The sequence below is a fragment of the Lissotriton vulgaris genome, chromosome 3_1 (genome assembly GCF_964263255.1).
Source record: "Lissotriton vulgaris chromosome 3_1, aLisVul1.2, whole genome shotgun sequence".
Lineage (NCBI taxonomy): Eukaryota > Metazoa > Chordata > Amphibia > Caudata > Salamandridae > Lissotriton > Lissotriton vulgaris.
In genome coordinates, this window is record NC_141689.1 from 1,075,778,607 (window position 1) to 1,076,355,322 (window position 576,716).

Consider the following 576,716-nt stretch of genomic DNA (forward strand, 5'->3'; position numbering starts at 1 on the left):
AGCTTCCACTGCAAGCCCTGGTGACACCACGACAATGTTGCTGCCCCTGAGTTTCGAGAAGGGAAGCAAGTGTTAGTGAAGAGAATATTCCAGACAGATGGATCAGTTGTTGACACACTTGCAGCTGCTATCTGCTCAGACCTGCATCTTGGCAAGATAAATAATGTTGGCAAGGCCTAACCAGCCTTACACCCTTCTTAGTTTGTTCAGGTGAGCACCATTACATAGAGCAAGCGTTTAGAAATGACAAGATGGCGAAAAAGGCTCCTTATAGAACCCCCCAACGTTGAGATGCAGAGATGCTACTTCTGAGGCATTGCCATACCACACTCGCTGTCTTCTCTGACATATCTTTTGTCCTTTTTTCTTCCACTCCCCAGCTGCTCTCGCCGTCTCCTTTTCTTCTTTTTCGTCTTCCTCATATCAGTCTCGCTCCAGGTTTACCCACTTTCCCCTTCTCTCCATCCCATTCTTGTCTCCATTTCCCTCTCACTGCCTGTTCTTTGCTTTCTCCCTTACCGGTTTTCCATTCTCCATTCTCCCTCCCAGTTCCCCAAAGCCTCTGGCTGCATTTATTTCCGTCCCTCTCTTACCAATTTCTCCATTACCCCTTCCCCATTTCTCGTCTTTGCACCCTGACTTTTTTTCTACTTTGTTCCTCTCTTCCCCTTTCTCCGCCACTAAATCCTATTTCTCACCAGTCTCCTCTCCTTTTCCTTCAGGCTATGTTACAATTTTGAAAACACATACCACTATCCCTAAATATTCCATGGAAGCACATTTAGAATTTGGACCAGTGGGCCTCTGCAGTGTTGGTGACCTGGCCAAAAAAGCTGAGATTGGATCATAAATCCAAAGCTGGTCTAATCAGGGGCCCCGGAAATAAGTTTGGCCCTGGCACTCAAAATCCTTAAGATGTCCCTGTGCATTTGTTAAAGTTTTCTTGTTAATCTCAGCACCCAGCATTAGCTGCAATTAACACGAAAACCTTAACAAATGCACACAATCACCCCACAGCCCAACCCTATTAAGAAAAGAAATGCAGCAACATAGCTGTCAAGGTTTCAAAATGCAATGTGGGATGTTTTCATAATTTCACTGTCATTATTAGTGCCATTTGAACAGGGCCAGCTTTACTGCTGGTCGCACCTGCTGTGATAATGTTTGTTGGCGCTCCAATGACCACCTCAGCCACGGATACTCTCATTACCAACCTTTAACAGTGACCCTCAAGTCTTCAAAACTCCTCTCTCTTTCTTATTTATTTTGTTTAATAGCGGCACTCATACCAGTGTAAGGTGTTAAGCACTTTACATCGCTTACACAGAGACACTGAATCATAGTGTGTAAATCAATGTATAGGAAATGTTACATCAGACAGAGGAATAAAATGTCTCTTCTTAACAGAGCTGGGCTGCTGGGTTTTTAAGCAAACGTGTGTAGTGATATTTGGCGCGGCACACACGTGCGTTGTGGTTCCTGGCGCACATAGCCATGGCTGCAGCGCACATAGACCCTACACTGCCGCACACAGAGGAAAAAAATTAGAGGGAACATTGCTGATGACATCACTGATGACATCTCAAATACCATCACTGATGACATCATCCAGTGAATGTGTGTTTCTGTAAAGTTTAAATATTTTTCATACATATCTATGCCAAGGTGTAGTGAAGAATGACTGCATTTACAAGTGCCTGAAGGGATTATTTAGTAGGTGCGTGACTGACTGTGTAAGGGAGTGATTGAACGTATCTTACTAAATGCATGGGTTAGTGACTAAACGGTGTGAAAGTCTGTATTAGTCTCTCAGTTGGTGTGTAAGCAATGGCGTGAGTTTCTGAATAGCTACATGAGTGTCTATATGGGTTATTGATTTGTTGTCTGAGTATCTGTATGGGTCCCTGATTGTCTGTGTGGGTGGGTGGGGGGTGTATGACTCTGTGAATAGATGTCTGAGTGGGTGATTCACTGGTTGTATGGATTCAAAAGTGCATTTGGGAAGGGCTGTATGGGTGAATTAGTGTGTGTATGTATGTGTTGGTGAGTGAACGCATGTCTCAGTGGTATATCTGTGACTAACTACATATGTTTTAAGGCACTATATGTGAATGTTGGAGTATATAAATGACTATACGTGAGAGTAAGTTATTTGAAGAGTGGGTGTATAAATAAGTGTCTGCTTCTATCAGTGATAGTATAAGACAATAATATGTGTTAGTATCTGTGTAAATAAGTGATGCAGTGTGTCTATAAATAACGGAGTTGGTGTGTATAACTGTATACATGAGTAAATGGGTCTGTGATTGATTCTTTGCATTACTGACTAGGTATGTGAGTAACTCTATGGATGAGTGGCAGAGTGTGACTGCATGTATAGATGAATGAGTGCATGTTATAGTAGTGTATTGATGAGTAACTACATATAAAAGTGACTGGATGTGTGTGTAGACCTAGGGAATATTGAGTGTTATGTAGTATATGGCATTGTTGTGTGTATGGTTTCAAAAATAGTAGTCTGCATATTAGAATGGGTGTATCAAAGTTTATATTAGGGCATCAGTATGTGCATCAGATTATCACGTGGATAATGTCATGAGTGATGTCATTTGAGATGTCATCAGCGATGTCATTAGTGATGTCACTGACCATGTCATGAAGTAATGTAATATGTGACATCATCAGCAGTGCATTGCGGGCGCACAAGTTATAGTTAGCTCAACTAACTATAACAGGTGAATTTCTCTGGTTTTATATGAGTCAAATGTCCAACTAACTATAACATCCCTGAAACCTATGTTTTTTTTGTGAATTTCAAAGGTTTTTTAAATGCTAATTCCTAACTATAACGTCCGTAAAACCTATGTTTATTTTAGTGAATTTCTAAGGTTTTTTAAATGTTAATTTCATATTTTAATATTTATAAAACCTATATTTTTTCAAATTTAGTTGTAATATTTTGGAACTCTATTATCCTTTTTTGTAACTTTGAAAATTATGTACTGTTTTATATCTTCCCCAAAAATATGTATATCCTTTTTTTTCTTTTGGGAGAAAACTGCTGTCCCATACCGGTAGTGTACCAAGCTCCATCACCACGCAAATCCTATCCGCCAAATTGCTAAACTCTTAAATGATGCGCATTTCGTATCCGACGGGTTCGTGGAACAGCGATCCTGGTTAACATCATATACGTATGAGGTCACGCCAGCTTCTACTTTGGTATCCGACGGGTACGCAGTACCAGGACACAGGTTACGTCATGTGCATATGTGGTCGTGACCGCTGCGCGTTGCCTATGCGACGAGTGCACGCTGCCAGGCCCTTTGTTACATCAAAGACGTATGGTGTCGCGCCGAGTACGCCATTCCCTCATTTTTTTTATGTCTAAAAAACTATATCTAAATAACTTTAAAGTGTATTTGAGAGCAAGCGAAAAACGAAAATATTTTAAACATTTATATATTTCTAACTGTAATAAACTTATATTATGATAAATATATTTTCTCAAAATCGCGTCAGGTGCGGCCTCCTTGTGTGCTCGATGTGCGATTGCCATGTGACCTAAAAAAAGCATTTAATTAGTTCATAACATTTCCCATTGTAACAGTTGGAGGACCCCACCCATCCTAGAGACATGGGTGATGGGAGGTAAACATGGAGGGCTGGGTGCAGTAGGCGGACGCTCTGTCTCCTCCTCCCTCTGTTCTTTTGACTCTCCCTCCCCTTCTCCCTTCCACTCACTCCCTCTCTGTCCCATTCTCACTTTCTTCCTTTCATTCTGACTACATTTCTTTTTCTCTTGGACATGGCACACATACTTATGTTTCTTTTTTGTCTTACAGGTTTTGTATGCTGCTTCCGGAGGAGTCCCACCCACTTATTTCATGTTATACTGTTGTTTGTTCGAATAAAGTTGCGTTACCATTTATTTGTGTTGTTTTAATAAAGGTTATTTTTTTAACCAATAAATAAGTGAGTGTATGGGTCTTCTTTTTCTGACAACACTTGTCTGTAGTTTATTGTGAAAATCGGCTGTTTATAGGAGGTTATGAGGGAAAACATTTTAATTTTGCGGTGCACCTATCAAATATAAACCAAAAGACTATTACACAAATTAAGCCTGCATACTTCTACAACTGCAAGGGTTCTATGAGTGTATCACTTTATAACACTATGAGTCCTGCCCGTGTGATTACAGAACCAATAAGGCACTACCTAGGGCCACTGAGGCTTCAGGGACTGGCGAGGCCCACCCTGCTATTTAAGTAAAGCCACGGAGGGTGGTGATCTCCAGACTTGAGTTGGCCTCGAAGCCCCCCGAACAATTAGTAAACAATACCCGGGGATGTGGCGATCCCCTAGGCTGTGAAACGTAGGAAGGGAAACATGGCGGCAGTCGGCTGACTGCTGCAGTGCTCCGCTCCGTTCCCATTCTCGAGTGCCTGAAGCTTGTCTCACGCGGCTCGCCAGCATGAACTTTTCACATCATTATGTTTAACTAAACCTCTTCAGTATAGCCTAAGAGTAAAAATTCCGAATAATCCCTTTGTACATCTTGCCTGCTGTGAACTACGGGCTTACGGATATCACGGATTACATAGCCGCGATCCAATGTGTGTTGAGGAAGGCGTGCACTGCGTAGCCGGGGAAGCGAACTCTGTGACCGGCAGTGGTAAACGCCCTACGTGCAGGCAGCGCGTACCTGAGCTGCTGCACTGGAGACAGGCCGCCCTGGAGCTCCGCAGGAACAGGCGGGTACGGAGCCTCCGTGGAGACTCCCACTCAAGCTACGCGAGCCGAGGCAGTAAGGGCGTGTTTGCTTTTAGCGCGACACCGTGCCTTTCCACAGCTGATTTTCCCACCAGGCAACCCGCAAGTGATTCGCTCGAGGAGGAGGAAGCAGCCAGTAGCAGCAGCGTCAAAGAGGTAAAAGACAAGTGTGGTGGGTGTGAGCTGAGAGCCACGAACCTACCCCCTGGTTGCATGAATGCCGCAGCGCCTGACAAGAGACAAAAAGGTAAAAGCGCAGCGAAGAGCCTGGAGAGAGCTAGTGCTTCACGTAAAAGGAGGGGTAAAGGCATGCTGTTAACTGCTGGGGAGAAGCTTGGAAGGGAGTTACCTGAAGCTTCAGAGAGTTCCCAAAATTCTGCAAAAGTATCCCCTGACCTGAAAACTTCATCATACCTTTCTACTGAAGTCAAAGCAAAGAGGGGAAGAAAGCGCAGTAAGGCAAAGCCTCTTCCTGCCCCCATTCCTAAGATTACCCCATCTCTGCGTTCTTATTTCAAGGTTATCCCACAAGTGCTGGAAATTGGACAAGAATATCAACAGAGGGGTAGTATTTCTATTGAATTCAATCCAGGGGCTAGGGATATGGCGTCACTTGAACATGACTTAGCTTCAGCCACAGCACTCATTAACCCTATAGATAGCTTGGTCCAGCATGAAGATTTTGACTCTGATTTTGCATTACATTCTGCAGAACATCCCTGTTGGGGGGGGGGGGCGGAGATCCACACAATAACCAGATTAGTCGAGCAGGTCCAGTCGTTGAAGTTACCGCTTCACGAACAGAGAAAGTTGTTCCGCCCTCACTTTTAGAGGGTAGTTGTAAAGACCCTCCCAGCAATATTGCTTCGGACAACATCGAAAATAGCTTTGAAGATGGAATACTTTCAGAGCCTTTTTTGACATCCAGCCCTACTTCTAATTCTGCTGATGGCGATCTTCTTCCTTGTTTGGAAGTAAATGGAGCTTTAGATCCCAATTCAGCACCCATCTCGGTCGCCTCGTTGCAACAGATGTTTGCATCACTATGAGCCGAGATTAAGCAAGGTTTTGTCAAGTCGGCCTCAAATCAAAGAGAAATAAGGAACTTTTGAAAGTCTCTAGATGAAAAGATAGGCAGTCTGTCGGTAAGAACTCAAGCCTTGGAAGAAACAGTGTGATAAATCTCTATGCGAGCTGAGGGTACCCAGGAGGACATCTTGAAATTAAAAAGGGAAGAGCTGGCCTTATCGGAGAGAATGGAGGTTTTGGAAAACAACGCAAGGTGCAGTAATATACGCATCCTGAATGTTCCCGAAGGTAGCAAAGGTACTGATATCAAGAGCTTCATTATCGCTTTACTAAATGAATTAGAAGAGTTAGCGACCGATATACAACGTATCCACAGGGACCCATTCAGGCGTAATCCACAGAGGGCTAAGCCGAGAAAAATTCTCGTAAATTTCCACACTTACTCCTTGAAGGAGCATATCTTGAACCTAGCCTTAAAGCAAAAATCACTAACAGGCAAAGGCTTTAACTTCCAAATACGCTCTGACCTGTCCAGATTTACCCTTGATAAACAGTGGGAGCTAGGCAGAAGAATGGACGCCTTTCGCAAACTGGGAGCAACAGTGCAGATGGGCTTCCCCGCATCTCTTAAGATAATGCTGGACAATAAAATGTTCAATATTCGATCAGTGCAGGCTGCAGACGAACTTTAAATGTCTTTAGGCAGCAGGAAGGAGAAGGGGGCTAGTTGAGTGGTAAAATATGCTTAACTCTTCAATCGATAAAAACCTCTTTCTAGTTGTAATTCCCCACCATCATAGGCTCGGGCAAATTTAAAAAAAAAAAAGTTAATACAAAATATATACACACAACTTAAATATTCACAAAAAGGAGATAAAAAGGAAAAAAGAAAAAGGAAAAAAAAAAAAGACAATAATATAGGTGTAGGCCTTTCGCTTAGATGTGGTAAAACAACAAGAATCAATTTGGAGGAAAAACCAAAAGGGAAAAAATAAACACTTATAAAATATGTAATAACATTTGATAGGCGAGTTATTACGATATATTGAGAGGCACATGAGGTGGGGACGGGGAAGAGCAAGGGGCACTTACTTCCGGAAACTTACGGTCAGTGAGTACAAGGGTTTCCCAGGGGAGGGGGGTGGGTTCCAGGGGTCACTGGGGGGTGAAGGGGCACAATAAAAATAGGAAAAAATATCCACTCTTGATTGAGCTCCAATCATCGTACTTTTGTAAGTTCTTTTTCCCAAGAGTCCTTACTTATTGCTGGCAGAAAAGCATGAATCTTTACACACTGGCAGTCTCTCAAAGTAGCCCATATTCCCAGTACTATGAGTAGGCTCAGGATTTTATCCTGGAACGTTAATGGTCTCCGCACCAGATCTCGTGCTAATAAAATCATGCAATATCTTCGAGATGCTGATGCCGGGATCGTTATACTCCAGGAGACACACTTAATTGAAAGCGAAAGGCTTGAGCTAGCCAAAAGGAATAGATGGATAGAATCCTCAATCTCAACATCTCAATCATTAAACATGCGGGGGGTTTCTATTCTTTTCAAGAAACCTACGAGTTTGAAAATTTTACAGCAGAAAGTAGATTCTGGAGGGAGATGGGCCATTGTAGCAATAGAGATAGGAGGTATGGTAATAACATTAGCAGGCTATTACGGGCCTAATTGCGATGACCCTTCCGTACTAGAATCTCTATTTCAACATCTTTTAAGATTTCCAGAGCCAGTGACCATAACCGGTGACTTCAACATCACCTTGAACCCTCTACTGGACAAATCTCCTAATAGTAGACAGAAATTTTCCTCTAAATCTAGAAACTGCCTTCTAGGTTTAATGAATCAATACGGATACGTCGATATTTGGAGGCTTAGAGAGGGCCAGAGGCAGGGCTTCTCATTTAGAAATCTCAAGTATAGACACAGATCAAGAATAGATGTTATCCTAACTAGCAGAGCTTTGGTCGATTCTATCATCTTAGTAGACTATATTCCATCGCACCTATCAGATCATTCCGCGATGAAGCTGGAACTAGAGTGGGGAGGCAAGCCTCCCACAAGATTGTGGTCCTTTGATAGATCATTCCTCACATCAACAGATGATATAGAATTTCTTCAATCAGAAGCGCGTGAGTTTTTCATTATCAACATGGACAAAGCCCCAGCAGGTACTGTTTGGGACGCTTTTAAGTGCACACTAAGAGGCATCGTGAAGAATAGGGCGGCTCATAGAAGAAGGCAGTACATGGAAGAAGTATCTTCTATTGAGAATAGCATGTCTACCGTTCAGTCCGATATTGATACTGGTAGATTTATAGATAATCATGACTTATCTCTGAAACTTGCAGAGATAGACGGACTAAAGAGTAGCCTATCATCGGTCCTAGAGAAGCGTGTCTTACAGAAATGGGAGGCAAGCAAACTCTCTCACTTCCAGTATGGGGAAGGGGCAGATAGATTACTGGCCTGGAAAGTCAAATCAGATCTTGTTCGAAATAACATTGCCTCCGTCACATCAGAAAAGGGAACCTTTTCAAGCGATGCAGAAATTAGGGAAACCTTCAAAACATTCTTTCAATCAATCTATCACGAAGATCTTAACGTCTCACATAATGATATCACGAGCTGGTTAGAGGATATATCCCTACCATCCTTGTCACTTGAACAGAGTAGATTTCTGGAAGAGGAAATAAGCATTGCTGAAGTAGAGAAGGCTATAAAGGGAGCAAAAGGGGGCAAGGCGGCAGGAACCGATGGTTTACCGAGCGAAATATACAAAAACTTGATATCAGAGGTGTCCCCAATTTTAGCGGCTTTATTTAATCAAATATTGAGGGATGGAGAAGTACCACCTGCTTCTTGGGACAATGCCTCTATAACCCTCATTTTGAAGCCAGGGAAGCCTCCCTCGGATTGTGGCTCATACCGGCCTATTTCTATTCTAAACGCTGACTACAAAATTTTTGCCACTATATTGGCCAAACGGCTTGGCCAGGTTGCGCCTGACATAATACACTCCAACCGAAAAGGCTTTATAAGAGGGAGACAGTTATATGAGCTCACTTATGAACTAGTAGTTTCCATAGATGTGGCCATAAAAGAAGTTCTTTCCCTATCTATTCTCACGTTGGATGCCACCAAGGCCTTCGACAGGGTGAACTGGCTGTACCTGTCGGAGGCCTTGAAATTTTTTTACGTCGGAGATAAATTCCGTAGAGCAATCGACTTGCTATATCGTAGCCCTTTAGCTTCAATCTTGATTAATGGGGGCCTTACGGCACCATTTAGGGTAACTAGAGGAACCCGACTCCCCTTCTTTTCGATTTATATATCGAGCCCTTCGCGCAAACATTAAGAGACAGTACACTTATCAAACCTTTTGTCTTCGGAGACTGGGAAAAAAAAGTGGCACTTTATGCTGATGATATAATGATTTTTACGACAAACATTAATGCAGCATATCCAGAGGCCATTGACCTAGCTCTCAAATTTGGAAAAATCTCAGGTTACGAAGTGAATGCCTCTAAAACAGAGTCAATGTCTTGGAATATCAACTTAATTACAGTCAATGAAACTTCAAGACCTCAACTACGATATCTGGGGATAAATATAGTTAAAGACATTGACTTGATTACTTCTTTAAATTTTGCCAAAATAGCAGCGCAATGCTGAAAACACATGAGAGACTGGTCACACCTTCCGCTTACTATCTTAGGTAAGGTTAATCTGGTAAAGATGTGTATTCTGCCAAAGATCTCTTTTCTATTTAATTCAATTCCACTTTTCTTTGATCCTAAGTTAATTTCATAGCTACAGAGCGCGATTTCTACTTTCATTTGGAATAACAAGAGCCCAAGAATCTCTTGGAAGAAAATAAGACGCCGCAGAGAGAAGGGAGGGCTGGAGGGACCAGATCTTCAGGTCTACGCATGAGCGTTTCAGCTCTCGCATTCACGCATGCTATTAAAAACACCAGCAGCAACAGAGGTAGGTCGCATGTTCTCTACTTTACTGAATTGTGAGGGAGTGGGAAAGGTCAGTTTTTTGTTTAAATTCGGAGACCCCAAATTTAAAAAATAAATAAAATTGAAGGTATTACAGGGGATAGCATCCACGTGGTATAGAGTGAGGCACGCGATCAAATTGGGGTATTACTCAGAGAATGCTCCTATATGGGACCTACCCGCTCCCCCAGCTTGGGCAGAAGATGCACTAACACATCCACTAAGAGAGGCCGGAAACAACACTTGGGGAGACCTGTTCATGGATGGATCTCTACTTCCTTGGGACTACTTAACCAACAAAGTTGGGCCAAGCCTGTCGAGATTCAAATACATACAAATTTCAAGCTGGTCTCAGACATATAATGCACAGCCAACCCGGGTCAGTAGCTTACCTATAGGTGGTAACAGTGAACTAGTGACATGCCTGCTGGACAGTCCCCCTGCAAAGAAGGAAATATCACTCTGGTATAATAAGATCATAGAGGAAACAGAAGGTAAATTTTTCCTTCTGACATCATTATGGGCTGATTCAATGCCAGGTATAGACGTGGAGGAGCTTTGGTCAGCTTCTTGCGTAGTATTATGGGACCTGGTTAAACCTGCTTGGCTCCGTAGGAACCATCTTTTCACAATACACAGGGCATACTATTCCCCGCAGAGGCTGACAAAGTTTTCTTCGACAGGCCCGGTCTCAAGCCCAAGGTGTGGACTAGCTGCTGCATACGACATTCATATGTTTTACGAATGCCCAAAAATAACTTCATTCTGGGACTCTATTGGAAACAAACTATCCCTGTCACTGGGTTATCACATTTCCATTGACCGTGCCCTTGTTATCTTCGGCCTGAGAGACAAAGCCTGTAATGCTGCTTCTAATTTGTTGTTTTATTCTATTCTGGCGGCGCGTAGGGAGATCTGCAGACACTGGAAAGATGCCCAGCCGCCCACCATACACGAATGGCGGTCATCGGTTCTCCAGATTTCTAAACTAGACCTAGCCAGGGGAGGGAATCCTAGTAGGAGAGTTTTTTGGACACAGTTAGAGCAGTAGTGTTGAGCCTGGGTTTTTTTTCCCCCAGGTCCTATGATTAATGCGGGCATTGCCTACCCTTGTATCTATGGCAAGGAGCCATAGTGCTTATGGGGCCTCGGTATCTCGGGCACTATCTACCAACGAATAGCCCTAAGCAGGATCTTTCAAGGCTTATGTGAATGTGCTGCTGGGAACTGGCCTCCCCTCTCTCCTACGACATAGCTGCCAGCTAACGCTGAGACAGTACAGAAGCACAGCCTAATTTCCTGCTCTGTGGCAATTTATAGTTTTGATAGATTGGAGCCATGCACGCAAATGAGGATATTAAAAATAAATAAATAAATAAATAAATAAAGGTTATTTTTTTAACCAATAAATAAGTGAGTGTATGGGTCTTCTTTTTCTGACAACACTTGTCTGTAGTTTATTGTGAAAATCGGCTGTTTATAGGAGGTTATGAGGAAAAACATTTTAATTTTGCGGTGCACCTATCAAATATAAACCAACAGACTATTACACAAATTAAGCCTGCATACTTCTACAACTGCAAGGGTTCTATGAGTGTATCACTTTATAACACTATGAGTCCTGCCTGGTATACACCTGTTACAACGCATTTTTTACAACGCAGTACTGTTACAACGCATCTTTTACAACGCAGGTACTATTACAACGCATACATTTACAACTTATACTGTTACAACGCAGGTACTGTTACAACGCAGGTACTTTTACAACGCATATATATATGTATATATATCTATTTAAATTAAATTTATTATTTAGAAATAATTTTGATTTTAGTAATATTTTTTTTATTTTTAAAAATTAATATTTGTTTTTGTATTATAAATTTATATGGTAATTTTTTATGGTTAAATGTGTATAAATATAGTAAAGTATAATTTAAAATTTTTAATGTTAATTTATTGTTATTAGTACAGTATTAATTAATTAATGAATTATACAAAGGATTATTATTTCTACATGATATTGTTAATTTTAGTATTGAGTATTAATTTGGGGATTAAAGTATTAACTAATTAATGAATTAAACAAAGGAAATGTGAAATAAATATGTATGTATGTATAATAATTAATAATTATGAATATAAATAAATAAGAAATATTACTTTACTTATGTATGTGTGTTAAAATTTGGGTATTAAATATTTAATTATTAAAAGATATAATAATGAATAATTTAATTGTATTTATAATTATATTGTGTTTTAATTAGGCTATTACATTATTAATTTTATAATAGAATAATTATTGGAAAAAATGATTTAATTTTATTTAGTGGAGTTTTATTTAATTAAGTAACTAAAAATTTATTTGAGTATTAATTTGTTCATTTTATAATTAAAAATAAATATTATATATTTATTTATTTGAAAAAGTGTATGTATTCATAATAAAATTAATGTATGTTTATTAAATTTAGGTATGTATATTTTAAAATATTTAAGAAAATTTAAATTAAATATTTTCTGGATATTATAGACAATTATATTAATAAAATCATTTATTTGTAAAGGTCTTAGTTTTAACTTAATTAAAATATAATGGTTTTTTAATTTAGACTTGAATTAAAATATAATGGTTTTTTAATTTAGACTTGAATAATAATTAAGTTTCAAATTTTAAAAGATAATTAATTGATTATGTTTGTGAAATACTGAAAGAAATGTTTTCGTTCCCACGGTTTAACATTGTTTTCTATGGATACATTTGTCCTTCATTTATTTTCATGATACATCCAGATAAGTATAGCGGTCCGGAAATAAAGCAAAGGAAAGGAAAGGAAAGACTTGGAAAAAGTGGAAAAGAAAGAAGAAAACAGGTAAGATAAGAAAGTACAATTTTTATATGAAAATGTTAAAGATAAGATATATTGCATTAAATAAATAAAAACGAAGAGACAGTCTTTTATTAAGTTAAAAAATTTTTTTATTAAATAAGAAATATATTAAAATAAACTGCAATTTATTAGAAATTTAATGTATATTTTTGTACTATTTTCATATACATGTAATAATAAATAAAAAATACTTTTAATGCAAAAATAGTATTATACATAAATGTACAGTAGTCCTTTGTTTATTGTTGCAGCATATCCTGACGTCATTACGTATACGCGAGCGTCATCGGCCATTTTGTGGAGTTCCGGAGCAGGAAGCAGCAGGAAGCAGCAGGACGCTGATCTACGATCAGGTAGGAAAACAATTACATATTAAATAATAATGTAAAATAAAATAAGATTAACATTTATTGTAAGGATATGTTAAGTAGAGGTTGCTCGAATTAAAAAAAATGTTATTTAAACAACATGTCGCTACTCGTATTATTAGAATATGCCGATGTTGGGTCTGTGGGCGTGGGGAAGATCGGTAATTAGATAAAAGTATTAATTAGTTCCATTAAATGAAGAAAAAGTGTTTCAAATTGTATTTCATATACAAAAAATATATTTATGTATGCAAAGTATTAAAATGCATTTTCGAATGATATTACAGTTTGGAAATATGGAGTTTGAGAAAGTTAGTTTTAAAGAATTGTTGATAAAATATTATACGAATGTTAATAGTGATATTTCCAATGTTTTATTCGTGCTTTAAAAAAAAATATATGTATTTGTTGAAGATTCAATTGTTGGGATTATTTGCGAATAAGTGATGTTATGATTGGTTATATTGGTTGCATTTTCGTTTTAAGTAACAAATTTGGTATAACATTCTGCTTTGTCTTTCTTTGAAATTATTAAAGCAAAAGATTCGGAGAGTTAATTTATTTTGCTTTATTAGACTTAAAGGCAGAATTGATGTTTAGGGTTTTTCATAAAATAAGGTGAAGTCTGTATTTCTTGTTTTAGCAGGAGTTGATAAATTTGTATTTAGAAAATGTGGTTACATTGAGTTTTTGAAATGACTAGGCCAGATTGTTTTTCACTTTTTGAAGAAAACAACGTAAATTCATATATGAATTATTTATTGTTATGTCAATTGTTTTGGGAATTTGCACTTATTTTAGAAACATGGAAATATCAATATTTTGATTACATATATATTTTAATCATTAATTTTATGGTGTGGTTTTGAAAGAAGAGTTTTGAAAATAATTGAAAATGCATTTATTTCATTTGCAAAGTAATTTCCTATTATTCAATAATGCAGTTAGAAAAAGAATGTTGGAAATATTTTTTATGCTAATTTTCAAAAAGTTTTTTTTTTCAAAATTAAAAAAAAAAATCATGTAAGGGATTTATTCTAAAAAGTTTGTTAAAAATTTAATTAAAAGGAAAAAAAGGTGACCCAACATTAAATTTAAAAAAATGTTTTAGTAAAAATGTTTTTGGCCAATTTAAATTAGAAAAATAGTTAATTTGGGTAAAAGCAGGAAAGTAATGTCAATAATAGCTTAGAAAGAAAGGATGTTAGCAAGATTCTCAAGGTAATCTAGAGCCACACACAACGAAAATTGTTGTAATAGTGCCAATAGTCGTTCAGACATTTCCTTAGTTCTTTGAGTAATCCGTGAGTTTAGACTACCTGTGAGAGTTTGTGAAAGTCTCATTTCTTGAAAACTTTGCTCCTTCTTCAAAGTTTCAAGAAATGAATAGAAATTAGAGTGGGGTTTACCAATTAAATGATTGAAGCAGTTATGCCATCCCTCAATGGCATTATTTGTTTTTGCCTCTCCCTGTATGCAACTCCAATAACAGTTCCACCACTCCACATGGAAACGTGGCTTCCTCCTGCGACCCGATCTGCCTAGGTGTCCAATCCATGTGTCTTCCATATAATTTAAAATTGGTGCCAATTTATCTTCGTTTGTTAAATAATAATCTGATTCTGTAATGGCAGTGTAGTACTCGTCTACACTTTCGGGAGGGACAAAACAAAGAGCTGTTAATTTTTTTAATTCGACTTGTAGTTTGCTGTCTGTTGAGTATTCAGTAACTAAGGGTGTTTTTTGTAATTTATGCCAGAATGCCTGGGAAAAGTGGAAAAAACACCCTTGAATTTGGGTATCCGTGTACATTTTGGTGATCACATTGATCATGCTCAATTCAAAATCGATAATTATTTTCCTAGGACTTTGGTTTGTTTTTGATTTAATCACAGTTAAAAATTCTGTGTAAGTTGCTGAAGTCTTATCAGGCAGCAAACTATATACTAGGGGTATTACACTATTATTAATTTTTGCATGAATAGTATAAATTTGGGTGAATGGATGGGGCGTGCTTTTAAACGTCCCATCCATCATCCAAATTTCACTTGTTTCAAGCTTAACAAGGTTGCGTGGAGTACTAAAAATTAATATGCGCTTAAGAGGGTTTTCGTTATCATGCAGGAGGAAAGGTTCATTAGAATAAGAAATAGTAAGTTCAGGAGGAATATTGATATCAGAAAAGGTATGTGGTGTGTTTACTTGAGTATTACTTGCCTGCTTTTGACGTTGTATAATTCTATGCAAATTATGAATGTTTGGAATATTACTAGCAACATGAGTAGGGACATGTTGTGCAACCTGTCTCAAAATTGATCCTGTGGATTCATTGGAGGTGCTTGTAATAGCTTTCATTTCGTTTACAGTTTCTCTAACGTCAACTTCCATTGCAGAGGCAGAGTGGTTATGGTCAGTTGTTCTTACAATAATATCATTGACCGTAACCGCTCTGCCGCTGCAACGAGTTGTATGGTATTGCACGCATCTCCAATGAATCCGTGGATTACTTAACCTATCCTTACAATAAATGTAACCTGCATGATTCAGTAATTGTTTTCCTTTCCTTGAAGCAATATATTTAGCAGTTGGTTGTGTAGACATTTTCTGAAAAGAAAGAAACATTTTTTAAATTTTTTTAATATACAAATTAAACAGTAAGATTTGTATTCAGTTTTCATTTTGCATTAGTAAGATAATTGTTTATTTCTATATAATCCAGCACTGTACTTACTGCTGCATTTACATTCAGTTGCAATAGTAAATTAAACTTCTAGATTATCCTGCACTTTCTGCATGTGGTAATTCACACTTGTAAACTATTAATTTACACCTCTAGTCTATCTTGCACTTTCCCTACTGTAGCACTTTCTGGAGTTGGAATAGTAATTTACACCTCAAAACTATCCTGCACTTTCCCTACTGCAGCACTTAACAGGAGTTGGAATAGTATTTAAAATGTTTCTTAACTATCCAGCACTTTCCCTACTGTTGTACTTACCTGGAGTTGGAATAGTAATTTACACCTCAAGACTATCCTGCACTTTCCCTACTGCAGCACTTAACAGGAGTTGGAATAGTATTTTAAATGTTTCTTAACTATCCAGCACTTTCCCTACTGTTGCACTTACCTGGAGTTGGAATAGTAATTTACACCTCAAGACTATCCTGCACTTTCCCTACTGCAGCACTTAACAGGAGTTGGAATAGTTTTTTAAATGTTTCTTAAGTATCCAGCACTTTCCCTACTGTTGCACTTACCTGGAGTTGGAATAGTAATTTACACCTCAAGACTATCCTGCACTTTCCCTACTGCAGCACTTTACAGGAGTTGGAATAGTATTTCAAATGTTTCTTAACTATCCAGCACTTTCCCTACTGTTGCACTTACCTGGAGTTGGAATAGTAATTTACACCTCAAGACTATCCTGCACTTTCCCTACTGCAGCACTTAACAGGAGTTGGAATAGTATTTTAAATGTTTCTTAACTAACCAGCACTTTCTCTACTGTTGCACTTACCTGGAGTTGGAATAGTAATTTACACCTCAAGACTATCCTGCACTTTCCCTACTGCAGCACTTAACAGGAGTTGGAATAGTATTTTAAATGTTTCTTAACTATCCAGCACTTTCCTTACTGTTGCACTTAGCTGGAGTTGGAATAGTAATTTACACCTCAAAACTATCCTGCACTTTCCCTACTGCAGCACTTAACAGGAGTTGGAATGGTATTTTAAATGTTTTTTAACTATCCAGCACTTTTCCTACTGTTGCACTTACCTGGAGTTAGGAATAGTAATTTACACCTCAAAACTATCCTGCACTTTCCCTACTGCAGCACTTAACAGGAGTTGGAATAGTATTCTAAATGTTTCTTAACTATCCAGCACTTTCTCTACTGTTGCTCTTACCTGGAGTTGGAATAGTAATTTACACCTCAAAACTATCCTGCACTTTCCTACTGCAGCACTTAACAGGAGTTGGAATAGTATTTTAAATGTTTCTTAACTATCGAGCACTTTCCCTACTGTTGCACTTAGCTGGAGTTGGAATAGTAATTTACACCTCTAGACTATCCTGCACTTTCCATACTGCAACAGTTATGAGGAGTTGGAATATTATTTAACATGTTTCTTAACTATCCAGCACTTTCCCTACTGTTGCACTTAACTGGAGTGGGAATAGTAATTTACACCTCTAGTTTATCCAGCACTTTCCCTACTGTAGCACTTACCAGGAGTTGGAATAGTATTTTAAATGTTTCTTAACTATCCAGCACTTTCCCTACTGTTGCACTTAGCTGGAGTTGGAATAGTAATTTACACCTCTAGACTATCCTGCACTTTACATACTGCAGCACTTATGAGGAGTTGGAATATTATTTAACATGTTTCTTAACTATCATGCACTTTCCCTACTGTTGCACTTAACTGGAGTGGGAATAGTAATTTAAACCTCTAGTTTATCCAGCACTTTCGCTACTGTAGCACTTACCAGGAGTTGGAATAGTATTTTAAATGTTTCTTTATTATCCAGCACTTTCCCTACTGTTGCACTTACCTGGAATGGTAATAGTAATTTACACCTGTGGATTTTCCAGCACTTTAGCTACTGCAGCATTTACGTGCAGTTGGGATACTAATTTAAACCTCAATACTTTTCTGCACTTTTTCTACTACAGCACTTAATAGGACTTGGAACAGTAATTTACACCTGTGGATTATCCAGCACTTTCCTTACTGTTGCACTTACAAGGAATTGGAATAGTAATTTACACCTGTACACTATCCTGCACTTCTTTCATTGCTGTACTTACTTTCAGTTGGAATATGTATCAGTACTTTTACTTTATCTAGCTTTTTTTTGTGTTCATGCTTTATTGATATATGTATAATGAAAACTGTTTTTTACTTACTTTTCGGTTAGGATATTTGATTTGCAGAAATGGGTTCTTGCACTTGCAGTTGGTTTAATTTGATGTTTTTCAAGTTCTTGTGGGGTACAGTCCTTTAGAAATGTATGGAAAAAAAATGTGTCAGTTATAATTTGTGAGGAGAGTGACTTTTTAATTCGTTACAGTTTAAATGTTTTTTACATTCCAGACATAGAGAAATAAGGCATATTTTAGCACTTTCTCTGCACTTTCCCTACTGCAGCACTTACTCATAGTCGGAATTGCAATTTACTCCTGTGGATTATACAGTATTTTGACTATTGCTGCACTTATATGGATTTGGGATTGTAAATTATACCTCTAGACTATCCTGCACTTTCCCTACAGCAGCACTTACCAGGAGTAAGATTATTATTTAATATGTTTCATAAGTTTCCAGCATTTTCCCTACTGTTGCACTTACCTGGAGTGGTAATAGTAATTTACACCTCTAGACTATCCTGCATTTTCTCTACTGCAGCACTTACCAGGATTTGGAATAGTAATTTACACCTCTAGAGTATGCTGCACTTTCTCTAGTGCAGCACTTTCCGGGACTTTGAATAGCAATTTACACTTGTACACTATCCTACACTTTCTTCTTTGCTGCACTTACCTAGAGTTGAAATATGTATCTGTACTTTTACACTATCTAGCATTCTTTAGTGTTTATGCTTTATTGTTATATGTATAATGAAAACTGTTTTTTACTTACTTTTCGGTTAGGATGTTTGATTTGCAGAAATGGGTTCTTGCACTTGCAGTTGGTTTAATTTGATGTTTTTCAAGTTCTTGTGGGGTATAGTCCTTTAGAAATGTATGGAAAAAATGTGTCAGTTATAATTTGTGAGGAGAGTGACTTTTTAATTCGTTACAGTTTAAATGTTTTTTACATTCCAGACATAGAGAAATAAGGCATACTTTAGCACTTTCTCTGCACTTTCCCTACTGCAGCAGTTACTCATAGTCGGAATTGCAATTTACTCCTGTGGATTATACAGTATTTTGACTATTGCTGCACTTATATGGATTTGGGATAGTAAATTATACCTCTAGACTATCCTGCACTTTCCCTACAGCAGCACTTACCAGGAGTAAGATTATTATTTAATATGTTTCATAAGTATCCAGCATTTTCTCTACTGTTGCACTTACCTGGAGTGGGACTAGTAATTTACACCTCTAGACTATCCTGCACTTTCCCTACTGCAGCACTTAACAGGAGTTGGAATAGTATTTTAAATGTTTCTTAACTATCCAGCACTTTCCCTACTGTTGCACTTACCTGGAGTTGGAATAGTAATTTACACCTCAAGACTATCCTGCACTTTTCCTACTGCAGCACTTACAAGTAGTTGAAATAGTAATTTATTCCTCTACACTATCCAACACTTTCCTTACTGCAGCACTTACTGGGAGTTTGAATAGCAATTTACACTTCTACACTATCCTACACTTTCTTCATTGCTGCACTTACCTGGAATTGAAATATGTATCTGTTTCTTTATACTTTCTAGCATTCTTTAGTGTTTATGCTTTATTGTTATATGTATAATGAAAACTGTTTTTCACTTACTTTTCGTTTTGGATGTTTGATTTGCAGAAATGGGTTCTTGCACTTGCAGTTGATTTAATTTGGTGTTTTTTCAAGTTCTTGTGGGGTATAGTCCTTTAAAAAGAAATGTATGGAAAAAAATGTGTCAGTTATAATTTGTGAGGAGAGTGACTTTTTAAATCGTTACAGTTTAAATGTTTTTTACATTCCAGACATAGAGAAATAAGGCATACTTTAGCACTTTCTCTGCACTTTCCCTACTGCAGCACTTACTCAGAGAATTTACTCCTGTGGATTATACAGTATTTTCTCTATTGCTGCACTTATATGGATTTGGGATAGTAAATTACACCTCTAGACTATCCTGCACTTTCCCTACACCAGCACTTACCTGGAGTAAGATTATTTTTTAATATGTTTCATAAGTATCCACCACTTTCCCTACTGTTGCACTTACCTGGAGTGGGAATAGTAATTTACATCTCTAGACTATCCTGCACTTTCTCTACTGCAGCAATTAACAGGAGTTGGAATAGTATTTTAAATGTTTCTTAACTATCCAGCACTTTCCCTACTGTTGCACTTACCTGGAGTGGGAATAGTAATTTATAACTTTGGATTATTCAATTCTTTCCCTACTGCTGCATTTAGATGGAGTTGGGATAGTAATTTACACCTCTAGAATATCCTGCACTTTTTGAACTACAGCACTTACCAGGAGTTTGAATAATATTTTAAATTTTTCTTAACTATCCAGCACTTTCCCTACTGTTGCACTTATCTGGATTTGGAATAGTAATTTACATCTCGAGACTATCCTGCACTTTTTCTACTTCTGTATTTTTCATGTTTTGGGATAGTAATTTACTTCTCTAGACTATGCTGCACTTTCTCTACTGCAACACTTACCAGGAGTTTGTATAGTAATTTACACTTGTACACTATCCTACACTCTTTTCATCGCTGCACTTATCTAGAGTTGGTATATGTATCTGTACTTTTACAATATCTAGCATTCTTTAGTGTTTATGCTTTATTCATATTTCTATTTAGAAAACTGTTTTTCACTTACTTTTCGGTTACGATGTTTGATTTGCAGAAATGGTTTCTTGCACTTGCAGTTGGTTTTATTTTTTTCTAAGATTGGTGTTTTTATCTGAAACCTTTAAAAAAAAAATTATTATTTTATTTCGTGTTAACAGATTTATTTTTGGAATTTAAATTGCAGTGTTTAGTTTGATAATAAAATATGTTTATTACCTTTTAAAACGATGTCAAAAATGTTTTTGGGGCCAGTTATGAATCGAGATATAATTTAGAAGTAATATCTCTGTCAGAAAAAATATGTAAAGTTTATTCGTAATGCGACCTTTTACACATAATAAATAATAAATGTATTTATTGAATAATGATGATGTACCTTATTTTAACTTTCAAAAACGGGTCGGTTTCCAAAATAAATGAAATATATAGGTCTCTCGTTTGTAACCGTTCTGAAGTGAATTCTAAGAGAAATAAATAAAGAATATATTATTGCTATTGTATTCTATTAAAATGACGTTTTCATCAGAAAATAATATAATTTAATTTTATGTGTTAATTTACATTGGACGTAGTTTTAAGACATGTAATTATTTTTCGTTTATCTTTATTTATTCCCAGTAATATTTTCCCTATATTTAATTACATTTGAAATAAGAAATATAGTTCATATTATTTTAGTATATATTTATATAAAATGACTAATATTTATTCAGTTAACGTTTTCAGTAAACGTTACTTACTTGTAAATCGTTGGTAATCGTTCTATTATGTAGACAGTAACTTTAACTGGGATGACAGGGTGAAAAGGTCACAGAATGAGATTTCACGTCTGCTCTCTCGGGTAGTTGAGGATCAACTAATTTCAAAATGGTGTCTCTACTATTTATAAGTTTGGTGTAGTATCACAAAATTATTTGTAAAAATATGCGCTGGAAATCGTTTTTAATTTTACATTTATTTCTCTGAGAACATATAATTTAAAAATCAGTTATAAGTAGTTTATATAGTGTTATGTTTGCCATTTTGGCATCCATTTTGGCTATTGTGTTGTGGTAATAATTCATTGAAATAATAGTAGGACTAAATATTGTGATACCTTTTCAAAATGGCGTCCAAGAATCCTATATATCTGTTTGTTTAATCCTTAAAGTTACATATCGTGTATACTAATAAAAAACTGTATATTTTAGTTTATAAAAAAGGAATTAAGTAAAATGTTATCATTTTTACTAATCGAAGTATTAATGTAAGTACTCCAGTATTAATTTTAATACTCGAGTAATAATTTAATAAATAATTAATTGGTAATCGTAATAATATGGTAGTTATTCATGCCGTTTTTTAATACACTTACCCACCCAAAACCCCTATTTTCCCTGCATCCCGTGGCAGGTTTTTTTTTACAAAGGAAATAATAAATATATATTTATATATTATATTTAAAAATACTCGAGTAATAATTAAATAAATAATTAATTTTAATACTCGAGTAATAATTTAATAAATAATTAATTGGTAATCGTAATAATATGGTAGTTATTCATGCCGTTTTTTAATACACTTACCCACCCAAAACCCCTATTTTCCCTGCATCCCGTGCCAGGTTTTTTTTTACAAAGGAAATAATAAATATATATTTATATATTATTTTTAAAAATACTCGAGTAATTATTAAATAAATAATTAATTGGTAATCGTAATAATATGGTAGTTTTACATGCCGTTTTTTAATACACTTACCCACCCAAAACCCCTATTTTCCCTGCATCCCGTGCCAGGTTTTATTTTACAAAGATTTTTTTTTTTATATATATATGCGTTGTAATGGTATACGTTGTTATATGTTGCGTTGTAATGGTATTTTTCCTATTTAAGTACTATTTTGCGTTGTAATAGTACTCGTTGTAAAAACATGCGTTGTAATAGTATTTGCGTTGTAAAATCCACGTTGTAACGGTATGCGTTGTAACAGTACGCGTTGTAACATCATATATCCGTCCTGCCCGTGTGATTACAGAACCAATAAGGCACTACCTAGGGCCACTGAGGCTTCAGGGACTGGCGAGGCCCACCCTGCTATTTAAGTAAAGCCACGGAGGGTGGTGATCTCCGGACTTGAGTTGGCCTCGAAGCCCCACGAACAATTAGTAAACAATACCCGGGGACGTGGCGATCCCCTAGGCTGCGAAACGTCTCTGTGCCCTCCCGCGCAGAATTTACATGTGAGATTAAGGTCCCCAGTGCTGCACAGACCCCGCAATACAATAATAGGATTGGCCCCGGAACATTACCCACCAGGGGGCTCATTTAAATGAACGGGTGAGACACTGCTTCATTTTTTTCTCCATTTTTACCATCCGGATCCGCTCTATTTAAGTGATAAAAGGTTTTCCTCCTCTCGCTATCACAGGGTGGAAGCCATGCACCCGCCCTCTAATAACAAACATAAATGTCCCGCAGATGCACACCCCGGGACATTGTATGAGCTGCGCCTGGGAGGTGGCGCTCCCTAGGACCATGATGCATTGGTTACTGCATAACTACAAAATTAGTATAAATGCATTCTAACACTACTTGCACACGTGTAGTACAGTGACCAGAGTGTACTGGAGAGGCAGAGGAAACCCAAAATTTAAAAATATAAATCCTACCAGAGGTAGGATGACATAGTTCAATGAGCCGACGACCCTGGGATGAGTAAAACAGCTTCATGAAGAAAACGGGTCTTCAGCACAACGCAAGCAAGCTCAAAATATTGGTGAGTGCTGCCTTCTTTTTACCTTCTCCTGCTCGTCGCCAAATTTATTTAGTGAAGAGACAGATAGCAGTGGATCTGATAAGTAGATTTATTGCAGGAAAACAAGACAGCTTAAACAGCCACCAACAGGAGCAGACAGCAAGACAACCGTCTTCTCAGGCACCGTGTACAAACTCCCCAAGGTTCCCCTCATGCCCTATATTCTAACATTACATACTTACATTCTACTAGCATTACATACTAACATTCTGCGGAATAGCTCACTACAATACTGAATCAGCAATCACAAAGAGTTTGCTGGAAGTGTAAGAATATAGACTGGATAATAAAAGCTATAAAAGACAAGTTTGCCCGTGCATAGAAGAGTGCACGCATAGTGTATAGGAGTTTGAAGCAGTCCATGCCCTAAGGTTCCAGTTTGCAACATGATTACTTAGGTACTGGCTAAATTATTACAATTCTGCAAGGAGAGTGTCTGGCAAAATGTATAGCAGCTTCACTTTTAGAACAGTGTATACATAAACACATCCTGCTGAATGGCTCACTACAATTCTAAAATAGCAGTACCAAAATGTTTAGAGGAAGTGTAAAGATACAGGCTGGGCAATTGAAAGTTTAAAAGGAAAGTTTGCAGGTGCATAGAAAAGGGCATTTATTATTTATTAACCTTCCCAAAGCCCCAAGCGCCAGCACACCTTTCCGAGGGTAGGATACAATTTAAAAATGCTAGCATTTTTTAAATTAAGAACCATAAAAATAACAAATATTAAACCTTGATTTTTCTTCTTATGATAACAATTTTTTTATACGTCTTCTATTTAGATGCTTTTAATCATGAAAATGCAAAGAACACATTTTACCGAGTAACACTTTTTAAACTCTCCAACGTATGTAGATGATAATAACTTATACGTGTTACTATCAAAATCAAAACCTTTACAGCTTCACAGTTTGTAACTTTTCCGAACACGTGCAGAAGAAAAACAGTTAAAACGTGAGCATGTGTAAACTGCAAAACGTGCTATCTAAATAGGTGGAGCCACATCTTCCTTCCATAGACTACTAAACAACAAAAAACTATATACCACACACCCACTGTGCACTTAGTTTCGTTTTCACGAGTTATTTCTGAACCACCAATCTCTGTTGCAGGTTCCGTTCTCTAGCATCGGATTCTCTTTTTGCATCAACATATTCCGGAGTTGTAAGTTATTTCAATATGGCATAGGCATAGTACTTAGTTATAAATTGTGGCTATTTGTCAATATTTAAACATTTATATGTAGAAAAAAATGTTATTGCATGTTTTTTCAGATAGATTATAACAAATATTGCTCCTTTTCTGGCTCCTTTCACCTTATATATAGTGACTTTTTATATTATAATGTTGACACTGTACTTCACTCGAGAGGTGTTGCTGACCCGTCGACGCAAACCCTAAACATTTACAATCAACGTCACAATGTTACACTTGTTATTGTGTTTTCCCCTAGAGATCACATACTGTTAATATGTATATTATAAGATTAACAGTCTTGGTAACAATAAGTAAGCAACGTTACCGGCTTTCAGTCTATTTTCCCCTTGTGATCATATGCTGTGAGAATATATATATATTATTATTCTCACCGTCATGATCTCAGAGGAGTTTATGACCCGTCGCCACGAAGATCACATTTTTTCACCTCCCGAAGAAAAGAAGTTCAGTAAATAATTACCGCTCGACAGTATCTCATTATGGATGTTCTGTTAAATACATAACTTTATTTTCCTTTTCTTTTTACTGTAACAATGGTATCAATCGTTATATTTTAATAGATTGTCCTATTGCTACAGAAGAGGAATGGGAGATTTTTCAGCGCTATCTGTAATTTAATTATCAAATATTTATAAGTACTTGATCAGATATTTTTATATATATTAAAATATAGCTATCATGCATACTTTGTTACTTTAAATATTTAATAAACACTACATTTCTGAATGTTATTTTCAAATTTCTATTCTTATTTGCGATTCCTATTCACCTTCTCCCTATAGAATATATAGGACCTGTACTATATATTATAAGAGTACCATTCTATATATTCTTTGGTGAGTATGTGATTTATTAGCGAAATAGTCTGCAACCTGTAAACACTACAACAGCACGTTTCTGAATTGTACAGAATACAAATTTGAAAAATAATAATGCATGCATTTCTATGTAATAATAAATGATAATTTATGTTTAACTGTTTTACTTGTTCTCTTGATCTGAGATAATGTAGTGCAGGAGTGTTTGTTGTAGCACTTCTATTCTACTTTATCTAAAAGTAACTGATGCCCTCTTACATCAACAAGAATTTGGGGCAACACTTTTACAAACTGTAGCACAAAAAAGAAGTATATAGCCACGCTTAACAAATATTTTATGAAATTCCATTTTTAATTGTCACCCCTTTCATATATACAGCGACAGTTTCTGAAGAAAGTTTATTTGCATTTGCCTAATAAAAACTGTTTCAAACCTAGACTGAATTTTTTGCTGCGCAACCACACCTCCCCATCAGGAAAGTAAACACCACATTATGAGTAAATAGTACTACTAAGAAGTATGTTACCTAAAAACTTGATAAAAGAAAACAGCGCAAGACACTGTCAGTTTTCCGCCGTGATTTATACACCACACGACAATTATATAAATGGCCCTTGAAACATATAAAAAAATTGTTTCCCTCATAATTCCTCTCCATCACCTTATGGGCACTGTACAGGGTTAATAGTGTTTCTAACCTGCCCTCTACTACTTTCTTTCCCCATACTCCTCTGGAAAATGCATCACAATATCACTGACAACGGATGTATGTTGATACCACGCATACCGTTACAACGCGGTATGTTACAACGTGGTTTTAACAACGCAAGTCATTATGTCGACTTGCACTGGAGGGTGCTGGATTTAGGAATAGTGCAAATTACTATTCCAACTCCAGCCTACGTACAGTAGGGAAGGTGTTGGAATAGTAATTCACACTATTCCTTAGTCTAGAGCGCCCTCCAGTGCAAGTCGACATAATGACTTGCGTTGTTAAAACCACGTTGTTACATACCGCGTTGTAACGGTTGCGTGGTAAAGGATGTTTCCCCTGACAACAGCGAACTGTTCCCACCCAATAAGGAGCAAACTTGTGCTTGGAACACTTTAGCCAATAAAATGTCCATGTTGTACCACAGACGAGCAATGAATGACTGCTAAGCCTTCTATTTTTAATACTTTACAGCCAATGAACATTAAACTTTGTAAAGTCCTGCTTGGAGCACGTTACCCCAATACTCCCCGAACAGGAAGAATGTACAAAATTGCAATAAGCGAGCGGAAGTGTATTCTCCTGGGTGAACGCTGGGAAGCACTATCGGAGTCAGCTGGGGGAAAGAATGGCAACCTATTCTGGTCCGCAGTCAGGGACCTGGGAAATATGGGTCAACAATTAACACCAGTCAGCTGTACCATTTCCTGTAATTCATGGGAGAATCACTTCACTAAAATTTATGTCACGCCGCTACATGGCTTAGATCACTATGTGTAGGGTCACCTATGCTGCCTACAGATAACGCTGTCGGAGGTAGAAGAGACGATCACACAGAGCCTAGGTAATAAGGCTCCAGGCCCAGATGGGCTTCCCATAGATATGATAAAGTGGAAACCAGATCTTTTGGCCCCAGTTGTTTGGAACGTTTTTAACAGTATACCTCAAGTCCCCATGCCTGATACCTTGGCCAATGAGTATCATTGTCCCAATTTATAAAAAGGGGGTAGATCAGAACCAATTAACTACAGGCCAATTTCCTTGCTTGACACTACATTAAAGAACTTGGGTCGAGTTATATACAATAGGATTTTAGATTGGTCGGAGGAAAGCGGTATATTAGATCCATGTCAATTGGGTTTTAGAAGCAGGGTCGGTACAATAGAACAATGTTTTAATCTTAATTTAGTTATAAGTAAATATAATACTGCCTGATCTTCCCCTGTTTATTTGGGGTTTATGGATCTATCTTCCGCTTTTGATTTAGTTAATAGGTCTAAACTCTGGTCTTTTCTGCTGGATTATGGATTGGATGAATCCTTGGTACATTTCCTGGCATTTTTACATTCTGATCTCAAGGCACAAGTCAGGTTTGGCATGGGTGGGGAGGTGTCGGGTGCAATTAGGGTAGGAAGGGGAGTCAGACAGCGGTGCATTTTAGCACCCCTGCATTTTATTATTTACATTAGTGGACTGAGCAATACCCTGAAACAGTCAACCCCAGACGTCCCCATAATCAACGGCAAACCGTTACCTGTAGTTCTCTACGCAGATGATGCGGTCCTAATGGGCCGCACTCCAAATTCTCTGCGTATTTTGATTAAAGGTTTTGTAGAGTACATGGACGGACTGGACTTACGTGTGAATTTAAAAAAATTGTTTATCATGTCATGCGGACATTGGAAACGCAGCTCAATTCTATAATGGTAGGGAACGACAGATTAATTTCCACCTGAACTTTTCCATATCTGGGGATGGTCTTTGCTGCGAACGGCTCGTGGACTGGGCATTTGGCCCTCTCCGCGAGCAAGTTCTCAAAGTCCATAAACTCAATTTTAAGCCTCCCCCGCCCGAAGAAAACAGGTGCTATTGAAGCAATTTTAAGGATTTTTAAATTGCAATGCATTCCAGTAGCCACATATGGGGCAGAGATATGAGGTTTGGCGAAGAATCAGTGCATCCAGCAGGAAGAAAATCAGTTTTGTAGAAAGCTGCTGGGTGCACCGATTTCTACTTCTCAGTATATTTGCCATAAGGAACTTAACTTGTCTTTTATTTGTGATTTTATCAATGCCCGACCTGCGTTATTTTGGCACTCAGTTTGGGGGAATAAATTTGCTACTCTAACACAAGAAATTATTACTGACTGCCTTAAGTGTGAGAGAGGAATGGATACCCCTTGGCTCTCGGGGGTCTACTAGAGTCTATGCAGCATTGATAAAGGTAGACTCTTCTTAGACCCAATCGGAGCCGATTCATTCCATAAGAATGACTTAAAAAAAGAGCTTTATGCACTTAATAGCTCAGAAAGGGTCAGGGAAGAATCTAAGAAGTCCACAGTCTCTAATTATATGGGCAGGGAATTGCATAGGTACCCTTTACTAATATATCTTACCCTGCCAATGGTAAACTGGGAAAGAAACCTTTTATTTCGATTAAGGGCGGGAACTGTGAGATTTCTGTTAAATTTTCCTCTAGGCTATCGGCCAAACACAGAAAACATACGATGCCCCTGTGATGGTGTGAGCGCACAAACTGATTTGCATTTTTTCTTCTTTTGTAAATATTATTTAAAATATGTAAAATGGTTTTTAACTCCCTTTTTAAAAAAACACAGACCGCTTTCCCTGTGGGAATCTTATCAGATGTTGCTTACTTTGGACAATGAAGAAATAGTCTTCCGCACTAGCACTTTCTTGAGAATTGCCACCCGAGCCCGCAAAATGATGGACAATCCTTGACTTTCCTTTTGTTTAGTAAATTGTAAAATTTGTCTGGTGTCTATTACGATTTATCAAGTTTTCATAGGGACTTTTATAATACCATTGTAAATTTGTGAATGTGCTTTTATGAATTCTTGGAATTCGAATAAAGATTTATGAAATGAAATGAAATGAAATGGAAGGAATCCCTAACAAAACTTTTCCACTGACTTCTTCTTTGACTAACGGTTCCTAAGAAAAAAATAAATATAAATCTCCAGCACAGTAACTATTTCAATAAGCAACATATTGTGATGAACTTCTAACCTCTGTACTCACGCAAGTGATCCATGAACTGTTACTATAGTAACAGGCAGAAAGGTAGTGGCTGTACAAAAAAACGTTGTATTTACCCTGGATCCTCTACAAGAAAGAAACGAAAGAAAAATACCACATTTACAACCCCTTTGCACAGTTTTTTTTAATAAAAAGAGGCCCCGAGGGGGGCTCGAGTGGAGGAGGAGGCGGACCCCGGAACTCCGGGGGGCCATGAGCCCCCTGCATACATGTAGTTAAAGATCCAGGGGGTATCGATCCCCGTGCAGGGGAGACCCTCTAGGCCCCTCATTATGAAAAACAAATTGCCCCAGGGATGTGGCCCCCCAGGAGGCTAATTAACAATAAAGCAGGCTTCGCTTTTTTTCTTTTTCGCCCAAAACGCGTACCCTGTGGTTTTTTTTAAATTATCCTGCGTGACGTCATATACGGCGCCCCGTACACGTACGGCGCAAAAGATTCTAATTGTTCAAAAACATATATTTATGTATTTAATGTACATATTAAGGGAAGACATTATCTGGGATAATCATGAAAATAGTTTTTTTTAAACTTTAAACGAGCGAATATTACTTTTAAAATCAATTACGGAAATATTGTCCGTACGTCGTAAGAGTAAAAATAGTTTAAAGACATACATTTTATAAAACAATATAATACTGCACTCTAAAGAAAAGTCAGCACAATTATTGACCCCTCTAACAACATTTAAAACCCCCTGGGGGAGGTGGTAAATTATTCGAGACTGAATACGTTAGTACAGCCTACTGTGCTTACGCTACCAGGAAAAGACAACAACAGTACAAAGCCCAGATTTCCATTGTAGTGATTTCTTAGTTGCAGGTCTAGTTGTCAGATCGACACACACTCTCTCATGGCTGGTATACAACAACACCACACCCATCCAGCACATCTGTCACTACACACGTAGCCCTATGTATAAAAAAGACGGGCGCAGGTGTTCGACGCCATTTTAGAGTTGTTCCCAAACTACCGAACAAGGGGCTCACTACTACATGTGTGGCCTCTTTGGTCACTGAGTTAGTGGTGCTCGAAGCACTGAGCGGGTGAAGAACCTGCAATGATAATGATGGGAGCACGAGTATGTCATCAGCCATATACATTTACCACCCATGATAAAGGCATAAGCATGATAATGGCTTCCTGGTGACGGACACGTGTTGTAATGGTTGTGGCTTACGTGTTTCAAATTAGTTTTTAGGTATGCGTGTGACCAAGTCTGATAACATCGGAGGCCAAGGACAAACACTGTGGTGTCTGTGGCAGGAAATCTCATCGATCACAGACAAGATAGGCGGAGGGTAAAATGAAAGTAACAGGTATAAAAGAAATAACGGAGGAAAACTACTAAAATGGCGGAGTATGTATTCAACGTTTGGCGCCTCAGCAATATGACTATTAATATATTACAAAAGTATAGCAGCGGATGACACACACGGCCCGGGAAAAGAAAGTGGCAAATTTAATACCTGAAATGAGGACAGCTTTGCTTGGCGAACTTAAAGAAAAAGAAAGAAACATGGGCTTGGAAACGAGGCTACTCATGCATAGAGAGTACAACTGGTGCACAAAAATATACGGAAAGTTTCACATACTATCATAGAAATATAGCTCTTTTTTTCACCAGTAAAGTTTGTTCTCAAAAAACTGGTTTTTTTTAGCCCCAATGCCCCCACGATCCTCCCCGCGTCCTTTGAGAGCCGGAATTGCTTTGTCAGAGAGAGCAGCTTACATGCTGCTCTCTCTATCGAAAAGCAATCTGCTTTACTACTTGAAAGAGAGAGCATATTAACTAGCTCTCTCTTTCAAATAGGAAAGCGGTTTGCTGTGGTAAAGTGGGAACAGCAACGCTCCCGCCCTAGCATAGCAAACAGCAGTGTCCCGGGGTAGGCACCCCGAGCAACTGCAGGAGCCGACCCTGGGAGGCGGTGGTCCCCATGGCCATCAAGAACTCCAGAAGGGGGGTCGCACAACCCCCTCCTAACATTAAAAAGCCCTGGGGGGCAGGTCCCTGGGGCTGAAGGGTCATTTTACATATTACTGCCCAAGGAAGGTGGCAGTCCCCGGGGCATGTACGGGGGGCAGGGGAGCTGAAAACACACTTGTTTTTTAAACCCCAAGGGGATGGCGGTCCCCGGGGCTGCCGGGGGCCTTACAAGCCCCCCTTTATGGATAAAAATTGCCCCCGAGATTTGGCCCACCCCGGAGGCTAATTAAGAATAAAACGGACTTCTAGTTTTTTTACCTATACGCGTACCCCGCGATTACTTATTTAAAAAAAAATGGGGGCCTAAAGATCCATGTGGGACCCCCTGAGCAGGCCTAGAAGGTCAGGATGTTTCAACACTGCCCCCTTTCCTTTTTTCTCAACTACTGTTTTCTTGTGACTCGGTTCTACCGAGGCACAAGATGGCTGCCTACACATCCTGATTTTGAGTATTGACAGACAGTTGACATCCAATCAGCATGCAGCTCGTGCTCGTAATTGTACGGATTTCCGCACGCGTGCAGTACTTCGTCTCTAGATATCACTTTTGATTTTCTCAGGAACTATTGAACGGATTTACACCATTTAACAAAAAGCACAATTTGCAAACCGAACTCTACCTCTCTGCCAAATTTGGTGTAATTCCGGTCAGCCATTCGGGCTGTAGCCCTGGCTAAAGGTCCCTATGGAAAATTGCATGGGGAAAACACGTTTTGGGACCCCCCCTTTTTCTCGGCCCCCACTTGACAAATGAAATCACCCCCAAACTTTCAGGGAAGGAGCGGAGCGGAGCAGGCCATTTTCTTGGAGAAATTCGCCAGTAAGTAATTATATATATATATATATATATTTATATATATGTATATACATATTCACGTTTCAGGGACTTTATAGTTAGAAATTAGCATTTAAAAAACTTAAGAAATTCGGGGGAAAAAAACAAAGGTTACAGGGACGTTATAGTTATGCTGACATTTCACTCATACAAAACCTGAGAAATGTAGCCGTTATAGATAGCTGAGCTAACTGTAACTCATGCCCATGTAAACAAGCATTTGCAATGCAATTTGTCTTGCATTTGTGAGAGTTAGAGCTATCGATGTTGTAAAAGATTATAGGGCACATGAATCATTGGAAATTGCTGTCGCAAATGGGCAGATTAGCAGAATCTGCACCTTTGCGACCGCAATTTTTGCATTTGGGATTCATCATTCCAAATGTAATAATAGCTATTTAAGTAATCGCTAAATTTGTGATTACTTAAATTGTGATTGCATTTAGGGAATCGCAAATTGCAATTCCTTAAATGCTGTGCAACAAAAAAGAATTGTGATTTCTCATTTAGAAATGCAAATTACTATCAACTCAAAGTTGAAGGAGATTTGGTGATTACTTTGAAAATGCACTAAAGTGCATTTTTCAAAGTTCTATTTTGCACACATACATGCCCTTGGGGCATGTGTGTGTGCAACATGTTTTTAAATTTTATTTCAGGGGTGCATTAGGGTGTCCTATTGGCACCCTTGTACCCTTGAAATTGCATGCGCAACTTGCGAGTACCTATTTGGTACTTGCAAATTGCGCATGCAATTTCTATTGATTCTTATGTGCCTCTAGGCCCATAGCAATGAATGGGAATCAATTCGTTATTTGCGAGTCGCAAATAAGGAATGTGTAGTAATCAATCGCACATTTTTTTGTGATTCCTACATGCATAGGGAATTGCGATTTCTTAAAAATAGCAATTTAGAAATCGCAATTCCTACCTTTGATGCATGTGGCTAAATGTATTTTACTTATACGTTGTCTGTTTGGAGTGGAGTGAATGTGTGTGGTGTCAAGTGGACATATGTGGTTTGGATTGGAATTGTTAGTTGTGGAATTGTGTTGTGTGGATTGAACCTGTGTAGTGAAATAATGTGGCATAGTATGCAGTGTAATTATGTGGATAGTAATTATGTGGTATTGAGTGTACTGAAATTATGTGGAGTTGGATTTGTGTCATGGAGTAGGATTATATGTCTTGGAGTGAGATTCTCTGGAATGGTATTTTGTGTTGTGGATATATATATATATATATATATATATAAATATGTGGTGTGCTATTAAATATTGTTTACAACAAGGGGTGGTGAGGGACAGAGTCTCTGAATTAAGCAGAAAGCTCTCACCCAGTCACCACCCCCTTTTGTAAATCTATTAAATATTGTAGCATGAAGTGAGATTTTGTGGTGTAGATTGGAGGTATGTGGTGTGTTGTGTAATTGTGTTGTTGGTTTGAAATATGCAGTTTGTTGGTGAATTATGTGGTGTGGATTGGAAATGTGTAGATTTGAATTGTGTGACGTGGAAGTGTGCGCTGTTGGTTGAAAATTATGTTGAGTGGTATTGTGAGGCATGATGTGAAGTGTAGTTATGTGGAATGTTGCTAAGTGACTGAGTGGTATTATGTGGAGTGTAATTATGTTGTTTTATGAATTGCGTGGGGATGAATTGTGGAATTTTGTGATGTTTAGAATTATGTGGCATGGTGTGGTGTATAATTGTACGCAGTGGAATTATGCAGCATGTTGAACAGTTGTATTTTGTGGAGGGTAATTATGTGTTTTGGAGTTGAGTGTAAATATGTTGTGTGAAGTCTAGTTATATAGGTTGAAGTAGAATTATGTGTAGTTGAATTGTGTTATGTGGAATTTAATTATGTGGTTTGGAGTGGTATTAAATTGTGTGGAATGTTACTATGTGATGTGGAATTATGTGGTATGAATTGTGCATTCTCTCTGTTGTTTGTCCGTGGTGTAAATGCTGACTGGTGCTACATAAGGGATTAGGTTTGACTTTCACAGGAGGTATGGGTTAGTTTGTTCATAATGTAAATTAATGTTGGCGTGAGGAAACACAAATCGGACCCTTTGTACTTTTAATATTATTGTGTGCATCATGCGGAGGATGAAAAGTAGCAGGAACAGCTTTGATGCAGTAGAGGCTAGCAGGAAGAACTGTTTTGGGGTGGTCAGTATAAGAGATTTTTTAACATGCTTTGAACTACCACAGTGGCATTGGGGAAGGCAGCAGCTGAAAGTCTCTCTTTACTGGTAGGCAGTGTTTAGATGGGGACCGGCCATCAGTCTTTCTGTCGGTGGTGGGCAGGGGAGCAGTTGATGGTGGTCACAGGTTTGCAGTGACATCCGAGGGGTGGTTTTTAAGGTGGGTGGATAAGCATAATTACGGGTTTCGTAGGGGTGAAAGTAGAGTGTAATGGATGAATTAGTAGCGGATGCAAGGGCAGTGGGCTGTGTTTGGAGGTGTTTAATTGAGCAGGCTTCGCTTGGAGGTGGGTCATCAAGTAGGAGGATGTGTTTGGTGGGCCAGCTGGAGGAAGTGTTATGTATCTTTGCTGGAGGGCGCAGCAGCAGTATTTACTGATGTATGTAAATCGGCGGTGAGAGGTCGGATGTGACCAATAGAGGGACCAGAACACTTTTTTTATGGCTGGGTTGAGCCACTGCAGTATGGTGGGTCGCTGGCCTGGGAGCTCTTGGCTGGCACGGAGAATGGGGGGCCCCCTCCATGTACTTTTTAGAGGGCCCCCCTCAAGTTTCGTTATGCCACTGAGAATGAGCACTTGATATACTTGATGACACTCGCCCCAGTGGGCGAGGACAGTAGCACTGCCTGCTGGTATCCATAGTGCTCGTACGTTTTGCTATAGTGAGCTGCTTACATGTTGCAACAATCTAAGTTTAAAACACCCCTGTGGGCTGTGAAAATGTCCAGTTCACACTGGGCTACACTTTAGGACTCTCTCCCCGTGCATTCTGTTCTAAACTGCTGACTACCAGTTGGTATCAGCATGATCCGCTTCCATGCGGCGGGGCTACTTTCCTGGCCAGGCTAGCCATATTAAATCTAACAAGAGTTTGCCTACTCGAGACCGCCTGAAAATCAGCCGTTATAGATACCTGAGCTAACTATAACTCATGCCCCTGCAAAAAACTGTCCATGACTACAGGGGCGGGTGTCATGAAGTATATAAAGTGCTCGTTCTGCCTCACGTTGTTGAAGAATTAGCCTGTGACAAAGTGCGAGGAAGCACAAAACGCATCGGCTCTTTGTCAATTTGGTGAGGTGTCCTGAACCTGTGCTGCAGCTCTCTACTAATAAACGTGAAAGAAAACATATATGTGTGAGGCGCTGTGCTGCTTGAATGAGGCGAGGCAGCACAGCAGGAGAGTCTAAACAAATGAACTTATGTCCCATGTTTTAAAGGGGTGGTTGAAATGTGAACATGCACAACACTGTGATCGCTGGGTCTCTCTAGACTGGATTATTGCAATTATCTTCTGACAGGCCTACCCAAATTCCACCTCTCCCCTCTCAAATCCATACTTCATTCAGCAGCTCGCTTTATTTCAGGATCTAAACGAAGCGACCACATCACTCCTATCATGTCTTCTCTTCGATGGCTTCCCATCAAGGCAAGATGTATTTACTGTCAGTGCTTTAAATGGAAAACAATAAGTGCAGGTACTCACCAAAAGGAGTGGTGGACTGGGGGGTGAAGTGTGGGGCGGGATAAGGGGCGGAGCTAGGGGTGGGGCTATGTTTTCAACCTTTCTAAACTTTATACACAAGAAATTCAAGAGCAAAGTAAAAAAAATCGGAAGAATCTGTCCTATGGTTATGGCCCTAATAATAATAAATGTATGTTCAAAAACGTCTCCGAATTTTGCCATCAAAGCTGTGCATGCTGGAATTTTTAGAGACCCTTACTTATAAAGAGAAAGAACTACGAGTCCCAGCATGCAAAAGCGTTACCAGCAACAATCTAGAACTGTCTGAAAGTCTAAACCCCATTCCATGAAGCTGCTGTCACATTTGGATAAACATGGAGTCCCATATGAAGCAGTTTAAATGCACCGAACCCAGACAAAAAATTGTGTTGTCTTTAAAGTGTTTTTTTCTTTGAGGGTAATAATAAAAGTGGCAGCAAAGGCAGGGATTTACATTCAAGTAAAAAAGCATTTAAATTGCTGATGAACTAACATTTACAGTCATTTAAAACAATGACATGCTAAAATGCTGTAAGGCCCTAAAGAATGCGCCCCCTCCCTCGTCCATTAGTTTTATGGTGGACTCTACACTCGGACTGTGCAGGATCAAAAGATAAACTTAAACACCCATCCGCCACACACTGCTGGAGGAGTTGCAGAGAAGCACTGCAAGATTACTGTGCCCAGGTGACAAAAGCTTCTGTTCTGGCGCTCCTGTGCAATCTCAGTTCAGGATTGCAGAACCAGAGCGGGTAGCGTGAAAAGTGCTGCCGAGGCACAATAAAATGCGAGGAGCGCCACCTGTGTCCAGGCAAGGCCATCATGCGTACCAGTACTCTCCTTGTCCTAGGAGAAGGTACTCAAGGGGCAAAAATGTAAAAGTGCTGGTACTCCGTACCGGTGAGTACCGGCCCATTTAAAGCACTACTAACTGCCTTCATTACCCACAAAGCCTTGCACACGTCCTCCCCTCGTTATCTATCTGGTGAATAAATTGAAATTGTCTGTAGGCTCTAGACCTTCTCGCAATGCGGAAAAGTTTCTGCTTGAACACCCCTCCTTCAAAAGGGAAAGATCGATGCCGCAGTCCTTCTCGGTTAATGCGGTGAGAATCTGGAACTCGCTTCCTCCATTGCTCCATGCCACCTCCTCTAACTGGATCTTCAAAGCTGACATCAAGGGCCAGATGTAGGTAAATTATTTTTACCGATTCTAAAATACCGACTCATAACGAATCAGTATTTCAGAATCGGAAAATGAGATGTAGGTAAAAAATCGGTAAAAATTATCGATTCGGATTCACTCGGAATCTGAAATCAGTATTCACCGAATCGGTATTTCCCGAATCGGTAAATTCCGAATTGGTAAAACCCATACATTTCAACGAGCCCATGGCCCATAGGAATTAATGGGTTTTACTGAATCGGAATATACCGAGTCGGTAAATACCGATTCGGAAAATACCGATTCGGAATATACCGAATCGGAAATTTGAAACTGACAAACATGTGAGCCAGTGAACCAATCAGGAACACCAACCACACCCAAACCCAAAGGTTCAGTGGAATCAACCAATCAGAATCAAGCACCCCTCCCCAGTACCTGGGAGTGGCCACGCCCATGCAGGAGCAGAAACCAACAGTCAGGAGAGCAGGAGGACAGACTGATGAGCAGGCTTCCCTGAGCTTACCTGTACAACACCATGGAGAGTCAGGATGGACAGAGGGATGCTGCTGAGCGCAGAACAAAATTGAAATTCAGCCCTGAAGAACTGCAGGTGCTTGTTGCCGAGGTTGTCAGACATTACAGCAAGATCTTTGGGAAACAATCACTGCATGTTGCTGAGTCCATCAAGCGCGCTACCTGGATTGACATACAAGGAAAGGTAAATGCCATTGGTGTCACCCACCGTGAAATAGACGATTTGAAAAAAAGGTGGTATGATCTTCGCATCATAACAAAAAAGAAACTAGCTGCCCACCGAAAAGAAGCTGCAGCAACAGGGGGAGGAAGAAACTGTGCACCACAACTCACCGACATTGAGGAGCAGGTGGAATCCACCCTTGAGCCTGAATCCATCCATGGCATTGGGGACGCTGACAGCTCTGCAAGAGCTGCAAAGAAACAAGGTAAGATGCATGTACATTGTCATCAGCCCATTTCCCGATTCCCCTTCCACACTCTGTGTGCCTACATCACACTTCTGAACAGGTTTTAACAATGCCCAGCAATGCATCATGGGAGATGTAGTCATAGGTAGATACCTCTATGCAGTCAGCATACCATACAGCAAGGGATGCAACACACAACTAGCATAAGCAAATGAGGGATAGGCAAATGTGCGATAGTAGTGTGTTTAATCAAGTAACACAGGTGAACAACTCCACTGACACAATGTCCATGTCTGTCCACAGGAGAGTCATCACGCAGCACAGCGAAGGACAGGGAGAAGAGGAGGGAAGAAGCTGGTCCCAGCACAGTACACAGAGGGATGGACAAAGAGCAGGCAGCCAAGTCACCTGAGGATATAACACCACCTCAGCCACAGTCTCCTCTTACGTTTGAGAGTCAGGAGTCAGGAGCGGCTGCACAGTCTCCAACCCCGAAAACTCCGTCCCCAGTGCTGGAAAGGGCAAGGCGGCTTGATGTGCCCCCTCCCCGCATACTGGAAACATCAGAGGAGGAAGAGGATGAGGGTGACATGACCAGCAACCAACTAGAGTCAGCCAACGCTGAGCAGCTGCCCCTCCTAGAGCTGTGCGGGCCAGTGTCCGAGGACGAAGGTCACTGGAGGCAGCTGAAGAGCATCACGGTCAGGGGGTCTTCTGCGTTCTGGAGGCCACCATGGTCAAAGTCCAGCGCCTGCAGGCAAAAGCAATGATGGGTGATCAGAGGCAGGCACGCACCACCAACAACAAGCTGGATGACATAGGCAAGGGCATAGGAGAATTATCTGAGAGCATGCAGTCAATGGTATCTGGCATTACAGACATGACACAGTGCATGACTGTCCTGTGCGACAAGTTGGACAGGGACCATTTGGAGAGGCGCAAGGCCTGTGTGGATGTGCGGCAGCAGACAAAAGCCCTTAACAGATTCGCGACTGCAACCTCCCTGCTGTGCAGACGGTCAGTGGCGATGCAGGATGCTGTGGTTCAGTGCTGCATCAATTTATCTGTGGGAATGGCCAGAGTGACCTCTGCCATGGAGCTCTTGCTTGCACAACAGACTGCCACTCGAGGCGACACATGTTTGGGTGAAAGTGAGGAGTCCACCAGCAGGAGTGGCGCAAGCACTCCTGTCCCTGAGATACGCAGGAGTGGCAGGCATCATTTGGCAGAGACAGGCCACACCGATACCCATGACACACAGCCACATCAGTCCCACCCTGTAATCCGTGGACGTAAACATTGACTATGCCCTCCACCCAAGGCACAGGTCACGTGGTGTTAACCGTGACCACACAGTCATGGACATTTATATTTCCTCTAACCATAGTGTGGTATCATTGCACTTGCGTAGTATAAATTAAACTACGTACGTCATAATCTTTGCCTGTCTGTGTCTCATTACTTACTCAGAAATATTGCTGTGTGACCTCCACCCGTCTCAGTCCCCCATCTGTAGCAGGTGCCGCTACTGTACCATGGGCCTCTGCCAGTTCTGTGTCATCATCAATGTCCTCATGATGTGTGATCTCCACCTCTGTGCCTTCCTTGGTGGCGAGATTGTGTAACATTGCACAGGTTGCAATGATTTTGCAGCACAGGATTGGAGTGTACTGTCGTGCCCCTCCACTCTTGTGGAGGCAGCGAAACCTGCTCTTGAGCAGTCCAAATGTGTGCTCTACAACGTTGCGTGTGGATCTGTGTGCCACATTGTACCGCCTTTCACTCCTGGTGGATGGGTTGAGGTAGGGGGTGAGCACAAAGGACCGCAGGGCATATGCACTGTCGCCTAGGGAGGAGAAAGATTCACATTAGTTGCATGTACATGATACAATGATCTTCTGTGGGTGTCAGGGTGTGTCAATGTTATTTACCTAGCAGGTATCCGTTTCCAAATTCTCCAGCAACTAGGCGTGTGTATATTCCACTGTACTGGAATATGTACGAATCATGGGTACTCCCAGGGAATTTAGCAACGATGTCTGTGATGATGTTGCCAGCGTTGCATATGACCTGGACATTGATGGAGTGCGTTGACTTGCGGTTCCTGTATATGTGTTCTGTGGCTGTAGGTGGACAGAGTGGTACGTGGGTTCCATCTATGCAGCCTATCACGTGAGGGAAGTGTGCCAGTTGATAGAAATCAGTCTTGGTTTTTGCAAGCTCCGCAGGTGTGTCAGGGAATGATAAATAATGCTATATCCTCTGCATCATGGCTTCAAGGAACCTCCTGAAGAAGCAGGACAGGCAGCTCTGGGACACACCGCCCACTGCTGCTATCACACTATGGTAGCTCCCGGAGGCAAGCAGGTGTAAGCTACACAGCACCTGTACATGGGGTGGGATGACGTGGGCCCTGGGTGTTGGGTGCTCCAGGAGTGGGTGTAGGCCCCTGATCAAGCCCATGATGGTTTGGGGATGTAGCCTGTATCTCTGGAGTATTTCAGGATCTGTCAGTTGGAACAGTGTTATCCTCTGCCTGTACACTTGTTCCTCCCTTTGCCATTCCCTCTCTTTTGCTGCCTGTAGTCTCAACCGCCTTGCAATGACGTACAAATCCGCCATTCTGAACCCACTGTTGCATTTTGGGACTCTTTTGATGGACTTCACCTGGTTACCACCTGCATTCATTCCATGGTAAATACCGACTCATAAATACCGAATTTCCGTGAATTCTGTATTTTTCGGGTTTCCTACATCTCCATGGCCATTTATTTACCGTTTCTTATTTACCGATTCGGTAAATAAGAATTCGGTAAATAAGTATTCGGTAAATTCCGCTTCGGTAAAAACCGCCTCATATTTACCAAGTCGGAATTATACCGACTCATAATTACCGAGTCGGAATTTTACCGACTCATGTTTTCCGAATCGGTAAAAAAACAGCTCCTACATCTCATTTCATGGATACCGGTCGGTAACTGCTGATTTTACCGATTTTCGGCCGTTACCGACCGGTAAAGGGCTACCTACATCTGGCCCCAAATCTCTTCTCTGCCAAAGTCACTCTCAGAACTAATACTTTCATTCTCAGGCCCCTCTATGAAATTCGCTCATCATTGTACATTTTTAATTTTTTCCTGAACATTCCTCACCCTTGCTTGCTGTGTTGATGTTGTGTTTGTGCACCTTATCTTTTTTAGTCTCCTGTTTATTCTTGTGAAGTTCTACTGTGTAACACTTTTCTTATGTAACGTAACTGGTCCTATTCTACAGCGCTGATACCTTCGAGTAATGTCCGCGCTATATAAAAATGCACTAAATAAAATTAAAATAAAAAATGAATGTGCAGGTTCATCCGACCCTCCCTTAAAAACCGGGACATTTTTGTGTTTTAAAGGGAAATGTCGGGACAGTCCTTCAAAAACCGGGACAGTCCGGTCAAATCCGGGACGCCTAGTCACCCTTTTTAATACTAGCATAAACGGAAACTAAAGTCACGCTAGAGCGCGGAATTCCTATCGGTTTCATTTCCAAAGGCTGAAGATTCGTCATACGGTATACTTCACTTACTGGGAGTTACCGCTGCAGATAGGACCTACTAATCTCCTATGCAAGACGCGGCGAACTGCAGATGTGAGGAGTCAGTGCCTGACCTCTACTAGACCACCGACCTACCACAGAACACCTCAGACTCCGGTGAGCCTGTTGTCTTTTTACCTTCTCTGTGAGTATAGCATGCTCGTGTGTATGATGACTTTCACACAGTTTCTGTTGAGGTTAACAGTAGAGGGATGAAATATTCGCGTTTTTGCGCGTTTCACTCTCTTCGCCTCCTTTTGTGATTTTTAAAACACACACTAGCTTCTCTGCCGCCTGCGCACTTTCGCAGCCGCAGCGTGGTCTTTGCGCGTCCATGAATGGAACACCTGAGAACCGAGGACAAGTGTTGTGTAATATCTGGAATCCACCCAGAACCGTGCATTCACGATCCCAAGGGAATACGGCTCAAATTAAGCACACGGGATACCAGATGTTACACACAACCGGCAAAGAGTCTTTTATAAGTAGGTGACGTGCAGCGCACTTTCTTAGTTTCAGGAGTTAACAGGACAACGTGGAATGGGCCGTATAGACAAGACGTATCTCACTGTACAGTTGTTGATGGTCGAATTTGCATGACTGCTGGCCCAATTTATGTTATCATAAATTGCTATGCAGCTTTAAGTGGCTAAATAACACGTGGGCTTATTTACAAGCCCCCTGCACTGCCGGTGAGTCACTTTTAATATGGGAAAATGTGACATACCGGCGGCGCAAGGGGCTTGTAAATAGGCCCAGTGGTTACATAAACTAGCTATGAGACTGCAGGTCAGGTGGTTTCTACATCTCATTTGTAACTTGAAATGGCCTTGAACGTTTGTAATTCACAAGAACATGGCACTTGTTATAAAAGTCTTAGGGGCAGATTTTGTAACATTTCACATTCCGCAGTGCTGCTCTGCACAACAAGTAGACATCAGAAATATACAACGGCACGGGGAGATCGAGGGAAATTGGGGGGATATTTACTAAGATTTCACGTAGCGCAGCAAGTTAGCTAGTGAAAGGGAAAGGGCAGAACTTAACAATATACAGCAAAATCCTGTCTTTTCCCAGCGCTGCAGCACAATGTGCTGCCTAGCGCCAACGCAAGCGCCCTTGCACCTAGGTGCAAGGGTGCCTGTGTTGTAAATAGGACTCTTTGTGCAGGAAATGATACTTCCTGCACGAAAACTATCCTGAGAGGCATTTTTCCCTTTGTAAGTCTGCTGCAGAAATCAGCACTCATAGAAAAGAGGAAATAACAAGGAGAAATACAGCTATTTCTCCTCATTACGCCTACCCTGGGAAGGCGCAGCATTCTGACGCATTTCCAGGACTTCCGGTATTGGTAAATCTGGGAGTGCTTCAGAATGTGTAGGTGGATGCGTGGGAACACCCATGTTGCACCAATAGGTTGCTTTCCAAGAGCAGAGTAACGCAACGCAGCGATTTGCACTGCGTTGCGTTATTCTGAATTTATCAAGCCACTCAGGGCCGTGCCTGGTGGCCTTGCGTGGCTTAATAAATCCTACTTAGCTTTGTGTTGCCTTTGCATCCCCTTGTATGGCGTCACAAAACCTACATAAATATGCCCCAAAGTGCACGCCGTACGCCCTCTGAAAAGGCAACACATCTAAACCCAATGGTCAGAGGGCACCAAAGGAAAATACGGAAGACGTTTGTATTCCGTATTTAGTATCCCTGGGTTGAAAGACCAGATTATAGTTTTTCTGGATGAGGCAGGTGCTTGCAGGTGAAGTGGGAGCTGATAGTTCTTTCACAATAGTAAAGATTGTCCTTTCAATATTGGACGCTCCATCAAACCTACTATACTATTATTCATTAGAGGTTGTCCAGAGTTGATCTAGCACTTAGAGATATTTTTCATGCTGCTCATGTAATGTCGGGTCAGACCTGGCATGCCAAATAGATTCTAACAAATGTAAGTGCTGCTCGATTCAACCAACAGGTCAGGCTAGATGGAACAAGTGTTTACATATAAAACTTTATTTAGGGATGGTGTGATCAAGTAATGGACATGATCTTGTTTCCCTGAGGAACACTTGTGATGTAGGGACCTAACTAGGTTTCCTATATCAGTTTTGGTTCAGTTCAAAAACAGAACTTTTTTGAGATGGGTCTCAGTTTCACTCTGTAGGGTACAGTGATTGACTCGGTAATGCTACCAGGGTCAGTGCCGATTAGGGGATAGACAGTGATTGAACAAGAGTAGCGGAGAAGGTGAGTCAAACAGACAGCATTCAGGTAGGTTCACACAGCCCAGACAGGCTGTAGATACACAGCGGTGGCCATCGGCTAGTCAAAAAAAGTGAATGAAGTGTTCCATGATCGAAATCTATTGGGTCCCCTATGACCGTTACACAGTGACGTAGCCCACTGGCGGTCTCTCCCACTCTCCCTCCCTGGAAGGGCGGCCTTATTTAAAATGCTGACGCTCCCGCGTTTCTTGTACGCCCTGCAAAACTGTCCCTTTCCGATCCCTGACTCCTATTTCAGCGCTGTGGAGAGTGACATCCGCCTTCTGTTATGGGACGGTGGGGCAGCCCGCATCGCCCTCCATAAACTCACTCAAAGTTGGTACGACGGAGGCATCGCCTTGCCTAATCTGCGCCTTTGCTATTGGGCGTCGCAATTGGTGGCCATCAATCACTGGATACATGGTTCGCCCATGAATTCGGCCTTCCTCCTTGATAGATGTCAGACCGGGCGGGAGGGCTACCTGGAGGCTCTCTACAGCAAACCGGTCAGGAACAGATAAGCTGGACCCATGGCACACACGGTCGCAATATGGCATAGAGCCAACAAGTGTATGGGGTGGCCGGACAAACTTACTGAAGCAACACCATTATGGTCGTCGCAACAACTGGGCTCTCTTTGCTTCCTTCAGGGATTCGATAAATGGGGCACGATAGGGATTTCGACAGTGGGTGACTTAGTGCATAGGGGCAAGCTACTGACATTCGCGGATCTTCAGTCCAAACACTCCCTTGCACTGACAAAATCTTTCTGCTATCTTCAAATCAAACATGCCATCCTCACCGCCATCCCTGACCTCACTTCCATACCTGAGATTTCCCCCCTGGAGGACAGACTGCTATCGGAACCTCTCCCTGCAAAGGCCATCTCCTACACTTACCGTAAGCTCTGTAACAATCTCCCTGACACCTTCCAGCCCCTACGGAACAAATGGGAGGAAGACCTGGGTCTCTTAGAAGATGAGGAATGGCGGGCTGCCCTAATGTCCCCTAGAGAGACAGCAATCAACCATCGGCTCCGACTAATCCAACTGAAGGTTTTACATAGAGCCTACATGTCCCCTCCCATACTGGCCAAAATCGGTAGGCGCCCTGACACGCTGTGTCTAAGAGGCTGCAGCTTACCTGGTACCTTCTATCACATCCTATGGAACTGCCCGGTGATACAGCAATTCTGGGGGGGAACAGTTCATAAAATGAGAAACTCCCTTGGCAAGCCAATCCCACTGTCGCCAAAAGAAAGTGTCCTTAATATATGGGGGGCCACGGACCTGAACGAACTGGAACAATAGTGGGCGGCATTGGGTTTCCTGCTTGCTAAGCGCTCTATAGCTATGAAGTGGGGCTCCCCCGAGAGGCCGTTGGTGGTCGGCTGGATGGCTGAGATGGACCGCTGCATGCTTGCCGAAAAAACAGTGTACCAAATTAGAGGTTGCCCCACGAAGTGGGACAAGAAATGGGGACATTGGAATAAATACCGTGTGAACTCTGTGAATCTCTGACAGTTGAATTAGCCATGGCCCGGGCTGGACCCCTATGTCGAAATGTACGCTGATTTACCATCCTGATTAACCTGTATTTTGATTCAATTGTATCGTTTTACATGTGACTGATTTATTGACTCTGCTTTTTCTTTCCAATAAAATCTTATGTTAAAAAAAAAAAATAACCCCCTATGTGCCCCTTGGAAATTGCATGAATAGAGCTCAGATCTCCGTGCAGGTTTCCTTAATCTGTGTGACCTGTGGCTTTTCTCTTTGCAGTAGCTTTTGAGTGAGGCATATTGTGCTGGCGTCTGTGCTTTTCTGGGGTCTACAGATGCAAGTATTCAGGTGCTCATAGGTTTGTGTTTAAGAGTGGCTGTGAAGCTGCAGGTATTTGCAGTTAGAGGCATTCTGCCCCTTGATTTGTGCCATCCCCTTATTTGCAATATTCATTGTTGTTTTCCATCATATGTAAGGGTGTTCTGCTCTAAAATAATATGCATCTATTCACTCATCTATTGTTGGAGGAAATATGGGCGTTCTGCACTATGATAACTTTAGTTAAACTTGTGTGAACAAGGAAGGGGTCAGTTAGGGAGTGAGGGCTTGATGTCCGAATGTTTGTAATGGAGATTCGGGGTTTGAATTTTTTTCCGAATTGCTAATTGGGACTCAATATTTGATATGCACTATAGTGTTAAGGAAACTTTACCATATCTATATGATTTTCTATTTATCACATCAAGTTTAGTTATTCAGTAGAATGCAAATAAAGTTTAATTTTGCAAGAATTGTTTTATGGCAGTGAGTGGTAGCCTCCCAAAAATGAAGCACTACAGCACATGATCTGCAAAGAACTGGAGAGCACTCAGGTTGAAGAAGCAATTTCTAATCCAGCACTAATCTTTTGTTTGGTTAACCCCCCCTCCCGCCTTGAAAAGTAGAAACATATCTAGACAAGACTCAGATAGTGATGCAGAAGGCAGGAAACACAAACTAACATTTAGCGAAAAAGATTGGAAATTCAAATAGAGGAGTGTGTAACCCACTCTAATGATTTATTTGCAAAGTAATTACTTTCCTTGATTGACTCACGAGAAAGACAGGTTTGGGTCTCAATACAGGAGAAGAAAAACGTAATTTCACACAATGAACCATCTAATAAATAAGGAAAAGGTGGCATGATCCAAGATCAAGGACTAAAGTAAAGGTGGCAGTCCGCTTATGTAAGGCTTGAGCAACTGAATAAGAACCCCGAATTAACCACCACCCTCAATCCCCACCCCAATGAGAGTATATCGGGATTCATCAAAATCGATACATCCACCACAGCATCAACTTCTCAAGGGAAGACTCATACTTCTCATTTATCTTTTCAAAACCCATAATTCTTAAAATTTAGGACTAAGGAAACTGTAAGGTAGATTACAAAAATCCTAGTGTACATTTTGAGTGATGCTTTGAAGGAAATTATGAGAGGTGTAGTTCAAAATACCAAACATAATGTTGTGGAGTATAAAATTATTATTTCACAAAATTAAATCCATGATATACATACTTTCAGTATATCAGGAGACTAATTGTCAGCCAATTTGTACATAGATAAACCATCCCAGAGGGGTCACGATACAGAAGGCAAGGGGGAGAAAGACACAGAAATGGTCATGGAGGAAGGCAATGAAACTGATCCCAGAAATTCAACAGCCCAGCCTCAATGTCGTACATCATGAGCTACCACTTTTACACAGTCTGTTGTGGAGTATGAGCAAGCCAGACACAGCTACGTTGAGAAACCAGAAACCAGCAGTGAGGCTCATACAACAGTGCAGGGGAGTGCTGTGAGACATTGTAGTTTGTTGAGGTTACAATCTTCGCAATCTCTTCCTTCATCCACATATTTTCAGAGGTGTAGAGGCCTCAGTTCTGAGCATCCAGCAACTCCAATAAAAACACTTTAAAAACATTTATACACATTTGGTGGGCTTGGAAAGAAGTATGCAAATTGGTTTTGAAAATGTTGCAAATACATTACAGAAAGGGCCAAATGTCCATTGGTGGTAAATTGGACAATATGACAAAAGCGCACAATAATTTATCTGGTTAGCTACAGCAGGAATGATTGCTATAAAAGCGTGGACAATATAATTAACTAGCAGCCCGCCCCAGCGTTGCCTGGGGCAGAAAGGGGCTGGGGGCAGTACACCCGCTCCCGCCCGACCCCCTCCCGCACCGACTCCCTCCCACCCCGACTCACTCCCACCCCGACTCACTCGCGCCCCCCTCCCGCCCCGACTCACTCGCGCCCCCCTCCCGGACTCACTCGCGCCCCCCTCCCGCCCCGACATTTTCATTTACTGCTGCCTCCTTCTTTCCTCCCCCTGCATCACAGTCTCACTTTCCCTTTCCTTACCTGTGCCGCCGCTCCTCACTGCACAGCCGCTCGTCACTGCACCGCCCTCCTCCTTCGTCGTCATCACGCATGTTGCGTCCAGGCCAGTGCTAGGTCAAGGCCGGCGCTACTTTCAGGGGACTACTTTATTTACAAACGTAATTTTTTTAATTTACATTTTTTTTGAATAATTTATATAGCCTATGTCCATCTAAACACCCTGACATTTTCATAGATGTATCGGGTGTGTAGATTGACGCTGTGGTTCCAGAGTTTACCTGGCCAAAAGGTGCAAGTTCTCTCTTTATAATAGTAGTATAGATTTGCGCACGTTAATGGATTGTGTCACTCTATGGATCGCCTTGAACATGTGACTACAATCTTAACTAGTTGCACTGTACATTGCAAATAGTAACGGCCACTATAGTGGAGTTGGTGCTCATGGTCTTTTGCCAGTATCCAATGCAGTTGAAAGCCTATTAACAACCTAAATAGAAAGTTTTGGTCAAAAAGGGGGAAGCAGAAAGTGAAGAGCACTGCAATGTGCACAGCATTTCTGTTAGTGAGGCTATGAGCATGCATTGCGATAGTAGTCATGGTATGTGCCAAAAAGTGCTGGGTAAGCAACAATTGAAAGAACCACTATTGAGGTAAAGCAAGCTTTACAATTGTTGAAATGCCTGCAATTGTTGTTATCTGAGTTAAAAAGGTTGATTTAACACTTGCAAAGACATCAATAAATAAGAAAAAGTTAACATAATGTGTAAGCAATATATATGCATACCTGGAAATAAAAGTATATGTTATTTTTTGCAAGTAAAAAAAAAAGGGGAATGAACAGGAGTGAGGGATCAACTGGATGGATGGAAGATCCAGCTATTCAAGGTAACAGGAAGAAAAGGAAGCCCCTGTAAGAGAATGGGATGGGAGAAAAGGAACAACAAAAATAGAATGCCAAAGTCCAATGTAAGTAAAGTCAAGATAAAATAAAAAGACCAAAAGGTGGCAGAAGTGAGAAGATCCTAGGAGAGAGAGGTTGCAGTAAGAGAACCAGCAGTAAGAAAATGCACAGTGATTGGAAGGAGGGTGGTGTGAGAGGGCCTGAGGTGATAGAAAGTATAGTGTATGTCATCTTCTAAAGCATGCAGAACTTTGTAAAAAGGAAGAACAAGACAATCATCTACAGCTGCTCTTTGGCTCCTCCTTCAAGATATACATGACGCCGAAGGACTCTTCATGGATGGCACTCCTTGTTCAACCTTCATTTTCCAATCTGACATTGAAAGGATTAGCCTTCTGAACTTAGCTTTACTAGTTTTGTAACTCCCTTCCTTAAATCCTTTAGGATGCAAATTCTTTCTATAAGATGTTTATGATGTCTTCGTCCTGATTCTAGGATGAAATCACTATCCAGGCCTGGCATTATTTCATACCTGCTGTCTTCCTATTGCCTACTGGATCACCAAAGTATACCCGATACCTGGTTTCGTGCTTCCATTTGTTGTCACAAGGTCACTGTGTCCGTTAAGCCAGCCCATTCCATGTGTCTTCTCCTATCTCTACCATTCTTCCATTTTGTCCCTTTCTTCTGTTGTACCTGCCATCCCTGCAGGAAGCGCCTAATGCTTCCCATGTTCCTTGACAATGCCTGCTGTGTTCCCCATTGACCCTGTTGTCATGATATTCTCTGCCAGCGGGACGTATCGTTGCAGATGGGGTCTTACAGGTCCAGGATTCCCCAGGGGCAGAAGGAGGCCCTCTTTTTTTCCCTGCACCTGCTGGACATTTGATTGGCACAATATAGCACAAGTTACTCTTCCCACCACGCAGGACATATCCTGGATGCTGAGGACTGTTCTTGAGATTATCGGGAAACAAGAAGAGGGCCTCCATTTTCACCATACCTGCTGCACATTTAATTGGCACTAAATAGGTGACTCTTACCACCATGCAGGACATATCCAGGCAACTGAGGACTTCTAGTCCCAGGATTCTCGGGGGCAGGCAGAGGCCCTCCATTTTCACCACACCTGCTGCACATTTGATTGGCACAATATAGTGCAAGTGGCTCGTCTTGCCATGTGGGCCGCGTCTGCGTGAAGTCTGCACCCACCATCGGCTGGAGTAGGCTAAGCTGAGCCACACCTCTTTGATCTTCTATAAGATAGGTGTGGCTGCCTTCTTCCTGAAACCTGTTTCCTGCTTTTTAATGTGGCATTTATTTTGGTTCCTTAAATGGGGAAGTGAAAGGTGACCAATGCTCTCCTTAAGCCTGCCTTTTCTGCTCCCAGAACAACAACAGATGGCTTCTTACAGAGAGCAGTTGGTGTTATCAACATAGAGATTGAGTTGGCTGAATGCCGTATATCGCTTTCTTCACCACCCTCAGTCAAGTCTACCAACCTGGAGTCCACAAATGATGTTTCTGCTATTGATTTGAGCCTCGATGTGATTATTCAGCCTGGACAAGCGGGCCAAAATGCTTCTCACTTAAATCCCTGGAACACACCCCGACTGAGCTATTGCAGGAGGGGAAACCCCAAGACCATCAACAAGGCGTAAAATCTAGACTCAAAGCAGGAAAAAGAAAGAGAGCTGAAGGTCTGGCAAACTCAAAGAGGCCGTGTCTATCAATCTCTTCCATTGGGTTGGGGAAAGGAACTGAAGACAAGGGTACATATTTGGGTATAATAGATGCCATATGCAATAAAGTCCTAGAGCTATTAATCAACAAGCTCTACCCCTTATTGGACCTTCTGGGGACGATTGAGCATGACATATATAAAAAATTAGCTAACTCTTGTCTGCACAGTCACCAGCAGCAGTACCAGCTGTGGTCTCACCTGTAGGGGCTGTGAAGTCTAACTCTCAGCCCCCCTCTTCAGTGCCCTCAGCCCCTTTGAGTTTGGCAATATCACTTAGGAACGGTGCAGAGGCGACCATTAGGAAAAGTCTCAAGACCATAGGATAGATCTCCAGTAGAGAGAGTGGAAGAGAGAAGCTCTTTTATGTATGGAAAACTCTTTCTCCCAGCTTACACTGGAGTGAACTCCCTATGTTGTGGTTTTGAAGAATGTACCACTCCTTAAGCCTTTGACAAAAGAAAACCACTGTGCTCTGAAAAACAAAGTAATCCATTGGCTAAGGAAAAGCACTTGGTGGTTGATTGATTTTGCAAGCGAAATTCTAATGGTCTGAAGATCTCGCTGGGTAGGCCCTGGAACAAAGGAAGTGAGCGGGGTCATTATTAATGTTAATTTCAAGTCACCCAACAAAGTCAACTCCCTATTAAGATCTTCTATAATTGGAACCAAGCACCTGGTGCTACACAGGTATTACCATTAGGATATTTTTATAGGCAGAAGGTGCTTTCTTTAAGAACTGGGAAAGGCAAGGAGTTCCACCTGAAGGCTGTGAATTCCTTATACAGCGTGGAGGTTCAGAACTCTTTTGAAGCCCCTGAATCATTAGATGATTTGGATTGACTTTCTACTAATTGGAGCCAATAAGTACAGGCCCCGGTAGTATCGTCCCAATGGGGCAGGACGGGCAGCTTAGGCCCTCAGAGAGGGGCTTTTCAATGTCCTTTATTGGTCCCGGATCCAGTTCGGAGTGGAAAGGGTCAGGCAGAAAGGGCGAGAATTGTGTCTTGGAACATTGCTGGTGTTTGTTCCAAACTTTTAAATCCAGATTGGCCCTCAGAAATCAACAATGCAGATATTGTACTATTATATGAGACTTGGGAGCTTGAGAACTTTAGTATAAATGGGTTCTATACGTTGTGCAGAGCTGCCACTCCCTCTTGTGTGGGTAGAGCCAAGGTAGGATTAGCTATTTTGCTCTCAGGAAAAATTAATAGGCCTATCTACCAGACTAATCTATTTTAGGCCTAATTTCCAGCTGCTATGATTGCAGATTCCTTATTGTTTTGATGTTGTCTTGGTTAATCTGTACAACAACATTTTTGACTCATATGTGACCACTTTAATTGATGTCTTGGAGAGTGACTTAGTGAGTTTTCAAGATAGCTATAAAAAGGATACACTAATAGTATATCCTTGGGATTTCAACATGAGGCTGAGCGGGAAAATAAATCCCTCTTCTTGTGGCATGGAGATAATGGATGGGAAGGAGCTTACACATTTCCAGAACACCCCTTTTGGGGAGGCCCTGAACAGATTGATGATTATTGGATCCCTGGTATTGACTATGGGGTATACTTTATTGTTTGATTAATAAAAATCATTACAATGGTGAACATACGAGCATTGTAAAACATATATCAAGAATAATCATTGAAATATTTACATTTATACCATCGCAATGGGAATGAAAGATAAAATTCATCAGAAATGATTTAAAATCCTAAAAACCTATTTATAAAAGCAGTTGTAAACCCAGGCAGACATTTGCTATTAATGAGTTTGAGTTTGAGTTTAAAACATTTATAAAGCGCACGTTCACCTGGCGGTTTCTTGGCACTGTGGAGTGCTGAACCTTTAGAGAACAGGAAAGTCAAGGGGGAGAGGAGAGGTTAAAAGTGGGAAGGCTTGTAGGAATAAAAAGGTTTTCAGCGCAATGAGTATTGATTAAAGAATACAAGGCATTGTGAGCACCTTTGCACCCCACATATAATGGTGCACTGAAGGGCAGTGAGATTGATTTTCCTATGGTGTCCCAGGATTTAGCTAAACTAGTATCAGATTACATTGTATATGCTTCCAGTATTCTTGACCACAACCTTTTTACCGTAAATTTGGATCTTCACTTGTTAGGGGTAATGGGGCAGCAGGAGAGTCTGGCTCCTTTTCATTCATGCAAAAACAACAGTTGATGGACAGAATGCAGAACAATGTCTTACATTCACCCCAGTACAGAGATCTGGGCCTAAATCCATCGTTTTTTTGCACTCCACACCACCCCAGTTCAGACATGGCCATATGCAAATCAGCCTTGACCCTGTGCCTCATGGGAACAGTCCAGCCCGAACTGCCAAGCCATGTCTTCCTTGGACCGGAATCAAGCATCCAAGGACCGGTTTCTGGCTATCAGCCGTCTTCAGCCAGGATAGCTTGACTCCAGTGGTGTGGAGAGCATGGGACTCACGTCTGAGCATACCCATCCCACTCGGGGTGACAAATGCAAAAACAACAGTTGATGGACAGAATGCAGAACAATGTCATACATTTACCCCAGTACAGAGATCTGGGCCTAAATCCATCGTTCTTTTGCACTCCACACCACCCCAGTTCAGACATGGCCATATGCAAATCAGCCTTGACCCTGTGCCTCATGGGAACAGTCCAGCCCGAACTGCCAAGCCATGTGTTTCCTGCACCGGAATCAAGCATTCTAGGACCGGTTTCTAGCTATCAGCCGTCTTCAGCCAGGATAGTTTAACTCCAGTGGTGTGGAGAGCATGGGACTCACGTCTGAGCATACCCATCCCACTCGGGGTGACAAATGCAAAAACAACAGTTGATGGACAGACTGCAGAACAATGTCATACATTCACCCAAGTACAGAGATCTGGGCCTAAATCCATCGTTTTTTTGCACTCCACACCACCCCAGTTCAGACATGGCCATATGTAAATCAGCCTTGACCCTGTGCCTCATGGGAACAGTCCAGCCCGAACTGCAAAGCCATGTCTTTCCTGGACCGGAATCAAGCATCCTAGGACCGTTTTCTGGCTATCAGCCGTCTTCAGCCAGAATAGCTTGACTCCAGTGGTGTGGAGAGCATGGGACTCACGTCTGAGCATACCCATCCCACTCGGGGTGACAAATGCAAAAACAACAGTTGATGGACAGAATGCACAACAATGTCATACTTTCACCCCAGTACAGAGATCTGGGCCTAAATCCATCGTTTCTTTGCAATCCACACCACCCCAGGATGCTTGATTCCGGTCCAGGAAAGACATGGCTTGGCAGTTCGGAGGTGGTTTTGTGCTCCATGGAGGACAAGATTACGCTATACCCCCTGCTACTTTGGATTAGAATCTGGGGTAAATTGGGAGCCTCACTTTTAAAAGATGTATTGGAAGATTGTTTTTCCCATGATTATGCTCTGGCGATCCAGTGGCTCAACTATATTAGAGAAGAATTTTTCAAACTTGGGTCTCCCAGAGCTATTTTTTAATCCATGAAATAATAAGCTTAATGTAATGGCTCAGGTGAAAGAGGTATTCAGGGTAACCTTCATCAGGCACATTTTAACAGACTTGGTAGTAGTACCAATTACAATCTGATTAAAACATCACTGGGATGTGAATGTCATCTAACATACATTTTTATTTTAGGTTTCGTTCGAACTCATCACACTTACTAGTGGCCTTTCTCAGGAATGTCGATTGGAACCCAATATTGACATGTTGAAGTGCTTTTTAACTCCAATCTTACGTTGTCCAAGATTAGATCCCACAGGGAGGCATTTATCTTATTGGAAAAACGGTGTAATTTGGAATATTATTTTGCAGTGGTCAACTTTGTTTGTTGTGTGATGAGATTTAGAAATAGATGTGGTACATTGTAATTTATTATGTCCAAAGAATTTGGCTGCTTTTGCTGCGGGCTGTGACTTATTTTAAAGCTTTGTTTTAAATCTCTTTTTAAGCTTGTTATTCCCAATTGTGAATTGTTTTAATGGCTTTTCAGTAGCCGAATAAAGATTATTTGACCTTGGCCCTGCCAGCTCTCTTTGAGAATACAGCGATATTCACGCATTATCGCTAACAGGGTCTTAGCCATTATATCCACCTCCCATTGGATATAATGGCTAAGAACTGGTCTGAGCAGGCGTTAGTTTTTAGCGAATATTTCCATCGCTACGCCTGCCTTGCTAATAGGCGATAGCGATGTTAGCGACTGTTTTCAGTCGCTAACAGTTTGGGTACGCCCACTTTGCATGTCATTAGTGATAAATATCGCTGACTTGCAAAGCGGGCCCCAAACCGCTCGCTATCACCTAAAAGCTGTCGCTAACATCAGTTAGCGACAGCTTGCTAATAGGGCGATGTAATTATCACTGCTTAGCGGCCGAAAACGGATGCTAAAGCGGCGATAATCTTATATCGCCAAGCTTGGTAATATGCCCTGTTGTCTTTGCATTCCCTATCCCGCTCAGGACCAGTGTCCCCCACTCACGAGACCCTAGCCTAGTACACGGTTCACACACCTGTGAACTTGATCCATTTGCTTTTCCATGTCATGTCATTGTCTTTCAGCAGTGGCCCATGCAGGTAGAAGCAGTGGGGGCGTGTGGGGGGGATTTAGACAGAGGAGGGAAAATTAATTATTTATTTAAACTTCCCTTGTGGTCATCTGTCGAATCCCCCCATACCTGTACAGGCCCCGGCTGTTGTCTTTCTGTCACACACCAGTGCTCCCCGTCCTACACCTGGTGACCCTTGCGTATCATCCTTCCATTATGTTTGTGCTAATCATGTAGCATTAGCTTTTATTCAGTGACGCAACATCTAAGTGAGAATTATCAAGCGACTCAAGGCCACCTTGTGTGGCTCTGCATTGCCTGATAAATCTAGAGTAACGCAAGGCAGAGCAAATCGCTGTTTCGCGTTACTCTGCCCCCGGGAGGGGTTCCATGGGTAGAACATGGTTTGGCGCATCAGTGGTAGGACTGGGGTTGTGTCAAAATGCTAAGCCTCCCTAAGTGAGGCGTAACTAGGAGAAATATATTTATTTCTCCGTGTTGTTTCCTCTTTCTATGTGTGCTGCATACTGCAAGTTACATAAAAACAGGAAAATGCCTCTCAGGATTGTTTTAGTGCTGGAAGGTATCCTTTAATGCACAAAAACAATCCTGCCTACAGCACAGGCATCTTTGCACCATGATGCAAGGATGCCTGCATTGGGTCTAGGCAGCCAAAAAAGCACCAGTGCTTGTAAAGAACAAGAATATGCTGTATTATGGTAAATACAGTGCATTCCTGCCCTTTAGCTTTCACGCAGCGCAGCACAGCGAGGTGGTTGGCTGCGCTGCGCTGTGTGAAAGAATAATTAATCCGGGCCGAGGTTTTGATTCTTAGAATCGAAATCTGCTGATATTCACACCTGCAGGTTGGATTTCGTGCTGTAGAAGATACGCTTGTACAGTGGATTTACAACAGTGCGAAGTTTAGAGATGTTGCCAGAAAGGGGTGTATCAGGAGTAGGCGAGCAAAATGCATGAATCACCTACAAGGTTGTAGGCTTGTTATTCACAAAAACCTTATTTCGCTTTTCGCATGCCCTAAATACAGGTGTCAAGCTGCTCCTGAAATATCTGGGCAAGAAAAGAGAGTGGGGGAGAGCCTTATCAACAAAGTAAAAAAAAAAGCTTTCCTAATGAGAATAAAAGACAAATGCATATTGCCTTTAAATATACTCCATACAATTATCCTGTAGAAAAATGCTCAGAATTAAATTTGGTGCAGGAAAAGTTACTTTTTTTAACTAGATTTCCATATGTACCTTTGGGAGTTTTGGGAAGACAATGACGTTGAAAATCTCTTAGGTGTGCATGAATCATGTACTAAGTAAATATGGATAACACTGGAGACCACCATGAATGCCCACTGTGTTGTTATTAGACAGAACAAGGGTAAATTGATTAATGTGCTATGGATGCAGTGCAGTTTGGAGGCTTAGTGTCCCTCATGTGCAGCACACTATGGTGTCTTTGTGTCCCTAACATGCTTGTTGTAGGAGTGTTATGCTGTTAATGAAAGCAACATCACTTTTTATATCGAATTACCGGACATGATTTCACTCATTTGCTACCATTTGCATTCACATAGAAATCCCTTTGTTGTTCATGATTTATGAGCTAAAACTCAATCATTTGGACTTAATAAATGCCCCCAAGCAGTCACAAACGTCAAGTGAGTGCAATACCTTTGCCTCCTTCTTGGTTTGCTGAATGGCTGCAATTTTAACCTCGTTCACTCAGGCGTTTAACTTTATCATTAATTGTGTATACTGTAAGCATGCTGTGGGGATTCCCAGCTGATTTATCGTTTTGGACAGATTCTGGAAAACAGGAAATGTATTTCTGAACTCTGTAGCTAGCCACACAAAATCATGTGCTTCGACTGTTTGTTTATCCCCTAGTTCACAGGATTTTATGCCTGTGAGTCCACTTAAGTTTTAGATGCATGTGCAAGGTTCCTTGCACCCTGGTGAACTGGGCAGCAGTTCATAAAGGTTAATCAGAGCGAGCAGTTATCCTGAATTTTATAAAAAAGCCAGAACGACTGATCACCACTATTAATGACATTAGAGGTTTGTCTTTCCGTTATCCTCTAACTTTCAAATTGTCTGTGTAGCTTGTGAAGTTTGTGGATCCTTAATATCAATGGTAGAATATTGATGGTACTTAATATGAAAGCCATAATATCAAGATTTTGAAAATCGATGGTAAGCATATACATTTTCTTTTGACAAATATATTGATTTTTTTTAAAGCCTACTACTTTAATATTTTGGATTTAATATAGTTATTGGGTGTCTTTTATAATAATGTTGAATTATTATAATATTATTATGTTTTAATATTCTCCCATTTTTAATTGTGTGTTTTTAAATATATTTCTTGACATTTTTTTACATTTAATTTGTAGTTGTAATGTTTTTGGGTTTGCTGGGGTTTTTAGGGATTTTACTTTAAAATATAATTTATAATGTCTTTTTGTTTATTAAAATATTGCATTATGTATAACATTTTTAATTAGATGTAAAAACTAACATCTTTTTCATGTTATTGGATCTGGTCGGGAATTTGAGTGTGTTGTGTATTTAAATTAGTTTTTTTATTTAATTAAGTTAATAACATTTTTAATATATATTTTTGCTAACTATTTATATATTTGGTGTATGTTGTTTATATTTTGGGTTGTTGGGTTATTTAGGGATTTATCTATTTATTCGTTATTAAAGTTTTTAGAGAAATTTGTTTATGACTTTTTAAAATGTTTCTTTGTTACATAAGAAAATGTAATTAATTGTTACAAATGTTAAATTTTATTTCGACAATTAAATTATTCTGCTAATTGAAAATGTATATCCGTTATTATTACATGATTTGAATTGAATGTATATTTCATTTGTAAGTTTTAGTTTTTAGTTAATTTTATTTTACTTTTTTACCTTAAGTAATACATTTCTGATATGTTTATTATTTTATAGTTTATATTCATTTAAATATACTTTTTCATTTTTTTCCCTTTAATCTTGATTCGACTTTGAATAGTAAATGTGATCCCCAGAGACAATATTCTCTATACTGTTATCTATATTGGAATAGGAATATTTCATTGGCCCTCCCCCAAGTATTATCAAATACTTTTCCCAATATTGATTAGTTTGGAGTGTGAATTGTAAATCTACCCCCTTCCCTCAGAGCCCAACACTTTGCCCAGTGTTGTTTAGTTTGAAGTAGGAATAGTAAATATAACTGACTGAGTAAGAGTTCAGCATTTTCTCTAAAGTTGTTTAATTTCTAGTGGAAGAGTAAATCTGACCGCACAGATTTCAGTGCTTTACCTATGTTGTTTCTTTGGGAGTTGAAATAGTAAATATGCCCCGCTGAATCCAACGCTTTTCCACTGTGTTGTATGGTTTGAAGGGGGAATAGTAAATCAGACACCTCCAGAGTCCAGCTACCTATTTATGCTTAGTTTGGAGTATGAGCAATAGTACATTATACCCATTCAGAATCAAAAGTTTTTCCACTGCTTTCCCCAATTTTGCTTAGTTTGAAGTGTGAATAATAAATTTGATGCCCCCATCCCATAGTCCAACTCTTTCACCAATGTTGTTTAGTCTGGAGTGTGAATAGTAAATGTGAGCCTCTACCTTTACCCAATATTGCAAAGTTTAGAGAAGGAATGTAAAATATGAGCCACACAGAGTCCAGCGCATTCCCAGGTCTTTCTTAGTTTGGAGTGGTGAATATGAAATCTGTCCCCCTCCGAGCGCAACTCTTTTCCTTGGGCTGCTTAGCTTGGAGGGGGAATAGCATAACTGATCCCTCAGCCAACTTTTACCACTGTTGCTTAGTTTGATGATGATGATAAAAAACGTATAGAGCGCTTGATTGCCTGGAAGCGTTTTTTCACTGTATATGAAAAAGGATGAGAACCAAATTAAAAGCTGATACAAAGAAAGATACGGTTGAACAGACCCAAGATAGGTGCTGCATAACCACGTTTTTAGCATTTTTCTAAATTCTAATAGTGAAATAGCAGATTTTTGTTTCACAGGGAGGCTGTTCCACTGAAGAGCCTTACACCTGACAAAGCTTCTGCCTCCTCAGGAGAAGTGCTCTAAAGGCAGGATGATCAAATTGTTGGCAGAGCTGAGTTCTGTTGGAAGAATGACACTTGAACTTTTCCTGCAAACAGGCAGGACCGGATCTGTGCAGGGCCTTGAATGCAATGCATAGTGCCTTAAAGGTGATGCGTTGCTTAACTGGAAGCCATTGTAATTTATTAAGAGCTAAAGCAGAAGATTGAAATCTAGGAATATCAAACAGCATCCGTGTTACCGAATTTTGCAGTTTATTCAACAAGATTTTTTGCAGATTCTGATAGAAGGCATAACATGACCAATCTTCTTTATGCTCTTGGTCATATGAAAGGAAGAGGAAATAATTGTGTTCAGTGGCTTTTAAAGATAAGTTCTCCTCCATTATGACACCAAGATTTTTTACCTTCTTTGTGAGAGTGGGAAGAGCTCCAAGATCTTGTGGCCACCAGGAAGGGGACCAGAAAGAATCATTGTTCCCTAACAGAAGAACTTCTGTCTTTGAGAAGTTCAACTTCAAACAGGTGTCGTTTATCCAGTTGCTGACTGCAGACATGCAGTTCTGGAAATCCTCACCCGAGTTGTGATTGTTGTTAGAGAGTGAAACAACAATGTGGGTGTCATCGGTGTAAGACACCAAGGAAAACCTAAAAGACGACTTAAAGTTGCGAGGGGAATGACATAAAGGTTTAAAAAGGTCTGGCTCATTTATGAGCTCTTAGGAATGCCACAGGGCTGAAAGAACTGATCAGAGGTGAATTCGCCAAGGGTGACTTTTTGAACATGCTCAGAGAGAAAGAAACAGAGCAGAGACAGAGCTGTACTTTTGATCCCAAGATTGTGTAACAGGTCAATCAGAAGGCTGCTCTACCCCCATTATCTAAAATTGACCTGATTTCTTCAGTGACATCAGTCAGCTCCACAGATCCCACAAGAGAGCAGCCTCATAGACTACTGCGAAGGGGTCTCAATAGGAGCACTCATTGACCTACGAGGGCCTGTCACATCGAAGATACTGTGGTTATACCTCCTTTATCCACAAGATTCTGTGTCTGTTGAAGAGAGCTTAGCACAGTGGCTCCTATTATTCTAATGAATCCCTTCAAGTTCATAATAGATGCTAGCTCACCTAGCGGGATTGATTCCGATTCAAAACCCTAAGTGGTTTGATTATGTTGATCAGCGCATCTACAATCCCATCCGAACCCAGGCAATCTCATTCCTGTTCAGACCCTCTTATCTTTTCAAGGGTTGAAACGCCTTCAACACACTAATTAGAGAGACAGACAGCTGTTCATAAACTGTGATAAAATGATTAATTCCCCGTATCCTCAAATGTACTGAATAGAAAATGCTGTCTCTAATGAATCAACCAATACACCTCAAATGTTTATTTCTCACTTCACATTTTCGTTTTTAATTTCGGTTTTGGTTTGATTTCAAGGAAGATTGGAGATGGGCCAATAATAATTAGGATCTGTAAAATTAAGGTACTCCTTTTTAATTAAAGGTAGCATTGAAGCTGATTTCCAGGGTTTAGGGAAAGAGCCTGAGCTAAACATTAGATTAAATATTATGGTCATGAAAATGGTGACCGTGTCTGGTGCCAATTTAAAATCTTCAGGTGGGCAGGGATAGAGAGGATAACCTGATTTGGTGGGAAGAATGGCCTTGTTAACCTGATCTATAGTGAGATGAGCAAATTCCTTCAAGGGGGGTTCCGTCTGAACCATAGATGTAGTGCTATTACTAAGAAGACTGTTAGAATTGTTTGTGGACATCTTGTTAAATATTTCCTCAACTTTCTTAAGAAAGAAGTTGGTGAGAGAGTTACAGAAAAACTGACTACATCTTGCCGACTTACAAGTGGGTGAAGAACTGAGCTTAGTAACAGTATGAAAAAAAGTTATTTGGTGGAGTTTGTGGGCAATTCAATTTTCTTGGTGTAATAAAGTGATTTTTCTTTCAAGGACTGGTTCTTCTACTCTATGATACTACATTTGTATTTTTCTTTTTCTTCGAAGTTGTCCTTCCTCCATATCCTTTCCTGCCTGCGACAGCTTCAGGGCTCTAAGGTTCTCATTAAACCAGGTTGCTGATGGTTTACTTCTATTCTATTACAGGTCCTAGTTTTAGGGGGTTCAATAGTATTGACTGCTGATGTAAGTCATTGGGAATAGCTGGCAGTGAAGCTTTTAGTAGAGAATGCCGCCAAGGGTGAGCCCGGCAAAATGTGTAGTATCACCCACTAGCTGAAAGAGGCAAAGGCATAACACTGTATCTACTGAAGATTCTGTGTCTTCATCCAGAAGTTTCTCTAAATGAAACTTGAAACCTTCAAGCACTGTGATATCAGTTTTAAGAGTGATTCCAGAAGAGAAGTGGTTGCTTGGGTAAAGGGACCTCTGGGTCCAGGTGTGCTGCAGACTAGAAACCCATTGAAGGACTAGTTTTTAGTTAGTTCTATGTTAAAAATGTATGCCATGCAATGATTAGAGGAATCTGGTGAGAAAATAGCGGACATAGGGCCAGATGTAGCAAGCCAAATTGCGATCTCAGAATTTCATTGTTTGCAATCGCAATTCAGCTGTCTGCAATGCAGGAAGGCAAATAACTACTCCCAAGATAAGGAATCGCAAAAATTGTGATTCTTTATTTTGCACAAGCATTTGGAGAATTGCAATTTGCGATTCCCTAAATGCTATGCTGGTAGGCACCACAAATTGCAATATTGCTTTAATGAATCGCAAATTACCACCAACTTCAAGTTGGTGGTAATTTGCGATTCCCCTGTAAAAAAACACTTTTTTGCTTTTTTCAAAGTGCCATGTGGCACACATACACATTCAGGCCCTTAGGGCATGTATGTGCGCCACATGTGCATACAGGCACATTTCAGGGGTGCAACCGGGTGTCCTTTTGGAACCCTTGCACCCTTGAAACTCTGCACACAATTTGCGAGTATCTATTGGGTACTCGCAAATTGCGTGCGCAATTCCCAATCATTCCTATGGGCCTCTAGGCCCATAAGAATGAATGGGAAGGTATTCCTTGATTGCGAATTGCAATTTGCAATTCGCAATTAAGGAATACTAAGGAATCACAATTATTATTGCGATTCCTACATGCATTCCATTTTGTGAGCACTTAATAGCGATTCCCAAAAAATCGCTATTAAGAACTCACAAAACTGATTTTACCTACATCTGGACCATAGTCTCGCTATATATGATGGCTAGTCCTCCACCCTTTTTGTGTACTCTATCTAATCTGTTGATTGAGTATCCAGAAGGTACAGCCGCCACCATGTCCTGGCCGGTTGCAGGGTCTGCCCAGGTTTCTGTGACGAAGGAACGCTAAGACAAACCGAAGTTAATCTAGGAAATATGAAAACTCAGAATGATGTTTGACCAAGGACCTAGCGTTAATCAAGGCGGTGGAGATTTTTAAGCCTTTGGGCAAGACACTTTCCCTAATGTTGTTTGGTTTTAAGCAGGAATAGTAAATCTAACCCCTCTAGATTACAGCATTTTCCCATTGTTGCCTAGGGGCAGTTTACTATGATTTTGGGTCTGGGTTGCATCACTTTTGTGGTGCAGCATCAGCGCGAAATCACTTTTGGTATTTACACACTTTGTGTGGCTTTGTGTTTTTTAGTAAATACAAAATAACGCACAGCAGCACATTGCGTTACTTTGTATCGAGTAGTCTTTACATGGGTGGAGCATGGGCGTTCCCATGCATCCAGCAAGGTATTTTGTAAACCTGGGTTTGTGTCAAAATAGAGCAACTACCCATTAGAAGTGTAACAAGGAGAAATTACTTTCTTTCTCCTCGTTACTTCCTCTTTCCATCCGTGCTGCATTCTGCAGCACACATAGTAAGAGGAATATACCTCTAAGGATTGTGTTTCTGCAGGAAGGTGGTCCGTTCTGCATCAAAACAATCCTAACAATAATGCAGGCACTTTTGTACCATGGTGCAAGGTTGCCTGCATTGGTTTAGGCAGCCTCAAGTGCACCAGCACAGGGATAGAGCTGAAAAGCGCCATAGATATGGACATTTTCAGCTCTTTCCCATTCACATAATGCAGCGTAACAACTGCATGAATTCTAAGTAAATCTCACCCTTTGTTTAGACTGAGAATAGTAAATCTGACAGCTGCTGAACTTAATACTTTCCCCATTGGTACCTAATTTGGAATGACCCATGTGAGTCCTCCACTTTTCCCAGTATTGCTTAGATTCAAGTGGGCATAGTAAATTTGTCGACCACTTCCTTAGAGTGCAACACATTCCCGAATGTTGTTCATTTTGAAGTGGGAATGGTAAACAGACTGCCCCAAATATATGTTAATTTCATGCAATGTTATAATTATTTTTGTAATTTTTGCAGATATGTATGACATTATTTTATATTTTTAGAAATTAAATAAATAGGTAAAATAGGTATATATATAAAGATATTTTATTTGGATTCTCAGATTAAGAGGTGTTTAATAAAATATCTATGTTTTGTAAATTAAATATGTTCAATATAAACAGTTCTGTTATTTTTTGATGATTTGTTATTTAAAATATCTATTTTTAAATAATGTTTACAAAATAAGCTGATGAAGGGTGTTATTCAGAACCCGGTCCCAGGATGCTTGTTTCCGGTTCAGGGAAGCCCTGGCTTGGCAGTTCGGGCTGGACTGTTCCCATGGGGTACAGGGTCAAGACTGGTCTGCATATACCTGGGTCTGAACTGAGGTGGCGAAGTGAGCTAAAGAATGATGATGGATTCAACCCAGATCTGTGACTGGGGGTGAGTGTCTGAAAAGTTTCAGCGCTCCATCCATCATCTCCTTGACTTTGCTGTGTTCGCCCTAAGTTGGCAGGGTATGCCCAGAAGTGGGTCCCTTGCTCACTTTGCCACTGGATTCAAGCTAGGCTGGCTGATAAAGGGTGTTACCTAGAAAGTGGTCCCAGGATGCTTGTTTCTGGTTCAGGGAAGACCTGGCTTTGCAGTTCAGGCTGGACTGTTGACATGAGGCACAGTGTCAAGACTGATTTGTATATAGCTGGATTCAGATTTGACCACTGGAGGGAGCTTGTGAGCCATCTCAGAACGCCAGATCGCCATTTTCACTTTCATTCACCGCAGCGAGGAGGTCACGGTGGAAGTCGTCTCTGCCGTCCTTCGTCTCTGGAATCTCAATTGCACCAGCACCGTATGCCGAAAACCGAGCCTCAGGAGCCTAAGAAACACGCAGCACGGGGAGGACGAGGTCCTGAGAATCAGCTGTCATCACATTCCCTGTCCATTTTCCCGACTGCTTTCCCGTCCACTGGCTGGCCGCTGGCTGCTGGCTGTTGGCTGTTTGCTGGCTGGCTGTCTGACAGCCTGAGGGCGGCTGGACACTGCGGCTGCCGGAGAGACGGTAACTTGATAACACGGTGGGACGGTGAGGCGGTGGGAGAGCAGGAGAGCGGGGTAAGCTTAGGTGCTGGTGGAGGGTGAGAGGAGCTGTCCGTGTACCAGTCCGTGTGCCTCTAACCTGTAACCGGTAAGCGCCGAGCAAGCACCGTGCCAGGCTCAGGATTAGGATCAGGTTCAGCCGCCACCTTGGCACAAAGACTCTTAAATACCGCAGCTGCTTCCGTGTGCTTTAGTCTGCTGAAATTTCCTTTGTGTACCGACTGCCTGCTGCCTGTTTCTCCAGGAGCCAAGGAGACAGGCTATCTCATCCCTCACGTCGGAGGCTGCTTGACAGGGGCTGGGACTGCGAGACCCAGGGTTCAGCGCGTGGAGACCTGAGCGCACCTGGAGTCTCTTCCCGCCCCTGCTCCGCCTCAGTTGGTTGTTTGCTCATCCTGATTGGCTAAGTGCACTACTACAGCTCGCGGCCCCCGCTTCGCGGGCGCCGCTCGCAGCTGCTTCCGTGTGCTTTAGTCTGCTGAAATTTCCTTCGTGTACCGACTGCTTGCTGCCTGTTTCTCCAGGAGCCAAGGAGACAGGCTATCTCATCCCTCACGTCGGAGGCTGCTTGACAGGGGCTGGGACTGCGAGACCCAGGGTTCAGCGCGTGGAGACCCGAGCGCACCTGGAGTCTCTTCCCGCCCCTGCTCCGCCTCAGTTGGTTGTTTGCTCATCCTGTTGTCTCCCCACAAATGGGTCTAAAGAAACTACGCTCGCGAACAATCTTCATGAAACGAATGGGAACTGAGGAAGCCGTTAGAAAATCCACTGATAAAGGAATTAAAGCTGGTCGCAACAGCCTGACCCCAGCAATCAGTGAGTACTTCTCGTCACTACCGGCAAAAAAGAAACCGGAAAAGACAATGTCTGCCATTGAAAATAAAATATCAGGAAGTCTGGAAGATCGAACTTGTTTATCGGCATCCCCCCATCTGTCTCATAATGTCAGCGACATTGTGTTTAATAACAAGTCTGCTTATACAACAAGAGAACAACAACCTGAAAATCCCAATCCTAGTGCGGCGAAATCATCAACGCCTATAAAAAACCATGAGGGTGTCCACAAAACAGAAGATCTGAGTATTTTCAATTATACAGCAGAACAAAAAAGTTTGATCTCTGATATTCTCTTGATAAAGGGCAATGGGAGCCCTCAAACACAAAAAGACTTATGTACACCCAACCAAAAAGCAGGAGAAAACAGTCCAGAGCCAAAGTCAACAGACACAGACACAAAAAAACTTTCTATACAAGAACAAGATTCCCTCTTAGATCCCTTTTTAATAGAAAACAATAACTTTGAAAAATCTTCTATACCCTTGTCCAAGGCTTTCTTTACACTACAAGAAATTCTTGAATCAGTTCTCTCCTTTCTAGGTAACATCCTTGAAAACTCTGACCAAACTTTGGATGTCCAAATTGGTATTCTGAAGTCTTTAGTAGAAGAGAAAAGAAAAAAGGAGTCCTCTAAAAACATAGAAGGAAAACTAGAGGATACCAACCGACGACAAGCAAATGAAAACAAGCAAAGCAATTGTCACTCTTCTACTCAGACATCAGATGATGATTTTAAATCAACTGACAATAGGAAAAAAAAGGAATATCTAAATGAATCCACTTTATACTCTTTGAAACGTCTGTTTAGAGAAAAATCCCCTAAAAAGCAAAAACAATTCCCGATTTTCAACAAAAAAACGGGAACGGAAAGACTTGACAAAGACTCTGAAAATGAAGGCGAGGAATCAAATGCAGAAATTAAATCTGAAATATCTTCAGGAGAAATGACACCAAACTCAGCTAAGGATGTTACGCTAAAGGGAAAAAATAAACGGAAGAAAAAACCTATGAGAAGGATTCACAAAAAGCAAGCACGTAAATTGAAATTTCAAAAAATTATAATACCACAAAAAGAACTACAAGAGAAAAACGACGAGAAAAGTACGCCATGTAGGAGGAAAAAAGAAGAATCCCCCAAAGGAATAACTATTGATAGAAAGAAATCCTTGAACCCAAAGGCGGATGTATTTCTCCCATTAAACACAGCTATTACGACAACAGATGAAAATGCTGAAAAAATCTTTTCTGAAAAGGAAAATGACTGCAGGAATGTCACACAATCTAAGGTACTTCAATTTGAAGAACTATTTCCCACTGACAATATCCCTCTTAATAGAAGCAGGATTCTTCACCTTTTACAGAACATAAAACCTCTTCAATCTATGACAAGCAGTGATATCGACCTAGTATCACTCCCAACGCGAGGTCAAAGTAAAATTGCAACAGTCTCGTTTTGGTCTCCAGTGATACCAAGTATCATTTTGAAGGAAAAAGAGATAATATACCGATTCGGTTACGACGTCATAGAGAAAGCTGAGCTTAAAGGAAACAAAAAACACCCAACTTTCAATAGTAACACAATTCTCTTTCCTACACTGCAATCGAACGAGGGACAAAGATCCTCGGGGACTCGAAGACATCCAGAGGGTATACAAAATAGAGATATAGAACAGGGAGAAGAGATACTGAAAATCCGAGTAAAAAAAGGGGAAAGGGAAGTGTGGCATATGGAACCAAAGGAAAATTATGCAGAAAATAAAATGGAGAACTCATGGACCTGGCTTCCAGGGATTTTAAACTATAACAAAGGTTCTAACCACCTAAAGTACCCTGTTTAACCAAGGTCTAAAGGTTACATCGTGGAACATCGCTGGTAGAACAATGAAAAAAATGAAGGAAGTCCTTAGAAACCAGCCCGACATACTGACCCTGCAAGAAACCTGGGCAACAGAGCCCTTTTCACAAAAAGGTTACTATGTGTATAGTATATGTGCAAAAGCCTCAAACCGGGGCCATGCCAAAGGGGGACTGGCTATTTTAATGAGAGAGGATCACTTGTGGGCACAAGAGATAGTGGAAACCAATAGTGAGAATGTGCAATGTATGAAACTATCTCTGAAAGCCTTCAATTTGACCACAACTAAAATAATGTTGCTTTTCAATGTATATGCCCCTCCAGGAAAAAACCAAGATAGCTTATATGACGAGACCTTGCAAATTATCATACAAATAATCGATGCCCACACGTTCTCACCCTACATAATCACGGGAGATTTCAATGGGAAAATTTCCAATACAGAAATAAAAAAATGGGGAAAAATTCTGGAAGAAGAAAGCCTGGAACATTCAATCCCTCAATTCCCCAAAGATATTCGATCTAATAAAAGAGGGAAAACATTGCTAACAGTACTGCTCTCCATAAATGGAACAATCCTTAACGGGAATGTGGAAGGCGATATCCCGGCAGCGTACACAAGACAGGGAAACGGGAGACCATCTATAATAGATTATATTATTTGTGGCAAAGACCAGCTCGAAACTATGTCCCATCTGTGCTCCAATTTTACTTCAGAGAGCGATCATGCTGTCATGCAACTTGCAACCAGTTGGTCGGTTCTGTCCGCAGAAGAAGGCTTGATGACTCTCGACAGAAAGGAAACTCTGGTAAACAGCGATCAGAGACGTATTTTCTGGAATCCTACCTCTTTGAGTAAAATGACAAATCTGGTCGATTACCAACAGTTCTTAAGGAATCTATACTCAGAAGATCCTATTGAAAACTTCGAGACCATGCTCATCGAACTTAAGGAGGTAATAATTGAAATGAATCTTCAAAGAACTAATACAATCCCAAAAAGAAAAAATAATAACAAAACAGGGAACTCATTGATAAAGAAAACCCTAAACAAATTGATACGTGCACAATACTTACACCCCTCTCCTACTAAAAAGAAAGAAATAAACAAATTGAAAAACCAACTTAGGAGAGAAAAAACAAGTGAGAGAAAATCCTTTCAAGACCGTAACTGGGTAGAATTACAAATTGCTGCCAAAGAACCAAACCAAAGAACTTATTGGTCCATAATAGCCAAGATATCAGGGACAAAAAAGAAATTACAAGCAGTACCTGTTCCTCCGAAAGAGTGGGAAATTTACTTGGCAGAACTCTACAAAAAAAATGTGGACATACTACAAGCAAACAGTCCAGATAAGACAAAGGAAAAAGTTGTGGAAAAAACAACCCCGAAAACTACAACTATAATGGTTGAAACACACATTCGGAGGGCAAGAAGCTCAGGAGCCTTTGGTCCCGACCAAATTCCCATAAAGGCCCTACAGACAAATTCTAGGGAATGGAGCCTTTTTCTAACCCCACTCTTCAACTACATTTTCTCCACTGGTCAGGTTCCCAAGTCATGGCAAGGGAGCACGATTATCCCTATTCACAAAAAAGGTTGCAAAACGGTAGCAGGTAACTACCGCCAAATTGCCCTGATGGACGCTACCGGGAAGATCTTCGCAGCAGAGGTACTATCGCAATTAAAAAACTGGGCCTTCTCGATGGGTTTGATACCCATGTTCCAGGCAGGGTTCAGACCCAAACATTCTGTTACGGACAACATTGCAATTATCCAGTTTTTTCTGGACAAATACGTCACACGAAGAAAACAGACGGTCTACATGGCTTTTATAGATTACTCGACCGCATTCGACCGAGTGGATCGCCCCACACTGTGGAAAAAATTGAGGAGTTTGGGAATTAATGATCACCTGCTACAGGCAATAATAAGTCTCCACACAACTACATGGTGTCGTGTCCAAATGGGGGGCCAAAAAGGACTAACGAAAATAATATACACCGAAAACGGCCTTAAACAGGGTTGTCTACTAGCTCCCATGTTGTTTTCGTTATATCTCAACGATCTGCCAAATCAACTACAAAAGGGCTCAAGCCTACCCCCAAAAATTAACCAACAAAGAGTCCATTTGTTGCTCTATGCGGACGATATAGTCCTATTCGATCTCACACCATATGGTCTGCAAAAATCTCTGGATATTCTGTTCAAGTATTCAAAAGATAATTTTCTAATCCCGAACGTAAGAAAAACCAAAGTTGTAGCTTTTTCTGGGAGGAAGAAAAGTGTAAAATATAATTGGAGGCTAGGTGATGAAAAGGTCGACGAAGAGAAAGAATATATTTACCTCGGCAGGATTCTTTCCAAGAATTTAACAAATACAAAGCACATCGAAAAGTTAACGAAAAAATCTGACTTACATGCAGGAGCACTATCGAGACTATACAACGCCACGGGGAGCAGGCACTTTTCCTCACTAATAAAAATATACAAAGTTAAAATTCCAGCGGTCCTGTCTTATGCCACAGAATATATTCCGATCCAACAATGGGGCTTCATGGATCGTCAGGAGGGAAAAATCTTGAAAAAAATAATGAAGGTCCCAACAGCTACTCCAGTTCAGGTCCTACGGCTGGAATTTGGAATTACTAGCGCTTTTGCCACTGCCGTGGCAAACATAATTAGATGGGCCTACCATCTCCTTCATGCTACGGAGGGAACTCTTAGATTTCTGCTACAAAAAGAGACTTTTGGCACAGATGTAGTCAAACAAACTTTCTTAGTGAACATGTCTGCGGCGTTTCAAATGGCTGAAATCTCTACAGAAATCTTGCAGACTTGGTCCGTGTCACAACTAAAACTCTTTCTCAAATGTTTTACACCTAGGTTAAGTTATGATTTGGACTACGCTCACAGCTATAGGCTAAAAATATTCAAGCCATTCACTACACTTACAGAGTATAAACATTTACAGCCATATATCTCTTTTTGTCTTACTCACAGTGCAAGGAGGGTAATTTTCATGTATCGAGCTGGGATTTTACCTGTACAAGCTTATAAAACAAAATGGTTACCTGGAGATCACTCCAACTTATGTTTGTTATGTCAAGGGGGTGAGCAGACTGTGGAGCACTTACTGTTCATTTGCCCTAACTTTAAGGTGGTAGCAGCTCGCGCTCAGTATATTTCACCGATATACAGATCCTGTAGGCTAACAAAGGAAAAAGAAATTTTAACAACGGCCACAACTCCCCCGAACGAATTTGTATGTTATAATCTGTACAAATTTTTTAAATCCATGTTAGTCTTATACTAATTATTGATGTATTTATCTTATGTAAAGTTTACTTTTTTATCTATGTTATATTTGTGGTCCTCGGTTGAGTACCAACACAAATAAAATCTTTTGACTTTGACTTGACTTTGACTATATAGCTGGATCTGAACTGAGGTGGTGAAGTGAGCTAAAAAATTATGATGGATTCAACCCAGATCTGTGACTGGGGGTGAGTGTCTGAAAAGTTTCAGCGCTCCGTCCATCATTTCCTTGTGTTTGCTTTGGTCACCCTAAGTTGGCAGGGTATGCCCTCAGATGGGTCCCTTGCTCACTTGCCACTGGATTCAAGCTAGCCAGGCTGATGAAGGATGTTACCCAGGAACTGGTCCCAGGATGCATGTTCCCGGGTCAGGGAAGACCTGGCTTGCCAGTTCTGGCTGGACTGTTCCCATTTGGCACAGGGTCAATACTGATTTGCAGACAGCTGGGTCTGAATTGAGGTGGCGAAGTGAGCTAAAGAATGATGATGGATTCAACCCAGATCTGTGACTCGGGTTAGTGTCTGAAAAGGTTCAGCGCTCCGTCCATCATCTCCCTGGGTTTGCTTAGTTCGCCCTACATTGGCAGGGTATGCCCAGACGTGGGTCCCTTGCTCCCTTTGCCACTGGATTCAAGCTAGCCTGGCTGATGAAGGGTGTTACCCAGAATCCGGCCGCAGGATGCTTGTTTCCGGGTCTGGGAAGAGCTGGCTAGGCAGTTCGGGCTGGACTGTTCCCATGAGGCACAGGGTCGACTGATTTGCATATAGCTGGGTATGAACTGTGGTGGCAAAGTGAGCTAAAGAATGACGATGGATTTAACCCAGATCTGTGACTGGGGGTGAGTGTCTGAAAAGTTTCCGCGCTCCATCCATCATCTCCTTGTGTTCGCTTTGTTCTACACAGATCCTCAGACAGAGGAGGAAAAATATTTACATTTTTTTGGATGTCAAACAAGCTTTGTTGTATTTGGAGATGACAGAAGAGTTTCAAAGGGCTGCCAGTTTGTTTGTGACATTTGGGTCAGTAAGAGGTGGTTTTATACCTTCCAATTCCACTTTGAGTAGATTGCAGGCTATTTTGCTTGCTTGTGCTTCTCAGGGAGCAGAAGCAGAAAATTTGATCCAGGGTAGGTTGGCGAGCAACATTTTGACTCCTGGGCATCCTCAAAGGGGTATCTATTGAGAGCATCTGTAATGCAGCTACATTGACCTCCCCACACATGTTTATGGATCATTATAGAATGGTGTTAAGGGGTACAGCATGCACAGATTTTGCTTCAGTAGTTTTGGATGCAAGCACTAGTTGTTAATATGCGATTCTAACATATTGTTTGTGATTTTGTCACATTGTATTTTAATTAAACATTTGTGTGGAATGTGCAGGACAAATTCTGGTGTGCATTTGCTGTCTCATGAAGCTCACAGTTGATTTGGTATCAACTCATCTTGTAATTGGGTGGTGAGGAAGACTGGCGATGAGGTAATGCCCCGGTTACTTACCGGTAATCTTCATTACTTCGAGTCCAAGTCATACTTGCCACAGTGAATTTCCCATCCCCCCTTCCCTTTTCTTTGTCAGCTTCATGTCTTTTTGAGGCTGGGTAGGCACAGGAAGTGGGGTGAGTTTGACCTTCTTTTGTAGTAAGAGGAAGCCGTCCTAGAATGTGAAATTTGCTTGTAGGGTTCTGTGGGGGAGCTGAGGCTCATCGCGGAATTAACTGTGGCAAGGAAGACTTGGACTTGGAGTAATGAAAATTACCGGTAAGTTACCAGGGTATTCCAAGTCACAAGTCTAACATTCTGAATTACGTTGTTCAAGTGTGATTCTATACTTATGTTTCTTGCCATGAGAGAACACTGTCTGCCAAACTGACAGCCCATCTGCTCAGTAGCATAGGTGCTGTGTCACAGGCCCTTGTGTAAGGAAGGAAATGGGCGCCCTGGCAGCTATTTAATTGATAAAATCTAGTATTAATCAGTGTTCTGTTGTCCATTCCATTCTGGCCACTGGTCCCCAGTGCCACTGCACCTGCTGCACCAATGTAAGCTATGCTTCTGCACCCACTCTATAGTTGGGCAAATCATCATGTTTCAAACACCAGTGCCCCGCTGGGGAAACCTTTCAACGACTGCCCAAACAGAGTCGGGTCCGTCGGTGTAGGCGCATCTGATCCCCACCTTATTTAGAACAGATAGTCTGATCTTTTGTTTTTTTAAGTTGGTATCGCCAAGGAAACTCTGGCAGTCTTTAAAACCCAAAAATGTATTAAAATGAACCCCACAGTGTGGGAGTAAACAAAACCTGTGTCCTTGGAAGAGCATATTTGAAAAATAAACAAAAAAGTTTGCTCACAAAACCCTTGTCTTTGGAAGAGTATATTTGAAAAATAAACAAAAATGTTTGCTCAGCGGATGCTTGAAACATGGTGGCCACTAGGCAAACCGCCATTGGCTTCAGGGAAGCCACAGAGGAGGTGGTTACTCTGAAGGCACAGAGCTGTTCTCTAGATATGGCGGGGAATAGTCCAGCCAGAACGGTGGAGGTCAGGGCTTTAAGTGGGCTGGGTCCTGCTGGTGCTCAGCACCAGGAGTTCTTAAAAGAAGGTGCTGAGACGTGCCCCTACCGGGCTCTCCTTTTTTGCCTTCAGGGTGAGGGGGGGGGCTTAACTCAGCAACAGTACAAAGCGTCATTGCTTTTGCTCTAACTTCAAAGAGACTCAGTTTTAGGTCTCGGCTTAGCAGCGCATACGCTGTCTCAACGAGACTAAAGTAATTTGTATGTTGGCTGAAACTTGGTGTAATTTATTATGCATTTATATTTATTGGTTTAACTCTGGCATTGCTGTTGTAATCTAGCTTTCTGTTGGCTGTTAATACCATACCTAACTTCCGGGTAGTCCGGAAGCAGCAGTGCCTAACTACAGTTTCCCTCCGCAGCAACACTCTGTAGGGCGCACAGGGAACTTTCTTTTTTCTCTTCAGCAGCGCACGCCTTACAAGTCACATGATGCTCGGGCGCGCCTCCAGCAGCAGCGTGGAGAGTCATTTGCTGCCCTTTTCTTTGGCTTCCCCCGCCCCCTACTTAGCGTGAGGAATAACTCTTTGTATTTAACCAAACTATCCCTATGTACGACAGCCGCTGCTCTCCGCCCTCCCCCTGCGGAGGCTGGCACCGTGCGGTGACGTCACAGTGATTGCCAGCTCTGCCCTTGCTGGTTCTGAGGAGGGGGTGGGACCGGTCCCTCGTCACAGCACGAGAAGGCAGCAGCTCTTCTGAGTCGTGTGCGGCCACCTTCACTCCTTCACTGGGCCCTGCCTCCATCTCTCTAGCCGGCTCTCCGTCGGTCTCTCCTCCAGGCTGGCCTTGCTGTAGGGCTCAGAGGCTGGTTTAATAATGACGTAGGGCCGTTGGGTAAAGTGATTGATTTATTCTCTGTACTAAATGACACAACATATACGAGTGACCTTTAAACTGTGGAACGGGCGTAACCACACTAACAACAAATATATCAATGTAGCGTTTACAAGAAGCTGTGAGTCATGCATTTCAGAGAGCTGGATTTCACCCTGTATTCACCCTGTAACAGGTTCGATCGGCAGCTTCACAAACGGATCCAATAAATCTGTAAAACTGTCGATTTGCTGGAAAAAAAATTCCCAGAACCCGTTTGGCAGGTATTTTATTTTCACGTATAAATGCGCCCCAGCCATTACCACAAGAGTGCGGCATTAGGCAACTCACAAGGAACAGTGCTTTAAGTGGGATGGAAATCGTTGTTAGGGGCCAGGGGGGTGAGTTGGAAGAAATTATAAAGAACATGATGCCCAATAGTTTCATTCTAAACGTCTTGGCAGCTACGGGAAAGAGAGAAAACAGCAGTAGGACACGTAGGGCTGAAAACACATCCGTGAGGGACACGCAGCAATGACAGTGAGCCCTCAGGATGCACACAGAAGGCGTGAGAGGCTAGACATGTTTATGCCTCCTACACCCCTGAGTAAGAGCTCGCGGTCTGTCGCTTTAGCCTATTGTACACTTTTATGTACAGTAGTCATGTGACTGGGTCTACCTGCTCTGCAAAATATTGCCCTAGAGTAGACATGGTCAACATTGAGCTTCCAGGCAGCAATCCTGAGTATAGAAAACCAAACAGGGTCCGCAGCCCAGTGGAATGAGCACCAGAAAAGCTTTGACGATAGGCGCATGGCTGGTCATTATTCTTCACGTTTTTCCGCCTTTCAAAAAAGTTCCAAAAATAATTTTAAAAATTCTGCGCAATATTTTTACCTCAGCACCTTTGTTTTTCATGCACCATTTATTTTTTACCTCAGCACCTTTGTTTTTCATGCACCATTTATTTTTACCTCAGCACCTTTGTCTTTCATGCACCATTTATTCTTTCCTTAGCACCTTTGTCTTTCACGCACCATTTATTTTTACCTTAGCACCTTTGTCTTTCACGCACCATTTATTTTTTCCTTAGCACCTTTGTCTATCATGCACCATTTATTTTTTCCTTAGCACCTTTGTCTATCATGCACCATTGGGATCTCGTTTCAGTCACAGCAGTGTGTTTTGTGCCGAAAGCAGCTTGAATGTTGAGCCCTAGTTTCTCTTTGCTGAATGTTATTCCGCAGTATTTTGTCAACGGAAAGGCTTGGCCCTAACAACAAGGTAACAAAACAGCTGCCACGGGAAAGACAACACCACACACAGTGATTGCGTCCTGCTGCTGTGCCATGCTGGGTCATGTTAGTCTGATTTAAAGAACAGCACCTATTTCGACTGCGGTTTGAAGAATTTACGCCCATGGTCGTACCATAAAGAAGCTATACCTTTGCAAAAATGAGTTTGTGTACCCTCGTTCATATAATTGCAGGTACGTTTCTGTAATTTAAATGCCTAATTGTCAGTCCGTGATGATGCCTTCTAAAAATGTCCAGATTACATTTTTCATCAATTTGTACAAATTTCATGATATGCAGCAGAAAAAACATACCTTGCATTTTTACTAGTAAATTTAATTCAACAGCCCTTTAAGTGTGTTTAAAAGGTTAACATTGCATTTATATAGCCCTTACTACCCCTGACGAGGCATTGAAGCGCTTGACAGCAGAAGCATGTACCTGGGATCCCAAACTTAGTGGTCAGCCCATTAGTTATTGGAGTAGGGTGACCAGATTTTAAGAATGAAAAACCGGGACGGCCCTAGAGGAAGGACTGTGTTTTGGTGAGGCCTGTATCTCTGTCAAAATAGAGGATTACACTAAAAAAAATCAAGAATATATACAGACACACATACATGCACACGCCTAGCACTCAGAAGGTAGAAGGGAAATAGAGGTGCATTTAAAAAATAAAGGGTGGTTGTAAGGTTCCTTAAAGGCCAATTTTTCATGCAGAATGTCAAAGAATAGAGCAGGTTTGAGATTTTTTGCCTGCAATCTATGGACGTAGACCCATTCAACGTTTAAAATTTGGCGCTAAAGGAAGCAGTCCTTCTACAGGCACAGATTCTTCCTGCACTGAAAAAAGAAAGCTTGGTGCTTTTTGAAATGTCTTTACAAGTGACTGTCACGCAGTGTGATTACAATTTGACACCACCTTCACTTCACTGTATGCAATGCAAGTAACACTTTCAAACCGTCAGCAGTAGCGGTCGGCAGTAGGTGTTTCTATAGGGCGGTGACGTGGGCAGGAGGAGGGGCAGGGTGGGGGGAAATAATGTATGGATTACGGAGTTTTACAGGTAAGTAAACATTTAAATACATAAAACGAATTTCGTTGCGCACACTGCATCACATTTGGTGATGCAGTGTGCGCAACGAAATTCGTTTTATGTATTTAAATGTTTACTTACCTGTAAAACTCCGTAATCCATACATTATTTCCCCCCACCCTGCCCCTCCTCCTGCCCACGTCACCGCCCTATAGAAACACCTACTGCCGACCGCTACTGACCGTCAGACACCACCCCTTGTATATACCTACTACAACAGTATACTCAATACTCTAGATTATTAGTAATTTATGCAAATCACTTGTGCCTTAGTATAAAACATATGTAAAAACCTACAAATTAAAAAATAAAACAAGGCCATTCATGCACACACTGCCGCAATCATTAGTAAATTCAATGCATGTTTGTGATGCGTTAGATCATATGGCCGGGATGCCTTTCACCCCCTCCCAACACAATCCCCAAGGATGGGAAGACGGATGCAGTTCTGAACTTTTGGAAGGCGGGAGGGAGTTACCCTCCCGGCCGTATTTATTAAAATATGAAACAAAATTAAAACATTAAAATAACAGTTTCATATCATGTACAATTTTTCATTTATTCATACGATGCAGTCATGTTTATTGGCTAACCTTAACAAATCTCTAATACAAAGGTTATCCTAGCCGAGTCTAAACATCCTGCAAATGCATACTTTCTAAAAAATTGTACATCCTAACATTACGGGCCAACGGCAAGGTCGTAACCGGTGTCAGATCCCTACTACCAGAACTCCCCCCTCACGGTGTGAGGGGCGGGCGCACAGAGGACTGTACCTCTGTGCCAACTTCCAATTTCCCTTGTCTTAGCGGAGGCCCCTTATTTAACTCGACGCCATCTTAATGGCCGTCCGAGGACTCTTGTGAGGTGTCTAGAAGGTAGCGTGGACCCCCCTCCCACCCCACACTGTTCACCACATCCGCCGTCGCGGATATCCTGGCCCCGGGAAATTCCTAGGAGGGGCATCGAGCCGCCTCCTCCCCTGGGAGGGGCCTATGACCGCCTTCCCTTCGGCGACCCCATACTTAGTGGGTGCCGCCTCCCCGTGTGAGGGGCCAATGGCCGCCTCCCCCCGGGCGCTCCCATCCATAATGGGTGGCGCCCTTCCTCCAGGGATCTTGAAATTACTGCTCACCGATCATGACCTTACCGCCACAGGCCGGATAGTTGACCGGCTATCCGGACCCCCCACACTCCTACTAAAGGTCATTGTTAAACAAACCCTTTAACCATGCTATGAAGTCTCCTATGAGTAAGACATTCCCCTCCCGGGACAAATGAACCCCATCTTCGAGATACATGTGATCCCCCCGAATGCATCCGTGCGGAATACTGTGCAACTGTGCTGAACGAAACAATCTACCAAGCTTGTTATTGACTTTCTTTACTGAATGATTCAAAGCTGACACAGAGAGGGCCCCCCGCCACACCTTCCTTGGAATCATGTGTGACCATGCTATCGTGCACCCCGGAATCCTCTTTGCCAACCAGCTAACAGTGGATAGAACCCGCTCGAGGAGTACTCGCCGACCGAGCGCCACCACATCATTGCCTCCCAGATGTACTATGATTATAGACGGCGGTGACCTTGTCCGCCCTAACAGACCCTCGACAAAACATTGAAACTGGTCAATACAGAGCCCGCCCCTTCCGTGGAAGGTCACCCTGTACCCGTATTCCCCAGCTGCGTGAATCATGTCACCTGCTTTGAATACGTCCGCGGCACGCCTCACGTATGAGTGGCCCACGACCCACACCACTCTTTCCTCAGCCGGTGGTCTTTGACCGCTGGTCCCCAGGTGTCGGGTCGACTGCACAGTCCGCCCCGCCTCGCAAGCTCGCGAAACTGTAAACCAAACAAAAACAAGAAGCGTGAGTGCATGACATTGGCTTCACAACATGTGCAAACGCACATACCTTTTATAACAGTTTGAGGACCATCGCCCCAATTGTTTCACCATTTCAACACTCTGACCCCTGGCTGTAGCCTCTGTAGCAGCCCCTATCCTGAAGGAATGGGTCCCAAAATCGCTCGGGTCCAAGCCCGCTGCCGCGATTGCCAAAGTTAACACCAGCTGAAACTGAAACCTTGTCAGTGGGGTGGCGTCGGTGTGTCTCAGCAAGCTTCCCCCCCATGCTGCCGCCCTTTGCGCCAGGTATTCCTCAACGCACTGCACCGGGCACATGGGGGACCCTCGCATGCGCTGGACAACAACACTGTCCCCTATCGCACCTTGATCGGTTTTTGACCTGGCGATTGTGATTACCATTGAATCACCCTTGATCTGAACGTGTTCCCGACACAGGCCTCCCCCCATATCCTTCTTATTTCTTGCCACCAGCTCGCTCACCCGCATAGCCCCATGGAATGCTAATGCGAAAGCGGCCCGGAATAGCACTGCTTCGGACTGGGAGGAACATGTCGCGGGGAGCACCGACATCAACAGGGACAATCTTTCCAACCCAATCGGGCGCCTCTCGTCTACTCTATGACCCTCGAGGCGTTGCCACCCTCGCAGTGCCTTTTTTACCAAAAAGGAAGATGTGGGGTCCTTGATGCCATACGCCTGCGCCATGAATGCAATGGCGGCCCGGTGCCTATTGGCCGTTGCTGCTGTTCGGCCTGCCTTGTGGAGTGCTACTAAAAACTTCAGTACATACTCCTCCTGCCCCCACTTATCCCCTCCTGCTGGGCCCAAAAATGCACAATAGGAACGAAACGCTCCTTCGTACGCCTTCCATGTCCTGGGGGCTAAGCTGGCTCCCACGAGGTCCTGTAATCCGGGGCACCGAGTAACCAGAGAGCTTCGGGAAATGGTGCCGCCACTAGATCCGCGGAGGGTAGATAACCCCTGAAGGCCTGCATGTGGGAACGAGAGAGTGCATCAGCCGCCTGGTTCAGCACACCCGGCACGTGCCTTGCCCTAAACTGAACGTTCAGTCTCATGCACAGCAGTACAATTTCCTTTAATAATCGCAAAATCCACTTGCAGCGTGCTGCCTGGTTATTTATGCATTCATCCACGGTCATGTTATCGGACCAAAACACCACTGAGCGATCCTGGAAATTGTCCGGCCATGCCTTCAGGGCTACAAAAATGGGGAACAACTCAAGAAACCCAATGTTACCTGTGAGCCCACTGGTGTGCCACCACGTCGGCCATGTTTGTGCCGACCATTGATTACCAAAGATGGCGCCAAATCCTACGCTCCCTGCCGAGTCGGTCCACAAACCCAGCTCGTCCGAGGATGCTGGTGGCTTGCTCCATACCACTCGACCGTTGAAATCCGCCAGAAATGCCAACCATATGCGCATATCCTGGCGAACCTCGGCAGACAGTCTCGTGCGGTGGTGTCCTTCTTTGAGACCGACCATGGCTTGAGCAATAGAGCGGGAAAAGGGGCGGCCCATTGGTATCACTCTGAGGGCAAAGTTAAGCTGGCCCATCGCTTGTTGCAACTGATGGAGAGTTACCTTCTCTTTGCTAATGCACAATTCTAACGAGGCCCTGAATTTCATTACTTTGTCCCTGGGCAAACGGAAGCATCCCTCCACTGAATCGAGCTCAATTCCAAGAAACTCGAGTACAGTAGATGGCCCCACCGTCTTCCCCGGTGCCAATGGCACGCCGAACCGTCTCATGAGATTGCAAAATTCCAGTAAAGCCTGTGCACATTCCGTGTCACCGGCTGGCCCCAAGAACAAAAAATCATCTAGGTAGTGCATAACCTGTGTATAGCCCGTAGCTCTGGTGAATGCCCATTGCAGAAAACAGCTGAATTTCTCAAAATAAGCACAAGAGATGGAGCAACCCATTGGCATACATCTATCCATATAATAGCGTCCTTGAAATACAAAACCTAACAGACGCTGATCCTGAGGGTGTACCGGGAGCAACCGGAATGCTGATTCAATATCCGATTTAGCCATCAGCGCTCCGGGCCCCAGGCGATTCAACATGGCGACGGCCTCATCAAAGGATGCGTACCGCACCGAACAGACTCCTGGATCAATCGCATCGTTTACCGAAAGACCCCTAGGAGCCGACAAGTTATGAATTAACCTAAACTCACCTGGGTCCTTCTTAGGGACTACCCCCAACGGTGAACAAATGAAATTAGGAACTGGCGGTTGCCTATATGGGCCGGCGACCCGGCCCCGGGCAACCTCCTTCGCAATCTTGCTTTCTACCACCACCGGGTGCTGCTGAACGGACAGTTGATTTTTACACAGTGAGTCCCCCCGAAAATCCCCCGCCGGGATGTGGAAACCATAGGAGAAGCCGTCCCGTAACACCCCAGCGTAGACATGATCAGGGTATTCGTTTAGCCAGGGGATCATTGCCATGATATCTACGGGGGTAGGTAGTGGTACCCCGTTGCCAATATTAGACCTGTTTGGCACCTCCTCTACCCCCGGTATCCCCATTCTTGGCTCTGCACGAACTCTCTGGGTGCGACGAATGTCCGCATCCTGCACACTCATGCCTGAACTTACATGTCCCATGTGGCCTCGTGCACTTGCCCCTGTTAAAATTCCAGCAAACCCCTTTTCTACCCCCATTCCCACCACTCCTGGGTTGGTGATCACCAGCGGGGATTGCTCGAAAGGGCGCCCCCGATTGATGGCGGGAAGGCGCCGACCCATACTCGCCAAGCGAGGACGACTTCGTCGTGCCCGGCAGGAGCTGCTTCTGCCAAGAGACGGAGTCGAGACAGTCCCACGTCAGAGACGAATCGTGCTCCTTGGCCTTACGAAACTTACTATCATAACCCCTCCATTGATCGCCCTCATATGTTTCATAGAAATCCATTATGCGTGTTTGATAACAGGCCAATTCAGACAAAATCTCTGGCTTACGTTCACCCATAATAGCAGTAAACATCCCAAAGGCCTTGGCCCAATTAGAGATCGTCTCATCTACCCTGAAGCCCGCCATTTTTGCGCGCCACACACTCGGATGCAACAAATCTTTCTGAGCCTTAACATACTCAATCTCGTGATGGTCAGTCAGGAGGAAAAAACATATTTACATATTTATCAGCCCAAATCATTTCCTTCGTGGCCAGTGGGATATGCTGAACTACTTTCTCCCTTCTTGAGGGTAAAGACCCCCCATTTGCCATTGGCAATGGCTGCTTACCAGACTCCATAGCTGGTCCCGCTGATTTTCCTCCGCCAGCCGCTGGGTCTTCCGAGGGAATCTGTGAGGGGACAAGAGGGAGATTCGCCTTCGCAGCATCTCGCGATTGCCGCAACTGCTTCATTAGCAACCTAGCCTCTTTGGCCGTGTCTCCGGGTGCCGCTGCACCTTCGGTATTCTTTCCAAGCCATGCGGCCAACTGGGCGGCCAACTCCGGAGGCATTTCCTCCTCACTGGTGGGCGTAACTACAACCGGAATCGGTTGGCCTGCATCCGGGATCGGTACCGGGGCCTCCACTGGACTAACTGGGCTTACCGGGGGTGACTCAGGAACTGGGGACTCCCCCCCTGCCGCCCTATTCCTGGCCCTTTTACCTCTCCCTGCGGGGACTACTCCCGGCAATGCTGGTCCGATGACCTTCTTCGACCTGCCCGTATTATTCATTGCCGCCATCTGCTTCTTCATGCTCGCCATATCTTTTATCAGCATGCGGAGCATCTGCTCCGTCCCTGCCTTCTTTTCGGCCTTCCTGCCAGGCATCGTTGTCGGATAGTCGACCCTTGCTGCTGAACTGCTCAACGAGGTCCTGGATCCGGAGGTCCGAAGTCGCTGGAAGAGAAGGCTCCTGGAAGAGAAACACAAAAATTACAAGTTCTCAAAATTGCTCCTTGTTCTGTCTAGAGCTCACGTGCAACGAGGGGGTGCAGCTTCTAAGCACAGGAACAAGAGGATGCTTCTTTGGATCGTTGCTCCTTTTATTCCTCTTCGGGAGGGCGTGTACCCTCCTCTGGTACGCCTACGGGGCGTGGCCAATGGTGTAGGTGTCTAGGACAACCCTTCTTGGGCGGGAAAAGGCGCGCCCCGGCTACGCCGCTTCGGGCATACCAGCCGAGACACGCCCCCCGCCCAAAATGGTTTCCCGGGGGGATCTGGGCCCCCTACCATACGTTCGGGGGGACCGAGTGGTCGCCCCTTTCCAATACCACTGTTTTCACATTACCATGTCACCGCAAAGTATTTTCCCAACCCGCCTCTTACATCACAGCCAATTATAGCTTTGGTGAAATCAACAGAAATGTGGATGTGGTTGACTTGGTTAGTTTCCGGGATTGAAAGGCACAGGGATGCTGGTTAGCCCCAAGTCTTAATTAATGGGTTATGACTTATGGTGGGGGAGTGCTGTTTATCCCCAAGTCTTAATTAATGGGTTTTGGCACAGAGAGCATTCATTAGTTCCATGGCTTTAAGGCAGGTGTGATAATTAGTTGCTAATCCAAAATTACCAATGGGCCTCCTAGTTCCTCCTGGTGCTAGTACTTTGACTCTCTGAGGGACATGCTGTTGACACAGATGATTACATCGATGACAGTGAAATAGGCACAAATGATGAACTGTAGTCCTGTTTTGAGCAAATTATAAAAGAGCAGAGTAGTCTGAATGAAACAGGTGAGTCTTGATAATGCACTCTTAGACCAGCAGAACTTTAAGGATGTGACCTGATTTAATTTGGTCCCACCCAAGATGGCCGCCTGGTCTCACACAATCCAAGTTGGTTGACGACATCTTCCAGGGCCAGCATTAATATGCAGGAATACCACCATCAATGGATTTCATAAGACAGCCAGGCTAGTTTAAGATATGACATGAACCAACTTAGCCAGATCGGCTAGTCCCTACTTCGAACAATTGCTACTAGTTTTGGGCTCCTGACACCAGTGACCCTTCTGCTAGACATCAAATCAGTGATGTCCTCTTGAACTGTAGGTCTGCAGCCTAATATGCAACTTCCATATCTGCCCTTATCCAACACTGTTACCTAAATAGGCAACTAAACAAGCAGATACAAGTAAAGGCAACTTGTACAACAAAACACATTATAAATAATTTGGTACAACAAATGTAGTACCACCAACCGATATTTCTCATACGTTCATTCCTACATAATATTACTATATTTGATCAGAATACAAGCACACACAATCCCTTTCTATAAACTTTCCTACACTTTACTAAACTCAACACCACTCCACGCTAGACTACTCAACTACACTACACTCTATAATATTTTCCTCTGCTCCATACTACACCACTTCACTGTACCACACTACACTCTATAGGTTTACATTAACAAAATTCGAGCTAGTAATGTTGCATTAATATCTGCTACGCCAAAAACTAAAACTTTTACTAATGCGAGACCTATTGCATTGCAAATGCTTGTTGTACAGAGCAAACATGAGCACCAGTTAAATTAAAGAAGGACATATTCATGTTTTGAATAACAGGATGTTTAGCCCACATGAGTCTCAAACCTGATTTCTCAGCTCGAAAGTCGGCCGCTGTACCCTTAGACCACAACCTCGCTCACAAGAACGGAATCATTTTCAATATTATATACAATACAGTCATAGTTGTTGCTTATTTATCTTATGCAATCTACAACCATTGACAAAGCCAAAAGTCCTGGCTTGTTGTAGGTGTAATGGTACTTGGTGTGTTAATATATATCTGGATGAATAGACAGAGCAGCAACATATCAGGGGTGCAGCACACTATGCTAAACACAGAATTTTAGCTTAAGCTTTCTTAAGCTTCCCCCTTAATTACATCGGCCACGCCCTTATGAGAGACCCCCCCCAGTGTTTTCATCCCCCTTAAAACCTTGGTGGAGGTACTTACCTCTGCCACACTGCTGACACGCGCAGACCGGCAGCCATAGGCTAAGTGAGGCCACTATTCTCCATTGAAGCAGTTTGAAGTGTACCCCAAGGTTACCGGAGCTTTACTTTGCACATTGAGTGCCCGCATTGCTCAGGATTACAGTCGCTCGTATTTCTGTGAAGATATACCAGAGCGACAGAGCTGAGCGCATTGGTATGGCAAGGCTGCCAAAGTCCCTGGAGCAAAGAGAGCCACTCGCCTCCCAGCTAACGGGTGAGCAGTGGCACCGCAATCACTCCGGTGCCACTGCACCTGATGCACTGTAGATAATTACGCCCGTGGGTGAACTGGGAATACATGGATGGAGGCTGGAATGCATGTTGCCTATTTTAGAGCCGCCACGGGTTCCTAAAAGGTTAAAGGGGAACGCTGATGAAATATATTCCTGTTAAAGGAAACTGTACACCGTTAACTTGTCAAACGTCGGTGCGTTGTTTATTTCTGCTGACATCCTGTCCTGACCTTTACTAATAAATATTTAACGCTGCTGTTTTGGCGTTGCTTCTCTGGCTTTAAGGTTCTCACATTACAAGCTTGTCTTTAATCTGGCGAGGCCGTTTATATACTTTCTTTCTAGATGTGACATTTCGCTTTCACTTTCGCTTCACTCAACACTGAAGTTTGGAACACTGCGTCTGTTGCTCCGTGGTGTCTGTCTGACTCTGAGATATTCTGTTTACAGGTCAGTTTTATATTGTTATCGGGATATAATGAGTGCAAGGAAGTGTCCTACACGTGGGATAGATTTGTGTCTGTATATTTTTGGAGACTGGTACAGTAACACCCTTTTACGGTGCTCTTTCGCTTTGACCCTTGTCCGTAAAATCACTGACGTAAGTTCTGTCTCCTTCACGATCTATTATTTTCTTAAAAATTTTTTTGCACAGTCATAGCGCTTGCGGCTGTTTACATTCCCTTTCTCCTAAAGCACCACCCTCCATGACTTGCGATCAATGATATGTAGCAGCATTTTGGTTTCACTTTCATTTACTTGTGCTTGTGTTTCTTTTCTTCAGAAATACTTTAGATTGTTTAGAGGTGACGCATTTAGGTGTAATTATGAACACGTTACAGAAATGGTCAAAAAGTGTGACTTCACAGTTTTATAAAAGCTTTGCGGCTTAATCACAAACGACACTTCCAAGCTCTAGACACTGGTTAACTGCACGGGATCTCTGACGTTTTTAAGGCTGCCTGCCAAAAAGTAAATATTCTCCTCCGTTTAATTGACTGTCAGTCAAATTGGTGTGTCTGTGTTATTTTCTCGACTCGTACATAACTATAAATAAATAGATTAAAAACGTTATTAATTGCACGGCGGCCATCTAGATAGCCAGCTCCCCAAATAAAAGTGATATTTTTCTGTTTGACTCCCAACTGCTGTTTGACTGGCTGGCAATGGAATAGTGATATTTGTTTGATTTTTTAAAGTTTGCTGGCCAAATAATTTTTCAGCTCTGCTATTTACACTGCAGCGAATTAATAGCACAGAAACTTTACCCCAGGTACAGCTAAGTGAGCCATATCTATATCTGTATACTGTAAATTTGTTACACTTAGTTACAGACATTAAATGGAAAAATATGAGTGCAGGTACTCACCAAAGGAGCATATATTGGGGTGGAGTTTGGGGCCAGCAAAGGGAAGGTCAAGCAAGCTGCAGGGGCTCTGTTTTTCACCTAAGCTATGTATGCAAAAATATGCATGCATTGTAAGAAGGTCTATAGTATCTCTCGATAAGTTATTACACTAATGACCATTTACATAGTACTACTTACTAATAAATGCTTGATATTAACCAAGGTAACCCCTATTTTGCAACCACAGAATAATAAAATGTTAAGGAAAAAACTTCGTTTCCAAACGTTTGCCTTATAGTTTACATGCATATCCTTGATGCAGGAACATAAGTCACTAAGCTACATGACAATGATTTTAACTTGTGACCTGGGTAACACAATGATCTCTGCAACAAAAACAGTAACCAACTGTGCTATCTACATAAAATACAAAACTGTGAACTGCAACTTTCATGCACAGCTTTACAGCAGGCACATTGACCCTCTATGTAATTCGAACCTTTGATTAGAATACACTCAGATATTTCCAGTTAGTGCATTAACCACCAGCGTTATTAAAGCACCATTGTACCCGGGAACATACTGGATACACAAAGATCTCTGTTCGAGGTGATACTTTGAAATGCAGCCTGTTGTGATCAGTTAAGCAAGGCAGAATAAAGTGATCGCATTTGTCTTGTTGTCGAATTCTTTGGGGCAGAGTTAAAAAAAAAATTGTTCTGACTTTGCTCTTTGAGAATGCGCCCGCCCACTTTTTGCTTCCAAGCCATGGCCCTTGCTGCATTAACACAACTAATGTTGACCTCATGAGTAGCCATTGTTAAAATACATTTATCAGGAAGTGGGCGAGCCTAATAAAGGTCAAACCAATTTCGGGGCTCTGTCTCAGCTCAAAGTTCTCTTGGAACCTCGAGCCCAAAATGAGCCAAGCTTTCATGTGACTCCTGCCTGCTACGCTCACTGTACACTTATGCACAAAGTTAAAAACAAAGGATTAACATTTGACATAAAATGGAGAGACACTTACAGCCATATTCATGAAGTGAAATTGCGCCCGCAATCGCTGCGAGAAAGCAATTGCGGGCGCAATTGACGTAATCGGCATTCAACATCAAAATAGCGAATTCGCTAACACATAATAGCGAATTCGCTATAAAAATCGCAGAATCCCGGTAGCCGATCATTAGCGAATCGGAAAATGCGACAAACCACGGATTCTGCGAAATAAATTGCGAATTCGCTAAATAATCGCTATCGGCATTCATTAAAAATCGCTAATACCGAAAAACCCAAAAATCGCTGTTTGCGCGGCGCAAATTAAGGAGAACTCAAACCAGGTGGTAACCATAAAAGCCATGAAAAAATTACTTTTGAAAAACCGTTGGCCAATCAGCAACAGGTTCAGGCCTGACCAATCACACATAAGGACATTCAGCAACAGCATTTGGAGTGCCACAATGCCAGGAATGTACATGGTGGTGAGGCGTCGAAGGCTACAGCGAGCAGCACAAAGGAGACGCAGGATCCAGGACAGAATTTTCCTCCAGCGGGTCACCTTGCTGGGCCAAACCAGAGAGCAGATATATGCAAAATATAGGCTGAATGGGGAAATGATAATGCAGCTAATACAGGACCTTGACCCCCTGATGCAGCACCCAACAAGCCGTACCAATGCGGTGCCTACACATGTGCAGGTATTGTGTAGCCTGCACCTCCTGGCCTCCGGGAGTTTCCAGGGGATAGTAGCGGCTGCTGGGGGGATATCCCAGCCCACCATGTCACGCTGCCTCCACACTTTCGTTGACGCCTTGCTCACCCAGCTACAGCGCCACATCAAATTTACCACGAGCCAACAGGAATTGGACTTGACCAAGCTACAATTCTACAATGTTGCCCATTTTCCCCATGTACTTGGATGTATAGATTGTACCCACGTCGCCATCTGCCCACCAGCTGCCACAGAGTATATGTTCGGCAATAGAAAGTCTTACCACTCCCTGAACATACAGATGGTGTGCAATGCTAAGTCATACATCACTGACATTGTGGCCCAGTACCCAGGGAGTACCCATGACTCCTTAATATTCCGGCACAGCGGCCTCCACTCACGACTGGTCAGGGGAGAGTTTGGTGAAGGACACCTACTTGGTAAGTGCACTTTGTCAACAATGTCACATTGCTATGAAGTAACTGTGCAGCACAGGCAATCACCATCTGCTCCTCTCATTCAGGTGACAGTGGCTACGCCCTCCGTGAGTACCTCCTCACCCCTTATTTCAACCCTGCCACACCCCAGCAACGGCGTTACAACGCTGCACACATACGGACAAGGAATTGCATAGAAAGGACATTTGGCCTGCTCAAGAGCAGGTTCCCCATACTGCACAAGACAGGTGGGGCCATGTATTACAGTCCAGCAGTGTGCTGCCGCATTGTGGCTGTCTGCGCAATACTACATAACATGGCAACCAAGAGCCGGATACCTGTCGACATCTCTGGCAGTGAATCAGAAGGGGACGACCGTCCACCTCCACATGTACGTCATGCCCGCGGAGCAGATCCTGCGGAAGGACACAGGCGCCGCAACCACATCACTACAAACTGTTTCTAGTGCACACATACCACTATCACAACACTGCACCCATGCATGACGGATGAAATAATGACATGAGTGTATATGAAGTATGACCTTTCATCTTTACTGTTACATCACAATAAATTGGCCTTCAAAAGAAATAATTGTCTGATGGGGAGTGTATTACTCCATACCTCCCCATGCTGGGGTAGGGGGTTTGCAGGACTGGACTGCATGGCCTCCCCCAAGTTTTTACAGTCCTCAACGATGTTGCCGACAAGACGCCCCAAGTCGTCTCTCCGCATTGTCAGGGACGTTGTTGGCCCTACTCCCTGATGTTGGACGGCTGCTGCGGCGAGGTGGAGGCAACGGTGGTAAGGAGGCACTGCTATTGGTCGACGCAGCCTCACTTGCGTCGTCACCACCCTCTGCTTCATCCCGGACAGTGGCCTGTCTGCCAAGCACAGCTGCAGCGAGTAGGTCGAGTGACCTGGCCACATCCTGGCAACACTGCAACATTTGTGCCTGCATAGCGAGTGACCGACGTGCCAGCTGAGATGTGGCGTGGCCAACAACATGGTTAGACCTAGTGTAGGCAGATAGGCGGGCCAGTAGTTGTCGGTGGCGTCTACGGGTCATGTCCTGCTGTGTGACAAGCAGCTGGTTGTTCTGTCTCACAGCTGCTGTCATCTGGGCAATATGTTGCCCATTTGCCTGCATCTGGGCAAGCATTGCTGCCATGTGGCGTGCCTGCGTGCGATGCACCGCCAGCATGCGGCGTTCAATGACCAGGCTTGGGTCTGGTGTTGCTAGTGCCCTGCCGGTGCCTGCTGGGCCCTGGCGCTGCTGGCGCCTCTGTGCGATGGTCTGTGCCCTGCCAGCTGTTGTGTGCCTCGTCTGCCTCCCAGGCGCTGGTGGTGGAGGCTGTACCACTGCTGTTGCGGCACGGGGTGTTGGTGCTGTCGCTGGTGCTGGCTGCACTGCAGTGGAGGCAGGGGTGGCCCTGTTGGCACGGGGTGTTGGTGCTGTGAGTGGTGCTGGCTGCAATGCTGCTTGATGTGATGTGCCAGGTTGTTGGGAGGACTGTCCCTCACCCTCAGTGTCCTCCTGGCTCTCAGCAATGTGTAGCGCATCACTATCGGTGCTGGCTTGATCCCCTGCACCTGTAATGTGAAAGGGTGGATGATTAATGTTATGTTTATTGCACAGGAAAATTTGACACATGCACGCAGCCTTGCTTTCTCTGACTGGGTTTTGTTTAGACTTAGCAATGAGTGCTCTGGCACTGTTGGGCTGACTGCGGGCTCATGATTACACTACAAGTACCACAATGCAATGGGGCTTTTTTGGTGTGCTTGGTCTGCATATTTGGGGATGTCATGGTGCTAGTTCAGGACGTATGGGCATTGTTAGGGGAGTGGGTCGCAGCCGCATGGCACTTACCTTGACTTTGTTGTTGGCCGGGTCGAGAGGAGTCCAGCTGAATGACCCCCACGCAGGCTGCTGGCGCTATGGTCTCCTCAATCATGTTCTCCAAGGGGGTGTTAGGTGTGGCTAATGCATCCCCTCCACCGGTGCCCAGTTGGTCCCCAAGCCGCAAAGCAATGCGCTCCTTCGAACGTCCTCGCAGGTCATACCAGCGCTTCTTTATGTCGTCGATGGAGCGCTGGGTGACACCGACGGAATTAACCTGGGCGCGGATGCGCTGCCAAATCCTGCGCTTCTCGGGCTCTGACACCCTCCGAGAATCTTTGCCAAACAGCTTCCCATAGTCATTGCACACCCCCTCAATGACATACTCCAATTCAGCCTCGGAAAATTTCATTTTTCTTTTCCTCTCCTGCCCACTGCTCCCTGCTGCTGCATCCTGGGACATCTTTCTGCACTTTCCTTCAGGCTGGGGTGCTGCAGGGTCTTGCTTTAGGAGCTCCAAACTTCACTGCTGCCACTCCCTAGCTCTGTGTTCGGTTTGTGGGTGTGGTGAGCCTACTTCCTGGTTGTGATGTCATCAGTCGGCTCGAAATGCGCCTTCCTGTTTTTGCGATCTCGCTGTTAGCGAGATCGCTAATTGCGATATCGCTATTTGCGATATCGCTATTTCGGCAAGGGAAATTGCCGAAACTGCGATTATTTAGCGATTGCGGCTAGATCGCAATCGCCAATTGCGATCGAATGTGAATCGCTTTTTTTCCGCGCTTTCTATCATGAATGCCATTTTGCGATTCTCAAATAGCGATACGCAATTTTTCGCTATTTGCTAATCGCAAAATGGTAGCTTCATGAATGTGGCAGATAGATACGTATTTAGTGTCTGATGTGTACAAAGTGAAACATAAAATCTTGGCATTAATCCTGGATTCCCCATTTCACCCAGCTCTGTGATTTTAGCCAAACATTTTAGTTGACCAATCCCCCTTTTTCTTCATTATCTCTCAATAAACCTATAATGTGAATTATCAATGTCAAACCTATTGCATGTTAAAGAAATATGCTCTTTTTTTAATTTGGAAGAGACTTTAACCTATTTTACATGATGTTTTTAGATGATTTACATTGCAGATGTTTACAGGGTCCGGTTCGTGCAAGGGCTCTTAGGGCCAAGACAGAGCCTTGGCTTTGCTCTCCCTGTTAATTTGTTGGCTCCCCCATCTCTACATTTGTCTTCTGTATGGTAAAGCCGCTGCATCATTTGTTCACAAACCTGGCATTTTCTTAAAGAAATTCACAAAATTATCACAAAACAGCGCAAACATTTCTCTAAAAGAGATATAGATGGACTGTTAACACACACATTCCCTACACAGTGAAAACATTCTAAATACATTTGCCCCCTTTCACACTTACTCACCCTAGCACACTTTAAATACCCATTTCATACTCTCTGAATCACATTTAGTTTCACACAAACACACAAGTAGCACTTTTCATTCTCACAGTCATATCCAAGCTTGCAAACTCTCACACTTAATGCTTTTACTTTCTGGTTCTGACACGTTCTTTCATGGCCGGACTATCTACTGGGCGTTTGGTCATGCTGCCGAGCTGGGGGCTGATTTCACTGCGGTCGGGGCGGATTTTGTTGCTGGGGACCTTTTCGTGTGCTTCGAAATAAACAAAGCAAAATGAATGTTTGTCAGCACACGCAGGTCCCCATCAATGAAATCAGCCCCCAGCTCGGCAGCATGCCAAAATGCCTGGTATCCAGATCGGCCCTGGTTCTCTTACAAACACACTGCTGCACAGTGGAGGCTCTCAAAACAATTATAACAGGTACAGCATTAAGGCCCTGATTTAGATTGTGGTGGACGGGTTACTCCCTCACAACAGTGACAGATATATCCCCCCTGAAATATAAATCCCATTATATTTTATGGTATTTATATTTCGGCGGACGGGATATCCGTCACTGTTGTGACAGAGTAATGCGTCCATCAAGCTTTAAATCAGGCCCTAAGACTGGGGTCATATTTTGTGCGATGTGCGTATTCACCTTTCGAAACATTCTCAGAGACTGCCACAGGTGTGTTTAATTGGGTCAAAGATACCTAGGAGGTGATTTGACTGCTACAAATCACCTAAGAAGTTCATCATTCTATAACAAATGCTTATCAAGAAATGGCATGCTAAGGAATTAATACTAGTGCTGCAGTTTTTTGTAAAATCAGGAGCACATTGATTTAAGTATAGATTTCTGCATAATATTTTCATTTCATGCATCAGCAGGACCTTTAGTGTGGAGGAGGCATACTCTGTAAGCGTTGCTCTTGATCCAGCGTTGCTCTCAAACAACCCTCCAAACCATCACAAAATACTTGAGAGCTATCACACTTTACTCGTCGGTGGGACCCATTGCACCGCAAGTCACTCATTCACACAAATCACACCGCTCACCAAGACAAGTGAGACGTGAAGGTGAGCTGCCGGATAGGGGAGTACCTTATTAACCTAAATTTTAATTTCTATACATTATATACATATGCATATATGGAAGTCTCCATTGATTTTTGGACTCATAAGAAATAACATCAAGGCACTCCACTGTTTGGTCGATGAACCAGCTAGTAGAAGTTAGTTGATGGAAATCAAGACCAGCTTAATTTTTTATTTCTCATTAATCTTTATTTCTCTTATTATTTTTTGTATTCTGTCATGACTTTAGTTATTACATTTTAATATTTAATGCATAATTTTCTTATTAAAACATTCCTACAAACTTAGTCAAAGAAAAAGGAACTAAACGAAATTGGCATTTATTCACCCCTTCCATGCTCATGACGAGCTCAGCTCGTCATGAGGCACACTGCTCGTGTGCTGATGACGAACTGAGCTCGTCATGACCACACTCGTTTCTATTGACCTTTAGCACAGCAGGCAAATAACTCAGGCAGCCAAGGTGTTAATGAAGCAGACAAAATATTAATACATTTGAATACCATATTACCAGATTTGTTGAAGAAAAGACAGGAATACACAACACAAGTTCCCAAAACTCACTCCCTATCTTCCTCGATGTTCACCTCCCGTCAAGACTCCACATTCAAATCTATACCCCATCAAAAGTTAAAGTCAGGAAAATTTCAAAGTCTTTGCACCCAAAAATCATTCAGTCCGACAGCTTGTCGAGGTGCGCAAATTAATTTCAGGATCAGCTTTTTCTCTCTCTCTTGTTCTGGCTCTTTTATACCCTTTTTCTCTAACTATCTATCTAAGATTTGAAACTTTAGGGTTCGTACTCATTTCTTATTGGTCCATTAGAGGGGTGGTAAAGATCACCTCATCTCCTTCTTGTCCATAATTTTCACAGTCATTTCCACGTTTCCAATCTGGTCCAACTTGTCCATTTTGATATTCATCATCCTGTCCTTGCAAAGTTTATACACCATGTAGTTACTTCACTCAATTTTCCCAGGCTCACAAACACGAGCATCTCTTTGGCAATTGTCCGTTTTTCAGGCCATGCTGACCTTGACACCAGTAGCCCAGGCACAGGCCGTTTATGCATCTCTCGAGCACAGGTGCGCATGCGTAGAGCCATACTCTCTTGGAGTCTCGAAAATCAGCCATGTTCTGGCTAGGCAGCACAGGCCTCAATGGGAACTAATATGAAAAAAAACATAATAGACATTAGATTTTAGAATTAAAACCCTTCTGTTTACCTCCCACCATTCTAATTTTACCCTATTAAAGGTTACTTATCGGGAAGTGACACAAATGCATTGTTTACTTACCAAATTTGTTCATTTTGCCACGGAAAACACGATATATAGGCACAAATGCATTGTTCTATTTATTGCATTATATTAATATGACATCTTCACATGATTAATAAATTAAAGTTTGCAAAATAAGCAAATTAGTTTCCCACGTGTACTTTTTCTGTGTATGCTTTTCTTTTTGTTGGCTAGTTATAACACCACACGATTAATGCAGGTTATGGTTATGGGAACGTACTTCACATGGGGTACACAAAATGTTTTGTCTCTCCCTTGCTCCATCAGTTCCCCCCTTTGGTGATTTTATCACCACACAACACCCAACATTTTTTAGAAAGTTTTTATAAAACATGTTTTAGGTTCTTTTCATTTAATTAGCCTAGACTCTTGTATCCTCCAATCTTGCCTCATTGTACATTTTATCTTGGTACGCTTCCAACTCTATTTCTCCCTTTTCACATTCTCTTTCTTTGTTCTCTTCCATTTTATTCTTTATTGATTTTCTAATGTTTTTTCTTCTTCTATTTGTGCAAATTAATCTTAGTATTAATATCATGAAAATTACTACAGTCAATGGAATTAACACTTTCCCTATTATTGATCTACCTATTTCAAGAAACCATTTCTTTACAGCTGAAAAACTCTTACCAAGTTTCTCAAGAACACCGTCAACCTCCAGTGGAATAATTTCTTTATGTAATTCAGTAATATTTGTAATATACTTTTGAATGTTTTGACTCTTGTCTGGGATATTAGTACAACAGTGTTGTACCTTTAAAATTCCACAGACTCCTCCTTTTTTTGCCAATATTATGTCAAGAGCAAGACGATTTTGCATCACCATAGCTCTCATAGCAACCATTTCAGTATTTACCATTACAAATCCTCCAGCCGTATCTGTTGATAAACGATCTACTATCGTTGGCAATTTTCGAATTTTGTTTGCATTAAAAGATATACCCACTGCTGGTATCAATGCTCCAAAAACGTCACCTATTATTTCTAAAAAACTTTCCCTCCTTCTACAAGTTAATGGTTTACCTATTTCATGAATTCCGTTAGTTCCTCTATCTACATGAAATATTTTAGGAAAGACCAAACCTACATAACAGGATCCATACCAATGGTCTGGTAACCTATAATAAGCCTTGTTACCACACAAAAAGTAAATTCCAGTAAAAACAGGGTCATTTTCGCCTTTAAATCCCCATCCTCCTTTTATGATATATGTATCCTCACACTGACTTGCTCCCACAAAATAATTGTCATACAAGTTATTGTCTCTTTGAATGCATAATTTCTCTAATTGTGGAGTATCTACAATAATTGCCACATTTATATTATGTTCTTCAATGTTTTCTTTTTTTTTTTTTGGGACGGTGGCCCCCATCCCTGCACCCCGTTGGGGCAGGGACAGGAGGAGGAGGCCCCCGTGCCGGAGGGCACGTGGTGGAGGCGGCCTCGCGTTACCCCCTCCGCGTCCCTCCCGCCGGCCCGGCGGCAGAGGGATCCACCCCTGGGTGTGGTGGAGGGAGGCATCCGCAGGTGCCCACGCACGGAGAGAGACAAAAGCTTGGCTCAGAGGATGACTTTCAATAGATCGCAGCGAGGTAGCTGCTCTGTTACTTACGAAACCCTGACCCAGAATCAGGTCGTCTACGAATGATTTAGCACCGGGTGCCCCACGAACAATGTAAAAAAGGATTATATACATGTTTCACATCACTCTTTAATTCATGACTCTTTTCTCTTGTACTCCCATTTATCTTAGTGTGTTCAAATTCAGGTCTGAAAGGTATCACTATTGCTAATATAAGCCACACTTCCATTAATAATCCTGTACATATTAACCACATTCTACACCATTTTCGGAAAATAGCACATTTTGATCTTTGTACATCATTGGCAGGCATTTTTTTTTCAATAAATCAAATACAATATTCCATTCACAGTCTTTTATCGTTACCACAGTACCTTTGATCCCTTTTTGCACTTGGAAAAGTGTCTTTAGATCTCTTTCTCAATATTAATCTCCTTTATATTTTCTTTATTTCTTTTCTTTTGCTTGTGTCCTCTTTTATTTTCCCAGGTTTTTCACAATTTTGTCTTTATTCAGTCCTTTACTCACTTCGAAAACTCAGATTTGCTTGACTACTGTTCACCTCCTCTTTTGATGGCGATGCAACATATGTCCATTCAGCTGATTTATACGTTTGATTTGGCCTTCTTACTCTTTTTGGCCTTTTTAAGGTCTCTTTATTTTCTCTTGACAGCTCCTTTTGACTTGTTATTTCATGTACTTGTTCCTCTTGATTCTTATTTTTATTAATCAATTTGAATTTTAGTCCATCAATACCTTTAGGCCAGTTGTCTCCTCTACGTGGCCTTTCATTTTCAGGCTCTACTTTTTCTCGTTCTACTTTCCAAGCTCTTTTTCATTAACTTCTCCTTAATTTGGTTTCCTCATCATTTTTTTCAGACTCAGTTTCAGACTTTTCATCACTTTTTCTTATTCTGAATTTTATTATGTCTCATCCACTGAATCTGTGTCTTCTATTATCAGTTCCGTCACTCTATTAGGAACTTCTCCAGAGCTGATACTTGGAAGCTCATCCTTATCGTGAGAGCTTTCCTTTTCCACAGTTTCAAGATTTACATTCCTGCTTTCAGAGCTTTCAACTTGTTCTACAGAATTTATACCTTTACCAGTTTTCCTTTTACTTTGATCAGTGTCCAAACGGGTCTTGGTTTTTCCAGATGTCGACTTTCAGGTCGATCTTCAAGATCTGGTACTTCAATTATTTCATTTTCTCTTTCAGATGCTGAGCTAGTATCTGATATTTCCAGATGTCGACGTACAGGTCGAGCTTCAAGATCTGGATTTTGGTCTTGTTCGCCTTCAGAATCAGAGTCAGTACTACTTTCTGTCTCCTCCAATTGTTGATTTACAAGTTCAGGGACTCGAATTGTGTGACTGGCATGCACCCATCTTTTCACTCCAGTACGCTTGACTGCAGGGGTGCTAACTAGGATGACTTGCCTCGGTCTGTCCCAGCGAGGAACCAGACAGTTTCTTCTCCTGTGCACCTTTATCCGAACCCAATCTCCAGGAACTAGATCATGAGCAGGATGTTTCTCTTTTGTACTTGCATCAATCCCAACCTGGTGGAATACAGAAGTTACCACATGATGACAGGTTCTTGCAGTAATATAGTATGATATCATCATTTATAGTCAATAGTGTATCAACTGGCACAAATGCTTGCCTCATTACTCTTCCCATCAGTATTTCATGAGGACTCAATCCTGTTTTTCTATATGGTATGCTCCTTACGGTCATCAGAAAAAGTGGCAAAGCATCAGGCCATTTCAGTCCTGTGGCCAAACACATTTTTCCAAGTCTGTTTTTTATTGTCCCATTTACTTGATCAACTACCCCAGAACCCTCTGGTCTGTAAGCACAATGCAACTTCTGATGAATGTGCAGGGCTTCACAAATTAACTGTATCAGTTTGTTCTGAAAATGGTGTCCTCTATCTGTCTCAATCGTTACTGGAAAGCCAAATCTCAGAATGATTTCTCTTAAAAGAAGCTTTGCAACAGTTACTCAATCGTCTTGTAGGGAAAGCTTCAACCCATCGTGAAAACAAGCAAATGATCACAAGGACATATCTGAGCCTATTACATGGTGGCATCTCTATGAAATCCATTTGCATCCTAGTAAAAGGACCTCCCTCACTCCTATGGTTCCCAGGCTTACAACAGTTTTTCTCCCTGGATTCAATTGTTGACACACCAAACATCTTTGACACAGGCTTTCAGCGATCATCCTGAACTTGGGGTATACCAAGTCTGTCTGAATAAACGGATCATTTCATCCCTACCAATAAGAGCTTGACTATGATACTTTCAGGCAATGTTAGAGATCATGTTATCAGGCATTACTGATCTTTCATCTTTGTACACCCACATTTCACCTTCTTCCCTTTGTTTACTACCTGCTTTTAACTAAATATCCTTTTCCTCATTGCTTGCCTCTTCTTTTAAATGTTTCACTTCCTGCGAAGTCTCAACCACATTAGTAAGCATTAAAGGACTTGAAACATGTTCTTTTTCTATGTCCCAATTGATAGAAGCTACATTTTTTGCAAAATACTGAGCAATAGAGTCGGCAAAACGATTACCTTGAGTGACACAGTCATTTCCATTCTTGTGAGCTGCACACTTCACAACCACAATTTTCTCAGGCAACTGAATCGCATCAATCAACATTTTTACAAATTCAGCATTTCTAATGAGTGATCCTGCAGAAGTCATGTAACCATTATTGAGACCACAGTTGTCCATAGACGTGAACAACTCCAAAGCCATACTGACTGTCAGTCACTCTGGTTATATGGCTGAGATACCCGCCACCCCCTCTCAACACAATCCCCAAGGATGGGAAACCGGAAACGGTTCTGAACTTTTGGAAGGCGGGAGGGAGTGACCCCCCCGGCCGTATTTATTAAAATATGAAACAAAATCAAAACATTAAAATAACAGTTTCATATTATGTACAATTTCATTTCCACATTACGATGTTTGGCTAACCTTAACAGATCTCTAATACAAAGGTTCTCCTAGCCGAACTAACATCCTACAAAAACATTTGACTTGAAATTGTACATCCTAACGTTAAGGGCCAACGGCAAGGTCGTAACCGGTGTCAGATCCCTAAACCAGAAATACCACCCTCACTTGTGAGGGGACCAACCGCACAGCAGAGGCGTACCTCAAGTGCATCTACCAATTTCCCTTGGACTTGACGGGGGCCCCAATGAACTCGACGCCATTTAACGGTCGTACGAGGACTCGTGTGAGGTGTCTAAAAGGTAGCGTAAACCCCCTCCCGAACCCCACACAACTTACCCATCTGCCGTCGCAGATGTCCTGGCCCCGGGAAATTCCCCAGGAGGGCCCGTAGCCCCTCCTATCCAGGAAGGGGCCTTGACCACCTTTCCTTTCCTTCCGGCGGCCTATCCTTAGACGGGACCGCCTCCCCGTTGAGGGGCCAATGGCCACCTCCCCCGAGCGCTCCCATCCGTAATGGGTGACGCCCCCTCATAGGGATCTTCCAATTACTGCTCACCGATCATGACCTTACCGCCCGACAATAAATACGACAAATCTACCTAACTTACTAAATTACAAAACAATTATACTTATTATAAGCATGATTACTGATCAAACACTAGTGCAAAATACTTTATTTGCAAAACATACTGAAAGTGACCATCTTTATTGCATATTCAAAATTATCACGACAATCATCACAACCTGCAAGAAATAGAGTTACCACATCGAAACTTTATTCAAAACAACTAGCTGTCCTCAGGGGCTGGTGGGTGGGTCAAAATTGGCTCTTCGTTCCGTCTCGAGCTCACGTGCAGCGGGGAGGTGCAGCTTCAGAGCACAGGAACAAGAGGATGCTTTCCTGGCTTGTTGCTCTTTTTATCCGTCTTCAGGGCGGGCGTAAACCCGCCCCCGCCTGCCTCCGAGGGCGTGGCCGGTCGCGTCGTTGTCTAGGACAACCCACTCCAGGGCGGGAAAAGGCGCGCCCCGGCTACGCCGCTTCGGGCATACCAGCCGAGACTTGCCTCCCGCCCAAGATGGCTTCCCGGGGGGATCGAGGTACTCCACCATACGTTCGGGGGGACCGAATGGTCGCCCCTTTCCATATGGCTGAGATACCCGCCACCCCCTCTCAACACAATCCCCAAGGATGGGAAACCGGAAACGGTTCTGAACTTTTGGAAGGCGGGAGGGAGTGACCCCCCCGGCCGTATTTATTAAAATATGAAACAAAATCAAAACATTAAAATAACAGTTTCATATTATGTACAATTTCATTTCCACATTACGATGTTTGGCTAACCTTAACAGATCTCTAATACAAAGGTTCTCCTAGCCGAACTAATATCCTACAAAAAGATTTGACTTGAAATTGTACATCCTAACGTTAAGGGCCAACGGCAAGGTCATAACCGGTGTCAGATCCCTAAACCAGAAATACCACCCTCACTTGTGAGGGGACCAACCGCACAGCAGAGGCGTACCTCAAGTGCATCTACCAATTTCCCTTGGACTTGACGGGGGCCCCAATGAACTCGACGCCATTTAACGGTCGTACGAGGACTCGTGTGAGGTGTCTAAAAGGTAGCGTAAACCCCCTCCCGAACCCCACACAACTTACCCATCTGCCGTCGCAGATGTCCTGGCCCCGGGAAATTCCCCAGGAGGGCCCGTAGCCCCTCCTATCCAGGAAGGGGCCTTGACCACCTTTCCTTTCCTTCCGGCGGCCTATCCTTAGACGGGACCGCCTCCCCGTTGAGGGGCCAATGGCCACCTCCCCCGAGCGCTCCCATCCGTAATGGGTGACGCCCCCTCATAGGGATCTTCCAATTACTGCTCACCGATCATGACCTTACCGCCACAGGCCGGATAGTTGACCGGCTATCCGGACCCCCCACAACAACTCCTGCCTAAAGGTCATGTTATAAACTCTTTAACCAAGCCATTAGGTCTCCTATGAGTAACTCATTCCCCACCCGGGACAAATGAACACCATCCCCCAAATACATACTGTCCCCTTTGATACAACCATGCGAAACAGAATGCAGTGTGCTTGAACGAAACAATCTACTCACTTTGTTATTTATTTTCCTTACTGAATGATTCAGAGCAGAAACCGAAATAGCCCCCCGCCACACTTTTCGTGGGATCATATGAGACCATGCAATTGTGCACCCTGGAACTCTTCTTGCCAACCAACTTACTGTGGAAAGCATCGCCTCAAGAAGAAGTCGTCTACCAGTGGCCACCAAATCGTTGCCCCCAAGATGGACTATGATTATAGACGGCGGTGACCTTGTCCGCCCTAACAAACCCTCGAAGAATGATTGAAACTGGTCAATACAGAGCCCGCCCTTTCCGTAGAAGGACACACTGTACCCGTATTCCCCAGCCACGTGAATCATGTCACCTGCTTTGAATACGTCCGCGGCACGCCTCACGTATGAGTTGCCCACGACCCACACCTCCTTTTTCACAGCCGGTGATGTCTGACCGCTGGTCCCCAGGTGTCGGGTCGACTGCACAGTCCGCCCCGCCTCGTAGGCTTGCGCAACTGAAAACCAAACAAAAACAAGAAGCGTGAGTACATCATTACAGCTTCACAACATGTGCAACCGCACATACCTTTTATAACAGTTCGAGGACCAACGCCCCACACGTTTTACCTCTTCTACGCTCAGACCCCTGGCTGTAGCCTCTGTAGCAGCCCCTATCCGAAAGGAATGGGTCCCGAACTCGCCGGGGTTCAAGCCCGCGGCCGAAATTGACATCGCAAGCACCCGCTGGAACTGAAACCTCGTCAGTGGGGTGGTATCAGCGTGTCTCAACAAGGTCCCCCCCAATGATGCCGCCCTCAGCGCTAAATATTCCTCCACGCAGACAACAGGGCACATGGGAGACCCGGGAATCCCCTGTATGATTATGCAGTCCCCAATCGCACCCTGGTCGGTTTTGGACCTGACAAACGAGAGAGATATCGACTCCCCTTTGACCTGGATGTGCTCTCGGCACAGTCCCCCCATCGTATCCTGCTTGTTCTTCGCCACTAGTTCGCTTACCCGCATAGCCCCATGGAATGCTAGCGCAAAAGCGGCCCTGAATAACACTGTTTCATACTGGGATGAACACGTTGCAGGGAGTACGGATAATAACAGGGCCAACCTATCCAGACCTATCGGGTGCCTCACATCTGCTCTGCGACCCTCAAGGCGTTGCCACCCACGTAGCGCTTTTTTCACCACGAAAGACGCTGTCGGGTCCTGGATCCCATGAGCCCTTGCCATAAAGGAAATGGCGGCCCGATGCCTCTGGGCCGTAGCTACTGATTTGCCTGCCTGATGTAAAGACAGCAGAAATTTTACTACAAACTCTTCCTGGCCCCAAAGCTCCCCCCTAGCAGCCCCCAAAAAGGCCCAATAGGAATGGAACGCCCCTTCATATGCCTTCCTCGTCCTGGGTGCTAAACTCTCTCCCACGAGGTTTTGTAGTTCGGGGCACCGAGAGACCAGAGAGCTTCGGGAAAAGGTGCCGCCACCGGGTCCGCTGTGGGCCGAAAACCCCAGAAGGCCTGCATACGGAAACGAGAAAGCGCATCAGCCGCTTGGTTCATTACCCCCGGCACATGTCTTGCCCTAAATAGCACATTCAATTGCATACACAGTAACACAATTTCTTTGAGCAATCTCAGAATCCATTTGCATCGTGCTGCCTGACTATTGATACACTCGACCACGGTCATGTTATCAGACCAGAACACCACAGAGTGATCCCGGAACCCCTCAGGCCAAGTTTTCAGGGCCACCAGAATAGGGAAAAGTTCGAGAAAAGCAATGTTACTTGTCAGCCCGTTCTCGTGCCACCATGACGGCCATCTTTGAGCTGACCATTGTGTGCCAAATATTGCACCAAAACCAATACTCCCTGCCGAATCTGTCCACAGCCCCAGCTCCTCAGAGGACACCGCCGGTTTGTTCCAGACAATTCGACCATTGAAATCCGCCAGAAATGCCAACCAAATGCGCATGTCCTGGCGAACCTCTGCCGAGAGCCTCGTGCGGTGATGACCCTCCTTCAGGCCGACCATGGCTTGAGCAATCGAGCGGGAAAAGGGGCGGGCCATCGGCATTACTCTCAGGGCAAAATTCAACTGGCCCACCATTTGTTGCAATTGATGCAATTTTACCTTAGTCTCGTTAATACACGTTTCGAGGGATGCCCTGAATTTTAACACTTTTTCTCTCGGTAATCGAAAACAACCTTCCTCCGAGTCGAGCTCGATCCCCAGAAACTCGAGGCAAGTCGAGGGACCCACAGTCTTACCTGGCGCCAATGGCACACCAAAATGGTTCAATAAGACACAAAATTCATTCAAGGCCTGTCCACATTCTGGATCCCCGGCTGCCCCCAGGAACAGAAAGTCATCGAGATAATGCATAACATGTCGAAAACCCGTCTTCTTTGTGAAGACCCATTGCAGAAAACAACTGAACTTTTCAAAATAGGCACAAGATATAGAGCATCCCATTGGCATACATCTATCCATGTAATAGCGACCCTGAAACGTGAAACCAAGGAGACGCTGATCGTCTGGGTGTACCGGGAGCAACCGGAACGCTGACTCGATGTCTGATTTCGCCATCAGCGCCCCGGGCCCTAGGCGATTCAACATGGCGACGGCCTCATCGAAAGATGCGTACCGCACCGAACACACTTCCGGGTCTATCGCATCATTCACGGAAAGACCACATGGGGCTGACAAGTTATGTATCAGCCGAAACTCACCCGGGTCCTTCTTGGGGACTACCCCTAAAGGGGAACAAACAAAGTTAGGAACCGGTGGCAAATCAAATGGGCCGGCGACACGACCTCGAGTCACCTCCTTCCCAATCTTCACCTGTACCACCGCCGTATGCTGCAAGACCGACAGTTGATTCTTACAGTTTGCTACACCCTGAAATTCCCCCACTGGGATGCGGAAACCATATGAGAACCCGCTCCGCAACACCCCAGCGGAAGCATGATCCGGGTATTCGTTGAGCCAAGGAATCATTGCCATGGTATCGATCGGGGTAGGTAAAGGCGCCCCTCGGACTATATCAGACCTGTTTGGCGCCTCCCTTACCACCGTTCTCACCCGTTTTGGCTCTGCACATGGACTCAGGATGGGATGGCTGCCCACACCCCCCACACTCATGTCTGAATTTGCATGACCCCTGGGGCCTCGTACATTTCCCTCTGTTGAAATTCCAACAAATCCCCCTTTTACCTGTGTTGCCACTCGGCTTCGAGTGGTACTCGTTACCTGCACCCGTCCGAAAGGGCGTCCCCGAGTATTGGCGGGAAGATTCACCCCCGCTACTCGCTAACAATGGTACTTTCAACATTCCCGTACTCTCCATCTTTTGCCATGACACGGAGTCGTAACAATCCCAAGTCAAATTTGGGTCATGTTCTTTAGCTTTTCTGAAAAGGTTGTCATAGCAAAACCACTGATTGCCCCCATACGCCCCGGAATACTCCATGAAACGTGATTGATAAATAGGCAACTCGGCCAGCAACTCGGGCCTGCGCTCGCCCATAATGGAGGTAAAAATGCCCCACGCTCTGCCCCAAGTACCAATGTTCTCCTCAACCTTAAAGGCGGCCATTTTTGCGCGCCAAACACTCGGATGCATGAGCTCCTTTTGGCTCTTAACATGCTCCATCTCGTAATGATCGGTAAGCAAGGAAAAAATGTTCACATACTTATTCGCCCAAATCTTTTCCTTAATCTCCATTGGAACATGCTGAGCCACCTTTTCCCTCCGCGAAGGTACAGACCCCTCCCCCGCGATCGGCAGTAGCCGCTTACCTGAACCAGACGCATTCACCGCCGCCGGGACCGGCGGGGTAACAGGAGATGATACCTTCGCAGCCTCCCTAGATTCCCGCAGCTGCCTCATCACTGCCCTGGCGTCGTCAGCCGTGGTGCCCTCGTTATCTTTTCCCAACCACGCTGCCAATTGTGCCGCTAACTCGTGCGGCATATCTTCCCCGCTCACTGGGGTGACCACCACGGGGATCGGATTTCCCTCTTTCGGCACAGGGGTTGGCTCCTCAAGTGGGCTATCGGGGACCGGGGTTTCCCCCCCGAGTGCCCCTCTTCTGGACCTCTTGCCTCTTCCACCCGGGACTGCTCCCGGCAAAGGCCGTTTCGGTCCTCCCTCCCCGTCCTTAGCCGCCATCTGCTTCTTCAAATCGGCTACCTCCTTCATGAGCATGCGGAGCATCTGATCGGTGCTGACCCGCTTTCCGACTTTCTTGGGCATTCTCAGATGGAATCTCTGTAAGACAAAAAGAAAGATTACAACGCTCAAAATTGGCTCTTCGTTCCGTCTCGAGCTCACGTGCAGCGGGGAGGTGCAGCTTCAGAGCACAGGAACAAGAGGATGCTTTCCTGGCTTGTTGCTCTTTTTATCCGTCTTCAGGGCGGGCGTAAACCCGCCCCCGCCTTCCTCCGAGGGCGTGGCCGGTCGCGTCGTTGTCTAGGACAACCCACTCCAGGGCGGGAAAAGGCGCGCCCCGGCTACGCCGCTTCGGGCATACCAGCCGAGACTCGCCTCCCGCCCAAGATGGCTTCCCGGGGGGATCGAGGTACTCCACCATACGTTCGGGGGGACCGAATGGTCGCCCCTTTCCATTCGAACCTCTTTTCCCAGTTCGCATGCTCGAATCACCTTCATCAGTTCTCAAACATGAACCATCCACGAACATTACATAATCAGATTCTGCCAATGGTTCACCTTTAATGTCAGGTCTTGGCTTTGTACAATACTCAAGCACAACCAAACATTTGTGATCAATGTCATCTTTCACCTCCACATCCAAGGTATCTGGCAATAATGTAGAAGGATTCACATTTACACATCTTGCCACTGTCACATTATCTGCACCCAGAATTACCTTTTCATATCTGGTTAGTCTATTGTTGGTTAAAAACTGTGTTTTTGTGAGGAAAATTTCAACCGAGTGTGGTACATATACCTTCACTGGGTATCCCATCACTACACCTTCACTTTGCTCCAAACTCACACTCGTAGCAGCAACTGCTTTCAGGCATCCTGGCAATGCTTTAGCAACTGGATCCAAAACTGCTGAAAAATATGCAATTGGCCTTCTCATTTTTCCATGTCTCTGAATTAGAACTGATAATGCACACCATTCTCTTTCACTACAATACAGTTCAAATTCTTTCTCATAATCGGGCAAACCTAGTGCTGGTGCTTAACACAGACTGCTTTTCAATTGTTCAAATGCTGCCATTTCTTTCTCATTCAGCACTATAGGGTCTTTCCCATCTCCTCCTGTCAATCTCTGCAGAGGTTTTGCAATCAGTGAAAATCCACTTATCCGTTGTCGACAGTAACCAACCATTCCTAAAAAACATTCTCACCTGTTTCTGTGTCTTCGGGGGTTTCATTCCTTGAATAATTCTATGGTGACTTATCTTACTACCTTTCCAATCTTGTGACCTAAATATTGTACTTCTTTCTGGCAAAATTGTAATTTTGATGGAGACACTTTATGTCCTCCTCCTGCCAAATGATTAAGCAATACTATTGTGTCAGAAATAAATGCATCCTTGGTCCTTGATGCAACCAATAGGTTATCAATATATTCAACCAAAACAGATTTTCCTGGCATTTCTAGACTCTCTAGTGATTTGTTTAGCAACTGATTAAAGAAAGAGGGACTTTCAGTATACCGTAGAGGAATTCGGCACCATGCCAAAATACGCTCTCCAAAACGAAATGCAAATATTGGTTGACTGTCAGGGTGTAATGGGACCGTTAAGAATGCATTACACAAATCAATAACTGTATACCACTCTGTATCATGAGGAATTTGATATAATATTACAGCTGGATTTGGTACTATTGGACAACATGGGACAACAATTTTATTTACCTTTCTCAAATCTTTCACTATTCTAAATGCTCCGTTTGGCTTTTTCAATCCCATTGTCGGTGAATTACATGGACTACTCATAATTTCTCAAAGTATTCCTTGTTCAATCATTTTGTCAATTACAGGAGTTATTCCTTCAATTATTTCTGGTGTCAATTTATACTGTGGAATATTTGGATAAACAGCTCCTTCTTTCACAGACAGAAATTTTAACAGGACTCACATCTTTCATGAGCCCAATTTCTTCTCCTGTAAAATCCCATACTTCCTCTCTAACCATTTTCTTTAATTTGCTGGGAAGTCTTTCTCTGTCAAATAAAAGGAACATTTCACTTTGTTCTAAATCTATTATCGACATGGTCATTTTAAACAACATGTCATCATCTGCATTTTGAAACGCAAAAAAGAATGTCGCAATACAGCAAACAAATCAACCAAGCCTGATATATTTCTGGGCGAGGAGTCTTGTTTGATGTTCTCGGGCTGAGTTCACCATTCCTGGTACGTCTACGGTCTAGATAACAAATTTATTTTATATACGGGAACGCTACCATGTACTCGTGTTTCTTTTCTTCAGAAATACTTCAGATTGTTTAGAGGTGACGTATTTAGGTGTAATTATGAACACGAACTGAAATGGTCAAAGTGTGACTTCACAGTTTTATAAAAGCTTTGCGACTTAATCACAAACGACACTTCCAAGCTGCAGACACTGGTTAACTGCACGCGATCTCTGCCAATTTTACAGCTGCCTACCACAAAGTAAATTTATTTATTTCAAAGGTTTTATATAGCGCTTTCTCGACTCGTACATAACTATAAATAAATATATTAGAAGCGTTATTAATTGCGCGGCGGCCATCTAGATAGCCAGTACCCCAAATAAAAGTGATATTTTTCTGCTTGACTCCCAACTGCATTTTGACTGGCTGTCAATGGAATAGTGATATTTGTTTGATTTTTTAAAGTCTGATGGCCAAATAATTTTTCAGCTCTGCTATGTACACTGCAGTGAATTAATAGCACAGAAACTTTACCCTAAGTACAGCTAAATGAGCCATATCTATATCTGTGTACAGTAAATTTGTGCAGGTACTCACCAAAGGAGCATATATTGGGGTGGAGTTTGGGACGGCAAAGGGACGGTCAAGCAAGCTGTAGTGGCTCTGGTTTTCACCTAAGCTATGTATGTAAAAATATGAATGCATTGTAAGAAGGTCTATAGTATCTCTCGAAGTTATTACACTAATGACCATTTACATAGTACTACTTACTAATAAATTCTTGATATTAACCAAGGTAACCCCTATTTTGCAACCATAGAATATTAAAATGTTGAGGAAAAAACTTTGTTTCCAAACGTTTGCCTTGTAGTTTACATGCATATCCTTGATGCAGGAACATAAGTCACTAAGCTACGTGACACGGATTTTAACTTGTGACCTGGGTAACACAATGATCTCTGCAACAAAAACAGTAACCAACTGAGCTATCTACATAAAAAACAAAACTGTGAACTGTAACTTTCATGCACAGCTTTACAACAGGCACATTGACCCTCTTTGCAATTCGAACCTTTGATTAGAATACACACAGATATTTCCAGTTAGTGCATTAACCACCAGCGTTATTAAAGCACCATTGTACCCGGGAACATACTGGATACACAAAGATCTCTGTACGAGGTAATACTTTGAAATGCAGCCTGTTGTGATCAGTTAAGCAAGGCAGAATAAAGTTATCACATTTGTCTTGTGGAATTCTTTGGGGCAGAGTTAAAAAAAATAAATGTTTTCTGACTTTACTCTTTGAGAATGCGCCCACCCACTTTTTGCTTCCAAACCATGGCCCTTGCTGCATTAACACAACTAATGTTGGCCTCATGAGTAGCCATTGTTAAAATACATTTATCTGGCAGTGGGCGAGCCTCATAAAGGTCAAACCAGATGTGGGGCTCTGGCTCAGCTTAAAGTCCTCTTGGAACCTCGAGCTCAAAATGAGCCAAGCTTTCATGTGACTCCTGCCTGCTACGCTCACTGTACACTTATGCACAACGTTAAAAACAAAGGATTAACATTTGACATAAAAGGGAGAGAAACATAGATACCTATTTAGTGTCTGATGTGTACAAAGTTAAACATATAATCTTGGGATTAATCCTGGATTCCCCATTTCACCAAGCTCTGTGATTTTAGCCAAACATTTTAGTTGACCAATTCCTCTTTTTCTTCATTACCTTTTAATAAACCTATAATGTGACTTATCAATGTCAAACCTATTGCATGTTAAAGAAATATGCATTTTTTTTAATTTTGGAAGAGACTTTAACCTATTTTACATGATGTTTTTAGATGATTTACATTGCAGATGTCTACAGGGTCCGGTTCGTGCAAGGGCTCTTAGGGCCAAGACAGAGCCTTGGCTTTGCTCTCCCTGTTAATTTGTTGGCTCCCCCATCTCTACATTTGTCTTCTGTATGGTAAAGCCGCTGCATCATTTGTTCACAAACCTGGCATTTTCTTAAAGAAATTCACAAAATTATCACAAAACAGCGCAAACATTTCTCTAAAAGAGATGTACATTCCCTACACGCTGAAACGCTGAAAAAATTCTAAATAGATTTGCCCCCTTTCACACACACTCACCCTAGCACACTTTAAATACCCATTTCATACTCTATGAATCACATTTAGTTTCACACAAACACACAAGTAGCACTTTTCATTCTCACAGTCATATCCAAGCTTGCAAACTCTCACACTTAATGCTTTTACTTTCTGGTTCTGACACGTTCTTTCATGGCCGGACTATCTACTGGGCGTTTGGTCAATCTGCCGAGCTGGGGGCTGATTTCACTGCGGTCGGGGCGGATTTTGTTGCTGGGGACCTTTTCGTGTGCTTCGAAATAAACAAAGCAAAATGAATGTTTGTCAGCACACGCAGGTCCCCATCAATGAAATCAGCCCCCAGCTCGGCAGCATGCCAAAATGCCTGGTATCCAGATCGGTCCTGGTTCTCTTACAAACACACTGCTGCACAGTGGAGGCTCTCAAAACAATTATAACAGGTACAGCATTAAGGCCCTGATTTAGATTGTGGTGGACGGGTTACTCCCTCACAACAGTGACAGATATATCCCCCCTGAAATATAAATCCCATTATATTTTATGGTATTTATATTTCGGCGGACGGGATATCCGTCACTGTTGTGACAGAGTAATGCGTCCATCAAGCTTTAAATCAGGCCCTAACTCTGGGGTCATATTTTGTGCGATGTGCGTATTCACCTTTCGAAACATTCTCAGAGACTGCCACAGGTGTGTTTAATTGGGTCAAAGATACCTAGGAGGTGATTTGACCGCTACAAATCACCTAAGAAGTTCATCATTCTATAACAAATGCTTATCAAGAAATGGCATGCTAAGGAATTAATACTAGTGCTGCAGTTTTTTAAAATCAGGAGCACATTGATTTAAGTATAGATTTCTGCATAATATTTTCATTTCATGCATCAGCAGGACCTTTAGTGTGGAGGAGGCATGCTCTGTCAGCGTTGCTCTTGATCCAGCGCTGCTCTCAAACAACCCTCCAAACCATCACAAAATACTTGAGAGCTATCACACTTTACTCGTCGGTGGGACCCATTGCACCGCAAGTCACTCATTCACACAAATCACACCGCTCACCAAGACAAGTGAGACGTGAAGGTGAGCTGCGGGATAGGGGAGTACCTTATTAACCTAAATTTTAATTTCTATACATTATATACATATGCATGTATGGAAGTCTCCATTGATTTTTGGACTCATAAGAAATAACATCAAGGCACTCCACTGTTTGGTCGATGAACCAGGTAGTAGAAGTTAGTTGATGGAAATCAAGACCAGCTTAATTTTCAATTTCTCATTAATCTTTATTTCTCTTATTATTTTTTGTATTCTGTCATGACTTTAGTTATTACATTTTAACATTAAACGCATAATTTTCTTATTAAAACATTCCTACAAACTTAGTCAAAGAAAAATGAACTAAACGAAATTGGCATTTATTAACCCCTTCCAGCTCATGACAAGCTCAGCTCGTCATGAGGCACACTGCTTGTGTGCTGATGACGAACTGAGCTCGTCATGACCACACTCAATTCTATTGACCTTTAGTACAGCAGGCAAATAACTCAAGCAGCCAAGGTGTTAATGAAGCAGACAAAATATTAATACATTTGAATACCATATTACCAGATTTGTTGAAGAAAAGACAGGAATAAACAACACAAGTTCCCAAAACTCACTCTCTATCTTCCTCGATGTTCACTTCCCGTCAAGACTCCACATTCAAATCTATACCCCATCAAAAGTTAAAGTCAGGAAAATTTCAAAGTCTTTGCACCCAAAAATCATTCAGTCCGACACCTTGTCGAGGTGCGCAAATTAATTTCAGGATCAGCTTTTTCTCTCTCTCTTGTTCTGGCTCTTTTATACCCTTTTTCTCTAACTATCTATCTAAGATTTGAAACTTTAGGGTTCGTACTCATGTCTTAGTGGTCCATTAGAGGGGTGGTAAAGATCACCTCATCTCCTTCTTGTCCATAATTTTCACAGTCATTTCCACGTTTCCAATCTGGTCCAACTTGTCCATTTTGATATTCATCATCCTGTCCTTGCAAAGTTTATACACCATGTAGTTACTTCACTCAATTTTCCCAGGCTCACAAACACGAGCATCTCTTTGGCAATTGTCCGTTTTTCAGGCCATGCTGACCTTGACACCAGTAGCCCAGGCACAGGCCGTTCATGCATCTCTCGAGCACAGGTGCGCATGCGTAGAGCCATACTCTCTTGGAGTCTCGAAAATCAGCCATGTTCTGGCTAGGCAGCACAGGCCTCACTCAATGGGAACTAATATGAAAAAAAACATAATAGACATTAGATTTTAGAATTAAAACCCTTCTGTTTACCTCCCACCATTCTAATTTTACCCTATTAAAGGTTACTTATCGGCAAGTGACACAAATGCATTGTTTACTTACCAAATTTGTTCATTTTGCCACGGAAAACACGATATATAAGCCCAAATGCATTGTTCTATTTATTGCACTATATTAATATGACATCTTCACATGATTAATAAATTAGAGTTTGCAAAATAAGCAAATTAGTTTCCCACGTGTACTTTTTCTGTGTATGCTTTTCTTTTTGTTGGCTAGTTATAACACCACATGATTAATGCAGGTTATGGTTATGGGAACATATTTCACAAGGGGTACACAAAATGTTTTGTCTCTCCCTTGCTCCATCAGTTCCCCCCTTTGGTGATTTTATCACCACACAACAGCCAAAATGTTTTAGAAAGTTTTAATAAAACATGTTTCAGGTTCTTTTCATTTAATTAGCCTAGACTCTTGTATCCTCCAATCTTGCCTCATTGTACATTTTATCTTGGTACGCTTCCAACTCTATTTCTCCCTTTTCACATTCTCTTTCTTTGTTTTCTTCCATTTTATTCTTTATTGATTTTCTAATGTTTTTTCTTCTATATGTGCAAATTAATCTTAGTATTAATATCATGAAAATTACTACAGTCAATGGAATTAACACTTTCCCTATTGCCCCTGGGTAACTGAGCGCTTTATAAATTTCACAATAATAATTATTGATCTACCTATTTCAAGAAACCATTTCTTTACAGCTGAAAAAAACTCTTAACAGGTTTTTCAAGAACACCGTCAACCTCCAGTGGAGTAATTTCTTTATGTAATTCAGTAATATTTGTAATATACTTTTGAATGTTTTGACTCTTGTCTGGGATTTTAGTACAACAGTGTTGTACCTTTAAAATTCCCCAGACTCCTCCTTTTTTTGCCAATATTATGTCAAGAGCAAGACGATTTTGCAACACCATAGCTCTCATAGCAACCATTTCAGTATTTACCATTACAAATCCTCCAGCCGTATCTGCTGATAAACGATCTACTATCGTTGGCAATTTTCGAATTTTGTTTGCATTAAATGATATACCCACTGCTGGTATCAATGCTTCAAAAAAAACGTCACCTATTATTTTTAAAAAAGTTTCCCTCCTTCTACGAGTTAATGGTTTACCTATTTCATGAATTCCGTTAGTTCCTCTATCTATATGAAATATTTTAGGAAAGACCAAACCTACATTACAGGATCCATACCAATGGTCTGGTAACCTATAATAAGCCTTGTTACCACATAAAAAGTAAATTCCAGTAAAAACAGGGCCATTTTCACCTTTAAATCCCCATCCCCCTTTTATGATATATGTATCCTCACACTGACTTGCTCCCACAAAATAATTGTCGAATGCATAATTTCTCTAATTGTGGAGTATCTACAATAATTGCCACATTTACATTATGTTTTGCAATGGTTTCTTTTTTTTTTTTATGGACGGTGGCCCCCATCCCCGCGCCCCGGTGGGGCAGGGACGGGAGGGGGAGGCCCCCGTGCCGGAGGGCACGTGGTGGAGGCGGCCTCCAGCGGGCCCGTGTTACCCCCTCTGCGTTCCTCCCACCGGCACGGCGGCAGAGGGACCCACCCCTGGGTGTGCTGGAGGGAGGCGCCCGCGGGCGCCCACGCATGGAGAGAGACAAAAGCTTGGCTCAGGGGATGACTTTCAATAGATCGCAGCGAGGTAGCTGCTCTGCTACTTACGAAACCCTGACCTACAATCAGGTTGTCTACGAATGATCTAGCACCGGGTGCCCCACGAACATTGTTAATAAGGTTTATATACATGTTACACATCACTCTTTAATTCATGACTCTTTTCTCTTGTATTCCCATTTATCTTAGTGTGTTCAAATTCAGGTCTGAAAGGTATCACTATTGCTAATATAAGCCACACTACCATTAATAATCCTGTACATATTAACCACATTCTACACCATTTTCGGAAAATAGCACATTTTGATCTTTGTACATCATTGGCAGGCATTTTTTTTTCAATAAATCAAATACAATATTCCATTCACAGCCTTTTATCGTTACCACAGTACCTTTGATCCCTTTTTGCACTTGGAAAAGTGTCTTTAGATCTCTTTCTCAATATTAATCTCCTTTATATTTTCTTTATTTCTTTTCTTTTGCTTGTGTCCCCTGTTATTTTCCCAGGTTTTTCAAAATTTTGTCTTTATTCAGTCCTTTACTCACTTCGATAACTCAGATTTGCTTGACTACTGTTCACCACCTCTTTTGATGGCAATGCAACATATGTCCATTCAGGTGATTTATACTTTTGATTTGGCCTTCTTACTCTTTTTGGCCTTTTTAAGGTCTCTTTATTTTCTACTTGTTCCTCTTGATTCTTATTGTCATTAATCAATTTGAATTTTAGTCCATCAATCCCTTTAGGCCAGTTGTCTCCTCTATGTGGCCTTTCATTTTCAGGCTCTATTGTTTCTTGTTCTAATTTCCAAGCTCTTTTTCATTAACTTCTCCTTAATTTGGTTTCCTCATCACTTTTTTCAGACTCAGTTTCAGACTTTTCATCATTTTTTCTTATTCTGAATTTTATTATGTCTGACTCATCCACTGAATATGTGTCTTCTCTTATCAGTTCAGTCACTCTATTAGGAACTTCTCCAGAGCTGATACTTGGAAGCTCATCCTTATCATGAGAGCTTTCCTTTTCCACAGTTTCAAGATTTACATTCCTGCTTTCAGAGCTTTCAACTTGTTCTACAGAATTTATACCTTTACCAGTTTTCCTTTTACTTTGATCAGTGTCCAAACGGGTCTTGGTTTTTCCAGATGTCGACTTTCAGGTCGATCTTCAAGATCTGGTACTTCAATTATTTAATTTTCTCTTTTAGATGCTGAGCTAGTATCTGATATTTCCAGATGTCGAAGTACAGGTCGAGCTTCAAGATCTGGATTTTGGTCTTGTTCACCTTCAGAATCAAAGTCAGTACTACTTTCTGTCTCCTCCAATTGTTGATTTACAAGTTCAGGAACTCGAATTGTGTGACTGGCATGCACCCATCTTTTTACTCCAGTACGCTTGACTGCAGGGGTGCTAACTAGGATGACTTGCCTCGGTCTGTCCCAGCGAGGAACCAGACAGTTTCTTCTCCTGTGCACCTTTATCCGAATCCAATCTCCAGGAACTAGATCATGAGCAGGATGTTTCTCTTTTGTACTTGCATCAATCCCAACCTGGTGGAATACAGAAGTTACCACATGATGACAGGTTCTTGCAGTAATATAGTATGATATCATCATTTATAGTCAATAGTATATCAACTGGCACACATGCTTGCCTCATTACTCTTCCCATCAGTATTTCATGAGGACTCAATCCAGTTTTTCTATCAGGTATGCTCCTTAGGGTCATCAGAAAAAGTGGTAAAGCATCAGGCCATTTCAGTCCTGTGGCCAAACACATTTTTCCAAGTCTGTTTTTTATTGTTCCATTTACTTGATCAACTACCCCAGAACCCTCTGGTCTGTAAGCACAATGCAACTTCCGACGAATGTGCAGGGCTTAACAAATTAACTGTATCAGTTTGTTCTGAAAATGGTGTCCTCTATCTATCTCAATTGTTACTGGAAAGCCAAATCTCAGAATGATTTCTCTTAAAAGAAGCTTTGCAACAGTTACTCCATCGTCTTGTAGGGAAAGCTTCAACCCATCGTGAAAACAAGCAAATGATCACCAGGACATATCTGAGCCTATTACATGGTGGCATCTCTATGAAATCCATTTGCATCCTAGTAAAAGGACCTCCCTCACACCTATGGTTCCCAGGCTTACAACACTTTTTCTCCCTGGTTTCAATTGTTGACCCACCAAACATCTTTGACACAGGCTTTCAGCGATCATCCTGAACTTGGGGCATACCAAGTCTATCTGAATAAACGGATCATTGCATCCCTACCAATAAGAGCTTGACTATGATACTTTCAGGCCATGTTAGAGATCATGTTATCAGGCATTACTGATCTTTCATCTTTGTACATCCACATTTCACCTTCTTCCCTTTGTCTACTACCTGCTTTGAACTAAATATCCTTTTCCTCATTGCTTGCCTCTTCTTTTAAATGTTTCACTTCCTGCGAAGTTGCAACCACATTAGTAAGCATTAAAGGACTTGAAGCATGTTCTTTTTCTATGTCCCAATTGATAGAAGCTTCATTTTTTGCACAATACTGAGCAATAGAGTCGGCAAAACGATTACCTTGAGTGACATAGTCATCTCCATTCTTGTGAGCTGCACACTTCACAACCGCAATTTTCTCAGGCAACTGAATCGCATCAATCAACATTTTTACAAATTCAGCATTTCTAATGAGTGATCCTGCAGAAGTCATGTAACCCTTATTGAGACCACAGTTTTCCATAGACGTGAACAACTCCAAAGCCATACTGACTGTCAGTCACTATGGTTATTCGAACCTCTTTTCCCAGTTCGCATGCTCGAATCACCTTCATCAGTTCTCAAACATGAACCATCCACGAACATTACATAATCAGATTCTGCCAATGGTTCACCTTTAATATCAGGTCTTGGCTTTGTACAATACTCAAGCACAACCAAACATTTGTGATCAATGTCATCTTTCACCTCCACATCCAAGGTATCTGGCAATAATGTAGAAGGATTCGCATTTACACATCTTGCCACTGTCACATTATCTGCACCCAGAATTACCTTTTCATATCTGGTTAGTCAATTGTTGGTTAAAAACTGTGTTTTTGTGAGGAGAATTTCAACCGAGTGTGGTACATATACCTTCACTGGGTATCCCATCACTACACCTTCACTTTGCTCCAAACTCACACTCGTAGCAGCAACTGCTTTCAGGCATCCTGGCAATGCTTTAGCAACTGGATCCAAAACTGCTGAAAAATATGCAATTGGCCTTCTCATTTTTCCATGTCTCTGAATTAGAACTGATAATGCACACCATTCTCTTTCACTACAATACAGTTCAAATTCTTTCTCATAATCAGGCAAACCTAGTGCTGGTGCTTCACACAGACTGGTTTTCAATTGTTCAAATGCTGCCATTTCTTTCTCGTTCAGCACTATAGGGACTTTCACATCTCCTCTTGTCAATCTCTGCAGAGGTTTTGCAATCAGTGAAAATCCACGTATCCGTTGTCGACAGCAATCAACCATTCCTAAAAAACATTCTCACCTGTTTCTGTGTCTTCGGGGGTTTCATTCCTTGAATAATTCTATGGTGACTTATCTTACTACCTTTCCAATCTTGTGACCTAAATATTGTACTTCTTTCTGGCAAAATTGTAATTTTGATGGAGACACATTATGTCCCCCTCCTGCCAAATGATTCAGCAATGCTATTGTGTCAGAAATAAATGCATCCTTGGTCCTTGATGCAACCAATAGGTTATCAATATATTGAACCAAAACAGATTTTTCCTGGCATTTCTTGACTAGTGATTTCTTTAGCAACTGATTAAAGAAAGAGGGACTTTCAGTATACCCTTGAGGAATTCGGCACCATGCCAAAATATGCTCTCCCAACCGAAATGCAAATATTGGTTGACTGTCAGGGTGTAATGGGACCGTAAAGAATGCATTACACAAATCAATAACTGTATACCACTCTGCATCATGAGGAATTTGATATAATATTGCAGCTGGATTTGGTACTATTGGACAACATGGGAAAACAATTTTATTTACCTTTCTCAAATCTTGCACTATTCTAAATGTTCCGTTTGGCTTTTTCAATCCCATTGTCGGTGAATTACATGGACTACTCATAATTTCTCTCAGTATTCCTTGTTCAATCATTTTGTCAATTACAGGAGTTATTCCTTCAATTATTTCTGGTGTCAATTTATACTGTGGAATATTTGGTCCCCGGTAGCTTGTCTCCTTTCTGGTGAAGAATTGGCTTGGTAGTTTAGTCTGCCCTGTTCCCATGATGCACTGGGCCAGGGACAGACTGATTTGCATATAGCCAGGTTCTGAGCTGGGATGGGGCAGTGAGATAAATAACGGTGATGGATCAAGCCCTGATCTTTGGACTGGGTAAGAGTGGTCTGTTTAACTCAGACACTCTGTTCATCACCACCCCCTTTTTGTAAATCGTTTTTGGCCACTATAGGTGTGGCAGGGTATACTCAGACATGAGTCCCTTTCTCACTGCTCCATCAGGATTCGAGCAAGCCGGGCCGAAGAAGGCTGAAATGCCAGAAACCGGTCCCCGGTAGCTTGTCTCCTTTCTGGTGAAGAATTGGCTTGGTAGTTTTGTCTGCCCTGTTCCCATGATGCACTGGGCCAGGGACAGACTGATTTGCATATAGCCAGGTTCTGAGCTGGGATGGGGCAGTGAGATAAATAACGGTGATGGATCAAGCCCTGATCTTTGGACTGGGTAAGAGTGGTCTGTTTAACTCAGACACTCTGTTCATCACCACCCCCTTTTTGTAAATCGTATTTGGATAAACAGCGCCTTCTTTCACAGACAGAAATTTTAACAGGACTCACATCTTTCATGAGCCCAATTTCATCTCCTGTAAAATCCCATACTTCCTCTCTAACCGTTTTCTTTAATTCGCTGGGAAGTCTTTCTCTGTCAAATAAAGGAAACATTTCACTTTGTTCTGAATCTATTATCGACATGGTCATTTTAAACAACATGTCATCATCTGCAGTTTGAAACACAATTCCATCTGGTAAACAATAGATGGTGCAATTCATCTAGCAAAATACGTCCCGTCCAAGCAAATTACCAGGACCTCTGTCACATACTACAAATCGATGCTTCTCTTTAAAATTGCCAATTTCAACTTTGACTGGTTTAGAAGGGGTATTTTAATCTGTTTATTTGTTACTCTTACAACTTGGATGTACTCACCTGAGAGAAGAAGGTTTTGAATTTTTACTGATCTAATGGTAGAACGGGTAGCACCTGTATCCAATAGGAAGGTAATATTTACACCATTCACCTTTCCATTTACAAAAGGACCATACTGATCAACCTCTAGAGTTGCGCCAAGGCACCATCAACAACTCACATCTGACTCATTTCCATCCGACCTCAACCAATACTGCGGAATTGCAGTTACACGTGGTGGTCTTAATACCTGTTCTCCGCTGTAGAATCCTGTTTCTGCACTGGATTTTTGTTGATTTACACTGTATAGGAGTGGTGGTTGTGGCACCTGACTCTGCTGGTTAACTACCTGTTGCTGTGGCGATGACTGTTGATTTACCTCATTCTGCACCTGTGGATTCAATGATTTATTTTCTGGGTTAACCTTTTGAGGTAACTTACACTTGTTCTTCCAGTGCCCTACCTTGCCGCAGTTGTGACCTGGCCATTTCTTCTTGGCTTCATCTAAATTTAATTGCCCTTTTCCTTTGTTCAGATTTACCTTTAATTTTTGCTTGGCTCCGGTCACTATTTTTATTATTAAATTGAGCTTCTTGTTGTTCAGCTACCTTTACTAGTACCCATATATCTTTCTCTTTAAGCCTTCTCTGTTTGGCATCAAGTTCCTCACTAATATATTTTGCATACCTTAATACTTCATCCACCGAACTGGATTGCCAGCACATCATGTGGTGTTTTATCATATCACTTATTTCTGGTCTTAACCCAAATAAAAATCTGTACACAAAATGACTCTTATCCTTTTCACTCAGTTCTTCATATCCGCTATATTGTTAAAAAAACAAAAGTAGTCTCTCGTAATACGAATGCACAGATTCTTTAGGTTCCTGCAGAGTTCCGTCAATTTTTACCCAATCTGTTTCTTTAGAAGGAATTTTGTTTTTTAAAAACGCTATTACTTGATCATACTTTCGCATTACTTCAGGACCTGGAGCACTTGTTTTAGCATCTCTCAGATATTCTGTTTTTGGCCAGTCTACAGTAATTTTACATTCTGTCCATAAATCTGCTGGTACAACTATGTCAAATAATCCATCTAAATCTTCCCACAACACTTTTGAAACCTTTACAAATCTATCCACTTGTCTGTACCTTTCTATAGGTTTTTCTCGCAATCTTGAAAAATCATTTGTAAACGACAATATATCTTGCCTTGTCCAAGGTACATGTACATAACCTCCTCCCGGTATTTCTGTCATAGGAAATTAATTTGCTACGGGTTCTTTCTCTTTGACAGGAAATGCTAATGACCTTTTGTCACTAACTTCTTTTTTCTTTACCCATTTGCTTCTCCATTGTTCCACATATCCCCACTTCCTCAGCAACACAATTAGTTCTTTTATTTGGGTCAATCTTCCTGCAGTCTTTAAATTATCTATATCTTTCTCAGTAAAATCTACTCTATAGGATTTCTGTAATATTTTAATTTTTGCAAATTCTATTCCCAACTCATTCGCTGTTTCTTCTAATCTGTCATGCAGATTTATAGCTCTCCATGTAATGCTCTTGCATATAAACATGCGTTCATCAGCTTGATAAGCTTTTAGTCTTTCTGTTCCGATTGTTCCAATAATCAATTCTTCCATATCTTTTTTTAATTTAACCACATCCAGAATTTTAGGTTCTTGATCTTTTAATTGTAACGTTTTAACCCAATCACTCACTTCTTCTGCCGTTTGTCCTACCGGAGTTTTTGTCAGATCAATTTTATTTATGCTTCTTTCTGGTGTTACAGATTCGGATTCTGCACCCATAGGAGTTCGATACACTGGACTTTGATTTATAGTTAATTCAGGTGGAGTCATACAACTAGTATTCTTAATTTCAGTTAAATCTGCGTAAACCTTTTCTCTTACTTTTTGTAAACTTGGGTTCAAAGGAATTCTCAACAATGGTTTCTTTGTTCTTTGGTTCTCGAAAACAGGAATTACAGTACCTATTGTTACTGGCACAGTCAAAGCTTCTATGTTCTTGGTAAGTTCTTGTATTCTCTTAGTTAATTCATTTGTAGATCGCATTAATTCAGAGGTACTAGCGTTTTCATCAAGTTTCTGTTATCTTTTTTCTGGAGTACTTCTAATTTCAGTAAATCTACTCTCTATTGATGGAGCATTTGGTGTCACTACTATAGAATTTGGCTGATACGGAGGGGGTCTTCTATTTAAAATCTCATCCAACACCTGTCACTGATCCCATAACTTTTTCTTTCTGTTTCCACATTTTTCCTTTTCTCCGTACATTTTCGCCCTACAATTTCATCAACTGTTCTCACAGGATACATTCCATCATACATATCAGCATTTCTCCATCTTCTTATTCTACTCTCATGAGTTGTTCCCCATAATCCTCTCACATTGCACCTGTGTCGATTACAACCTTCAAATCGTTCTCGTTCTAACTCATGCATTTCATCTTCCCCTTCAGTCAAGGCTTCAAATTAAGTCGGTCTAGGTCGAGGTTCAAGTTTCGTCATCTTTTCTCTCAAATTTCGCAAAACTACTCTAGTAAATGAACTTTCTTCTGGGAATGCTAATACTCCTTGATTCAAAGTATACTTCGCCCAATTCTCTAACCAGATACAAGTATGATAGCCATATTTTGTCATCATATGTGATGCAGGCGCTTTTGGTGGAGGAAGCAATTTTCCCTCTCTGGTAACTATCTCCTTATCCTTTGTAAATAGGTTTTTAAATTTCCTAAACCATGTAGGTTTCCCTTTTTCTTTTCCGTAGTAATAATCCATTTTCTGCGTATTTTTTGTTTTAAAACAACCGTACGCTTTACTCAATCTGTTTTGCTGCACCAACCTATCACAGCGCGATTCACACTAACGCACCAATCAGACTAAAACACGTCACAATCACTTCAGCCTATGCTTTCACAGTTCTCGCTAAAACACAAATCAACGCTCAAAACGTTTTAGTCACGTGGACCTATCCCAGCGTGACACTTTTGATGTCAGCCCTGCTCCGGTCTCTTCTGACCTCTCCTTTACAAAATGTATCGACAAATTATTTCTCTACTTTATACAACTTAAATCAGTTAGTTATGACATAAAACACTTCCATTCGTCTGTTTCGCTAAAACCAAAGTGATAGTTTCCTCAAACTCACAAGATTTCTGTATTTCCATTAGACAGCTCTTACCTCTTCTCTACCACAGAATTTTAGTTTCACCGATAAAGTAGCACTTCCCTCTACTTTACCCTTCTCTCAAGCTTAGGGGAAGAACCTATTACTTTCCTAGGGATAAGTTTTAATCGGAATACCCAATTGATTCCTGTGCTTAAGCCCAAGATTTTATAGGCTGCCTTCGCTATACGTTCACCACTTTCACACGTAAAATGTCCCTAACTGTAACACACGACGATGTTACTATTTTAAAACCAGATTATGTAATGTGCGACTTCCTTGCCACACGTTCCCATCTGCCTGCAGACAGAGTAAGCAGCTTCCTACTTCCCGGAAGCTTCAAATTTCCGACTGCACATAACTTAATGCAAACTCAACATATAGTGTTATTCATAATTTCTGTACATCGGAACTCTATATACATTAACCTTGTTAAATCTATACATTGCTTATCCAAACTAACCTATAGCAACCAGACTCCTGCTACCAAGAAAAAATTATCCAGCGCTGCTCTCAATCAACCCTCCAAACCATCACAAAATACTTAGGAGCTATCACACTTTACCCGTCGGTGGGGCCCATAGCACCGCGAGTCACTCATTCACACAAATCATACCGCTTCCAAGATCAGTGAGACTTGAAGGTGAGCTGCCGGATAGTGGAGTACCTTATTAACCTACATTTTAATTTCTATACATTTACATTATATACATATGCATATATGGACGTCTCCATTGATTTTTGGACTCGTAAGAAATAACAACAAGGCACTCCACTGTTTGGTCGATGAACCAGCTAGTAGAAGTTAGTTGATGGAAATCAAGACCAGCTTAATTTACTATTTCTCATTAATCTTTATTTTTCTTATTTTTTCTATTCTGTCATGACTTTAGTTATTCAATTTTAACATTTAAGCATCATTTTCTTAATAGATCATTCCTCCAAACGTAGTCAAAGAAAAATGAATTAAACAAATTTGGCATTTATTAATGAAGCAGACAAATTATGAATACATTTGAATAACATATTACCAGATTTGTTGAAGAAAAGACAGGAATAAACAACGCAAGTTCCCAAAACTGAATCTCTATCTTCCTCGATGTTCACCTCCCGTCAATACTCCGCATTCAATTCTATATCCCATCAAAAGTTAAAGTCAGGAAAATTTCAAAGTCTTTGCACCCAAAAATCATTCAGTCCGACAGCATCTCGAGATGCGCAAATTAATTTAAGGAACAGCTTTTTCTCTCCCTCTCATACTGGCTCTTTTATGCCCTTTTTCTCTAACTATCTAACTAAAATTTGAAACTTTAGGGTTCATACTCATTTCTCATTGATCCAAAAGAGGGGTGATAAAGATCACCTCATCTCCTTATTGTCCAAAACTTTCACAGTCATTTCCAAGTTTCCCATGTGGTCAAACTTGTCCATTTTAATACTCATCATCCTGTCCTTGCAAAGTTTATACACCATGTAGTTACTTCACTCAATTTTCCCAGGCTCACAAACTCGAGCATCTCTTTGGCAATAGTCAGGTTTTTCAGGCCACGCTGACCTTGACAAGAGTAGCCCAGGCACAGGCCGTTCATACATCTCTCGAGCACGGTCGCGCATGCGTAGAGCCATACTCTCTTGGAGTCTTGAAAATCAGCCATGTTCTGGCTAAGCCGCACGGGCCTCAATGGGAACTAATATGAAAACAAACATAATAGACGTTAGATTTTAGAATTAAAGCCCTTCTGTTTACCTCCTACCATTTTAATTTTACCCTGTTAAAGGTTACTTAGCAGGAAGCAACACAAATGCATTGTTTACTTCCCAAATTTGTTCATTTTGCCACGGAAAACACTATATAAGAACAAATGCATCGTTCTATTTAACTAAAATCATTATTGCACTATATTAATATGACATCTTCACATGATTAATAAATAAGAGTTTGCAAAATAAGCAAATTAGTTTCCCACGTGTACTTTTTCTGTGTATGCTTTTCTTTTGTTGGTTAGTTATAACACTTCACACAATTAATGCAGGTTATGGTTATGGGAACGTACTTCACAAGGGGTACACAAATTTGTTTGTCTCTCCCTTGCTCCATTAATCATATCCCTTATCTAAACAGATGCCAGAGATAGAAGGATTTATTCACAACCTAGATAAATGCATTGCGTCTACACCAAAAGCAGTGCCCTGAAAGGATTCCATATTCAACATCAAAATGCCAAAAAATGTTTATCGTTGATATTTATTTTATGCATGATGATGTTTGGACTCCCACTAAATATATGAGTTGGGGCTTGGTAGTTGAGAGTGTCACCATGCTATGTATCAGTTTCCATCTGTTCCTGATTGTTACAATACATGCTTTGCTTGCTGGATTTTCCAAAATCTCTTACTTAGAGAAGGAAAAAGAAACTACAAATCCCAAAATGCAAATGTTTGCCAGCTAAAATCCAGAACTGTATAAAAGTGTCACACCTTCCATTAGGCCTCCTGTCACACTTGGTTTAGGTCTGGTTTTCCATATGAAGCAAGAAGGTGCCACTTGTAAAGTGTTAAAAAACACATTTCATTTGCCTTTAGCGTTGTTTTTGTTTGAGTTTAATCAGAGAAATTGGTAGACAGGCCAGAGATTTTTAATTGAATTGAATTTGCTGATGAGCAAAGATGTTCAGGTGTTTAAAACAATGGGCATGCTAAAAAGCTGTATTGTCCAGAACAATGCATTCCACACCTGTGCCCTTAGGTTTTATGATCACCTTTCTGCCCCTGTAAAAGATAAAAGAAACACTCTGCAGCCATGCTGCTCCTCTCATAACTTCTAGAGGGGCACACATACATCACTGTGTTCTAACAGAGATGAACTGCTGTTCTGGTGCTAATGTATCAGCTCAGACCAGCTTGGATAGGCACTCTTAACCTTTAACCCGTGCAGGACATGTGACAGGTGGTGCCAAGGAAGGAGTTCACAAGCGCAGCACAAATTGCGTCAAACCCAGGCACCTATGAGTACCGGTACTCTCCTTGTCCGGGGATAAGCATCAAAAAAGTGCTTTTACTAAGTACCGGTGAGATCCGGCCCATTTAAAGCACTGGTTACAGAGTCTTTGGGCCTCATTTAAAGATTGCTGGGCAGCCAGCTGTACGCACGGGAGACCAAGGTTATAACCTGTGCCACCCAGGGCTTATTACCACCCCACTTACGTAGACATCTGCACCTGATTGGTGGAGATCGCTACCTGAGCTTGAGCTTCCGTCAAGACAGTTTCTCAGAAGGCACTGTAAGTTTGGGGAGCAACTTCCATGTTTCATATGGCGGCTCAACAAACTTTTATTTTTCAAATTTTCAAAACAAACTCCCATTCCTTTTTAGAGAACAAAAACTATGGCCCTGATACCCTGAGAGTTTTTTTACAGTGTGTCAGGGTAATCTTTTCTATTTTTCTGTTCAGGACTGCCACAATTTTCACTGTGTTCCTGCATAGAAAAAAAGTTGATCAGCACATCCACCCTAAATAGGGCAGATATCCCAAGGTACTAATACTGATGGCCCCAAGTCTGTTGGGCCTTCCGTGTAAGGCCAGAGAGGGCACCACAGTGGAGCCAGGGAGTGCACCACAGACAGAATCATGACAGTTCACCTTACCTTAAATAGAATGGGCACACTGCCAGTTTAGTGGACAGGGCACTCCTGCCTGCCAAACTCTAAATGAGTCCCCTTTGTGTGAGGGCAGGAGAGGTAACCTGCCTTCATGCTTCTCCGATAAATAATCTCAGTGGAAGATGAGAGTAGATATTTCTTAGTATTGTTCACATCCTGACAAGATGATTTGTTTGTCACAAATGCCTGCAAATAATTTTTGTTTGTGTGTGTATATGTATATGTATATGTATATGTATATATATATATATATATATATATATATATATATATATATATATATATATATATATATATATATATATATATATATATATATATGTGTGATTGTGCGGTCAGATTACCTTGTAGTTTGTTTATATCATGAGCCCCATATTGGGACATTGATTGTTACTCACATCACAAGTGGTATAGGTGAACTGAGGATTACGGATGACACGACTACTTTAGATGCAGTCGATTGTAATTGAGGATACACCTCTTATATGCAGGTCACAGCATGACAGGTGATGTAAGGAGATGTGTGCGTATTATACTAATGCGTGAGAAAAGCGAACAAACGAAATGTGCAATTATTAGACATTACGACAGGAAAATGTGCACACGCTTAGCAGCTGAAATAAGTAGCGAAACTAATATAAATAAAAATGATCGGCAATTGATGATAAGAGAGAATTATTGTCCTGTCTGTCAAATTAAAATGTCTTTGTGTTTCCTGTACTGCGGAACAACTTCAAACATGAAAGAAAGTTTTATTCTTTGTGAAAGTTTTGAAGGCCTTAGAAATTATTTTTCTTTCCTTTTTGCTAAAATAATGTAGGCTTCAGCAAATGTTTGTCAGGGGATGTGCTACTGTGCTCCTCTCCTTGTCAAATGTTTCAAGAACTTCCTTAGAGTGCAGAAAAAAAATTATAATTCTTTCCTGTCTAAGTGAGGGTTGTAGGAGAGTCAGAATTAAACAGTTGCAAGATTTCTGTACAAATGAAACAGTCGTTTTTTCTCTTCCTCTCTAGGAAGTTATACAATTTTGAGACAAAAAATGTTCAGAGAAATTTGTAAAGTCACTGTCAGGAGACTCGCTCTCGTCCCCGCTATCGGGGGTCTCCTTGCTCAACTTTATTAGCAGCAATTTCATAATCTGCGCTAATTCAGGTTCAGAGTCCTTGCGCTTTTGTCCACTCTTTTTTGGCGCCATGCTAACTATCGCGCGCTTCGCACTACCTCGCTATAGCACCTAATGCGCCCTGAGTTCCCTGTTCCCACACCCTTAAGCACCGTTCACGCCGCCCGGCAGGAGCCCGCACCACGAAGATCCTCGCACACAGCCGTAAGCCCCGTAAGGCAGCGACACTCCAATCCCTTCCCTGCACCCACCGTGACTCACGGCTGCACACAAGGCTCCCCGAGGCACTCGACCCCTTACCTGGCTACACGAACGATGCTCAATCCTTCTGCTTCTAGAGTTTCGGAAAGCCGGCTTGGATCACGAGAATGGCCAGGAGCCAGCGTGAGCAGTCAGGTATCCAGGAGTGATAGCGGGAACAGAGACCCCAGTCACAGGGAGTTGACCCTAAATAGGCCCAGAGTCTCCACCCCCTGACCCTCGGGTCACGCGATATCGCCAGAGCGGAAATGGGTCGGCCGGACGCCGATTGGGCCGTCCGCCCGACCAACCACCAGAGACCAGGAGCGGGCAGGGTCCGGAGAGGCCGGGTCCTAAGTGCGCGCGTCGTGATTCTCCACGCTTGTCATATGTGTGTGTAACATAAAATTTTGAAATATGCTCTTTAGTGCATTTTTCAAAGTTTTTGCAAATTACCATCAAGTTCAAATTGATGGTAATTTGAGATCCCTAATTGCGAATTCACAATTTGAAATTGCATTGCGTTTAGGGAATCCCAATTTGCGATTCCCTTATTGCATTTGCAATTTAAGTAATCGCTAATTTTGCGATTACTTAAATTGCGATTTTGCATTTGGGTTGATGCATCCCAAATGCAAAAATATCGGTTGCAAAGGGGCAGATTCTGCAAATCTGCCTGTTTGCGATCTGTATTTTCGTTGATGCATGTGCCCCTTAGTCCCTTTTAGCTCTAATTAAAACATCCATCGGATGACCTTTGATATTGTTATGAAGAGAAATAATGACTTATGGGCCCGTCATTAGAGTTACGTTTCCACTAGTGTTTTAAAGGTTGGTGTGGGACATATGATAGTAATAACCCCCACCATTTTCCACTGCAGCAGGATATATCCACAATACTCTGCCAGTACTTTGGAACTCGTATCCTTTGTAGTTAATGGAGTATTATGGACATATGGTGAGTAGAGAATTAACTTCAACTTGGTATGGAAGGCAACTTAAAGCTGTAGCAAGTACAAAGGACTAAGTTGTTCTCCTTCCTTGATGCGGTAAGACGACGGTGGCAGAGTCCCCTGATCCGCTTGCTTTGCTGAGGTTGCCTAATTGCGCTCTACGCTGTGTTGTGGAAATATTTTAATTGTCACTCACTCTGTTATGTTGCTGATTTTAAACCAATTTAGATTTAAGCTGTTGCTGTTTTTAGTGGGACGCACACATTGAAAACGGGTAGCATGCTAATTGGCAGTCCGCATTTGTGTAGTGCTATTGTGCTAATATTAATTTTCCCTAACCTGAGTCAATAGGAGGGGAACGACGCTTGTAGGCAGCGGGGAAGCCAGGGCTCAGTCTTCATTCCTAGTCGCCCGGTCCGATTTGTCTCCCTCTAGTCACTGTCCAATAGAGATGCTTGCAGAGGTTTAGAAGAGAAACATTATAGCAGAAACAAAGTGACAACACTACTATAAAATGAACAGTGAGAAAATGTTTTGGGGCTATTTTATAAGATTGGTGACCTGTCCTCCTGCGTTCGTGGTATGCTGTATGCTTGGCTGATTTACTGTTCACTCTGGCCGGTGAAACCTGAAATCTTCCCAAAAATACTTTGCACATCATCGGCTGGTGATGTTGCCTGTGCTACACTCTAACGGCCATGGAGTTAGCTTTTCATTCTGATTGCACGCTGTGCATTAGTATTTTCCTCTTCGGTTTGGCTCGTCTCTGAACTGTGATATTTACCAATGTTTTCTTTCTCTCCCTCTCCCACCTCTATAACTGATTTGTTTGACGGGTTCGAATAGTTCTTTTTGTAATGTTTGTGGTGATTCAATCTGTAAAACTGGGAACTAAATGATGATTTACAGTTTATACTTGTGATTGACCATTCATAATACTGGAAATATAATAAGAATAGTGTCTGTCTTTATTTCAGCAGTTATGATTTATTTTGGTAAAATAAATGTTGCATATTGATGATTAGCTGTTTCTTCATTACAGGTCCTCTTGAGGGAATAGCTCACCAGTTTTAATTACTTAGGGCCACATGCATCAAAGTCAGGATTTGCGAATCCTAAATAGTGAATTTTAAGAAATCGCTATTTAGGACTCGCAAATCCTTTTGCATGTAGGAATTGCAAAAAAAATTGTGATTCCTACATATTCCTTAATTGCGACTCTCAAAATTGCAAACCGTAATTAAGAAATAGCTACTCATTCATTCCTATGTGCCTATAGGCCCATAGGAATGAATGGGAATTGCATGCACACTTTGTGAGTACCAAATTGGTACTCGCAAATTGAGCATGCAATTCCAAGGGTGCAAGGGTGCCAAAAGGACACCCTGTTGCACCCCTGAAATTGCCATGTTACCACATGTTGCGCAACACATGCACCAAGGGCATAGGACCCGTACCCTCCAGATATGCCCCCGCCGCCCAACTACCCTAGACATGCAAGATCCCCACATTTGAAATCACCAGAGATTCAGGTGGGGTTAAAAAGGCCATGTTTATTCACACATTGTATAAACATGACAAGCAATAACATGCATATCTAAAATCACAAGTTATAACATAACTACATTTATGAGCATATCAGCTCCATCAGCATATCAGCTCCATCACTTTCCCAACCCTAAGGGAGGAACACCATCTGGTTCGCATCTCGCAACTGGGTATCCTACGCCAAGTGCCGTGCACCTGCCCCTTAGAGTGGTGGGTCCCGCCCTTCTATCCTTGTCCGCCATTACCGGGGCCCACCTCTCGACCACCAGGCTGCCCAGGGTCGCCCGGGAGGCTCGAAATCTGTCGCCCTAGCCTCCCCAGCCGGTGGTCACTTCCTCCCAGTGGAGATCTTGCCATATCCCCCCTCAGAGCTGGCCTATGGAGCCCGGCAAGTGGGCTCCCATCCATCTTATTTAGCCACTATTATACTGATCGCAGGTCTCTTCTCCGCCGCAAGGGTGGCCAAGGCCCACAGGTCTGACACCCTCCCCCCCACCCTCCCCACCTGCGTTCAGAATAAATGACCAAAGTTCTTGGATAAACGTATCAGTTCCATAGTCCGACAAATGCACACCATCCTGGTGGTACATTGCTTCTCCGGAAATCATCCGGTGCTGGAGGTAGCGCAAGCGGCCCTTCACTGAGCACATACTTGCTAGCTCGCCGTTCAATCGCCTCACCGAGATGTTCAAAGATCTAGGACGCACTCCTGGGCCCCATGCCCTGCGTGATATCATGCCAGACCAGACTAATTTCGTCGATGGGAACACATGCCCCAGCCAGGCAAACTCTGCTAGTAGGGCTTCCTTGACAGCCAAGCGCCCCCTGTCGACCATGTCGTTGCCTCCCAAATGCAAAATAATCCAATCCGGCGATTTGTGCTCTTGTGCCCTGAGCTCCTCGACGATCCGCCTCAAGTGTCGGATCCGCATCCCTCCAACGCCATGCCATACGAATTCGGTCTCGCCCAATGTGGCTGGTTTCAGCACCTCTCTTCGCTGCAAGCGCACCGCCGCGCGACGCACAAACTAGTGCCCGAGTACCCATACCACGGAAGCGGGCATACTAATCAGAAAGGAGAGAGATGGAACCGCTAGACACTGCACACATATGCATTACAATAATTCAGGCCTTACATATCGTTTGTAGCAATCAGAGGTCCAGCGACCTACACCTTTCACCATGTTGGGGGGCAGACCCGCCCCTGCCGCTAACGTTGCGGCGCCAATCCTAAAGGAATGCTCCCAGACCCAGTTTCCCCAGAGCCAACCCAAAGACTGCTTTAAACTGGTATTGAGACAGGCAATCCCCGTTTTCGTGGACGAAAAGAGCCGACCCCCCCCCCTGCTGGGCATCGGGCTAGGTACGCCTGCATACGTGATACGGGGCAGGCAGCTATCCCTGGGGCAGGCCGCAACTGGATGTTGACCCCCTTTCCTGTTTGGTCTGTTTTGGACCGTCTCAACCGCACTACCAGGCCCCCCGGGGAAATGGAGATATCTTTGAGCTGCAGGCCCCCCCGTGGTCTACTCTGGAGGCCCCCACAATCTCACCCAGGCGGAAGGCCCCGTAGAAGGCCAGGCAGAAGGCCACCCCCAGCATGATTCCCTCGAATGGTGACTGGCAAATAACAGGCAGTACCCCCAAAATATCGATCAAGGTCGGGAGGTCCAAAGGCCTACGACAGTCCCGCCGTGTCCCGTCTAATCGGGCCCATCCCGCTAAGGCCTTCCTGATCAAGAATGAAGCCCCAGGATCCCGTTCCCCCGCCAGTTTAGCAAAGTAGCCTATCGCAGCCAGGGAAGCCCTAGCATAGGACACTGTTTTGCCCTGATCCCGCAGAACCTGTAAGAAGGCGTACATTGTTTCAGTTGAGAAGACCCTCCCCCCACCCAACTGTTCAACAAATGATTTGTAAACATTAAACTGCGACTGATAGGCGCGTTTGCTGCGATCACTCAGAGCGGCACCTACCAGCCCCGCTAAAGCGGGGCTCCAATTTTCCACAGTGACGTAGGGAACGTCGTCATGCGCTCTTCCGCCTGCGGGTGGAACCTCCGGAAGTCCTGCAACTTGGAACGAGACAAAGCGTCAGCAGCATGGTTATCAACACCGGGTATATACGCAGCCTTAAAAGTCAAATTCAATTTCAAGCATGCCAACACCAACAACTTCAGCAACCTCAGCATGTGTGGGCAAGTCGCCCCTTGCCGATTGATAACCTGAACCACTGCCATGTTATCCAACCAGAAGGTCACGACCCTGTCCCTGAAGCGCTCTGCCCACACCGTAACTGCAACCCAGATGGGAAAGAGCTCTAGAAAGGCTAAATTCTTAGTCAAGCCTGCTATGTGCCACTCCGCTGGCCAGACCGCCCCACACCAGGCAGGGCCCAAGATTGCCCCAAAACCAACACTACCAGCTTAGTCGGTGTATAATCCTAGTTCCTTACTGGACACCGGTGGCGCGGGCCACACTACCCGCCCGTTGAAATCTGCCAGGAAGTCCCACCACACCTTGAGGTCCTCCTTCACCCCTGCTTTTAACCTCACCCGGTGATGTTTCTGGGCAAGACCCACCATTGCTCTCGCTATAGACCTTGAGAAAGGGCATCCCATGGGAATGATCCGCAAAGCAAAGTTTAGCTGCCCCACAAGCACTTGTTACTGATGCAACGTCACCTTTGGACACTCCAATGCTACTTCAATGGCTAGGGAAAAGGCCTTTACTTTATCCATTGGCAATCTACATTCCCCCGCTACTGTGTCAATTTCAATGCCCAGGAAGGACATGCACGTGTCAGGGCCGACTGTCTTGCTCGGTGCCAGCGGCACCCCAAATTTCTTTAGCATCGCCACCAGCTGGCTTAGGGCCATCGCGCAGGCATCCGCCGATGCGGGACCCATCACAACGAAATCATCTAAGTAATGCACCACATCCGTACATCCTGACTTTTGCGAAAACACCCATTGCAGCATGGAGCTAAAGGTCTCAAAATACTTGCAGGAAACCGCACAACCCATAGGCATACATCTGTCGTAATAAAATTGCTGTTGGACCTGAAAGCCTAACAAATGGTAATCCTCAGGGTGTACCGGCAACAAGCGGAATGCTGACTCAATGTCGGTTTTTGCTAGTAACGCCCCTCGGCCTAGCTCCCTCACTTTCTGAACCGCGGCATCAAAGGACGAGTACGTCACTGAGCACACCGCTGGGTCGATGGCATCGTTTACCGATGCACCCTTCGGTGCGGATAAGTTATGAATCATTCTGAACTGTCCCGGCTCCTTCTTGGGCACCACTCCCAAAGGGGAGCAGACAAAGTTCTCCCAGGGAGGAGCCGGGAACGGGCCTGCTACTCGGCCTAAGGCCCGCTCTTTCTCCACCCTTGTGGCCACTACTGAGGGATGGGTTCTTGCTGAAACTTGGTTCCTACACTGAGTAATAGGGGGGACATGCGATGCTGGTATACGGAAACCACTGGAAAAACCTTCAAACAACATCCTGGCCGCTGCCCTATCTGGATACCTACCCAACCAAAAGATCAGTTTTTCAATGTCAACAGGAGTAGGCAGATTAGGCTTGGGGAGACTTGATATCCTTAGGGGCATTACCCACCCGTTCTTTGGATTTCTTATTGCACTTTGATTCAGGATGGGACTGGTGACCGCAGTAGGCGCATGCGTGCCTGAACTTGCACTGCCCGGGGGCCATGTGCATCCTTTACCATTGAATGCCCAGCATGTACCTTTCTTCTCGCCCGGCCCTCCCTGGGAAGTCCGAAAGGGCTGCCTAGCCGGGTGCTCCCTATTGCTTACGCTCTCTAACCAAGCATTGACCTCAACCTGGTCCCAACAAATGGAGGGGTTCTCCTCCTTCGCCCAGCGAAACTCCCTATCGTATGTCAGCCAGGCAGAACCGCCATGAGTGGCGTGCGCTTTCATAATCTTATTAGTATAAAACACCAGTGGAATCGCCAACTCTGGCCTTTTTTCCAACAACACTGTGACATAGACGTGAAAGCCGAACAACCAATTTGTTATAGTCTCCTCTATCCTAGGTCTCCGATCTCAGAAGGAGTGATCTTTCCCATCCCTGTCCTTGTAATCCTCTTCTCGTCTCTTCGGCCTGATAAGGGAGAATATATCTACGTAGACCCCTCTCCAAATCTTCTCACGCATTTCCATACTCACATGCGTAGCTAACATCCCTGACTGGGACAACACGTTCCCCTGACTAGTTCCCACCTCGCTGCTCCTTAGCGTAGCGTCGCCAGGCTTACCTCCTGTAGGTGGCACCGCTATCGCTGTCGCGGGGGGCTGTGCTCCAATCGCTACATTGGGCAACACTTTGCGCGACTCGACTAAAAGCGCCAACTGCCTCTGAATATCCTGCAATGCGCCCTGTTCTGTAACCTGCGGGGGCACCCACGGTGCTGCCGCCCCATCGCTCACTCTCTCTAATACTCTTTCCGGGGCTGATAATTGGCCCACTAGAGTGGAAACTGACGCCTGCAAGCTATCCAACGGATCGCCAGCGGCTGCCACTGCGGCCACCGGCTGCGGTGGGAGTGGGGCCGGAGGGACCGTGACTAATGGTACCGCGCCTCCCGGAGCCAACGCCCTCAACGCCTCCCTAATCTCAGAAAAAACTGACCCCACTGGGTCTACTGGTGTGGCCACATCCGGTTCATCCAACGGAGGAGTGGGGACCGGACCTACTGATCCCTCGTCCTGCTTCCCCCTGGCAGGGCTAGGCCTACCCTTCGTCCCTTTCCTTTTTGGCTGCGCCTTGGCCTTCTTCTTTAATGGCGGACAAGCCGCTTTCGGTGGCACCCCCCTGCGCGGCCGCTCTACTACATCGGGCTGCTCCCCCCGGGAAGAATCGCTCTCGTCCCCGCTATCGGGGGTCTCCTTGCTCAACTTTATTAGCAGCAATTTCATAATCTGCGCTAATTCAGGTTCAGAGTCCTTGAGCTTTTGTCCACTCTTTTTTGGCGCCATGCTAACTATCGCGCGCTTCGCACTACCTCGCTATAGCACCTAACGCGCCCTGAGTTCCCTGTTCCTACACCCTTAAGCACCGTTCACGCCGCCCGGCAGGAGCCCGCACCACGAAGATCCTCGCACACAGCCGTAAGCCCCGTAAGGCAGCGACACTCCAATCCCTTCCCTGCACCCACCGTGACTCACGGCTGCACACGAGGCCCCCCGAGGCACTCGACCCCTTACCTGGCTACACGAACGATGCTCAATCCTTCTGCTTCTAGAGTTTCGGAAAGCCGGCTTGGATCACGAGAATGGCCAGGAGCCAGTGTGAGCAGTCAGGTATCCAGGAGTGATAGCGGGAACAGAGACCCCAGTCACAGGGAGTTGACCCTAAATAGGCCCAGAGTCTCCACCCCCTGACCCTCGGGTCACGCGATATCGCCAGAGCGGAAATGGGTCGGCCGGACACCGATTGGGCCATCCGCCCGACCAACCACCAGAGACCAGGAGCGGGCGGGGTCCGGAGAGGCCGGGTCCTAAGTGCGCGCGTCGTGATTCTCCACGCTTGTCATATGTGTGTGTAACATAAAATTTTGAAATATGCTCTTTAGTGCATTTTTCAAAGTTTTTGCAAATTACCATCAAGTTCAAATTGATGGTAATTTGAGATCCCTAATTGCGAATTCACAATTTGAAATTGCATTGCGTTTAGGGAATCCCAATTTGCGATTCCCTTATTGCATTCGCAATTTAAGTAATCGCTAATTTTGCGATTACTTAAATTGCGATTTTGCATTTGGGTTGATGCATCCCAAATGCAAAAATATCGGTTGCAAAGGGGCAGATTCTGCAAATCTGCCTGTTTGCGATCTGTATTTTCGTTGATGCATGTGCCCCTTAGTCCCTTTTAGCTCTAATTAAAACATCCATCGGATGACCTTTGATATTGTTATGAAGAGAAATAATGACTTATGGGCCCGTCATTAGAGTTACATTTCCACTAGTGTTTTAAAGGTTGGTGTGGGACATATGATAGTAATAACCCCCACCATTTTCCACTGCAACAGGATATATCCACAATACTCTGCCAGTACTTTGGAACTCGTATCCTTTGTAGTTAATGGAGTATTATGGACATATGGTGAGTAGAGAATTAACTTCAACTTGGTATGGAAGGCAACTTAAAGCTGTAGCAAGTACAAAGGACTAAGTTGTTCTCCTTCCTTGATGCGGTAAGACGACGGTGGCAGAGTCCCCCGATCCGCTTGCTTTGCTGAGGTTGCCTAATTGCGCTCTACGCTGTGTTGTGGAAATATTTTAATTGTCACTCACTCTGTTATGTTGCTGATTTTAAACCAATTTAGATTTAAGCTGTTGCTGTTTTTAGTGGGACGCACACATTGAAAACGGGTAGCATTCTAATTGGCAGTCCGCATTTGTGTAGTGCTATTGTGCTAATATTAATTTTCCCTAACCTGAGTCAATAGGAGGGGAACGACACTTGTAGGCAGCGGGGAAGCCTGGGCTCAGTCTTCATTCCTGGTCGCCCCGGTCCGACACGGTGCTAGTACCGTTGCGCGGAGGGCGGGTCAGGTGAGAGCCAGGTACTTCCTGTAATCACTGGAGCGGTTAGCGCTCTAGTGGTTGGACTTGAAGGGCTATTTAGCCCTTGTCTCTTGCTGAGCGCGCAGCGGTCGCGCGCAGTCGAAGACACGCTGAAGAGTACCAAAGAGTTGCCCGTCTGCGCCCGTCCGCAACAGGACGGGGCAAGGGGCTATGGGCTCTGCTACTTTGGACTCATTACCTATTGAAAATCTTGGTATTAGGTATTCAGCTTGAGCATTGAAAAACTTACGGATATCCCCTCTGGTAGGTTGTACTAAGGACTCTTGGCCATGTCCAGAAGGCCCTTTCTCATGTATATATTGTCACTTTTAGGCATCTCATATTAGCATTAACATCGGCAGAAACACTGAGAAAGTTTCACCACCACGTGGCTTGAAGAGCTTCCTTCTGAATATCCGGTGTCTGCCCAAGCACCACCTCGAACTATGGGACCTTGTTTACACGATACAGCCGAACATCTGCTTTTTAACAGAGACCTGGCTGAAACCACATACAGTTCCAGCTATAATGTTAGGGGTCCCTGTAGGTTACAAGATTCTAAAATTAGACCGCTCAGATAAAGTGGTTGGTGGGGTAGCCATTATGTATAAAGAGGATTTGAAGGTTACCATACTCGAACAAAGGTGCTGTCCCTTAATGGAAATTATGATTTTTAAGATAAGCTCAGCCTCCAAAATGTTTTGGAAGGGAGCTCTAGTTTATCGTCCCCCTGGACCCCATTTGGGTTTTACTCTCTCCCTTTTGGAATTACTGGCCCCGCATTTTGAAGCAAATGATGATTTTATTCTTCTAGGGGAATTTAACACTTTCGTAGATATTCCCACGCATCCAGAAACTATATCCTTGCTCTTAGATTTATCTTCTTTAGGGCTTTTAATCCACAATAGCGGCCCTACACATATAGGGGGTCACACTTTGGATTTGGTCTTTTCCAACTGTACCAAAGTCCAGTGTCGCCCTACATCCCAAGTGTACTGGTCTGACCACTTTTTGGTCGAATTCTCTTTATTGGGCTTGGATTAACTTCCCCAAAAGACCCCTCTTCAGCCGATTTGGCGCCGACAGTGGCACAAAGTAACAGCAGAAGAGCTGCAGAGGGTGTGGAAGAAACTCACCTTTTCAGAAACAAATAATGTGGAGCTTGCCTTATCTAAGTTTAACAACTCCCTCATAGAGTCAATTAATGTGTTGGCCCCTCTGAAGTTACATAAGCAATACCCCACCTCCAAGCAAGAGGTGTAGTATACAGAGTCACTTAGAACAGAGAAACAGGGGTGCAGGAAATTAGAGAAAATCTGGAGGAAAACACGTACTGAGGAAAATAAGAAAGCACACTTAGATGCTCAGTCCAGCTATTATAAAAACATTAGACTGGCAAGGAAGAACTGTCTTGTCCAGCAGCTTGCTGAGGCTGGCAATTCTTCCAAAGAACTGTATAAAATCTTACAGGCCTTTGTAAAACCGATAGCTTGTGAGAGTCCTGATGACTTTTCTCAGTCTCTCTGTGACAATATCTCTCTATTTTTTTAGAACAAAATAGAGATGATCTATGACAAAATCACGAAGGCCTCCGGTCAAAGGAATAATACCTCCATCCCCACTCAAATATCCATACATGATGACAACTCACTAATGATGTTCCCCGCAGTCAATGACTCTGATTTTGCCTTTCTGATCAGTTATATTAAAACGGGGTCCCCTGATGACTTTCTGCCCGCTAAAATGGTTGCCTCCTTGAGCACTCTGCTTGGACCTGAGATTCAATCTGTAATAAATCTCTCTCTCAAGGAGGGACAAGTGCCTCTGGAATGGAAGAAAGCGGTGGTGAATCCCATTCGGAAGAACACGGCGCTGCCATGGACAGACCTTTCTAACCTCCGACCCATCTCCTTCCTGCCATACCTTAGCAAGATGACCGAGAAACATGTGAACACTCATTTGTCAAAATACATTGAGGCAGCGGAAGGTCTGGACTTTTCACAATCTAGGTTTAGACCTAATCACAGCACCGAATCCGCTCCCTCTCCGTGACCAATAACATCAGGACGGCACTGGATGGAGGGGGCTCTATGATTCTGGTGCTGTTAGATTTATCCGCTGCCTTTGACACGGTGTAACATGAGATTCTTCTCGGCCGTGTAAGGGAGGTGAGTATAGGAGGCGCTGCCTTGTCCTGGTTGGAGAGTTTTCTCTCAGGCCGGTCACAAGGTGTCAGATTGGGCTCCCATCATTCCATCTCTAGGGAGCTCACCAAGGGAGTGCCACAAGGCTCATGTCTAAGCCCTACACTTTTTAATGTGTATGTGGCCCCCTTGGCTGACATTGTGAGAGCATATGGGTTCACCCCGGTGTCGTATGCCGATGACACCCAGCTTCTGTTCCCCTTTCAGTCCCTCACACCTGGAATAAAAAAATCTTTTGCTGATGGTATGAGGGCGGTATCTGATTGGATGGCCTTAACTGCCTCCAATGCAATGTAGGCAAAGCGGAGGTTATGTTGTTCGGGAAGGCCCCTCTCCTGTGGTCTCCAGAATGGTGGCCCCTGGACCTAGGACCAGTACCAGGTCCTAACAGATAGTAAAGAACCTTGGTGTGCGGTTAGATCAGGCATTATTGCTTGAAGAACATGTTAATCAGGTAACTGGATTCTGCTTCCGTGTTATCGGACTCTTAAGGCGTGTATTCCCATTCCTGCCCGACAGCCATAGAAAGACACTTGTCCAGACTCTTGTAGTCAGTAGGTTGAACTACTGTAATGGCCTTCTCATCTCGGCCAATGAGGAACAACTTAATAGACTACACGTGGCCCAGAACACCGCGGCAAGATTGGTCCTTAACGCTCTGCTCAGGTCCCCCTCACGTCCTCTGCTGGCTAAACTGCACTTGTTGCCTGTTCGGCAACGGGTTAAGTTTAAAGTTTGCTGTATAATACACAAGTGCCTCTTTGGTTCAGGCCCGAAATACCTGGTTGAAAAATTAAACCTCTATAGTCCTGGTCGTTCCCTGCGTTCAAGCAACCAATTGCTGCTCCAGGTCCCCAGAATTAAGAGGGCTGGGCAGGGAGGTCGAGCCCTGTCCTATAAGGGCCCAACACTCTGGAACTCACTCCCTCTCTCACTGAGACAAAATATAAATTTACAGACCTTTAGGAAATCCCTTAAAACATACTTATTCTCAATTTCCTAAGCATATCACATCCTATAATCCTGTTTGGGCACCCTTAAGCAGTAGCGCAAGCGCGGAGATACCCCTTCAGGGGGTCGAATCCTGCGCTATATAAGTATATAAATAAATAAAATAAATAAATAAATACAAGTGCAGTAGGCAGATTACAGTTGTTCTAATGAGACTATTAATGGGTCAAAACATCGACAATACTCCCTCTGGATGTTACTTTTACTGAGGCATATGGAAAGAGATTGTTTAGATTTGCATACTTTTCTCCAGGACAGTGAATCATTGAACAATTGGAGCCTTTTACAGTGTTCGTGTGTTTGCTTGTGTGTGTGTAAAAAAAAAAAAAAAAAAAAAATATATATATATATATATATATATATATATATTCAAAACCCCTCCTTCACCGAGGAGAGAAGCAACACTCCAGCAACTTCAGTCCTTGGATTTTATTAATTACAATGCGGCAGTCCTTATATATTTCGGTCACCATTGACCTTCTTCAGAGGTGCGCCGATGGGAACATCCGTGCCGGGTAAGGGAGACCAATCAAGTGTGTCATGACAACATTGTCTTTTATTCGCCCCCTAATGGGCGTCCACTTCATTTGGAAATGCATTCTGGTGCTTGTGGTTCCCCAGCCGGCATTCTTTTCTAGCTTCCAATAGCTTTTTAAGCCTCAAATGGCTGTTGTCCCCATTTAGTTGATATGCATTGTTTTTTAGAAAGGTCCGTTGCGTCTTTTAGTCAGCCCGCTTTTGAAGCTGATAAAGAACCAAGCCGAGGACAGTCCTCGGCAGTGCCGCCGCCCTTCGTTTTCGCGTTCTCCAAATCCAGGTTCACTTTCGGGCGGGTGCCGGCACACTCACTGGCGGTGCACGCTCTCGGCAGAACCAAGCCGTTAATGTATTCAAAACCCCTCCTTCACCGAGGAGAGAAGCAACACTCCAGCAACTTCAGTCCTTGGATTTTATTAATTACAATGCGGCAGTCCTTATATATTTCGGTCACCATTGACCTTCTTCAGAGGTGCGCCGATGGGAACATCCGTGCCGGGTAAGGGAGACCAATCAAGTGTGTCATGACAACATTGTCTTTTATTCGCCCCCTAATGGGCGTCCACTTCATTTGGAAATGCATTCTGGTGCTTGTGGTTCCCCAGCCGGCATTCTTTTCTAGCTTCCAATAGCTTTTTAAGCCTCAAATGGCTGTTGTCCCCATTTAGTTGATATGCATTGTTTTTTAGAAAGGTCCGTTGCGTCTTTTAGTCAGCCCGCTTTTGAAGCTGATAAAGAACCATGCCGAGGACAGTCCTCGGCAGTGCCGCCGCCCTTCGTTTTCGCGTTCTCCAAATCCAGGTTCACTTTCGGGCGGGTGCCGGCACACTCACTGGCGGTGCACGCTCTCGGCAGAACCAAGCCGTTAATGTATTCAAAACCCCTCCTTCACCGAGGAGAGAAGCAACACTCCAGCAACTTCAGTCCTTGGATTTTATTAATTACAATGCGGCAGTCCTTATATATTTCGGTCACCATTGACCTTCTTCAGAGGTGCGCCGATGGGAACATCCGTGCCGGGTAAGGGAGACCAATCAAGTGTGTCATGACAACATTGTCTTTTATTCGCCCCCTAATGGGCGTCCACTTCATTTGGAAATGCATTCTGGTGCTTGTGGTTCCCCAGCCGGCATTCTTTTCTAGCTTCCAATAGCTTTTTAAGCCTCAAATGGCTGTTGTCCCCATTTAGTTGATATGCATTGTTTTTTAGAAAGGTCCGTTGCGTCTTTTAGTCAGCCCGCTTTTGAAGCTGATAAAGAACCATGCCGAGGACAGTCCTCGGCAGTGCCGCCGCCCTTCGTTTTCGCGTTCTCCAAATCCAGGTTCACTTTCGGGCGGGTGCCGGCACACTCACTGGCGGTGCACGCTCTCGGCAGAACCAAGCCGTTAATGTATTCAAAACCCCTCCTTCACCGAGGAGAGAAGCAACACTCCAGCAACTTCAGTCCTTGGATTTTATTAATTACAATGCGGCAGTCCTTATATATTTCGGTCACCATTGACCTTCTTCAGAGGTGCGCCGATGGGAACATCCGTGCCGGGTAAGGGAGACCAATCAAGTGTGTCATGACAACATTGTCTTTTATTCGCCCCCTAATGGGCGTCCACTTCATTTGGAAATGCATTCTGGTGCTTGTGGTTCCCCAGCCGGCATTCTTTTCTAGCTTCCAATAGCTTTTTAAGCCTCAAATGGCTGTTGTCCCCATTTAGTTGATATGCATTGTTTTTTAGAAAGGTCCGTTGCGTCTTTTAGTCAGCCCGCTTTTGAAGCTGATAAAGAACCATGCCGAGGACAGTCCTCGGCAGTGCCGCCGCCCTTCGTTTTCGCGTTCTCCAAATCCAGGTTCACTTTCGGGCGGGTGCCGGCACACTCACTGGCGGTGCACGCTCTCGGCAGAACCAAGCCGTTAATGTATTCAAAACCCCTCCTTCACCGAGGAGAGAAGCAACACTCCAGCAACTTCAGTCCTTGGATTTTATTAATTACAATGCGGCAGTCCTTATATATTTCGGTCACCATTGACCTTCTTCAGAGGTGCGCCGATGGGAACATCCGTGCCGGGTAAGGGAGACCAATCAAGTGTGTCATGACAACATTGTCTTTTATTCGCCCCCTAATGGGCGTCCACTTCATTTGGAAATGCATTCTGGTGCTTGTGGTTCCCCAGCCGGCATTCTTTTCTAGCTTCCAATAGCTTTTTAAGCCTCAAATGGCTGTTGTCCCCATTTAGTTGATATGCATTGTTTTTTAGAAAGGTCCGTTGCGTCTTTTAGTCAGCCCGCTTTTGAAGCTGATAAAGAACCATGCCGAGGACAGTCCTCGGCAGTGCCGCCGCCCTTCGTTTTCGCGTTCTCCAAATCCAGGTTCACTTTCGGGCGGGTGCCGGCACACTCACTGGCGGTGCACGCTCTCGGCAGAACCAAGCCGTTAATGTATTCAAAACCCCTCCTTCACCGAGGAGAGAAGCAACACTCCAGCAACTTCAGTCCTTGGATTTTATTAATTACAATGCGGCAGTCCTTATATATTTCGGTCACCATTGACCTTCTTCAGAGGTGCGCCGATGGGAACATCCGTGCCGGGTAAGGGAGACCAATCAAGTGTGTCATGACAACATTGTCTTTTATTCGCCCCCTAATGGGCGTCCACTTCATTTGGAAATGCATTCTGGTGCTTGTGGTTCCCCAGCCGGCATTCTTTTCTAGCTTCCAATAGCTTTTTAAGCCTCAAATGGCTGTTGTCCCCATTTAGTTGATATGCATTGTTTTTTAGAAAGGTCCGTTGCGTCTTTTAGTCAGCCCGCTTTTGAAGCTGATAAAGAACCATGCCGAGGACAGTCCTCGGCAGTGCCGCCGCCCTTCGTTTTCGCGTTCTCCAAATCCAGGTTCACTTTCGGGCGGGTGCCGGCACACTCACTGGCGGTGCACGCTCTCGGCAGAACCAAGCCGTTAATGTATTCAAAACCCCTCCTTCACCGAGGAGAGAAGCAACACTCCAGCAACTTCAGTCCTTGGATTTTATTAATTACAATGCGGCAGTCCTTATATATTTCGGTCACCATTGACCTTCTTCAGAGGTGCGCCGATGGGAACATCCGTGCCGGGTAAGGGAGACCAATCAAGTGTGTCATGACAACATTGTCTTTTATTCGCCCCCTAATGGGCGTCCACTTCATTTGGAAATGCATTCTGGTGCTTGTGGTTCCCCAGCCGGCATTCTTTTCTAGCTTCCAATAGCTTTTTAAGCCTCAAATGGCTGTTGTCCCCATTTAGTTGATATGCATTGTTTTTTAGAAAGGTCCGTTGCGTCTTTTAGTCAGCCCGCTTTTGAAGCTGATAAAGAACCATGTATATATATACCCCGAGCACCAGAAAGGCATCAGAAGGCGTCTTGTCGCCCAAATGCATAGTGCCAAAGAAAGAAATAAATAAACAAGAGTTCTAGTGCCCCGCTGTGTCCCCTTGTCTGTTTACAAGGAGAAGGAGTGAGTATATGTTCCGTGGAGCCAGGAGGACCCTTCCAACAAGTGTTCACGGTCATCAGTGGCAAAAGCTCAGTTAACTATTTCCGAGGTATTGGAAACTGTGAGCCACCGCAAAACTGAGGGAAACAGAAATTCTGCTGTTAAAGAACAGACCATGACTGCATGGACAGGCATGATCACTGTACTGTTGTCTCCATGTTTGCTGCCATTGGACAATTGTGGCTGGAAGTAAGGGCAAAGGGACTGCTTGTTTGTCTTAGACAACGCAGGGGTTGTGAACCTGATTACGCTTTTATTACCAGCCCGCACTTACTGTGTGCAAAATCTACAGTCCGGGCTGCAGAAGACATTCTCCTGTCCAAAGAACATAATGCATGATGGGACTTGAAGTTTTAAAAGTACTGTGTGAACATGTTCTCAAGCGAATGCAGATCAGGTGTGCTTCCGCCAATGAGAGGGGAGGAGCACATATAAACTGAATAGTCAAAGCAACCCCGAGCACCAGAAAGGCATCAGAGGAAAGCTTGCCGCCGAAACGCGTAATGCATGAGAAAAAAAGAAATAAACAAGAGTCTTAGGGCCCGATGTAGGTGGCAAATTCCGGTCGGAAACGGCCGAAATCGGCCGTTTCCGACCGGTATTTGGCACTTTGAGATGTAGGGGGCCAGTATTTACCTATTCGGTATATTTACCGAATCGGTAAATTTACAGAATCTGTAAAATACCGAATCGGTATTTTTACCGATTCGGTATCTTCCAGATGTAGGTGGGACTCTTCTGAGTCCCACAGGCCTTTCAGATTCGGTATTTTAACACCCAATCCAATTGGGTGTTAAAATACCGAATCCAGGTGTGCATGCACATGTGTGCATGTACACCTGTGCAATGTGACACACAGACATGCCCTTAGGGCATGTCTGTGTGCCACATGGCACACAAGCAGTATTGGGGGTGCTAGAGGGTGTCAAAGTGACACCCCCTGCACCCTTGCTGGAATCGGTATTTACCGATTTGGTAAATACCGAATCGGTAATGCCCATTGAGTCCTATGGTCTTCAAGGCCCATAGGAATCAATGGGGGATACCGAATCGGTATTTACAGAATCGTTAAATACCGAATCTTACAGATTCGGTATTTACCGAATCTGAAATACCTACATCTCCCCCCCTGTAATTTACCACTTCATAAATACCGAATCGGTATGATTCGGTATTTATGAAGTGGTAAATATAGATTTACCTACATCGGGCCCTAAGTGCCCCGCTATGTCCTTGTCTGCTTAAAAGGAGGAGATGGAGTGAGTTTATATATATATGTTTTCACTATTGAGCACTGCATCATCGTCACTATTATCACATTGTATCCTATTTTCATATAAAGCCAAAGGAGAGATTGACGAAAAAAGTATGCCATGTCCTTCTTTGCTAAAATTAATTAATTATTTCGTCTAAACTTTTTGACATTTCACTTAATGTTGAGTGTATGAACAAGGTATGGATAATATCTCAGAATCACACAACGAGATCTCACAGGACATCTGTTACATTATAGTAGGCCCATTAGCAGTATTTAATTTACCGACCCCAGTATATGGTATACCACTTTACAAGGGACATATAGGTAAATTAAATATGGCAATCAGGTGCAACGCAATTTTACCTTCTTTTGAGGTTTGATCATAAGCACGTTAGCACTGGTTAGCAGAGGGAAAGTGTGCAGAGTCCTAAGGCCAACAAAAACAAATTAGGCAAAACAGAAGGGGAGAAGGCAACATGTTTGAGGGAAGATCACACTAAGGCTAACAGGTTTCAACACACCACACATCTATTTCTAACTTACCTCTCTCTACCTCGTCCCTTCGTGTACCTCATCTCTTTCTCTATTATTACCTTCTCCCCATTTCTAGCTCTCTCTACCTCACACTAAAACCATATGTAATAATTTTTGTCTACCTACCTCTTCCTCTTTCAATCTGCATGTATCTTTCTTTTTTTGGTTACCTCATCTTTCTCTTTTTTTTACTCTTTCTTCACCTCACCTATCTGTCAACCTCAGCTCTTTGGTTTCCCTCTACTTCACCTCTCTCACTATATTGTTCTCCTAAGCTCTAAGGCATTTCACTCTCTCTCTCGTGCCCTGGAGGTTGCTGCCTAGCTAGAGAAGGGAAAACATGGAAAGACAATTGGAGTGGCAAGGCAGGGGAAGAGGAATAAGGAGAAAATTATCAAATTTCACCCAGTGGGATAGTGAAAATCCTCAGATCAGTGCTTTTATTTTCACTTTTGCAGCAAGAATATAAGTTGTGAAGAGGAGCTTATTTGTGATAGTACATTTCCAGCAATTAAAGGCTCAATTCCAAGTGCTATGCACCTGTGTCTTTTTTCATGTTATGTAATAGTATATACTAAATATGCACCAAGCCATCCCTATTGTGTCTTTACTATTATGGGAGGGACAGGCTGGTTGGTGTGGTACAGTGTAATTTTAAGGACATCGTTTGACATAAATCTTTCGCCCGTTGAAGCTAATAGAAAATCCACACCAAAAACGATGGATGATATTGTATTTGGGAGATATATGTATCTAAGATGATATTTCGGTATACGATATCCTGACATACATCCGACTGGTTAGTCACTGAATTGCACTTAAAGTGTTTTTGTAGCAAGACAAACAAGCATTTGCAATGCAATAGGTCTTGCATTTACGCAACTTTAAGCTATTGTCATTGTAAATGACGCCTTTTATTTATGTTTAAAAAAACAAAACATAAAAGGCATTGTCATTTACAATGCCAACAGCTGAAACTTGTGTAAATGTGAGATCTATTGCACTGTAAAACAACATTTGTGTACTAGAATAATACTTAATGAGAACTGACTTATGAATCTTCATATACTGTGAAGCAAAAATCGTACTCCCAGTCATCCTTGCTATTAGGACTACAATTAGTTGCAGGAGCTACAGGTACTTTCCCTTGTAGCTCCTGGAATAATTGTAGTAACATTCTTAAAGGGACCAGTGTTGTCCACAATAACTGGGAAACTCTTATTTAATAGCTGCCCCCTACATATTTATAAACAACTACTGTTAGGTTTTGGAACACACTGGATTCGTATGCCCCATTCTACAATGGTGGCCATTAATGATAATAAAAACGTTCTTTTTGAATTTGTAGGTCTCATAGACAATTTTAGGTCCTAAATATGGATGGATACAAACATAAATATGTTACAGATATCCCTTTAGAGTTTCTCCCTAACCACCTAGTTACACAATCTTCCGATTTTACAATCTGGAAAACTATACATTCAAAGATGGCCGCCCCCTCTCTTTCTTTTCATTAACGTGGGCATTAGTGATGGGCATTAGTGATATCAATGGTGGAGTTCATAAATAGCAACAACATTATCATTTTAAGCCTATAGTATTTTTAGATCTTGACATCAGTCTAGAAATAAAGCTGCAATACTATCTCCTAAGCTGCATCTATATAGGAGTTTACATGTTTAAAGATGGCCGCCGTTTTTGGAAACCTTGTTTTTTAAGAGCACGGGGAGATCAAGGATATCAACGGTAGAGTTCGTAAATACCAACAACATTATCATTTTAAGCCTATACTATTTTTAGATCTTGACATTAGTTTAGAAATAAAGCTGCGATACAATCTCCTAAACTGCATCTATATAGAAGTTTACATGTTTAAAGATGGCCGCCATTTTCAGAAAACTTGTTTTTTATGAGCACGGGGGCTCTTTTGAAAATCTGTTTCTTCTTTTACAACCATTAATAGTTCTTCATAATCATATTCGATTGTGTTGAACAGTTAATGATGTAAAATTGTAAAGACATGAAAAATAATCTCCAGTTTTAGCGTTTATCATAGTAAACAAGGCGGGGTGATCACATGACATGATGATGAGCAAGGTATTTAAGACACCTACAGGGTCAGATGGATCACATGTCCTGACCCGGTAGATGTTTGTAGGCTGCAGGGAGGCCAGAGTATTTTTATCAAGTAACTACCTGCTGTCTAAATCGTGCCTTAAATAATACTCAGGTAAATAGTTCGGCGTGTGCTTTAGCTGCGTTTTAATTTTCAAAAACTGTCCCAGTCTGTCTCACCTTTATAAACATGTTATACAAACATGCGTACGCAGCCTCTACTCCTCCAGATCTCAGAGCGAGGCGAGACTGGGACGAGGACTTAGATTCCCCACTCTCGGACGATCAATGGGAGGAAAGCTGCTCACACACGAATTCAGTAACAGGTAATGCTCGCCTCAGACTGGTCCACTTTAAGTTTTTGCATCGCCTATACCATACCCCTGCTAAGCTGCGACGCTTTGGTCTCCGGGACAATGACCGCTGCCTCAGATGCAAACGGCCAGGAGCAGACTTTATCCACTTGGCGTGGTCCTGCCAGGCTGTTGCCTCATACTGGGTTAAAGTTTTCGGAGCTATGTCTGACATGGTAGGGGTAACGGTCGAACCCTGTCCCAAAATTGCTCTGCTTGGCCACTCTGCCCCGGCGATTAAGACAAACAGGAAATTGTTCGCGCTCGGATTTTTAATTGCGAAACGCCACGTAGCCTGTAGATGGGGTAGGGGTCGAGCCCCCAAATTCAAAATATGGCTGACTACAATGTCAACTTGGCAGGAACAACTACATAATTATGCCGAACTGTTACCTCATAAGTCACGCCCTAAAGACCTCTGGGGCCCACTCACTGCTTACCTACTCCGGACACTATCTGATGAGGAGCCCGCACCTGATAGCCGTGAGGACACGGGCCACGTTGCACGATCCTCCGTGCCCATTGACACAGCAGATTCTCTTCTGACTGACGCTATTGGACTCCCCTCCCCCGCCCTCTAAGTACACTATAAGACATGGGGTTTCGATACCAACATAGGCTTTGTTCAATGTCATAAGCATAATAAAACGGATATGTAACGGCGCATTACACCTGCCTTGAGTGATCGGGAGGCGTGCCACTACCCTCCCGGCTCATACATTATTCTCTCCCCACGTTATGCAGACCGCACAAAACATGGCATTCAAGCACGTAGCGTCCACTCCAATGCACAGACATGATCATAGACTGCACTTATTCTCCCCCCCCCCCCCCACAACAGTTATGTCGGTCACTAAGCGGCGGAGTTCACCCACTTCTAGCATACACGGATCCCCGTAAGGGGAAGCATCACAACCTTGCTCTGCGCTAAAAGATCCTCTGAGCCACATACGAAGTATGGTGGATACTCTGTGGGCTGGGGCTGATCACCTTTGTTTTCATAGTCTACTATGAAAGGTTTTGAGTTCAACAAAAAATGGAAAACCTCAATTGTTCACTGTTTGTCATTAAATGGTTATTTACCTGCGAAATAATATATTCTTTTACAGCTTCATTCACTTTACAACGTGGCCGGCCCAGACGGGTTGTAGGCAACATGCTGTGTTAAATCAATGTTCCATCTTACATAGTAACTGGATGTAAAATCGCTACTTGATATGGCTGCCGGCCTGCCTACGCAGGTTATAGGCGTATTAAGCTGTGTACTCTTCAAAAAAAAAAAAAATGTTTGTAAAAAATAGCCAGTGATTTATAGACAGCAAATTGTGTGCAGGAGGTGTGTAGTCGTGTTCCTTAACGTTAACACCTAGAGCTCTTAAACACCCACTTGTTCTCGATTCACTAAATACGTCCTCTTTCTGTAACAATGAATACGATGACTGAGTAAAACACCAGCTAATATCTGGTGTATGAATGCTTACATGATATATTTTTGGTCGAGTGAAGTTGAGACCGAACCACAGATCGACGTGAACAAGAATTATGTTCAATTGTGTAAACCTTGCTAGAATCTATAACACGTATACTGTTGCAAGAGTGCACAAAGTAGAAATTCAGGTTTAATAAAGAGGTTCACATTTCCCTACAGAGAAAGGAAGGCCATTAAACTTATGAAGCTATAAATTAATATATAAAAGGAATACAAATTGCCCACAGAAGTAGTTAAACCTTAGAAACTATAGAATTCATACTAAATGTACTATCAGGCCAAACAATTCTCAAACTATATATTATAAAGGCCAGATTTAAAAAGAAACATAAAGACTGTTTCCTTTTTGATTCTTTGCAAATTTTTATTTTTTGAGTTGCACGATTAAAGAAAGCAACAATACCAGGTAATTGCCAGCCTGCGTGCTTAAATATCATCCTTATTAGATGCATGATACTGTAGATAATAAATAATTATACAAATGTATTTCTTAGCAATAAATCACCAAAAATCGAACATCGAGAAACCAATAAATAAAAGCCTTATCACGGCTCGCCTGTTTCTGATGAAATGTCTCTGTTTTTTTAATGGTAAGCACTCCTACTATTTTCTTATCATATCACCAGCAGACATTTATTTTGCATATAGCTTATACCCCTTTCTATCTTTAAAGGTCGCCATTAATTAGCTACAAATTGATCGGTGGCACCTACAAATGTAATTTATGAAGGAATATTACCACATACGAAGGTATGTAACTTTGAACATTCTGGAGGGCTTCTATATACCTCTATTAATACATTTTTTTGCCGATATTCTTGCTGCTGAATAAGTTTTATCTCATTGCAGGACATTCCATATTTTTAATCAAAATTTAAATGGCTTAATGTTTCCCATCAGAATCATATAAGGGTTACATTTAAGATTTTAATAGGTACGTCACATTTCAGTAACGGTGGATCATGTGTAGTTTCTATTATTCCTTTTTTGGTGGGGCATGATAAACAGTATGTGCCAATTTCTTATCTGCTCTTTTTATAAAAAAAATTTGCAAAATCAACCTGTTATTAACAAATGTATAAACTAATATATTATTGAATTGTCGTATATTAAATTTCAAGAAAACTCTGTCCTGAAGAATGTGGTTGATCCTAATCTCACTGAAATGCCACGTCACCTTTTGTGTAGTTTTCTTGTTTATTTTTAATCATCAATTCAAATATGACGTTTGTGCAGTTTTGTTTGCTTATTTTTAATCATTAATTCTAAAGTGTGTTATAAATATTGACTATTGGCAAAGATGTTTTATATGTATCTTGAATGTTTTTAACAAATTATGAATAAAAATCGATTTTGTAATTTTTGAAACGTTTTGTCTTTGGCATTGCTGTTTTCTGTGCATCCACATCCTAGTGTGTTATCAGGAAACCACCATACGTTAAAGGGATATATGGTGTAACTGCTGCTGTTTTTGTTACTACAAGTTTGTCTAAATAATTGAGTACGTTTATAGACCCCACCATCATTGTACATGTTCATAGTACAACACTTGATCCACATACTAAGTTAGGGACTTGTTATTTTCTTATGGAATAGATTTAGTGCACCTTTGCCCTTGCTCCCAATTTCTTTTCTTTTAAATAAATGTATATGTTGACTGTCAGACCCCGATTGTCATCAGTCTGCCCCGCGATAATACACATGCCACACAGAGCCCCAGTTTATGGTTTTTTATAATATTCTAGCACTGGATGTGACTCAGAAGTCCTGATCCCTCTCTCTTCCTATGAGGTGCTGCGTCTATTGTTGCTTTGTATTGATGAACTCAGGAAAGAATATTACAGCAGAGATTTGGAAATGTTCTATAAGTGCAACGCTCGTTCTCAGACGGGAAAGAATGACGCCTTCCACTCCAAAATTAGCTCACATAACCACTCTGTCGTTGGGGTGACGCGCGTGTATTTGTCTCTTGAACTACCCCTCCCATCTTTTTTTATAAAGGTTTAGCCACCCTAATCTGTAGAGAAACAAGTCAGGAATTCTGGGTGTAGGTACTTCTTGATAAATTACACACGTGTGGCACGTATACACTGAACATTTTCCTTACTGGTGAAGTGTTCAATGCGGGCACATGTATAGTGCGTGATGTTTACAATAACATAAATACACAACAGCAAAGGGGATGCCACAAACAGTAAATATTCCCGGATAAACTCCCCTGACTCCTAGGGCCTTGGGCCTCAGGGACTGTCGGAACAGAGACACACACTGCATTTGTAGGGGATGAAGGTGGCCGCAAGAGAGCAGGCAGCGTGGACGGGAAAGGTGGAGAATAGCGCACTGGTCACCCCCTCCTGCTCGGCCACTATCTTGCCCAGGCACGCCTGATACCGGGCAGAGCTTGTGGCCCTCAAGTGTGTGGAAAAAAGGTTGTGCAAGTATAGAGCATTATCTTCCGATTTTAAAGTTGATTCTGCACAGAAAACGTGTCGCTTGACACACATTCAGTCATGCACACAACAAAACAATGGGAGGAGGGTCTGAGGGCGAGTTTACCGACCAACCAGGTACATGCCCCAAAATACAATATTTTCACAACAAAGTATACCTGGGGGTCAAAAGAAGGGGGAAAGTCAAACAGAGTGGGTCATAACACCAATACTACACAAAGGACACCAGTGAGGACATCATCCATGTTAGTAAATGCAGGCCAGGTAGAGGCTCAAGAGCATATGGAGAAATAGTTCCCATCAGAAGCCACACTGTACCGCCCTATTTTTCATCATTTGGGTTCTCCTTACCCAGGAGACAGAACGGCCGGTCAGATGTTACCGTGACCAAAAGATGTGATAAGGGGTGGTGTATTGATTACAGAAATTAACGTGGCTACTGAAAAAGCAGTGTTAAGGTAATAGGAGTGTTAAAGTGAGGGAAAGTAAAATTAGGTGATCGGGTGGACAAACAACATTTATTAGTGTCTCCCAATCCCTAAAGTTTAAAAAGCAAGTGTAAGTGCGGGTTTTAAATAATCACCGTACTTAATTGTGGTCAACATGTTTCTGCATTGTATCGAACATAGTTTCAAAATGCATTCTTCAGGACCGTATAAAAACACTGCTACTTGTAATAGTGAAAAATTTTTTTAAGAACAATATCACCTGAGCTTCAGGTACATACTCAACCGTATACCATATATGAGGGTTGAGAGGCTTCACCCCACCTGGCTACAGCGCAGGTATGAGGAGCACCGCTCTGTCCGTCGATGTCTCCCGGCAGTCAACTGTACAGTACAGTTGACTGCCGGGAGACATCGACGGACAGAGCGGTGCTCCTCATACCTGCGCTGTAGCCAGGTGGGGTGAAGCCTCTCAACCCTCATATATGGTATACGGTTGAGTATGTACCTGAAGCTCAGGTGATATTGTTCTTAAAACATTTTTTCACTATTACAAGTAGCAGTGTTTTTATACGGTCCTGAAGAATGCATTTTGAAACTATGTTCAATACAATGCAGAAACATGTTGACCACAATTAAGTACGGTGATTATTTAAAACCCGCACTTACACTTGCTTTTTAAACTTTAGGGATTGGGAGACACTAATAAATGTTGTTTGTCCACCCGATCACCTAATTTTACTTTCCCTCACTTTAACACTCCTATTACCTTAACACTGCTTTTTCAGTAGCCACGTTAATTTCTGTAATCAATACACCACCCCTTATCACATCTTTTGGTCACGGTAACATCTGACCGGCCGTTCTGTCTCCTGGGTAAGGAGAACCCAAATGATGAAAAATAGGGCGGTACAGTGTGGCTTCTGATGGGGAACTATTTCTCCATATGCTCTTGAGCCTCTACCTGGCCTTCATTTACTAACATGGATGATGTCCTCACTGGTGTCCTTTGTGTAGTATTGGTGTTATGACCCACTCTGTTTGACTTTCCCCCTTCTTTTGACCCCCAGGTATACTTTGTTGTGAACACATTCAGTCATGTCAGCTTGCTTGAGTCACAGACAGATGCGCTTCATGGTAAATCAGCAGGACTGCGCGCCGTGAGGTCGCCTCCGTTCTTAAGCTGCCCAGATGTAAGAAGGTAGGGAATGCGAGAAGGGGGGACATGGGGCAGGGCATGAGCAGGGAAACGTGGACAACAGGAAGGGAAAAAACTGTTCAGTACATACGCCATGTCTTGGGTTGAATGAGCGCAGTGGACTTAAAGCACCGAAACACATAAGGAAGAAAAGTAGTTCCCAAACAGAGAAATAAACATGTATGGCGTAATGATGTAGTACTTGGTCGGTGCTGCATGGCGAAAACCGGAAAAGAGAAGGAGGGACAAAGACAGCAGATTGCCCTATGGAAAGGAAGTATTTTTAAAGGACACCAACCAAGACAAATAAATATAATCGGCAAGGAATGGGTGGAGTTCAACTCCCAAAGCATACACAATAGGTCGCTAAGCGACAGCGCAAGCGCTGTACGCTCAACATATAAAGGAATCTATATCCAAGCCCAAAATGAAAAAGTTTCTATAATACTTCATCAAGCTTTCTTTTGGTACTGTTTGACTGACAAACTAACGCCAGGCAGGCACAGCTTTCTGTAGTTTTTTTCTTCTCCCTTTTCTGAAAATTTGTCATATAATTCAATATTGTTTGGCATCATGACGACTTGAATTAGCTGAAAATGGTTAATACATTTTAAGTTGTTGCAAACTAGGGGTCCTAAAATATGTCTTGCTGGGCCCAAAACGTCAGTAAGATGATCCAGTTTTCAACTTCGCACTTAGATAACTTCCATAGAAATCCTTTAAAAATACTTGTTCATAAGACTACATTCACAGGCACAACCAAGAAAACAAACAATTTAACGCATACAGCAAAGCTCACATCTGTATGCATGCATATGATGCCAATGTGTATTTTGTGTTTGTGACTGTCATTAACTGATCATAATCTGGTTCTTTTAGAGCAAAAGACCTAGGTCCCGTAGAAGTTACCCCTACATTTACCGGGAAAGGTTCTAACACCATTATCGATTATATATTTTTGTTCAGCTTATTTTAGGTATCATTTCTTTGCAGCATCATTTAAAAAATGTGTTGATGCATGCTAGTATTTAAAGAAAATATTAAAAATGGAAAAATCGGTGTAACCAGTTTCAACAAGATTATGGGAAATATAAACAAAAATGAGCATTGGCAACGTGAGTGGATCTGAAATTGGTGGTTAGCCATTTGGTTTTGTCAATGCGTGTCTTGTTTTGGCATGGTTTTTGTAAAACCATATTGGCGTGGGAGCTGCTGGGCCCTCACTATTATAACAAGCATTGGCAAAGAGCAAAACATATTTTTGGTCTCAAAAAGCACAGGTTGCCACATTAGTTCCTAGCACTGAACACAACTACTTTATGTACCAATATGCTCCTTTTGAAAGAGCAGAATGCTCTTACTCATAGTGAAGCAAACCAATAGATAGAGGGATAGAATTTTGGTAAACACATAAGGTCTTTATTTAAACCAGACCTCATTAGGGGCCGATTATTAAAGAAAGCTCAAAAGTGCACCCATGGTATATGTCCTTACATTAATGCAGATTTTCGGTTTCGTAAATTCACAAGAATTTACAGAAGTAGGTCAATAAATCGTAGTCCTAGAAAATATATGTGAACTGCATTTCAACACAAGCAAACATGCATGTGTAGATTTGCTCAGGCGAAAATCTGTCCAGCGTTTGCAAGTTCACTTTCCCTCCAACCACTTTTTTCCCAACCCTGGAAGAAGTTTTATGCCTGCCATTGTCAGGAGAAAATTTCCAGCCTTTCTCAGTACGGGAAAAGATTAGAGAAGAACTGGTGAAAACCCTTAAAAATTCAGGTTATTAGGTTTGCCTAGACTTAAAAGGGGTGTGCAATCCTGAAACTATTGCTTACCACTACCTTCAGCCCCAATATGAGGATCTGTGGAAAAGTGACAAAATAAGTAAATTGCCAATCTCAAAGTCTTCTATGGTATGAGCCCTGGCATAATAATAGAGGGTATATCAGAGCTTCTAAAATGAGATTGCTGCCATCATTTGTCACTACTATCTACATTGCCCAAAAGGGACTAGTGGATTTTGTTACAGAGCAAGTTTATTTTTGAAGCAACCAAGTAGATATTGTATTTTTCCATACCCCTGAAAGTAGGTCTGAAGGCTCAAGATAACAAGCCCGAAGATCAGGGACGCAGATTGAAATGGAAGATTGTTCCAGAGACCCTCCAAGACAATCTTTATACTGTATGTGGTCAGGACATTCACACCTGTGTAGAGGATACTGCCCGACCCAAGGTACTAATATCTGCCTTTAATATGGGTTGCCTGCAAGTTAATTTGTATGAGAGGTAAAACCAAGGTGTTTGCCCATAATTGTTCTGTGGCTCATCAAAGCTTATTTTTAGCACTAAAAAAACTCAAAGAAATAGCTTTGAAGTTACAGTGTATAGGCAGAACTATAAAACGTCGGCAACTAACTGGAAAAATATCTTAATAAGTGAAACCTGGGATCAACTTCTCCAGGTTATTATTTTAAAATGCAGCACCATATTCTGGGAGATAGTAAATTGCCCATAATTTACAGGAGCTGCTAATAGAGCATTGGAGTGCCACTTACCCCTTGATGCCTAGGTGCAGCTTTTTCGGGGGCTTTATGGCCTAGTCACTGCTGAATTACTGATGCTTGACACAGAGGATTCTTATGGTAAAATTAACATAGAATTCTTTGAGGATGAGCTAAGTGAGCCTATTGTTTACATGTCTAAAAATAAGACCCATATGGGGTACCTGTTGGTTTTTACCCAATGCAGACCCTATGAAATGGGCAAAAATCTTAACTAGTGTGTTCAACGCAATAAGTAAAGTGTATATCCCACTGTCATAGTCGAGGTTGAAAATAAAATCCGTGTTTATAAAAGAAGCAGAGGCTCAGCTAATTAAAGTAAGCCCCTCAGAGAGGGAAACCCTGGACTGGCCACTTGAGATGCTAATAGCTAGATCTAAGTTGTGACCCTCCAGGGCGCCGGGGTCCGATGGCCTTACACCAACTTTCTATACATGCGTTGGTCCAACCTTGTTGCTGCTCCTCCTCAGGGTATATACTTAGATTCTCAAGTATGGTAGGGTCATGCCCTCCATGAAATATTCCATTTTTACTCTGATTCTTAAACCCAATATAAATCCCATGGACTGCGGGTCCTATCAACCAATTTCCCTTCTTAATACTGATTCCAGAATCCTAAAACTGAAAATAAAAGAAGAATTTTGGAACCTACTCATGTGTTGGTGACATTCATTTCTAATATATGGGCTAGAATACCAACAACCACATACTATCTGGTTGTGCTATCTTGTTCCACCAAGGGATCCCCTTTCTTTTACTATATTCTTACCTCACTGTATTCTGTATTTCTTCACATGCATTGAACTGTGTACCTGCTCTGTACAAATGTTGTTCATAGTTCCAGAACCACTAAACAACAATTAGTCTAACTGGTTTCCTGAACTGGATGTACTGTGCCGTTTCGCTATTAAACCACAAGTTCTGCTTACCTCGTTGTTGCCTTCCATCTTAACAGCATGCAATCTCCATTATATATGCCATGCTTCATATTAGAACACACTCCGCTAAACACCCTTGCTAGTGAGCCTGGGAGAGAGAGTTGAGTATCACATTGGACCAGAGGTAGTAGATGGAAATCCTGTTTGGGCGACCAACTATGCTTCAGAATAGGGAAGGCAGGAAACCATCCTTAAGAGACTCTATCAGTGGCTCTACAGTCCGACCCATGTAGCTAAAATGAAGGGACGTCTAAGTCCCCTCTGCTAGAGAGACCTAGGGAAGGAGGCATCTCTTACACACATCCTTTGGGGCATTGCTTACACACATCCTTTGGTCTTGCCCCAAGATACAACACTTCTGAACCTTGGTTTTCTCTACTGTGAGAACATATCACGGACTCAAACCTGCCTCAATTAGCGGAGGTGATACTCCTGGGTTGCCCGTTGCCGGAGGCTTACCCATTTTTTGGTTGCCTGGGTAAACTAATGTCTCACCTCTTAGTGGCAGCAAATTAGATCATCCTGGGCCTATAGGGAAGCCAACTTAGCTGTCTGAGCACAAATGGATTGAGCGTCTGTGGTTGATCCTTAACATGGAGAACATTGTCTTCATTACTCTCTCATATGTAACTTTTGTCCTTGTTTTTTAAAAATGTTTCTTTTGTTTGTGTTTTTTTTATTTCCATTTTTATTGGGGTGTGATGTGCTATATTCTTACCTCACTGTATTCTCTATTTCTTCACATGCATGGAACCATGTACCTGCTCTGTACAAATGTTGTTCATAGTTCCAGAACCATTGAACAGCAATTAGTCTAACTGGTTTCCTGAACTAGATGAACTGTGCTGTTTCGCTATTAAACCACAAGTTCTGCTTACTTCGTTGTTGCCTTCCATCTTTACAGCATGCAATCTCAATTATATATGCCATGCTTCAGATTAGAACACACTCCGCTAAACACCCTTGCTAGTGAGCCTGGGAGAGGGAGTTGAGTATCACATTGTACCAGAGGTAGTAGACGGAAATCCTGATTTGGGCGACCAACTATGCTTAAGATTTGGGAAGGCAGGAAACCATCCTTAAGATACTCTACACTCCGACCCATGTTGCTAAAATGAAGGGAGGTCTAAGCCCCCTCTGCTAGAGAGACTTAGGGTAGGAGGCATCTCTTACTCACATCCTTTGGGGCATCGTGTACACACATCCTTTGGTCTTGCCCCAAGATACAACCCTTCTGAACCTCGGTTTTCTCTACTTTGAGAACATATCAGGGACTCAAACCTGCCTCAGTGAGCGGAGGTGATACTTCTGGGTTGCCCAGGGAGGCTTACCCATTGTTTTGTTCCCTGGGTAAACTATTGTTCCACCTCTTAGTGGCAACAAATTAGGTCATCCTGGGCCTATAGGGTAAGCCAACTTAGCTGTCTGTACACAAATGGATTGAGCGTCTGTGTTGGATTCCTAACATGGAGAAGTTTTTAAAGCTGGTACAAGGAGAGGAGAAAACATTTACCAAGCAATGGCAATACCTTTTACAATATTTTAGTGAAGATTAGAAATAGCTATCGTGCCTCAAGCACCTTCGAGCACTGGAACTCCTCTCTTCCTCCAAGCTCGAGGACTATTGCTCTGTAGTTTACCAACATTACAGAGATCGGCTGGACCCCAAAAAGGTTGATAATGAATTCTAAGAAGTCCCCTTCGCAGTTGAAACGGTGTGGACATCTCTTGCACCGTCCTGAAGCTGGGGGAGGTAGGGCCGGCTTGCGGGTTGGAGGGGAGTGTTATTAGGGTGTATCTTGTTGTTCTTACTTTTGATTGCTTAGTCTACTGATGATGCTGTTCAGCTGGTTTCGATCTTTCCTGGCTGGCCGTCGACAAACGGCCTGGGCCTCCTCCAGTTCCGCCGAGATGCCGTCACTGGGTGTCGGAGTCCCACAGGGCTCAGTGCTGAGCCTGACTCTCTTTAACATCTTTATGACCCCTCTGGCGGCACTGGCGGAATCTTTCGGGGCCCAGATCGTTTCCTATGCCGATGATACCCAGCTCCTCTTTACCTGCGGGAAAGGAGCAGATTTTGACGGAGAGAGTATCCGAGGTTGCCTTGGGGCTGTTTTTAATTGGTTCCAGCGTAACAGCCTCAAGTGCAACTCGGATAAATCGGAGGTACTCTTCTTCGGCTGCAGATCGGACCCAGATTGGCAGGAATGGTGGCCTGCTAATATGTTTCCCCCTGCAGGCTCTTCCCAGTTAGCCAAGAACCTGGGGATTAAGATCGATAATGGTCTGACGTTGAGATCCCAGATTCTTGGTCTCACTGGTACCTGCTTCGGCCTCCTCCGGATGCTCCGCAAGTTTCTTCCTGTGCTCCCGGAGGATCACAGGAAGATAACGGTTCAGGCTATAATCGGCTCGAGAATGGATTACTCGAATATCCTTTATCTCGGCCTGCCGGAGTATCTGTTGCAACGACTGCAGGTGGTCCAGAATTCGGCAGCACGGGCCATCTTTGGATTACCCGGCCGAGCTAGAACCTCGGGCCTCCTGCAGCGTATAGTCTTTAAGGCCTTGACTTTGGCCCTATATGCTTCAGGAGCAAAATATCTCCAAAAAAGGCTAGCTTTTTACCATCCTGCAAGGTTCCTGAGGTCGGAGTCTCTGTTTTTCGCCGTGGTCCCTCGCATAAAAAGGGCACGTATAGGAGGTCGATCTTTTAGACTGCTGGCTCCGCAGCTTTGGAATACTTTACCAGTGACACTGCGCAGTACCTACAATCTGTTGGCGTTTAGGAAGGGCCTAAAAACCTGGCTTTTTACTCTTTAGATATCAGTCTTGATTGTTAGTTTAGGGACTTCTCATTTTTCTGCCTTTTTCTTTTCCGTTATGTTGTGGTACAGGTTTGCAATAAAGCGCAAAGTAGCCGTGCGCTATACAAGACAAATATAACATAACATAACATAACATGCTTGAGTGATGTTCGAACACAATGTCAACAGTTAATAAAAATGTATTAAAACCTAAAAAAGGCAGAGAAATGACCGAGATGCTATAGGCCCATTTCAATTATTGACTTAGTAGCGTAGGATATGGGGCATGTCTCCCTCACCAGGTTAACCAATTGACTGGAGGAAAATAGTGTTTTGTCTAATCTCCAGTATGTGTTTAGGGCTGGAATAAGTCCCTTAGATCAGTGTCTGAACTTGCAGATGACCATAGGGAAATACACAACAGCTAAAGGAGGCTTGCTACATCTAGCCTTCATAGACCTCACGCCAGTCTTCAACAGAATCACTAGGATCAAACTATGGTCAATCCTCCTTAATGTGGATTGACAAAGACATAGTGTATTTTCTGCATGAATCACATAAGGATTTGTCTGCAGTTATCAGATACAAACAGCCATGGAGTTCCAACTGGCCTTTCAATGTCCAAAAGTATGTAAGACAGGGATGCACGTTGGTCCCACCTTTGTTTATGTTATATATAAATGATTTGTGATCAACATTATCCACTACATGTAAAGACAGCTTAAATTGCAGGATTGCATCGTATTCCCACTTTATTATACGCTGACGAGGCTGTGTTGATAACAAGATTCGCTGTTGGATTACAGCATCTTCTAAAGTCTATTGTCAACTTCTTGAAAAGTCTGACTTTGAACATTAAATATATTCATTCATTCATTCATAAAATCTTTATTTCGGCGATTAGCCATAAAAGAGTACAGAAACAGATAAAAAACAGTATACATGGATGATAATTCAATTCAATGTTACATACTAATTGGATATTTGAAGCGTGAGTTCTAAAATGCTACATAATTTTAGTAAGGCAAGTTTTTCCGGCTAGAAAGTAATCACTATCATGTGAAAATAAATAAAACAACATTAATCCATGTTGGAGATTCAGTTCATTGTTACATACATGTTAGGTAGTTGAAAGCATACAGGCTAAAAGTAATACATAGTTTTGGATGAAACTAATCTGTTCAACTAGATTCTAATCACTATCATGCCCTTCCAATCAAATACCTGCGCTTGTGCCACATAGCTGCCAGAAATTTCGAAACAGCAAATACAACATGCCTGGTCGTGTCTGTTTTTAAAACTCTAAAAGCATGCATACACTGTACAAAACCCAGATTCCTGCACACGGGTACAAGCCAATACTTTCTTGATTTACAGTAGGCTGGACAAAAGAAGAGAACCAAATATTTTACGGCACTGTGATGGGCTAATATTTCATTAAGTTATAGCCTATATTTGAGCAGTTCTGGCGTTATCCAGATCCTGCGCCAGAGCCTAAGAGGCTTGAGGGGCTAGTTCCTCATCGATAGGTTTCAGCCCTAGGTCAAACCTCAGAGGGAGGAGTGGGGTACTAGGTGGTAGGGCCAGCAATTGTCTTAAGAATTTGTTCTCTGTTTTGACAATTTCAGGTCTGCAGAAGTATCCCCTTAACTCCCCGCCATATAGGACTGCACCCCTTGCTTGCGTTTTATAAATCTCCAAAGGGGGACCAACAGGTTTAAATGTCGACGAATTGGAGAGCTTGAGGACTCCCCCAGCAAGCTGAGCCAATTTCCTTTGCAATTTTATTTGTTGGGGGCCCCATGACAAGTTCTCATTAATGGTAACCCCCAGATATTCAAAAGTCGATACCCTTTCTAATATGGTTGGGCCCAAGCTTGGATTGGGGCGAGTAGTTGCAGGTGGGTTAAAGATCATGAATTTTGTTTTATTGGCATTTATCTCCAAGCCCCTGCCTCTGCAAAATTCCTCAAAACCTTCCAATATACGCTGAATCCCCATGGGAGACTTGGACAGCAGGAGGGTGTCGTCTGCGAATATGATCGCCGGCACCCTACTACCTGCCAACCTCGGGGCGTCATTGTGATGTATTTCATCTAGGTGGGCGATTACCCCGTTAACTTAGAGGCAAAACAGGGTTGGGGCCAATACACAACCCTGCCTTACCCCCCTGTCAACGTAAATATAATAAGTCCCACACAATGGTTATGGGTTTAGGAGGCAAGAGGCATAGGGGCAGATTTTCAAGCCCCTTGCGCCACTTTTGCGTCAGTTTTCCCATGTTAAAAGTGATGCAAAAGTGGCGCAAGGGGCTTGTAAATTTGCTGCACAGTAAATATATTTTGTAGAGAGGTGAGATCACCAAAGTAAAGGCCTTTCCATACTTTGTAGTCTTGTTTGATGAAAAGGGCTCATGGGTCCCTTTGGTGAGAGCAAAATGCAATGCAATGGCTAGAGGGGATGCCTCGTTGTTGGAGTTTGCTGCTCATTAAGGAGCACAGCCCATTAAGACTAGGATTACAAGTTACCAATCCATATGCATCTCTGTGGCTACGTATGGTAGTGATAGCTAGGGCTATAAAGAGCCCTCGTTATTACAAGTAGTCAAAAACAAGTTCCTGAGAGGTTTATAATCAGCACCCCAATCCACGGGCGCTTTTATACTCCATGATGAATTGGGGATGGGCTGTATCTCAGATCTCCTAACATTTCAAATTTTACTTAGATTGATTTCAATATGATTAAATCCAGAGCTTGTTTTGAACAAGCTCATACTGAAGGATTGTATGGAACTTGCGAGAGCTGGCAGCATTTCTTGGTTCAGTTATGTTAAATTGGCATATACGGAACTGAGACATCCTGATTTATATAGGGCGCCTGAAAGGATTGTCTTCAGGGACCTTGAGTGGGTCAAGAAGCATTTCATATCTGTAGCCCAAGAGAGAGGAGGGAGATGTGTAAACCCTCTTTACTACGAAATCCTGTGGGTTAATAGAGCCTTACCATGCACTGGTCACAAACCATCAGCATTGAACTTGTATGTTTCAATGTGGCACATTTTTCAATAGGGTCAATGAGACGAGGATTACATTGACTTTGATATGAGGGATCATGTACTGCCTCAGATGCTAGTTTTATATTCTGTAAAAGGGAAGACTTTTTTTATTAATATCTATTCGATCCGATTATGTTCAAGAGTGGGGTGTTCTTCTTATGCTTTTATGTAGGTTTTATCTATTCCAATTTAACAATAATAATAGTGCTATAGTTGTTTTTAGCTTTTTATTGTGCGTATCTTTTATGGTTTTAATTAACCATATAAAGATTATTTGATGATCATGTTTGTGACTTTGTTTCAGATTCTGCTTTGAGAATGTCTCCATTAGTTTTCCTGATTGTAATGGGAAACTTATTCCATCCACAGACAGGTAAGGTAATGCTATGCCTATCAGTCTTTGAAACTGGATGTGTTTTATGTAGATAGAGTTTGAAAGTAAATCACAGTTTATTAAGACCCAGCAGGATTACTGTCATTCATCTTGTCTTGCCACCTTTGAATGCAGCATAGATAATATTGAGAAATATCAAATGCACTGAGTAATGAACACAAAATTCTTTTATTTAATGGTGTGAATATAGAAAACAAACATCAGGAGGGTTCTGCAACTGTCACAAAATATTGTCTTGAATCCACACAGAGATCTCTATGGGAAAAGCAAGGCCCTCACCCACATTCGGTGGTGGGAACACCGTGGTAATTAGCGACACTCCCATGGGCTCCCAGGTTAGGCAATTTCCCCTTTTTACCTGCAGCATTGATCTCTGGAGTTCAGTGATGCAATAGTAAGTACCATACATATTTTATGAAGTTTGTTTGTTTCACAATATTTTGTGGGCTAATGGACAATCGCCAAGGGTCACATGGAGATCAGAAGACTCGATGGCGTTTTACCTCCTTGTGTATTGTTTTGGCATTTGACTAACCAGCGACTGTAGGTCCTGAATAGGCCGCTGACCTTGTTACATATATTTAAGACGACCGAAACATGTTGACCATATAAGGGATGACATGGGCAATAATTTCCCCAATTTCATTCCCCTGTTTAAAAATTAATGCATTAGGATAGCTCTAGTGAGTTTTAACCTTTTTTCTTCTTATCTTTGACGTGGATCATGTACTCCACTCTTAAAACACTTCTGAAGAACAAAAAACCCTTGCTCCCACACTTTCTGTGGTAGAGCCCACCTTGGACTCATTTGGGTCTAAGGTATGGGAATCCCAAGGATGAAGAATGCCACATCTTGATGTGGGTGAGGGCTCTGTTTTCCAAGAGAGATTTCGGTGTGAAGTAACGAAAATATTTTGAGACAGTTGCGGACCCTTTTAATGTGTTTTTACCTCTGATGGGAGAATAAGGGTTGAGCATTCATTACCCTTGCTCTTCTTTGTGTAAGATAGTGAATACAGAAAAAACATTCAATACATAGACGTTCAATATTAGAAATATTATGTGCAAGTTCATATTATCTGTACAAACAGTATTAGCTTAACCTAGGCCAGGGATGTTCACTGTAGGTGCTGCAGAACCAGATCATCAGGACAATCACAGGCTATGCAAATGAGTTCAATTTAGATTCATTTTATGTAAACTTGTCATATGTGGATATCTAGAATGGCTGAATACAAAGTCATGTTCCTGAGTCACAGTCATATAGTGTCCAACAATGATTAATCCACACACTAGTTTTTCTTAAGTGTTTATCTTTGATCTTTATTCTGTATCTTGTTAAGTTCAGATTGCGCTTCAGTTCTTCATCAATACAACCGACGGCTACAGTTTGTGCCAACACGTGTTTTGTCTAATGGCAATAACCTAAGACTTCATCAGGGCTAAGACAAACAAATATATAACTAAGTTATACTATAACACATCAACATTAAGCTATATCAGAGCAAACCTCCACCAAAATAGAGGCAAAAATACCAGACACCCAGTGCACAGCATTAAATCTTCAAAGGCAAAGAATATATGCACCCAAAGGAAAGTTTTAATGAAATACCTCAAAAATTATAAAGTAAAACCTTTAAACATAGGAGAAAGAATCCCATAAGAGATAGAGTGAACATCAAAGAAAGATAACCATAGACTCATATTCAAATCTCCGGTAAAAATTCCAAAGGGAACAGAGTAGACCAAAGTAAATACCCCATGCACATCTCCAATGTGTGATCAAAACATCTCACGAAACTCACCATGGACTGCAATATCCTTTCAAGCAACCGACCTAATAACCTCTGCCGCATTCAGCCTTCATCTGATTCAGAGGTCAATATTTATCCTATAGCAACACATGGATAAACATGCTATGGTTTCTATCCTCATAGATGCTCAGGTCTCAAAACCAAAATATTACAGCTCACATATGCCCACAATTAAAAAGAAGAGCAGAGCAGCACTCACCAATTGTAATAAGTTCAGCAAGATATTATTAATACAGTTTCTCCAATTAACATCCGGTCTTCATAAGACCGGTTAGCATCCTGAAAGATCATATATGTAGACATCATTATATTACATCCTACCACATCCTATCAATAGAGTATTTTGTGATTCTGACCTTTCTCGTTTGCATCTCTTTCCTGAGTGATTTTACAATGTATACATTTCCTTTTCTGCTATCTGTATCTCTTACTTGTGGGACTCTTCAACTTGCTGACTCCCTCCCTTTGTCCTCCCTGACCCTTGCCTTTCGTGGCTCCTGTCTTTTTGTGGATCACTAATTTACCCTGGTATTGAATATGTTATCTTTTTGTAATTAATGCGATTTTCTTTTGCTGTTTGTTCCTCCTCTGTTGACCTGCCAGTTCCGACCCGCCTCCTAGCCCCCTGTCCCTTGTTACCCTTTGACTAAGCACTCCTTCTCCCCTTGTTGGGGAAAGATCCATTTTCTTATACTCTGAAATCTTAGTGATTCCTCTGAGAGAGTCCACAGCCCCAAGGGGGCCACTCACAGTTGAAGTATGGTATGGCGCCCCTTGCCAACCACTCCCTCTCCCCTTTTTAGGGATGGATCCGGTAGGTAGGCCTTGGAGTCTCAGAGACCCCTCTCAGAGAGTCCACTGCATGAATTATGGACGCAGCTATTATTAGTCTACCGGTTTGTGCCCCAGTCACCCTACCCCTCTTCATTCATGCTGTGTCTCTCCCCCTCCCGCTCCTCTTTCCCTCCTTCATTTGCAGTCTACTTCCCTTGCTCCTACCCCCTCTCAAATGAATCACTCCCCTTGCCTGCTTTTTCCCTTACGCATATTGTCCTTATTGCTTGTCTCGTCCTAACATGTAACTATGTAGCTATGCTCTAATAACTCTGAAACCTTTGCAACGATGCAACCTGTAACTATGGTCTGATACTCATGTAAAGCGCTCTGATACCTCAGGGTCTAGCTAGCGCTATATAAAACCTTCAAATAATAAATAAATTGCGGCAGAGGTAATTGAGTCTATTTCTTGTATAGATATTGCAGTCCAGGGTGTGTTTCGTGAGGTGTTTTGACCGTACATTGGAGATGTGCATGGGGTGTTTTGGTCTACTCTGTCCATATTGGAATTTTTACCGGAGATTTTAATATGAGTCTTTGTATGGTTATCTTTCTTTGATATTCACTCTATCTCTTATGGGATTCTTTCTACTTTGTTTAAAGGTTTTCCTTTATAATTTCTGAGGTGTTTCTTTATACTTTCCTTTGGGTGGATATATTCTTTGCCTTTAAAGATTAAAGGCTGTGCACTGGGTGTATGGATTTTTTGCCTCTAATTTGGTGGAGCTTTGCTTTGATATAACTTAATGTTGATGCTTTATATTATAACTTAGTTATATATTTGTTTGTCTTAGCCCTGATAAAGTATTTGGTTATTGCCATTAGACGAAATTCGTGTTGGCACAAACTGTGGCTGTCGGTTGTATTGACGAAGAACTGAAGCTCAATCCGAACTTTACAAGATACAGAATAAAGATCAAAGATGAACACTTAAGAAGGGCTATCTATCAATTTTGAGCAGGGAATAGATAATCAACCTCTGTCCCTCATGCCTAGAATTGCCAAAACCACTTCTTTGGCAATTTTAGAGACAAAGTTAGTTTCACCTGATGTATCTGCCCCTGTTGAGTTGGATGCACAAGCACCGACTGATCGGGTGGCCTGGGAGGGTCCAGCCTCAGCGCTAAGCGACGTTAGGAGGGTGCAAATTATTCAGAACACTCTGGCAACTCATGGAAGCTTTTTTTGGAATATTGCAGGGCTGCGGAATAAATTCGATATAGAGGAATGGGTTAGCCTTATTGAAAAATATAACATAGTTTGTTTTCAGGAGACTTGGATGCGTGACATTACATATTTAAATGCTTTTCTTTCCATTCACTCACCAGCAACAGTATCCTTAGGAGGACACAATAAAGGAGGGCTTCTAAACCTTGTCTCAACCACTTTAAATAGGAAACTGGGAAAAGTTTGCCTGGAGTCCCCGCACTTTCAAATTATCAACATTTTATATAAGAAATATCTGACTCTGGCTGTTGTACATTTTTATCATAACAATTTTCATATTGCCCAAGAATTGGAATCCACATTATCTAGGCATATTGAGGAGATAACTTTGGATTCTGTTCTACTTTGGGGAGGTGACTACAACTGTAAGATATGCCCCTATTCTAAATGCTCTGCATATCATTTATTTTAAGGGGACAGTGATGGTGGTCACCATTTCGATCATATCCTGTGCGGGAATATATTTAACTCCCTTTTGTTAAAATACTCTCTCTTTATGACTATTGATCTCCTAGAAGACGTGGGCTCTGATTTGGCAACATATGTAGGGAGAGATGCCAGGGCACTCTGGTTGATTATATTGTTTTATCTGATTATTTTAACGTGCATTCTGCTATTTTTAATATACAAAAAAATGGACTAAGTGATCATTATCCTTTATCACTAGATTTGGTGAACATACTTGATGACAACCACGATCCTGTTTGAATACCCCCTTTGAATCTTGTTAGAAATAAGGGGTTACTTTGCAAATGGTCGGCTATAAATTCTGACCTTGCTCTTAAGCTGATCATAGAAGTCAATCTAAGAGAAATTTTACACTATCTGGTTGAGGATATAAATTTTGAGTCCATTGTAACATCTTTTTTGGCAATAACTGATACTACGAAAGCGATATTAACTAAGAAGCAAGGTGCTAGACTACAGAATAATAAATGGTGGTTTAACAGTATTTGCACCTTTCATCACAGTAAATTAATTATAGCCTTAAAAGAAAAACCCCGAGATACTATGAAGATAAAAAACGTATGCCATAATTATAAACATGCATTGGAGAAACGTAAGACCGATCTCAGGCAAGAAGCTTGGGGTCAGCTTCACGTGGCATGTCAAAACAGAGACTCCAGACTTTTCTGGCGCACCGTAAATCAGGAGTATTTAATGGTTCTACCAATGAAAATATTTATGTAACATTTATGTCTGAGGATTGGGTAGACCATTTTTCTGGACTGTATTGAAATTGCAATAATTGGTATGTGCGGTCTACTTATCAATCTGGGGATATTTCTCTGGCACCGCCGTCATTGGAAGAGGTGGATTGAGCCTTATCTCAGACAGTTAAGAATAAGGCCTCTGGACCTGATGGCATGCCAGCAGACATGTTTTTAGCCAATATTCCCCTCTGGTTGACACTCCTTGCCAATTTACTGATGTGCTATGCAGCTCATGGTCCCCCAGATTCCTGGAAAACAGGGATAATAGTCCCCATATTCAAAAAGGGTAATAGGTCGGACCCCAAATGTTTCCGCCCCATATTATTGATTGATTGCACATGTAAAATCATGGAACGTGTAATATTAGAGAGGCTAGAGACTTGGGCAGTTGAGACGGGGAAAATCTCAGATGTCCAATAAGGGTTCATGAGAGGCCTTGGCACCATTGAACAGTGTCTGAACCTGCACCTGGTCATCGGTAAATATCTTAGCCAGGCCTAGAACCCTTTATTTGGGGTTCATGGACCTGAAGTATGCCTTTGAGTGGGTGCAGAGGGGGAGACTCTGGGAGAAGATACTCTCTATGGGCATAGAACCATTGATTGTCCACTTCTTGGCAGCAATGCATCAGAGTGTAAGAGGTAGAGTGCGATATGGTGTCAATGGTGAGCTCACTGCCCCAATAAAGATGGATCGTGGGGTCCGTCAGGGTTGTGTCCTCACCCCTTTCTTATATTGCCTCAATATTAATGACTTGGAGAGCAATTTGGTTAATGGGAATATGGATACCCCCAGATAGGCTGTAGACCCCTTCCAGCACTTCTACATGCTGATGATTGTGTTTTAATGTCCTGAACTGGGGTGGGTTGCAGAGGCTTTTAACTAGTTTTAATGTTTTTATGAGTGATCTTGGACTGAAAACAAATGTTGCTAAATCGCATGTTATGGTGGTGGTCAAATCTCCCAAGAAAACAAAAACATGTACTATTAATAATGAAAAAATTACTTGGTGTACCCACCTTTTCCTACCTGGGCATTCTTTTTAATCAAAAAAAATTCTTGATCCCACTTAGTGGAGGCAAGAATTGGAGGCTTCAGTCGTAACGTCGAGGCCATGTTTAGGTTCACAGAAAAATTAGGCTCCGGGCTATAAAAGTCATTACAGATATATACAAGGCTCGTACATGCGCCATCACCTTGTATGGCGCTGGTGTTTGGAGGTTTTGTAACACTGCAGGTTTACAGGAAAGTTGAAAATATGTTCTTGAAATGGACAGTGCCTAAAAGTACTGCTGTCACTATTTGTCATAATGAATTAGGTGTAACCCCATTAACATTTCGTCTCCAGTTATCACCACTTCTGTTATGGCGCAGCATTTGGGTGAAAGAAGAGACTGTTCTACATAGTACTATAATTAATGACTGTTTAAAATTGAACTGTGTCAAGGAAATTCCCTGGAATATGTATATACATGAGTTACTGGGGAAGCTGGGGCTCTCAGACTGTATTGACCCTCCCTGTAACATAGCCAAAATTCCAAGAGTTAAACTGAAAAGAATGTTTGACATATAGCTATGAAGTCAGACATCGTTTAGAATATAGTAAGAAAAGAGTTGTTGAACAATCATTGTTGGTTTATGCTTTAGGTACTGAACCCTATCTCTCTTTCCATTTTAATCACCATAAGATGTTTTATCTTATAAGATTCAGGATGGGTATCGCCCATTTATTGGTTTCATATCTGCGTGACGCCAAACTGCATTTGTGTCCTTGTGACTCCGAATCAACACAGAGCACTTTACATTTTATGTTTTGTTGCGGGCTCTATATTATTCCTAGACTCCCTTTTTTAAAACCATTGTAAAGATTTTTAAATATAAGAAAGTGCAGGGCTGTGTTACAATTTTTGCCCCTCTTGAAAGATGAGTTTATTTGTTTAATGGTTTATAAATGCATTTCCACCATGGTTCGGCTTCCGAACATGGTTGGTAAATGATTTTATATTGCTCAACATGATATTTTTTTACGTAAACGTGATTGTTTTAAATTGTATGAAATGGTGTTATTATGTAATCTTTTATGGTTGATTTGCAGCTGAATAAAGATTGATTGATTGATTGAACACTTAAGAAAAGCTACTGCGTGGATTAATCATTGTTGGACACTATATAACTGACTCAGGAAATTGACTTTGCATTCAGTTATAAGTGTGTGGATGCCAGTCCACACTGATTGACAACGTAGGGTAGTCATTGTCTCAATTGCCTTTGAGCATTAGCTGAAGAATGTTTAGTCTTAATCACGTTCTTACATAACCGTGTGCAATCTATACCACAGTGCCCCTCTTCGCCAAATGTAGATTATCTAGAATGGTTGTATGTCATTTCATAGAAACACTATTTCATGAAATACCATTATCGAGAAACCATTTCATCTACACTATTTAATGGAAATATTCTGAATAAATGACATTTACCTTTAAGTGGAAACCAATTCATATAATATCTTTTTGGTCAAAATTGGCTTTTGGATGCTTATTTTTTAAGTGTAAATGCAATGGTTTTAGGTCTTACTTTGAAACAGTTTTGTCAGAGAATTTATTTCAGTGCTTTACTTCAGGGGACATCATTTCAAATGTATGTCTTTTACGTTGTTAAACATTTACTTTGGATGCTTTTAATTCATGGAGCACTCACTACCTGTAAACGCGATCCATTGCTGACCACCTGATAACACCTAAACACGATCAATCCATGCCCCCAGTATCTCTCACCACACCTAAACTACACACACCCCGGAAGCTTTAAATCAATTTCTACCTCAAACCGCTCCCATCCCTGAATTATAAAATCACTAACTACCCCTGACTCCACCCGTTCCTGAACCCTAAAAACCTCTTGATAAGCCTAAACCCCACCCATCTCAAACCCCTTAAAACACCTCTGCACATTAAAACTCCACCCATCCCTGAACACTAACAAGCCCTCACCAACCTTAAACACCAGCCATCCCTGACCCGTAAGAACTCCTCATCAACCTAAACTACCCATCCCTGAACTCTAAAACCCTTTCTACATCTAAACTCCACCCATCTCTGAAATTTTACTACCCCTCACTACCCTAAATTCCACCCTATCCTGAACCCTAAAAACACTTCACCACCACAGTTGCTACTCATAATTGTACCTTATCAACCCTCACCAGCCATAAGCTCTGCTCATCCATGAACCCTAAAACCCCTCTACACCCTTACACTCCACCCATCACTAAAGCCTAAAGACACCTCACATAGCTAAACCACCACTCATCTGTGAAACCTAAAAAACCCTCCCCACCCCTACACTCCACCTATCTCCGAGTCCTAAAAAACCCTTTCTGTGCCGTAACTCCAATTATTCCTTACCCCTAACCCCCCCATCAACCTTAACATTACCCATTGCTGAACCCATAGTAGTTCTAAACCCCACCCAAGTTTCATGTAATTATGGATATTTCCTCAAAATGACCTTTACTTTGAAATGATTCCTTAAATTTTTGATTCTTTTGTATTTGCTATAAAAAAATTCTTTCACTAAAATTGGTGTCCATGATTTGGTTTCCTCCGATGAAGTTTCTCAGTTTTTGCTCTCCATTAATTCACACACATTAGTTTAGAAACTCCAGCATGGATCCTCCCACCTGATTCGTTGTTAGCAACCCCTGCATTAACCCTTTAAACTCTCAGTATTTATGGCTTTAGTGGCCAACAAACCTTATGGAAATCATAACGTGCACATTAGCTGTAAGTATACCTACTTACTACACTAAATAACTGTGCCATGGTTTAAAAAAGTAAGTTGTCTACTCAGCCCATTTTCTGGCAATTTAGAGTGTCACAAAAAGTATACCATTAAAAGATAATCTATACATGTGATAAGTTTACTATCAAAAATGTCTGGCTGTACCATTCATAGATTAATAGATCTCAGATGAAGTTGCTTATTGCAGTGTCCTGTGTAATTGTTGAATTCTGAAAGTATGGTCAGTTGTTTAGTTTGTAAAATGCTCTGGTATCAATTACGAATATGTCTGTGGTATAGAAAAACACCAAGGCATTCGGCAGCTTTCATCATGTTAGGGAAATACTAGACAATTCTTCCTACCAGCTCAAGATGGATTCATACTGCATATCACATATGGTTCCAGAATAACCACAATTGAAAGTTTTATATGAAAATATCAAGTTCAAAAATGTCAACATTGACTGAGAGGTTTGAAAGGAGAGAGCAGTCTTTCCTTACACCCTAATATGCACACCCATTATTCAAAAGAAGGGTCTCAGTGAAGAGGTGAGTCCCTCCCACATACTAATATTTCCCTACAATTATGTTGCGATCCACCGATTTTTGCGAGAGCAGCATGCCAGCTTCAGGGAGGGACGCTTGCCACATGAGGGTTGTGCTATCCCGTAAGTGTCTCGCGAGAAGTAGAAAAAAAGGGGCAGGTTATATTAAGGTCAACCAATAGTTAGCATTGCCATTACATTATTGAAGAAATGCTGTGATGTGATTGGGTGCACAGCCAGAGATAGCTCATTATATGCTTGGTAGTTTGGAGATGAAGAAAGTGTCTTTCACTTGTGCTCAGCAGATATGATTTCATTTGGAACTGAAAAAGGCGGGTGTCTTCAGCTGCATTTAAGAAACAACTCCAAGTTCAGATAAATAATTATATACTTTATGAACTTTCTTGAGAAGTGTCAGTAAGTGCCTTACTGTTGACAAATATATTCTACTCCATGTTTACTGAGTGAAAAGTTGTTTGTAGAGGTGTAGATTTCTCGATAAAGTATTTTATAAGTCTACATTACAATGTAGAGATATATAGAGATATGTCAGCAGGGATTGAATGTTGTGTACAAATATGGAGTGTTCACTCTGTTTATAGTTGTAAGTAAGAACGCACAGTTTTTCTAATTGTAAACCAAATAATCTGAAGTGCGTTAATAGAAGATGTGGTGCTTTCCTAAACTCTATTACACTTATCTTTTACCCTTATCAGAGGTTTCAGTGGACAGATTGCTGTTTCTAAAGTGAAACACCCTGATCCCTGTTAGCAAAGGTGTGCGAAGAGAACTATATTACTCTGTATATCTTTATGGAATCAGCTTTTACCTTGTGTAGGGGTGTTAATAGTTTAACCTTATGTTATGCAACGTGGTTGCATTCTACTGCTTTGTTAGTTTGAACTGTGTCTAATAAGTTTAGTTTTCCATGATCTTGATGAGTTCTTCCGGCCACATGATTAAACCATAGCAGGTATGGATTATAAAACTCCTGCTTAAATGTGCTGTATTGAGTTTGAAAATATTTTTAGGTAGCTCAATCAAAGTTTTGATGGCATGCCTTAATTTATGTGTGAAAAAAAGAAAAGATGCACTGGGTGAGTCTGCAGAATTTTTCAGGAGAAATGAATAACAAGGTAGTTGTACACAAGATAAAAATAAGAGATTGTGGGAGTAAAATATAATATGTTTAGAGAATATAGTGATGAATCACTGTTATCATTTATTGACCCATCTGTAACTTTTAATGTTTTGGTTATGTTGTATTTATGCAGGGGGGGGCGTGGCCGTCTGCCGAACATGGCGGCCGCATCCTAGTTGAGCTTCTGACCCGGGCTCACTGTTCCTGCAATTTCCCCGTTACATGCAGTGTGGAAGGGCCCGATTCGGTGCGTCCTGATGACGGGAAGCGGAGTGTACGACCGGACCCGCTTTCCAGCCTGCCACTGATGCGTTGAGGCGGGTTACGGGGATTGGGCCCTGTGAACTGTCAGAGTGGAGGAGAGGCTCCTGTGCCCGCGAGACGGAGGAGCCGCCCGAAGGATATACCTGTTCCAAGGCCCGGCATGAAGAGAAACTAAGCGAAGCCGCCCGCTTACAGAGGTGTGCCGCCTTGACCGAGGAAGACGCTGGCGGTTCGGTCTGTACAGAGGCGGTGAGTGGGACTGTGCCCCAGTAACAGGCCATCGGGCTGGGAGCTACGTGAGGTCCGCGGTTGCTGGGCAGCCTGTGGCGCTTCCTCTGGGAGATGCAGCGAGAGGCAGTATGATCGAACCAGGGGCCTGGAGCAATGCAGCGTTGCGGAAGATTGGAGAGGCAATGAAGGGAGCTGCATGAGGGCTGCTGAAGTAGCGGGTGCTGTAGCAACACTCCGACCTGCGCCATAATTACATAGCTCCGGACCCAGCCGCGACGGAAGGGCCTAAAGAGTGTGAAATGAACCAGGGGCTATAGTGCTGATCATGTCGTCAAAAAAAACAGAACGCATGAAAGAAGATAGCACTGAGGCCTGTGCATCTGGGCGAGGAAGCCTCTAACATACAAGATGGGACATTTTGGTGGACCCTCCGGTCCGCTGATATTGCAGCTGGGTGAGGACGTCATAGCGTAGACGCTGGCAAGGTAACTCCGGTAACCCCTGCTGGCCGGTGGAGTGCTCTGGACAACGAGTGCCACAGATGGTGGGGACCATGGACACAGTTGCTGCTGGACAAGGGTCTGCTCACCCTTGTATTTGCGCACAGCATAATCAGCAGTAAGTGTGTGTGCTAGCTCTGCATAGACTTCCAGACAGGTCAGTTGGTAACGACCTGGCACCGTGACGCACTGTACCTGCTGTACCCTTATTGCCTGGCCAAGTAGTAGTTTGCCGCGCTAAGGGAAAGTAGCAAGTTGTCGGTCCAGGTGCGGACCCCTCAATGGAACAGGAAAACTCTGGTGAGGCCTCACAGACGGTGCAGTAGGTGCGTATGCTAGCTCTGCATAGACATCCAGACAGGTCAGTTGGTTACGACCTGGCACCGTGACGCACTGGACCTGCCGTACCTTCATTGCCTGGCCAAGTAGTAGTTCGCCGCGCTAAGGGAAAGCAGCAAGACGTCGGTCCAGGTGCGGACCCCTCAATGGAACAGGAAGACTCTGGTGAGGTCTCACAGACGCCCAGCTGCATACCACCTACTCAGGCGGCAGAACCAATGGATAAGCTAGACCTTATCCTCCAGGAGGTTAGGGACTCAAGAAAGGTCATTGAGCAACAAATTGGCGCCCTCATGTCTGGCTTCATGCTCCTCATGGCAGACCACGCTAAGCTTGCTGACAAGGTGAAGGATAACACTGTAGCGCTTGCAGAGCTATCTCCAGAACAAGTCCAGAACACGACCCATATACAACAGCTCCTGCAACAAGTCACCACCCTGCTGGATCGATTTGAAGACGCGGAAGGGAGGGCGAGGAGGAATAATGTACAAGTCATTGGGCTGCCGGAAAGAAGCAAAGGGGATGATCCAAGCCGTTACATGGAGCAATGGTTCAGCGAATACGTCACTACAGAAGGCCTCTCCACTCAATATTGCGTAGAGGAGGCACATAGGATGCCCACTGGCTGACTGAAACCGGGGGCTCCCCCGTTCCCCTCATTGTCTGGCTACTAAATTACAGAGACCGGGATACGCTCTTACAGAAAGCCAGGGAGGTAACTCAGATTAACTTTGAGAACAGCAGAATATCGCTCTACCCGGATTATACATCACTAGTGCAAAGGCAGCGATTCTCCTTAATGGGAGTTAAAAAGAAATTGAGGGACTTGAATTTAAAATATGCCCTGCTCTTTCCGGCTCGGCTGAAAATTATCCATGACCGGAAAACACATTTTTTCGAAAGCACGGGGGACGTTGAGGAGCGGTTGGAGGTGACAGACCCTGTGGTGATTGGGGACACTGCTTCTCAGAGCACGCAACAAAGCACCACCTGAATGGCACTGTCAGCCGCCAGTCGCAGCAGAAGAATTCGCAGTGACCCCAGACGGACTAACCCCACGTCGCAACAGATGAAGCAGGGCAAAAAACAAGTGCTTCTGAAAGCAGCTACTTTTCGACAGTCTGCGTTAATTGAGGACTCTTCCTCCTCTGATGGAAATGCGAATAAATCTGACTCTGAGGGCAGTGTGGCCCTGTTTCCCACTGTGACTCCACAGACGCCGGATGGCTTGTTCGGCTGACTGCCAGAGGACATTGCTGCTACTAGGCCTGCCTCAGCGGACAATAACATATCCTTTTGTTGAAATATGCTCAGGCGCGGTATGTAACTGTATTGTCTTAGCCCGGGGTTCTGCTATGTTGGAGCTCGAGGATGTGCTGGAGTGTGATTCTGCACTCCATGGTCAGTGTTGGCGATGACCCCCAATTTGCGAATGCCGGTTTTATTCGGGGCATTGTTTTGTTTGCCATGTTCAGTTTCCTGGCCCAGTACAGTCTCTTGACCGGACCGAGTATTGGGATGTATGGGGAGGGAAGCAGTCCTATTTCCTTGTTTACTTCGGGGAGGCTGGCTAGCGGCACAGCTTGTTATAATGATCACCTTGTTTTCACAATGCACGTATCCAGCACATACAACGTAATAACGTGGAATGTTCTGGGACTGGGATCCATACAGAAACGTCACATACATACTCAACTTTTGAGACTCAAAGCACACATAGTGTATCTGCAGGAATCCCACATGGTGGAACAGGAGGCACTGAAATTATGTAAGAAATGGAGGGGACAGGTTTTCTCCACTAGTTATTCTGGTTATGCAAGGGGTGTCACCATCTGGGTTAGACATGGAGTGCCGTTCGAACCTTTGGAACAAAGAATCGACCAACAGGGACGCAATATTTTTATACGTGGGTCCCTTGATGGTCAGCCGGTGGTCCTGGGTAGCACGTATGTGCCAAATTTTGAGCAGGAACAATTTCTAGCCACCCTAAACCTGGCATTAACGGGCTGGGAGATGTATCCCTGCATTATAGGTGGGGACAAAAACACAATAATGGATTTTGCTCTAGACAGGTCCCATCCCCCTCTGATAGGCACGGGTGTGTTTAAGCAGGCGAAGGTACTCTGTGGTTGGGTGGAGGGATGGGCATTATGTGATGTGTGGAGGATGCGGCACCCACACACAGAGAATACTCTTTCTATACCCCGGTCCATATTCGACACACGAGGATAGATAGGACATTCTGTTCAAACACAATAGCGATGCAGGTCACACACGCCACGTATCTACCAAATACCTTTTTGGATCACAATCGACTTGAGATAACAATTACACGGGGCAGGATACCTACTCCAGTACCTACCTGAAGACTCTGGCCACAGCTGTTGGAAGACACGGCGTTCCATGCCACAATAGCAGATACTATTTATTTATTTTGAGAGTTTTATATAGCGCTGGCTAGACCCGGAGGTATCGGAGAGCTTTACATAAGGTTCCACAGAAATTACACAAATACATCAGTTACTAGAAAAACATTTTAAGATCACTCACTACTTTGCTGAAAACAGTAACACAGCTTCTAGTGGCCTGATAGAGTGGGACGCTTTCAAGGCGGTCATACGTGGTAGGGCCATTAGCATGACAGTGGGTGCTAGGCAGGAAGTTCATAAATTCCTCACGGCAACAGAACACAAGATGGACAAGTTGGAACAGGAAGCCATTCATGATAATGAGAAGTAGGCATGCAGAACTTTTAGAATCCTTCCGACTCAAAGATTATCAGCGATACACGCAGTTGTGCCACTAAGAGGCGGATAAGTCTGGAACACTGTTAGCTAAGATCTTGAGGGATGACCCCCCACCATTGTGATCAATGAGATAACCACTCTGATGGGCGAAACGGCACACACCCAAAACATCATTAATGCGGCTTTCTGCCAGTAGTACGCCACATTATATAGTAATCCTATGGATAGGGAGGGCACATTCACGGACGACTTTCTACATGCACTATCATATTCCCAATTGACCTCAGAAGCCCTGAAAGGACTTTCAGGCCCCATCACAGCGACTTAAATTAAGATAGCACTCAAAGGGCTCCCGCAAAGCAAAACTCCGGGTCTGGACAGGTTACCTGCAGAATTTTATAACACCTTTATGGATTCACTCCTGCCCAGCCTTGTGCACTTATTTAACACAGCGCTGAAAGAAGGGGCACAGTTGTGTAGTGTAGTTCCTATATTCCCAATAGGCTCTGCGCATTGGAATAATATATTCAGCAGTGTAGACGTAGGACTGAGGTCGACTAGATCTCTACTGACTATATTAGACTTAAGTTTTGCCAGCTAGCTCAGAGGTCACTAGAAACTTTCTCGAATAAAGGAGGAGGAGTTTAACCTCCCTAGATAGACAAGAAGGGATTAGCTTCTGACAACCATATAACATGACAACTTTGCTCCCTCAGAATAAGAGTGTATCTCTAGAGTCGTGTGAAAACAATAGACAGCTATTTCACTCAGTCAATTGTGCGTACTTAGTTTCACCAGAGTGCAGAGAAAAGAGAGACGGGCGTTTTCAATAAAAGGTATAATTTATTGAGCAGTCTTCCTTCTCATGCAAGAGAAATGAATTGCCACAATTGCAATACTTAATGTAAAGTAAAGTGCGTACAGTAAAAGGAGTATTATGAAATAATATTGTAAAAGCATTGATATGGTTTCTTAGCCATAAGATACTTTAATGGATAAAAAATATTCATACATATATACATTGACTAACGTACTCAACTGGTGCTTCTAAAATGCGCCTACCCCGGTGTACCTGACCTAAGCCTAATACGTGGGAAGGAGTAAGTAAGTAGCAGTTTAAGTAAAGTTGGTTTTGCCAAGAATCTGGCTCAAGAATTCTCTTTAAGGGTTTAGTCAGCTCGGTACCATGGTAATAGAATGTGGGAGGTCTGGTATCTCTTTCCTCAGGACTCGATATTCCGGCAACCCGCAAGGGTAGGCTGGAAACGCCGGAGCTGGATTTTCTCGGCTGGAGAAAAAGACAGCGTCTTTCTCAGCGCGTCAAAGAGGAGGGGCAGCGTCCGTGGGCTCTCGCATCAGCTGGGCTCTCGGGCAAGTAGATAGCTGCTCTGCTCCAAAACCGCCACTGTGTGTTTGCTTAAGGCAACGTTGGTATATTTATACCTGAAAGGTGCCGGGTTTGACGTAAGGTTGGACATAAGACGTCAATAAAGATGTCACTAAGAACTGGCTGTTCTTACAGTGCTCGCAGGAGTTCTATGACAAATCAAAACAAAAGCAAATGGGGATTTCCCAGGTTGCTGGAGGTTTGGTGTGTTTAGAGAACACGTTGTGCTTTCTAGGAGTCCGGGGAAGTAGCCTTGCTTAATGTGACTGCATGGGCTACAACTAGATATGGATATAATTCTTATGCCATTATAGGGATATTATTGATTATAACCGTACAAAGGCATAAAATAGGAATATCAATTTAGGTTCCTAGATAAAAACACAATACCCACTCCACGATCTAATGTCCATCATTACTAAAACTAAGCAATAGTAAACATTTGAAGGTGCATGTCTATTCCAACCCACCCCAAAATACATTTTTTGCATTCGAAATGGTATATGCGAAATACACGAAAAATGATTATTGGTACTGTACGCTTATTAAGCAGTGCAATCATTCAGTTAAAAAGGATGCATATATATATTAGCTGAACGATTTGCGAAAATTACACATGAAATGGCTCTTAATACAGAAAAGAAGGTCGAGACCATTCCATCACATATAAATACAGTTGCTGTAAATGTGCTAGAGGCTGAGGTAATATATTGTCTCTAGAGTTACTAAAAATAGAAGCTCTGTTCTTTAAGAATATTTCTACTTTAAGCAGAGTACATGTGCCAGAAAAAAGGTAAATTTTTTGGAAGTTGAAAAAAAATAATTTCGCTTTCAGGGGAAAAAATAGTTCCAAACGTGTTCAGTAGCTTTTGTTTATCAAAGTTGAAGGCCGAATTCAGAGTTCAGAGGAACGCTGTGTGCTCGTTGCTTAAAAAGTTATTCTCTCTGTTCAGGGGAGAACATCATTTCAGACAGATGTGCAAAAAAGCAGTCTACAGCTTCAGGTGAAAGTTCGACTAAGTTTGAAAATGCCGCAACAGTGCAGTCGTGAGAATGATTGCTATCATCGATGTCAGGATCAGCAATGCTCACAGAAGGTCGTACCTGGGTGATGTTGCTCTCATCTCGTACTTCACTGCCACCTAATCGTAGTGGTGAAGTCTCAACGAATGCCGTCATCAGAATTGGTAACCGCTGGGGACAACACGATGCATGAGCTGTTACAGGACTTAGCAAAGTATCGATATCCATTGGTACTGCTGATTGTAGTGTAAGACAGGTGTCCAACACGCATTCTTCTCTGCATAGCATACATCAAAGCACAGGTAAGATGCAATTTTGCCAGATTGGTCTGAATGAAAGAAACCAGGTCATATTCAGATCTCTTAGCCGGGCTAATCCAAGGACTTTAGTTATGCGGTCCCGATAGCGTATAGCTAGGATCGTTTCTTCCATCGTTGCTGGAGTCTTGTCTGCGACTTGGCTTGCCATATCGGAGCAGAAGGATCAAAAATAAAATTCCTGCTACGAGTCCCAAAAGTAGTGGTAGACTGCCAAAGACAGAATGGACAAAATTGGGAAAGATGCCCGGAACTGTTTCGAAGGGTGTTAACAGTCCCGAAAAAATTGTCTTAAATACATGTGCGATGCCACTGGTATCTGACATATTTAGAATTTGGCTTAGCATTTCTATGAAATGCACGGGGCGATTAGTTGATAAAAGTGTATGTATCTCTGCTGTTGTCCTTGCAACTTGCAGATCATACGTTTCTTTTGATGACGTAAAAGGCACGGTTGTCTGTAAAAGAACAGACTTCATTCTACTTAAAGTATCAATTCGAATAGAAGAGATATTCAAAGAAGGCCAAATCGTCGCCTCCATATCTGGAGAGCCGTTTGGATACAATACTTGCATACAGCAAGTGACCATGGAACTAACTCTTACGAGATAGGCTTTCCCTGGCACCATGCCACAACAGCTGTGGTCCGTTATTAGAACGTAACTCCCGTTAGAAAGTTGTCTAAAGAATGGCTTTATTTGTGTTGCAGGTGTGCCGTGCTGGTGGCATGAAAGGTTATTTGAAGTCCCCTCACAGGCCCCATGCAAATTAATACCTTGGCACAGAAGTATACCGCTTATGAATCGTTTACAATTGTTACCACTAAGAAATACATTCTGTTTTTTGTCACTATAACATGTGTGTGTGTAAGGTAATTTCCATGATGGCTTAATGTACCCTTTACCCAACCTTTCATACTGGCCTGCTGGTATATACTCTTGGCAATTTTTAAATTGGAAAGTTGTTATCGGAATTGTGATTATTCCGTGTATTATCCATTCAATGGCAGGTCTTTCTGACATTGTCAACGGTAATCTCTCAAGTTTTTCAATGCTCAGAATCGTATAGTCTGCTCCTTTGTGTGCCAAACTGATTTGTTTATCAGTAAGGTTAAAGATAGAGAATAATGACGTTGTGTTGATTAAACGCCATGGCACGTAACCTGAACGCAGATTTTGCAACGTCCAGCCAAGCTGTACAATAGAACGTAATTGGGACTTGACCGTATTGTAACATTAGTAAGTCCTGATCTAATATATCGATAGCAGATGAAACAATACTGTCCAGTGTAGATATTCTGGAGGACAGAGTCATTAACCCATTGACCACAACAGAAAGTGATGTTTCCAAATTAATACAATCAATTTCTCGTATTTTTTCTGCCGTTTCAATTTGCATTACTTTCCAAGCTTTGTTGTACGCAGCGTATATACCGGCAGCTATGAAACGTTTTTGACGCTGTTTGCGTGGTCCCATTAAGAAATCACGCAAGTCAGCACTGTCTTTAAGTAAAGTCAAGTGTTGCTTAATTTCAGCCCGTGTGGATTTCTCTAGCCACTCAAGGCATAGTTTCCCTACACTGTGTGTTGTAACTATCCCTGGATGTTGTTTCTGGGAGTATCTAGGGTCTGGTCTGGTCATTTTGAACCCCTGTATTTTGTTCAGGAATCTATCTTGACAGTTATTTGTGTCAATTGGCCAGATCAACCATTTTTTCCAATCAGGATGTGTTCTGTTTTGGTGTAAAATATGGTATATGTCTATCTCAATATCTGTAGTGCTATTACTGTCAGGTATTGGCTTTGGAATAGACAGTTTGTTTAAGTCTTTAATTTTAGCTAGGCCAAGACAAGTAGTCTGTTGAATGGTGTCATTCAGGAATATAATTTGTTCTGGGATCATGCAGGCTCTAAATAATGCTTCTAGACCTTGGACCTGCCATTCTTTTGAACCCCAGATGGTTTTCGTTTCAATGTTGTTTCTCCGGAATTCAAAACCAAATGTAATCATTTTTTCATAAAATGTTTCAGAATAAATCAATTTAGTATTTGTCAACATTGTTTTTATCCCTGTCCTATCTGACAGTTTAAAGTTCTGCATCACTTGTGTTAAACCCTGAGAAGTATGGGAATTTCTCATAAAATGTCTTCGAGCTGCTTTTAGGTGGAGTTGCACAATGTTCCCATTGATTATAATTAAAAACATTTCTAGGTTGAGCGGATTTATGTAAATATTGATGTGCATAGTGATTGTAACAATACATTTGTTCATAATTCGACGAACCTTGTAAGTAATCATGTTTTGTATATTTTGCTGACATTACTAAATCTGACATCATATTATTTATACTTTCAAAGTCCCAATCATCAGAGAATGTGCTTGGTTTTACAAAGTCATTTAATGAAACCTTAAACTGATGTGGATATTTCAAGAGTTCAACCGGGCCATAGATTTCGTAATCCGTTTTGTCCCAAGCTACCCCACCGGGTATTGGAATGGCTATGACATTCACTGATGATAGTTCTCTTTTCTCTATGTGAGATGACTTGTGTGGCTTTAGGACCAAGTTGATGTTCTGGCTTGCTGTGTCCATTGTACTGTATTTTCCCTCAATGAATTTTCCCAAACAGAGAACCATGATGAGCCAAAGCAGGAGGAAAAGTACACCTAACACAACCCAAAATTCAATCCATGGAGAAATCAGATAGGTATCTTTGAGTTGATGAAAGAGTTCAGTTACTTTGGGCCAGATGTAGGTGGCTGAAAATAGCCATTTACCGGTCGGTAACGGCCGAATTCGGCCGTTACCGACCGGTAAATGGCCATTGACATGTAGGGGCCCTTAAATGTTGCATTTTCGGTAATTTTACCGAATCGGTAATTTTACCGATTCGGTAATTTTACCGAAAATGCAAGATTTAAATGTGGGTAGCCAATTTTCCATTGGCACATGGCTTTCAGAATCGGTATTTTACCATGGAATACAAATCCATGGTAAAATACTGATTCCTGTGTACATGCACATCTGTGCATGTACACATGTGCCATGTGACTGACAGATGTGCCCTTAGAGCATGTCTGTGTGCCACATTGCACACATGCCCGTTTTGGGGGTGCTAGAGGGTGTCAAAGTGACACCCCCTGCACCCTTGACAAATTCGGTATTTACCGATTCGGTAAATACCGAATCGGTATTTGAATTGAATCCTATGGGCTTCAAGGCCCATAGGATTCAATAGCAAATACCGATTCGGTATTTACCGAATCGGTAAATACCGAATTTTTAAGGAATCGGTAAAAAATCCAGATGTTGGTACCTACATCCCATTTACCGATTTTGAAATACCGAATCGGTAAAATTCGGTAATATTCGGTATTTCAAAATCGGTAAATGTGATTTACCTACATCTGGCCTTTTGTCTTTAAAAGTTTTTGTTGCTGGCGTTTCTTCAGGTTCGCTTGGATCTTCAGAAAAGTTATCAAAATTGATGAAGTAGCCAGATGCAGTTCTGTCAATTGTTGGAATTGCTTCCGAATTTTCATTTGCTTTTTCATCTTTTCTTTCATTAGCATAGTCTGAGGCTACATCGTTGTAGACAGGTGTTTCATGACGAACTGTTGTGATTTGGGTTTCAAGAGGCACAAGTTCCATGGCATTGTTGCATAGTCCTTTTTGATTCACTGCAGGTTTATCAAATGTGATTAGTCTCTCAGTTTGAAGCTCTTGGATTGTAGCAAATTTTGGTATTCTACTATTTCTCGGGAGTCCACTGGGCCTACTACGTATTATTGGCCACATGATTGTGGTTTTACCAGGTCGATGGATACAACTCGGTTCTCCTTTTTACCAGCAAGGGGTGGTAGTACAACTGATCTTGTTCCGCTGATAGCTAAGACAGGTACTGCTTTTCTGTAAGAAGGCCCAAATTCCTTCTTCACCGCGATCTTCTCTCTGACTAGATCCCCAATCTTTGTAATCCAGACAGGCCTTGCTGGGACAGGTGGTTTATCTTCAGTGGCTTCTGGCTGTTGCTTTAACTTTATGTTGCTTAGGGCTCTTCTTGTTTCATTTAAGTCCTGTAAAACAGCCAAACGGTCTTTGATATCAAAGCATTTTTCTTTACCACTGAAGTTTGACTATCTAAGTCCTGAATATGCATTCTAGTACCGAACAATAGCTCGTACGGGCTGAAACCTTTTAGAGAATTTCTTGGAGGGTTATTAAGACTACGTTGGACACTTGTTAAATGTTGGACCCACCCATCACCCGAACCTAATACCCTTGCCGTTATAGATTGCTTTATGTCCCGGTTTTTTCTTTCCACAATCCCATTTCCCTCAGGATGGAAGGGACAAGAGTACCGCAATGCAATGCCCATGCTGGTCATGGCCTCCCTATAAGCTCAAGAGCTAAAAGCAGGACCCTGGTCAGAATGTAGCATGCCAATTGCGTATGTGCCGATAAAGACTCGCAAATCTTTTATAACAGTCCTAGCGTCAGCCGAGCGCTGGGGTCTGTATTTTTAAGTGAATCTGTTCTTAAAAGGAAATTCATGAGACGCTGGATTTTACGTATAGTTAGCCTTATGCTAACTACAAGAAGGGCCATGGCAATACTCCGGTCGGTTCGCTACTGCGATCTCTGTTGCAGTTCTGACAGTTCTTTGCAAATTTATAATGTTGCACGCTCATCCCCGGCCACCATTGTAATTCTTTCAGAGATTCCTTGATCTCATTGTGCCTTAGACCTTCACCCATGTGTGCGTCTGCTATTAATAAGACTCTCCTGTTCGTGTTTGGAATTACTCTATCTCCCACTCCAGGGATTTGAGCAAAAGGAATGGAGTTTGCGTCAATTACGTATGTATAATTGAGTGGATAGTTCACGGTAGTACTGCACAGTCGCCTTTTGAAGACGTTCTTACCGCCAGCATGGTTTCCCCGTCTATATATTTTTCTGAACGCTTTTTTGTGGCTACGGAAGCCGGTTGAGCTGCTTCCGCTGTGGCTGTATTAGCCAATGAATTCCCTGCAACGTGAACGCCATCACGTTGATGACTTAGTGTATGTATCACGTGAGTCTTTCATAGTTCTTTCTGCAAAAGAACTACCTGTTCCCAAAGCAATTTATGCTTGATTGTGGCACCTGTGTCATCTTTGTAATCGTTTTGAACCCAGTTCTGCAAGTCATTATTGTAAGATTTGACGCAAAAATGCGAATCGCACGCTATTAGTGTCGGGAATTCACGATCGGCATTTTCAAGCTCCATCTTTAAAGATCTGATTTCAGCTCACTGAGCCGAACAGTTTCTTATTGATTCAGTTTTTGTTATTTTTGGTCTGAATTTACCACAGAGCCAGCGACCTTTAACAATCGCGCACGCTGCATTGTAGGATTTATTATCCACATCGTAATGTTGTACAAATCTGTCTGTATAGATTATACAAGAGTGCTGTTGGAGAGGCAGAATTTCGATTGGCAGAGGATATTCTTCTTCATATTTTAGATCTTTCAGTTTTTTCATGTTCGGGTCAAAATAGTATTTCACGTCTTCTGCAGCAAGAGAATTTTTCCACTGTATCCATTTTGGATCTAGTGCCACCGTTTTTAGATTAACTGGTAGGAATAACGCCTCAAAGGCTGATTTTGCTGTATAAACAGTTATTCTTTTGCCTTGGCATTGGGCTCTTTCTTTTGCTATAGCAGTATGAACCGCATTTACAATATTTCTGTAAGACTGAATGTTTTTCAGCTTGTGTGTACAAATGTGATTTGTAAGCTATTGGTACCGTTTCTCCCTCATTTAGAGGTCAGGTATGTGAATCTGCATCTTCCTGGGATGACTCGCATTACAAGGGTGCGTGTGTTGTCGCAAGTTTCTAATTTTGTTTTAGCTAACATGTCTGTTTGCAATGATCCCAAAATTTCTGTGTGTTTCTGAGTCAAATTGATTGGTTTAAAATCAGGTTTTAATAATTCATAGAGAGGTTTAACCCTCTCTGCATAATTTAGAATGTAAGTTCTTCCGAAATTCAGAAAACCTAGTATTGATTGTAAGTTCTTCAGCGTTTTTGGTGCTTGGAGTACAGCGCACTTCTCTAAGAAATTGTCTGCTAGGCTTTTGCCTTCACTTGATAATTCATATCCTAGAAACAGGACAGTTAGATGGGCAATTCGTGACTTTTTAAAGTTGAATTTGTAACCCTTCGCTGCGAACCTAAGTATTATGGTGTTCACTCTTTTCAAGTGAGTATCCAGGTCATCATCTGTGAGATAGATGTCATCGACATAAGATAATGCCTCATCATCATATATTTGTAGTAACTCTGTTACCCTTGCTGAGAATAATCCTGGGCTATTCTTGAATCCCTGTGGGAGTCAACAGAAATTTTTCTGTGACCCCATTATTGAGAAAGCGGTTAGATACCTGCTTTCGGGTGCAATGTTTTGACAAAAGAATCCATTAGAGATGTCTAATGCTGTTTTGTATTTTTTGCGAACGATGTTAATCATTAGTGCCGCACTGTGTGAGTTTTGTACTGCAAATGTCTTGCAACATGAGTTAAGGTGTCTGTTGTCCAAGACTAAACGATATGAATTGTCTGGTTTGGAGACAGGAAACAAAGGATTGTTCATTTGAGAGGTGAATGTTTCGATCACCCCTTGGTATTCAAGTTGATCTAAGATCTCCCTGACTTGTTTTTTAGCTTCTTGCTTAATTGGGTACTGCCTTTGTGCAGTGGGTTGACATTTTAACTGGATTTTGTGAGGAGGGGAGTCTTCATCCCATCCTACATGATTTTTATATAATGCAGGAGCTTGGGCTACTGCCCGTTTTCTTGCATATGTGTATTTTCTATGAATTGGAATATGATTTGAGAAGGCCGGCATAATCATTTCTTCACCATGTGGGCACTCCCTGACAAACTCTGGTGGCCAGTCTTTCTCAGCTAGAAGGATGTCATAGCCTTTTGAAAGGTTATCCCAAAACAGACCCCTTAATTTCCTAGTCTTATCCCCCTCTATACGCAATGTTATTTCGTATATTTTATGAGGTTTGCTAACTCTGGTATCTGCAGTTTCCACCTGAATGTATTCATTCGTGTCCACTGTCTCCAGATGATTCATCAGGATCTTGCGAGCTATTGTCACTTCTGCTGCGCTGTCTAGCATTGTCTGGGCCTACTCTCCGTTTCCCACCCAAACTATCTCTACCTAGTTCTTCATAGGATTTTTCTATGATTATGGCAAGTTCAATTGGTTGGTCTGCTATATCTGTTTCTTTCAATTTCTGGCGGATCGCCACAGTTGCTGCTTCTCCTTTTATGTTGGCTAATAATATAGCAGAGACCTGCTTGAAGTCTTTCAGTAATTTCATACCCAGAGTTAAAGCAGGTTCTGGACCGTATTCATTTTGAATCTGTCTTAGTACATCTGGTATTACCACCATGGACGGAACACCATGTGTTTTTTTATTTTTATTTATTTTTTATTGGCAGGATGCAATACATACAGAGCTGTCCGCCTACAACCCTTCTCAGGCTAGCATTACCATGAAACTGGTCTACAAAGCACATAACAAAAAGGGCAAACAGTATGCAAGTCATTTACTCAAATAGGTGTCACGGACGGCAGTCAGGACTCTGCCCTATCCGTGATAGCATACAACATTATATTTTAACATTTTCGCCCCCACCTCCCCCCGAACACCCTGTCCCAACTCCCCAACTCCCCCATTGTGGCTCCGTTTACATGGTTGTGTAGTTATGGTGAGTGTAGTGCGTAGCTTCGCTGCGCAATCTCCAAGATCGCCTTCAGGGCCTGCCCTTGGCCTAACACCACCTGACATATCCTGCCCCCCGACCAATGTCCAGAAGAGGATGTACCACTCTGTTGTCTGCCTCCCCCTGATCCCGGCTCTATTGTGTGTCTCCACCTCGCCCCTTTACTCCTGCACTGCATGTGGACCTGTATCAATCGGCTCTGATTGCCCCTCCCTTTACTGCACTGGGGACTCCTCGACTGTGTCTTTTGCGTTTATGTAGGTCTGGTACAGTCCCCAGAAGTTCTTAGGCTGGCTCCTGGGTGGGAGCAATTCACCATAAATCTATGATTGCGTGTTACAAAACAACATATCACTGGACCATCTTTTCATTGTAGGTAAGAGGCCCCTCATCCAACACAGCGCCACCACTCTCTTTGCGATTAGCATGCCCATGCCTACCAATTTTCTCACTGCCACAGGCACCCCTTTCGAGAATCCAAGCAGGGCAAGAGCAGGGTCCATGGCCAGCTCTAGATCAACTATAGTGCCCAATTCAGCAAACACCATGCGCCAGAATTTCTGCACTCCCGGGCAAGCCCAGGCCATATGCAAAAAGTCCGCCACTGGGGCGCGGCACCTCTCGCACTCCGGGGTGTCTCGCAGTCCATATCTGTGCAGCCTCTCCGGCGTGTAATAGACACGCTGCAAGTATTTGAAGTGGACCAGTCGATGCCGTCCGTTCAATGATATTTTCCTAGGGTTTGCGCAACAGTGTGTCCACATGCTATTGTCTATCTGGATATTTAAGTCACTTTGCCAGGCTAATCGCGCCTTAGTGTATTGCAGCGCAGTGTGTTCATGACCTATTTTGTAAAGCTTCGTTATGAGTTTTTGGGGTGCAGCCATGTTGATGACGCACGTCAGCTCCGGGACTTCGGGTGGCTCCTCCAGATCTGGGCCCAACAGTTCCAGGAATGCACTTTGTACTCTATGGAATTGAAATCGCTGCAGCAACGAGGGCTGTGTCTCTCCCCGCGTGAACTGCTCCCATGTCTTAACCTTTCCTTGTTCAAATAGATCCCCCATTGTGTGTGCACCCAGCTTGCGGAGTGCACCGCAGACCCCTGTCTCCACCAAAGTGGGCAGCCACAACGCCCAGTGTATAGGCATGTGCGGCGAGTACAGCAACTCTTTGTCCTGTCTTCGCAGTAGTGAGTGCCAAGCATGATTAGTTGTCATAATAGAGTCCAGTGTCCCCACTCTGCGGTCCATAGGGCCGCATATCGTTGCCGAAAGGGGCACAGGGTCCGCGAACAGTTTTTCCATGATCACATGTGGAATATCTGGACTTCCGTGGATCCACGTATGGAGATGGGTAGCTTGCGCGATTCTGTAATACCTTTCCATATCTGGTGCACCCAGGCCCCCCTGCTCATACGGTAGCTTCAGGACCTCCCATTTCACTCTGGGTTGTTTGCCACCCCAGGCCAAGCGGATAAGGAGTTTGGTTAGCGTAGCGAAAAAGGCCTTGGATAACACGATAGGAATATTGTTGAAGAGGAATAGAAACCTCGGAGTACCACCATTTTCATTATGGCAATACGTCCCATTAGAGATAATGGTAGTTTGCACCAGATCTCCACGTCATCCGCCAGTTTGCTATAGGCCACTCCGTAATTCTCTCTTGTCATAACATCAGGGTCAGTGTGAAACATAATACCTAAATATCGAATTGGCTCAGTAGTCCACTGGAGCGGATACTCCATGTCGAAGGGCTCAGTGACGGGAGTAGGAGGGAACGCAACTGACTTGGACCAGTTCACCTTGAGTCCAGAGAGTGCACCAAAGTGCACCACTTCCCTCAGGACCGAGGATAGGTTATTAGCCGGGTCTCTGACATAGAGCAAGGTATCATCGGCGTAGGTAGATATTCCTATCTTGTACGTAGGGTAGCTGACGGCTTCATACGAGTGGTATTCTCTGATCGCACAGGCTAACGGTTCCGCCACCAGAGCATAGAGCAGAGGCGAGAGAGGACATCCCTGCCTAGTGCCCCTGCTGATGTCGAACGGCTCCGAGACCCTATCGCCCAGTCGGACTCGCGCCGTGGGCCTGTGGTATAGTGCGCCCAGCATTTGAAGGAACAGTGCTCCCAGTTTCTTAAGGACTCTACTCAGGAACGGCCTCTCTACAGAATCGAACGCTTTCTCCATGTCCAGGAACACCGCTATCGCCTTGGTGTTCTGTCGCGTGTGCTGGATGGTCCCCATCACCGTATGTATATTATAGGTGAGGTTGCGTGTCGGAATAAATCCCACTTGTTCAGGGGCTACCAGGTCGGGGGCAACCATCGCCAACCGAGCGGCCAGCACCTTAGCGTACAGTTTGGCGTCCACATTCAATAGGGACAGCGGTCGGTATGAACCTGCTTGGGCGTGTGGTTTTCCCGGTTTGAGGACCGTAACTATCATCGCCTCTCTCATGGAGGGCGGCATGGTTCCTTCCTCACATATATCGTCAAAGAGAGTGGATAGGTGCGGGAGGAGCCTGTCTTTAAATGCTTTGTAAAAGCTAACTGTCAGGCCGTCCGCCCCCGGAGCACTATCGGGCTTCATACTATCAAGCGCGTCCGAGATCTCTTCCTGTTGAATGGGGGACATCAGGAAGTCTCTTTGCCAGTTCTCGAGGAACGGCATTTTGATGTAGCTCAGGTAGCTATCTATCTGTTCCTCCACCGCGGATATCTTAGTAGTGTATAAATCTGCGTAGAAGTTTTTGAACTCGACTAGTATCTCTCCCTCCTCAGTGAGCAGGCCCCCGCTTCCAATTCCAGCTCTGTGATTACTTGTCGTCTCCTGGTGCCTTTCATTATCTTAGCCAGTAGATAGCCAGGGCGCTCCCCTTCACCATATACGCGCGCCATTGTGTATTTGCCCAGGTGTCGGACTTCCCTGTCTGCCTCCTCGTTGAACTCTTTAAGGAGCTCCTGCAGTTCCCTGGTCCCCGCCGCAACTATGCCCGCTATGTGCTGCCTCTCCAAATCTGCTATCTGTCTCTCCAAGTGTGCCAATCTCTGTCTGATAGCTTTCAGTACACTGGAGTGTTTGGCCATCGCCACTCCCCTAATGCAGACTTTAAATGCTTCCCATACAGTCCGGAAACTGTCGACCGACCCTATATTCGTTTCAAAGAACAAGTCTTTCTCCTCCCCCAGCTCGCCCCTGAACCCCTCGTCCAGCAGTGAGTACGGGGGGAAACGCAATGTGAATGGAGGGATTCTATGTTTGGGGAAGTCGAGAATCAGCAGTAATGGGGAGTGGTCTGACAGCGTGCGCGGCAATATCTTGCACGTTCGCACCATCTCTAGAAGGGAATGCGTGGCCAGCCAGTAGTCTATCCTGGTGTGTATATTGTGGTAAGCAGAGTAGTGAGTGTAGCCCCCTCTGTCCTGGTGTCTCTCCCTCCAGACGTCTACTAGTTCCAATTGTACCATCTCGGCCTGCATTTGTAAAGCGATTCAGAAAAGGGGGTGGTGCCCAGGATTCAAGCAAGCCGGGCCGACGACGGCTGAAATGCCAGAAACCGGTCCCCGGTAGCTTGTTTCCTTCCCAGTATAAGAATTGGCTTGGTAGTTTGGTTTGCTCTGTTCCCATCATGCACTGGGACAGGAACAGACTAATTTGCATGTAGCCAGGTTCTGAGCTGGGATGGTGCAGTGAGCTAAAAAACGGTGATGGATCAAGCCCTGATCTTTGGACTGGGTATGAGTGGTCTGCTTAATTCAGACACTCTGTTCATCACCACCCCCTTTTCCGAATCATTTTGTCCACCATAAGCGTGGAAGGGTATACTCAGATGTGAGTCCCTTGCTCATTGCACCATCAGGATTCAAGCAAGCTGGGCCAACGATGGCTGAAATGCCAGAAACCGGTCCCCGGTAGCTTGTTTCCTTCCCAGTATAAGAATTGGCTTGGTTGTTTGGTTTGCCCTGTTCCCATCATGCCCTGGGACAGGAACAGACTAATTTGCATGTAGCCAGGTTCTTAGCTGGGATGGTGTAGTGAGCTAAAAAACGGTGATGGATCAAGCCCTGATCTTTGGACTGGGTAAGAGTGGTCTGCTTAATTCAGACACTCTGTTCATCACCACCCCCTTTTCTGAATCATTTTGTCCACCATAAGCGTGGAAGGGTATACTCAGATGTGAGTCCCTTGCTCATTGCACCATCAGGATTCAAGCAAGCCGGGCCGACGACGGCTGAAATGCCAGAAACCGGTCCCCGGTAGCTTGTTTCCTTCCCAGTATAAGAATTGGCTTGGTAGTTTGGTTTGCCCTGTTCCCATCATGCACTGGGACAGGAACAGACTAATTTGCATGTAGCCAGGTTCTGAGCTGGGATGGTGCAGTGAGCTAAAAAACGGTGATGGATCAATCCCTGATCTTTGGACTGGGTAAGAGTGGTCTGTTTAATTCAGATACTCTGTTCATCACCACCCCCTTTTCTGAATCATTTTGTCCACCATAAGCGTAGAAGGGTATACTCAGATGTGAGTCCCTTGCTCATTGCACCATCAGGATTCAAGCAAGCCGGGCCGACGACGGCTGAAATGCCAGAAACCGGTCCCCGGTAGCTTGGTTCCTTCCCAGTATAAGAATTGGCTTGGTAGTTTGGTTTGCCCTGTTCCCATCATGCACTGGGACAGGAACAGACTAATTTGCATGTAGCCAGGTTCTGAGCTGGGATGGTGCAGTGAGCTAAAAAACGGTGATGGATCAAGCCCTGATCTTTGGACTGGGTAAGAGTGGTCTGCTTAATTCAGACACTCTGTTCATCACCACCCCCTTTTCTGAATCATTTTGTCCACCATAAGCGTGGAAGGGTATACTCAGATGTGAGTCCCTTGCTCATTGCACCTTGCACCATCAGGATTCAAGCAAGCCGGGCCGACCACGGCTGAAAGGCCAGAAACCAGTCCCCGGTAGCTTGTTTCCTTCCCAGTATAAGAATTGGCTTGGTAGTTTGGTTTGCCCTGTTCCCATCATGCACTGGGACAGGAACAGACTAATTTGCATGTAGCCAGGTTCTGAGCTGGGATGGTGCAGTGAGCTAAAAAACGGTGATGAATCAAGCCCTGATCTTTGGACTGGGTAAGAGTGGTCTGCTTAATTCAGACACTCTGTTTATCACCACCCCCTTTTCTGAATCATTTTGTCCACCATAAGCGTGGAAGGGTATACTCAGATGTGAGTCCCTTGCTCATTGCACCATCAGGATTCAAGCAAGCCGGGCCGACGACGGCTGAAATGCCAGAAACCGGTCCCCGGTAGCTTGTTTCCTTCCCAGTATAAGAATTGGCTTGGTAGTTTGGTTTGCCCTGTTCCCATCATGCACTGAGACAGGAACAGACTAATTTGCATGTAGCCAGGTTCTGAGCTGGGATGGTGCAGTGAGCTAAAAAACGGTGATGGATCAAGCCCTGATCTTTGGACTGGGTAAGAGTGGTCTGCTTAATTCAGACACTCTGTTCATCACCACCCCCTTTTCTGAATCATTTTGTCCACCATAAGCGTGGAAGGGTATACTCAGATGTGAGTCCCTTGCTCATTGCACCATCAGGATTCAAGCAAGCCGGGCCGACGACGGCTGAAATGCCAGAAACCGGTCCCCGGTAGCTTGTTTCCTTCCCAGTATAAGAATTGGCTTGGTAGTTTGGTTTGCCCTGTTCCCATCATGCACTGGGACAGGAACAGACTAATTTGCATGTAGCCAGGTTCTGAGCTGGGATGGTGCAGTGGGCTAAAAAACGGTGATGGATCAAGCCCTGATCTTTGGACTGGGTAAGAGTGGGCTGCTTAATTCAGACACTCTGTTCATCACCACCCCCTTTTCTGAATCATTTTGTCCACCATAAGCGTGGAAGGGTATACTCAGATGTGAGTCCCTTGCTCATTGCACCATCAGGATTCAAGCAAGCCGGGGCCGACGACGGCTGAAATGCCAGAAACCGGTCCCCGGTAGCTTGTTTCCTTCCCAATATAAGAATTGGCTTGGTAGTTTGGTTTGCCCTGTTCCCATCATGCACTGGGACAGTAACAAACTAATTTGCATGTAGCCAGGTTCTGAGCTGGGATGGTGCAGTGAGCTAAAAAACGGTGATGGATCAAGCCCTGATCTTTGGACTGGGTAAGAGTGGTCTACTTAATTCAGACACTCTGTTCATCACCACCCCCTTTTCTGAATGCATTTGTAAAGCGGCAGCAGCCGGATGTCTAGGGGGGCCTGCGGATCTATCCAGCTCGGTGTTAAATATCAAATTAACCCCCCCCCCCAAAGCATTCTAGAGGAGTTCAGCCCTACACAGTGTCTGGCTGCAGCTGCATAGAAGTCGGGAGAGTCATAGTTGGGGCCGTACACATTCATGACCACAAGATCATGTCCTTTACCCACACATCTGGACAACACAAACCTCCCCTCCGGGTCAGCACTTAGTAGCGTGAGTTGCAATTTGGACTTAGGATTCACCCACGTGAGGATCCCCCTTCCGTGAGTGGTGAAGCCCGCGTGTGCGGTGTTCCCTAGGAGCCCCCTATAAGAGAGCATCTTACTGGTGTTAGGCAAGTGCGTTTCCTGTAATAAAGCCAGATCTATCTGGTGCCTCTGCAGGTATTTGCGTAGCTTTCGGTAATCATTGAGCCCCCTAACATTCCAGGTCATTGCTTTGAAGGACTCGGTTTCCCCTACCGAGTTCCTAGGTTGCACGTCAGCCATAATCATCAAAGTGACCTATCTCATGGGCTCTCAACATCTGACACTGACCCCCCACCATGCACAGAACCCTAACAGTGTTGGCATAGGTGTGCAAGACTATATTCATCTTGTGTATAGTTGTATACCAGCCATCTATACGTGAACCCGGAAACTTGTGATATCTGACCCATTGGTCAGGGACCTGCGCATCAAAACACCAATCCTGAGAACACGCAGCAAGAGCAACACAACCACTATCGATGTAGCTTTCTTCAATTCACCTGGAGCCCGCCCACCAAGAATGAACCGCAACATAACTCCCGCGCCCTCCCTCCTCCCACTGCCAACCAACCCCAACCTGGTCAGACCAAGTCCCCTACCTCCCCCTCATTCCTCCCCATCAAGCACCTGAAATTAATCCCCAAGCTGGGCCCAATGTGGGCCAGAATTGCTGACAGCGCTAGGGCAGAGGTCGCCAAACAAAACCCATTGACCTGCCCCTCCAGTTTGGCACTACAAGAAAGTATCACAAGTCTGCCCCTACACCATCACCCTTCTTATATGTTTCGACATTGGCCAACCAATGCCCTTAACAACTAGGTATTGGAGTCCCCCCTCGCCCCCACACCACAAGAATGCCCTACAGTAGTCCTTTCCTGTTGCAGAGACACCATACATCATGCTGTCCCTAAGACCCAAAAGTGTCAAAACATTGCGCCCTCTCAGCAGCGCCAAACCAGCATGCAAAGATCTCACCCAGTATAGTTCCTGTCATTTCCCCCATCAGTTTTCACAGGGGAGCTGTGAAGCATGGCCAGCGCACTGGAGGACCTGCAGTTCAGTTCAACAGTTTGAAGGTCACCGCCGACCCTCTGAACTCCGCACTTTCAACTTAGTCCTGCTCCTCAAGGTCGTTGTTGCTATCTGGCTCCGCCGTCTGCCTCCTCGGGCTGCCTCGTCGTTCCTTGGCCCATATCTTCAGTGATTTTTGCAATTCTTTAGGGTCCGTGAAAAAATGCGAGCGCCCCTGTCTGTTGATACGTAGCTTTGCTGGGTACAACATTGCGTAGTCCATGCCAAGTTCCCGGAGCTGTTGTTTGTATGGGGCAAAGTGCCTTCTCTCTTCCTGGACTTTTGCCGTGAAGTCCGGGTACAGTGATATGTCCATTCCCTCATACTGCAGCGTTCCTTTCTCTCGGGCCGTTCTAAGTGCCGCGTCTCTGTCTCTATAATTAAGCAATTTTGCAATGATCGGCCTGGGATTGGCCCCCAGGCGTGGGCGCGGTCCCAGTGCGCGTTCCACAATAAACATTGGTGAGAAGACCCCTCCTCCCAGGAGTGCGAACAGCTCCATCTTACCCGTTTGGGTCGTTTCTGCCACTCCAATAATGCGAATGTTCGAGCATCGGGAGCGTGCCTCCAAATCTTCAGACTTGTCCTGGATGACCTGCAGCAGTCTACTGAATTGTTTGCGGTCACTGTCCCATTCTGTCTGTGCTTCCTCGGCTTCAGTTAAGCGCCTCTCCGTCATGTCCAGCCTTTCCGCGTGTTTGTCTATTCTCTCAGACATGCGGTCCATGCGGTATGAGAGCGCATCGATTTTGGTATCAATGGCCGACATGCCTTCTTGTAGCCCCTTTTCCATGGTTGTCAGCATGTCCTTGATCTCCGCACAGAGTGAGCCCCCCGGCTCTCCACCACGTGGAGGTGTCTGCTCTGCACGTGGCTCCGGCTCCTTCTGCCGGCGTTGGTCAAAGGATAGTTTGGTCTGCGTTCTATCCCCTTTCCCCATGTCTGCTTCTTGAGGACAGGAGGGACCTGTGTCCCGGTACCTGCAAAGGCCGCCTCTTTCTTGGGTGACTTCTATGTGATTCACTTCCCACCAAGCCTCGGCAGGGTCCCAGTGGTATGTGAGGCTACCCCCTCAGGGCTCGTACTACACAGCCCGAGTCTCTGCGCCCACACAGGCTTGCTCACTTGAGTCAGCGGCCTTATACCTGTGCCCCGGACTCACAGAAAAAGGGGGGAGGGGGGAGGGGGCAGGGGGGGAGCTGCTAGTTCACCTCACTTTGTCCCCAAAGCAGCTCCTCTGGGGATCGACGGGAAAGAGCCGCATCTCTGCAGCCTCCGCGTCGCTCCTGTACTGTGTCCTTCGTGCCCCAAGGCTAGGCTGGCCGAAAGTCCTCCGCCGGTTGGACCGCAGTCGCAACTGCCGTGTTTGAATTGTCGCCTCCACGCCGGGGGTAGCACGAGTTCATATACCCCACCAATTCACTCCCCACTGCGCACCCTGCAGTTGGACACCTGTCCACCCCCCCAGTGCGAGCCGATCACAGGGGGGAGGCCTCCGCCGCCACAGACCACCGGGCGCATGCAGGCTCCTCACCCACGTCCTCTCCCCGGGCGTCTGAGTGGGGCTCACAGGTGTTGCTGGGCTCTCTGTCCGCTGCAGGTCCCTCCGCTAGTCCTCCGATCTTTGCATCAGTCTCCAGATGCGGAATCAGGGTGCCTCTCTCCGGACCTCCGGCGTACTCTGGGTGCCGGTCCCGTCAGCGGCCGCATGCAGGGTGACGCAGAACGGATCGCCAACTAGGAGAGACCGGTGGTTGCGGCCTGGTCCGGCGTCCGCGGGAGGGGCTAGTCTCCGTCAGTCTCCGGGATCGTCCCGTGCTGCAATCCCCACGGGGGCCAGAGCGGGGGGAACGAAGGAGGCCCCTGAGTCTTGGAACTCGGCCACGTCTAGTAAAGGATAGATTAACGGATTTTCCAATTGATGGTGAGGAGCCTCGCGCTTATGCGTCCACCATCGACGCTGGCTGGCTCCGCCCCCCCGAACACCATGTGTTTTTGTGTAAATGGAAGCAAAGACTGTTCCCCAAGTGTCACAGTCTTCCACATGTGGTGCGATCCCCATTGGGAGGCAGATAGTCAGAATTCTGTGTTTCTCAGTAGGAGTAGTATCCGGAAACACTGCCTCTATTTGAGTTATTTTTTGTGCTAGCCAGAATGGAATTTGTTCCCGTTTTGCGGGTGTTTTACCAAGACATGATTGTATGTTCTGTGGTGTAATTTTGTTTGTGTTCCCCTGGTGAGGGGTCAGCTGTGGAATTTTATTAGCTGGTTGGACTGTTGAAGTCCGCATTACATATTGGACTAATTGTCTATATATTTTAATTAATACTTTTAGCTGGGCTAAAAGTTCAGGAACTGACATTTTTTCGATGTCTGGATGTAGGGTGTAGCTGGCTAGAACCGGCCACGTTGCTCCCGGTCTACCTAGTGGACCGAGCCTGGTGATGTGATTATTATGTTTTAGGGCACCTTTAAACCAGAGCAGGTGCTCTTGGTAATTTAATGGGATTTCAACATCCTCGAAAGAAGTGTATTCCTCCGGAGGTTCCTCTATTTTGTAATAGTGGAACTCGTGTGTTACAGCGTTTGCTGCTGGAAAGTTTATCTATGAGTAGAATACCTCCGTCTGCCAATATTCATGGGCCTCTACCACGAATATGACTGTACCACCTCGTGATGTCAGTCCATTTTCTATAAGTTTAAGAGTTATAGTTCTTCTTACATTAACCGGAATGAGTATGGCATCCGGGTCATTCTGTTGGAGAGTTGTGTCATCTGCTGTGAGTTGAGCTGCTTTTCTAGCTCTCTCCGTTTCATCGTCACTTTCCACCATTTTACTGACAGAAGGTTTTTTGTTGCAGATCAATTTTCAAGGAAACAAAGATTAGGTGCACAATATTTTGGAACACTGTATCCTTCAACGTTGAATAAACCAAAAACTATACATAGGATTCTCTTCCTACTAAGTTCCGGCGGATTTTAACCTTTTACCCACTCCAGACGTCTTTTGGAGTATTTACGGGAAAAGGGTCTGTGTGAAAAAACACGACTGAGTTACTCTAACGTCTTGCGTTAGTTTTATCGCCTTACCAAACGTTGGGCGCCATGTAGTGTATTTCCTATATTCCCAATAGGCTCTGCGCATTGGAATAATATATTCAGCAGTGTAGACGTAGGACTGAGGTCGACTAGGTCTCTACTGACTATATTAGACTTAAGTTTTGCCAGCTTGCTCAGAGGTCACTAGAAACTTTCTCGAATAAACAAGGAGGAGTTTAACCTCCCTGGATAGACAAGAAGGGATTAGCTTCTGACAACCATATAACATGACAACTTTGCTCCCTCAGAATAAGAGTGTATCTCTAGAGTCGTGTGAAAACAATAGACAGCTATTTCACTCAGTCAATTGTGCGTACTTAGTTTCACCAGAGTGCAGAGAAAAGAGAGACAGGCGTTTTCAATAAAAGGTATAATTTATTGAGCAGTCTTCCTTCTCATGCAAGAGAAATGAATTGCCACAATTGCAATACTTAATGTAAAGTAAAGTGCGTACAGTAAAAGGAGTATTATGAAATAATATTGTAAAAGCATTGATATGGTTTCTTAGCCATAAGATACTTTAAAATGGATAAAAAATATTCATACATATATACATTGACTAACGTACTCAACTGGTGCTTCTAAAATACGCCTACCCCGGTGTACCTGACCTAAGCCTAATATGTGGGAAGGAGTAAGAAAGTAGCAGTTTAAGTAAAGTTGGTTTTGCCAAGAATCTGGCTCAAGAATTCTCTTTAAGGGTTTAGTCAGCTGCGTACCTTGGTAGTAGAATGTGGGAGGTCGGGTATCTCTTTCCTCAGGACTCGATATTCCAGCAACCCGCAAGGGTAGGCTGGAAACGCCGGAGCTGGATTTTCTCGGCTGGAGAAAAAGACAGCGTCTTTCTCAGCGCGTCAAAGAGGAGGGGCAGCATCCGTGGGCTCTCGCATCAGCTGGGCTCTCGGGCAAGTAGATAGCTGCTCTGCTCCAAAACCACCACTGTGTGTTTGCTTACGGCAACATTGGTATATTTATACCTGAAAGGTGCCGGGTTTGACGTAAGGTTGGACATAAGACGTCAATAAAGATGTCACTAAGAACTGGCCGTTCTTACAGTGCTCGCAGGAGTTCTATGACAAATCAAAACAAAAGCAAATGGGGTTTTCCCAGGTTGCTGGAGGTTTGGTGTGTTTAGAGAACACGTTGTGCTTTCTAGGAGTCCGGGGAAGTAGCCTTGCTTAATGTGACTGCATGGGCTACAACTAGATATGGATATAATTCTTATGCCATTATAGGGATATTATTGATTATAACCGTACAAAGGCATAAAATAGGAATATCGATTTAGGTTCCTAGGTAAAAACACAATAGTTGTTCATATTGGCACTGGAGCCCCTTGCTCTTAAGTTACGTATGGACGCACAGGAACTGGGCATACAGATAGGGCCTACTACGCACCTTTTCTCTGCATATGCAGATGACATTGTTCTTTATATCAAAGACCTTCTGTCCAATCCGGCCCCCCCTTGCTGAAATCTTTGAAACCTTTGAACGAATATCGGGCTTAGCCATTAACCCGGCAAAGTTGCATGTCTTTTTCTTCCGCTAGCATGCCTCCCCTACAGAAATCGCATTTGGGTCCACGATGTTGCAGGTAGCTCCACCTACATTTAAGTACCTGGGTATTCATGTATACAGGACCCCGCTGATATGTTGGAAGGCAACCTTATTAAACCAATAAGAGCCATGCATTCTAGCATTGCCTTTTGGACCACGCTCCCCCTGTCAGTGATTGGCAGAGTAGCTATAACAAAAATGGTGGTCCTCTGGCGCTTAATTTATTACTTCACAAATCTGCCTCTGTTGGTCTCACAGACTACCTTTAAACTTTTGAACACCATGCTTATCGACCTAGTCTGGGGGAATGGTAGGCGAAGGATAAGTCTCAAAAAGCTACAGCTGGGTACGAGCAGGGGAGGTCTGGGAGTGCCGGATCTCAGAGCGTATTATTATGCCTGCCAATTACAATGGCTATCTTATTGGATGGCAGGGCATAATCTGCAAGAAATAGGGTTTACAGAGCGGGATATAAGTAAAGGAGCCTTGCACACAATGCTATTAGCAAGATGCAAGCTCCCTCATCACCTTCCACCCTTATTAAGCACAGCGCTGCAATGTTGGAGAGTGGCTTTAGACTACACAAGCTTGCACCCTGACTATGCAGGCAACATCCCTCTACTGGGATTACCACTGGAGGCTGGGAGAATCACAAAACGTACAATCGCTCCTTGGTTGGAAGAAGGGATAAGCTTGTTGTCTGACTTGTTTAACGATGGGCAGCTACTGGATTACGACAACTTCGTTAGGGAAACGGGGGCATCGGGGCATTTGTATATGGTACACGTGGAATTAATTCACTATGTCAAAAGACACTGGGCTCCGCACCGGCAGGAACCCACTACCCACAAATTGGTTAAAACACTCTATTACATGGGCCGTGGGAGACACCTGATAAGATGGCTATATTTTGGGGGTCCGGGCTCAGACGGAGATTGCCCTCCTTCCATTATGCACTGCATGGTCAGATGACATAGGGCGAGCCCTAGAAGACAAGGAATGGGAGAATCATAGAACACCCTAGGAAATCCTCAAGTTCATTCCAACCATGATACTACATAGGGCCTATCTTACCCCACACAGAATAGACAAAAATGCTCCCACAAACCCAACACCATTGCCCGAGATGCCACTGTGAGGGGGCTGACCTAGCCCACATGGTGTGGTCTTGCCTGTGCCTACGAGGGTTTTGGGATGCAGTTAGGTGTTACACGCAGGCAGCCACACACAGATACATACCTAATACTATGGAAGAGTGTCTCCTGGGCCTCCATAAATCATATAACAAGCACAAAATACAATACACATTTGTGAACCTCTCATTGCTCCTGGCAACACAGGCAATTACCATGCGTTGGAAATCCTAGAACCCCCTCTCTGCACATACGTTGCACAGTGACCTGATCCGTTGGGGAAGTGCAGAAAATGTGGAAATACGGACGGAGGAGGCCAGGGGTCTGCGTAAAAACCCGATAGCATTGGAGTGGGACGTTATGTTAGAGGCCCTCAAAGCACAAGACTTAGACTCTAATATCACCCCTACTGGCTCGCAGTAAAGTATGATGAGCAAATTACTGTAACACCCCAAACAAAGTAATAACAAGTGTATGATTATGTACCACAAACAAGTGAGAGCTGTATATGTAAGTTAATTGCGAAAGGATTGTTAAAAAAGTGCTGTTGTACGCCAAACTACGGTTGACATGTATATTTGACTGTTCTAAATGTCAACAGACGGACTGCAGGGAGGGGGGTGGAGGGTTTGTTAGGGTTTTTTCTTGTTGTATTGCAAATAGAAGCATGAGGGACTGCAAATTTGGATACAGGTCGGACGATGGGAGATATAAAATCGAGACATGATAGTTGTTATGGGGTGTGTATATCACTAATAGCAAGCATATACTGTTTGCAATGTAATCGCCTGTCTGCCTCTGTCATAAACAGCAGTACTCATCGTAGCTTTGTTAAAATAGGTACCATATCACATATTTCATGTACTGCATCAATTTTATTATGATAAAAGAAACTAATAAAAATGTGTTAAAAAAATGTTGTGTTTTTGTAAGAGGAATATGGAAAACAGACATTGCGAGTAAGAGAACTACCATGTGACAAAAATTATGTTCAATAGAGGTTCTGCTGATTTTGCCATAATCACTTTATAATTCACATTCTGATGCCATGATTTATACTCAGATCATACTCATTTCTTTAGTTGCTAAAAATGTTCAATAACCAGTCCCGGTGGTTTATTATGCTAGTATATATATATGAAAACATTATATTCATCCCATATCACGCAAGAGAAGTTAGCAATTCTTACCAGAACAAAACACACTGTCTAGAAATCTTCACTATATTTATTCTCTTTTTTGGTTTCTCCTTCTAAAATCTGGAGATGCGTAATTGTATCTATCGGATATAATAGAGAAGGGAGAGACTTATTTAGACAATGCACCTGATAAAAAGTTGGTTGTGGTGCAAAGCATCCGGGCATCCATACCTGATATCTCAAATATAGGATGATCAAATTTTAAATCATGGCATCAGAATGTGAATTATAATGTGATGATGGCAAAATCAGCTGACCCTCTATTGAACATAATGTGAAACAACTAATGAAACTCAAATGAATTTGCTTTATGCATTATAGTGTGGTAATGAAAGCAAATGTACAATGCATTTTTGAAAATCTATGGTTTAAAAATGGTTGACAAGAATTTGTATTTCTTGATGTATTTTTTAGATGTGTAACTTTATTTAACTTAATTTTGTATACATAGATATATGTTGTTTGTAGCCCTGAAGAAGTCCGCAAGGATGAAACGCGTTGGCTACAGTCTTTTATCTCGTTGAAAAATAGAGAAAAAAGAACTTATTAATAAAGGATTTTGAGAAACAACTTCTGATGAAATTGCCATTGTTTGATTTTGATATATGAATCACAAATGTTAACACTTTATCAGTTACTTTTTTTAAACTATTATTTGATTTAGGTGTGCTGGGCCATTGTGTTTATGGAATTTTGAGATACTCTGTATTTTAGGAGATTTAGGGGCATTGAATCTCCGGTCCCTAGCACCTTGCGTATCTAGATAGAGATTACTCTACTAAGCATAGGTGCAATCTATCTTTGCCTCAATCCCCGTTCTATTTGCATTTAGTCATGTGACAAAATATATCAAGGAGAAAACCAAAACTTGTTCACTTTTGAGAAAACAAAAAATAACTCTGTGGAGAGTCAGGGTCAAGACTGATTTGCATATGGCTGGGTTCAAACTGTATTTGCATGTAGAGCAAAAAACAATGTATTTATGCCCAGATCTCTGTACTGGGCTGAATGTTTGACATTGTTCAACACTCTATCCATCAATTGTTCTCTTTGCATTTGTCACCCCCGAATGAGACGGGTATGCCCAGACATTGGTCCTGTGCTCTTCATGCCACTGGTATCAAGCTTGCCTGGCTATTGAGGGGTGAAACCCCAAAACCGGTCTCAGGAAGCTTGTTTCCGGTCCAAGGAGGACATGGCATGGCAGTTTGGGGGTGGGGGGGTCAAGACTGATTTGCATTTAGCTGCGTTCAAACTGGAATGGCATGGGAAGCAAAAAAAGGACAGATTTAGGCCCAGATCTCTCTACTGGGGTGAATGTTTGACATCGTTCAATATTTTGTCCATCAGTTGGGGATAGGATGTCGCCTAATGGCTAGGGCGGTTGATCTCTAATCTGAGGAACAAGGTTCAAGTCTCTGCAGGGACGCTCAACATACTGTGATTTTGGGCAAATCACATAATCTCCCTGTGTCTACAAAAAATTAATGTGACCTTGTGTAACACAACTGGTGCTCATGTAAAGTGCTCTGATACCTTCTGGTTAAGTTTGCGCTATATAAAACTAAGAAAAAATTATTGTTCGTTTTGCATTTGTAAGTACCTGACCAGGCATAGTGTCTCCAGGTTGAAAGATGTGGAAGCACCTGAAGAGCTCTCCAATTCAGCTGCATGAGGTAACTCTGCTCAAGCTAGCCTTTTGGATGCATAGACCTTAAGGGGCATGTTTATGGGAATGATGGCACAGGGCAGTGCAGCAAGTTACCTTGCTGTGCTGCACTGCACCACAGGGAAAGGGAGGAATGCACTGTATCTATCCAATAGAGTGCATTCCTGTCCTTTCCCCCTGCGCTCGAGATGTTTCTGGAGCCTGGTGCCAACCCAGGCACCCTTGTCGGCAGGATTGATTTTGTGCAGTAAGGGGCACCTTTCTGCACAAAAACAACCCATTGAGGCATTTTTCTAAATGCGTATGTGCTACTAAATGCAGCGCACATAGAGAAATAAACATATTTCTCCTTGTTAGGCCTCTCCTGGGGAGGTGTAAGATTTTGTTGCATTGCACACCCACCCATCGCACTACCCAAAGAATGACTTGCGCAGAATAAAGCAAAGCGATTTACACTGCTTTAGGTACTCTATATTTGTGAAGCCACGCAAAGTCACTTTGCTTGGCTTCATAAATATGGCTTGGGGCTTTGCGTCATGCATGCAGCACTTTGCATGGTGCAAACATGATGCAAGGCTTTCGTAAATATGCCCCTAAATGCCTCCACATGCCTGTAGTTCTCATTCTGTACTGTTTGTGTCTACTCCCCTGGCTGGAGTCCTTCTTGCAAAGTTTGCATTTCGCAAACTTTGCTCAAATTTTTTTGCCACCTGGCCTCTTATATAAAAACTGCCTTATAAAAGTTTGTTTGGAAGGCTGAGGTTACTGGGGTGCTTCAACTGCGTCTGCCTGCTCATAGCACGCATTTTCTATGGCAAAACGAAAACCATTTGCAAAAGGGAAACAGAGCAAGCCAAGAAGGTCTACCCACACCAAAGATCAATAAAGAAATGAAGCAAAAAGGATGGAGTCGTCCTTTTGCAGACTCTGAAGAAAACATAAATGAGTGAAGTTGTTTTTTTGTTTGTTTTACAGTTGTTGATCTAGTTTGTTAATATTGTTTTGTAGTTTTGTAATGTAGTTATTTATTGTATTGTAAGTAAAAAGTTTAAAGTTACTACAGTATTTTTTGCTTAAAAGGTATTATAGATTTCAATTATTACAGTATTGCAATGTAGACTAAAACTTGCGGTTCCGTCTGCATGTATAAACAGTACTATGGACATGTTTTATGCTACTGTCACTTGTTAATGAAGACGCCAATCACTTAAATACTGAACTATGGTGATTTGCAATGAAAGAGTGAGTATCAGTCCTTGTCTACACTGTAGTGAAGAGCCATCCTCATACTCTATTACACAGTTATCAGCTGGTGGAGATGTGATAGTGGAGAGTGCAGTGATTTTGCACATGTATATATATATATATATATATATATATATATATATATATATATATATATATATATATTACCTACTGGCGGTCGCCAGTAGGTAGTTATTGTTAAAACCTAGTTTCCGTAGGAAATTCGCAACATTCTATTTGGAATAACTTTGGCGCCGGTGGACGAATCTTCGCGAATTTCTCCAAGAAAATGGCCTGCTCCGCTCCGCTCCTTCCCTGAAAATTCGGGGCTGATTCATGCAGCGGGGGCTGAGAAAAAAGGGGGGTCCCAAAACGTGTTTTCCCATTCAATTTTCCATAGGACCATTAGCCAGGGCTACAGCCCGAACGGCTGAACGGAATTACACCCAATTTGGCAAAAAAGGTAGAGTTCGGTTCGCAGATCACCCTTTTTGTTGAATGGTGTAAATCCGTTCAGTAGTTCCTGAGAAAATCATGAGTAAAATCAAAAGTATATATTGGAGGTGTTACGATACGCGTACCCGTACGCGGACGGTACGCTTACCTTCCAAAGCACGAGCTGCATGCTGATTGGATGTTAACTGTCTGTCAACACTCCAAACCAGGAAGTGTTGGCAGCCATCTTGGCACAGGAAAACAGAAACAAATGTGTAAAATACGCAAAGGGGGCAGGGTAGACACACCCTGACCCCCTAGGCCTGCTCAGGGGGTCCCATAAGGACCCCCAAGGCCCCAAAATTTTTTATTTTTTATTTTTTTAAATCGCGGGGTACCTGTGAAAAAACAAAAAAAACGTGGTCTGTTTTTTTGAAAATTAGCCCCCGGGGGGACCAAATCCCTGGGGTAAAATGTGGTAAAAAAGTGTGGGGGGTTTCAAACCCCCCCACACTGCCCCGGGGACTGCCACCCCCGGGGCTTCCTTTTTAAAATAAAAAAATCCTGTGGGGGTTGCTGTTTGCCCCCCCACTCGCCCCGGGGACCGCCACCCCCGGGGCTCTAATGTTGAAAAAGGGTGGTCCGTGACGGACCCCCTAGCCCCGGTATACCACCACCCCCCGGGGCTTTTGTATGTTGGGAGCCACTGATGGCCCTGGGGATCGCCACCTCCCCAGGGCCGGCTCCTGCAGTGTCCTGGGGTGCCTACCCCAGGGACACTGCTGTTTGCTATGGTAGGGTAGGATCCTCGCAGCTCCCACTCTACCATAGCAAACTGCTTTTCTTCAGAGAGAGCAGCATGTCAGCTGCTCTCTCTGATGAAAAGCAATGCCGGCTCCCTAAGGACATGGGGAGCTGGCTGGGACCATGGGGCTTTGGGGTTTTTAGCCCCGGGGGATGGGGTCCCGGGGATTATTAAAAATTAGTAAAAGAGGCTATTTTTTTTTTTACAATAGATTTACCGTACGCGGACGGTGCGATTTACGTAAGTCGTCCCATAAGCGTACCTAAGCAGGAAAAAGTAAAATATTTTTATATATTTATGAAGTGTATGTGTTTAGATCTTTGGTGGCTCTAAAAAGAGCCCTTGTGTTTATTGGGAGATTTTAGTACCTACAAGTAAGTACTGATGCAGAGTCTTAAGTTTATAAAGAAGACTCTGTTTCCCTCATCTGTAAAATGTACACCATCTCTCCTATAGATGCCTTGCATATTGAAACGCAGATTGTTGTTGTAAATGGAACCCATTCTATAGTCTCGGAGAAAGGCAGAAACCGATTTATTCACATGTTTCCTAGCTTTCTCAATCTGTGGATAATATTGGTTGGACCAGTTCCATTTCTGCCTTTGTCATACATTAGAATAGACAAAGGCAGTTTGGGGGAAAAGTGTCATCAGTTGTCGAAAGGTGTCCTTCATAAACATTTCCAGACCTACCCCAGTCAAAGTGCCTAGGTCATTGCCACCACAGTGCACAATTATGAGGTCAGGGTGTTGGAGATGCATAAAGGATTTTATCAATGGCATCAATTGCTGCCACTTTAACCCTCTCTGTCCAATCCATTTAATGTCTACATTTGATAAACCTAGGTCTTTGTGAGTTCCTTTCTGTTGTGCATACCTTACACTTCAGAAAATATAGCTGTGTCCCACAATTCACACTTTAAACATCTTGAAGAGAGGTCTGGATGCACTCAGATGGTCTCTGTAAATGAAAGATCAGTTTGAAGTTTTTTTTTCTAAAATGGTGGATAGGAGGACTTTTGAAAAATCAATGAAGTGATTGGTTGTTTGAAATGTTACTAGCTACAAAACTATTGTGCATGTTTCTGTTTTTTAAAAGCCTGATTTTTATTGGTTAAGAAAAACTGATAGAAAAGAACGTTACATAAGCTAAGCTGGTATATTCTCAAGTCAAGCACACTTGCTGTTTCAATTTACAATAATGTATGATGAACTTTTCACCTGTGTGCTTAGTTAGGTGTTCCCTGAAGTGTTTCTATGGTAACTGGTAGAATGTGGTTGGGGGAAGGGTTGAAAGTTTTGTCAGTTGGAAAGGGTTGAAAAGTTCAAGCAATATAAAAGTGTGTTTCATTTTGTTTTAATGTGGGAATACATGTGATTTGTTATTTATTTGTGTATGTGTGTAGATTGAGTGTGTAGATTGATAAGAAAAGTTTGCTGTTTGCTGTTTGGTATAGTACTTTTTTTAACCTCCTAGGGTTGAATAGGGAGTTTTCCAATGATTCTCAATGTTCACATTTTTTTCTTTTTTTGCTTAGGTATGCTTACGGGACAAATTCCGAAATTCGCACCGTCCGCGTACGGTGAATCTATTGTAAAAAAAAAAAAATAGCCTCTTTTACCAATTTTTAATAATCTTCGGGGACCCCAACCCCCGGGGCTTTAACTATATGTTTGCGGGGGAGCTCATGGCCCCCCGCAGCCTCGAGGACCACCACCCCCGGGGCTTTTCTATGTTGGGAGGGAGGCCGCACGGCCCCACTCCTGGAGCCATTGATGGCCCTGGGGATCACCACCTCCCCAGGACCGGCTCCTCCAGTGTCCTGGGGGGCCTACCCCTGGGACACTGCTGTTTGCTATGGTAGGGTAGGAGCCTCGCGGCTCCCACCCTACCATAGCAAACTGCTTTTCGTCAGAGAGAGCAGCATGTCAGCTGCTCTCCCTGATGAAAAGCAATGCCGGCTCTCTAAGGACGTGGGGAGCCGGCTGGGACCGTGGGGGCTTTGGGGCTCCTCCCACAGTCCCCAACGTTTTTTTTTGCCCCGGGGGATGGGGTCCCCGGGGATTAATAAAAATTTGTAAAAGGGGCTATTTTATTTTAACAATAGATTTACTGTACGCGGATGGTGCAAATTCCGTAAGTTGTCCCATAAGTGTACCTAACCAAGTAAAAATCAATTAAAAAAATACATTTTACAGATATCTTTCAATTTTATATGTTTATGTGTTGGTTGGTTCTAATGAAACGTTTTCTGTTTATTAGTACTTGTAAGTAAATACTTGAGCATAGTCTAAAGTTCTTGAGGAGCAGTGTTTTACAGTGTGCTGAACTTTTGATCTTTGTTGATAGTTGAATTTTGGATAATCTGTTAGGGGTAGGGTGGAAAGTTATGTCAGTTGAAAAGGTTTGAAATGTTGAGCTAATAGAAATGTGTGTTTGGTTTTGAATTATTGTGTGAAGGTATTTGATTTGTTAGTAATGTGTATATATGTGTAAAAAGAGAGGGAAAATGTGCCATTTCTTTGGTTCTGCTGCAAGCACTGGAGCAGAGAGATTCTGTATAAGGTTATCTGCTGTGTGAGTGGCATTCTTCTTAATCTACCAGGTGAGTTGATGACTTCAAAGGGATTGTGTGTGGTGCATTTTATTTTTTGTAAGAGTAATGTGTTTATCATTGTAAAGTTTGTAGAATCATATTCTGAGTTTGTCTGCTTTTGGATAACTATTATGGTCTAATCATTTGGTAAGTTAATGTGTTTAGTTAGTCAGCTTTTTGGAATAAAGTGCAGTACTAAAAAAAGTAGAATATTTGCAGTCACTTATGTAATGCCCTTAGTATTCATAGACTGCTGCATACACTCTTGTGTAAATGAAAGAATTATATTTGCACCTATTTCTATAATCTCACCTGTCTCTCCTCACAGTGTACCTCTGTCTGCTTATAGTGTTCTCTTTCTTCTGATATTGTGTGTCATGTTTGGAAGTAATGCTGGCAAAAAAGTAATGCTGGAAATTGGAAATGTATTTTGAAAATAACTCCGGTTTCTGCACTGTAATGTAATGCTCATATACATGGGCTGTGTTCTGTCTCTTAAACATTTTAGTGTGGGGAATGTGTTTTTGTAAAATGTATGGTTTTAATTTTTTTGACCAGGATCACACTGAGTGTCTATGTAAATTGAAGAATTATATTTGTCTCTCCTCACAGTCTACCTCTCTCTGCTAATAGTGTTTTCTTTCTTCTGATATTGTGTCTCATGTTTGGAAGTAATGCTGGCAAAAAAGTAATGCTGGAAAGTGGAAATGTATTTTGAAAATGACTCTGGTTTCTGCACTGTAATGTAGTGCTCATATACATGGGCTGTGTTCTCTCTCCTAAATGTTTTAGTGCGGGTAATGTGTTTTGGTGAAATGTATGGTTTTAAATGTTTTGACCAGGATCACACTGAGTGTCTGTGTAAATGAAAGAATTATGTTTGCACCTTTTTTTATAATGTCACCTGTCTCTCCTCACAGTCTACCTCTCTCTTTTTATAGTGTTCTCTTTGTTCTGATATTGTGTCTCATGTTTGGAAGTAATGCTGGCAAAAAAGTAATGCTGGAAATTGGAAATGTATTTTGAAAATTACTCAGGTTTCTCTACTGTAATGTAGTGCTCATATACATGGGCTGTGTTCTGTCTCTTAAAAGTTTTAGTGTGGTAAATGTGTTTTGGTAAAATGTATGGTTTTACATTTTTTGACCAGGATCACACTGAGTGTCTGTGTAAATGAAATAATTATTTTTGCACCTTTTTTTATAATGTCACCTGTCTCTCCTTACAGCATTTCTTTTTGCACACGAAAGGGCTGCTGTGAAGGAACAGTCTGCCAAGGACTCACCCGTTTGTTCCCCTGCCTGCCTGCCGCTGACTGCCGGGTCCCACGCGCCGAGTCCTCCCGCCGCCGCACTAGCAACACCTGCCGCCGCTGTTGGGAGGGACTCGGTTTCCCAGGGATCATCGCGGCGGCGCTTCAGGAGCGCGTCATCAATTAGCGCCTGGAGGCGCTACAAAGCTGGGGCACGCCCGACCATCTGGGCATTTCTTTTTGCACACGAAAGGGCTGCTGTGAAGGAACAGTCTACCAAGGACTCACCCGTTTGTTCCCCTGCCTGCCTGCCGCTGACTGCCGGGTCCCACACGCCAAGTCCTCCCGCCGCCGCACTAGCAACACCTGCGGCCGCTGTTGGGAGGGACTCGGTTTCCCAGGGATCATCGCGGCGGCGCTTCATTAGCGCGTCATCAATTAGCGCCTGGAGGCGCTACAAAGCTGGGGCACGGCCGCAACGCAGGACGCCCGGACGAAGCCCGGACCAAGGGCGGGCCCGTCTAAGCCCGTCCAAGACCATCCAGGACCGGACCGGCCCACCCCTCTAACATCTGCTGCTTTACCAGTAAGGAATCTTACCATAAAGATTACAAGGAACATTATAATGTACTGTTTATTCCATTTTGAACCTTCAAATCCTGAGGTAATTCTCGGATGAACAACCCCTTGATGAACTAGTGCTGGTAGTGGCATATACTAAAGACTATTAGTTGGCCCACCCGTTTTTACGAACTGTTATGTCTAGCAAGGGATCTACCAACTTACTCACCCCGCACGGTAGGGCAAATGTGATAGGACCATTAGATCCCTACTTAACTAAGAGGGTTGCAGCTTTAGAGCATGAAATTGCCCTTGTTGAAAGACGATTATCGTTTGGTTCACAAAGAAGTAAGCTGTCCTCAAAAGACACTAGTATATCACCAATACCTTCAACCACACAAACTGTACAGACAGATAAACCTGTAGATATAGATGTCCCGCTCATATTCCAAGATCATTCACTTTCTCATATTACAGTTAATAGTCCTTCCCCCAGTAAGGTTCCTTTAGAGCTTTCCTCAGATTTATCCTCAGTTGATCCCTCTTTTCTGCAATTGCCGTTACCAACTCCCAAGGGCAACATAGATAAACCCGTAATGGGCAATCCAGTTATAAGAATACACTTGAAGAGGAAAAAGGGCCCACCCCTGAAGGGGAGAACCACGAAAGTTCCCAGACTTTCCAGAAAAATCATCCAAGGAAAGACTCCATTGAACAACCCAAGGGAAAACCAGCAAAGTTCCGAGATCATACACACCATTACCCCTCCCGTACCAGTAGATGGTGTATTTCTGTGCACTGTGGAAAACATAGAGCACCTTATGAAATCACTAATTATGCCTCTGCTAGAGAGGGTGAAAAAACTGGGCAATGATCTTTCTAACCTAACAGAACTAGCGAATGAAAATAGCAAACTCTTGAAAGATCTTGCATCTCACATAAAATCTGATCCTATTAAACAACCTGTCACTACAGAAGGTCAGAAACTTCATACTGCGGCCCCACCGACACGTCCTGATAAGGCGCATCATAACACAAAAGAAAATCTTCCTACCAAGAGGGTTAAGGAAATTGCCCAAACTAAAGAAACTAGGACAGATCCTCCGAATTCAGCACCAGAGGCTGAAACCCCAACTCCCATAGGGGCAGGGGGGTTGACTATAAACGGGAAAAAGGATAAGGGTACTCTTAAAACTGCCCATAAAAATATCCCCCCGCCAAGACCTGAACCAACAAGAAACCTGAGCAAAGCTGAACGCCCGCAGAGAAAAAGCCATAATATGCATCACCATATAAACTTACCACACGATTCGGCCCCCTTTGTAATTATACTCACAGGGGTCCCTGAGCTCCAAGAAGGTAGGCGGGAAGGCTACTTTGACTTAAAAAACAAGGTCACCCACTGGCTCAGAAACAACAGACCTCTGCCGCCCCACCTTAATGGAGAGATAACAAGCGTAAGGAGACTAGGGTGGATAGGACAGAGGCCTAAAGACATTCCAGGGGATGTGATTGCAATCAACTTTAGGGACCACAGGGTGGTTACACACATTACTGATTGGTATGGTACGCGGGGTCCAAATGGTATTGCTACGAGGGACCTGAGTTATTTTTACCCTCGGTCACTAATGACACCACTGCATGATGGGAATTTCTTCAATAATCCCCCCGAACGCCCCCATGTTCCTTCCTTATTGAACATGAATTTAGGGCCTAGGAGACCCCCATGGCAGTATCCGAGGGACAACTCAAGATTGAGACTGCCTGACAGACATCCCAGTGTATGGGGTGGGTACATAGACCTTGCTCCTCGCCCCTCATATGTGCCACAATGGCAAATCCCCCTAGTTAATAGATACGATGCACTATCAGGTCTTGAAGATCTAGACTGACAGGCACGCCATTCTGAGCAGGCGGAGACACTCCCAGTAATCGAAACACTGTCAATAACCCATCCCAATAAGCAATTATCACAGCTAGGAATGACCAATGATGTTACACCTGGGTCCCCAGAAACTGTGTCAGCGTTAGAGATAACTGGAGTGCCAGAGCCACACTTAGCTAGGGATTATAAGGAGATAATAGTCCCAGATCAATGTCACCAATTGTTATCCTCAGAACAATCTCAAACGTCTCTGCCCCTTACTTTGAACCCGCAGTACACCCCTTCTCCTTCTCCCACCTCATACACCAATGGGAATCTTGGACTTATCCAGGACGGACTTATTAACATTAATATTAACCATACACATACATTGCTTTCTTGGAATGTAGCAGGATTGGCAAGTAAAGTCACCCTTAATACTTGGGTGGACATCATCCGAAAGCATAGTATTCTTTGTTTACAAGAGACCTGGCTCCTGGATGAAATCCACATAACAGGTTATCAAACTTTTCACACCCCAGCTACCCCTTCGACTCAGGGCCGTAATAAGGGGGGTCTCTGTACATACGTATCAACAACGGGGGACGTTAAAGTGCATAAGTTCCTGTCTAGTCAGCACTATCAAATCCTAACCTTTGAATGGGGCCTTTTGTAGAATATTATTTTAGTGAATTTTTATAATAATATACCAAGCATCGAGTTGGGGTATACTATGGCAGAAATTCTGAGTTCTATTGAGATGTTGGGAGAAGAAGTTGTGGGGGAAAAATTGATTATCTGGGTGGGAGATTTCAATTGTACCACCTGCCCGTATTATGAACTATGTTTGTGCGGCCTGGCAGACTCCGGGGAGGATGGTCCCACACACTTCGCCCACACCAAGATGGGGACACTCCTTAATGAAATCGTTTTTCACTTTGACCTGTCCTTTGTCAACCAGGTTTGCTTACCACCTGCCCCTTTTGAACCAACCTTTAACGGTCGTGGCTGCAACTCCACGATAGATTTTGCTCTGATTTCCTCCATTACACCTGGGCTCATAACCCACTGGGAAACAGGGAAAGTCCCGTTGAGTGACCACTATCCGCTAATCTTTAATCTTAATGTTCTGGGGCAACAAAGCAGAAAACTCACTATTTGTGCCTACCCGATTACGATTAACCTAACTAAAGAAAATGGATATGTTGTTAAATGGGAAAAGATCCAAACCCTAGGCTTCCTTCAAAACCTCGTTTCTTCGTGCGCAGCTGATATTTCAGTGTGCCTCGAAGAAAATAATATCCCAAAGGAAGGTATGGCCGCTTTTTATAATATCCAACAAACAATTAAAAATGTTATGGTTCGAATACCCAAAGGGAATATTAAAAAATCTCCAGGCTGGTTTGACAGCAGATGCACTGCTGCCCTGAAAGAGTTAAAAAGGGCCCTACGCCTAGTACCTAAAAATCTAGACCACATTCGCCAGACTAGGAGTTCATACAAATTAGCAATCAAAGTTAGGAAATTGAATTTGAAAAGTGAGGCCTGGGAGTCCCTAATGGAGGCATCGAGGCAGAGAAATAGTTCTGCCTTCTGGAAGGTGGTTAAATCCTCATACAAAATGAACAGCAACGATAACACCATAGATATAGCCATAACTGGCGACACCTGGGTAAACCATTTTAAGCAACTGTATAACCACCCTACTCCTGGCACAGGTACATCAACCCCAGGACAGTCCCTATGTCCACTTACAGCAAGGGCAATGCTTAATAATCCTGGCGTTCACTCTCAACCTAACCCATTTCCTATAGATATACTATTCACCCATCAGGAAGTATATGACGCTATTAGGGAGAGTGCATCGGGTAAAGCGCCCGGACCGGATTGTACCCCGGTGGACGTATATAAAGCAGAACCTGACTTCTGGGCACCGTTGCTTACAAATGTTTTAAACATGGGAAATTTGTGTGGGTTCATCTCTACCTGGCCAGATGCCATTGTGGTCCCTATTTTCAAAAAAGGTAACAGAGATGACCCAGCCTGTTATAGGCCAATATCCTTGTTAGATGGCCTTATGAAGGTGGCGGGAAGGATAATTTTAAAAAGAATTCAACTATGGGAGGAAAACCACCAAACGGTATCAAATCTCCAATATGGGTTCAGAAAGGGAATAGGGACGACAGAACAATGCTTAAATTTGTCCCTTCTTATTTCCAAATACACCCAGGCCAAACACGGAACACTTTTTGTAACTTTTATTGATCTTAGTTCCGCGTTTGATTGTGTTGATCACGACTTTCTCTGGACTACCCTGCGGGATATTGGTATCGATGCCTGTATTATCACTTTCATTAAAGAACTTTATAAAGATGCAGGGGCCAGAGTGAGGTATGGCCGACAGGGGGAATGTTCAAAGAAATTTTCAATCTCTAGAGGGGTTAGACAAGGCTGCATATTGGCACCATTGTTATTTACACTATATATTAATTCCATCGGTGAGCACTTGTCAACCTCATCTAATGATTACCCTACTATTAATGGCTCCCCGGTGCCCATTTTACTCTATGCCGACGACGCGGCTATAATGTCCAGGACCAAAATTGGCCTACAGCGTGCTGTAGATAAGTTCACAAGTTACATGAGGGACAGGGACCTAAGAGTTAACATCTCAAAAACTTATACTATGCCCTGTGCCCCAAAGATTAATAGGGCCCCCTGCACCATTTTCCTGGATAATCAAAGAATAGCAACAACAGATAGCTTTTGTTACCTGGGAATCTTGTTTGACAGGCGGGGCCGCTGGCAAACCGCCATTGCAGCCCGGAAATTGGCTTTTAGTCGAACTATAGGTGCTTTGCGCTCTTTCTCCGAAAAAATAGGCGGCAAACCAGTCAAGGAATTAATTCAGGTTTACAGAGCAAAGTGCGTATCCACAGCCACTTATGGCGCAGGGTTATGGGGCATTGAGAAAGATCATTCCCTACAGAGTTGTGAAAATCAATTTCTTTGCCACCTATTGGGAATGCCCAAAACAACTTCCACATATATGTCACACATCGAGGTGGGAGTCACCTATATTGGTGACATTATTAAGATGTCCCCTATCCTGCTCTGGCACAAGGTATGGGCTACGCAGGAAGCCAACCTGAATAGAGACCTCATTAAAGATTGTCTAGCACTGGATGGGGTAGGCAACATTAAATAGTTATCCTATGTGAGAACCCTACTCACTGAATTGGGTCACCCTGAGTTCTTTGATAATCCTAGTACTTTAGAAGGGATCTCCAGAACAGCACTGAAAAAAATGATGACTATCCATTTAGACACCATCAGATGGAATAGCGAAAACTCCAAAACTACAGTGCTTAACTATCAGGAAATTATCCCCAAGGAGGGGCTCCAATCCTACCTAACCCTGGTGCAGACCCCTTACCCCAGAATGCTGTTGACCCGCTTACGCTTGGGGTCTTTTTTTCGTATGGTCACTTTTCCTACTTGTAATGACTGGTCTACCACCAAACTTATATGTCCTTGTGACAGTACATCATATCAATCTAACATTCACATCATGTTCTTCTGCAAGTTTTACTTAAACCCCAGGAAACAATATTTGATACCTTTCCTTAAACGTTGGGGGAGTCGTAAATGCAGATCCGCATACATGAAAATGCTACAGCTAGAAGATAACCATGTAGTTTACGCTGTTTCATGTTTTTTAAAAAGGGTTGTAAAATGGAGAAAAACTATGCTCTAAGCCTCTTTGATTACCCTGGACTGACGATGGCTTTATTGAACTGCCTGCTTTTTAGCAACTTTTAATGAATTTTGATGTAAAGATCTTTTTTCATACAAGCTATTCCAGTACTGTATTGTCTAATTTAATGATATTTTTAAGTGTTTTTTAAAATGTAAATATGGATGTACAAATGTTTTTATGATTTTAACAAAAAATCGAATAAAGCTTGTTTTGAACTACAGTCTATCTCTCTCTGCTTATAGTGTTCTCTTTCTTCTGATATTGTGTCTCATGTTTAGAAGTAATGCTGGCCAAAAAGTAATGCTGCAAATTGGAAATGTATTTTGAAAATGACTCAGGTTTCTGCACTGTAATGTAGTGCTCATATACATGGGCTGTGTTCTCTCTTTTTAACGTTTTAGTGTGGTAAATATGTTTTGGTAAAATATATGGTTTTACATTTTTTGACAAGGATCACACTGAGCGTCTGTGTAAATTAAAGAATTATATTTGCACCTTTTTCTATAATGTCACCTGTCTCTCCTCACAGTCTACCTCTGTCTGCTTATAGTGTTCTGTTTTTTCTGATATTGTGTCTCATGTTTGGATGTAATGTTGGCAAAAAAGTAATGCTGCATATTGGAAATGTCTATGCCTGAACCACCTCACCCTCTCTCTGCACTATCTCTTCTCTGCCTGCACCATCTCTCTCTGCCTGCAGCCCTACACTATCTATCCTCTGCCTGCACCAGCTTGCTCTCTGCCTACACCATCTCCTTTTCTGTCTGCACCATTCCTCTCCCTCTGCCTGCTTCCTCTCCTTTGCATCTGAAGAGGCCTATTATGATATGGCTGGTGGTGTGTATTAGACAGCGCTACCATGTTAAATCTTTTCCCTCTCTGCCTGTAGCCTCTCACCGTCTGCCTGTACTATTTTCTCTTTGTCTGTATTACCTCCCCCTCTGTGTGCTCCATCTCCCCTCTGCATGTAACATTTCTCTCTCTGTTTGCAGCATTTCCTACTGCTGCACCATGTCACCCCCTGTGTGCATCATCTCTGTCTCTGCCTGCCCCATCTGTCTCTCTGCTTGAACCATGCCACTCTGTCTGTGCTTCTCCGCTCTGCCTGCACCAACTCTCCTTGTGCCTGCAGCCCTTCCCCATCTATCCTCTGCGTGCAGCATCTTCCTTTCTGTCTGCACCATCTGCCCCCTTCTGCCTACATACGCTCTTCCGCCTGCTGCTATCTTAACTATTTTCTCATTATGTTTTCCCCCCTCCTACCCCATAGTTTTTCCCTCACAGTTATCTCCTTTTCTTAAAATCTCTGAAATAAACATATGAAATGTGCTTTGAATTTGTGTGTGCGCTGTTCAAATAAGTTTAAATAGACACAGAGCAGAGGCAAGGCTAAAGAGCTGTGTTATATACATAGCATAAGCAGATGATGCCACTCTATGTGAAGGTATCACTCTGTGTTTCTTGTACCATTGTGTCCCACTTTTGGGTGTAATGCTGGCAAAAAAATAAAGCAGTACATTTGAAATGTATTTAAAAATTGAGTCAGGATTGTCCACTGAAATATAGTGGTCATATACTTAGAATGTTTTCAGTCAGTTAAACGTTTTAGTGTGGGGAATATGTTTTGGTAAAATGTATGGTTTTAAATAATGTGTCTAGAATCACACTGAGCATCTGTGTAAATTAAGGATTTGTAGTTGCTCCTTTTTCCATAATTTTCACAGTTTCTGCTGACAGTCTACCTCTCTCTGCTTATACTGTCTCCTCTCTTGTGATATTTTTCCTCTTTCTTTATTTTCATTTGTCTTTAGTTATAGTGCTGCTTGTTCTCACAGTCTGTTCTGTACTCTTAGTGTGTTTTTGTGTTCATTGTCTCCTCTGTCTCTTAATAGTATCCCTTATTTTTATAATCTGTTGTCTGATCTTTTGATCGTCTCTCTCTCATTATACGTCTCTCTGCCTGCTTGTTCTCTCCTCTGTCTGCACTATCTCTCTCTTTGTCCATACCATCTCCCTTCTGTCTGCATTATCTCTCTCTCTGCCTGCACCATCTCTTCCTCTGGGTGTACCATCTCCCCTTCAACCTGCACTATTTCACCCTCTGCCTGTACCATGTCCCTCTGTGCCTGCACTATCTCACCCTCTGCCTGCATCATCTCTCTCTCTGCCTGCATCATCTCCCCCTCTGTCTGCACCATCTCCCCTCCTCCTGAAAAATCACTAACTACGTCTGCATCATCTTCGTTTTGTGTATGTGAATGTTGGGAGATACAACAAGTTTCTCTCATGTGCACTGTCTATTACACTTTTACTCTGGGGGTGTACAAGAGGCCCACACAGTAAATACCGCATGCATTTCTGTGACAGTATTGCTGCTACGGAAAGGCATCTGCAGAGGCCCATTATGGTATGGCTGGCGGTGTGCATTAGATATCACTACCATGTTAAACCCTTTCTGCCCCGGTCGTAAGGTGACCGGGGCAGAAAAGCGGTGGATGATGTTTCCCACTGCTGTGGAGCTGTTAGTCATGGCGGGAGGTCATTCTAGGTGGTGGGTTTTGGATGCCTGGTGGGGGCAATCTGCCTGCCATTGTAATGGGCCCTTTAATGTCTCTCAGTCCTTATTATCTTCTTATAAGTAATGCATTAGTGTATTTGATATAATTTATTTTTCTAAAGTGATATATATTTTTTATAATAGATTCTTTTGGTCACCACTAAAACAAAATCATCATGCCTACTCAAATTGAGAAGAAGAAAGGACGAAAGAAAGCAGTTTATTTAAAGAGGACTCATCTACAACATTTACCTGAAGATCAATGTAGTAACAAAAAGAAAAAAAGTCCTGGTAAGAAAACTAAGACTTTTCTTCGAAGATTGACAACCGCTAACAGTAGTGTGCGCAGAGTAAACAATACTGTGAGTGTTTTTGCAACTAAGAGAAAAAAGAAGACTCATAGAACAACTCCAGAAAAAAAATTATATAATAAAAAAGGATCAATCAATTTATCGACATAAGAAGAAAGATGTTTTATAATAGAATTTTGTTTAATTTGACTAAGTTAATAAAGACTTGTAAGAAGAAAAACACATTTTATAAGAAGAGAAAATGTATTAAAATTGTAGTTGTGAAAGCATTTGAATTGAAAAAAAAACTTTTCATTTTAGTAATCAATAGATTTCGATCACTAGATAAGGCAATGCATTCAATGAAGAGCAAAAGTAAGTGGAGAAGAGTAATTAACAGAACTAATTTTTCTGAGGTTTTTCTGGGTGAATGGAAACATAGTTCAAGTTCTGAGCCTTTTTTTAATGTAGATAGTTATCTGCAGAGTAATGATTTGTTTCATGCAGTTGGCACTACTGGTCGTGCTTATGAAGTTAAAAATGGTTGTCCTATTGAGAAAGAGCAAATTGTTCCTAGAAATGAGGAAGAGTTGTTAGCTGATGAAGTTTTAGGCAGACGTCCTAAAGCTCCAGTGTACACTTGGAATTGTAGTAGTATTTGTAGTGTACGGCAGGAGTCTATTGATTTTTTACGAAATTTCTTACGTAACTATACTAAGAAAAGTGTTAAACAAAAGATTAAGATGTTGCAAGGTTTAGACCCTTGCAGAGTGAGACAAATTACTGGATTGCAAGGACATTCTTTAGCTTGTCTTTCTAAAAAAGTGTGTCGAAGTGTTTTTCACCATTTCAGGATGTTGGCAGTTCCTCATACTCAAATGAGGAATTTAGTGAGAAGGTTGTATTATGCAAAAAGTTCTGCACTAACGTTAAAAAAGTTGAACAGAGCTCTTTTGCATGGATCTGTATCAGATGTAATTAAGGTTTGTGATGAAATTGAGGTTAGTTATTTTAGTCCTCAAGAACACTGTGCAGAAATTTATCCGTTAATTGAAGGAAATGTAGAAGAGAATGTACAGCATTGTAGTACAGAAAAATTTGAGCAAGAAATAATTAAGTTTGAGGTGATTTCTGGTGAAAGGCGAAATTATTCTTGTATCTGTTGTCCACGTACTCATTATAAAAATCAGACCAGGACTGTTGATCTGTATTTAAAAAGTGAAAAGGAAAATAATATGAGTGGAAGGATTTTGCAAATTATTTGTTGGTAGAGAATTGTTTTGATTTGGGTTCTGATCAACGTATTTGTAAATATTGTTATAATAAATTAGATGAGAATAAAATGCCTTCTAGAGCTGTGTATAATAATATTGAGTTGGTAAATATTCCTTCTGAATTGATGGATTTAAATACTTATGAGTCTATTCTTATTCAATGTGTTCATCCATTTCAAGCTATTGCGCGTATGGAGCCTAAGACAGGGAAATTGCCTCCTTCAGATTTACACAAAGGGTTAAAGGGAAGAGTTGTATATTTGCCTCTAGATTTAAAGAAAAATGTTGAAACAATTGGTGTAGAAAATGTAGAAGATGAACCTTTAGTTATTTTAGTTAATGGTGTTCCTACTAAGAGTAAGAAAATCTGGCAGGAATTAGTGGATGTTAGGAAAGTGAAAAAGGCAACGTTGTATCTGATAAGAAACAATCAATATTATGAAAATGTGTTTCTGAGAGAAGAAGAAATAACTGTAGAAGAAGACAGTGACTTACCATCTGGACAAATTGAAAAAGTGGATGTGTCTAGAACAGACGAATTCTACGAACATTATAGTGTTCATCCACTTCATTCTAAAGAAGTGATACTATAGAGTTGTTCCAAATGAAAGAAGCAAAGGGAAATCGCATTAGTGTATGGGAAAAAAGCTTGTAAGCTTGCTGCTTTCCACAGTTGTTTCCAACAGGGAAAGGTGGACGATATGATGACCGACCTGTGCAGATTCCTGCATCTGAATACCGAACATCAAGATTGTATGCTGAAGATCCAAGATTTCGACAATGTATTCCATATTTGTTTCATCTGTTATTTGAGAGTGACTTGTCTGGACTTTCTTATGTAGTAAATCATATATTGAAAACAGGTGTATATCTGCAAAATGTTTCAGCAAAAGATTGCTAGAGACAGTTCTCTGGATAGTCAAACCTCGGCTTCATTAAGTCAGGATCCTTTAGGAGAACCAATTATTCAAAATGAAGCAGCAACTGCTATGGAAGAGGTGGAAACAGCAATGTATCAAGCTCTAGAATATGTAAGAAACTTAGGAAACTTGGAAGAACAACTAAATGTTGAGCAGAAAGAAATATATGAGCAAGTGAGAGAACAGATTAACCATGGATTACTTTATGAAAAGAAAGAGTGCTCTTGCTCATCATTGGAACCTATCCGATTGTATGTGAGTGGACAAGCTGAAACAGGAAAACGTTTTTTAATAAAAGTAATTTCAACTTATCTACACAAAAGAAATGACTCATATTTGACTTGTGTTGTCACTGCTCCAACTGGGTTGGCGGCACACACTATTAAAGGAATTACTTGACATCGTTTATTAATGCTACCAGTAGAGCATGAAAATACATTGGAATACTACTAGCTATCTGGAAAAGCTTCTTGTGAAGTTTCAAGAGTGTTGAGGAAAATGAAGCTTCTCATTATTGATGAGGTAAGCATGGTATCAAACTTAACGCTTGCCTTTGTGCATTTAAGAATGCAGCAAGTTCTTAAAACAGAGTATGACATATTATTCGGAGGAAAACGCGTCATAGTTTTTAGTGATCTTTTACAACTTACTCCAGTAAAAGGACAACCAGTGATTAAAACACTGACACATGAAGATACCAATGAGTCTTTGGGGAGTATTGGAAATGTTAACATTTGGTCATATTCTCAATATAAGGAACTTATTACAAATATGCGTCAGGCAAATGATGCAAATTATGGAAAAATTCTTCAAGATATAAGGATTGGAAAACTGACTGAACATGGCAAACAAGCATTACAGAAACAATTACTTCCCAATTTGTTTCCAAATGAAAATAGTGTTCCTGAGAAAATATATATGAAAATTGCAGGAAACAACTCTGTAATCTGTTTAATGCCAACTCTACGTGAATGTTCTGTATTCAATGAAGAAATGTTAAAGTTGGAAAATGAAGAAATTACAAAATTGGAAGCTATAGACAAAATTGAAAATGAAGGAATCGCAGGAGCCAGCAAAGATGGCCGCCTAGTCGCCGAGCTCCGCCGGGACGACTGTTGTCCCCGTCAAATCCGCTAGCCTGATCCTTGCTGGTGCGCCCGTAATCTAGCGCACCGGCTCCCTCAGGAGTAGCGCTGCCGTTCTGGGCTTGGAGCGGAGTCTGAGCTCCGACCGGGGCCGAAACGCCGCCACATCGACCAAGGCGGCTGCCCCGAGACCGCGCTTGGAGCCCGAGGGCCGGCGCCGCCACACTTGAGACCCCGGCTTGTGGCCTACCTCGCGGCCTTGCAGAGACCAGTTTCACCATTCCGGGAGAGGGCGGCGCCGGGCTGAATGGACGTGGTGCCCTGTGCCTGCTGGGACTAAGTGGTGGAGGATCCGAGTGGCTGCTGAGCGGGTGCGGACCTGCGAAGCGGCCGACGCACCGAGAGCCGAGCCAGCGTGGACCCCCTGCCGCCGCGTCGCTTGCGGCCGGCGCCCAGACGGAGATAGGCGTCCCGGCCGCTGTGGATGCGTGGCGCAGCCCTTGAACGCCGAGCGGAGGAGCGGATCATTGCTCCACCTGGCCAACCTCTGAGCACCACCGGGGGACATCCTGAGGATGGCTTGCCTGGGTGCGAGGCCTGTTCCTGTGGCCGGCGGCGCAGGCCCGACTGGTGAGTGGCTGCATACTTGCCGGGGGACCCCTCTACACCAAGTAACTGCGCCCCCCCGACCTGAACTGACTCACTGTGCAGAGGGGTGCGAAACCTTGCGGACACGGGACAGTGTGGTGGGACTGCTGGATTTTGGCGCCAACATCGAGGATGAGGCCTAAGTCGGGGCTAGCAACCCAAACCAACAAACTCGACAAATATGCGGTGGCGACTGGCCCTGCACAGTCCGGAGCGCAGGGGGGAGGCTCCGCGGGCGCAACGGAGCCCTCACTGACCTCAATAATGGCCACCATTCAAACGCTGGGCACCACGCTCGAATCAAAAATGGATAAAATTACAATTGAGGTGAACCTGCTGCGTACTGACCTCGGAAAGACCACCGACAGGTCCAAGACCAATGAGGCGGACATCGGGGAACTCCGGGCCCTAACGAAACGATTGGAAGGGCGGGTAAATGAACTTGTCCACCAACACCGCCTCATGGCCATGTGGCTGGAAGACCAAGAAGGGAGGGCCAGATGGAGCAATATACGCGTCGTAGGTGTGCCGGAGGATTCAGAGGCGCACAGTACGGAGCTGTTCCTAGAGGTCCTGATCCTTAACAACCTACGGCCCAAGAGACTCTCCAAGTTATTTACTATCGAACGGGCCCACCGGGCCCTGGTTCCCAAACCCAAGCCTGGTGGCCCACCGGGAGCAATAATCGCCAAGGTTCTAAACTACCGAGACCGTGATGCCATCCTCCAAGCTGCCAGACAACAGGGAGATCTGCAGTATGAAGGAACCACGGTCCGGTTCTTTCCGGACTTTACAATGCAGGTTCAACGGGATCGGCGCTCATACGCGGGAGTGAAAGCGGCACTTCGTGAGCGTGGTATCAAGTATATGATGTTTTACCCCGCGAAACTCAAGGTTTTATCAGGGGGCAAATCGCAATTCTTCACTTCTCCGGAGGCGGTCCAGGAATGGCTCGACAGGCTGGCGCCGGAAGTCCCAGCGGCACAGACCCGTGGCAACTGGAGGGAACCGGGAGCACCTTCTCCAGGGTCGGCGGCAGAGAAGCCAGCAGAAGCCGACCGGAGTCAGCAGTCATGGCGCTCCAGATCCAACTGTCCCCGTTGGGACTCCCCTCACGATGACACAGCACGGTGAGGTCTTGTCCTGCGGATTCATGCAGCGTTGGATGGAGCCGTGCAAGCGCCAACAGCGGGTCGACTCTGGGCTCCTGGGGTGAGAGGCGGTCGCATTCCCCCATGACTATTGTACTTTTGAACAGATTCACGCAAGGCGACCAACCTGAGGGACTTACACTTTGGGGACGCAGGCATGGCGGCTGGAGTTGGGTCTGGTACACATGCTCATCAACAGAGTTTTTCCTCAGGGGGAAGTTGTTTTTTCTCTCCGGGGTCGGGGTTGGGCGACAGGCGCTCTGCTTATTGGGGTTGTGGGTAGTTCGATGCCTACGGAGCAGGGAGCAGGGTGGGGGGTTTGTTCACAGGGTGGGAGTTTCCCCTGGGATGGGATGGGGTCTGTGGGCCATCGATTTAAGGACTGTGTAAATGTTTGCTTTCAATATGACTGTTGGGGGGGTAGTTGGGGGGGGGAGGGGAGCTGGGAAGGTTGTGCGGTCAAATGTAGCTCATGCAGTAAGTCTCTACTTATGCACCAGGTCATGGACACAAGTCCCTCCACAAGGCAACGGCTATGGCTAATCGGTGGGAAAAAAGTCTCAAAGTTCTAAGCTGGAACGTTAACGGGCTAGGGGACAGACTCAAACGTACTATAATCCTGCAGTTATTCAGGAGGTACCAACCGGACGCAGTATTATTGCAGGAAATGCACCTCTTGGGGAACTCGTGTCAGGCCCTCAACAGGTGTGGATATACCCTTGCAGTTCATTCCGGCTTCACTTCAGGTTCCAGGGGGGTGGGGATACTGCTGCGTCGCTCACTACCCATCCACATAGACCACACTGAATCCGACCCACAGGGCCGCTTCGCGGTACTGTCGGGCAGGTGGGAAGGCCGCCGCCTAAACCTGCTCTCAATCTACATCCCACCGGGCCTCCAAACCCGGGCTTACGCCGACCTAGGTACCATGCTACTCTCCCTCCCTGACGGGCACCTGATACTGGGGGGTGACTACAATGCGGTAATATCCGGCGCCCTAGACAGACATCCCCCCAGGGACATACCAGCTGGACAGACATGGCTGGCTTCTTTTCTAGATGCCTTCGGACTTACAGACGTCTGGAGACCCGACAGACAGCCAGTTTACTTTCTTCTCTGGGCCACATCGCACATTTTCCCGCCTTGACTACATCCTCACTCTACTGCAACACGACGTGACGGTCCGTGAAGCCACCCATTTAGCACGCGGCATATCTGACCACTCACCAATTCTCACACACTTAACCTTTGGGGCTCGACTGGAGGGTTGCATTACGCCAATCAGCGCCTGGCTTGAAGGCCGAGGAGACTAGGAAGGCACTCACCAAATCCATCACTACTTTAATACCAATGTAGGATCCGTAGATTCCCCGGTCACCCTATGGGAGGCCTTCAAAACAGTACTCAGGGGGCAAGCGCTGTCGACCATAGCAGGTAGGCAGAAAGACAGAGAACAACAAATCACCACAGTAGAAACAGATCTGGCGTTCCTGGAGCAGGAGGCCAGCGACACTGGGACACCCGACGCGCTTCATAGGCTGCGGCTCAAAACGGCTGAATACAGGGAACTGGTCACACAGGAAGCCCAGACGGCTGCTAGGCACAAGATGGGACGGATACATGATCAGGGGGACAAAGCCGGGAAACTAATAGCCTGGCTCGAAAAGAAGCAGCTGGCTAATAGAGTGGTCCCCGAACTTCTCACGGCCTCCGGGACTGTGGTCACTGAACCCCGGGAAATAGTGGCGGAGTTTGCGCGCCATTACCAACAAGTCTATAGCCAGGAATCTGATCGTCCAGAGGAGGACTCAGTGGCCCTCTTGACGGACATTCGTATGCCCTGCCTATGCGACGAAGACCGGGAGGCCCTTGACCGCCCGCTTGAAGCGTCTGAGCTACAGCGTGCAATTATTGACCTCCGCCCGGGTAAAGCCTTAGGACCTAACGGCCTCCCAATAGAACTCTACAAACTGCAACCAGACACCCTCAGCAAACATCTAAAGCCCATTTTCGAGGAGAGTAGGCAAAAGGGAATCCTGCCACGAGACCAGCGCCTAGCGACAATAGTGTCGATACCGAAAGAGGGGAAGCCCAGGGAGTCCTGTGCCTCCTACAGGCCAATATCACTGCTCAACGCAGAGCCAAAAATCTTGGCCAAGACGCTTGCAAATAGACTCCAACCAGTCCTATCCACCCTGGTCCATCCGGATCAATCTGGATTCATGGCCCGACGTAATACGGCGCTGAACATTCGCCGCCTAAATGGGGTGCTTAGACAGCGGCACAGGCTGCAGGAGGATGCAGTAGTGGTATCCCTAGACGCCGCCATGGCGTTTGACACCCTAGAATGGCCTTATATGTTCGCAGTGCTGCGCAAACTAGCCTTCGGACCTCTCTTTATATCTTGGGTGCGCCTCCTGTATACTGAGCCTTTGGCCCAGGTGGTGGTGAACGGGAAAGCATCGGAAGTCTTCACCCTTGGGAGAGGGACTCGACAGGGCTGTCCTCTCTCCCCCCTCCTCTTTGCGCTCTCTCTTGAGCCCCTTGCGGCCTGGATACGTCAAGACGTCTACCTTAAAGGAATAGCCTGGACTGAAGGATGGGAGGACAAAATCTTCCTCTACGCCGACGACATCCTTCTGTACCTGTCTAGACCTCTTAGATCTATCATGGCGGCGCTTGACATCCTCACGAGTTTCAGGGGGAACTCCGGGTTTCGGATTAACTGGAGTAAATCCCTTCTCTATGTTCTGCATTGTGAACCCCCAGGCTCCCCGAAACCTGCCCTCTGACACTGGCCACAGACGGCTTCCAATACCTGGGTGTCTTTGTCTCAACTGACAAGGCGTTGCGGTACGAACGCAACCTACTCCCACCCCTCAGGCGGCTCCAGCGAGACGCTAAATCCTGGCAGAAACTTCCTTTGTCCCTCTTGGGCCGCGCAGCCCTCTTTAAGATGGTGGCGCTACCGAGGTTTCTATACACGCTGCAGAATTATCCTGATCTCGTACCCAACTCATACCTCGCTGCAGTAGAAGCGGCGCAGCGGGACCTACTATGGGCCGGGGTGCCAAGAATCGCACTGCGCAAACTCAGGTTGGGGTGGTACGACAGTGGGATTGCCCTCCCTGACATCCGCAAATACTATTGGGCAGCACACTTAGCAGCGATAAATCAGGGGACATACAGTGACGGGGGGGACCCCGGGTACGATATGGACAGGTGGCTCCTTCCTGGGGGGAACTACGAGGTTGCACTTTACTCCAAACCGGGTAGACACCAACTCACAGGCCCAACCCAACACTCGGTCCAAATCTGGCACATTGCACAGAAACACCTAGGCTGGTCAGACACCCTCACCATGTTGACGCCCCTGTGGGCCTCTGAAAAACTCGGTTCTCTGAGTTTCACAGCTGGGACCTGATAGGCATCTTGCAAATCAAGGATCTTTGGGGGCGAGAAGGAGTACACGAGTTCGCACACCTGCAAGCAATACACGACCTGGCGCGTGCTGAATATTCTGGTACCTACAGGTGCGACATTCCCTTCTGGCTAACATTCCGCCGGGCACTACCTTACATCAGGCCTCGCCACTAGAGGATAGGCTGCTCGACGGACACATCCCCGAACATGCCATCTCCCTCACATACAAAAAACTGATTAATAACCCTCCTGACACTCTCCTCCCTCTGAAAGAAAAATGGGTGGCGGACGGGCTGGAGATAGATGACGACGAGTGGTCCTACGCTCTTGCATCACCTAGAGAGGTGGCTATCTCAGCCCGCTTCTGGTTGGTCCAGCTGAAAATCTTCCATAGAGTTTACTTCTCATGTACCAGGCTGGCTGCCATAGGGAGGGGAGGTGATGGGCTCTGCAAAAGGGGCTGCGGACAAGTAGGCACCTTCTTCCACATACAATGGGAGTGTCCGCGAGTGCAAAGATACTGGAGGCGGGTGGTGCAGTGTATGCAGGAGGTCTGAGAGGTCGAGATTCGCCTGGAGGCCAAGCGATGTCTCCTAAACATCTGGGAACCCACGGACCTGACTTCGAGGGGGAGGACATGGGTCACCCTGGGGCAAATGGTGGCTAAGAGAAACATTGCAAGACTCTGGGGGGGCCCCAATCCACCTACACTGCTGGACTGGCAAAGCGACATGGATTGGTGTATGCTACAAGAAAAAACTGTTTACACGACAAGGGGGTGCCCCCGCAAATGGGGAGACATTTGGTCCGGCTGGAATGAATTCAGGGGTCACATATGCGAACCTCCTCATGTCCCACAAGCGGGCCCGGAAGACGTAGACTGATCTGTTCCCCTTGTGCCACCGACTTGCCACGATATACATACAATTAAAATATCACTGGTGTTGTACCCACCACGAGACTGCTGTAACTCAGACCGCCTTACTACTTGACCAATGATACTGGGGTAGTTCATCTGTTGGGGATTGTTATAAAACATAAAACCTGTTCTACTGCACTGCATCCTGCATTCCATCTCCTTTTCAACCCGCATTCTGGCTGGAGCTCTCAGACAGACACTGATTCCGCCACCGGGCCTCCGGGATGCCGGTAGTAATGGCTGTGTTTCATTTATAATGTTTCATTCACCTGCTATATGATGCTGCCGGCCTCCGGGTTGTAGGCAATGGGAGCTGTGTACCATTAACTATGCAATAAAGCAGTTTGAACACAAAAAAAAAAATAATAATAAAATAAAGAAATCACTATTATTTTGACTGAAAAGTTGGAGAAGAAATTGGATTCTTTAGAGAAGTCGATAAGTAAAACTGCTGGTTTAGGAAAGAATTTGTATGCATGTGTAAACTGTAGGGTAATTTTATGCCGTAATTTGAATGTGATGGGATTGAATTGTTGGAAATCCAAATTTGATGAAATTGCTGAAGTACAACAACTTAGTCGTTGTCCAGCTCGATTTTTGCTTGTAAAAGATTTGTATGTCTGCAGAAAACAGTTTCCTGTTTCTTTGGCGTATGCGGTGACCATTTATAAATCTCATGGTTTCAGTGTAGATAGTTTGTGATACTAGAGCAGGGGTACAGGGTGAGACACTTGACTGCACTCAATCTAATGAATCCTGGTCTAGTCCTATAAGAGGGTGCCAAGAACCAGTGTAGATAGTGCTTTAGTGAATATTGGAAGTACTGGTTTTAAAGAGGGTATGGCATATGTTGCTTTGTCCATAGTGAGAACTTTATCTGGATTGTATTTGATTGATTTTGATGAGACAAAGGTTACTACAGATGTAAATTGTGTGAAAGAGTATAATAGATTAAGAAGAGAATATGCACCCAATTTAGGTCAATATCCAGTGTTTGAAAAGCGTGTGGTAGGTAGAAAAAGAAGATTAGAGAATATCTGTACTGAAACTGTAGAGAAAGGCAAAAAACAAGATGAAGTTGCGCCTGCAAGCAAAAAGAAAAAAAGGATAGCGTTGAAGAAACTGTTGGATATCGGTTTAAAAATAGTTGTGGTGTCAACTGCTATGCTAATGTAGTTGTTAATGTTGTTTTTTTTCTTGAAATTTGCAACAGCAAATTGCTGAAAATCGGGAGAAAAGATTCTCTTCATTGTTGTTTTCTATTTTTGAGAAATGTAGTAATGATAGAACTAAAATACAAAGTGTTCCTGATATTCGAAATCTTTTTGTCATATGTTCTGGTTCTACTCAATTTACGCAAAATATACAGCAAGATTGTCAAGAATTTTTTATGTTTATGCTTGGTGTATTGGAAGAAGAAGGTATAGATATTGAAACCCTTTTTGGAGCTTTCTTATAAATGGGAACATGAATGTCAAAATTGTTTGTTTACATGTACCGCTAACATAGACAATGAAAGATTTATATATTTGACTTTACCAGAGTGTGAATCAGTGGCTTTTAATAATCTAGTTAGAGGAGCAAGTCAAAACAGGGAGTGTAGGAAATGTAAATCAGAAATGTCATCAACATTATTTATACATAGCTATGGACAGTATGTTATTTTAATGCTGCAACGTTGTAGAGCTGACGGAAGAAAATTGGAAACTTTAATTAAAAATGTTGTAGCTACTCAGGTATCAATATCAGGAAGAACTTTTGTAGCAGTTGCAATTATTTTTCATAATGGACCTTCTACAACATCTGGACACTACACCGTTTATTTGAAATGTCTGAAAGGTTGGACAGTTTGTAATGATACTCAATTAGTTTTTAAGCAACGTTTGCCTAAAGAGTTACCAAATTCTTACCTAATATTTTTAAAGTCAAAATTTTAGGAGCTAAAATGTATCCTTTCATGATTACTGCTGTTAAGGTAGATTAGTTTGGGGTTGTAGAGTATTTTGTAAGGGAGGGCGAGGAGTTTGAAGGATAATGCTCATGTTGATTTTGAAGCAGTGTAGGTGTATGAGGTCGTGAGTGATGTGGCTGTAGCAGAGGATTTTGAAGATCAGTCAGCTAGAGGTGTTTTGGATTTGTTGTAGTCGTTGTAGGTGTTTGCTTGATATTCCTGTGTAAAGTGTGTTGCCACTGTGTAGTGTGTTGTGAATGACGGCCTGTGTCACTGTTCTTCTTCTTTTAGTTAGGCTGCACTTGTAAATGTTGCAGATCATGTGGTGGGTGTTATAGCAATATGAAGAGATGCTGTAGAGTTGGTTACACATGCAGAGGGAGGAGTTAAGGATGAATCGTAGGTTATGTACATGCTCAGTAGGTGTTGGTACTGTTTATAGTGTAGTTGGCCTGTAGAAGTCATCTGAAGCTGAGTAGGTGGGCTTGAGGATGAGTATGTTCATGTTGTGAAAGTTAAGATTTAGAGAGCTACTCCTTATCTATTTGGTGACGTCTTTAATTAAGTTGTGGAGGTTGTTTTTTATGGTATGTGGTTTCTTGGTGAGGAAGAGGATGAGCTGGATATTGTTGATGTAAGAGATAATGTTGTGGTTGAGATGGCAGGTCATTTATGTGAGGGTGGCTATGAAGATGTTGAATAGCGTTGGGCTGACGGATCAGCACTGGGGGACGGTGCAAATGATATCAATGGTTGTGGGTCAAAACACTGGAAGGCAAATGTTCAGAGTTACTATTGAACAACTTTCAAAGTCAGAATTTCACACATACTATTTGGCCATGGGGAAAAGTTTGTGAAACCTTTAATAACTTTTTTCAAGTTTTGTCATGGAATAAAATTAATGATGGTGTTTTGTTATTTCAGGATTGTTTGACATACCTCATAGTTACGTAAGAAATTTGTCATAGAAAAAAACATTTAAGATATGTTTTATTTCAATTTTTTAGATTCTTTATGAGATTGTTGTTTTTTTTAAGATAATCCTTTTAATTGTCTTTTTTCCCGCTGTCGGCTCCCAAAGCTCTCCTCCCTGCAGGATTAAGAGGCTGAGATTAACCTGCTCCGGTGAAGGAGCCCTGGAGCCGCCGCTTCCTCCGTCAGAGAAATAAATGTGCTTGGGGTGGGGGAGACCAGCCCTGTCGTGCATCAGGCTGGGAGGTGAGACATCGGAGGCAATATTGTGACTACAAATAGGACAGCTTGCTGGCTGCTAGAGGTGCAGCTATTTTGCAGGCTTTATTTACCGCAGGGCGACATTACTGTACATTTCCACCTCATCGAGCCCATTTTACAAAAAGTAATCAAAATTAACATCCACCACCACATCCACCACCACCACATCCACCACCACCACCCCATCCACCACATCCCCCACTACCACATCCACCACCACATCCACCACCACCACATCCACCACCACATCCACCACCACCACATCCACCACCACCACATCCACCACCACCACATCCAGCTCATCCACCACATCAAGCTCATCCAGCACATCCACCACCACCATATCCACCGCCACCACATCCACCACCACCACCAAATCCACCACATCCACCACCACATCCAACACCACATCCACCACCACATCCACCACCACCACCACTTCCACCACAACATCCACCACCACCAAATCCACCACCACATCCACCACCACCACCACATTCACCATCACCACATCCACCACCACCACATCCACCACAACCACATCCACCACCACCACATCCAGCACATACACCACATCCAGCACATCCACCACCACACCACATCCTTCACCACCACATCCAGCACATCCACCACCACATCCACCACCACCACATCCAGCACATCCACCACCACATCCAACACCACATCCACCACCACATCCACCACCACCACCACTTCCACCACAACATCCACCACCACCAAATCCACCACCACCACCACATCCACCACCACCACCACATTCACCATCACCACATCCACCACCACCACATTCACCACCACCACATTCACCACCACCACATCCACCACCACCACATCCACCACCACCACATCCATGTGTGTGTGGTTCTGTGTGTGTGTGTGGCTTTGTGTGTGTGTGTGTGTGGGGGGGGGTGCAAATGCAATCGGTCACGCATTTGCGAGAGATTAAGCTATTGGCATTGTAAATGACAATGCCATTTATTTATCTGATTTCAAAACCATCACATAAATAAAAAAGTTGTCCTTTACAATGCCAATAGCTCTAACTTTTGCAAATACGAGACCGTTGCATTGTAAATGCTTGTTGTATTTTATTTATAATAAAATGTGTTGGTATTTGTGATATGTATTTAACATGATGATATTTATAGATTATTCTTTTTATATTAAATAGATCTGATTTTTTTATTCAACATATTTCTATTTGTCTTTATTTACTTTTAGTTTTTGAAATTATTATATTTGTTCAAGATATTTTGTTTTGTTTTTAATGTTGCACTGACTGTAGTGGGAGTAGTACATTTTACCCCTTCGTATCCAACACTTTCCCTACTGTTGTAATGATTGCAGTGGGAATAGTAAATGTTATCCCTACACTATCCAACACTTTTTCTACTGTTGTACTAACAGGAGTGGGAATAGTAAATGTTACCCCTCGGCTTTCCAACACTTTCCCTATTGTTATACAGACTGGAGTGGGAATAGTGAATTTTACTCCTCTGCATTCCAACAGTTTCCCTACTGTTTTACTGGCTGTAATGGCTATAGTTAATATTAACTATCCTCAATCAAACACTTTCATTACTGTTGAACCTACTGGAGGGAGATTTGTAAATTTTACCCAGTTTTAATATTTTTGTGATGTGTGAGGTGGAAGAAGAAAGATTTGTATATTTTTATTATAATAGTTTGCATAGTTTTGTATAAATTGTAGTGGGAATAGTATATGTATTACATTGTATAATTGATCATTTATTTTATATTGTTATAATCTGTATTATTATGTTTTTGTTCATTTAAAATATGTTACATTTTTAATTATTAATGTTTTTAATGTGTAAAATTATTTCTACAAAATGTTAAGAATTTTAAGGTGTTTACTTTTTTAATTTACTTTGAGCAGTTTGTTTTTTAAAGATTTTATTTTATTGGTATATGCATATATATAATCCTAATCCTACCCTTGAATACTTTGATAGAAAAGCAGACATTTTCGGTGAGAAAATTTACAGTGTCGCTGGTGTTGAAAGTGCTCTATACTGGAGCTGCTTTCCACCTAAACTTGAGAACTACCCAGAGTTTTCTGCTTATTTTTTACATAATTTATGCATCATTATATGCCTGAAGGGGAATTGTTTTGACTTATACTGGGTGCTCCCTTGTGTCTGGACAAACCTATACCTCTCTAAAGAGCTCTTATGAGAGCGAAACACGTGTCAGGGGTTGATTTTATTCATTTCAGGTTGGCTTGGATGGCATTTACCAATCCAAACCTGTAATACTGTGCCTGGAGTGGTATGAGACTTTGGCCATTTTACAGCTCGGCAAGGAAAGCACTGTGCTAATCATATACTTAAAAACTGTGCTGCAGAAATAATAAAAGACTTTGTCCCTTTCTATCTTGGCGTGGATGGCACTGTCCTAATCCTACGCTTAAATACTTTGATAGAAAAGCAGACATTTGTGATGAGCAAATTTAGAGTGTCGCTGGTGTTGAGAGTGCTCTATACTGGAGTAGCTTTTCACCTAAACGTGAGAACTTCCCAGAGTTCTCTCCATCTTTTTTGCATATGTATATGTTTATTTGTTATAGTTTTATATTATTTAAATTTTCTGAAATTGTAATATAAATCGAAATTATTTGTTTAATTGTTTTTTGGTAGAAATATGTAAATATTTATATAAAGTTTTTATATGTGTGTTTAACTTTATTCAAATTCAGTTTATATAATATTTGTTGAAATATATATTAGATCAATTGTATTCTTTTAATTCATGTTAGTATTTAATATATGGAATATTTATTATTTAATTTTAAATTTGTATATATATTTATTGAAAAAATTATATTTAATACAAAAATATTAATTATTAATCAATATTTTATTTTCAGTACTTTTGTACTTACCATTATAAGTATAGTATGACGATAAGTGTGACATTGTTATTTTGGTCACCATATTTTGGTATGGGTATATTTTGGGTAGTAATATTTTGTCAGTGAACCATCGAGAGGGCCCTAAATGGGTGATAATTTTACACAAGACATAAGTCTCACTATATTGTATTATGTGTTTTTCTCTAGGGGAGTCACTGCTTATTGTTGGAAGAGTATGTCAGTGGCAGAACTGGACTGGGCTCTGCTGTTGACATACATGAGGTACACACAACTGTATATCAGGTGGGCAGACCTCCAGCTTGGCATAGGGGGGAGGGTAAGCCATTGCAACTGAGTGCCCTCTCCAGAGAGGGCACTCTAAATCACCCCTAGAGTAATGTATTCCAACAGCAGAAATTAGATACTTAAATTGTTGAAGAAATGTTTTGTGATCTACAGGAAAGGACATCAAGGCTCCTTATATGGCCTCAATATAAAGAGTACACTTATTTGATCTTGATGAGGTATTATTTGATATTTGTATGTCTCAAGGCAATGTTTGGAAAACAGATCTGTGTTGGAAGGCATGGGACAAATTTACTATGCCCCTGCGGCACTTTTACGCCACCGGAGCATCACTTTTAAGATGCTCCGGAGGCGCAGTGTGCCGGCCGATATTTACAAGGCCATGCAAAGCTACCCTGCGTGGCTGTTCATAGTCTTGTAAATATAGAGTAAGGCAATACCTTACTCTGCGTAGAAGGGGCGTTCAATGGGTGTTGCTGTGGGTGTTCCCACGCAACACCCATGGTTTTTGACACTGGCCCAGATGTACAACATAGTGTAAATCTGGGGCAGCACCAAAACTTATGCCTTCCCAAAGCAGGCATAACAAGGAGAAATATTTAGATTCCTCCTTGTTTTTTCCACTTTGCATGATTGCTGTATTCTGCAGCACACATAGAATGAGGAAAACACCACCTTTGTTTGTTTTTGTGCAGGAAAATGCCCCTTTCTGCTCAAAAACAATCATGTCAACAACACAGACACCCTTGCACCATGGTGCTGGTGGCAGAAAGGACAGGAATTCCTGCCCTCTTTTTTATGTAGGGCAGCACTGGTAGAAGGTTTGCAGGGCTGCCCTATGCAAAAATATTGTAAATATGCCCCATTTCTATAATTTACCTTTCTAAATGTGCTTTTGGGCTTCTGGTAATTCTCACCACCTTAACAGTATTTCAAGATGTATTGATTTTTATATTAAAAGATCGACTCCTTCTGCTTCATACTGTTATGGGCAGTCTATCATCTTAATTGTTATTGGCAGGTCACTTGTCCATAGATCATTGATAGGTGTAAACAAAAGTGCAACCTGCTGGTGTGTACTATACTAAGATATGGCCAATTAAAGCAGTGGAGATATTTACAGCATCTGTTCATGATAAAATTGATTTATTTAGGAAGATTCGGAAACCATTTAAAACATATGATGTGAGGCAGAAAGGGGTGTGGCGAAAGGCATGACATGTTCTGGAGTTGGTAGGTAGTACCTTCTTCCACATAATGTCAGGCTCCTCAGATTATATTGCTTGTTTGACCAATGAAATTGACAGATAAAATTGGTCACAGGAAGTGTTCTTTTTTGGTAATTGCTACTACTGTCTCTTTTGAGCATGTACCTGTATGTGTACTTATGCCTTTCATTGCCTATCTATGAGTGAATAGTATAACAATGCTCTGTTTAAAGCTAAATAAAGATGGTCTGAAAAATAAGGTTTCACCAGAGGCAAGTGTGGGACTCTTCCTAATATTTTCACAGCTTATATGAACTACATCAAAAAGAACAATATATATAAAGACAAATATCACCAAATAAAGATGAAAACCTTAAATATAACAACACTCCACTTAAACAGTAAACACACAACTATTCGTTGATTATCAAACTACAAAAAATCAAGATATTCTAAATTTAAAAAAAATCAATTAAACTTATCCACACATATAAAATAAGCCAAAATAAAATTAATACACAATAGACAAATTAGGAAAACACTAATTACCATTTACCACAAATGATGGGCCTTATTTACTATTCTCACACCGACATTGGGGAAAGTGTTGCCCTTTGTGGGGATAAGATTTACAGTTCCCCCTCCGATGGTAACAACATTGGGGAAGATGTTTGACTTTTGGGGGTTCTTATTTACTACTACTCCTGCATACTTATCACACTGTGGAAGATTTTGGTATTTGAGCGGTTCAAATTTGCTAATCCAACTTAACTACATTGGAGAAAGTGTGGACTTTAAGGGGTTCAATTTTACTATTACTACTCAAAATGTAACCACATTGGGGAAAGTGTTACACTTTTTTGGGTTTAGATTTACTGTTTCCCCTCACAAGATTAACAACAACGAGGAATGTGATGGACTGAGATGGAATTTCCATTCCAAACTTAACCACGTTGGGGAAAGTGTTGATCTCTGTGTGTTTTAGATTCACTATTCCAAACATATACAGATTAGGGAAAGGGTTGGAGAGGGAGTGCCACATTTTCTATTTATAATGTACACTACACTAAAAGGAATACATTACAGAAATCACATAACGGAAAAAGTAACTGGAGAATGCTACCAAAAAGTTAAAAAAACAATTATGTACTGTAACTTTCAAATGAATAGCTATAGTTAATTTTATAAAAAAGGTTTAAAACTTATGAATCTTTTTTAAATATAAAATTAAATAGCAACAATTTAAAACCCCCAATATTTAAAAAAATAGGAGGTAGGGACATCATAATGCCTACGCCGGTGCCTGACAGGCACCTCTACTATTGTAGGGATTATGGTCTTTCCGACCGCCAACCATCCACCCATTGTAATATGGCGGGTAGTAAACATGCTTACAATGGCGGTGAGACCGCCACCATGTCGGTGGCAGTCTCATGTCATCATAATCAGGGCCTAAATCTAAAACGAATGACTTCAAATAAAGAATAATTCATTATAAAAATTTATAAAAATGCAGGAAGAAATTTAGCAAAAAGATTTTATACCTAACAAGCCTAAAAGAAAACAAATATGAATTCTTTTACACCCAAATCTTCTACAAACCCAGCAATCTGCTCCTAAAATGATGATACCAACAAAATACAAACATTTTAAAAACAAATACAATATGTCAAAACTAAATATACAAAATACACAATTAAAAATGATATGTAATATAACTTCATAGCACACAATTATATATTTAACATTTAAAATATTTAAAAAACTGTAAACTAAGCTGTGATATTCTGACCCATAATATTTTTGACATCACATATCTAAGACACAATATTTGTACCACATAATATTTTTTCCTTAATATTTTTGGGGAGCACTGTTTTCACACTTAGGGCCCAATTCACAGAATTAACTTAAGACAAAATCCTAAACTTACTACTTTTGTTATTCACAGAATGCACTTACTACTTTTGGTATTCGCAGAATGCACGTACTACTTTTGGTATTCACAAAATGGATTTACGACTACTAAATTTATGTCCATACTCGGGCCGGAGTTTCTGGCCCGGAAGCGGAGCTTCCGGCTCAGAGGCAGAGCTTCCGGCCCGGAGGCGGAGCTTCCGGCCCAGAGGTGGGGATTTCGGCCGGTGGGGGAGATTTAGCCATGGCCGAAATCTCCACCTCCGGGTCGGAAGCTCTGCCTCCGAGCCGGAAGCTCTGCCTCCGGGCCAGAATCTCTGGCACGAGTGCGGACGTAAAGTTAGTAGTCATAAATCCATTCTGTGAATACCAAAAGTAGTAAGTGCATTCTGTGAATACTAAAAGTTGTAAGTGCATTCTGTGAATACCAAAAGTAGTAAGTTTAGGGTTTTGTCTTAAGTTAGTTCTGTGAATCGGGCCCATAGTATATATACATATATGTTGATAAGAAATATGCTATCATTATAAAAGACAGTTATACTTTTTACAGCCTACAGTAAAAGTGTGTGCAAGCATATTTTAGAAGCACAGGGGGCCTCTGTACAACTCCTGTTATGGGCCGCATCAGGACTACAGGATTCAAGGTAACACTGCTTTACAACCCTTGGTATGTCCAAATCAAGATTACAGGATCGGTAGTAACTCTACATATCAGGAGGATTTTACCTCAAGAACTAGTTTCTGAAAGCATCCAAGATCTTTGGATGAAGTATCAGGTAAAACATGTAACCAGTGTGGGAGCACTGATTTCCACATTAGTCCACAAAATGCAAAAAGTATTTCTACCCATACCCACTGAAGCCATGTCAAGTTGTGGGCACCTTAAAATTGATCCCATGGGAGATGTCACAGCATTTTATACTTTTAAGTGCATATCATTTGACTTCCTCTACACTTGCCAAGTCTTTCCATGGTATGCTTGATTTGATCTTTGCTCTGTTTTAGTATGGAGAATGCCTTATTCCAATCCAGCGTGTTCCTAATGTAACTATTTTCTGCTCATTTGATCTACATCTATCTCCCATGACAGTGCTTCTCCAGCACGAGGACCTTCTAATAATCTGATATATGATATACTAAAAAGCTTGACCTCTGTTCTCTTGATGTAGACATACTCTTGATCCAAACAATAACAAACATATCCATGGTCCTAGGAGCCTAATAGAAAGGCTCCTAAAGCTACCAGCACAAGAAAAGACTTAGTGTTGTTGTTGTAATTTGGCAGCAATTAGGTTAAGCATTAGCAGAAGACATCCTGTATTTAGAGACTGTCTTGTCCGTTTTGTGGAATCCATTTTGTATTTCTGTCAGCCATTTTGTTTGCCATGTGCTCTGTCCTACCTTTCTGTTAACCGCTCTTGAAATCTGCCTAGAGAAGAGATATATATAGCATCTTCCACCTTCGCACATGCTCAGTTGAGCTTGCAGCGGCTGTAGTCTGTAACTGTGTCCACCAGAATTAGCAAACTGTTAGCTCCTCCCACTTGTTGCCTGTACACTTTCTGTATGACCTTGTATGTACCTAATGCCAGCATTTTGTACTTGTACCGCCTTCATTTGAGCCCCTGTGTGGGTATAAAAGGACCAAGCTCCTTCCATTCAGTGTGCTACTTCATACATTACCAAAGGGTGCTGTGGGAATGTAGTTCCACCTCATGAGGTTTAATAAACTCTGTATTTTCTATTCCAGCTCCTGTGCCAACTTCTTTCTATTGGTCTGAGGACTCTGCAGAGAAGGGAGAACCCCTAGCACTGGTAGGCCTTGCTGAGGCTCACCACCACAAATTGGCGTTCCAACGTGGGTATCATTGGCGACTCGGATGCCCAAAGGAGTGGTCAAGATGAAGGATTGGAATCTCGCTTTGGACGCGATCGCTGCTTGAGGAGACCGAGTCTTGGCAACCACGTGTTTGACTGTGTGCGAATGTGGGAGAAAGAAGTGCGTGAGCTAATGAAGCGTGAGCAAGCCTTGGTTGAAAAAGAACAACGTATGAGCATTCATGCGAAAGCATTGGAAATGATAAATAGGGAAATTAAAGAAATTAAAGAGAGGGAAGATAGGGAGCGTCATTTACAGGTAAATGGCCAATACGCTGTTCGTAGACCTTTTCATCCTATTCTTAATAAACCCCAAGATTATTCTCTCTTATTAGATCGTTGTCCAGCTCCGTATACTCTTCCTTCTGGTCCTTATGAGTCAGATGAGGACTCTCCTACAGACCAGGACAAAGCTAGAGAAACTCGCTAAATCTTATCTGCTGAACATGCATCTCAGATCAGATCTGCTGCACGTAAAGCCGTTCGTAGTACTGCCACTCAGACGCGGACTGCAGTAGGAGTTCCTACAGGGCGGTGTCTTGCGGAGGGGGAGGGGCAGGGTGGAGGGTAGTAATGTACGGATTACGGAGTTTAACAGGTAAGTAAACATAAAAATAAATAAAGCTAATTTTGTGACGTGCACTGCATCGCATTTGGTGATGCAGTGCGTGCAAAAAAATTTGTTGTAATTTTTTTATATGTTTACTTACCTGTTAAACTCCGTAATCCATACATTACTACCCCCTACCCTGCTCCTCCCCCTCCCCACGTCATCACCCTGCAGGAACTCTTACTGCAGACCGTGACTGCTGCCACTGCTTCTGAACTTTTAGATAGTATAAAAGGTTGGCAGGAAAGGGAGCAAATATATTTTATCAATACATTTGCCGCAGAAGTTATCGAACGTTTTAGAAAATATTTGGCAAAAATGGAGCCCGATGATGTAGCAGTTGATTGTAAACAACTACGTGAAGGTCTTTTTGTCTTCTCCCAGGTGGCTGACATGATCAGACGCTTGGTTAAAGTGCGTGTTGAAGCAGCCCGTTTGCGAGAGGAGAAAAAGGCAGCAGATGCAGCTGCACAAACATCCCAAATCAGCATGGCACGAATTCTACTCCTGAAACAGATAAGAATGTTGTAATTAATGTGAAACCCATGTGGGAAGCCGTGCCTTTATATGTTCCTCCTAAAGGAAAGGGTACAAAAATGATAAGACTTCTATTGATGTAAAAGGTTATTTTATTTATAATTGGGTTTACACTCCTTGGAATAGAGCAGATGTTATGGCCCTTAAAAATGCATTGCCTGATCCGCGAAAGAATACAGCAGCCTTTTATGAGGAAGTTGAGGGTGCCATTAGCTCTTGTACAATGATTTTTCCTGATATTGATTTGTTTTTTGGACTAATATTACCACCTGATCTGTGGAGAACGGTGCATAAAATTGATGATCGTGCGACATTTGGAGCATTGTGGAAAGATTTAGAGAAGTCAGATGAAGATAGAGAACCTGCACAGAAACCGTGTCAGTTAATTCTAGATCTCCCTACTGCTATATTAGTTAAGTTAAAAACAAATATTCCCCCTAAAAAGATAGAATGGACTTTAGCAGACAAATCAGTTTCAGATTTCTTTACACGCTTTGAGGAGGCATTCCACGATTTCAGTGGCCAGTCATTGACAGATGACACAGGTAGGCATCTGTTTGTCGATAAATATGTTGCAAACCTTTTGCCAGGAATAGCTAGTCGCCTGAAGGCCAGTGAGAGTTCATGGACTACCTCTTCTCCGGTTTCTCTCCTAACTATGGCTCAGTATTATGAACGACAAGAATTAGAAGCTAAAAGTAAAGAGGATAAAAAGACTAAAGAGTTGAAAACAAAGGTTATGTTGGCCCAAGCTTATTGCCCGCCTTCTAGAGGTAATGATAGAGGTGGACGTGGATCTTATGGTTTGTCCTTTCCTTCCTATACTCGTTTGAATTTGTCTGTTGATCAGTGTGCGTGCTGCAAGAAATTTGGGCATTGGCTTTCTGATTGTCCAGTACTGCTCAGCAGTGTCCACGTGGTCCGGGACAAATGAGAAATCGCTCTGGATATTCAGGGCCTAGAGGAAGCACGAATGATCGCGCTAGGTTTAATGCTAATACACGTGGGCAGGATGGGTTTAACACTTTTGATAGAAGGAACCAATATCAAGTGTCCGACTATGTGCCGTCTGATTTACCGTACAAGAATCTGCTTATGCATAGGATTGCCGAAGATGGGGTAAGGAATCAGTTGAAGTTCCAGTAGATCAGAGGGGTCCCTATGTTACAGCACATGTTTTGGGTTCTACTGATCAGTTTCTGGTTGATACAGGAGCGACCCGTAGCGCCTTGTCTAAACAACTGGTTCCTAGTGCTCCCCTGTCTGGCTTAACGATTACATCGATAGGTTTCGATGGAACACCTTCCCTTAGCCTACTGTCGCAACCACTTGCATTCCATGTTGATAAGTTTATTCTTCCATGTCCGTTTTTTCTCTCTCCAAACACACCAGATAATATTGTGGGTCTTGATATGCTCAAAGATTTCAGGGCTACGATACGATGTTCTCCGGAAAGGAGTATGGGTTATTTTGAATGACAACTACCCTGTGATTGAGAAATCCTGTATTGTTAAAGAGGACATTGCATAGGCTTCACTCCCTAGTACTTTGTGGGCTACTTCAGACACCGATGTAGGGTAAATGGTTATTCCGCCAGTGCATATTAGTGTCAAGAAGGGTGCTTCTTTGCCAAGACTGACTCAGTATAAAATTTTTAAAGAAGGAGAAGAAGCACTTACACACATTGTTCATGATTTGATTACAGTGGGGGTTGTGGAAGAAGTTCCTTACAATGTTTGCAATAGTCAGATTCTTCCCATTTTGAAAAAAGATACTGACACCAGGATTTATAGATTCATCATTGATTTAAGAGAAGTCAACAAGATTGTAGTACCGCAGTACCCTGTGGTTTCTGACATAACAACATTACTTACCCTGGTCCCTCCAACATCAACTACATTTTCTGTAATCGATTTGAAGAATGCTTTCTTCTCAATTCCTATTCATCCTGATAGCCTATATTTGTTTGGTTTCACTCTGAATAATCGATCATACAGATTTTGTAGAGTTCCTCAAGGGTACACTGAGAGTCCGAGTATTTATAGTCAAGCCTTAAAACGACAACTCGATTCCTTTACTTTTTCTGAAGGAGTGGCTCTCATACAATATGTCAATGACATCTTGTTGGCAGCTGATACGCCTGAGCAGTGTGAAAAATGTACTTTGTCGTTGCTTTCTTTTCTTGCTACACACCAACATAAAGTATCACAAAAGAAATTGCAATATTGTAGACCGAAGGTAACCTACTTAGGTCACCTTCTGTCTAAGGAGGCCCGTGCATTGACACCAGATCGCATTCAAGCAATTTTAGACACCCCAGTACCTTCCACACAGAAAGATGCCCGTGCGTTCATTGGTTTGACTTCGTTTTGTAGGCAATGGATATTGGGCTTTTCACACATTGTTAAACCCCTGCTAGCGCTTTTGACTAAAAACACTCCGATCCCCCTTCCATGGATAGATGAATGCCAAAACGCTTTTCGACAGTTAAGACAAGATCTTTGCTCTGCACCAGTGTTAGGCACACCAGATTACACAAAGCCTTTTACACTCTATGTACACGAGAAAGATGGTTGTGCATTGTCAGTTTTAGTACAGACACACGGGGACAAGCAGCGTCCCTGCGCATACTTTTCAGCTGCCTTGATCCTGTTGCTCGTTCGTTGCCTGGGTGCTTCCGTTCAGTTGCAGCGACAGCTGTGTCTATACGTCAGAATGAAGGGATAGTTTTGTCACACAAACTATTGGTGCTAGTGTTCCATGCAGTAGATGCCCTCTTAAATCAGACTAAGGGCCAGATGTAGGTGGCCCAATACCGGTCGGTAACAACCAAAATTACCGAATTTCTTCCATTACCGACCGGTATTGGGCATTTGGGATGGAGGTGGCTACATTTCAGATTCGGTAATTTACCGAATCTACAAATTACTGATTCCTTAAAATACCGAATCGGTTTAAAAAAAGCAATTTTGTGCTTTTTTTACTGTGCCATGTAGCAGACATACGGGCATGTATGTGTGCCACATGTGCACCTATGCACTATTCAGGGGTGCAACAGGGTGTCAATGTGACACCCTGCCATCCTTGCATGAGTTTCCTCTATTACGATTCGGTATTTACCGAATCGGTATTATTGAATGGCTTCCCAGTCATTCCTATGGGCCTCAAGGCCCATAGGAATGAATAGGAATTACCGAATTGGTAAATACCGATTCTTAATTACAGAATCTTACCGATTCGGTAATTTTTACGGAAAATGTGCCTACATCCCATTTACCTATTCTTAAATACCGAATCGGTAGAATTTGTTATTTAAGAATAGGTACATTGGGATTTCCTACATCTGGCCCTAAGACACAACACTTAACTAGTGCTCGTCTGACAGGATACAAATTGACATTGTTAGCACCTCATATTACCTTGAAGAGGTGTGCGACACTGAACCCAGCCACTTTGTTGCCATATCCTGCGATGCAGCCTCAGTCAAAGGAGCCTCACAATTGTATATTCCTTACTGAGGAACAGACAAAGGGCTGCATCGATTTGCAATATACGCCCCTTCCAGATGTAGATGGGGAACTGTGGGTGGATGGGTCCAGTTTGAAGTTACCAGATGGCACAACTTCAGCTGCCTATGCAATTACCATGCTTGATACAGTAGTGGAAACAGCTTGCATACCTCAGAAGTCGGCTCAAGCAGTTGAACTAATAGCTTTGACACAAAAGTGTGAACTTAGCACTGACATGTGTGTGAACATTTATACGGATCGCCGCTATGCTTTTGAAGTGGTTCATGATTTTGGCCTACTCTGGAAGGAAAGAGGCTTTCTTACATCCCACGGTATGCAGATAATGCATGGAGAATTAGTACATAATCTCTTGACTGCACTTACATACCCAAAGAAAGTTACTATTATGAAGTGTAGCGCACACAAGAAAATCATTGACAATATAGGACAAGGCAATGTCTTTGCAGATCGCGTAACTCGTGAGGCTGTGATGCAGCGAAGCACTACATCCATGTACGTAGTAAAATCACAAGCTGAACATTGGCATGACGCTAGAGAAGAAGTATTGGATATACAGAGATCTGCTTCTGTAGCAGAACTTGAGCAATGGGCTAAAAAAGGAATATTGGATGATGAGGGTTGTTGGCGTAACAAAGAAATAAATACGTGGAAATTGCCTGCAGCCTATTTACAGCCTATGGTTCAAATGGCACATGGGCTGGCACATGTTGGAGCTCTAGCAATAAATAAATTGCTTAAGCAAGTTTGGGAGCATCCTGAAATTGCCAGCACAGCTAAAAGAGTAGTACAGTCCTGTTTGATCTGTTGGCAGTATAATACTGGAAAAGGGACACAGAATCTTACAGGAGGGTTTGCTACACCAACCGCACCTTTTTAAGTTTTGCAGATGGATTACATCTAACTTGAACGCTGCAATAACTTGAAATATGTCCTAGTGGCGGTATGTGCCTTCAGCAAATGGATAGAGTCATACCCTACAAAGGATAATACTGCTCTCACCTTAGCAAAGGTGCTTCTAAAGGAGTTTTTCCCTAGATATGGTGTTTGTAAGCTTTTGTGGAGTGACAAAGGACCTCATTTTATTGTGCAACTTGTTGAGTATGTCTTGAAAGGATTAGGAATCAAACAGAAATTCCATGCAGTATTCCACCCGCAATCAGCAGGATTAGTGGAAAGGTACAACGCTACTTTAAAAATGAAGTTAGCGAAAATACTGGCTTCCACGTCTTTAAAATGGCCTGATGCACTACCTTTGGCATTGTTGTCCATAAGATCAGTGTCACACTCACGATCTGGGCTTACACAGTATGAGATAGTATTTGGGAGACCGATGAACATTTGGGGAGTTCCTAAACCACGCCCCATACATGACGTCCCTTGTGTTCTGTTGAATGATTATTTGGCACAGTTAACCGACAGTTTGATCTCTATTCATCAACAGGTTCGAGAAGCTCAGACAGATCTACAGGTGAGGCCCATGAACTCCGACCTGCGACCACGTGATGGTCAAGGTCTTCAACAGATCGAACAGCTTGGAGCCGAGGTGGCGAGGACCAGAGCAGGCGCTCCTTGCGACAAGTACAGCAGTTGAAGTGACGAACAAGAAGAATTGGGTCTATGGCACACACTGCAAATGTGTGTCGTCTGCCTTGGTGGAATCTGCTGTGCTGACCGACCATCGAGAGACGGACAAAGGTCAAGCTATCTCACCTGACGAATCTGCGGAACTTCCCGGACCACATGATTGCTGGAGAATCCCGATATCAGCGGAGACCAAGGAAAGAATCTGCTTTGCCGAAAAAGACTGGTTGAGCTACCTCCCTGGGTTAGTGAAACGGAACGCCGATGTGGCAAGGGGGAGGGATCAGTCCTGCGTAGTGTAGTGACACCCGTCTTGGCCCGTGGTGAAGAAATCAACGGCTGCCCAGGGATAAGAGCTCCAACGATTGTTTTCAACGAGTTTTTAGAAAGATAAAATTCGCTGTTGCTAAAATGAATAACAAAAGAATCATTTGTGCTATAGGGTTTGTTGTTACTCTGGTGGTTATGGCAATAATCACCTGGTTTGTGGAGAAAGTATCTCCTGCTCGACAGCTTTTTGTTGCCACTACTCCAGCTCCAGTGGAACATCATTACTTCACGCTTCCCTACCATGAGCAGAAGCATCGACAATCCTACCTAAATAATACATTCATCCAGATGTTGCATTATACGCACAATGCCACGAATGCTACCAACTGTTGGTGGTGTGGGATGATACCTGCACACCAAAAGAAAGGAGGAACACCTTTTATTCCTCTATCGTTTTCCCATAATGGTTCTTGTCAAGCTTTGTATGCACTTCTGTTTGCTTCCGGAAAACCTTCAGTAGGTGGAATTATCTTTCACTTAAATAAAGTATGCTATCAGGATAAAGATGCTTATCCTCAAGCTGAAGAGACTAAATGGGAATGGGAAGAGTATCAACCGGACAATGTTTCGACACCATATGTCTTCACGAATATGAGGAACATCAAGAACACTGGACCTTTTGTAATTTCTGTGACCAGATCTAAAGCAGATTTATGTATTGGCAGTTCTGGAAGAATTCCAGTAGGACGGAGTGAATGTATTTTGACATTGACTATTGTCGGTGCTAATAACATCAGTTTTACGTCTTCCCATAACACGTATTTTGTGTGTGGTAATAAAGGATACTATCAATTACCGGTTGGGTGGTCTGAGGTATGTTACATATCATTTTTGTTACCACCTGTGTTTTTGGCCCCTCCATCGTATCACCGAAATTTAAAGTTGTATAATGACATTTCCAAGAATAGATACAAACGAACAATAAGTACATATGAAGTCGATCAGACTGATACCACTTTGCAACAATATGTTGATTCCAATTTGGGATTGTTCTTCTTTATCGGTGCTGCATTGAATAGCAGAAACATAAGGCAATTGACTTGTGTTGTGGAAGCTGTCCCCAATCAAACAGCAATGGCACTTGGGATTATTACAGAGGAACTGCAAATTGCAAGGATTGTATCACTCCAAACAGAATGGTGCTTGCTGTGATTTTGGCTGATCGAGGTGGTGCATGTCGCATCATCTGTAGCGTATTTATACCAGATCACTCACCTTCAGTATATGATGAAATCTCAAAACTGCATAAGATTGCTGCATAAATTCACACAGAGACTGGTACATGGACATTTTCGAACTGGATATGGACACTCTTTATTACTTGGGGCTGGAAGCTACTGACTATTCTATGTATATTACTGGTGATACTATTTACATGTTGTACTTGTATACAATGTAGTCCTATGCATTGCTCCATGTGTATCACTGCTTGTACACCTGCCAAAAGAAATATTGCAGAAATAAAAGCACAACAAATGTTAAATAAAGAAATCACAGAGATGATGAGCATCAATGTACAGGATGCATATCTAGATTACCCCAGATAAACAAATGTCTTCAGTTAATGATGAAAGGGTCGTCTGTTGTAATTTGGCAGCAATTAGGTTAAGCATTAGCAGAAGACATCCTGTATTTAATGACTATCTTGTTCGTTTTGTGGAATCCATTTTGTATTTCTGTCAGCCATTTTGTCGCCATGTGCTCTGTCCTACCTTTCTGTTAACTGCTCTTGAAATCTGCCTAGAGACAAGATATATTTAGCATCTTCCACCTTCGCACATGCTCAGTTGAGCTTGCAGCTGCTGTAGTCTGTAACTGTCAGGATGTGTCCACCAGAATTAGCAAACTGTTAGCTCCTCCCACTTGTTGCCTGTACACTTTCTGTATGACCTTGTATGTACCTAACACCAGCATTTTGTACTTGTACCACCTTCATTTGAGCATTTGTGGGTATAAAAGGACAAAGCTCCTTCCATTCAGTGTGCTACTTGATACATTATCAAAGGGTGCTGTGTGAATGTAGTTCCACCTCACGAGGTTTAATAAACTCTGTATTTTCTAGTCCAGCTTCTGTACCAACTTCTTTCTATTGGTCTGAGGACTCTGTGCAAAGAAGGGAGAACCTTTTTAAGAGGATGGAATTCCATCACTCACCATGCTTCATCATCTGGGATCTACTCTTAGTTGCAGCCTTGTGCAACTAAGGGCTACAACCCCCTCTCTGAGAGGGAGTAGCTCAGGGATGTTTTCATAGTGGACATAGCTAGGATTTGCTTAGCAAACTGTTTTGCTTAACACATCCTAGCTATATCCACTATAAAACATCCCTGAGCTCCTCCCTGTCAGAGAGGGGATTGTAGCCCTTAGGTGCACTAGGTTGCAACTCAGAGGAGATCCCAGATGATGAAGCATATCACCACTGTGAGTGATGAGATTCTGTCCCTTTAAAGAGTACTTCACTAATTACACCACAAGGTCTTTTCTTGTGCCAGTAGCTTTAGGATCCTTTCTTTTAGGCTCATAGACAAATGGGTATTTTTGTTGTTGTTTAAGTTGAGCTTGGGGGATATATATCCATGCATCAGTCTTTACACGTTCCCTTAAACCCTCAATCCCTTCTTTTGTTGTTGTTGATACTCTTGACCCACCCATTCTTGAAGCTTCAAATATCACAGAGTTTAGCCATAGTTTGCTGTTTAATTAGCAGTCTACTTGTGAAAGCTAAACCAAACTTGAACAGATAGAATAGATTTGAATTGGATGAGCTGGTAGTGTTTTCAGTATTTTCCAAACAAAGTAACGGATTTTCACGATCAGAATCTCTTTGTAGTCAGTACCCCTGATGCTCTATTGAAAAGTAAAAAGTGAGTTGATATGTGGGAATAGAGGAACATCTCAAAGACCCTTATTATGAAGTGGTTGGTGTTTACTTCACCTGGTAAGTGACATTATCCTGAAGTGAAATAAATACCAAAGGGCCCATTAGGATCACCGGCGGATCGCGACCACCTGCATGTCGGTGGCGATCCGCCCGTGATCTGACCCCGCCCGCCACCCATTTCCCCCCACCATTTTAATATGGCGGGGGACCACGGCAGACGGAAAGACCGTCCGCCGCTTTTCCGCCCGGTCAACGAGTTGACCGAGTGGAAAAGGGTTTAATATAGTGGCGGTGTCTGTTAGACACTGCCAGCCATATTACCATGGGTGCGGTAACTTTCCGTGGTGGCATTGCCTTCACCGAAAGGCATGCGGGAATAGACTGCAAGGGCCTGTTAGGGGAGAGGGGGGTGCACATGGGGGGTACCTATGGTACCCCCCTGCAGTTCCATGCATGGAAATGCACAACATGCCTTCCTGGCATTGTGGCGGGCGGTGCTGAGTGCAAAGCCCGCCCGCCATCCTAATGACCCCCCAAGTGTGGTAATTAACACTTATTATGAGTTTTCAGCTTGAAAATAGGGCATTGCATGCATTATTCTTATTTTAACACTTAGAATTCCTTGTTTTTCTATTTTTCTAGGCAGTTTCACCAGATAACTTTTGTCAGGTTTGACCTGCAGAGATATATCAGGGGAATAGTGTGATGTTGCCATGTTTAATTCTGAGCCCTGAGAAATCTTCAGCTTGTACAGAGATCGAAATTCTCCTTCAAACTCAGAATCAGAGCAAAAGTGTTTGTGTTTACCATCACGTCATGGTTTTGAAAGTTTGCGTTTTTAATTGTTACATTTTTTAAATAGTAACACTGTCATTCCATTGACTTTTTTGTGACTTGAAATGTAGAAATATACTTAAGTACTAAAACAAGCTATTAGTAGAATTCAATATTTCACATCTTCTTTTCAGCATTGTTCTCTGTGGAAGTGCCCCTGTCATCGTTCATTGTTCGGGTTGGAGGTAAGGTGGCTTTGGAATGTCACTTCCCATTTAATGGCACTTTGCGGGTTGAAGAGCTAATGATCATCTGGCTTCATAGTGCACCCTCACAGACAGACCAAAGAGAAGTGATATCATTTCACAGAGGGAAGATCGATCTTTCCATTCAAGATGGCAGCTACAGGGGAAGAGCTACGTTGCTAAATGAGACACTGTACAAAGGTCAGGCTGTACTTCAGATCACTGATGTAAAGCTCTCTGACAGTGGCATTTACAGGTGCATCATCGGTTATGGAGGAGCTGATTACAAGCACATTCAGCTCACAGTAGGAGGTAAGTTGCATGGACAGAAAATATTAACTTATGCAATGTAGACTTTCTTAGAAAGTGAACTCATTTATTTAATTCCTCAAATGATTCGACCTTTGAAACATTTTTCCTCAACTGTTACGACCTAACTGTGAGAACAAGAGAAGAATGCATATTGCATAACATTTTATGTGATCAAGGCACCAAGAAAAGCTGGCCACCCTAGAGCTTAAGGACATTCTAAAATCTTGTGGCCATAACATCAAACCTGCAGCTAAGTTGATCAGTGTGATGTGAACTTGGAGACACACAAAAGGGGACGGGTGACACTAGGTCAATGGTTATGGATCAACAGCCATATAGAAATTTTAAGCCCACCCTATTAATCAAATTTGAAGAAAAACTTACGGCTATGTTAGGTCCGCTACTGTTGAAGCTGTCTGTTATAGATACAGGACTGGCTAAAATTGAGCAGCACTTATCCACTACTCCCCAATCAGTGAGTGAGGGTGTGTCAGTGGTGTTTAAAAAACCCAGACAGGAAAGTCTGATCGAAACTAGATCATCTAATTTTGTAGTAGGTTGCCCCTCCTGTTGTGAAAAGAGGGTTCCTTCGGCAAATCCCACGGGTTTACATCCACCCATCACCCACACAGTACTAAGAGGAGATCCAGTGTGTCATCAGGTCCCGGCGTTGCCTCAAAGAGGGGTCGCGAGCACCAGTATGTTTTTGCATCTTCCCCCAGAGGCTACTCCCTACACAGTCGTATTACTGAATGTACCTGTGCTTCCCTTTGGTGTTGAAGAACATTGGTCATCACTTAGGAATAAGGCCCTCCATTTGTTGAATTCTAGAACTGGGGTGGGTAACCCATTGTCTAGTGAATTCAAAATGGTACGAAGAATCCCGTGGTTTGGTTATTCCCCCAAGGCATTTAGAGGAGACTGCATGGTCCTAAGCTTTAGGTCCCCACGCCTAGTCCAAAACATTTTAGATAGGGCAGGGTCTGGGCACCTAAGCAAGGATGATATCAACATATTACCGTTAGGTTTCTTCTATCGTAATCATAGAGCTCAGGTAATGGAAAGGGTAGGTTCAAGGGCCCCAGATCAGACAATAGTCCCCTATGACAATGCGGTTCCCACACACAACAGATTTGAAGCATTTTCCAATCTGGAGAATATTGATTGACTTGGATCAAGTTCCTGTATTAACAATTTAATCATACCCCCATGTAACGAGTTGGGTGAGGGTGAAAGTGTATTAGGCTATAACAACTTAGGAGGTCCTTTTTTAACCCCACACATTGTTCATAGGAGTAAGAGAGCCCTGACTGTCAATATGCTGGGCGAGGCCGGAGAGCGCAGTTTATCGTTTAATGGTTTCTCCCCATTTGTAGGGGTTACTGGCCCAATAGAAGCTAATAGCAAGCAGCACCCTTTGTGTAGCAGCAACATTCCCGACCCCGCTATAGGATTTAAATTAGTCTCTTGGAATATAGCAGGGCTTACACCGAAAACTTTTTCAGCTGATTGGTCTGCTTTCATTGAAGGTCATAATATATTGAACTTTCAGGAAACCTGGGCCATGGACCATGTTTATCGACAGGGCTACCTATATTTTTCTAAGAATGCGCAAGGAGGTCAGAGGGGAAGACCGAGGGGGGACTCACAATATGGGTGAGACAGTCAGATTGTTACAGGGTGGAGGAATTGTATATTGATAGCAGGGACATTTTAATAATCAGGATTCAGATAGTAAATGCTCCTGATTTGTTGCTCATTAATGTTTACGCTAGGGGGTGCAAGGGGGACAAGCTTCTCCCATTGTTGAACTCTTAGATATGTTTTTAACTCAACCCAGAGGTGTAAACAACTTGATAATCGCTGGCGATTTTAATTGCTCCTTCAAACCCCTGGAGGAGGATGCCCAGTGGAATATCCCACCTTTGGAACTTCCTACTATTAAAAAATGGACAGGGGCAGCTTTACAATTAAAGGAGTTTTGCATGGAACAGGGGGTCAGGACCGCCAACTAGAGAACCGTTTCCGACAAGCAGGGTTCACATACTTATAACAAGGGATTGCGTAGTAGTCGCATTGACTTTATCCTGCTCAAAAATGAATTTTGGCCCTCCGTTTTAGATATGGAGGTTCGCGAACGTACTGAAAGCGACCATAATCCCCTAGTGCTTTCCATGCATCGGATAGGTATTTCTTTTGGTGTTAGTCAGATGCCTGGAACTGGTAACGTGGAGGCTCTTCTGACTAATGATACTAGGAGAGTTAAGTTGTCAAACGTTATTAAAAAAGAAGAGCATTTAGAGCAGATTAGTAAACTGTTGGCTGGAGCACTAGAATCTTTTTAGAATAGTGTTACTCATGAAGACTTCAACTCAAAAGTTGTGCAGGTCCATCAGGAATTGTTCAATAAGCCTTTCTGGTTACTCTACATGACGCCAACTATGCGCAGGTACTCTGGAACATGCAAGGGAGCGTTACTCAAAGGTTTCCCATGGAGAAGGGGGTTGGTCAGGGGTGTGTGCTAGCACCAACTCTTTTTCCCTATATATCAATAGAGTAGTGTAGTACTTTCAGAACTCTCCCACTGATGCGACTTCCTGGCATGGAGATCCCATTGCTTATGTTTGAAAACGACACCCTTACACTCTCTAAGACACGAAAGGGCTTACAGTGTGCCCTAGAGAGATTTGAGGAGTCTTTTCAGGACAATGATCTCCTAGCGAATGTGGAGAAAACTAAATTTATGGTCCTACATAAACATAAGAATGTTAAATGTAGAGTTGAAATGAAGGAAGACATTCTGGAACATACACAGAACTTTACTTATTTGGGGGTAACTCTTGGTAGTAAACTCAGTTGGAGGCCACATATTGATCTACTTACCGTCAAGCATGCCCAGCTTTCAGGTGCTTTAGGCCTGTGGTTTACTGGAGAAGGTTCTGGATCACTCCAGAGCTCTCCCTTTACACTCAGGCCGTCCTGGAAGTTAGCGAGTCTGACGGTATGAGTAAAATCCTGTGGCTGAGGAGAGTAAAAATCACTCTTTGCGAGATGGGGATGAATAGACTGTGGGTTAATCTAGTCGAAAACCCCTTTACAACAAATACTGATTTTAAGGCGGCATATTGGAACACACTTATCCTAAAGCATTTTTCTACCTTAACTGGACCCTCTTTATCCAGAGACTTCCTAGAGCATAAGCATGAAGCAAAGTACGAACATTACTGGGATCTTATTACCACTTCAATAGATAGGAAACTTTATCACCAATTTAGGGTGGGTTCTCTTCCCATTAATATTTTTGCCAGTAAATGGCATACCTCGATTAGCCGTAAATGTCCATTTTGTCCCAACTATAACGAATCGTTGGCAGACATTCCGTTTGTGTGTCCAGCATATAAAACCCCAAGGACAAGATGGCTGAAACCTGTATGTTTACTAATGGGCACTAGGCTGAGTAGCGAAGCACTTAAGATTCTAAGAACATCTACATATGAGTCCACAGTGATCGCTGTTACCAAGTTCCTAGGCTCTTCGTTGGTGATACGTGCCAAAAAGAGGAGGGACTGTTAATTGCTCCCTTGTTCCCCAGTTAGGGGTAAACGCACTCTGTATATTGTATATTATTGTATGGTTTAAAATGTACCTAACCTGGCTTCTGTATGCAGGACTGTGAATGGTTGTATATGCCTTGGTGGCAGAAAATTGAATCAATTTTAGTGGTTTTAGTTATTTATTATATATTATGTATTTTTGATTGAGGACTTATTACACCTTTTGTTTATTATTGTCTAAAGTTTAAATAGTGTTTACATTTTGCGCATGTATTTCACCTCTGTGTTCTAATGAATGAATTGTCTTTTGTGATTTTAAATCAAAATAAAGACTAAGGGCCATATGTAGGTAGCTTAATACCAGTCAGTAAGAGCCGAAAATCGGTTAATTTGCCGTTACCGACCGGTATTTAGCTTTTTCCAATTTAGGTGGCTGGATTTAAGGATTCAGTAATTTACCGATTCGGTAATTTAAGAAATCAGTAAATTACCGAATCCTTAAAATCTATGTAGGGAGCACTCAAGTGAGTGCATTTTTGATTTAAGGATTCGTTATTTACCACCAACTACAAGTTGGTGGTAAATATCGAAAACGTTTAAAAAAGCAATTTTGTGCTTTTTTAAAAGTGCCATGTGGCAGACATACATGCCCTTAGGGCATGTATGTGTGCCACATGTGCACATATGCACGATTCAGGGGTGCAACAGGGTGTCAATGTGACACCCTGCCACCCTTGAATATGTTCCCCCTACTACCGATTCGGTATTTACCAAATCGGTAATAGTAAATGGCTTCCCATTCATTCCTATGGGCCTCCAGGCCCATAAGAATGAATGGGAATTACCGAATCGGTAAACACCGAATCGGTAATACCAAATATTACTGAATCGGTAAAATTTACCGAATTTTCACTTACATACTATTTACCGATTCTTAAATACCGAATCGGTAAAATTCGGTATTTAAGAATCGGTAAATAGAGATTACCTACATATGACCCTTAATGATAATGATGATGTTTTTCCAGACAGATATACACATTCTACCATAAATCTACCAGCAATGTTTTGCTATAACCAAGAGCACTGCTGCACATTTAAAATACGTAATAGGAAGAACTCAACAGATCAGACGGATGACCTATGATGTAAAAGTCACACAAGAAGTTGTAACGAAGCAGTTGGGCAAGCACAGAATATAATTTACCCAGCTACTAATTCAACCTAATAAACTGTTAGAGATCTGCCACAAAGTGAGCATTCGCAACATAATCAAGAATGTTACAACGAACAAGCCTAAATATGTATCAACCTTCTTATCTTTATTTTTTAGAGCTTGGCCGGGAAAATACAGCTGGGCCTAAACGCTGCTTAGAATGATTCAATTTCATCCTGGTAACAACACCTGTAATGAAAGTGATATAACTGGTTTCCTGCATCCATATCTAAAGGAAGTGAGATTACTGGTTCCCACCTGAAAATGAGTGCCTCCTCCCCTACTCCAGTCAAATAGTCAGGGCGTACCACTTTCTAGACATCTGTATCTAAGGGCAGACACTGACATTATCATCAATTGTTTGGGTCGGTTAGCGCAAGGAGCGCTTTGGGACAAAATCCTTCCTGCACTGCAACCTCAGGAAGCACCTATAAGGTGAGATGTGCCTATCTGAGCAAACTTCACTACCAATCCTCACACTCACACCCAGATCACACTGTTATTCACCATATCTTCAGAGCACATTGACCCAACTTCATACACATCCTGCTAAGCACTGCACACCCTCAAAATACCAACTCATCCTCTTAACTCACACTCTGCAGTGCGCTCCGCACAAAACAGACCTCATTACATATCACAACCTTGATGCACACTTCATCAGAGAAATATGACTCATCCTAACATCCTGAGACATCCTGACAATCCTTGTTCCCCTGAGTCTACAACATGCAGCATGAAGACCCATACGTAATTAGGGCAAACCCGTGCCATCATCCATAAATTTTGGTCCAACACTTAAGTGTATGGAGCTCTTCTCATGCCACTTTCCACTCTCTGCAACTCAGTCTACCACCTTAACAGATCTCCCAAGGAGAACAAGAACTTCAATTATGAATTCTCAGACCACTTCACCATTTTATCCATCCAACAAACCCAGAGCACATTTCATTATAATTTCAACCTCGAGACAGCTCATTTATGAAAAATCTCAAGAGAAACCTTTCTCAATTTCATACGCATATGCAACATGGTACATCATGTTACTCATCCAGCACACTTCAAATGCTAAATCCTCAATCCTGTTTTCTCAACATCACCAACCATTCAAGGCAAAAATCCCAAACCTCTGGGTTTGACAGATCACTGTGCTATCCCTATCACCCAACTCAGAGTCCAGTCAGCACTGTGATGTTAAACCAAAAGAGAGCAATGCACCTTCAGGTTCATCAAAGACTTCTCCTTTGACAACCTACAGGTTGAAATCCTCTTGCGTCCTGCACCTCAAGGCTTCTATAACCTAATATCGCCAACAAATATATTGTAAAACTAAATATATTGGGGAAAATATTGACTACAGAAATAGAACAGACCAACATATATTGTCATTGAGTAGATATCGTTGGACCTGGCCATCTCCACAGGGTCACCCCTAAACCTTTTGCCTTGACCCCTCCTGTCTTCTGAATTTGTTTTTGTTGCCATTAAAACTGTGTGAACGTTACCACTTATAAACAGTGCTAAAGTGCCCAATGCTTTCTCTCTGAAACATGGTACAATTGGTCTACTCCTGATTGACACATTTAATGTACTTGTACGTCCCTAGTATATGGTATTGCATGTACCTAGGGCCTGTATATTAAATGCTACTAGTGACCTACTGCACTGATTGTGCCACCCACGAAAGTAGCACTTTAAATCTTGTGTCAGGCCTGCCATTGCAGCATGTAATGCAGTTTTAAACTGCAGTTTTGATCAGGAAAAATAAACCTTTTTCCAAGCCTAAAACGTGCTTTTAATACATATAGGTCACCCCTTGGTAGTCTGTAAGAGTCCATAGGGCAGGGTGCATTGTACTTACATACCTTATTACATTTAATAAGTGCTTACTTTTGATTGGGAGCAGGTAAAAATATCATGTTTGGACTCAAATTAATTGCAATTTAAAAGCCTATTTGATGGTAAACTCAGATTTTAAGTCACAATTCTGAACTTGGCACTTTTGAGAATTTTCTTTTCTTGCTCTAACCATTTTGTACTTGTTGCCAGTGTCCTGAGTTGAATGATTGTAAAGAGTTTGTGTATTCCTGCCAGACAGTGAGACAAAGGGGACTGGGTGTAGGCAGGATGGGTCATCTTGCCAGGATTGCTTGGGGCTGAACGTTTCCTTGCCCCACTCACATTTTAAAGAGGCTTGCCTCCAGCACTCACAAAGGAACTTTACACTAGTCTTTTGTCACCCCAGACTTCTTGGAGCCTTTATAAGTGAAGGGAAGAATTTCTACAATCATATATGGAAGCTCCCTACTTGAAAGGCTTGCAAAAGGTATAAATAATGGACACTCAGATGACCTCTTCAGTACACTCCTGGACCTTAGGAAGACTTTGAAAGGACTGCCTGACCCGAGAGAACTATTGTTCTGTTACCAGAGGACTACCCTGCTGCTAGAGGTATTTCTTGCTGCTTCGAGGGGAATTGGACAGTCTCCTTGAACTCAGGACCAGGAGAAGTGACTCCGAGGACTGGTTGGCTGGGCTAGTGTGTGAGCTATGGAAACATAGCAAGCTCCTTGGGCCTTGACTCCTGCACCTGGCCCATACTGGAGTGAGTCCTAACCACCCCCAAATGATGGCCCCCCAGGTCCTGGACCCTTGGTTGTGGTGTTGATGGTACTTCTCTGCAGCAACAAATTCTATTTGGCTGGACCTTTTGGCAAAGGTATCAGGTCTTGTGGAGCACTCATCATCTACAGCCTGCAGCGTTGTCCCTCTGGAAATGTTTGGCTTCTAAAAAACATGTGACTTAAGTCTTAAGGTAGAAATCTTCCCCGGGACTTCATCTAGCGGCTCCCGATGAGGACACCTCCTCCTCAGCTACCGCCTGCTTCCTCACCCCAGTAAACTCTACCTTCTCAGGAACGTCTCTTAAAAATGTCTTCTAAGTTCAAAAGTAATGAAAGACTGGTCCCAAACTACCCTTCCTATCTGACCTGCACTCCATTGTGACCAAAGCTGAATGTGGCAAGGCTCTATGCACAAAATGATCAATAATCCCCACAATCAAATGCAAGAATATCAAATTGTGTGCTCCAAGGAAGAGGGCAGCCACTCATACCCACAAAAGCGGACTAGAAAAAATAGTCCTAAAACAAGAAACAGGTTATCCTGAGCCCCACTAAGTGTGTATTATGAAATCAGAGTCCCATCCGTCTTCTTTCCACTTCGTTGTTTATTTCTTGAGATACCCTCATCACAGTTCACTATTCATCCTTTCTTAACATGCTACAATGTTCTCCAAATAGCCAACACATGTTTCATCAGACATGATGCGTTTGCATCCCTGACTTCATCAGGGCTCTCAAATATCTCTCTATTCCAGACGTCAAATGCTTAAAAAAGGTTTCTGTTTAATCACCAGTCCTTTTCTAGTCCTCCATCTAGGACACTTGATACCAAAATTAAAGACCTTCTGACCCGAGTGGCAGAGAGTAATCCTCACTGGTATTTCTCGGCGATGATGAAGTCAGAGATGCAAACGCATCATGTCTGACGAAACATGTGTTGTCTATTTGGAGAACATTGTAGTGTGTCAAGGAAGGATGAATAGTGAACGGTGACAAGAGAATCTCAAGAAATAAACATCAGAGTGGAAAGAAGACGGATTGGACGCTGAATTCATAATTTCATAATACACACTTACTGGTGCTCAGGATAACCTGTTTCCTGCACTCCATAGTGGTTGGCCTTAAATTCTGTCTTAACTCCGGTCTTGTGCGACCATATACCTGCGGTTGGTGATTTGTTCTTTTAGGCACTATTTTGCTCTAGAACTTTTAGCAATTCATAACTCCTGTTCTACTGATTGGACTTCATTTGATTTGGTGTCATTAGGATTTTTCCTGTGTTGTGTTTTCAGTTTATTACATAATGCTTCAAATTTAAGCCTGACTGGTTAATTTAGTGACTTTTGTGGTTCACCCAGAAAAGGATTGTGGGTGTTTACTGAGTGGGGCTCCCCCCCCACCAAACCTATAGCCCAATTGCTTACATTGGTGTCTAGTGGTGGGATCCAGTACATTAAATTTTTTTTCTTCTAAATTCTCCTTAATTTTTGATTTGGCTATTATCTTTCTTTCCTTTTCCCAAATTTACGTTGTGCCTCTTTTTCTAAATTCAAGTTTTGCCTCACATCCTTTTTGCAATAATAGAGTAGGATCTGAGCATGGTTGAAAGCTACAACAAGATTTAGCTGCAGAGGCTCTGCAAGGACAGGTGGTCGAATGTGTGGAGGAAGGCCACCACAGTGGATCTCAAGATAGCCCTGAGACCCCTTGAGAAAGTCAGGAGGACAAGCCGTGGGCTACAGCACCCTGAGGAGAAGGACCACATATCCACAGGAGTGAAATCCCCAGCCACGGTAGAGAGCAGTGTGTCCTCACAGCCTGTCCCCTGAGGAACTGGAGGACATGAAGGCTGGAAGGAACCTCTGACTGGCCAAAATGAAACTTGAGGCTACCATGGCGGAGGCAACTGCAAAAGAGGGGTTTGCAGGAAAGGAGATTGGCTGTAGAGTAGAAAATGCTGAAGCAGAGGGAGCAATTGCAAAGAGAAGGCTGAGGCAGAGAGAGCCTTGGCAGGTAAGAAGCTATTGCTGACTGAGATGAGTCAAAAAGAGCTTGAGCTTAAAGCACAGCAGCTCAGAGTCCAGCAGCAATGGTGGCAGTAATACCCTAGTTCCCAGTGGCAACAGGAGGGTACACATCTCCAAAGATCTGGTGCCTAACTTGGTTGTGGGGGATGACATTGTTAAGCTGTTTGAAGGATATGAGGTTGCCTTAGAGATGTATTAGGGCCCTGAGGAGGAATTGGGAGACAGTATCTGGAGGCATATTCCTAATGAAAGGAGGGATGAATTACTGACCCTAGGGAAGGGGGACAGGATGAGGTATTCCCTTATGGAGGTTGGCCTTGTCAGTAAACATGGCCTCACCCCTGAGAAGTATAAGTAGAAGTTCAGGGGCAGTCAGAAACTGCCCCACTCATTGTGGTGGTTGCCTGAGTGGGATCTCCACCCCCCTCAACCTATAGGATCACTGAAAAAATATCGAGGGTCAAAATATCGACTGGCAAAAATATCGTGGACAAAATATCGACAGTCAAAATATCGAGTTTGTATCTACAAACAGGTAAGTACAAAAATATCGAGTACAAAATATCGTTTACAATAATATAGTTATAAAAAATATCGACTTTGTTAAAAACAGTGTTTAATTAAATTAATATTAAAATTTAATTACTAAAATATACTTAAAAATACTTAAATTAAATTATAATAATTAAATAATAAATAAACTTAATAAAAATAATTTTTTACAATCATATTTTGAAAAACATATATATATAATAACATACTATAATTAAATAGGATACTATTATATTAGCGTACAATACCAGAAGTGTAAAAAATACTATTCCCACTCCAAAGAGTAATGACGGTCACATTATCGACTTGCAAAAATATCGTTTAAAAACTGAAAACTGACCCTGAACCCTAAAAATACCCCTTTACCCAAAAACCCAAAACTGACCCTGAACCCTAAAAATACCCCTTTACCCAAAAACTGAAAACTGACCCTGAACCCTAAAAAGGCCCCTTTACCCTAAAACTGAAAACTGACCCTGAACCCTAAAAATACCCCTTTACCCAAAAACCCAAAACTGACCCTGAACCCTAAAATTACCCCTTTACCCAAAAACTGAAAACTGACCCTGAACCCTAAAAATGCCCCTTTACCCATGAACTGAAAACTGACCCTGAACCCTAAAAATACCCCTTTACCCTAAAACTGAAAACTGACCCTGAACCCTAAAAATACCCCTTTACCCTAAAACTGAAAACTGACCCAAAACCCTAAAAATGCCCCTTTACCTGAAAACTGACCCTGAACCCTAAAAATGCTCCTTTACCCAAAATTTATCAATATTATTTCATTACCAATTAATTATTAATTAACAATAACAATAAAGTTAATATATTAGCACATTAGCTGTAATTATTTTAATAATTAATATTATTTTTTCCCAATTAATTACTTAAAAATAACACAAAATTATATATATTAAAAATGTACTCTAATTAATATAATTAACTAATTACAATTAATTAATTACCAATTAATTACTAATACAAAATATGTACAAAATTATATTAATTAATTAACTAATTAATATTAATTAATTATCAATTAATTATTAATTAAAAATATTAACAAACATATATTAATTAATTAATTATTATTAAATTACTTCCCACCCTATTCCCCTATAACCACAACCCGCTACAGAATTACATTACGCAATTATTATAAAAACAAAATTCATTTAATAAAATATTTTATAACATTAATACACACTTTTCACACATATTATTACATAAACATACACTATAAAATATTATATATTATTAAAAATTCGATATTTTTGCTATCTATATTTTATACAGTCGATATTACTTCACTTACCTGAAAAACGATATTTTTGTAGTCGATATTATGTCCAGTCGATATTTTGTCCAGTCTATATTTAAAACTCGATATTATGTCCAGTCGATATTTTGGAGTGGATATTTTGTCTGTGCACCCAACCTATAACTGATGTACAGTTATGAAAATCAAATGTAAAATATTTACCTTGTAATTAACTTTAAAAAAAATATTAACTTGTACAAGTAATCAACCAATAAGCTTTATTCAGCCATTTAAAAAGCAATCATAAAACACATAAACATTAAAAGAACATTACTAAACAGGATTATTTTAAAAAAGAAATAGCAAAAAAAAAATCTGTAACATCAATTCATGATTTAAAATTTATGGTAGAGTTCAGAAGTTAAGTTGATTATGTTTTCTTAACAGAACTTTCAGTAACATCCCACAGAATAACAAACAAATTGATTAGGTAACATGTATAAAAAATACAGGGCTGATTTGTATTTATAAAATCCATGCGATTTAAAAGCATGTATTAAAAATGTTCTTATGAAAGGTACCTAATATTTGCAAAAAAGGATAAAGTGGGCCAAGGTCTGAAAAGATACTTTGTCACAGGGACAAGTAAAAACAAATGAGGTATCATATTGGCAAAGGGGGAATCACAGCTGTCTCCCGTCAGTACCACACATACATCATGTGATATAGAGAGCATATAAGTTACTTTTATAGCCCAAAAACATAAATAAAAATGTGTACTTTAACATGAAAGTAAAAAGCATAATACAGAAATAGGTTACATTAATAAACATGAGTTATAAAGTAAAAAATAAGAAGAATTAAAACACTATGGGGCTTATTACGATGCCGGTCAGACTAGTGTGTCCAACCAACATTGTGTCAGAATGGAAACCTACTGAATAGTAGTCAGCAGTTCCTTCCAACAAATTAGGATGCAACTGCCCATGAGGCGGTCGGAAACATCCATTTTACCATTGCAGTTTGTGCTGCATTTGGTAAACGACCGCAGAACAAACTGCATTCGTAAAATGGATGTTTTAAACATACATGCACTGTGTGTCAGACACCATGTGGTGCCAGGACTGCGGGGAATGGATGTTTGCGGGGGCACCACAAGTGCTCCCCAGGGCTCATAGCGGAGGCTGTGGAGGGACAGGGGCCCTGCTAGGGGTCCCCAAAGTCCATTTCCGGCAGCCTTTCAATGACAGTCGGACTGCCATTAAAAGTCTGTCTGACAGGGACATAATAATCCCTGTAGTGGTGACTGAGAAGGCACCACCCTTATTGTAGAAATTACATTCCGACCGTTGGTCGGACAGGCTCCTTGAGCCCATCAGAACCATTGGTCGGTCCCTCCACCTTCCATTCAACCGCCGCACATCTTAATACGGCCGTCAGACAGCAGCAGCAAATGCCGGTTGGAATGCACCCGATGCCTGTCGGTTGCGATCCGACCGACATCCTAATGAGGCCCTGATTGTTCATTTTTTTTTCTAAGCATGCAATAATATGGCAAAAGAAATATGATCAATAATATTGCTAAATAAATATACAATCAAATACATTTGAAATTAAAATAACTTTTAACATTAAATCAAAAAGTATACATTTACAAATAAAGAAATTGTTGGAGGGTTCAAATCCATAATTCCTACTCTAACTAAGCAACAGTAGAAAATGTGTTGAACTTTGAACTTGTAAGGTTCACTATTCCCACTCCAATCTGAGGTACAGTAGAGAAAGTGTTGGACTTTGGAGAGGTCATCTACTATTCCCACACACAACAGTAGGAAATGCATTGATATTGGCGGGGTCAGATTTACTATTCGCACTTCAGCTTGAACAACAGTAGGGAAAGTGTTGGACATTAGATGGGCCCGATTTAGTATTCCCACTCCAACCTAAGCAACTCTACAGAAAGTGTTGAACTTTTAAGAGGGCAGGTTTAATATTCCCACAGCAATGTATGCAACAGTAGGGAAAGTGTTCAACTTTTCAAGGCTGTTATTTACTATTCAAGCTCCTAAGTTACAACACAAAACTTAATATAAAAGATAAACTATATTTCAACAAATATATTAACAACATATATTATGTTTAAGATATCATTATAGAAATAATAAAGCATTCAATTACAATATAAAAAATTAAGGGCCATATGTATCAACATTCCGTTTTGCGATTCCTAAATAGCGATTTTTAAGGAATCAGTATTTAGAAATCGCAAAATGGTATGTATGTAGAAAATCGCTTCTTTTTAGCGATTCCTTAAAATTCCATACTTGCGATTAGCAAATTGCTAATCGCAATTAAGGAATAATTTCCCATTCATTTCTATGGGACAGGAGGCCCATAGGAATGAAGGGGAATTTGCGAATCGGAATTTGCTAATCGCAAATTGTGAATATTTTCAAGGGTGCAGGGGTGTCTCAAGAACACCCTGCTGCACCCCTGAAAATGACATGTGTGCGCATATGGCGCACATACATGCCCTAAGGGCATGTATGAGCGTCACATGGCACCTTTTGATTTTTGCAAAAAAAATGCTTTTTTAAAAGAATTCGCAACTTACCACCAACTAGAAGTTGGTAGTAATTTACGATATCCTTAATGGCATTTTGGAATGTTTTTTTCCTTGATACATTGCATTTAAGGAATCGCAAAATTGCAATTCCTTAAATGCAATCGCAAAATAAGGAATGGCAAATTTGGCGATTCCTTATTTTGCACCAAAAATGTTTCATACATACCATTTAGCGAAAATGGGTTCGCAAACGCCGGAATTCTGTGAATTTCGGCGTTTGCAAAACCATTTTGCCTTGATACATATGGCCCTAAGCTTATAAATAAATAGAATAATATTAAGAAGTATAAAAATAACGCTCCCCATCCTGCTACCCTAAAAACCCAACACCCACTAAAACAAATAAAATAAATGGTAGAAAAATGAATAGTGCACATCAATTAAAAAAAATATTATTCTCTAAAATTATTTTTATAGAACTACTAAAACATAGTGCAATTAATGAATATGACAGGTATTTAAGACACGTACATATATTACCTAATCAATAATCTAATAATAAATTAATATTTAAAACAACAAATTACTATTTTTTTAATCACTTAACTATTTATAAATAAAATAATAACAAAAAATCTAATTTATAAATTATTTTGATAAAATAAACTATTTTTAAACAGTTATTAAATACTCACTCCATACTCCCCTACAAACCCAACAACTAACTAACATATACAATACAATCATAACAAATTCTTTAAATATGTTGCCAAAGAAAAGATAAGATAAACTGAACTAAAAATAATATAATTTTCCTTAACAGTAACCTATAACACAAAAAGTAATAACGCATAACAAATATTTAAAGACCAATATTATAAACAACTATTTAAAGAATAATATCAAACAGTTAAAAACAATATTCTTACCTAACATATTCTGTCCTTCAATATTCCTGATGTCGCTATATTTTTGACACAATATTTGTATCCAGTATTATTAAGGTTGTGCACCAACCTCTACATCTGTATTCAATACATGTCAGTTTTATTTTTGTTAGGGCCATGCGGAGTTCCCCAGGGTTACATCATGTCCCTTCATGTTCTATCTCTAGCTTAAGCTCTTTTGGACTCTACTCAAAGATAGCAGCATCAAAAATCACCAGCATGCCGACAACACACAAATCTCCCTTAAATTCTCCTCCATTCCAGACATCAAGACCCCAAACAATACTTGCACCTCACCCACATCTAGATGTTCAACTCATGCCTGAAACAAACAGCAATTGTCAGCACAGTTTCACCCAGGGGTCTATCAGACCTGCTCCTATTTAGAAAAAAGCCTAAAGATGGATATCTTTATAGACAATTACACCTGGATGAAGTAACGGTCCACTTTGATTCTAGAAAAACAGCCACCTGTAAATTCACTTAGTGACTCTATCTTTGCTTTTGACCCTATACAATGCTCCTCTGCCTTTCTGGTAGGTTTGTACTACATAAGTACCACAAACATTCTGATATGCTCTCATAATCTTTTTCTTAACAGTACACATAGATCAAGTCATTTATATGTTGAGACGGATAAAATCATCCAACAACCTTTTTCGTCATCAATTTTTCCTCAATTTACCAGACACTTTTGTTGGCTCCTGGGACTTTTCTGAATAGTATTGAATTATTCACCAGTATTTCAAGGGGAACATAAATACAGTAGTTAAGATCCATCCTGCCACCTAGCAGGTCATATTGGGTTCGTTGTTAGATCATCCAAACCAGTTTCCTGTGGAGAATCCCATTCATCATCACTGCCACTGGACCTCTTCAATATTTGCATGCAAACTTTAACTGAACTAATTTTGTGATATCAACCGCATTCCCAAATGTCTGTTTATGATACAAGTTATACAACATGATATGCGGTCTGTCTCTTTACAGGTCCAAAACCAAGATCTTAATCCGTCAGGAGGCAACTAACAAAATAATCTTGGTGTATTGGCCTTAGGAATACTTACAAGTGACCTCAGTTCAGAGAGTGGAAAAACTGAGATTTGGTTCATTTCTTTTGATCGGCATGTCTCTGCTGTTACAGAAACGACCATCTTCTAATTTATGATGCTGAGAAGCAGTTGCGGCCCGTGGAGGGAGTTCCATGGGGGGAAAGGCGGGCGCGGCAGGGTGGGGGGTAGTAAACACAGGAATATGGATGATTGGAGGTAAGTAAACAATTAAATAAATAAAACAAATTTCGTAGCGCGTGGAGCATTGCATTTTGCGATTCAGGGGGCACAACAAAATTTGTTTTATTTGTTGTTTACTTACCTCCAATCATGTATATTCCAGGACTCCCTCCATGGGCCGCAACTGCTGAGAAGTGGTCCTGCCTCTTTGTCAGATAATTGCACATATAGACAAGCGTGACCCAATAGTTCAAGGGACTGAGGTAGATAATAACAAGAAAGAGTGGCTTAGGTCCAGATTCGATCAAAAATACCTCAGGGGAGCATTACCTATTTAGTAATGCTTATTATCTTGCAACATGGTCTGAACATTCTTAAAAGGCAGGCACCAAAGTTCTCACCTGCCTCTGGTCAGCATCCAACATATACCAATATATTTATAAAAACAAACATGCAAGACCAAACAACGAACAAACTACAAGAGGCCTAAACAGTGTTCCTCATAGTACAGCCCAGAGGGGAACAAAGGTTATTGTTTTTCATAAAACTGCCCCTTCATAAAAAAGATTGAAGTTTTGGTCCTATTATGACGGTTCTACAGAATCATCATCAGGGTAAAACATGGTGTAGGTCTCAATCAACTATGAAAAGTGGTGCTTTCAAACATGTAGATGCATTCCGAAATGTATCTAGCAATGGTAGAACGGCCACGCAGGCGCGGAATTGACGCCGCGTAGGCGGGGCGGCCGTGCCATGACGGAACCACTCCATCACCAGCACAGCGCGTCTGTGGCTCATGACGGAGTGGTTCCGTCACGAGCACAGAAGGGGTTAAAAAAGCACATTTTGCTTTTTTTAAAGTGCCATGTGGCACACATTCATGCCCTTAGAGCATGTATGTGCGCCACATGTGCACACATGCACATTTGAGGGGTGCAACAGGGTGTCCTTTTGACACCCTCGCACCCTGAAATAGCTCCCGCTATTTGCAATTCTCTAATAGCGAATCGCATATAGTGAATATTTTCCCATTCATTCCTATGGTCCTCCTAGCCCATAGGAATGAATGGGTAGGTATTCCTTATTAGCGAATCTCAATTTGCGATTCGCTATTAAGGAATATTAAGGATTCACTAATATTTAGCGATTCCTACCTACATTCAATTTTGCAAGTCCTTAATAGCGAATCAGTAAAATTCGCTATTAAGGACTCGCAAATTTGATTTTACTTACATCTGGCCCATTGTCTGTACACTTCTTCAGATTTTCATTTCAAGAATATTTGTTTTTTCTTTATTGACTTCTTAATTATATCTTGGCTGCCCCAATGCAAAATTCATTTTGGTATATACAAAGCCACACAAATCCCGATGTGCGTGGCTTTGTATTAACAAATAAAGGAACACAACGCACCGCATAGTGCTACCTTGTGTTACCTATTTCAGCCAGATGTTACTTAGGTGGTGCATGGGCATTTCCATGTATCACCCATGTATTTTGTGGCTAACTAATATTTGTAACTATGGATTTACGACAAAATGGTGCGCACAGGAGAGAGCAGAGCTGTGCATAGATTTAAAAAACTGGTGCTGTTCTTCTCTCTTTCATGCAACGCAGAGCAGCATCTTCGCTTGCTGCTCTGTGCTGTGTAAAATGTTAGTAAATATGCCTCCACTATATATTGTACAAAATAGTTGCTAGCTTTTCAGTGTTGGTTTGCCTTCGAAATGTCACTTGTTATACTTTGATGTAGAGGCTTGATTACATTTTGAACAGTTTGGATTAAATTATGTGAGTGTTTTCTTCATGTTTCCTAACTTGTATCTATAGCCTCTTATGGAAGAATACACACACAGGCTGAGGTGGCCAATGGAGGGAAAGAACTGATTCTGACATGCAGTGCTGAAGGGTTCCCTCTTCCGGGTGTGTTTTGGCAGTGCAACAAGCTCAACATCAGTTTGCCATCAAATACAAGCAACACCATGACTGCAGATGGACTTTACAATGTAACAAGCGCTATCAGATCAGAACTGAGGCTGGGAAAAGACTGCATCTGCCTCTTCTGGAATAAAGACCTGCAGGAAATCACCTCTGCCAAAATCTTCAGTCAAGGTAAAGGCAACACCTTTCTCCAGGTCCTTGAATGGCACATGGTTGACTTTGGTTTTTGTCAAAGTGGATCTCAAAACTAGCATTCAAAATAAGTTTGAGTGATGGAAAGAGTGAGTGAGAGGGCGAAGATGCTTGTGTAGAGCATCATTGCTAAACCCATCACCTAGAGGTGCTTCCCTGCTGAAGAGGTGGTAGTTTCCAGGGTATTTGGCTGTGCAATTTCCTTTGGGAGACCAGGTGAGTACTCCTGGTATATGTGCATGGTGGTATTTACGAAACGAAAAGTTCATATTCATGTTTACCTCTGTGCTGTCTAGTCCTGGTTTCGGAAAAGAGTTCAGGTAAATTTGCATATAGTGGTGGGCGACTTCAACAACTTAATGTTCTCGGGGCTAGATAAATCAGGGCCCTCCGCACACCTTTTAAGAAAAACAGCACTGGCTAGCTTCGCACACACGCTCAGGCTTGTGGACCTCTGGTGGAAATGCCACCCAGATCGATGCAAACACTCTTACTTCTCTGGTGTCCATAAAGTCTTCTTTAGGCTAGATTACATTTTCATCCCAGCAGGAGAGGTACCCGTGGTAACAAGCGCTGAATATCAAGCTATAGGGAATTCTGATCACTCACCACTCTATGTCACCCTATGGCTGCACTCCTGTGTACCTGGAACGGAATGGTGATTAAATGCCTGGGAATTGCGAGATCCTCAAGTGTCAAAAGAGTTGAGTGTTGACACAGCTTTATTTTGAGGAAAACAAGGAATCCATGGACTCAGCTGTTGCACTGTGGGAAGCATACAAAATGGTCCTCAGAGATAGAGCAGAAAATATTATAGCTCATAAACGTAAGAAAAAGACACTGGACATGGAAGAAATTGAGGGCTGCCTGCTGGCTCTTTAGGAGCAGATGGGGTCTGACAAGTAACCTCAGACCTCCTCAGTATTTGCAATTCGCTGGTGAGAATAAAGTTTCCTGACCAATAAGGAGGTGAGAACCAAGAGCCTGGCTACGCAGCATAGATTGTATGATGTGGGTGACAAGGCCGGTAGGCTACTGCCATGGCTGGGCCATTGAAAAACAGAGGCACAGTGGGTACACACCATTATAGACGAAGAGGGCAATGTATACAATACCGCCAAGGAGGCTGCACAAGAATTTGCCCGGTACTATTAGACTTTCTGTGAGGCACGTCCCCTGGCTGCCACTTCACTGATAGAAGCCTAGGTTTCTTCAGACGTAATTCCATTCCAGTGGTTGCTACAAAAGTGTAAGTTACTGCAAAAGTGCAGTTTGTAAATACCGAAAAGTAGTACATTTACTCAAAATCGTAATCTTACTCAAAACTGTAAATTACCTTTTTGGCTCTGGCCCCTAGTGTGTGGCCAGGTGATAAAAGAAAGGCTATCCCCTGTAGTCGTAATGGCAGGTTAGGATGGGGAGCACAGAGTTGAGTAGAAAGTTGTAGCCTATTACTTATTGGTAATTTACAGTTTTGAGTAAGATTACGATTTTGAGTAAATGTACTACTTTTCGGTATTTACAAACTGCACTTTTGCAGTAACTTACACTTTTGTAGCAACCACTGGAACTAAAACCCCTTCCGATTAAAAATAAAGGAGGTATGGAATTACTACAAAAGTGAAAGTTACCATAAAAGTGTAAATTACAATAAAAGTTCAGATTTTGAATACTGAAAAGTAGTAAATCTAATCTAAAATGTAATTTACTGCAAAACTGTAGTTTGTGAATAGCACTTTGTAGTACGTTTTATAGTATTACTGTTGTACTAGAAAATGTACCACAAAGTGCACTTAGTGAATCAGGCCCTAGGATTGGAGTGCTTCAAATGAAGTTATTGGCATGCATTTAAAATCCTACAAATATCCGGGATTGTGTTTCATAATATTGTTCATATTGTGTTCGTCCAGTAAAAGATAAAGGTAGGATGTCTGTTCTCATCCACCCTGACCTAATTCAAGAATCCATGGTTAGTTTAAGAATATATTTTTCATGCAATTTTGTTCTTAAAATATGTATTCTAGATCTGTGAATTCTCAGTATTCATATTATCTTTCCTTTTCACCAGTAAACAATTGAAAATAATTCTGAATCCATATTAACAGGTTCTGCATTGCGCACTTGATTTAAACCCATAATCAAATAATAAATATACAATGTAAATACATTTAGTGCTGCAGTGCGCTTTGTAGCGAGTTGTGTAAAACAAAGCTCAATGCTCAACAGTTAAATTCAATGTGGTTTAGGTTTAAATACGGAAGGAATTTAATAGGAATTACTTTTAAAATATATGGTAAATTGTTCCTGAAGGAAATCCTAGTAGTTAGCTAGCTGAGTTGATGTTTTGAACATAACTTTCATTTGAGGTTGCTTGATGCAGGAATTGTTGGCTGATCCTGCTTGCATCAGCTTAGCACTGTAAATGGTCTTGAAAAGGAACAACAGACTTCTACCTGCAAAGACCTAAAATCAATTATTATGAAATAGGAAAAAGCAATAAATACCTAAAAAAAATACTACTTAAGCGACAGGCCAGAAAACAAGCATTGGCAAAGCCAATAGCTCTGACATTCACCATCCACCTTTTGGCTTTCTCAATCCTTGTTTTTTTGTCATGCTTTTTGTGAAACATTGTTTGGGACACTGTTAGGCCCTCATCAGTCTAAAATATAAATATATTTACATATGTTTGCTAAAAACAATGTGGGGTTTCCAAACTCACATATTGTAATATTAATCCCTTGCACTTAAGAGAGGTACTATGTGTCCGGATTTGTTCCTTGTGAAAGAACATATGCAGTTGCTTACAGTGAAGTTAGCCAATGACTACAATTAGCCAGAGACTAAACTGAGCTGAACAATTGCCCCAAGCTGATGCTGTAGTAGATGGAAGGAAATGTGAATGTCACAATAATGATATGGGGCCCCTTGATACTAGGGGGTCCATTAGGATGTCGGGCGGATTGCCTCCGCCAGGGTAGCGGTGGCCACCGCCACCCTGGCGGAGGCAATCCGCCCGAAATCCTTCCCTGCATTCCCCCCCGCCATATTACGATGGCGGAGGGGACCGCAGCGGTGGGAAACACCGCCCGCCTGTTTTCCGCCCCGGTCGCCTTGCGGCCGGGGCGGAAAAGGGATAACATGGTGGCGGTGTCTATCAGACACCGCTAGCCATATTAGCATAGGCATTTTACAATGCCTTTCCGTGGCGGCAATGCCGCCACGGAAAGGCATGCGGTCTTCACTCTGGGGGCCCCCTGCGGGCCCCCAGAGTGAAGTACAGTTGGGGGGTGCACATGGGGGGTACCTGTGGTACCCCCCCTTCACTGTCATTTGCAAAGCGGCAGGCACCACGCGGTGCCTACCGCTTTGCAAATGAAAATGTAAAAGTGCATTTTCTGCATTGTGGCGGGCGGTGCAGAGAGCTCCGCCCGCCACAATGCTCAATATACAGGATGTGCCCGCCACTGTGGCGGGCACATCCTAATGGTGCGTGCGGGACCCCCGCCCTTAGGGCGGGCGGTCCCGATTTCCGATAGGATGGCGGGCGGGCAAAGCCCGCCCGCCATCCTAATGGGGCCCTAAATGTTTTCAGAGCAGTCATAATGGGCCAATTCCCACTATCTTGTAAAAAAGCAGTGGTGATGCCCATTTTTAAAAAGGGAAACAGAAATGACCCATCATGCTACAGGCCGATCTCTCTAATAGATGCCACGTGCAAAGTAATGGGAAGGGTAATCCTTGCATGTTTAGAGTCATGGGCAAATACTTCTGGCCTAATATCATATACCCAATACAGGTTTAGGAAGGAAATGGGAACAACTGAGCAGTGCCTCAATCTGTCCATGATCATGGGTAAGCACAAGAAGGCTGAGATCCCGAGAGTCTGTAGATCTAGGACCGGGGGTCGTCTCTTTTCTCTGAACGCAGCCAGGCTGTGGAATTCGCTACCCCCCCCCCCCCCCCCCCCGCTTCGACATGAACCCAACCTGCTGATCTTTAGAAGGAAATTGAAGACCTGGCTTTTCAGCAGAGTATAAAGCTAGAATTATACAGTGATGTAAATAGCTCCTGATCCCGTCGCTGTGTACTCTCTGGGCTCCGTACAAGCGCTGGGATGCTCCTGAGTAGCCATGCGCTATATAAGAGTCTGAAAATAATAAATAAATAATAAATAAATAAGGCCAGGGGGGCATCGATCCACTTGGCCTTCATGGACTTATCCAGCTCCTTCGAGACAGTATGCCGGGGTAAGCTGTGGTCACTAACGGAAGATCTGGGCTTTGAGGAATCATTCGTTACCCTCCTACATAGACTTCATGCTTCCACCTCTGTAGTTATCCGTTACAGGCCAGGGGGAGAAAAGACCAAGCCCATTGCCTCAATAGAGGGAGTACGACAAAGCTGCATATATGCTCCTTTTCTTTTTTTGGTATACACCAATGGCCTTGAACAGTTTCTGCTAAGCCAACATCTGGATTTCCCGAAAATAGAAGGCACACAGGTACCTCTGCTTTCTTATGCTGATGACACAGTTCTGATGGCTTTGACAGCCAATGGCCTTCAGGGGTGCCTCTAAGCTTTTACTGAGTATATGTTGTCATTAGATCTAAAGGTGAATTTTAAGAAATCTGTTATTATGGTTTGTGGGCCACAATTAACGAAAAAACAAAAATATACAGTCAAAGGAAAAGTTATTGACAAAGTGAAGATGTTTTTCTATTTGGGGAATGTTTTTAACTTTAATTTAAATTGAGAAACAAGGGGTCATTGAAAAGGTGACAGGCCCGACACTGTGGGTGTCGCCTATGGTGATAGCTGAAAAACCTCGACAGCCAGGGAAAATAAGAATCTGCATAGATATGCGAATACCCAACAAAGCAATAAAACGGGAGAGGCACATCACGCCCACCGTGGACGACATCCTAGCAGACTTGAAAGGATAACAGTGGTTTTCGAATCTAGATTTAAATGCAGGATACCACCAACTACGGCTAGCCGAAGAGAGCAGGTACATAACGACATTTTCAACACATCTGGGCCTCAGAAGATACAAAAGATTGAACTTCGGGATATCGTCGGCCGCCGTAATATTCCAAAACACCATAAAGGAGATATTATCAGGAATACAAGGCGTGCTAAATGTGAGTGATGATATCCTAATACACTCCAAAACAGTTGTAGAGCATCACCGAAGACTTAGAGCCACCCTCCAGAGATTGACCGACAATGGAGTAACATTACACAAGGACAAGTGCAAATTCTTCCAAAAATCAATAGAATTCTTCGGGTATGTTTTCAACTCAGAAGGAGTCAAAGTAGACCCCAAAATATCACACGTGATCAGACTTGCCTCGGCACCAACAACAGCGCCAGAGGTGAGAAGTTTCTTGGGCATGGCCCAATACTGTGCAAGGTTCATCCCGAATTTGGCAACCATTGCAGAGCCTTTGCAAAATTTGACGAAAAAAGAGAGCCCGTGGAAGTGGACCAACGTAGAAGAAGGTGCGTTTAATCAAGTCAAATCGGCATTACTAGATGGGACCACTATGGCCTACTTCGACACATCGAAACACACGGAAATACTGGTGGATGCCAGCCCAGTGGGATTGGGAGCCCTGCTTACTCAAGAGACGGAGCCAGGAGTCTGGGCCCACTTAGCATTCGCAAGCAAAGCACTAACCGCATTTGAAGTGCGATACTCGAAAGAGAAGCATTAGCTGTGAAATGGGCCTGCAACCATTTCCACCTCTACATCAGCGGCCACACGTTTCGGATGGTAACAGATCACCAGTCGTTGATCCCACTATTCAGGGGTACAGCTCCTCATCCACCACCCTGAATTGAGCAGTGGGTCATACAAATACAACAATATCAAATGGACCTTGTATACAGACCCGGAGCGAAGAACCCCGTCGACTTTCTATCTCGGCACCCAGCGGCTGTTGCAGAACTGGAAACAGAACAGGAAACACAAACCGAGGAATTTGTGAACATGGTATCACAATGGGCGTGCCCACAGGCAATGTCAGTAGACACAATCGTAAATCATTATGCGAAGGACGTGATCCTTCAAAGAATCACTGAAGCAATACAATCAGGATCCTGGGAAAATTTCTTACGAAACATCCAAGGCTGGAGCGAAGCAGACCGGACACACTTAGGACAGTTCTGGAAAGTTCACAATGAACTCAGTATCGCAGAAAACGGACTCATCTTAAGGGGATCCCATGTGGTGATTCCCCTGGAGCTACAAGAACAAGGGACGATACTTGCCCATGAAGAACACCAGGGCACACGGAGAATGAAATCCAGAATGCGAGAGAAGATATGGTTCCCCAACCTGGAGAACAGCGTCGATACAGTGGTACAAAACTGCCGAGCCTGTCAGTTAACCAGCACCCCTGAAGCTCCAGCTCCCATCATCTCCGAGGACCCTGCACCATCTCCATGGTCGCCGGTCAGTATGGACTTTGGAAGTTTCCCAGACGGAAGAATCACAGTAGTGCTAATGGACAGCTACACCAAGTATCCTATAGTGGACCTAGCACCCTCCACCAGTTTTGCGAATGTCCAGCCAATCCTGAACAAGTCATTTGCCATGTTTGGAATTCCAAGTTTTCTTAAAACGGACAACGGCCCTCTGTTCCATGGAAGCGAATTTAATGATGCTCTACAAAGATTGGGAATAAAGCACCGTCGCATCACGCCGCAATGGCCCCAGGCCAATGGGAAATGTTGAACGATTTATGAGGACCATCAACAAGATTCTGAGAATAGCCACAGTGGAAGGGAACAATCCTGAAGAAGCTCTCCAACACTTCCTCAGGGAATACAGGAGCACACTCCACAGCACCACTCAACGATCCCCCTGGTCACTCATGCTGGCAGAGCCGAGGCGTGACTTACTCCCCATGGCGGAGAACTGGGCTCCCGACACGTACAGGCCAGAAGTCGCCCAGCTGAGAAGACAAAAGACCAATGACAGCGCCAGTCAGAGGAGAAGAGCAAACAGCCGGACACTAACCCCTGGGGACTCAGTGCTCATACGAGCACGAAGACCTGGCGGAAAATTCCGTACCCCCTATGAAGCGGAGCCATGGAAAGTCAAATCAACGAAAGGCACCACTGTCACAGCACAGCAAAATGGAGAAAAAGTAAAGAGAAATGTTTCTTGGTTGAAGTGAATACCATCTGCACCTATTGACCCACAACAGAAAGACGTGGCACCCGCAGGAGAAGCTAATGTAGGTGCACCAGAAGAGTGGAGACAAGAATCACCGGCAACCACTCCTGAGAGGGCACCACCGTCACTGCGAGCAAAGAGCACTGAAGGATTGTCAGCTCGAGGACAACGCCAGTACAACCTTAGGCCAAACCCACGGCCTAGTCAAAGACTGGCAGACTTTGCATGCTAGATGATCCGCATCTGAATTAATCAAAAGACTAAGTTGGGAAGGGATGTAGCGCTCTAGTGTTTCCGAGGGTCTCGGCTGAGCCCCGGAAACACCTCCACATATTGTATCTCCTCCTGGCCAGGCGTGGCCAGAAGGCTATAAATAAATGGTCCGGAGTCGCTCGTGCCTTCCGGTCCGACCTTGCATTCATTGTCCCTGTGTCGTCATTATTAGTGTCCATACAGTTGTGACATCCCTGCCCTTTTGCCCTGGTCAGTCTGTGCCAGGAGTATCACCCCCCCTACACAAGGCAACAGTAATTGGGCCGTGCGTGGTTTAGTAAATTTCAACTCGCATTTTGCTTTGAGGATGCAACCAAAATATTGTGCAATTCTGCAATCATTGCGCAAAATGTTAGTAAATATGAGCCCTAGGGTCATACTCGCTGGAAAGGTCCCAAACATTTTTTCCATACACATATTCAGGGCTGTTTATTGCCACGTAACTGGATTTGACTCTCAATAGCTAAGTGTGCTCCTAAAGCTGCATTGTACAAGACCCCTCCTGTGCTACAGTTCTTCCCTCCCAACCATCGATAGGTAACTCTTTTGCAGATTATTATGGCTTAAAGAGTTGCTTCTGCTCTAAGATGGTTAAAAGAGGTGGGGGACCCAAGCGCTGGGTATTTTTATCCCACAGTTCTTCTGTATAGGTAGCGAGACAGGAACAACAAATGCAGAACAGACCCACAAAATGCATGATGGTTAGCAGCCTTAGTCAGGATTTGCAAATTTAAAAATTGATGGCATCATAGGAAAGTATGTCATGTGACCTTTGACCGTAGGATGAAATCAGAGGTAGCAATGTCACGTAATATGGTACTTGGATCACAGGAAATGACTGGTCTCTGCTTTATATCTCTGCTTTGTATATAACATCATGAGAAATGATATGACACAAAATGAGATTCCAGCGAGTATAGTTTCTTAGTTTATTAACACTCCATCTCATTGTCAAAGATATCACTGACAAAAACCAAGTAAGAGTCATTAGCATTTATGTTTAGGCAACATTTTACATTAAATGTTTTCTTACATGACCATACAAACTATTCAAAACCATTGTGTAGAGAGTAGGGGTCATCACAGATTTTGCAATCACCTCCCTTTGTGGAATACAGTGATTTATAAGGTTATACAAACCATATTCAAGGTTTAGATAGGTGTGTAACCCCTGAGAGTCCAGTGCTATTAATACAGACTCAGGCTGCAGACAAATAGGCTATCCCTTATGTTATAAAGACCTCTCAGGTTAAGGCCTCAGAAACAAGTTCTGAGCTTTCAGCTGTAAAGTTGCTATGAGTGCAGGCCCCAGTGATGGAACGTTAGTGCTAGGTTTACAGAAATAGTTCAGGTTCAGACTTAAGACAAAGAAGACATCTGTCAAAGAACAGACCTCTTACAAACTCTGACATCAGTCAGCAAAGCTATCCTTCAAGTTCATACTTTGTCCTGAGTAGGGCCATGCGTTAGAATGTGCAGGTCATACAGTCTCATAAATCAATGCCATGAGCTACAGAGACCTTATGGGCTCAAGCCTCTAGAAGTCTCTCTCACTTTAGTCTACACTGGTGCCTGGATGTTTGCTGGGATGTAAGGTAGGTAAAGTGATGTATGTGGCTATTCCTGGGATCTTTGCTGCTAATTAATGCCTGATATGGAAATTTAAGCAATGTCTTGCCTATTACTCTTGATTTTCTTAAGCCTGTCACCAAGGGTGAGTGAAAAAGACAGTTAGAAATGAGAGAGTGAAGTTATTTATTTGGCCGCGTCACAGAAAAACTGTTTATATTGTGAGTGGCTTTTGTGCACAGGATGTTTAGCACTTGTCTTGTGAATAACCATAGATAGGTGTGTAACCCCTGAGAGTCCAGTGCTATTAATACAGACTCAGGCTGCAGACAAATAGGCTATCCCTTATGTTATAAAGACCTCTCAGGTTAAGGCCTCAGAAACAAGTTCTGAGCTTTCAGCTGTAAAGTTGCTATGAGTGCAGGCCCCAGTGATGGAACGTTAGTGCTAGGTTTACAGAAATAGTTCAGGTTCAGACTTAAGACAAAGAAGACATCTGTCAAAGAACAGACCTCTTACAAACTCTGACATCAGTCAGCAAAGCTATCCTTCAAGTTCATACTTTGTCCTGAGTAGGGCCATGCGTTAGAATGTGCAGGTCATACAGTCTCATAAATCAATGCCATGAGCTACAGAGACCTTATGGGCTCAAGCCTCTAGAAGTCTCTCTCACTTTAGTCTACACTGGTGCCTGGATGTTTGCTGGGATGTAAGGTAGGTAAAGTGATGTATGTGGCTATTCCTGGGATCTTTGCTGCTAATTAATGCCTGATATGGAAATTTAAGCAATGTCTTGCCTATTACTCTTGATTTTCTTAAGCCTGTCACCAAGGGTGAGTGAAAAAGACAGTTAGAAATGAGAGAGTGAAGTTATTTATTTGGCCGCGTCACAGAAAAACTGTTTATATTGTGAGTGGCTTTTGTGCACAGGATGTTTAGCACTTGTCTTGTGAATATTACTTGGCCCATGAAGTGCCATCGAATAAATCGAAGTTCATGACTAAGGCTGGTCAACAAATCAATACGATCAATGAACATGAAGCATATTAGGTTCCACAAGGAAGACAGAGAATGATTAAGTGATTAAACCATAAAGCTTTATTAAAGATTAAATGTTTATCGAACACACAAATCATCAAATTAGCGTCATTCAATAACCAACATATGAATGCATCAATTAATATGAAGTTCAAATCAATTAGGTTATATAAATAAGAGGATAGAGTTGCCTCAAAAAGAAGCGTTAAGGACAGTCAGTTCCCCCATAAAGAGAGTACACACAATCTTCTACTCAGCTCTTCAGCAATATGCAGACTAAATCGTAATATACTCTGCACTTACTTAAATCACACAATTCAAATATTTGATGCACCTTCACACAGCCCTCATGAAATGATTCAATCAGGTTACTGCTAGGAGAGACAATTGTAGACTTGTTAGTTTCTCATGACCTTCGCAGTACAGCTTCTCTCAGCGTCCTTCTAACTTGCATTATGTGTAACAAGATGAGATACTGGGACCAGCCTTTACTCTGCAGGTGTCTAAGTGAGTAAGCTACTCATTATAACATTTCATGATTATCGTAGTGAAAAGAAGATCTTTATTCTCATTGAAAAGAAAGAAAAGAATATTACATTTGTTAATTATTACTTTGACTTCACCTAGAAATAAAAGGTTTGCAAGTCACAAAGCAAGATGGCAAATAACATTAGCCATTTTCAGAATGCAGGCATACATTAACTATGGTCAATCTAAATAGGAATAAAAACATAGTTAAAAACATTTACATGTTTAGGCTTAGGTGTTAGTGTCAATGTTATGCAAAAACATATAACATAAAATCTAATTTCAATCCCTTCCTCTGGTGATTCTGGCAGTCACACTTTCATTAATTGAAATCTCCCATTGCTCAGACGTTTTTGGCGTTTGCAGCTTTAGTTTGGACTTCTGCAGACCTTTTAACAGAGGTGTTAAGAAAAACCCATGCAGCAATGCTGGGTCTTACTGAATGAGTTTGTTTCACAACCAGAACACAGAGGGACCAGATGGTCAGTGAAGGGGTCCTGTCACTCTCTTGAAAAGGTAAAAGATCAACGGGGTTTGAAATATAAAATCTCCTAAGTGATACATTTTCATCAGCTAAAATCAATTGTTAATATATAGTGAGCCTGCTGTTTGTTATGTGCCGAGTTTGAGTGTGGGTCACCAAGATCTTAAATACATTTGGAACCATTAAAACAAGCAAGCAGCCTATAACTATGCTCTTTCACTACTACATACTGACACCCACTGCAGCCACTGCTTTAAGGCTCCTGGAAGTGCCTCAGACACTGGATCAAGTGTTAAAAAGAAGTGAGCCACTGACTGTTTTTGAACTCCCCATGTGTCTATGTCTACACAGAGACTGTGCACTATTCACTCTCATGCGAGTAAAGGATAAATTCCTTATCGTAATTGGACATTTCTACTGCTAATGTGCAACAGAGTTTCTCTCTGAGCTTTTGGAAGGAGCTCATACATTCATTCTCTCAAGGAAGCGGAACATACACATCATGTTGCGTAAGTCTCTGTAGAGGCTTAGCCACTAGGGAAAAGTTGGGAATTCACTTGTGACAGTAACTCTGCCTAAAACCTACTGATCAAAGATGACGGTGAAAATGGGCCAAAGTAATCCCGAATCTCTTCTTTCAGGACCTCTGCGAAAAAGCTGTTGAGAAGTTTGATATCTGCTGCGATCAATCTAAATGGGGGGTCGAGGTACTCACAGCTTTTGAAGGCATCTGCGCGCAGGTAGCGTTAGGCCTTTTCTTGCCCAGTAGAAGTCGGCAACCACCCGGCGAAAGATGGTTCGATAGTAACAGCTCTGAAGCTCATCGTAAGTTGGTAGATGCCTTGAAACAGGTTCCTCGAGACAAACTTTATAGAGCCTCGATAAGAAAGGTGTATAAATGTTCCCTAAATACCTGTAAAAAATTAATTAAAGAGGATGCATGGAATTAATTATTAGCAGTGGAAGTATTAAAGGATAGTTCTAGATTCTGGGCTATTTTAAATAAACTGTTTTTCTCTGAAGTTGAGAATGCCCCCCCTGAATGTAATATCACAGAAGCACAATGGTTTTCCCATTTTAATTCTATATATATGAGGACTCTAATACCCTGGATCCCCCTGTTAGCTCAGAACATAAAAGGGACTCCTCTGTAGTGGGTTCCGGATGGCCTGTATAAACAAAACCCAACTTTGTTTGCCAAAATTCTGACAGACGTTTATAATGTGGCAAGTCAACTGGGCTTCCCCACATCCTGGTCGCCCTCTATCATTATCTCAGTATTCAAAAAAGGCCAACGAGGGGACCCAAGTTGCTATAGGCCAATATCTTTAATTGATTCTGCTGTAAAAGTATTAGGAAGAGTCATTTTAAGTAAATTTATGGAATGGTTTTATGAAAGTGGTGTTTTAACAAACCTTCAATATTGTTTTAGAAAAGGTAGGAGCACACTGGCTCAGTGTTTAAACTTACATTTATTAGCATGGAAATACACATTAGCTAAGGCAGGGATATTGCAGCTGGCCTTCATGGACCTATCTTCGGCCTAACAGCTGGCAAACAGATCAAAGTTTTGGTCCATCGTAATAGATATGGAAATAGATCAATGTTTAGTTCACTTCTTGGCCAACTTACACAGGGATCTCTCCACTAGGGTGAGAGTCAGCCAAGAAGGCAATTGCACAAAGCACTTTATGTCTCGAAGAGGCGTCCGTCAGGGCTGTATTTTAGCTCCATTGCTTTTTACCCTATATATAAATAACCTAGGAAAATGTTTTGACTCAGCTAGCCTAGATATTCCGCCTTTAGAGGACAGGGTTAACCCTGCCCTCCTATACGCGGATGGCGCTGTATTATTGACCGGTACAGCTGTAGGGCTTCAGGGGCTTTTGGACTCCTTTTGGGCTTTTATGCAATCACTAAATTTAACAGTCAACATAGCCAAATCACATACAGTGACCATGGAATAGAGATCCAGAAAGCCAAAAACTTTTTCTGTGAAGGCGTAGAGCTGGCTGGGGTGACTTCTTTCACCTATTTGAGGGAACTATTCAATGAGAGGGTCTCATGGGTCCCCAACAGAAAGCAAAAAAAAAATGTGATGGCAAGGTCTACGGCTGCCGTTCATCCGTTCATGGTTTTGCTCAGCGACTTGGGGTCAGGCCAATCGCAGCTATGCTTAACATTTACAGGTCTAAGGGCTAGATGTAGGTAATTTTATTTTACCACTTCTTAAATACCGAATTTTACTGATTCGGTATTTAAGAAGTGGTAAAATAGAGGGGGGGGGGGTATGTAGGTATTACAGAATTGGTAAATACCGAATCGTTAAGATTCGGTATTTACCGATTCTGTAAATACCGATTCGGTAATGCCCATTGATTCCTATGGGCATTGAAGCCCATAGAAATCAATGGGCATGGAAAATACCGATTCCAGCAAGGGTGCAGGGGGTGTCACTTTGACACCCTCTAGCGCCCCAAATACAGGCATGTGTGCCATGTGGCACACAGATATTCCCTAAGTGCATGTCTGTCTGTCACATGGCATAGGTGTGCATGCACACATGTGCATTCACACCTGGATTCAGTATTTTACCACCCAATTGGATTGGGTGGTAAAATACCGAATCTGAAAGGCCTTTGAGACTCAGAAGAGTCCCACCTACATCTAGAAGTTACCGAATCGGTAAAAATACTGAATCGGTAAATTTACCGAATCGGTAAAATTGGCCCCCTACATCCCGCAAACCCATTTACCGATCGATAACGGACGAAATCGGCCGTTACCGGCCGGTAAATGGCCACCTACATCTGGCCCTAAATGAATAGCTATTGCAAGGTACCGGTCTGCGATCTGGGGTTATAAGTCGGTGGAGGAGTTAAAGACAGTTGAAAATAAGTTTTTACACTCTCTTCTGCCTGTTCCCAAATCAACCCCCACTTTTGTAATACATCAAGTGCTAGGCTTTAGCTACGTATCAGATTGGATAAGGATTGCCCGGTGGTCTGTTGGCTCAAGACCTGGATTAATCCAGAGTTACCTTTGAACCATGAGGTTGTCAGGGATTGTGTCTCCTTGGAGAGAGTTAGTTGTATACTGTGGTTAAGTTAATTCAATATAAACTAGGGCACCCTGTTCTCTTTGATTCTCCAGAAAAAATAAGAAAAGAGAATCTGGGGAGGGTAAAGACACTTTTTTTTAATCTATTGTCTGTAGAGGGAGAGGACATTGAACTAATGAAACCTTCAGTAAAAGCATATCTTTTGCTAAAAATCTCTCCGCCTTTTGTTACTCTGCCCTGGGAAGACATTCCTTGGGTGGAGCATTGGCATACCATGGGTAGAACTGGTGCATTCCCAGATTAGCAAGACTGGTAAACCTGAGAATGTGTCAAAATGCTACGCCTTCTCATGGGAGATGCAAATAGGAGAAATACCTTTACTTCTCCTCAGTGCTTCCTCTTTCTAAGTGTGCTGCATTCTACAGCACACTTAGAAAGAGGAAAACATCTACTAAGGATACATTTTTTGTTCAGGAAGGTGTCCCTTCCATCACAAAAACAAACCTGCCTGCAATGCAGGCACCCTTGCAACATGGCACAAGGGTGCCTGGATTGGCGCTAGGCAGCAGATCGTGCGCCAGCGAGCAGGAATGCACCAAATATTGGTAAATGTGGCGCAGCACAGCAATTTTTTTTGCTGCGTTGCATGAAATATTGATAAATCTAGCTCCTTATATCTGTTCTCTACAAGTGACTCAGCAATGCAATTCCATCTTTCTTGCACGCTTCTCGAGGTACTGATGCCACCAGTAGGTCTTCATTGTACTAGACCAGAACTGAGTTGCTAGGCAGCTGTAGGGTCTCCAGATTTTTCTTCAGGATCTGATTAAAGATTGAGGGACTTTCTGTATACCCTTGTGGGACTCTGCTCCACACAAGGGGTTTCCTTAAGAATTGGAATGCGAAAAGACACAGACTATCCTCATGTAAGGGAATGGAAAAGAACGCTTGACATAGCTTAATTACCAAGAACCACTAGGCATCCCATAAGATGTGAAAAAAAAGTACCACAGCAAGATTCAGTCCCATGGGCCAACATGGGCTTACAATTCAATTCACCTTTTTCAGGTCCTGAAATATCCTCCATTTCATACTTCGTTTCTAAAAACCCATCACTGGTCACTAGCAGAGATTTCCTACCATTTCCTTCAAAATGCCATGTTCTAACATGGGTTCAATGACAGGTGTGATTCCTGCAACTGCTTCAGCTGTTATGTCCTATTAGGGTGCTCGGGGATACTCTGCATTAGGCTTCACTTTGATTCTCACATGTCCAACATTCTAATCATTCTGATGCCTTTGCCTGTAAAGTTCCAGGCTTCCTCTTTCACGTATACACTTGAGATGCCTAAAACTTGGACTTCTCCTGAGAGCGATAGAATTGGAATCTCCACTATTCTTACTGTAGAGCGGATAGCTCTAGTATCAATCAAAAATGGAACCGCTTGGCTATTCACCTTTTCATATACATATGGCCCCCTCTGGTCTACGTCTAGAACTGCATCAAGCATGCAATCCGTATTTATTTTAGGCACCATCATTTTGATTGCTCTCAGTTGAGCCCACTGGGACTATCAAAAACCGGGAACTGTTGGAGACTGTCTGCAGTTATGGAGGGGTTCTGCTGAACCTTTGGGATTGGATGTAAGTTGTATCTTCTGTTATTCATGCTTTGTAGCAACATTGGGGCTGGCATCCTATTTTATTATACTGTATGACCCTTGAACGTGTTTATTCTGCATTGGCATTACCTTCATATTTGGCATTTGAACATCATTTTGCATTTGATGTGGGTTCAATCTACATCCTCTCTTACAGTGGCCCACCTCATTACAAATGAATCACTGACAGAATTTCGATTACACAAAAATCGACCTACTATAACATCGAGTCTCAAACATCGATATCACTAATATCGACACCCTATACTTAACATGAAAATGACAAAAATATTGAGCAAACTATATCGATGTACAAAAATATCGTCTACACAAATATCGTTAACAGTATTTTCGACTACCATAATATCGACACTCAATACTACATATAGCACACTACAATAATATTGAATACTAAAAAATCGATAACACTATTTTCGTCTATATAAATATATCGATTGCTAAATAATACTCAATTTTTAATATATAACACCAATAAATCTATTCTCTTAGTAATACACACATTTTAAAAGACTTCACTATTTTTTTTTCAAATTATTAAGTAAGATAAACTGTAAAAAATTGTGTTTTCGCACACTAACGATATTTGGATATAAAGTCATTGTAAACATACATTTTTTTAGACTTAGTACTCATTGTACATATTCTATATTAATTACAAGAGTTTTTTATAACATAAATATATCATTTCAGTTCCTCTAGATAAACAATATAAGAAGATATATCTTAAATGTTTAAGTTAAAAAAAATTCAAACTAACCAATAGTAACTCGTCTTTACATATCTGACCAATCAGATAGCAAACTTAATTACACATAGACTATATAAACCAGTCACAAACAGCCATACAACTTGCAGGGAATATTCTTCGTGACCACATACTGCCAATTTTGGGAGCACCATCTATATTCTTCTGTGCAAGAAGAAAATTCGTCCTGAAACTACAAGTAAGTAATGATATAGCTCTGTTAATAAATGCTAATCTTTTTTACTATTACTTATAGACCAAGATTTGTAACCTAAATTGTTGTTTCTTTATGTACTTTGCCTTTAAACAGACTCTACAAACAAATAAAGTTATACTTCAACTTCAAGATACTGGACACTTTACATTTAAAAAAGGTATCTACATATTTTTAGTATTTACTTAACGTTATTTGACAATTAGTGTCCTAATTTCTAACTCTCTAATTTGTTTCTTCGGCTGTAACTCTTAATACATATTGTGAAGCCAGAATGTTTTGGGGAAAAACGTTACAATGCTGTGTAAAAAATTATTTAATACTGTTCTTAAATATGTTTCTTTTGCTTTAACTCATAATACATGTGTCATCCCAGGTTCTTTTCAGCAAATAAGTAACAATTCTTTATAACAAGTGTGTATTGTTTATGGAACATATAAACGCATTGGTAATTTTCATAAATGTTCTCTCTAAACAGCCTCAAAGCTACAGAAAACAGATAATTCACATCAAAGAACAAACATTCTGCTACTACTCTAATTCTCTAGGTAAGTTCAGAAATAAAACATAACTAGTCCTTATAAACTCTATAGAATGGAAAGGGGCGACCGAATCGGTCCCCCCGAACTTATGGCCGAGTGCCTCGATCCCCCCGGGAAGCCGTTTTGGGCGGGAGGCGCGTCTCAGCTGGTATGCCCGAAGCGGCGTAGCTGGGGCGCGCTCGTTCCCGCCCTAGAATGGGCTGGCCTAGACACCGACGCAGCCAGCCACGCCCTCAGGGGCAGGCAGGGGCGGGTATACGCCCGCCCTGAAGACAGATAAAAAGGGACGCAAGACCAGATGACATCCTCTTGTTCTTGTGCTCTGAAGCTGCACCTCCTCGCTGCACGTGAGCTCGGGACAGAACGAAGAGCCAATTTTGAGCGTTTTAATCTCTCTCTTTGTCTTTTAGATACTTCGTCGAAAGGATGCCCAAGAAAGGAGCAAAGGGAATGTCGACTGACCAGTTGGTTCGGGCACTCATGAAGGACATGTCCGAAATTAAGAAGCGGTTGGCGGAGCGAGACGGCGAGGAGGGATCGGGGCGTCCACCGGCCGGAGGGAAGCCAAAGAGGCCGAGAAGGGGGCCGGTCGGGGGAGACGTCCCGGTTCCCTGTTCTCCGCTCGAGGCGCCAGCCCCGGTACCGACCCCGGTACCGGTTGAGGGGAATCCGATCCCCGTGATAGTCACCCCGACGTCTGCCGAAGATATGCCTCCCGAATTGGCGGCACAGTTAGCAGCATGGTTGGGGGACAGTAATGGGGGCGCCATGGCTGCCGAAGCGCAAGCACTCATAAAGCAGTTGCGCGAGAAACGTGATGCAGCCAAGGTGCCCGCGCCGGATGCGGCGATAGACAAGCCACGAGGGACGGAAGCAGCGTCCGGTGCAGGTAAGCGGCCATTGCCGATTGCAAGGGATGAGTCAACACCCTCTCGTAGAGAAAGATTGGGGCAACATGTTCCTTTGCCAATAAAGGAAAAGATTTGGGCGGGGGAATACGTTAACATTTTCTCCCTGCTCGTCGATCACTATGAGGTAGAAACTGTTAAGGGTCAAAAGGATCTGATGCATCCGAGTGTTTGGCGCGCAAAAATGGCCGCCTTTAAAGTGAATGAAAATATTGGTAACTGGGGTAATGCTTGGGGAATTTTCACGGCAATTTTGGGGGAACGTAGGCCTGATTTGCTCCCTGAATTTCCAGTATATCAGTCACGAATTATGGGGTACTCGACATCACACCAAGGTAACCAATGGTTCTGTTACGACAACCTTTTCAGGAAAGCGATGGAGCATAACAAAAGTTTAACCTGGGACTGTTACGATTCTTTAACATGGAATAAGATGAAAGAGTCGGGAATGTTGAAAGTGCCATTGGTGGGGAGTGCTGTTAGTGAGTCCTCCCGCCAAAATGGGGGGACACCCTTTCGGTCGGGTACGGGTACAGACGATTACCCGAGACCCGCCGGCAATACAGGGAAGAGGGGGTTCTGTTACAATTTCAACAGAAGCAAATGTACTAGGCCCCCGGGATCTTGCAAGTTCAAACACGAATGTAGTGGTTGTGGGGCACCCCATCCTGAGTCCTCGTGCAGAGCCAAATCGGGTGAGAATGGGGGTAGAGGGGGCGCTAAACAGGTCTAATATAGTCCGAGGGGCGCCTTTACCAACCCCGATTGATACCCTGGCGATGATCCCCTGGCTCAGCGAATACCCGGATCGTACTTCTGCTGGGGTGCTACGAAACGGTTTTTCATATGGTTTCCGCATCCCGGTGGGTAACTTTCGGGGTGTCGGGACGTGCAAAAATCAACTTTCCGTCTTGCAGCATACTGCTGTAGTACAGGATAAGATCCGGAAAGAGGTTACCCGAGGTCGGGTTGCTGGCCCGTTTCCTGTCCCCCCGGTACCGAACTTTGTTTGTTCTCCTTTAGGGGTGGTCCCCAAGAAGGACCCGGGTGAGTTTCGATTGATTCACAATTTATCAGCCCCTCATGGCCTTTCTGTAAACGATGCAATTAATCCAGAAATGTGTTCGGTGCGGTACGCATCATTCGATGAGGCCGTAGCCATTTTGAATCGCCTGGGGCCCGGGACGCTGATGGCGAAATCAGATATCGAGTCAGCGTTCCGTTTGCTCCCGGTATACCCGGATGACCAACGTTTGTTGGGATTCATGTTTCAAGGTTTGTATTACATGGACAGGTGTATGCCAATGGGGTGCTCGATATCTTGTGCTTATTTCGAGAAATTCAGTAGTTTTCTGCAATGGGTTTACACGAAGAAAACAGGTTTTCGGAATGTGATGCATTACCTCGATGACTTTCTGTTCCTTGGGGCCGCTGGGGATGATGAATGTGCCCGGGCCTTGACTGAATTTTGTGTTTTAATGAATCAATTTGGCGTGCCGTTGGCACCAGGTAAAACTGTGGGTCCCACGACTTGCCTCGAGTTCCTCGGGATCGAGTTGGACTCTAGTGAGGGTTGTTTTCGTTTACCAGCTTCCAAAGTATCGAAATTCAAGATAGCCCTACAAATGTGTATCACTGCATCTAACGTTACGCTGCATCAACTGCAGCAATTGGTGGGGAAGTTGAATTTTGCCTTAAGGGTGATCCCGATGGCCCGCCCCTTCTCCCGTTCGATTGCACAGGCGATGGTCGGCCTGAAGGAGGGTCACCATCGCACGAGGTTATCGGCCGAGGTCCGCCAAGACATGCGTATTTGGTTAGCATTTTTGGCGGATTTCAATGGTCGAGTCGTCTGGAACAAACCGGCCTTGTCCTCTGAAGAGCTTGGTCTATGGACGGATTCAGCGGGAAGCATGGGTTTCGGCGCCATCTTCGGCACAAAATGGTCGGCACAAAAGTGGCCAACATGGTGGCACGAGGAGGGGCTGACGAGTAATATTGCTTTCCTTGAGCTGTTTCCTATTTTGGTGGCCCTCAGATCATGGCCCGATGGATTCAGAAATCATTCTGTCATATTTTGGTCTGACAATATGACCGTTGTAGAATGCATTAATAGTCAGGCAGCACGTTGTACAATGATTTTGAGGCTGCTTAAAGAAATTGTCTTACTGTGTATGCAACTGAACGTGGTATTCAGAGCTAAACATGTCCCGGGGGTGATGAATCAGGCTGCTGATGCACTGTCTCGTTTTCAAATGCAGGCTTTCTCGGGTTTCCTTCCCTCAGCGGACCCCGAGCCAGCACCCTTTCCCGAAGCTCTCTGGTCTCTTGGTGCCCCGAACTTCGTTACCTCGTGGGAGAGAGTCTAGCACCAAGGACGAGGAAGGCATACGAAGGGGCGTTTCGGGCTTATTTGGCCTTTTTGGGAACTGAGAGGGGGGGACTTTGGGGGCATGAGGATTGGGTAGTACATTTTCTGATGTCCTTGCGTAAGGCTAGGAAGTCGGTGGCTACAGCCCAGAGGCATCGTGCTGCCATCTCCTTTGTTGCCAGGGCTCATAATATCCAGGACCCGACAGCGTCTTTTGCTGTACAGAAAGCGCTGCGTGGGTGGCAACGCCTTGAGGGTCGCAGAGTAGATGAGAGGCGCCCGATAGGTCTGGATAGGTTGTCCCAGTTGCTGGCCACACTCCCCGACATATGCTCGTCTCAGTTCGAGGCCTGTTTGTTCCGAGCCGCTTTTACGCTTGCATTTCACGGGGCTATGAGGATAAGTGAGCTGGTGGCAAGGAGCAAGCGGGATGTGGCGGGGGGTTTGTGCCGGCAACACGTTCAGATCAGGGGTGAGACTATGACGGTATCCTTTGTCAAGTCAAAAACCGATCAAAGTGGGTTGGGAGACTGCATAGTCATTCGCAGGATTCCAGGGTCCTCCATGTGTCCGGTGAGGTGTTTAGAGGATTACCTAGCACAAAGGGTGGCATCATGGGGGGGGACAATGTTGAGACACGCGGACGCCACCCCACTGACAAAGTTTCAGTTTCAGCGGGTGCTCGCGATGTCAATTACCGCAGCAGGCTTGGACCCGGGTGAGTTTGGGACCCACTCCTTTCGGATAGGGGCTGCCACTGAAGCTGCAGCCAGGGGTCTTAATGTGGAACAAGTAAAACGAGTGGGGCGTTGGTCCTCCAGTTGTTATAAGAGGTATGTGCGGTTGCACATGTTGTGAAGCTGTAATAATGTACTCACGCTTCTTGTCTTTTGTTTGGTTTTCAGTTACGCAAGCCTTCGAGGCGGGGCGGACTATGCAGTCGACCCAACACCGGGCCAGCGGTCAGACATCACCGGCTGTGAGAAAGGAGGTGTGGGTCGTGGGCCACTCATACGTGAGGCGTGCCGCAGACGTATTCAAAGCAGGTGACATGATTCACGTAGCTGGGGAATACGGGTACAGGATGTCCTTCTAAGGAAGGGGCGGTCTCTGTATTGACCAGTTTCAAGCTTACTTTGAGGGTTTGTTAGGGCGGATGAGGTCACCGCCGTCTATAGTCATAGTACATTTAGGGGGCAATGATTTGGTCACCACCGGTAGACGACTTCTCCTGGAGGCAATGCTTTCCACCGTAAGTTGGTTGGCGAGGAAAGTTCCGGGGTGCATAATTGCGTGGTCTCATATGATCCCACGAAAAGTGTGGCGGGGGGCTATTTCGATCCCTGCTTTGAACCATTCTGTTAGGAAACTTAATAACAAAATGAGTAGGTTGTTCCGTTCCAGGACATTGCATTCTATCTCGCACGGTTGTATTAATGATGACAGTATGTATATGGGGGATGGTGTGCATTTGTCTCGGGTGGGAAATGAGTTACTCATAGGGGACTTCTTAGCATGGTTAAAAACGTTGGAGCATGACCTTTAGCTAGGAGTTTTGGTGGGGGGCCCGGATAGCCGGTCAACTATCCGGGCCTGTGGCGGTAAGGTCATGATCGGTGAGCACTAATTAGTAGATCCCTATGAGTGGGCGTCACCCAACACGGATGGGAGCGCTCGGGAGAGGTGGCCATTGGCCCCTCAATGGGGAGGCGGTCCCTTCTAAGGATGGGTCGCCGGAAGTAAAGGAAAGGCGGTCAAGGCCCCTTCCTTTGTAGGAGGGGTTACAGCCCCCTCCTGGGGAATTTCCCGGGGCCAGTGACATCTGCGACGGCAGATGCGGTAAGTTGTGTGGGGTTGGGATAAGGGCCACGATACCTTATAGATACCTCACACGAGTATTCGAACGACCTTTAACTGGCGTCGAGTTTTAGGTGCCCCCGTCAAGTCAAGGGAAATTGGTAGTAGTTGCACTTGAGGTACGCCTCCGTGCTGTCGCCCATCCCAAGTGGGAGGGGTAAGTCCGGTTAGGGATCTTGACACCGGTTATGACCTTGCCGTTGGCCCTTAAACGTTAGGTTGTACAATTTCAATATGTCAAGAAATGTTTTGTAGGTTGCTAGTTCGGCTAGGAGAACCTCTGTATTAGAGAATCTGTTAAGGTTAGCCAAACATCGCAATATGGTAATGAAATTGTACATAACATGAAACGTTTAATGTTTTAATTTTGTTTTAATAAATACGGCCGGGATGGTCACTCCATCCCACTTCCAAAAACTTCAAGAACTGTTTCCGGTTTCACTCCTTTTGGGGATTGTGTTGAGAGGGGGTGGCGGGTATCTCGGCTATATGGAAAGGGGCGACCGAATCGGTCCCCCCGAACTTATGGCCGAGTGCCTCGATCCCCCCGGGAAGCCGTTTTGGGCGGGAGGCGCGTCTCAGCTGGTATGCCCGAAGCGGCGTAGCTGGGGCGCGCTCGTTCCCGCCCTAGAATGGGCTGGCCTAGACACCGACGCAGCCAGCCACGCCCTCAGGGGCAGGCAGGGGCGGGTATACGCCCGCCCTGAAGACAGATAAAAAGGGACGCAAGACCAGATGACATCCTCTTGTTCTTGTGCTCTGAAGCTGCACCTCCTCGCTGCACGTGAGCTCGGGACAGAACGAAGAGCCAATTTTGACCCACCCACCAGCCCCTGAAGACAGCCAGTTGTGTGTAATAAAGTTGATTAATTTTGTTTCGTTTTCGTTTTCAGGTTGTAGTGCCATGTTGTTTTGAGTTAATAAAGAATGTTCGTTTTTGAGTATGTTTGCCATTAAAGATATTCAGTTAGTGTCGAATTTTGATGTATGCTCTTTCGGTCATAGTGGCCAATGTATTTTTAGGTTAATTTGCACTGTCGTATTTATTTTGGTAGGCGGTAAGGTCATGATCGGTGAGCACTAATTAGTAGATCCCTATGAGTGGGCGTCACCCAACACGGATGGGAGCGCTCGGGAGAGGTGGCCATTGGCCCCTCAATGGGGAGGCGGTCCCTTCTAAGGATGGGTCGCCGGAAGTAAAGGAAAGGCGGTCAAGGCCCCTTCCTTTGTAGGAGGGGTTACAGCCCCCTCCTGGGGAATTTCCCGGGGCCAGTGACATCTGCGACGGCAGATGCGGTAAGTTGTGTGGGGTTGGGATAAGGGCCACGATACCTTATAGATACCTCACACGAGTATTCGAACGACCTTTAACTGGCGTCGAGTTTTAGGTGCCCCCGTCAAGTCAAGGGAAATTGGTAGTAGTTGCACTTGAGGTACGCCTCCGTGCTGTCGCCCATCCCAAGTGGGAGGGGTAAGTCCGGTTAGGGATCTTGACACCGGTTATGACCTTGCCGTTGGCCCTTAAACGTTAGGTTGTACAATTTCAATATGTCAAGAAATGTTTTGTAGGTTGCTAGTTCGGCTAGGAGAACCTCTGTATTAGAGAATCTGTTAAGGTTAGCCAAACATCGCAATATGGTAATGAAATTGTACATAACATGAAACGTTTAATGTTTTAATTTTGTTTTAATAAATACGGCCGGGATGGTCACTCCATCCCACTTCCAAAAACTTCAAGAACTGTTTCCGGTTTCACTCCTTTTGGGGATTGTGTTGAGAGGGGGTGGCGGGTATCTCGGCTATATATACTCGAACAAAAAATGACTCTTTGTATGCTTCTGTTAATATTATCTTGGAAATGTCTCTTTTAAAATCCAATTAAACTAAAGTATTTTTAGAGACGTTATAAACTACCAAAAATGTAACCAAAAAAAAAATGGTAACTTTTCCTATAACAAACTTAATTTTTTTTCAACAGACCGTGGCAATAGAACAACAACATCGGACTCAACAAGCACCTACTTTCGATACATAGAACATTACTGCTGGTAAGTAAATTACTATAAGAGTACTTGCTTTATTTTAAATCTTTTATACATTTCACATTTTATTAATATTTATATATTAACTTTTCTAGATACCAGAACTCAAGAATGACTGATGATGCAAGATTTATTACATCTCAGAAAGGCACATTTTTGTTATGCTATATGGGCTACATTTATACTCAGGAGAAACAAAAAGACCTAAAAGTAAATTGGAAGTGTACGAAATATTACTCCAAAAAAAATGTTTTGGCCGTGCTACAACAAGGGAAACTAGTGTTCTTAATACCACTGAACATAATCACCCACCAAACATCTCGGAAATCGAAGTGAGATCCACTCTCGAGAATATCAAAGAATTAAGTAGCAGATCAGAGCTACCTACCAACGTAATTCTGAAAGAATTACTACCTAAAGTTCCCAGAGAAGCAAGAGGTCAGCTACCATCTATTGCTTCCATTAAAAGAACAATAGCAAGGACAAAGAAAGCAAGTAGACCCAATATACCAACTCCTAGAACTTTTGAGGAAGTCATAATTCCGCCTGAGCTTGTAATCACTCATAATGACGAGACATTTATTTTGTATGATAATCATAGCAAGGACAAAAGAATACTAATGTTTGCAACTAATAACAATATGAAAAAATTAACAGAAAGTGCTACTTGGATGATGGATGGAACTTTTTCTATATGCCCAAAACCTTTCTACCAATTATACATAATTCATGGGCAATATCATAATACCTGTATCCCCTTCATATACTGTTTATTACCGAACAAACAAGCCACAACTTACTCAGAAATTTTGCAAAAAATAAAAGAACAAACTTCTGACTACTTCCCAATGAAAATCATCATAGACTTCGAACAAGCTATGATTAATTCTATTTTGAAAAGTTACCCACACACATCCATTCAAGGATGTTATTTTCATTTCAATCAATGTCTCTGGAGACATTTACAAAAATCTGCCCTTAGTGTTGAGTATGCAACAAATATAACTTTTGCATACCAAATCAAACATTTCATTGCTCTGGCATATGTACCAGTAACTGATGTGGCAGAACATTACAATCTATTAATTGAAAGTCCTTTCTACACCCAAAATGAGCAAAGACTCGCCCCACTTTTAGATTACTTTGAGGACAACTGGGTAGGAAGACTACATAGGTCAGGCCACAGACGCCAGCCTAAATTTTTAATTCCCTGGTGGAATGTGTATCTACCAACGCTGAACCAAGAGGCAAAAACGAACAATGCTGTTGAAGGTTGGCACAATGCCTTCCTCTCTTCTACTGGACGTACAACACCCACATTACACAAGCTACTCACAGCTATACAAAAAGAGCAAAGCTTTCAGGAATTACGTATAGAGCAATCTGTCATACAACTAAAACCAAAAATCTCTAGACAAACTGCTCAAATGTATCTATATCTTCAACAGCAAGTCCAACTATATCCTACAACAAGAGGACTGGAATATTTAAAAATGATAGCCAAAACATTAAACTAATTGCAATAAGTAAATCAATGGATAAACATCAAACAATATCCTGAATATGATAACACACATATTCTAATATAATAAATCTATATTTATTTAGTCAAATTTAATTTTTTACACTATTATAAAAAGACTAAATAAATATATCATTATATGAAATTATTTTTTTTTAAATACTGTTTCCATCCAAACAAAATAATAAAAATGAATAACTTACCTTTAAATAGAACATCATAAAGATTAATCCTTTATCGACAATACAATGTGTAAATCTCAAACACTTAATCCAACAAATCATTAAATATTTTTCTATTAACTGTGCTAAAACTATCCATCATCCAAATAAAACGACTATTTAAATGCCATTGAAAATGACGACAGTTATCTTAAACTGTGATAAATATTTCAGAGAACTCAAAATATAAAGGAAGAATGTTATACATCTCCGTTCTAACAACTGAAACACACTTCCTTTCCCAAAAAAAAGAGTAATCGGAAACGGAAATAGCTGTTTCAAAATACGAGACAAAAAAATTCAAAACAATCCCACCGACATAACACTAACGAGTATACCATAATATATAAACATAACATTCCGATTTGTTTTAATTTTAATTAAATGATACCACATACTCATTAACTCCAACTATTTCAAATGGCCCAAAAACTCGTTAACGAAAATACGTATTGAGTCCACTCCATTATATCATACTTTATTTACCAACCCCAAAATAACAAAGGAGTACCTTTAATTTTTAGTTACAATACTTTAAAAAGATAAAAGTAGAATCGTACGTACTCAAACGTGAACCTGCTTCCAACCGCGACTTTCCCTTTCCCAAAGTAACGCAAAAAGACAAAGAGTGGTTACAAAATAAAAGAACCGAATTATATGTAACTGTGAAAAGTAATACTATAAATGTCCATTATTGTTATATATATGGTTCGAAATTATGTGTAATGTACAAAAAATTGCATAGTACATTGTGAAATGTACATATTTTTTGCTGTATATTAATTATATTTTACATACTTTTAATATTTATTACATTAAGTATAAAAAATGTAGAAATATTTAATGTAATATTTATTAAAATATTATATAACTAAATGTGTAATATTGTATTTGTTTTCCTGATTTACTTGTTTACAATATGACGAATATGTGAATATTATTATTATTAAAACGTATTTATTAATAATAATAATTATACATAACAATATTGTATTGTTAAAAAAATCATTGATGATGATGTAAATGTTCTAATAAAGATATTTATATTATATTATACATTTAAAAGTGTTCATATATTAATATCATCATCTGTATATCACTATATTTATAGAAATTTTGTGATTTATGTTTTTCAGTACACATGTTTAATGTTTTATTAAGAAATAATATTTATATTATGTATGTATAATATCATACATTGCATTATGTTAACTAACCACTTTTTCTCTACAAATTAAAAGTACTTTTCAAGAAAACTACTAAAAAATGTGATTATTAAAAGAACATTGTCCTTCTTTTTTTTAATATTTATACCAAACATAGCTTGATAAAATGTATACGTGATCGTATTTTTCAATTGTTCAATAAAAAAAATTATAGTCAACAAAAATTGTGTAAATATTTTCTATTACCTATTGCAAAATCATTTTTATATATTTTTGCAAATGTATTATAACTGTAATGTTCTATCTATTTCTATATACCACATGTAATTAGAGTACATACTATACTCTGAACCTATAACAGTTATTATTCATACACCCATATACATATAATATCAATATTTGAAGGACACAGAATTAATAAATTTAATATTCCGACTCCAATCACCATTTACTTTAGGTAATTGCTTGTCAAAAATCTTTAATAATTTACTATTACAACTGCAATCACCATTTAATTAGGGTAAGTGCAGGACACAGAACCTATTTAATTTACTATTCTAACTCCAATCACCAATTAATTTGAGTAAGTGCAGGACATTAATTCAATGTAAATTACTATCGTAAATTAAATGAAAAAAAAGTAATGTAATATAATTTATTTTAATTTCATTTAAATAATTTAATTTAAATTTAATCTTAATTTTTTTTTTCCCTGTACCCCTGTACCCCAAAAACTAAAAACTGACCCAGAACACCATAATACCCCTTTACCCAAAAACTAAAAACTGACCCTGAAACCTGAAAATACCCCTTTACCCACAAACTAAAAACTGACCCTTTAACCTAAAAATACCCCTTTACCCACAAACTAAAAACTGACCCTGAAACCTAAAAATACCCCTTTACCCACAAACTAAAAACTGACCCTCAAACCTAAAAATACCCCTTTACCGACAAACTAAAAACTGACCCTGAACACAAAAAAAACCCTTTGCCCACAAACTAAAAACTGACCCTGAAACCTAAAAATACCCCTTTTCCCACAAACTAAAAACTGACCATGAACTCTAAAAAAAACCCATTATCCACAAGCTAAAAACTGACCCTGAAACCTAAAAATACCCCTTTACCCACAAACTAAAAACTGACCCAGAAACCTAAAAATACCCCTTTACCCACAAACTAAAAACTGACCCTGAAACATAAAAATACCCCTTTACCGACAAACTAAAAACTGACCCTGAAACCTAAAAAAAACCCTTTACCCACAAACTAAAAACTGACCCTGAAACCTAAAAATACCCCTTTACCCACAAACTAAAAACTGACCCTGAACACTAACAAAACCCCTTTACCCACAAACTAAAAACTGACCCTGAAACATAAAAATACCCCTTTACCGACAAACTAAAAACTGACCCTGAAACCTAAAAAAACCCTTTACCCACAAACTAAAAAGTGACACTGAAACCTAAAATACCCCTTTACCCACAAACTAAAAACTGACCCTGAACTCTAAAAAAACACCTTTACCCATAAACTAAAAACTGATCCTGAAACCTAAAAATACCCCTTTACCCACAAACTAAAAACTGACCCTGTAACCTAAAAATACCCCTTTACCCACAAACTAAAAACTGACCCTGAACTCTAAAAAAAACCCTTTACCCACAAACTAAAAACTGACCCTGAAACCTAAAAATACCCCTTTACCCACAAACTAAAAACTGACCCTGAACACTAACAAAACCCCTTTACCCACAAACTAAAAACTGACCCTGAAACATAAAAATACCCCTTTACCCACAAACTAAAAACTGACCCTGAAACCTAAAAATACCCCTTTACCCACAAACTAAAAACTGACCCTGAACCCTAAAAATTTCCCTTGAAAAACACTACCCACCCTTATCCACTATAAACTCGACATCCCGCTCCTAAAATTATGATACATTTCTTTATTAAATATCTACGAAAATATATATTTATAATACTTTTTACTACATACACAAAATCACAAAAATAAAAAACATAACATAATTGTGTATGAAATTACGCATTTAACAAATATGTATTTAAAATTTCGAAATGTAGAAATAATTTAATAAAATACGAAATTTATTATTGTATGATTACAGTATACTTTTTTTATACACTCCCCACCCTTATACCCTTGAAACTCTACATCCCACTCCTAAAATAATTGTACAAATATATGTTAAATATATATAAAAAGTTTATATTTACAATTCTTTTTAGTACATACACAAAATCAAACTAAGAAATGTTGTACTATACTCCATAAATTTCGATATAATTTCGACTTGTTCCAATATTTATTTCAAATTTCTAAATTTAGAAATTTTAATTAAAATGCGAAATTTTAATTTCTATAATTAAACTATATTTTTTAAAACACTACCCACCCTTATCCCCTATAAACTCTACATCCCGCTCCTAAAATTATTTTACAAATATTTATAAAATTAAAAAAAATATTTAATATTTTCTAAACTTTTTAGTACATACACAAAAGAACATTTACATTTTTATTTATATACTCCCAAAATTTCGATAAAATTTCGAAAAGTTCAAAAATGTATTTCAATAATCGAAATTTAGAAATGTAAATGAAATTTCGAAATTTTAAATTGTATAATTACACTATACTTTTTTAAAACACTACCCACCCTTATCCCCTATAAACTCTACATCCCGCTCCTAAAATTATTTTACAATTATTTCGTAAATATTTAAATATCAATATATATTTTCAAAAATTTGTACTACATACACAAAATCAAACTACAATTAATTTAACAATACTCCATAAATTTATATAAAATTTCGCCTTTTACAAATATTTAAATCAAATTTTGAAAATGTACAATTTTACATAAAATTCGAAATTTAATATTCCATAATTACACTATACTTTTTTAAAACACTACCCACCCTTATCCCCTATAAACTCTACATCCCGCTCCTACACTTAGAACTAAAATTATTAGAATTATATATATAAATTACCTTATATATAGACAACATTTTACTATATCATTACTTAACTTACTTTAAAACATCACTTTTACATATCGATATTTTTGACTATCGATATTTTAAGCTTCGATATTACTGATTTCGAAATTCATGTCTTCGATAATATTAACACACACATAAATCGATATTTTCTACAACGATATTTTGGTTGTCGATATTTCTTACCATCGACTTTTAGGACTCGATAATATGGTACTTCGACATTACCAACTCGATATTTAGACTGCCTACCATTACAAATATGACAAGTAGTGGTCTTGTTCAACATTTTTATGTTTATTCCTACATTCAAATTTGCATCCGGCCTTCAGTCTCTGCCTTGCTGTCTAAAACTCCCTGCTTTTGCCTTCTGACCACCACCTTGAAAACCAACTCCCTAAATTTATGCACCAACACCGGGAGCAGAATTAAACCAAGAATCAACCATTATGACATCCACTTTGTGCCAACATAGTCGGTGCCTAGATATATTTCTTCTTAGTATTCCTCTGCTTTGCTTCCAGATTGTCACTGCAATAATTTGCATATCAAAGAATCTCATTGAGGGACTTGGATTACCAACAAATCACATTCCGCTGTGTATGCAAACACATTTTTGAAACCTAACATGAACTTAGAAAAACTCCACTAAGATTCTCCCTTTTAGGATTTTGACAACCCTGTGCTGTCTGAAAATGTGCTTCAACTCTTTGTAATAAGCATGTACCGACTCCTTAGACTCTTGAGTTGATCTGTTTATTTTCAGCCAAATATCCTCTTTATGTGGGACCTTTATTTTCAAGAGAGCAGTCCCCTGGTTATAGTTGTCCTAAATAGTAGTCAATGGCATGTTTGTCCTAGCATCTCTTTGCAGCTCAGTATTTGGTCAGTCCTCAACCACCTTGTATTCTACCCACAAATCCTTAGGAACAACAGTGTCAAGAAAAGTATTCAAGTCTTCTCAATGCATTATAACATTCTTCACAATCCTGTCTACCTCAGTGAACCATCTGTAAGGTTCCTCCTACAACTTTGGAATTTGTTTGTGAAGGAAATAAAATCACAACAACTCCAGAGCACATGAACATACCCATCTCCATGCACCTCAATCAATGGGTGTTCCCCAACCTCTGCATTACTCTCACAAGCTCCCTCGTCTGCCTCTCCTGTATCCTCTTTTTTTTATTTACTTCCACCTGTGCCTACTGATCGTTATACTTTTGTCTCCTCACACTCTCTATTCATTCCCCCACATCTCTCACATGCGTATTCATGCTTGATGATCTCATTTTCTTCAAAGCATCCTATGTCATTAATGTTGTAAAACTCATCTTTAATTTCTGATTTTTATTCATATCTTCTCCAAAATCTCGCCAGCTCTTTCAGTCTTTTATGTGCTGTGTGGGCATACAATGCAGAATCTCTGCTTAGGAACCTAAACTCAGTCTTGCTGTACATGTCGGTGAAGTTTGTCTCATTAGTCCCCCCTAACAAAGTCCTCAAATTTTGCTTTTAATCATACCACATCTTTATCGGATGTACCATGTTACAACGCATACTATTACAACTACCTACCATTACAACGCAACCATTACAACGCATACCATTACAACGTATAGCGCTTTGAGGTGCTGGATAGTGGTAAGTATAATTTACTATTCTAACTCCAGTCCCCGTGGACCCTAGGGAAGGTGTTAGATAGTAAATTATACTTATTCCCTATCCTAGAGCGCCCCCCAGCGCAATGCGTTGTAATGGTATGCGTTGTAAAAGTCGCGTTGTAACGGTAGTGCGTTGTAACAAATGCGTTGTAACAGGTGTATATCATCTTTATCTTCAGGGAAAGTCCCTTCTGTCTGAGATTGTGATCCTGACACTGCATCAGTTGTATTTCAAAGAAAACCTTTTCTGTGCGGGATTGTGCTCCTAAATATAGTTGTAGCAAGGGCAGATATACTAAGGGTTATCACAACAGCAGGCGCATTAGGGGCAGTAATGACGACAGATGTACTAACTATTCCTAATGATGGATCTGAAGTGACTAAGTGCAAACCACACTCTGATGAACTCTGCTCAGCGGGCACACTCAAACCAACTCCCAGGTTTGCTCTTCCTCACTTGACTTCTCGGGTTAGAGGATGCTCTACTGGCAGAGAGACAACATTATGTGGAGGTGGTTGAGAATTTAGCATATCATCCAAAACCTCCACTGAATCACTGCCAACCTCTGGCTCTCTTTCATCATCCCACCTCTCTCTCATGACTTCTTCCCTTCTGTGTCTGTCCCTCCTCTGACTTTCATAGGATACATATGTATGCCCTAAATCACTTCCCCACCCTTCCTGTTCCACATTCCAACCTGACTCCATCCAGCTATGGACTTTATTTTCATTTGGGTTTTATATTTCTCCTTCTCTTGCGCAACATTTTCTCATGCATTCAGTGCTTCAAACTGTACATCACTTGTCTCAATTTTTAAATTTTCCTCACATTAAATGTGTCATGTGAATTAAATTGCAACTTCTCATCTTTCTCTGTGATCCTATTACATTGTTTGATCCAGAAACAAGTGTGTAATCCGACCTTAGTGAACATATCATATGCAGATTTCCCCTTGGGAGGAGCCACCTCACCCTCATGGACAAGTACGCTCACATCATTACTCAACATAGCTCTTATTCTCTTAGAGAATTTCATCTTCGCTACTCATGCAAAATGGCACAGAACTTGTAAACCTCAAATTGAAATGCCCACCTGTTTACAGCAAATCCCAATGCAATACTCAGCGACACAAAAACTCTTACCGGCGTGACTACATAGAACTAAACCATTCATAGTGCGGCACCAGATGGTGCAACGAGCAATCACACCATGGTACACAATCTGAACAAGAAACATCAATACCATGCCTAATGACTCGCAACACCACAGAGCAGCTGTCACTTGACTCTGATCAGCTTTGCATAAGCAAAAATAAAAATAAAAATAAAACAACTCTTGTCCATTTACCTTGATAAATAGAATCAGCAATTGCTCTAGGGGAAAAGGGAAATAGTATCCTCCTGGCACTACTGAACACACAAGCAAGTTGTTGACCTGCCGGAACCCACTCAGACTAGAGCAGTCTACTCTTGTGCATGAAGGATCAACCAAACACCAATCTAAGTTAGCACAATCTCACAACAAAAGTCCCTATTTTTGTGCTGCCATGGCTCCTCACAGTCCAACACCTTAACCTCAACAGATAAGTCAAATACCACTTAAATATTTCTGTTTCCTGGGATCTTGGATTACGGTAAATCCAATTGCCAAACTTCAACTCTGAGCAATAATCAAGTTCATCTCAATAAGCGCAAGCTATATACATGAAAGGTACACAAAAGCCTACTTGGACTCAATTTGTCACCACAACTCAAAGGATGACAAATCATCAAAAACCGCAATACTTTGACTCTCGACAACTTACAATCAAACCGACATAACCCTACTTTTTTTTTTTTCAATAAAAAAAAATGCTTTATTCGGTATGTAAAAATACAACCATATAGCAACAGACATAAAAAAAAACAACATACATATATATCAGATTTATAAAAATACATTTCCGCTAAAATATATACAACATTTTATCAAAGGTAAAGCACAATTGGTTATAGAATTAAATCTAGGTGCAATACAATATAGCGGCATTCACCTGATATTAATATATGTGCAAAGTAGCCAAAAAAAAGTGCAAAAGTTAATTGCGTCTTACTAAAGTGCAATGTACATTTAGCAGCACAAAATCAAATGCTTAAAGGTTCTAAGCTACATCATAATAAAGTGCAAGTGCTATGGTCTGTTTTTAGTGCTCATACAAACGGTAGCAGCAAGTATACATTATTCGTATATGTGCAAATTAGCATGATAAAGTGCAAGGTGTAAATAGCATAGTACTAAAAAATACACAATACGATTAGAAGCACAAATTTCAGGTACTTAAGAATAATAATAAAGAGCAATAACAGCAGTTATACAATATTCATATATGTGCAAATTTACATAATAAAGTGCAAGGTGCCAATAGCATCATACCAGAAGTACACAATACATTTAACAGCCCAAAAATTTCAAGTACTGAACTAAAATGATAAAGCATTATTGACTGAGTTCATATAATAAATGATTTTCTTGCAGAAATACATTTTAAAATATAAGTGGCCACATGGAAACATACATCTGGGGTCTCTAAGTTGAACATCAGTTGCATTGCTTTTTGTATATCACGCGTATTATATTTTAAAGAGATGGGTTTCATGTAAAATTTTCTATAAAAAGTATAAAAATTACAGGATAACATAAAATGACAAATGTTCTGTTTGGATTTACTGTCACAAGGACACAAACAGGTGGCGGGTTTCTTGACCATGGGAAATGCCACTAGTTGGTTCACAATTCCCAAACGGAGACGGGTTAATACAAAACGGTGTGAGTTAGTACTAACAATGCTAAGATAGTTTTGGAAGCCTTCATTAATATTGTGTTCCAGATAGAGATTGAACGTACTTTGTTTTGCATATTTTTCCGCTCTAATCCCAGCCGGTATGTTTAAGGAATACATTTTTAAGCTCCCGCTTAGATGGTACAAAATTAGTTATAGGGTCTTTAAAGATGTTTAGGCCGTAAAGTGACTTGAAACAATGTTGTATATGATTTAACCAGGGAATAGTTGATCGACGATCAAGTTTAATACAGTCATTGATTACATCCTGTGTAAACTTTGTCTCCTCCTTCGCCCAAATTGAACGCCAAAGTGACAGAGGACATAAAACAATTAAATCATTAACATATTTCATGTTTAACTCCCTGTGTTAATTCAGTTGAAGCCGTAGCCGGCACGCTAATTAAACATTTTGAAAACACATTTTCCTCACGTTGAATTAGTTTGGCACTCACAGCATCATATCCCCATACTCCAGCTCCGTATATGGCTGAGGATGTACATCTTGCATTAAATATAGATATCATTTCTTGAATTCTACGACCCCCTAGTTTTGCAGCAAATCTAAAAATACAACTTGTATTCCTAACCATTTTAAAAAGGACACTTTTTTGTTCATTAACCCATCTTCCATCCCCTGAAAAAGTAATACCTAAATAGCAGAAACTACTGACAGATTCTAATCTCTCCCGTTCTAAAAATTGGGGCTTACATTTTCACTGTTTCTTACCACATACCATTGTAACCTTCTTCCCCTTATTAATTTTCAACTTCCTGTTTTTAATAAAAAGATGAAATTGATTAATTAGATGATGCAGTCCATTACGTGTCCTAGAAAGGAGGACTGCGTCATCCGCATATAAAAGAATTGGGATTGGGTTACCATTAATGGTGGGTGCATCTGCATTGGTCTGTCTTAAAATTTGATCTACCTGGTTAATAAAAAGCGAGAAGAGTAGAGGGGCAAGTACGCATCCTTGCCGGATACCTCTTCCAATTTTAAAAAAAGGGGTAAATTCCCCATCTCTTCCGAATCTCACTTTGCTGGACAGATTGTTATACAGTCGGGCAGGGAGGTGGATAATTTCAGCGGGGGCGCCCATCTCCAACAAGGTAGGCCAGAGCAGCGCGTGTTCCACCAGATCAAATGCTGAGCTCAAGTCGGCAAAGCACAGGTAAAGATTACCAACTTTAGCTTTAGTGTACTTGCCGACTATGAGCTCCAGGTTCACGCACTGCTCCATTGTACCCAACCCCCTACGGAACCCATACTGGACCGGGGATAAGATGTTCTTTTCCTCGGCCCAGGCTTCCAATCTCACCAATAGAACTCGACTAAGGATTTTAACTGTTGAGTCCAAGAGTGAGATGGGTCGATAATTTCGGGCCTCCGACCTAGATCCTTTTTTGTGGAGGGGAACAATAATTGACTGACCCCATGTCAGTGGTGAAGTATCTTCCACTGCAGCATTAAAATAACGTGTTAGAATTGGGGCCCATAGTTTTATTTCATGTTTGTACAAATCCATGGGTACCCCATACTTATATTTACAGTCCTTGGAGACTGCAGCCACTCTCAGGATTGCCGGAATGCCGTCAATAATCCAATGGGGACCATGGAAGATCAGGAATGCAGACTGACTTACCGTCAAATATTGGATATCAGGTTGAATTTAAATTATCCAAGCCTCAGTGGAAACCTTCCTCTGCTACTAGATTTTTGTTAGTGCTTTTCTTGTGAAAGTTTCAGGGTTAAGAAAAATCAGTTCTCTCACATAGAGAATACTCTAAATCTCCTCCTCTGCGGTAAGCAGCCATGACAACGCGGGCTTTACTCCGCGCTGCCACTACGACGCTGCTTTTACAACGCAAGTCGTTACAACGACTTGCGCTGGAGGGTGCAGTTGGAAAAGGAATAATTTAATTTTCTATTCCAACACCTTCCCTACTGTAACGTGGGCTCGAGTTGGAATAGAAAATCAAACTATTCCACTATCCAGCACCTACAGCGCAAGTCGTTGTAACGACTTGTGTTGTAAAAGCAGCGTCATAATGGCAGTGCGGGGTAAAAGCCCGCGTTGTCATGTCATACATCCAGCATTGAGAAACAGACTAACTCATAACCTACTCTGCACTAAATTAAATCACACAATTATACAATGTTCTACAACTACACACAGTTCTAATGAAACGATCCAACCAGGTTAAAGCGAGGTTAATCAATTGCATACTCGTTAGCTTCTCAGGATTGTCACAATATAGCGTCCCTTGCAATCCTTTGAACTTGCATTATTATCTGCAAGAAGATGAGATACAGGAGCCGCCTCTACTCTGTAGGTGCCTCCATGAGTATGCTACTCATTATGACATTCCATGCTTATCACAGTGATAGGAATGCATTAATTCTCCTGGGAAAGAAAGAAAAGAACATTGCATTCGATAATTAGGACTTCGGCTTCACCTAGAAATACATCATTACGAGTTTCAAAGCAAGGGGAAACCAGTGTTAGCCATTTGAAAATGCAGGTCTTCGTTAGCTATGGTCAATCTTAATGGAAATAAAGAATAATTATTAACATTTTTGTGTTTAGACGTTAATGTTGATTTAATATAGAAACTGGTAATATAAAAAAAATCTTTTCACAAAGGATGAGGTTGCATATGGTGGCCAGGTATGCTAGGGCAAGCCAAACTGTGTAAATGGTCCTTCATCTAAAGCGCAAAAAATGCTTGCACTGGTGTTGGATGCCAGCTTTTCCCTGCTTGACATGTTCACACGGTAAATTCTCTTTAGAGATGGGTTAAATGGCATACGTCTTTCGCAAAAAATCTCAAGTGGTAAAGTTTCTAATGGAACAGGCTCCTAACAAGGCTATAAAAGTATGTTGATTTGAAAGGGAAGTAAAATGCAAAAAATGAGCCATGCACGCTTTTCTGTAAATATCCTTGCTCTTTGCATCGTTTTTGAACTTCTTCCCAATTATTCAGGTTTTTGGCAAGTTTTTAACACCTTTTAGTAGGCCAGACAAGGAACTGAACATTCATCCTGCTGGCAATGTATACATCATGAAATTGAAATCCAACTTTCAACCTGTTGCAATTTTGCATCAAATAATTTCACCCATTTTGAATTTTTGAAAGTAGTGCCCAGCTAGAGCAGCAGTAGGACCAAGTGTGACTTATGACTGCGCACAGCTCTACATAAATCCTGTAACGTTTACGTTTACACCAGGCATAGTTGAGTAGATGTACACCGGCACCAGGTCAAGTGACATACATGTTAAATATTAAAGTACCTGTTTTGTGTTGGCACAGCCACAAGTTGCAACTTGAATATCTTAGCAAGTTACAACTTCAGTATTTTAACATTCTTCTCTCATTTCTTTTCTTCAGCAAAACAGGACCCATTGGTGTCAGAAAACTACCTTTTCGTTGCTGTTTTTCCAGTTTGTGTTTTCTTTATTTGTGTTGCATGTGTTGTGATCCTTAGACGAAGAAAATTCAAGTCAAGGCTCTATCAAAGGTAAGCTTACATTTTGGGGCGTTTTGTGCTTCAACAGGGTGGTAAGATAACTCAGTGAGTTTATGCTTTCAGCTGAGATCTGCTGTGATCTGCAAGTCATGATATTCAATCCTACAAAAGCTGACTCAGCCTTCCATTCTTCTGAAGTCAGTAAATTGAGTAACAGCATATTGAGTAATCGTAACATCTGTTATTTACACTACATAGCAACTGCAGAAGATGTAAAAACAAGTGGTTATTATATTGTTATGATGATAATAACAATAATAATAATAATAATAATAATACATACATACAAATATAATAAAGAGAGAGCCCAAACCTTTAAGGCGGGTAATCTCAGGAACCACAGCACCAATCACAACATCCAATACAGCGTTGGAAAGGGCAGTTGCAGCAGAAGAACATAGGCTATGCAGACGCCCACCATATACATTTAAAAGGTAAAAGAACAGTGCCAGCAAAGTAGTCTCTTGTGGGAGTGTCTGCGTTGTGCTGTGGGCGTGTGCTGGGGGCATGACAAACGCTGGGGGAGTGTGGTATGTTCCGCCCTTCATGCTATGTCTCATATTGTGTGCTAATCCCACCCTGCTCCCTTTAAATACCCCTGCACCCCATAATCATAACCCACCCTTACTCCTTAAAATACCCCAACACCCTTAAACACTAACCCATCTTAACCCTATAAATATACCTTGTATTCCAAAACCCAAACCTATCCCTGAACCCTATAAATACCCCTGTACCTCAAAACCCAAACCTACCCCTGAACCCTAAAAATATCCCTGTACCCCAAAACCCAAACCCAGCCCTGAACCCTAAAAATACCACTGTACCCCAAAACCCAAACCTACCCCTGAACCCTAAAATACCCCTGTACCCCAAAACCCAAACCTAGCCCTGAACCCTAAAAATACCCCTGTACCCCAAAACCCAAACCTAGCCCTGAACCCTAAAACTACCCCTGTACCCCAAAACCCATACCTATCCCTAAACCCTAAAACTACCCCTGTACCCCATAACCCAAAACTATATCTGAACCCTTAAAATACCCAAACACCCCAAAACATATACCTCAGTACCCCAAAACATATACCCATACTTACCTTATCCAAACATTAAAAAAAACATGCTTTTACCATTCATGCATTTACAACGAATTTTGTTGTAAATGTATGCGTGGTAAAAGCATATAGAATGTAATGCCATGCGTTATAATGTCATTGCGGAGTCATGGTACTTTCGTAAAGAAAGTATGCGAAGTGATGGTATGCAGAAAGAAAGTTGCGGAATAATGGGTGTTTACCCTCCTCCGGTAAGTACATTGGTGGCATGGCGGCCCACATCTCCAGCAACATACTCATATTTTTTCACCCCCAATTTGAAAAATGCACAGGTCTCTCTCATTAATGGCCAGCCCCGACATACACTTTTAGACACCCGCCACAAGTTCTAGAATTGCGAACTTTAGAGCTGGGGAGCTACGTTCGAATCTCGGCATCAGCTCAACATCCTGTGATTTCAGGCGAATTGCTTTGTCTCCCCATGCCTACCACAAATGAATGTGTTCTTCTGTAATGTAAAATTATGCTCATGCCATGTTGTCGAGTTCGCGCTATATAATATTGCAAGGCAAAATAAAGTAGGGAAACTCGAGTTTACACTCTACTGAACGCGCACTCTTAAGTGCATCAGCAGTGCACTGTGGATCGGAGCGTTTCACAGGCCTATCACAGATAAGAAATGCTATCAAAACGAAATCCTACAAAACAATTTACTACAGGCCGGGAGCAATTCATACCTGGACAACGTCGGGACGGGCTGCTAGTAATAATAATAATAATAATAATGAAATCCTTTCAGAGTATGGGATTTGGAGTAGGCTTCTTACTTCGGCCAGTGTGTGAGGCAGGTTTTCTGAAAATGTGATCCTGAATTGACCTATTGCAAGCTGCTAAAAAGTTAAGTAATCTGCTGCCTTTTGAGTTTCTGTTCCTAACTGTGTCCCTCTTGGAAACCATTCACTCCATTTTACCCCACTAGCACAAACTAGTGCTAAAGGAATTATGGGGTTGTTGACTTTTTAATGTAAGACAAGGCTCTATCAAAGTTAAGCTTACATTTTTGGGAGTTTTTGGTTTCATCGGGGTGTTAAGATGACTCCGAGAGTTTATGCTTCCCTCTGACATTTGCTGTGATCTGTAAGTCATGTTTTTCCAATTCTATAAAAGCTGACTCAGCATTCCATTCTTCTGTGCTCAGTAAATTGAGTATTAACATATTGGGTAATAGTAACATTTGTTATTTACACTACATAGAAACCACAGAATATATAAAAACAAGTGGTTATTATATTTTAATAATAATGATAATAATATTGATAATGAAATGCTATCTGAGAATTGGATTTGGAGTCAGGCTTCTTACTTCGGCCAGTGTGTAAAGCAGGTTTCTGTAAATATGATCCTGAATTGACCTATTGGAAGCTGCTAAAAATGTAAACAATCTGCTGCCTTTAGAGTTTCTGTTCCTTACTGTGTTCCTCTCTGGACCCATTCAGTTCATTCTACCCCACTCACACAAACTAGTGCAAACAGAGTTATGGAGATGTTGGCTTTTAATGTAAGTCAAACCTCTATATAGGTTAGGCTTACATTTTGGGGTGTTTGTGGCTTCATCAGGGTGGTAAGATGACTCAGTGAGTGTATGCTTTCCGCGGACATCTGCCGGGAGCTTCAAGTCAGGATTTTCAATCCTAGAAAAGCGGACTCAGACTTCCATTCTTCTGAGGTCAGTAAACCAAATGCCAACATAATGGGTAATAGCAGCATCTGTTATTTACTCTACATAGAAACCGCAGAAGATGTAAAAACGAGTGATTAATATAATATTATACTAATAATATTGCAATCCTTTCCGACTATGGGATGTGGAGTATGGTTCTTCCTGCGGCCAGGGTGTAAAGCAGGTTTTCTGTAAATATGATCCTGCATTGACCTCTTACAAGCTGCTAAAAAGTTGAGTAATCTGCTGCACTTGGAGTTTCTGTTCCTTACCGTATTCCTCTCTGGACCCATTCAGTTCATGGTACCCCACTCACAAAACTTAGCGCTAACAGAGTTATGGATTGTTGGTTTTTTAATCGTCGGCCATGGTACTATCTGCCCGGTATCTTAGTTCAGTCTTTTGTTATTGCTTCATTTGTTATAGCATAGTCCATTAATCCATATGCGTGTCTGTGCTGTTCCTGTGGATCCTTCGAAGTGCCGTTGAGCACAACCCTGATATCAGGCAATGCAAACGGTATCTGTAGTGGAAACAAGGTCATCTGATGATGGGGCAATGGCTTTGGAGAAATGACTAGGGGACAAGTCTCAGGATCATTGAAGTAGCTGAGAATGAGCACATTGAAGAAACACCAGGAAGGGCATCAGACATGGCTCCATATATAAAGCTAGAAGTAGGGGCCTCCACCCAGGTCAGGTTGAAAGATGTTACATAAGGTTGAGAGCCCACAAATAGCATAAAGGTAACAGATGAGGACAACTAGAAAGGTTATCACTCCAAAGTAGATTACTTTCACTGTCGTACATAAGAAAACTATATAGTGTACTGACAAAAAGGAATCTCTTCAGCTAGAACGAATGCAGTAGTAGTAACAGTGCCTGGCACTGTTAAAGCTAGGAACTAGATGAGACAATCATTAGTTGCTTGAATAAAATAGGCAGGTACTGAAATTATGCTAATTTGAAGGAGCACAGAGTATCCAAATTGGAAGGTATGTAATCACTCCAAGGAAAAGTCTTCCTCCAAAAAAACAGCAACAGAAGTAAGAAGTGGGAGTGCTGAAGGAAAGTTAAATAGCACTCAGCAAAAACACAGACCTTTACTAATATAAATATAAATATAATATAAAATATAAATACTAATATTTGGCTAAGAAACAAATGGGCCTAGAATTCAAAGAGGCTGTTAAGGCTACACTGGAATGGTTTAGGTGACTCCACAAATAATGATGGGTAAGGGACAAACTTAGACCCATTGACTTGGAATGTCATTCATATTCAACACACATTATTCTCACTGTGTTGGAAATAGGATACAAACAGTTCCATAGACGGTTCTTGACAATGATCATAAATAGAAAATGCTTCTAGAAAAACTATTTGCAAAGGAAGCGATTTAGTGTATAGTCAGTCTTCTTGCAGGGTGAAGCAGCAGCACACCCACTGCATGTACCACCATGGGTCAACATATGCAGTTTCCACTAGTCAGGCGAGTACCAGGTAGACACACAGGAGTGGGACAGCAGAAGTTATGTGGTATGAGGAGACCAAAGTTTGGGTCTAGAGTAGAAGAACGGCATCTAGGCAAGCTGAAACTGCTCACTCGCCCCGGGAGCTGCGCAATGAGATTTCCACATTTAGCAACAACAAAGACCTAAAAAGGAACCGGAAGAGTAGAAATTCTCGCAGCTTGGAGGACACTAGGAAGTCTGTAAAGCTCCACTTTATCGTTGCTTGAAAGGTGGGAGCTCTGTTTTGAGATGACCAGATACTCAAGATCTGACTGACCACAGCAGGCTGTGACTTTCCCATGGCTTTAGTGTCCATCTGGGTTGTTAGTATGTCCTCCGGGGAAAGATCATAGTCAAAGCATGACACAGCTGTTTCTGATAACAAGGCTCAACAGAACGGGAAATTATTGTGGCTGTTAAGGATGCTCATAGTACATATACACTGATGAGGAGTAGGGTCGAGTCTTGAGGTAGCATCTAAAAAAGGCATCCAACTGTCTTTAAAAGATGCCATACTAAATGAAATGCGCATCATAATTTGACTTTTTATTATTTTATGTGTTGATCGTCCTTACCTATTTATATATGTAATCATTACGCTTATTCTGCTTAATTTATTTTTCTCTTCCCTTCATTTTCCCTTGGCAACATGATTAAGATACAGACCATTCTGTGTCTGGAGATATGGTTATAGCCACATTTTTAATCGTATGTGATGCATACTTCAGAAAGTCTTTTGTATTGATGCTTGATATTAAGCTATTTTGTATTAGTTGCACTGAGCTAAATCAACAAGATTATCTCGTACAGTATGCCCATGTATGTACCCTATGTTGTTTACAGTACTACAGCTACGACATGATGTATTAACATAGTCATTGCTGTGCCTTACTTTGACAAGTGTAGTGGACATACCCAATCTTCAAGTCAACCATTTAAAGAATTTCAAGAGCTTTAAACAATGAGGTCATATGGCTGATCATAAAGCACATTTCTGAGAGGGACTTCTAGCTTCAGATTCCTCACCTTTTGAATGTTCCCTTGGTGTCAGACTGGATCTAGAAACTTATTAGTTGTGCCTCTGAGTGCAGGTAGGTGGTGCCATGATGATGATATCAAGAACTCTTGGTATTGAGTATCTGTCCTCTGATCAGGCAGCACCTCTGGGAGGACCTGCTGTTGCAGCAGCGGAGCAGGTTTCTGCATCGTGGCCTTCACAACCTCCACTTTCATGCTCGGAGATTGAGAGGTGACAGCTGAACACATTTGACCTTTCTCACAGAGATGGGAGATGCTGTCCTACCAGGCAAAGTTATCTGATGTTATATGTGTTGTTTTGGCCCTAGCCCTGCAAGGCTTTGCTTTGGGCACAGTCAAAGGGTACCTTCTGGTTCTTTTGGCCTTGCGGTTGCAGGATAAGTCCTCAAAATGTAAGTCTACAGTTGTTGCACTTTTGAAAGGTTGTAACATTTGTTTTCTCCCTGTCCCTTTGCAATCCCTCAGTGGGACCTTAACTTGGCCCTCACACTTCTGATGTGAACTCCTTTTGAGGTCCTTCACAGTTGCCCATTGTGGCTTCTCACCCTCAAGACATTATTCCTCAGCTCCATAACATCATCACAGTGTCTGAGTGAGCGTCAGGCTCTCTGTGTCAAACTACCGTACACCACCTTCTCCCCAGACAAGCAAGTTTTGCAGACATTGGCATCCTTCTTGCCTAAAGTTGTGATGCCATCCCACATCAGGCAAGACATCACCCTGCCGGAGTTCTATGTTTGGCCTCACCCTCTAAAGAGGAGGAGAGGTTCCATCATTTTGGACCCAAAAGAGTTCTAAGCTTTTACATTGATTCTACCAAAGTAAAATGAGTGGATAATCAACTTTTTGTGGGGTTCTCTGGAGTGAAAAAATCAAGGCTGTGCAGAAGAGAACCATATTCTAGTGGATCATGTATTACATTAAAATATGCTATGCATTGGCTATAAAGCAGCCTCCTGAAAGCCTTCAAGCTCATTCCACCAGAGCCAAAGTTGCTACAACTACATTGGCTCATGGAGCCCCTGTCCTGGACATTACCTAGGTGGCTATGTGGTTGTCCCTCCATATATTCACAAATCGCTATTGTCTCGACAGTTAGATTTGCCGAAAGGGACAATTCGGCCACTCGGTCCTGCCGCACTTTGTGGTTTGAGTTCATCCACTGTTCAACCTACAAAGAGGTACTGCTGTGGTATCTTTTCAAAAGGTGAGGAGCCCGTGGGTAGAAATCTCTTTCAGAATAACAAGTACTTACCTTCGGTAATGCTCTTTCTGGTAGAGATTCTATCCGCAAATTTCTCACCAACCCTTCCATCCTCCCTGTTCTGTGGTTGGATCTATCCATTAATAAGATCCCAAGTCTAGGAATCTGCACAGTGGTCACATTAATTTGTGTTTGGGGCACTGCATCTGGAAGGGTAAACAACCTTTACAACGCGGTCAAAACACCGCAATACATTCACAACGCAGCTTTTACAACGCAAGTCGTTACCACGACTTGCACTGGAGGGCGCTCTAGACTAAGGAATAGTAGATTTACTATTCCAACACCTTCCCTATTGTACGTAGGCTAGAGTTGGAATAGTAAATTATACTATTCCAGTCCAGCACCCTACAGCGCAAGTTGTGGTAACGATTTGCGTTTTAAAAGCTGCGTTGTGATGTACTGCGATCATTTTGATCACGTGGTAACGTCATACATCCATCTAGAAGTGCAGACACTCTCCTAACTGACGTCAGTGCACAGGAGTGAAGCCTATATAGGCTCCTCACATCATTTCCAGAGTGGAACGACATTAGTGAAAAGCAGCATGGAGCCATGCAGAGGTACTGCTGAAAAGTTTCCGGACTCATTCTAACATCTGCAGAATATTCCAAATGTGAAAAATCTTGGGCTAGATAGAGACAGAAAGAGAGTTACCAGAGATAAGTATTTGTTCTTTTTCTCTATTGCGCAAAAGATTTCTGAAGGACAGTCCTTGAATATAACCTGCCCTCTGCAAGTTCCTAAATAAAAGGAAGTCCAAGTTGCAGCATTTCCTCTATGAAATGACGCACTGACTCATTCACTCTGTCTTCCTAGTTAGTCCATTCTTAGTGAAAATATCACAGAAATAGGCAATAAAGGGCCAGATGTACGACCGTAGTAAATTTCGACTCGCAATTTGTGCTCGATTGCGAGTCACAAATTGCGAGTTGCAATTTACTATGTAATACAGTGTCGGAGACACTGATTGCGATTCCCAATGGGGTCGCAAAATACGAGGCTCATTAATAATAATGAGTCCCTCGCATTTTGCGACCCCATTTGTAATGGCTGGCCCTCCCAGGGATGGTGGCCTGCTGGGCTCAGCAGACAACCATGTCTGGATCTGTTATCAAATAAAGCACTTGTGTTTTTTTTAACTGCAGCCCGTTTTCCTTAAAGGAAAACAGGATGCATTTAAAAAAATTAAAATGAAACGTTTTCGTTTCATATTTTAAGGGCATGCAGTGGTCCCTGGGACCACTGCCTGCCTTAAAAATATTTTTCATGCATTTGCAATGGGGAAGGGGTACCCTGGGGTCCCCTTTCCATTTGTTATTGCATTACCACCTACTTGAAGAAGGTGGCAATTTGAGAGTATTTTGCAACCACAATTACGATCGCAAAACATTCATATATGGCTCATGATTCGCTATTAGGAAGGGAACACCCCTTCCTAATAGCGAGTCGCAAAACCTATTTTGAAATTAAATGAAATTAAATAAAACGAAATGAAAAGACAATTTGTTAAGAGTGATAGCTATCCTAAGGCGTCCTAGCGCTACAGACAAATTGGTTGGAGGCTATTCTGATTTATTAAAAAGCAGGATTTTAAAGTGTTTAAGGAAAGGGGGTAAGTTGGGCTCTGATCGCAGATGGAGGGGGAGGGGAAGGGAGTTAGCCGAGTTATAGGAGAACGAACGGCCCCCACATCTGACTCTCTTAATCCTGGGCACTAGGGCGAGGAAGGAAGATGCTGATCTGAGCTGTCTGTTCGGGTGATAGGGGGTGATCAGTGATTGATTGATGATAGTGCCCGTTTTCCAGAAGGCTCGGTGGACGATGCACAGGGCCTTAAATTCAATTCTTTCCCTGACTAGGAGCCAGTGAAGCTCTTTAGTCCGGGTTTAACTGAGAGTCGACTGGGGATCTGAAGGAGGGTTCGGGCTGCGCAGTTTTGGATTATCTGGAGCTTGTGCAAGGTGGCCTGAAGGGTCCCCAAGTAGAGGGCATTCCCAAAATCCAGACGAGACAGTATGAGACCCTGGACCATGATCTGTCTCGCATGGAAGGGCAGTAGGGGGAGGATTTTCCGTAGAAGCCCAAGTAGACCAAAAAAGTGGCTGAGACTTTAGCTGGTTCACAATTAAATTTAAGGGACTTATCTAGCCAGATGCCCAGGCTCTTAATTGTGTCCTTAGGCGTGGGAGCAGATCCAAGGCAGATAGGCCACAATGAATCAATGGAAAGGTTAGGGGAGTTGCCTAGGAGCATCAGCTCAGTGAGCATCAGCTCAGTTTTGTCTCCAGTCAACTTGAGACAACACGATGTCAACCACTTGGTCACTGCTTCTAAGCAGTTCCTCAGGCTATTAGGCGCGGTGTGTGGTTGATTGAAAGCTACCACAGTGAGTGATAATTTTTATCCCGAAGGGGCGCACAATCTCAGCTAGGGAGCTCATATATATATCAAAAAGCGTAGGGCTCAGAGAAGAGCCCTGCGGCACACAACAGCCAAGAGGCTTGCTGGGGGAGGTGATTTTGCCCTCAAAAACCTGGAAGGAGCGGTCGGAAGGGAAGGATTCAAACCAGGCAATTGCTTTTACTGAGACTTCTAAACTGGTAAGTCGCTGCAGTAGCATGTTGTGGAATACAGTGTCTAAGGCGGCACTTAGGTCAAGGATGATGATTGCTGCGGAGCCTCCTTAATCCAGGATCTTCTCGGCCTCCTCTGTCACTGCGACAAGGGCTGTTTCGGTCCCGAACATTGGAACAGAATCTCGTCTGGGTGGGATCGAGCAGGTGGTTGGTCTCTAGGTACTCTGCTAATACTATGTTTGCATGTTTCTCAAGGATCTTGCTTAGCCAAGGTAACAGGGAGATTGGTCGATAGTTACTGGGGTTGTCTTGATCTAAGTTGGGTTTTTTGAGGAGGGCTTTAACAATGGGCCACTTCCAGGGAAGCGAGACAGTACCGACAGATAGAAAGGCATTAGGCAGATCAAGGATGGTGGGTAGGATGTAACCGGTGACTGGCAGCAGGGTGCGTGGGGGTGCCGGGTCATTGGGGGTGTCGGATTTCAAGAAGGGGGAGGGATTTGAGTGTGGCTAAGGACTGGGGCCCTAGTTCAGGTAATTTAGTCAGTGGAGTGGGAGTCTGAGTCGGGGAAAGGAGGTATAAATGGTTTGTATTTTTTGAAAGAAGAACTCTGCCAGGTTGTGTCAGCGAGTTTGTGCATTAAGGGAGTTTGGAGGTTTTTCTGGGAGTTTAAAGAGGGTTTTCGCAATGCAATATATTTCCTTAGGCCTGGAGGCAGCTGCGTTAATCTTTCTTTGAAAAAAAAGGTCGATTGCGCGATATTAATTTCGTTCTTGAGGTTTTTAGTGCTGCTCTATATGCAATTTTACTGGAAGGAGAATAATCCAGTCGCCATTTCCTCTCCAATTTTTTGCAGTGATGTTTCCTTTCCTGTAGTCAAGAGGAATACTAGGGAGCCGTACCGGTACTGCGCTTGGATTCGGTGCGTTTCATGGGGAGTACAGAATCTAGTGAATTAGAAATCCATCTATTGTAGTTCTCATTGGCTAGAGTGGGGTCAGAATTGTTGGGTGGTCTAGAGATTTCAAGAGCCGCTAACCATTCAGCTTGGGGGAGTTTTGACCTGTTTCGTTCCCTGCGAATAACTGTCATGGTAGAAGAGTAGGGGTCTGGAGTAACCCAGGAAAGAGGAATCAGGAAGTGGTCCGTCCACGGGAGGGGAGAGGGATTTCCCACTAGGAGATCTGTGCAGTTACTAAAAACAGAATCAAGGAGATGACCTTTGGTGTGGGTAGGTTTAAGCACTAGTTGTTTAAATTGTAGTGCAGAGAGGCTGGTGGTCATTTCTAGGGCCGCACGGTCCGTAGTATCGTCAAAATGGACGTTAAGATCCACTAAGAGTGTAAAATTAGATGGGCTATATGCTAGGTTAGCTATGGTGGATAAAAGGGTGTTAGAAAATTGTCCCAGAGTTCCGGGTGGTGATATAAAAGCATCCCCAAGAATGTGCTAGTGGAGGAAAAGTCTATGGCGAAAGTGAGACTTTCGCAGTCTGGTATTGTATTAGGGGAGCTGCAGCACCCATAACAGTCTTTATAGATGACTGCTAAGCCACCTCCTCTTCCCGCTATGCTGTCTTCACGTAATATTTGATATCCTCTTCTAGAAGCATGGAAATTTCGATAGTGTGTTTAGTGAGTGACCTACAATTCAAGAGGTACATGCTTTGCTGCGTTTTATTGGTTAGAGGGGCAGAGTGGAGCTGACATCCACAGTGTGAGCAGGTGGTGTGTTAATCTGCTAGGTTCCAAGAAAAAAGGCATGGAGCAGAGGCTTCTCCTCTTAATTTGAGTAGAGAGTTAGGGCTATAGCTTCTAATATGGGTAGAAAAAAGGGCAGGGGTCGTGGCCCTTGGCCCCGACAGGCCGTGGACGGGCGCAGACGGGCTTGCCTTTGGCTCGCCTTCGGGGCGAAGCGTATGGCATCAAGCTTTTATGCAGCAGTTAGCAGTGTGATCAGCCAATGACGCTGCGCCCTCCTCCCCTCTAGCCCGGAGGTGTTCTAATGTGCCGCGCCTCCTTCCACATCAATTGGGAAGTTTCCCATGGTGGACCGGGGAGAGTGCGGGGTGCCGGGTGTCAGAGAGGACATTAGAGCGTGCAGGTTAAAATTTACTATTTTTAGGGATTCCCTAAAAATTGCAGCGATTTTTTAAAATAGCGACACAGTGAGATTTAAAAGTTTAAAAATACTGTGAGAGAGCAAAGAACTGTTCTGCCACAATGCGCGTCCGCTGCGCGAAGCGTATGGCGTCAGGCTTATATGCAGCAGTTAGCAGTGTGATCAGCCAATGACGCTGCGCCCTCCTCCCGTCTAGCCCGGAAGTGTTCTAATGTGCCTCGTCATCCTCCACATCAATCGAGAAGATTCCTGTGGTGGACCGGGGAGAGTGCGGGGTGCCAAGTGTCAGAGAGTACAGAAGAGCTTGCAGGTTAAAATGTACTATTTTACTATTTTTAGGGGTTCCCTAAAGATTGCGGCGATTTTTTAAAATAGAGACACAGTGAGATTTCAAACTTTAAAAATACCGTGAGAGAGCAAAGAACTGTTCTGCCACAATTTTGCGAATCGCTAATTGATTAGCGACTTGCAAAATAAGGTTTGTACAAGGGCCCAAGGTTTTTAGCAGGCACAAACGTGTCTAAAACCCGTTTGCACACGTTAAAAACCATTGTACATCTGGCGCAAAGTGGCATAACATCAAAATTAAATTGTTAGAAATTGTTTTTCTGGTTGGCACAGGTATGCAGAAAAATAAGAGGAACCCCTTCAAGCCAAAGGAATAGGGTACTATACAGTTGTATCACAAAAAAGGTTTTCTTTGGACAGTATTGTAGCAAATAGGAACCATATGTTTTATATATTGCATTCAATCTAAGTCTCACTCATTCGGCTAAACACCATACATACACGGGAAGTATGACCATATATCCCCAACAGATTATTTGGACACCTTAGTTTATAAAAAAGTACAAATCTATTTATTAGTTAAAAACTTATAGAGTACACAGTTTTAAAAAACAATGGTTAACATAATCCATAGCATCGTGAATCACCTAAATCTATTGTGAATTCTAATGTCACAGATATTTACTTCACTTTTAAAAACAACTGTCAAGATAAAGTCCCAGGATGCTTGTTTCTGGTCCAGGGCAGTCATGGCTTGGCAGTCCGGCTGAGTCAGACTGATTTGCATATGGCCATGTCTGAACTGGGGTGGTGGAGTGAGCTAAAGAATGATGATGGATTAAACCCAGATCTGTTGACTGTGGGTGAGTGTTTGACTTGCTCAAGTCTCTGCCCATCATCCCCTTTGGTATCGCTTTGTTCACCCTAAGTTGACAGGGTATGCCCTGACGTGGGTCCCTTGCTCACTTTGCCACTGGATTCAAGCTAGCCTGGCTGATGACGGCTGATTAGACGGAAACGGGTCCCAGGATGCTTGTTTCTGGTCCAGGGAAGACATGGCTTGGCAGTTCCGGTTGGACTGTTCCCATGAGGCACAGGGTCAGACTGATTTGCATATGGCCATGTCTGAACTGGGGTGGTGGAGTGAGCTAAAGAATGATGATGGATTAAACCCAGATCAGTTGACTGGGGTGAGTGTTTTATTTGCTCAAGCGCTCCATTCATCATCCCCTTTGGTATCGCTTGGTTCGCCCTAAGTTGGGAGGGTATGCCCAGTCGTGGGTCCCTTGCTCACTTTGCCACTGGATTCAAGCTAGTGTGGCTGATGACGGCTGATTAGCCAGAAACCAGTCCCAGGATGCTTGTTTCTGGTCCAGGGCAGTCATGGCTTGGCAGTCCGGCTGGACTGTTCCCATGAGGCACAGGGTCAGAGTGATTTGCATATGGCCATGTCTGAACTGGGGTGGTGGAGTGAGATAAAGAACGATGATGGATTAAACCCAGATCAGTTGACTGTGGGTGAGTGTTTGATTTGCTCAAGCGCTCCGTCCATCATTCCCTTTGGTATCGCGTTGAACAATGTTATTAAGTCTCCTGGTTTTCTGATTTTCCAGATTTGCCAGGTAGATTCAAATAGAAAACGATGTCCCGCCCTTTATCTGTTTTTAAATATGGATAAAAACATAAAATAAGTGTTTTCTGATTGATTCTAAAAGCTCTCAGGCATCATCTCTTGGTCAATATCTCGGCTTGACAAGTCATGAAGGAAAAAGGATTACGTGCACACGTGTCGTTTGAAACCACGGCTGCAGGCGCCTTTCTTTTTCCAGCAACTGTGTCCCGGAAATAGGAGCTGCCAAACTGAAACTAATGCATAGCCACTCCCCTAAGGTCGCCTCTGCCTTACCCAATTAGGAAGCCTAATTCACAGAAGCGAAAGGATTGCTGCAATCGTTACCACCCCCTGCACTGTGCCGTCTGCCCTGCCCCTTCCCATTATCCTGAATGGTGCTCCACTGACCACGCCCTGGGCCAATTCCTTAGCCCCCCATTTGAAATCCATGCACTGCCGCTTTGCCAGCCACTCCCACAAGGCTGATGTCACCCCCTCCTCGCTTGTGCCTCGAGGGTGAGGAATAGTCCTCGGCCAGCTTTGCACATGCGCACATTGTGCAGGAAGACTCTTTGAGACAAGTAAAAAAAAAAAAGATTTTACATACTTAACTTTCACGGGGGAGCACCAAGCAGTGAGCACTTCTTTTAAAACTGCTCCATGGTGTTCATTCTCTCCCTTTAGTTTTCCCGGATGCTGGTAGGTAAGGCAACGCCCCTATGCCCCTTAATATCAGCCGCCACTGGCGCCAAGTGCAATCAACTGGTGAAATAGGACCTTAACTCAATTTGAAGCAGACCTTGATGGAGCGCACTCGGCACAAAAACCAGGTTCCACCCTGTTGGAAGTTTTACCTTCAGACTTAGGGCCAGATTTATATCAGAGCTGATGGCCAGATGTTCCACCATGGGGAGTGAGTAAATTACTCCTCATTTATAAAAGACTGCCAAGCAGGTGGTCATCATAAAAGCATTGCCGGGAACCGCCGTGGAGGTTTCTGCCACTGCACGTAACTCTGTGCTGTGGGGCTGCGTCAGCAGGACACAGCCCTGAAGCACAGAACAATCATTTTTTTTCTTCAAAAAAAGAAAATCCTGAAACAAGGTTTTTTTTATTAAGAAAAAATATAATGCTACCCTCACTATGGGAGTCTTTTCCCATGTGTGGGAAGCATTATAATTTTTTTTTACAAGAGCCATTTGAGAAATGGCTGGTAGTAAGAAACAATAAAAAATGACTACATGTCTGGCCTTTTAAATTGAAGGAGGGTAGGCATGTAGCCATTTCTCCGATAACCCTTACTCCCCGGGGCTATCAGAGAAGTTTGGCCATGGGTGAAACAGAGAAGTCTCCACTATGCATAAATTGCAGGTCCATCCACTTTTAAATGGGTTGCACAGATCTTCATGTTGGAAGTATGTATACTTTGTCGCTGTAGCAACAGAGTTTACATGCTGCAAACATATAAATCACCCCCTTAATATCTGTAACAGACTTCAACAATCCTCAGTGTGGTGTGGCAGCAAGCTGTGGCCAAAGGAGGGCTCCACAATGTCGGGTAGTTGCTGGAAGAGGTCTCGTTGACGCTGTTGACTTTTGGCAGGAAGGCTCTGAGTTGGGAGACATTTGAATCTCATGTCCAGTGAAGGTTCCTCGCATGCTGGACTCTTTTGTCACCCCGTCCGGTGAAGATTTGTACGTTAGGACTTAGTCACTTTTTTGGACCTCTGATTCCTTCAACAAGGCAAGGCTGCAGGCTGTAGCCAAAGAGTGCTCCATGAGGGTGGTTACCTTCTCCATGAGGTCTTGATGAATTGTATTTGCTGCTGCAGAGAAGCTCAGAGGGGGGAAACTGGAATCATCAGTATAGCAGTATAGCAGCAGCACATTTTCTACTGATAGGCTTGGCTATTTTGACCGGGTTCCCCTGCAGGCTTTTGTATCCAAAAGGTTTCTACATACCAGGAAGCATATTTATGAAAGAGTTGCATCTCCCTTGCACCACGCAGTGGGGCACAAGAGCAACACAACTCTTTTTTTTCAAATATGTTTTTTATGTTAATGCTTAAACCAGTGTAAGCAACACAATCACACGCAACGTGCTATTATCAATAAATACTCATTGCAAGGTACACAGTGTCATTTGCAGAACACACAGTACATGTTTCAAGACACAAAGTGGATACAGAACAGCACTTATAAAGCATGGCAAAACACCCCTCACTCAGATTAGGTCTGATCAGCAGTCAGGCTAAGTCTTGTACCGGGGCAACCCTCTGTAGACTCCAGCCCATTATAGGCCCTCCACCATCACCATATCTTGTAAAACAGACAGTATCTGCTGCAGTGGGTCTATTTTTCTGCTGCCGAATAGAGGTTCAACCTCCAACCCTTATCATGTATGGAGGGCACCTCAGGTTCACCCCAGTGCTTCGCAACATGCCACTTGGATAGTGGTGAAACTCTTGATTTATCAAGCCACACAAAACCACCTTACATTGCCTTGCATTGCTTAATAAATCTTGCTTAATAAATCAAGACTACTGCAATGCAGCACAAATTGCTGTGTTGTGTTACTCCACCCCAGGGAGGCGTTCCATGGGTAGAGAGTGGGTGTTCCCACACATTCACCCATTGTGGTGCATCCCCAGACTTAAAATCAGTGAATCTGTCAAAATGCTATTCATCACCAGGTGAGGTGTAACAAGGAAAAATATCTTTATTTCTCCTCTTTACTTCCTCTTTCTATGTGTGCTGCAGAAAAAATGCCTCCGGAGATTGTTTTTGTGCAGGACTGTTTCCCTTCCTGCACAAAAATAATCCTACTTACAACGCAGGCACCCTTGCACCGCGGTGCAAGGGTGCCTGCATTGGCACTAGGCAGCACATTGTGGGTCAGCACCAGGAAATGACAGGAATGCGCGTATATTGTTAAATACAGCACTGTTAGAACTGGGGGTCTCTAGTTGGCAATGGTATACACCTTTGACCAAATAGGGACCCTTGCTTCTAAGTCAGTGAAAGGGGATTACACTACTGGATAACCCCTGCTCACCCCCTTGGTAGGTTGGCATGAGCAGACAGGCTTACCTCAGAGGCAGTGTGTTAAGCATTTGTGAACACACACAGTAATACAGTGAAAACACTACAGTTGTACGCAACAGAGGATTTATAAAAAAAGTATTCTTAATATAGACTTAACACAAGACCACAAACAACAAAAATCCACAATACTGTACTCAAAATAGACTTAAAGATGGTAGAAGTCACTTAGTTCATGTTGATGATAAATGCGACACAGTTCTCACAAAAGTACCTGGATGCGTAACGCAAAACTAACAAAAGGTTTGCTGGGATGGAGATGCGTCAGTTCCTTGCTTCGGGGGAGATGATGCGTCGCGTCTAAATGCTTGCGCAGAGCAGGGGATGCGTCTTGGGCCTTACCGGAGAGGAGGTGATGCGTTGATTCTTGTACTGCGTTCCGGTGCCACAAGATGGCGCCTCGATGCGATGCCACAATCCGGTGTGATGCGATAATATGGTGCCCTTGATGCGATGACGTGAAGGCGATGCGTGGCCCGGTAGCTGTGCGGCGAACTCTGTAGCTTTGGAGCCGCAACAGGCCCTGCGACACGCTTCTATGGTGATGCAACGGCGACCTCTGCGGCGGCGATACACTTCTCCGGTGATGCATTGGGTAACAGCTTTGACGATGGCATGCATCTCTGGTGTTGTGGTGGCGACATGCTTCTCTGGCAATGTGATGGCAACAACTGCGACACGCTTCTTCCTGCTCAGTCGCGCTTTGAGCTCCCAGCGACACGCATACTTCTGCAGACAGAATTCCCAGCAAGGAAATATTGAGGGGAGCTGGTGGTGAAGTCTTTTGTCCCTAAGACTTCAGCAGGAGGCAAGCACAAGTTCAAGCCCTTGGAGTAATACTATCCAAGATGATGAAAGTTATTTGAAAGTTCCTTCTCCTCTCCTTGGCCCTGAAGACACCATTGTAGTCCAACCCAACAACACAGCACACTGGCAGGGGGCAGTCCAACTCCTCCAGCTGCCTTGGTTCTTCTTCTTGGTATAGGTTTGTCTAGTAGATACAGAAGTGATCTAAAGTTTTGGGGTCTTTGTCCCCATATTTATACTGCAAAATCTTTTGTCTTCTGAAGGCAGAGGGGCCTGTACCTAGTCCAAACCAGTTCTGTGCAGTCCTGGAGCACTTTGTTTACAGGATTCCTCCTTTCCTTTGGCAGGGTGGGCCAGGGTCATCAGACACACCACAGGAGGTGGGGCCAGCTTTGTGGAAGGCAGGCACAGTCCTATTCAGGCCCAGGTGCTACTCCTCCCACCCATCTACATGCAGATAGGTCTATTCAGCCTTGTGTTGACTCACCCCATCTCCTGGGGCCACCCCAGCCCCTGTCACTCACAAACTAGACATACAATACACAAGCTAGCAGAGGCAGGCTGGATGGTTAGGCAAGAAAATACCTACTTTCTAAAAGTGGTATTTTAAAACACAGAATGTTAAAACCAACTTTGCTAACAGATGTATTTCATCATTCTGAGTTCAGGCATACTAAAGTCTAATTTCTACCATGTTCCCTGGGTCAGTTAGGATTATAAGATGTTATAATCAAACTACCCATTCTGGCCTATGGGGACAGGTAGCCTTGCAATAGTGAAAAACGAAATAGGCTGTAATTCACTATTAGTTCATGCCAAACACACCAGGGCATGACCTACCTTTTAGATACCATGCACCCTGCCCTAGGACCTACCTTAGGGGTGACTAAAATGTAGAAAAGGGAAGGTTTAGGGACGAGAAAGTGGGTGCACTTGTCAAGTCGACATGGCGGTACTAGACTGCACACAGGCTCTGCAATGGAAGGCCTGAGACACACTTTACAAGCTGCTCCTATGGGTGGCACAATCAGTGCTGCAAGCCCACCAGCAACTTTTGATTTACTGGCCCTGGGCCCACATGGTGCTCTGTACTAGGGTCTGACAAGTAAATCAAATAACCCAATCATGGAGTCACTAATCAATACATCAATTTAACATAGGGAGCTCTTGCACTGTAGCACTGAATAGCAGTGGCACAGTGTCCAAAGCGTCTAACCAGCAAAAACATATCAACAACAGAGGAGGCAATCAGTGAAAAATTGAAGGGAGACTCACGCCAATTATATCAGGTCCAACACGTGTCCCCTCCAGCTGAAATTTGGGGAGAACTATCCTTCCCCTTGGGAGTTCTCTTCACTAAGGTGGAAAAATCTGGACAGACGATCAGCATTGGCGTGTTCTGTACCAGGGAAGTGTTCTACCGTAAAGTCCATCCCCTGTAGGGAAATGGACCACCTCAACAACTTTGGGTTCTCACTCCTCATTTGGATTAACCTTCTGAGCGGCCTGTGGTCTGTCTGAACCTGGAAGTGAGTCTGAAACAGGTATGGTCTCAACTTCTTCAGTGCCCAGACACAGCAAATGCCTCACACTCAATTGCACTCCACCTCAGTTTCCGTGGAAGTAACCTCCTGCTGATGAAGGCTACAGGTTGGTCTAGGCCCTCCTCATTAATCTGTGAATGCTCTGAAGCATGCACATGGCAGTCTTCAGGGCATCAAAAGTCTTCTGACATGTGTTAGCCCAGTTCACTTTCTTGGGCTGTTTCCTGGAAGTCCGCTCAGTCAAGGGTGTAACAATGTTGCCATACCCCTGGACAAAACTCCTGTAGTACCCTGTGAGCCCTAAAAAGGCTCTCACCTGTGTCTGGGGCTTGGGAGGTTCCCATGCCAGGATGGTATCAATCTTGGGTTGTAGGGACACCACCTGCCCGTTCCCCACCTGGTGCCCTAAGTACACCACGGAACCCTGCCCGATCTGGGACTTACTCACCTTGATCGTGAGGCCTGCCTTGCACAGTTCCATCAACACTTCCCGGGGGTGGCGCAGATCTTCTTCCCAACTGGCACTGAGCACTGCAATGTCATCCAGGTAGGCAGCACTGAAATCATCCAGTCCAGATAACACTTTATTGACCAACCTCTGACAGGTGGCAGAGGCATTTGTCATCCCAAAGAGCATAACCCAGAATTAGTAGTGCCCATCTAGTGTGGAGAATGCTGACCTCTCTTTGGCCCCATCAGTTAAGTCAATCTGTCAGTACCCAGACGTCAAATCAAATGTGCTGAGGTACCACACAGCCCCTAACCGATCAATGAGCTCATCAGCTCTGGGGATGGGGTGCACGTCCTTCCTGGTGACTGAATTGAGCCCTCGGTAGTCCACACAGAACCGGAGTTCGGGTGTGGCATCAGGCACGGCAGCCTTTGGGACCAAGACCACTGGGCTGGCCCAAGGGCTGTTAGAGGCCTCAATCACCCCTATGGCAAACATCTTGGAGACCTCCTCCTTGATGTAAGCTCTGACACTGTCAGTCACTCTGTAAACCTTGTGCTTCACAGGAGGACTTTCCCCAGTATCCACATCATGGACGCACCACTCAGTGACACCTGGAACCAGGGAGAACAAATCAGGGAATTGCCCCAACAATTGGCGACAATCACCCTGCTGCTCAGTAGTCAGTGTTTCAGGGAGGATGACACCATCCACTGACCCATCTTGCTCTGTTGCAGGCAGGAGGTCTGGAAGAGGCTCTGTCTCCTCCTCCGTTCCATCATCTGTCGCTAGGAGCATGCCCGCTTAGTACCTTTCTAAGTGGGGTTTCAGGGGGTTAACATGCAGGACCTGCAAAGGGTTCCTAGGAGACATCAAGTTCACCAGGTAGGTGACATCACTCTTGCGCTCCATCACCTCAAATGGTCTGGTCCACCTGTCCTGGAGTGCACAAAGCTCTACAGGGGCCATGGCCCAAACCTTGTGACCAGGTGAAGCTCAATCAGAGTAGCATTCTGATCGTACCACCGCTTCATTTCCTCCTAACTGGCTTCCCAATTCACCTGAGCGAGTTGTCTCAATTGCCTAGTCTGGTTCCTGAAGGCCAGCATGTAACTACATTCATCCTGGGGAGATTTCTTGGGAGATTGCTCCCAGCCTTCCTTGACCAGACTCAAAGGTCCTCTTACCGGCAGTGCTTAATTTGTAAAATATTAAGTCCAGGATCTCTTAATTTTGTTGGAGGCCACACCCACTTCCCTGACCCCACCCACTTCCTTCATTGGCACCACCCCCAGTCTATTGTCTTCACCCACATCCTCAACTGGCACTGCTGAAAGCTAGATGTAATACCGAATCTGAATTCCAACCTTGGAAATATGATGGTTGACTTGAAACACGTGTTGGTTTTCAAACTCCTTGGGAAGGATATATTAACACCTTGGCTGCTTGAGATATTCCTCTCCTGTGCTGGGCCCTAATAGAAATGGGTGTGGTCATGACGAGCTGAGCTCGTCATGAGCACACAAGCACTGTGCCTCATGACGAGCTGAGCTCGTCATGAGCACCGAAGGGGTTAATCAAATCAATGCAAAACCGCAAAAGAAACTAGATGTTATGACTTCTGGAAATGAAGATAAAGACTCTAACACATATATCAGATCTCCAAAATGTGCGCATATCATAGGCTCATAAAAATGTTGTGTCTCAAATATGCCTATTGTATGCAATACAGACCCTTTATATATGCACAGTATGAAATGCTGTGGTATCTGAAAATTACACTTTTCAGATGTGCAGATGACTTAAGCATTACAGCGCATATAATGCAGGTCTGCAAACTGGACAGAAATGGTCAGAAATGTCCACCTGTGCAGGTTTCTGCTTGGACCACTCACCCTGCACTCACACAGGCACACCACTCTGCCTCCACTCATACAGGCACACTGCTCAACCAGCACTCATACAGTCAGACCCCTCATTCTGCAAACATACAGGCACACCCCTCATTCTGCAAGCATACAGGCACACACCACCCACCCTGCACTCATACAGGCACACTATTCACCCTACACTCATACAGGCACACTATTCACCCTACACTCATACAAGCACACAGCACTCCCCCTACACCCATACAGGACACAGCACTCCCACCCATACTGGACACAGCATTCACACCACACCATACAGGACACAGCACTCACCCTTCACTCATACAGGACACAGCACTCACCCTTCACTCATACAGGCACAACATTCACCCTGCACTAATACAGACACCCAGCACTCACCCTACAAACACAGAAATCATGTGATTTAAGCAGAATGATCCCTAGAATGTTCTGACGTACCTTAATGTCTGAATGCATATTTTGTTCATTGCCAATTCAACCTTCCAAAGTGGGTAAATTGAATGAGGCAAATTGAGCGACAGTAACATCGGATATTTTTATAGCAATTAGAAATGCCAGAAGTGTGGCATTTAAGACTAGAGGTAAAAAACAAGATTGTTTTCTTCACCTTAAGAAACCAAACCACCATACATTTACATATGTTTTAAATGTATTTACATTTTTATTTCCTTTCTGTTATGGTTTTGTCCTTTAAGTAACTTGTGAGAAGAGCTTGCTGCCTACTCGGGCACAGAGGGAGTATATTACTACTGCTGTTCATTTGTTCATAAAGTCAGCAGCTTTCACCCCTGCCAATTCCCCCGGGGCCTTCACGGATGCCTAGTAATTGCAAGTTAACATGAAAGTTAAGTAATTATAGGGAGGAAGCGGACTACAGGCCTCACACGAAGCATTACAAACGAGAACAATGGGTGACTGTCCAGTTGTGAATGGTTTGGAGTGCGAGCATAGCCTCAGGTCTTCGTTGGTGGGGGGGGTCTATAAATTGTTTAAGATTGTGCACAAACTGCATCCTGGTTAATAAATAAACACCCGCTGGGGAAAGAAAGAATATTTACACTAGTGCTGAAGGCATATCATGAGGAGTGCACCACGTGGTTCTTTATTAGTGACAGCTCCTTATCTTCTCTGGAAACTAGCTCCAGGCTAAAAATATCATTGAGGGCTATTCCCGAGACACATTCGCACTGAACCATCCCGTGTTAAATTTCGTAAATGTCTTACATTTTTTCTCTTTCCCAAAGACCCTTAAAAACTCCTGCCCCCTTTAGAGCTTCTTATTTTTGTCAGGTAGCGCTGGGACGCTTACGGGCAGCCATGCGCTTTATAAATCCAATTTCATTTCATTTCATTTCATTTCATTCCTGGCTGCAAATGCATAGTGAAACATTAGAAGTGTGCCAGTCAGGGATGGGCCTGTGCTACAGCACAGACCCAGCCTTCTGGGTACCCTGGGGTGTCGTTGTCCGATCAGCAGCAGTGCCAGTGTCGGACCCGATTGAGGCATGGTTGGCTCCGGGCACCAGGAGAGTCAGTGCCAGCTCAGCTGCACTTTTATAGGCTTTAATAAGTGCCGCTGTCCGTGAACTTCATCGCAGTGTGGGCTTCAGACACAAACTGAGGTCACGCACGGAAATACCCCTACACCACCACAGGGAGTGGCAAAAGTGTTCAAGTGTTGGCTGGTGAATGGAGGCGGTCAGCTACTCTTGCCATCTCGTAATTCGGTGAGACAGATGAGAGATGAATGTCTGCCCCAGCCATTATGCAGCTTGCCCAGTCAGTGTGTGAAAGACGGCACCGCGGATTGATGGCTTCGCTGGGAGTGAGATGGATGGGACGAGCAGACAGACAGTACTTCTGCGTACGAGAAGTTGTTGAAGTTGCACAACCCTCTCCACGTCCAGTAGTGAGGTAAATAACTAACATAAAAACATAAAAATCAATGATGTGCAGAAATGCTTGTAGTCCCAGCCCTGGTAATTAAGTGCTGGTGCTAAGCACCAGAAAGCACTGGCACAAATTAAAGGGACTAAAGACAAAGGACTTCTGTGTCATCTCATGGTAAGCAAAAAAAAGGCATGGCAAGAGGACGTCCCACTTACTCCTCATAGGTTCCTCAAGGCCCATAATCATGCCTTTAAGGGTCCGGATGAACCTCTCAACCAGCCCATTACCATGGGGGTGGTAAGGAGTGGTGAACTGTATGTAACACCGCACTCCTGCCACAGAGACTTCATATAATTAGATATGAAGTTTGTATCACTGTCTGACACCACCTCTCTGGGGAACCCCACATGGGAGAAAATCCCCATCAGTGCACGTCCCACCCCGGGGGCCGTCACTGTCCAGAGCAGGATGGCTTCTGGGCATCGGGTAGCATCGTCCGCCAAGACCAGGATAAACCTGTTGCCCATGGCTGTCTTGGGGTCCAGTGGCCCCACAATGTCAATGCCTACCAGTTCAAAGTGGGTACTGACTACAGGGAAAGGTTGTAGAGAAGCCTTTTGCTTCCTTCCACTTTTCCCACTTGCCTGGCAAGTTTGACAAGTCCTACAATGAGTGTCTGAACTCTTCCGCATCTGGAGCCAATAAAAGTGGGTGACAAGTCTTTCAAAGGTCTTGTCCTGCCCCAGATCTCCAGCTAAAGGCACATCATGAGCCACCTGCTGCCTGGTGTGTGGCCTGTTTCCACAAACCCACAAGAGAAGGGCACTTCCTCTTCTCTGCACAAAATACCTTCTTCTTGCTGCCAATGGGTCAGCTCAGGTAGGTCCCCCAGTACAGTAATTTGATCCCCTGTGGGTTCCAGGGCATCCCCCTCAAGGTCCGCCTCCTCATGGACCATGGGAATAATAGGGGTTGGTTTCAGGGCGCCCCCTGTCTCTTCTCTTTAAGGCAAGTTCCTGGGCTATACTTTCAGGCTCCAGGACCTCTTGAACACCCTTACTGGCTGCCATAGACCGAGTGGTCACACACGCCCACTCAGGCTGACCCAACATCTCCAAATGAGCCTTCTTCTCCATCTTATCCCAAGGGGAGCTTTCTAAATCAATGCCCAACAGACAATCAACAGGCATGGCTGGCATCACAGCTACTTGGAGAGTACCGGAGACCCCCCACTCAAAGGGAGCCTGAGCCACCTTGCAGTGGCTCTCTGTGTTGTCACCTGCAACAACTGCAGAAAATGCATTGGGGACCACCTACTCTTCAGACACCAAGTGACACCTGACAGCTGTCACACTGGCGCCGGTGTCTCTAAGATCCTCCACTCTATGGCCATTGATGGTCAGCCACTGCCTGTATTTTGTAGTGTTATCAGGCAGTTGAGCTTTAGGGACTATCTCAAAGTTTCCTAAAGAGACAAGGGACATTTCTGCGGGACCCCACCCACCTTGGGCACCCATTTCCCCCCCCAGGGCTACACTCGCCATCCAAAGGGGTGGTGCACATGGTGGTGCTTTATTTATTTATTTAAGCAACTTATAAAGAGCGCAAATACCCTAAGGTGTCTGGACTGGGCAGAGGGAAGGCCAGGCGTGGTGGTTATTGGTTGAAAAGTCAGGTCTTTAATTGTTTCCAGAAGGTAAGCAGGGTGGGACTGGTCTTGATGTGGAAGGGGAGCATGTTCCATAGTTTGGTGGTGGCGACCGTGAATCTCTGTTGCCCCAGGAGGCTTTCTTGGTTCGGGGAACAATCAGCAGGTTTGCTGCAGATGAGTGCAAGGGTCTGCTGGACCTTTAGAAGTGGAGAGTTTTCCTGAGAAACTCAGGTCCAGCGACGTGGTTTGCCTTGTATGCAATGCATAGAGCCTTGAACTTGGTTCAGTCCTGATGGGTAGCCAGTGGAGCTGTCGCATTACCTTGGATAATGGTTTGAATTTGGGGGTGGCTGTCAGAATCCTGGCTGCTGCGTTCTGCACCAGTTGTAACTTATTTAGGACTCTTTCTTGTGCGTTCATGAGAAGACCATTACAATAATCAACCTTTGACATAACCAGTGTACTAATGAGAGTCCTTCCGGCGCTAGTAGGGAGAAAAGGTAGGAGTTTTTTTATACCATCCTGATAACATAAACAGATGTACAAACGACTGCGTTGGCATGGTGTACAAATGACAACTTGTTGTCGAACATGACACCCACATTTCTGACCTTTGTGACAGGGGACAGAGGTGAGCCTAACTTAGCTGACCACCAGGTGGGGGACCAGCTGGGGAGAGGTTGCCAAAGATCATCACCTCCATCTTGTCTGGGTTTAATTTGCGGCAGTTGTTTGCCATCCATGATGGCCAACATTCCCTCTTGAAAGTTTGCACAACTGCCCCTCCGTCATTGTGTACTGCTAGCACCAATTGTGTATCATGGACGTACGATATTAGGCCCATGCTGTATGATTTGATGACCCTCGCCAGGTCCGATACGTATATGTTAAACAAGGTCGGACTCAGCGAGGATCTTTGCGGCACGCCGCAAGGGAGAACAAATGACTGGGAGTTGAAATCACCAAGCATCACTAGTTGAGTCCGATTGGATAGGAAAGAGGCCAGGAGGGCCTTGGCTTTATGTGTGATGCCGATGGCTGCGTCACGGTCGATCAGGATTGCGGGATCGACCGCGTCGAATGCTGCTGAAAGATCCAGCAACACAAGGACAGCGGCACCCCTTCTCAAGTATCTTCCTGATTTCATCGGATGCCTTGATGAGGACTGTTTCAGTGCTGTGGCCCTTTCCGAAGCCAAATTGGGTGTCATCTAGTAGGTTGTTTTTGTCAATAAAATGGGCTAGCTGAGGGTTCATGACCTTTTCGAAAAATGTTGCTGGGAATGGGAGGCAAGCTATTGGTCCGTAGTTTTTAATTTCTGTGGGATCGAGGTTGTTCTTCTTTAGTAATGGCTTGATAACTGCCTTTTTCCAGATGGAGGGGTAAGTCCCTGTCCTAAACATCGAGTTGCAATTTTTTGCTAGGTTGGGGCCTATGATATCGGGAATCAGTTTCGGACTGGATGGTGGGCAAGGGTCATTTGGGAACCCAGAATTGACCTTGGGAATTAGGTGAATGATCTGTTCCAAGGAGACCTGGCTAAATTACGCTAGATTAGGAGTGGTTTGATCATCGATGGATTGGCGTAAATATGACTGACTTTTTCCTGGAAAAAGCTGGCCAGCGAGTTGCAGAGAGTTTGGGTGGCAATTATGGGGGGCTTGGTCCCTTGTCCTGATAACTTGGTTACTACCTGGAACATCTGTTTGGCGGAGTCTTGCGCTGATTCAATTTGTTTGAGATAGTAATTACTTTTCCCTATGAAAAAAGTTGTATCCTCTTGTAGGGTTCTTTACAGGAGAATAGTGTAAGAGGGAAAAACTCTCTTATATGTATAGTGCAGTGCAAGAAAACAAAAGAAAAATGTAACTTAAAAAAGTATACACAACGGAGACTCAGAATATCAATAACTCTCTAAATCTGATCTCACAGATGTATTCCTGTCTAAAAACATTGAGATAAATAATTTAAGAGCAGTTAAGGTACAGCACTGCTCTTCTGGTCAGAAGGATACAACTTTTTTCTTCTGTCCCCCTCTGAGATGAAGGCAGGGCGAAGGAAAGTTGTTTGGCATCCCAGATGATGACACTGGGCATGTAATGTGTAATGATGGGACACCAATGATCCCTTATAGTTTCTTTATGTTTTCTTCTAGGTCATCCAAGTGATGGCTTTTGATTCTGCATCTTGACTCTGGCTTCTATATAACCCTTTCCTTTTGTCTTTTGTACTCTATTTTTCGAGCACTTGAGACTCATAGTGTTCATATATTAAGGGACACTTTTAGAATAGAATTCGGACTATTAAGTACAAAACTGCACACAGACTCTGCAGTGGCAGGCCTGAGACACACTTTACAACCTGCTTCTGTGGATGGCACAATCCGTGCTGCAAGCCCACCAGCAGCATTTGATGTACAGGCCCTGGGCACACATGGTGCACTGTACTAGGATCTGGTAAGTACATCGGATAACCCAATCATGGAAACACTAATCAATACAACATCAATTTAACATAGGGAGTACTTGCACTTTGGCACTGAATAGCAGTGGCACAGTGCCCAAAGCGTCTAACCAGCAAACACATATCAGCAACAGAGGAGGCAATCAGTGAAAAATGGAAGGGAGACTCACGCTAATGGTACCAGGTCTAACGAGCACATTCCTGCCCTTTCTCTATCAGGCAACACAGCAGTGTGACTTGCTCCGCTGGGTAATTATTTCATATATGTGCCCCCAAGTTTTTCAGGATCTTAGGAGGAGTACACGTTGACACAAGTCACAAGTCAGGTTTCCAGGACCTCATAAACAAAAATTGGGGATCATGACTCCCCAGCAGGGTCGAGGACAGGTCCAGCTGTGTAGTTTCATGAAATACAGCTTGTAGGTTGGAGGTCAGCCATATGACCCTTGGAGTCAATCTCTTTGACTTAGGTAAAAAAAGAGAGCAGGTCTCATCTCATAAGCTCTTCTCAGGTCTCAGGCAGTGTGTTCAGCACTCTTTTGATCTTCCACAGGTCCAATAGTGTTCTGAGGATGGCACCAGCCTGTGTTTGGGGGTAACTCCTGGCTCCTCCGTAACCAATGGGGTAAAGGTTTCCAGGGGAACCCTACCAACATTTGCAGCATTTCCTGTGTGTCCTATTGCAAATAACCCTACATTGTCCCTCCGTTCCTAAAACCACGCTAGCTTAACCTTTCTTCCCCAGTGTACAGCTTTTATCCCTACCCCAGTTCTGGCGGCCGCTCTTCTCACAAAAAAATCATAATCCCTGTTGCCTAGTGGGCTTTCTGCCCCTCCCCCAGGGGTAGATCAGGGCTACTGCCCCCATCTGCCTCATGGCGGGACAGACAGACTGTGGCATTTTTTGGGAGTGGGTGGGATATTGGCATGCCCATTCTGGGCAGTCCCCACACCTGAACTTCGGAGGAAAAAAAACCTGGTGCCTAGTGGGCTTTCTGCCCCCCCGGGGGGGGAGGGGGCAGATAAGGGGCTATTACCTCAATCTGCGCCCAGGCGGGGCCAAAAGGCGTTTGCCTTTTTTGGGGGGTGGGGAGATGGGGGCATTGGCATGCCAATTCTGGGCAGCCCCCACTCCTGACCTAACAAAAATAACCCCTGGCTTCTAAGGTGCTTTCGGGGGCCACTGGCCACTGCCCACTGCCCCCAGGGGGGCAGAAAGTCTGAATATGCCACTTTGTTATGGGGAGAGCCCTTCCCTGGTGCCTAGTGGGTGGATCCCTGCTTGGGGATCGCCCCCTGGGGTGATACCCAAGCAGGCATCCAGCATTGGAAAGGGGAGATTCTCCCCTTTCCAACGATACCTCTCTAATGTAATTCTGTGTTCGGGGGGCTGAGATATCCCCATGAGCACCAAAACAAATAAACAAACTGAGTTTCAGTTTTATTTTCAATGTAATGACGTCAGCTTGCCATGCATGCAGCAGAGGGATTTTGTGCACCTGTGAACATGACAGAATGGTTCCGTCATGAGCACAGGAGCACTGGTGCTCATGACGGAACCATTCCATCATGAGCACGAAGGGTTTAAATATCCTGCCTTATAAGCAATAAGTCCTATTTAGGGGTGACTTATAAAGATTTGAAAGGAGGTTTTTATCCTGTTAAAATTGGCTATTTTGACAGTTTGAATTTGCAGTTTTAAACTGAAACGGACACCCTGCAAATTCTAGGTAAGCAGTCATGGTTGCACTTTCCCTGTATTGGATGACCCAATGGGTGCTGCAGTCCTCTAGTGACATTTAACTTTCAGGCCCTGGGTTCCCCACTGGTCTATTTAACTTGTCTATAAGTCTCTAGTATATGTTACATTTAGGGTCATGCCAAATTCATCATTTTAAGGAGAAGCACAAGTACTTCATGATACCCCTGGTTAGCAGGGGTAAAGTGCACAGGGTTCACCAACAAATCAAAAAGAGTCAAGGCAAACGTCTGGGGGTATACCATGCAAAAGATGGGCATTTACTACAGTTACTGTCCAGAAATTGTACAATACTCCAAAAGGACAGGCAGTATTTCAAGACTGGAAATTATTGTGAAAGTTAGAAGAGGTTACATTGAAAATGGGCTTCAAGAAATAGCTGTAACTTAGATCTCATATGTGTAAAATCATGTTCATATTAAACTCTATCAGTATTGAACACCCTATACATTCCTTTTTCATCTGTCTCTCTCAAAACCTGCAGAGATATATGTTACAGAACAGCTTTGTACACTTGCTATCACAGAGCAAGCGTCCCCCCCCCAACCAGGTTTCTTTTGCAGTTCTGTCCAAACACCTGCTCACATAACCATGGTTATTTCAAATTATTCTCTAGTCAACCCAGACAGTGTGGACAGACAGGTAATACTTGGAACTTCTCCGTGGTCCTATTTAAGGGAATAGGGGGTTGAAGATAAATGTCCCTCATCATGCATTGTGACTCTAATGTACAAGTTTGCCTACATTTTTCCGAATATGCCCATGTCTTCTATTTTCCTTCAGCAAGTTTCACTAAGAAATATTTTTTGTTGAAAAGTAGTTCTAAAGTACCCCAAAGTAGCACCATGGGCTACTTTGCACTTATTTGTATCAAGGGATTGTACATTGAATAGTACATGGACATTCCCATGCAACCACCCATGCTTTTTGAAGCAAAGCCCTAGTAGGAAGGGCTTTGCACTAAAAATGCATGCCTCCTCGAGGCAGGCGTAATGTTGGAGAAACATTTTCTCAAATCATTTCCAACTTTGCTTTTGTGCTGTATTGTACAGCACACACACAAACTTGGAAAAAGTTTAAACTATGTTTAACCCCTTCGATGCTGATGACGAGCTCAGCTCGTCATCACCCACGGGTGTCGTGTGCTGATGACGAGCTGAGCTCGTCATGGTGCCACTAAAATGGCATTTTCCAGCACAGGGGGGGGGGAAACGCCTAGCAGCCAAGTGGTTAAGCATAGGTTTTAGACTGAAAGTGTAATTGTCTAGCTCAAATGCTTTGCTAGACATCATGAAAACACCCACTGTGGTGAAAGGGTGTGTATGTGGTGCAAGGCAGGCAAAAGCACCTCAGCACAGAGGGGGAGAACTACAATGTATTATCATAGTGCATATGGCACTGTTTTGTGCTGTCCTTTTCACATAATGCTGGGCTGCAACTTTGTTAACTGTGGTGCATGAAAAATTAATAAATTGGGCCACTAGAGTGCAAACTCTCTGGCATCTTTATCCTTCTTACTCTAAAATTGGCTCCTGGATCCCCGATGGGAACTTCCTGCTCTCTTTACCGCTTATTTTCTACAGGACCTTCCTGCCATCACAAGTCTGTAACCAAAAGAGGCAGTAACCGTTACAGAAAGGTAGAAGCTATCCAGTAGATTGAAGCTTTATTTGTGAATACATCTTGAATGAGGTGACTAAGAAACATAAAGCAAACAATAGAAATAAACAGAACTTCAAATGAGAAAACAGGGAAAGATATCAAGTTGAAATGACAATTGTTCAAATAAATAGATATCAACAAAGATATAGGTAGTAATAAAATGTACGAGGAATGGTAACTGTTAAGTAAGATCATAGGCAATAATAAAAATTAAGCTCAAAGGCTTAAAAAAATAATTAAAAAAATTATGGTTGCAGCTGGCAAAGGGAAAAGAGTGGTTAAACATATAACCAAATGCAATTGAGTTGCAAATCAGCCTTCTGTATCAAAGGGAACACATTTATCTTAAATAAAAGGAAATAGAAAACCAGTACTCACCTAGATCATTTTATATGATAAACGATCCTAAACCTTACAAAATGTTGTCTTTTTTCAAAAGAATTCAAACATTTGGTAAATACCTATGATCATCACAAGAAACAAACCTAAAAGTGAAATATAATTTGACATTTTTTCATTGACCACTCGCCGCAATCATTATGGCCGACTTTACAAGGTGAAAGAGATGTGGTCAAGTGATGTCATTTTGGGGAAGAGGGAAAGTAACCTCTTCACTGCTATGGTTTCTCCTTCCCACCCGTGTGCGTAGCCATTTTGTCATGTATGTTATGTTATAGTATGTTAATAATTTCTTATATAGCGCACGTTCACTGAGTGGTTTCTTGGCGCTAGCTATAGCCTGTACCTGAACCTGGAGTGACTTACATATGGGCCTGTGAGAACAGCCAAGTTTTTAACAATTTCCTGAAACTCAGGAGGCTGTCACAGGATCGGATTTCAAAAGGAAGGGAATTCCAGAGTTTAGGAGCCAGAGTCGTTAACCTGCAACCGCCCTGCCATTGTAGTTTAAATGACGGGGTGACCAGAAGTTGAAGACTAGTGGAGCGAAGGGTGCGGGAGGGGGTGTACCTAGATAAGAGACATTTAATGAAATTAGGGCTGTGATCGTGAAGGGACTTAAAAATGATGCAGGCCGTCTTGAATACAGTACGCTGGGAGATAGGAAGCCAATTAAGTTTTCTCAACAGGGGTCTGGCGGATTGCTATCTTGGTTGCTGATGGATTAATCTAGCCGCCTGGTTCTGGACTAGCTGAAGGCGCTTGCTGAGAAAGAGCAGTAAGCCCAGGTAGATAGAATTGGCGTAGTCCAGGTGAGATAGCACCAAGGCTATCACCACCTGAATCAATGCCGAATGGGTGAGCATGCGACTGATCTTCCTAATCCTGCGCAGCTGAAAAAAGCAGGTGGATACCACTGTGCCTATATGGGTTTTCAGGGATACATCATTGTTAATAGTCACCCCTAGGCTTTTTACTGAAGGAGAAGGAATAGGGGGGGGACCGAGTTCTGTGGGCCAATTATGAGGGCCCCAGAAGGATTGGCTTCCCCCATTCAGGATAATCTCGGTCTTGCCAGGGTTCAGCTTAAGGTGGTTTAAATCCATCCACTGGCGGATGTGGAGCATGGTGCCCTGGAATTGCCGGATAGACTCAAGGGAATTATCGATCGTAAAAATCAGCTGAAGGTCATCAGCATAATTGAAAGTGATAGTTTTGTTGGCCTTCAGAGACTTAATCAGAGGTAGCAGATACAATTTAAATAGCAAAGGGGAAAGTGAGGATCCCTGAGGGACCCCACAGGACGTGGATAGTTTAGAGGCGGTGAAGGGGGCCAGGCGTACCGCTTGAGTGCGGCCGCTGAGGAAGGACATAATCCAGCAATGGGCTGGGTCACAGATGCCAGCCTGTTCGACACGGTCCATTAAGATGTCATGATCGACCGGTTCGAACGTGGCAGAGAGGTCCAAGAGGACCAGGGCCTGGGGGATACCCTGATCGGCATTGCCTCGCATGGTGTCCAGTACAGCTAAGATTAGTCTCAGTGGAATGGGCGGGACGGAACCCTGCTTGATGAGGGTCCAGGTAATCTGTTTTCTCAATAAAATTAGACAGACAGGTGGTTACATGAGCTTCAAGGACCTTAGCCAGATACGGAAGCAGAGAGATGGGCCTATAGTTGGTAAGATTCTGGGGGTCCGCTCCAGGTTTTTTTAGGAAGGGGACCACAACTGCATCCTTAAAGGCTTTAGGGACCCTACCCGTAGACAAGGACTCATTCAGAAAGGTCAGAATGGGAGCAGGAAAGCCCGAAAATACGTCCTTTAGAATATACGGGGGCAACAGTCCCGGGGCGAGCCGGATTTAACCCTAGCTAGAAGAGCCTGTAAGGACTGAGCATCTATGATTGGAAAATAATGAAGGGTGTGCGTGTTAGGGGTAAAGGCCAGGGGGTCCTCCTTGGGACAGGAGCTGGAAATACTGGCCTTGATACTATCCAGAAAAAAGTTATTAAGGGAGTTACATATGTCTTGAGTCGCAACGGGCTTAGGTAGAATTCTTTCTGCATTGGATAACTCATCCACTATTGTGAAGATATCCTTCGATTTATTATTAGAATTTGTGATGCGGACTGAAAAATAAAAGGATTTAGCTGAAATAATGGATTTTTTGTAGTCTTTACGAGCAGCTAGGTAGGTGATTTTCCCTTCCTCAGAGTATGTGAGTCTCCATTTCCTCTCCTTTTGACGTAGATCTAATTTTTGAGCTCTAAGGTCAGAGGAGAACCCTTTCTGGGCTTCGGAGCGACGAGCGAGTTTAAGTTGTTTGAGGGGAGCATGTTTGTCACTGGCTGCTAACAGCCAGTCTGAGATGTTAATTTCAGCAAGATCCACATCAGGGTTAGATGCGGGGATAGATCTCATGAGGCTGTCCTCATGAGAGGGATTCTTCGTGTTTAACCCATCAGAAGTTTTTTTCTACAAAATCTGTCCCCACCAAATTTGCATCCTTTTTTCCAACATCCTAGGGATTCTACAAGTACACAGAGTTTGTAGATTCCCCTGGAGGTTGAACTGAGAAAATATTCTAAATATAATATTTATTTATTTTCGGGGGGGAATGGGGGGGGTTATTGCTGTACAACAAGCACGGGAATACCAAATTACCACCCATGGAACACCCCTTGATGCAAGTAAAACAAAGCAATGTCAGGTTTGCCTTCCAAAAATAATGCAACCTATGCGCAAAGTATTCGTAAATTTGGGCCCACACCAAAATCATGCACCATATTTTGAGAACCCCTATGCTACAAACAAATTATCAAATAAGTTTGCAAACCCTGTTGGAATGTGTATGTGCTCCAGAGCTTTTTCCCATTTTCCACAAAGCCTTTACTTGCCTCTCTTGCCCAATCACCTCTGTCTCTCACTCACCCCTAAACAATTATATGGGAAATGGGCGTTTGTAAGGTTATGGGGTGGGTAAGTGTAGATGGTTGGAAGGGAATTTTTTGGCTTTAGGGTGGGTAATGGTATTGGGTGGTAAGGGTGTTTTTAGGGGTTAGTAGTGATTAAGGTTAAAGGGTGGTAAGGGTATTTTTAGGGTGTAGGGGTGCGTAAGGATATCGGGTGGTAAGGGTGTTTTTAGGGTTTAGAGATGGGTGGTAAGTAGGTTTTTAGGGTGGGTGGTAAGGATGTGTTTAGGGGTGGGTAGGGGTGGTAAGGGTGTTTTTAGGGTTTAGAGGTGGCTAAGGGTATTGGTGTTAAGGTTTTTAGGGTTTATGGATGGGTATGGGTATTGGGTGGTAGGGAAGTTTTTAGGGGTTGGTAAGAGTAATAGGTGGTAAGGGTGTTTTTAGGGTTTAGAGGTGGGTAAGGGTATTGGGTGAGAAGTGTGTTTTTAGGGTTTAGTGTTAGTAAGGGTATTGAATTGTTAGGGTGTTTTTAAAGTTTAGGGGTGGATAGGTGGTTTGGTTAAAAGGGTATATTTAGAGTTTGGGGTGGAAAAGGTTAGGGGCTAGGGGTCGATAAGGCAATATAAATACATGTATATACCTATATATATGTCAATAAATCCTTTCCGCAGTGGTCAGGGGGCTCTCACACAGCCTCCACTTGCGCATAGGATACAGCACCACCAAAGAAGCAATTATCCAAATCGTATGTTTACTTCATATATTTCATTGCATCGCACAAAGTTGAGAAAATGGCCTACGCGTTTCAGCCGTACATACATATATATATGTATACATAGACACACACACTTTTGTGTGTATGCACATATATTTGTATGTATACATATATATTATTCCTCGTGCTGGCAGGCAATGAATTTTCACCCCCTTTGTACCGCTTTTGGCCGCCATAAGTGTGGCAGGGTATGCTCAGACGTGAGTCCCTTGCTCACTTTGCCACTGGATTCAAGCAAGCCAGGCTGAAGACGGCTGGAATGCCAGAAACCGGTCCTCGGAAGCTTGTTTCCGGTCCAGGGAAGACATGGCTTGGCAGTTCGGGCTGGACTGTTCCCATGAGGCACAGAGTCAGACTGATTTGCATATAGCCATGTCTGAACTGGGGTGGCAGAGTGGGCTAAAGAACGGTGATGGATTAAACCCAGATCTTTTGACTGGGTGTGAGTGTTTGATTGATTCAGATGCTCCGTCCATCACCACCCCCTTTTGTACCACGTCTTCATGTTCTGGGGCACCTTGTTGGAATGTTTTACGCGGCAGGCTCCAAGCCGCGGGAGATGCACCGCCGAAAAATTATTGGTCTGCGAGGCTGTGAAAATTCATCGCCTGCCAGCACGAGGGATGCCTCATTTGAACAGGGAAAGCAGCCTAGTAGCCCACTGGAGGGCTGTGATAAACTTTGATGAATTTGTGGTGCAAAAACAATAGGCAGAAAAACGGACCCTACTTGAAGGTATAATTGGACTTCAATACCTAGCATGCTGCTTACTGGAAAGTGACTACAATTTTGGGACAAAGAGGTTGAAGTACTTGCTGGATTTTGCAAACTCCCCCTCCTGCTATGATTAAGGTGTTTGTAACACCAAAACGCATAAGGGACAGTAATGAATGGGCTGCTCTCGCTGTTTGCAATTAAAGGTTCTGTGAACAATCCTCCCTGGAGTGGCGTCTTAATGTTCTGGGGCACCTTGTTCAAGGTGATCAAGGCCGCTTGGACGGCCGAAACGCGTCTTGACAGCTATGGGATTATGAAGAGTGAATAAAATAATGCTGGGATACAAAGTTGGTCCATGCCCGTAATTTCGTTGTGGAAGACGAGTGGGTTATGAGTTGGCACATATATATGTATATATATATATATATATATATTACCTACTGGTGATAGCCAGTAGGTATATATAGTTAGGACCTAGCTACCATAGGAAATCCGCAACATTCTATTGGGAATAATTTTGGCGGCCGTTGAGGAATTTGCGTGTAATTTTCCAAAATGTAGGCCAGCTCCGCTCCGCTTCTTCCCTGGAAGTTTCGGGGGGATTCGTCATGCGGGGTCCGAGAAAAAAGGGGGGTCCCAAAACGTGTTTTTCCCATGTTAATTTCCATAGGACCAATAGACAAGGCTACAGCCCAAACCGCTGAATGGAATTACACCAAACTTTGCAAAATTGTAGGGACTGGTACGCAGAAGTGCCTTTTCTATATTTGGTGAAAATTGCTCCAGTGGTTTTTATGAAAATTAACTTCAAAAACACATATATATATGGGCGGAGCCTAACCACACATCTCATCATGAGATCTGATTGGCTGTCAGTACTTCATCCAAGAAGTGTTGGCAGCCATCTTGGGACCAATATACATGATAGCACCTCATTAAAAAGCATTGTAGTTAATAGTTACATTATAAATCTTTGTTGATGGTACCATACTCATTTTAGGAATTGTGGTGTGTTCTAAGGTGATTTTACCATGTGAAAAAGCCTTCTGCTGGGATATCATGAATCATGTTTGAAAGAAAACTATTATCTCATGGTTTTCCCACAGTGGTTTGGAAGGGGATCTATAAGCTAAACTGAAAGCATATTTTCTGTAAATTCACATTATCTTTCTCAGTCATGTGAGAATGAAGTCTGACATTCTCAGTAAAACATGTACATACAACAAGGACAGAGACTGTCAGTTGATTCCTTTGTGTTCTACTGCAGCCTCCTAGAGTGTTCTGAAGAACAACTAGAGCGCTAACAGTCCTACTTATTACAAAGGTATGGCACACCTGAAGCCATCTTGATTGGAATAAAGTGGTAACCCTTAAAACATTTAATTTAAAAATGAACAAAAGGAGGGGGTATATTTTGCCATGGAAAGTATGATTAGTGCTACAGAAAAAAAATGTGGGCACATTTTGAGTGACTTCTCAAATCCTCTTCTATTTCATTAAAAAATTCTGACATGCAGTCTCCCAAGATAGCCACCAGAGACAAAAGAGCCCAAATGTAGCCCAAATATCACCCAGATGTAGCCCAAGTATAGCCCAATGACAGAATGTCCCAGAGTGTTCTAAAGAACAACTAGAGCGCTAACAGTCTTACTTATGACAAAGGTATGGCACACCTGAAGCCTTTTTGATTGGAATGAAGTCTGAAAACATTTAATTTAAAAAGGAACAAAATGAGGGGGCTCATTTTGCTATAGAAAGTATGATTAGTGCTTCAGAAAGAAACATTAGTGTACATTTTGAGTGACTTCTCAAATCCTCTTCTATTTCATTAAAACAATTCTGACATGCAGACTGAAACATGCACTTTGAACACCAGCAGCAGACTTCCCTGGTGAGCAGTAGCTTTACTACAGTGATCTAATGAGCAACTAGAGTGCTAACATTCAGAATTTATGGCAAATGTGTGACACATCTGAATGCCTTCTTGATGGAACCAAAGTAAACAAGCATTGAAAATGCAATAGATATCGCCCTCGTTTAAGTTAAAGCCATTCTGTTTGTAATGAGGTGGCTTTTTAGCTTTGCTTTTATTAGTGTTAAAACTTTCATGTAAATAACATGCATATGTATGCATATATGTATATGTATGCATGCATTTATATTTGTATTTATATAGATACGCAGATTATATATGTGTATATATGTATGTATATATATATATACACATACATATATATAAATGCATATGCATATATATGCATATATATATATGTGTATATGTGTGCGTGTAGAGAGAGGTAGAGAGGTGTAGAGGTAGAGAGGTAGAGACTAGTAGAGAGAGAAGTAGAGAGAGGTACAGAGGTAGAGAGTAGAGAGTGAGTAATAGAGAGTAGAGAGTGAGTAGTAGAGAGCAGTAGAGAGAGTAGCAGAGAGTGAGTAGTAGAGAGTAGTAGAGTGAATAGTAGAGTGAGTAGTAGAGAGTAGTAGAGAGTGTGTAGTAGAGAGTGAGTAGTAGAGAGTAGTAGAGAGTAAGTAGTAGAGTGAGTAGTAGAGAGCAGTAGAGAGTGAGTAGTAGAGAGTAGTAAAGAGTGAGTAGTAGAGAGTAGTAGGGAGTGAGTAGTAGAGAGTGAGTAGTAGAGAGTAGTAGAGAGTGAGTAGCAGAGAGAGAATAGTAGAGAGTAGTAGAGAGTGAGTCGTAGAGAGAGAGTAGTAGAGAGTGAGTAGTAGAGAGTAGTAGAGAGTGAGTAGTAGAGTGAGTAGTAGAGAGTGAGTAGTAGAGAGTAGTAGAGAGAGAGTAGTAGAGAGTGAGTAGTAGAGAGTAGTAGAAAGTGAGAAGTAGAGAGTAAGTAGTAGAGAGTAGTAGAGAGTGAGTAGTAAAGAGTGAGTAGTAGAGAGAGAGTAGTAGAGAGTGAGTAGTAGAGAGTAGTAGAGAGTGAGTAGTAGAGAGTAGTAGAGAGAGAGTAGTAGAGAATGAGTAGTAGAGAGTGAGTATTAGAGAGTAGTGGAGTAGTAGAGAGTAAGTAGTAGAGAGTAGTGGAGAATATTCCAAAGTTTGGCACAGCACCACTTGCACAATAAGTCCAATCAAATCATATCACTTATTGAAGCGCTGATTCTTGGTGTATATTCAAATGCTTTTATTTTCCTTAAGTTTATGTACCACAGCCAGCCGACGCGTTTCGTTCTGTACAAAGAGACTTCTTCAGGGCATTCTTATTTCCTTCAAGTTATGTCGGTATCCTGTTGTCATATAACTAGATATTTCTTCCAAATGTTAGACGAGACGTAAGTACATTCTTATTCAAAGTGACTAGGTATCAATTTTACCCACACAGTTCGGGCAGACTTGAGTAATTTATAGCATCCTCAAAGTCAGTCTTTCAAAAATTCCAAAGTATAGGACATGATAATCCAAATCCAAATGTTTCTCAAGAAAAGTAATTTTCAATCGTTCGGAATATCGGCGTTTGGACAGATATGACCCAGGGACCCCTAGTATGCAAGGGGAATTAGTCCCCCCTCTGCTAACGCGCCAGTGGCCTGCGTTGCAGAGAGGTGTAAAAAGGGGCATAGCCTCATTACATCTCTGTGCAATGCAGCCCCCTGGCGCATACTGGAGGTTCCAGGTGGGCTAGTTGGCCCCCAGGGAACCCCAGAATGCAAGGGGAATTAGTTCCCCCTCTTCAAACATGCACGGGGACTGCGTTGCAGAGAGGTGTAAAAAAGGGTGTGGCCTCATTACACCTCTCTGCAATGCAGCCCCCTGGCGCATACTGGAGGTTCCTGGTGGGCTAGTTGGCCCCCAGGGACCCCCAGTATGCAAGGGGAATTAGTTCCCCCTCTGCAAACGAGCCAGGGGGCTGCGTTGCAGAGAGGTATAACAAGGGGCATAGCCTCATTACACCTCTGCAATGCAGCCCCCTGGCGCATACTGGAGGTTGCAGGTGGGCGAGTTGGCCCCCAGGGGCCCCCAGTATGCAAGGGGAATTAGTTCCCCCTCTTCAAACATGCACGGGGGCTGCGTTGCAGAGAGGTGTAAAAAGGGGCGTGGCTTCATTACACCTCTCTGCAATTCAGTCCCCTGGCGCATACTGGAGATTCCTGGTGGGCTTTCAGGTCTTATATAGTTAGGAATTAGCATTAAAAAAACCTTTGAAATTCACTGAAAAAAACATAGATTTCATGCCTTATATAGTTAGGAATTAGCATGTAAAAACCTTGCAAATTCACTGAAAAAACCATAGGTTTCAGGCCTTATATAGTTAGGAATTAGCATTTAAAAAACCTTTGAAATTCACTGAAAAAACCATAGGTTTCAGGCCCTATATAGTTAGGAATTACCATTTAAAAAACCTTTAAAATTCACTCAAAAAACTATAAGTTTTAGGGGTGTTATAGTTAGCTGGACATTTCATTCATACAAAACCATTTAAATTGCTCCTATATAGTTAGTTGTACTAACTATATTTCGCGCACCCGCAATCCACTACTGATGATGTCACATCATTCATGACATGGTCAGTGACATCACTGATGACATCTCAAATGACATCACTGATGACATCATCCAGTGAATGTGGTTTGCTTCGTTATTTAAATATGCATTATATATATAGCAATTTGAATTGAAGAATGAGTGGATATATAAAAATAAATATTTGGATGGAGGATTTAGTTGCAGTGTAACTGACTGTTTACTTGACCAATTTATAGTGTCTCACTAAATATAGTGGATAGTGACTAAACTGTTTGAATATCTGTATCACTTTGTCAGTTGTTGTGTAAACTGGTTCTCCAGTTGGTTACTAGCTATGTGAAAGTCTATATTAGTTATTGATTAGTTAACTGAGTATTTGTATGGGAGAGTGAATGTGTGTGTGGTTCGGTATATATATATATATATATATATGGTTTCTCTTACCTGATATATATTTACATTTTCATTGTAAAGACATGTGTGGTAAGGCATATTGTTGGGATCTAGTTTTGTAAAACCCTTGTACAAGAACGTTCCCTGCGTGGAACAAAGAGTGTTCTAGCTACGGCAGTTGCTGCCGGGGAGTCCCTGTGACTGGATCTAATAAAGTAACCTCCTACCTGATGTGCTATTTGGAGACTTACTTCTTTTCACTGACGACAATTGATTCCAGTTCCCAGCCTCCCCATCGATGGATGAAAGTGTAACCGGCAGTCCTGCTTCCTGCCGACCTGTTGGAGACCACCAGCTTCTGCGTGTTAAGAGCCACCAGCTTCAACGTTTCCCAGCTACGTCTGTTGACGTTCTGTCATCGTGGTGACTTTTGATGCCTGCTGGTCGCCTACACGATTCTTCACCACTATCTTTGAGGTACTTTCCTAATCTGGTTTGGTGCGCGATCGAGCCCTTGTCTGCTCTCGCGTCATTGCCTCATCGCGCTCTGCGTGTAACTCTGCCTGACTTCCTTTGCGATGTGCACGCAACGTACCGACGTTGCGTGCAGCCATTTTGTGCATTCATCTCAATAGCAACCTGGCTTTTATCTTTCGCTGTCGCGCACAGCTTTCAACTATATGCGCTCAACCACGGAGTCCTTTTATCGCTGACGCGCACAGATTGATATCGTATGCGCTCAGCTACAGAGCTTTACTTACGCTGATGCGCACAGCCTTTATCATATGCGCCTAACTACAGTGTTTTACTTCTTCGCTGATGCGCACAGTTTTCAATTCTTCTGCTGCCAATTCATTTAGCTCTCTATCCGGTGCACTGATGCGCACAGCCTTAATTGTAACGCGCACAGCTAGTGAACACTACTCCACACCGCTGATGCGCACAGCCTTAATTATAATGCGCACTACAGTGTTACACTTTGCTTTGCTCTGATTACTGCCCATGTTTTATTCCCATTGCCCAGATCATTTCTTTCACTAGTACAATTACCTCCATTTTTCATTGCACATCCAGAAGTCTACTCACTACAATTTTGTTTTTATTTACAAGTAATAATATCTGTGTGGGGCAGCAACTCACCCACGCACTGTCATGGATCGTGTTTTGGCACCTCCACCCTTTTTACAATTTACACTACCTATGAAGTGGGAAGAATGGAAAGATACCTTTGAGGCGTATCTAGAAGCAATTGACGGAGAAACTTTTACTTCGAAGAAAAAGAAGGCTCTTTTAATCTATAACCTTGGTGCAGAGGGCAGGAGTATCTTAAAAACTTTACCCATGGAGATAGTGAGTACTCCTGTAAGTGGTGGGGACAGTGGTGACTCCCTACTGGTTGATGATTATGCTTCGGTCATCAAAACTTTAGACAAACGATTCAGTCCTAAAAGAAATATTGTTTTAGAACGTCACAAGTTTCTTCAGCGTGCTCAAACTCCTTGCGAATCTATCGATGATTTCGTCGCTGCGCTTAGAATTCTAGCAGTCAATTGTAACTACAGAGAATTCAGGGATGAGATTATACGTGATCAGCTAATTGAGAAGACTTCCAACAACTAAATTCAGGAAAAATTGTTATCCTCTGATGATCCTGACTTGGAAACTGCTCTCACTTTAGCCAGATCTATTGAACATTCCCAGTTTTATGTGAAAGAAATGAGTAATACTTCCTCAACTACCGAGGTAAAGTTATTAAAGTCCACTTCCAAACCTGCCAAATCATCATCTGTTAGTGTTACTAAACCATCTCAGGTCAACATTCCACGTTCTTCTTCAGTCATTTCTATCAAGACCAAGACTGAACAAAAGGATGTAATGTGTTTCCGTTGTGGAAGTACAACTCATCTTGGCAATGCCACATTTTGTTTGGCCTTGAATCAGACTTGTTATAATTGTGAAAAGAAGGGTCACTACTCTAGGATGTGTAAAGCTGCTTCCATCAAGAAAAATCCCGATCAAATGGTGAAAGCCATCGCTGATGACTCAGATGAGGAGAACTATGAATTACTAATGTTGTCTCCCTCATTGTCTCATGATGAAGGAGTAGTCAAACTATCGGCTCTGGACGGAGTTCACAGAAGAAAATCTCGATCTTGCAATATTTCTGTAAATGATACTTGTTTATGTTTTCTAGCGAATTCTGGTTCCCCATTTACCTTGGTTAATGTTATGGATTGTGATAAAATAGGCAATGTGCAACTTGAACAATCCAGTATCAAAATTTTTGCATATGGAGGCAAAAGAGTTGAGGTTTTAGGAAAATTTGTTGCCAATCTTATGTTCAATTCCGACCAACCATGTCACTATAACTGTATTCGTGCTCAAGGATGGGGCAAATTTGTTAGGTTGGGATGAACAAGGTGCGCTGAACATTGTCTTAGACCCGAACCATCCCGACATGGTAATTTCCCGAAGTGAGTTTTATAAATCTATTCTTGGTTCATCCTCAGCTCACATTGTGACCCAATTATCCAGTGTCAAGTGGGAACACATGTTCCCCGAAGTATTCGATGGCAAGCTAGGAAAACTCAAGGGTTTTCAACATCAAATCATTCCCAAGGACGGTGCTAGGGCTGTAGCACACTGAGGGGCATATTACCAACAACTAGCGATAATTATCGCTATGTTGGTTTAGCGGCGATTTTTTTATTGCTGAGCTGCGGCGATTTTTATCGCTTAGGAATCTTGCTATTATCAAGGTTTATCTCCTAAGCGATAAAAATCGGCCGAAATGCATGAATATTGCTGAAAAGTCAGCGATATTCATGCATTATCGAGCTAATGCTCTTAGCCATGTTATCCACCTACCATTGGATAACATGGCTAAGAACTGCTCAGGGCAGGTGTTAGCTTTTGGAGATATTCGCGCTTAGCGCGAATATCTCCAAAAGTTGGTAATAGGAGATAGCGATGTTAGCGACTGTTTCCAGTCGCTAACATCTTGGCACGCCCACTTTGCATGTCATTAGTGATAAATATCACTGACATGCAAAGCGGGGCCCAAGATGGTCGGTATCTCCTACTAGCTGTCGCTAACTGGTGTTAGCGACAGCTAGGTAATAGGGAGATAATTTTATCTCCGCTTTCTTGGCTTTTAAAGCTAGAAAAGCGGAGATAAACCCCCTTGATAATATGCTCCTAAGTTTGCAAGGTGCCCTTGAGTCTTCGTCCTAAACTCAAGAAGGAATTGGAACGTTTATGTACAGCTGGGGTCATTGAACCCATTGAAGGTTCCGAATGGCTCGCACCAATTGTTTTAGCACGAAAATCTGATAAGTGTCTCAGGATGTGTGTTGATTTGAGAGATCTTAACGCTAACATCTATGTCGTTCGTTAACCACTTCCTAACATCAACAAATTGTTAACCACTCTGGATAGTGCCAATTTTTTTACCTCCCTAGATATTTCTTCTGCATGTCATCAAATTGAACTGTGCAAAGAGTCTAGACATTTAACACCTTTTGTCACTCCGGAAAGTGCTTACCGCTACATCCGTATGCCCTTCGGCCTTGCCTCAGCTTCGGCTGTATTTCAGAGGTTAATGAAAAATGTATTTAAGGATATTCCCGGGGTTGTTTTTTTTCAAGACGACATCCTTATTCATGGGAAGCCTGAACATGAACATGACGAAAGAGTTAAACATGTATTAAGTATCATTAGAGCAAGTGGTTTAACATTGAGGGCTGACAAATGTAAGTTTCTGCACAATGGTGTTGATTACTTAGGCCACCATATATCTCACAATGGTATCGACCTCAAACTTAAAATCATAGAGGCCATCCAGAATGCACCCACTCCTACGAATAAGGACCAACTTTGTTCCTATTTAGGGTTGGTAGAATACTATGCAAAGTGCGCAATTTACTTAAGAAAAATTTCAAATTTGTATGGGATAATGATTGTCACAAAAACTTTGAATCAATTAAGTATGAAATTGTGCAGGCTGGTCCCCTTAAAATTTTCAACATCAATGATTTATGTATGATATCTACTGATGCCAGTAATGTTGGATTGGGTGCTGTTCTTCTTAAAAGGAGAAGTGATGGTCAAGAAGAAACCATTGCTTTCGCTTCAAGAACTCTGAGGGGTGCCGAGGCTACTTACTCAACTATTGAAAAGGAAGCTTTGGGTTTGTGGTAGGGTGTACAACATTTTAAGAACTTTTTGTGGGGCAATGAATTCATATTGAGAACGGACCATAAACCTTTGGTCGATCTATTCACAACCAAGGGTGGCGGTAGGGCTTCACCACGTGTAGCGAAGTGGAAATTCAGATTGCAAGAGTTTCGCTATCGTCTTGAATATGTGGCTGGAGCTAAAAATCATGTTGCTGATTGCCTGTCTAGATTGCCCCACTCGGTTGAGAATGATGTTTCAGAATGTGATGATTTAGAAATTGTTTGTGCTGTGTGCTCTTTGGAAGACACTGTGGGCTGTGCTCTTTCTGAATGTGAGTGGTTAGACAGTACATCTGAGGATGTTGTGGTTATGAAGGTTATTGACTTCTTATCCAATGTGTGCCCTTGTGATAAAGGCTGCTGTACAATCAAAATATGATACTAGGCCTGCTGTGCGTCATTATCTAGATGTAAAGGTGGGTGTTTGGGTGAGAATCAAGAAACCGGGATTTCTTTGCAAACGAGAGTCTCGATTTTCGTCTCCTAAAAAAGTATCAGTTGTAAAAGATCAAGTGGTGGTGTTAATTGATGGAAGAGTGTGGAATAAATCTACCAAAACCTATGGTTGGCGAGGTGAACAAAATACTTGGCGCACGTTTTCCTTCTGTTAGTGTGCCTTCTGATGTTCGCGGGAGGGAAGTGTTGCCCATCCTGATCATGCTTCCCAGAGGAGGGTGTCTTCCAGGGTGAAATTTCTTCCTGCCAAGTTCTGTGATTATAAAATGTTGTAATTCTCTGGATGTTATTCTTGTCTCCATTTATTTCATCTTTGTTCTCAGTTTATGAAGAAGGGGAGGTGTGTTGGGATCTAGTTCTGTAGAACCCTTGTACAAGAACGTTCCCTGCGTGGAACAAAGACTGGATCTAATAAAGTAACCTCCTACCTGATGTGCTGTTTGGAGACTGTTAGACCTGTCTGCCTTTAGGTAGTCCCTCCTAATTTATTATTTATTTTTATCCCCTTTCTGCCCCTCATACCTCTTAATTTTTATGTCCACTGAATTTTTATGGTGTTGTCCTGGGGGATAGATGCTCTTTAGCCCTCATAGTTTCTTTCCTAAGGCCTAGGTGCCTGTTCTGACTAGAAAGGTTGGGTCATGTAAAATGGTGGCTATTAACTGCCACAACTGCCAACTCAGGGACTGGGCCCATAGGATAGAATAGGCAGCTTCCAGAACCTTCTGGCTGGTTCTGGACCTTGGGAACTAAGGGTATAAATAGGCCAACTGTAGCGCGACCAATTTGTCTTGTCAGAGAGGAACAGCTGGAGTGTAGGCTGAGGTCTGGAAGGGGTAGGGTCTTCACAGGGTGGACTACTTTTTAAGGGTTGCCTGCTTACTGGGATCACCACCCCCATTCCTGCTGACCTAACCAAGTTAGTTCCAACCTGCTGACTCTGGACAGGGAGTTAGCTCAAGTTGGGTGAAGGGGTTAACCCCGGTTAACGGTGGAACTTCGGAGATCCCTGCTGAAGGGAAGGGAAGTGAGAAATACCCCTCCGCTTCCTCTTGTCCAGTATGAAGGGTTAGCGTGAACTTTGCTGAGGATTGAGGACTGGGGCCCAAAAACGAGAGACTTCATCTCTAACCCCCTCCTCTAGGACTGTGACGCTAACCGCTGCCTTTGTGTAATTGTGACCTCTCACCTGTGTCCAGAAGTGCAGCCAGAGAGTACACCCCCCACTTGTGAAACCAAGGTGAGGAGAGTCGGGGCTCCGGTGGGTGATCCACTCGTCTTGAGGCCATCGTGGACGGGCCACCTGGGGGATCGTTAGCGCTGCCGTGACAGCGCGTCTGAGCAAAAGGGGCTGACCGAGCCTGAGGCAGCGCGCTTCTGCGCATAAACCAAGCCGGGACTGCTTTTCCTGACAGGAGGGGCCTAGGATCGGGCAGGCCCAAAGGAGAGCCACTTCCGGCGCCAGTCGTGTGGAGCAGCCTCCGCTTTGGGGCCGCTACTCTCCCGCGCGTGCGCAGTAGCACCGCCGGGGAAAGAAACGACGAAGGCGGCCTGAGGTGGGATTCGAGTGGAGCGATCTTCAGAGGCAGTCCGAGTGTGACCACTCCTCTGGGCTGGCTTGTATTAAGAATAGCCGAGCCCTCGAGGAAGGCTGCTGCACGGAGGAGTGAAGGAGCCCACTGAGGGTTAGCGGATCCTCGGGGCTGGAGCAGTGTTCAGGAATAGTCCTCTTGAGCCTGACCCAAGTAAGGAGTGAAGCGGGGACTGTTGGGGGTCTGATGTCTTCCTCCTAGAGGGATTCCAGAGAGGAGAGACATTCCCCAATTCTTCTGACCCTTGACTAAAAGCACAGAAAACAGAGGTGGGGGGAAAATTCCTGGCACCCAGTGGAGTACTGACGCATACCTAATTCTTTGCAGAGCTAGGGGGAAGTTCTTCAACTTAATTGGTGTAATGATGCCCTGTTTCAAGTTGCTTATGTCATACCACCTAATCTGTGCCTCATCTAAATAGCCAGAGGTTGCTAACAAGGGAACCTTAGTGTAGTTGGAAACCCTGAGGTTCTTAGACGTTGATATCAGGAACCTTCCTCTTGTAAGTGCATTCCATTGCTGAAGGGGGGTGCCGCTTCTGAGCATTGAGAAAGAGTATTCTATGTAAAATTTCAGAAAGAGTTTGAAATGCTAAGTGGTTATTGACCTGGGTTCTTTTGATGTTACAGGATATGTTTGAAGAGGTCAGGTCAAAATGTACAGTGTGTTAAATTGATGAACAACAGAAGAAAGAGATAAGATAACAGTGTATTTTTATAAAACAGCTCTTATTTTTCCAAAATTGGTGTAGTGTCCTTATTTTTGAGTGGTGGATGTTTTGTTAGTGATGGGTGTGACGCAAACTTAGCACATGTTCCCTGGAGAAAGGCCTTCCCACGTAGTGCCAAGCTACCTTATGTGACTTGGGGTTCCCTAGGTCCAACATAATTGGTGTCCAGCGGTGGGATACGAACTGTGTTTGCGTCCACTCTGAAGTAACAAAGCATACCCCACAGGCCTACACCTGGAGTTTTCTCCTGGCGGACTTCCTAATTACAACTTTTGTTTTTTTCTAAATTCATTCCAGGTGGTGGGTGGAGGTAGCTTTAGAGTGCCCCTTGTGAATCTATTCTTTTTGTGTGCTTGTCCTTAAATTGCCTTTAGCAAAATGGAATTTGCGTTGGAAGAACTAGACACTTATTCTGTAGCCCAGCTTAAGGACTTTTGTCAACAGATGGGAGTGTTCTTTAAGCGTGGTGCTAAGAAGGGGGAACTCCAGACCAGCTTGAGGGCTTGGGTGGCAGCACATGGAGAAGGGAAGGAGGAGGAAGAGGGGACAGACCGGGACACGGTCATGGGGTAGAGGGATTGTTCCATCTTGAGGTGGGAAACCTACTCCCAGGACCAATGACCTACTCAAGGAGGGGCAGTAGTGTCTCCGGAGGAAGTTTGACCGAAGCGGAACTCACAGACAGGAGGGAGAAAAGGCAGTTGAAGTGGGAGTTAGCCAGGTTAGAACAGGAGAGGGAAGAACGGAGGATGGCTCATGAGTTTAAACTAAAGGAGCTAGAACTCCAGGCCCTGCAATTAGGACCCTCCCCTACTCCAAATGGTGGCAGCGAAACCAGAGAACCAACCAGGGAGTCCAGGCCCTCCCTGCCCAAGGACATAGTTGCCAGCTATAGTCCAGGGGATGATATAGCCAAGTGGCTGGCTGCCTATGAGGTCTCTTTAAGAGCCCATGGGATCCAGGAGAAACACTGGGGGGGGTGGGTTATATAAGTATATGCCCCCCACTGGTCGGGACACCTTATTGGCCCTAGAACAGGAGGAGCAGACCCACTACCCCACCATGAAGTTGACATTAATCAAAAAGTTTGGGCTAACCCTGGAAAAGTATCGCCAAAAGTTCAGGGGGAGCCACAAGTTAAGCACCCAGAACTGGGTGGATTTCCTGGACTATGCGAGGAAGGCATTGGAGGGCTGGGTACAGGGCAGCGAGGTGAAGGACTATGAGGGGTTATATGACCTTTTTCTTAAAGAGCACCTACTTGAGAAATGTTTTCCCGAGCTGCGCCAACACCTGGTGGACAGCAAGCTGACCAACCCCCGGAAGCTTGCAGAGGAGGCGGACATCTGGGCAAGTACCCGGGTGTCCTCAAAGGGGACTGGATGGGATTCCCAAAGGGCCGGACAGGGCGCCCCTCAGAAGAAGGAGGGGGGAGATAAAAAGAGGGAGTTCTCTAAAGGTCCCCAAAACAGTTTCCAGGGAAAGGGAACAGGTTTCACCCCTAAAGCTAACCCGCCCAGAAACCCTCATCCTGGCCAGAGCCAGCAGCCAAGGGTTGTCCACTGCTTCGAGTGTGGTGGTGTTGGACATTATAAAGGAGATGTCAAATGCCCAAAGAGACCACCCCCTCCCACCAGAGGAAAAGCCCCGGGAGTAGCTAGTGTAGCGCTCGGGGAGGAGTTGCCCTTAGATAAGGGGGGTGAGTGGGCGGGTGTCACCTTAGTGTCCCTGGGGGATCGGGAGATGGTTCCCAAGATCCAGGTGCCCCCAAATACTACCAAGTATGGGCAGTGGATCACCATCAATGGCCAGAGAGGGGAGGCTCTGAGAGATACAGGAGCCAGTATGACTATGGTGAGGAGTCAACTGGTGTCTCCAGAGCAGGTGGTTCCCAATGTACTCCACCCCGCCGTGATGGCTGACGGCAGAATGGGCCACTACCCTGTGGCCGAGGTTCCCTTTGAGTGGGAAGGGGTTGCAGGTTTACTTCGAGTTGCCGTAAGCCCTGCCGTGCCAGTCGATTGCCTGCTGGGGAATGACATGGAGCACAATGCTTGGAGAGAGGTGGAATACCGGACTCATTCAGAGATGCTGGGTACACCTGACTGGGCCTGTGTAAGCACAAGGTCTGCGACTGCCCGGAGGAGGAGTTTGCACGCGTTGGAGCCTGGAACAATGGCCCAGCCCGCTGCCAAAAAGGGACAGACCCGAAGACAGGAGAAGCCTGCTTCGGCTTCCACGCCCCATGTGACAGATCGGCCACCTGCGGTGGTGAGCCAGGAATCCGTGGAGGGGGAAGTAGTCTCCCTGGAGGACCTACCCATCCCTGCTGAGTGGCATGTGGAGGGAGGGCCTACCAGGGAGGAGTTCTGTAAGGGCTAGAAGGAATGCACCACCCTTGAGGGACTGAGGTGACAGGCCGAAGCCCAGGCAGCAGGGAACGTTGCGGGACACTACCACATTTACTGGGAGGACGGGCTCCTCTACAGTGAACCCAAGGTACCTTTACCTGGTTCATCAAGGGCCTTGGTAGTCCCACAACGATACCGAGCCTTTCTGTTTGAATTGGCTCATGAAATCCCCTTGGCAGGACACTTAGGTCAGGACAAGACCTTTGCCCGGCTTGTCCCCCACTTTTACTGGCCTCAGATGAAAGTGGCGTCCGACACCTACTGTCGGACATGTTTATCCTGCCAGGCCAGTGGGAAAACAGGGGTGAAGCTGAAAGCTCCCCTGGAACCACTACCTGCCGTTAGCACCCCCTTTGAAAGGGTGGGCATCGACATTGTGGGGGCATTGGATCCACCAACAACGGCTGGTCACAGGTTTATCCTGGTTCTGGTGGATCACGCCACACAGTACCCAGAGGCAATTCCTCTGAGGACTGTCACTGCACCTGTAGTGGCTAGGGCCCTGATGGGGATCTTCACCCGAGTGGGTTTCCCTAAGGAAGTTGTGTCTGACAGGGGGACCAACTTCATGTCAGCGTATATGCGGGCAATGTGGAAGGAGTGTGGAGTGACCTACCGGTTCACCACTCCTTATCACCCCCAGTCGAATGGACTGGTAGAAAGGTTCAACAAGACCTTGAAGGGCATGATCAGAAGTCTGCCTGAAAGCCTGCGGAGGAAATGGGACGTCCTCCTACCCTGTTTGCTATTCTCCTACAGGGAAGTGCCACAGAAGGGAGTGGGCTTCAGCCCCTTTGAGCTTCTGTATGGGCACCCTGTACGCGGACCTCTCAGCCTGGTGAAGGATGGAGGGGAAAAGTCTCCCAGGAAGCCCCCCCAGGATGTGGTGAGCTACATGCTGGCCTTTAGGAGCCAAATGGCGAAGTTGTGGAAGCAAGCTTCTGACAACTTGGAGGCCAGCCAAGCAGTAATGAAGGAGTGGTATGACCACAACGCTCACCCGGTGGAGTTGGAGCCTGGCCAGAAAGTGTGGGTGATGGAGCCTGGAGAGCTAAATGCCCTCCAGGATCGCTGGACAGGCCCCTTTGAGGTGTTAGAGAAGAAGGGTAAGGCCACATACCTGGTGGACCTTAAGACCCCTCGACAGCCCCTACGGGTGCTACATGCTAATCGCCTCAAACCCCACCATGAGAGGCCCGAGGTCATCTTAATGATGGTGACTGATGGAGGAGAGGAAGCGGAAAGCGAGCCTCTCCCGGACTTATTTTCGTCTCAGGAAAAGGATGGGTCGGTGGAGGGAGTGATTCTCTCCCCATCCCTAACTCCTGAGCAGCGAGAGGACTGCCGCCAGATACTGGAGCAGTACTCTACGTTGTTCTCCCTTGTCCCGGGAAGGACCCACCTGTGTACCCATGATGTGGACACAGGAGACAGCCCACCAGTGAAGTCAAAGACCTACCGGCTGTCAGACAAGGTGAAGGCCAGCATCCACGGTGAGGTTACCAAGATGCTGGAGCTAGGAGTTATTGAACCTTCCAGTAGCCCCTGGTCCAGTCCGGTGGTTCTAGTGCCAAAAGCAGCTCCACCAGGCACCACTCCAGAACTGAGGTTCTGTGTGGATTACCGGGGACTGAACTCAGTTACCAAAACTGATGCTCATCCGATCCCTAGGGCGGATGAATTAATTGACCGGCTGGGAGCTGCCCAATACTTGAGTACCTTTGACCTCACTTCGGGGTACTGGCAGAACTCCCTGACAGAGGGAGCAAAGGAAAGGTCAGCCTTCTCCACGCCTGAGGGACACTTCCAATTCTGTGTGATGCCCTTTGGGCTCAAGAATGCCCCTGCCACTTTTTAGCAGCTGGTGAATCAGGTCCTCTCCGGAATGGAGGGGTTCTCCGCTGCTTACCTGGATGACATTGCTGTCTTCAGCAGCAGTTGGGAGGACCATTTGCAACATTTGCAAGCAGTTCTCCAGGCCCTGAAACAAGCTGGCTTGACAATCAAAGCCAGCAAATGTCAGATTGGGCAGGGGTTGGTTGTGTACCTAGGCCACTTGGTGGGTAGGGGAACAGTGCAGCCCCTCCAGGCAAAGATCGAGGCAATCATGGCCTGGGAACCCCCCAAGACCCAGACTGAGGTCCGAGCCTTCCTGGGCCTCACAGGTTACTACCGTCGCTTTGTGAAGGGGTATGGCACTATTGTAGCGCCCCTCATGGAGCTTACCTCAAAGAAACAACCTCGACGGGTAGTCTGGACAGAGGCTTGTCAGCAAGCCTTTGAGAAATTGAAGCAGGCAATGTGTGCAGCACCGGTCCTGAGGGCCCCAGACTTCTCTAAGGAGTTCATTGTCCAGACAGACACATCAGAACATGGCATTGGGGCAGTGTTATCGCAACTCAATGAAGAGGGTCTGGATCAGCCTGTGGTTTTCCTATCCAGGAGACTGCTTCCCCGGGAACAGAAGTGGAGTGCAATTGAGCGGGAAGCTTTTGCGGTGGTGTGGGCTCTGAAGAAGTTGCGAGCATACCTGTTTGGCGCGCACTTCCTGGTTCAGACTGACCACCGACCCCTTCGTTGGCTGATGCAAATGAAGGGGGAAAATCCCAAGTTGTTGTGATGGTCCATCTCCCTACAGGGAATGGACTTCCGGGTGGAACATCGGCCTGGAGTGGACCACGCCAATGCAGACGGTCTCTCTGGGTATTTCCGCCTTAGTGATGAGGACTCCCAAGGGGTTGGGTAGCTCTCCCCACTTTCAGCTGGGGGGGACGCGTGTTAGACCTGTCTGCCTTTGGGTAGTCCCTCCTAATTTATTATTTATTTTTATCCCCTTTCTGCCCCTCATACCTCTTAATTTTTATGTCCACTGAATTTTTATGGTGTTGTCCTGGGGGATAGATGCTCTTTAGCCCTCATAGTTTCTTTCCTAAGGCCTAGGTGCCTGTTCTGACTAGAAAGGTTGGGTCATGTAAAATGGTGGCTATTAACTGCCACAACTGCCAACTCAGGGACTGGGCCCATAGGATAGAATAGGCAGCTTCCAGAACCTTCTGGCTGGTTCTGGACCTTGGGAACTAAGGGTATAAATAGGCCACCTGTAGGGCGACCATTTTGTCTTGTCAGAGAGGAACAGCTGGAGTGTAGGCTGATGTCTGGAAGGGTTAGGGTCTTCACAGGGTGGACTACTTTTTAAGGGTTGCCTCCTTACTGGGATCACCACCCCCATTCCTGCTGACCTAACCAAGTTAGTTCCGACCTGCTGACCCTGGACAGGGAGTTACCTCAAGTTGGGTGAAGGGGTTAACCCCGGTTAATGGTGGAACTTCGGAGATCCCTGCTGAGGGGAAGGGAAGTGAGAAATACCCCTCCGCTTCCTCTTGTCCAGTATGAAGGGTTAGCGTGAACTTTGCTGAGGATTGAGGACTGGGGCCCAAAAACGAGAGACTTCATCTCTAACCCCCTTCTCTAGGACTGTGATGCTAACTGCTGCCTTCGTGTAATTATGACCTCTCACCTGTGTCCAGAAGTGCAGCCAGAGAGTACACCCCCCACTTGTGAAACCGAGGTGAGGAGAGTCGGGGCTCCGGTGGGTGATCCACTCGTCCTGAGGCCATCATGGACGGGCCACCTGGGGGATCGTTAGCGCTGCCGTGACAGCGCGTCTGAGCAAAAGGGGCTGACCGAGCCTGAGGCAGCGCGCTTCTGCGCATAATCCAAGCCAGGACTGCTTTCCCTGACAGGAGGGGCCTAGGATCGGGCAGGCCCAAAGGAGAGCCACTTCCGGCGCCAGTCGTGTGGAGCAGCCTCCGCTTTGGGGCCGCTACTCTCCCGCGCGTGCGCAGTAGCACCGCCGGGGAAAGAAACGACGAAGGCGGCCTGAGGTGGGATTCGAGTGGAGCGATCTTCAGAGGCAGTCCGAGTGTGACCACTCCTCGGGGCTGGCTTGTATTAAGAATAGCCGGGCCCTCGAGGAAGGCTGCTGCTGGGGAGTGAAGGAGCCCACTGAGGGTTAGCAGATCCTCGGGGCTGGAGCAGTGTTCAGGAATAGTCCTCTTGAGCCTGACCCAAGTAAGGAGTGAAGCGGGGACTGTTGGGGGCTGAAGTCTTCCTCCTAGAGGGATTCCAGAGAGGAGAGACATCCCCCAATTCTTCTGACCCTTGACTAAAAGCACAGAAAACAGAGGTGGGGGGAAAATTCCTGGCACCCAGTGGAGTACTGACGCATACCTAATTCTTTGCAGAGCTAGGGGGAAGTTCTTCAACTTAATTGGTGTAATGACGCCCTGTTTCAAGTTGCTTATGTCATACCACCATAATCTGTGCCTCATCTAAATAGCCAGAGGTTGCTAACAAGGGAACCTTAGTATAGTTGGAAACCCTGAGGTTCTTAGACGTTGATATCAGGAACCTTCCTCTTGTAAGTGCATTCCATTGCTGAAGGGGGGTGCCGCTTCAGAGCATTGAGACAGAGTATTCTATGTAACATTTCTGAAAGAGGTTGAAATGCTAAGTGGGTATTGACCTGGGTTCTTTTGATGTTACAAGATATGTTTGAAGAGGTCTGTTCAAAATGTACAGTGTGTTAAATTGATGAACAACAGAAGAAAGAGATAAGATAACAGTGTATTTTTATAAAACAGCTCTTATTTTTCCAAAATTGGTGTAGTGTCCTTATTTTTGAGTGGTGGATGTTTTGTTAGTGATGGGTGTGACGCAAACTTAGCACATGTTCCCTGGAGAAAGGCCTTCGCACGTAGTGCCAAGCTACCTTATGTGACTTGGGGTTCCCTAGGTCCAACAGAGACTTACTTCTTTTCACATATGTGTGGGAAAGACGTGTGGTAAAGGCAGTGCATGTTAAAGTCATTTCGTGGTAAAAGCATGTGTGATAAAGATTTGTATTGTAAAGTCATGCATCCCAATTATAGGGTCAACCTGCTGGAGCTCACCTAGGGTCAAATTACCTAAGCACTTTAATGGTTGGAAACACTGCTATTTGGCATTTATGGCCATTACAATGCTTCTTCTCTTGTATTAATCCAATTGTAATAGTTAGAAAAGCTTTTCCAACTCCTAAAATTAGATTCCAAATGGATACTGATTAGGTATCTAGAAAGGGCGTGTTGTAGGCATCCTTTCCAAATACCCATTCTGTAACTTGTGCATCAGTGGGCCTCAGGAAGAAAGAGTGAAAGCTTTTAGTAAATCAAAGGGTTTGTGATTGCTAAAAACCTTTTTGAAATGTACTGTGCCCATTTAACAATTTGGAAAATGGTTTCCGAAAAGTTAACTGGTTTTAGGAAACCATAAGGAATCAGTATTTGGAAGGGAAGTGTTAACTACATTCCCTCCAAATCCCGATTCCTTATAGTAAGTATTAATGTTTTGTGGCTGTATTCCAGTCTCAAAACATCAATATTTCCCCACCCCCTGAAAGGAGGTGGTAACCCTCATGCTAATTGGAAGAGGTTCCCAGGGAACTTTGTTCCTATGTGAATGTGGACAAAAGCCTTTTTAGGAGCAGATGGTGAATGGGAAATTTTTGTAGAGGTTTTCATTTTCTATTTAAAAAAAATTTCCTTTAATTGAACCAAGCTGCATTTAACCAAAACAGATTCCTTTGTTTGAAAGTATTCACAAACTTTGTGTTCTGCTGACCCAAGATGCCCCCATGCCTGTGATTGTAGCCAATCATAGCTGGACGCACTTTGTGACCTACCTTAATAATAAAATTAGCAATTTTGTGAACTGACTTATTAGTGCATATGTTGGTTTGCAAAATACAAATGCATTACTTAAACGCTGATGTGCTAATTGCGACCACTATTCCCAAATCCATTTTTAGTACCTGATGCCCAATGTTTTCCAACCAAAATTCATTCATAAAAAATTATATTTTACCGACACCTCAAAGGAGATTGCAATCGATTCACAAAAGGAAAGGGGTCTCTTTGGGACCATGACACATTTGTGAATGCAAAAAGAGGAGGCACCAGTCCACCGGACTACTGCCTCCTTTTAAAGATACAAAAAACAAAAGTAAAATTATCTTTTTAAATGCAGTTTGGTTTCCTTTAAGGTAAATGTGATCCATTAAAAAAAAATCCTTTTTCAAAAGCAATCACAGAAATGGTGGCCTGCTGAATCCAATAAATTACCTTCCCAGTGATTGCCTCCAATAGTAGAAGGTCGCAAATTGAGATCTATCTTATTAATATTCGTGGAGTGGGTCAAATTCCAGCCTGCTATGATTCACATTTTTAAGACTGCCTTTTCAGTACATAGTGAAGTTATTAAAAATCTTCACTGATCGCAAAAATACTGTTTGTAGTTTGCGTTATTACTATATCTGGCCCCTAATTTTTTGCTTCCATTTCCCACACTTATATTCCCATATATGCCCTGATGTCAGTTTGATGGTTTAACAAGTAAATCTTCGTTTTTGAATGTTTTTATGTTTTAGTTATGATGTGAATTATCAATAAAACATACTGCTTAAAATAGAAAATACAACTGGCGAAAGAGAAAGAGAAAACATTGGGCGGAAGTAAATGCTGACTCATTTCAGGTGAACAGGATATACCTTAATCTATTGATATTATGGGATTGGTACACAAAGGGAAACTTACACTTCTGTGTTTGCGATTTTTTGCAATTCATGAAGGAATTTTACGAATAGTATCTTTATAACTGTGAAGTCTCCACACTTATGGCAGAGACTCCCATGCATAAAAAGATAGGCAGCCGTAAAGATACTACTTGAAAAATTGCTTTGTGAATTTCCAAAAATCCTAAACTTACACCAAAGTGTAAGTTTACCTTTATGAATCAGGCCCCATAACTTCACAAAGCAGTACAATTTTACAGGTTTTTTTACAGGTTGTGCTTTAATTGTAGAATAGTGACACCTTCTGAAAAACTGTAAATACACCTAAATATAGCATCACCCAGTACTGCTTGTGAAAACAGTGCAAATATTCAACGTTCTGACTACAGGACGCGTCCCGGACACGGCTCCACTTCATGAGACGGCGAATACCAACATAAAGTACATCGCACTGCCTATACATATAGGACATCTCTCTACCACGAGATTTCATCACCACGCCCTAGCCCTGAAGAAGCCCATGTTTGGGCGAAACGTGTTGGCTGGTTCTATCAATCGCATATCAAGCACATCTGAAAATAAAAGACCAGAAACAACTCTATGCTGACGGTTTTTATTGATGTGCTGTTCTGTACCAATTGTTTGTGTTTATATATTGCATCTCATCCAACCAGTTCATATATTCATTTTTATGATCTACAAGCTGCAGATCATTTGAGGTGGGCAATTTCATCTTTATTTAGTGACTAGTCCACGCGGTGCAGTCATTTATGACCCAGCTGCTTTCCTTCTTTTTTTCCCTTCAAATAAAAGAACCAGAAAAGTAAGGCAGGCAGGGGAATTTACAGTGCTTTGAGCATGTGACAAGTCACTCTTGTTATTATATCACTTCTGCTTTCTGCCCGGCATGTGTCAACAAATAACTGTACCGAAGTCATGTGATAGAATATTGCAACTTTCAGAATCATGAATTTCGAGAGAATCTGGAATGTCTGTGCTGCATGACGACTCAGCATTTAAAGGAACCGTGCACATCTCTGTGCAGGAAATCTCCTTCTGAGTGCACCGTGGGAACTTGGCTGCAACCTCTTCACAAGGCGCTGCTTTGCAGGAAATATTACAGCTCACTCCTGTAACACAACAGTAATAATAATACTAGTTGTAACAGTACAATCATATTAACTATAACCATCAGCGAGACCTCATAGCACACACCATACACTGAATTGCCTTTAGGCAAATCATTCATTCACAGTATCATTAAACCGCTCATTGATACTGATTTAACCATCCTGGAAGGATAAAAGGCTGAGTTGTCCTTGAGGGCACAATAGTCTGTGGCCTTCTGTCCTCAGGTTGATCCTAACTTGGGTTATCCTTTTGTATTTTCTTCCTCCGCAAAAATAAATGAACACATGGACAGGCAAAAATAATTGTTTGAACAATATACTACTTAGTAGAACCAGGAAATCCATGTTGCACAATATAAACCAGTATTGCCAAAGCTGATAGGTTTGGCTTTTGTGTTGTGCATGCACACAGAGTAGCAGGACCCGCACTCGTACATGGAAACTTGAAAGCATGGAATGACAGTTAAAGCTTCCATGCACACCTGAGACCAATGCCTAATTTAGGAAAGAATAAGTTGTGGGTCCAAAGTTTTTCACAGAAGTCCACGGGGGGCACTAAGAATATAGGGGGTGCTTAATACAAAAACTGTGTAGTCTTAAATCTCCCAGCTGCCTTTTTAATCTACTACCAGATACTCCCTGCCTCGTTATGTCACTTTTGCAGGTTCTTGTTTATCCTTGCCTAGTCTCTTTGTTCAGTAGTGGAGGGTGTTGTGGATGAGTGGCTGGGTGGGCGGGCAGGGAGGTTGGGGGTACATAGGGGATACGGGACAGCAATATAAAAATATAAAAACTTACCTGCCGCCGGCCACGTTGCCCTCTTCTGCTCCTCTCCTCGCAGGCACAGGCTCCCAGACTGCCCTGCGGCCAATCTTGAAGCTGCTCTCATGCACAAGAGCAGCTTCAGGATTGGCCTGAGCGCCCTTGATTTGCGCTCCCAGACAGATTGGGAGCCTGTGCCTGGTCTCTCCTATCAGGTACCACAGCTTGGGTTGGAGAGGGTTTCAATGCGCATGACGGTTTGGCTGTCACTCCTCCTGTCAACCCCCATGGGTCACCCCCAAAGACTCCGCTGGAAAGGAAAGATAAAACAATAATAAAATGTGTCTATTATCGTTTTACTTTTACTTTCTTTGCATTTTTGAGGCAGCTGGCAGGGGGGGGGGGTGGCGGCTCCTCCACCGTAGCGGAGGAGCCGCCACTTCTTTGTCACAGTTTTACTATCTTTCTAATCCACCATCTTTCCCCCCTTTAGTGTTTTTCTCTCTCTTGCACTGGATCAAAACATTTTGAGGAAAGATAAGTGCTGATCCCCAATAAAGAGTGGCAGTCACTCACACCTGCATCTACTGACTCATATTAAGCACTGACTGAGACCCACATACATACAGACCACAGTGAACACAGACAAGAGATTGTAATGTCTTTAATGTTAGGAGCGTTAGGACCCCCATGGTTCTGAGCACAACCGTGCAAAGGAAATTACGTAATCTGTTGGGAGGTGTTAAGGTGTGGCTTTTAAAATCATGACTTAATGAGTGTAAAGTGTGATCGTACGAGATAGAGCTCTATGTATGGATTGCTCATTAGCATGTTCCCGGGCTGGGGAGGGCGTCGACAAACATTTATGCTGACAATACACAAACAAAAAGGCACACATGCCCACCAGTCATGTGCAGGGCTGGACTGGGATAGAAAATAGGCTTGGGCACCAAAGAAAAGTGGCCCTGTTAGACCTGGAATCTTTGGCGTGGTTTCCCCCTTTCTCTTTGCCTCTACCACCTGTATTTTTTATGCTGTGCTGATTTTCGTTTTTGCTGGTTTAGATGCTTTGGGCACTTTGCCACTGGTGTTCAGTGTCAAAGTGCAAGTGCTCCCTGTGTAAATTGTTATTATGATTGGTTATCCATGATTGACATATTTGTGTCACCAAGAAGTCCCTAGTAAAGTGCACTGAGTGTGCCAGGGATGGTGATAACAAATGCTACTAGTGGGCCTGCAGCACTGTGCCACCCACTTGAGTAGCCCTAAAATGGTGTCTCAGGCCTGCCACTGCAGTGCCTGTGTGCAGTCTGTGAACTGCCATGTCCTCCTGATCAGTGTCTCCACTGGCCAGGCCTAACCCTTCCCTTTCTGTACACATTGGTCACCCCTATGGAAGGCCCAAGGTAGCCCCTTGGGCAGGGTGCGGTGTATGTGAAAGGTAGAGCATGTACTTGTGCAGATGATATGCTCTGGTAGTGAATTACAGCCATTTTCGTTTTTCACTATTGTAAGGCTATCTTGCCCCATAGGCTATCATGGGGAATGCTGGCTACAGTCGCTACCAGCATGTCTTCCCATAGGAGCAAGCTAGGACATAAAAGTCTGGTATCTCTGAACTCAGAATTTAATACCACATCTTTTAAGAAAGGTTGTTTTTAAATCCTGTGTTTGAGAACAGCGCTTCTAGAAAGTTGCTGTTCTCTTGTCTGACCTTACTGTGTGCCATGGCCTGTTTGGGAACTGACTGTCTGGTTTGTAAGTGACAGGGGCTGGGTGGCTCCCAGAGTCTGAGTGGGCAATCCCTGGGCTGAATAGCTCCATCTGCATCTAGAGTGGTGGCAGGGGGTAGCACCTGGGCCTGAATAGGGCTTTGCCTGCCTTCCGCAATGCTGGCTCCACCTCCTGCTGGGCGGCTGACGACCCTGCCACTCTCTCTCAAAGCAAAGGAGAGGCCAGGAAAACAAAGTGCTCAAGGAACACCCAGAACTGGTTCAGACCGGGCTCAGAGCCCTCCTGCACAAAGGGATCAAAGACTTTTAGGGGTATAAGTACAGGACCCCTGACTAAAGAAAATTAGATCATCCTGGAATCAAGAAGGAACCTCTGCCAAGGAGAGAGCTGGAAGACTGAAGAAGAAGGACTGCCCTGCTGTGTGATGCTGGACTGACCTGCAGTTGCTTTGCTGCCTAGGAGAGGGGAAGGACTTTGTTGTTGCTTTGTCCCCTGACTTGAAGGAATCTCCAAGGGCCTGTTGTGAGCTGGCTCCCTGTTTTAAAGTCCCAGGAACCAAATAACTTCACCCACAGCTTCCCTGAGCTCTGCTGAGAGAGCTCTGTCCTTCCTAGAGTGCTTGGGCCAGTTGTGATGCCTCTGGAAGTGGTACCTGTGTTGGGAAGCTGGAAACCAAGATTTGAGAGACTTTGCTACAGAAAATGTATTGCATCGCTCGGTTGCTGAGCACATCACCGTCAGTGCGTGGAAATTCCCGCCACCGCCAAGGTCGAGTTCGTCACCGGGCCTGTTGCGGCTGCCAGAGACGTCGCACCCTTCGCTAGCGGGAACAAATATCATCGCTGTGAGTATCGTCGCAGAGCCTGTCATCACTGAGTAAGATCGTCGCACCGCAGCTTTGCGTGCTGTTTCACGTCGCTGCGAACATCGTCGCAGAGTCATCGCTTTGAGGGGCCGCGAGAGGAGAAGATCGTCGCTACGCCCCGGAGATCGTCGCATCGTGCCTTTGCGATAGAAAACTTCCTACGGAACCTACGCACTGGAAATCGCCTTCCTCCCCATACAGACCGGATTCGTCGCAACACGTCCGCTGCTGCAGCAGGGCTGTCGCTAACGCCTCCCCAGGGTCTCAGGAGTAACGCATCGCTTGTTTTCTACCACTACAGCTTCTGTGCTTGGAACTTTTTATCGCAAACAAAGGTACTGGGGCTAAAACGTGACGCAACTGTGGATCATTTTATCGCTAACCTTAAGAACTCTTTTGCAACCATAAGCTTGAACTGTGTATGTTGGATTTATGTTGTTTTGGTCTTGTGTAGTTTAGATTAAAATACCTTTATTTTTCTAAATTGTTGTGGAGTCAGTTTGTGGTATTTTCACTGTGTTACTGGGAGTGTTGGTGCAAATACTTTACACATTGCCTTTGATAAGCCTTGATTGCTCGTGCCAAGCTACCAAGGGGGTGAGCAGGGGTTATCTAAGAGTGTTTCCTCCTTACCCTGACTAGAAGCAAGGGTCTCTATTTGGACAGTGGTACCTACCTCTGCCAACTAGAGACCCCCAGTTCTACCGGGCCCCCTTCGTAAATTAGATAGCTAAGAAAAAGTGACCCATGTTTGCTTCCAGGGACAGCTTTGAACTTGTAAAGGCATGATTTATAAGGGTTTTGCAAGATATGGAAAACTGCCTGGATTTGAGCTTACTGTCGGTGATGTTTGGTTTGACATCAGGAAAATCAACAGTAAAAACCTTCCCAGCAGACTGTAAAACAGGACCTCAGTCAGCCAGAAAAACGGCCCACACACTAACCTGTTAGACCAGCCCATCTCGCAATGCCTGAATACCCTACAGGCGGTCCGACCCTGGTCACGTGACACATTTGGGTCGAGCAGAGGGGAGCATGAAAGAATCAATTGCCAGAAGAAGACCTTGGTTTGTGACCCTCCTCTCACGGTTCTCCATCTGGACTGCCAGAATAATCATAATGTGCTATTAAAGTCATGAATCTGAGAACAGTGCTACAAAAATAGCTCTGATGTGATGCCTTTATTCATGCCAGCCATTGCCCAATCTGAAAGTTAAACTTTGGACCAATTACCCATTCTGATTTAAAGCGGTCAATGATATACCATAAATATACCATTTTAGCCTTTGTATTTATCAACTTACTTTAGATCTTTGAAGAGGTCACATCACATCAAACCTTTCCTTCCTCCTGGGCTAGTTTTTCTGACAGAGCAAACTAGGCAAGCACAGAAGCAAAGATATATAGCCCTGGGATGGTCTAAGATCAAGGTGTATGCAACATGCTTCCATGGCATTTAAAGGCTTCTACTGGTAAATGTGTCTTCTGTAAGCTCCCTGAAGTGGAAACTATTAAACCAGTCTGTAATCAATCGTAGAGATATGAAAGGCTCCCTGGTATTAGTTTTCTAGTGTTAGTCTGCTAGGTTGATTTGCTACATCTTGAAACAGATCCATATCAAACAGTTACATTGAAAGTGCACCTGGTCATACTAATTAGTAACTATCAATTTTCTGTCTCTACTCCACAGGACAACATCTCAACTGAGTTTTTTTTTTAATGTTCCTATCTGAATATTTCGTACCCCAAGATATGAGAGACAATGAGACACTCAACCTCTGATGATGCTGAGATTATAGTCACAGTTATTGTTGAAAATTAGTACTTAGGCCTTATTACAAGTATGGTGGGTCCACAGGACTGCCACACTTGTGGTGGCGGTCCAACCACCGCCACACTGTGGGCCTGCCCGCAGTATTATGAGTGTGGCAGTTGGTTCACCACGAGACTGCCGATTGTGCCAGAATCAAGGATCCCATCACTCTAATGGTCTGAAAATGGGCAGTAATTTGCTGGCGGTGCAGCTGCTTTTCCGACAAGTATATTATGAGTTGCCTGGCAACCACCCATATCATGGCAGTGAGCCAACCATGAAAAGGATGGAAGAGAGACAACTAGGGCCCCCTGCCGCTCCTGTGCCTGGGGGTGTGTGCACAGGGGCACATGGTGTGCCCTCCTGTTATTGCACCCCCATTCCTGCTTGGTGTGGTTTGCATGCCACACCAGGAGGAACGTGCTGCAGCAGCTGTCACAAGAGAGGGCTGCATGTTAGGCTCTCCTATGAGCCTAACAGCATGCCACTGTGTGACTGCCACAACATCGCCCGCCCTGGATTCAAAAAGGGTACAACACAGCCTTGGCGGCCTTCCTGCGGTTGAGCCATGGTTGTGCTATAGGAGGACGGCCAAAGTCATAATAAGGCCCCATTCATTTAAATATAAATGTGTGTATATATATAAATATATATATTCACCAAAAAAAACTAAAGGTTAAATGTAATATATATATATATGCATCAGAGATTCTGTGGATGATGTCATCTGTGATGTCATTTGATATGTGATCAGTGAGGTCACTGACCATGTCATGAGTGATGTAATATGTGTGGTCATAAACAGTGCATTGCGGGGCGCGAGTTAATGTTAGGTCACTAACTGTAACGGCTAACTTTCTCTAGTTTTGTATGAGTGAAACATCAGCCTAACTATAACATCACTGTAACCTTTGTTTTTTTTCAGTGAATTTCTAAGGTTTTTTTATTCCATTTTCTAACTATAACTTCCCTGTAACCTTTCTTTTTTTAGTGAATTTTGAAGGCTTTTTAAATGCTAATTCCTAACTATAACCTCCCTGTAACCTTTGGTTTCTTCAGTGAATTTTTATGTTTTTTTAAGTAGAACTTGTGTTTACAGAGTAGTGGAGAAAGTGGGCAAGGCCTCTGACTAGCTGTCAGGAATCCCACTGTGCAGGACTTACAGGAGTTACCAGATGGGCCTCTTGGCTCCCAAGGTCCCTCAGGAGTAAAGTGAACTTCATCCACCACCAGTATTGCAGCCTTGGGTGCAATCTACCCATCCTGTTACCTCCAGTAAGTCCCACACAGTGGGATTGCTAAGAGGTGACAGGAGGGGTAGTTGGCCGCCAAGGACGTCCCTAGAGTCTAATTGCCCCTCCTGTTACTTCCAGTAAGTCCCACACAGTGGAATTGCTGACACCTCGTAGGAGGCAATGCCCCCTTTCTCCACCGCTCTGTAAACGCGCTTCCTGGCACGCTACTAGTAGGGGAAGGAAGTCCCCTTGGCTATTGAGGGTCCCAGGGAAGGGGTGTGGCGCTGCGGCCAGGGCGACTGACTCCGGAATCTGGGAATCACGGTTTGATCCCTGGTGCTGGCAGCAGATTAGCCCAGCACCATGTGACTCTGGGCAGTAGCTTGCTTAATCTTCCCGACGGCCCCCAGTGCCAAGAGACCCTTACGGGTGATTGTTTGCGCGTTACAAATGTGGATTATTATTACAAAATGTGGAAATACCCCTCCCGTTACATCCTGCAAGTCCCACACAGTGCGTTTGCAGAGAGGTTTTTGGTTGCATCTCCCCTTTCTCCAACACTCTGAAAACACACCTCCTGGCGCACCTTCTAGTTGGGGAATGAAGTCCACTTGGCTCTTGAGGGTCATGGGGGCCAACTCGATCTCCTTTTACCTCCATTAAAACCCACACAGATGGATTCCTGAGAGGTCATCAGAGATCCCCCCCCCCCCCTTTATCGACCACTCTGCAAACGTGCCTCCTGGTGCCCTACTGCTTGGGGAAGAAGTCTACTTCAGTCAGATGCCCTCAGGAAGCAAGGGGACCTCATCTCCCTATTGTGTTTGCTTTGCTTGCCCTACGTTGGCAGAGTATGCCCAGGGTTGGGTCCCTTGCACACTTTGCTATTGCATTCAAGCTTGCCTAGCTGATGAGGGGTGTTACCCAGAGACCGGGCCAAGGATGATTGTTTCCGGTCCAGGGAAGACCTGGCTTGGCAGTTCAGGCTGGACATTTCCCATGAGGAACAGGGTTGAGTTGGTAGGGTATGCACAGACCTGGGTCACTTGCTCAATTTGCCACTGGATTAAAAGCTAGCCTTGCTGATGAGGGGTGTTACCCTGAAATTGGTCCGAGGATGCTTGTTTCTGGTCAAGGAAAGACCTGGCTTGGCAGTTCAGGCTGGACTGTTCCCATGAGGAACAGGGTCAAGACTGATTTGCATATTGCTGGGTCTGAACTGGGGTGGCGAGCTGAGCAAAGGAACAATGATGGATTCAACCCAGATCTAAATGCGACTGGGGATGAGTGTCTGAAATGTTTTAGCACTCCGTCCATCATCTTATTGTGTTTGCTTTATTTACCCTAAGCTGGCAGAGTATGCCCTGATGTGGGTCCCTTGCTCATTTTGCTACTGGATTTAAGCTAGTCTGGCTAATGAGGGTTGTTACCTAAAACCTGTCCCAGGATGCTTGTTTCCGGTCCAGAAAAGACCTGGCTTGGCAGTTTGGCTGGACTGTTTCCAGGCGGAACAGGGTCAGGACTGATTTGCATATGGCTGGGTCTGAACTGGAGTGGCGAAGTGAGCAAAAGAACAATGATGGATTCAACCTGAATCAGATTGTGACTGGGGTTGAATGTCTGAAAAATGTCAGTACTCTGTCCATCATTTTATTGTGTTTGCTTTGTTCACCCTAAGTTGTCAGGGTATGCCTGGACGAGGGTCCCTAGCTTATTTTGCCTCTGGATACAAACTAGTGTGGCTGATGAGGGTGTTAACTCAAAAGCAGTCCCAGGATGCTATTTTCCATTCCAGGGAAAAACTACCTTGGCAGTTTGGGCTGGACTGTTCCCATGAGGAACGTTGTCAGGACTGATTTGCATATGGCTGGGTCTGAACTTGAGTGGCGACGTGAGCAAAAGAACAATGATGGATTCAGCCCAGCTCTAATTGTGACTGGGGGTGAGTGTCTTAAACGTTTCAGGTCTCTGTCCATCGTCTTATTGTGTTTGACCTCATCCCCCCACCAGAAATGCACCAAGAGGCTAGTTTACAGAGTGGTGGAGAAAGGGGGCATTGCCTCCGACCACTTCTCAAGAATCCTGCTGTGTGGGGCTTACTGGAGGTAACAGGAGGTCTTGTTGGCCCGTAAGGACCCTCAGCAGCCAAGGAGACTTGATCCCCCTAACAGCGGTGCGCCAGGAGGCGCGTTTGCAGAATGATGGAGAAAGGGGGCTGGGCGTACAGTGAGTTGCTGGCTTTTTTTCACCTACTTTTTAGAAAGGTGCGCTGCATGGCTCCCCTTCCCTCGACCAGTTTGGTCGCCAGAACCCCATCCCTTGTGACCTGTTCCTTTTTTGTATTTTTGTTATTTATAAAAAAGGAGGGGGTTTGCGTGTCCCCCCTTCCGGGTCGTTTTCTGCCTCGGGGACCCTATCCCCTGTGGCCCAGTCTTTCTTTTTTTTAGTTAAGGAAGGGGAACTACACATTTTTTAAACATTCTTTTTGACCCAGGCGGGGTCCCCCGCCGCCACACCTGTTGGATCAGGGTATTCCTACCCAGCCCCTTTTGCTTTTTTTTTTGCCTTTTTGTTTGGGACTCTGCCGAGTTTGAGTACCAAAATGGCTGCCAAGAGTTTCTGGGTGAAGTGGTTGGCAGCCAGTCAGATCTCAGCATGAGATCTGTTGGATTAACGGAGGGGCCGCGCCTCTAGATATACACATTTTTTTTCCCTTTAATATCTCAAAAACTACTTCATGGATTTACAACAATTCATAAAAATCACTCTTTCTGGACCAGGATCTATCTTTCTGCCGAATTTGTTTTAATTCCGTTCAGAAGTTGGGGCTGGAGTTGTGTCTAAAATCCCTATGGGAAACTGCATGAGGAAAACAACGCTAAAGTTATTAGCATAACAAAAGACTTTTTTCCTATGGTAACTAGATCCTAACTATAACTACCGCCAGTAGGTAGCATCTATATAATATCTTATTGAACCCACAGGTATCATGTATGGAACATACAATAGTTAAAAACTGTTCAATGATGGTGATGTGCAGGGCAAAGAAGTGGTGGAGGACGAGTAGTCCTTTGCTATTGACAACTAATGCTCCCACCAATGGGAGTGGTTCAAGATGTTTTAAAACCAGTGATGTGAAATTTGTTTTTGTAAACCAGGATTGAGAAAGGTATAGTTTGCGTCAACGTGGTTGTTGGAATAATAAATTGTTTTACGAAACCCAAGAGTGCTCCTGTACCTTACGGGACGTTTGTGATGGATTTATTGATGTGCAGCCACTTGCACTTAAGGAGGCACCCATTGTGAAATGTGTTCGACAGTCTAAATGTGGCGTTGGTGATAAAATGTTATTGAGACAGCCAGAACTGTAGCAAAGTCAAGAAGGAGGCAACCTTTTGACATGAGGTCAGCATTACTACAATGTACAAACGTGAGTTACTAAACAAGCGCGTGAAGGTTTACTTTACCTGAAATGGCATAAGATGCGGACGAGGAGTGTAAAGGACAATTGTGCTATTGCTGAGAACACTCCCTTATGACAACTTATGAAAAGCAGCCAGCATGCATGCAAAGTGTTTGGATATGCCATGGGGTTGGAATTGAGCATGGAATATCCTATTAAGCCCACTAGCATCTTATAGAGCCCACAGGTATCATGTATAGGACATACAATGATTAAAAGCTGCTCAATTATGGCAGCATGTGGGGTAAAGAAGTGGTGGAGGACGAGCAGTCCTTTGTTATTGACAACTAATGCTCCCACCAAAAGGAGTGATTCAAGATGTTTTAAAATCAGTGGCATAAAATTTGTTATTGTAAACCAGCATTGAGAAAGGCACAGTTCACCGAAACATGTCTGTTGGAATAATAAATTGTTTTAAGAAACCGGAGAGTGCTCCTGGTCCTTGCGGGATGTTAGTGATGGATTTACTGATGTGCAGCCACCTGCACATAAGGAGGCACCCGTGGTGAAAAGTGTTCAGCGGTCTAAAGGTTGCGTTGGTTGTAAAATGTATGTGTATATATATATATATATATATCTATATATATATATATATACACATGAAAACTCCAAACACCACCTCCAATCCCAGCTCGGATCGGCGAAGCAAGCAGGAGATGGACCACCAGGATAAATTACAGGTTTCTTTTTTGCATTTTCAGCTGGGTAGAAGGGCAGGACGCGTTTCGGGCTTGAACAGCCCTTGTTCACATGCAAAAGACCAAATGTAACTTTTTACTTTTTATACTGCTAGTGACCCGCCTCCAATATGGTCATGTGACCATAGAGATGGAAAACATACTGTGCATACTTCATATTATGTGCAAAATACGCCAAAAAGAAACGCAATATGAAAATGAAACATATATTAACAATGTAATCAGAAACATGATTATGAATTTGTAACATTTGTTATAGCAGGATAAATCCTTACTTCTAATATAGGTAACAAGGCGTTATACTGTTGTATAATACAAAAAGAATGCCCATTGTGTATGTCAATAGTGCAATAAGATGGAAGGGCAGGGCAGGGGAACTTATTGTGCTACTAATAGTGACACTCAGTCAGTACCTAAAGTGCGAGAAGTTATATTACATGTGCAATCAAAGTGAGATAAAGTGCTGAAGTGCATGATAAAATCAACCTATAATTGTAATGCATAAATGCCATCTTAACAATTGGGATTAAGCAGAACCACATTTTGTTAGAAAAAAAGTTAATTTTAAAACATTACAAAATAGTTAAATAATTTATCATGATTAAAAAGTGAATGAGACACCTTGTGTGTAAAACAATTATTACCAAAATCTGATAAAAAACAGAACAATGTATTTTACACCATTGCTGCTTCAGCAATTCCCCTCCTGTGCTGCAGGTCCTTGATTCCCATTGTTCATGACGAGCTCAGCTCGTCATCAGCACAGCTCAACCGTGCCTCATGACGAGCTGAGCTCGTCATGAGCATCGAAGGGGATATACACATATATGTACACAGAAGGAAACTGTAGAACTGATGGAAACATACTTGTGACTAACAGGGAACCTGACTAGCCAATATGAAACAGAATTTCCAGCTCTAAGGATCACCAAGTCAATCACAGACAAAAAGTCACCACAGGCAACAGGGAACCTGACTACCTGGGGGCTGTGGGCACATGTTGAGAAATTGGAAAACCAGAAAACTAGATAATAGGGCCCAGGCAATATTAATCACAAGAAATTATGCAAATCCTCGGTATTATTGAGACCATTCGGCCACTTGCTGTCATACTCGAGGATCATGCTGGATTCCAGTTGTCTCAATTTCAACTCTCTATTACCACCCCTTAGTAATTTCGGTGCAGCGGCCATATATATATATACATATTCATCTATATATTCACTCTAAAAAACAAAGGTTACAGAGGCATTATAGTTAAGCTCAGATTTCACTCTTGCAAAATAATAGAAACTCAGCAATTATAGTTAACCTGAGCTGACTATAACTTACGCCCCCACAATGCACTGTTTATGACCTCACATATTACATCACTCGTGACATGGTCAGTGACATCCTAAAGACATCTCAAATTACAAAACTGATGATATCATCAAGTGATTTTAAGTGTTTTCTAAGAATGTATAAGTGTTAAAAAAGATATACTAAGCAACTACAAAAGTTAATTAGTATACTAGGTGTACTACTAGTTAGTGATAGTGATACTACTTTTAACATATAATATGTGAGTGGCTGTTTGTATCTGTGTGAATGGGTCCCCCATCCCATGGCCCTTTATTTTTTATATTATTTTTGGGGAAGGGGGACTTTGTGGCCCCCCTCCACAGACCAATTTCAGTCCCAGGTAGCCCATTCCCCGGGATCCGGCCATGTCTTCTGGGTGGCACCGGGAACTGAGTCTACATTGGAACTGCGGGGACTCTGAAAGCCCCCGCAGTCCTGGATGGCTCCACACCTCCTACGGGAGCCAGCAATGCTTTCAGAGACAAGGGGCTGCTAAACATATAGCTCCCTGTGTCTGGGCGCAATTCTCTTCCACTTCCAGCAAGCAAGAGCATGTTGTCAGCTCTCGCTTTCTGGAAGTGGAGGGTTTGCTGTGACTTGGCGGTAGCTGTAAAAGCTCCCGCCAAGCCACAGCAAACAGCTGTGTCCTAGGGTTGGGCACTCTTGGGCCATAGCAGGAGCAAGCCCTGGGATGTGATGGTCCCCAGGTGCATCTATCAGGGCTCCACGAGGGGAGGCTGCACGGCTCCCCTCATTTCTTGTTGTAGGGCCTGTCTTGGGGAGGTGGCAGTTCCCAGGGCCGTGATTTGCAATTGGGGTTCATTGAGGCCTCCCAATGTATCTGAATGTGGCCCTGGGGAGCTGGTGGTTCCGGGGCTGAGCTGACTATAACTTACACCCCCACAATGCACTGTTTATGACCTCACATATTACATCACTCGTGACATGGTCAGTGACATCCTAAAGACATCTCAAATTACATAACTGATGACATCATCAAGTGATTTTAAGTGTTTTCTAAGAATGTATAAGTGTTAAAAATATATACTAAGCAACTACAAAAGTTAATTAGTATACTAGGTGTACTACTAGTTAGTGATAGTGATACTACTTTTAACATATAATATGTGAGTGGCTGTTTGTATCTGTGTGAATGGGTCCCCCATCTCATGGCCCTTTATTTTTTATTTTATTTTTGGGGGAGGGGGACTTTGTGGCCCCCCTCCACAGACCAATTTCAGTCCCAGGTAGCCCATTCCCCGGGATCCGGCCATGTCTTCTGGGTGGCACCGGGAACTGAGTCTACATTGGAAATGCGGGGACTCTGAAAGCCCCCGCAGTCCTGGATGGCTCCACACCTCCTACGGGAGTCAGCAATGCTTTCAGAGACAAGGGGCTGCTAAACATATAGCTCCCTGTGTCTGAGCGCAATTCTCTTCCACTTCCAGCAAGCAAGAGCATGTTGTCAGCTCTCGCTTTCTGGAAGTGGAGGGTTTGCTGTGACTTGGCGGTAGCTGTAAAAGCTCCCGCCAAGCCACAGCAAACAGCTGTGTCCCAGGGTTGGGCACTCTTGGGCCATAGCAGGAGCAAGCCCTGGGATGTGATGGTCCCCAGGTGCATCTATCAGGGCTCCACGAGGGGAGGCTGCACGGCTCCCCTCATTTCTTGTTGTAGGGCCTGTCTCGGGGAGGTGGCAGTTCCCAGGGCCGTGATTGGCAATTGGGGTTCATTGAGGCCTCCCAATGTATCTGAATGTGGCCCTGGGGAGCTGGTGGTTCCGGGGCCTGGGGGGTCCAAGAGGCCCCCCCTTTGAAAACTGATAAGCCCCAGGGAGGTGGTGGTCCCTGGGGCATTCATTAGCCCCAAGAGGGGGATCCGTGCGGCCTCCTACTTTAAGTGCAACACGCCACTGAGACCTGGCCCACCTGGGACCCTATTACCAAAGAAGCGCAGGAGCCTGAGCTTCTTTTTATATTATTTTTCAGCATGAGTCACAGATCCAGTGCACTCCTGCCATTTTAAAAATCATTTTAATGTTACTTTGCCCTGGCAGAGTTGCTCTGGGACCCCCCCTAGAGGCCTAGGGGGTCTGGGTATTGCTACCCTTCCCCCTTCTCTTTTTGTACCATTTTTTGTTGGGACTCAGCTGAAGCCGAGTCCCAGGATGGCTGCCAAGACCTCCTGGTTTGAAGTGTTGGCAGCCAATCATATTTGAGTACAAGGACTGTCAGATCCTCAGAGGATGTCTCCATGTATACAAATTGGGATTTTTCTTAAACTTTTTAAAACTACTGAACAGATTTACGCCAATTTACAAAAAGGTCGCTTCTTGGACCAACAGCTAACTTTCTGCCAAATTTGGTGTCATTCCGTTCGGGTTGTAGTTGTGTCTAAAATCTTTATGGGAATTAAAATGGGCAAAACGCATTTTGGGACACCCCCCTTTTTCTTGGCCCCAGCTTGATGGATCACCACAAAACTCTGGAGAGAGCAGCTGGAGTGAGCATCATACTAGTTTTGAAAAGTTATTGGCAAATGAAGAAACACTCTTCCTATATAAACTACATCCTAACTATAACTACCTACTGGTGAATGCCAGTAGAGTAAGATATATATATATATAAATAAAGTGATAAAGTGCGTTGAGCACGAAACACGTCGGCTGGCTGAATACTTTGTTTGCCTCCTGGGCAGTCTCTTCTGCTGTTGCTTGAAATAAAGAACTCTGGCATACACCTACCTGGTCTGTGGGTTCCTTCCATGACGGGCAAACCTGTGTGAAGTTATGTTAGCGGCCAGCCTGAGCCGCGGAAAGAGTTCCCTGGGGTTGTGATCAGCCCACCACTGGAGGAGTCGAATGGCACCCCGGATATGGAGACCAGTGCCATTTATTTCTAAGGAGAATTACAGCGGCAATCGAGGCGCCGGGAGGCGCAAACCCACTGGGGTAAAACTTTGACTGTGTCATCAATTGGGGAGCTCACTGGAGCAAAACCGGCACTACAGCTACCAGCAGGCCGCGGTGCGGCCACGCCCACAAGGGTGGGACAGCTTTTCAAATTTACGTGGTGTAAGAACATGCCCACTTCGTGTCACAGAAGCCTAAAGCCTTTGATAAAGTGCGTTGAGCACGAAACGCGTCGGCTGGCTGAATACTTTGTTTGCCTCCTGGGCAGTCTCTTCTGCTGTTGCTTGAAATAAAGAACTCTGGCATACACCTACCTGGTCTGTGGGTTCCTTCCATGACGGGCAAACCTGTGTGAAGTTATGTTAGCGGCCAGCCTGAGCCGCGGAAGGAGTTCCCTGGGGTTGTGATCAGCCCACCACTGGAGGAGTCGAATGGCACCCCGGATATGGAGACCAGTGCCATTTATTTCTAAGGAGAATTACAGCGGCAATCGAGGCGCCGGGAGGCGCAAACCCACTGGGGTAAAACTTTGACTGTGTCATCAATTGGGCAGCTCACTGGAGCAAAACCGGCACTACAGCTACCAGCAGGCCGCGGTGCGGCCACGCCCACAAGGGTGGGACAGCTTTTCAAATTTACGTTGTGTAAGAACATGCCCCCTTCGTGTCACAGAAGCCTAAAGCCTTTGATAAAGTGCGTTGAGCACGAAACGCGTCGGCTGGCTGGATACTTTGTTTGCCTCCTGGGCAGTCTCTTCTGCTGTTGCTTGAAATAAAGAACTCTGGCATACACCTACCTGGTCTCTGGGTTCCTTCCATGACGGGCAAACCTGTGTGAAGTTATGTTAGCGGCCAGCCTGAGCCGCGGAAGGAGTTCCCTGGGGTTGTGATCAGCCCACCACTGGAGGAGTCGAATGGCACCCCGGATATGGAGACCAGTGCCATTTATTTCTAAGGTGAATTACAGCGGCAATCGAGGCGCCGGGAGGCACAAACCCACTGGGGTAAAACTTTGACTGTGTCATCAATTGGGCAGCTCACTGGAGCAAAACCGGCACTACAGCTACCAGCAGGCCGCGGTGCGGCCACGCCCAATAGGGTGGGACAGCTTTTCAAATTTACGTGGTGTAGAACATGCCCACTTCGTTCACAGAAGCCTAAAGCCTTTGATAAAGTGCGTTGAGCACGAAACGCGTCGGCTGGCTGGATACTTTGTTTGCCTCCTGGGCAGTCTCTTCTGCTGTTGCTTGAAATAAAGAACTCTGGCATACACCTACCTGGTCTGTGGGTTCCTTCCATGACGGGCAAACCTGTGTGAAGTTATGTTAGCGGCCAGCCTGAGCCGCGGAAGGAGTTCCCTGGGGTTGTGATCAGCCCACCACTGGAGGAGTCGAATGGCACCCCGGATATGGAGACCAGTGCCATTTATTTCTAAGGTGAATTACAGCGGCAATCGAGGCGCCGGGAGGCGCAAACCCACTGGGGTAAAACTTTGACTGTGTCATCAATTGGGCAGCTCACTGGAGCAAAACCGGCACTACAGCTACCAGCAGGCTGCGGTGCGGCCACGCCCACAAGGGTGGGACAGCTTTTCAAATTTACGTGGTGTAAGAGCATGCCCACTTCGTGTCACAGAAGCCTAAAGCCTTTGATAAAGTGCGTTGAGCACGAAACGCGTCGGCTGGCTGGATACTTTGTTTGCCTCCTGGGCAGTCTCTTCTGCTGTTGCTTGAAATAAAGAACTCTGGCATACACCTACCTGGTCTGTGGGTTCCTTCCATGACGGGCAAACCTGTGTGAAGTTATGTTAGCGGCCAGCCTGAGCCGCGGAAGCAGTTCCCTGGGGTTGTGATCAGCCCACCACTGGAGGAGTCGAATGGCACCCCGGATATGGAGACCAGTGCCATTTATTTCTAAGGTGAATTACAGCGGCAATCGAGGCGCCGGGAGGCGCAAACCCACTGGGGTAAAACTTTGACTGTGTCATCAATTGGGCAGCTCACTGGAGCAAAACCGGCACTACAGCTACCAGCAGGCCGCGGTGCGGCCACGCCCACAAGGGTGGGACAGCTTTTCAAATTTACGTGGTGTAAGAGCATGCCCACTTCGTGTCACAGAAGCCTAAAGCCTTTGATAAAGTGCGTTGAAACAAATTGCCCTAAGCATTTGGAAAAGCACTCGACATTGCTCAACCTTCCAGTCTTCTGCTCACACAATGCCCTCTGTTTCACCAATAATTATTGTGCCAACGCGTTTCAGGGTTTCACAACCCTTCTTCCTGGGCTGCATGAATGACACACGAAAGGCGCACTGTTTTCATTTCCGGCTCTTTTATTTCATTTCATTTCACAAGCCCCCCTGTGGGCGTATGTTAAGTGCATCGTTGTACCAGGGTTGTCTGGGACTTGGAGTCTTCAGTGCGTTAAAAAATAATTGCTTTCAGTAAGTTCGAATGCAGAAGACTGGAAGGTTGAGCAATGTCAGTGCTTTTCCAAATGCTTAGCAATTTGTTTGATGATATATATATATATATATATATATATATATATATATATATATATATATATATATATATATATATATATATATATATATATATATATATATATATATATATATATATATAGATTGTGAGGCACGCGGACCCGCCTTGCTAGCAGTGGGGTGTCCCCGTGGCCAGAGCAGGCCACTACACATTCCAATCGAGTTTGCTCACACAATTGGAGACACCAACTCAACGTTGTTTTTCACCTTATTTATTCTGGCCAGCAGCAACAAACGATGTACAGCATACACAGCATAATTTCGTTCAAACCAACGGATTATACGAATATTGTAACATCTCGTAATGTGTGTATAGCCTCTCATCTTTCTCTCTAAAACTTAAAAATACTTATCTCAAGTTCTACTTATTGGATTTCTGGTCACTTTGGTCTTGTTTAACTCATTAAAATATTTTTATTTTTCTATCCTAGTGTGGAGTATTTTGTTAGTGTTTTCTCTGTGTAACTGTAATTTAAGTGTTGCACAAATACTTTACACATAGTCTCATAAGTTAAGCCTCAATGCTCTGTGCCAAGCTACCAGAGGGTGAGCACAGGTTAATTTAGGTTAGGTATCTGACTTACTCTGACTAGGATTGTGGTCCCTACTAGGACAGGGTGCTTACCTCTGCCAACTACAGACCCTGGGGCTTATTTATGAGCACTTGCGTCACGTTTGCACCAACGATGCATCACTTTTTGTGACGCATCAGCAGGGTAAAAAATGTGCCATGTTGCGTCATATTTACAAAATGACGCATCTAGGTAGGTGCGTCACTTTGTACACCCCTGTGCCACATTATACCTGCTCCAGGTATAATGTATGATGGGTGGGGGTTCTGGCGCAAGTAAGCCTTGTAGAAGTAAAGCAGTGAAATCTATGAGATTTCACTGCGTCACTTGTAGGACACAAATGCGTCAATAACTTACGTCTGCCTCATGGCAGGCGTAAGACTGACACAGGCACATTTAACATGTCATTTTTGCGCCTACACATACATCAGAAATTCTGACATATCTGTAACTCCTTGCAACATGATGCGTCATACTGTAAATATGACGATCCAGCATGTCACAAGGAGGGCGCAATGAAAATGAAAAGTGGTGCAGCGATGCATCACTTTTCGTAAATGAGGCTCCCAATTTTTAACATTGATGATCAGCATTTATGATAGGACTTGTAATTGTGCAGTGCCTTACAGTTAGTTGGTCTACACTACAATCCACATCTAAGACCAATTAGAATCAATTGTCTCTGATCCCCATTGGCAATTTTTGCTGCTCTCTTTAGTTGTCATTTTTAATGTTTCTATTCTTCCTGATTGGTATTTTTACTTTTCCTAAAATCATGTCTCTGGGCCCGATTCACAGAACTAACTTAAGACAAAATCCTAAACTTACTACCATTTTGGTATTCAGAGAAGGCACTTACTCATTTCGGTATTCACAGAAGTTAGGAGTCCTAACTTTAGGACTCTTAAATGCCTTCTGTGAATACCGAAAGTCTTAAAATTAGGATTTTTCTCAGCTTAGGAGTAGTAAAGTTAGGACTCCTAACTTTAGGACTGCTAAATGCCTTCTGTGAATACCGAAAGTCTTAAAATTAGGATTTTTCTTAGTTTAGGAGTAGTAAAGTTAGGACTTTCGGTATTCCCAGAAGGCATTTAGGAGTCCTAAAGTTAGGACTCCTAACTTCTGTGAATACTAAAATGAGTAAGTGCCATCTGTGAATACCAAAATGAGTAAGTGCCATCTGTGAATACCAAAATGAGTAAGAGTAAGTGCCTTCTGCGAATACCAAAATGGTAGTAAGTTTAGGATTTTGTCTTAAGTTAGTTCTGTGAATCGGGCCCTCTGATTGGCGGTCCCATAGCTGCACCTGCACCTGCAACCATGGATTTGAGATGGCTGAGCTGGAGAAGTAAAACTGTGACCCCGCTCATTGATTTTCGTAAGGGGTTCAAGGTTTCTAACAAAGACCAAGAAGGTATAGCTGCAAAAGGCCCTGAGGATCTGGATAGAGGCTACAGATGGAACACATGAGAACACCGAGACGAAGGAGGATGAGCAAATAGAGAATGATGAGGAGCTGAATGGCAGGGAGGAGGAGAGGAAACATGTTGCAACTTGCCAAACTGAAGCTAAAGGCAGAGCAAAAGAAACACGCCTTTCGAAGAGAAAAACTGTCCATGGAGGAGGAGGAGAAACAAAAGAAATTAGCCCTGGAGGAGAAAGAATTGGCTGTGGAGGAAAAAAATGATGTTGGCTCAGGAACTGAGCATCATTTAGTGTTAACCAGTTCTTACTATTCTGATGTAGATTTGGTTATTTTTTTCCATGCATTCACTAAGTTGATGGCATAATAACAAGGACCGGTGTTAAAATTATCGCCGTTTTATCGTCCTGAAACTGCCGATAAAACGGCGATATTGGGCTTTATAATACGCCCTTGTTAATTCCCATAGAAGCCCATGTTCTGATGTTAACATAGGCTTCTATGGGAATTAACGGCGTATTATCAAGCCCATTATCGCCGTTTTATCGGCAGGTTCCTGTCGATAAAACGGCAATAATTTTAACACCGGTCCTTGATAATATGCCCCTTTGTTACCCTGAATGAGCCTTTCAAATCAGGGCTAATCACCCAGGAAAGTTTAGCTTAAATCTTATCGAGGCTGAAGTTATTGTGCCATCAAGTGGATCATTAATAGAGAAGGTATGAGCCAGTAAAAGAAAATATCAGCTATGCAACAGTTCTACATTATGGATATATATTCTGCAAAATGTATCATACCAAACAGCTGTTTCAATACGTTTAGCCTTGATTGGGTCTGTTTTTGGTTATCCTATAATTGTAATTGACCACGTAGGGAAATTCTTTCCAAAATGTCTAGTATTCTTTCTGAAACGAAGTCATAAAGGTCATACAAGTAAACAATGCTTTCAATGTATTTTCAGAACTCGCCTTTCAATGAAATGTTTTCTGGGGTGAAAAAAACATGTGAGATTATTTAACAGGCTAAATAATTGTCCAGTTGCGAGGCCTGTGCACATTTTGGAGAAAATCCTTTATTAAGCCCATCAACCGTTTTTGGAAAGGCAAAGAATGTTTAGTTATGATCACCAATTTACGCACACAAAAAGACTGCATGGTGGCAGTTATTATATTTAATTAATCTAAATCTCAAATACCATAGGTTCTAACAAAGTATGTGATCCGTAGTTGGATATATTTCAAGCTCATCTGAAAAACGTTAACGGCATATCTTCTGAAATATCACCTAACCTGGGTCTGCTTGCAAGCCTTATCGGATCAATTTAATATTTGTGATGCATTGGTAGTGCTAGATTTCAGTGGTATTCAAACTGTGGGGTGCGCCCCTCTTGGGGTCCGTGGCTGCATTTCCAGGGGGGCGGGAATGCGTCTTCAACTATTTGCTATTTGTCACACAGTGTGTCTAGCGCTTTGCTGGGGAGAACCTGGTTTCTAGTTACAACAGTCTCCTCCCCCATTATAAACGGTGTGGCAGAGTGTGTGACTTCAGTGCGGCCTCCAGACAGGGGAGGCACAACCAGGGCCGGACTGGCAACCAGAAAATGCTCGCCCCCCCTCCCCACTCGGGGTGGGGGAGAGGGGGGGTTGGAGGTGCTGCCGCGCTCTTTGCCGGGCCGTTTTTCGGCCGATTTTGGTACAGGGCCGATTTGGCAGCTATGGGGGGCCCAAACCGGCCAACACCTGTGCGGGGCACCAGGGGATTGCCCGGTGCCAGCTATGGCCAGTCCGACCCTGGGCACAACGTGCAACAGTCCTAGAGTATAGTGCCACTCAGAGGCACCATCCCTCTGTGTGTGACATTGCGCCAGCCGCTAAAGAACCACCCTTGCAAGGTAGCTGAAACGAAGCTGCCGTGCTAACAACGTGCTCTATGTCGATGTGTGTGGGACGATCATGACGAGTGCTTGAAAAGAGCGCACTCCTGCACGCACAATACTGGTATGTGAGCTCAAAGGGCTTCAGCCCCCCCCCCCCACCCCCGTCCTGTGAGACAGCTTCCCGGGAACACACACAGCCCCACCCCAGTACTTCACAGGTCTTTAAAAGACCGTTTGCTTGTTAATGAGGCTTCCTTGTTTTTTCACCCCTTCATAGAGCCCATGTATCTCCACTCTGCCTACAGCTGGAAGAGTCCCAGTGTTTTTGCACTATGCTCCTCGCAGAGCGGGAGAAATTAACGAGTTCACAGTCACGATGAAACAGCACCAAATTCCATGGAAAAAGCAATCCTCGTGGTGAACTACTAAATTCTGCATATTACCAATATTTAAAGCACTGGTGCCTCTGTGCCCTGTTTGGGGATACTCAACGGCCTTATAACTAATAGCAGCATCAGTACGCGGCTTACTCTGTGTTTATGTTGAGATCGTGTGATGTAGGGATTTTGGTGTTCTCATCATAATCAAGCTAATGCATTTTCCATGCCCTGATATATGATGCAGGTATTTTTTGATATCAGGATAACGAGTATCATGTCAGTAATTGCACGATGTGCACAGTATTTCTAATCTATGTCGTTTTTGACTATGATACATACACACACACACACACAATGTGACAGATTTTTATATAATCAGATTTGTAGATATGATTAGTACAGCAGGTGCTGTGGCACCAGGTCCCAGTGGTATAAAGGACCAGCTAAACCCCATGTCTGCTTTACTATTCGTACTATTAGATTATTATTACAGTAGGGTCCAGTGGCCACTTGCTTTGGAAGAGTTGCTTTGGGCCTCTGAGTAATGATCTAAGGGTGGTAAAATTTTAGCAGAGGAGACACCTTTCTGGGGACATCAGAGAGAAGACAGTGACTAGGATGGGACAAAATGAGAGCTCATGTTTTTAACGAAGGGCAGAGGAGACATTGCACTTCGCAAGGCAGTACTGATCACTGGTGAAGTAGGTGCAGCAGCACCAGGGTCCACTGGTCTAGAAGGCCCACTGTATTACAGTTATGTCTTTTTAAAAATAAAAAGGGTATATGATCTAATTTACCTTGCTAGCATTAGGACCACAGGCACCTTTGCTGCAAAAAAGGGGCAACTCATGGGAGCTCATGTTTTTCTGGGGGAGGAAATGTGGCCTTATTATGAGATATGCTCAATTTGGAACAGGGGAACTAGATTCAAGTCCCATCTTTTGCTAAACATCCTGTGATTCTTGGTGAATCACTTAATTTTTCTAAGTCTTACAAAATCTCACCTTGGGTAATGTAATTGGAGTATATTTCTTGCTGCTCAGGGCCACGGTTATCATTACTTTAGCAGGTGCAGTTGCATTGATCTGAGAAGTGTGATAGGATCACAGACACCACATTATCAGGGGCAGAGCTTCTCTTTGTTAATTCATGTTTTTGCTTCATTAATTTGCTATTTTGTAAGTCTTACAGTTATTGTGGAATATATGGCATAGAAAACATCTCCAAGAAATGATCTCATAAGCTCCGCCCCCTGTGCTCAATCCTGCCCCTCCCCCAATTCTTGTCATAAAGGTTTGGAGGGGGGCCTGGCGTCAAAATGTTTTATTTGGGGGGCATAGAGCAAAAACGTTTGAAAACCTCTGTGCTAGAAGGATATTTTATCAAGGTAACTAAATTCTGGCAGAAATTGGACAAAAAGAGAAACTTGCCAGCCTTCAAGAGCAGACCATATAGTTTGTCCACACCAAAGAGAAAGGGTACTGCTAGAATCTAAAAGGATAAGAAATGTAAAAAGTGCAAAATGGTGCATTTATAATCACATTATACCAGTAACATTTGGCACTCTTTGGTAGGGTTCAAAGAGCACTTAAAGACGCGCCCTTTCCATGTCCTTCACATCTTTCACATTGCCCCTCAATTTCCCACTTCTTATCTTTTCATCATACTTCTTACCTATCCGCACCCGTCTCTTGCCTATTTTCTTTCTGGTTGTCTCTCTGTCTCTTACTCTCTGCCTTCTCTTTCTCTAGCTTCCTATTCCTCACTCTCTGTGACATCCTTTTAACAGTGTCTTTGAGTTGAATATAAAAATCACAGTTTTGCAATAAATATTGGCATTTTTATCTAAATACTTGCATGAGACAGACTCCTAAAAATTTTCTTTAACGTAATCTTTCAAATCTTTTACTTTGGAATTGGGGGAGATTCCCAACCAAAATCCCTCCCCCCCCCCCCCCCTTGCAAGGTGACACTTTAATACTATGAAGGAAAGACCCCTGTAAATGGCCTTGCAATGCTTGTTAAGAAAATTATTCTTCAAGTGTTTCTCATTAATGTGCCTGGTTCACTGGCTGGTACCCCAGCACGCACTGTGTGTATTTTACATAGGCGTTGTGCCTTGTATAGAGTGGAATGTACATGGGACAGGGACAGGCTGTGTTGTTTTCTAGTGTGTTCATTGTGTGTCAGAGAGTTGCTATGCAACTACAAGTGTGTTTTGTAAATTTCTAATTTGTGTATATTGTGTAAAACCCACTTCTACACATATAAAACAGTTTTGTTATAGCTCAAATGATATATGCAACTACCCCATATCATTTACCAGGCAAAGAAAGTGCAGTGATGTAGGTGAAATTTGATATTTACTCCAATCTAATATTGCACAATTCTGTTAATATTATGCATGCGTAAATTGTTTTCCAAATGTAAATTTAACTTTAATTAACGCAAAATATGAATTTTTTGAGCCTGGAGAAAAAAAACATGGAATCAGAGAAGATGAGACATATGCCCTCCTGACACATTAAATCAGAAACTTGGAGGCACTTGGGGTCATATTCTCAAGGACTTATCGCCGATTTATCGGCACTTTAGCGCAGCAAAAATGGCAAAAGAATTATCGCCCCATTTTCAAGCTGGTGCAAACTGCCGATATCACCAGTTTTCCAGCAATAGCTTCCGCAAAAAACATCGCCACGGATGAGAGCGACGACTAACCCTAATGATATGCAGAGTAGGCGTTCCCGTGCAAAAACACTCGAAAACACCACTTTGCTATATTCTCAATGACCAGCCAGACCTGCGATGTGATCCAAAAACAGGTGATAAGGTGCGTTAGCAGCAGGGATTCAACACCTGCCTTTTACTGGTGTAAAGCAGGATGACTACCACCAGTATGAAAGGGAGCCCAGCCCAGAGCCACATCTGAAGATGAACACATGTCATGGAGCTACTGATCATGCAGCTCGGAGACCCAAGAGGTCCACAAAACCCACCGCCACCACCCCCACGCCCCCTCCGGCCCCCGCCCCCTCCGACTACCACCAAACAGGACAGCGGACGTTCCGAAAGTGGCATGGCCCCTCAGCCACACAATAGCAGAATGTGGAGAGAGGTGGGAACCAAGTATGTGTGAAGGAGGCAGGTCACCCATGAATAAGAAAGCACACAATGCCAAGTGTGGCGGTGATGTGCTGGACAGACCTCAGTATGCAGAGCACAGACCTGTCCATGTGGACATATGCTGCTGGTGTTTGTAGTCTTGTGGACAGTGGACGCAACCATGTTACCTCAGGCAGTGGGGAAGACCTCGGTCATGTAGCTGTGTCCCCCCCCTGTAAGCGTAAGCTGAGTGGGCTGGTCCGGCGTACGCCATTCCAGCATAGGAGTTTGAATGAATAGGCAGGGGCTCTGGGCTTGGTTCACTTCCGGAATGGCCAACACGTCTAGCAGGGTGGTGCCCCTCACCCTGCCACGAGGCCGCCGGCCTCCTCAGCCCATCGCTGGCATCTGCGACACAGGTCCCCAGCGAACTCAGTGGCACAGCACCTCGGAGTCATGTCTGTGCTGACTACTGCCTTCGACCTGCACTGCAGTCAGCAGGGCTCACAATTCAGATTGAGTCGCGATTGCAGATGATACAGGCCAGTAGGCAACAGACATTGCTACCAGTGCAGCCCGCCCGGACCACGCATCATCGCAGGCTGTGCACACGCTGAGCGCCACAGATGCCTCTAACTCTGTGTACCCCAAGTCATTGCCACGTGGACTTATTGAGGCAGAATTCAGTAGGCAAAAGACATTGCTCCCAGTGCGGCCTCCCCGGATGACGCATCGTCGCTGGCTGTGCACCCCCTGAGCGCTTCAAGTGCAGCACAAGTCAACGCCACGCGGCTGTGGGCTCCTGGTGATCTCTGCCTCTAGCCTATACTGTGGTCCACAGGGCTCACACACATGAAATCTATTCCTGACCTTCACGGACAGCGCATCATCGCAGGCTGCACACCAGCTGAGCACCACAGGTGGCACTAACTCTGTGCACCACAACTCATGGACCCTTTATGATTGAGTTACGTGCTATTGACTGGGGACACAACAATGTCACCTCAGGCAGTGTGGAAGACCTGGGACGATGATGATGACGATGAGGCAGGTGTAACACACCCCACTGGACCTACAGCAGGAATATCCTGAAGGGACGCAATCATTGACAATTTCTTCACATAAGCACGCTCAGCTCTGATGCCCCTACCTCAGTGCACCACAAGTCATGGCCCCTTCTGATTGAATATTGGGTGACCTCTGTACCTGCTCCGGCTACTTCCATGATGCTTCGGAGTTGTTTGTGTTATGTTGGTGTTTTCTGTTTCTGCTTTAATAGTGATCTCTGTTCAAGTAGTTGTTAGCACCAACCACTCCCTGAGGGCTGGCTCACACTCACCCCACACTCATCCAGCGCAGGCGTTACTTGATATGTGATCCTGGGTATAAAAAGGGGCCGGGCGCACTTGCTTATAACCAGTTCCACTATCTACCCAAGTGTGTCCGTGTGGACATTATGTATGAATGATGGCCTCGGGCCCTACCACATTACATTGTGCTGTGGACAGCGGACGCAAACATGTCACCTCAGGCAATGGGTAAGAGCTTGGCCATGTAGCTAAGTCGCCCCCCCTGTAAGCGACAATGTTGCAATGTAGCATGCACTCGGAGGGCGGGCTCGCACAAACGAAGTAATGAAGGAGCGCAAGACCCCTGGGGTCCAGGATCATACATGCCAAGTGTTGTGTGTATCTGTATTGCCACAGCATGAGCCAAATGCCTAGCCTCATTAGCAGCGCCAGTTCAGCCAGGCATGTACTCTACATCTGTGTCCGCCCTATTCTTACCATAGGCCTACACTCACGTGGCTCATCACCTTCAACGGCCAACATCACAGTGTCGTTGTCAGGCTTGTGGACATGCACACACAGGCTTGAAATACTGTGCCGTAGGAGTGCAAGTAATGCAATTGTGCAGCGCACTTAAGTAAATGGGTTTGGGGGAGGGAGGAGCAGCTGTGAGGCAACGTAACACACAGTGATGCCGCTCATATGCCACATTCAAGATATGTCAAAAATGAATCCCAAAGTCCCACTCATCCCACCCCACCCCCAAGAAGCCACTTCACATTTCATGAATGCAAGCAGATTACAAACTTACACTAGGGATGAAAGCTCCATTGTCCGAACTATCAGGCGGAAGCACATCTGCACCTGCAACCTAGGAAATGCATTTGCCTGGCAACCACTGACAGATACTATAGCAGCTGATGCTGACTCCCACACTACACACAGCTGGACGAGAGATCAACGTATACACACCCCACACACAGGAGTCCTTGCTCAAAGTTATCTTGCATGAAATGGCCTTCACACTTACTCCCACAACATCCCAGGCGTACAACCGGTGCACACAAAAACAACTCATTGATCCGAGATGTGGCATTTCATCCACAGAACTGGCGCAGGTCAGAATAGTGCAGCTTCAACAAGAGCCACTAACGCAATGGCCGAACAACCCCTGTCTGGTGGAACTGTAACGTGCACAAATGCTACATTTACTGGGGTCACTGCCATTGGCAGTGCTATGGATCAGTTACCGGCTAAGCTTAAGCTTTGCCAACGTCACCTACGTTCAGCCTGTGTTGCATTGTCGATGATGCATATTCGAGTGGTCAATGGATCTCTGCCTATCCAACAGGATGGTAGCTGAACTGGATTTTGACATGTGTGTGCACCCCTGTTGGCCCACGACCAGGAGTGTCACTGTGATACCCATTTATGGGATGCCTTGATACTTGGCATACATGCTGGCAGCTGGACCTGGGAGATTGCGCAAATCCTCATGTACAGTGACCACATTGAACCGCTCCCCTATTGGGCTGTAGTGCTAATTTACTTTACTTTATCATCTTTATTGCAACAATATTATCATAAAAGGAATTCCAATACATATAAATCAATACATTGCCATAAAAACTACCATCAGAGGAAATTCATTTAAGCTATAAAAAACACAGTGCAATAAAATCATTAAAAAAATCATTAAAAAAACTGTCAATTAAAACATGTTCATCATGGAACCCTGCACTTATGTAATTTGCAATCAGACTCCCCAGAACTATCTACATGCGTCTACCCACTCCCACTAGGCTGAGCATTCAGATAGTTCCGTCTCATGCACCACATTGCTGCTAGAAATTTAGATACAGCAAATACAATTGGGGGGGAGACATCAGTCTTTAGTATTTGAAAGGCTTCATGACACTGTCTAATCGGTTTTTACAGATCGGAACTATCCACTTTTTTTGGGGATCTGATAACCAGAGCAGAAAAATACAACATTCAGTTCATTTATTAACTCCGCCGAGCATCCCAGACAATTTTTTGGGGAAGGGGGTGACCATTTACTTGTGAGGGATCTGATTGGCAGAGAGCCATGTCTCCATTGGAGATAACATTTCCTAAGACCAGGGAGACTAATGTCATTCAGAACAGGCTCTAATTTGTAATAGTCCTTGTTCATTAAAAAGGTGTTCGTCAAGGTTCCTAATTTAGGATTAGACAGGCTGGCAGATAGATTGTGTTCGAATTACAGGTTAGCCAGCTGCTTACGTGAAATGTTAGTGCATGCTTGCTCAGGGTTACTCCACATAAGAGGGAGGCTCAGCCTTTCAAATTCATGTTTTATATATTTTAACTAGGGGAGTTTCCCTGCATTAGGCAGTTTCAAAACCTCAATAAGCTCTTGCCTGTAGTTATTAAGCTCTGGAGTCGCCTCCAGAAAGTCAGGGGTTTAAGGCCCAATTCCTCATTAAGAGGTCTGAGGCCCAGGTCAAGCCTTAGAGGTAGCAGTGGCGTACTTGGTGGAAGTGAGACCAGCTGTCTAAGGAATTTGTTTTCGGTGGCGACGATCGCGGGAGAGCAGTTATAGCCCCACAATTCGCCACCGTAAACTACCGCCCCTCGTGCCTGCAATTTATAAATTTCCAACGGTGGTCCAACTGGCTTAACTGTAGCCTTACTCAAAAGTTTAAGAATGCCCCCCACCTTTTGTGTGAGCTTTAATTGCGATTTTATTTGATGTTGAGCCCAGGTCATACTCTCGTTGAGAGTTAGACCCAGATACTTAAACGTCTGGACTCTTTCCAGCCGAGCTCCTCCAATCACAGGGCTAGGGCGTGTTATTCTCGGGGGGTTAAAAATCATAAATTTGGTTTTGGAGGTGTTTATTTCCAACCCTCGTTCTTGACAAAAATTTACAAAGGCGTCCAGAACTCGCTGTATACCCATGGGGGTCTTCGAGAGTAGTAGGATATCATCCGCGAACATAATCGCGGAGACCCCGACTCCTGCTAGCCTCGGTGCATCTCTATTAGAGACCGCATTCAGGTGTGCGATTACCCCGTTGACAAAGAGGCAGAACAGGGTGGGCGCCAAGACGCACCCCTGCCTCACCCCTCTGCCAACGGGGAAGCTAGATGACAGTTTGCCTTCTCTCCCACACCTGACCTTAGCAAAGTTCTCTTTGTGGAGTCATATTATAATATTCAGTAGAGGGGCAGGAATGCCCATGTCTGAAAGCACGCTCCACAATTTCCAACGTGGGACCAGGTCGAAGGCCGCACGGAGGTCCACGAATACCGTGTACAGTGAGCCACGATTAATTTTCACAGTTTTCCAGAAGAGCATGGTTAAACGAAAAATCTGGTCCGTGGTCGAGACATTCTTTCTAAAGCCCGCCTGATATGGCCTTAGTATGTCAAACTTTTCCAACCAACACTTGAGGCGATCCAAAATCAGCCTCGCAAAAAGTTTTTGTGATACATCTATTAGGCTGATCGGCCTATAGTTGGCTGGGAGCAGAGGTGACCCCTTCTTGAAGATAGGGACTATCTCAGCTCCCAGCCAAGTACTTGGGACAGCCATGCCCCCTAGGATTCTATTAAAAATGAACGCTAGATATGGAGCCCATATCCCGGGCTCATGCTTAAAAAGGTCTCCAGGGACCTTATCCAACCCCGGGGCTTTCTCAACGGGGAGTCTAGTGATAGCATCCCTGACCTTCCCTTCAGTGAACTCATACTCAGAAATGGGTGAATCCGAGTTGAAGTCTAAACCTACACTGTGTAAATTCCCAATAAGGATCTCCCCCTGGTGTTCCCAAACCTCTGCGGCAATATTGGGTACTAGTGCCAGCTCAGGTTCAGCAGAACCTGTTATTACAATTTGCCCAAATTTACGAGCATCTTTTACTGCAAGGGCGGATGTTAAGTTTGCCCAATTCTCATTTCCCCACTCAATCTTGGCATGATGAATTAATTTGCGGTACACTTTCCTCCTATGCTTTATAAGAGCCCTGTCCCTTTTTCTTTCAGTGGCTCAAGGAGTTCTTTTTTAGCTAGTCTGCAGGTTTTATTATACCAGCTGGGCTTACTACCTACCCTGCTCACTCTGGAAGCCGGAGGATTTAGAATTTCGGCTAGGCTAGTGAATAATGTCCTGTTGATTTCTGCCAGCTTGTGATGGATTTCATGTGCCGGTTGTAGTGACTTAAGTTCGGTTACAGCTTCTAGTGTTGGGATAAGCCGAGCGTAAAGCTCCGCTACCTGATCTGGGTGGGTAACCAGCTTGTCCCATCTTACCCTGCATCTGTTGTTTGAGAGTAGGGCTCTATTAATTTGCCCAGACTCAGATTTAGAACTGCCCCTTATCACATCTGGGAGTGCGAAATCAAGAATCAGAGGATTGTGATAACTCTCTCCCCTCTGGGCCACTCTAAAATCTAGAACCCTATGCTAAGAACTACATTCTACTAGAATGTAGTCAAGGCGTGCCTCCCTTCCTGGTTTATTAAAAGTATTCATAGGAGGAATGTCCGATTTCACCCGACCATTGCAGGCCCTCATTGAGTGGTTCAACGTCATAGTGGTTATTTGTAGTGCCAAAGGGGACCATGACCTTACTAGAGGCCCAGCCACCTGGGGGATTTTCCATGCATCCTCCTCCTCCTGATTTACAGCATCCATCAGCCCCACAAGTGGCTCAAAGTGGGAGTTGAAATCTCCCCCTATCACACAAGTCACTCCCTCAGTGATATCACCAAGGAAGGAGGCAAGCTCCTCAATGGCTCTAGACTTGGATGTAACACTCACAGGTCTGGAATAGATGTTAGCCAAGGCAAGTCTTGTTCCATTCTGCCACTTCAGGATCACGCATTGGATATCCTCTGATGCCGTATTCTTCACCCTGGCAGTGCAGCCTAGATCGGTTCTAATCCAAATTGTTAGCCCTCCCGAGGGTCTACCCCTTCCCCCCCACCTTGCGGGAACTGTATATGAGGCATACCCTATTCGAAATTGTTCTTCCCGTGCCCATGTTTCCTGAAAAAGGCATACATCTATCGTGTCTATAAAAGAGCCCCACTCCAGACAGGCCAGTTTATTACCAAGTCCTGCCACGTTCCAGGAAACAATTTTTGTTTTAGATGGGCCAGGGAAACTGTCTTGAGCTTGCGTAGGGGGATCAATTGCCGTTGTGCCTGTTAGATCATGATTGTTAATTACTTTCTGCATGCCCCATGCATCAGTAACAACCACCGGAGCCCCCTGCTGAACTTCACTGCGCGAGTCCGATTCCCGCAAGGTATCCCCGATTATGGGGGCACGGCCCCCAAGACTACCCTGGGGGCAACCCTCCCTGTAAAGTCAGTCTACCTGTTCAAGGCAACTGTACCTGTTGTTATGAAGATAATCAATAGGCCTTGGAATTACTAAAAAATTAGGCCTAGGACCTCTGATTTAGCCTCTGCGGCCCACCCTGGTCCACTCTTCGACCGTTCCTGGGTCCTGCGATGGATTTACGGGAGGGTAGAAGAAGGACAGGGAGAGAGGCTGGATTACTGTGTCCCCCGTGCTGCCTAACCAATTGCAGATATGTGAAACAATAGCTGGGTTCCTGAAGTTTACCAGGATGCAATCCACCTTGATTGTCTTTGGGGAATATCCCACCCAGGGGGCTCTTCTTACCATCAAAATTTCACTTTTAATGTTCAGGGGAAGAGGTCTATAGATATTCAGCCAGCTCATCACCTTATTTTTAAGGGAAGCGAAACTTTCTACTTTAGGGTCTCTTAACTCTGGGGCACCAGTTAAAACCATCACGTAAGGGGCAGCCTCGGGGGGTAAGCTTACTGCCTTTTTATATTTGCTCGATTTTCATCTTGCGCAGGTCGGGGCAAAGAATGCGACACCAGGGGAGCTGCCAGTGTAGGAATGTTGGATTGAGGAACATTAGCTACAGTGGGGGGATTAGATGCAGTAGGGGGATTTGGAGGGGCGGGGATTGGTAGGCTCGAGAGGGCCGATATAGAAGTGATAGAATGATTCAGTGGGCGGGAAAAAGGTAAGGTAGGGGCGGTAGAAGACGCGTAGCCCCCCATTTACTCCACATATACTCTGTTTGGACCCCATACCTTGTAAAAGGTCCGTAATGCCCCCGGTGGCCTTTTCTAATGCTTGTAGTCTGCACTCAATGCAGTCTAATTTGGCGACCAGGGGATCCAACAGAGATTTAAGGTGTTACTCAGATTTTGGGTAGAATTTTCCTCCCCTCACGTGTTCCCCTCCCCAACCCTGAAAGCAGCAGGTTGTGCTGCCATCAGAGTCTGGGGGGGTGTACTACAGTTGACATTTTGTAATGGGGGGCAGACCTGGTCCACTAAGTGACCCGGAGTCTCTGTAGGGTTGGAGCGTGGATCTAATTTTAGCTTTTTCCCACCCTTATTCTGCCACCCACCTTTCCTCTTCGGGATAGCCCCTTCCCTCACCCCTCGTGATTGTGGGGGGCTGATGTTCTGGGCCCCTTTGGACAATGGTCCTTTAGTAATCTGAACAGCAGTGACCTCAGGACTAGCCGACAGCGAATCACTGGGGAGGGATGGTCTAGACCTTAAGTCTTGCAAAACAGATGATATTGTTTGGTCAATGCTGTCTTTGAGGGCAGTGTGAGAATCCTCGTTTCTTTCAGGGGGTTTGCATTAGCTATTAAACCCAAAGATGATCTCCTAACACTTTCAATGCCTTGTGAGAGTCTTTTTTCTAAAACAGTTAGTTCATTTGCCACCAATGAATGAGGTCTGATGAGAAAATTGTCCAGAGTACCTGCCGCCATAGCAGAGGATGCCGTAGCTTTACTTCTCTTTTCCCTTATCTCCATTTCCCCGCTGGATTTGAGCAGGTCCTCACAGTCAGGTTAAAGATGAACTTACAAAGCTCCAGACCAGGCTTCCACGAGCCAAGAGGGTGGGCCCGGTCTGGTCTTGCTCGGTCTGTAACGGGCTCGCCCTTGGCCCGGGCTTGGCCTGGCGTCCGCGACGCGGGGAGCGCGTTGATTAAATGCGCCTCCTGGCGCCGTTCAGCAGTTTAAAGGGCACGCCGCCGCTTAGCCTGCCAGGAAATGCAGTCCCGGGGCGGCGGCGCGAGTAGTTCACCAGTGCTGACTCTTGACGGTGTCGGCAAAGAAGCCCTCGCTCTCGCTGTCCCGGTGTTGCAGCCCCTGGTTACAGGCTGTATCCGCTGCCGCTGCTCTGGGCCAAGTGTGCAGTTTGGTAAGGAGTTGCAGTTAGTATGATCTGTTCTTCTTAAACTGTAACTTTTCACATTGCATTTGTTGTGTATGACGAAGGATTGGATGACCTCAAGGTCGTTTTGTCTCAACATTGCGTTGATCAGGCACTCCCAGGAGATTTTGGTGTGTGTCTGTGGTGCACTCACAGCCTTTGATCTGGACGAACACTCCCACTGCAGGGGTCATGGTGCTCTCTTCTTAGGCCCAGGACAGGTGGCAGACTGCAGGGATCCCTGACAGGGTACAGCCTCCTTGCTAGAGTGGAACACTTGAATAGATCGGCCACTCACAGGGACAGACCTCTGGACTTTGATGCCTTAGCACCGAGGACCGGGGTCCCGGGCATCGGATCTTTAGGCTGTTATTTGTTCCGCTCGTTGGCTAATTGCTCTGGCACCTTATTAACAAATGCCAAATCCTGAAGTATGGCTCTTAGCTTCTTTTCAGGGCAGCCATCTTAGAAGCTAATGAGTGGGGATCATCCGGGTTAATAGAGGGCAGCTTAAGTGTCCTCCAGCCCACTAGTGCTAATTGGTGTAAGGGGGTGGAGGCAGCACATCTGTCCGGACCTGGTAATGGATCGCATCGCCGTCCTTTTTGATGAAGTCGACAACGACCTTATGTTGGAAATGTTAGCCTACAAAGCTGCATTTGCTTTCATGGACGAGTAACTACGTACCTGGGACACAACAGATTGGAACACATTGCACATGTCCCAACACATTGTTGCATCTTGGAGATCTGGTCACATATCCCACGACAACAGTGGACATGGTTGCATTCACCTGGACTCCGAATACATGAGCAGACAACAATGCGGAGTGGACAGCGGCGCTTGACAACTTCTGACATACTGCTGCATTAGTCTGCATGTTGTGGCACTTATCTTGCCCGTACTGACACGCATATGCTACTTAAGTCTTCGCACTTTCACTTGTATTCAACTGTGATGTGTGTTGATTTGAATGACAATGTGTGTCTCAATGCCTATCTGGGTCACGGCCATACATGTGCATTGATAGCATTACCCAGGGAGTACCTTTTTGTGGAATCACTGTCCCTACATTCATCCATACTTTCATTCTTGATTGATCATGGCCATGACACATCTGTGTGAATTGGAATGTTTTCTTCACATTCAGTGGAGTGTTGAAGCTGGACCGGTACAGGGCCATTCAAACCCCACTTTACATTGATGGCCCGTGGAGGGCCAGCCAGAGTACTTTCGGGATTGACAAGTTCATAGGGAGTGAAAGACTACAGTCTGCAGTGTGATTACTGTGTCATTGATAACCTAACCAAATATGGCAGTCCATGTCGAGGTCCAAGGTGAGTGTTGCTCAGTGTAAAGAGGGACAGTGAAAGGTGTTAATCCAGGGCATGATGCAGAGGGCAGAACCAAGCTGAACCCTTCCATATGGCGGCAACTCAATTCTGCCCCACTATCGGGCTGCAAACGGGATGTGTTCCCTGAGATAGAAGGCCCTTTCTCCTGCTATCATTGCCACAGTCAGTTCAGTACTCTAATAAGAGACAATATTGAGGCTAAACACTACCAACCATGTAAATCGCCTAGCAATACTGAGAATGATTCTAGCCAGACTCCCTCGGGGAGGAAAAACATCCTTTGCAATATTAGGTCACTCTCCAAACATACTGCCGAAGTATGGGACCTAATTTCCTCAAAACAACCCGACCTGTGCTATCTCACAGAAACATGGTTAAAACCACACTCCACCCCTGCTATAACCCTAGGAATTCCTGACGGCTACAAGATAGTCAGACTGGACCGGCCAATAAAAGCTGGTGGTGGGATAGCCATTGTGCACAAACAAGAAATTAGCATTACGATATTAGATGAGCTGAGTACCCCTGAAATTGAACTACTAATTTTTAAAATCGTATGGTCCCCCAAAGAAAATCAAAAAGGTGCCCTAGTATACCGCCCTCCGGGGCCCTGCACAAATTTCTCCAATAGGCTGATTGAGCTACTGGCCCCTCATATAAATAATGAAAGCAACTTCATACTAGTAGGGGATTTTAATGTACACAGCGAAAGGATGGATTGTAATGAGGCACAGACCTTACTAACAGATTTATCCTTACTAGGACTTATAAAACGAAATTCTGGGCCCACCCATCAGGCTGGACACACTCTTGACCTGATTTTATCTAGTTTCCTGTCAGTTTCATGTCTACCTGGATTTCAGGTTAACTGGACTGATCACTTCATAATGGAATTCTACACCCCGTATTCTAACTCTACCCCTGCAAGCACTATCTCCCTACCTAGTGTACGCAGACAATGGCACAAAGTTACTGCTGACTCCTTCAAGGGAAAATTCAAGCCCTTTGCCATCCTCCCCACTGATAATGCTGAAATTGCACTTGGAAAATTTGAACGTGCAACTAGGGATGCGATAGAAAAAATTGCCCCCATGAAGCTATTTAAACCCCGACCTGCTAAAAAACAGGAAGTCTGGTTTTCGGACCATCTAAGGACGTTAAAGTTAACCGCCAGGAAGTTTGAGAAGAAGTGGAGAACTTCTCATTTGGTAGAGGACAAGAACAAATATTGGGATTCACTATCCATCTACCACAAAGCCATCCGGGTAGCACGAAAAACCCATATTACGGCACAAATCACAGCTGCAGGGAATTCACCCAGGGTCCTCTATCAAATCCTTCAAACATTTGTCAAACCTACAGCATGTGAAACATCAGAGGTAGCGTCACAGCAGTTGTGCAATGAAATATCTCAATTTTTTACAGAAAAAATAGACAAAATTTATGAGAAAATAATTTGCGCCAACAAGACCACCACTACTGATACAGCGCCTCTCCAAATAGATGCCGACCTGAAGCAGAATACTTACTCTCTTGATACCTTCCCTCCTATTTCGTCTGATAACATCCTCTCTTTGATCTCACAGATCAAAAGTGGTAGCCCAGACGATACTATCCCAGCGAGGATAATGCCCGCCCTAGCTGACCAACTCTGCCCCATGATTGGAGACATGGTAAACCTCTCTCTGAGCACAGGCAATGTCCCTAGAGAATGGAAACGAGCCATTGTTAGACCAATCAGGAAAAACACTGCGACTCCGTGGACCGAATTGGCTAATCTGAGGCCCATCTCCTTACTACCTTTCCTAGGGAAACTGACTGAGAAGCATGCCAACCACCATCTCTCCAGCTATATCGAACTTGCTGGGGCTCTGGACTACTCTCAGTCAGGTTTCAGACCCAAACATAGCACTGAATCCACCCTTCTGTCAGTCACTGATGACCTGCACATGTACCAGGACAAGGGCATCTCAGTAATCTTGGTTCTTTTAGATCTGTCTGCAGCGTTCGACACCGTGTCACATTCCATCTTGACTGAGCGGTTGTCGAACGCTGGCATCAAGAACAAAGCCCTTGCCTGGCTAAGGAGTTTTTTATCCGATCGCACCCAGACTGTCACCATGGGTGCATATCGTTCAGCGGAGATGGAGATATCAAAAGGGGTGCCCCAGGGTTCGTGTCTAAGCCCGACCCTCTTCAACATTTATGTGGCACCCCTGGCTAGAGTGATGCGTAGGTACGGGTTTACCCCAGTATCCTACGCTGATGACACCCAGCTCCTCTTCCCCTTTAAAACCCTCTCCGCTGAAGTAAGAAACTCCTTCTCATCAGGCATGAAGGCAGTGGCGCACTGGATGTCCTCCAACTGCCTTCAGTGCAACGTCAGCAAGACGGAAGTCATGCTGTTTGGAGAAGCCAGGATGCTATGGGCCCCGGATTGGTGGCCACAGGACTTGGGAGCAGCCCCAGAACCCAAGCAGATAGTGAAAAACCTGGGGGTCCGTCTGGATCAAGAACTATCACTAAAACAGCATTCCAACTTCATCTCGGGTTCTTGTTTCCATACCATCAGCCTGCTGCGTAAGGTCTTCCCTTTACTGCCAGATTCCTTTAGGAGGACGCTAGTACAGGCACTCGTGCTAAGTCGGATCGACTATTGTAATGGCCTGCTGCTTTCTGCCAATGAAGGCGTGTTGGCTAAGCTCCAGGTCATTCAAAACACAGCGGCCCGCCTAGTTCTGAATGCTCCGCCAAGAACTCCATCTAAACCCCTCCTTGAGCAATTACATTGGCTCTCGATCCGGCAAAGAACAAAATTCAAGATAGCCTGCCTGATACACAAATGTCTCCATGGACAAGGGCCTGCATATCTTGAAAACAAATTTATTCCTTACATTCCATCTCGAACACTAAGATCAAGCAATAATCTGCTCCTAGTGGTGCCTCGCGCCAAGAAAGCGAGGCATGGGAATAAAGCATTGTCAATTGCAGGACCCACATTATGGAACAGACTCCCTCTGTCCTTAAGACAGTGTACTGAGCACTTAAAATTCAGAAGGCAACTGAAAACTGTCTTATTTAAAAATGAGATCTAGCATCTGCTCCAATTCACATCTTCTGTTTAGCCGGCACCATAAGCGCAGAGATACTCCATCTGGAGTTGATTCAAGCGCTATAAAAACCAGCAAATAAATAAATAAATGATACCACTTCATTCTAGCCACAAAGCCAGATTCATCATTGTCTTTGTCTGTTGATGTGTCAGGTGTCTCACATGCAGGTGGTGGTGTTTTGTCTGCATCACTGTGTGGCAGTGACACATCAGGGGACGTAGGAGAAAAATCCGCTTTACTGTGTGGCACTGACACTTCAGGGGGAGGAGTTGTTGATGTAGTAGTAGCACCAGCATCCATCCGCGCCAGGCCTTGTGGTGGCAATGCCATGACGAGGATCTGCAGAGCATGGAAGATTACAGCTACATCTTGCTGGTGTGCAGCCGTGGCAAACATTCTTTCAACCTGCATCCGCTCCAAGCTCTCCATCATCCTCCTTATGTGTCCAACTCACGGATGACATTGCTGGGGCCACTCTGACTAGACAGTTGTTCTTGGCTCAGAGTCATGACTCCAGCGATGTCAGCCATGGCTTGTTGTAGAGCAAGGAGCGGACAGTGGGTGTCCGTTAGGGACTGTGAGTGGTCCCTGATGGGACTTGGACACCCATGTATGGCATCTAGTTTGACTGCCATGAGGTCGAACCCCACCCGCAGCTGGTCAGACATCTCCTCCTGGCACCCCAACACCAGGCGTTGGAAGGCCGTGTGTTAGTCGTGGGGGTCTTGGGAGACAGCTGTGGTGGTGGGTGCTTCCTGCTGTTTGTTCTTTGCAGGGGGAAGGGTCTCATGTATGTGGCTGGCCTGCCCTGCTCCTGGAGGTGGGGTGCTGGAGCTGTCCCTGAGCTGTTGGAGTGTGTCGGTGTATATGTTGGGGAGGTCCTCTTCATCATCAGTGCTGAGTTATTGGGTCTACTCTGTAGGAGGTGTTGATTCTCCCTCCGCAATGTGAAGGGGAAATGCAGATTGACATTGTGTTCACATGTATGTTCAAATGCTTAACTTAGTTAAGCATTTGAATCCTCATCTGAATCAACATTGATTACTAGTTCAAACTGAGTGCATCCAGGTTGCATTCCATTCCTATCACATGTATGTTCAGGCATTGTACAAGTTTACTGTCAGACTGTGTGTGTGCTGCATTGTGGTTGAGTTGCCCCTTCGGCTCTGATTTGGCTGGCCCTTATCCCTTTCAGGCGGTGTGCCTTTCACTTCTGTGCTTATGCAGTGCTGAGATGTTGCAGACTTGTGTAAATTGGGCTCTTGGTTTGAGTTGTGACTCTTGGACATAGTTTGTCCGCAGATGTTCTATACTTAACTTGTGCATGTGTGCCATTGTGCCCATCTCCCCCAGTCCCCCCAATCACTGGTCATTACTCACCCTGTTGCTGTTGGCTCAGGTCATGTTGTGAAGTGTCCGGTCCCCCAACTCCTGCCACTGTTCCCCAATGATGGTCCCAGGCTGGTCCTCCATGGGGCTTGTGGGGTTCTGGTTGTCCTCTGTACTTGCTCTGGCTACCTCTATGGTTGTTTGGGTCTTGTTTGTGTTTTTGGTTGACGCTTTTATAGTGATTTTGGCCACCTGACTTGTCGGACTTGTAGGCTGGCGTGGCTTCTCACTGGATTTTTTATCGCAGTTGTGCCCATCACAAGTTTTTTCACGTTGGGGTTTAGATTTTTATCAGCGTCCAGGGACTTTTATCGCGGACATTTGACGCATTGTCGGGAAACTATTGCATGCTACCGCCGTGTTCAGAATACGACGTTGACACTAAGTTATTTTTTCTGTGATAGACGGCGTTATGAAAGATTGCTATAACCGATTTTGGCGTTTTTTATGGCAGGTTCTTGAGAATATCCCGCTTGGAGTACACCTGAAAATTGGCAACTGTCACAGTTTTCAAGGCGTACTTCTGGAAAGGTTTGTAAGCTCCAGAAAGTCTTAGATGTGTTCCCACACAAGGAAGGTAACCTGTGGGAGAAGATGCAAAACTTCCTTTACAAACTGGGCTCAAGGAGTCTATAATTCTGTACAGGGCATGGGGTGTACTTTCTGAAAGTTCCTATCTTCTAGCACATTAAGCTCCACCACCGTAAGCCGATTACATGTCTGTTTTATGTAGCGTTGTGTGTCACAGACCAACTTCAGAGCTCTAGGAGGAGCTGTAGGAGAAGGAAGGAATACATTGATGGAAGTTTGGTCTGAAGCAGCGCTGTTTCAATTTTCATAGCTCATGCCCTGTTTTAGGAAGGCAGACTGCTCTCCTATACACACCACAGATATCCTTAACCCTTTCGATGCTCATGACGGAACGGTTCCGTCATGAGCATCGGTTGGGCTGTGCTCATGACGGAACCGTTCCGTCATGACCACACCCATTAACATTGGGCACCGGCGGTAAATCGTGGCAGCACGGATGAGGTTAAATGGCTCCAGCAAGCGCTTGTTTATGCAGTCACATGCATTAAAAAATGGACAGGGGCTTATTCACAACTAAAGTGGAGGAGCGCGGCGTTAAGTCAAGAAGGGTAACGCTGCAGTCTCTCACTTTAGAAATGCAGGGCTGCACCGTATTTACAACAATACGGTGTAGCCCTGCATTTCTCTCTACGCTGGCTCTAAATTCATCTAGGGAGCCTGCGTTGTGGGAAATGATTGTTTATGTGCAGGAACGGCCTTGTTTATGAGTTTTTGCAGTGAAACCTTCCTGCACAAAAACAATCACAAGAGGATTTTTCTTTGTGTGCTGCAGAATAAAGATATTTCTCCTTGTTGTGCCTCCCTCTGCTCTCCTGGGGATGCGTAAGTTTTTAGCGCTGCTTCAGACTTACGATTCCAAAACGCCATGATGATGTTTCAAATGCCCCCAGCAACACCCATTCCATGTCCCTTTAACGCAGAAAACTGAATTAAAAGAAACAATATTTACAAGGTAGCATTAAGCCAAAAAATGTGGCATAGTGCTGCCTGGTAAATATGGAGCAGGCTCGTGCGCCACCGAAGTATCACAAAAAGTGATGCACCAGCAATGCAAGGAGCTTATAAATAAACCCCAAACAATCATAAATGGCAATTCATAACTTTTATGGGTTGATGCTAGGCAGTCTTAAGCGCACCAGCGCAGAAAGAGAGCTCAAGAGTGCCATACCTTAGTCGATATTGCTTTGTTCAGCTCTCTCCTGTTCATGCAACTCAGTGCCAAAACTTTGCTTGCTCTACGTGGTATGAACTTTTAATAAATATTCACCCTAATTTTAGTGATTGTAGAGATGGGACTAGGGCCCTTGGGACAGAGTAGGGTGGGCTTCAGTTCTGTATTGACAAGGATCCACCACACACAACTGAAGCTTACACACATTCTCATGCAGTCCTCTGGTGGAGAGCTCCTATGAGTGGGCTTCTTCCTTCTCTGGCCTCGTAATGGACTACACCTTTCCCTGACCCCCTAGGCCGCGTCCTGTTCCCCTTAAGGGGTAGAGAGTGTTCAGAGGGTCAAAATGCCTCCTGCCCTTTCCCAAGGGACTTTGTCTAGGACATCCCAGTGATGCCACTGAGCTGCTCAGATAGCACCCAGGGCTCAAATATTGCTTTCCCCTATATGCTACGAGAGTCACCGTGACCCATATGTGTGACTTTACTGTCAACACTTATCATAAATAAAGCAAATACACAATAATTTCCCCTGAATCAGGTGAACAGCAGTAGTCTGCACTTGCAGTTTCCATTGGGTTCCACAGGAAGATCTGCATAGAAGGCTCCAGGCTCCATAAATCTCATGTGATAACTATGTCCTGCTATTTAGCACAAGACTGCATACAATAATTATTTTGGGAAATTCATCTCCCAATTGCTATTCATAGTTATTGTATCCATATCCTAAGGATAAACATTTCGCGTTAGTGTTGCATGTAAGATCTCATGTTGCTTCCGGGTGCATTGATGCGTACAGTGACCAAGGCGATCATCTCACTGACTGACCAAAGAATTCAACTGTTGTAACTTTCTTAAAGCAACTAATAAGTATCCTTTCAGGTATTTTACTGGTAAATGGCTATAAATGTGAAGTTTCTCTGAGCTAATGTGAAATGTTTATACTTTTGTTTTGCAGGAGTTCCGAATTCAAAAATTCAGAAATTGGTCCAAATATCTAACCAGATTTGGTTTAGAGAAAGGAATGCATGCAGAAACTGCTGCTCTGGTGGATCACAGAAAGGATGTCTTCATCACACTTCAAAATCTCTCAAGAGCATCGCACTTTATCTTAGAACTTGCTTATGATTATAGGAACAATGCAATTAGTATGTAATGTCTACCTCTCATCGCGCTTTTCCTCTACGCCACTACTGGATACTTCAGCCTTTAGCGGTGTATCGATATGGGGGCATAACATTGAATGAACACTAAATTTCAAGAAGGTGATCATGAACATGAAGAGTTTTGCCACATACAAGCCCCTCAATCCCACACAGACAACTGCAAATCGCCTTTGACATTTATATGTCCGTTTTAAAAAGCAACAAATCTATATGTGGTCAAAGTCATGAGCTCTACTCCCAGCAAGGATTCCACAGGCTCCCCATACCCTCCATACTTACACTTGCCCCTTTAAGGAGAAATGATAGTAGATTGCACATTATGTTGTCACCAGCTTACCTGTACTGATGTCATCTCTCCCCGGCAGGGCTTGAGACACCACAGTACTCGTTGTTTTCTGTACCGAGCATCAGCCAGACACAAAGATATAAAGAGCTATTTGGCGCTGCTGTAGAGAATTGTAGGCAACATGGGTCGCCACCATTAGAGCCTTGCCACATGACACACGTGTCCAACATACAAGGGTAGACACTGTGGTATGGGTCTGCTTATGCAGGAAGGACGCTGGCTGCCACAGGGGATATTCGCAACTCATCCCATATACCTGCCACTAAAACTTATCAGGAGGAAGCTTGGCAACTCTCTCTCTTTTATCTTCCCAGTCTCAAGGTCAACCTGCAAGGAGTTCCTGGTAAGGCAAAGAGATCCTCCTAAAGGGGCAGAGTTAAGGCTGGCGAGGGAAAAAAAACCAACCCAAAATGTTCTCCAGGGTCAGAGGACAAGAGGGCATGGAGTCATGCATAATACACTTCTCTCTTTTTCCCTATATATCTAAGAGGATAGCGAGTTACAGTTACAGTTCATATCAAGAACGGCGTTAAAATTATCGCCGCTTTAGCAGCAGGAAACTGCAGCTAAAGCGGCAATGATGGGCTTGATAATATGCCCTTGAGAATTCCAATAGAAGCCCATGTTCACACCCGAACATGGGCTTCTATGGGAATTCATAAGGGCATATTATCAAGCCCATCATCGCCGCTTTAGGGGCAGTTTCCTGCAGCTAAAGCGGGGATAATTTTAATGCCGTTTCTTGATATGCCCCTGAGTCTTTAAGCCCAAGAAAGACCGTGAGGTATGCCTCCTCTCTTCGCTAGGAGGGAAACTTCACCCTAGACCCGAATGAGAGACTGGAAGTCTACCTCAAGTAGTTCTGTACAGACATAAGAAGAGCACTCCATAGAAAGCTGAACGTCTGCATGCTCAGGGCTATGAAGCAATAGCCCGGAGGATCCAAGGACTGTGTTGAGTTCCTCAGTAATTCCACTTCATCCACTTTCTTTTAATCTCCAGGCAGTCCTTAAAATATTACACATCGCAAATTAAAGGTTCTATAGAGCAGTGTCTCTTGTGCTCTCAATAATATGTTGACCTCAACTGCAAACATACATTTAGATTAGTAATCCTTACTAAACCATGATAGTCAAGGAAAAAAATGTCTCTGATAACATGAACTGTATTCTGACGTCAGTGTTTCCAGCTGGAAAATCAGCAGAACGCATTTCCATAGTGTACTAAGATGCCGAAAAGTCTGCTGAATGACTGCTTAGATACTGTCCACCTTTGTGGTAAAATCTTTTCATTTGTTTTCTGGAAATGTTATCTTAGTCCAACAGTACACTATCTGCTTCTCTTTCATTGACAGAGGATATGACACATTAGCCTGTCAATGACATTCAGGTAATCTGTACACCTGCCCCAATCAGCTCATTTCTAAATGCCGAGCTGAAAGTGTGGGGACATTTTCGAATGATGCAAGTATAAAGTAGGAGACAGAGAGTGGTCATACCAGAAAGAAGTTTGAAGTTAATTCCTAGAATACTCCTAATTTCTGACGCTGTCAATCTCCTCCATATATCAACCACACCAGAAGCAGTCCCTATGTTAGAGAACATGTTATGTTTCCATCTGCATCTCTCCCGTGAAACCTGCCAACCATTCAAGCTGTGCAACTCCAACCTGTGGCCTCACTTGATACCAGAGCTGCATCCCCTTGTCTACTATTGGGCGTTTTCTTCCCATTCCAAAATGGCGGTAAGACCAGCCTTATCCTGACGTCTTACTGCAGCTCACATGAAGAGGGGCTAGAACAGAAAGGCATTCCTCAAGGGGACCAGTCTTTGTGAGGGAGGTTAAACGTCTCTACTGCCTTGAAAGCTGCAATTGAGGTGAAGGCTCCATGCATGTAAAATCCACCAAAAACTGAGGCTTCTAAGATGGATATGAGAGTGAGATAGAAAGAAGGCGGGGTAAAGACGACTAAAAGGAAAGTGGAAAGTAGAGATAGATAAGAACAGCGTGAGGGGAGAGGATTCACCCTGGGGAAAACAGAGGTCAGCAAGGCAGACCGGGAAGAGGCGAGGAGGGGAGAAGAGAGGAGAGGCAGGCGGGGAGTGTGGGGGTGGAAAAAGGGGTAGCCAAGAGGAGCAGAGTGAAGAGCTGAGACCTAATGGAGAGGAGAAGTGCCCAACAGGAGGAGCAGAGGAGAGAGCTGATAGAGAGGAGAGCAGCGCTCAGAGGTGGCACGGGGTAGCAAATGAAGGGATCCCAGCGGCGAGCAAAGGCACAGGGGGAAGAGAGAATAGAGGGGAAAGGAGACTAGAAGAGGAATGCAGGGGTAGACGAAAGCAAGCACAATAGAAAAGGATGGAGAGCTGGAGATGAGAATAGGAAGCAATGACTGGACAACGGGGAGTAGGAGTAAAGGGGGGACTTAACCCCTTGCCCGCGGCCGGAATTCCGCTCCTGTGCGGCACATTCCGATCGCGGGCGTGGTCATGACGGCTGGGAGCCGTCATCAGCACACGATCACTGTGTGCCATGACGGCTCCCAGCCGTCATCAGAATTGAAGGGGTTAAGAGAGGAGAAGGAAGATAGAGTGGAGTGCAGGAGAGAGCAGAAGAAAAGAAAGCCATTGACGTCCATCTTTGGGTTCTGTGCTTGACTTTCAACATGACTAACAATAAGAATGTCTTCACACAGTCCCCGGTTTGCCAACTTTGTCTACAGAAGATTATATATCCTATTCCTTACAGGAGAGGTTAGCCTCTGCTCTGACTTTTGTCCAGTTTTATCACATAGACAATATTGCCTTTTAAGCTAAGTCTGCTGCGTCCAGGCTGATAAATGGAACTGGTAAACGTCTGCACACCTTTCCCCTTCATAGGAGGTTACATTGGTTGTCTCGAGAGACTTATTCGAATCTTGGGCCAAAGTTAACGCCGATCCTGCGCCCATCGCTGGGGACCAGGTGAAATTATCCTCATGGCAGTCACTCCCACGATGGACCGAGCTCAGGATCCCCCCAAGCCAGGCAGGGAAGGAATCCAGGGATAAGTAGGCAGGGAGTGCCCAGCGGGAACCCCTACACTCCCAACATCATTGTCTCAGTGGGGACAGGGTAGTGGATTGGTGGCTGGTTCTTGCAATTTCAGCATTAATTGTGTTCATCGTTATTGCACCAATAGAGAAAATAAAAAAAGTGTGCTATTGCTATATCATAAAGTATCAGAGTGTATGGTGTGCATATATTCATACAAATAAGATCATCACAGATGCATGAACTTAAACAATCCTATAGGCCGTCATGACTGATCATCCCACCATTTGGATCAAAGGTATAACGTGTTCAGGTTTCTCAAAGATTTGCATATTCCCGTGAGTGCTGAAATGCATAAATACTTCTGAATGTGGAACTGTAACAGCTGAACAAATCTACATGTTTTAATTGAACACAACATACTTATTCTGGCCCTGGCCGGATGTGATACTTTGTGCGTCTCCAGGATGGGAAACGAACTCCAAAACATTGGTTTACAACCACAAAGATAAAAAGACATTTGATACTTTCTCCAGTTGGAGCCAAACAAAAATACCCACCAACCCTTCACAACCCTGGATTTACGAAAGTGTGAATTCCACCATACCTAGGAAATTTCCATATTGAAAAATCTCGAAATACTAGTTAATTCATGGAGTGGACAAGAATATTGAGTTCTAATAAATATCGTTCTGTTGTTATTTGCTCTATATTATTTCTAAAATAAATGTATTATTAGCAATTAAAACTTGAGTCAAGTTTCTTGCTTTCAAGAATTTCTATTTTTATTGAAAATACTGAAATATCTATTCTTTTCGTCCGTTGAAAGAATAAAATCCTTACGTTCTTACAGAGATTTTCTCTCGTCTCTACAATTACAATGCACTTTGCGCCATCTAGTGGTAATGTAAGGGTTTTATTTGAATAAATGTTCTTTTTAGGACTGGCTAGACTGCAAGCGCACATGCTAGTAGTACCTAAATCGTACACAGAAGGTAGTTTCAGCTGGCCCACTTCAACCATAGTTACTGGCTTTTAGGTATGTTTGTACACAAGCTTGAAGCGAACCTCTTATTGCTATGGCTGGACGGTGAAAGAAGTACAAATGCACCGCAAAACTGGAACATTTGGGCTCCTAAAGTGATTTCACCATCCTATTGGTGACGCACAACAGTGATTTGGCACATACATGTTATTTGTGCCCTTGAAATTGCTTCCACATTCCAGCTGATGATGCACGAATGGTGATTGTGTACCTTCATGTGGTTTTGCTTCTAAAGGTGATACAGGAATGCTGCTTACTTTACGCCATGGGGATTTTGCATCTAAATGTGATTTTGCACCTAAAATCGATTTTACGCCAGACTGTGATTTGTGCTTCTAAAATTTTCCACACTAACTAAGTTAATGTTTTCCGCACTTAACGTGAATTTGTACCACACTCTGCTGTCAATCAAGTGTGGTGTTATATTGATGCACACATTGTACACCAAACGTAACATCTTACAACCACCTTTTCTTTCTATGAACTTGAGTGTGATATTGCACTCCTGGGGGCTTATTTACAAGCCCATTGCACCGCTGGTGCATCATTTTTTTTGATGCACCAACAGTGCAATGGACTTGCCCATATTTACAAGGCCACATAAAGTCACCCTGCATGACTTTTCATGGCCTTGTAAATATGAGTCCTTTTCATGCAGTACTGAGTGAAAGAGGCGTTCCATGGGTGTTGCTGTGGGTGTTCCCACACAACATCCATGGAGCCTGACACATTCCTAGATTTACAACGTTTTGTAAACCTGGGAATGTGTCGGAATCATATGCCTCCCCAGGGGAGACATAGGAATGGCGCAACTAGGAGAAATACTTTTGGAAAATACCGTTAATGATTGGTTTTGTGCAAGAAGGTGTTCCTTCCTGCACAAAAAATATAATTCCCAAAGTGAAGGTACCCTTGCAAAATGACACAGAGGTGCCTGGGCAGGTGCATGACAGCCAATTGTGATCCAGCGCAGTGGAAAGCTCAGGAATGTGTTGTATTGTTAATACAATGCATCCCTGTGCTTTGAAAATGACACAGCGCGGGGCACTAAATTGCTTGCGGTGCCACGCTGCGTCCTTTTCTTGGTGATGAGGCCCAAGGTTTCTTTCTAAAATTGTGGTGTCCCTTAATGTGATTTCTTCTCAGAATTGTGGTACTTGTTGCAATAAGGGTAATTTTGCACCTAAATTCGCATTTGCACTTTAGGTTTAAATCATTTTTATTGCAGCAGCACAAGAAAACAGAACGTACATTGCATATGAGATACACATCTGCGATGGTTAGAGGTGCGTGCAGGGCTCTGAAGCCTTCTAGACGACAGTCTATATAAGTCCAGCCAGCAGAGTGATATAGATATATAAAGTGTTGCAAAACAGTATGTAACCTCCCCTGATAACTCCCCCCTCCAGCCCCCCAACTCCCCCGACCCATCAACCGCTCTCACCCTCCTTCCAGTGCTTAGTTCCACCCCACCCCTTTTCTCCCAGCCGCTACCCAGGAGCAATGTCTCATCCGAGGTCCGTTCCTGCATCTGTCCCCTCCGGTGCAATAAGCCGTAATAGACGAAGATATCTTCGGCACGTGATTCCCCTAAATTCAGTGACCAGCAAGGAGTGGAACGGCTGCCCAAAGTTCATCATACTGATCTATATCACCAGCTAAGGTAAGGGACAACTTCTCCATCCCCAGTACGTGCCACAACCTATGTAACCACCCTGTAAGGGAGGGGACTGTGGAGGTGCGCCAGTGTGTGAGGATGTTCTCTACCGCAGAGCCCAGGGCGATAGCAATCTGTCGCCCCCTGTGGGACCGCAATGGGTATGTCGATCGGTTCGGGAGCCCTAGGAGAATGTATGCAGGGAATCGGGCAGTTTGGTCCCAAAGTGCGTGTCAATGTCATCTATCACCTGCTTCCAGTAGGAGTGCAAACGTGGACATTCCCATAAGATGTGCGATAATGTGCCTACTTGCCCACATTCTCTCCAACAGGTGTTATCTTTGCTGCGGTCCATCTCGTGTATGCATTCTGGGGTATAATACCAGTAGGTCGTCACCTTGGTGAGTGTCTCTGTGAGCCCCGTGTGGTTTGCAGAGTGACCAGCCCTGTGTGAGATCTGCTCCCATTCCTTATGACTCAACGTCCTACCCAATTCCCGCTCCCAGCGTTCTCTACCCGGTTGTGGTGGTGTGTGGGTGGTGGTTGTAAGAATTTGTAGAGATCAGATATCAGTTTCATGTCTGATGTGCGGGTTAAGAGCCACCGTTCATAGGGTAGAAGTTTCCTATCAGCCATGTCCCTTACTTGTGGGAGCAGTGCCCAGTGGCGAACTTGCATGTAGTGCAACCGTTCCGTCTCTGGCAGTGTGTATTCTTGCCTAAAGAGTGCAAAGGGAATGACGCCGTCCGGACCATATATGTGGCACAGAGCTCAACACCCCGCAGGAAGCCAGTGTGTAAAGGCCCCCTTTTCCATCCCCGGGGAGAAATCTGGGTTATCAACCAGTGGAGTCAGCGGGGAGGGGAAGGTGGTAAGCTCATGTATGGTGTTAGTGGCGTCCCATGCTTGCAGGGGGACTTTCGTGATAAAGGAAGCATACAAATTAGCGTGTCGGTGGGCTTTGCTCAGAAAGGGTATTTCCTGTAAGGGGCGTCCCGCTACCGCCTGGTCCTGGAAGAGCCAGTGCTTATCCGACTCCCACTTTCTCCACTCCACCAGGTAGGGCAACTGAGCTACCTGAAAGTATTTCTTCAGATCCGGTATCCCCAGCACCCCGGCCTCCGGGGCTAGAGTAGACAGCGCTCTCTTCATTCTAGGTTTCTGACCTTGCCAAATAAACCGCGAAAGGTCTGCTTGTGTTTGCTGAAGCCACCCCGTAGGGGGCTGCAGCGGCAGAGCTCTAAATAGATAGAGAATTTGGGGCAAGACAGTCATCTTGACAGCAGCTATTCTACCCAGCCAAGAGAGGGTACCGCGCCACCAGCGACCCAACTCTTCTCCGCATTTGCACTTTAGCACCAAGATGCCCCTTAAGGCGAATGCTGGGCTCAACAAATTATAAATCAATTTGTTCCTGCATTGTTGTCGATGCTGCGCCTAAATGTGATATTGCACAAGTGATTTCACACCCAAATAAAATTTTGCACCTAAAATTATTTTTTGCTTCTACGTGTCTTTCTATGCTTCTGTTGGTGTTGCACTTAAATGTGTTTTTGAGTGAGCCACCTTCAGCCCTTGATTTGTTTATGTCGGCTCTCATCAGCCATTGCTTGAAGCATTTGTCATTTCCCACATTGAATCAGGCCAGTGGAGTATTGAAATGAAATGAAATGAAATGAAAACAGTATTTAATAAAGCGCACTGCTGCCAAGCGGCTTCCTGGCGCTGGGGGATCTGGATCAGAACTCACAGAGGGGAACACAAAGGAACCTAAGGAGGGAAAGCCAAAGAAAAAAGAAAAGTTTTTAAGGCTTTCCGGAAGTGGCTAAAAATAGGAATGGAGCGAAGATGGAGTGGGAGACTATTCCAGAACTGGGGAGCCAAGACAGAAAGACGAGTGCCCCCAGATCTGGATTTACGGAAGCGGGGAATGTGAAGAAGGGAGAGGGAGGAAGAGCGGAGGGTGCGACTGGGGACATAGGAAAAAATGAGGGAAGTGATGTAAGCAGGGGCAGAGCGAGAGTGGGCACGAAAGGCAAAGCAAGCAAGTTTGAAAAGGGATCTAAAGCGGATAGGGAGCCAGTGAAGGGATTTCAAAGCCGGGGTAATGTGAGAGGATTTGGGGAGGGAGAGAATGAGACGGGCAGCCTGGTTTTGAATGGCCTGTAAGCGTCGGGACTCGTGGGAAGGAATGCCCACGTACAGGCCATTGCCGTAGTCGAGGCGTGAGATGACTAAAGCCAAGACTATGATTTAAGCGCGTCGATGGTAAAGAAGCGAGATATTTTCCGAATGAGACGGAGGGAAAGGAAGCATGAAGACACAACAGAGCTGATCTGGCTGTGCATGGTTAAGTCAGAGCTGACTTTAATGCCAAGGGTACGAACAGAGGGAGAGGGCGTGGGGGGGGGACCGAAAGAAGGGGGCCAATGTGCAGGGGACCAAGGGTTAGAAGGGCCACCCGTGAGGACAAGTTCCGTCTTATCGGGGTTGAGCTTAAGATGGTTGGCGCTCATCCACTCAGAGATAAAGATAAGGGTGGAACTGAACTTGGGAATAGAATCGGGAGAGGCAGACAGATCAAAAACAAGCTGGAGGTCATCTGCGTAATTATATACAGAGACCCCCAGCTTGAGAAGAGAGGAAACAAGGGGACAGATGTACAGATTAAAGAGGAGAGGGGAAAGAGAGGAGCCCTGAGGAACACCACAGGTGACCGGACAGAAGGGGGCAGAGAAACCGGAGAGATGAACAGCCTGATGCCTATCCTGAAGAAAGGATGAAAGCCAGGAGAAGGCCGCGCCCCGAATGCCCGCTGCGCAGACACGGTCGAGCAGAATGGAGTGGTCGACCGTGTCAAACGCAGCGGACAAGTCGAGAAGCACCAGGGCTTGGGGAAGGTTAACATCAGCCTTGCCCTTGAGTTCATCCAAGACCGCTAGAACCACCGCTTCTGTAGAATGGCCAGGGCGGAAGCCCGCCTGGTGGGAAGCTAAAAGACCATTGTCCTCGATGTATGAGGAAAGGCAGGAGGTAACGTGGGTCTCTAAGATTTTACCCAAGTAGGGGAGGAGGGAGATAGGACGGAAATTAGCGGGGAGGGAAGGATCTAGACCAGGTTTTTTTAGAATGGGGAGCACAACAGCAGATTTAAAGGAAGAGGGAACAGTACCAGAGGCCAGTGAGGAGTTAAGAAGAGAGAGGGGAGGACCGGGACAGTTAGTGAAGAGGATTTTGAGGATACGCGCGGGAACACCGTCCAAGGGAGAACCAGATTTAACTTTGGACAGATAGTTGTGAAACAAGTCAGGGGAGATAGGGGGGAAAATGTCAAGGGAAGAAGAAGGGGGAGTTGCAGGGCTAGTGAGGATAGGCTGAGACACAGTGGGAATGTTAGCTTTAATTTTCGCAATCTTGTCGATAAAAAAGTTATTGAGTGAGAGACAGAGGGGTTGGGAAGGAACGAAGCCGGGGGAGGAACGATCAGAAGTGGCAAGATTGCGAACCAAAGAGAAGATTTTGCGGGGTTTATTCACGGAGAGCGATACTCTCTCCGTGAAATAGGAAGTTTTGGCATTAAGAACTGCTTTTTTATAGTTGGTAAGGAGTTGCCTGTACTGAGCTCGCAGAGGGGGGGAGTACTGACGTCTCCAAAGGCGTTCCGCCCGCCTAAGATCAAGTTTTAGTGCTTTGAGCTCAGTAGAGAACCATTTGTGCGCGTCGTATGGACGAACCGCTTTGATCTTTTTGAGCGGGGCCACACGGTCACACGAAGCAGCAAGCCATGTACTTAAGGCTTTGGCCTGGGAATCAAGGGGGAGACAGGTAAGATCGGGAGCGGAAGAAACCAAAGATAGTGAGAGGGAATCAAGGTTGGTATGGTTCCAATTGCGGGCTAGAAGACTTTTAGGGGGAGAGGGTTTATCAGCCACACCTAAGTGAACAGAAAAGGAAATAATAGAGTGATCAGACCAGACACAGGGAGAGATGGAGGGAGGTAAAGCAAGGGGACAAGACGACCAGATTTGGTCAAGTATATGGCCGTGCACGTGGGTCGGGGTTGTGACGTAAGAGGTAAGATTCAGACATTGAAGAGTGGCAGAGAAGTCTTTAGAAGAAGAATCTTCCTTAGGGTCTCCTGGCCAGAAATTAAAGTCACCAAGAAGGAGCACAGAGGAGTTGTTGACCACGAGGGTGGCCAGCAACTCCTGGATGGAGGCTACAAAGGAAGGCATCGATTGAGGGGGGCGATAGACAAGAACCACAGTGAGGGGGGAAGGAAAATTGAGGGAGCGGGCCACCAGGTAGTCCACGTTAGGAATGGGGGGGTGAGGAAGGAGCTGAAATTTAAGTGGCGACCGGACAATCATCGCCACCCCCCCGCCGGCCCTGCCATCCGGGCGATCAGCTCGGAGGGCATAGTAGGTGTCGGGAGGATGGCTAGGAGATCAGGGAGAGAGTCAGTAGTGAACCAGGTTTCGGTCAGAAATAAAAAGTCAGGAAAGTCAGTGGTTAGAAGATTAAAAAGTGCTGTCTGGTGTTTAACTGCGGACCGGGTGTTAAGTAGGTAGGCAGAGGCAGCCGTGAGGGCCGGAGGGGGACGAGGAACCATAGGAGAAGTAGAAGGGAGAGGAGGGGAGTCAGAAGAGATAAGAGTCGGGTGAAGTAGGGGAGAAGAGAGAATGCCAAGTGATTGTAGGTGATAAAGGGGGAGAGGGGCAGGAGAGGGAACAGCGGATAGGGCAGTAAGTTGGGCAGCAGTGTAAACCAAGCGAGAGGCAGAGTGTGTGGCCCCTGGTCCCGGCCCGTCGCGGACGGGCGCAGACGGGCTTAACTTAGGCGCAACTTCGGCGCGCCTTCGTCGCGCCCGCTGCGCCCGCCCGCTGCGCCGCCGGAAAACAGGAACAGTTATGTAGGGGTGACACATGGAGAGGGTGGGTCAAAGGGGCGTGACAGGGGGTGGAGGAGCCAAAGCGCTGCAGCGCCGAGGACAGACCCGCCCAAGATGGTGGAGCCGCCCGTCCCCTCCGAGAGTCAGGCGAGGAGGGGGCGATCAGTGGCGGCGGTCTGGCCCTGGTCGCGTGCAGGGAAGGGGCAGCCAGGAAGGATCCGAGCGCCGGGATCGAGGCGCAATGCAGGTGTGTGGCCAAGTTAATTTAAAAAGCAAGAATGCTTAAAAGTCTCGTTGCTCCCGGAGTCGCCTCGGGAGATCAGTGTGCAGGTCGGTGAGCCCATTGCAGTCTCATTGTTAGCTATTGGCTTTAGGTGTGTTGGACCACCTTCTTAAAGCAGTCCTCCCATTGCAGTGCACAGATGGTGAAACAAAGCATGTAAGCACTGCGAAGCAGGCACATTTGTTCTTCTAAAAGTATTTCCACACTCTTGTTTATGTGACACCCGGGTGAATTTTACAGCTCAGTGTGCTGTCAACCGAATGTGAGGTCACACACCTCTTACTGCCAATGTGACATCTAACTACTGCGTTTTCTCTCTGTAATGAGTGATAATCTGTAGGCACAAAGTGAATCTGCTGCTCAATTCAATAGCCTACACTTTTTCTTATGGGGTCTTGTTATGACCACCAAAACTAAAGCTAAGAGCTTCATTAAGAACATTGCGTAGAGTCTAATTCCTCTACATTATCCAAAACTACCTTCAGATGCCAGAAACACAGAGGGGCATCTTCACAGTAAAGTGGCGAAGAGTGTCATTAAGCCAAGAAGGCTAACCACACACTATGTCACTTTGGAAGCGCAGGGCTGCACCATATTTAAAAGAATATGGGGCAGCCCTGCGTTTCCTCCTGTGCTGGCGCTAAGTTTAGCTGCCTAGCGCCAATGCAGGCACCCATGCACCATAGTGCAAGGGTGCCTGTGTTGAGGGGAAGATTTTTCCTGCGCAGGAAGGTCTTCCTTCCTTCGCATAAGCAATCTTTAAATGCCGTTTTTGTAATTTCTATGTGTGCTGCTTCATGCAGCACACATAGAAGTTACAAAGCGGCATTTAAAAAAATATATTGTTTATGTGCAGGAAGTGGGAACTTCCTAAAAATAAACAATCGTAGGCAACTTGCTGTTTCTATGTGTGCTGCACAAGGCAGCAGCATTTCCCCTCGTTTCGCCTGTTTAAGAACAGGTTTTACCTGGTCATAATTTTGGCGCTGCACCCTATTTACGCTGCTCTTGTAAATAGGACATTACATGACAATGGGGAAACCCAGTATCTCAGCCGGACCTGAGTCAGGTATATTACAGTAGAATTGGTCCAAGCGGAAGGAAAGGATTTGTAAAATCTACAACACCCAAAATAAACACATTCTCCAAAACAGTTTTTTGAAAATTAGTTTTACAAATTTATATCTTGTTCAACAAGTGAAAGTCAACCTGTACAACTTAATAGGTGTTCTAAGAAATACGGAAGGAAAGCAAGTGCTCAAGGAACTGCTCCTGCAAGGTTAAAGGATGAAGATAAAGGATATCGCAATATTTAAATTTCATACTGAAAAGAACCTGTGTAGCAGTCAATTATATATGTATACAACTGAAGAGAACAACAATACAGTGAAGATATACAGTTAATTGATTGCTGTTATCTATATGTGGATATAATTGCAGAACAGGTTGATGTAAAGCAAAGTAGATGTTTCTATCCCAATGGGAATGGTAGGAACAATGATTCCTTGTAACAAAGTCTTCATCAGGACAGAAGGAGCAACTTTACTTCCACTATGAAGGAGCCAGTCGGTAAATGATGTGAATAGCAGGGGCTAGCAGAGAATGAAAACCCTCAGTCGCATAAATGTTATGTTCTTTGAAAGAATCCACAAAGTGTGATTGTTACAGTGTGCGTTAAGTCAGAATAAATCTAATTGGAATCTCTGTAGTCAGGAAAGGATCCCGAAGCGTCTGTCGATTCTTTCAAAGAACATAACTCCTATGCGACTGAAGGTTTTCATTCTCTGCTGGTCCCCGGCTATTCACATCATCTGCTCCATATACCGTCTATGGACCTCTGACGAATTTTTGAAAACTGGAGTTTTTCTGGCATTGGAGCCTACCAGCCGAACTTGCATTTACCCACTGGTTTCTTCACAGTGGAAGAAAGGTGGTTCCTTCTGTCATGTTTATTTTGGGCATTGTAGGTTTTGCAAATCCTTTTTTAGGTCTCGCATGGCGTGGCAGCGCATGTGCTGCTTGCCTCGCAAGATTTATTGTTAAGGAGTAGTTTCAGAATAGGGCTTTAAGCCCCGCCTCTCATTTCCATTGGCTGGCATCACCGTTTATGCTAAATGGTGGCCTGTTATTGGAAATTAGGTAACTGGGTTGCCTCCCTTTGGCTTTTTGGTCCGGCCCGTCAGGACTAGATTGCCTGCTTCACATCTGTTGTGAAAACTTTTCTTATCTGCTTGTTTATTTAACAAGCAGATAAGAACAGTCTTCACAACAGAGCTCAGAGGAACACGGGGTCACGGGGAGGAAAACGGATTCCGGCAGACTCTGGGCTTGCACCTGATCCAAGTACCCGTAATTGTGGGCATGACGGAAATGGAGCCGGCAGAACCCTTTCCATGCGTTATTTTTTTAATCTCCTCGTCCGGCTGCTTTGAGGAATTTGTCTCAGATCTTCGTGGACAACTAATTGCTCTCTCATGACAGGGCCTGGCAGGGAGCCCCTCTCCTTCCGGGCGGAGGGGAGGAGCGGCCAAGCGCGGCACTTCTGGCTGATAAACAACGATGTATCGCCCCGCTGGTCCCCAGGTGATACCCCCTCATACTGAACTGGGGGATATGAGACCCGGATGAGCTCTCTCTAAGGTCACTCTTCACAAACCCAGTTCACCTCTCATTTTAGTTTGATTGACAGTCTTTTTCACAATTTACAGAAAAATTCTGAAAACCAAAAGGAGCGGTTTAACATGCAGATATTTTCTAACACAAAGAGTTTAATGTTTACAAATGTACTTTCGGTTTAGGAATCGTTTCCCAAGAGCAACATAGACATACTCCAGATTGTAATTGGGCAAAGAGACACCGAAATAGATGGGGGGTGTTTGTGGGGGTACCGCGCAGGAAAAGATATTTTTATTGTTCGCTGTGGAGAGCTGGTAAGAGAGATGGTGAGAGAGAGTGTGAGTGTAAGTGTATACCTTTGCACATTTGCCCACTATGTAGTTACAAGTGCAGGTTGTATTATTTTATTTGGAAATGTTTTCCAGGCATTACCCCAGCGACTGTCAGTGACAAATATTCCATTATCTGCCCTCAGGTTGCCGGGTCCCGCGAGCAACAGAGTGTAAGCAACATTACAGTAAAGAGTGTCTGGAACATTCTAACAGGAAGTGGACACAGCACTTTCACCTCAGCCACCCTGGAACTGGACTGTGCTGTGACTACATACAGATGAAGAGCGACCATGGACCATTTCCGTCAAATCGTCTGGAACACCTTAAAAGCGGGGTTACCATGTGCGGAACCCTCTTCCCAGGGGCAGTTATGAGAAGGGTTAAAATCGGGCCCAGTCCGCCCCTTCACTAGCCGCGGTGGTGAGGTTGGTGTGGCCCACCCCTCACTGTACCAGACCCAGAGAGCTGCTACTTACATCCAACCACCGTGTGACTTTGGGCACCGTGGTACCACAACCCATGGTAACTGAGTGCCTGACGTAGAATCCGCTTCTTGTTATGACAGAGAAGGGCGCAGTAGCCACCATCACCCATGCAAGGGGCAGTGATGTCTGACACGTGGATCCAGCCATTTGTTGGTACAGAGGTGTGTGTAGTAACCAGCCTTGAGGCACCCAGCACCGCTGGAACCTACCACCCAAGGCTGCATGGGGGGTGCTTTCTGAGCAGCAGCGTGGACGTGGTATTAAGCCATGCGGCACCCAGCACTGCTGGAACCTACCACCTGAGGCTGCCAGATGGGGGAGGGGGAGAGTTCTCTGAACAGCAGTGTGTCTGTGGTAACAAGCCTTGTGCCCCCCAGCACTGCTCGAACCTACCACCCGAGGTTGCGTAGGGGTGTGTCATTTCTGAGCAGCAGTGATATTCGCTGCGCAATCCGGTGGCCTATAAATAAGGAGGCCTGCTAAAGATACCATAGCATTGACTTGGAAGCAGAAGTTTAGCCCCTCAATTCCTTGTATGTAGAGGGGACTAGAAGAAGTCAGTTCTCAAGATTCTTTAAAGATGATAGCCACCCTACCCTCTCTTATTTCCCTCCCTATTTGAGCAGCACATTTTATAACCCGGTGGAATGGCTAGGGTGATAGATGCCATTGTATCTGCGTTAAGCCAAGTTTCAGTTAGGAACATGGCGTCCCAAGCTGACTCCATAAGGGCCAGCCAGATGTCGTTGGCATGTCTGGGAAGGGTTCTACAGTGAACTAGGGCAGCCTGGAACAGCTCACAATGTTCCGTGAGGATAGCCTTAGGACGGCATAGCTCAATGTGAGTCCGTTTTGTTGGATTAGCCATATCATTTTCTACATCCAAGCCCTGTCCAGACACCAGGCAACTGGGTGGCAAACCTGTGCTAGCCAAATCCACTTGATGCAGCGCGCAATGGTTATCAACATTATAGGCCATTAGTTCTTCTCTGGACCATCTTATCCTCTACACCACCCCACCCCTACCGGCAGCATGGCTGGCGCTGGCCTGGTTCAGGACGCGGACGGGCGCAGATGGGCTTGCCCATGGCGCGCCCACTGCGCGCGTCTGCTGCGCGGCCTGGCCCCCATCTGTATTTGACCAGTTAGACTGGAAGTGAGGCAATTGGGGGGAGGAGTCGCGTCCCTCCGTACAACCGACACTAATGAGCCGTGACGGACCGGGGAGCGCAAGGTTTACAAAGAAATAGGATGTGCATAAAATGTTTTATGTTCATTCTTTTTTAATAGAATTGTTCAGTTCTACATAATGTCTTCTTGGTTATATATAAGGTAACAAAAATGCTTATAACACTTTAATATTACTTATCAACATTGCTTAAAGGCATTGGGAAAGTCAATAGCTCTGGCTTAACACTTATAAGGTCCCAAAGGCGAGACTTACTCGCTATGCCAATGCTTGTTTTTGAGTGTTGCTTCTGCCACCCCTTGCATTTATTGTCCTTGCCTTTACCCATTTCCATGTGCTGGACATCACGGTTGGAGTGTGCGGAGGACGGCCTGGGGCTGTCCGATCTCTGCACCCGTCAGATTCGGCCGCACCTCTGCGGCGATGCGGTTACCTAGATTGGGCTTGTTTGGGTGTACTTGAACATGTTTGGGCGTCTTTCCAAGGCTATTTCTGCTTGCTTTGAATTCGATGCCTGGGACACACACACACACACAAAAACACATGCACACAGGTTCTTGCAAATGATTACTTTATTTAAAAGCAATTCAAGTTGATAGCTGTGCTGTATCAAATGCGTGTAATGTGCACGCTTGATCACACTGGTGAAATAAGAAATTCGGGGGCATATTATCAAGGGGGTTTATCTCCGCTTTTTTTGGCTTTAAAAGCCAAGAAAGCGGAGATAAAATTATCTCCCTATTACCTAGCTGTCGCTAACACCAGTTAGCGACAGCTAGTAGGAGATAGCGACCATCTTGGGCCCCACTTTGCATGTCAGTGATATTTATCACTAATGACATGCAAAGTGGGCGTGCCAAGATGTTAGCGACTGATAACAGTCGCTAACATCGCTATCTCCTATTATCAACTTTTGGAGATATTCGCGCTAAGCGCGAATATCTCCAAATGCTAACACTTGCCCTGAGCAGTTCTTAGCCATGTTATCCAATGGGAGGTGGATAACATGGCTAAGAGCATTAGCTCGGTAATGCATGAATATCGCTGACTTTTCAGCGATATTCATTCATTTGCGGCGATTTTTATCGCATTTGCGATAAACCTTGGTAATACCAAGGTTTATTTGCGGTACAAATCGCCGCAGCTTTTGTCTCTAATTAAGCAATAGCGATAATTATCGCTATTGCTTGGTAATATGCCCCTTGGTGACTCACAACATTGTTTTCATTTTTGATTTGACCATTGTTAGGTTAATGAACTCATTTAAAAGAGCGTTGTGTCTCCTGGAGGCAGGGTGATTACAGTGTGTAGGCAGTGAAGTATGAGGTGAAAGGGCAACCCATGCTGGGAACTGTTTACATTTACACGCTTCGGCACTCCCTGTTGTGTCACCTTTTCACATACTGAGACATTCGTTCACAGTCATTTTAAGTGTACATATCATTATCCGCCGTGTCCTGGCCAGCTGCGGAAAAAAGGTAAATCGACTCGTGAAAAGTCTGCATGGTTAAGTAGCTCCTTGCCAACTATGATAACTGCATACATTACACATCTGTTAGAACACATGGATAACTGGCATGACCCCCTGACCTAACCACCAATAAATAGGACAGATGTTACCATTTTCAAGCTGTCCCCTGTTTGCATACTGATGTGAAGACATGCGCATCATTCTTCCATTGAAGGAAGAGACTTCACGTGCTATTGAACAATCCCCAGTCCTCTCTTGCATATTCTTGTTGTGTTAGGCGTTTCATCTCAAATAACAAATCCTAACATTTTCATTAGCAGCTTTCGGTCGGATTGCAGCAGATTTTCCTAGGGACTTTGGGGCCGACTTTGAGGCCGGGATTCCAAGCCTGGCTTCGCATTGGAGGTCGTGCCATTCTCGACAAATCACTCACCCTCAAATATATCTCATTTCTCTACCTTCGATGCGTTCTCCTCCAGCCTCTTTCCGCTTTTCGGCAGGAGGCAGTGTGAATGTCAAAACGGTGCAGGCTGAGGACTGGTACTGCTCATTAGGTCTCGCGCCTAGCGTTACACTGCGCAGCAGTGTTCGCCTAGCGAGAATCCTTTTGTCTGGATTTACGAAATGGACCCTGGAAATGAACACGCTCGTGCATGTGTTTTTCCGATGGTCTTTTCTAATTGGGCTTGGAGTGCGTTTTGGTTTGTAACAGAACACGCAATAGGCCATAGGCGGCCGCGTTGCTCCGCCGATGGCCTATTGGTGTCTGTTACGCGCACCAAAGGTCCTATGATTTCAATTATCGTGCCCAGATACGGACGCAATAATTGAAAACATATGCCTCGCAGTGGCACGAGCGCGCACCACTCGCGGGCTTCGTGGATCCATTTCACGGGGAAGCAACAAAATGCTAAGGCTTTGTTTTTACCTCTGTGCATTTCTCTGCAGTGTCTATTTTGACGGTGGACAACCTTTGGCTCCAAGTGCCCGGTGTGATGTGCACAGACGTACACTCAGACTTACTGGCAGCAGGCAGCGCTGGCTCATAAGTTAAGGATCAGAGTGCTCTGCTGCAGTGGAGTGCTACAATGTGACAATTTGCGGTTTCCGTGCACCGTGCGACGTGGCAGGCTGTTTGTCAGTCACTGAGTGACACAGCCCACACCGATTACACCAGGGCACCGTGGCGTGTCCATTAAATCCGGGATGTGACCTCACGTGGTCCTGCACTGACCACTGCCGGAAGTGAGGTCGCCAGAGAAGCGCCGCCGTGGTGGGGGTCTGATTGTTGGAGTAGAGTCAAGTTTGCAGTAGTACTCACACTAATGAAGATTATGGCCCACAGACTATTTGAGCGAGGAAACGTAAGCCTAGTTCTTAAATGCATGGCTTTTTTATAACCCAGACATCCCCCCTTCCCCCATTCCCACACTGGTATCTGCATTTGTTTTGTAAGGGAGCACTGCTGTGTCCATAAACCCCAGGCCGTGAATTCCACCCCCTTGGGCATTTTTTCCCTGGGGTGTACTCACATTACCATAATCGTGCATGTATATGTCTCAGCCCTGCCAGCATACGACCTCCATTGTTTGGTCGCAGAGTACATCGTCGTCTTTGAAACCTAGCATGGGGTAGCGAAATGTAAAGCATTTTAAATAGAAACCGAGCTTCCCTCCCACCCCCGTGGAGGAAACCAAAGAGAAGGGGTGGGGGTTATTAGTGAGAAAGTGGTCCGCCTCAATCCTACGTTAGATGCATTGTCGCAAATACCAGGCTGGATTAAAACATTTTTTAAACATGCGCGAAAGAGGGGCTTGGTGTGTGATGTTATTTATATACAGCGCTGGGCGAAGATTTTCTGAATGAGAAATGCCCCGATCTGTGTACGCATTTAGGTTGTGCGCGTCAGAACCTACCAAGAAGAAATCATTTGTTTCCTAATGGAAACTTTCCGCCAAAACATGCATTGCTTGTGAACGAAACAAAATGGGGCTCTAGTACATTATGGCTATGGAAATACTTAACATATTTGTGCATTTTTATTTCCTGGTTATCTGTGGGAAATGTGGCGTGGATATTAGTGTGCGCTTACAATCACAAACGCAAGTGGCATTTACGTCCACCATCTGTGCTGTCCAAGGCAATATAAATAGGACACACTTTATCACTGGCTGGGAAACCCCCCAACCTGCATATCACTCCAGTATATTTATCCTGCCAGACCCACAGCCTCCATGGTGCAGAGTACCGCAGATTGATGGGGTGTTTAACCAGCGGACTGTATGCAGGAAGTGTGTGTGTGTGGTGTGGTGGGGGGTGTTTGGACGGGCATCGAAGGACCTGGAGACATTTAAATTAACTGCATCTCATCTCCTGGTGGGAGGTTGAGTACTGCAGTTTCCTGGGGTGTTTAGACGGGCATCGAATGACTTCGAGAGATTTCACAGCATCCCATCTCCTAGTGGGAGCTTGAGTTGAGTACCGCAGTTTGCTGGGGTGTTTAACCCTTGGAATGTATGCAGGAAGTGTGTGTGTGGGGTTGGGGGGGCACTGAAGGACCTCAAGAGATTTCACTGCATCTCTCCTCTGGGTGGGAGCTCGAGGGCAGAGCAATTTGCCGTGACCGGAGGTCCAATTTTGCTGCCTTGAAAGGAAACAATCAACCCCGACTGTTCACTGTAAATGAGTATGTATATATGTTAACCCTTGTACCAACACTGCCTAATATCGCATATTTATGTAGAGTGCCATAACTCATATAGCAGGGCTGTTTACCGCATGTATTGTGTGTACCGTGATTCAAGTCTCGTTTCAATTGGCTTGTTTCTGCCGTAATCGCTGAGGCCGCCGCTCCCCCCGAAGGTGGGGGGGAGGCTCAAAGGCCGGTGCCATAACTACACCGAGCCCCAGTGGGAGAAGCCGTTCTGGGTGCCCAAAAGTGCCCAGAAGCACACCCCTTGCAGGAGCGCCCAGGGTGCGCCAAACCCCGGCCAATGGGCTAACGCAGCTTGTTTTGAACCCCCCCAAAGGGGGTTTCAGGACCTGGGGCCGCAGGTAGAGCGAGGGGGGGATATAAACCACCACTCTCCCAGGTAGCTCCTATCTTCAAAAAGCAGGGGAGAGCAGTGCACGTGAGCTCAAAGCGGCGCTGAATGGGTGGAGAAGAGCGGAAGGGGCAAGGGCAGATAGCAGACGCCCCATTGACTTCAAGAAGCTGGGCCAGCTAATGGAGGCACTGGCATCATGCGCAAGGGACAGATTAGAGCTCCCTCTTTTTCAGGCAGCATTCACCACTGCATTCTTTAGTGCCTTCCGCATCAGCGAACTGGTGGCACCGAGGAGGCAGGGACCAGCACAGCGGTGCCTCCAGGCCACAGACATCAGGCCCAGAGCAGAGTCAGTGGAGATAATTTTGAGAAGGTCAAAAACGGACAAAGCAGGAAAGGGCGCTGTGATACACCTGCAATGCATTAAAGAGAGCAAGTATTGCGCGGTGCTGCCTGTTCAGATACATGGTAGCCCGTCCCGCAGGTGATGGTCCACTTTTCAAGCATCAAGATGGGAGCAATCTGAGCAAATTTCAGTTCACCACCGTGATGCGCCAGGCCCTCTCCAAGGCTAGGTTCCCCCTCTGAATCCTTTGCCCCTCACTCTTTTAGAATTGGAGAAGCTACCTCAGCATTGCAGCATGGCATGCCAGAGGAAAGAAGCCAAGCGGTTGGCAGATGGTGGTCCCGTGCATACTAAACTTACATCCGACCACAGCTAGTATAGGGCACACGGGCAAGGCACGGGACTGCTCACTTTGGGATGCTGCACGGCAGGGTGAGTGGCACAGTGGGGGTCACCTTGGCATGGGTGTCAAAAGGGACAGGACAGGGCACCGCCAATACTGCAACAACTGCCTGACCTTGCAATTCTTTTCTCCAGCAGGAAAGAGCCTCGGGCTGGTGTGGGTAGTGGGCCATTCCTTCGTGTCCAGGATGCAGACATGGTGGCAGCAGGCAGGCCATAGGATGGCGGTTAAAACCAGAGCCACGTGCATCCGCTGGGTGGGGCAACCTGGGATGAAGTAGAGCCAGCTGCCAGTAGCACCCGGAAACCTGCTCGCAGAATCAGCATGGCACCCGGATGTGCTAATCATTCATCTCGGTTGCAATGATATGGCCCAAATGGGGCGCAAAGCATTGGGGGAGGCCATTCAGGCGGACTTGATGAAGGCATCCACATGGTTCGGCGGCACGACGATTGTATGTTCCTCAATGGTCAGTAGGAAGCAGTGGAGGGGCGCAGAGTCAAGCAAGGCAGTAGATAATGCCAGGAGTAAACCGAACATCGCACTGCACAAATTCTGCAAGACCAACAGTTTGAAATCCATCAGGCATGGGTTAATCCACCTCAGACGCCCAGAATTGTATGCTCCTGACGGGGTCCACCTGTCTGATGAAGGGTTGAAGGTGTTTTGGAATAACTTGTGGGGTGCAATGGCCCTGGCAGGTTGTAAATAATTTTTTTTTTTTTTAAACTCTGGCCGGCGGGGGGAGCCGCAGAAAGACGTTAGCCTCCCTGCGGTGTGCCAGAAATCGGTACAATGGTTGGATAAGGAGACACACCGACAGGGCAGTGTGTAGAAGGAGGGTCACTCACTTTTGGATGCCGCACGGCAGGGTGAGGTGGCCGGGCCAAGGACGGGAGTAGCAAAAGGAGACAGCGCTCGCAGCCCAAACCCGGCCGGACGGCAGGGCACAAAAAGGTAGCGAGTTGGGGGCCTAACTCCAGGAGAGAAGCTACCCCTCCCTACATGCAGAGGGCGAGGGCGACCAACAAAATGGTGGTCCCAGAAGTAACATGACAAAGAGGACCACCAAGGACTAACAAAGATCTGGTTTGGCGGGCCATTTACGAACTGAATGTACCACAAGATAATCTACACAATATGATGATGACATGTATGATTTATGACCACATATGACAGTTCGCAAATGACCAAATGTAACCACGTATCATGCTAAATGTTGACCAGACAACCAGTCCATGTTTAACCCTAATAAAACTGTGGCCAACAACGACCACAACATATACAAATCCTTGGTAGCTAATTTTATTGGGATACCAGGGAGGCTGGTTTGGGGAGTATCTCTCCCACAGAATGGGCGCATTGCGGGGGTTGTCGCAGAGGTCACCGCTCCCTGTCAAAGGGGGGGAGAGGCTCAAGGGCCGTGCCATAACCCATGCCCAGCCCCAGTGGGAGAACCAGTTCTAGGCACCCAAAAGCGCCCAGAAGTACACCCCTCGCAGGAGCGCCCAGGGGGCGCCAAACCCCGGCCAATGGGGTAACGCTACTTGGTTTGAACCCCCAATGGGGTTTCAGGACCTGGGGCCGCAGGTAGAGTAAGGGGGGATATAAACTACTGCTCTCCCAGGTAGCTCCTAACTTCGTGGAGCAGGGGAGAGCGGTGCACGGGAGCTGATTTTTGACCCACACCTAGGAATCAGCAGTGTTGCAGTGCTGGACAGCAACTTGAGTGTTAGCAGAAATTGGTACACTGGTTGACTAAGAAGACACACCGACAGGGCGGGGTGTAGAAGGATGGCCACTCACTTTTGGATGCCGCACGGCATGATGAGGTGGCCGGGCCAAGGACGGGAGTAGCAAAAGGAGACAGTGCTCGCAGCCCAGACCCGGCCGGACGGCAGGGCACACAAAGGTAGCGAGTTGGGGGCCTAACTACGGGAGAGAAGCTACCCCTCCCTACACGCAGAGTTCGTGGGCGACCAACCAAATGGTGGTCCCAGAAGTAACATGACAAAGAGGACTACCAAGGACTAACAAAGAACTGGTTTGGCGGGCCATTTACGAACTGAATGTACCACAAGATAATCTACACAATATGATGATGACATGTCTGATTTATGACCACATATGACAGTTCGCAAATTACCAAATGTACCACGCATCGTGCTAAATGATGACCAGACAACCAGTCCATGTTTACCCTAATAAAACTGCGGCCAACAACGACCACAACATATACAAATCCTTGTTGGCTAATTTTATTGGGATACCAGGGAGGCAGGGTTGGGGAGTATCTCTCCCACGGAATGGGCGCAGTGCGGGGGTTATTGTGTATACATGTCTGTGTAGAAATAAAAACAAAAACACATGAATGCTCGATTTTCGGTGTTTGAGTGACGATGAAGGCATTGTTTGTTCTCACACCTATATGGAGCACCAGAAATTAACAGGTTAAGAATGCTACCCCGCCTCCTCCTTTGAACGGGGTCGCAAATTTTTAACAAAATAGAATACTGCATTTTAAAAGAGTCCATAAAGATTATTCAGAGTTTAAAACAGCATAGCAGCCTGCATATTGAACAGAATATGTTTTTTATTTTTATGTGGGATCAGGAGTGTTCAGCAAATCTGAAACGTGGGGTAAAACATTGTCGTAAAAAGGCAGCAGCCACGCGCACGTGAAAAGGTTCGGGGTATGTTACAGTTTTTTACTACACGTTTCAAAAATGGATGTCACAAGGTTCCCAGTTTGAGATAGAGTAAAAAGATAGCCAGGCCCATTCCATTGCCCCCACCCTAAATAGAACTACAGCTGGCAGGAGTCACTGGCTTCCCATGCTGTAAGTCTTGGTGCCATGGGGAAAGACTCTAAGTCCCAGTGAATGAGTGCCCTCAATGGCACCTGATATTCTGTTTGCACCTTTTACTGATTGCTTTATAGAGAGAGTGTTGTTCCTATTTAGAGAATGACAAGAGGGGCCAGTGGATCTTGCGAGAGGAAACTGGTGGAGGCTGGTGGCCGGTGATTGGCATGCTAACAACCGTTCGAGCCTCCATCACTCCTCTCTCATGTCATGAATCCCTCGAGCTAGCTGTTCATGCATCACCATAAGAGATGAGTTCTTGATGTCCTGCAGGCTCGGTTGAAAGTAGGGGCATTGCTGTATCTAGAACTGCCTAGCAGAAGCACTTTTTTGTAAGTGATCGGTGAAAGCAGTATCTGTTAATGAGATGGATGTCCCACACTCGCCCCTGTGTCAGCAAGACAGATTCACTGCTCCACCATGTCATATTAGAAGAAGCCCTAGCCTAGTCTCTAGATAGAAGATGTAGAGTCTAGCTGCATGAGCACAAGATGGAGGAGCACTTCTGGATTAGCGCCTTGCGTGGATAATGCATGCAGTTTTAACCCACGGTATGGAGTAAGGCTGATGAATTAGGAGATGTTTGGACTGTGCTCATTGTGCAGTATCACTGGACGCTGGAGAGCTTTTCTTCCACATGTATGGCTTACTTTGTGGCACATTTGTCCTTCTAAAGCTCAAGTTTGATTGACCTTTACTGCACTGATGTTTTAGCTGTCTCTATTTAAGGGTGGCTAGACCTTTTCCATCCATTCCAGTCATTATGGACATTTTTTCAGGTGGTCTGACAGAAGCCATCTTTACAATAAGAAATCGGCCAAGCCTTTCCATTTTACACAGTACATCAAGTTCCAACCAGCCAGTGGCAGAGCAAGTAAGGTTCTGAATATCAAATACCTTAACTCTAAACCAACGTGTTTGTGTCTCATTCAATTATTCAGAATTCACTATCAACTGGAGTTAGAAAAAGCTTTAAAATGTGTTGTAGATTTGAATTCAAATAGCAATCAAATTCATCACCAATAATGTTAACACTTCCTGCTACTAAACGCTATATATTTTTGCCTGAATCCATATTTTTACGCTGCCGGTGCGTCACTTTTTGTGACGCACCAGCAGCGTAAAAAATGTGCCTTGTTGCACCATATTTACAATGTGACGCATCTAGGTAGATGCGTCACTTTGTAAACCCCTGCACCACATTATACCTGCGCCAGATATAATGTATGCAGGGGAGGCGGTCCGGCGCAAGAAAGGGTCGTAGAAGTGACGCAGTGAAATCTATGAGATTTCACTGCGTCACTTCTAGGACACCGTTGCGTCAAAATCTTGCGCCTGCCTCACAGCAGGCGTAAGACTGATGCAGGCCCTTTCACATGGGGCTTGCCCCATGTGAAAGGACGCATTGCTGGAGTTGCGTCACTTTTGTGACACACTCCAGCAATGCGTCACTTTTGCGCCATACAGATACGTCAGAAATACTGACGTATCTGTAACTCCTTGCACCATGATGCGTCATACTGTAAATATGACGCATCATTGGTGTCGCAAGGAGGGCGCAGTGAAAAGTGGCGCATCGCTGTTTTCACGCAGCGATGCGTCACTTTTCATAAATGAGGCCCCTACATCTCAAACAAAATCTCTCTACATGGTAAACCGAACTTCAGTAACCTAACTACGTCCTTTTACAGTTTAGGACATATTGAGCATGTTTATATGGACAAAGGGCTTATTTTATCAACAGGACCTAGCATCTCTTTCAGCTATATTCTAACCTGTTAGCCCACTGGCTGTAAGAGCACAATTATATTATTGTTACTTTTTAAACATGGTTTGCCGTCCGATAAAGTCTGTATGAGGCGTGACTTGTTTTGGCTTCATATACGTTGTTAACTAATTTAGAGTTGAAATGGCGTATGCAAAATACACATTTGTTGCCTATGGAAATAGCAAAGTATAACACGTTAGAGGTGGATTATGAAAAAAAAACATTGGTTGCAAATGGAAACTAAAGTACAAAACTAATATCTGCAGGAGTACTTAGTGGAAGGTTGAGTGTAGAGAGATTAACTGCTTACTTATTAAATGATGATTGTCGTGGGAATGACACCCTGTAGCTCTTCACTGCCACTTCTGTATTCCAGGGACTCAGACAGTCTTTAGTTTTGCAGTGGCTCCTCTTGTCTTTGTGTTTCCCTTCACCTTTCCCTGCTCGCTTTCACCTTGGTTTCCCTGACCCGTCCTATTGTCCTGTGGACAGAGTGTTGTTTCAGTGTGCGTTTCCTTGTGCTCCAATAGCAGAACAAAAGAAGAACTGAGGTAATTGGACACGGGCTGGCATAAAGGATAGGCCACGTATCTTTCAGAAAGCCGAGTTGGCATTATGTGCTGAAGCCCCTTCCATTGACTGTGCATTCAGTTTGGGGATGGCATTATCGCTATAAAGAATTTTTGGAAAAAGGCAATTATGTTTCTATGTCCACATCGCGGTTCAAACATTTCAAGATCAAAACTTGCTGCGTACAGTGGCAGAAAGTCATTAGTATGGTGTGCTTGTAACATTGCCTCTTACAGTGGTGGAAAGTCATACGTATGGTGTGCTTGTAACATTGACTCTTACAGTGGTGGATAGTCATACGTATGGTGTGCTTGTAACATTGCCTCTTACAGTGGTGGAAAGTCATAAGTGTGGTGTGCTTGTGTAACGACCGGATTTTCGGACCAAATAGAATCAGCTCACCAAGACACCACCAACCCAGCCGAAACGTAACCACCTCCCTCCTCAGGACCTACTTACCTCGGTACCTGGGTACCTACCTGGGGATGGGGAATTTGCAATATACAAGCTTAGATCATCAAGAACACCACCAAATCCATAGGGATTACTAGAAACAATCACTAAGTGCTACGGAATTCCATATTCTGCACCACACTCATACCTTATAGTCTCGCGGCAACTCAGGCCCAGACTAGCCTACCCTCCTCCTCATAGTGAAGGGGGCAGTTCTGATTACTTACCATTACACACTGACCACAATCAGTGTTCACACACAAGCCACAATCCTATGGGTATACACACCGTATCCTCCCAGTGCTCTCTCTCTCTCTCTCTCAAGCCACAATCCTGTAGGTATACACACCGTATCCTCCCGGTGCTCTCGCTGTCGTCACAATCAGGTGACGATACACACCGTATCCCCCGGTGCTCTCAATAATGCCGCTACACAACGGCGATTACTGTCCTATTGATACCTTCAACTCTCTCTCTCTGTTGGTAAGTTTCACTATATACTACTGGGAATGTCTCATATATGATATTATAGGTTATGTGATAGATAGACAGTTCAATCCTCTCACACAAGAATGGCCAAATCACGGTATGCAAAGGTTATTCTCTGATTTAGACACTCCCTGCTCCCTTGCTCAGTTACCACTTACCCGGACGGGAAACGCATCCGTCCACATAACAGCATCTGACTAGAAGAAAGGTTAATCCTATCATCAAAATAATAACAGTCGCACAGTGGTTCACTAAGAACTGGGGTCCCTTTATTACACAATAGCAAATTATAACAACAATATAATACTGCAATATAACATACAGCCTGAAAAGCAAAGAAAAGAATCAGAATATGTGTGTGCACGCTAATAAGAAAGGGTCGACGTCACCTTATGAGTACGAAGTCTGGACTCAGTTGTCATCTGGGTTCCCTTTTCGTCTGTGCCTTGGCTCATCTTAGGATCACCCCTGCAGTCACGGATACACATCTGCACCGCTATGCTCTGTCTCCTCTGCTCCCCTCCAAGTCACTGGAACCTCTCTCTTGTTCTCTGTTTCGTCTGTCTCACTCTCGCCATTCTGCACTACTCCTCTCTCCCCTCGATCACGGACTGTCTTCACCTTCCGACTTCGATCTTATAAATCAGTTACTGCCGCTCTAGTATTCGTTCGCTCTGCTAACTTCTTCACTCTGCATGCTCTGATCTTAGTATCAAAGCTCACCAGCTGCTCCAACTAAAATAACTTCAATCTTTCTGAGAGATTATCAGACTTCGGTCTTTTCGGACTTCAAAATGGCAACTGTCTGCTTCAAGTTGATTAACTGCAATAATGCTAATGACTAGCTGCCGTCTACTAACTGACAGAATGACCTGACTGAATGAACTATAGTCCTCTCTGTACTTTCGCTAATATAGAACCTTGTTCATGCATGGAAATTTCCGGCCAGTAACCTGCTGCCCACCAAATTCTTGTACCACCCCGCGCCTAGGACACGTTCTCAGCCGTCCGGCCTGATATTGTGTCTTCGACACGAAGAAAAATACAGTCTTTCGACAAGGGCCAGCCTGAGCCGGTTCTCTCCAAGCGAACAACACCTTGTAACTAAAACATCACATTTGACCTAAAAGCATCTCAAGCAGCCGAGGCAGAAAGAAAGATGGAGTCTCTCCCATTCGAGGCCAACAAGGCCCGAAGTAAGCATAAAGATGAATAACTCTATCCTGAATATACTAGTAACCTTACAAAAGGACGAAATAATACCAATACTATGGACTCTATCCCCTAACATAAGCTTATAGGCCCTAGAATAGAGAAAAGAATAGGGAATTATGTCAAGCATCTTGTAAATAGGCCAAATCTAAGGCTCTAATCCCTCTATTAGAATGATAGTAGGCTAAAGTCACCTTCACTCAAAAGGAGAACAAAAACCCGGTCAGAACAGCTTGTAACATTGCCTCTTACAGTGGTGGAAAGTCATACGTATGGTGTGTTTGCAACATTGCCTCTTACAGTGGTGGAAAGTCATAATTATGGTGTGCTTGTAACATTGCCTCTTACAGTTGCAGAAAGTCATAAGTATGGTGTGCTTGTAACATTGCCTCTTACAGTGGTGGAAAGTCATACGTATGGTGTGCTTGTAACATTGACTCTTACAGTGGTGGATAGTCATACGTATGGTGTGCTTGTAACATAGCCTCTTACAGTGGTGGAAAGTCATAAGTGTGGTGTGCTTGTAACATTGCCTCTTACAGTGGTGGAAAGTCATAAGTATGGTGTGCTTGTAACATTGCCTCTTACAGTGGTGGATAGTCATACTTATGGTGTGCTTGTAACATAGCCTCTTACAGTGGTGGAAAGTCATAAGTGTGGTGTGCTTGTAACATTGCCTCTTACAGTGGTGGAAAGTCATACGTATGGTGTGCTTGTAGCATTGACTCTTACAGTGGTGGATAGTCATACGTATGGTGTGCTTGTAACATTGCCTCTTACAGTGGTGGAAAGTCATAAGTATGGTGTGCTTGTAACATTGCCTCTTACAGTGGTGGAAAGTCATAAGTGTGGTGTGCTTGTAACATTGCCTCTTACAGTGGTGGAAAGTCATACGTATGGTGTGTTTGCAACATTGCCTCTTACAGTGGTGGAAAGTCATAAGTATGGTGTGCTTGTAACATTGCCTCTTACAGTTGCAGAAAGTCATAAGTATGGTGTGCTTGTAACATTGCCTCTTACACTGGTGGAAAGTCATACGTATGGTGTGCTTGTAACATTGCCTCTTACAGTGGTGGAAAGTCATACGTATGGTGTGCTTGTAACATTGCCTCTTACAGTAGTGGAAAGTCATAAGTATGGTGTGCTTGTAACATTGCCTCTTACAGTGGTGGAAAGTCGTAAGTATGGTGTGCTTGTAACATTGCCTCTTACAGTGGTGGAAAGTCAATGGTATGGTGTGCTTGTAACATTGCCTTTTACAGTGGTGGAAAGTCATATTAAATTGCAACACCAATAGCTCAAACTTTAATAATGCGAGACCTATTGCATTGCAAATGCTTGTTTAATCATGCAGATCCCATTTGGCAGCTTGCGTGATAAAGTGCAGGAGCCCTCGAGAGCATATAAACAAGCATTTACAATGCAATAGGTCTCACATTTGCGAGATTTTGAGCTATTGGCATTGTAAATAACAATGCCTTTGAATTTATGTGTTTAAAAAAACTGCAATAATAAAAGGCATTGTCATTTACAGTACCAATAGGTCAAAGTTTTTGCGAGATCTTTTGCATTGTAAATCCTTGTTCTTTTCATCACGGGTAGATTAAGTGATCTGCCCAGAATCACAGGATGTTGAGGCAACACTGGAACTCGAACCTGGAAACTTTTACACTCCCACCCGCCAACTACGTTCGTCCAACCTAGCCCTCGCCGTGATCCCACGCTTCCGAAAAGCCACCATGGGAGGAAGATCCTTCTCTTACCTGGCGGCCAAGACCTGAAATTCCCTCCCCTCTCACCTCCGTCTTACCCAGAACCACCTCTCATTCAGGAAGCAACTCAAGACCTGGTTATTCGATCAGTAACACACCCCTTCCCTTAAGCGCCTTGAGACCCTCTGGGTGAGTAGCGCGCTATACAAATTTCTGACTTGACTTGACTTGGCATTGTATTGGCTGCTGTCGTTTGTTACAATCCTCTACATGTAAAGATTGATAAAATGCAAATTGGTAATTGCTTGTAAAATACCCTGTGCCTTAATAATGCTCTGTCTCGTACGTTGCCTAACTGCACTGCCTTTCGGTTTGCTAAAGATCAAGTGAGAATGATGTTCACGCTGTTACAGTAGCTGTGTCATGCCATGTGTGATTGTGCTAAACTGTCTAAAAGGCTTTTTAAAACTCTATCCCACATTGAAACTCGTTTGTGTTGAGACGTTAATCTTACTTTGAAAAAAAGGGTTATTTGATTGTTTCATGTTTAAGAAATAGTGGAACAATAGTGCCACCTCCTGCTCATGTGGAGGAATGTTTGAAATTGTTGATTTCTAAAAATTCACCCAGAAATATCATAACTACTGACACCGCCGATAGCAGTGATATGCTACGTTTGATGATATGAAATGCAACTTGCCAAGCGTAATCGTAACTTATTATTTGAGCAAATGCCACCGCCGAATCCAAGTTGGATTTTTCTTTGCATTGCTCTGGATTATATTGGCGGGATACAAACGCCCTTCTAGTTAGTACTGCAGGCTAGATTCTATCAACCAGTTACTGCCGAGGTACCAATTTTTGGGCTCAAGTACTCCAGTGAATGTGTAGATATTCTTAACAGTATGTGCCACTGTGCACCTTATGTAAATGCTACGAGTTAATTGTTTTCTGGGAGAAGTTGTACCTCCAGGTTTACTTAGACATTATGACTCAATGCAGCTCATGGGATTTACTTTCCAGAGCAAACGGTGTTTTACCTTGGAAAGATGCGATTTTCCTATAACAAAAAAATATTTCTTCTGTTGTGCATCACTTTACTTCTAGGAGGTGTTACTGGGGCAGAAAAGCACAAATGCCCATAGGTCTTGATGCAAAAGATGATCTACTAAGATAGACCCGCGTTTGCATTACACACGTGGAAAAAGCCAAATACGAGGAGAAATGAAACATTTCTCCTTGTATCGACAGCTTAAGAGCAGGTATTCCCTGGCAGTATTTTTGGCGTTGCCCCATACCTTATGGCAGAGATGGGCAGAATACAGAGGAATTGTATTAGAGCCTGGTTGCTCCATGAGATTGTATATTGATGAGGATATACTGATGTAAGGGCGGTGGTAGTGATGGGGGCAAGACATGTGACCAATGACCAAGTTGATGCTGATGTAATGCTTCGCTGCCTCATGCTTGGGGTGGCAGATGTGCAGGTTCTTGTTAATGTTCTCGGATGTGTTGATACTATCATCCTGTGTATATTCATCAGCCTAGACGGCCATAGATCATTGTAAAAAGACAAAAGAAATTGTTGTGAAAAAAGCCCTGCTGAAATGGCTTTATCTCAAAGAAGTTGATATTGTACTTTTACACGAAAAACATGCTTACTTTCAAGAGAGAGCCATTCTGCGCTCCTTCTAGTACCGCACCCAATATCGGGGCATATTATCAAGAACAGGTGATAAAATTATTGCAGTTTTATCGGCAGGAAACTGCTGCTAAAGCGGCGATAATGGGCTTGATAAAATGCCCTTGTGAATTCCCATAGCAGCCCAGGTTAACACCAGAAACTGGGCTGCTATGGGAATTCACAAGGACATATTATCAAGTCCATTATTGCCGCTTTAAGTGTGAAAAGGAGGCAAAAAAGAAAGAAAGTAGGAAATAAAAAAGGGAAAAAAGGAAGGAAAAAAGGTTCACAGTGTAAAATATTGGATACCAAAACCCAAATTACACCTCACGGATGTTTACGTAGAACTCTTACTAGTGTGCTGCAAATTAAACACAATACAATTTGTTTTTCTTCCTGGACAAAGTTTATTAAAGAACCATTGGTAAAACCGAGCCCTGGAATATAATATGATATGCTGTAAAATAGCAGTAGCCCACTTCAAAACGAATTTACCACTGCATTGATTGGAGACAGGAACTGATCAAGCTTGAATGTGCCCTGTGTTCATTTCAAAGGTGTCCTACTATCACATCAGGCAGCAGTGCCACTAAAGTAAATTAACTACCTTGTTTGTGGCTGTGCTCATTGTGAAAGACCAAAATGCAGTCACTCAAAGTGGCATTAACCAGTGGCTTGAGAGGCTGGCCCACTACGTGTATGCTGTAGTGGGTGAAAGCAAAATGGGAATCACACAACAAGAAACCAATGGATAAAGATAGGTGGCTGAAAGCCCCTTTAAGTAAGTATATTAGAAATATTATTTTAGTAAAAATCAAATGGCCTTGGCTAACGCCAGTCCCTATAGGGGAGAGGGCTTGCACCGCCTTCATAACTCTTAATTATGTCCCTGGGATTTCATCCCTAGGGCTGATTATCAACATTATGGGTTCCCCCTTCTTAAGCCTCTTTGAGGCCCTGGGGGCCCCATAACCCAGGTGTTCCCTACCCAAGAGAGTGCGGGCATACCCTCCCCACACTCTTCTAGGCAGGGAACACAACTTTGCTCTAGCTCAGAAGGGAGCAGTGAAAAATACTGCTCAAGACCGGATGGGAACCTAGGGAATATGCAAACGCCTGCCAGAACCACCATGGGTGCTGGCTAGGGAGCCAGCAGAGGCCTTGGGACTTCCCCCATGGCCCAGAAAATTGCTTTATGTTGTGGGTGTCCCGGATGGGCACCGGGGAACCTACTTTAAAGGTCAGATCCCCCCAGCACCTGGTATGTGTGCTGGTGGTGCTCCAGCAGTGCCCAAAAGAGACTTGGGGCTCTCCCCGCATCCCCAACATATAAATAAAAAGTTATGTGTGTGTGTCCCATGTAAGCAGCAGGGCACCCAAATTAATTTTAATAAATAGTAAAAAAAATTAAAATAAACAAGCAGAAGGAGACAACCATTACTATTTACGGCTTGGACAAAGAGCGCGCCTTAATGGCCTGCGAGGGTTTTTCGCTCGTATTTTGGGATCCTGATGGGAGCCCTAGAAAAGGCAGTGGCACTGCCAATAATTGTTCTTAATGTTGTGGGGGGCTGCAGAGAGTGCAGCAGCCCCCCAGCCAGTGGTAGATACTGTTTGCAAATAGTGGTAGGGCAGAAATAGAAACAAGGAGATTTGAACCACTGGCCACGCAGTCAAACACAAATCCCTATTGTAAATATATTAGTCCACTTAGGTTTCAGATCTGGCAAGAAGGCAAGTGGCTGTGTCTGGCCCAATCTTTCAAGAAATAAATACTATTTTCATCTTAGGTGGCTGTGTCTGACCCGATCCTTTCAAGAACTAAATATTATTATCATCTTATGGCCGCATTCACACACATTCCTATTCACCAACACTCTCACTCATTTCAGTGCACCTTACTCAGCCCATCACTGTTGTCTTTTTAATTTGTAGGAGGGCTTATTGAGGGCTGCATGCCACATTCCATTCTTTTCATGATACCATGACACACTTTCATCCTGCCACCTTAACTGTTACAAATTCACCTATCCATTTATATTCATTCACTTACTAGTCCACCTGTATTTAACAATCTACTCACACTCACCCACTGCCTTCATGCACCTACCCACTCACATTCATTCATGCACATCAAGCTATCCACTGCCATTCAACCAACTTATATTCCCAGCCACTAAGTCAACTCCTACAATCACTGACTAATCCAATCACACACATGTGCACAGTCTCATCGATTGCTAACTAGCAATGTCACAAATAGCTACACTTACTCGTTTTGTTAATGCTTATTTTATTTCAGCTGCAGATTATATCTGTTTAATGTTTCATTAGTCATAAAAAAATAAGGCAGCTAGCACTGAACCCATTGCTGCTGTTCAGAGACACAAGCACTTAGAGAAGAAAAACAGGGAAGGGATGGGAGAGCTCAAAGTGGAATCGTTTTTTGCTTAATTTCAATAAATAGACACTCCAACTATATAATAAAGGTTACAACTTAAATGTGTGTGCTTTTTCAGGTAGTTCTCTACTCCATTATGACATGTTTATGGCTTGAGGTCCTGTGAAGTCACACACTCGTCTTCAAGACAGCTGGATGAAACATTTTTTGATTTATATACCTTTATCTCAGCTCTTTTCCTGCTTCCTGGGACACGGTGAGCGGGATTTCAAGTAACTTCACTTACTTTTTTTTACAGAAATGTGAATATAAGGCCTGTGACATCAGGGCACATGCTTCTTAACCCACCCTTTCCCATCTCGTCATAGAGTGGGCTGTGGTCAATAGGACTTGCTTGTCTCATCCCACCCTTTGAGGATAAAGAAGGATGGAGTAACGTCAGTTGAGTGACGTGCAGTTTTAACTGGCACTTGTGATGGAGGAGCAAATAATCTAGGAACTTGACTTACTTATGCTCTTCGATGAGAGGGGATTGTGGGGACCACAGGTTAGGGCAAAAAGCCTATCAGTGGCCAGGTCATTGGCGGCTCTTATGGGCTTCTCAAAAAGATTGGGGGCTAGGCCGATGGAGGCCTTACTGGAGGTATATAGCACCAAATGTATCCCAATTACCATGTATGGTGCCCCAATTTGGGGTTATGTACGGCTTGAGCCTATACAGAGGGCAGAACATAGGTTTTTATGTTCTCTATTGTCAGTCCCATTATCCACCCCAACATACTCAATCCATGCGGAGGTGGGCATGGACCATGTTACAGCAGGCTCAACTTGGCACCGCTGATCTTTTGGTTAAAGACATGGCTCAATAAGGAGTTAACTCTGAACCATTCAATCATGCAGGACGTCATGTCGCAAGATCACTCCAAAAAGATCCCCTGGTTGGAATATCTGTGGAAGTCATTTGCCCAAGTGGGGAGACCGGAACTCTTTGAATCCCCTTCTTGCATTAGGAATGCGGATGTAGTCTCAGTTAAGAGGCAGTTTTTGACTTTGGCAAGATAAGCCCGCGAGGAAAGGGAATTGCAGAAGCCCTCTGTGAGGTCTCATTACATATTAAAAAGCTCCACATCAATGGAACCCTACCTCAGCATTGTTATTAGGCCTTTTCACAGATTCCTCTTAATTAAGTTTAGATTCAATCTGATCCATTATCATTTGGGTAATTATCAGTCCTGGGCCAGACCAGAGTCAGCCCCTCCCTGCTCTTGCGACAACTTCTCAACCCAGGACACCATGCACTTTGTTATGTTTTGTTCTTTTTTTTTCAATTCCTCGCAAAACACATTTGCTACCAATCTTGAGGGAGGCTGGTTTCATACAAGCAAGACCGGCACTTCTTTACCTCCAGTCCATGAGCAACACTCACACTATATTTTGCATGGGAAATTATTTGGTAGCAGCATCACGCATCAACTCAAGCAATGCAACATTAGACAGTATCTAATGACCGCTCATCCCCTGCAGCCCATATTGTCATTTTGTATGTGGTACTTTGCCTTTTTGCACACATTTCCTTATTAACAGTTTTTATTGAACGCATTGCTCTGAAACAATCTCTGTAAATGTATTTAAAAATTTTAATATGTATGGAATGTATGTCTTTTTACGATTTTACTTAAAATCGAATAAAGTATTTTGACTGACTGACTGACTTATTGTGCTTTGGAAAAACATAAGGGCTGAGCCTGGGGAAGCCCTGTCAGCTCTTAAGCCCATTGTCAGCCACATGCTCAGGTGCTCACACAGGCGCTGTGGGACTTGCGAAAGTGCCTGACCTTCAATCAGCTTAAGGACTTCAGTCTAAAATTTGTTTAGGTAAATATTTTAACAGAGAGGCCACAAAAGAGTTGGGGTGTAGCCACAAAGCCCTTAGGCACCAGCAGTCCAGCAACTTTGAAAAAAATGCAGTGAGTCCCCAGGGTCATTGAATGCATGCCCCTTGGAGAGCTTACCATATTTTTAAAACCACTCTGAGGTGGAGCTGTATTCTCCACAGTAGGAGTGCAGGCACTTCTGGTTGTTGGTTCTATGGCTGCACTTTTTGGACTGAAAAATATTACAGAAAAACTCAAAGACATGTTAATGTTTCCTTAAAAAGGCTTTACCGGAATTTTTTTATCAACATTGTTGTGTGAATTTATAAAATATACATTTGATTACGGTTATTGGTGGCTTTCTGACAAAGCCAATAGGTTTTTTTCATGTATGTTTATGTACTGATCTCTTGATAACGCTAATAGGCCAACTTTTTATATTTCGATGTTCTGACCCTTTGACCAAGTCAGTAAGTCTGCCTTACTTAAAATTACACACTCTATATTGTAAAATCACATAGTTGTGCATGCCTACTGGACATGTGCACAGGCCCTGTGTCCTATATCATACAGGGCCGAACTTCGTGCACTTAGGGGGATAGGATGCCCACAGCGGGTTGGGTGCAGGGCCTAGGTTCAGACAAATTCCTGTGCTCAATCCTACACCATCCACAGCCAAAGGCAATGACCAGAGGGGCCTTGAGCACCACACTTTACACAGCTAAAGGTCATATCCTGTTGGGTTATGGCACCCACAGAGATTGAGCACTGCACCCTACCTCACGTTGCACATGGCCCAAGGTCCTATACTGTGGAGAGTTGGGGACAGCAATGGGTTGGTGGAAAGGCCAACCCCGTGCCACAAACAGCGATGGACCTGTTTTTCTCTTTACAATAATTCACATTAACAGGTGCTTCAGGTGTGGCCGTAGACTCCTTTATGACGTAAGGGAGATTCCTTTGGATATAGAAGCGGTAATAGGACCTGCAAAATGAGGCCTCGGCCGCTGAAGCTGGGTGTCTGTTCCGACCCTTTACATTGGAATATATGCCAGTGGAAAGGGTGACCACACTTGTCACTCAGGGGCTTATTTATGAAAACTGTTGCATTGCTGCGTGAAAACAGCGATACAACAGTTTTCACTGCGCCCTCCTTGTGACACGATGGATGAGCCATATTTACTGTACGGCGCTCCATGTCTAAAGGAGTGACAAATGCGTCAGGAATCCTGACGTATCTATCGGTGCAAAAGTCACGCATTGATGGAAGGGGGTCGCCTCCATCGACCTTAGTGCACCGCATGTTTGTGGGGCACCCGGTGCTAAATCATTCGTAGGTGACCTGAAGCATGACGCAACTCCAGCAATGCATAAGGCAGGCCACACACATAGCAGGCATAACATTTTGATGTGATTACCTAGAAGTGGCACAATGAAATCTGATAGATTTCACTGCAACACTCCTATGAGACTTTGTTGCCTGGGAATGCCCACCCTGCATACCTAATACCTGACACAGGTATAATGTGGCGCAGGGATTTACAAGCTGACACATCTGCCTAGATGTGTCACCTTGTAAATATGGCGAAACATGGGGCATTGTTTACACCGCCGCTGCGTCAGGAAAAGTGGAGCAACAGCATATATATATATATGTTTGTTTTCTGCTTGCTGGAGTTCCATGTGGGAAGCGGTTTTCCTGATATATATATATATATTGAAAGGTGTGATTGTGGTGTTGTAGATTCATAATATATGTTTAAAATTTAGGGGCTTACTTATGAGCCCCTTGCAACAATTTTGCGCTGCTGTTGCTCCACTTTTCCTGACGCAGCGGCGATGTAAACAATGCGCCATGTTTCGCCATAGTTACAAGGTGACGCATCTAAGCAGATACCACAATCACACCTTTCAATATATATATATTTCTGTGACTGCCAAGGCACAGTCCAAGGACCCTGCAGCACAAAAAAGACCCGGAATCAACTTTGGCAACTCGCTGCTTGCAGCTACCTTTCTCCAGGCTACTGGAATTTCCGGCGTTCTGCCAGCAACATCAGGAAGACAAAAGAGAGGATCGAGATATTTCATCTCAATTGGGCACTCTGTCTGACATTTGACCGCCCCCACCCTGTTTGACACCTGAGGACGCTGGTCGCTGCAGTCAGAGGGGACTAAGAAGAAAAACGGCCTTTTCAATTGCTCTTCGAGCCGTGCCACTCACCTGTGAAGCTTGCACCGAGCCCACGCTTTCTGACTCCTTCATGTGAGACCTTCTCACCTATGCATCCACAGTGCATGTTGGGACTTGGAGTTCGACATATTCTTCTCGAACTCGGATTGGTCAGCCTACTGCCAGGGGGAGGAGATTCAGGTGCGAGTAAAGACTTTTTCAGGTGGAGTAAATTATGGACGGCATCCTAACAGCTTGGGGCGCCGAAGAAGGCTCACACGCCGAAATGCATCCGCCTGCGCTGGGACCATTGAATTAAAGCTGTTTTCTCTGAACTCCCCTCTTGGTCGTTGTTTCTTCTCCACGGAAAAGAACCACTTGTAATATTTCTGTGACTGCCAAGGCACAGTCCAAGGACCCTGCAGCACAAAAAAGACCCGGAATCAACTTTGGCAACTCGCTGCTTGCAGCTACCTTTCTCCAGGCTACTGGAATTTCCGGCGTTCTGCCAGCAACATCAGGAAGACAAAAGAGAGGATCGAGATATTTCATCTCAATTGGGCACTCTGTCTGACATTTGACCGCCCCCACCCTGTTTGACACCTGAGGACGCTGGTCGCTGCAGTCAGAGGGGACTAAGAAGAAAAACGGCCTTTTCAATTGCTCTTCGAGCCGTGCCACTCACCTGTGAAGCTTGCACCGAGCCCACGCTTTCTGACTCCTTCATGTGAGACCTTCTCACCTATGCATCCACAGTGCATGTTGGGACTTGGAGTTCGACATATTCTTCTCGAACTCGGATTGGTCAGCCTACTGCCAGGGGGAGGAGATTCAGGTGCGAGTAAAGACTTTTTCAGGTGGAGTAAATTATGGACGGCATCCTAACAGCTTGGGGCGCCGAAGAAGGCTCACACGCCGAAATGCATCCGCCTGCGCTGGGACCATTGAATTAAAGCTGTTTTCTCTGAACTCCCCTCTTGGTCGTTGTTTCTTCTCCACGGAAAAGAACCACTTGTAATATTTCTGTGACTGCCAAGGCACAGTCCAAGGACCCTGCAGCACAAAAAAGACCCGGAATCAACTTTGGCAACTCGCTGCTTGCAGCTACCTTTCTCCAGGCTACTGGAATTTCCGGCGTTCTGCCAGCAACATCAGGAAGACAAAAGAGAGGATCGAGATATTTCATCTCAATTGGGCACTCTGTCTGACATTTGACCGCCCCCACCCTGTTTGACACCTGAGGACGCTGGTCGCTGCAGTCAGAGGGGACTAAGAAGAAAAACGGCCTTTTCAATTGCTCTTCGAGCCATGCCACTCACCTGTGAAGCTTGCACCGAGCCCACGCTTTCTGACTCCTTCATGTGAGACCTTCTCACCTATGCATCCACAGTGCATGTTGGGACTTGGAGTTCGACATATTCTTCTCGAACTCGGATTGGTCAGCCTACTGCCAGGGGGAGGAGATTCAGGTGCGAGTAAAGACTTTTTCAGGTGGAGTAAATTATGGACGGCATCCTAACAGCTTGGGGCGCCGAAGAAGGCTCACACGCCGAAATGCATCCGCCTGCGCTGGGACCATTGAATTAAAGCTGTTTTCTCTGAACTCCCCTCTTGGTCGTTGTTTCTTCTCCACGGAAAAGAACCACTTGTAATATATATATATGTCATGTGATCAAGGGGCTGAGGTCCCGAAACGCGTCATGGCGGCGTGTTCCGTGCACTAAGGATGAAATAAACCAACTTGCAAAACATCCACTTGGGTCCGGTTTCGTTATTTCCTTTGGAGTCTGACTTGGGGGATTTGGCGAAGTTCGTGGCACATATATATATATATATATATATATATCCCATACCAGAAAAGAATCGCGGCACTCAGCCCGTAATTGTAAACTGACCTTATGTCTAAAGTTACGCATTACAATAAAATCTCTGGTACATTGAGTTTTGATTAAACACACACGTGTGTCCCACGAGCTTTTATAAAAGCGTGAGTGTCCCGGTAAAATGAGGGAACGCTTTTAATGCAGTAACATGAACGAATCCCCGCTGAAATACACAACCCATACTGTGTAATGCAAAACAAAATGCATATCAGGCTACCTAAACTCCTAAAAAGTACAAGTCCCATCATGCCCCAGATAATGACATGGGTGTGCACAGGTATAAATACAGAAATGGAAGAGGGACAAACCACTAATACTACCGTGAACAGGAACTACTGTTCAAAACGCGTAGGACTTGTTGTCTCACGTTTGAAAATAAAGTAACTGCATGAAATACCAAGAAGTGTGCCGCGATTCTTTTCTGGTATGGGATTAAATTGAGACACTGTCCTGGTCTCATCGCTGGCACCAACTGGATTGAGCTCCCGCTGCGACAGGACAATTTGTTTGTTTATATATATATATATATATATATATATATATATATATATATATATATATATATATATATATATATATATTGAAAGGTGTGATTGTGGCGCATTGTTTACATCGCCGCTGCGTCATGAAAAGTGGAGCAACAGCAGCGCAGCATTGTTGCAAGGGGCTCATAAGTAAGCCCCTCAATTTTAAACATATATTTTCAATCTACAACACCACAATCACACCTTTCAATATTTCAATATATATATATATATATATATATATATATATATATATATATATATACGTATGTATGTATATATGACACACCAATCTCCAACCAGCAGCAAAAAAACCTTTACCTATCTATTACCTACTAATGCAGTCCCACACACTGCCTCACCCTACTGCACATCTCTTCATTTACATCCTTACCCGACATTCCCCTTTTGCTGTACACATTCCAAACCATAACATCATGCTAGCACCTACCCTGACCTCTCTCTTTCTCTTTTCTTCCCTTTTGTATCACAATACACCACGCTCTCGTTGCAATGCCCTGCACAGAATGCAAGGTGTTTCACAGTAAGAGCAAAAACTTGCTGTTGTTACTGGACCACATTTTTATAGACGCTACACACCAGAACACCTCCTCGGCTGTGCCATTGTAAATTGACCTTTCAAACATCACCACAGAAAGCGACACAGGTAGACTGTCCACAACAATAAATTAGAAAGTAAATTATTTCGAAAAAGCACAGCAGTTAACACCACACTGCATGCGAGCAGCACCCACCCAGCACATCTAATACGGAGTATCCCGTACGGGGAGATGCTTCGGCTAAGAAGATTATGTAGTGAGGATGGGGAGTTAGCAAAAGCACAGGAAGCCTGCACAAACAGATTTTTGGAAAGGGGTTACCACATTAACACGATAAACCAGGCAAAACAAAAATCCATGGCTAAGGATAGATCCAAGCTACTTGCCCCATATGATGTCTCGGCTGAGACACAGATTCAGCAAATTACGGCAAGTAGCATTGAAACAGAGAAAATTGAGCCCTTTCGGATAATTGTGGGATATTGCAACCAACATAGGGGGATTCACAAAATAATTGACAGAAATTGGCCAATAGTAAGTAAAGATCCAATTATTGTCCAGGACCTCCCTAAGAAAGCATCCATCACATTTAGTAAAGCTCCCAATATGAAAGAGAGAGGGGTTGTCACATGCCCTGAAATACTGGATACCACATCTTGGTTTAAAAATAATAGGGAGTTTTTCAGATGTAAAACCTGCAAAGCCTGTATCCATGGTATAAACAAACGGGCATACCAAGATGGATTTAGTGATGGTGAACATCAGATCACTAAAGTTTTAACGCGTAAAACGGAATATGCTATATACATCCTGGAATGCCCATGTAAACCTAGGTATGTGCGGAGCACCAAGCTCCCGGTCCACAGAAGAATACTTCAACATCTGAGGGCAATTACGTCACAGGACAATACCTTTCCGGTGGCACGCCACTTCAAAACGCATCATCAGAGCAATAACAAGGAGCTAACATACTATGTAGTGGATGCCATCCCAGCTAGCAGAAGGGGAGGAAATAGGGAGGCTAAGCTACGCAGATTAGAAACCTACTATATTTTAAAATTGAACAGTAAGCAACCAGGGGGATTGATCCTCACTGAGGATCTGTATACGTTTTTAAACTAAGGAAAATATGATTACAAGGTATCATTTGCAAGTATTTGGTTAATAGAGAAATATATATATAAATGTAAATTAATGAAATTATTACTGTCCCTTATTTAAGTACAATTCTTTAGAGATTTTAGTATTTATTGTTTTAATTGCATAACATCAAAGTGTCAATATATATTCAATTGATGGATTGCCAATATTGTTACCTTGTTAACTTAATATTAGTAATGGTACTATTTTCCAAACATAATCCTCAAATTTGAGCCATCTATGCAATACATCATAAAGGAAATAGTATGGTTGGTTAGAGCAACCCTGTTGTTGTTGTCAAGTCCAAGGACGGAAACTACAGAATGATCAGTATGTTTAAATGTAAGAGACCGTATTCATAACATAAAAGGAACTAGCAAATATGAATATTCTATATACGATCTCAAAGTATCTACCTCTAGTCAGGAATGCATATTAATATTGATAATTGTATTAAGACCCAATAGGGAACCTCAATGGCAAATCATGAACTTAATGCAGAGGGAGTGGCCACTCTGAGCAGTAATTAAGTATATGATTGTAGGTTCTGGGCTCAGGCCTATTCAGTCATATTAAGTCACACAATTTTTCAATAGCACAATATACACTTTAATTCTGCATATTTACACATTTTATTTTAGCTTAGTTGGATGGGTAAGGGTCATCATGTTTCAAAATGAAATTGCAACGGGATTTAACCCATCATTTGAACTTTCTCAATGAGAAAAGTCATATCGGGATTTAACCTGTAATATCTTTTTTAAATCATGAAAAGGTGATTTTAAGCATGATTTTACATTAACATAAATATATTTGCATGTAATTGTAATGTGTATCGATTCCAGGTACTGACATGCTCAGGAATGAATGTGAGTCTCTTCTCTATATTCATGCAAATGATGATCCAATCAGGAAGTAGCACTGTGCACTTTAAATAGTCACTGCAAATGTTGTTACGCTGTCATGTGATCAAGGCTTTGTGCCGAAACGTTATGGCGACAGCTGAATAAAAAATAACAGCATCCGATTTACCTGGTCCGTGTGTGTGTCGAAAGGGCGCTGTTGTAGCAAGACGATCGCGCGAAGGAGACGGAGGTCATTTATGAAAGGCGCTGACACCGTGGGTTTCTTGACAAAGAGAAGTTATTTTATTCTTGCAACGAAATGGCATCAGAGTGGGGACTGATGTAGCAGAATTTTCATTTCGTTTGTAGGGGTGCATTATAATTAGACATGTAGAGCGCACCTGCATATGATCCTTTGTCGTGGAAACATGGAACGTTAGAATTTCTGAATGTAATAATAAGAAACATGATATATTTAGGCCTTTGAATAGTAACTTGAAAAATGTATGGCAAAAGTGAATGCAACTAGCAGAATACATTAACGTGAAGAATTTGTGTTGTGCAACTGACAATCCTTCATTTATTAAATGTGTTTCTTAATCATGTCATTTTACATTAGGAATATTATGAATGTGCATTGTTTTCTGTGTAATTTCATAAAGTTCATACACCATTTCTCTTATGTTAGCTGAATCTCATAGGCCTAAAATGCATTTTCCTGAAAGCTCTCACTTTAGAATTAACAGTTTGGAATTCATGAGTGCTGTGGATTTTGTACTTTCTCACATTTATTTTTGCAGGTGAAAGAAGCGCCCTTGTTAGTTAGAATAATGTATTTATTTTAGTAGCCAGGCAACGAGAGAAGAGGATACATCTTGAGCTAAGGCCGATAAATAGAACTGTTGTATTTTCACACTGGCAAAGGCCTTGGAATCAAGGTCAACATGTTACTGTCCAGGATCATTGGTGTCCGGTGGAAGAGTACCTATGAGAATGAGGTTGGAGCATATGGCATGACCCTCAAGGGCTCTTGGGAATATACTAGTAATATTGAGATGTTGCAATTAGGGAAAACAGCCTGATTTTTCTCTGCCTTAAGAGAGAAAGCATCTAAGAACGAGCTCTGTCTCCAAAGGTTTATGCTATCTGACTCATCAATTTTGGAGAGACTTCTTAGGAAGACTCCACATACTGACACCTTTCTTAATTCTTTCCCTGAAGAATGCTTAGGTAGGGATGACACTTTAGTGCTAGTGTAGGGATAGATTGTTGCATTATATTCATCAACCATTGATGCAGGAAAATTTGGACTCATGCTTTTTGATCCTCTGCATCCTATTTCTTAAGTTAATTGTGTTGTGCATGTTGCACTGACTGAACTTTATTCGCAGGTTTGGCTTTATGTTGATTCAAATGTTTTTTTACACTCTCATCTTGAGGTGTCTTTATGTTGAGTTAATTTTGACTTTGTAATAAATTAACTAACCTTATGTAGTGGTATGTGGTTACTATGTGTCCAGGGAAATTCATATTAAATTGAATTGGCATTTTTCCCTCTATGCTTACATGCTGCTAAAAAGAACTATTGGATTGAAGCTCTAGAACAGATCTAGAACTTATGTGCCGGCCCTTCCGAAATGAAAGAATTTACTAGGCACAGCTGTGAGGAGCAGCAGACAGAAGATGTGAGCGGTTCGCTGAGGAAATGGCAGCCACTCGTGTTTGACAGGAATTTCACGACTATGGCACCGGGGTGCAGGAGACGTTCTTCCGACTGTTCCCACTGGCTTACTGCAATGCAAGGAGTATAGGGACCAAAAGGTTTTCTTCATAGGGTGCCATTTGCATGGAGTAGATGGCTAGAAATTAAACATTTGCTCCGTATCAAGATGGAGCTCAGCAACCCGCCACCATCTCGGATGGCGCAGAAGCCACGCCCCCAAGGATTTGGGATTCTTAACTGTGCTCTGGGCACTGGCACTTATTGTTTGACAAATTAAGCACTGCTTCTACTGGAAGAATATTTCCTAGCGGGGATGAAGAAAAATACGGAGTAGTGGCATTGCAGATAAATGGTGGAATAACTATTTAACTTAGGAAAGGGAACACAGAGAATTTAAAAGTCAGAAATCCTCTGATGTTCCAGTGCACTAAGTAGAGCTTCTTGCGCCACCACATTTGCCTGTGGACCTCATCACGAGTCCAGTGAATATCTCATAAAGAAAATATGCAGGAATGTAGCCTGAAAAATACACAGAACATTTCAGACCGGTTTTAAAATGTACAGAAGAAAAACACTAAAGCAATAACATAAATATCATTGTTAAATATCCAAGAAGAGAATATTTTCTGTTCAACCCTTACAATGGGATTTTTTTAAGACAGTCAAGTGTGTTTGTAGAGTGAGACACGCAAAAACATTGTATGAGAAGAAACAGTCATTCTGTGGGACAAGAGATGGATCATATTTTGTTGCTATTTTTGTTGAAGACACATAAAATTAAACACTTTATCATTCAGCACTATTTCCTAGACTTAGGTATATGTTGTTGGCTAGAGATATTGGGGGATATTTACAAGAAAATGGCGCGGTGCTGCGAGCAATTTTGTAGTGCTGCGTCATTTACAAAATGTAGGGATGCATCGTATTTGCAGGAATACAGTGCACCTCTGTGTTTTCCGTTGCGCTACAAATAATTTCCTAGGGCCAACACAGACACCCTTGTGCCATAGTGAGAGTGTGCCTGCATTGCATGGATTATTTCCTGCAACACAGACACTGTGTCATGGCTTTCTTTTTTTAAATTTTTGCAGGATTTGTGACCCACCCCTAACACGACTCCCGCCGAAATGTTTTTTATAAAATGCTTTCTTTGGCCCAGTGGGTCCTAGGAAGCCAGGGTGTTTCTAACCAGCCCCCTTTTCTTGTTTTTTTTATAGTTTTTTAAACATTTTTTCTAGTGACTCGGTTCAACACAGTCACAATATGGCTGCCAGCACTTCCTGGTTAGAAGTGTTGGCAGCAAATCAGATTGCGGACTCAATATCGGGAGGGTTTGTAGATGCCTTCGTGTCGATATATGGATACCTGAGAAATCTTTACATTTCTCAGGAACTACTGAAAAGATTTACACCATTTAACAAAAAGAGTGCTTTCTGAACCAAGAGCTACCTTCTTGCCAAATTTGGTGTAATTCTGTTCAGCAGTTTGGCTGTAGCCGTGTCTAAAGTTTCCTATCGATATTACAATGGAAAAAGTGCGTTTTGCGACCCCCTTTTTCTCGGCACCCGCTTGACGAATCACCCCAAAACTTTCAACATAGGAGCTGACCTGCTCGCCCCATTAGTTTTGGAAAATTTCGCAAAGATTCGTCAATCGGCGCTAAAGATATTGGCAAAAGAAAAAATACTTTTTTATTAGAACTCAAGGTCCTAACTATAACTACCTTCTGACGACTGACAGTAGGTTATATATATATTGTAAAATATCTTAGATATATCGATGACATTTTTATTGTTTGGCAAGGGGATGAACAGGAAGCAGAACTATTCATTGCTGAAATCAATGACAATCCCCTTAATTTAAGATTCACTTCCAACATCAGTGCCAGGCAAGCAGAATTTTTAGATGTCAAGATATACATAGACGACAGTAACCACATCCAAACTACTTTACATAGGAAAGCCACGGCAGGTAATACCACGCTCCATGCCGCAAGCCTCCATCCTAAGCATACTATCCACAGCATACCTTACGGAGAAATCCTAAGGTTAAAAAGAATCTGTAGTACTGCTGAGGATTTCAAAAAATGCACTGGTGAATTAAAAGTACGGATGAGGGCCCGTGGCTATTCAGACCAGATATTCAACCAAGCTCTGGCTAAAGCTGAAAGTTTGTCTAGAGCAAGTCTACTGGTTAATAAGAATAATGTGTCCATTAATGAGATCGAAACAGACGATGTAGACTGCCCAAGATTCATTACGGATTACAGCAGCCAGGAAAACAAAATTAGGCAGATCATCAACAAACACTGGCCTACTATTCAAACAGATACTTTTTGGGATGCATGCTACCTGATAGACCTTTGGTCACTTTCCGGCGGGCACAAAATATGGGCACAATTCTAGATCAGAGCAGCCCAGAATTGCAACAAAAACCTAATTGGTTAATATCAGCAGGTTTTCGGAAGTGTATGTCTTGCAGGGTGTAGTGTAGTTCCTAGTTTCCCACTAGGCCCTGCGCATTGGAATAACATAAACAGTAGTATCGACATGGAACTGCGGATATTCCAGGCCTACTGACTATGCTAAACTTAATTGGGTTGTGTTACCAACTAGCTCAGAGGTCACTGGAAACTTTCTTCTCTGCATAGGAAGTGATCAGCTTCCTTGGCACAGACAAGAAGGGATTCAGTTTTCCAACAACCGTGCAACATGACAACTTTGCTCCTCAGATCAAGAGTCGATCTCTAGGGTCGTGTGAAACAATAGACATAGATTTCACTCAGTCAGTCTAGTGCAGTTTACTTTCACGGTATGTAGAGAATAGAGAGACGGGCGTGTATCAATAAAGGTTAACATTTATTGAACAGTCTTTCTTCTCATACAAGAGAAATGTATTGCCACAATTGCAATAACTGTTATTATAAAAAGTACGTACAGTAAGATAAGAATTGCGAAATAGAACTGTAAAAGCATTGATATGGTTTCTTAGCCATACAATGATTTAAAAGTAATAAAACATATATACAGTCATATATACATTAGGCTAACATACTCAACTGGTGCTTCTAACTAAGCCTACCCCGGTGTGCCTGACCTAAGCCTAACACGTGAGAAGGGGAGTAAGTAAGTAGCTTAAGTTAAGTTGGTTTTGCCAAGGTTTGTTTCAAGAATTCTCGTCTAAGGGTTTAGTCAACACCATACCTCTGAATAGAATGATGGAGGATTGGTATCTCCTTCAGGGGTCTCTCTCGATATCCCAGTCACCCGCGAGGGTAAACCGGAAGCGCCGGGACTGGATTTCTCTGCACGAGAAAGGCAGCGGCTTCTCTCAGCGCGTCGAGGAAGGAGGGGTGACAGCGTCCGCGGGCAGCTGGGCTGGATGTCTTCGCAGAGGACGGCTGCACGGCTCCTCAAGCGTACTGAACCACAGTTCGCGCTGTAGCGGCGATAATGGTAATCAGTAGCTTCACCACCACAGGATAGCAGGCTGCAGCGACAGAGTGCTAGTTATTACCAACACGGGGTCATGCAGGCAGCTGGCATCAGCAACAGGTTCGCTCATTGCTTAAGGCAACGTTGGTAATATTTATACCTGACAGGTGCCAGGTTTGACGCAAGTTTGCTGGACATAAGACGTCAATTAAAGATGTCACTAGGAAGTGACAGTTATCAGTTGCTCATTAGAGTTCCATTACTACTCAAAACATAGCAAGCGGGGATTTCCAGGTTTGCTAAGTTTTTATCTTGTTGAAGAACTCGGAGTGTTATCTAGGAATATCAGATAGTGACTGCTGCTCTGTCATTGCACTAATTGGTCGCAAAGGAAGTAGCACAGAGTCATGCTGGAATGTGGCTCTGTTCGTGTGAGGCCAGAGATGACTTTACAGAAAATCGCACTTGAACGGTTATGCCAATATAGGGAATAAAGGGCTTTATAGCCGAATAGGGGCATAAGGTCACAGTATTGATCAGGAACCTAGATAAGCACATGACACCCACTCCACGTATTCATGTCCATCAAAATTACTAAAACTAAGCAATTAGATGCATGTGTAACATTGTGTAACCTAGCCCACCCCAAAATACATAAATGCATTCGAAATAGGCGTACTTGCAATACATGGAATTTAGGTACTGTACGTTTTTTAAAGCATAGTAATCATTCAAAAGGTTATTGCATATAAAATCAATGAACGATTATGCAAAAGAATTACACATGAAGTATCTCTGACAGAAGAAATGCGAGATAAATCATCACATAAAAATGCATTGTAATAACATGTGTGCTAGAGGCTGGTGTTATGTTGTTATGTCTCTAGATGTGTTTAGAAATAGAAGTGTGAAGCTTCTGTTCTCTAAGAATAGTTTTTACGTTAAGCAAAGAATTGTTCGTGCCAAAAAAAGGTCAATATTAGAAAAATTGTCCACTTCAAAGAAAATAGATTTCCAAAGCTCCTGGCAGTTTTTTGTTGATCAAAACTGAAGGCCGAATTCAGAGTTCATGGGAACGCTGTGTGTCGGAAAGCTTTTCAAAAGTTTAAAAAGTTATTGTTTCTCTATGGGAGAGAACATCGTATCAGACAGGCTCGCAAAGAATTGGTCTACAAAATCAGGTGATAGTTCAACCAAATTAGATAGCGCTGTAACTTGGCAGGTGTGAGAATGATTGCTGTCATCGAAGGCAGGACCAGCAATGCTCACAGAACGTTGTACCTGGATGATGTTGCTTTTGTCACTCGCTCCACTGTTACCACTTGGCTGTAGTACAGGAGTCTCCACGAATGCCGTCATCAGGATTGGTAGCCGCTGGGGACAACACAATGCGTGAGCCGTTATTGGACTTAGCAAAGTATCGACGTCCATTGGTACTGCTGATGGAAGTGAAAGACAGATGTCCAACACGCATTCCTCGCCGCAAAGCATACACCGTAGCACAGGTAAAATGCAATTTTGCCATATCGGTCTGAATGAAAGGAACCAGGTCATGTTTAGATCTCTCAGCCTGGCCAATCCGAGGACGTTAGTTATCCTGTCCCTGTAGCGCATTGCTAGGATTGTCTCTTCCATTCCCATGGGAGCTATGTCTGAGCCGAGGCTTGCCATAACGTAGCAGGATGGTCAAAAATAGAATCCCTGCGATTAGTCCCAAAAATAGTGGAATACCACCAAAGATGGAGTGCACAAAATTAGGAAAGATTCCCAAAATTGCCTGGAAGGGTGTTAGCAGTCCCGTAAAGACTGTCTTAAATATGCCTGGGATGCTTGTTGCACTAGACATGTTAAGGAGTTGGCTAAACATTTCTACGAAATGCACGGGGCAATTTGTTGATAAAAGGTCATGGACTTCAGTAGCCGTCCTTGCGACTAGAAGATCATACGTCTCTTTAGATGACGTTATAGGCACTGTTGTCTGTAAAAGCACAGATTTCATTTTGCTTAATGTATCAATTCGTATAGAATAGAGATTCAGACGAGGCCAGAGGGGAGTCACTATGTCTGGAGGCCCGCTCGGGAACAATGCTTGCATACAGCATTTGACCCTGGACGTTACTTGTACTAGATAACTTAGTCCGGGCGCGAGGCCACAGCACCTGTGATCCGTTCTAAGAATGTAACTCCCGTTTGCGAGTTGCATAAAGAAGGGCTCTATCTGAGTTGCAGGTGTGACTAGCTGGTGGCATGAGAGGTTGTTTGAATTCCCATCACATGCTCCGTGTAAATTAATACCCTGACACAAAAGTATACCGCTTAGTGAATGTTTACAGTTCTCACCACTAAGAAATACATTTTTGTCGCTGTCACTATAGCAAGAATGAGTGTATGGTAATTTCCATTCGGATTTAATATATCCCTTACCCAATTGTTCATACTGGCCAGCAGGTATGTACTCAAGGCATTTATGAAATCGGAAAGTTGTTATCGGAATTGTGATAATTCCGTGTATTATCCATTCAATGACAGGGCTCTCTGACATTGTCAATGGTAATCTCTCGAGTTTCTCGATGCTCAAGATTGTATAGTCTGCTCCTTTCTGTGCCAAACTGATCTGTTTATCAGTAAGGTTAAAAATGGAAAATAATGACGTTGTGTTTATCAAACGCCAAGGCACATAGCCTGAACGAAGATTTTGCAGCTTCCAGCCAAGTTCTATAATAGAGCGTAATTGAGACTGGCCATGTTGTAACATTAGCAAATCTCTGTCTATCACATCAAAGGCAGAGGATACAATATTGTCCAAAGAATATATTCTGGAAGACAGAGTCATTAACCCATTGTCTACCACAGAAAGTGATTTCTCCAAATTAATACGATCAATTTCTCGTATTTTTTCAGCAATTTCAATTTGCTTTACTTTCCAAGCCTCGTTGTAAGCAGCATAGATACTGGTCGCTATGAAACGCTTTTGACCCTGTTTGCGTGGTCCAAGAATGAAATCGCGCAAATCAGCACCATCTTTTAATAAAGACAAGTGTTGCTTAATTTCAGCCAGTGTGGATGTAGTTAGCCATTCTAGGCAGAGTTTCCCTACACTGTATGTTGTTATTATTCCTGGATGTTGTCTCTGGGAATATCTTGAGTCTAATCTGGTCATTTTTAAACCCTGTGTTTTATTCAGGAACCTATCTTGACAGCTATTTGTGTCTGTAGGCCAGATTAACCATTTTTTCCAATCAGGATGTGTTCTGTTGAAATGTAAAATGTGTGACACGTCTAACTCATTATCTGCAGTTGCATTCTCAGCTATTGGCTTTGGTATAGACGGTGTTTTAAGGTCTTTGTTCTTAGCTAGGCCAAGACAAGATGTTTGGTGTACAGTGTCATTTAAAAATAACATTTGTTCTGGTATCATGCAGGTTCTAAACAGTGCTTCTAAGCCTTGCACCTGCCAATCTTTTGTACCCCAAATTGTTTTCGTTTCAATATTATTTTTCCAATAATCAAAACCAAATGTCATCATTTTATCATAAAATGCTTCTGAATATATCAATTTTGAATTTGTCAGCATTGTTTTCATTCCTGTTTTATCAAACAGTTTATAATAAAACGTTTCTGCATTACTGGTGTTAAACCCTGAAAAATATTTGAATTTCTCAAAAAATGCTTTAGAACTGCTTTTAGGTGGTGTAGAACAATGTTCCCATTGATTATACATAAAAACATTTCTAGGCTGTGCAGATTTATGCAAGTAATGATCCCCATAGTGGGTGTAACAGAATAACTGCTCATAACTAGATGAACCTTGTAAATAATCATGATCTGTGAATCTAGCTGACATTACTAAATCAGACATCATGTCATTGATACTGTTAAAGTCCCAATCATCAGAGAATGTACTTGGTGTCACAAAGTCACTTAAGGAAACCTTTAGTTGATGAGGATACTTCAGGATTTCGACCGGACCATAGATCTCATAGTCTGTTTTCTCCCATACTACCCCACCAGGTATTGGAATTGCTGTGACATTTACTGTTGACAGTTCTCTTTTCTTCACGTGGGATGATCTGTGTGGTTTCAGGACTAGGTTGATGTTCTGACTTGCTGTGTCCATTGTAATATATTTTCCTTCAATGAATTTTCCCAAACATAGTACCATGATGAGCCAAAGCAGGAGGAAAAATACACCTAGACCGAACCAGAACTCTAACCAAGGGGAAACAAGGTAGATTTCCTTCAGCTGATGAAAGAGTTCTGTTGCTTTTTCTTTAAAAGACTTTTTTGTTTCTGGCTTCACTTCGGGGTCGTTTAAATCTTCAGAGAAGTTGTCGAAGTTGATGAAATAACCAGAGGCAGTTCTGTCAATTGATGGGATTGTTCTTTCAATCTGTCTCTCGGTAGCACTTTCTGATGCCACATTAGTGTAGACTGGTGTTGTTTCTTGACGAACTGTTTCAATCTGTGTTTCAAGAGGCACGAGTTCCATGGCATTATTGCATAGTCCTTCATTGTGCACTGCAGGCTGATCGAATGTGATGAGTCTTTCAGTTTGAACCTCTTGGATTGTTGCAAGTTTGGGTATTCTGTTGTTTCTTGGGAGTCCACTGGGCCTACTGTTGATTATAGGCCACATGCTTGTGGTTTTACCAGATCAATGGACACGACTCTGTTCTCCTTTTTACCAGCAAGGGGCGGTAGCACAACTGATCTTGTTCCGGTGACTGCCAAGACAGGTACTGCTTTTCTGTAAGAAGGCCCAAATTCCTTCTTAACCGCGATCTTTTCTCTGACTAGATCCCCAATCTTTGGAATCCAGACAGGCCTTGCTGGGGCTGTTGCGGGTGGTGCCTCGTCAGTGGTACTTGGCTGTTGCCTTAACTTTATGTTGCTTAATGATTTTCTTGTTTCATTCAGTTCCTGTAAAACAGCCAAACGGTCTTTTACTTCAAAGTGCTTTGTTTCTTCTTGTACCACTGACATCTGACTATTGAGGTCCTGAACGTTCATTCTAATTCCGAACAATAGTTCGTATGGGCTGAAACCTTTTAGAGAATTTCTTGGCATGTTGTTAAGACTAGTCTGGACACTTATTAAATGTTTGACCCACCCAGCGCCTGAACCTAATACCTTCGCTGTTATAGATTGCTTTATGTCCCGGTTTTTTCTTTCTACCACACTATTCCCTTCGGGATGCGACGGACAAGAATACCGCAACCCAATTCCCATGCTGGCCATGGCCTCCCTATAAGCTCGAGAGCTGAAAGCAGGACCCTGGTCAGAATGGAACGTGGTAATTGCGTATGTGCCGATATGGACTCGCAAATCTTTTATAACTGTTCTAGCGTCAGCCGAGCGCTGGAGGCCTCATTATTTAAGTGTATTTCGTCTTAACTAATTAATAGGACGCAGGTTGGGGTGCAGGCAGCGTTACGCTCTTTCTGACTGGTAGCCGGTAGCAAGGTTCGCTACTGCGATCCCTATTACAGTCTTCACAGTTGTTTGCATATATTTGGTGTTCTACACTCATTCCCGGCCACCAGAATACTGATTGTAATTCAGTCAGTGATTCCTTAATCTTTCTGTGCCTAAGACCCAAACCCATATGTGCGTCTGCTATTAAAAATATTCTCCTGTTCGTGTTTGGAATTACTCTATCCCCCACTCCAGGGATTCGAGCAAACGGAACGGAGTTTGCATCGATTATGTATACATAATTGAGTGGATAGTTTACGGGTAGTGCTGCACAGTCGCCTTTTACGGTCGTTCTTACTGCCAGCATGGTTTCCCCGTCTATGTACTTATCTGTACGCTTTTTTGTGGCTACGGAAGCCGGTTTAGTTGCTTCCGCTTTGGCTGTATTAGCCAATGAATTCCCTGCAACGTGAACGCCATCACGTTGAAGACTCTGTGCGTGAATCACGTGAGTCTTTTGTAGTTCTTTGTGTAAAAGAGCTACCTCGTTCCAGAGCTTTTTATGCTTTATTGTGGCACCTGTGTCATCTTTGTAGTCGTTTTCGATCCAACTCTGCAGTTTGTTATTGAAAGAATTGACGCAAAAATGAGAATCGCACACTATAAGTGTCGGGAATTCACGTTCTGCATTTTCGAGCGCCATCTTTAAAGATCTGATTTCAGTTCTTTGAACCGAACAGTACTTTACTGATTCAGTTTTTGTTACTTTCGGTCTGAATTTACCGCACAGCCAACGACCTTTAATGATCGCACATGCTGCATTGTAGGATTTACTCTCTACATTAAAATGCTGTACAAAGCTATCTGTATAGATTATACAGGCGTATTGTGGGAGAGGCAGGATTTCGATTGGCAGAGGATATTCTTCTTCATATTCTAAATCATTCAGTTCTTCGTATTGAGGGGCAAAATAGTATTTCACATCTTCCGCTCCTAGAGAATCTATACACTGTATCCATTTCGGATCCAATGACACAGTAGGCAGGTTTACTGGGCTGAATAGCGCCTCGAAGGCGGATTCCCCTGTAAGGATATTAATCCGTTTGCCGTGTGCTAGTTCTCGTTCATTTGCTAATGCGATCTGCACTGCGTTCACAGTTCTTTCTGTGTGACTGAATGCTTTTTCTGCTTGTGTGTACAAGTGAGATTTAATTGAAATTGGTACCTTTTCTCCCTCATTAGAGGTTAGGTATGTGAATCCGCATCTTCCTGGGATGACTCGGATTACAAGATCACGTGTGTTGTCACGTGTGTCTAATTTTGTTTTTGCTAACATGTCTGTTTGCAGTGATCTCAAAATTTCTGTGTGTTTTTGAGTCCAATTGATTTGTTTTAAATCAGGTTTAATTAGTTCGTAGAGAGGTTTAACCCTCTCTGCGTAATTTAGAATGTAAGTTCTTCCGAAATTCAGAAAACCTAGTATTGATTGTAAATTCTTCAGCGTTTTTGGAGCTTGGAGTACAGCGCACTTCTCTAAGAAGTTGTCCGCTAGGCTTTTCCCTTCACTTGATAATTCGTACCCTAAAAATAGTACTGTCAGATGGGCAATTCGGGACTTTTTAAAGTTGAATTTGTAACCCTCTGCTGCGAACCCAAGTATGATGGTGTTCACTCTTTTCAAGTGAGTATCCAAGTCGTCGTCTGTGAGATAAATATCATCTACGTAAGATAATGCTTCATCATCATAGATTTGTAGTAACTCTGTTACCCTAGCTGAGAATAGTCCTGGGCTGTTCTTGAACCCCTGTGGGAGTCGACAGAATTTTTTCTGCGACCCAAATGCGGAGAAAGCGGTCAAGTATCTGCTTTCTGGTGCAATGTTTTGACAAAAGAAACCATTAGAAATGTCTAATGTTGTTTTGTATTTTTTCCTAACTATGTTATTCATTAGGGCTGCACTATGCGAGTTTTGTACTGCAAAAGTTTTGCAACATGTATTAAGGTGTCTGTAGTCCAAAACTAGACGATATGAATTGTCTGGCTTGGAGACAGGAAACAAAGGATTGTTCATTTGAGAGGTGCATGTTTCAATCACCCCCTGGTATTCAAGTTGATCTAAGATCTCCCTGACCTGTTTTTTAGCTTCTTGCTTTATGGGATACTGCCGTTGGGCAGTTGGTTCACTTTTTAGCTGGATTTTGTGAGGCGGTGAATCCTCATCCCATCCTACATGATTTTTATACAATGCAGGTGCCTGGGCTACTGCCCATTTCCTGGCATATGTATATTTTTTGTGAATCGGTATGTGATTCGAGAAGGCAGGCATAATCACTTCTTCGCCACGAGGGCACTCCCTGACAAACTCCGGGGGCCAATCTTTTTCAGCTAACAGAATATCATAGCCTTTTGAGAGCTTATCCCAAAATAGACCCTTAATTTTCCTAGTCTTATCACCCTCCATACGCAATGTTATTTCGTATATTTTATGGGGCTCGCTAAGTCTGGCGTCGGCAGTTTCAACCTGAATGTATTCATTCGTGTCCACTGTCTCCAGATGACTCATCAAGTTCTTGCGCGCTATACTGATTTCTGCTGCACTGTCCAACATTGTCAATGCCCACTCCCCGTTTTTCAACTGTGTCCTCAGTATTCTCGGCATGGTTGATTACTCTAATACTGGCTACCTTCTTTTTAGGAAATTGAGATTTCTTATTTTGAGCAGGTTCCTTGTCTTTGGACTTGGTGTGCTCTCCTGGGTCTGACCGTCCTCTTCTTTCCGAATTCTGTGGAGAAGATCGAGAGGGACGTGTATCAATACTTTGATATCTATCAGGTTTTTTTATATTATCCATATTTCTAAGGTTATATCTTTTCTCAGAGGGCTCCCGTTGGGGAGACTGGCGTTCTCGAGTCGGAGTTCTTTCCCTCCGTCGAGGAGACCTTCCTCTGGACTGGAAAACTTTTTCCTTGGGAGTGGATTGTTTATTTCCATCCCAGCTCTTTTTAGGAGTGTTTAAATTATTTTTAATAAATAATTTTTCAGGATTTTCGAGCAGTTGGGGCTTAACTGGTTTTCCACCCAAGCTGTCTCTACCTAATTCTTCATAGCATTTTTCTATGATTTTTGCAAGCTCAACAGGATCTTTTATATCTGTTTCCCTCAACTTCTGGCGAATCGCCACAGATGCTGCTTCTCCCTTTACGTTGGCTAATAATATAGCCGTGACCTGCTTGAAGTCTTTCAGTAATTTCATACCTAGATTTAAAGCGGGCTCTGGACCGAATTCATTTTGAATCTGTTTTAGCACGTCTGGTATTACCGCCATAGACGGAACACCGTGTGTTTTTGTGTAAATGGAAGCAAAGACTGTACCCCAAGTGTCGCAGTCCTCCACGTGTGGTGCGATTCCCATAGGAAGGCAAATGGTCAAGATTCTGTGTTTCTCAATAGGGGTAGTATCAGGAAATACTGCCTCTATTTGAGTGATTTTCTGGGCTAACCAGAAAGGAATTTGTTCCCGTTTTACGGGTGTTTTACCAAGACATGACTGTATGTTCTGTGGTGTAATTTTATTTGTGTTCCCCTGATGAGGGGTCAGCTGGTGTGAATTAACAGCTGGCTGGACTGTTGCAGTCCGTATTACATATTGGACTAATTGCCTATGTATTTTTATTAATGTGTTTAGCTGTGCTAACAGCTCTTCCTTGGACATTTTTGCAATGTCAGGATGTGGTGTGTAGCTGGCTAGAACCGGCCACGTGGCTCCTGGTCTACCTAGTGGACCGAGCCTGGTAATGTGATCATTGTGTTTTAGGGCGCCATTAAACCAGAGCAGGTGCTCTTGAAATTTAAGTGGAATTTCAACCTCCTCGAAAGGGGCGTACTCATCCGGAAGTTCCTCTATTTTGTAATAGTGAAACTCTTGTGTTATAGCGTTTACCGCTGGAAAGTTTATCCATGAATAGAATACCTCTGTCTGCCGATACTCGTGAGCCTCTATCACGAAAATTACTGTACCACCTTGAGGTGGCAGTCCGTTTTCTATAAGTTTTAAAGTTATAGATCTTCTTAACTGGACCGGGATGATAATAGCATCCGGGTCTGCCTGTAGGAGACTCGTGTCTTCCTCTATTAGTATGGAAGCCAGTCTAACTGCTTCTTCATTTTCTGACATTCTAAAAATGCAGTTTTTGCAGAGTAGGTCTCCAAGGAGACAAAGATTAGGTGCACAATATTTTGGAACACTGTATCCTTCAACGTTGAATAAACCAGAGCTTTACATAGGAATCTCTTCCTACTAAGGTCGGGCGGATTTTAACCCTTTTAGTGCTGCGAACGTTCGGCGGACGTCGCATGCACTACCTCGCTAGTGCTGCGCACGTCCGCTGGACGTTCCGATCCTGTTGGCGCAATGGAACGTCCGCACTGGGGCGGAATTTGCGGCGCGCTTAACGGGTTAACCTTTCACCCACTCCAGACGTCTATTGGAGTATTTACGGGAGAAAGGGGTGTGAAATATGCACGACTGAGTTACTCTACAAGTCTTACGTTAGTTTATCGCCTTACCAAACGTTAGGGCGCCATGTAGTGTAGTTCCTAGTTTCCCACTAGGCCCTGCGCATTGGAATAACATAAACAGTAGTATCGACATGGAACTGCGGATATTCCAGGCCTCCACTGACTATGCTAAACTTAATTGGGTTGTGTTACCAACTAGCTCAGAGGTCACTGGAAACTTTCTTCTCTGCATAGGAAGTGATCAGCTTCCTTGGCACAGACAAGAAGGGATTCAGTTTTCCAACAACCGTGCAACATGACAACTTTGCTCCTCAGATCAAGAGTCGATCTCTAGGGTCGTGTGAAACAATAGACATAGATTTCACTCAGTCAGTCTAGTGCAGTTTACTTTCACGGTATGTAGAGAATAGAGAGACGGGCGTGTATCAATAAAGGTTAACATTTATTGAACAGTCTTTCTTCTCATACAAGAGAAATGTATTGCCACAATTGCAATAACTGTTATTATAAAAAGTACGTACAGTAAGATAAGAATTGCGAAATAGAACTGTAAAAGCATTGATATGGTTTCTTAGCCATACAATGATTTAAAAGTAATAAAACATATATACAGTCATATATACATTAGGCTAACATACTCAACTGGTGCTTCTAACTAAGCCTACCCCGGTGTGCCTGACCTAAGCCTAACACGTGAGAAGGGGAGTAAGTAAGTAGCTTAAGTTAAGTTGGTTTTGCCAAGGTTTGTTTCAAGAATTCTCGTCTAAGGGTTTAGTCAACACCATACCTCTGAATAGAATGATGGAGGATTGGTATCTCCTTCAGGGGTCTCTCTCGATATCCCAGTCACCCGCGAGGGTAAACCGGAAGCGCCGGGACTGGATTTCTCTGCACGAGAAAGGCAGCGGCTTCTCTCAGCGCGTCGAGGAAGGAGGGGTGACAGCGTCCGCGGGCAGCTGGGCTGGATGTCTTCGCAGAGGACGGCTGCACGGCTCCTCAAGCGTACTGAACCACAGTTCGCGCTGTAGCGGCGATAATGGTAATCAGTAGCTTCACCACCACAGGATAGCAGGCTGCAGCGACAGAGTGCTAGTTGTTACCAACACGGGGTCATGCAGGCAGCTGGCATCAGCAACAGGTTCGCTCATTGCTTAAGGCAACGTTGGTAATATTTATACCTGACAGGTGCCGGGTTTGACGCAAGTTTGCTGGACATAAGACGTCAATTAAAGATGTCACTAGGAAGTGACAGTTATCAGTTGCTCATTAGAGTTCCATTACTAATCAAAACATAGCAAGCGGGGATTTCCAGGTTTGCTAAGTTTTTATCTTGTTGAAGAACTCGGAGTGTTATCTAGGAATATCAGATAGTGACTGCTGCTCTGTCATTGCACTAATTGGTCGCAAAGGAAGTAGCAGAGAGTCATGCTGGAATGTGGCTCTGTTCGTGTGAGGCCAGAGATGACTTTACAGAAAATCGCACTTGAACGGTTATGCCAATATAGGGAATAAAGGGCTTTATAGCCGAATAGGGGCATAAGGTCACAGTATCGATCAGGAACCTAGATAAGCACATGACAAGGGCTTGCAAGTTTGGAGTGAACAAGACTCATTACAGAACTCCTTTTTCTACTGCTGATGTTCCAACTAAGGGTAGCCATACCTGTAAAACCGAATATGCTGTGTACGTCCTGACGTGCACTTGCGGCCTTAACTATATAGGCAGCACAAAACAGCAAGTGCATGTCAGGATATTACAGCATATTAGAGCTATCCTACATAGTGACCAGGCATATCCGGTGGCTCGCCACTTCGAAAGCACCCACAATAAAGATCTTAATTGTCTCTCTTACTATGTGATAGCTTCAGTCCCAAAGGCAAAAAGAGGAGGCAATAGGGAGCTTAAATTGAGGCGACTAGAGTCGAGCTTGATCCTCGAATTTGACAGCAAATGGCCGAACGGCCTAAATAACACTGAGGATCTACTCCACTTTTTATAATCACTCACTCTACTATCTACAAGCTGAACTACAAAACTTGTCATCTCAACAATACCTCAGTAGCCCCCTAGATAGGTCAGGTTCCCTGTGATCTAGGGAGGTAATTCCTTCTGACTCTTACCACCTAATGAATAATATGTTCATATATTATTAATCATAGTGGCTGGTCAAGTTCCTTGTCAGCCACTTTTCTGTATATTGCTCTGCTTCTCCACTGTATATAATATTCACCGTTTCTTGTATATATTCATGAACTTTAGATGTGAGATCTTTTAGCACTTATTTTTATACTTGGTGTCTTTTTCTATGTCTTTTTATATGATGATATATTTATACTGGTATTAAATGGTTTTATGTATGTTTTTAATAAGACAGATAGGGAACAATCTAAATTCCTTTAATGTCTAAATTAACATTCATACATTGCATACACAGATTTTTATCATCATGCACTCACAGCACTTTTTCCCCTTTTTTCTCACTTTCCCTCTATCAGCATTTATGCACTAAATATAAATTACTCCACGAATTGCAGACTGCGATTCAATGACAAATTGGTATTTGCACTTTCACCAACTTTCCCGCTCCCCAACTGTTTACAGGTCGCGAAACTTTGCACATATGCTATCATTTGCACAGGGATTTATCCCAAAACAATTGAAAAAGGAAAATTTTATCAATTTAAATGCTCCGTTTGAAATTCAAATAATTGGCTATTAGAAAGCTATATTTTTTTGCAAATGTAACTCATGTATTTACATGTTAATTAAATGATCATTCATAATGTGGAGTCTTTTGTCTACCTTTATGATCACATGACCGGAGTGTAAAACGGCGGGGAGGCGGGCTTGCACTGCATTATAAAAATGAAAAAATTTCTTTGAATCGATGCATGTGAACAAGGGCTTTGGAAGCCCGAAACGCGTCTTGCCCTCGCAGTTTTCAACCCTTGGAATAAACATCTGTGTATCCTGACTGTGGTCCGTCTCCTATTTGCCTGGTGGGTTCTGAATGGCACTAGAACCTGTAGTGGCTGTGTTGGGAGTTTGCGCAGATATATATATATATATATATATACTTCTCATATATATATATATATATTTCTCACCCCGCACAGCGGCCGCTGTGCGAATGCACTTCCACTCCCGCCTCTTCACAAAATCCAATGAGGAAAGCGCGTGTGCTTGAATTCAATATTTATTCATTTCGGTTCCAGCATGCTTGTTAAACGGAAATCATGGAGCATATATGCAGAGCTCTCCGCCTTTAATTTCCCACTGAACAGGAAGGATGAACACGGACGCAGAAAGCTTTGTGCGAAGTGTTTATTATTCCATTGAAACACCACGCACCACCATGAAGTGTTTCGGCCCCAGAAAGGCCTTGATCACATGACGCTGCCAGAAGAGACCTACTAATTTAAAGTGAAAGTGCTGATCATGTGACCATGGGGCAAATAGACATAGAAAAAATATACATGTGTCAATACAAAAATGCATTGTAAGCAAATGTTAATTTGTATTATTTTGCATTATCAACTTGTAATACCAAATATCTTAACATTAATGTGTAAAAATATGCGACAGTGCAAAATAAGCATGTGCAAATATGCAAATTACATATTCCTCGATAGTGAGAGCGAAAACTTCCACTAGCGAGCTCGTAATGTATCCAAGCACCGGAATGGTATACATTTACAACAGTAAAAACAATGTGCAAATGTGCTTAGAGTAAGTATGGGTGAAATTTGCGAATTTGCGGTACACGAATTCATGCGAATATGTACTCGCGGTCCGCAAAATTTGCGAATCTGTGCGAATTTGCGGATTTTTTATTTTTACGTGCTCACGGGTTGTTTTTTCAGCGCAGCTACCGCGAAGTTACCCATACGGTCGTACATGGGCTCAGCCATCTTCTTTTCAGTGTTCGCGTTGTGTATTTCCGTTTCCGAGCGCTAGTTGCAGGCTCGCATTGGGCATTTCCTACGTGCGGGGTGCAATTACGTGATCGCGTCTGTTTTTGCGTGCTCGCGGGGAAAATATCACGTGAACTTACCCACTTGATCGCAATGGGCACAGCCATCTGTTTTTTCATTCATTGCCTTGGTTCTGGGCATGCTTTTTCTGTCCTGCTTTAATCTTTGCAATCCTTTGTTTATTTGAACTTTTTTTAATCTTTTTTACTCATTATCTATCCCTCTCTTTTTCTACAACTATATTTTGTGTTTTTTTCACCTTTTTGTTACTTTAATAACTACTTTTTTGTTTAGCTCTCTCTTTTCTTTTACTTACTTTTTTTCCCTATTCTTTTCTTCTTTCACCCAGAACCATGGCAAAGGGAGCTGGCAAGTCTAAGGGGAAGGGTCTCGTACCCCGTAGCCGGCTCCCTTGCGGGCACTTAAGGGGGGACAATGTAACTGCCCGGGAGATCTTTAGCTTGGTGGAGGTGGCTACACTGGTTTTCTTTGTCCAGCGCCACCTCCCCAAGACCGTCGCGGCAGGCGGCAGGTCCGGTACCGGGTATGGACTCGGGGAGCGTCGCCAGCTATGGGGGAAATTGTGCCGGGCCATGTATCGGGAGTCTGGGGTCTGGTGCACCTACAACCAGGCGACGCACCGGTGTTCCGACATCCTGGACCGGGAAAACGACCTGCTCGACCTGCTTGGTGTGGATATCCCTGGGATTGGTGAGTAGTAGTAGCTATTTAATCACTACTTTGTTTTCTCCTGCTCTGTGTTATTATGATATTGCAAATATTTGTTTTTTCCGAAGAGCAAGAATGCTGCCAATTACATTGCAGGTAAATTATGTTTCAAAAGCTTCTTTGATTGCAGGTGCTTGCCTGCTCACTGGCGGTGCTACTATGATTACTTGTTTTCAATTTTGTGCTCATTTGGCCTGGGTGATTATGTATGAGTGTACTCTACAGAAGAGTGTAATGCTAGACACTAGAGATTACATTGTAGGTAAATTATGTTTCAAAAGCATCTGTGATTGCAGGTGCTCGCCTGCTCACTGGCGGTTAAACTATGCTTACTTGTTTTCAATTTTGTGCTCATTTGGCCTGAGTGATTATGTATGAGTGTACTTTACAGAACTGCCTAATGCTAGACACTAGAGACTCAAGTCCAGTCCTTCCTTTGTACTCCTGCCACTAAGTAGAGATAGTGGTGGTGGATTGATAGGTTGAGTATAATATGACTGGTTATTTACTGTTTAGTAGGAAACTTTTTAGTGGTCCGCAATCATGACGTGCTGTGTCTGTCACTTCGCGTGCTGCGGAGTGCTGCCTGCCAGTCCTAGTAGAACCTTTTTGAAGTTGGTTTAGTGAGTTACATAACTTTCCAACTAGATGGTCTGCGCATCCAGCAATACTAATATCCTAGTAGACCACATCAGGTAGGTCAATAAATTTAGTGCAATTGTTGTCAATTTCCCCCAAAAAATGTGTTATTGTTTTTTTAAATGTTTGATTTGGTTGACAACAATCATCCATGTTTGTGTCTTTCTTTCATGTTTTACATCAGGTCCCCCCAGGGGAAAGAGGACAGAGGAGGAGGTAGCAGCGCTGGCGGAGCAGGAACAACAGGAAGGCCAGGATAGGTCCGCCGAGGGCTCCTCTGCTGGCCCCCATATGTTTTCCTGTTAATATTATTAATTATACTTCCCTATCTTTTACAGCACCAATTTATTCAAAACGTTCCTCATAATTCTGTTTTTTCCTAAATCGTCTTTGATCTTCTTGTAGACTGTTTCTAAATTCTTATCCTGCCTCTACTATGACTGTCTGTGCTACTACTAGATTATTATTAGTCTGTCTGTGTAGCTAGCTAAGCTTGCACAGTTGGCAAAAGGTGTTAAACAAAACTCCTATTCAGCAATTTCTCTAGGCACTGAGTGCAGTCCTCTGAGTTGTTCATAATGTCTATTGAAGTATTCTAAATGTTTATGCTTTGACAATTCTCAACAATAAAATGTCAATGGCCACCAAGAATAAGATACTGGTTTACTTTTTGATTGGATAGGAGGACTTACTACTACTGTTGCAGGGACTGTTCTGCACATACTGAACTATGGACAAGAAATAGGGCATTGGTGATAATAGGCGCAGTTAGACTTTCCACATACCTCAGTCATAACAGAAGTTGAACCCCCAATCTCCTTACTGACTAGCTAGTGTGTCAGAGTCCTTATTTAGCTCCCGAATGCAGCGATGATCCCCAATGATTATACAAACCAGAACATAAGACTAAGGAGTCAGAGTCCCGACCTCTCACTGACTCATGCTTGCAAATTGCAAACCCTTTCGCTCACTCACTCATGACCAAAAACCACAGAGTCTATGAACGTTTTAAAGCTTTATTAAAAGTAAAACAACTAGCTCTGTGTGTACTCTGTAAAAATGTAAATTGTGCATTATATAAAAACATTGATTAAAATCAACTTATATAAGATAAACAGTGACCGACTGAAAAGTGGCTGATTTCACACATTAATTGTGGGAGAGCCCTCACCTGTTTGGAACTTAAAGTCTTGGTGGGGATGAATCGTTGATGACTCCGACTAATCATGATCTTGCTCTTGTTTGTAGAAGGGAAGCTTCTGTCTGTTAGGAGAAAAATGGTGCATGTTAAAAAGCAAGCATTCATCAGTTGTGCCAAAAAGTGTAGCATCACATATTATGGCTAAGCATATATAAAAAACACCCTTCCCTGAAGAAAGGGAAATTTTTAGTTTAGACTAGAGAGTCACAAGTTATTACATTTATTTATGTAATACTAGTAAAAAAATGTTATTCCTAGACAAAATAGGGAGTGGTGTATATGGCACCTAAAAATATTAAATGTATTTTCTAGGCGTAACACCATCGGCAAAGCCATCCACCTGTGCCGGGGCTAGCGCGAAGGTGGGCACTCCAGGGGCAGATGCGGTGCCACAGCCAGCAGGAATTGCTGTGGGGGATGCCACAGTAGTGGCGGGCAGTGGTAAGCTATTATATTCCTTACTTATTGAGATGGCAGAGTGGGCTCTCTGCAGTGGTTTATATGGTGTACAGTACAAGTACACTTTATGGTTAAGAAATGAAAGCAACAAGGACCCCCTGGGTAGTGAAGATTTGTAGACTCCTAGGGCAGGGTAGCAACAGGTGCGAGAAAAATTCCTAGGACATCTAGGTGTATGAGTGTACAATTAGGTCAGACCAGTTATCAAGAGGGAATAATTGAAAAAAGGGGTGTTGTCAAGATTATATAAAAAGTAAATTTTTATTCAATATATTTAAAAATCATATTAGGAGTGACCAAGGGGCCAAACAATATGATGGGTATTAAAATTATCTTGTCACAGTTACAAACAATTCCAGTAAACAATTACATCAAACTCATATTATACAAGGTAAAATAATAAACAGACAAGGGCATAGGAATAATCACAGAAATAATGAAACAAGCTTAAAAACTCGACGCGCGTTTCGGCAGTAGACCGCCTTCTTCAGGAGACACAGTTTAATTCCTGAAATACAGTCATAAAACAAAATACATGTTATCTAAACATTCGTAAATTCATATCAGCATATTAACCAAAATATAACGGAATAACATAAGACATTTCATTTGTTCTTACTAACATATTCAGGACATTATTCCCTACTCAAAGACTGACCATAGCTATTGATTTGCACACTCAAGGCCATTGATAGGCAGGATCACGTCTGACAATCGTGCAGTATCTGACTCAGAGAAAAAATCATTATGAGTGGGTCATAGAGGGCGGTCTCCTCTTTTGATCAGGTATACAATCAAGTTTCTGTATCTTAAGTTGAAGTTGTATTACTTCTTTAGTGTATAGACTTGAGATCACTTCTTAGGAAATAAAAAGGGGGGGGGGAAGGGGGGGGGGCCGGGCCTGATGGACATATATTGATCATTTAGTTTCAAACTGTTTCTCGGGATACGGTCATGAAGTATCACAACAATGCACTCAAATTACAATGGTGTACTTACAGAAATGGAAGCTCTATCCATGCAGCGAAGACACTGAGGGTGAAGTCTTCATGCAGTAGTTATGGATGAAGGTATGTTAGAGGATGGATAAAATCCTAATGGTGAGATTAACATTAATCAATAGATGCACATATAGGTTTATTTATCTGCATTTAAACACAATGGCTAACCGTCCTGCATATAACATGTGGATGACACTGCATTGATAGTGAGGGTCATGGGGACGGTTGACAAGAATAGAATGGCTAGGCCGTCCTGCATACAATATGGGGGTGACACTGCATTGATAGAGACGGTCATGGGGTCGGTTGACACGAATAAAATTGCTCTAACACATAGAGGCGAAACATGACTGTATCGTTCTATACTAGTTATGTCATGGATACATAACACTAACTATATTAAACCGTAGGTTGATCTTGTATAGCACCAATCATAAATTGATAGTGCCAATTCTGTACCTGAGGTTTTGAAGTAGCACAAGAGAATAATGTTGATGTGGACTATTCTTGGTGAACACAATGGTGGCCGTGATGTAGATGTCCCATATCAATATATACGACACATGGACTACAAAATAAATGGAAACAAACGATAGGCTTTTTTCATCATAAAAGGATGCTTAACGTCACTGCATTGGGCTAAGAATCAATCAGGTAATGACAGCAGATGGGTATATCAAGTACCTCAATGTGGAACAAGGTGGCCAATAGTGAACTTGACGCCAGAGACAGGGTAAATGGTGATGGCGCCTTTGTGTGGGGTTCAAACATGGGCTCTGAAAATAGAGTCATAGTGCGAATTAATAACGTGCAGTCTCAACATTAATAAATAGCGAGACAGTTTGAAAAGTCTTTAACTTATTTAATTGTCATAACATGCCTTACAAGGGGGACCAGTTGAAATTACCTTAATGTTAAATCAAGTAGCGCTTGTGCTCTGGATACTTCAAATAGGTGACTCAGGATAACATCTTTGTTGTGAATTAAAAAATAATAAAATGAACTCTGAAAATAGAGTCAAAATATCAGTTTTAGTCTAATGTAGCCTATGGAATGGTAAGTATTCAGAAAAAGATACATCTATTTAGCCTCTTGCTGTGCTCGATATGCACACCATAATAAGGGTCTTACCGGAAATCGAGTGAGTAGGGGCGGACAGCAGGATGTTGCTGCTCCGTGCTCCGTCGTGTGGGGACTCGTCCTCCGCGAAAATGGAAGTTAGCCAGTCAGTGACTGCTTCCATATTTGAAGGAAACTTTGGCGCGAAAACCACTCGGTCGCGTTAGAGGTGCCAGCGTGGTCGACGAAGGACTAGTGGGTCAATTACGATCCCAATTCAAAATGGCGCTTAAAAATGCGCGAGGGTATCTATTTGTAGAGGTTATACAGCGTATATTATTTACGGCGCATAATCTAAAGGACAAAACATATGATGCAGTCATCATTTTATTTATAATACTCCCGTTTAGTTTAAAGCCGAAGGAATAGTTTGGAAACTAAAGAGGGGAGGTATATTGATTAAGAACAGTGTAACTATATAAAATACTGTTCAATGCAACATATATCAATATTAGGTATTGCCTCTAAGAATATGTATATAAAAAATATATATACTACTTATTTAGAGTGGTATAACCATAAGTACTGTTGTATTGACGGTAAATTTGTTAATTCGTACTATTGTAATATTTCAACAGTAATGTTTGGTTCATCTCAAGGTTTCGGCAGCTATTCCGCATTTATTCTAATTTAAGTATATATGTGTATGGAATGGGCTATTTCACAGATCGTTCCAAAGCCAAATTGGAATCTATTCCTGTTAAATCCTAATAAAGGTAGTCACAAATAAGTAAGTATATAGATGAAGGAACAGCTGTATAACCTACCTCTTCTACATTAAGAGGTGAATATCTCTCACTGGGGAGAGATATTATATGGGGATCCCCAGTGAGAGATATTCACCTCTTAATGTAGAAGAGGTAGGTTATACAGCTGTTCCTTCATCTATATACTTACTTATTTGTGACTACCTTTATTAGGATTTAACAGGAATAGATTCCATGGACCTGTATGATTATTTCTAATCCCTTCTCCATCATTACTAATGCTAAAGAATGATCGCATTTTTGGTAACTCTATAGTGAATAAATACTTAAACCCCCTATATATGACCTATGAATGATAATACTTCCGATACCCCCCAGACTAGGACACTATTTATATGTGTATTATATTTACAAGAACCAATTTGGCTTTGGAACGATCTGTGAAATAGCCCATTCCATACACATATATACTTAAATTAGAATAAATGCGGAATAGCTGCCGAAACCTTGAGATAAACCAAACATTACTGTTGAAAAATTACAATAGTACAAATTAACAAATTTACCGTCAATACAACAGTACTTATGGTTATACCACTCTAAATAAGTAGTATATATATTTTTTATATACATATTCTTAGAGGCAATACCTAATATTGATATATGTTGCATTGAACAGTATTTTATATAGTTACACTGTTCTTAATCAATATACCTCCCCTCTTTAGTTTCCAAACTATTCCTTCGGCTTTAAACTAAACGGGAGTATTATAAATAAAATGATGACTGCATCATATGTTTTGTCCTTTAGATTATGCGCCGTAAATAATATACGCTGTATAACCTCTACAAATAGATACCCTCGCGCATTTTTAAGCGCCATTTTGAATTGGGATCGTAATTGACCCACTAGTCCTTCGTCGACCACGCTGGCACCTCTAACGCGACCGAGTGGTTTTCGCGCCAAAGTTTCCTTCAAATATGGAAGCAGTCACTGACTGGCTAACTTCCATTTTCGCGGAGGACGAGTCCCCACACGACGGAGCACGGAGCAGCAACATCCTGCTGTCCGCCCCTACTCACTCGATTTCCGGTAAGACCCTTATTATGGTGTGCATATCGAGCACAGCAAGAGGCTAAATAGATGTATCTTTTTCTGAATACTTACCATTCCATAGGCTACATTAGACTAAAACTGATATTTTGACTCTATTTTCAGAGTTCATTTTATTATTTTTTAATTCACAACAAAGATGTTATCCTGAGTCACCTATTTGAAGTATCCAGAGCACAAGCGCTACTTGATTTAACATTAAGGTAATTTCAACTGGTCCCCCTTGTAAGGCATGTTATGACAATTAAATAAGTTAAAGACTTTTCAAACTGTCTTGCTATTTATTAATGTTGAGACTGCACGTTATTAATTCGCACTATGACTCTATTTTCAGAGCCCATGTTTGAACCCCACACAAAGGCGCCATCACCATTTACCCTGTCTCTGGCGTCAAGTTCACTATTGGCCACCTTGTTCCACATTGAGGTACTTGATATACCCATCTGCTGTCATTACCTGATTGATTCTTAGCCCAATGCAGTGACGTTAAGCATCCTTTTATGATGAGAAAGCCTATCGTTTGTTTCCATTTATTTTGTAGTCCATGTGTCGTATATATTGATATGGGACATCTACATCACGGCCACCATTGTGTTCACCAAGAATAGTCCACATCAACATTATTCTCTTGTGCTACTTCAAAACCTCAGGTACAGAATTGGCACTATCAATTTATGATTGGTGCTATACAAGATCAACCTACGGTTTAATATAGTTAGTGTTATGTATCCATGACATAACTAGTATAGAACGATACAGTCATGTTTCGCCTCTATGTGTTAGAGCAATTTTATTCGTGTCAACCGACCCCATGACCGTCTCTATCAATGCAGTGTCATCCACATGTTATATGCAGGACGGTTAGCCATTGTGTTTAAATGCAGATAAATAAACCTATATGTGCATCTATTGATTAATGTTAATCTCACCATTAGGATTTTATCCATCCTCTAACATACCTTCATCCATAACTACTGCATGAAGACTTCACCCTCAGTGTCTTCGCTGCATGGATAGAACTTCCATTTCTGTAAGTACACCATTGTAATTTGAGTGCATTGTTGTGATACTTCATGACCGTATCCCGAGAAACAGTTTGAAACTAAATGATCAATCACCCCCATATTGTATGCAGGACGGCCTAGCCATTCTATTCTTGTCAACCGTCCCCATGACCCTCACTATCAATGCAGTGTCATCCACATGTTATATGCAGGACGGTTAGCCATTGTGTTTAAATGCAGATAAATAAACCTATATGTGCATCTATTGATTAATGTTAATCTCACCATTAGGATTTTATCCATCCTCTAACATACCTTCATCCATAACTACTGCATGAAGACTTCACCCTCAGTGTCTTCGCTGCATGGATAGAGCTTCCATTTCTGTAAGTACACCATTGTAATTTGAGTGCATTGTTGTGATACTTCATGACCGTATCCCGAGAAACAGTTTGAAACTAAATGATCAATATATGTCCATCAGGCCCGGCCCCCCCCCTTCCCCCCCCCTCCTCCCCCCCCCTTTTTATTTCCTAAGAAGTGATCTCAAGTCTATACACTAAAGAAGTAATACAACTTCAACTTAAGATACAGAAACTTGATTGTATACCTGATCAAAAGAGGAGACCGCCCTCTATGACCCACTCATAATGATTTTTTCTCTGAGTCAGATACTGCACGATTGTCAGACGTGATCCTGCCTATCAATGGCCTTGAGTGTGCAAATCAATAGCTATGGTCAGTCTTTGAGTAGGGAATAATGTCCTGAATATGTTAGTAAGAACAAATGAAATGTCTTATGTTATTCCGTTATATTTTGGTTAATATGCTGATATGAATTTACGAATGTTTAGATAACATGTATTTTGTTTTATGACTGTATTTCAGGAATTAAACTGTGTCTCCTGAAGAAGGCGGTCTACTGCCGAAACGCGCGTCGAGTTTTTAAGCTTGTTTCATTATTTCTGTGATTATTCCTATGCCCTTGTCTGTTTATTATTTTACCTTGTATAATATGAGTTTGATGTAATTGTTTACTGGAATTGTTTGTAACTGTGACAAGATAATTTTAATACCCATCATATTGTTTGGCCCCTTGGTCACTCCTAATATGATTTTTAAATATATTGAATAAAAATTTACTTTTTATATAATCTTGACAACACCCCTTTTTTCAATTATTCCCTCTTGATAACTGGTCTGACCTAAGTGTACACTCATACACCTAGATGTCCTAGGAATTTTTCTCGCACCACTTTATGGTTAAGAACACTTACAAATTTAGAACTAAGTTTTCGTCAACCAGGTAGAAGACAGTCACCCTTGACTTCTCATTAGCAATATCATTAGCGGCGGGAGTTGACCAGTAACCAATGGCCTACTCTAAATTTGACTTCAACTCAGCTGTGAAAGTTTTATCGAGAAGCCAAGTCAGATCAGAGATGAACTTGATGGATGGGATGAACGAAAAGGGAAAGAAGGGTGTAAGGATGGACGAGCGAGTTAAAATTAATGACTGGCAAAGAATGATACGTGTTTTTGAATGCTGCCTGAGGTGCTGGGAATCTGATGCATGGCCGGTTGAAGGCTGAAGCAAGGATGGGTGGAAGGAGAAAGAAAAGAGGACTGCCTGTGTGGGTGAAACAGAAACTGTATGTGTGCGCAATATATCCTTTGCTTCAAATTCAAATGCAAGTCAAGCACAGATGCATGGCTGGCTGTTTACAAAATAAAATAAAAAGGTTGTTTTTCGGTGAGAAAAAGTAAGGTTTGTCCAGTTGAGACATTATGAAGAGTGATTCATTTACTTTGAATGGATGGATGCCGGCATGGTATATTCCTCATAGATAGCATAGGTGTATGTAGATAGAGTAGACGTCCCTGGATGAAGAGTGTTACTTTGAAGAGCATGTAACACCGCACCTCCGTGCCAGAGTAGCAAAGCCGAGGAAAGAAGTTGTAATTTTTTAGAATACTACCATGACTAGTAACAGTAGTTTGCAAGCACAGCATATATCCGGCGATTACGGGGACCACTCACTACCTCTGTTAAAAAATGTTTTACAACTCTGTCATTGACATTGATGTGTGGCCTATCGGTGTTCAGTAGATCAAAAACAAAGCACCTAAAGTCCTCCCATATGTAAGCAAATATCCTGTCAAGTGATAGATGATCATATTATCTTCTTCATTTTCCTTTTGTAGTAGTCAGGGGCAGGCCAGGGTAAAAGTTAAATGAATTGAGCAGTAGCCCTTGTAACAGAGTATGGCCAGTGCCACCCGTAATAGAAAAGTAAGAGCTTCACCACCTGCTTGTACTGGACTGGTAACAGTAACGCAAGTCTGTGTCATCATGGCTTGCACCTGTTTTTCTCGGGTGCTAGTTGACTGCGCTGGCATTATGCCGGCTTCCACAAGTTTACGTACCAATTTCACTAAACAAGAGAGAAGAAGAAGACTGGTGTACTGTCTGAGTCTAATGTAGTGAGTCCATTTAGTGCTAGTAGAATTCCTGAAACTCTCACTAATGTTATAGCAGAGGCCGACGAAGTGGAAGGTTAGATAGATACATGCCACAAATGTTATGTACTGTGCTTGCAAGTTGCTAGTGCTACTGTGACACAACTTTCTGCTGAATTATTTTGTGTTAATCTTAAAGAGCATTGGTTACAGTATGTTTTTCTTTCTTCTTATAGATACTCCTTCTAAACTAACTAGGAAGGAGTTGGCTAAACGGGCCCGGCAACGGAAGCTGGAAGCAATTGTCTCCGAATATCGGTGGCTGGTGGCCCAGGAGGAGGAGGACACGCAGTCAACAACAACATCCACAACAGCTGCATCCTCCTCCGCTGCCCCTGGGTCATATGGTCAGCACAAACCTCCAGCAGTACGGAGCTGTGGTCCGGCAGCCACCCGCCATCGCTGAGCAGCAAAAACAACAGCTGCCCCCCACAGTACCTGCAAGAACAAGGGCCGTGTGCACCGCTTGACCCTGAGAGTGTCCCACCTTGAGCAGGAGGTGGCGATGCAGAAATCCCTACTCAAGGACCTCTGGGGAGAGCTGCGTGACCACCTGGCCAAAGGACACCACCGGCGGAAGTAGAGAGACTGTACCTTGCCCCTTTTTTAAAGACTTTTGTGTGAGGGGGTAGGAATTGGGCGTTGGGGTTTTTGGACTTTTGGGGACTGATTTGATTCATGGACTTTGCTTGGATTTAGGGACGGGGGTGGGTCGGGTCTGGTCTTCTTGTGGGATAGTTTATTTTTGTTAGGGCTCCAATAGTTATTTATGTCTCTACTTAAACATAGCATGCACGTTTTATTTTACTGTTTTGTAGGGGTGGCTGGGTGCGGGTTAACTGTACGTTTGTTTTCCTGAAACTTTACTGGCTGGTTGATTCAAATTGTCTAATCGCCCAAATTTGTTCAAAAGTGCCACTGACAGAGTTAGTGAATTTTATTGTCCTACTACTTTACTAGTACTACCTTCAGTCTCTCCTGTCCTCCTACTCCATTATTGTTCCTCCCCCAAAATTCTTATCTTACCTGTGATTCGTGTTTGAGAATAGGACTAGGCACAGAGCTGGGTACATGGCAAATGGCAATTAAGGTTGGCTGTGGAATCCTGGACAGATGAAACGTCATCGTTGTGGTGGTAGTAGTAGTGGTACACACTGGCAGTAGCAGCATATGAAAAAAAAGGAAATTAAACATTGAGTGGCCTGAGCGTAGCATTTGAACAGTACGATAGATAGTACAGTGCACAAGAACAGTGCCATCAATTGTAGCCTAAGCAATGCCAAAGTATTCAAAATATAAGTACTAGTTGCGTGGAGTATGGCTACTACAAGAAATAGTACTGAAGTTGAAGGACACAGCAGCGTAAGCATTCGATTCATCACGTGTCGGAGGAGGATGTTGTTGATGATCAATCCACTTGATGGCGCACATGAAATTCTGATTTGATTTGCAAATACTCATGGTGGGTGTGTGTCAAGCAGAATAAGAATAAGAATATATCCTCGGATTCCTTCACCAGCCTTAAAATTGATTTTCTGTTGCTTTGACCTTATCCTCCCCAGCAATTGTGTGGAATTATTGTTGTCATTTAGTCACAACTCAATGAAAACCACACAGCCCGGGGGAAGAGGGTTAGGGTTTGAAAATTGGATGGGAATGGGTGTTTTTGGGAAAGTTTTGTGGAGAGAGGAAAAAAACCACAGCATGGACAAACAACAAATGAAGAAAAACAAATCTTTGAATACGAAGATATCCATAAATCTTTTAAAGGACAAAAAGGAAGTGCACTACTGCATGCATGAAATTGTTTGCTAAATGGATGGTTAGGTTACTGAAAAGTAGTACTTGCTACAACTTACTAACAATGAAGAAACATTTTGACAGTACAGGGCTGCAGTAATTACGCAATTTCACTTGCTTATCTGCCCTCAGAGAGAATAAACACTTATTAGTATAATAAATTAGTTTTAGGAGGAGGAGCCAAGCTAGCGACCGAGATGGCGGCATAGACGCTCGGCTCCAGGAGCCCTCTCACCCCACGCATACATCCTGGCAACTATCCTGAGCCGTAACAGTATATTTAAGTAGGCGAAGGAAAACTTTCACTGACCGTTTGCTCCTGAGGCTTCTACGTGCGGCAGACCCGAAGAAATGCCCCCGACTGTTTTGCGGCCCACACGGAGCTGGGACCGGGGTGTCGAGTGAGAAGAACAGCCGGCCGCGACTGTGACAACAGTGGTAATTGGTGGAGGTGAGGAGTCGGCCGGAGGTTTGATGGGCCGATGGCGACAGTGACGACCCAGTCCATCTAGCGGAGTGCCTCGTGGGGATGCGTGGCAAAGCAGGATCGAGGGGAGTGCATGATATTTGGCCCCCTTTCCAGTGTTGTGTCCGGGCATAACTAAGGACTTCCCCCGGAATCGGCGGGCGGCTCCCGGGGAGCGGCAGAGATTTTGTTTAGCCCTTTGGTGGCTCTTCTCTGGGAAGCCTGCCTTGACTTTCTGGGTCCTCGCTGTGAATCCTGTTGCGCCCTGGTGTGGGGCCCGGTCCCGAGGTGAGGTGAAGAAGGACAAGGCTGGATCAGCTAAGATGGCGGCTGGCATCCTCTTACGCAGACCACATCCGGATAGAAAAGCTGCCGTGCGGGAGGGTTCAGGGGTCTGGCGGCACGAGAAAGAGTCCACGCCCAAAGATATATTGGCTGCTCTAACGACCCTGCATGCGACCCTGATCCGTAATGCCTGGGACCTGGGAAGAAGGATGGCCGCCATTGTTGTCCCGTCGTTCCACACGGGTACAGTTCGATCTCAAGGAAGTGCTGACGTGCCCGCCTCTATGTCAGTGAAGAGTGCTCCAGCTATGCCTAGGTTCGTGGAGACGCTGGAAGACCCGGATCATGAGATCGCTTGGACAGATCTGTAGTACATGTGAGTGACTCGTTGGGGCACATATCTAATCAGCGGCTGGGGAAACAACGCCGATCTATGTCTTGGGCAGCCCCGGCGACGTATCAGCGCTCGCCGGATGGTGTGACTCTCTCTCCTTGAATGGTGAGACTGTGTTCGGACTTGAGGATGTTTTCGGGGTCGATCCCGACACAGACGGATTTCCGCCATATATATTCGGCTGGGTTTTGGTTGCTGAAGTTCCATGGAGTAATATCACAGCCCTGTCCGCCCGGATCACTTGGACCCTCCATGCCGCTCTGTATGCCGATTGATAAGTGGTACTACTGTTGTTGGTACTACTGATAGAAAAGGCCAGGGGTGATACCGTCTAGGATCCAGTGGACTTATTGATGGCTGACGGTGATTTGGGGGACACTCGGCGGGGATTTCATTGACGGTGCTATCGGTGATTAATGTTTTCCATGACTATTCTTATCTTGCTTTTAGGATGTTTACTGGGCGCGGGGGTGGGGGGGCCGGGTGGCAAGATCAAGGGCCCTTCTCCACTTTTTCTTCTTTTCTTCCTTCTCCTCTTTTTCTATATTTCGGGTCTCTTATTTAGGGCGACAGGCACGCTGCTGGGGGGGGTAGGCCGTGGCCTTCTGCGGCGGTGCAGGGTGGGGGTAGGGGGATGGGGTTTGTTAATTTGTCCGTTATTTGTTTCAATGGCCCTTTTGTCTTTCTTCCTTTTTGGTGTTGTCGTTTTTCATGTTTCCTACAGTATGTTTCGTTTTGAGGGGTGGGGTGCAGCTTTGCTACGGAACGGGTTTGTGTTCACATTTATCCTGACTCGTATACCTTACCCCCAATACTTCAATTGTATTTGCACTATTTGCGGATTTCCTGATTCATGCTTGTTATTGTAGGACCATGTATGACCGTATGGCATTGATTCTTAGTTTTTTCTTTATTGTAAAATGAACCTTCATGAATCCTGAATTTCGGCCAGTACGCTTGAATACAAGTCATATCCTGGACACTTGTTAGACCCCGGTTTCCGGGCTGCTATATTTTCCCACATTGATTTGCTGTACTTACGACTTGACTAGAGGCCGGCCGGGGTGGTTGTAGGCCCTTGCTTGTATTTGCTTGAAGTAATAATAAAGGTTCCCTAAAAAAAAATAAAAAAAAAAATAGTTTTAAAAATAGCAAAGAAAATTATCAAATAGCCGGAGGGATGAATTTTAAGCAGAGAGCAAACAAACGAACAGAGTCACACTCCTAGAAGTTCACAACAATAACATTATTTAAAAGATAAGGAGAAGTGAAGAGGATACTGTAACTGTATGTTGTAGTTGTCCTGTTCAATTTGGGAAGTTGCATGCATCCAGCCATTCCTCTTATTCGCGGTATTCCTCCTTTCCATCTGACGCTCCGTCGATCAATCTTGGTGACCAGACAGACACACTGTCCACTGCCTGCCTGGCGGATGCGAAATTGGGGATCGCTAATGGTCAGCCTGAGTTAATCATTTTTCCCATCGCACATGGTAAAAGCCGGCCTGTAATTGTTGATGGAAAAATAGGAAGTGATATTAAAAAACACCACGGAGAAAAAAATATAAGGTACGGTGTGTAGTGCAAAAATAACACTTTCAGTTTCAGAGGTGACAGTATTACATACAAGCATCATTTCTAAAGTGCGTACTCTGAGTCTCCTTTTCAAGGATAGTAATTAGCACACAGCAGGCCGGGGCCATGCAGACGGTCAAGGCAGGCACCACTGAGTGAAGCAACCTGATGTAGCCTACCTCTTTGACACAGACAGACAAATCATATCTAATTGTATGCAGCAAGCCACAGCCCCAATTTTACATGAACTGCTGTCTGGACTCTGGTATAACAACACTACACTGGCAAGACCACTCCATACCATGACTAGACAGACATGTCGTTCTGCTGTAGTTGTTGTTGACTGGTTTACCTGTTTGCCACTCACAAAATGGCCATAGTTCTTCCGTAAACTGACGATGATGATCCAGCCATCCCAGTGAGTGACTGTAAAGAAAAAAGGTATTATGTAACTTTGATCATCAAGACTCATCATCATCATGGTATATTGGCAAACTCAATGTTGTTCATGCAGTCACAGTCTACACACACAGTGAGTCCAAGGAGATTTTGCATATTAAAAAATGCAACGTAGTGGCCCCTGCAGTAGAAGTATAATTTGAATTAAACAAGGTAAAAAAAACAGAGTAGATTTGAGTTACATTTAGTGTGTAAAAGATTAAATAATAACAGAAGACAAATGATTCATTTCATGCACAACAAACAAACAGCAATTGCTTTCATCAGAACCAGACAGCCAGTGCTGTCCACTGCATGCCATCTAATTTTTCATTACCTGTTCCACTTTTTGTCTGCATCTTGGGCTAGATGTAGGTAATTGTAAATTACAGATTCTAAAATACCGAATTTTACCGATTCGGTATTTTAGAATCGGTATTTGGGATGTAGCTAAAAATTCTGTAATTTTTACCGATTCGGTAAAATTTGGTATCTGTCATTCGGAATTTACCGAATCAGTATTTACTGATTCGGTATTTACCGATTCGGTATTTCCCATTCATTTTATGAATGGGAAATACCGAATCGGAAATACCGAATCGGTAAATACCGATTCGGTAAATACCGAATCGGAAAGGGAAGAAAGTGAAACTTATGAGTCAGCCAATCAGGTGCTACCACCCACCCCCTCCCAACCAGGAAGTGGCCAAATCCAGGCAGCTGGAAGCAATTAGAAGCTTCTGGAGAGGGAGAGCAAGCAGAGCTGAGTCACTGAGCCACAGTAAAACTTTGTTTGTGCTTTTAAACTTTGAAAATGGCAAGCAGCCGTGAAAAGGAACATCCAGGGAGGAAGAGAACAATTAAATTTAGCACCATGGAGCTGGAGGTCCTTGTGGAGGAGGTAGTGAAAGAACACCCTGACTGTGGCTGAATCTGCAAAAAGAAAGATTTAGCTGGAAATACAGACAAAGGTGAATGCTGTAGGAGTGAGTCCAAGGGACATAGACAACCTGAAAAAGAGGTGGTGTGACCTCAGGAGCATAACCAAGAAGAAAACAGCAGAGCTCCACAAAGAGGCAAACATAACTGGAGGAGGGAATAACCGTGCACCTCCCCTGACTGAGCGGGAGGAGTTGGTGGGGTCCACCATTGAACCAGAGAGCGTCTGTGGACTGGGAGATGCAGACAGCTCAGCCAGAGCTGCAGCCAGAAAAGGTAAGACGCATGCACAGCAATCACCCCCACCCCATCACCTTCCCTTTTCCCTATGTGGCAAAGTTTACCCCACTGCAGTAGAGGTAGTATTAGACCGGAGCAATGAATCATGGGACTTGTAGTATTTGAAAGACCTACCATGTCATACAGCACAGCAATAAAGAAGTTAGGCTAAACATATCAGTCATAATGAGGCTGAGGCAATATGTACAGTGTTTGAGTGAAAACAATTTAATTGTAGAAGCATTGAGACAGGAGCACAGAGCTAATGTACGCTTTTATGTCCACAGGCAAGACATCTCGCAGGCGTAACAGGGAGAAGGAAGGCAGAGCACCACAGAGGTATGACAGCCAGGAGGCAGGCAAAGTGCAGAGAATGTCACAGAGGACACTGGTGCACAAACACCACTGCCACCATCCCAAGACCTTGAAATGTCTCCACATCTGCAGGCGTCACCACAAGGTTCAGGATCCCCTCTGCTACTGTCTCACCTGAACTGCCTGAGTCACTACCGCAAACAACACCTGCACCTCAAAAGAGCAGGAGGCATTCAGTAGCTCCACTGTTAGAAATGGAGACTTCAGCAGGTGAAATGGAGGGTAAAGACACTCAAACCTTGGCTGGAGAAGGAAGTACTGCCACACAGCAGTCCAGTGCAGAGGTTGGCCGTATAGATATCAGATGCTGCAGGCCCAGAGATAGCAGTGCTGCACAACATGTGGAGGGTCCCAGTGTCTTCCGTGGGCTGGATGGTAGCATGGTTAAGACCCAAAGAATGCAGGGGAAGGCCATCCAGTCTGTGCAACGCCAGGTGAGGACCCTGAATACACATATAGAAAACATAGGGAAGGGCATCAGTGCACTGGTAGATGAAAATAAAGACATGGCATCAGGTACGAGGGAGATGGCTGCAGGGATGCGGGATATGGCCACAGGTGTGCCGGACATGACACAATCAGTGCAGCTCCTGTGCAGTAAACTGGACCAGGACAGGTTAGCAAGGCGCAAGGACAGACAACATGCACAGCAACAAACTAAGGCTATGAACCGCCTGGCCACAGCCACTTCCCTTCTATGCAGACGATGCATCAACATGCAAGAGGGACTAACACACAGCAGCAAGGAGGTGTCGAGGGGCCTTGCAAGGGTGACCAGTGCTGTAGAGGTGCTGCTCAATGCAAAGATAGCACTGCTCTGGATGTTCCGGAAAGTGAGGAAAGCACCAGTAGGAGCAGCATGACAAGCCCCCCTGTAGTTGAGGCATGGAGGAGCAGCAGGCGCCATAGTGAGCCAACACCCCAAACACCAGTGAGAACAGCCAGCCACTGTCATCTGGCACTGGTAGGCGTGGCCAAAAATGACTCATACAGCCCACTCTCCATGAACTGAAATGGGGAAGTGAGACAGGACTACCATTATTGAATGGATGACATTTGTGTTGCACATTTGTGCTTTTGAGTACCTGCGTAGTGCCAAAAATTAAACTACGTTGGGTGCATACTCCACCTGTCTGTGTGTATTTACTTACTCAAATATACTTCTGTGTGATCCCTGCCCGTCTCTGTCTGCCTTCGGTTAGTGGCGCAACTCCTGCTGTGTTTGGTTCAGGCATTGCATGTTCATCATCGTGGTCCTCAAAGTCGCTCAAATCCACCTCAGTGCCCCTCTTTGTAGCAAGGTTGTGTAACATTGCACAAGTTGCAATCATCTTACAGGAGATTATTGGTGAGTACTGCCCTGCCCCTCCACTCTTGTGGAGGCAGCGGAACCTGCTTTTTAACAGGCCAAAGGTGCGCTCCACAACGTTCCTGGTGGATTTGTGTGCCACGTTGTATCGTCTCTGGCTGCGGGTTGAAGGGTTGAGGTAGGGTGTCAGGATGAATGAGTGGACAGCATATGCACTCTCCCCTATATGTAAATGAGAAAACCATTACTCACATGCACACATACACATACATCTGCTATAACTATCAGGGTGTGTTACAGTGTTTTACCTAGCAAGTATCCTTCGCCAAATTCCCCTGCTGTCAGGTGTGTGTAGAGCCCACTGTTCTGAAAGATGTAGGAGTCGTGGGTACTTCCTGGGAACTTGGCCACAATGTCTGTGATTATGTTGTTGCCATCACAGATTACTTGTACATTGATGGAGTGGGTTGACTTCCTGTTTCTGTATATGTACTCTGTGGCAGGAGGTGGGCATATAGCGATGTGGGTGCCATCAGTACAGCCGATAATGTGTGGGAAATGTGCAATTTGTTAAAAATCTGTCTTGGTCTTCAGCAGTTCTGCATGTGTGTCAGGGAAGCAGATGTAATGATGCATCCTCTGCATCATGGCCTCTAGGAACTTTCTGAAGAAACGGGACAGGCAGCTCTGAGACACCCCACCAGCCACACCAATGACCCCCTGGTAACTCCCAGATGCAAGCAGGTATAGGCTACAGAGCACCTGCACATGGGGTGGGATGGCATGCACCTTTGGGGTTGTGAGCTCCAATAGTGAGTGCAGGTCCCTGATCAAGTCCAGGATGGTTTGGGGGTGTAATCTGTACCTTTGTAATATCTCCGGCTCAGTTAGTTGGAACAGAGTAACCCTTTGCCTGTAGACTTGCTCCTCCCTCATCCAGACCCTCTCTCCTGCTGCCCTTACCCTTAGCCGCCTGGCTATCACGTAGAATGCCACCATTCTGGTCACAATGTTGCATTTTGGGTCCTTTCTTATAGTCTGCACCTGGTTACCACCTGCTTTCAATCCATGGGAAATACCGACTCCTAAATACCGAATTTCATGAAATTCGGTATTTTAGAAGTTTGCTACATCTCAAAAATCATTTTTTCCTGCTCTTTTTCCCTTTCTTCTCTATCTTCCATCAATTTTCTTTCACACTTCTCTTTAATCTTTCTATCTCGTTCTGGATGAAAGGTCTTAGAATAATATCCTGGAATGTTAAAGGACTTCGCAATCCAATCAAAAAACAACGTGTCCTCTCTCACCTAGCGAGACTGACATGCCAGACGCATTTAATTTTGCAAGATTTATCCTCATTGCGCAAACAATGGGTTGGAACAGCTTTCTGTTCCCGAGCTGTTCATCACAAAAATGGTGTTATTCTCTTGTTTCATAAATTATTAAATGTTCAAGTGTTGCATGAATCACAGGATACTGATGGTAGATGGTTGTTTTTGAAATGTATTGTTAACAATGTTTTTTTTTTTTTTTTGTCCTCATTTGCCGATACCCTAGTATAAAGAACAACCTCCAACCACCACAACGCCTCCGTAACCAGCCGTCGGATATGTTAACATGGCACGGACCCAGACTCGCAAAAGCTATTATTGGCGGGAGAAGGGATTCTTCACACAACAGGGAGACCTAGATCTCTCCATCTAGACGTATTAACGCCTGTTGGACCAGCCCAAACCTGGGAAGACCCTTCAACCGGTCCATGGAGTAGGAAACAGGCATAATCATAGGACCCGGGGAAAAAAAAAAAAACAACCCCGGCCATTCTACCTCCAATTTACCAAAAAGTCCCAAAATGCAAGCTTTTTCCTGCTGCAGAATCTGGCCAGGTCCACCCTAGAAAACCTCGTAGAGCGATTTCAACCATCCTGAAAAAGTTGGGGGAGCCACGTCTACCCAAAACCTGCAAATCTGTCTCCTAGCCAGGAGGATTGAATAAAACAGAAAGGATCTAGCCTGCCCAGTGATGCTATCATCTAATCCAAAGATAATCAGGGGAAGAGAGATATGCAATGTTGTATTAAGCATAAAAGACAGAGCCTCCAACACCTTCTCCCAAACATAGCTGATTGCTGGGCAGTCCTTGAACATGTGAACATGTGAACGTCCGAAGCCTCCGGCAGATTACATTTGTTACAACTTTTCCCATGTTGATATTTCTGGGGAGAAAGGTATGCACGATGTAGCGTGAAAAGGTGGTTTCTTTTCAGCCAAGCTGGTTTCACAAGCTTGTTTAGCAAAGTAAATGAAAATTGCCACTTCGAATCCCACTGATCTCCCATCTCTCTTGCCCATAATTCTCAGGGAGATTAAAATCTCCATCTATTTCTTCTAGAATCCCCCAGTACCAACATGCAACCACCTTGCCCCCCCTTGGTCTCGTGACCAATAAACTTTCCAGTTGACTTTCTTTCCCAATGGGGACCCTCTTCCTAAGCATTGCCTGAGCCCAACTAGTTAGTTGTATATACTTAAAGGTAGAAAGATGTGGTCCAACTTTCTCCCGCAGATCCTCCCAAGAAATCATGGAGCCTCCTGCCACCAACTCTCCCCAGGACAAAAAAACGGCCTCTTTGATAGGACCCGCCAAACTGTCTTTAAGACACGCTGGAGCTCCAGGTGAGTCCCACAGAGGTGCTGCGTTGGAGAAATAGCCGAGCCCCAGCCTCTTCCTAATTATAGACCAGCTCCTCGCCAGTGATTGAAGAGTCTTTAATTTAGCTTTTTTGACAAATTTCTGGTCTCCAAACTTAAAAAGAAAGCCAGCTGGTGGAAGACCGGCACCTTCTAACATAGCTCGAAACATTCTTCCCCTAGCATTATCCATTGGTGTCTTTAGAAGCATTCTAGAGTAAGATAACTCAAATGCCCAGGCGTAATACTGAAGGTCAGGCAGCGTCAACCCCCCTTTTTCCCTCCTCCTCCTCAACTTCTTCCACGCCAGTCGTGTGGCTCCATATCTCCAGACAAATGAATTGACATCCTGTTGGCACTTCGCCAATTGTTTAGGGTCAAAAGCCATTGGGATCGAATTAAATTAAAACGTATATATAGGCAGGATAGACATTTTAACTAAGTTAGTTCTCCCAAAGATGGATAAAGGGAGGTGGTTCCAAGCCTTAAGCTTCTTCCAGCATTCATTATGTACTCGCTCCAGATTTTTAACGGCGAGCTTATTAATATCTTGAAAAATTCTGATGCCTAAATATCGCATTGAGGGTACTGTCTCAACCAGAGTAGTAGTGGTATTCCAGGCCATAATTTACGTTTTATCTGAGTTTATCTCATATCCGGAAATCTTGCCAAACTCTTCAGCCCTCTTGAACACTGTGGGGAGAGCCTGGTCTAGGTTGGATGCCATTATGAGGATATCGTCTGCATATAGAGCTACCTGCTTTTCCCACCCTCCGAAGCTGAATGATGATATGTTTGCTTCTTCTCTTAGAGTCTGAGCAAAAGGCTTGATATAAAGGTTGAAAAGGAGGGGGAGAGCGGGCAGCCCTGCCTTGTTCCTCTAGAGATACTAAAAGGCTTTGTCAGAAGATTGTTCACAAAAAGCCTGGCCGTTGGAGCTTTATAGATAAGAGATATCATATTACAAAAATTTGCGGGTAAGTTAAATTTCCTCATAACTGCAGCCAAATAGACCCAGTTGACCCTATCAAAGGCCTTTGTCGCATCCAACGTAAAGGCGGCAAGCGGGAGAGAAAAAGTGGTAGCTATATCAATTGCACTCACAAGATCTTGAGTGAGGTCTGATAGCTGTCTACCCTTAATGAAACCTTTTTGGTCATTGTGTATAATTGTTTTAGCCACCGCCCCCAGTCTGTCCGCCATAATAGCAGCAAAGATTTTGTAGTCGTAATTAAGAAGAGATATCGGACGGTACGACCCACAGTCCCTCACGTCCTTCCCAGGTTTGGGTATTAAAACCACGGTGGCATCTTTCCAGGAATTAGGTGGGTCCGAACCTTCCAGAAAAATGCTATTAAAAACAGAGGTCAAGACCGGCGCAATCTCTCCACTAAGGGCTCTATAAAGTTCACCTGGCAGCCCATCAGGGCCTGCGGCCTTCCCCCAACTCACTTGCCATAGTGCTTTGTTAACCTCCTCCACCGAGATCTCTCTCTCCAGGATCTTACTCTGCTCAGTTGTGAGCTTAGGAGTAGAGATTGAGTTCAGCCAAGCCTCACACTCCAGAGTGTCTACAGCAGTATCCTCTTTATAAATGGCCTGAAAAAAATCCTGAAAGGCAGCGCCGATTTCTAAGTGGGTCAGCCGCGGGGAAACTTCCCCCTCCACCTTAATCTCCCTAATATAGTTCCGAGCTTGGTTAGCCTTGGTTTTCCAGGCGAGGATTTTCCCCGCCGTCTCCCCAAACTCAAAATGAGAATTCTTACTTGCCTCCCACCGTTTCGCTATTCTGCTCTGTAAGATGCCTTCCAGCTGCGATTTTAAAGCTCCTAATCTTTCTCGATCAGCTTCCGTGCCCATGTGATCCCCCAAAGTGTTTTCAACTGCCTTCATTCCCAACTCAAGATTTTTAATGCATTCATTATATTGCTTTTTCCTATACGAAGATCGACTTGTAATGCACCCCCTCCAATAGGCTTTCAAAGTATCCCACAAAACAGAGATTACAGCTGTGTCTAAGTTGGCTTCTAAGAAAAATAGCGTTTCTGTCTTCAGGAAGGAAACTTCCTCCTCCTCCAATAACAAGGTACGGTCAAAAGACCAGGAAAAATGCGTTTTTTGGTGGCCTATATTTAGTATGAATGATATAGCGGAATGGTCCGAGGGGTGCGAGGGGAGATAAGAAATATCTATCAGAAAATCCTTAAGGCTATAGCTGAAAAAAGCATAATCAATTCTTGAAAGATGTTTATATTTAAGATTTCGGAAGGAGACCCCCAGTTTGGCCCCTGCCCTTTCCCTCCAGATATCCGCTAAGCCTAACTGAGACATAATTGTTAAGAGGTCTTGTCTGGATTTGGAAGAAGCGCAGGCCCTAGACTTTGCGGATTTATCCAATTTTGGGTTCAAAACAATGTTAAAATCTCCTACCCAAATTACCGGGTCATTTAAAGCTACTAGATGATCCAGAATAATATTCAAATACGAAGGGTCGTCCTGATTTGGGCCGTAGTATCCAACCAAAACGTATGGGTGGCCATCCAACAAAGCCCTTACAATCAGCCACCGACCACTTTTATCCTCCAAATGCTCTATAATTTGAGCTTTAGCCTGCTTCTTAAAAATAAAAAGCACACCCCTAATATTTGCCGATTGATCGGTGCACAAGAAGATGTCAATCCATTTCTCCTTTTTAAGAAGCTCGACCGTTTCGGCTTTGAGAAGATGTGACTCCTGTATGACAATGACCTGCGCCTGGGAATCCCTCAGATATTGAAAGTTCATTTTTCTCCTGTTCCCAGTGCGCAGGCCATTGACATTCCAGGATAAAAACTGCAAATTAGTCATACAATCAGTCTATCACGCCCCTTACTGCCTCTACGACCCACCCTGCTTCTCTGTTGCTGTTCTTTCCTAGGACCCCCCTTGGAGATGAATATTGGCAATAATGATTGGTGGTTAAAGCGAGACAAACCAAAAAAAATGGGTACAACTCCATGAGGACATTTCACGTTTTTTCCCCCCCTACCACCCCGTGCACCACCCACCCTCTCCCCGCTGGAAACCCCCCCCTAACTACACTGGACTGATGAATCTCCAGTTTAGCACCCTCTGGCACCCTCCCCTCCCTCTCCCCCCGCTTATCTACCAACTAGATAGTATTTAGTGTCAACAAACCGAAAGCTTGCAATACCCAACACCCCAAACCCCACACCCCAAAAAGAAAAGAAAAGAAGACTTGGATCCCCTTTAGAATATTTATCTATCACTCTTTTATTTTGTTCTTTTATCCCTTTTTTTCATGTTTTTTATTTATTTGTCTATGTATTTAATTATTTATTTATTATTATTATTTTTAATTTAGAATAATATTACGTAACTCAAACTCAACATTGACTTTGACTTTGGGGGGGGGTTACTTATTAACCCTAAAGTCCATATCAGCCCCCTAAGAGTTCCCTGCTGCCCTCCATGTAGCATCCTTCAATAACTTGAGCATCTCATCAGCCTCGAGGGGGGATCTAAGGTTATGCATTTTGTTGTTAAACATAACTCGTAGGAAAGCCTCATCTGCACTGTTGCGCCCAAGGCGCGGAACTTTTCCATCCTTTGTCCCAGCTCCCACTGCCGGTCCAGCGTAGATCTGAGCGAATTTGAAAGGGAAAGTCCGGACCATTAAGGGAACTGTTTTTTAATGCCAAGTTTAGTATCTTTTCTTTAAGTGCGTAGGTTAAAAAGTTTACCAGAATCTTTCTTGGCTTCTCCCTACCAGGCTTTAGGCGAAAAGGATCTCTATGAATCCTTTGGATATCTTTTTCCAAAGATTCTGACGTCTCCCCCAAATTTAAGGCGTCTTTCAGAAGCTTTACCACAAAAGTCTTGATATCAGTCCCCTCTTTACCTTCAGGAACCCTCAAAAGGCGTAGGTTATTTCTCCTCGAGTAATTCTCTAAGGATTCAACTCTCTCTCGCATCATATCTCCTTCCCTTCGCAGGGTTTGTATTTTTACTTGGGAAACCCCCAAATTAGCTTTAAATTCTTCCACAGAACCTTCAAGGGACTCTGTTCTGTCCGGTCAACCTTGCACTCCAAGACCTCACAGGCCGCCCTAATCTCAGCTTGGTTCTCGGAGGAGACCTTAAACCCCTGCATGATGTCTGCTCTTAATGAGCTAATCAATAACTCTATTGAGGTGCCACCTGCCCCATTACCTCCCCCACTTCCGCCCATCTCTGCTGACTCTAATGGCTCAATCTGAGCCCTTGACTGAGCTTGAAGTGGAAACTGCACAGGTATGGCCTCAGCATCGACAGCAGCAGGCCCCTTATCAGACTCTTTAGAGGTAGGAAACAGGACCAGAGACTGGCGTACCTGGTCTGCTTGAGTGACACCATTTCCTTCACCATTCTTTTGTTCCTCACTCAAGCTAACTGACTCAACTGTCCTAGCAGCCTCTGCCTCTGCCATCAGTGATATAATGCTGGTTTCCCCCGAATTAGTTGTGCAGGGGCTTGTAATTTGACTCTCAGGGGCTGTTTTAGCACTATGCTGAGGGCTGAGGGGGTTTTGAATACTAAGCACCTGGGGCAACACCTTAAAATAAGAGTGCAGAGATGGTGTGATACGGGGTGGTTTAGTAACGCTTGCCCTTTTCTTAGCAGCTGTTTTAATCAACTTATTTGATGCTATTTTGCCCCCCTTCTCCTGAGATGTCAGAGGAACTTCTTTTAGTGAATCTTCGCCTTCCCTTGAGCTTTCTAAGCTCTCTTTCCACTTTTCTTGGGCACTTTCGTCCTGCCAGCTCAGTATCTGTGAGCACTGACTACCCTTACCCCCTCTGCCCCTACCTCGCTTAGGTTTACCCTTGTTGGCTCTGCTACTTTTTTTATTTGCGCCAGGCCCCTTAGCTTTTCTTTCTCCCACGTCAGTCTCACAACTACCTGCCTCTCTGAAACAAACACCAGTGAAGTGTTCCCCCTTGCCTGACTCCTTAATGTCTGCCCCTTCGGTCTCCTCCACTACCGTTGATTCCCCTGATACATCCAAGGACCCAGCAGCCAAGGACCCAGCAGCCTCCGGTGAAAACGCCACTGCTGCAGCCGCTAACGAAGATGAGAGTAGGGTGCCTCCTCCAGCCACCTTCACACGGACCTTACCGGCTGAGAAAATCCCTGCTGCGGTCCCTCCTGTACTTGCCCAGAGATGACCTCGCGCCGCTGCCCTGCGGCCGCGCCGTAGCTCTACGGCTGCTGCCTTCCAACGCCGCGGCAGGGGGAGGCTGTGGAAAAATGAAACTCTGCCCGGGCACATCCAACTTCGCAGGCATGCAAGGTCGGCCAGACGTCGAACGGGAGCATGGGTCTCTGATTCTGAAGAAAAAACACTGCTGAAACGACTCCGACACCAATTTCTCATCGGGGGAGAGAAAGGTAGAGAGCGCTAAGGAGGGTGCGCGCTACCGCTTAGCACGCGGACGCCATGTTCTCCCCCGGCCTCGTATTGTTAACTATGTTAAACTTTCCTTTTGTAAATGTAAATGTAAATGTAGGTGTACTTATATAGCGCAACCTGTCACCCAAAGGGCATCCTGGCGCTTGCTTAGGGAACCCGTCCTGATATTCCCCTGTGTGATAGCCCCAGCGGGTATCCACAAGGTGAAAGTCAGGCATCCCGCCGCGAGGGGCCATTGTGGAGATTAAGCAAGCTATTGCCCAGAGTCGCAGAGTGTGAACCCGTGAGTCGAGAAGGCACCGGAGCGAGAATTATCGAGTCTGTGGAACATTTTAGCCCAAGACCCGCCGAGGCGGGTAATTGAACCCTGGTCCAGGACCGATCTCAGCTTCCGGGTCTGCCGCCTCTAACCCCTGAGCCACACTTCTCTTTTGCAATGTTTATGGTCCGACTGGAGTGGACAATGTAATTTGGAATGACTTTTCTCCCTCCTTTCCTCACACGCCTCTGAAGACCTCATTTTGGGGTGTGACTGTAATCAGCTCATGGATCCTTTTTCAGATAGGAAATCGAAAACTAGGTACATTCACACTAAAATGCAAAAGTCTTTTCACAAGGCAATTACCTCCAGAGGCCTTATTGACTCCTGGAGAATATCTCACCCCGACTCTCTTGAGTTCTCCTTTTTCTCCCCGGTTCACGCCTCACATTCATGTATTGACTACATATTTCTCACCCAACATGCTTTTCAGTTCATGACTAATTCAGAAATTGGTTCTATCCTTATTTCCTATCATGCCCCTATTATCCTGGATATGGATTATCCCTCTCCTATATCCACTTCCAAACGCTGTAGTTCAATAATTCCCTCCTTTTAGACCCTTTATTTGTAGAGCATTTGTCTTCATTCATGACGGAATTTTTCCACACTAATCTTCACTCTGTTTCTGAATTTCACTTTGTGTGGGACGCCTTTAAGGCCGCTACTAGAGGTTGTAATATTGATTTTGTGTCTCATAGGAAGAAGAAAGCCATAGCTCAATCCACCCACATTCTTAAACAAATTAAGCATTTGGAGCACTTATATTTCACTACTAATTCCCCTGATACGCTGTCTTCTCTTATTGAAGCCAAAATGCAGTTTAATAAACACTCATGGGACTCTGCATCTAATAATCTTCTTAAATTTAATGCAAAAATGTATGGCGGCCGCAATAAGGCGGGGAAAGCGCTTGCCAACTATCTTAAAATGTAAAAGCAAAAGACCAACATTATTTCTATCACGGATTCTCAAGGTGTCTCTCATTCTTCGGATGCCAACATTCTTGATTGTTTTGTCGAATATTATTTTAATCTGTACACTTCAGAATCCAATCCTTCTTCAGCACAGATTGACTCCTTTTTCCAATCTATCCCTAAATCCCCTTCAGATGCTGTTGATCTCTCCTCTTTAGATGCCCCTATATCCGATACTGAAATACTTAATGCCATTACTCTTTTACCCAATGATAAAACACCTGGCCCAGACGGTTTTACAGTGTGCTTCTATTTGCAGTTTAAATCTATTTTAATACCACACCTTCTTTCCTTAATTAATTCTTTTCTTGTTAAAGGCGAATCACAAGGTTCATTTACTCAGGCCATGCTTTGTCTCCTTCCCAAAAAAGATAAAGAACCCACCTTATGTAAAAACTATTGGCCTATCTCCCTTATAAATACTGATTGTAAAATTTATGCAAAAATCTTAGCTTTGCGGATTAATCAAATCATCCCTGATCTCACCAATATATATCAGTCTGGCTTTGTTAAGGGGCGCTCCATTACGGATAATTCAAGAACTCTTCTTAATATTATTAATCTTGCTTCTAAAAATGAAATCCCCTAATGCGGCTATTCCATTAGATGCAGAGAAGGCCTTTGATCGTGTTAAGTGGGATTTTATGTTTGGGGCTTTAAGATGGCATGGATTTAGTCCTCCTATTATTCGCTATATTCACTTACTTTATTCTGCCCCCTCTACTTCTATTTGGGTCAATGGCGTTCAATCTAACTATTTTTCTCTTCATAGAGGCACTCGGCAAGGTTGCCCTCTCTCACCCCTTTTATTTGTGCTTGCTTTAGAACCGTTTTTAGAAACAATTCGTCGCTCCTCTTCCTATACTGGCTTTCTTTATAAGAATGTTGAGATCAAATATACAGCCTATGCAGATGACATCATGCTCCATGTCTCCAAACCATCCACTTCTTTACCTGCTCTTTTTTCCTTGCTACAGGCCTATTCTTTAGTCTCAGGATATAAATTGAACATTGACAAATCCGAAGTTTTACCTCTTAATAAATGTTATCTCTCTCATCTCTTTCATGGTTCTGGTTTTGAATGGAACCCTACTTATATCAAATGTCTTGGTATTCTTTATGCCAACACCATCAGAGAAACAATCAAAATTAATCATAAGGATGTTCCTAACAAACTCACTTCCCTTATAAATGGTTGGTCCCCCTCTTCTTGTCCTGGTGGGGTAGACTTGCAACGGTCAAAATGATGTTACTTCCTATTGTTAATTTTTGTCTTTCAATTCTCCCTATTTCCCTCCCACTTTATTTTTTTTAAATCCATAAACAGTTTGCTAACCAAATTCTTATGGAATAATCGTAAAGCTCGTTTATCTCTTTCTCGCCTACAACAACCCAAACACTTGGGTGGAGTAAACTTTCCCTATATTTCTCGTTTTCATTCCGCTTTCACTCTTAAACAGATATGGTCTTTTCTGGATGATTCTGCTCTCCCCCCATAACTGCTTGGAGCTCTTTAGAACTTGAGCAAATTGCCCCTTTTTCCTTCCTTAATGCTACCCGTCTCACTCAACCGCCGGCACGTTTTCTTGCCCCTACTCTCAAACACTCTAAGACACTCTCTTTATCTCTTTTCCGCTCTTTTCTATCGCAAGCTGAATTACACGCCATTACTCCTATCTGGTATAACAAATCCCTTAAACTTACTAACAAAGCGCTTTTTTGGAAGGAGTAGATTGATAAAGGCATTATGACTTACACTCAAATACTCAAAGACAATACACTTCTTAATTTTTCTCAGATTTGTGACACTTTCCATATTTCCAATGCACACTCCCCTCAATATCATTCTTTCAAACATCTTCTTACTGATTTCATTTCACAACAATCTTCATTACCCATATCTCCCCCAACTTCTCTCTCCTTAAAGCAGGCGTAATTTATAAGACACTTTTTTTCTCCAATGTTGCTAGAACTAAAACTAAACTTGACCTAGCTCAAGAATTTTCCTTTCAGACATGGGACGCTATTTGGTCTAAAATACATACTGTTTCCCGTTCAGCTAGTATTACACAGACATGTTACTTTGTTTGTAACAGACTTTTTTTTTACACCCTATGACTTATGCAAATTCAAATTACTCTAGTCTCAAAAATGTTGGTCTTGTTCTCATGATACTGCTGATCTCATGCACATGTTTTTTTATTGTCCCCTTGTTAACTCTTTCTGGTTGAAAATTTGGTCTCAATTGAACAAAATTTGAACACTACTTTTCCTTTTCAAATTGTACATATTTTCTTAGGTGGCTCTTCACCTATTTGGGATGTTCATTGTAATTTTTGTAAATTTATAGACCTTGCTGTGGCAATTTCCTTCCAGGTCATCACCACCAACTGGAAAGACACTTCCAAAATATCTTACAATTCCTGGTGGAACTTGCTTTGCCATCATCATAGACTTGATCGTGCCTTTGCCACCACGACCGCTTTACTAATCAAAAGGGATCTAATATGGCTGCCGTTAACTGACTTTCTTTCAAGATATGTTTGAAGTTTAGCTACCATATGATGCACCCTACTCTTTTGTTTCATTTTCATAATGTTGTTCTTATTGTTTTTTTATCCAAATACATGAGCTATTTTGTTAGGCTATTCCCATCCTCTTTTCTCTTTTTCTTTTTCCTCTTTCTTCCTTTTCTTCTTTTTTCTCTCTTTTCCCCTTCTTTTCTTTTCTTTCTCCCTTAAAACAAAAATCTTTAAAAGCTTTTTCCCTTAGTAATGTTTATGGGTCCCCTTTGGGGTTACTCTCTTTAATGTTATATTTTGTTACTCTCATTTAAATACTACTATTTTTTTTTCTCTTCTGTACTGTTGTTTACATTGCATATTTACTTCAATAAAGCTTTTTAAGCTAAAAAAAAAATCATTTTTTTCGCTATTTGCATTGATTTTAGAGCTGTTAGCAATCTGGATTAGATGGGAACCCTCCATCAAAGGAATCCGTTGGTCTAATGTGTGGGAGGAACGCATATCCCTATATGCAGATGATGTACTTCTGTATCTCACTTTCCCCAAAAAATCCATTCTGGAATTGCTAAATGTATTTGACAAATTTGGTAGAGTGTCAGGTTACAGGATTAATTGGTCCAAATCGGTCCTCTTTGTTCTCGCTGGCCCCCCGCCTGTGCTCCCCACGAGCTGCCCCTTGCGACGCACTATAGCGGCGTTCAAATACTTGGGTGTGTATGTCACATTGGACCCAGATGAATTCTATACTTTGAATCCGAGGCCACCACTAAACCGCTTCAAGCGTGACGTGAAGGTGTGGCGGGTTCTCCCCTTCACGCTCCTAGGTAAGGCGGCCCTATATAAAATGATATCACTCCCACGGTTCCTGTACCTCTTAGAAAATACTCCATTTGTGGTCCAGCCATTCTCTTTTAGAGCGATCGCTACGACGGTCTCCGGCCTATTGTGGGATGAAAAACCAGCTCGCATTGCACAAGACAAATTGTTAAAACACTGGTATGACGGAGACATAGCACTTCCAAATATCGAACTGTATTATTGGGCTGCACACCTCAAGCAAATAAATTACTGGCTTCATGCCCCCCAGACTGAGCCGGCCTACTTTGGAGACAGACAATGCCTGGAGTCTAGAGGACTGATGGGCAATCTCTACAGCCGCCGGATGCCGTCGGATTTAATAGGCCCTACACGTCACACGGTGCATCTTTGGTACAAGGCGCACAGACGTCTTCGATGTTCTGGTGTCATCACCCTAATGACACCACTATGGGACTCCTGCAGATTGGGTTCCCTTCGCAACAGTAAGGGATTCCAAGTTTGGGACAACATAGGCATATCAGTGGTAGGAGACCTTTGGAAGAAAGGTAGAGTGGTGGACTTCTCCGTCTTACAAACGCAATATAATATGGCACAGATGGAGCGGTTCAGATATATTCAAATCCGGCATGCGTTGCACACAGCCATACCGGTGGGTACTGAGCTGCAGAAATCCACCCCTCTTGAAGATAGGCTACTGATGGAGCATATGACGACTAAGGCAACTTCCTTCACATACCGAAAGTTGGTTAACAACCTTCCTAATATGACTTCTAAACTGAGGTTGAGCTGGTCTCGAGACGTAGGCACATTTGAGGATTCCGAGTGGCAGGAGGCCCTTTCCTCCCCTCGGGAAACGGCTATACCCTCCAGGCTCAAACTAGTCCAACTTAAAATATTGCACCGCACGTACTATACCAGAATGACATTATACAAGATAGGGAAGGCGTCCCATGTGTACTGTCTGCGTGGGTGTGGAGAGGAGGGGACTTTCTATCATACTATGTGGAGCTGTGGTCATGTGGCAATGTACTGGAGTGCGGTAATGCGTACCATTTCCCAGATTCTGACTGTTTCCCTTTTGCCTGATACCCGGTGCTGTTTATTGAATGCATGGGAGCCCAATGATCTAACACACCGCCAACAGGATTGGGCCATGTTGGGCATGATGGTAGCGAAACGCAATGTCGCCAAATTATGGGGTTCAGCTGAGCTGCCTACACTCAGGAACTGGTGTAAGGACATGGATGATGCAATGGTGGCAGAAAAAGCGGTATTTGTCCATCGCGGAAGCCCGGGGAAATGGAAGGAAATATGGGGTGCCTGGAATAAATTCAGAGGTTATATATGCGAGCCACCATGGCTAGTTGAAGATGGGCTCACCTCGGACTGAGGATTAATTACTGTACTTGTATGGTGGTACTGTACTGTTGTGTCTGCTTCAGATTGTGTTCTAATGCTTTATGACTGAAATACTAGATCGGCTTGATTATACCTGCAATGTATATGCTTCAAGATGTCACAAATGTATTCTTTGTCGCTCTACCTGTTCATTTAATAAAAACATTTTGAAAGAAAGAATTTTTTCCATTTCTTATTTACCGATTCAGTAAATAAGAATTCGGTAAATTCCGATTCGGTAAATTCCGATTTGGTAAATTACCAACTCGTATTTACCAAATCGGTCTTTTTTGGGCCCCTTCATCTCAATATCCAAATACCGGTCGGTAACGGACGAAATTCGTTATTTTCGGCCGTTACCGACCGGTATTTGGCTACCTACATATGGCCCCTTGTTCTTAAAGTGAAGGCCCACAGGGCAGCCTCTCGTGTCAATTTCAGAAGTAACTGTCAGCAATCAGCATATAATTAAACAACAGGGGGTGGTGATGGACAGAGTTTCTGAATTAAGCGAATACTCTAACCCAGTCAAGAGATCAGGGCTTAATCCAACACCGTTTTTTAGCTAACTGCACCATCCCAGCTCAGAACCTGGCTATATGCAAATTAGTCTGTCCCTGGCCCAGTGTATCATGGGAACAGGGCAAACCAAACTACCAAGCCAATACTTTCACTGGGAAGGAAACAAGCTACCGGGGACCGGTTTCTTGCATTTCAGCCATCTTCGGCCTGGCTTGCTTGAATCCTGATGGTGCAATGAGCAAAACGGTGTTGGATTTAGCCCTGATCTCTTGACTGGGTGAGAGTATTCTGCTTAATTCAGAAACTCTGTCCATCACCACCCCCTGTTGTTTAATTATTTTGTCCACCATAAGCATGGAAGGGTATACTCAGACGTGAGTCCCTAGCTCATTGCACCATCAGGATTCAAGCAAGCCGGGCCGAAGACGGCTGAAATGCCAGAAACCGGTCCCCGGTAGCTTGTTTCCTTCCCAGTGAAAGAATTGGCTTGGCAGTTTGGTTTGCCCTGTTCCCATGATACACTGGGCCAGGGACAGACTAATTTGCATATAGTCAGTTTCTGAGCTGGGATGGTGCAGTGAGCTAAAAAACGGTGTTGGATTTAGCCCTGATCTCTTGACTGGGTGAGAGTATTCTGCTTAATTCAGAAACTCTGTCCATCACCACCCCCTGTTGTTTAATTATTTTGTCCACCATAAGCGTGGAAGGGTATACTCAGACGTGAGTCCCTAGCTCATTGCACCATCAAGATTCAAGCAAGCCGGGCCGAAGACGGCTGAAATGCCAGAAACCGGTCCCCGGTAGCTTCTTTCCTTCCCAGTGAAAGAATTGGCTTGGTAGTTTGGTTTGCCCTGTTCCCATGATACACTGGGCCAGGGACAGACTAATTTGCATATAGTCAGGTTCTGAGCTGGGATGGTGCAGTGAGCTAAAAAACGGTGTTGGATTTAGCCCTGATCTCTTGACTGGGTGAGAGTATTCTGCTTAATTCAGAAACTCTGTCCATCACCACCCCCTGTTGTTTAATTATTTTGTCCACCATAAGCGTGGAAGGGTATACTCAGACGTGAGTCCCTAGCTCATTGCACCATCAGGATTCAAGCAAGCCGGGCTGAAGAAGGCTGAAATGCCAGAAACCGGTCCCCAGTAGCTTGTTTCTTTCCCAGTGAAAGAATTGGCTTGGTAGTTTGGTTTGCCCTGTTCCCATGATACACTGGCCCAGGGACAGACTAAATTGCATATAGTCAGGTTCTGAGCTGGGATGGTGCAGTGACCTAAAAAACGGTGTTGGATTTAGCCCTGATCTCTTGACTGGGTGAGAGTATTCTGCTTAATTCAGAAACTCTGTCCATCACCACCCCCTGTTGTTTAGCAATCAGCATATAGTCAGTAATTCCAGTCCCACTTCTTATGAGGGGACTCGTCTATGAAGCAACAGTTTCTTCATTCTGCGTAATCCAGCCATCTGCCTTGAGGGAAATGGATAGGGGGAGTCTGGAGGAGGAGTATAGAGGAGCATGACTGAGTTGTGAACTTGTGAACTTCCGGATTGCCGACAGCGGCAACTTCAATAAGGAAATAAGACGAAGACAGTGCTGCTGATGAATTTGTTGTGATTAGAGTTTTGTTGTGGTAAAAGTTGCAAAACAAAGAAAGACACACAGGAGTAAAAGTTAATAAGGAGTCAGGACGGAAAAAAAGGAAGTCAGTTTCAGGCCTAGGTGTCAGGGAAGTAGAGCTCGTCCTCAAACTCTGTGAATTGAGTCAGGAGTAGGTCAGCTAACAGAGAAGAACTTCTGTCACCTAAGTCGGTGTCCTCTTCTTCCTGCGTGGATTCACGTATTTTGTAATCTGGTGGTATGAAGTGCTGATTCATCTTGATCATCCTCTCCACATGTTTAGGCGAGAGGCGGGTCCTTTTTGAAGTTACAATGGCACCAGCAGCACTGAAAACACATTCAGAAGACACACTTGCGAGTGGGCAAGACAAATAATTTAGAGCCAGCTTGGTGATCAGTGGCCATTGACCCCTTTTCCCATACCAATACAGCAATGGGTTGTGATCAATGTAGACCTCTGTTGGGTCATCCAGATAGGCCTGCACCATCCACTCAAGGTCATCCAGGGGTGCTGACTTTGCGTACCATCTGAAGCCTTTGCATCAACACTGGAACAAGCAAACCCTTGATGAGTAATCCAATCCTCTTCCAACAATATTATGGCTGGGCCTGGTGCAGGCGAGGATGATGATACGGTTGCTGGTGTCGGTAACGGCTGTGAGGGATAGTGACTGCCTTCGGCCACAGAAGTGGACCATGACGCCGGATGCTCTCCTGATTCAGTAGTACTCCTGCTGGTTCCTTCAATTTCCTGCCGCTCTTTTTCGAACCGAGTGGCTGACAGAGCTAGCCAATGTTTGTACTTTGAAACATCTGCTTCAGTAAAAGGAATGAATGCTTTGCTGGCCAGTGCCTTTTGGTACCGTGGATCCAGAATAGTGACACAAATGTAATGTTGTTCTGTATGTATTTTTTTAAGCCTTTCATTGTCAACTAGGCGGGTTAATAAGCTCTCCGCCAACTGATATGTGTCTTGCTTGTCAGTATCATCTTTGAACGTTGAAGACACCGCCTTCAGTTGGTGCTCTAGCATGCGCAACAATGGGATAGCTTTGCCTAAAGTATAGTCCTCCCTGCTGACTTCACGCGTGAAGACCTCAAAAGGACCAAGCATGTCTGTCAGGCGTTTAACTAGGTCCCATTCTTCCAACTCTAGCCTCATGTCTTTCATAGAAGAACCCCCTGCAAAGACATACTCATATATTACCAAGCACTGCTCAGACAGACGCTCAAGCATGTAGAAGGTTGAATTCCAACGTGTTACCACCTCCTGAATGAGTACTCTGGCTGGCACTCTACGGTCACGTTGAATGATCCTCAGCTGCTTCCGGGCCTTAAAAGAATGGCTGAAATGTGTGCAGATTCATCAGCAGGTGGTCAGTAACTTGCTGACTTTGTTTTCTTTTTTCAAGAAATCTTGAACAACAATGTTAATACTGTGCGCCAAACACGGCACTCTGAAATAGCCACCATCATTCATGGCCCTAACTATATTACTGCCATTATCCGTGGAAACATAACCAATCATGCGCTTTCTTGGTTGCAGCAATTCAAAGACCTTACTGTTAAACTCCTCCAAAATGTTTACTGCAGTATGAGATTTCTCCATGGCAAACATGGCTACTGTTGCATGTTTCCGACTAGCTTGAAAAATTGTGGTAGTGTCAACACCTGCAGACATCTTGTCTCTAACCCCTGCAAAAGAGACCCAGTGTGCAGTGATGTACATGTAATCAAGGGCTTGACAACTGGTCCACATGTCTGTTGTCAGGTGGATAGTGTGAACAGCACTCTTCTGCAAAGCTGCCCCAATCTCCTCCAGCACATCTTGATGTAGGGCTGGAACCGCAACTCTGGCAAAATAGGACCGGCTAGGAACCTTCCATTTAGGGCAGACTTGCCACAAATTCTCAAAAACCTACCCCTTCCACGAAAGAAAAAGGGAGAAGGTCCACGCTAACATTTTAGCTAGCATTGCATTATAAAGATGTGCCAGTGGGTGGTTGCGTTCAAATGGCGCCTCCGACCAAAACATGCTTTTATTGGTGGTCTGGACCGTTTTCATATGTGATGAGGAGGATCCAGACCTCTTCAACCCAGTTAGGCTCATTGATGTACTTTTTCACATTGGTGTCACTACCAGACTACTGTGCCTCCTTGATGTTGTTGGGGTAGAGGAGGGTGTGGGCGCTACCACTGCAGTGCTGCTGCCAGGGGTACTGTGTGTACCAGAAAAAATGTCTCTCGGTTGTTCACCTCCACCCTGCACGATCAGCTCCTATTCGTCATCAGATGCAATATCAATGTCTACATTTGGATTTGTACTTTTGGCTTTCCGTATGTTACTTAGGTGCGCCTCCCACTGGATAATGTGTTTTTTTTTTTTAGATGACCTCTCTGGCCGCTGGTACCATAGTTGGTACCAAGCTTACCCCGACTACCTACTTGTTTACAAATCGAACAAATGACTAGGTTTTCCGCCTTTTTGCTAATACTAAAGAAGTCCCAAACTGGGGACTGGAGATTTCTGGTGGTGGTGGAGGTGCTACTTTCAATGCCAGATGAAGTGGAGGATTGGAGCGGCTGAATTTGACTCTGTTGTGCACTTACAGCACCACTACTTGAGGTAATGGAGATCGAGCTGGATGGAGGTCTCTGTCGGCCCTTCTGACGAGAAAATATGGAAGCTGTAGGTCGTGTTGGTGTAGTAGTTACCTGTGTTGGTGGTGGTACCAGTGTCACGCCGCCCACATATCGCTCAGCAGCAATTCGGGATAGGGTCAAAATGTCTGTCTGCTGCATGCCCGCTGCGGGCTTGAGTGACGACTGTGGTGACTGGGTCGTCATCGTCAGACTGTTCATCAGCAGCAGAATAGACCACTTCTACTTCTTGTTCGTCGTCATCACCCATAAGTGAAAGCCTTGCGGGAACCTACCGTTTAAGCTTATCTACCTTTGTCGGCTCATGGCGTGCCTCCCTCTCAGACTGCATTGGTGGGTTCCAATCAAGATCTAGATCATCAGATGGAAGGGGGCTTGAAGAAGAACTTGTACTAGCTCTCCTTGACCTTTTTCTTGCTGGGTAGCTGGAAGACAATGGATCATCAGGAGGAGTGGCTTTCCCGAATGATACCTCCGCTTGAATCTCAATTTACTGATGAGCCCCTACTTCTGGAGGAACAAGCATTGTGGGCAGTTGTGCCTCTCCATGCGTCTCTCCATGCGCCTCTTCTTGCGCCTCTCCATGTGCCTCTCCATGTGCCTCTACTTGCGCCACTCCTTGCGCCACTCCTTGCGCCACTCCTTTTGCCTCTCCTTGTACCTCTCCTTTTGCCTCTCCTTGTTGCACCTGTGGTTGTCGTAGCGGCTGTGGTTGAACACTCGTCAGATGAGTTATACCCTGCATTGATTGGATGCTACTTTCTTGCGATGAGTCAACGCCAACATCACTGGTCGATGGTGACTGAGCAATTAAAGTGGCTGCCTCTGCGGCACTCATGGCCTTGGGCCTAACTTGGTGTGGTGGCACTGAGACCAATGAAGCTGAGGTGCTGCTCCCAGCTTGGTCCCCGGCGGACACCGCTGCAGGCGTAGTTTTTCTTTCCCCAAATAAGTGTCTGTGGGCACACCAGTCTCCCTGGTAAGTGGAGCCACTTGCTTCTTCTGCTCCTTCTTACTGGCAGTGGCACTGGCAACTTTCTTGGTAGAGGAGCTACGGCCACCTTTCTCTGGACCAATCTTCTTCAGATGTCAGAACAGCAGGCCGCAGTTGCACGAGTTGCAGAGTTGTCTGTGGCCACACATGACATCACGCGATGTTGTGCTGCACACACCGCAGCAGGACTTCTTCCTGGCACTGATGATGAACAATGAGAATGATTTGTGGTTCTATTTGTGCACCTAAAAGCAAAGGAAGCCAGAGGAACATCAGTTAAATAAATGTTGCATATGTCGTGCTTCAATTATTATTTGCAACTAGGCATTTATTATTTTTACAACACACCCAAAAATGGAAAGACCAAAAATAAAAATTGCAATTATTTCTAATCAAAAATGGATGTTTACATTAATAGAAGAGAGACCATACAGAGAGAGATGTTTCATGCACCACTGAGTACCTCTGGGCATAATGGATGAAAGGAGGCAGACTGGGTGCAGGCCTATGGCACAAAGCACACTGCCTGGCTTCAAAATGGCCCATTGACCCCCACCCACATGGACAGGCCCTGCCTGGACCAGGCCCCAAAATGGCCCCCACCCACATGGCCAGGCCCCAACACCACCCCAAAAAATAAAAAAAAACACACAAATCACCACAATCCAATGCCATCCATGCCGTAAATGATGTTTAAATTCAAGAGACCCCACAGAAAGCCTTGGTCCATGCACCACTGAGTACCCCTGAGCATAATGGATGAAAGCAGGGCAGACTGGGTGCAGGCCTATGGCACAAAGCACACTGCCTGGCTTCAAAATGGCCCCTTGACCCCCACCCACATGTGCAAAATTAAGCATTAGTGCAAAAAGCCCAGTGCATTTATACAGTTGTCTTATTGCATCTAAAAAACAATAAATATAACATGAAAAGTTCCATCATATGCATGTATTAGCCTTGATTATTGGGCATATGAAATCAGACCAGCAGTCTACAAATGTACAAAAAGCGTAAACAGTTCTTTAAATCAGTTGACAAACGGCAGTGAATCCTACCCCAGTGGGTCATGTAATTATTGCATTCTCTTGTAAATGGGGTGTCCCTAATCTATTATCAGATTTGTAACCCACAAAAGAATTAAAATCAATAAATTGATTAAAAATTAATTCAAATATAAAGTTCAAACTGGTATAATCATTAGAAAAAACATAACAAGCCTTAATAAATATTTATTATGTCATAAATATCTAAAATTACGTTTGTACTTGATCACATATATAATTACTTAAGGGAACAATTTATATTGTTTAGTATTCAATAAATCCATTCACGCTGATTGCAATAAATACCTTAAAAAAATATGAATCCCCAGTGGGCCCAACATCTAATCTGCCTCAAACAGACACGATGTGTTCATATTAAATAGAAGGAGGAGAGGAGTGAGAAAAAAAGAAAACAAGTGTTAAAAAAGGGGTATTGTATCTACAATATGACTGAAAGATTACAGTACAGAGGTCTGACATATGTGTTGAACATAGTGGACTTTGCTGCAGATAAAGTATCAAAAGAGTGGGAGATTCAAAAGCAGGTGAATAAATCCTCACTCGAGTTGAGCCCGTTGGGTGTTTTAGTGTCCAACCCGAGGATGTACCTTGTCTCTAACTTTCTTAACAAGGCCTCGCGGTCACCACCACGTCGAAGTGGTGGGGCCATATCCGCCACAAAATAACGCAGGTGATCCAGGCAACTACAATGGACCTCTCTAAAATGCCTAGCAACTGAATATGCTGTGTCATTGTTACTGATAGCCCTCATGTGCTGGAGTATACACTTGTGAACCTGCAACTTGGTGTTACCAACATATTGTAGGCCACACCTATACTCCAGCACATAAACAACAAAATCATTTTCACATGTTAGTTTTTTAGAAATGATTGCAGGAACATCGTGGAAAGGAATTGTATATGATGTTTTGTTTCATCCTAGTTTAAAGGCTTTACAGGTTGAACATTTCAAGCTAAGAACCTTGTCCTGCTCTAATCCTGTGCATTTATGCAGTCAGCATCAACACTGCAAATACGTCTGATATGCAACGTCTCACCATAAGGGATACTGCGTATCAGATGATCAGGATGGAGACTGGGGGCGTGTAACACTGTGTTACCCGCTGTGGATTTGCGATGTAACCAGGTCTCCAGATGATTGCCTTGGATGTACACTTCCACATCCAAAAAGTTTACGGATACCTTGCTAACTTGTGCTGTAAAGCTAAGGTTGAGGGTATTATCATTGATTTCCTCAATGAACAAATTAGCTGCTGACTCTGAACCTTTCCAAATAAGGAATAAGTTGTCTATGTAACGATACCGGGAGACGCAGCAAATGGAAGAGCAGGGGTCACAAAAAGAGTTGGGACTGCAGTCAGAGCCTACCCTACGGGATGTGCTTTAAGCAATTATCGGAGTGCGGTCCTCCTCGACTCCTTGACTCCTTTACCACCAAAGTATCCCTACTGCGAGCGGACTTTAAAAAAATGGACGATAAACTCAAAGACCTCAAAATAGTCACATCATCACTGCAGGATGACACGGCGCAACTACAAACGCAGGTTGCCGAACTTCAAAGCCAACATGCGAGGATGGTGCAACAGCTTGATGACTATGAAGGACGGGCCCACAGAAATAACATTTTAGGTGTGTCGGAACAGGATGAGGGGCCAGCGGCAGATCTCTTCATGGAGGACATTTAGGGGTCCATTTGGATGTCGGGCGGTGGCACCACTGCAGTGCTGGCGGGGTGGAAAAACACCTTTTTCTGCCCGCGAGCTGCGGGAAACATGTCCGCCATATTAGTATAGCAAAACCTAGGCCAAATCCTGTTCGCCATGGACGACGTGCACCGCCATCAAAGTGCGCCCACAACCACGGTGGTAGGAGCCAATGGAGACTCACCGCCATGCGGAATGACGTCCGCCCCGCTCCACAAATTAGGATGGCCAAAACAGGCTGACGTACCGCAGTGGAGACAACGCCCAACCAGAGACGGCGGAAACTCGACAGTGGAGCGCGATAGCAGAGACCCGGTCCACACCATCCGGTCACGGCCCAGCTCTACATGTGTATCAGGTGCTGTACCTGCTAAGGCACTGTCATCTAATAGGCCACTGCAGACGACGCCGCAGGTACGCAACTACACAAATACAACACACAACACATGGGCTGGCACAGGGTACAATTCCACAACAAACACCCTGCTGGGGGCAACAACACATCCACAAGGGCACCCACACAGGACCACCTGCCACCAAGTCACCCCACTATATCATGGACACACATCGACCGAAAACTTGCAGCAACGTCCCGGTCACTAGATCGCAGCGCTCAACACATGACACAATGCAGAAGGCTGGGCCAGTCCAAGGCATGGGCAGGGCACAAAGACCAAAGGGACACACCACCCCCAACCACACATCAACACACCCCATCACATCACAGGCATGGTGCCCATCCTGTGCTCCCCCATGCACAGCAACAAGCAACAAGCACAGCAACAAGCAAGCACAATCCACACCCTGCACCACACAACAAACAACCAGGGAGAGAGCCACTGCAGAAGTGGCTGCACAGAAACACACAACACCAGTGTCACACACACTGAAGGCTGCAAATACTTGACAGTACATACACACACAAACAAACACACACCCTGGGTGTAGCCACAAACATAACACACACCCAGGGATGCCTGAACAGATGCCTGCCCAAAAGCAACTCTCAAACACTACAGAAACACACACAGAACCCCATCAGAAGCAGACATACCCTGTCAGCCAAACTGTGGAAAGGCAATGGGAGCACAGACACAACAGGAGTGCACAACCCCATCACTCAGGAACAAAACACACACAACATACCACAAATCACACAAGAAGTGCACCATCACAGAACTACACTGCCACATCAAACCAACCACAGATGCACATGAAATCAAAAATGAACAAACACTACAGGACATCAGGGGATGCATATCAGGCAATGCCAAGGGCCCATACACACAGCACTGTATGCAAAACAAGCAGTGTGTGCACACCAAGCAAAACAGTCACACACAGGCATGACTGATACAACATCAACACACACAACACAAATCAGCACAGCAGGAACACAACAGCACACCCAGGAAGTGAAGCAATACCACAGCCAACACACATACATCCAACACAACAACAACAGATTCACCACTCTGGGACACAAGAGCAGAACCATCTTGACCAGAGCACTGGGCAGCACACACAGCTGAAGGGCACATGCGCAATCCTCACTGATTAATAGCCCAAGAACACCACACATAAACCATTAGGGCAATGTCCAGATTGGAACATTTGTCCTGGCCCAAGAACTGCACCACAAAGCACAGTGTCACAAATGAAGTGATGGGGAGGCATACACACATATGTAAACCAAGGGGACAGCTGACATAAAAGTTAACTGACTTGCATGTCAGTAGTATACATATAAGGGGTGTACCATACACAAATAGAGGGAGTGCAGACTCACAATAGGTAGGCATAAGTGGCACACATAGGGAATGGAATCACACCATACACCATGCCATACAGGAGGACAAAAGGCACAATGTGCCTGCAATGCATGAGAAACACAACCACAATGGCAGTGTGGAGCAGCAGGGCTACACAGTCTACATAAACACACTCAAGACACATGGATGAACAAACAAACACAACACTGATGTGCAAGTCACACACTTTGCACACACATAAGTGACTAACACAACAAGGAGTCAGACAGAACAGCACGGACACACCAACACACTGCACAGTGCACAACAGACAACGCACACATGTGCATACTAACATATCAGCAGGGCAGAACAATCGAAACAACAGGCACACAACTCCTGGGTGACACATGTGTGCCTTTCACAATCCAGGGCCACACACAGATTCACACCCCCTACAAAGTCACACCATTCACACTGCACACCTCTTGACTACCCAAGACCACATATGTCATGTAGGCCATGGGACCAGGACTAAGGGCCATCACAGGATGACCAAAAACATACATAGCTGGGCACACATAAAGGAATAACACACATACATCATGACATTGCCCAGCCTGCATGCAAACATGTGCTGGCAGTGTCCCCCAACCTGGCATCTGAACAATGTAGCCAACAATAGCAAACCACTAAAAAGAGAACTGCATGACAGGTAAAATAGCCATCACAGATAACACCAGTATCAGTGTCTGAATGGACTGAAGACCCTGTCACCCCTGTTTAAAAATGTGATGCGACCAAAGAGCTTGGCAATGTTTAAGTTACACATAGAGCACGGAGCACAGCCAACCAAATGCACACATCAAAAGAAATCTAATCAGCAAGGACCCTGCAAAACAGACAACAGGAGTAACTGTCTTTATTCACATATTGCATAGATGTGACAGGAGAAAAACAGTAGACAAGAGCAAGGCACAAAATGCTGATCATATGCAAGATAATCTGCACAGGCAAACTCCAAACAGGAAGGCCAGTGTCCATGGCAGGTGGCCCAGCAAGTACATGAGAGGCTGCACAGGGGAGACTCCAACACAACAGAGCAACAGGACCAGTGTCCATGGCACAGAGGAGAGTACAACACAGCAGACCAACAGGCCAGTGTCCATGGCACAGGGGAGAGCACAGCACAGCAAAGCAACAGGGCCAGTGTCCATGGCACAGGGGAGAGTACAGCACAGCAGAGCAACAGGGCCAGTGTCCATGGCACAGGGGAGAGTACAGCACAGCAGACTATCAGGGTCAGTGTCCAGAGCAGGTGACCCAGCAAGTACATGAGAGTCTGCACAGGGGTGACTTCAACACAGCAGAGCAACAGGGCCAGTGGGCATGGCAAAGTGCAGAGTCAGGACACGAGAAGCTGCACAGTGAGTGTGTTTGACTGTACCCCACCATGGTCAGCAACACACCCAGGTGGTAAACAATGGGCAGGACTAGCACACCTGTATGAGAGACAGGTGTATGAGGGGGAATACCACTAACTCGTATCTGTCAGGCGGACTTAGAGCTGGCTATGTGTTAGGAACAGCAGGACCGCTTGACTGGGGAGACAGAGGCCCATGTGATGTAGGGCTATCAGTGGCTTGGCAAGCTGGAGGGCTGTTTGGACCAGGTGGTGTAGTGGCATGTGGAGGCGGAGTCATGCAGACATGTGACACAGTGTGGGTGGGAGAGGTTTGAGGGGTGCCTTTCCACTTCTTGGGAATTCGAAATGGATTTCCTGTACTGGGGTTAATGAGAACTGGTGTGGACACAACAGGCACACACACCAACAGAGCCGCATCAGGTGCAGACACTGGCACTCCCTCTGGGGACGTGCTGGATCCTGCGGAATGCTTTGTCTGGCTACGCCTCTGCACCACCTTCCCCTGTTTGCCAGGTGTCCCCCCTACAGTGCCCTCCTTCCCCTGTTTGCAAGGTGTCCCCCTACAGTGCCCTACTTTGCCTGTTTGCCAGGGGTAGCCCCTACAGTGCCCTCCTTCACCTTCTTCACTGGGCTTGGAATTGGAGTTGATGTGGCAGGGGAATATGGACCTGAGCCCTTCCTGGGTGTACCCTTGCCATACAACACCTCCTCAGTGGGCATAGACACTGCATGCCTAGCTCTGTGTGAAGTTTCAGGGACAGTAAAGTCCTTCGCTGGTGATGCCTCTGAGGCATGTGAGCCTGATGTCTGCTTCATTGCTTGTTCGGCCTTGCTCTTCCCTGATGGGCTCTTGTCTTTGCATTTGTCAGACTGCCCCCCGTAGGCTACAGAACTGTATCAGTGCGTTGGGGGTTGGATGGCCCGAAACTGTTTGAAGTTGAATTCCAACAAGACAGAAGTGGTTTTGTTTGGAAATAATCCTAATCTCTGGACACCAGACTGCTGGCCAACAGATCTAGGCCAGCTTCCCATGCCAGTATAAAAAGTGAAAAACCTGGGCTTTTGGATCGATGAGAAATTGAACTGTAGGGACTAGATCAATAAAGTGGTCTTGACTACCACCTATATTCTTAAATCCTGCAAAAAAAATATTGCCATCTCTATCTAAAGCATTACAAAAAACTATTGTTACTGCTTTAATCATGCCTAGGCTAGATTACTGCAACAGCCTGTACTTAAAGATACATGAGGGATCTTTGAACAAACTACAAGGTCTGCAGAACGCAGCCGCCAGATTACTTACCCGCATACCTAGAGCCGAATCCATCTCCGCCCCAATCAAAGCCCTACACTGGCTTCCAGTAAGGAAATGCACCCAATTCAAAGCCTTGTGCTTGGTTTTCAAAGCCCTTCATGGAATAGGGCCAGAATTCCTTAAACAACTCACCCAATGGTACACCCCAACCAGAACGTTACGTTCCTCTGATGCCAAGATGGTAACAATACCAAGGGTGAAGAAGGCTAACTGGGGAGGCAGAAGCTTCACAGTTAATGCAGCTAAGGCCTGGAATGCACTTCCCCTCTCTCTGAGAAGCATGACTAACCTTCTCGCCTTTAGAAAGACATTAAAAACTTGGCTTTTTACAAACGGATCCAAAATACCCCACTACTCATCTTCCATTTGATTCCTCATCAGAACTTCTCCTAGCGCCAGGACACCTTTTTGGTAACAGATGCGCTTTACAAATAGCTTTAAATTTAACATTAACATTAACATTCTGGGGTGGCTCTGCTCTTCTGTGGGGATGGTGTCTGTGGGTGGGCCCGCTTGGGTTGTTTTTGCTGGATGCTTCTTGGGAACCATGGTCACTATCATCCGATGTGGCCACTGACTGGGGGTGGACAAAGGTACTGGAGCAGGAATGGGAGTATGTGCCCGTTGAAGGGCTGACATCACTGTGGACGACAAAGTCTGGACTGTACGGTGTAGCCCACCAACGTCAGAGTGTATGCCCTCCATGTAGGCAACCACCTGGCCTACCTTTTGTCATGGTCACTGAAGGCATTGAGCAGGGCTGCCTGGCCCACATAAAGCTGGCAAAGGAGCTCTACAGACTTAGCACTGAGGGCAGCAGGGGGGACAGCAGGTGCAGGCTCAGCAGTACCAGGTGTGAATCTAACTCGTCCCCTCTTACTGACACGGACACAGGCAGCACGAGAGGAAGTGGATGGGAGGGTGGGCACTGGCCGCTGTATGGTAGTAGAGGATGCAGAGTCCCCCATCGCTGTGCCTTCCAACATGGATGCATCTCCTCTGGCATCAGATGATGTTGTACTCTGTGTCTCAGACAGGGATTCCTCCTGCATACTACGGTCCCCCTCAGATGCACTGGTGAGCTCTGTGTCTCTGGGCTCCGGTGCAGCAGTAGTGCTACTCTCGCCACCACTGTTTTTTGGATCATGGTCCTCTGTGTCCACTGGCTATTCTCCATGAGAGAGAGATGCAGGGTTCTTTTAGTGTCATCAGCAGGACAAAGCAATTCAATGCAGTACAGAAGATGCCCAAATCAACATGGTGACCACCACACCCTGCAATCACGTTGCAGCAACACACTACATAGACCACAACAGTGCCTGTAACCCTGAATATCTGCCATGACTGAGGCATGTTAAGGCCACACAGCACAACACCCTGCCCGTGGATGAAGTCTACCAGACACAAAACCTTCTCTGCCCACACCTAGGGACATGATGTGGGGACTCCACTTATTACCATTGACAGACCTTGAGGGAACAGGCGGGGACAACACACACACCTATTAGGACCTGACAGTCCACAATGGCAAGTAGGCCATAACAAACACCATGTGGTACTCTGGGGAACATTGTTGTCAGATGTGTGGGCCTCAACGATCATGGTGCATGCAAAGTGGGCATACATGAAGTCACACTCAGATAGTGGACACTGCTGTTCACCCCCCAATAGATTGCCCACACTATCCCAATGCTGAATGACCATGTAGATACTAGAATAAATCTTTAAAGAGTCCATCAAGCACACATTGTGTCTCAACTATCCTTCTCTTGTACTCCGATTCGTGTTTTGCGCAACTCCCTCCAAGTGTTTTGTCTCAGAACACTATATTCGGGAAACAAGTTTTGTAGAAAGTGGAATTTCCACCTTCAAATGGTGGTGTGCACATTTATACTCCGACCACTGATTGGTCTTGATCAATCTTTTCCAAATTGAATAAATATTTCATACCGAATGTAGTGTTCTGAGACAAAACACTTGGAGGGAGTTAGAGAAATAACACATTCAAATTAGTCTTTCTTCATAATACATACTGGTACCAACCATCGTGCAAACCACAGAACAGACCAAAGTCTTTCATCTGTTTCTACTGCCTGTACCAATGTGAAAAACGGGAGGCAACGTGAGCGCGTCACCCGAGAACCACCAGAGTCAGAACAAGTCAAAACAATGGACCGCTGGTAAACAAGAAGTGCAGCTCTTGAGGAACCGGTAACCATGAGTAAAATGGAGATTAACCCCCTTCCTGTTTCTCCTCAATCAGCAACAGGCTGTCCCCGACTCAGTGACAACACGATGTCACCGTCCACCAATAACTTGAAGGTATTTGTGTGTTCTACTTACAACAATCGTAATTACATCATGTTGGTTAAAATGCCAGCAGACACGTTGATTTGTAACTTGGGTCATATGAAATGACAATGTCATACTTGAGACTTAAAGGGCACCATAACAGTATCTTTGTATATGCCAGACTAGAGTCCACACACACGAGCACAGCAGCGCCAGCCAAATTCAAACGAGTAAAGCATGCAAAGCAATGATGGAGGCCCCGACTACTACACAATCTTAAGCTCATTTTTTAATCTTAACACCTTGGCTGCTTATGGTGTTCCCCTCCTGTGCTGATCCTCATCCAACCCCATTGTTCATGACCAGCTCAGCTCGTCATAAGCACAGCTCCACTGTGCCTCATGACGAGCTGAGCTCGTCATGAGCATGGAAGGGGTTAAAGTCCCTTTACAAACTTTTTACAAACTTTTTAGAAACTATTGAATATGCAGAAAAACCAACAGAGCTATCGCATTCCAATGGCTCTTCTATGAAAGCGCGCCACTTACATGCAGCCCCTAATTGACATCTTACCCATTTGGAGCGCAAGCACAGAATTGTAACTGCTGCATACAAGGTAGTGAATATATTTTACAATCTCTACATACAGACATCAGACTACAAACATCATGCTTTTACATTCCACATCAACCCAATGCATTTCGGGTCCAAAGCGACCCTTCCTCAGGGGTCTGTGTGGGAAAAACAAGGAAATATTTTGAGCTCATCGGCCACTTAATCACACATATGCAACATTTTCTAATACATAAACACTATAATGTTCAATCACATCCTGGTAATTCATTATGTTATGTACAACCTCTTTTCTAACAGAGCTACCTTGTTCAATGTAGATTTCATCAAAAAATCATTTCATGTAGCTTCTTAAATTAGAAAATACATAATAGGCAATGAACTTCTAAACTCAAATGCAAATTAGATGAAAGTCAAAACAACGCGTTCTGTCTACCCCACAGGAGCCCAAACACTCTGCATGGCCCGTGTTTAAAATCCGATTACAAAGCCATTCGAGAGACTTTATCTATGCATCCTTTCATCCAGCTTATTCTATATTCAAATACCTGATAGCAAGGTGAAAGTGTACAGTGGAGAACCTATTATATGTTTACACAATGTTTCATGCGCGAAACAAAACGCTAACCATTTAAACATTTCAACGTTCGTACTTACAGAAAATGCAAAAGCAGTTCGCGCCTCGGTTTCCAGCCAATCGGAATACCGCTAGCTACCTGAAACATTACTTTCCTTCTCTTATACGTTTTGATTGGTTAACGACGCGACCATGTGACCGCGGTCTCGCTCTGTATGCCTTATTGAAACATTATCGATATCACGGATGTGACAGCTTTACATGGTGATATAGCGTGCATAAACATATTAATCATAGATATGTTGTAATTCTGACTGATTATAAAAAGACAGGTACTCGTTAATTCTCGAACTGAAAATTCCAACATACATGTATCGTGTTGCTAAATATTATGCTAATACAATCAAATAAATTGATAAACTCAAAATTAAACTAAATTGAAAGCTACAAAAGTGATTAAAGTTTATGAGATTGTTTTTTGTGTCGACCATTTTGGGATGGGATGAAAACATGTTGACAGTAGGGGTACAGTAAATATTTTCCTAGCAATGTTCATAAAAATCAGGATAATTCAATCCTGTCATTAAGTCCTTGTGGTTGTAAGCTACCCATTTTACGGATCCAAAAGTACTCAGACCTTAGTCTTTTCTTGTGTGTGTTTAAATCTGGTTGTGGCCTTATCACCTCTAAAATGGTGAAACAAAGTTGTGAAATGTTATGACCAGCTTCCATCCAGTGTGTTGCCACTGTTGACTTCAAATTTTTCTGGCGAATGTTGCTTTTGTGTCCGTGATTCTTACTTTTATTTTTCGCTCAGTTTGCCCTACATATACTTTCCTGCAGGGACATTTTATGCCATAAATCACACCTTTCGTGTCGCAGGTGCTTGAAAGAGACAAAGGAATCTTCTTTCCTGTCATTGGATTTGTAAAAGTTTGACCAGTCATGACATTATTACAATGCGTACAGTTTTCGCATTTTTGCATTCCTTTGTAAGTTTTTCTTTCTGTCTCCATTTTTCGCAGTTTTAGCAATTCTTTTAGATTCTTAGACCTGTTCTATGCGAATGTTATGTGGTTCGCAAAAAGTGGTTGAAGATCAGGTTCTTGCGTTATAAATGGCCAATGTTTTCGCATGATTTTTGTGATCTGGGTGGACTGCATTGAATGTTTCAGCACACATACTGTGAGTTTGATCTCAGTCTTTTCTTTCTTCTTCAGAAGAGAATCTCTGCTCATTGCCATTACTTTAGTTTTGGTTTCCTGGAGTAAAGTCTTTGGGTAACCACGTTTCAAGTATTTTGGATCTGGTTGTTGATAGTAGTTGATAGGCCATTTGGGTCAGACGTGATTCTTTTTTGGCGGATAAATTGGGACAGCGGTAGGTGTTTTTTAAGAGAGTGATGATGAAAACTGTTATAGTGTAAGCCACTATTTCTGTCAGTGTCTTTTATGTGTACTCTTGTACATATCTGTCCATTCACAATGGTGATATTGACTTCCAAAAATGATAGTTCATGTTGATCAATTTGGTGTGTGAACTTGATTCGTTCATGCTGCAAATTAAGGACATGGATATTTTCAACCAATTTTTCTTTAGCTCCTTTCCATATTATAAAGATATTGTCAATGTATCTTTTGAAGACCATGAGACCAGTTAACCAGTTTCTTCATCCACTGGAATTTCAATTGTTTCTAACATGTTCAAAAATGAGGTGGTATCTTTTATGTGGGTACTCCATTTTTGTATCAACGGTTGTAGAAACCAATCTAGGTATTGGCCCAGTGGTTCTGAAAGTGATCCACATGCTGACACTATAGGTCTGAAGGGCGGTTTAGTTCGGTGTTTATGAATTTTTGGGAGCATGTAGAACTGGGGTCTCCGAGGGTGCTTGATGTTTAAGAATTGGTATGTTTTGACGGTGATCCACTTCATATCCAGTGCTCTATCCAATATCATTTTTAGTGTGGCTGCAAAAGCTTCTGTGGGATCTTGATCCAATTTGTGATACGTGTCAAAATCCTGTAAATGTGTGCACACACTTTCTGTGTAAAATTCTGTGTCCATTATCACTATTGCTCCCCCTTTATCCGCTTTTTGTATAGTTATGTCTGTCATGTCCATTATGGACTTTAAAGTTTGCCATTCTTTTTTGGAGAAGTTCCTTTTTGTGCCGCCCATAGAGTTGATTTTTTTCATTTCTGTGGTGATGACTCTTTCATAGGCATCAATTGTTTTATGTGACGTTGGAGCACAGAACGTGCTTTTTGTTCTAAACTCTTTAAGGTCGCTTTCAGGTTTGTCTGTAGGTGGAAGGTTATTGAAGAAATTTTTTAAGCGCAATGTGCGCAAGAATTTAAAGATGGATATTTCTGTCTCCTGAGCATTTGATTTATATACTGGAACAAAAGTCAAACCTTTATTCCATAGATTCATTTGAGCCATAGTTAGCTGCTTGTTTGATATGTTTATGACAAGTTCGTTTTCTTTTTCTTTGATCTCAATTCCCGCTCTGCCTCCGTTTCTTTTGCTTTTTCTTTTTCCCCTCCTTGTTTTGAGGATTCTCCTGTTGTACTTTTTGAAGGTGCATTGTTTGCCGCAGGGCTTGTTTCTAAAAAAGCTTTACTTTGTTGATCTTTGTGTCCATTTGAGCGTTTTTACCCATTGGTTTTCTGTTTTGTGCTGTGTCTGATTCAGACACCACACTTTCTTGTGAGGAACTTACATTGGTTGATGGTTGTTGCCATTTTCTTTGATGGTACACTTCCGCCCAGCTATAAACCTCCTCCAACTTGTAGTCTATAGTGTCACATCTATACTTTTTGATCTTTCTGTCTTCTATTTCTTTAGCATATTTTTCCAGTTTACTGTTTATATCTTCCAGTATTTCTGATAAGTCTTCATGTTTGTTAAGTTCGCTCTTGATTCCTTCCAATTCTTCTTCCACTGTTTTTAATTCTTTTGAGAGCTCTTCTACTATCAGCAAAATCAGATCCAAGCTACATTTGTTCAAAATTTGATACCATTTATTTAGGAAAGCTTTATTGTTCCTGCACAACATAGGTTTTAAGGCTATTTTCAATCCCCTCGGGATGCGTTTATTCCTGTGATAGTGTATTAAGGTTGTTGCATGCAACCGTTGGTTTATTTCACGTTTGCTGACATATTCCAGTTGTTTAAGTAACTGATTAACTGTGCTTAACTGTGGGCTGAAAGCTCTGGTTTCCTTGATTAATGCGTAGATTTGCTCAGCTTCCTCTAGAGTATAAGCTAATGTCTCAGCCTTGTTTGTCGTGATTTGTGCAATATATTCAAGATTCATTTTTAATCTGTGGTGCTCACGATGGGGGGTAGACAATGACTGAATAAATCTTTAAAGAGTCCATCAAGCACACGTGTCTCAACTATCCTTCTCTTGTACTCCGATTCGTGTTTTGTGCAACTCCCTCCAACTGTTTTGTCTCAGAACACTATATATGGTAGACAAGTTTTGTAGAAAGTGGAATTTCAACCTTCAAATGGTAGTGTGCACATTTATACTCCGACCACTGATTGGTGTTGATCAATCTTTTCCAAATTGAATAAATATTTCATACCGAATGTAGTGTTCTGAGACAAAACACTTGGAGGGAGTTAGAGAAATAACACATTCAAATTAGTCTTTCTTCATAATACATACTGGTACCAACCATCGTGCAAACCACAGAACAGACCGAAGTCTTTCATCTGTTTCTACTGCCTGTACCAATGTGAAAAACGGCAGGCAACGTGAGCGTGTCACCCGAGAACCACCAGAGTCAGAACAAGTCAAAACGATGGACCGCTGGTAAATAAGAAGTGCAGCTCTTGAGGAACCGGTAACCATGAGTAAAATGGAGATTAACCCCCTTCCTGTTTCTCCTCAATCAGCAACAGGCTGTCCCCATCTCAGTGACAACACGATGTCACCGTCCACCAATAACTTGAAGGTATTTGTGTGTTCTACTTACAACAATCGTAATTACATCATGTCGGTTAAAATGCCAGCAGACACGTTGATTTGTAACTTGGGTCATATGAAATGACAATGTCATACTTGAGACTTAAAGGGCACCATAACAGTATCTTTGTATATGCCAGACTAGAGTCCACACACACGAGCACAGCAGCGCCAGCCAAATTCAAACGAGTAAAGCATGCAAAGCAATGATGGAGGCCCCGACTACTACACAATCTTAAGCTCATTTTTTAATCTTAACACCTTGGCTGCTTATGGTGTTCCCCTCCTGTGCTGATCCTCATCCAACCCCATTGTTCATGACGAGCTCAGCTCGTCATAAGCACAGCTCCACTGTGCCTCATGACGAGCTGAGCTCGTCATGAGCATGGAAGGGGTTAAAGTCCCTTTACAAACTTTTTACAAACTTTTTAGAAACTATTGAATGTGCAGAAAAACCAACAGAGCTATCGCATTCCAATGGCTCTCCTATGAAAGCGCGCCACTTACATGCGGCCCCTAATTGACATCTTACCCATTTGGAGCGCAAGCACAGAATTGTAACTGCCGCATACAAGGTAGTGAATGCCCCGGTTACTTACCGGTAATCTTCATTACTCCGAGTATAGTCTTCCTCGCCACATGAGTTACATAGTGAGCTTCAGCTCCACAACAGAACCCTCCAAAGCAAAAAGAAACCACCTCCCACCCCCTCCCAACATGGCCGACCAGTCCCACCTGACCTCTATAAGAGGCGGGCCGGCCCAACCAATCAGCCTGATCTACCAAGCAAACAATGAAGCCGATAGCCAGACAGGGAGGGGGGGGAGGGAACTCATGTGGCGAGGAAGACTATACTCGGAGTAATGAAGATTACCGGTAAGTAACCGGGGCATTACCTCCTCGTTAGTCTTCCTCGCCCCCTGAGTTACATAGTGAGCAAATACCCAAGCCAACAAGGCTTCATTGACCACCATAACAACAACACCACACGGTGATGCAGAGAAACCAACCCAAGGTTGATGTATAACAACTGAAAAGAGAACAGGGATCACAGGAAACCTGAAATCAAGACCTCCAGGAAAAGAAGGCCAACCAGGAGTCGCAGCTCCAGCACTCAGAATGGCCCCAGCGAAGTCCCCCCGGGACTGCCAGAGACCCACCTACCAGGCGGGGGACGACCACGCCGAAGCCAGATAAAACTCCACAGAGGAGACACCCACTAAGGGGGCCCAGGGAACAGAGCCACACCTCGCAGACCGACCATGGGCCCCCGCCGGATCCTCCGAACCCAGCGAAGCGTAGGGAAGGATGCCAGCCTGCGTAAGCCCGCGAACCAAGGCGGAACGAGGGCAAGCGGCCCGAACGAACCGGGCCAAAAGACACAACACAGGGCATCCCACCGGGAAAGGAAAGACGTGCGGCCAAGAGAAGCCAAAACAGCACGCCGAACAACCAGCACGGACAAGGGAGGAACCCCGTCGGCCGGGAAACGCGGTAAATACACCACCAGAGTCCGAGGCCCCAGGGAGGGAACCCCGGGAAGGACACGGGGGACATGCCGGAGGAGTAACCCCGTCCGGCAAAACCCGCAAGAAGGGCGGGGAGCGGAGGAACGACCCCCGCACGCCCATCCGCCCAGCAGACACCATCGCCACCAGGGAAAACCACCTGAACGGCGAGGAACCGCAAAGCCACCGAGGGCCGGGGCCCAAAAGGGCGGACCCCGAAGAGCTCGTAGAATGAGAGAGAAAACACCTGTGGAACGCCTCACGAATTTGCGAGACACCCTTGCGCAGGGGCCCTGCAAATCTCCTCTGTAACGTTCCAATATTAGTATATGTGCAGCCGAAGCGAGCACCCAAGGGGGAGACCGGCAGAGCGCCCGTGGGCGAAGGATAAATAACATCGGAGCCAAGCGAGCCACCATGGAAACCCGGTCGACGAACACCGGACTGTGGAAGGCCCGCAAGGCCGCCCACCGGCCCCACAGGGAAGAAGGGGCCACGTTCCAGGAACACCCCTCAGACCGGAAACCAAGACCCGCAAGGGGACCACGGAGGCGGGGACAGCACCAAGCCGACCGCGCCAACGCGAGAAGGGCGCCCAGCGCCGGGCACAGGCAGAGCACGTGGCAGAACTGCGGGACGAGCAAGCAGCGTCCTCCGCACAAGAACCGGGCCGGCCGAAGGAGGCAGGCCAGCCGACCAGAGCCGGCTCAACACCGATGCCGAGAGCGTGGGACCCAACCACGGAATGGGAAGATCCGGGATCGGCCAGAAGGCCCGAACCGTCAGCTCGCCATAGGAGAGGGTACCCGGGGCGGAGGACCCCGCCGGGATCCAAATACCGGAACGCACCACGACAAGCGTGTCAACCACACGCGGGTGCCAGGCAAAAACTTCCATACCCCAGCCTAGGCAGGAAATGAACCTAGGCCTGTGAGGGCCGTCCGCACCAAAGGCACCAGACTCACCCATGAGCCAAAGCTCCTTAGTTATTCACCCCTGCAATGATCCAAAAATGAGTCCACGTGCCGCCGAGGCGAGCATCCCGGAGCACGCCGGCCCTGCCCAAGCTAACGGCGCCGCGAGGAGCGAGACCCCGGCCGGTATGATGGGAGCACCCCGAGGCCCCGCGGACAATCGAGGGAGGACCGAGCCGCCCCCGCCGAGTAAGTGCCGCCTTGTTTACACAGCATGAGTGCACACATGCAGCAACAAAGACGATATCTGCACACCAGATCGTCGTGCAGAAGCGCTCGCAGCCCTGAAAACAAGTCAAACGCTGTACCAGGCAATGGCACCATGTGAAGCTCGAGCACCCGTTCACAAACTGAGGTGCATGATAACATGTCAGGCAAAATAACCTGAAAGCTGTAACACCGCCTGTGAGCCCCACGCAGTGCTGAAAACACACAGCCCTGGCATTCCCAGGAAAACACGACACCCATCGGGCAGCCCAGCCACCCGACGGGCGCCACATAGGTGCATAAAATGCCAAACGGAGCGCTGGACCCCAAAAGCCCACACAGTGGCCCGGGCCCTTCGGTAACGACCTGGGGATACACGGGGATGCCCAAACACCCCATATCCCCTGCCGCCCCCCCCCCCCCCCCTGTAAACCACTGGCACGCTAGAGCAGCACCTAACCGGCCCCATAGGACCGGGGGAAGGAAGAGGGGGGGGGGATTATTTGGGCATAAGGCACCAGAGACCGCTAGGGCAGGTCCACAACCCTAAAACCCCAGGGCCAGCTCACGCCGGCCCATCTTACCTGAACAGTGCTCTGGAGAGAATCGTGCAGAACAAAAAAAACAGGCTGATTGGTTGGGCCGGCCCGCCTCTTATAGAGGTCAGGTGGGACTGGTCGGCCATGTTGGGAGGGGGTGGGAGGTGGTTTCTTTTTGCTTTGGAGGGTTCTGTTGTGGAGCTGAAGCTCACTATGTAACTCAGGGGGCGAGGAAGACTAACGAGGAGGTAATAGATTTTACAATCTCTACATACAGAGACTGCTCACCAGACCTAAAAAGCGAGCTATACTTTAAATGAGAGTCTAATCCCTGCTAACAACTCCTTCTTCCCTTTTTTAAATCCTCCCTTTGATCCTGCCTTGCACCAGGGTGTAAATAACATGCCCCTTTTTGTCTATACAAACCCTACTCCAAATTGGTCATCTAGGGAGAACATATATATAGCTATTTAGTCACAGCCACATTGAGAACTCAGCAAACATGAGACAAAGCCATTACAAAAGATTTTTCCGTTTGTGTTCTCTCCACTGTTGTCTTTTCTCTTTCGATTTACAGGTTCAGATACCATAGATCAGACCACAGTCTAAAGGGTGAGTATAAGACAACCCTTGACTTTCACAACAAAAGCTACAACCAAGCATTTAGTATTACTGGTCCTGACAAAGCCTCTAAAGGTCCCAAGAGGGTGAAACATGTTGACGTTATTGACCACGATCACCAGTGCCATAGAGCTATAACCGAGTCTAAACACACACACCACTGTTTTTGGCTTCCTTATTCACATGTCTCAAGAATAAAATACATGAGTCTTGAATTTAGGGATTTTAAACTTACTTTTTTTAGTAAGAGCACATCCATTCTTTTGATCTCTGACCACTACTGCAAATCCAGTTGGTCTTCCTCTAGGTGGAGGTTAGCATAACGCATGAAGAAAAGACCCAATGATAATGCTGTTACGGTACACAAAGGAGGAGAATCAACATATACCGCCCAACGCCTGTGTCCGTATATGAGGTTTTTTTACAACGATGGTCCGCCACGTTAGTTGAGACCCTGGTGACACAGGACAAGTGGTCGCTCTCCCCCTTCTTGATTTTTGCATTAACCATTGGAAGCCGAGTGGATCACAGCTTCTTTCCCCCCCCCATTGATATTTTGAGCTGGTGACACACTGCCAGGGCCAGGCGGTAGGTACCGCGAGTAGGGTGGTGGAGCATGCCCACCACCATTTTCCCATGTCTCCATGCCAATGACCACTGCAGTTGTGTAAGGGGTGGTGCTGGTGACACACCGCCGGGGGCAGGCGGTAGGTATCATGAGTGGTGTGGCGGAGAATGGCCACCACCATCTTCCCATGTCTCCATGCCAATGACCACTGCACTCATGTGATTGGTGGTGATGGTGACACACCACCGGGACCAGGAGGAAGCTACCGTGAGTAGGGTGGCATGCGATGGCAATGCCCATCAGGAAAAGTTGAAAACGTACACGGCGGCAACATGGTGAAGGGCACATCATCGTCCACACAATGCCATTATTCCATTGAATCCACAGGTGCCCACACGTACCATGGTTGTGTATGTGTACATTTGTCTTTGGTCCCTTCCATGTCAATTGTGCATTTGACGGTTGATGATGCGTGACATTGTTGAAGTGGACTCAATAATGTGTGCACTAATCAATGTGTTGTGGGTCAGTGATGACCGTGACAAGGCTTGTCTCACTGTATGATGTTGTTACTTACTTGTGCTTTTATATCTACTCAAACACACAATTGACAGATTGCGGACTACTGCGATCATTGTGTTGTGGATGTGTGCCAAGTTCACATGAAGCATTAAGGTGTGACAGGTACAGCAGATGAGTAGGAGACTGTCATGTTCATTTTACATACATTGGCTGGATGGTAAACTGCAAGGCGTCCATATGTGAAAAGTGGGGTTTGGTATGTGTGCATTCACATTGTCCTGTGTGTTGTTTGAGGCACTTGTGTATTGTAAATGGAGAGGTGTGCCCTCTGTGTGGCTCAAACGTCCGCCCATGTAACCTGGTGTGTCATGCATTTCTCAGGGCAGTCTTTGTTTTTCCTTGACATCCTTAACGGGATGTGCTGTGGCCATCTCATGATGGTTGTTATTGACATGTGTCCATTTTCATCTCAATTCGGAGGAGGCCTAAACTCCTATGTCACTTGACACTGCTGGAGAACATGGAGGATGTTGCAATAATTCGCAAATTCTGCCTCGACAGACCCACCCTGAAGATCCTTTGTGATCTGTTGGAGCCCCACCTGCAATCTCGTCACCACTACCCAACACCTTTCACACCAAAGTACAAAGTGATGGCAGGCCTCTATTTTTTTGCAACTGGTTCCTTCCAGGAGACCGTGGCCAGCGCTGCAGGGATGTCTCAACACATGTTCATCCTGGTGCTGAGGGATATTCTTGCAGCCATGATGATCCATAAGGACAGATACATACATTTCCCCAAGGGAGCAGAATTGGCCGTTGTGAAGGGAGACTTCTATCCGCTTGGGAACATCCCCCATGTTGTTGGTGTCATTGATTGCCCAATTGTTGGTCTGGTGCCACCAGAAACGAGTGAGCACATTTTTCGCAATCGAAAACATTATCACTCGATCAATGTGGAGGTGGTGTGCCTGGCAGACATGACCATTTCGCATGTGTGTGCCAGATTCCCCGGTGGGGCCCATGACTCGTACATCCTGAGGAACAGCATTGTGCCCCGGATGATGGCAAATCTGCTTCCAGAACATGCTTGGATTGTGGGTGAGTATGCCAAGTAATATGGTGTGCTGTGTGTGAGACCTGCTGCCCTCTGCGTCTGCAACATTGCAATGTGTGCTTGTCATTCCTAGGTGACTCTGCATATCCCAGCCGTCCATGGCTACTGAGCCCACTACGTAATCTCAGGACCCCAGCTGATATAAGGTACAATGAGACCCATGGCAGACACCGTCGCGTAATTGAGCAGACTTTTGGCCTGCTCAAGTCAAGATTCCGCTGCCTTGATAGAACTGGAGGTGCACTGTCATACTCGCCTGGGAAGGTCAGTAAGATCGTTGTGGCATGCTGTATGCTCCACAACATGTATAAAACCAAACAAGTGACTGTGGGTCTAGCTGTACTCTCTGCTGGACGCTCTCCCAACTCAAAATTGAAGAAAGTGAACTATCAAAGAAAAATAGGTAACCCAGGATACCACAACAGTTGTGAAAAAGTACCCATCAGTTATCGATTGGTTCCGCCCTTTTCATCATCTGGGCCTCCTCACCCCGAGGAGGAAAATCCTACAACCACTAAAGATCTAAATAGTGGGTACCCTAGTGTGTTCAAGAGTATATGGCTGGTAGCCTAAAGCGATAACTGAGCAAGCAGTGCGTGTAAATAAGCAAACAAGATTGTGCAAAAAAACGTGAATGAATATAAAATTGGGGAGCTAGGGGAGAGAAACTTTATTAGGTATCCCCTATGTTTCCAAACTCTAAAAATATCAGTGCAGGGATGTAGTAGATTAAGCAAATAACTACTACTTAGTTCTTAACAGTCGACATGACATGTTTCTGCAGACTATGGACCCAGATAGGTGCCCTGCTGCATTCATCAGGACCACCTCGCTACTGCTTCACCAAAATAAAGTAAAATATAAGTGTTACTTTACGTGTTTTCAAAATAAATAGATGTCCCTTGACCGGTACTGGTCCTCCTTTCTACTAAAGAAATTGAGTTGGAAAAACAGACAAAGACAACAGACAGACATTACAAAAATTAAAGTCAGTGCAAATTAAAGTGCGACCAACAATTGCCGTGTACATTGTATATCACCAAAGATGTCTTGTTATGTACATTCAGGGCTCTTATTCAGGCCCCTATCCCACTTACCTTTTTGGTAGGAGGATCACACTATGGCTCACCTGGCTGCGGCTCAGGTACATAGAGCACCGCGCTAATGACAACAAACAAAAGGTAAGTGTATCACAACCCTTGACTGGGAATATATGACTGAGCTCAAAGTATTCCTTATTTCAAAACAATTATACATATTTATTCATTTAGCTGTGGCCTCAATAATAGCATATGTGATGTATATCCTACTATAATGTTTAAAATTTGTGCATAGAAAATATATGCACCCAAGATGAACAGGTCATCTAAATATTATCAGTTCTTTATCGTAAAATATATCAGAAACACCATTATCCCAGATGTATATAGCTCAATTTGATAATGGCTCCGATTACTATGAGTCTAGGTCTAAGGAAATGGGCCAGTACAAGTTATGTACACCTCCTGCTTTGTGCGACATGTCTAAGTCCCTCGATCTTACAAAGGATTCACTGGGGCGTATGATTTGGTTAGTTCAATATTTCATAATCAGAAGATGCCTCGGAATCACTATCAATTTCAAACCCAAAGTATGTGTGTCAATCCGGTATTGGTCATGATTGATTAAAGACTAAGGCAAAACCCTTTATGCCTCGCGTCTCAATCCTGCAATGTTACCGAAAGCATAGTAACGGCATATGATTATATCAGCTTCATGCGTTCGGCAGCTTAGTGCTCAAGTCACTCCACCGGCGGCATCAAACCTCAAACAAACAACGCTCAAGCTCTTACCTCTCCGCCGGTACTCTGGGCGTCCCTCTGGGCCGTCTCGGGGAGGTACCGCTGCAGAGGATTGCCCCATGTTTGAGTCCTATTCCAGTGACGTCACTGCGCGCACTCCAGCGCGACGTGCCACTTCTGCGCAATGTAGTTCTATGTTAACGCGTTGGCTTAAGGTAATTCTTATCGTGCAAAATGCCGTATTTAAGGTGCGAGATATCACCGCAGTGGTGTTAAAAAACACAGTGATGTTTAGACAGTGCCTCACACGGGCGGCGATACACCGTTAATAATCTTTCCGATGTGTCAGCGGGAATTTATCTTATGCATAACTACCTTCAGGTGCTCACTTAGCAATATCCTATGTGTTGTGATGCAGAAATGTCCATGTAGGTGTACATATATTCTGAACAGGTTACCATGGTAAAAACTGCCACATTAAGAACGACAAATATCCCTACATAGCCATATGGTATAAAACGCCATATTAAGAATGAAAAATGTCCCTACATAGCCATATGGGTATATGAATATTAAGATGTTACGAATAGGTGTAGACGACAATTATTAAAAGTAACCATATGGGTGTACAGGCATTCTTTATCAGAATTCAATCTTTAGGAATTCACAAGTGGATATAGGTGGTAATCGTTGTCTGTCTGATTCCACCAACTCCCTCATAAGAGAGGTGATCAAACCTTCCGATCCACAACAGTTCTCTGGAGCATACTTCAACAATGTGTATAGTCATAAGCACATCCATGGGATTTCTTCATTCAGACCAGTTTGATCAGTGTTGAGTTTGTAAACCCATTTCTGTTCCTTATTGAAAAGATATTTACTGATGTCCGTGATGTGTGCAGGAATCACTGGTTGTTCAATTACTGTCCAGGTAAACTGAGTGGGTCCATGTCCAACTGCCAGAAAGTGGTTGGTTAAGCAAGTGGCTTGCTTCCTGCACCGAATGGTGCTTTTATGTTCTGATATGCGTACTCTTAATTTTCTGGTGGTCATGCCCACGTATTTCAACTGGCATGGACAGATTATCAAATAAATAAGATTTTGGCTGTTACAATTAGAAAAATGCTGTTGTTGCCAAGGGCGATTACTGCCAATGTCAATGCTAGTTGATTTATATGTCTGAGGACAGGCTGCACAATTACCACATGGGTGATGTCCCTCAACAGCAGGCATGCTCCTACAGGGTACCAACTGGGCTTGCTACACTGGTCTTGGGTCTTGTGGGCACTAGTTGATCCCTCAGGTTAGTGCCCCGTTTAAAGGCAAAGAGCGGTGGTGGTAACAGCTCTGACCCTATATTCAAAATAGTCCAATGCTTCCTGATGATTTTTTGGATACTATTGGACTGATTACTAAAGGTATGTACGCATGTGATTCTTTTGTTACTCTCTTTGGGGGTAGCTAAATCCAATAGTGACTCCCTATTATTGTTAAATGCTCTCTTCATAGACTGATGCACCAGTTTCTTTGGGTATTTCCTTGTACAGAGCTGCTTTTCTAAAGTTTTTGCATGTTCCCGGAATGCTTCCCCAGTGGAGCAATTCCGTTGGATCCGCAAAAACTGACCATACGTCAGATTGTCCCTGAGTGCTTTCGGGTGACAGCTATCATATCTCAACAGGGAATTTCTTGCCATGGGCTTTCTAAAAAGCTCAGATCTCAGGCCTGTAGGTGTAATGACAATGAGGAGATCGAGAAATGCTAGCTGTTTTTTGCTATGTTCAATGGTGAAGCGCAAGAAGTTGTTTCTAGAGTTCAGCCACTGATGAAATTGTAGTAACTCTTTACAGGTGCCTCTCCACACGGCCAGGATGTCATCTATATACATTTTCCATACCTGCACTTAGGCGTGGTATGGATTGGTCGGAGTCAGAATGTGATCTTGTTCAAACTTATGAACATATAAATTAGCTAGACTAGGAGCGAAGACGCTCCCCATGCTGGTCCCCGATACTTAAAGAAACACAGTATCCTCAAACTGAAAGAAATTTTCTTTCATGGCTATGTTAGCTAGATTCATGACCGTATGTACTAGAGTGATGGATTCCCACTCTTTCTCCAAAAGAAGATTCTCAATTACTTGTAGAGTATCGTCCTGAGGTATAGATGTATATAGTGATTCAACATCAAACTACACCAAGGTGTCAGTCAGGATGTTGAATTCTATGTCAGGGAGTAGTCGAAGGACATCTTTAGTGTCTTTGAGAAATGTTGGCATGTCCTACACCATAGGTCGTAAAAACATATTTACAAATGTTGACAGGGGTTCCAGCAGAGAACCGATCCCAGATATTATTGGGCGGCCTGGAGGTGGTCTTTGAGCTTTTTGTACCTTAGGCAACACATAGAAGTATGGCATAATGGGTTTGGTAATCCTCAGATATTGTGCTTCGTAGCGGTTATCCAACCTTCTGATAATGCTTCTTCCACTATGTGCCCTATGGTCTTTGTAAGCCTCTCAGTAGGGTCTTCTATGAGGGGTTTGTAGGATCTAGTGTCCTGTAATTGTCTGAGGCATTCATCAAGGTACGTGGTGGTATCAAACTTGGCAACATCGGCGTTTTACTAATTGTAACAGCCAAAATCTTATTTATTTGATAATCTGTCCATGCCATTTGAGGCATGACCACCAGAAAAATAAGAGTACGCATATCAGAACATGAAAGCAACATTAGGTGCAGGAAGCAAGCGAATCGCTTAACCAACCACTTTCTGGAAGTTGGACATGGACCCAGTCAGTTTACCTGGACAGTAATTGAACAACCAGTGATTCCTGCACACATCACGGACATCAGTAAATATCTTTTCAATAAGGAACAGAAATGGGTTTACAAACTCAACACTGATCAAACTGGTCTGAATGAAGAAATCCCAATGGATTTCTTTATGAGTATACACATTGTTGAGGTATGCTGCAGAGAACTCCCGTGGATTCGAAGGTTTGATCACCTCTCTTATGAGGGAGTTGGTGGAATCAGACAGATAACGATTACCACCTATATCCGCTTGTGAAATCCTAAAGATTGAATTCTGATAAAGAATGCCTGTACAGTGTCTTCAAACTTTTTGATGTCGAGACCCCCCTGTCAAAATCTTTTCGGCGTAAGGACCCCTCCTGACAAAGATTTTAAGAACATGATGCTCCTCTTGATTAACAACTATCGACAACCATAAACGCCCCCAATTCCCACAACAAATGATTGTTACAGTGGGAAAATAATATTAAACAGTGTTCAGCAAAGCAAAGGTCAGTGATCGTGGGGGCGTGGTCAAAGGTGTGGCTAAAAACAAAGGAACTTATTTATGAAGAATTGGCGTAGGGCAGCGCCGCAAGTCTTCTTGCGGCGCTGCCCTACGCCAATGTGAAAGGGCAGGAATGCACTTTAATATTAAATATGGTACATTCCTGCCCTTTCCCCTTGAGTTGGCGCACAAATTGCTGCCTTGCTCAAACATGGCCAGGATTGTTTTTTAGAACTTTCACAATTAGGTAGCTACATTTAAAATAATGGATAGCTTAAATGAAAAATACATTTTAAAAAGATGTTACTCAGTGGGAAATGCACAGTAGTATATTATGAAACCTCTATTAGTTAATGCACTGCAGAGGTCTGTGTCTGTAACCAGAGAGCCACAGATTTACATTTGGTTGGTGCTGTGGAGAATGGTGATTTGTGTAATTTTTTGTGTTACGAGGTCACAGCCTGTGACAGAAAGAACTGTGAATGCGTAAGTCATTTTTTAAAATAATGTTTTAGGACAAAATGGAGCTTACAAAATGTAGATTTTAGTAATACCAGTACATAAGTGATGCAATTTGTTTTTGTTTGCATAACTGTCCCTTTAACCCTCCTCAGGGGTACTAAGTGCTGTGTAAATACAGTTACAATTAAAAACACGACTTCACAGCCCAGGTATTAACTTATCCTACTACCACTGAAAAAAAAAATCTTTGCAATCACAATGCTTGAAATGATTACCGCTCCCAAGCACCCTTTACGTTTGTAGATTCACTAATAGCTGCATTTGCATTTCATTAAGCCAAGCTTGGTCTGAAGGATTGATTGTTTTACTTTTCTGCCCGGCCTCTTTCTTTCACAGTCAGCAACTAACCCCAGCAGAAGCATTTACTGATCAGTCTGAAGCGCCAGATGATTCTCTTTTTTCAAAACAAAAAGCACATTTTGGATTCCAGACCGAAGTGAGGCCTGGAAATGTGCGACCCCCTTTCCATGACTCCAGGGCCCCCCTGTGGGTCGCGCCCCACAGATTGAAGACCTCTGCTGTACACCCATATGGTTACTTTTAATAATTGTTGTCTACACCTATTTGTAACATCTTAATATTCATATACCCATATGGCTATGTAGGGCCATTTTTCATCTTAATATGGCGTTTTATACCATATGGCTATGTAGGGATATTTTTCATTCTTAATATGGCGGTTTTTACCATAATAACCTTTTCAGAATATATGTACACCTACATGGACATTTCTGCATCACAACACATAGGATATTGCTAAGTGGGCATCTGAAGGTAGATATGCATAAGATAAATTCCCTCTGACACATCTGAAAGATTATTAACGGTGTAACGCTGCCCGTGTGAGGTACTGTCTAAACATCAATGTGTTTTTGAACACCACTGCTGTGATATCTCGCTCCTTAAATACAGCATTTTTCACGATAAGAATTACCTTTAGCCAACGCGTTAACACAGAACTACATTACCCAGAACCGGCAAGTCGCACTGAAGTGCGCGCAGTGATGTCACTGGAATAGGACTCAAACATGGCGCCATCCTCTGCCGCGGTACCTCCCCGAGACGGCCGAGAGGGAGCCCCGGAGTACCGACAGAGAGGTATGAGTTTGAGGTTTGATGCCGCCGGTGGAGTGACTTGAGCACTAAGCTGCCGAACGCACAAAGCTGATACAATCATATGCCGTTAGTATGCCTTCGGTAACATTGCAGGATTGAGACGCGAAGCATAAAGGGTTTTGCCTTAGTCTTTAATCAATCATGGCCAATACCGGTTTGACACACATACTTTGGTTTTGAAATTGATAGTTATTCCGAGGTATCTTCCGATTATGAAATACTGAGCTAACCCAATCATACGCCCTAGTGAATCCTTTGTAAGATCGAGGGACTTAGACATGTCGCACAAAGCGGGAGGTGCACATAACTTGTACTGGCCCATTTCCTTAGACCTAGACTCAAAGTAATCGGAGCCATTATCAAATTGAGCTATATACATCTGGGATAATGGTGTTTCTGATATATTTTACGATAAAGAACTGATATTAGTCAGATGAACTGTTCATCTTGGGTGTATATATTTTCTATGCACAAATTTTAAACATTATAGTAGAATATACATCACATATGCTATTATTGAGGCCACAGCTAAATGAATGAATATGTATAATTGTTTTGAAATAAGGAACACTTTGATCTCAGTCATATGTTCCCTGTCAAGGGTTATGATACACTTACCTTTTGTTTTTTTTCATTAGCGCGGTGCTCAACGTACCTGAGCCGCAGCCAGGTGAGGCGTAGTGCAATCCTCCTACCAAAAAGGTAAGCGGGGGAGGGGCCTGAATAAGAACCCTGGATGTACATAACAAGACATCTTTGGTGATATACATTGTACACGGCAATTGTTGGTCGCACTTTAATTTGCACTGACTTTAATTTTTATAATGTCTGTCTGTTGTCTTTGTCTGTTTTTCCAACTCAATTTCTTTAGAAGAAAGGTGGACCAGTACCTGTCAAGGGACATCTATTTATTTTGAAAACACGTAAAGTAACAGTTCTATTTTACTATACTTTGGTGAAGCAGTAGCGAGGTGGTCCTGATGAATGCAGCAGGGCATCTATCTGGGTCCATAGTCTGCAGAAACATGAAATGTTGACCGTTAAGAACTAAGTAGTAGTTTTTTGCTTAATCTACTACATCCCTGCACTGATATTTTTAGAGTTTGGAAACATAGGGGATACCTAATAAAGTTTCTCTCCCCTAGTTCTCCAATTTTATATTCATTCACGATTTTTTGCACAATCTTGTTTGCTTATTTACACGCACTACTTGCTCAGTTATTGCTTTAGGCTACCAGCCATGTACCCTTAAACACACTAGGGTACCCACTATTTAGATCTTTAGTGGTTGTAGGATTTTCCTCCTCGGGGTGAGGAGGCCCAGACGATGAAAAGGGCGGAACCAATCGATAACTGATGGGTACTTTTTCACAACTGTTGAGGTATCCTGGGTTACTTATTTTTCTTTGATAGTTCACTTTCTTCGATTTTGAGTTGGGACAGCGTGCAGCAGAGAGTACAGCTAGACCCACAGTCACACGTTTGGTTGTATACAGTTTGTTTGGGGAGCGTGACTGTGAGTGATCTCTAAATGTTCCCTTGGACCCTCCTTCTAGCTGGTTTATGAAGCTCCACAACATGGCCATTCAAAAGGGGATTCCCATGCTCCTGAACGATTATGAGGTCCCAAGGCCCGTGCCTGCCCAAGGACCTGAGTCTAGTGATGAGGACAGTGGAGAGGAGGAAGAGTTGACATGCTTCAACAGCTCATCACCCCCTACTTCACTTGAAGGTGGGTGACGAGGTACACCTGGCACTATGTATGGTGTGATTGCTGTGGTCGTGAAGGGCTATGTGCAGATGGTACAGACAGGCACATGTAAAGTCACCTGTGTGTGGAAATGTGGCAGTGACATGTCATTTGTGAACATATACGGGACTCAGTTTGTTGACACTTGTTGCACATTGTGTTGTCTGCCTGTTGACTCATGTAGATGGTTGGTGTAGTGTACTGTCTGTGATGCCAAACTCCCACCAGTGACTGTTGTTCTGTTGTGTCTTCCTAGGTGCCTTGAATTTATCCATGCCTACATACTGTACATCTTTTGGATACATTATGGACATTTTGAACACTGTAAATATTGAACTAAAGACAAAGCTGTTCTAATTGAAGTGTGTAAGGTATTTTATTTACATAGTTGACATGTGAGGGGTGCGGGCATATTTACATGAAGGTGGTGATGTAGTAGTGAATTGACAGTCATGGTAAATGAGATGTAAGAGTAGACACCACATCAATGTGGTGACCCAGTCCAACAGACAGGTGCCATTCACAAGGCAGTGTGGGGAAGGACAGTCCAAACAGTCAATGCAGTGGGGAAGATGGTTGCCATCAGGGCTGGCTCCGTGACTGGCGTTTGGCTGGTGCTTTGCCTCCAGAGACTCCGGGCTCTTCTTTGGATGGCCCCTTGATTGCTTGGGTAGGGGGGCCCTGCTGCATGGCCAGCGGTGTCTGAGGACTCACCCCTCTCTGTAGCTGCAGGGGAGGATAGTGCACTGTCATCCTGCAGCACAACAGAGGGGGCTGAGGTGTTGTTTGGGACGCAAGCCTGTCCCTCAGTAACGCCACTTGCTGGCCCATGAGGTCCACCATTTGTCCCATGCGTGTGTCGATGGACCTCATCAGCAGGTTGAGCTCACATAATAGTTCTTCAGACTGGCCTCTTTGTCCCTGGACCTATTCGTAGGCACCGATGACTCTGATGAAGTTGTCCACGGATGATGTACCAACCTCCTGAGGTTTGGGGGTGACCCTGGCCCTCCCACCTGCCCTGCTGCCACGGATCTGTTGCCTCGCCACTGTGGGTCCACGCACACTCTCCCTGTTGTCCACAGTTGTTGGTGTCTGCTGGTCATTCCCTGGGACAGGAAGGGTGCTGCAGGTGGCATTGGTGGTGGCGGTGGAGGCACAGGCTGTAACTGCACGGGTCTGCTGCGCAGTTGTTGTTGCAGCAGACTTGGTGGTGGGGAGGATGGGGGCCTGGGACCTGTTGCTCCCTGGCATACCAGATGGTCCGGCCTGGAGCTCATCGTCCAGAGAATCCTGGGAGTTTACATCCATGAGTCCATGTACTGGGGTGGAGACTGGCTCTGCTGGTCATTGTTCTCGTCCTCAGCAGTGAGTTCTTGGTCACCTGTGGATTAGATGGGGAATGGACAGTGTTGTGCACTGTGCAAGATTTCTGTTAGCTGTGTGTCATCCCCTGTCTGTACACTACACAATTGACAGTTTGTGACTATTTTTTGTAAGTGCAATACTGTGCCTCATTACATGATGCAGAGGTACATAAATTACTCATACATCTCAGGTATCGATGCATTGCATGCAATTGGTTGTGTGTGTAGTGATGCAGGCCTCCCTTCGACATAAAGGCCACCCAAGCAAGATGGCTACCTACCTTTAAGGTGAGGGTGAACAATGCAATGGCTTCCATGTGCTCCTGGGTGGTGTGGGGAGGGCTCCTTCTTGATGGTGTGGGAGACAAGGGGCATGGTGGGAGTAGTAGTGCAGCCTCCCTCCCACATACTGGCCTCCCAAGCAAGCTGACTACCTACCTGTAAGGTGAGGGTGAACAATGCAATGGCTTCCATGTGTTCCTGGGTAGTGTGGGGGAGGGCTATATGTTGCTGGGGTGTGGGATAGGGAGCCTGGTGGGAGTAGTAGTGTAGGCCTCCCTTCCATATACAGGCCTCCCAAGCAAGATGGCTACCTATCTGTTAGTTTGTTTGGTAAACAATGCAATGGCTTCAATGTGCTCCTGGGTGGTATGGGGGGAGGGCTCCATGTTGCCGGGGTGTGGGAAAGGGGGGCATGGTGGGAGTAGGAGTACAGACTTCCCTCCCACATTCAGCATACAGGCCTCCCTCCCACATTCAGGCCTCCCAGTGAAGATGGCTACCTACGTGTACGTTTGTATGGTGTACTGCAAAGGCTTCAAAGTGCTTATAGGAGGAAGGGAGAGCTCCATGCGGCTGAGGTGTGGGACAGGGGGCATGGTGGGAGTAGGAGTACAGGCCTCCCTCCCACACACATGCCTCCCAAGCAAGATGGCTACCTACCTGTGAGGTGAAGGTGAACAATGCAATGGCTTCCATGTGCTCCTGGGTGGTGGGGGAGGGCTCCATCTTGCTGGGGTGTGGGATAGGGGCATGGTGGGAGTAGTAGTGAAGGCCTCCCTCCCACATACAGGCCTCCCAGAGAAGATGGCTACCTATCTGTAAGGAGAGGGTGAACAATGCGATGGCTTCCATGTGCTCCTGGGTGGTGTGGGAGGAGGGTTCCATCTTGCTGGGGTGTGGGACAGGGGGCATGGTGGGACTAGTAGTGCAGCCCTCCCTCCCACATACAGGCCTCCCAGAGAAGATGGCTACCTACCTGTTAGTTTGTTTGGTGAACAATGCAATGGCTTCACAGTGCTCCTGGGTGGTGTGGGGGAAGGGTACCATGTTGGTGGGGTGTGGGACAGGGGGCATGGTGGGAGTAGTAATGCAGGCCTATCTCCCACATATAGGCCTCCCATAGAAGATTGCTACCTACCTGTTAGTCAATTTGGTGAACAATGCAATGGCTTCATAGTGCGTGTGGGAGGGAGGGTTACATCTTGCTGGGGTGTGGGACAGTGGGCATGGTGGGAGTAGTAGTGCATGCTCCCATGGTTGTATCACTACGTTTAGGGTACATTGGAGTGTGTTGGGTCTGTGAGACAGGTTTTTGTGGTTGTGTGGTGCAGATGGATGTGATTTGTCGGGTGTTGTGTGTGTTTTTGGATGTGCAAAAGAGTACATATCAGTGTGTTGGTTGACATTTGTTTGTACTTCCCAGCCTCCACTCCCCTGGACACTCCTGTGAGACTCTCAGGATGCAGTATGGCAAGCACCTTCTCCTCCCATGGTGTCAATGTTTTCTGTGGGATGGGAGGGGCACTGCCAGTCTGGTTAGCCAGCTCCCAGTCCTTGCTCCTCCTCTCTTTGACAACCCTCTTAAGATCATGCCACCGCTTCATGATCTCCTACTTGGATCACGGGGTGGACCCTACTGCATTGACCCTTTGTACTATCCTTTCCCACATTTGTGTCCTTGTGGCTAATGGTGTCTGTTGGACCAGGCTACGAAACAGTTGGGGTTCCACTATGACTATCTCATTTACCATGACTGTCAACTCACTCTCTGTGAATTTAGGCATTTTCTGTGATGCCATGGTGTGTGGTGTTTGAAGTGTTTGTGGGTGCAGGGATGTGGGTGGTGGGTGTGGTGTTTTTGTGTGAGGTGGGTTATGTACTGGTGGATTGTTGGTGCTGGTGTGATGGTGGTGGTGGTGGGTGTGCTGTGTTCTCTTGCCTCTCCTGTCAGATCTGGTGTATGCCCTTCTCTTTTGGATTGTTGCAAAGGATTGTGGTCAGTGAAGGGGCTGGTTTTATACACAGCTATGTGGGTGTGTCTACATGAGATTGTGCTGTCAGGTATGTTGTGGGGGTTGTCCTGGGAACTGTATGTTTGTGTTTGGCATTTTTCCTTTTCATTTGTTTGTGTTTTGTGTATTTGGGGGGCATGGCTACTTTTGAGTCCATAGAATAGCCATACCTCTTCGATGTCTTGGCAAAGATTGGGATTTGGCCTGAAAATTCTAGGCTGGATTAAACTGCTTTACACAGATATACAGGGCCAAGTGAGGGTTAATAACTATACCTCACGAATATTCACACTGCAAAGGGGAACCTGGCAGGGCTGTCCTCTGTCCCCACTGATATTGTCTTTGATGTTAGCACCGCTCGCCGCCTGGATCTGTCGAGATGTGATCGTGAGGGGCCTGAAATGGGCAGAGGGTCAGGAAGATCGAATATCCCTGTACCCAGATGACATCTTGCTGTACCTAGCCTCCCCATGTAAGTCCATTCACGGTGTTCTAGACATCTTCACAAACTTTGGGAAATACTCAGGTTACCAAATAAACTGGAGCAAATCTGTACTGTTTGTGCTCCGGGGGAAGGTCCCCCGTCTCCCACAAAATTGTACAATCGAGGTGGCTGTAGAGGGCTTTCAGTACTTGGGAATATATGCCACATCGGACCCTACCCTCTTTTATCAACGTAACTTGCCCCCCCCCACTGGCCCGGCTTAAAACAGACATTAAACATTGGAAATCTTTGCCCTTGTCGCCGGTGGGCCGTGCTGCCTTGTTTAAGATGCTGGCCCTTCCCCGCTTCCTATATATTCTCCAGAATTGTCCATATTGAGTTTCAGACACGTATTTTTCAGCAGTAGAGTTTGAGGTCAGGACCCTGCTCTGGGATGGAAGGGCCCCCCGCATTGCCACCAAAAAGCTGACGAAAGGTTGGTATGATGGTGGAATAGCTCTCCCGGACCTTAAACTTTACTACTGGGCCTCGCAACTAGTGGTGATAAACCAGTGGATATACCGCTCTCCCAATGATCCTGCATACATGCTACACAGATATCAGACGGGCGATCTGGTTACTTGGGAGCGCTTTACTCTAAAGTAAAGCGAGAGTGATATTTTGGACCTCTCTCCCATACTGTAGCTATCTGGCATCAGGATAATTCCCAGCAAGGATGGTCAGAGGTCCTCACAAAAGCAACGCCACTATGGTATGCCCAGAAATTGGGTTCTCTCTGCCATCAATCTGGCTTTGATAAGTGGGACACCATTGGGATTTCCGTGGTCGGAGACATGATCAAAAAAGGGTCGATCCTCAGTTTTAAGGAGCTTTAGGACCAATATAAGATGGCGCAGGGGGAACAGTTTAGATACATGCAAATCTGACAAGTCTTCAAAACAGCCCTACCAAACCCCACAGAGATACCTGAGTCATCACCGTTGGATGCTGGCTGAACCACTACACTCCAAAGATATTTCGTTGACCTATAAAACTGTGTAATAACATACCTGACACGCTACATAAGCTTAAAGAGCAGTGGGAGGGAGACCTGGGATCTCTCTACAATGAGGATTGGCAGGCTGCCATGATGCCCCCTAGGGAGGGGGCCATCATCCTCCGTTTCAGGCTGATCCAATTCAAAATCCTCCACAGATCATATTTAACGGGAGTGACGCTGGCAAAGATAGGGGCCAGAGCCGATCCACTCTGTCTTAGAGGCTGCAGCCACACAGCTACCTTTTATCACACGTTATGGGAATGCTTGCAGCTTCTACAGATATGGGAAGGGGCCACAACTCATATCCAAACGGCCCTGGGGAAAACACTGACTCTTACACTGGGGCTAGGCCTACTTAATGTGTGGGCGGCAACAGATCTTACAGAGGTGGAACAACAACTAGCCACGCTGGGATACACCCTAGTCAAAAGAAAAATAGCAGTGTAGTAGGAGAAATTGGCGGCAGGTTCAAAACAATGAAATACTGCATGGAGACTTCTAGTACCAGATTGCACTAGGCGGACACGCCCTGTGGGCGGAACTACAACAGCATTGAAAAACCCACCTGTGACGCCTCCTCTCCACATTAGCCAATTCTTGTGAACAAGGGCAATGGATGCCCGAAACCGGTAAAGAGAACATGGCACATGGCAAAATCAGCGAATCTATGCAGAGCTGTGGTGCGACGCTGCCTGTCAAAATAAAGAAATAACACGACGAGAGTGGTTCTCCTAGCATCGTGCCTCTTTTGTTTGGATATATATGTTATATATGTTATATATATATATATATATATATATATATATATATATACATATATATACACATATATAAATATATATATATAGGTACTTATAGTTAGGACCTAGTTACCATAGGAAATCCACAACATTCTATTGGGAATAACTTTGGCGCCGATTGACAAATCTTCGTGAATTTCTCAAAGAAGATGGCTCGCTCCACTGCGCTCCTTCCCTGAAAGTTTTGGGGGGATTCGTGAAGTGGGGGGTGAGAAAAAAGGGGGTCCCAAAACATGTTTCCCCATGGTATTTTCCATAGGACGATTTGACATGGCTACAGCCGGAACGGCTGAACGGAATTGCAAGAAATTTGGCAAAATGGTAGAGTCTGATTTCTAGTTCGCCCTTTTGTTTAAATGGTGTAAATCCCTCCAGTAGTTGTTGAGAAAATTGAATTTGAATTGTTTTTATATATCTAGAGACGCGTACCCTGCACCTTCCCGTGCGCGAGCGAAATTCTGATTTGCTGTTAGACATCTCTGAACATTCGAATCGGTGGAAACCAGGAAGTGTTGTCCGCCATGTTTTCTCCGAGGAAGAAGCGAGCCCAAAAAAAAAGTGGGAAACATGAAAACGGGGCAGGGTGGAGACCCCCTGATCTCCTAGGTTTTCTCAGGGGGTCCTGAAAGGATCCCGCAGGCCCCCTAAATTTATTTATGTTTTCTGAAAAAATCCCGAGGTGCGCGCACGGAGCTCGCACCTACCGAGGCAAAACAGAGTGAAAAATTAAAAGTGGAGAATGTGAAAAGGGATAAGGGTAGAGTCTCCCTGACCCCCTAGGCCTTCTCAGGGGGTCCCTAAAGGACCACAAAGGGCAAAACATTTTTTAAAAAAAAATTAGCGAGGTGCGCGCACGGTGCTCGAACCCTCCAGCCGCCAGTTTGTGTAATTTTAAAAAATAGTGAAAAACGAAAGTGGAAAACATGAAAAGGGGGCGGGGTAGAGTCTCCCTGACCCCCTAGGCCTTCTCAGTGGGTCCCTAAAGGACCACGAAGGGCAAAAAAAAAATTTATTTAAAAAAAAAAAAATTATCGAGGTGCGCGCACGGTGCTTGCACCCTCCAGCCGCCATTTTGTGTAGTTTCACAAGATAGTGAAAAACGAAAGTGGAAAACGTGAAAAGGGGGCTGGTTAGAGTTTCCCTGACCCCCTAGCTCTTCTCAGGGGGTCCCTGAAGAAACGACAAAGGCAAAAAAAACAATTTCTTTTTTAAATCACGAGGTGCGCGCACGGTGCTCGCACCCCGAGGCACAAGACTATGAAAAATAATAGTGGAGAACGTGGAAAGGGGGCAGGGTAGAGACTCCCTGACCCTCTAGGCCTTCTCAGGGGGTCCCTGAAGGACCTCGAAGGGCAAAACAAATGATTTTTTTTAAACCTGCGAGGTGCGCGCACGTTGCGCGCACGTCAGGAAAAAAAATATACAGTTAAATAACAAGTGTGAGTGTTTAGATATTGGTTGGCTCTAAAAAGAGCCGTTGTGTTATTTGACTATGCATATATTTAAAATGTATATATATTTATATTCACTGAAAAAGCCATAGGTTTCACACACGTTATAGTTAGGAATTAGCATTTAAAAAACCTTAGAAATTCACTGAAAAAACTGTAGGTTTCGCATACGTTATAATTAGGAACTAGCATTTAAAAAACCTTGCAAATTCACTGAAAAAACCATAGGTTTCACACACGTTATAGTTAGATTTAGCATTTAAAAAACTTGCAAATTCACTGAAAAAACCATAGGTTTCACAAACGTTAAAGTTAGGAATTAGCATTTAAAAAACCTTGCAAATTCACTAAAAAAACATAGGTTTCACACATGTTATAGTTAGGAATTAGCATTTAAAAAACCTTGCAAATTCACTGAAAAAATCATAGGTTTCACACATGTTATACTTAGCTGGACATTTCATTCATACAAAACCATTGAAATTCCCACGTTGTAGTTAGTTCAGCTAACTATAACTCGCTCGCCCGCAATGCACTGCTGATGACGTCACATATCCCATCACTCATGACATGGTCAGTGACATCACTCATGACATCACTGATGACATCTCAAATGACATCACTGATGACATCCAGTGAATATGTGTTTTTCTGAAAATAGTTAGGAATTAGCATTTAAAAAACCTTAGAAATTCACTGAAAAAACCGTAGGTTTCACATACGTTATAATTAGGAATTAGCATTTAAAAAACCTTGCAAATTCACTGAAAAAACCATAGGTTTCACACACGTTATAGTTAGAATTAGCATTTAAAAAACTTGCAAATTCACTGAAAAAACCATAGGTTTCACACACGTTAAAGTTAGGAATTAGCATTTAAAAAACCTTGCAAATTCACTGAAAAAAACATAGGTTTCACACATGTTATAGTTAGGAATTAGCATTTAAAAAACCTTGCAAATTCACTGAAAAAATCATAGGTTTCACACATGTTATACTTAGCTGGACATTTCATTCATACAAAACCATTGAAATTCCCACGTTATAGTTAGTTCAGCTAACTATAACTCGCTCGCCCGCAATGCGCTGCTGATGACGTCACATATCACATCACTCATGACATGGTCAGTGACATCACTCATGACATCACTGATGACATCTCAAACCTATTTTTTTTTCAGTGAATTTGCAAGGTTTTTTGAATGCTAATTCCTAACTATAACGTGTGTGAAACCTATGTTTTTTTCAGTGAATATATATATATATATATATATATATATATAATATATATATAATGGTAGACTAAATAAAACAGATATTTGCACTTAGCAAGAGGTCCATATATATATACAGCAAATTCTTCACATGGAAGAAAAAAGGGTCGCACTCCAGCAGTAGTAGTCCAGCAATTCATTTATTCTTGAATCGTTTTTTATCAGCAAGCACAGACCAAACCAACGCGTTTTGGCATGTCAAAATACTTTGCTCACGGCTATTTTTTTAGTGCGATCTGCCTTGTTTTTTTAAGAATTCCCAGGAAAAGCATTTACTTCATTTCCTGTTTGTAACAGGGTTTTCTCACCAGGATACTGGGAGATGTAGTCCCTGTTATTTACTGTGATTAAATATATAAAAGGATGCAAGTGACAGTGATGAATTACATTCCTGACAAATTAAGTGAGTTAAAATCAATTGATAGTTATACCACCAAGACCGTCATCATTACACAATTATTTTTCGTTTCTGCATGTTAGAAAATCAATCAATGTCCAGCTAATATTTAGCTTTCTTGACACCATTACAGCCCCCAATTAGGAATTCGATCCAGTCCAACTTTGGTTGTTTCTGTTTTGAACTCCTTTTAAAACCACCAGTGGGAATATGTTTCATTTAGGTTGCCAGAAACCCTTTGCAAATGCTTGAGACATATTTCGTTGGACCGCTTGTAACACTCCAGTGGGGATATATTTACTATGTTGAAAACGGAATAAATTTACTCAGTTTCTTTTGTGCTCTCCTTCATTTTTCCCTACAGTGGGTAAGACATTCCTCATGTAGATTCCAGTGCTCCGACATTACTTGGTGATGACTGCTTGGTGTAATTTGTATCCAACTGCACACTGAGCGAGGCTAACTATATGATTAAATGTGTATGTACAGTTCTTCCGACTGATTTAAGCCATACAATGTTTATTTATTTATTTATTTACATGCTCCAGTATGCTTTTCTTTAATTCACAGATGGTGCTTCCCACAAATTTTAACATACTAGGGCACTCAATCACGTCTACTACATTTTGGCTTTTGAAAGTTATGAGTTCGCTGATCTACCAAACTTTGTTGTTGGCCATCAGGATTTCTGGGACTGGTTTTGCAATTTGGCACACTTTGCAGCTTTGGCATTTAATGAAACCCTTTGTTTTGAGCCATGCCTCCTGTTGTTGTTTTGCTTTAAATGGCTGTGCACCAACCTGTCTTTTAGATTTTTGGCTCTGCGGTATGTTATTATAGGGTGTGATCCCATTTTTTCATCGATTGTTCCATCTTGTTGTATGATCTTCCAGTTCTATTTAATTATGCCAGTGATTTCCATCAATCAATCAATCAATCAATAATTTCATCTGTATAGCGCACTACTCACCCGGAAGGGTCTCAAGGCGCTGGGGGAGGGGAGAGTTACTGCTCGAACAGCCAGGTCTTGAGCTGCTTCCTGAAGGCAAGATGGTCTTGGGCTCGCCGAAGGTGGATGGGGAGGGAGTTCCACGTCTTGGCTGCCAGGTAGGAAAAGGATCTTCCTCCGGCGGTGGCTCTGCAGATGCGTGGTAAGGTGGCGAGAGCGTGGCCGGTCGATCGTAGCTGGCGGGTGGGCATGTAGAAGGTCAAGCGGTCGTTGAGGCACTTGGGGCCCAGGTCGTGGAGAGCCTTGTGTGCGTGGGTGAGGAGTCTGAACGTGATTCTCTTGCTGACGGGGATCCAGTGCAGGTCTCTGTAACGACCGGATTCTCAGACCAGATAGAATAAACTCCTCAGAGCACCACCAACCCAGCCGGAACGTAATCACCTCCCTCCTCGGGACCTATTTACAACAGGTATCTATGTCTCATACCTAAGGATGGGGGAATTAGCAATGTATATACACAAGTTTTCTACAATATCACACTCACACCAGTTAGTATCGCGGCAGCTTGGGCCCAGACTAATCTACCCTAGGGCAGTTCTGATTAGCTACCATTACACACTGACCACAATCAGTGCCCTCCCAAGCCACGATCCTGTGGGTATATGCACCAGTTTCCTCCCTGGTGTTCTCTTACTTACATCCCAAGCCGTAATCCTGCGGGTATATGCACCAGTTTCCTCCCTGGTGTTCTCTTACTTACACCCCAAGCCGCAATCCTGCGGGTATATGCACCAGTTTCCTCCCTGGTGTTCTCTTACTTACATCCCAAGCCGCAATCCTGCGGGTATAACGCCGCTTACCAACTACGATCACTTTCCTATGAATACCATTAGAAGGAATCTTTCATTATCTACTAGGGATATGATACTACAATATTATAGATCACACAACGGTTTACCGAATTAGATGATGTACAACCTATTCTTCACTTCAGGGGCCCCTCTCTCCCTCATTGCTCAGTTACTCCTTACCTGACCGGGAATCACGTCCGTTCACGAAAACAATATCTGACTAGAAAAACAGGTTACCCTGATTGCACAAGAATAAAAGGCACATGCTGGTTCACTAAGAACTGGGGTACTTTATTACAATAATCATAACAACATAATACCATACTATAACATATAGCCTGCAAAGGAAAATGAAAGCTTAGAATGTGCACACTAGGGGGAAAAAGGCCGACGTCACCTGATTAATGTGAAGTCTGGATTCAGCAGTCATCTAGGTTCCCTTCTCATCTGTGCCTTGGCTCGTCTTAAGGTCACACTTCTGCAGTCACGGATACACGTCTGCACCGCTATGCTCTGTCTTCTCTGCTTCCCTCCAAGTCACTGGAACCTTCCTCTCATTAGCTGCTTTCTCTCTGGCTGTTCTGCACTACTCCTCTCTCCTCTCAATCACGGACCATCTTCACTTCTCGGCTTCGATCTTATAACTCAGTTTCAGCCACTCTGGTATTCGTTCTCTTGACTAACTGCTTCACTCGGAATGCTCTGATCTTAAAGGTCAAAGCTCGCCAGCTGCTCCAGCTAAAATAACTTCAATCTTTCTAAGAGAGTATCAGCTTCTTGGTCTTTCTTGGACTTCAAAATGGCGACTGTCTGCCTGGAAATAATTAATGGCATTGATGCCAACGGCTAGCTGCCGCCTACGGACTGACTGACTAACTGATTAATGCTTTCACTAATATGGAAGCTCGTTCCTTCATGGAAAGTTACGGCCAGTAACCTGCCACCCACCAAATTCTTGTACCTCCCCGTACCAAGGACACGTTCCTAGCCGGCCGGCCTGATGTTGTGTCTTCGGAGTGGAGAAAAATACAGTCTTTCGATAAGGGCCAGCCGGAGCCGGTTCTCTCCAAGCGAACAACACCTCGTAACTAAAACATTACATTTGACCTAAAAGCATCTCAAGCTGCCGGGGCAGAAAGGAAGATGGAGTCTCTCCCGTTTGAGGCCTACAAGGCCCGAAATAAGCATAACTCCATAGAAGGTATACTAACACTCTTGCAAAAGGACGGATAATCACTAATACTAATGAATCTATCCCCTAACATAAGTTTATAAGCCGTGATCTAAGGAAAAGGGCACAGAACTATATTACTATGCCTTGTGAATAGGCCCTGTCTATGGTTCTAATCCTTGCACTAGAATGATAATAGACTGGAGTCACCTCCAATCATCTTCCCTCAAAGGAGGGCCGAAAAAGTCGGTCAGAACACTTCACCCTTGACTTCAGTCTATTAATCATTCGTTAAATGGAACTCACATCAGTAGAAGAATAATATGAAACAAAACTAACTGACCTATGTTTCGTGCCTAATCTACAGTATTTGAGTAGGGAAGGAATGCATTGAATAAAGCAGCAAATAGCTACTAAAATACTAATAGCAATCATAATACCCCCTAATATCTGTCGTAAAGAATGTAAGTCAGGTAACCAATTGAAGAGCCAGTCAAACCAGCCCGGGTCAATGTGTTTTCTAACCTCTTCAGTCAAGTCATGAAGTTTGTCAATATGAGCCTGAATGGATTTAGTATGGTCTGATAGGTTGAAACAGCAAAGACCCTCAAAATCAGAACAGTCATGTCCATGTTTAAGCAAAAGATAATCGATAGCAGCACGATTTTGCAGAATAGCTCTGCGTTCACCCTGGGCGTCTAACAACATGTCAGATAGAATCGTAGAAGTGTGATTGATCGATTTTACCATCCAGCAGGCCATCTTCCCTATCGATTTAGCATTATAGACAGCCAATGCTGGAACACCAATAATCGAAATAGCTAAACTAAGGTATTCAGACTTGGAATAGAGATGTAAGGAAGAATCACAATCCTCATGTAACATCATAGCATCACGAACTACACGGGAATAGGTATTAGGATGTGAAGAAAACATCAATAAACTTAATCTAGTGATGGCACAGGGGCCTCCGGAAATATTTGCAGGAATATAGGGCCAGGAAGTATTACCACAGGAGAAAAGCCATCCAGAAGGTAACAACATTGTGCGATAATGGCTAGGGCCAACTACTATACTCCTACAGGTCATATTATTTTTAACAGAAGTACATGACTTTGGAGATCTTCGGGAGCACAAAGTTCGTTCATGAGCTGAAAAGGAAGTTGCTGCCTTCAACTTTAAGCGTACACATTCAGTAATTGCATTGGGATCACAAGTAAGGAAAAAACACAAGTCTCCTTGGGTGATATTATATGTGGTGATTTGGGAATGAATCGGGGGCATTGAATCTGAAAGTATAGTACATAAAGGACAATATTCATGTGCAGCAAAATCACCAAGAATTACATTGGGACAGGCATTTGATATATTAAAAATATGCGTTAGAGTTTCCAACGAAGTGGGGACAGCAACCAGACAGGTCGCTAGAATGTCAGTGACCGAACGCATCGGTATCAGGCAAAAATGTGGGGAATTGGTAACTCGTTTAGCTAAAGTAGTCCAAAAGTTAGATGACGAATCCCACGCAGCAAAGGAACGCGGTACTCGGGTTCTCGAATCAACCAAAGTCTGTGGGTTCCCTTCTCTCCCGACGTAACAGACCAAAAGGAGTCCAACGCCGGCACATCCTGCAGCAGCAGTCCAGAGAATGATCTGAAAGAAAATCAAATATAGGCATTATTTATTCTCGTAGGTAACATTTGTCAGCCGGGACAGCTTCCCAGCTATCTTTCCCTGGTCTCATTACTAGAATGGTGTTGTCATGACCGGTTGCAATAATTTCAGCTTGTTCAGGATTTTTAGGCGATTGCACCCATATTCTCGCTCCCGGATTATCCGTAGAGCCAAATCCTTTCTGTCCTCGTACAGTTAGCAACGTTGGGGCAGTGCCTTTCTGAATCTCACCACTGAAAACAGGCATAATTAGCAATTGAGCAATTCGGTCAGTCTTTTGAATCGATAAATCAACCTCACTGCTGTTCAGCAGGAGAACCTTAATCTCTCCCTGATAATCACTATCAATGACTCCTCCGAGTACTTGAATGCCTTTTAAGGCCATGCCCGATCTAGGGGCAATCAGTCCAAAATTTCCAGTTGGTATACAGACACCAACACCAGTTTCAATGATAGCTCGATCTCTGCTCTTAATCACAGTGTCATTCATGGCATGCAGGTACAAGCCTGGGGAACCTGGGGTTGCTCTGCATGGAGCCAGTGCTCCGGGGGAAATTTCCCAGTACATAACAGTATTGCCAATGGAATTGGGTTTTGCATCAACAGCTGGAGGAAACAAACGCATCAATGGAGATTCAGCATTCAAAAAGGGACGATTGTTTAGTATTAACAGTGCTTGAAACAAATAATCTCTCCAATTCTTATATTTATTGTCAGTTAATTTTCGCAATTGTTCTTTTAACAAACCATTCATTCTCTCAATAAGGCCTGATGCCTGGGGATAATATGGCATATGAAACACCCATTCAATGTTATTTTCCACACAAAATTCCTGTACCAATCTTCCACGAGAATGGGATGCATTGTCAGATTGAATTTGAAATGGAACACCATAATAGAGCATAATCAATTCCAATGTTTTAATGGTATTCACTTGGGTAGCTTGTTTACAGGGAAAGGCCACTAAAAGGCCACTGTATGTATCGGCAATTTCAGTTCTTTTGAATGCAATTCCCAATTATGAGAATGCCAAGTTGGTAACCAGACCGCCAGTCCATTAGCAGTGGACCAGGAATCAGTAAAAATATGACATGTGCCAGGTAATTCCTGTTTCAAAGCTTGGTAAACTGCATATAATTCAGCGAATTGACTACTCTTTCCCTCACCAGTTGTACTCAACAATTTTTGTGTGATCGGATTATAGGACACTGCCTTCCAATGCCGTTTCTCTCCTATGAACCTTGCTGAACTATCCGTAAACCACACATGTTTTCTGTCCTCCACGGACAAATCATCAAATGGCTTACCCCACTTAACAGGAGATTACTGTACTACAGGTACGGAGCAATCACTCCCAGTCTCAATCGATGGCGCCTGCGCCACTTGCTCATGTAAAGATGCTACACCTTTCGGTCCCACACGCGCCCTATCTTGAATGTACCACTTCCACTTAATCACACTCGCCTCTTGAGCATGTCCAATTCAATGAGTTTTCAGCGAACTCAAAACCCACTGCATGATAGGAATTTCAGGTCTCAAAATCACAACATGTCCCAGAGTCAATTGCTCGGTATCCACCAGAGCCCAATAACATGCAAGTAGCTGTTTCTCAAAAGGTGTATAACGCTCACCAGCCTCAGGTAACTTTTTGGTCCAGAAACCTAATGGTACTTTTTGTCTGCCTTGTTTTTGCCACAAACTCCAATTTGCCTAAAGACCTTGCACGGACACATTCAAATCCACAGCACCATCGCACACAGGCCACAAATCCAAAGCATACTGAATCGCTTCTTTTGCTAAATTGAACGCATTTTGCTGTGGTTCACCCCATTTAAACACATTCTTTTTGCAAGTGACTCGATATAAAGGGGCCAATATCTGACTCAAATGTGGAATATGTTGGCGCCAAAAGCCAAACAAACCAATGAAGCTCTGGGCTTCTCTCCTATTTCTTGGGACTGCAAAATCTAAAACTTTCTGTTTCACCTGTGGAATCACCTCTCTGTGACCTTCATGCCAATAGATGCCTAAACATTTTACACTTTGAGATGGACCTTGTAACTTATCAGGGTTGATTTCCCAACCTTTCTCACGTAGGCACTCAAGAGTATGATCTAATTGGGTTTGAACTTGATCTTGTGTCTCACCTTGAATCAAAATATCGTCAATATAATGACATATCTGAATTTGCGGGTGTACAGGTACTTCGGACATATGTTCCGCCACCAGCCGGTGACAGATCGTAGGACTGTGTACATAGCCTTGGGGAAGACTTCTAAACGTCATTTGACGTCCATTCCATGTAAAACTGAATTGTTCCTGACACTCGGGGCAATCGGAATTGAAAAGAAAGCATTAGCAATATCAATGGATGCATACCATGTACCTGGATGCTTTTGGATTCTTTCAATTAAAGTAATAATATCTGGTACTGCAACAGTCAAAGGGGGTGTATGTTTGTTCAGTTCGCGATAATCAACAGTCATGCGCCAAGAATTATCACTCTTACGCACGGGCCCTACGGGATTATTCCAAGCAGAAGTAACTGGAGTTATAACTCCTGCATCAACCAAATCCTGAATAGTAGCACTAATCTCTTCATGGCCACCTGGGATACGATATTGTTTTCGAGAAACAACCTTTGTAGCTTGAGGGATCTTTATGGGGGGCATTCTTAAACGACCAACTCGTACGGGTTTGTACGATATATAATGTTTAGTTCCAAATTGATAACAGCCGTCATCTAAATGCAAAGTCATTCCTTTTAAAATATAAATTCCAATTATGTATTCCAAGAGTGGCACAACTAATACAGAATATTCTTTTCGGGGAATTCTGCCTATTCTCATTTCATGTGCAGTTTGCACTGTGGGGGTTTCCTTTCCACCTAAACCAGTATTTGTGAAGAATTGGCCTTTGAATTTCTTTGATTTTCCATGAATAAGAGTGGCCTCCGCTCCTGTATCTACCAATGCTCGGGCCCTTTGGATATTACGATGTTTCCAAAAAATGTCAATATCTACATAGGGTCTATTGTCTTTGTGAGCCCACCTGCGTACTGGAGCTTGACCTATTTCCTAGTCATTTTTACTACGTTCTGTCAACCAGGACAAATCAGGGTAAATGCTCTCATATTTCTTGGGTATCAAAACATCATGTTCATATCCATCTCCATTACGAAATGGATTCCTGTCATCTGTATGGTACTGTGAGTTTCGATCGAAAAGTCTGTGTCGATCCTCCCTTCTCCTCAACTCAGGGGACTGATCCCTTTCATCTCTATATCTGTTGTGGACACGATCACCTCTCCCCCTTTCTTTTTCCCCCTCTCGCAACCTCTCCTTCTCATGACGAGGGGACACATCACGCTCATACCGCCGTTCACCACGCCGATCAGAATCCACACGACGTCTGTCATCACCACTATCATCAGAACAACCGCGATCACAATCATTCTTTCGCACACGTCTGGCACCCTCTTTTCGATCCAAACCACGCTTGCGAAACATCTCCCACAAACGATTATTAGGTTCACCATCAATGTCTTCCTTTTTCACACCATCATCCAACAGTGCAAGAAACATATCACGTCTAGAGAACTTATAATCTACAGCAGTACGACCCTCGGGTCTGGACTGTCTCTCAGGTTTAAACCAATCACCCAATTCACCAAGCTGACGAACAGATTCAAGCACCATAGACAAAGCATTGCCAGTTTGATTGATTAACAAAGTCATCATAACCTGCTTATAAGCAACAGGGGAAGAACGGATAATGCGATTATGCACAGAAGAGGTCAACAAACCATCCAACAACCTGTCAGCAGTACTGAGAAAAATCGCAGTTTTCATCACCTCCTCTTTTAACCGCTGCGCCGCATCGTGCAAAGTATACCACGGCTTGTCATTCACTGGCCAATCAGATTCTTTAGGATATTTATGGTTACAGCCATCAGTCGCCAACTGGAGTAGACTAATCTGGCCAGCACCATTAAAATTGCGAAAATGATCTTGTACAGTAGAATCGGAACTCAAAGAGCAAAATTTCAAGGCATCTCCTGCATCTAACATGATACCTGCAGCGCCCAATTCATAAAGGCGCACCATCCACGTAAGCAAAGCCTCACCAGGCAGTTGTCGAAACCGTTGCAAAATGTCACTAACTTCCTGTTGAGTAAAGTCTTCCAAACTATCCAAAGCAATACCATTAGGATTACCAGGAGCTTGTTGTAATTTGCGTCAAAAAACCGGATGCGCAGAAACCTCCGGACGAGCATCCGAAGAAGCCCGATCCATAGATTTAGAAGAACAATCAGAATGAGAAACGTCATTAGAATTGGAAGAACGACCACCGTTGCCAGAACCATCATGTTTGTCACAAGAAGTAGATTTACAGTCACGTCCGGAGCGAGAAGACTCGCGTCTGTCATACTCCTCAGCCGAGGAACCAGAATCATTCGAGTCCCAGATATTACCATCCCATTCATCGGGGTTCCAATCCAGTCCGGCTTTCGCCACGACCAGACGCACTTTCCATTTACAAACACGACCACGACGATTCTTATATTTGTATTTCGCAATTCGAACAGCAGCCCTTTCAGCAATTGTCTGATAAGTTTCAAGTTTGTCGGCAAGCAATTTATTTTGACATCGCAAAAGAGTATGCGCATTCTGCACTTCAACAAACTTCTCTTCCATATCCACAAATCGTTGCTGTAACTTTAAAAATTTCTCATGTACAATCCTGTACGCAGTCAAAATAATCCAACCTCTGCGTCCTAAAATAGGAAGCTCCTCACCCTTCACTACTGGTTCCTTTTGTAAGCAAGAAACCACATCAGCCGGCTCCGCCAGCTTCAAACAAGAAATCCAATTCTCACTCAAACCAGTAGAATCGGCCCACTCACGGGCCAAGGCCTCGTAAGGCGTCGATTCCCAGCCGGGAATCTCAACAGGCAATTTGAAAGTAGACTTTGACTTTCGCGAACACATTTTGACACACCAAAAAGATATATACAACTATGAACAAATAATACACAAAAGAAACCACGTACGAGCCGAGCGCAAACCAACAAGATAAAAACAATACAGCGCACACAGGCTTCGTAAACAGTTTGTGACGCCAGATGTAACGACCGGATTCTCAGACCAGATAGAATCAGATCCTCAGAGCACCACCAACCCAGCCGGAACGTAATCAGCTCCTTCCTCAGGACCTATTTACAACAGGTATCTATGTCTCATACCTAAGGATGGGGAAATTAGCAATGTATATGCACAAGTTTTCTACAATATCACACTCACACCAGTTAATCTTGCGGCAGCTTGGGCCCAGACTAATCTACCCTAGGGCAGTTCTGATTACCTACCATTACACACTGACCACAATCAGTGCCCTCCCAAGCCACGATCCTGTGGGTATATGCACCAGTTTCCTCCCTGGTGTTCTCTTACTTACATCCCAAGCCGCAATCCTGCGGGTATATGCACCAGTTTCCTCCCTGGTGTTCTCTTACTTACATCCCAAGCTGCAATCCTGCGGGTATATGCACCAGTTTCCTCCCTGGTGTTCTCTTAATTACATCACAAGCCGCAATCCTGCGGGTATAACGCCGCTTACCAACGACGATCACTTTCCTATGAATACCATTAGAAGGAATCTGTCATTATCTACTAGGGATATGATACTACAATATTATAGATCACACAACGGTTTACCAAATTAGATGATGTATAACCTATTCTTCACTTCAGGGGCCCCTCTCTCCCTCATTGCTCAGTTACTCCTTACCTGACCGGGAATCACGTCCGTTCACGAAAACAATATCTGACTAGAAGAACAGGTTACCCTGATTGCACAAGAATAAAAGGCACATGCTGGTTCACTAAGAACTGGGGTACTTTAATACAATAATCATAACAACATAATACCATACTATAACATATAGCCTGCAAAGGAAAATGAAAGGTGAGAATGTGCACACTAGGGGGAAAAAGGTCGACGTCACCTGATTAATGTGAAGTCTGGATTCAGCAGTCATCTAGGTTCCCTTCTCGTCTGTGCCTTGGCTCGTCTTAAGGTCACACTTCTGCAGTCACGGATACACGTCTGCACCGCTATGCTCTGTCTTCTCTGCTTCCCTCCAAGTCACTGGAACCTTCCTCTCATTAGCTGCTTTCTCTCTGGCTGTTCTGCACTACTCCTCTCTCCTCTCAATCACGGACCATCTTCACTTCTCGGCTTTGATCTTATAACTCAGTTTCAGCCACTCTGGTATTCGTTCTCTTGACTAACTGCTTCACTCGGAATGCTCTGATCTTAAAAGTCAAAGCTCGCCAGCTGCTCCAGCTAAAATAACTTCAATCTTTCTAAGAGAGTATCAGCTTCTTGGTCTTTCTCGGACTTCAAAATGGCGACTGTCTGCCTGGAAATAATTAATTAAAGAGAAAAAGGAGGGGTTTGGCCCTGTGGGGAAGAGGGTAGGTAGGGCCTTTTAATACTAATGAATCTATCCCCTAACATAAGGTTATAAGCCCTGATCTAAGGAAAAGGGTACGGAACTATATTACTATGCCTTGTGAATAGGCCCTGTCTATGGTTCTAATCCTTGCACAAGAATGATAATAGACTGGAGTCACCTCCAATCATCTTCCCTCAAAGGAGGGCTGAAAAAGTCGGTCAGAACAGTCTCTCAGGTGTCCGGTGATGTGGCTGTGTCGGGGGATGTCGCGGATGAGTCGGGCGGAGGCGTTCTGGATGCGTTGGAGTCTTTTTTGAAGTTTCGCTGTGGTTCCGGCATAGAGGGTGTTCCCGTAGTCCAGTCGGCTGGTGACGAGTGCCTGGGTGATGGTCTTCCTGGTTTCCGTGGGGATCCATCTGAAGATCTTGCGGAGCATGCGCAGGGTGTTGTAGCACGAGGATGAGATGGCGTTGACTTGTCTGGTCATTGACAGGGAGGAGTCCAGGATGAAGCCCAGGTTGCGTGCATGGTCCGTCGGTTTGGGAGCGGTGCCCAGGGCCGGGGGCCACCAGGAGTCGTCCCAGGCGGAGGGTGATGATCCCAGGATGAGGACTTACGTCTTGTCCGAGTTCAGTTTGAGGCGGCTGTTCCTCATGCAGTCGGTGACGTTTTTTATCCCTTCGTGTAGGTTGGCTCTGGCCGTGGTTGGGTCGCTGGTGAGGGAGAGGATGAGCTGGGTGTCGTCGGCGTAGGAGATGATGTTGAGGTTGTGCTGGCGTGCGATGGCTGCGAGGGGGCTCATGTAGACGTTGAAGAGGGTTGGGCTGAGTGAAGATCCTTGTGGTACGCCGCAGATTCTTGAGAAAAATCCAATATTAATCTTATAGGTTCCAAATCTGATTGTTTCTCACAATTTCTTGGCACGAGGCATTCCTCTCTTGATCTCTCATTTGCTCGATTCCAACACCTATTTTCAATGCTTTTGCTGTTTTTTCTGCCTTTGAATCTTTTTATTGTCCCAGCACTATGCTTCTTCCATTCCTTCTCTTCACTGCAGATTGTTGGTAGGCTGAGAAACTCACCATATGGTATGCTAGATATTAAGGATGGCTGGAGGAAACTTGTTTCTTCCAACGTAGTATTACTGTATATTACAGGGGGAACCCAATTAACCAACAGGCATCTGGGTAAAAATACATAAGGTAATAAACGTGATGCCTAAGGGACACTAAAACACATTGTTTCTGGAAACAGATACCATTAATTATCTCTTCCTTAATAAAGTTTTTTAAAAAAAATAAATCTCGAGTTTCTTTTACACTCTTTCAACTAAATGGCAATCCAAAATAATTATTCCAACTTGATGGTTTATATATTTCATTTAATGAACCATTTTTCAAAGGCTTGACTATGTATCATTTGTTAATATTTTTTACACATACATATATACACGACTTATACATATATATACAATATACAATATTTATAAACAGACAAACAAAAATATCCTTGAACTTTTTCTAGGGTTCTATGCCCTTAAATTATACCAAAAGGATGCTTTTTCAATCAATTATACAAAAACATTCCTTATAAACAGATCACCACAAAGCGAAATGGGAGCCTACGGGGTATAATCTTTTTAACCTCTATTATTTTTGTACTCCTTTTAGTTCATTTTATACTATTCAGAATTTTATAATGGTGCCTTCAACAAACTGTTGACGCGTTTCTGCCTTTCAAAATTACAGGCATCATCAGGACATAGGGCATTCAAGGTTCTGCCGTGATGTCATAAGTATGCATACTCTCTCGGAGTCCAGGGCTTAAATATTGCCTGATTTGACAACTTGTGGATACTTCCTCGCTAAGAACAAGGGCTCGTACTATCACCGACACGTTTGCACCGAGGTTGTGTAATTGAATTACAGGATTCCTTTAGGTTATATTAGATCCACACGTACTCCTTGTCCGCCATTACTGTCTCTAGTAAAAACCGGGTTAAAAAAATATGTATATGCCCCCGCGTGTAGGGGGGTAACCCATTCCCATTAAGGCCGACCCCCCCATGATGTCCCTGGTGTCTAGTGGGGTAGCGCTGCTGCGATCCACAGCAAGGAAACCCTTTCAGGAAGGCTTGTTTTCCTCATCCGAGTTGAGTGTGGCCTTACATGCTGCTTCCTTAGGTCCGGTGGGGAAAACTGTGACATCAGAGCGCCATGTGGTGCGCTGACGTCACAGATGGGCAGGAGGGGAAGCGGGGAGAGACACTGAAAGCCTTCCACATTTCCTTCAGGGAAAAAAAACCTCTGGTGCTCTGCACCGGAGGATTAAAGAGAGCCCTCCCTGGTGTTGGCTAATGGACGTGCGCCGCACCAGGGATGTAAAGCCATTGGACGACGCTGGCACCAAAAGGGTTTCAGGTTTTTTGCTCTTTCTATGGGTCCTGCATTCTGAGCACACATAGAAAAAGCAGAAACAAGGAGAAATAAAAGTATTTCTCCTTGTTGTGCCAATAGAATGCCTGCTTTGTAAAGGTGTTAGTTTTTGGCCCTGCCTCAGATTTACATATCCTTGTAAGTCTGGGACAGTGTAAAAAAGAAATGGGCGTTGGGCAGGAACACCCACAGCAACACTCATTGAATGCCCATTTCATGCAGATATCTGCATGAAAAGATACCATGTTTGCAAAGCGGCGTTATGCCACGCAAAGTGGCTTAACACTACTTTGTAAATATGGAGCATGGCATTGCGCAACTGGAGCATCAGAAAAAGTGACATTCCAGAGGTGCAATCCCCTTGTAAATATGCCCCATATTTATCAGAGTTATCAGAGAATACTCAGGGGCATATTTACAAGCCCCAAACACCACCAGAGAGTAACTTTTTCAAAATGCGACAGTGGCGTTGCTACCTACCCCATATTTACATGGTAGTGATAAGCCACTTAACATGTCTTAAAGCCATCTTGTAAATATGTCCCTTACCCCAGCAGTAGCTGAGGCAAAGGGGCACGCAATGTGCATTGCTGTGAGTGTTGCAAGGCAACACCAATTGCTTTTTTAAGCTGTCCCGTATTTACAAGGATAGGATAGCGCTAAAAACTAAGATCAGGTAAAACCTGGTCTTGTGATGGCGATATGAGGTGAAATTATTCATTCCTCCTTGTATTTTGCTCTTTCTATGTATGTTGCATTCTGCAGCACACATAACAGAAAATCACCTTTAAAGAGAATTTTTCTGCACGAAGGTGTCACTTCTGCACATAAACAATTGCCCCTGAAGTGAAGGCCCCCTCACAACATGGCACAAGGGTGCCTGAGCTGGCTCTAGGCTGTCTTTTTAGTGCTAGGGGAAATTTAGGGGTGTGCTATATTTTTGTAAATACGTTGCATCCATGCATTGAATAAATGCCCGAGTGTGGCGTCACCAATTTTAGAGAAACACCGCACTAATATCCCCCCTTAGAAAGCAAACATGGATCAGACACTTGTCTTTCACTAGGAGACATGGAATTGAGGGAAAGTAAACTCTGCCCCCTCTCTGCTACGTATATTCAGCTCGAGGCTGGACTGATGGTCCCTAACTCCTACATGGGAGAACCAAACTTAAGTCAACTACCCAGTGCTTAATTTGTAAAAACATTAAGTGCCAGGACCCTTCTCGAAAGGCCATTCAGCCTGCACCACCGGTGCTGTAAATGACAGGACGAACATACCTACTAATCATTGCACTCCGACAAGGCAGACATTTTCAGGCCACACAAAGCTATAACAATGGCATGAGAGGCTGGTATTATTCATTGTCAATGTGAATTAACTTAATAAACATGGTCGTTGTGCAACTTTAACAATTTTACAGACACCGCCACCATGTGGTGAACTGTCACTAGCGCTGGTGATGACTATTAAGTGCTGGTGCTGAAACCACCAGCTTATATTTAGCACAGCAACTATCCAACAGAGTCTAAGAAGGGAAAAATATAAAATGATGTCCTGTTCAAACTTTTTATAACTGTCCACTGCCATCTAATATGACACACGATTCATAGTTCAACAATATAAAATACACAATTCATTTGAAATGTTCTATTTATTTAACCCCTTGTCTGCTGATGACGGAACCGCTCCGTCATCAGCTGCGGTGGCGCTGTGCTGATGACGGAGCGGTTCCGTCATGGCCCGCTCGCTGCTCATGCGCGGCGCAAATTCCGCGCCTGCGCTGAGCGTTCTATTGAGCGGGGCGGGCCGTGACGGAACCGCTCCGTCATAAGCACAGCGCCACCGACGCTGGTGACGGAGCGGTTCCGTCACCAGCATGCGGCCGCCGCGCGGCCGCCCCGCCCCCTTAGCACTGCGGCGGAATAGCCGCCGCAGTGAAGGGGTTAAACAAAAAGCAATATCGTAAACAACACACAATCTTGTGCCCGGTGTAGCAAGGACCTGTAAGTTCATATTGCACACCAACTGGTCTGTGAAATCCCCTTCATTTTTTCCCATGTTATCAATGTACCTATGTACTTATGAGCTGCATTGAAAAGTGGATATTGGCAGTAGGTCACAAGACCTGCCTTTTGAACATTAATGAAGCAGGAGGAATTCAGGTGCATATTAGCAAGAACATCGTTAAAATTATCGCCGTTTTAGTGGCAGGAAACTGCGGCTAAAATGGCGATAATGGGCTTGCTAAAATACGTTAAAGAATTTCAATTGAAATGGCGATAATTGGCTTGCTAAAATACGTTTTAGAATTTCAATTGAAATTCTATGACGCATATTAGCAAGCCCATTATTGCAGTTTTAGCTGCAATTTCCTGCCGCTAAAATGGCGCTTAATTTTATCGATGTTCTTGCTAATATGCCCCTTAGTGACCCTTAAATCAAGGCAGCAAACTTAGTGGCGGAGGCCAGTGATGGACAGCAGGCCTTTATCCCTGCCTTCACATTCATGTGATGTCACCATTATTTTATAAAGCCTTTGACTCAGAGAGGGATAGGTACTGCTTCACAAAATAAGTTTACATCCACGGAAGACACTGGGAAGAGCATGCTGTGGTAAGCAGGCTGGACTACGGAAATGCTCTGCTAGCTGGTGTTGGAGACTCCATACTATCTAAGCTACAGGTAGTTCAGAATACCGTGGCTAGATTAGTCTTGAATCGTCCTGCAAGCACTACCTCTGCGCCCTTACTGAAGGAACTACATTGGCTTCCGATAAAGAAGCGTCCCTTTTTCAAAATATGCTCCCTCACATATAATGCCTTCAGAGGCAAAGGCCCTCATTACCTGCAAAGAATACTCATAACCTACATTCCGGCCGCTACTTGAGATCAAGCACCCAAGCCCTTTTGCGCATGCCCCGCAGCCACAGCCGGCAGTGGGAATACCTGCAGGGCGGTGACGTGGGGAGGGGGAGGGGGAGGGGCAGGGTGGGGAGTAGTAATGTATGGATTACGGAGTTTTATAGGTAAGTAAACATTTAAATAAATAAAACGAATTTCGTTGCGCGCACTGCATCGCCTTTGGGGATGCAGTGCACTCAACGAAATTCGTTTTATTTATTTAAATGTTTACTTACCTGGGAAGCTCCATAATCCATACATTACTACCCCCCACCCTGCCCCTCCCCATCGCCACGTCACCACCCTGCAGGCAGTGCTTAATTTGTAAAATATGAAGTACAGGTGCTCACATTTTGCTAAGAGTCTACACTTCGCCAGCTTCGCCCACTTCCTCCAGTGGGAAGCAGAGAGTGAGAGTGCAAGATTGGAGTGTAACATGATTAGAATGAAAAGTGAAAATGGGAGAAAGGCAAGGGAAGAAGATCAAACAGCGTGGCGCGTGTGAAAGTAGAGTGGAAGGGGAAGGTGAACAATGAGAAGCATTTAATGAGGGGAGGCGGTGATTAAGAGGAAACGCGGACGTAGGGCAGAAAGTTAAAGAAGAATGGAGAGAAGGGAAGGAGTGAGAAGTGAAAGGGAGGAAGAAAAGAAGTTACTGAGGGACAGCAAGAAAAGAGTACACCTCTGCTTTATTAAACATACAGTTATAAATTATGTAAAGTTGAGCAGTGACATGGCAGTATCATTCAACCGCAGCTAAACTAGCATTAGGCTGGTCCAGTAGGTCCTCGGCCTCTTTGGCTCTGGGAGAGTTACACTCGTTGCCTGTGAAACAAAGGATACAGTTTAAATCACTCTGCCTGGTATTCAAGGCCTTGCATGGAATTGGTCCTATTTCCTTGCAGCGCAAGTTTGAGTGGTATGCTCCTGTCCGTACATTGCGCTCCTCTGGGGCAAATCTGGTAAGAATCCCCAGATTTAAAAAAGTCAGAGCTGGTGGCAGATCTTTTGATGTCGCTGCGGCGAAACTTTGGAACACTCTTCCGGGTGAGCTGAGACAAACTAATGATCTCCTGCCATTCAGAAGGAAGTTAAAAACATGGCTATTCCCTAAGATGTAAGGGGTTGTTGAGGTCCTGAATGAGGTAGGCCACCTCATTCACTTTTTTAGCGCCAGGATGCCTGACAGGTGACAGTGCGCTCTACAGATGCAATAAATAAATAAATAAATAAAATAAATAATAAATTCATGGCCTGTCTCAACAATGCCTAGCTGTGCTGTCCAAGACACAGAATAGGAATTATTTAACTGTGTTAAGGTTTTATGCCATCAAAAGATGTTTTGTGGCATCACAATAAGTATTTCTAACAAAAGATAATATAATAAAGTGTCTGTTATACCATTGGGATTAGGTTTTGATGGTAAATCAAGCTCCCATGCTTCAAACAAATAGTTCTATTACATGATCAGGCTACAAGTCACAAAATCCCACTTCCACCTATTTTCAAATGAAGTCAGACATTCAAATCCATTCAGACAGGCTTCCACAAGCACTTTTGAACTAATTCAACAGAGTCTGCTGTCTGTTCTATATTAGGATTGTAATTTAGGAAGAGCAAGTAACAAAAGGATCTCTATGACAAAAACAGAAACCCACTGAGCTATCCTCATGAATACAGTTCTGTCATCTGCATAGTACATGTTCTTTGCAGAAGGCACATTAACTCTCTGTGCTGCAGTTCAAACTACTACTAGACAAAACACTGATCTCTCCAGCAGGGACGTAACATTTAATCACCAGTGTGCAGCATTATCTTCACATTTTTATTGTAGCCTGAATCTTGCTGGAACACATAAGTAACTCTGTAGCAGGCGCTTTCAATCCAAGTTATTTCCTAACACTGTGCCCCTGACCTCAGCTCAGCACCCCCAAAGTAAATGCCAGGTGCTCACCACCCTAAAAGCTGCCCGTCTGATGCCCAGCGGCTGGTAACCCAAAACAACATGATCAAGTGTTAGAATCCATTTGCACATTGCCAGAATCATGTAAGAATTACCTTTTTATTGTCTGACTTTCTTACACTGCTGCTGATAACTGGAAACTGCTTCAAAGCTCTGGACAATATATATGTACATGAAACTCTTGCATCAGAGTTTCCAAACAAGTTGAGTACATAAACATGGCAGGTGCACATGGGGCCTGTGGTACGCAAAAATGTTAAAAAAAGACCTGCAGAGCGTTAGACTTCCCCAACAGCCTAGTCCCCCTGCCTTCTCATGAGCAAGCAAAGCACTCAGTGGTGTAAAAAAAACCTTCAGGGGCCCCCCTGAAAAGACATGGAGGTATCCCTTTTGCCCTTGGGCTCGGTCAGGAGATCTCAGGCCAGAGGCCTGTCACCTGTGCACAGTGCTGGGCAGTGAGCGGAGCGCGATTGCCTGCTGCAGGGTGGACAGAGGCTCACAGCGCCTACTCCTCCATGTGTGCACTGTGCTCGTGTGGCACAAGGGTGGAGCTTTGTGTCTTGGGATTTCTCCCACGCGGGTGGACAGGAGCCCCAGTCAAGCGAGAGGATTGTCAGAATGTAATAAAAACACCCTCTCTGGCCCGGTGGGCTGGTAACCTCGCAGCCTCTGCAGTTTGTCACTTGGCCGCGTCTCCAAGCTGTCCGGGCTTATTTTTAAATGCTGGCCACAATTATTGTGCACGCACGAGATGATGTGTGAGCTGGCGCAAGCTATTCCCAAACCACCCAGAATCGCAGAAAAACATTCCCAGGAATTAGATTCAACATGGAGGGAGCTCCTGACCCCAAAAGGCCGAGACCTCCCTTCAAAGAGCGATGCCTATTTTTAAGTTATCATAAATTAAACTGACATTTCTGTTGGGGCTGGGCAGTTTTCTTAGAGCACTGATAATCTGTCCTTCCGCGTGTTTGTTCCACCGGCAGGTGCCTACTCACCTAACCTTGCAGCTTCTTTGGCACTGGCAAGAAAAGACTGCTGTCTGGTGCCACATAACTGAAGTTCCCAGCTCATCGTACGTGCAGTTTAAAGAAACTGCGCATGACACAACACATCCTCACGGGCCCACCCTGAAGACCACGCATCAGCGCGGTCAAAGCAAGCACACTAGTATGCAGCAAATAAGAACATCTTCGCTCTTAGGGGCACTTTAATGGCCAGGCAACAGTGCAGGCCAGTGCACCAACTATGTGCGTGGGAGAAAAATTCAATAGACCCGGTCCTGAGAAAGAAGTGCCGGTGCTTAGCATCGGAAAGCACTGGCACAAATTAAGCACTGCCTGCAGGTATTCCCACTGCCAGCCGCGGCTGGTGCCCCGGAAGCGTCAAACACACTCTGGGTCCAAGGCCTTCTCCTATCTCGCCCGAACATATTGGAATAAATTAACCCAAACTCTCCAAGAGACTCCCACATACAGCACATTTAGAAAACTACTCAAAGCTTTTCTATACTAATTTGACTTGGGCACATATCAAACCAGGATCTGTTCACAGCGCTGAGATGCCCCCGGGTGAGATGTGCGCTATAATAAATTCTATTAACATAACATAACATTCTATAGATCACTGGCTGCTCTCCACAGGGCGACTCACGACGAATATCAAAGAGGAAGTTATCCTACGTGGGCAACTTCCCCTTTGCAAATATGTCATCACCACAACTTAGGTATTGTTAACTGATCAATTGATTATCGCGCTCAGTTTTCACCCAATGTGTGGGATTTACATAGACAAATGTCTGCACTTTTCGCAGAGAAGTGAGCAGTAGTAAATACATGTTTGTCTGACATGAATCTTTTTGTGAATTCCTGGCAGGCATCTGAGGGAGTCTTAGTATGTAAACCTATGTTCATGGTTGCAAATACCTAATTGATTGAAAACCTATTAGGAGAACTAACAATTCAGGTTAAGAGTGCCTGAGCTGCACTTGTATGGTATCATTTTGTAAGTCTGTATGTTGTGTCATGTATCACTTTGCAATAGATAAAATCAAAAGAATGATATAAAAGTGAACTTTTTGCCTCATCTCACTACATAAAACAGCAGGGCCTTGCAATAATTTTTTGTTGCCTGGGGTTTCTGGTTTATTCAATTAATTTATGATGACTCCAAGCTCTTGAACTTGTTTGTCATCTTTCCTTTGTTTTTCTTTCTTCAATCTAAACCACATATCTTAAGCGCAGAAAACACTGTTAGTGCCCTTCTGAATCACTTTTCAAAATCATGTACTTTATTAAGGTGCATCCTAGTCTGCTTTCACTTTCTGATGGCCTCTAAAATAAACAGGGGCACATTTACAATCCCTTTGCACCGCCGATATACCACATTTTGTTACGCATCTGCGACACATTTTTCTCTCCCATATTTAGAAGGACACATAAAGCCACCTTGCGTGGCTTTTCGTATCCTTGTAAATACAACCCCTATTCACGCAGCACTTTGAGTGAAAGGGGGGTTCCATGGGTGTTGCTGTGGGGGTTACTACGCAACACACAAGGAACCTGACACATTCCCAGATTTACGAGACATCAAAAATCTGGGAATGCGTCAGAATGCTACATCTTCCCAGGGAAGGCGTAGGGAGGCGTAACAAGGAGAAATGTTTTCATTTATCCTCGTTTTGCATTATGCAGCACACATAGAAAGAGGAAAACGCCACTTGTGATTTTTTTGTGTGCAGTAAGGTGTTCCTTTCTGCACAAAAACAATCATCCCACAACGCAGGCACCCTTGCACCATGGTGCAAGCGTGCCTGCGTCAGAGCATGGCAGCCAATCATGCACCAGCGCAGGGGGACCACAGGGATCCGTCATATCGTTGTAGCTATGAGGCATTCCTGTGCTTTGAAAGCTGCTCAGTGAAGCGCAGCAAAATGGATTGTGACACCACGCTGAGTCACTTTCTTGTAAATAAGACCCACAGCCTGTAGTCTGACGCGATACATGGCGTACACTAGGCTATTCAATGGCACCACTTTTCAGACTGAACCTCCACTGGTCTTCCTCCTTTAAAATATATTTTGCCTTTTCCATGTGATCATTTCATATTTTCTGAAGACATTTTATAATTTGTTGTGCGCCTTTCTTTCTTCTTCTGGAAGAATAATTCTCAGTCCTTGGTGGGAAGAGGTAATGGGGAAGAATACAGAGAGCTGTGGAGTTACAGATAAATGGTGGAAGAATTATTCAACTTAGGAAAGGGAGCACATGGAATTTAACTGTCAGAAATCCTCCGATGTTCCAGTGCACCCAGTAGAGCTCCTATCGCTCGCCACTCGCAAATTGTTCCCGCAGACCTCATCGCTTAGCTAGTGACTCTCCCATAAAGACAATAGGCCTTATTTATGAGGCCGGGCGTCACTTTTACGCCGCTGGTGCGCCACTTTCTGTGACGCACCAGCAGCGTAAAAAATGTGCCTTGTTGCACCATATTCACAAAGTGACGCATCTTTGTAGGTGCATCACTTTGTAAACGCCTGCGCCACATTATACCTGCGCCAGATATAATGTATGCAGGGGGGGTGTTCTGGCGCAAGAAAGTGTCATAGAAGTGTCGCAGTGAAATCTATAAGATTTCACTGCGCCACTTCTAGGGCGCAAATACGTCAATATCTTACGCCTACCTCACAGCAGGCATAAGATTGACAGAGGCCCTTTCACATGGGGCTTGCCCCATGTTTTCATTTATTCTCATTTTGCATTATGCAGCACACACAGAAAGAGGAAAACACCACATGTGATTTTTTTGTGTGCAGGAAGGTGTTCCTTCCTGCACAAAAACAATCATCCCACAACGCAGGCACCATTGCACCATGGTGCAAGCATGCCTGTGTCAGAGCATGGCAGCCAATCCTGCGCCAGCGCAGGGGGGACCACAGGGACCACAGGGATCCTTCATATCGTTGTAGCTATGAGGCATTCCTGTGCTTTGAAAGATGCTCAGGAAGCGCAGCAAAATGGATTGTGACACCACGTTGAGTCACTTTCTTGTAAATAAGACCCACAGCCTGTAGTCTGACGCAATACATGGCGTACACTATGCTATTTAATGGCACCACTTTTCAGACTGAAACTCTACTGGTCTTTCTCCTTTAAAATATATTTTGCCTTTCCCATGTGATCATTTCATATTTTCTGAAGACATTTTAATATGTCATATACGTCAGAAATACTGACCCATCTGTAACTCCTTGCGACATGATGCGGCATACAGTAAATATGACGCATCAATCATGTCGCAAGGAGGGCGCACTGAGAAGTGATGCATCGCTGCTTTCAAGCAGGGATGCCTCACTTCTCATAAATTAGGTCAAATATTCTCAAATGTAGCCTTCAAAATACACACATCGTTTCAGGTGAGTTTTAAAAGGCACAGAAAAAAAAACACTAAAGCAACAACTTAAATCTCACCTTTACATTTCTAAGAAAGGCTTATTTTATGCCCAGTATTGAGTTGAGGCATTAGCAATGTGAATTTTTTTAAGACACTCAAGTATGTTTTTAGAGCAAGTCACGCACTTAATGAGAGAGCACAAACTAAGCTGGCTTGAACAAACATTGTATGAAAAAGAAACAGTCATTCTGTGAACAACACATCGATCATATCCTTTAGCTATTTTTCGTTAAAGAGGCAAAACTTGAAGGGTCTGTCACTCAGCTAAGTTCGTATGTTCAGTTTATTTTACTTTGACGAAAGATGGAAGGGAAAATAAATCTAGGCTCAGGAATGTGCTGTGGGCTAGAGACTGTTGGGCGTGGAAGAGCGTGAAATACCCTCAGGGTTAGCAGAGCCTACTTACACCTCAAACAGATATCAGACACTTGACTTTCACTAGGCCTCAGATATATGAGATCCACATCTCGGGGAAGTACCCAACATGGTTTAAAAAAAGCTAAAAATATAAAATTATGTCTAGTTCAAGCTTGTCATGTTTATCGATAGCCATGCCACGACCCACAGTTCATAGTTCATTAGTTTAGAATATACAATTTAAAATGGACTAATTATTTCAACAATATGCAATATCATAATCAACACACTTGCGTATTCCGACGAAGTATGGCAGTTCACAATCCAGCATGTGCAAATGACACACCAGTTGGTCAGTGTATTCCCCTTCATTTTGCCATGCGATTGATGTACTTAGTTGCATTGCAAAATGTATATTGGCAGGAGGTCACAAAACCTGCCTTTCGAATATTAACAAGAAAGGAGGAATTTTGTTACCAAGTGAATAGCAACCAATTTAGAGATGGAGGCCATTGATTCACAGCAGACCTTCACCCAGGGCTTTATGTGGGCAGGGTCCTGCCTGTGCTCAGCACCGGCAGTTGCAAAAAGCAGGTGCTGAGATGGGTCTCTTTCAGGCTCCCCATTCAGGCGGTCCAGTATTTTCTATATTCTATAAAAACGAATCCCTAGTTGTTGCCTATTTATCTTATGCAATTAACACCCATTGGCAGAGCCAATAGTCCTGGCTTGTTGTAGGTGTAAAAATGTTACTTGTTGTATTACATATAAAGACTGCCCTTTCCCTGTTATTATGCCGGGAGACGTCGCTTACGATTGAGCTTATATCGCCACGCAGAAGCCAAATAAAGCGCTCTCTTCTTTTTGATCGTCGCTTACCCTGGACATAATATTTTGCCAGGGGCTGAATTACTACGCTGCTCCACATATATTCTATCGTTTCTGGAGTCAAATATTAGTAGGTTCAGTTGCATTTCCGTTGCAACTTGAAGCAGGCGACTTTTACTCGTATGATGGGAATACTTCAAGAGTCTCAGCCATTATAATTTAACATTCGATTGGTTCATCTGATACAGATTTGATCTTGCCCTGACGAAGTTCCAATAAGGAACGAAACACGTTGATTGTGTGATTGCCTGGTATAATTACCAAAATAAAGAAGTTTAACCATTTGGACTAAGAAATCTGTCTGTCATATTTCAATTGAGTGTGCCTTCCACCATTTGATGCAAGTGTTGTATTATATATATCTGGATACAAGGACAGAAGCAGCAAAGTACCAGTCTGGTGGCACACTATGCTCAGTCCTGGTTTTTAGCTTATGTGTTTTTAAGCCACACCCTCAATAACTTCAGCCACGCCCCTTTGAGAGATCCCCCATTTTTTTTTATCCCACTTAAAGCCCTGCCTCCATCCCAGCATTCACATTCACTGGCTGTCACCATTGTTTCATAAAGCCTTTGTCTCATAAAGGGACAGACATTGCTTTAATAAATATGTTGACCTCCATGAAAGACACTGGACGGATCATGCTGTGATTCCCTGGATCAATGTGTGCTTCCCACACAGCCACTCTCCACGAATCTCAAAGAGGAAGTTGTCATACGTGGGCAACCAGCGCTTTGAAAATCAGTTACCATCCCAATTTGATTTGATCGTTAACAGATTATTTGCAAAAAACTGCAATTGCCGTCACAAACCATTGATATATAGCGCTTCAAATTGCAACTAGGAAGGAAAAGCTCTTTTCATGATCCCTCCGATTTGTGATTTTGAATGTATATGTGTAGTAAAAGCCTTTTCACAAAACAAAAAGAATTTTCTGACTTGGAAAATATCTTCGGCCCATTGTGACACAATATCACAAACTCATTCTTTTGCAAATTGCAGACTTTGCAAATGCAAAGAAAAGATTTAAATGGCATAAATCCTGTCTGTGCATATATCCAAAAGAAATCAAAAACACACAGATGATGGACGGAATGCAGAGCAAATCAAACATTTACCCTCAGCCAATTGATCTTGGTTAAATCCATCGTTCTTTTGCTCACCATGCCACCCCAGTTTAGACCCTGCCAAAAGCAAATAAGTCTTCACCCTGTGCCTCATGGGAACACTCCAACCCAAACTGCCAAGCCAGGTCCTTCCTGGACTGGAAACAAGCATCCTGGGACTGGTTTCGGGGCATCACCACTCATCAGCCAGGCTAGCTTGAATCCAGGGGCAGAGTGAGCCCAGGACCCACATTTGGGCATACCTGGGCACTTAGGGCGAGAAAGCAAAATACACACAGATGATGGATAGAATGCAGAGCAAATCAAGCATTCATCCCCAGTCAATATCTGGGTTAAATCATCGTTCTTTTGCTCACCATGCCACCCCAGTTTAGACCCTGTCATATGTAAATCAGTCTTGACCCTCTGCCTCATGGGAATAGTCCAGACCGAACTACCAAGCCAGATCCTCCTGGACCAGAAATAAGCATAATTGGACCGATTTCGGGGCAAACCACTTATCAGCCAGTCTAGCTTGAATCCTAGCCTTAAAACGCCTCTGAGTGAACCAATTGAACTTTGACCGTCCTGCAGTTGTTGTTGTGTCTCTGTCTGGAAGCTATAAATCCAGACTGGTCTTCATGCATTAAGCTAGGACGGATTCTCTCCATTCTGCTTGCCAGATTCTTTGAGCAGAGTTCGATATGTACATTTTTAAACCTCTTGACCTACACGAGGTGTATAGTCTTGGAGTTTTCCCTGATTTATCTATTATGGATATTGTTGACTCCACCATGTCTTTTGGAACAATCCCCTGCTTCCAATAGGGTTTAACAGCTTCTCCAGCTTGTCAGTCAGTGGCCACTGAAATATCTTATTAAAAGGATCTGTGAGCCCATCTGATCTGAGGGCTTTATTGTGTTTGAGGATTTTCATTGTGTTTCATATATTGTTCTTGGGAGATGTCAGCAGGTATTGGCTCCATTTGACTCTCTGACAGCTGATTGAATGTTAATTCATCTAGATAGTGCTGCTGCTGACTATCTGCCCTAAGATTGCCAAGGAGCTTAGCTATATATACAAAAAGCCCAGAGTTTATCTCCCTCGGCTTGTAGGAGGTCCCTCTGCCTGGGCAGCACTACTTTGACATAGTCTCTTCCTCGTTGTCCCTGTGAGAAGTTGGCCCGATATGCAGCGTTCGCTATTCTAGCGACCGCTATGCATCGGTCCAAACGACCCTTATGGTGATTGGTTGTAAGTCAACCTTAGACCAGCTATCCTAGTAGCGTGGATACGAGCAGTCTTCGGGCTAAACTCTAGAGGGCGTGTTAAGCCAGCTGTAATACCATCACATACCCCTTGAACACCAAGTGAAAGGACACCACACAAGGGTTATGAAAATAAACAGTGTATTTATTAGAATCACAACAGCCCTGGACTCTTTATGAGGACAGGGTACTAAGCACAGAACAAAACTCTTAGGGAAATACTTCAAGTGCACAATTAAAACAAGTACCCGAGGGCACGGAAAGTTCTAGTGGTCTCGGGCGGACCCGATAAGGCAAGTCGGAAGCGAGGGACTCAGGACCCTTAAGTAAGGAGGCTATGCAGACACCGTAGTGTCGGAGTTAGCTAGCCACAAGGGCTGCGGCTGCACAAGTCTTACAGGCGTCGGGGGTCTTCGCTGACGAGCCAGGAGCCGGAAGGAAGGAGTTGCTGGCCGGCGACCAGTGATGAATAGTTCGTAGAGATCCAAGCCTGGATCAGAGAGCGTTGATACCTGAAAGCAGAGGGGACCAAGTTCGTACTACTAGCCAGTAGTCAGAGGGTACCAGGAAGGCACCGGATGGCCGTCACCTCGACTAGGTGAGTGGGCGACGCTGTGCTCTGCAGTCTCACGGACCAGGAGGCATTGTCGGCGACCAGGATGGAGGTGCGAGCTGTCCCACGAAGGTTGATGCTGTCGGCGTCGCTGGGCCCAGGATTGGGGCAACAAGCCTTGGCAGATTTCAGGGCCACGTGGTGGGCCTAAAATGGCGTCTTGAGTGGACCAAGAGGGTCCGTGGTGCTCCTCTCGTAAAAAGGAGCAGAAGGCTAGTCTGGAGCAACCAGACCAGCAGCGTTGATTGTCGTTCGTCGTCAAAGGGTCACAAGCCGGCGGCTAGTGATCGGACAACGTGCTGAGCAGCGGCAGAAGGGCCCCACGCAGATCGTGGAGATGCTGGGAGACTGCACTTCGGTGCTGGAGCTGCTCAGGGTCAGGGCTTCTCGGACCCCAGAGCACTCACCAGAGAATTCCTTCGGTGGTCGTGCTGAGTTTAAGAAAGCGTGCAGGTTTTGATGATGGCCGGTCCCTCGAGGTCTCGTCGCACCCACAGATCTCAGCTGAGCTGACGATGTGGGTAGAGGTCAGAGGTACCAGGGAGTCGGTTCTCGTCGAGCTGGGTCGTCGGATTCCTGAGGAAGGACTTGCAGCAAACCGCAGAGTTCTTAGATGGTGCCCGCTGGTGCAGGGTGACTACTCCTTAGCCACAAGGGAGAAATCTTGAGAAGAGTCTCGAAGTCCTTTCGTAGAAAGTATTCTTGATTCAAAGATGATCTAATTTGGAAGGGTCCCCGCTCCGGCCTTTATCCTAAAGAAAGGGGTGGGTACATGACTAGGTCCTGCCCTAGGGGTGGGACCAGGAAGGGGGGTAGTTACACCCCTCTCCCCTGCCGGACTTTCCCCAGGTCAGGGGCTGCGCGCCCCTGGAACTGGTTCTAACCGGCAGATGCGTAGTGAGCACCGGGGTGCCACTCCGCAGTCACCTTCCTGCAAAGCCCTACCTACCCAGAATACACAAACCCTGTCTGGGACGGTGCGAACACCGCCCCTGACAGGAAACCCTTTGTCCAAGCTCTCCTCGCTGGAAGGACTCCCAGCAGCAGGAGGTCAGACTCGTGTCTGTGGTGGCAGCATCCATTTTGTGGAGCTGAGGCTTCAGTTAACTTTAACCGGGGTTCACAGTTACGTACATGTCGTGTCCCTCTAGAAGGGTGGAATGCTAACCTCGTCGCCAGAATTGGTGAGGGGGCAGCATCCCGATTCGTATGACACCTTACTCGACATGTCTTGATAACGCTATACCGAAGTTACCGATATGATACGCGTTATCATGGAACAGCCATTAGGTCTTGGTTCCGCAAGCTGCAACCCGGCTCGGCTCGTGCCAGAGCCCAGTTCACACGATTCCACGCACTCTGCCTTCAGGATTGTCAAGGCCTGCCATAGGAGTGACTGATAGGAACTCGGGTGTCCATTTTGAGTTTAGATATAGGGATACTATACCTACAGCAACGGGCGAGTACGCCACGTTGCCCCAGCTGTCGTGCAGCCAGTTGTGTCAGATTTAGGTGGCCAGCCAGGGGTGGCATAATACATGCTTCAGCCCCTGGTAGGCCCTGGGTTCACCGATGCCCTGAGTTACAGGGTCTGACAGGGTGGCCCAGTTCCAATTGGGTAATGCACCTAAGGTACATGAATCAATTTAGTGAGAGAACAGCTAGGCTGTGGGTCTGATTGGCAGGCCCACAGCCAGAGAAAGTCGTAAACCAGTGAAACAAAAGCAAAAAGTCCGGGTGATCATAGGATTGCAGACCCTACTCTCCTACAGTCCCCTACACTGCTTTGCCAAGTGGGAGCCTACTTTCTTATCTGTCATATATGAAGCCCACTCCATATTCAAAGCTCTATGTCAGCCCTGCAATATAGAGAGCTGTCTCTAGTTAGCTTTTGAGGGGTCCCCTTATATTTTAGGTCTATGTTTTAACTCCTTCTCGTGTCTCTCAACCTCCTGCTATCAGAGCTTCTGTAAATGAGTCATCAGTGAGATACACTTCCCTCGTATCACATCTCTCATTGCTTTCACACACCCAAACCCAGGTTTCTCATTCTCAGATTTTCCAGTCACTCTGTATTTTCAACATCTTCAAGTTTCAGTAGGGCAGGGTCCATTTGTGCACTTACATCCCACAGTCTTGTCGTGGTCGCCGTAGCTGCTGATTCAAATTTTTCGGCACGGAATTCAACTCCAGTACCCGAGACCCCACTGTGTCCACATTCTTGTGCAATTCTTCAATTTTGCTGCCCAGCGTAGCAATAAGATAAGCAATGCTGCACTCAATGTCTTTCCTCAGGTCTCTTCTAACGTCTTTCTGGAGATCCTGTAAAGAAATCTGTAGGAAGAATTTCGCTGGATTTGCGTCTATGGACTTTGTCGGGGAGCAGGCACTGTGAGGGCCATAGGTAAGGATTACACCTGCTCGACCTTTCTATGCACCCTTTACAGGAGGCATACAGCCAGCTGGAGAATGCATTGTGTGTATTATTCTCAACACCCATTGGTGTGCCGCTTATGAATATCACCTTATTTTTGTGTGTTTACTTTCTAAGCTCAAGCTCATTTCTTACTTGACAAGGAGAGGTGTAGGAGTCTCTTATTAATGTCACCTTTGTTGCACGCCAGGCACTTCTTATTCTATGGGGCTAATTAATGCTGCTTTCTCTTCAGCAGCATAGGTGCACTGCATGTTTCATTTATCGGTCTTGTGGTTAGGGAGTCATTGCACAGTTTACCGGCCCAGATCTTTCAAAGACTAGACTCCTAAATGTCTCTCTAGGGCTTATCTTGCTAAAGGCTTCCATGGGTCTTCGGTGCAGTGCATATAAGTCTTGGGTGCCTTGGGCCTCTCCAATGCCCTACGGCGAAGCCTTGCCAACTCATCATTTCCCTGCAGGGCCGAGTGCACTTCCATTGGGCTCTCCAAGCCTTGGACCCTGTCGGCGTGCAAGGCAAAATGCTTGGTCCAAGATCCCATACATTCTGGAGCAGGCTTCCGCAGCACCACTCTCTGGGAGGGCTCACCCAGTGCTGGGTCTCTCACAGCAAATCAAAGTCAGTGCGCCCATCTTAGATTTCACCTGCCGCTCTCAATGCTCTTCTGCGAACTTCTTACCGGCATCCACGGCAGCTCAGTGGGGCTTCACTCCTGAGCACCTGGCTCCCAGAAGCTCCGCAGGCCAGGGTCAGTCTCTCATCAGCAGCCCTAACGAAGAAAGTCTTTCAAAATCTGTAGCGGGTGCAGAGCCGTGAGCCTGCGTTTACTCACTCCGCCATCTTGGCTCCACCTAAAATTAATTTTGCTTGCTCCAACGTAATTAAGGTGTGTCCTTTTGAACCAAATTGAGTTGGGAATTATCATTTACTTCACTCTTAAAAGAAAAGTGCTTCTCGTGTTTATCATAAACAATGGTGGCTGGGACAGGTAACAGCAGTGAGGCGGTGGGGCAGGGTGGGGTGAGGGGGTTGGAAGTCAACACACAACAGGATAGGTAAAATAAATACAAACAGTGTTGTGTTTTATCTAGGACCCCGATCAATATCATGACCTTATTGTTATGCCTTGTAGGAGGATGCCTCGGAACCACCAGGGAGTTGAAGCTCTGTCCACAACTCCCCCACACCGGTTCACTCTACACCAATGAGGTATATATATACTGGTGATAAGAGATGATGCCAATGTAGGGAAAGCAGGGAAACAAAACAAGGAAAGATTGGGGAGACACAGGAATCTTAAATCCAGGATGCGCAGAGAACTGGTCAGCACTCACTATGGCCTCAGGACCTTCTCCTATAAATAAAGAACAATGATTAATAGAGTGTCTAGTATATCTGTGACTATGAATGTTATTGACAAGGATACTTAGTACCTGGAAACTATACACAGGGCATCTACCTGTACTTGACTTCGCTTCTGTTGTCTTCACAGAAAGTGGATAGAGTGATGCAGAGGAAAGAACACTCCTATAAGGTAGGGATATTAGGTTAACTCTCCTTGTGTACTAGAAACAGATCTATATATCGTGAGCAATATATAACGGTACCTAATGCTGAGTGTGCCGTGAGAAGAATGTCTCCCTGTTTCTCCACAAGAAGTGCCACACGTCTGTTATTGGTGATGTCGGTCAGTTTGTGAGAATAAAATGCCACTGGATGTAATTCTCTTGTTTCTGGATGAACTTGTGATAAAACACCTCCTACCGCGACCTGTGAAGCATCCACTTCTACCACAAACGGACTACCCTGATCAGGATGTCTCAGAACAGGAGCACTAGTGAAGGCTTTCTTTAGCTTTTGAAATGCTTCATCAGCTTCGGATGTCCATACGAAGGGGATTCCCTTTCATAGGAGTTTGATAATGGGTGTCACTATGTCTGAGAACTGGTTAATGAAGCGTCTATAAAAATTGGCAAAG

The 576,716-nt window shown here is 43.8% G+C and overlaps 1 protein-coding gene and 1 non-coding gene across 5 annotated transcripts; one reads left to right on the forward strand and one right to left on the reverse strand.

Moving 5' to 3' along the window:
- Positions 1-41,395: 41,395 nt before the first annotated feature.
- On the forward strand, positions 41,396-409,013 carry LOC147727423 (programmed cell death 1 ligand 2-like). Of its 4 annotated transcripts, none has more exons than XM_086961498.1 (6): positions 41,396-41,564; positions 161,887-161,955; positions 249,977-250,339; positions 268,152-268,433; positions 306,776-306,905; positions 406,044-409,013. In XM_086961498.1, the coding sequence occupies exons 2-6, from the start codon at positions 161,901-161,903 to the stop codon at positions 406,084-406,086; spliced, it is 873 nt and encodes a 290-aa protein (XP_086817624.1). In that variant the 5' UTR covers positions 41,396-41,564; positions 161,887-161,900; the 3' UTR covers positions 406,087-409,013. The 4 variants fall into 4 exon arrangements, with proteins under 4 accessions (XP_086817624.1, XP_086817626.1, XP_086817623.1 ...); XM_086961500.1 differs by lacking the exon at positions 41,396-41,564 and adding an exon at positions 56,754-56,883; XM_086961497.1 differs by lacking the exon at positions 41,396-41,564 and adding an exon at positions 75,118-75,255.
- Positions 409,014-523,369: 114,356 nt separating this feature from the next.
- On the reverse strand, positions 523,370-523,476 carry LOC147727424 (U6 spliceosomal RNA). Its single transcript, XR_015309677.1, has one exon. It is a non-coding gene; the product is annotated as a U6 spliceosomal RNA (small nuclear RNA).
- Positions 523,477-576,716: the final 53,240 nt, after the last annotated feature.

Coding starts and splice junctions, on each gene's coding strand:
- LOC147727423 (XM_086961497.1), top strand. CDS start 75,222: ATGAGTTTGTGTACCCTCGTTCATATAATTGCAG. Junction 75,256..161,886: donor CCTCGTTCATATAATTGCAG/GTACGTTTCTGT, acceptor ACTTTGTTTCAG/ATTCTGCTTTGAGAATGTCT. Junction 306,906..406,043: donor AAGTCAAGGCTCTATCAAAG/GTAAGCTTACAT, acceptor TTTGTTTTGCAG/GAGTTCCGAATTCAAAAATT.